The 576,716-nt window shown below is 45.0% G+C and overlaps 1 protein-coding gene across 9 annotated transcripts; it reads left to right on the top strand.

The window, feature by feature from the left end:
* The first annotated feature begins 178,222 nt into the window (after positions 1-178,222).
* DNAJB6 (DnaJ heat shock protein family (Hsp40) member B6) lies at positions 178,223-565,224 on the top strand. 9 transcript variants are annotated; one of them, XM_085631956.1, is made up of 11 exons: positions 178,257-178,402; positions 234,294-234,395; positions 255,505-255,601; positions 258,970-259,079; positions 267,606-267,662; positions 269,371-269,481; positions 289,488-289,619; positions 323,578-323,722; positions 328,904-328,974; positions 536,167-536,373; positions 563,087-565,224. In XM_085631956.1, exons 3-11 carry the CDS (start codon positions 255,537-255,539, stop codon positions 563,167-563,169), a joined length of 981 nt encoding a protein of 326 aa, XP_085488082.1. In that variant the 5' UTR covers positions 178,257-178,402; positions 234,294-234,395; positions 255,505-255,536; the 3' UTR covers positions 563,170-565,224. The 9 variants fall into 9 exon arrangements, with proteins under 9 accessions (XP_085488091.1, XP_085488087.1, XP_085488088.1 ...); XM_085631958.1 differs by lacking the exon at positions 234,294-234,395 and adding an exon at positions 219,851-219,912 and having other exon boundaries at positions 178,268-178,402; XM_085631963.1 differs by lacking the exons at positions 536,167-536,373; positions 563,087-565,224 and adding exons at positions 219,851-219,912; positions 220,055-220,110 and having other exon boundaries at positions 178,268-178,402; positions 328,904-329,942.
* The last annotated feature ends 11,492 nt before the right edge of the window (positions 565,225-576,716 follow it).

Genomic DNA, 576,716 nt, shown 5'->3' with positions numbered 1-576,716 from the left:
AAATGAGAGCTGGACTTACCATATAAATTGATAGAGGCATGCCGAAGCTGATGAATGAGATTTTTTTTTTTTTGTCTCAGCAACGCAGAGAAATTCTCTTCTGCAACCCTGCCTCCTGCTGGCCATTCAGTATAATCTGCAGATGGAAAAGTCCACTGTTAGTATGTTTTATCAAGCATTAATAATTATTTCTATGGCTTCTGTAATATTGTGATAATCCAAAACTCATAAAATATTCAAATGTCAATTTTAATCTCAACCAGGCCTTCTTTTCTCAATCCTATGCCTCATGTGCTACCACTCTCTACACAACTCTAGCACATATAGGAGGACGTAGATAGATAGCTCTGTCAGCCAAGTGACAGGGCACCCTTCTCACTGAAATTCTTTTAGGTTATGGTACACCAAGAGCAATTCAGTGATATGATATGGGGGGGGGGGGGGGGGGGGGAAGGTTTATCCTACAGTTAAAGGGAATTATAAAAACTAGGTCTAAGAGATTTTAACATCAACCGCACCTTCAAACAAATGTAGAAGTCTCAAATAATGGCATAGTTACTTTCCTCTCACCATCTTAGACTTCAGCTGGGCGTCCTGCTGCCCTGCTACCCATTTCAATACCATGATAAATGTATCCTATTGCTTCCTAGGCAAATGGTTTGCCATCAGGAGAAGATGACAGCCTGCTCTAGCTTTATGATGCAAGGGCACCACTTGACCAATCACCCTGGGTGACTATTCTACAGGACGAGGAGACATCACCAATTACGTTCTAGGTAACCATCTGTAATTATGACTGCAGGGCAAGAAGGAGGTACGATGGGATAGAACTCTGCACCATTGAAAGCATTTGGCTCCTATTTAACGTGTGCTTGAGTTAGAAGCACACAGTTTCTAAATAGCAGTCCATCTTCCTAGGCAACTGATTTGCCATCATGTCAGATGACATCCTGCTGTAGCTTTATGATGTAAGGGCACCACTTAACCAATCGCCCTGGGTGACAATTGTACAGGACACGGAGACATCAGCAATTACATACTAGGTAACTATCTGGCATTATGACTGCAAGGCAAGAAGGAGGTACGATGGGACAGAACTCTGCACCATTGAAAGCACTGGGCTCCTATTTAAAGGGGGCTGGAGTTAGGAGAACACAGTCTTTAAACAGCAGTCCATCTTGAGTATCAGACTTCCATACAAAGAGTGCAGGGAAACAGGTCAAATAGCTTCCCTCCATGTGAAATTATGTCAATCGCTCCAACTAAAGACAACTCATTCCAGTCTGAAAGAAGGTAATTAACTCGGAGGACATCTTGCTAGCACAAGTATCTAAAAAAGGTTTTGTTCACCACGTAGACAGTCAAAGTATTTTCTAAACTATAATGAGGACCATAGCGTCATCCTTATTGCTACCGTGCTGAAAAATTCTATTTATGCTGAAGACCCCACTGAAAGGTACTGAGAGCCATGGGATGCCATGAACTACTTTAAACGACAGCAAAATGATTAAATGAGAGCTGGACTTACCATATAAATTGATAGAGGCATGCCGAAGCTGATGAATGAGATTTTTTTTTTTTGTCTCAGCAACGCAGAGAAATTCTCTTCTGCAACCCTGCCTCCTGCTGGCCATTCAGTATAATCTGCAGATGGAAAAGTCCACTGTTAGTATGTTTTATCAAGCATTAATAATTATTTCTATGGCTTCTGTAATATTGTGATAATCCAAAACTCACAAAGTATTCAAATGTCAATTTTAATCTCAACTAGGCCTTCTTTTCTCAATCCTATGCCTCATGTGCTACCACTCTCTACACAACTCTAGCACATATAGGAGGACGTAGATAGATAGCTCTCTGTCAGCCAAGTGACAGGGCACCCTTCTCACTGAAATTCTTTTAGGTTATGGTACACCAAGAGCAATTCAGTGATATATGGGGGGGGGGGGGGGGGGAAGGTTTATCCTACAGTTAAAGGGAATTATAAAAACTAGGTCTAATATTTTAACATCAACCGCACCTTCAAACAAATGTAGAAGTCTCAAATAATGGCATAGTTACTTTCCTCTCACCATCTTAGACTTCAGCTGGGCGTCCTGCTGCCCTGCTACCCATTTCAATACCATGATAAATGTATCCTATTGCTTCCTAGGCAAATGGTTTGCCATCAGGAGAAGATGACAGCCTGCTCTAGCTTTATGATGCAAGGGCACCACTTGACCAATCACCCTGGGTGACTATTCTACAGGACGAGGAGACATCACCAATTACGTTCTAGGTAACCATCTGTAATTATGACTGCAGGTTAAGAAGGAGGTACGATGGGATAGAACTCTGCACCATTGAAAGCATTTGGCTCCTATTTAACGTGTGCTTGAGTTAGAAGCACACAGTTTCTAAATAGCAGTCCATCTTCCTAGGCAACTGATTTGCCATCATGTCAGATGACATCCTGCTGTAGCTTTATGATGTAAGGGTACCACTTGACCAATCGCCCTGGGTGACTATTCTGCAGGACATGGAGACATCAGCAATTACGTTCTAGGTAACTATCTGGCATTATGACTGCAGGGCAAGAAGGAGGTACGATGGGATAGAACTCTGCACCATTGAAAGCATTTGGCTCCTATTTAACGTGTGCTTGAGTTAGAAGCACACAGTTTCTAAATAGCAGTCCATCTTCCTAGGCAACTGATTTGCCATCATGTCAGATGACATCCTGCTGTAGCTTTATGATGTAAGGGCACCACTTAACCAATCGCCCTGGGTGACAATTGTACAGGACATGGAGACATCAGCAATTACGTTCTAGGTAACCATCTGTAATTATGACTGCAGGGCAAGAAGGAGGTACGATGGGACAGACCTCGGCACCATTGAAAGCACTGGGCTCCTATTTAAAGTGGGCTGGAGTTAGAAGGCAACAGTTTCTAAAAAGAAGTCCATCTTCCTAGGCAACTGATTTGCCATCATGTCAGATGACATCCTGCTGTAGCTTTATGATGTAAGGGCACCACTTAACCAATCGCCCTGGGTGACAATTGTACAGGACACGGAGACATCAGCAATTACGTTCTAGGTAACTATCTGGCATTATGACTGCAGGGCAAGAAGGAGGTACGATGGGATAGAACTCTGCACCATTGAAAGCATTTGGCTCCTATTTAACGTGTGCTTGAGTTAGAAGCACACAGTTTCTAAATAGCAGTCCATCTTCCTAGGCAACTGATTTGCCATCATGTCAGATGACATCCTGCTGTAGCTTTATGATGTAAGGGCACCACTTAACCAATCGCCCTGGGTGACAATTGTACAGGACACGGAGACATCAGCAATTACATACTAGGTAACTATCTGGCATTATGACTGCAAGGCAAGAAGGAGGTACGATGGGACAGAACTCTGCACCATTGAAAGCACTGGGCTCCTATTTAAAGTGGGCTGGAGTTAGGAGAACACAGTCTTTAAACAGCAGTCCATCTTGAGTATCAGACTTCCATACAAAGAGTGCAGGGAAACAGGTTAAATAGCTTCCCACCATGTGAAATTAAGTCAATCGCTCCAACTAAAGACAACTCATTCCAGTCTGAAAGAAGGTAATTAACTCGGAGGACATCTTGCTAGCACAAGTATCTAAAAAAGGTTTTGTTCTCCACGTAGACAGTCAAAGTATTTTCTAAACTATAATGAGGACCATAGCGTCATCCTTATTGCTACCGTGCTGAAAAATTCTATTTATGCTGAAGACCCCACTGAAAGGTACTGAGAGCCATGAGATGCCATGAACTACTTTAAACGACAGCAAAATGATTAAATGAGAGCTGGACTTACCATATAAATTGATAGAGGCATGCCGAAGCTGATGAATGAGATTTTTTTTTTTTGTCTCAGCAACGCAGAGAAATTCTCTTCTGCAACCCTGCCTCCTGCTGGCCATTCAGTATAATCTGCAGATGGAAAAGTCCACTGTTAGTATGTTTTATCAAGCATTAATAATTATTTCTATGGCTTCTGTAATATTGTGATAATCCAAAACTCACAAAGTATTCAAATGTCAATTTTAATCTCAACTAGGCCTTCTTTTCTCAATCCTATGCCTCATGTGCTACCACTCTCTGCACAACTCTAGCACATATAGGAGGACGTAGATAGATAGCTCTCTGTCAGCCAAGTGACAGGGCACCCTTCTCACTGAAATTCTTTTAGGTTATGGTACACCAAGAGCAATTCAGTGATATATGGGGGGGGGGGGGGGGGGGGGGGGAAGGTTTATCCTACAGTTAAAGGGAATTATAAAAACTAGGTCTAATATTTTAACATCAACCGCACCTTCAAACAAATGTAGAAGTCTCAAATAATGGCATAGTTACTTTCCTCTCACCATCTTAGACTTCAGCTGGGCGTCCTGCTGCCCTGCTACCCATTTCAATACCATGATAAATGTATCCTATTGCTTCCTAGGCAAATGGTTTGCCATCAGGAGAAGATGACAGCCTGTTCTAGCTTTATGATGCAAGGGCACCACTTGACCAATCACCCTGGGTGACTATTCTACAGGACGAGGAGACATCACCAATTACGTTCTAGGTAACCATCTGTAATTATGACTGCAGGTTAAGAAGGAGGTACTATGGGATAGAACTCTGCACCATTGAAAGCATTTGGCTCCTATTTAACGTGTGCTTGAGTTAGAAGCACATAGTTTCTAAATAGCAGTCCATCTTCCTAGGCAACTGATTTGCCATCATGTCAGATGACATCCTGCTGTAGCTTTATGATGTAAGGGCACCACTTAACCAATCGCCCTGGGTGACAATTGTACAGGACACGGAGACATCAGCAATTACATACTAGGTAACTATCTGGCATTATGACTGCAAGGCAAGAAGGAGGTACGATGGGACAGAACTCTGCACCATTGAAAGCACTGGGCTCCTATTTAAAGGGGGCTGGAGTTAGGAGAACAGTCTTTAACCAGCAGTCCATCTTGAGTATCAGACTTCCATACAAAGAGTGCAGGGAAACAGGTTAAATAGCTTCCCTCCATGTGAAATTAAGTCAATCGCTCCAACTAAAGACAACTCATTCCAGTCTGAAAGAAGGTAATTAACTCGGAGGACATCTTGCTAGCACAAGTATCTAAAAAAGGTTTTGTTCACCACGTAGACAGTCAAAGTATTTTCTAAACTATAATGAGGACCATAGCGTCATCCTTATTGCTACCGTGCTGAAAAATTCTATTTATGCTGAAGACCCCACTGAAAGGTACTGAGAGCCATGAGATGCCATGAACTACTTTAAACGACAGCAAAATGATTAAATGAGAGCTGGACTTACCATATAAATTGATAGAGGCATGCCGAAGCTGATGAGATTTTTTTTTGTCTCAGCAACGCAGAGAAATTCTCTTCTGCAACCCTGCCTCCTGCTGGCCATTCAGTATAATCTGCAGATGGAAAAGTCCACTGTTAGTATGTTTTATCAAGCATTAATAATTATTTCTATGGCTTCTGTAATATTGTGATAATCCAAAACTCACAAAGTATTCAAATGTCAATTTTAATCTCAACTAGGCCTTCTTTTCTCAATCCTATGCCTCATGTGCTACCACTCTCTACACAACTCTAGCACATATAGGAGGACGTAGATAGATAGCTCTCTGTCAGCCAAGTGACAGGGCACCCTTCTCACTGAAATTCTTTTAGGTTATGGTACACCAAGAGCAATTCAGTGATATATGGGGGGGGGGGGGGGGGGGGGGAAGGTTTATCCTACAGTTAAAGGGAATTATAAAAACTAGGTCTAAGAGATTTTAACATCAACCGCACCTTCAAACAAATGTAGAAGTCTCAAATAATGGCATAGTTACTTTCCTCTCACCATCTTAGACTTCAGCTGGGCGTCCTGCTGCCCTGCTACCCATTTCAATACCATGATAAATGTATCCTATTGCTTCCTAGGCAAATGGTTTGCCATCAGGAGAAGATGACAGCCTGCTCTAGCTTTATGATGCAAGGGCACCACTTGACCAATCACCCTGGGTGACTATTCTACAGGACGAGGAGACATCACCAATTACGTTCTAGGTAACCATCTGTAATTATGACTGCAGGTTAAGAAGGAGGTACGATGGGATAGAACTCTGCACCATTGAAAGCATTTGGCTCCTATTTAACGTGTGCTTGAGTTAGAAGCACACAGTTTCTAAATAGCAGTCCATCTTCCTAGGCAACTGATTTGCCATCATGTCAGATGACATCCTGCTGTAGCTTTATGATGTAAGGGTACCACTTGACCAATCGCCCTGGGTGACTATTCTGCAGGACATGGAGACATCAGCAATTACGTTCTAGGTAACTATCTGGCATTATGACTGCAGGGCAAGAAGGAGGTACGATGGGATAGAACTCTGCACCATTGAAAGCATTTGGCTCCTATTTAACGTGTGCTTGAGTTAGAAGCACACAGTTTCTAAATAGCAGTCCATCTTCCTAGGCAACTGATTTGCCATCATGTCAGATGACATCCTGCTGTAGCTTTATGATGTAAGGGCACCACTTAACCAATCGCCCTGGGTGACAATTGTACAGGACATGGAGACATCAGCAATTACGTTCTAGGTAACCATCTGTAATTATGACTGCAGGGCAAGAAGGAGGTACGATGGGACAGACCTCGGCACCATTGAAAGCACTGGGCTCCTATTTAAAGTGGGCTGGAGTTAGAAGGCAACAGTTTCTAAAAAGAAGTCCATCTTCCTAGGCAACTGATTTGCCATCATGTCAGATGACATCCTGCTGTAGCTTTATGATGTAAGGGCACCACTTAACCAATCGCCCTGGGTGACAATTGTACAGGACACGGAGACATCAGCAATTACGTTCTAGGTAACTATCTGGCATTATGACTGCAGGGCAAGAAGGAGGTACGATGGGATAGAACTCTGCACCATTGAAAGCATTTGGCTCCTATTTAACGTGTGCTTGAGTTAGAAGCACACAGTTTCTAAATAGCAGTCCATCTTCCTAGGCAACTGATTTGCCATCATGTCAGATGACATCCTGCTGTAGCTTTATGATGTAAGGGCACCACTTAACCAATCGCCCTGGGTGACAATTGTACAGGACACGGAGACATCAGCAATTACATACTAGGTAACTATCTGGCATTATGACTGCAAGGCAAGAAGGAGGTACGATGGGACAGAACTCTGCACCATTGAAAGCACTGGGCTCCTATTTAAAGGGGGCTGGAGTTAGGAGAACACAGTCTTTAAACAGCAGTCCATCTTGAGTATCAGACTTCCATACAAAGAGTGCAGGGAAACAGGTTAAATAGCTTCCCTCCATGTGAAATTATGTCAATCGCTCCAACTAAAGACAACTCATTCCAGTCTGAAAGAAGGTAATTAACTCGGAGGACATCTTGCTAGCACAAGTATCTAAAAAAGGTTTTGTTCACCACGTAGACAGTCAAAGTATTTTCTAAACTATAATGAGGACCATAGCGTCATCCTTATTGCTACCGTGCTGAAAAATTCTATTTATGCTGAAGACCCCACTGAAAGGTACTGAGAGCCATGAGATGCCATGAACTACTTTAAACGACAGCAAAATGATTAAATGAGAGCTGGACTTACCATATAAATTGATAGAGGCATGCCGAAGCTGATGAATGAGATTTTTTTTTTTTTGTCTCAGCAACGCAGAGAAATTCTCTTCTGCAACCCTGCCTCCTGCTGGCCATTCAGTATAATCTGCAGATGGAAAAGTCCACTGTTAGTATGTTTTATCAAGCATTAATAATTATTTCTATGGCTTCTGTAATATTGTGATAATCCAAAACTCATAAAATATTCAAATGTCAATTTTAATCTCAACCAGGCCTTCTTTTCTCAATCCTATGCCTCATGTGCTACCACTCTCTACACAACTCTAGCACATATAGGAGGACGTAGATAGATAGCTCTGTCAGCCAAGTGACAGGGCACCCTTCTCACTGAAATTCTTTTAGGTTATGGTACACCAAGAGCAATTCAGTGATATGATATGGGGGGGGGGGGGGGGGGGGGAAGGTTTATCCTACAGTTAAAGGGAATTATAAAAACTAGGTCTAAGAGATTTTAACATCAACCGCACCTTCAAACAAATGTAGAAGTCTCAAATAATGGCATAGTTACTTTCCTCTCACCATCTTAGACTTCAGCTGGGCGTCCTGCTGCCCTGCTACCCATTTCAATACCATGATAAATGTATCCTATTGCTTCCTAGGCAAATGGTTTGCCATCAGGAGAAGATGACAGCCTGCTCTAGCTTTATGATGCAAGGGCACCACTTGACCAATCACCCTGGGTGACTATTCTACAGGACGAGGAGACATCACCAATTACGTTCTAGGTAACCATCTGTAATTATGACTGCAGGTTAAGAAGGAGGTACGATGGGATAGAACTCTGCACCATTGAAAGCATTTGGCTCCTATTTAACGTGTGCTTGAGTTAGAAGCACACAGTTTCTAAATAGCAGTCCATCTTCCTAGGCAACTGATTTGCCATCATGTCAGATGACATCCTGCTGTAGCTTTATGATGTAAGGGCACCACTTAACCAATCGCCCTGGGTGACAATTGTACAGGACATGGAGACATCAGCAATTACGTTCTAGGTAACCATCTGTAATTATGACTGCAGGGCAAGAAGGAGGTACGATGGGACAGACCTCGGCACCATTGAAAGCACTGGGCTCCTATTTAAAGTGGGCTGGAGTTAGAAGGCAACAGTTTCTAAAAAGAAGTCCATCTTCCTAGGCAACTGATTTGCCATCATGTCAGATGACATCCTGCTGTAGCTTTATGATGTAAGGGCACCACTTAACCAATCGCCCTGGGTGACAATTGTACAGGACACGGAGACATCAGCAATTACGTTCTAGGTAACTATCTGGCATTATGACTGCAGGGCAAGAAGGAGGTACGATGGGATAGAACTCTGCACCATTGAAAGCATTTGGCTCCTATTTAACGTGTGCTTGAGTTAGAAGCACACAGTTTCTAAATAGCAGTCCATCTTCCTAGGCAACTGATTTGCCATCATGTCAGATGACATCCTGCTGTAGCTTTATGATGTAAGGGCACCACTTAACCAATCGCCCTGGGTGACAATTGTACAGGACACGGAGACATCAGCAATTACATACTAGGTAACTATCTGGCATTATGACTGCAAGGCAAGAAGGAGGTACGATGGGACAGAACTCTGCACCATTGAAAGCACTGGGCTCCTATTTAAAGTGGGCTGGAGTTAGGAGAACACAGTCTTTAAACAGCAGTCCATCTTGAGTATCAGACTTCCATACAAAGAGTGCAGGGAAACAGGTTAAATAGCTTCCCACCATGTGAAATTAAGTCAATCGCTCCAACTAAAGACAACTCATTCCAGTCTGAAAGAAGGTAATTAACTCGGAGGACATCTTGCTAGCACAAGTATCTAAAAAAGGTTTTGTTCTCCACGTAGACAGTCAAAGTATTTTCTAAACTATAATGAGGACCATAGCGTCATCCTTATTGCTACCGTGCTGAAAAATTCTATTTATGCTGAAGACCCCACTGAAAGGTACTGAGAGCCATGAGATGCCATGAACTACTTTAAACGACAGCAAAATGATTAAATGAGAGCTGGACTTACCATATAAATTGATAGAGGCATGCCGAAGCTGATGAATGAGATTTTTTTTTTTTGTCTCAGCAACGCAGAGAAATTCTCTTCTGCAACCCTGCCTCCTGCTGGCCATTCAGTATAATCTGCAGATGGAAAAGTCCACTGTTAGTATGTTTTATCAAGCATTAATAATTATTTCTATGGCTTCTGTAATATTGTGATAATCCAAAACTCACAAAGTATTCAAATGTCAATTTTAATCTCAACTAGGCCTTCTTTTCTCAATCCTATGCCTCATGTGCTACCACTCTCTGCACAACTCTAGCACATATAGGAGGACGTAGATAGATAGCTCTCTGTCAGCCAAGTGACAGGGCACCCTTCTCACTGAAATTCTTTTAGGTTATGGTACACCAAGAGCAATTCAGTGATATATGGGGGGGGGGGGGGGGGGGGGGAAGGTTTATCCTACAGTTAAAGGGAATTATAAAAACTAGGTCTAATATTTTAACATCAACCGCACCTTCAAACAAATGTAGAAGTCTCAAATAATGGCATAGTTACTTTCCTCTCACCATCTTAGACTTCAGCTGGGCGTCCTGCTGCCCTGCTACCCATTTCAATACCATGATAAATGTATCCTATTGCTTCCTAGGCAAATGGTTTGCCATCAGGAGAAGATGACAGCCTGCTCTAGCTTTATGATGCAAGGGCACCACTTGACCAATCACCCTGGGTGACTATTCTACAGGACGAGGAGACATCACCAATTACGTTCTAGGTAACCATCTGTAATTATGACTGCAGGTTAAGAAGGAGGTACTATGGGATAGAACTCTGCACCATTGAAAGCATTTGGCTCCTATTTAACGTGTGCTTGAGTTAGAAGCACATAGTTTCTAAATAGCAGTCCATCTTCCTAGGCAACTGATTTGCCATCATGTCAGATGACATCCTGCTGTAGCTTTATGATGTAAGGGCACCACTTAACCAATCGCCCTGGGTGACAATTGTACAGGACACGGAGACATCAGCAATTACATACTAGGTAACTATCTGGCATTATGACTGCAAGGCAAGAAGGAGGTACGATGGGACAGAACTCTGCACCATTGAAAGCACTGGGCTCCTATTTAAAGGGGGCTGGAGTTAGGAGAACAGTCTTTAACCAGCAGTCCATCTTGAGTATCAGACTTCCATACAAAGAGTGCAGGGAAACAGGTTAAATAGCTTCCCTCCATGTGAAATTAAGTCAATCGCTCCAACTAAAGACAACTCATTCCAGTCTGAAAGAAGGTAATTAACTCGGAGGACATCTTGCTAGCACAAGTATCTAAAAAAGGTTTTGTTCACCACGTAGACAGTCAAAGTATTTTCTAAACTATAATGAGGACCATAGCGTCATCCTTATTGCTACCGTGCTGAAAAATTCTATTTATGCTGAAGACCCCACTGAAAGGTACTGAGAGCCATGAGATGCCATGAACTACTTTAAACGACAGCAAAATGATTAAATGAGAGCTGGACTTACCATATAAATTGATAGAGGCATGCCGAAGCTGATGAATGAGATTTTTTTTTGTCTCAGCAACGCAGAGAAATTCTCTTCTGCAACCCTGCCTCCTGCTGGCCATTCAGTATAATCTGCAGATGGAAAAGTCCACTGTTAGTATGTTTTATCAAGCATTAATAATTATTTCTATGGCTTCTGTAATATTGTGATAATCCAAAACTCACAAAGTATTCAAATGTCAATTTTAATCTCAACTAGGCCTTCTTTTCTCAATCCTATGCCTCATGTGCTACCACTCTCTACACAACTCTAGCACATATAGGAGGACGTAGATAGATAGCTCTCTGTCAGCCAAGTGACAGGGCACCCTTCTCACTGAAATTCTTTTAGGTTATGGTACACCAAGAGCAATTCAGTGATATATGGGGGGGGGGGGGGGGGGAAGGTTTATCCTACAGTTAAAGGGAATTATAAAAACTAGGTCTAAGAGATTTTAACATCAACCGCACCTTCAAACAAATGTAGAAGTCTCAAATAATGGCATAGTTACTTTCCTCTCACCATCTTAGACTTCAGCTGGGCGTCCTGCTGCCCTGCTACCCATTTCAATACCATGATAAATGTATCCTATTGCTTCCTAGGCAAATGGTTTGCCATCAGGAGAAGATGACAGCCTGCTCTAGCTTTATGATGCAAGGGCACCACTTGACCAATCACCCTGGGTGACTTTTCTACAGGACGAGGAGACATCACCAATTACGTTCTAGGTAACCATCTGTAATTATGACTGCAGGTTAAGAAGGAGGTACGATGGGATAGAACTCTGCACCATTGAAAGCATTTGGCTCCTATTTAACGTGTGCTTGAGTTAGAAGCACACAGTTTCTAAATAGCAGTCCATCTTCCTAGGCAACTGATTTGCCATCATGTCAGATGACATCCTGCTGTAGCTTTATGATGTAAGGGTACCACTTGACCAATCGCCCTGGGTGACTATTCTGCAGGACATGGAGACATCAGCAATTACGTTCTAGGTAACTATCTGGCATTATGACTGCAGGGCAAGAAGGAGGTACGATGGGATAGAACTCTGCACCATTGAAAGCATTTGGCTCCTATTTAACGTGTGCTTGAGTTAGAAGCACACAGTTTCTAAATAGCAGTCCATCTTCCTAGGCAACTGATTTGCCATCATGTCAGATGACATCCTGCTGTAGCTTTATGATGTAAGGGCACCACTTGACCAATCGCCCTGGGTGACAATTGTACAGGACATGGAGACATCAGCAATTACGTTCTAGGTAACCATCTGTAATTATGACTGCAGGGCAAGAAGGAGGTACGATGGGACAGACCTCGGCACCATTGAAAGCACTGGGCTCCTATTTAAAGTGGGCTGGAGTTAGAAGGCAACAGTTTCTAAAAAGAAGTCCATCTTCCTAGGCAACTGATTTGCCATCATGTCAGATGACATCCTGCTGTAGCTTTATGATGTAAGGGCACCACTTAACCAATCGCCCTGGGTGACAATTGTACAGGACACGGAGACATCAGCAATTACATACTAGGTAACTATCTGGCATTATGACTGCAAGGCAAGAAGGAGGTACGATGGGACAGAACTCTGCACCATTGAAAGCACTGGGCTCCTATTTAAAGTGGGCTGGAGTTAGGAGAACACAGTCTTTAAACAGCAGTCCATCTTGAGTATCAGACTTCCATACAAAGAGTGCAGGGAAACAGGTTAAATAGCTTCCCTCCATGTGAAATTAAGTCAATCGCTCCAACTAAAGACAACTCATTCCAGTCTGAAAGAAGGTAATTAACTCGGAGGACATCTTGCTAGCACAAGTATCTAAAAAAGGCTTTGTTCACCACGTAGACAGTCAAAGTATTTTCTAAACTATAATGAGGACCATAGCGTCATCCTTATTGCTACCGTGCTGAAAAATTCTATTTATGCTGAAGACCCCACTGAAAGGTACTGAGAGCCATGAGATGCCATGAACTACTTTAAACGACAGCAAAATGATTAAATGAGAGCTGGACTTACCATATAAATTGATAGAGGCATGCCGAAGCTGATGAATGAGATTTTTTTTTTTTTGTCTCAGCAACGCAGAGAAATTCTCTTCTGCAACCCTGCCTCCTGCTGGCCATTCAGTATAATCTGCAGATGGAAAAGTCCACTGTTAGTATGTTTTATCAAGCATTAATAATTATTTCTATGGCTTCTGTAATATTGTGATAATCCAAAACTCATAAAATATTCAAATGTCAATTTTAATCTCAACCAGGCCTTCTTTTCTCAATCCTATGCCTCATGTGCTACCACTCTCTACACAACTCTAGCACATATAGGAGGACGTAGATAGATAGCTCTCTGTCAGCCAAGTGACAGGGCACCCTTCTCACTGAAATTCTTTTAGGTTATGGTACACCAAGAGCAATTCAGTGATATGATATGGGGGGGGGGGGGAAGGTTTATCCTACAGTTAAAGGGAATTATAAAAACTAGGTCTAAGAGATTTTAACATCAACCGCACCTTCAAACAAATGTAGAAGTCTCAAATAATGGCATAGTTACTTTCCTCTCACCATCTTAGACTTCAGCTGGGCGTCCTGCTGCCCTGCTACCCATTTCAATACCATGATAAATGTATCCTATTGCTTCCTAGGCAAATGGTTTGCCATCAGGAGAAGATGACAGCCTGCTCTAGCTTTATGATGCAAGGGCACCACTTGACCAATCACCCTGGGTGACAATTGTACAGGACACGGAGACATCAGCAATTACATACTAGGTAACTATCTGGCATTATGACTGCAGGGCAAGAAGGAGGTACGATGGGATAGAACTCTGCACCATTGAAAGCATTTGGCTCCTATTTAACGTGTGCTTGAGTTAGAAGCACACAGTTTCTAAATAGCAGTCCATCTTCCTAGGCAACTGATTTGCCATCATGTCAGATGACATCCTGCTGTAGCTTTATGATGTAAGGGCACCACTTGACCAATCGCCCTGGGTGACAATTGTACAGGACATGGAGACATCAGCAATTACGTTCTAGGTAACCATCTGTAATTATGACTGCAGGGCAAGAAGGAGGTACGATGGGACAGACCTCGGCACCATTGAAAGCACTGGGCTCCTATTTAAAGTGGGCTGGAGTTAGAAGGCAACAGTTTCTAAATAGCAGTCCATCTTCCTAGGCAACTGATTTGCCATCATGTCAGATGACATCCTGCTGTAGCTTTATGATGTAAGGGCACCACTTAACCAATCGCCCTGGGTGACAATTGTACAGGACACGGAGACATCAGCAATTACATACTAGGTAACTATCTGGCATTATGACTGCAGGGCAAGAAGGAGGTACGATGGGATAGAACTCTGCACCATTGAAAGCATTTGGCTCCTATTTAACGTGTGCTTGAGTTAGAAGCACACAGTTTCTAAATAGCAGTCCATCTTCCTAGGCAACTGATTTGCCATCATGTCAGATGACATCCTGCTGTAGCTTCATGATGCAAGGGCACCACTTGACCAATCACCCTGGGTGACTATTCTACAGGACGAGGAGACATCACCAATTACGTTCTAGGTAACCATCTGTAATTATGACTGCAGGGCAAGAAGGAGGTACGATGGGATAGAACTCTGCACCATTGAAAGCACTGGGCTCCTATTTAAAGGGGGCTGGAGTTAGGAGAACAGTCTTTAAACAGCAGTCCATCTTGAGTATCAGACTTCCATACAAAGAGTGCAGGGAAACAGGTTAAATAGCTTCCCTCCATGTGAAATTAAGTCAATCGCTCCAACTAAAGACAACTCATTCCAGTCTGAAAGAAGGTAATTAACTCGGAGGACATCTTGCTAGCACAAGTATCTAAAAAAGGTTTTGTTCACCACGTAGACAGTCAAAGTATTTTCTAAACTATAATGAGGACCATAGCGTCATCCTTATTGCTACCGTGCTGAAAAATTCTATTTATGCTGAAGACCCCACTGAAAGGTACTGAGAGCCATGAGATGCCATGAACTACTTTAAACGACAGCAAAATGATTAAATGAGAGCTGGACTTACCATATAAATTGATAGAGGCATGCCGAAGCTGATGAATGAGATTTTTTTTTTGTCTCAGCAACGCAGAGAAATTCTCTTCTGCAACCCTGCCTCCTGCTGGCCATTCAGTATAATCTGCAGATGGAAAAGTCCACTGTTAGTATGTTTTATCAAGCATTAATAATTATTTCTATGGCTTCTGTAATATTGTGATAATCCAAAACTCATAAAATATTCAAATGTCAATTTTAATCTCAACCAGGCCTTCTTTTCTCAATCCTATGCCTCATGTGCTACCACTCTCTACACAACTCTAGCACATATAGGAGGACGTAGATAGATAGCTCTGTCAGCCAAGTGACAGGGCACCCTTCTCACTGAAATTCTTTTAGGTTATGGTACACCAAGAGCAATTCAGTGATATGATATGGGGGGGGGGGGGGGGGAGGTTTATCCTACAGTTAAAGGGAATTATAAAAACTAGGTCTAAGAGATTTTAACATCAACCGCACCTTCAAACAAATGTAGAAGTCTCAAATAATGGCATAGTTACTTTCCTCTCACCATCTTAGACTTCAGCTGGGCGTCCTGCTGCCCTGCTACCCATTTCAATACCATGATAAATGTATCCTATTGCTTCCTAGGCAAATGGTTTGCCATCAGGAGAAGATGACCGCCTGCTCTAGCTTTATGATGCAAGGGCACCACTTGACCAATCACCCTGGGTGACTATTCTACAGGACGAGGAGACATCACCAATTACGTTCTAGGTAACCATCTGTAATTATGACTGCAGGGCAAGAAGGAGGTACGATGGGACAGACCTCGGCACCATTGAAAGCACTGGGCTCCTATTTAAAGTGGGCTGGAGTTGGAAGGCAACAGTTTCTAAAAAGAAGTCCATCTTCCTAGGCAACTGATTTGCCATCATGTCAGATGAGTTCCTGCTGTAGCTTCATGATGCAAGGGCACCACTTGACCAATCACCCTGGGTGACTATTCTACAGGACGAGGAGACATCACCAATTACGTTCTAGGTAACCATCTGTAATTATGACTGCAGGGCAAGAAGGAGGTACGATGGGATCGAACTCTGCACCATTGAAAGCATTTGGCTCCTATTTAACGTGTGCTTGAGTTAGAAGCACACAGTTTCTAAATAGCAGTCCATCTTCCTAGGCAACTGATTTGCCATCATGTCAGATGACATCCTGCTGTAGCTTCATGATGCAAGGGCACCACTTGACCAATCGCCCTGGGTGACTATTCTACAGGACGAGGAGACATCACCAATTACGTTCTAGGTAACCATCTGTAATTATGACTGCAGGGCAAGAAGGAGGTACGATGGGATCGAACTCTGCACCATTGAAAGCATTTGGCTCCTATTTAACGTGTGCTTGAGTTAGAAGCACACAGTTTCTAAATAGCAGTCCATCTTCCTAGGCAACTGATTTGCCATCATGTCAGATGACATCCTGCTGTAGCTTTATGATGTAAGGGCACCACTTAACCAATCGCCCTGGGTGACAATTGTACAGGACACGGAGACATCAGCAATTACATACTAGGTAACTATCTGGCATTATGACTGCAAGGCAAGAAGGAGGTACGATGGGACAGAACTCTGCACCATTGAAAGCACTGGGCTCCTATTTAAAGTGGGCTGGAGTTAGGAGAACACAGTCTTTAAACAGCAGTCCATCTTGAGTATCAGACTTCCATACAAAGAGTGCAGGGAAACAGGTTAAATAGCTTCCCTCCATGTGAAATTATGTCAATCGCTCCAACTAAAGACAACTCATTCCAGTCTGAAAGAAGGTAATTAACTCGGAGGACATCTTGCTAGCACAAGTATCTAAAAAAGGTTTTGTTCACCACGTAGACAGTCAAAGTATTTTCTAAACTATAATGAGGACCATAGCGTCATCCTTATTGCTACCGTGCTGAAAAATTCTATTTATGCTGAAGACCCCACTGAAAGGTACTGAGAGCCATGAGATGCCATGAACTACTTTAAACGACAGCAAAATGATTAAATGAGAGCTGGACTTACCATATAAATTGATAGAGGCATGCCGAAGCTGATGAATGAGATTTTTTTTTTGTCTCAGCAACGCAGAGAAATTCTCTTCTGCAACCCTGCCTCCTGCTGGCCATTCAGTATAATCTGCAGATGGAAAAGTCCACTGTTAGAATGTTTTATCAAGCATTAATAATTATTTCTATGGCTTCTGTAATATTGTGATAATCCAAAACTCACAAAGTATTCAAATGTCAATTTTAATCTCAACTAGGCCTTCTTTTCTCAATCCTATGCCTCATGTGCTACCACTCTCTACACAACTCTAGCACATATAGGAGGACGTAGATAGATAGCTCTCTGTCAGCCAAGTGACAGGGCACCCTTCTCACTGAAATTCTTTTAGGTTATGGTACACCAAGAGCAATTCAGTGATATATGGGGGGGGGGGGGGGGGGGGAAGGTTTATCCTACAGTTAAAGGGAATTATAAAAACTAGGTCTAAGAGATTTTAACATCAACCGCACCTTCAAACAAATGTAGAAGTCTCAAATAATGGCATAGTTACTTTCCTCTCACCATCTTAGACTTCAGCTGGGCGTCCTGCTGCCCTGCTACCCATTTCAATACCATGATAAATGTATCCTATTGCTTCCTAGGCAAATGGTTTGCCATCAGGAGAAGATGACAGCCTGCTCTAGCTTTATGATGCAAGGGCACCACTTGACCAATCACCCTGGGTGACTTTTCTACAGGACGAGGAGACATCACCAATTACGTTCTAGGTAACCATCTGTAATTATGACTGCAGGTTAAGAAGGAGGTACGATGGGATAGAACTCTGCACCATTGAAAGCATTTGGCTCCTATTTAACGTGTGCTTGAGTTAGAAGCACACAGTTTCTAAATAGCAGTCCATCTTCCTAGGCAACTGATTTGCCATCATGTCAGATGACATCCTGCTGTAGCTTTATGATGTAAGGGTACCACTTGACCAATCGCCCTGGGTGACTATTCTGCAGGACATGGAGACATCAGCAATTACGTTCTAGGTAACTATCTGGCATTATGACTGCAGGGCAAGAAGGAGGTACGATGGGATAGAACTCTGCACCATTGAAAGCATTTGGCTCCTATTTAACGTGTGCTTGAGTTAGAAGCACACAGTTTCTAAATAGCAGTCCATCTTCCTAGGCAACTGATTTGCCATCATGTCAGATGACATCCTGCTGTAGCTTTATGATGTAAGGGCACCACTTGACCAATCGCCCTGGGTGACAATTGTACAGGACATGGAGACATCAGCAATTACGTTCTAGGTAACCATCTGTAATTATGACTGCAGGGCAAGAAGGAGGTACGATGGGACAGACCTCGGCACCATTGAAAGCACTGGGCTCCTATTTAAAGTGGGCTGGAGTTAGAAGGCAACAGTTTCTAAAAAGAAGTCCATCTTCCTAGGCAACTGATTTGCCATCATGTCAGATGACATCCTGCTGTAGCTTTATGATGTAAGGGCACCACTTAACCAATCGCCCTGGGTGACAATTGTACAGGACACGGAGACATCAGCAATTACATACTAGGTAACTATCTGGCATTATGACTGCAAGGCAAGAAGGAGGTACGATGGGACAGAACTCTGCACCATTGAAAGCACTGGGCTCCTATTTAAAGTGGGCTGGAGTTAGGAGAACACAGTCTTTAAACAGCAGTCCATCTTGAGTATCAGACTTCCATACAAAGAGTGCAGGGAAACAGGTTAAATAGCTTCCCTCCATGTGAAATTAAGTCAATCGCTCCAACTAAAGACAACTCATTCCAGTCTGAAAGAAGGTAATTAACTCGGAGGACATCTTGCTAGCACAAGTATCTAAAAAAGGCTTTGTTCACCACGTAGACAGTCAAAGTATTTTCTAAACTATAATGAGGACCATAGCGTCATCCTTATTGCTACCGTGCTGAAAAATTCTATTTATGCTGAAGACCCCACTGAAAGGTACTGAGAGCCATGAGATGCCATGAACTACTTTAAACGACAGCAAAATGATTAAATGAGAGCTGGACTTACCATATAAATTGATAGAGGCATGCCGAAGCTGATGAATGAGATTTTTTTTTTTTTGTCTCAGCAACGCAGAGAAATTCTCTTCTGCAACCCTGCCTCCTGCTGGCCATTCAGTATAATCTGCAGATGGAAAAGTCCACTGTTAGTATGTTTTATCAAGCATTAATAATTATTTCTATGGCTTCTGTAATATTGTGATAATCCAAAACTCATAAAATATTCAAATGTCAATTTTAATCTCAACCAGGCCTTCTTTTCTCAATCCTATGCCTCATGTGCTACCACTCTCTACACAACTCTAGCACATATAGGAGGACGTAGATAGATAGCTCTCTGTCAGCCAAGTGACAGGGCACCCTTCTCACTGAAATTCTTTTAGGTTATGGTACACCAAGAGCAATTCAGTGATATGATATGGGGGGGGGGGGGAAGGTTTATCCTACAGTTAAAGGGAATTATAAAAACTAGGTCTAAGAGATTTTAACATCAACCGCACCTTCAAACAAATGTAGAAGTCTCAAATAATGGCATAGTTACTTTCCTCTCACCATCTTAGACTTCAGCTGGGCGTCCTGCTGCCCTGCTACCCATTTCAATACCATGATAAATGTATCCTATTGCTTCCTAGGCAAATGGTTTGCCATCAGGAGAAGATGACAGCCTGCTCTAGCTTTATGATGCAAGGGCACCACTTGACCAATCACCCTGGGTGACAATTGTACAGGACACGGAGACATCAGCAATTACATACTAGGTAACTATCTGGCATTATGACTGCAGGGCAAGAAGGAGGTACGATGGGATAGAACTCTGCACCATTGAAAGCATTTGGCTCCTATTTAACGTGTGCTTGAGTTAGAAGCACACAGTTTCTAAATAGCAGTCCATCTTCCTAGGCAACTGATTTGCCATCATGTCAGATGACATCCTGCTGTAGCTTTATGATGTAAGGGCACCACTTGACCAATCGCCCTGGGTGACAATTGTACAGGACATGGAGACATCAGCAATTACGTTCTAGGTAACCATCTGTAATTATGACTGCAGGGCAAGAAGGAGGTACGATGGGACAGACCTCGGCACCATTGAAAGCACTGGGCTCCTATTTAAAGTGGGCTGGAGTTAGAAGGCAACAGTTTCTAAATAGCAGTCCATCTTCCTAGGCAACTGATTTGCCATCATGTCAGATGACATCCTGCTGTAGCTTTATGATGTAAGGGCACCACTTAACCAATCGCCCTGGGTGACAATTGTACAGGACACGGAGACATCAGCAATTACATACTAGGTAACTATCTGGCATTATGACTGCAGGGCAAGAAGGAGGTACGATGGGATAGAACTCTGCACCATTGAAAGCATTTGGCTCCTATTTAACGTGTGCTTGAGTTAGAAGCACACAGTTTCTAAATAGCAGTCCATCTTCCTAGGCAACTGATTTGCCATCATGTCAGATGACATCCTGCTGTAGCTTCATGATGCAAGGGCACCACTTGACCAATCACCCTGGGTGACTATTCTACAGGACGAGGAGACATCACCAATTACGTTCTAGGTAACCATCTGTAATTATGACTGCAGGGCAAGAAGGAGGTACGATGGGATAGAACTCTGCACCATTGAAAGCACTGGGCTCCTATTTAAAGGGGGCTGGAGTTAGGAGAACAGTCTTTAAACAGCAGTCCATCTTGAGTATCAGACTTCCATACAAAGAGTGCAGGGAAACAGGTTAAATAGCTTCCCTCCATGTGAAATTAAGTCAATCGCTCCAACTAAAGACAACTCATTCCAGTCTGAAAGAAGGTAATTAACTCGGAGGACATCTTGCTAGCACAAGTATCTAAAAAAGGTTTTGTTCACCACGTAGACAGTCAAAGTATTTTCTAAACTATAATGAGGACCATAGCGTCATCCTTATTGCTACCGTGCTGAAAAATTCTATTTATGCTGAAGACCCCACTGAAAGGTACTGAGAGCCATGAGATGCCATGAACTACTTTAAACGACAGCAAAATGATTAAATGAGAGCTGGACTTACCATATAAATTGATAGAGGCATGCCGAAGCTGATGAATGAGATTTTTTTTTTGTCTCAGCAACGCAGAGAAATTCTCTTCTGCAACCCTGCCTCCTGCTGGCCATTCAGTATAATCTGCAGATGGAAAAGTCCACTGTTAGTATGTTTTATCAAGCATTAATAATTATTTCTATGGCTTCTGTAATATTGTGATAATCCAAAACTCATAAAATATTCAAATGTCAATTTTAATCTCAACCAGGCCTTCTTTTCTCAATCCTATGCCTCATGTGCTACCACTCTCTACACAACTCTAGCACATATAGGAGGACGTAGATAGATAGCTCTGTCAGCCAAGTGACAGGGCACCCTTCTCACTGAAATTCTTTTAGGTTATGGTACACCAAGAGCAATTCAGTGATATGATATGGGGGGGGGGGGGGGGGAGGTTTATCCTACAGTTAAAGGGAATTATAAAAACTAGGTCTAAGAGATTTTAACATCAACCGCACCTTCAAACAAATGTAGAAGTCTCAAATAATGGCATAGTTACTTTCCTCTCACCATCTTAGACTTCAGCTGGGCGTCCTGCTGCCCTGCTACCCATTTCAATACCATGATAAATGTATCCTATTGCTTCCTAGGCAAATGGTTTGCCATCAGGAGAAGATGACCGCCTGCTCTAGCTTTATGATGCAAGGGCACCACTTGACCAATCACCCTGGGTGACTATTCTACAGGACGAGGAGACATCACCAATTACGTTCTAGGTAACCATCTGTAATTATGACTGCAGGGCAAGAAGGAGGTACGATGGGACAGACCTCGGCACCATTGAAAGCACTGGGCTCCTATTTAAAGTGGGCTGGAGTTGGAAGGCAACAGTTTCTAAAAAGAAGTCCATCTTCCTAGGCAACTGATTTGCCATCATGTCAGATGAGTTCCTGCTGTAGCTTCATGATGCAAGGGCACCACTTGACCAATCACCCTGGGTGACTATTCTACAGGACGAGGAGACATCACCAATTACGTTCTAGGTAACCATCTGTAATTATGACTGCAGGGCAAGAAGGAGGTACGATGGGATCGAACTCTGCACCATTGAAAGCATTTGGCTCCTATTTAACGTGTGCTTGAGTTAGAAGCACACAGTTTCTAAATAGCAGTCCATCTTCCTAGGCAACTGATTTGCCATCATGTCAGATGACATCCTGCTGTAGCTTCATGATGCAAGGGCACCACTTGACCAATCGCCCTGGGTGACTATTCTACAGGACGAGGAGACATCACCAATTACGTTCTAGGTAACCATCTGTAATTATGACTGCAGGGCAAGAAGGAGGTACGATGGGATCGAACTCTGCACCATTGAAAGCATTTGGCTCCTATTTAACGTGTGCTTGAGTTAGAAGCACACAGTTTCTAAATAGCAGTCCATCTTCCTAGGCAACTGATTTGCCATCATGTCAGATGACATCCTGCTGTAGCTTTATGATGTAAGGGCACCACTTAACCAATCGCCCTGGGTGACAATTGTACAGGACACGGAGACATCAGCAATTACATACTAGGTAACTATCTGGCATTATGACTGCAAGGCAAGAAGGAGGTACGATGGGACAGAACTCTGCACCATTGAAAGCACTGGGCTCCTATTTAAAGTGGGCTGGAGTTAGGAGAACACAGTCTTTAAACAGCAGTCCATCTTGAGTATCAGACTTCCATACAAAGAGTGCAGGGAAACAGGTTAAATAGCTTCCCTCCATGTGAAATTATGTCAATCGCTCCAACTAAAGACAACTCATTCCAGTCTGAAAGAAGGTAATTAACTCGGAGGACATCTTGCTAGCACAAGTATCTAAAAAAGGTTTTGTTCACCACGTAGACAGTCAAAGTATTTTCTAAACTATAATGAGGACCATAGCGTCATCCTTATTGCTACCGTGCTGAAAAATTCTATTTATGCTGAAGACCCCACTGAAAGGTACTGAGAGCCATGAGATGCCATGAACTACTTTAAACGACAGCAAAATGATTAAATGAGAGCTGGACTTACCATATAAATTGATAGAGGCATGCCGAAGCTGATGAATGAGATTTTTTTTTTGTCTCAGCAACGCAGAGAAATTCTCTTCTGCAACCCTGCCTCCTGCTGGCCATTCAGTATAATCTGCAGATGGAAAAGTCCACTGTTAGTATGTTTTATCAAGCATTAATAATTATTTCTATGGCTTCTGTAATATTGTGATAATCCAAAACTCACAAAGTATTCAAATGTCAATTTTAATCTCAACTAGGCCTTCTTTTCTCAATCCTATGCCTCATGTGCTACCACTCTCTACACAACTCTAGCACATATAGGAGGACGTAGATAGATAGCTCTCTGTCAGCCAAGTGACAGGGCACCCTTCTCACTGAAATTCTTTTAGGTTATGGTACACCAAGAGCAATTCAGTGATATATGGGGGGGGGGGGGGGGGGAAGGTTTATCCTACAGTTAAAGGGAATTATAAAAACTAGGTCTAAGAGATTTTAACATCAACCGCACCTTCAAACAAATGTAGAAGTCTCAAATAATGGCATAGTTACTTTCCTCTCACCATCTTAGACTTCAGCTGGGCGTCCTGCTGCCCTGCTACCCATTTCAATACCATGATAAATGTATCCTATTGCTTCCTAGGCAAATGGTTTGCCATCAGGAGAAGATGACAGCCTGCTCTAGCTTTATGATGCAAGGGCACCACTTGACCAATCACCCTGGGTGACTTTTCTACAGGACGAGGAGACATCACCAATTACGTTCTAGGTAACCATCTGTAATTATGACTGCAGGTTAAGAAGGAGGTACGATGGGATAGAACTCTGCACCATTGAAAGCATTTGGCTCCTATTTAACGTGTGCTTGAGTTAGAAGCACACAGTTTCTAAATAGCAGTCCATCTTCCTAGGCAACTGATTTGCCATCATGTCAGATGACATCCTGCTGTAGCTTTATGATGTAAGGGTACCACTTGACCAATCGCCCTGGGTGACTATTCTGCAGGACATGGAGACATCAGCAATTACGTTCTAGGTAACTATCTGGCATTATGACTGCAGGGCAAGAAGGAGGTACGATGGGATAGAACTCTGCACCATTGAAAGCATTTGGCTCCTATTTAACGTGTGCTTGAGTTAGAAGCACACAGTTTCTAAATAGCAGTCCATCTTCCTAGGCAACTGATTTGCCATCATGTCAGATGACATCCTGCTGTAGCTTTATGATGTAAGGGCACCACTTAACCAATCGCCCTGGGTGACAATTGTACAGGACACGGAGACATCAGCAATTACATACTAGGTAACTATCTGGCATTATGACTGCAAGGCAAGAAGGAGGTACGATGGGACAGACCTCGGCACCATTGAAAGCACTGGGCTCCTATTTAAAGTGGGCTGGAGTTAGAAGGCAACAGTTTCTAAAAAGAAGTCCATCTTCCTAGGCAACTGATTTGCCATCATGTCAGATGACATCCTGCTGTAGCTTTATGATGTAAGGGCACCACTTAACCAATCGCCCTGGGTGACAATTGTACAGGACACGGAGACATCAGCAATTACGTTCTAGGTAACTATCTGGCATTATGACTGCAGGGCAAGAAGGAGGTACGATGGGATAGAACTCTGCACCATTGAAAGCACTGGGCTCCTATTTAAAGTGGGCTGGAGTTAGGAGAACACAGTCTTTAAACAGCAGTCCATCTTGAGTATCAGACTTCCATACAAAGAGTGCAGGGAAACAGGTTAAATAGCTTCCCTCCATGTGAAATTAAGTCAATCGCTCCAACTAAAGACAACTCATTCCAGTCTGAAAGAAGGTAATTAACTCGGAGGACATCTTGCTAGCACAAGTATCTAAAAAAGGTTTTGTTCACCACGTAGACAGTCAAAGTATTTTCTAAACTATAATGAGGACCATAGCGTCATCCTTATTGCTACCGTGCTGAAAAATTCTATTTATGCTGAAGACCCCACTGAAAGGTACTGAGAGCCATGAGATGCCATGAACTACTTTAAACGACAGCAAAATGATTAAATGAGAGCTGGACTTACCATATAAATTGATAGAGGCATGCCGAAGCTGATGAATGAGATTTTTTTTTTTTTGTCTCAGCAACGCAGAGAAATTCTCTTCTGCAACCCTGCCTCCTGCTGGCCATTCAGTATAATCTGCAGATGGAAAAGTCCACTGTTAGTATGTTTTATCAAGCATTAATAATTTCTATGGCTTCTGTAATATTGTGATAATCCAAAACTCACAAAGTATTCAAATGTCAATTTTAATCTCAACTAGGCCTTCTTTTCTCAATCCTATGCCTCATGTGCTACCACTCTCTACACAACTCTAGCACATATAGGAGGACGTAGATAGATAGCTCTCTGTCAGCCAAGTGACAGGGCACCCTTCTCACTGAAATTCTTTTAGGTTATGGTACACCAAGAGCAATTCAGTGATATATGGGGGGGGGGGGGGGGGGGGGGGAAGGTTTATCCTACAGTTAAAGGGAATTATAAAAACTAGGTCTAATATTTTAACATCAACCGCACCTTCAAACAAATGTAGAAGTCTCAAATAATGGCATAGTTACTTTCCTCTCACCATCTTAGACTTCAGCTGGGCGTCCTGCTGCCCTGCTACCCATTTCAATACCATGATAAATGTATCCTATTGCTTCCTAGGCAAATGGTTTGCCATCAGGAGAAGATGACAGCCTGCTCTAGCTTTATGATGCAAGGGCACCACTTGACCAATCACCCTGGGTGACTATTCTACAGGACGAGGAGACATCACCAATTACGTTCTAGGTAACCATCTGTAATTATGACTGCAGGTTAAGAAGGAGGTACGATGGGATAGAACTCTGCACCATTGAAAGCATTTGGCTCCTATTTAACGTGTGCTTGAGTTAGAAGCACATAGTTTCTAAATAGCAGTCCATCTTCCTAGGCAACTGATTTGCCATCATGTCAGATGACATCCTGCTGTAGCTTTATGATGTAAGGGCACCACTTAACCAATCGCCCTGGGTGACAATTGTACAGGACACGGAGACATCAGCAATTACATACTAGGTAACTATCTGGCATTATGACTGCAAGGCAAGAAGGAGGTACGATGGGACAGACCTCGGCACCATTGAAAGCACTGGGCTCCTATTTAAAGTGGGCTGGAGTTAGATGGCAACAGTTTCTAAAAAGAAGTCCATCTTCCTTGGCAACTGATTTGCCATCATGTCAGATGACATCCTGCTGTAGCTTTATGATGTAAGGGTACCACTTGACCAATCGCCCTGGGTGACTATTCTGCAGGACATGGAGACATCAGCAATTACGTTCTAGGTAACTATCTGGCATTATGACTGCAGGGCAAGAAGGAGGTACGATGGGATAGAACTCTGCACCATTGAAAGCATTTGGCTCCTATTTAACGTGTGCTTGAGTTAGAAGCACACAGTTTCTAAATAGCAGTCCATCTTCCTAGGCAACTGATTTGCCATCATGTCAGATGACATCCTGCTGTAGCTTTATGATGTAAGGGCACCACTTGACCAATCGCCCTGGGTGACAATTGTACAGGACACGGAGACATCAGCAATTACATACTAGGTAACTATCTGGCATTATGACTGCAAGGCAAGAAGGAGGTACGATGGGACAGAACTCTGCACCATTGAAAGCACTGGGCTCCTATTTAAAGTGGGCTGGAGTTAGGAGAACACAGTCTTTAAACAGCAGTCCATCTTGAGTATCAGACTTCCATACAAAGAGTGCAGGGAAACAGGTTAAATAGCTTCCCTCCATGTGAAATTAAGTCAATCGCTCCAACTAAAGACAACTCATTCCAGTCTGAAAGAAGGTAATTAACTCGGAGGACATCTTGCTAGCACAAGTATCTAAAAAAGGCTTTGTTCACCACGTAGACAGTCAAAGTATTTTCTAAACTATAATGAGGACCATAGCGTCATCCTTATTGCTACCGTGCTGAAAAATTCTATTTATGCTGAAGACCCCACTGAAAGGTACTGAGAGCCATGAGATGCCATGAACTACTTTAAACGACAGCAAAATGATTAAATGAGAGCTGGACTTACCATATAAATTGATAGAGGCATGCCGAAGCTGATGAATGAGATTTTTTTTTTTTTGTCTCAGCAACGCAGAGAAATTCTCTTCTGCAACCCTGCCTCCTGCTGGCCATTCAGTATAATCTGCAGATGGAAAAGTCCACTGTTAGTATGTTTTATCAAGCATTAATAATTATTTCTATGGCTTCTGTAATATTGTGATAATCCAAAACTCAAAATATTCAAATGTCAATTTTAATCTCAACCAGGCCTTCTTTTCTCAATCCTATGCCTCATGTGCTACCACTCTCTACACAACTCTAGCACATATAGGAGGACGTAGATAGATAGCTCTGTCAGCCAAGTGACAGGGCACCCTTCTCACTGAAATTCTTTTAGGTTATGGTACACCAAGAGCAATTCAGTGATATGATATGGGGGGGGGGGGGGAGGTTTATCCTACAGTTAAAGGGAATTATAAAAACTAGGTCTAAGAGATTTTAACATCAACCGCACCTTCAAACAAATGTAGAAGTCTCAAATAATGGCATAGTTACTTTCCTCTCACCATCTTAGACTTCAGCTGGGCGTCCTGCTGCCCTGCTACCCATTTCAATACCATGATAAATGTATCCTATTGCTTCCTAGGCAAATGGTTTGCCATCAGGAGAAGATGACAGCCTGCTCTAGCTTTATGATGCAAGGGCACCACTTGACCAATCACCCTGGGTGACTATTCTACAGGACATGGAGACATCAGCAATTACGTTCTAGGTAACCATCTGTAATTATGACTGCAGGGCAAGAAGGAGGTACGATGGGACAGACCTCGGCACCATTGAAAGCACTGGGCTCCTATTTAAAGTGGGCTGGAGTTAGAAGGCAACAGTTTCTAAAAAGAAGTCCATCTTCCTAGGCAACTGATTTGCCATCATGTCAGATGACATCCTGCTGTAGCTTCATGATGCAAGGGCACCACTTGACCAATCACCCTGGGTGACTATTCTACAGGACGAGGAGACATCACCAATTACGTTCTAGGTAACCATCTGTAATTATGACTGCAGGGCAAGAAGGAGGTACGATGGGATCGAACTCTGCACCATTGAAAGCATTTGGCTCCTATTTAACGTGTGCTTGAGTTAGAAGCACACAGTTTCTAAATAGCAGTCCATCTTCCTAGGCAACTGATTTGCCATCATGTCAGATGACATCCTGCTGTAGCTTTATGATGTAAGGGCACCACTTAACCAATCGCCCTGGGTGACAATTGTACAGGACACGGAGACATCAGCAATTACATACTAGGTAACTATCTGGCATTATGACTGCAGGGCAAGAAGGAGGTACGATGGGATAGAACTCTGCACCATTGAAAGCATTTGGCTCCTATTTAACGTGTGCTTGAGTTAGAAGCACACAGTTTCTAAATAGCAGTCCATCTTCCTAGGCAACTGATTTGCCATCATGTCAGATGACATCCTGCTGTAGCTTTATGATGTAAGGGCACCACTTGACCAATCGCCCTGGGTGACAATTGTACAGGACATGGAGACATCAGCAATTACGTTCTAGGTAACCATCTGTAATTATGACTGCAGGGCAAGAAGGAGGTACGATGGGACAGACCTCGGCACCATTGAAAGCACTGGGCTCCTATTTAAAGTGGGCTGGAGTTGGAAGGCAACAGTTTCTAAAAAGAAGTCCATCTTCCTAGGCAACTGATTTGCCATCATGTCAGATGAGTTCCTGCTGTAGCTTCATGATGCAAGGGCACCACTTGACCAATCACCCTGGATGACTATTCTACAGGACGAGGAGACATCACCAATTACGTTCTAGGTAACCATCTGTAATTATGACTGCAGGGCAAGAAGGAGGTACGATGGGATCGAACTCTGCACCATTGAAAGCATTTGGCTCCTATTTAACGTGTGCTTGAGTTAGAAGCACACAGTTTCTAAATAGCAGTCCATCTTCCTAGGCAACTGATTTGCCATCATGTCAGATGACATCCTGCTGTAGCTTTATGATGTAAGGGCACCACTTAACCAATCGCCCTGGGTGACAATTGTACAGGACACGGAGACATCAGCAATTACATACTAGGTAACTATCTGGCATTATGACTGCAAGGCAAGAAGGAGGTACGATGGGACAGAACTCTGCACCATTGAAAGCACTGGGCTCCGATTTAAAGGGGGCTGGAGTTAGGAGAACAGTCTTTAAACAGCAGTCCATCTTGAGTATCAGACTTCCATACAAAGAGTGCAGGGAAACAGGTTAAATAGCTTCCCTCCATGTGAAATTAAGTCAATCGCTCCAACTAAAGACAACTCATTCCAGTCTGAAAGAAGGTAATTAACTCGGAGGACATCTTGCTAGCACAAGTATCTAAAAAAGGTTTTGTTCACCACGTAGACAGTCAAAGTATTTTCTAAACTATAATGAGGACCATAGCGTCATCCTTATTGCTACCGTGCTGAAAAATTCTATTTATGCTGAAGACCCCACTGAAAGGTACTGAGAGCCATGAGATGCCATGAACTACTTTAAACGACAGCAAAATGATTAAATGAGAGCTGGACTTACCATATAAATTGATAGAGGCATGCCGAAGCTGATGAATGAGATTTTTTTTTTTTGTCTCAGCAACGCAGAGAAATTCTCTTCTGCAACCCTGCCTCCTGCTGGCCATTCAGTATAATCTGCAGATGGAAAAGTCCACTGTTAGTATGTTTTATCAAGCATTAATAATTATTTCTATGGCTTCTGTAATATTGTGATAATCCAAAACTCACAAAATATTCAAATGTCAATTTTAATCTCAACTAGGCCTTCTTTTCTCAATCCTATGCCTCATGTGCTACCACTCTCTACACAACTCTAGCACATATAGGAGGACGTAGATAGATAGCTCTCTGTCAGCCAAGTGACAGGGCACCCTTCTCACTGAAATTCTTTTAGGTTATGGTACACCAAGAGCAATTCAGTGATATGATATGGGGGGGGGGGGGGGGGAAGGTTTATCCTACAGTTAAAGGGAATTATAAAAACTAGGTCTAAGAGATTTTAACATCAACCGCACCTTCAAACAAATGTAGAAGTCTCAAATAATGGCATAGTTACTTTCCTCTCACCATCTTAGACTTCAGCTGGGCGTCTTGTGCCCTGCTACCCATTTCAATACCATGATAAATGTATCCTATTGCTTCCTAGGCAAATGGTTTGCCATCAGGAGAAGAGGACAGCCTGCTCTAGCTTTATGATGCAAGGGCACCACTTGACCAATCACCCTGGGTGACTATTCTACAGGACGAGGAGACATCACCAATTACGTTCTAGGTAACCATCTGTAATTATGACTGCAGGGCAAGAAGGAGGTACGATGGGATAGAACTCTGCATCATTGAAAGCATTTGGCTCCTATTTAACGTGTGCTTGAGTTAGAAGCACACAGTTTCTAAATAGCAGTCCATCTTCCTAGGCAACTGATTTGCCATCATGTCAGATGACATCCTGCTGTAGCTTTATGATGTAAGGGCACCACTTGACCAATCGCCCTGGGTGAAAATTGTACAGGACATGGAGACATCAGCAATTACGTTCTAGGTAACCATCTGTAATTATGACTGCAGGGCAAGAAGGAGGTACGATGGGACAGACCTCGGCACCATTGAAAGCACTGGGCTCCTATTTAAAGTGGGCTGGAGTTGGAAGGCAACAGTTTCTAAAAAGAAGTCCATCTTCCTAGGCAACTGATTTGCCATCATGTCAGATGAGTTCCTGCTGTAGCTTCATGATGCAAGGGCACCACTTGACCAATCACCCTGGGTGACTATTCTACAGGACGAGGAGACATCACCAATTACGTTCTAGGTAACCATCTGTAATTATGACTGCAGGGCAAGAAGGAGGTACGATGGGATCGAACTCTGCACCATTGAAAGCATTTGGCTCCTATTTAACGTGTGCTTGAGTTAGAAGCACACAGTTTCTAAATAGCAGTCCATCTTCCTAGGCAACTGATTTGCCATCATGTCAGATGACATCCTGCTGTAGCTTTATGATGTAAGGGCACCACTTAACCAATCGCCCTGGGTGACAATTGTACGGGACACAGAGACATCAGCAATTACATACTAGGTAACTATCTGGCATTATGACTGCAAGGCAAGAAGGAGGTACGATGGGACAGAACTCTGCACCATTGAAAGCACTGGGCTCCTATTTAAAGTGGGCTGGAGTTAGGAGAACAGTCTTTAAACAGCAGTCCATCTTGAGTATCAGACTTCAATACAAAGAGTGCAGGGAAACAGGTTTAATAGCTTCCCTCCATGTGAAATTAAGTCAATCGCTCCAACTAAAGACAACTCATTCCAGTCTGAAAGAAGGTAATTAACTCGGAGGACATCTTGCTAGCACAAGTATCTAAAAAAGGTTTTGTTCACCACGTAGACAGTCAAAGTATTTTCTAAACTATAATGAGGACCATAGCGTCATCCTTATTGCTACCGTGCTGAAAAATTCTATTTATGCTGAAGACCCCACTGAAAGGTACTGAGAGCCATGAGATGCCATGAACTACTTTAAACGACAGCAAAATGATTAAATGAGAGCTGGACTTACCATATAAATTGATAGAGGCATGCCGAAGCTGATGAATGAGTTTTTTTTTTTTGTCTCAGCAACGCAGAGAAATTCTCTTCTGCAACCCTGCCTCCTGCTGGCCATTCAGTATAATCTGCAGATGGAAAAGTCCACTGTTAGTATGTTTTATCAAGCATTAATAATTATTTCTATGGCTTCTGTAATATTGTGATAATCCAAAACTCACAAAATATTCAAATGTCAATTTTAATCTCAACTAGGCCTTCTTTTCTCAATCCTATGCCTCATGTGCTACCACTCTCTACACAACTCTAGCACATATAGGAGGACGTAGATAGATAGCTCTCTGTCAGCCAAGTGACAGGGCACCCTTCTCACTGAAATTCTTTTAGGTTATGGTACACCAAGAGCAATTCAGTGATATGATATGGGGGGGGGGGGGGGGGGAAGGTTTATCCTACAGTTAAAGGGAATTATAAAAACTAGGTCTAAGAGATTTTAACATCAACCGCACCTTCAAACAAATGTAGAAGTCTCAAATAATGGCATAGTTACTTTCCTCTCACCATCTTAGACTTCAGCTGGGCGTCTTGTGCCCTGCTACCCATTTCAATACCATGATAAATGTATCCTATTGCTTCCTAGGCAAATGGTTTGCCATCAGGAGAAGAGGACAGCCTGCTCTAGCTTTATGATGCAAGGGCACCACTTGACCAATCACCCTGGGTGACTATTCTACAGGACAAGGAGACATCACCAATTACGTTCTAGGTAACCATCTGTAATTATGACTGCAGGGCAAGAAGGAGGTACGATGGGATAGAACTCTGCATCATTGAAAGCATTTGGCTCCTATTTAACGTGTGCTTGAGTTAGAAGCACACAGTTTCTAAATAGCAGTCCATCTTCCTAGGCAACTGATTTGCCATCATGTCAGATGACATCCTGCTGTAGCTTTATGATGTAAGGGCACCACTTGACCAATCGCCCTGGGTGACAATTGTACAGGACATGGAGACATCAGCAATTACGTTCTAGGTAACCATCTGTAATTATGACTGCAGGGCAAGAAGGAGGTACGATGGGACAGACCTCGGCACCATTGAAAGCACTGGGCTCCTATTTAAAGTGGGCTGGAGTTGGAAGGCAACAGTTTCTAAAAAGAAGTCCATCTTCCTAGGCAACTGATTTGCCATCATGTCAGATGAGTTCCTGCTGTAGCTTCATGATGCAAGGGCACCACTTGACCAATCACCCTGGGTGACTATTCTACAGGACGAGGAGACATCACCAATTACGTTCTAGGTAACCATCTGTAATTATGACTGCAAGGCAAGAAGGAGGTACGATGGGACAGAACTCTGCACCATTGAAAGCACTGGGCTCCTATTTAAAGTGGGCTGGAGTTAGGAGAACAGTCTTTAAACAGCAGTCCATCTTGAGTATCAGACTTCCATACAAAGAGTGCAGGGAAACAGGTTTAATAGCTTCCCTCCATGTGAAATTATGTCAATCGCTCCAACTAAAGACAACTCATTCCAGTCTGAAAGAAGGTAATTAACTCGGAGGACATCTTGCTAGCACAAGTATCTAAAAAAGGTTTTGTTCACCACGTAGACAGTCAAAGTATTTTCTAAACTATAATGAGGACCATAGCGTCATCCTTATTGCTACCGTGCTGAAAAATTCTATTTATGCTGAAGACCCCACTGAAAGGTACTGAGAGCCATGAGATGCCATGAACTACTTTAAACGACAGCAAAATGATTAAATGAGAGCTGGACTTACCATATAAATTGATAGAGGCATGCCGAAGCTGATGAATGAGATTTTTTTTTTTTGTCTCAGCAACGCAGAGAAATTCTCTTCTGCAACCCTGCCTCCTGCTGGCCATTCAGTATAATCTGCAGATGGAAAAGTCCACTGTTAGTATGTTTTATCAAGCATTAATAATTATTTCTATGGCTTCTGTAATATTGTGATAATCCAAAACTCATAAAATATTCAAATGTCAATTTTAATCTCAACCAGGCCTTCTTTTCTCAATCCTATGCCTCATGTGCTACCAATCTCTACACAACTCTAGCACATATAGGAGGACGTAGATAGATAGCTCTCTGTCAGCCAAGTGACAGGGCACCCTTCTCACTGAAATTCTTTTAGGTTATGGTACACCAATAGCAATTCAGTGATCTGATAAGTTAAGGGGGGGGGGGGGGGGGAGGTTTATCCTACAGTTAGCAGGAATAATAAAAAGTAGGACATGTACTCTTAAGTTTTACATATCCTGGTAGTGAAATAGTCTTAAATGTGTTTTTCAATACTGCAAGGCCTATCCCTCCTATAGGATAACATTGAGACTGCCTTATAACATTTTGTAAGTGTAGTTTCCGATTGGTAAAAGATAGGAAAATCAAAAATTGTTGTCTTTGGACTCACAATTTAAAAGCACAACTAAAGGTGAAGTGTGTTTTTAAGTTGCAGATCTGAAAATGCTCATTTTAGAAAGTTTACCAACAAACAAAAAGCCAATATTGACATCGCTCACCAACAAAAAGAATTTCTTAAACAATTGACCATGGAACTTGATTGGCGTGAGCACTTTTATTTCTGTCATTTTAATATCTTCGTAATGCACTGTGAACAGACACAAAGGCACAACAAATACCTAAATATACATAAAAGGTAAACAATGTTTTTAAGACCCCCAATACTACAAAGAGTCCTAAAAAATTGACATGTAGGGAAATAAGTGAATTTCTAGAATATGACCAACATTAAAAACAAACAAAAACCACAATGTACCAGTGCCAAGTTCATATAACAGAGAGCCAGTCTTAGATGGTGTAATTACTAGAGGTCCCTTATCAATGTGTCCAAGACCAGGGGATGAAAGCATATTGTCTTTTACATGAATGAAACACAAGGACTCTACACAGTCATTCAAGTCAAACGTACTCAGTGTAACTGCATCAATTTCGAATGTTCTCCCTGGCTTAACTGTCGACACGTTTCAAATCCAGACTGGACTGTGGGTTCTCCGTAGGACTGAGAACTAGTGGACACTGGAAAAACAAAAAATAAAAAAGGTACATGAACAAATCAACATGGATAATAGCAGGCCGAAATTATATATGAACATTCACACTTCAATTTTGTGAACTTACATCAACTTCAGAAACCATGAATTCACACCTTTGAGAATGTGTAATTCGTTATATAGATGTGGACATCACTAGACCAGAAAAATCACTTAGTGAACCATTCAAATGCTATCATTTCAAGCACTAAAAAAAAAAAAAAAGAAAAATTATGAAAGAAAGGAATGACCGGTCTTCGACTCGCACATTTCTAACTACACAAAATGCATGGAGTTGTAGCTGCTTCACTCAGCTTCTGTGGAATTATTATAACGGCACGGAGGTGGTAAAGGAATATTATGTTGGGGTGGTCAAATTCTTTTAGGTTATAGATCCTGTAAAAATGTCCATGAAAACGAATGAGGTAATGGACTACCATGATATCAAGCAATGATTTGTGATGGCAAAACAATCAGCGACTTTGTCTTAGTACATGTCCAGGGTTGGATTGGGGCCACATTCGGCCCGAGCAGCCCAAAACAAAATGGGGCACATTCGCAGATCGCAACCTTTCACAATACACTGCTTGATAAGGATAATGGAGCTAAATGATGGCAAACATATGCAGTCAGGGGAGGAGAAAATAAAAGGAAAATCGACTTTAGAATTGAAATGAAAACGGGCGAGAATGAATGATTTGGTACTTGCTGGTGATTCTGTGCTTTAACAGTAAGTACAGTCACGTCTACAATGTTCTCAAAAGCAGCAATTATTTCAAAAGGGTTCTCAAATCAACCCAAATGGTCTTTTATAAGGGCCCGAGGTAGTGAATAAAAAGTGACTTCTGACAGTCGGAGGGCCAATTCCTGGCGAAAGGTTTTGAGGAAAGTACTCAATGGAATGAGGAGAGTTGTTCAAACCTCTGCATGAGTGGAATAAAAGCGACTCGACATTTAGTGCAATTGCATTTATATATCGCTTACTACCGCTGATGAGGCGTTGAAGCACTTTTTCGGCGAGTAGCATGCTACTCCGGACCCCAAAAAGGATTAGTGGCGAATTAGTATAGGGAGATATGAAGTTAATTTGAGCGGCGGACATGCAAGTGTGTTACTTGGATTGAAAAAGGATAGAGGAGGAATAGAAGAGGGAAGGGTCTTGAAAGTGTTTTTTGGGTGCTCATAGCAGATGGGGGGAGGATTTGGGATGAGTAAAGGGGTTGTGGAGGGACGAAGAGTCAGAGGGAAGGTTTTAAAAAGGCTTGTTTGGGAGATCTAAGTAGTAAAAAAGGTATTAGATGATGCAAGGAGGGGTAGAGGAGAGAAGTCTAGAAAGGGTTATTTTGGGGATCGTACTACTAGAATGGGGTTTAAGGTGAGTCAGAGAGTGGAGATAGAAGATATATTGAGAGAGGTATAGGGTGAAATATAGAATAGTACATTGGAGATACTGAATTAGAAGTAAAGTAATAAATATAAAGATGCACAAGTACATGGAAGCTATTTATGTATAAGGAAGGCAATATATGCAGATTTAAGTTTTAGAAATGGAACAGGCGTGGGTCTAAGACCTGCCGGAAGCCTACTAGAAAGGAGTTCTAATGATGGGAGATACCGGTCTTCCTCAGAAAGGGGTCATATAATGCAGTTGCAAACAAAATGATTGTCAGACCTGCTTAGCATGTTTTATTAGTTCTTAATACTGAAGAGTATCTCAACAGAGACCATTCCCCCAAATCCAAAAAAAGTTCTTACCAGAAGAGAGGCAAGGAGTTGGTGCAAGAAGGAAAAATCAACTCCAATGCCAACATCCGATGAGTTCTAGATGCAGCAGGTACTGAAAACAAATAAACACTGGTGTCCTGCTTTGCATTACTGACTCAGGACGTCAGGCTTTCGCCCTGAAGTCTAACATGCTATGTGTCCCCTTTAATAGAGAACACCTGTTTGGACCAGAAGTGAATATGATGCTTGAGAAAAACATTAAAGTTAGTACAGCCTAGTCTATGAGGGAATGCTGCACCCAAATTGGCAGGTGTTTGACACCACAATTCAAGAGGAGGAGCAAACGCTGGAGCCACAATGGAGCATGCAGCTTGTCAACTGCTGCAGTCTTTTCAGGAAGGACAAAGTTCCAACCCATATGACAAAGGTCAAATCTGGGACAACAGCGGAGGTAAAGGCAGAGGTGACCGTAGCAGGGGGCCATCAGCATCACAGCAATGACTTACAGTCCCCGGTATTACACCGGTCAGGGGAAAGATAATGTTGCATCTTCTCCCATGTGAAGACAACCTCTAATAAGTGGGTCTTGTCCATCATAGCCAGGGATGCCGCTTGGAATTTCATACACTACTACCCAGGAACAAACCCGATACAAACGAAATCAACTTGGTTTAACAGCCATCTTGCATCCCTGAAAAAAGCTTGTTAAAAAAAAAAAAAAAAAAGAAATTTAAGAACTCGGCGGAAATCATATGACATTACCGTAGAGACACAATATAAGAAAGAGATTAGACACTACCACAATGAAATCAAGATAGCCCAAGCTAGATATTTCAGGGGGAGGGGGGGGGGGGGGGGAACTCGGCCACTCACTCTTCCAGAGAACTTTTCAAGGTGGTTAAATCCCTCACGTCAATAGAACCGGGAAACTGGCCACCACCCGTTTTGGAATTCTGCAGATGCTCCCTAAAATTCTAGACCTAATCCCAGAGGAGACCAGGAGAACAGTGATACAGTCTTTGGTGGTCTCGTGCCTAGACTACAGGAACTCTCTCTTCCTGGGGTCACCCAAATATGTGTTGAATAGACTGCAGGTGGTACACAATGCAGGTTACTCAGAAATATACCTAGGGAGGAGTCAGGCTCTGAAAATACTCACAGGCTGCCGGTACAGGCCAGAGTCAAGTTCAAAGCACTGTGCATAGCACACAGGGCTTTTAACGGCAAAGGGCGAACTTTACTCAGGGCCCTGATCACACCCTACAAACCAGAAAGAGCCCCAAGATCCTTTTCAGATCACCTGGCCAAAACTACAAGGATTAGGTGATCCAGATGGGGTGGAAGATCTTTCACGCATTTGGCTTCAAAACGTTGAAACTCCATATCTGTAGGACTAAGATTCCTTACAGATGAGATTGCCTTCAGGAAACAGCTGAAGACATGGCTACTCCCAGATTGAGTTGTTGGTATCCACCCTCTCCTGCTCCGTAGTGCTGGGAAACCCTTGGGCAGCTATGCGCTCCACAAAGCTCATAACCAATATGCCACTTCACTGGCACAACATCAGCGCCTGCTGCAAGAAGAGGTGGACAAAATAACTCCAAAAAGGGTAAAACAGGACATGTTCTACCACATCAGAAGAGAGAAGGAATACATTCCATATGCATCCTAAAGCCACAAAGGATGGAACACTCCAGCCAATACTCTTTCAGGCCGCGGCATCGTGCCAGAGCACTTCAAGATGACAACTTTGCAAAGATCTTATTCAGCAGCTTTGCATCAGAAAGGTCATAGAAAGGCTTTATCTCCAGGACCCCTCCTTTCAAATCCCTATACACCCATTGACCAGCACTATCAGGTCAAAGTACTACCTTTTGGGGGTCATAACAAGCCCACAAGCATTTACAAAATGTCTAGCAGTGGTTGCAGTGCACCTACATCACAGCACCATTGATTTCTTTCCATTTCTGGACATCTAACCGAAAAAGAACAGCAGCCAACATCAATGCCTAGCACACACTCCACAAGTAGTGTTGCTTCTCTAAAGATTAGGCTTCACTGTAAATGCCAACAACCAATGTGTGTTAGCCATGTTGTCCACCAGCGTGGCAGTTGTTTAGCATAGCAAAATGTTTGTAGAGTGGAGTAGAAACAATTAAAGGGAAGTAGAGTAGAGTGGCATGGCGGAAGAGTGGAGTGACATACAGTGGAGTAAAGTGTCAGTGAAGTGGTGAAGAGTGGCATAAAGTGCTGTTGTGTGGCAAAGTGTTGTACAGCAGATTGTCAGAGTGGAGTAGAGTAATGACAGAGTGGAGTATCAGAGTGGGCAGAGTGTCGTACTATAGAGTGGAAGGACAGAGTCAGAGTGGAATGATGTAGAGTGGAGGGGCAAAGACTGGAGTCAAGTGGTGTAGAGTGGCATGGTGTACAGTGGAGTAGAGTGCCACGGAATGGAGAGAGAGTTCGTGGGGTGGCGTAGAGTGGGGTGGCATAGAGTGTCAGAAGAGTGGCATACAGCGTGACGTAGTGTCAGAGAAGAGTGGCGTACAGTGTCCGAGAAGAGTGCTATGGAGTAGAGGGTCATAATAGAGTGGCGTGTTGTACAGTGTCCGAGTGGCTGCAGAGGGACCCAGTGCGGAACTGAGGGACCCAGACTACCAGAATATGGTAGAGTGTAGTAGAGTGGAATGGAGTGTCGTGGGGTGGAGTGGAGTACTGTGACGTAGAGTGGAGTAGTGTCAGAGCGGAATGATGCACAGTGGAGTAAAGTGTTGTGTTGTGGAGGGGAATAACAGAGTGGAGTATGGTGGCAAAGATTGACGTGGCATAGAGAGCAATGCTATAGGGGAGTAGTAGAGAGGGGAGTAGCGTGCCATGGGGTAGATGTTGTACAGTGGACTGGAGTAGAGTTGAGTGGAGGATGAATGGTGTGATAGCTCACTGCCATTAGATTAAGTTATCCCTTGGAGAAAATATATAGCATGGTAATCAGCTGTTGCTCCCCCACTGCACCGTCATGTAATCGTCAACACAATCACAACCAATCATACAACTGATTGTATGCTAAGACACTAATAGGACGTATAAAAACGTATTTTATTAAAAATATTTCCAATGATATTAAAAACAAAAGCGAATTTCTCTATAGCATACTAAATATCACAATTAAATTCTCACACAGTGATCAAATACAATTCATAAAAATAATCAAAACAAAAATGATCAAAGCATATTACAAATCCTGTTATGAACCAGCATGACACAGAAACAAGCTTTAGAGAGTACACTTTGTCATATACATTAGCATATCCTATGGGAAATTACTTCAGAACACAGCTTGGATACAATATTAGATCCTGCATCTACAAGTCTGAGTTAACCCTTGGATTGTGCTCACAAACGCGTGGACCCGTTTCGATGGATGGGTTTATATTTCCATCTTTTTCAAGACAAATAATTTTATTCTCTCAGTTGTAATCTCTGGTTTCTCATTCCTCTTGCAGGAGTAGAAAATTACTTCAGAGTTTTCAATGGCTCCTTCCTCTCGTTTTTGTAGCACCTTCAGTCGTATATTTATCTCACTTCTTTTATCTTTCTGTTCTTGAGGCCTCTTTCTATATTCGCCGCCTCTCTGCAATTGTCCTTTTTTCAGCTGTTACTCTTTTTTGGCAACTGCACTCTATTCGGGTCTTGTTCCCGTGTTTTTTTACCCAGACTTTGTTTTTTTTTTTTACTGTCAACGTTTTTGAGATACCCCGGGGAATATACAATCCTGTTCCTCCTCTAACTCGTCACGCCCTAATCTTTCAGCGTTCGTCCGTGGAGTATATTCCTGTTCGTTTATATGTTTCACTGCCATTACAGAAAACACATTTTCAATTGAAATGATTATTAGATTTGCACAGATATATACTTTTACCGAGAAAAGTGTATAGCACACAAGGGATGTGGAAATGGCATCACCTAGTGTATTAATTTGATCATATTAAAATATTTGTTTCCACCACACTTCAGAATTTAAAAAGCATGGCCTTCCATGTGTGCTGTCCTAGTTCTGATATATTTGCACAGTGCATTTAAATGTTTTATGAACATCCTACAGCCTCTCCTCTCACACTGGTACCCAGGAGGATCGTCACATAAAGCCTCTCACTTGGAAGTCAGAGAAAGTAAACACACAGCTCCCTAGGAAAACAAAGCCTGACATTTTACCTCAGTCTTTGCATGCACAGCAAATCTGATAAGATAAGAACAAGTATTTAAGGCTGTTTACAGAAAGTGAGCACGCGTAGAAGCATACAGTAAATAGGTTACGTTCCACGGGAGGGACAAACTCAAGCTAGACAACCTTAAATGCATAAAGCCAGTAAATAGAAAGCACACGCGCGGGTGCCGCTCGTGGGCTTGTTACTGCCCTCTACTCTCCCGGATTATTGCCTTTGGAACTTGCTGGGTGAAACAAGGAACGCTTCGCTGCTTTGGGGGGCCTCCAATCCTACCTGGACTGCGCCGAGTCGGGACTGCGAGGACCAGGCTGCTCGCTGGTCACCGCAGCTGGTTCCTCTTCCTGACTCCTCCTCTTCCGGCCCCCTTCCTTAAGTGTTCATTTTCGTCCCGCGCACTAGCGGGACGCGCGCGGGACGAGGGCCGGGGCGAAGACCGGGCAAAGAGGAGGCCGTTAGAGTCTGGAGACGCTGGGCTGGGCCACCCCCTGTGCATGTCAACAGTATAATTGATAGAGGCAATTACTATGAAAACTGTGGGAGGTATGCCTAGGATCAAGAGTACCGTTGCTGGTACTACTATGGCAGGAACTTTGGACAATTTTATCGTAAGAGCTGCTAATTTATTAGAACGTGAAATAGATCTCACAGAGCGTCGTCTCTCGTTGGATCCTCTTACTGCCAAACGTTCATCTTTAGGGAATATTGCTTTAGCTGTTACACCTGTGGTAAATAACATAAATCCCATTTCAACTGATTGCACGATTAGTGAGGGTGAAAGTATTGACATTTCTAAGGATTTAACCTTGGAAAGAAAAGGGGGCAAAGATGTTAGAAGCATTACCAGGCCTGTAACTACTTCGGTTGATGTTGTGACTGTCCAACCAGAAGGCGTATCTACCCGAGCTCAAATACACGCAACTTCCGAGGCTATCTCCCCCTCCTCTGCCTTAATTTCAGGAGCTAAGCCAAAACAGAAGGCTGCCCCGCGAGGGAAAAAGGGGAGCCAATCAAGATTGACCAAACTTAAAAGTGCTAAACTTGCACCTAATCATATCCTGGGTGCTGTTGATCAACCTTTGACTGAAGTAACTTCAGACTCACCCAGACAATTAGATGATGGTTTTTATCTAAAAATAAGGGAAGTCTTTGAACATTTAACTCTACCGATTCTGGACAGACTCACTAAGATAGAGGAGCGTCTTAAGAAATTAGAACAAACTGCCTTAACAAATCTTGAACTTAACCAATTGTTGAAGATAGATTTATCTAGAGAGCACTGTGTACAACCTCCTCCTGTCAACACTAAGCAATTCTAAAGAGAAAACCTCCTCTTCCTTGCCTATGCCCCCCTTGGACCGGTTCTCAGGAGTACCTCGGGGCAAAGGCGAGGATACTGTTTGTATCGAAAATATTACAAGTGTTAGTGGCCCTAAAAACGTATATACAGGAGAAATGCCCCCGCAGAAATCTTTTGATGTCAATGCAAAAGCTAACAATGATATGGCACAGAATACAAATGTAAAGGCGAACAGAACTGATCCTACCCATGGTGATGTTCATAAGTTACAACAACATTTTCGGGACTAACTTCTGCCCAAATCCACTGGCACAGCCAAAACTGCATTTGCAATGATATTTCTTCTCATATTCATTTTATCCAATATTCGAAACATTACTTTTTTCCTCCCATAGATACTCCATGTATCTTTTTTAGAATTTAATTTAAATCTTCATGCAGGCATAGGCCATTTTTCATATTTCTGATGTTCCTGCCGGGCCATCCGAACCTCACTTCAAGAACACGACTTGAGGCCAATTCATTCATAGCAGTTTATTAAAATCCAATGCATTTCGGGCCTCAAGGGCCCTTCGTCAGGGAAAACTGTAAACAACAATTATACACGTTTTAGTTCTCATCACTGATATAAACTTACAAGTACGACAATATCTAATTCTTAAAGTTGCGCTCTTTTCTTAATCTCAAAGATTAATTTGACTGAAAGGCATACTATTTCTTATTGAAACCCTGCTCTTTGATAGTTAAAAATGACCTCCCTTCACTCAGTATTAAATTACCATGCTGTAACCCCGACTCCTTGCGTTCACAATCTGCTCATTAACTTTCTTTCTAAGCATCCCCCTTCTGAATCTTTCAACTCTCGTTGTGCTTCCCTTTGCTCCCGGCTTGCAATATAAACATCTATTCTTTATCAAAGACAGCATTTCCTTGTCTACAGAGGCTAGTCTTACCTGCTAGGAAGCAAAGCGTCCTCCTCCCTCCTTTTAAAATGTGATTTCTCTTTTCCCTTCTACCCTCGAATCTTTAAACACATTTTAGCCCCTCCTCGCCAGAAGTCCTCCTCCTCATTTCCACTTAATTAACACCTGTGTCACTGAAAGAACTCCCAGGTTTCCCTGAGAAAACTACAATTCCCATAATGCATGTAAACATAAACGGGTGCTAAATTGTTAAGCATGATTAATACAACTCTAAGCATTAGAAAAATTCTGATAGTCTCTAGATCATGTGATTAGTCCAATGTTCAATGTCCAACTTTAAGAATTAGATATTGTCGTACTTGTAAGTTTATATCAGTGATGAGAACTAAAACGTGTATAATTGTTATTTACAGTTTTCCCTGACGAAGGGCCCTTGAGGCCCGAAATGCATTGGATTTTAATAAACTGCTATGAATGAATTGGCCTCAAGTCGTGTTCTTGAAGTGAGGTTCGGATGGCCCGGCAGGAACATCAGAAATATGAAAAATGGCCTATGCCTGCATGAAGATTTAAATTAAATTCTAAAGGAGATACATGGAGTATCTATGGGAGGAAAAAAGTAATGTTTCGAATATTGGATAAAATGAATATGAGAAGAAATATCATTGCAAATGCAGTTTTGGCTGTGCCAGTGGATTTGGGCAGAAGGTTGTCCTGAAAATGTTGTTGTTTAGTAAAAACGTGCTGTTTGGGCTGAGCGCGACGCCACTGAGCACGCAAAAGTTAAGAGTGAAAACCAAAAAATTGGAGAAACTTGTAGAAAAAAAAAAGGAGTGCAACTCGTCTAACTTTGATGTTCATAAGTTACCTGTGAGAAGTTGGCCTGATGTATGATGTCACTAGTTCTAGTGTACACCTTATATCAGTCCAAATACCCTTATGGTGATTGGTTGTAAAGTCAACCTTATAGACCAGCTATCCTAGTGGTAGCATGGACAAGAGCAGTCTTAGGCTAAACTCTGAATGGCATGTGAAGCCAGCTGTGATACCATATATAATCCCTTGAATACCAAATGAAAGGACACCACAACAGATATATATATATAAAATAAAGTGTATTTATTCTAGTCAAACCCTCAGCACTCTTTGAGATTAGAGGTAAGTACAACACAGTCTTATTTAAGCATACATTAAGTCACACAGGTAAGTAATACAGTTAGGCCCTAGGGGCCACGCAAACCATATACTAAGTAAGTGGTATAAGAACCACTGTCACGGAAATAGAATAGGCCTAGGCCTAGGGAATCGCTGGGGCTACACTACACTAGCGTTAGTTAGGAAGTGGGAGGCCCACGGGATTCGTGTGCAGAGTGGAAACACTCACGCGTAATGCGTAAAAGTCAATAGCAATAGTACAGTTTAGAAAACGGTAGATTTAGGACACTTCCGGAGTAGCTAGGAAGTTGAGACTTGAAAACTAGACACTAGGATAGTCACTATCCTGATGAGCACCGGAGTACCCAAGTTACCTAGCCCACAGGCTGCGGGTGCATGGGGGTGAAGATGCGTCGTTTTCGTCGTCGACTCCTATGGATGCCTGAAGAAAGATGCTGACAGGCAGTCAGTGAAGAGTGTCCGGTGGATCCCAAGGCTGGGATCAAGAAGAGAAGAAACCTGCAAGCAGAAGGGACAGAGTCAAGGTCACTAGCCAGTGACCCCGTGGAACCAGGAAGGAACCAGGCGATGTCGTGAAGATTGCAGGTGAAGGTGAAGCTTGTCGCTGCAGCCAGGAGGACCAGGAAGCGTCGAGGACGACCAGGACCAGGAGGCGAGCTGTCCCACGAAGGCTCTTGCTGTCGGCGGCGTCGAAGTTGGACTAGGACTCACCAAGCCTTGGCAAGCGGAACCCACGAAGAACGAAGGACTTGCTTCTGGTGCAGACCAGGAAGGTCTGGGGTGCTTCTTCTTTGCAGAGAAGCGGGAGCCAGTCTGGAGGAGCCAAACCAGCGCAGAAGATTTCAGGGAGCGTCGTCGCAAAGGCCACTAGCCAGCGGGCAAGCAACCGGACAGATGCCGCAAGCAGGAAAATGCTGAAGGGCCCCACGCAGGACTCGTGGAGTGTGGGGGGCTGATCTTCGGTGCAGATGGTGCTTGGGGTTGGGGCTTCTCAATCCCTGGTGCACAACTTCGAGGGTACCTCAGAAGCTGCGCTTGAAGATACTAGCCACTTTTTCCAGGTAGCCGGTCCCACGTCGCTCGTCGCCTCCACGGATCTCAGCTCTGCTGTAGATGTGGATCAGGGTCGGAGAAGTCTGGAAGTCAAGGCTCTGGTCAGGCTCTGCAGACGGTTCCTCGTAGTACGTGGGCAAAGCAAAGGGTAGTCTCTTGATGGTGCCTGTTTGCACAGGGTAGCCACTCCTTGGCTACAAGGGAGATTCTTCAGTCTTCTTCTTTCGTCGAATGTCGAAGGTCCAGAGTTTCTGTTCAGTTTTGCAGGTTCAGGATAATCTAAAGTCTTGAGGCCCAACTCCCACTCTTATACTAATCTGGGGGGCTGGGATACCTGCTAGGTCACGCCTTATGGGTGGGACCTGGGAGGGGGTGGTTACACCCACCTCCCTTTGTCCAGTTTCGCGCCAGAGCTGGGGCTGGAGTGCCCCAGCGCCGGTTTGAACTGGACTATGCAAGGAACACCTTGTGTGCCCCAGGCATGTCTCATTCCTTTCAGCCCACCCTGCCACAATACACTAAAGGCTGTCTGGGGAGGTGCTAGCACCTCCCCAAGCAGGAAACCTATTGTCCAGGCCTCCCTGGCTGGGATCACTCCCAGCTGCAGGAGGTCAGACTTGTGTCGTGGCAGCAGCATCCATTTTGTGATGCTGAGGCTTTGGTCAGAGGCTAACAGTTGAAGTATGATTTTAACATGTCTTTCCCTCTAGAAGGGGGGAATAATATTCTCATGTCCAGAAATGGCATGGGGTATTATTCCACAGTGTTAGACACCTTACACGACATGTTTCGATAAAGCCAAACCATAGTTACCATAACCGTCTAAGATTATAAGGCACTTTAAGAGTATATGGTAGGCTATATCATAGAACAGCTATAAGGACAAGGTTCCGAAAGCTTCAGACAGGCTCAGCTCATGCTAGAGCACCATCTCACATGTTACCAAGCACTCTGCCTCCAGGATTGTCAAGGCCTGCCATAGGAGTGACTGATAGGTACACATGTGTCTATATGTAAGTTAGGTATAGGAATACTACACCTAAGCAAGGGGTGATTACACGACCTTGCCCCAGCTGAGTGATCAGCCAGTTGTGTCAAAATGGAAGGCCAGGCCAGGGGTGGCATAATACATGCTGTAGCCCCTGGTAGGCCTAGGGTACACCTATGCCCTGGGTACCTAGGGTACACTGTACAGGGGCCAATAAGGTGATCCTATCCAAATGGGTTATGCACCTAAAGTACATAGTATTAATTTAGAGAGAGAACAGCAGGGCTGTGGGTCTGATTAGCAGGCCCACAGCCACATCTAAGTCGAAAACCAGTAAAGCAAAAAGTGGGGGTGAACATTGAAAGCAGACCCTACTCTCCTACATTACCCATTTTAGATCTTCCACCAGAATCCTCACCATATGTCATATTGACGGGGGTACCTGGTTTGGAAGAAAAAAATCACTGAGTCATATCATGAGCTGAAGAACAAAACAATGCATTGGCTCAATATTAACCGACCACTCCCTCCCTGTACCCATGCTAAGATCCTGTTTGTTCGGAGAGTTAGCTGGGTGGGCAGAAGGAATAAAGACATATCGGGGGATTGTATTGTTAATTTCAACGACACACAGGTTGTAAAATACATCCAACAGGCACGACCTTTTCAGCACCACACCAGTATTACTCCACTACCCCTTGCGTATGTCTACCCCTATCAAGCAAATAACAGCATGTGGGTTCAGGTAGGGAGGGGCAAAATAAACACAAACCTCGTAAGAGATGGGCCGGCCCTAACTGAACAGGGTTGGCTAGAGATCTTTCCAAGAACAAATAGGTACAGCTGCCTAGATATGGTCGATTGACTACCCTTAAATCCTCATGCACCTGAACCCGTGGGGGAGGTCGCAATTGATGACGTGTCAATATTACTGCCCGATCAACGGCCCGTACAATTGCCAGCCTCCCCTTGGGACAATTCTAAAATCACCCTCATAAATACCGCGGGTGAAGAGATATTAAATCATCTCACATGGTTTAACAGTGGAACTTCTGAAAGTGTAACTCCCCGTGAAATTGCTATCGTCCCTTTTTTGCCAGAGGGTGACACAGGTCCCGCTCTTACACTTTTGTCCTGGAACATTGCAGGTCTGTCTCCTAGGTCAGGAGACAAACTGTATCTCCTTTCTAAAACAGTTCTCGATTATTTGCCTCCAGGAATGCTGGACAGTAGATCCCATTCATATTAATGGCTACCGTACCCATCATACGCCAGCAATACATACTCCAAGAGGGAGAAACAAAGGGGGTTTATGCACTTATGTTTCAAATTGCCTAAAGGAAACAAAGATTTCCTTCTTTCCTGTTTCTGTTTTTTATCACATTTTGCATATAACGCTTGGGGGCAAGCAACACATAAATTTGATTAACTTCTATAATAACATCCCAAAAGAATTATGGGCCTCGACTCTCAAAGAACTACACGAGACCCTAAAAAACTTAGATGAAAAAGAACCCTCCGACTTCTGTGTGATTTGGCTTGGTGACTTCAATTACTTCCTATGTCCATTTAGTGACCAAAATATATGCGATCTGGGGGAGAGGGATGGTGCACCCTCGGCACATTTTTCCCATACATCTCTGGGAAACCACTTAAATGACATACTTTTCTCCCTGGACCTGGGCTTCGCAAATGAACTTTGTTCCCCACCAGTTCGGTTTAATCCTACCTTTATAGGAAGGGGCTGTAAATCAGTCATTGACTTCATGCTAATATCTAAACGATATTCTCACCATATCTGTGCATTTGAAACATGTGAGGTAGCAATGAGTGACCACTTACCACTTACTATGTCCCTTGCCATCCGGAGAGGAAAAAGTAACACTGATTCTACGGTTCAGAATCAGTACGATTATAGACTAGAACTTGCCAGGAAGAATGGTTATACTTTAAAATGGGACAAAGTGGAACCAGTGGCCTTCTTTGCAAATCTAATCCGTTCCAAAGAAGTGGAATTTAATATCTGACTCACTGAGAACGTTGAATCTTCCAAAGTCAATAACGCATTTCTTAGTATTACTGAGGAAATTGGAAAGTTACTTACGAAACCCTTGCATTCTGGGGCCAACAGAACTAAGAGATGGTTTGATAGAGAGTGTAGCAAGACCCATGCCCATTTATTGACCCAACTTAAACGAGACCCTAGGGTAATGGTTGAAGTTAGATCTGCAAAATTCGCCTACCAACAGGCAGTTAAAAAAAGGAAAAAACAAATTAAACAGGAAGCTTGGCATACCCTTCAGGAAGCTTGCCATTCAAAAAATAATACTGCTTTCTAGAAAGCGGTGAACGCTCCTTTTTTTACTGATAATGAAACAGATTCTATTGAAATAGTTATTACAGAAGAGACATGGGTGACCTACTTCCGGGAGCTCTATCAAGAAGACTCTCAGGTAGTCACAGAAGGGGGGCTAAACCCAAGATTTCAGGATGCATTGCCCTATCCAATTAATGTCGACTTCTCTATGGAAGAAGTTTTGACAGCTATTGACAAGAGCCCAGCGGGAAAGGCCCCGGGCCCGGATGGAATACCCGTGGATATTTTTAAGGCTAATAATAAATTATGGGCTCCTCTTCTAACTAACGTTCTTAACAGCTTTACCAAAGTGGGTTTTCCACGAACTTGGCAGGAAGCCATCGTGGTGCCCATTTTCAAGAAAGGTGATCGTAACATACCGAAATGTTACAGACCGATCTCCTTACTTGACTCACTCATGAAGATCGCGGGGAGAGTTATACTTAACAAATTGCAAACTTGGGCTGACGAAAGAGGTATTCTCTCTCAGTTTCAATATGGTTTTAGGGAAGGCTTGGGAACAATTGAGCAAGGACTGAACCTAGCACTCCTAGTAGCCAAATATGTCGAGGCCAAAAATGAGAACTTATTTCTTACATTTGTGGACTTAAGTTCGGCCTTTGATTGTATTATTCATTACAAACTTTGGCTAATCATGCAGGATATGGGAGTGGACCCAAACCTCCTAATATTTATCAGAGAACTATATCGAGATGCAGGTGCTAGGGTGCGTTTTGGGGACAAGGGGGACTGCACTTCCAAATTCCCTATAAGAAAGGGTGTGAGACAAGGCTGTATTTTAGCCCCTTTTTTGTTTAATTTATATATCAACTCGGCTGCGTCTCACCTTCTGGAAGATAAGCAGGATTATCCTAAAATTGGCAACTCCTATATCGCCATTCTTTTATATGCAGACGATGCTGTAATCATGGCCCGGACTCAAATCGGTCTTCAAAGAACGATCAGTAATTTTTCAGAACACATGGGTAACAGGGGCCTAAAGATTAATATAAGCAAAACTTTTAATATGTGCTGCACAAAAAAGAAGAACCTCCACTGCAACTCTTTTTATCCAACACAAAAATCACGACTGTTAATACTTTTTCTTATCTGGGTATTAATTTTGATAAAAAGGGTACCTGGGGGGGGGGGGGGGAGCGCGCGGCGCGACGATCTAAGATGGCCGCCGGGTGAGAAGCTCCGCTCGAAAAACGCCGACTCGAGCATGAAGGTACCTCTTCCAGGCAACGAAGCTCTGTTTTGAGCATGGATTCGGCTTTGGGACATTACAGAGACTGCCTTGGCAAGTTTTGTTGACCGAAATGCGGTCTTTTTGCTACCATAATTGCGTTCTTTCCACTCCCCTCAGATGACGGCCGCCATTTTGTTTTTTCTTCAGTGTTTTTCCTCTATTTTTTCGCTGCCATTGAATCCTTAAGCCAGGTTCCTGATGTTTTTTGGTGGTACTGCGGCGGTGGTTGCATCTGCTCACCTTCTGCCTTCTTTCTGAGCAATTTTCTGTTGGCGCCTGGTCTCTCTGGTGGCTTCTGTGGTTTCCTCAGACTGTCTCTTCTAGTAATTATTTAGGAGGGAACCAGTTGTTTCTCAGGTGTCCCAATACCCTTTGCTGTGTTAAACCTTGACACTATCAGCGTCTGCTACGCCTCCTCTTGCTGTTGACTACGCAATTTTTCTGCGGTCCTGCCTGTATTCCGCCATTGTTTACTTCTGCTATAGCTGGTGGTGGCACTGTCAGTATGGAGGGCGTACATTCTACTAAGTCTCACGGAAGCGCTACTGGGGGAAGGAAGGACTCAAGCAACCCTTCGGTTAAACGCACCAAAAAGGACCCACCTTCCCCAAATAAATCTCCACTGCCTCTCACTCTTGAGGATATTATGGAGGAGTTGCGCCTTATTCGTCCTTTTATCACAGACACTGTTGCTACGCTTCAGAGGTTAGATGATAAGTGGTCTACTATGGATACAAGACTGTCTGAGGTGGAGCAGAGGATCAGTGATGCACAGGATGTTGTCACTAAAGTTGACACTCTCACCAAAGAAGTTGGCCAGCTCAAGAAAGTGGCGGAGGATTTAGAAAACCGCAATAGGCGCAACAACCTGCGCATTTATGGTATTCCTGAGGGTTCAGAGGGGTCGGATATGATTCAATTCCTTAAATCCCAAGTTCTTCAAATTGTTGGCCTCCCGAAATCCTCAGATTTTAATATACAACGTGCTCATCGTCTGGGGCCAAGAAATGCTTCTTCTGCATCTAAACCTCGTGGAATCATAGCATATTTCCTCCTCTCAGACCTTATGATGATTCTCCAAGCCGCCAAACAACACAAGCAAATGATCTGGTCTGGGCACAAGGTCTTTTTCACTCAGGATGTCTCCAAGCCTACGGCCTCCCGCCGAAAGGAATTCTTAGACCTCAGGCCGGCTTTGAAATCTATGAACGCACGCTACGGTTTAATACACCCTTGTTTTTTCAAAGTGACCTACAAGGAAAGAACTTATAGTTTTGAGGATCCTGCTGACCTGCGAAAGTTTATTCATACTCACAAGGGAGAACTTTTGGAACTGAGCAAATCCTAGTTGTTTTTCTTTCTTCTTAAAAGTATAGGATTATCCTGTTTTGCTTAAGTGTTTAGTTGAAAGAATGGTCAGTTCTTATACTTACTGTGCTCATTCCTTGTTTTTCCTTTGTTTTGCAGGAGTTCCCTTTGTGGTGTTCTTGTCATGGTCATCCTTTTGTCCCATCCCGCTGTTTACAGTGTCTACCCCTTCTGTTGCCGTCTCTTTCCCTAGATGTTCGGTAAGTTCCTTCGCTTGTCCTATTTGATTTTTATATTGTTCTAGTTTTCTGATTTATAATCTTTCGTCTATCAGTTTCTCTTTCTACTTCTATGATGGTTTGTTCTTTTATATGCTTCTCTTGCGCGGCTGTTTTGGTCTTCGTCACCCCCCTCCCACAGTAATGTTTTTTGTTCAATTGTTTTCCGTGGCTAGAGTCTACTGGCTTTTCGCCACTCTCCTTATGATGCCTGTTGGGGGTTTTTGTACCCCTACACCCTTCTTCCTATCCTTTCCCCTCTCCTTTTCGCTTTCTCCCTCCTTTTGCTGCCTGTCATCCCACTCCTCATACCTCTTTTTTCCTGTCCTCTATTCTTTTGGCAGCCTCTTCACTATCTAATTCACATCATATTTTCCTTTTCTCTTTCTCTGTTCATGGTACTTTTTTGTCCTTCTTTTCTTTTACATCTTCAACAACGTATTTGCGGCAGTTGTCTGCTCCAATTTTTCTGTCCCTTACTATTCATTTAGGCACCTGTGCATTTCATTTTTATTTTCAGTTTGCTCCTCTTTCTCTTTCCTGTCCTAAATTCCATACTCCTTTCGGCCTATCCTTACCTTTTTTACACAAATGAATGGTCTTCGTGTCATTTCTTGGAATGTTAAAGGAGTTCGCAACCCTGTTAAAAAACAACGTGTCCTATCTCATTTAGCAAGGTTGAAATGTCAGGTTGCGCTGTTACAAGAGACCCACCTTAATTCTCAAGACTTATCGTCGTTGCGTAGACAATGGGTTGGAGAGGCTTTTTGTTCTCCAGCAACAAATGGTAAAAATGGTGTTCTTATTTTGTTTCATAAGTCATTATCTGTTCAATTGCACAATGAATTACATGATACTTGTGGTAGATGGCTATTCTTAGATGTTACTGTTAATACAAAATTCTCCTTTTGTACTGTGTATGGCCCTAACGGGGTTGATTTGACCTTTTGGAGGGATTTCTCTACACTTCTATCCTCTCATGCAAGTGATAATTTGATTGTGGGTGGTGATTGTAATCAACTAATGGACCCATTTTTATATCGTAAATCACACACCAGATATGTCCCCAACAAAATGCAAAAGTCCTTTTTTAATGCTATCTCCTCCAGAGGTCTTATTGACTCATGGAGACTTTCCCATCCCGACACATTAGAATTTTCCTTTTTTTCTCCAGTACACTCCTCGCATTCCCGTATAGACTATATTTTTCTCACACAACATTCATTCCAATTTATGACTAATTCAGAATTAGGCTCAATCCTTATATCTGAATAATCAATGAATTTGAAGTTAGCGCACACTAAAGGTAAACAAACGAATCATATTTCATTCAAATAGAAAAATTGTGGCGTGCTACTCAGAAACGAGGAAGCCCACCTCGCAATTCAGACTGCAATATAGCTGGTGAACAGACACCAGTGTACTGGGTGCACTGCGGTAGAAAGGAACAGTTGCAATAGTCTTGAACAACTAGGCAAAATTACCGTGAGTTTAAACTTATTTAGACTACTATCTAATGAACAATCAACACTTAGTTTGTTGCAAAATCACTGTATTAAAGAAATGAAAACACAGTAACTGTTCAATTAAACATGGCCTCAATCTGCGAACAGTAAAGCAAATGAAGCAAAGTAATACATTCAATGACAAACTGCACAGAGGCAGTGAATTTTATCGTCAGTTCTAGAGAATCAAAAACAAGCCCAATGCATTTCGGGATGATTCACATCCCTTCTTCAGGGGCAGCTGTAAAAAAGAAAAAACACATCATTGAAAACCATTGCTATACAAATGCATAAGAATTTATGTAATACAACATTGACAAGATGCAGCGTATCAAGGCACAGGGAGTTCAAAACTGGCCTGGATCAGACAGTAGCAATTCAATGGGAAAATGAAATGTTAGGAGGTAAATAAAAAAACTAGTCAATCTTCAGGCGAAGACTCAAAGCATTGGGCTTGTTTTTGATTCTCTAGAACTGACGATAAAATTCACTGCCTCTGTGCAGTTTGTCATTGAATGTATTACTTTGCTTCATTTGCTTTACTGTTCGCAGATTGAGGCCATGTTTAATTGAACAGTTACTGTGTTTATTTCTTTAATACAGTGATTTTGCAACAAACTAAGTGTTGATTGTTCATTAGATAGTAGTCTAAATAAGTTTAAACTCACGGTAATTTTGCCTAGTTGTTCAAGACTATTGCAACTGTTCCTTTCTACCGCAGTGCACCCAGTACACTGGTGTCTGTTCACCAGCTATATTGCAGTCTCAATCCTTATATCTGACCATGCTCCGGTTATTACCGATTTGGACTTTCCCTCACCTACTCCCACCTCTAGGCGGTGGCGTTTCAATAACTCGCTCCTCCTAGACTCACAGTTTGTCGACCAATTTACACTTTTTGCAAAGGATTTTTTTACTAATAATCTTCATTCCACTCCTCACTTTCATTCTATTTGGGACTCCTTCAAGGCTGCTGCCAGAGGTTTTGTTATAGCTTTTGTCTCATGGAAAAAGAAAGCGGCTCTTTCAAAGTCGGCTCAAATTCTTAAACAAATTAAAGACCTAGAGCATCTTTATTTTACCACTAACTCCTCAGAATCACTCTCTTCCCTCATCAAAGCAAAAATGCAGTTTAACAAGCATTCCTGGGACTCTGCGAGTACTACCCTCCTCAATTTTCACTCCAAAATGTATGGCGGGCGCAATAAAGCTGGCAAGTCTCTCGCTAACTATCTGAAAATTAAAAAACAAAAATCTAAAATAGTAACTATAACCGATTCGCATGGTGTCCCTCAGCATACTGATGACAAAATTCTCGACTGTTTTGTCCAATACTATTCTACTCTTTATACGCCCGAATCTGTCCCCTCGCCTTCTCAAATAGACTCCTTCTTTCAGTCCCTCCCCTGGCCTTCGGATAGGTCTGTGGATCTCTCTTCACTGGACGTTCCTCCTTCAGAAAAGGAGCTACTTAATGCTATTACTCTTCTTCCCAAAGATAAAACCCCGGGCCCAGATGGTTTCACGGTTCGTTTCTTTCTCCATTTTAAGGATATCCTTTTACCTCATTTATTTTCTTTGATTACTTCCTTTGTGGCTCAAGGGAAATCTCAAGGTTCTTTCACTCAGGCTATGCTATGCTTAATCCCTAAAAAAGATAAAGATCCCTCCCTCTGCAAAAACTATCGACCCATCTCCTTGATTAATACGGACTGTAAAATTTATGCTAAGGTTTTGGCCTCTCGTATTAACAAGGTTATCCCTGATCTTATCAATATCTATCAATCTGGGTTTGTTAAAGGTAGATCCATCACTGTCAACTCGAGAACCTTCCTTAACATCATTCACCTGGCCTCTAAGATGGACTCCCCAATCGCTGCCATTACCTTAGATGCTGAGAAAGCGTTCGATAGAGTCTGTTGGGATTTTATGTTCGGGGCTTTGCGCTGGCATGGCTTTAGTCCTCCCTTTATTCGTTATGTTAAGTTACTATACTCTGCTCCCTCCACCTCTATTTGGGTTAACGGGTCGCAATCCTCTTATTTTTCTTTATATAGAGGCACTAGACAGGGTTGTCCTCTCTCTCCTCTCCTTTTCATTCTTGCGCTAGAGCCCTTTTTAGAAAAAATTCGCCGTTCACCACTGTATGCTGGCTTCAAATTTCAAAACATGGACATTAGGTTTACGGCCTATGCCGACGATATTTTGCTTTATATTTCTAATCCGTCCTCCTCTTTGCCCGCACTCTTTTCTCTGTTACAAGAGTACTCTTTAGTTTCCGGATACAAACTTAATATAGATAAATCCGAGGTTCTGCCACTTAACAAATTTTGCCTTCCTCATATGTTTCAGGGCTCGGGTTTTGAATGGAACTCAGGCAATATTAAATGTCTAGGTATTCTGTATGCCAGCACCATTAGAGACACAATAAAGCTTAACCAGAAGGATATTGTTAAAAAAACTCTCCTCCCTTATAGAACGTTGGTCCCCCTTTTTCTTATCCTGGTGGGGGAGGCTCGCCACTATTAAAATGATGCTCCTTTTTACCTTTCAAGGCTCCCAATCTCCCTTCCACTCTACTTTTTTAAAACTATTAACCGTATTTTTACCTCCTTTTTATGGAATAAACGTAAGGCAAGGATTTCTCTCTCGTCTTCAACAACCTAAAGATCTGGGTGGAGTGAATTTCCCCAACATTGTTCGGTTTCACTCAGCTTTTACTCTGAAACAGATTTGGCCTTTTCTATCTGACTTGTCTGAACCCCCTCTAACAGCCTGGAGCGCTATAGAACTTGCCCAGCTCTCGCCTTTCTCATTCGTTACGGCTGCCCGGCTATCTCATCCTCCACAACGTTTCCTTACCCCTATCTTTAGACACTCTAAGGCACTCGCTCTCTCTGTCTTTCGCTTTTCCTTATCGCAGTTGGAATTCCATTCCTCAATCCCAATTTGGTACAACAAGTCCATTAAGATTAATCACAGAGCACTCTTTTGGAAAGAGTGGATAGATAAAGGCATCATTACTTTTGATTCCTTACTTAGCAATAACTCCCTGCGCGACTTTTCCGATATTCGAGATTCTTTTCATCTCTCTAATGTTCATTCCTCTTAGTATCCCTTGCTCAAGAATTCTTTAGATCTTTTTATTTCGCAGGGCGCTTCACTTTCCAATGATGACTCAACTATTTTCCCCCTCCCGGACTTCTCTATTCCCCTTAAAGCTGCTGCTATTTACAAGTTACTTTCTTGTTCTCCTACAGCAAGAATTAAGTCCAAGCTTGAACTTTCCTGGGAACTGGACCTAGCCCAAGAGTTTCCTCTTCAAACTTGGAACTCTCTATGGTTAAAGTTGCACACTGCTTCACGTTCTGCCAGTACCACACAGACTTTGTATTTTTTTTTATAATAAACTTTTTTTTACCCCTTCTGATTTATATAGCTTCAAACTGATTGACTCTAAAAAATGTTGGTCCTGCCCCTCTGAGAATAGTGACTTTTTACATATGTTTTTTCACTGCCCGTTGGTTAAATCCCTCTGGTCCCGTGTTTGGTCTAAACTGAACAATATCTTAGCTACTGACCACACTTTTGAGATTGTTCATATCTTTTTAGGTGGTATGGCTCCTATATGGAATGTTTCTGCTAACGTTCGTAAATTTATTGACTTGTACATAGCCATTACTCTACAGATAATTACGACCAATTGGAAAGATGCCTCCAAGATCTCATATAATGCATGGTGGAATCTATTAGGTCATCACCACCGAATGGATCGTGCTTTTGCCACCACTGTACCCCTTTTGATCAAAAAGGATTTGTTATGGTTGCCATTAACCAATTTTCTTTCCCAAACTGTTCCCTAAATAGCTGGTTTTATTTTTTTTTCTTTTCATGGTATAGATAGATACAGCTTTTCCTAATATGTTTATTCATATATTAACTTTTATACTTATATGATGTTTATTCTGTACAATGGTTACCACTTTTTTCCTCTTTCCCCCCTTTTTTTTTTTTCCTCTTCTTTTCTCTACCCTCCCTACCCATTACTCAAAACCTTAAAATGCTTTTTACATATGTACATTCTTTATCTTTTATGGCACTTTTCTCAGATTGTATGAGTTCGTTTTTTCTTTCCTATGTTCTATTACACTTGCCATGGTTTTTCATTTGTACTGATGTTTTACTTGGTCTACGATATTTAATAAAGCTTTCTAAACTAAAAAAAAAAAAGGGTACCTGGACAGCAGCAGGGGAATCACGAAAATTAGCATTCTCACGAGCTATAGGGGCTGTCAAGCATTTTTTAACAAGGTAGGAGGCCACCCAGTAGCAGTACTGTTAGATATTTATAGATCTAAATGTGTATCCACAGCATTAGACGGTGCAGGAATCTGGGGGATAGTGAATACCTCGAGTATTCAGACTTGTCAGAATGCTTTCCTTCGTTTTCTACTGGCAGTGCCTGGGTCTACTTCTTATGTCTGTCACCAAGAGTTGGGTGTACTATTTATCTCGGACCTTATTAAACTGGAGCCCATTCTGTTGTGGCATAAAGTTTGGTCTGGAATTGAGACAGGTCTGAACAGGGAGATAATCAGGGACTGTCTAGGTCTTGATGGGGCTTCGAAAATTTCCTGGTTTAAATACCTTAAAAATTTCTTTGTTGAGATGGGTCACCCGGAATTCTTTGACTCTCCAGATAGTATGGCGGACTTGTCAAGAAAGAAGCTCAAGAAAACCTGCCTGCACTTTCTAACCGAGAAACGCTGGCAGTCAGAGAAATGTAAGAGTTCTGTTATGGCTAACCATTTACTCACCCAAAACCAAGGTATACAGCCATATTTGAAATTAGTCCTTAGTTGTTATTCCCGAATGTTACTGACTCGTTTCAGATGTCTTTTTTAGATTAGTTACCTTCCCTGAGATGAATTGCTGGCTAAAGGATCTTATTCCTTGTCCCTGTGATCAGGTCTCTGCTCAATCTTCTCTCCATTGTATTCTTTTTTGTAAATACTACTCAGAACCAAGGAAAAGTATGCTTCGACCCGTTTTAAAAAAATTAGGGCTGAGACAATGTAGAGTGGCGTTGGTTAAATTGCAAATGTTAGACGATGAACTTCTCATCTCCTCTGTGTCAATGTTTCTTAAAACTATCATAAGATTTAGGATCTCCATGAATTAGGTTTTTATTTTTATTTTTTTTAAATGGAAAAGGAAAAAAAGAGAAAAAAAAATGTCTTTTTAATTGTACTGTCTTTTGCTAAGAAAAAAATGTTATATATGTATGCTTTTATGGTTTTGTTTTTAAAATCGAATAAAGCTGTTTCTGAATCTGCATAAAGCCAGTAAATAGAAAGCAAGCACATGTAAGTTACACAACACAAAGCCAAATGGTAAGCTATGGGTGGAATACATTCCCAGGGAAGTTTTCAGAATGTCCCCAAGATGTCATTGGAAAACCAGACAGCTGTGCGGTCTGGTAGGCATCTACCCAAGTCATATCTATCAGAATTGGTCTCCCAAATAACAGCACAACAGTCTCCTGGAGTTCATGGTGGTGCAACTGGCGCTACAAGCATTTTGCACTGTGATTCACAAAAAGGCTATGCTGATTTGTGCAGACAACACGTCTACTAAATACTACATCCACAAGCGAGGCAGTGAACAGAAATTACACTTGCCCCAAACTTCTAGCCTTAATACATACATTAGGGCACAGGGATATTCAAAAGGTCTTCCTCCTAGCGGAACATCTCTTGGGAGTGAATAATTCTAAATCATACCCACTTGGGCATGACAGCCATGGTATACTCCATACTGCAGGACATGTCGGATCATCCACACAAGAAGTTGTAGACCTACTCACTTAGCATCAGGGTCAGTTACAACACCCAAACCTCAAGGCACTAAACATGGCTCCTGAAATCTTAGTGTTCAAGTACCTTCTACTTCCAACAGAGGGAATTAGCCCACTACAGAGGCATGCTACGGGACACAATAGAATGGATTTCTACACGGCTGCCTCAACATCAACAGCCCCTACAGGCTTCAGGTCCAGACATTATCTGCTGTAGCTTCATAAATCAGGTCCAGTATTCATCTCAAATAGGGTTCATTTGGTAACTGTAGCAGCCTGCATGCAAGATAGACCACACCAATTTTCATTTACAACTCCAGTTATTCATGCATGGTGTAAAAAGGATTGCCCCACCAAGAACACTACCAGTATGCACCTTCCTGGAACCTGAATGCGTTTTCCACGACCCATCAGACTGCCTTCTGAGCGGTTACATTCTTGCCAACTGCAATTTCTCTTGCAGGAAATGGCCTTCCTCATTACAATCATGTCCTTATGTATAGTTGCAGTGCAAGTCCTAACTGTGAAAGAACCATTTATTCAAGTGCACAAAGACTGGGTCATTCTAAAAACACACCTACAATTCCTACCTAAAATGGTCTCATTCCATGTTAGATAATGGCTTACTAAGTTTCCTTCCATAAATTCAGTATGTTGCAGAAATAACCTTTCACACTTTGGATTTCAAAAGATCAATTACGTTTTAAATTGACAAGTACTTCAGAAAAAAACTATTAGTTGCTTTTGCCAAGCCTATATCCAAGTCGGGGCACACATGATGGATACTTAAGTACATTCAAGTGTGTGATGGCACAGCTAAGCAAACAGTAAATACCGTAGTGAGGCGAGAGCACATTCTACTTGTGAATAAGGAACCACTATGGCTTTCCTATGAAATATCCCTTTTACAGACCTCTGTAAAGTTGCAACATGGCCTACACCTCCCACGTTCCCAAAGCATCACTGTGTAGGCATTCATGCTACCCAAGAGACCCAGGCTGTCCTTAAACCCCGTTCCAAACATCTTACGCCTATGCTCGCAAGCCTCCGCTTTGGGGGAAATGGCACTGCTTTTAAATCTATGCAAAGCATATGATCTTCAGTGGCACATGAGAGAACAGAAAATGTTACTTAACTGTAACCATTGTTGTGCAGCTTGTAGTGCTGTAGATTCACATGGACCATCCCATCCCCCCCAGATGCGAGCTCATAGTAAGATATTTCAACTAATATAGATGTATGATAGCACTATCACAGTTCATTATTAGACATACACGGTCCGGCTTCACAACACTCCACATACCTTCTCTCACCTCGAGGGACGGTAGGGCAAAGGGGGAGAGGAGACAATCTAAAGGGGAAACAGTGGGTAAGAACCTAAGGTGGAGTCTTTGCCCTGGTGTTGTGGGTTTTTGGGAGCAATCATAAGTGGGTTTACAACTGCAAACCTTCGCTTCAAAGAAAAACAACTTCCAAAGGGAGCGCCAAGCACAAGATGGTAGGAGGAGTGTGCAGCCATGAATGAATCCATGGCATCGCAAGCTGCAAACAGATTATCACACGTAGGTGACGTTTTCATCAGCTGCATATTTTGTTATTTAGAATGTGTGGGTGCACAATCTGACATTAGTATGTCAAACTTTTCCCAGATCCACCCGTCATTTGGAGGTTGAGAAACTGCCAAGTGAGATAACCCATTCGAGAGACTCATTTTTAAAATAATGTTTGTGGGGGGAAAAACAACTTGAGAAGATGCATGTAAGTGCAAAGAACATTCTGGAACACATGCACACAAGGAGAACTTGGGAGTTGAGAAGCAAAATGACCGCCTTCATCCATTTGTGAAATGGAGTACCTGCAGTGCAAAAGACGAGATACTTTATTAGGCCAATTTTGGAAGTAAACCTTCCATTGGGCGCATGGTGCTTGTAGTTCAATACCAGTTAAGTCCCACTCACCCTCAAAAACAATTTCAGTCTTGTGAAATAGTGTTGTTCTGCATACAGAGTGCTAGGAGCCTCCAGGGAGGAGTCATGTCCTCTGTGCACTGCCTTCATGGACTTACCCAAGCTTTGTCCGGCCCCTGGTCCCCAGTTTGCCACTGGGCTCTCCTGGAAGCGTTTGAGACCCTGTTTCCGAGATTTGGGGTTCGCATCGTCCCTCGCATCTAGGCAAGCCAGCAATCTGGGCGCGTAAATAAATGTTCCAAACAGTGCGATACTACGAGATGTTTTTGTTGGGGGGGTAGGGGCTGGAAGTGGGAAGCGCATCGTAATCAATGTTCTTTGTAATGCTAAATAATGTTTTAAATTAGGCTTGACTGACTAATACGGGCCCCGGTTTTGCTCCTCTGGTATCTACATGTGTTAAAATCTGCATTTAGCATAGTGTGCTTCCCCACTGGGATTTTTCTGTCCACTCATTCAGACTGATTGCAAATAACATTACACCTGCAACAATCCAGGACTATTGGCATTGTCAATGGTTGTAAATTGCATGAAATAATTAAGCAACAACTATGACTTCGTGGTATATCATTTTGAAAATGTTTCTGCTCCTGTGGGCGAGGTTGTGGCAAAGGCTAGAGCAGCCCTCCTCCTTCGAGCTCAGAAAACAGGTTCAAGCCTGACCTGTGATTCGAAGCGATCCAAGTCTGCCCTATATAAAACTGAAAAACTGGTTTCTTTGAAGTCACCTCAAAAGCAGTGACGGACGGACGGTACTATTGCAGAGTTAAGGTTTTTTTTTCCTTTTTCACCCCGAGGGTAAAAATGGAGAACCCGATATGGACCCTCTCGGGACCAGCTTTTTAGAACTCCGGCAGGACCCGGCCCACTTAAAGCCCTGGTTATAACAGCGCACACACCCTTTGGGTGACAAGACCACATAGAATGCTGTAATATATATTTTTACGGGCAAGTCTGGTCGTTTTTTTCTCTCTGATCGCGGTATGCAGCCAAACGATCACGCAACTTAGAGCAACGATCGTGCTGCTCAAGTCACTTTCCACACACTACGATTAAAACCGAGTGTATGCTGCTGACGGTCAGGGTGTGGCAGGAGCACCTCAGCCGGGCACAGAGAGAGTCATCGAGATGCGGATAGACAGGCCCTGCATGCCGGGGCTCACCAGTTACTCCAAGCTTCCACTCACAAATTACTATTTAATTCTCCTTCTAAAACGTACCCAGCTCCAGTGAGATGGAATTGGAAAAATACAAGCACTCCAGTTTGTGGAAAACTCCGCGTGCGTGTCCTTAACATTTGGCAATTATGCAAACGACTGTGGCATTGAAAGATAAAACTCAGAGGATTATTACTACTGTATTTATCAATTATTTGTTCTTTTCCTGAAAATATAATAAAAACAATTTGAGATAAAAAAAATAACTCGGAAAGAAACATTTTAAAATGAATACCAATAAATTGTGACTCCTGAAGAAAGGAAGAAGTGGGAAGCACAGAGTAGCAAAATGAATTGAAAGCATAAACGAGTTAGGTTTAATAAAGGAAGCCCAAGGCTCCCTCGCACTCACCTTCCGCGGCCTCGCAGACCTGCACAAGCCTGCCTAATGTGCTTTTACCTGGTGATTATCACGGGGATGCGTTCCTGCGATTGGCTTCAATGAGCGGGGGAGAATCCCTGGCCGGCCTCAGAAGCACTGCAGCCCCCTGGACCCCCGGCGTGCTCAGTCCATCCATCACTGCCGCGTGGCAACCACCAACTACTCTCTAGAGAGGCGCAGGGTGCTTTCAGATGTGTTAGCTCAGGTGGGACCACTGAAGCGAACCAGGACTACAGCTACCAGAATGCATTTGTTATGAAAGGAAAACCCTGAACTGGAGCGCCAGCCCTAGAAACGGTCTCATCAATAACTGTAGTTGAGATTAAGACTATTTTATGTAATTTGAGATCTATTTGCCTTCAACTCACAATGAACATAGACCCTTTGAATGAGGCCTATGCTGTGTGTGGTAAGTAACATATTATTCTGAGTGGGACAATCGGTTGATAATTGCTTAGAAACCCAGACCTTTGTTTCTTAAGTGTCAACCACAACAGGCCGTGCGTTTAAATACACGTGTGCTTGTCCACGGAAAATGTTGCCATGCTGGCTTTCAAAGTAGCAAACGTGGCTTCTTTGCTAGAGACCCCAAGACAGCTTCATAAACAGTGGAGAAAAGAATTATTATTGGAGCACTTTCTTTAGCGGCAAATGTATGTGGGGCTCAAAACAGACCTCGAGCTGCCGGATACAGACAAGGGACGCCCTCCCCACCATTAACAATGCAACTCCCTGTTTGGCCTCCTTCCCAATTCCCGCCATGTACCTGGATGGAGGCGGAGCCAGGACGAGGGAGGAGCTCAGGTGGAAACGAGGCACTTATAGATCACACTCGTATGACGATAGCCAGTAGTCCACGGTATTACTGACAGGGCTAGCAGGCCAACTTCCGTCCAGAAGCTACGAGCCTCGCAGCGCCTTGAAACCGCCGCATCACCACACTTTCCTGTTTAGAGCTTGTCTGTAAGACAGCTAAACACTTAATGGGCCCGACATCTTTTAAATGCAATTCAGTGTAAGGTTTCCCTTTAAATGTATACCACCCCTACTTTAACGAGTTGGTTGTTGAGTTCCTGGAGATATTCTATTAAAAAACAAGCATAGGTAATGTATCGGCTTTGCTCCGACCTGGTGTCTGCCTGCTGCTAAAGTCTGTGAATGCGTGGCCACATGGCCTGGATATAAGCAGTAATGTCACATTTGGTTGGTCAAAATTGGAGAAAAAAAACGTAACCAATTGGAGTGCGACTTGAGTATGAACAGGACGTGTTCCTGAGTGTATTATCGCAGTGCATCATGGGACTTGTAGTTAACTTGGATTCAGTAATAGTCCCATTTATTGAATGGGAAATATTGGGCTACTGGCTTAAAAACTCCATTGAACCATTCTGATCGGGGGGGGGGGGGGCGCGGCCTGGCATTGACCAGAACAATTAGTCGATTGTCCTCAAGTACTTTGGGTTTATTTAATGGGGCACAAACCGATGCCTGGAAGCGTGGTGACATTGCGGCTCGTCATGAAAAAATGACGTACTTCTTCCTTTTCTGCTTGTCGTTGCACAGCAGCCCCGCCTGTTCGCTCTGGCCCTGCATCTAATTACTGTTGAAGTCTGTGGCTCTTCGGCATGGGGGCCTTGGAGTGAATGGTTGAGGAAAACTTCGCCTATAGAAAGGACAGTACGTATTCATCATTGTAATATCAGAGTGCATCATGGGACATGTAGTTCTATGGACTCTGTTTCAATGGCAGACCGATTACTCAGATTAATTTATTTTCATGATGTCCAGGGCACAAGTCCTAAAAAAAGAAGTGGGGGGACGCTCCAAATTAGGTGGTGTCACCGGAAGTGACCACACTGCCGGAAGTGACGTCACGAGATGGAGTCCCCACTAATTAACAAAGGTTAGAAGGCGATGGGGGCAGGTTCAAAGGGCAAAGGAGAATGTTTACGTTGAAATTAGTCACCATATTGACACTCAAAGGAGCGGGGAAATTAAAGATGCGCTTGTTCGGTGCGTATTTATTGCCCACAGTAAATTTGCCGGTCTCCGTCTGAAATGCATAAACACATACTGACCTTTTCTAATATACGGCCACGAGCGCCCGTCTGTCATACTGAACGGCTCCATCAACGTGAAACAACTTAAAGAGCTCTGTTCGCCCTCTCTCGACAATAGAAGGTTAGGTTTGGTGAGTGCTGAGCGCGCGCGCAGGCTCGGGTACCGGCTCCATATTTTGGGCAGGGTGGACGGCGTCCACCCGGTAAAAACCCGGTAAAATAAGTGGGGGGACGCCGTCCACCCGCGTGGTACCCCGACTCGAGCCCTGATGATGTCTGAAGATTTGCTGCAGAAAGAGATTGGAATGACTTGGTGAATCAAGTGACTGCCGGCCCTGGAAAAGTGCTCGGCCGCCCCCCCCCCCCCCGCCCCTCTCTCTCCCCGGGGCTTGGGATTGCCACCGTTTCCAGGGCAGATTTTAGTTACAGGGCCGATTTTGCAACGTCCCTGTAACAAAACCGGCCCCCAGGGGCCCAATACCAGCCCTCACCGTGCGGCGCACCGGGGGATTGCCCGGTGCCCACTACGTCCAGTCTGGCCCTGGTTGTTTTTCGGTAAAGTGGGTGGCCAACAGTGCTGCCATAACTTTCTTACGTATTCACGATTTATGTTGGATGATTCATTTCATTGGAATAGTGCAAAGCTTTATTGCAATATGTAGGGTTTGTGTATAATGTTGTCAATAAGCTCCTGTCTCTTACAAATACTTCCCCAAGTTCTGCCTGAATAGCAACAGTGAAAAAAACACACTTTGGACCTTGAAGTATTTGAAAGAGACAGGAGCTTATTGACAACCTACAGATCGCAATGAAGCTTTGCACTGTTCCAGTGTCCGTCCTCGCAGCCTCCGGAACAACTTGCCATATGGGCAATTTTTAAGAATTAGGCGGAATTTTACATACAAAGACGACTATTTCCATCATATGACATTCTTGTTTGAGAAACTCAAAGACAGAGGCTATCCACGTAAGCTATTAAAGAATTCAATGAGGAGAGCATGGTTCACTTCTCGGGAATCTCTGTAAATCAAAAAAGAAACAAGCATTGGCATAGCCAATAGGTCTCGCCTTTGGGACCTTATAAGTGCTTAGCCATGCAACACTTGATGTTGTTGCACCAAGGATATTGTACTGGATAACTAAACACTTAAAAGGTCCCAAAGGGGAGACCTATTGGCTATGACAATGTTTTTTTTTTTTTTAAAGGACAAGCAGTGCTATAGGGCTCCGGCTGCCACTTAGCCCACCGCATCCCACGTAGACGCTGCAGCCATCTTTGAATGGTTTTAAAGCCAATTCAAAAGCGGTCACCAGTGTATGTGAATTAAAAATTTGCGATCATTCGTGACAAGAATTTTAAATTCTATTAAGGACAATGGAGGCGAGGATTATGCTTCTCATTTCTTTACCAGAAGCTCCAGCAGCCAATGAAAATACAGACAGAAAAACCATGTGATCAACCATAGAGTCCCAGGGTATATAAGGTCCCTGCATGAACATAGAGTCCTCTTTCTTTGTAAACATAACAGTTAAGTCCATTCACGACCTGCTCCTGAAGAATCACCGGCCAACAAGGACTGCAACAACCAAGAACCAAAGCCCAACGGGGCTGCCTGCTCGAACTGGATCCTGGACCAGATAATCCCCTCTTGTGCAGACGAGGAACTGTATACCAGCTAGCCATAGCCGAACAAATTCAGGCTTTATTTGTTATCAGCACCTGAAATAAAAGAAGAAAAACGGTAATGGCCATTAAAACCATTTGGTAAATGACAACATTGCATAACCAGAACGAAGAAGGGTGGGAAACATTCAACATGCATAATTAAGATGGTCAAGCAGATATATATCATAGATGTTGGAAAACGAGGCAGCATCTGTGAGGCCTGCACAAATAACATGACTACATTTGTCCTTCACTGGGAACCAAACACCCAATTGTAGCGCCTGACTCTCAGAGGGTAGCGTTGCAGAGCAGTCTGAGGCTTACTCAAGGGAGGTGGTGTGGGCTAGTAATCGCCATTTGCAGGTGCACAAAAATAACACTCAATAATTGATTGTCCAGTCTGTACTTTGCTTTATAAAAGTAAGAGTACATTTATTAAACACACACACCACTCAATACTATGCACCAATTTACAAATATACATAAGCTGTTGGAATTACTTTGTGACATTGTATAACATCTCCACCCCTCCCGCAGGGGGGGTGGGGTCTAGTACCGCCACTCCCATGTATGCACATCAACTTGCCCCCAATGCAGTTAGTTGAACATAACCTGGAGCGAGGGTCCTGCGCACTGGCACCATCCCAGTGGCGACCCACCCCATTACCTCAACCAGCATTAAAAAGGGGTAAACCTGCCTTGGTGACACATGACCCTGACTGAGCATCTCCTACTGACCATAAAGTATGCACCTCTATATCTTAAGAGCTAGCAGTCTGGGGTCTTCACCTAAGCGCAGCAGCAAGAATCCATGTTTACGCACATTTTAGAATGACAGTACTCATCACCTTGGTTGATCATTTGAATGCATTCCAATTACAGCCCCTAAAGGCATCACAGATGAAATCACAGGATTGCGCATATACAGCCAGACACCCTAGCAGGACTGTCTGGCAACATAGCCCCACTTGGCTTATGACATCTCCTTACACATGTGACTTACAGTCCCTTCAAAAGAAGTACTCCTGGCAACTACACTTCTCCTGCAGTGTGCCTCTTCACTTTAAAAGGAATCACAGGTAAAAGCATGGGATTACATAAATACAGCCAGACCCCCTAGCAGGAAGGTCCAGCAACATAACTCCATTTAGCTTAACATCACCTTACACAGGTACTTCACTTTACACATGTGACTTTCAGTCCACCTAAAAAGAAATAACCAATAGTAAATGCATTTCGGTGCAATTTCACCACTTCACCTCCAGGGGATGCCCTTCTCCAGACATCCCCCAACTCAGCCCTTCACTCCGTGATGCACGTCATAGTACACCCTCAGCTGTAGAACATAAGTTCCAGCCTAGAAGGTGTTAAAGGCTGGCTGAGCCCTTGAGAGGTTATTCTTTCAGATGCCCCGTGGAACTTAGGGGTGGACTGTTCTTCTTTATGCTGGGGGAGACTGCACCTGCTCCTGCAGCTCCCCTGCACCCCTTTTCACACGTGAGGGTGACCCCCTCCTCTGGGGGCCACCAGGCACCAAAATGGCAGATTTCTTCGTGATGGGGGGGGGGGGAGACTGGGCCTCTCCAACAGCTCCCCCAGCACCTTTTCACAAGTGAGGGTGACCCCCCTCCTCTGGGGGCCACAAAGCACCAAAACGGCAGATTTCCAAATGCCTGGCGATGCATTATAGGGCGCTTCATGCTCCTCTTTACCAGCCCCCGCCACTGGGAACACTCTCCTCTGCCTTCTGGGACTCTGAGAGCGTAGATTCAGCAGTGTGCTGTCTTCACTGGCTCCCTGCGCCAGCCTTTCGCCAGGCTCTTTCTGGGTCCCTCTTGTCCCTGCGCAGAGGCCCCTGTTTCTGTGCACCAGTCCTGGGCTCTTCTTCTGGTGCTGATAGGGTCCTGGGGGCAGTCAGGGGGTCTCTCCTTCCAACTGCCCATTGCGCCAGGCTCCAGCACCTTCAGCCTCAGCCGAGCACACACCCCAGAGAGACCTTCTCTTCCTGTGCAGACACTTTTTAAAAGTTGAGTAGGGGGCTGGCAGGAAGTCTCTGTTGGTCCTATCAAACAGCGACACATCACGTCCCTGCCCCTGCTCCCTCCTTCTTGTCCAGCCTCTGAGCTTGTTCAAAATGGTGTCGTCCAGGGTTTCTGGCCACATGTCTGAAGCCTCATCCCCCACGCTGCCTTCCCTCCTTGGTGCAGCCTGGTGCCTGGCACCCAGTGACAGCTGCTAATTGATGAACCTGTATCCCCTCCCATCTTCTCTTCGTGGAGAGGAGGCCCTAGCTTGTGGAAGAAAGGTTATCAATCCATCCAGCTGAGGTCAGCCCTCAGCCTGGGTCTGGTCCTGGCTGGCTCACAGAAATATGACAGTTCTGGATGACCCAAAAGCAGTACAAATATGACTTTGGACTCTGCAGAATACTTCTTTTCACCTCCAATACAATGGACGTTAGTGCATGTCTGGAAACTGTAGGCCTTGTGGAAGTTAATTTAGCCATGGGTCCCACATTCCCTTAGGGAAATAATGAAGTGAAAACACAGTAAAACACACTGACTTTCCCTGGCATGTTTTTTTCCAGCGTATAAAGCCTATTCCATATCACCATCCAATACTGCATAAGTCCTCCCACACCATTCACTTTGTAGCTGCTCCTGGACTGCGCACACTAGGAATCTCCCCTGCGCAGCCCGTACATGTGTGCACACGCATGTACACATGTGTCTGCATGTAACCAGCCCGGTGTCCCTTACTCCAGCTGCTGCGCAGTGGCCTGGTCAAGCCAGGGGAACACCAGTAAAATCCCCATGCAGTCTCTTACATCCTGAGTTCACTGTGGGTGAGTCCCAACTTATGAGGCTCCCCCACAGTAAAAGCTCAACAATTAGGTGCTCAAAAATCAAAACATCCGGGCGGCCCATAGTGTCAGAACCACCTTCTAACAATAGAAAACAAACATATTTGGGTGGGATAATCCTCGCCTTCGTTGTCCATAATAGAATTGAAAATTCTTGTCATGAATGTTCGCAAATTATTAATTCTGTGTCAGGACCAGAGGCTCCGATTATGCTTGTTCAAAGCTTAGCCACCACAACTGAGGCTACATCCACAATAGGTTTATAATAAAACGCTTTAAAGGTATGTTCAGTAGACCACTCAGCTGCGTTCATGATGTCTGACAGGCTGACACCTACTGAATATGCTTTTGAAGCCATAGCTCCCCAGGCTGAGTGAGCCCCAAACTTGGAAATATCAATCCCTGCTTCGCCCATAAGCCAACGCATCCATTGAGACAAGGTAACCAGAGCCACCGGGCAAAATGGTTTCTGCAGAGCAATCAACAATTGACCTTGCATATTAGTACGAAATTCTGCAATGCTCACCTCGTAATCTTTAAGGCATTGCACGACGCACAGCTTGGGATTATTTGGAAAAGCTGGGTAAGTGATAGATGCAATGTTACACTTAGTCCTTCTGGACAAAGTAAAGGTCACTCCTTCTGGCGAAAATCTACGCCCCGCTAAGTCTAGTGAACGTTCGTCAGAGACACGTTTGCAAGAAACTAGACATAATAGCATTGTTAACTTAGCCGAGAGTTGTTTACGAGACAAGAACTTATTGGAAGGCCAAGCTTCCAGAAATTTAAGGACAATGGAGACATCCCACAACTGAGAGTATTTAGGACAAGGAGGTTTCACCATCCTTACGCCCCTAAGCAACTTACATACCAATGGATGTTCCCCTATGGGTTTGCCCTCCAAAGGCAAATGCCCCACCGATATAGCAGACCGAAAGTTGTTGACTGTCCTGTAAGCCAAACCCGAGGACGCAATAGAGGCCAGAAAATTAACAACTAAAGAGACATGTGCTCTAGAGGGATCCACGTCCCGTTGAGAGCACCAATCACACCATCTCTTCCATGAGGAGGAATATCTTTTGTGGGTGTTGGCCAACCAGGCCTCATTGAGAAATCTGTTAGCCTCGCGTTAAAGGCCCTGTACTTTCCATTTGTCCCTGATACCCGCCAGGCCACTAGAGGAAGTTGGCCCGATATCACCAATGGATGAGGGTTCTGAAGAGGGTCCAGCAATAGGTTCTGCAACCGGGGAAGAAGGACTGGGATTGCACAACTCATTTCCAGGATGACTGGGAGCCATGCTTGAGCTCTCCACAATGGAGTGATCACGATGAGTTCCGCCCGATAAGCTCTTGCTCGCGCTAGAACCCTGGGGATCATGAGAAACGGGGGAAACGCATATCACAGGGACGTCGGCCAGTCCTGCAGGAATGCATCCGTGGCCAGGGCTTCTGGATCCGGCCTCCAACTGAAAAACTGGGGAACTTGTCTGTTGAGTCGGGATGCAAACAAGTCTATCTGACAAGGACCCCAAAGACTGGTCAGGTTTTGAAACACCAAGGGTAATAGCATCCAATCGCTGGAATCCTGCAGATGACGGGAATGCCAATCTGCTACTTCGTTGCTGTAGCCAGGAAGATATTCCGCAACTACTGAGATTCTCTTCTGAAGACAGTAATACCAAAAGTCCTTGGCAATTTCTACCAACATCCGGGATTTGGTACCACCCAATTTGTTAACATGTCGTACTGCCGATACCTTGTCCATCCGAAGAAGGATACAACAATCCGTTTTCTGGGGCGAAAGACATCGGATTACGAAGGAACCAGCTAACAGTTCCAGGCAGTTGATATGCAAATGCAGTTCTTCCGGCGACCAATGACCACCCGTGGACAATGGGCTGCAACGGGCTCCCCAACCCCACCGGCTGGCAACCGATTCGATCACCACATCCGGGGCTGATCCGAATAGCGCTCGGCAGTTCCAGGCCTCCATGAGGTTTAACCACCAGTTCATCTCCAGCCTCGCCTCCTCTGAGAGAGGAATCTGTTCTGAGTAACTGAGGCCTTTTCGGAGATGGCGGATATTGAGCCGCTGAAGGGCCCGGTAGTGAAGGGGGCCCGGGAAGATCGCCTGAATAGAAGAAGCTAAAAGACCCACTATGCGGGCTAATGATCTCAGGGATGTCGTCTTCTTGTGAAGTGTAGACCTCAATTCCCTTTTGATGGCCCTGATTTTTGGCATTGGCAGCAGAAGCTCACAAGTCAGGGAGTTGACCAGGAAGCCCAGGAACTCGATGGACTGAGTAGGGGTCAGTACTGATTTCTGCGGGTTGACAATGAACCCCAAATTTTGCAACAGACTGATCGTCCAATTGAGGTGCGTTTGAACTACCTGAGGGGAGGACGCCAAAATTATGATGTCGTCTAAATATATTATGAGGCGGACTCCCCGAGCTCTGAGTGACTCCACCACTGGTCTTAGAAGCTTCGTGAAGCACCACGGTGCTGAAGACAGGCCGAACGGAAGAACTTTGTACTCGTAGCACACCTTGTTCCATACACATTGAAGGAATCGCCGATGAGGAGGAATATGGGAATGGACAAATACGCATCCTTCTGGTCCAAGCAGACCACCCAGTCCCCTTCCTGGAGGAGATCGCGTAGCAGATGGATACCTTCCATCTTGAAGTGCCTGTAAATAATCCATGAGTTGAAATCTTTGAGGTTTAATACCAACCTGGACCCACCCCGTTTCTTCTCCACTAGGAAGACATTGCTCAGAAACCCCTGAGGGTGAATTACTGAAGGCACAATTGCGCCGTTCCGTAACAAGGACTCGATTTCTGTTGAGATAAAGATCTGATCTTGTTGGGAAAAAGACAGAGGGAGTGGGCGAACGTCCTGCGAAGGGGATCCGTACAGTTCTAGCCTGTACCCCCGCACTGTTTCCATCACCCACGCATCTTTTGAGATCTCGCGCCAGTTGCTGAGAAAACAACCCACTCTGCCCCCCAACATCACTTCGGAATAAGGAACCAGGCTCACCTGAGCTTCCGGCGTCCTGTTGATTATTGGAGTTGCCTCCAAATCTGCCACCTTTTCGGAATCTGTTTCACGATCGTCGAGTGGGGTAGAAGGAGGAGGTATTGGAATTATTCTCTTGATATCCTCCTCTTTGCTGGTCACGCTGGGCGCCTTGATTGTACCCCTGGCCAAAGAAGCTGTCAGGGTGCAGGGACGGAGGAGATAGCTGAGGTGCAGCGTAGGCTTGAGCCCGACTAGAACTACACTTCCCAGACTCCTCGGGTGAGTCGCGCGGGGCCTTTATAAGCTCCGCCTACCTGTAACGCGGGGCTTGTCACTTTGAGTACTTCCGGGTCTCAGACGGAGATCCCTTTGACTGGCCTCGTTGCTACGGAGCGAGAAGTTCGGCATCGGAACGGACCTCTCCACTTCCCGGATTCTTCACGGGCGTTTGGCCCCTGTTCACCACTGCCGCCCTTCCAGAGCGCGGCAAGGAACGGAAAACCCTCGAGCCCCGCTGTGGTGAGCGCTGCTCCCATTCCCGGAGAGAAGGGCGGGTGCGTGGTACACACTCGCCTACCTGGCGGTGACGCGCTCTACGCGTTACCCGGCTCTATGGTTTTTTGCTACCGGATTATAAACCGCTACTCCCCCTTTGCATCGCGGTGACGACCGCACACCCCCCAACTTACCGCGACAGCGCGGCTCTCTGTTCCCTTCCTCCCTACCCTCTCGGGGACGTGCTTCCCTACCGGGCCGACTCCCCAAGGACACCCGGGAGACGCCGGTAGATGGGCATGCCGAGATTCTTGAAGACTTCCTGGTGAGGTAACCAAGGAAGATCCCGTATTCCCTCACTGCAGATAAGTACTATTAACATTCCTACCATTTAGTACTGTAGTGAAACGGGTGTTTCTGCAACCTGCAGACCTAAGGGAAAAGCAAGGACTGGCCAAAGTAAATGTATAAGCGGGGAGGGGAGCTAGAGAAGGGGGGTTAGGAGCAGAGCGCGCGTCTGATGTGTTGTGTGCTTCTGTCCCACCTGCAGGGCTTCTTGGGGTGGACCTTCCCAGAGAATGAGTATCTAGCAAGGACCTCCCATGCCTGAGCCTGCCAGCAGGAGTTTATTTCGTTTTGGTTCTTTTCTCCCTTTTTACCCTTCCCCCTAGAAGGGTGACATACATGCAGTGTTTTATGAGCACGCAGGGGTGTCACCCCTGTGGGGAGAGGGCCTCTTAGCAACGCATCGTTCCTGCTGTACCCTGCTGACGGTGAGTCAAGACTCTTCCTTCGCGACAGAAGCGCCCACGAAAGCATCCGGCCCTGCCAAATACCGGGCGGAAAGCCTGTTTGAGCGATCCTTGGGCTTTATCTAGCTCGCTGAATGTAGCCACAAACTTAGTTAACTCTTTCAAGAAGGGATGTCCAAACAGGAGACCTTGGGCTAGGGGACCTGATTCAGATGTGGACAATTCGGCCAGTTTGGGATCCAGTTTTAGGAGAATGGATCGGCGGCGCTCCGTCGAAAGAGCACAATTGGCATTGCCAAGCTGGCACACCGCCCTCTGTGCCCAGCCAATTAGCTCGTCAGGATCAATGGCAGAGGAAAACTCTTTGGCCCTAAAGCCAAGCTCCAGAATTTTGGTCAGAGGACCCGCTGTATCCAATAGTTTGTCCTGACAGGACCTCCAAGATCTGTCCAGGCCTTTCTTGGGGTCCTTAGAATATTTCTTTAGGTAAGTTGGCATTAAAGGGTCAACCTCTGGGGTTTCCGCTACTTTATCCGCCAGGTCAGGCCTAGGGCATTCCAACCGAAGTCTTGCACGCACCTCTTTATCAAATGCCTGGCGCAGATGGGACTGGACATACTCCGGCACTTCCTGGGGCGGAAGCCAAGTGTGAGGAAGATGAAGGCTCAGCCCGGCGGAAGTCGGGTAACACGGACATAGACGAAGAAGGGACACCGGAAACAACCCGCGTTCTAGTCGCGCTAGGGACGCGTGACGTCAGGACGTGCGGACCAACAGAGAACAAGAAGGGCGGAGTTTGGGAAGGAAATGGCCGGAGCAGAGTGGAGGTCGAGCCGAGCATAGCGGAGAGTACAGTGGAGCGAGGAGCGGCAGGAGGAGATGCTGAGGCGTGTGAGGAGCAGGACGGAGGAGCCTCTGAAGACTCGACGAGGAGGAGAATACCGAAGACGGGCAGAGGAGAAGGGGGAGGAACGCCTGAGGTCGCGGCACCCGAGGAGAAAGAATACAAAGCGGACAAGCCCGGCGGCCTACGGGAGGACGCCCCGGGTCCAGCTGCCACGTCCCTGCTCACGGGTCGTGGCCCCAGGCAAGTGCCTCTCAGAGGGTCCTTTTGGTGGGGCTACTGGGGTGCCCGAGAAGAGTGAACTCACTGACACATCCCACCGGAGTTCGATTACCACACTTAACCCCTCTCACCCCCTGAAACCGGTCCCTCCCTGGCTTCCTCTTTCCCTTCCCTTCCCCACGACGTTTTGGTGATGGTGGCACACCCCTAGGGTTAGAAACAGACAAAGACTGACCCGTGTTTTCTTTTTCTTGTTCTTCTTTTCCCTGCTTTGGAGTCCTTGGGTGGAGAAAAAATAATCCAAAGAGAAGCAGGAAAGCCCGGCACCCCGGAGGACAGAGAGGAGGGGTAGCAGAACCCGTCTTCCACAGACCAGCCCATATATTGTTCCTTTATGGAGGCTACTTTTTTAAAATCCTTGAGTTAGTTGTGCACAGACTGCTTCCTTCATACTGTGACGAAGATGAAAATAAGCAGTATATACTGAAAACCCATCCACTGACTGGTTTCCACCCATCCCCTTTAGTTCGGCCCTCGAGCCTCCTTACAAAAGTGGTGTCAGAAGTGGGATTTCCTGTCCCTATCCCTGTGTGTAGCAGCCATGACACAGCCCGTGCCTCTGGAAGATATGCTCACCCAACTGGCCGACGGACAAAGACATTTACAGTTAGTGTTTGAGCAACAGTTACAGGCAGCTAGACTGGAGAGGGAAGCCTTACAGGGAGCCCTAAAGGACCAGGCAACTATAGTCGCCACTAATCAACAGGTGCAGGACACAGCCATTCTAAGACTTACCGACGCTATAGTACACACCGAGTACATCCCAATGTCCCAGGAACGGTCTTACAAAAGTACAAGGAAGGGGAAGACCCGGAATATTTCTTTCTAAATTTCGAGCGAGTAGCGTCCACAGCAGCCTGGCCACAAGAGAGGTGGGGCCAATACATCGCTGTGAGAAGTTGGCCTGATGTATGATGTCACTAGTTATAGTGTACACCTTATATCAGTCCAAATACCCTTATGGTGATTGGTTGTAAAGTCAACCTTATAGACCAGCTATCCTAGTGGTAGCATGGACAAGAGCAGTCTTAGGCTAAACTCTGAATGGCATGTGAAGCCAGCTGTGATACCACATATAATCCCTTGAATACCAAATGAAAGGACACCACAACAGATATATATATAAAATAAAGTGTATTTATTCTAAGCAAACCCTCAGCACTCTTTATGAGATTAGAGGTAAGTACAACACAGTCTTATTAATGCATACAGTAAGTCACACAGGTAAGTAATACAGTTAGGCCCTAGGGGCCACGCAAACCATATACTAAGTAAGTGGTATAAGAACCACTGTCACGGAAATAGAATAGGCCTAGGCCTAGGGAATCGCTGGGGCTACACTACACTAGCGTTAGTTAGGAAGTGGGAGGCCCACGGGATTCGTGTGCAGAGTGGAAACACTCACGCGTAATGCGTAAAAGTCAATAGCAATAGTACAGTTTAGAAAACGGTAGATTTAGGACACTTCTGGAGTAGCTAGGAAGTTGAGACTTGAAAACTAGACACTAGGATAGTCACTATCCTGATGAGCACCGGAGTACCCAAGTTACCTAGCCCACAGGCTGCGGGTGCATAGGGGTGAAGATGCGTCGTTTTCGTCGTCGACTCCTATGGATGCCTGAAGAAAGATGCTGACAGGCAGTCAGTGAAGAGTGTCCGGTGGATCCCAAGGCTGGGATCAAGAAGAGAAGAAACCTGCAAGCAGAAGGGACAGAGTCAAGGTCACTAGCCAGTGACCACGTGGAACCAGGAAGGAACCAGGCGATGTCGTGAAGAGTTGCAGGTGAAGGTGAAGCTTGTCGCTGCAGCCAGGAGGACCAGGAAGCGTCGAGGACGACCAGGACCAGGCGGCGAGCTGTCCCACGAAGGCTCTTGCTGTCGGCGGCGTCGAAGTTGGACTAGGACTCACCAAGCCTTGGCAAGCGGAACCCACGAAGAACGAAGGACTTGCTTCTGGTGCAGACCAGGAAGGTCTGGGGTGCTTCTTCTTTGCAGAGAAGCGGGAGCCAGTCTGGAGGAGCCAAACCAGCGCAGAAGATTTCAGGGTGCGTCGTCACAGAGGCCACTAGCCAGCGGGCAAGCAACCGGACAGACGCGGCAAGCAGGAAAATGCTGAAGGGCCCCACGCAGGACTCGTGGAGTGTGGGGGGCTGATCTTCGGTGCAGATGGTGCTTGGGGTTGGGGCTTCTCAATCCCCGGTGCACAACTTCGAGGGTACCTCAGAAGCTGCGCTGTAAGTTACTAGCCACTTTTTCCAGGTAGCCGCTCCCACGTCGCTCGTCGCCTCCACGGATCTCAGCTCTGCTGCAGATGTGGATGAGGGTCGGAGAAGTCTGGAAGTCAAGGCTCTGGTCGGGCTCTGCAGTCGGTTCCTCGTAGAACGGTCGCAAAGCAAAGGGTAGTCTCTTGATGGTGCCTGTTTGCACAGGGTAGCCACTCCTTGGCTACAAGGGAGATTCTTCAGTCTTCTTCTTTCGTCGAATGTCGAAGGTCCAGAGTTTCTGTTCAGTTTTGCAGGTTCAGGATAATCTAAAGTCTTGAGGCCCAACTCCCACTCTTATACTAATCTGGGGGGCTGGGATACCTGCTAGGTCACGCCTTATGGGTGGGACCTGGGAGGGGGTGGTTACACCCACTTCCCTTTGTCCAGTTTCGCGCCAGAGCTGGGGCTGGAGTGCCCCAGCGCCGGTTTGAACTGGACTATGCAAGGAACACCTTGTGTGCCCCAGGCATGTCTCATTCCTTTCAGCCCACCCTGCCCCAATACACTAAAGGCTGTCTGGGGAGGTGCTAGCACCTCCCCAAGCAGGAAACCTATTGTCCAGGCCTCCCTGGCTGGGATCACTCCCAGCTGCAGGAGGTCAGACTTGTGTCGTGGCAGCAGCATCCATTTTGTGATGCTGAGGCTTTGGTTAGAGTTAAACAGCAAAGTAGGATTTTAACATGTCTCTCCCTCTAGAAGGGAGGAATAATATCCTCATCACCAGAAATGGTATGGGGGTATTATTCCAAAGTGTTAGACACCTTACACGACATGTTTTGATAAAGCCAAACCATAGTTACCATAACCGTTTAAGATTATAAGGCACTTTAAGAGTATATGGTAGGCTATATCATAGAACAGCTATAAGGACATGGTTCCGAAAGCTGCAGACAGGCTCAGCTCATGCTAGAGCACCATCTCACATGTTACCAAGCACTCTGCCTCCAGGATTGTTAAGGCCTGCCATAGGAGTGACTGATAGGTACACATGTGTCTATATATAAGGGTAGATATAGGCATACTATATCTAAGCAAGGGGTGATTACACGACCTTGCCCCAGCTGAGTGATCAGCCAGTTGTGTCTGATTGGAAGGCCAGACCAGGGGTGGTATAATACATGCTGCAGCCCCTGGGAGGCCTAGGGTACACCTATGCCCTGGGTACCTAGGGTACACTGTACAGGGTCCAATAAGGTGATCCTTACCAATTGGTTATGTACCTAGGGTACATGGAGTCCATTTTAAAGAGAGAGCAGACAGCCTGAGACCCTGAATGGCAGGATCTCAGGCCAACTAAGTCGAAAAACCAGCTAGACACTAGGCAAAAAGTTGGGGGTAACCATAGTCAGATATCCACCTTCCTACACACCCCCCCCCAAACGAAAGGAGATAAGGCTGGCCTTGACAAGGTAAGCCTCTATTGCCTAAGTGGCCATATAAGGAAGAACCAGCACTGGCATGGTTACCCCCTGTCTCATGGTCCACTAAGCAATCCCTCATCCTAAAGATATCATAGGGTCTCCACCATAGGGAATCCCTACCTTTGGTGTGTCTTTGCAAAGTAAAAGGCTGGTGTTGAGATGGAGTATTGAAGTGAGTGCCCTCAAAGTGAGGCCTCAGCTTCCTCCAATCATCCTCCACCATGGATGCCTTTCTTTCTCTAACTGAGTTGCACTGTGCTCTCAGGGTCAGCCTCTGGCTACCTAAAGCTGGAGGCTGGGTCCCTTTTGTGGGCTTACTGGAGGGACAGGTCAGGTTTGGGGCCCTAAGGTCCCATGTTTGCCTGTGCCCAACAGGATCCCTCTGGGGGAGGTCCCTAACTACCTGTGAAGGGGATCCCTCAGGAATGTTTTTACCCATCACCTGGCTAGGGCAACTAACCAGGCAATCCTCATTCTTTTGATGGGGGGGTTCTTGTGGACAGGGGCCCTCTTGGGGTCCACTGGCCTCCCTGACCTCTGTAGCCCTGGGCTGACTGAGGCAGGGTAGAGAGAGGCAGGCTACCTGCACCAGACTGGGTCCCACCTTGGAAGGGGCCACTGACATCAGAGGCTCTGCCAGGCCAGGCCTGGCTTCCTCTGGGGCAGTTCCTTCACAAGGGGTGATGTCAGATCCCTGAGGAGGCTGACCTTTTCCTAATGTCTGGGGAGAGGGAGACTTTTCTTCCTCCCCACTACTCTCTGTTTGTGTGGAGTGATCCATAGTTTCAGGCTTCACTACACCTATGTCAGTCTGAGTATAGGCTGAGACCATTACAGCCTTGCCAACCTTTTCAGGGAGGCACTCAGTTTGGGTTTGAGCTGTGACTGTCACAGCTCTGCCAGTCTCTACAGGGAAGTCTGTCTTTGCCTGGGCTGTGGCTACCACTGCCCTTCCAACCTTTTCAGGGAGGAAATCTACTTGGACAGGGGTTGTGGCTGGCACACCCCCACTACCCTTTTGTGAAAGGCCTACCATTTTAGAATGGGTGTCTTGTTCAACTCCAGCCCAAGCTGAGAGTTCTAAGTCATTCCCCAGTAAGCAGTCCACAGGCAAGGTTGGAGACACTGCCACCCTTTTAGGGCCAGTGACCCCTCCCCAGCTGAGACATACCTCTGCCATGGGATGACTGTTCTGTTTGCCATCAATGTTAGTTACCTGGTATGAGAAACCAGGCAAAAGCTGCTCAGAGGGAACTAGCCTATGGGCCACCATAGTGATGCTAGCTCCAGTGTCTCTGTAGGCCTCAGCTTTTCTACCATTGATGTAGGGTTCCTGTCTGTACCTACCCAAAGTGTTGGGACAAGCAGTGAAGTTGGCAAACCCCATGCCACCATCACAGACAAGAGTAGCTGCTGTAGGGGAATTGGCTAAGCCAGAGTCCCCCTGTGTTCCCCAAGAAAACCCAACCAAATTTTTGGGGGCACTCCCACCACCTGGGGGATTACTGCTGACAGTAATAGGTGGTGTGACAGGAGTAGTTGGAGGAACAGTTTTGTTTTTAGCCTGTGGACAACTGTTGTCAGTTTTCCAATGCCCAGGTGTTTTACACACATGGCAGTAAGGCTTTTTAACTGTGGTAGAGGAGGGAGCTTGGGACCCACCACCCTGTGTGGAGTTTTGGGGCCCTGAGGAAGATTTCTCTTTTGCTTTATCCCCACCCTTCTCTTGAGGCTTGGTGGTATCTTTCTTTTGGTCACCACCCTGATTTTTAGGCCTAATCCTGGTCCTGACCCATTTATCTGCCCTCTTTCCCAATTCTTGGGGAGAGGTCAAATCTGAGTCTACCAGGTGTTGATGGAGAAGCTGGTTCTGACAATTACTAAGGATCTGCTCCCTCATAATCAAGTTGTACAATCCTGTATAGTCCTGCACCTTGCTGCCATTTAACCAACCTTCCAAAGCCTTAGTGGCACAATCCACAAAATCAGACCAGTCCTGTGTCTGTGTCTTCTGGGTGTCTCTGAACAACAACCTATATTGCTCAGTGGTTAAGCCAAACCCATCTATCAGAGCACTCTTCAGGACTTTGTAATTGTTTGCATCCTCATCACTGACTGTGAGGAGCTTGTCTCTACCTTTGTCAGAAAAGGAGAGCCACAAGATAGCTGCCCACTGACTTTGGGGTACCTGCTGTACTTTGCAGGCCCTCTCCAAAGCAGTCATCCATTTGTGGATGTCATCCCCATTCTGATATGGGGGGACTATCTTGCTTAGGTTTCTATGGTCATAAGACCTATCCCTATCTCTAGGAATGTTGCTGCCACCAGTGGGTTCTGACCCACACAATTTTTGCTCTCTAGCCAGAGCAAGCTTCTCTTTGGCAAGGGCAATTTCTTCCCTCTGAATCCTCAGATTAGCTTCCCTCATTCTGGCTTTATGCTCCTTTCTCTCAGGTGAAGTCATTCCCCTGTGAGAGGAAGCATTAGAGATGCTAGAAACATGGGAGTGGATGGATTCCCTTGAAGGGGATCTGTCCCTCCTGCTTCTCTGTGAAAGCCTACTTGGGGGTCTGTATGGGGGGACCCCATGCAAACTCCCATGTAAACTTAGGTTAGCCTGGCTAAGTCTCCTTACTTGGCTCTGGCTGTCTACCTCCCCATCTGAAGCCCCATCTGACTCCTCTGTGGTGGGTAGACCCTCCTCTGTGCCTAGGGCACCAGCCTGAGATGCCCTATGAGCATCATACTCCTCTAGGAGTTGTCTTAACTGAAGGAGGGTAGGGTTTGCACCCTGTTTTATTCCTCTGGAGGTACACAAGTGTCTCATCTCCTGGAATGTTAAGGTATCATATCTAGAGGGGATCTTTTGCAGACCTGATCCTCCTGAGAGAGCATCTACTTGATCTACTCTCAGAGACATGATCTAGTGAGGGTGTGGTGTGTGCACCTACCTACACTAGTTGTATCTACTAAACCTCTCTAGTAGTTGTAGTCAGGGTGTGTTACTCCCTTCAACCTACAACTACAAAGTCCAGTAGGACTTAAGTATAATAATCTATGTTATATGTACCTAGACAATATCTGTGTGATCTTTCAATTTAGTATCTCAAGATTACAATGGTATTACAACAGCAAGCTCAGATCCCAACCGCTGCTCACCAATGTGAGAAGTTGGCCTGATGTATGATGTCACTAGTTATAGTGTACACCTTATATCAGTCCAAATACCCTTATGGTGATTGGTTGTAAAGTCAACCTTATAGACCAGCTATCCTAGTGGTAGCATGGACAAGAGCAGTCTTAGGCTAAACTCTGAATGGCATGTGAAGCCAGCTGTGATACCACATATAATCCCTTGAATACCAAATGAAAGGACACCACAACAGATATATATATAAAATAAAGTGTATTTATTCTAAGCAAACCCTCAGCACTCTTTATGAGATTAGAGGTAAGTACAACACAGTCTTATTAATGCATACAGTAAGTCACACAGGTAAGTAATACAGTTAGGCCCTAGGGGCCACGCAAACCATATACTAAGTAAGTGGTATAAGAACCACTGTCACGGAAATAGAATAGGCCTAGGCCTAGGGAATCGCTGGGGCTACACTACACTAGCGTTAGTTAGGAAGTGGGAGGCCCACGGGATTCGTGTGCAGAGTGGAAACACTCACGCGTAATGCGTAAAAGTCAATAGCAATAGTACAGTTTAGAAAACGGTAGATTTAGGACACTTCCGGAGTAGCTAGGAAGTTGAGACTTGAAAACTAGACACTAGGATAGTCACTATCCTGATGAGCACCGGAGTACCCAAGTTACCTAGCCCACAGGCTGCGGGTGCATAGGGGTGAAGATGCGTCGTTTTCGTCGTCGACTCCTATGGATGCCTGAAGAAAGATGCTGACAGGCAGTCAGTGAAGAGTGTCCGGTGGATCCCAAGGCTGGGATCAAGAAGAGAAGAAACCTGCAAGCAGAAGGGACAGAGTCAAGGTCACTAGCCAGTGACCACGTGGAACCAGGAAGGAACCAGGCGATGTCGTGAAGAGTTGCAGGTGAAGGTGAAGCTTGTCGCTGCAGCCAGGAGGACCAGGAAGCGTCGAGGACAACCAGGACCAGGCGGCGAGCTGTCCCACGAAGGCTCTTGCTGTCGGCGGCGTCGAAGTTGGACTAGGACTCACCAAGCCTTGGCAAGCGGAACCCACGAAGAACGAAGGACTTGCTTCTGGTGCAGACCAGGAAGGTCTGGGGTGCTTCTTCTTTGCAGAGAAGCGGGAGCCAGTCTGGAGGAGCCAAACCAGCGCAGAAGATTTCAGGGTGCGTCGTCACAGAGGCCACTAGCCAGCGGGCAAGCAACCGGACAGACGCGGCAAGCAGGAAAATGCTGAAGGGCCCCACGCAGGACTCGTGGAGTGTGGGGGGCTGATCTTCGGTGCAGATGGTGCTTGGGGTTGGGGCTTCTCAATCCCCGGTGCACAACTTCGAGGGTACCTCAGAAGCTGCGCTGTAAGTTACTAGCCACTTTTTCCAGGTAGCCGGTCCCACGTCGCTCGTCGCCTCCACGGATCTCAGCTCTGCTGCAGATGTGGATGAGGGTCGGAGAAGTCTGGAAGTCAAGGCTCTGGTCGGGCTCTGCAGTCGGTTCCTCATAGAACGGTCGCAAAGCAAAGGGTAGTCTCTTGATGGTGCCTGTTTGCACAGGGTAGCCACTCCTTGGCTACAAGGGAGATTCTTCAGTCTTCTTCTTTCGTCGAATGTCGAAGGTCCAGAGTTTCTGTTCAGTTTTGCAGGTTCAGGATAATCTAAAGTCTTGAGGCCCAACTCCCACTCTTATACTAATCTGGGGGGCTGGGATACCTGCTAGGTCACGCCTTATGGGTGGGACCTGGGAGGGGGTGGTTACACCCACTTCCCTTTGTCCAGTTTCGCGCCAGAGCTGGGGCTGGAGTGCCCCAGCGCCGGTTTGAACTGGACTATGCAAGGAACACCTTGTGTGCCCCAGGCATGTCTCATTCCTTTCAGCCCACCCTGCCCCAATACACTAAAGGCTGTCTGGGGAGGTGCTAGCACCTCCCCAAGCAGGAAACCTATTGTCCAGGCCTCCCTGGCTGGGATCACTCCCAGCTGCAGGAGGTCAGACTTGTGTCGTGGCAGCAGCATCCATTTTGTGATGCTGAGGCTTTGGTTAGAGTTAAACAGCAAAGTAGGATTTTAACATGTCTCTCCCTCTAGAAGGGAGGAATAATATCCTCATCACCAGAAATGGTATGGGGGTATTATTCCAAAGTGTTAGACACCTTACACGACATGTTTTGATAAAGCCAAACCATAGTTACCATAACCGTTTAAGATTATAAGGCACTTTAAGAGTATATGGTAGGCTATATCATAGAACAGCTATAAGGACATGGTTCCGAAAGCTGCAGACAGGCTCAGCTCATGCTAGAGCACCATCTCACATGTTACCAAGCACTCTGCCTCCAGGATTGTTAAGGCCTGCCATAGGAGTGACTGATAGGTACACATGTGTCTATATATAAGGGTAGATATAGGCATACTATATCTAAGCAAGGGGTGATTACACGACCTTGCCCCAGCTGAGTGATCAGCCAGTTGTGTCTGATTGGAAGGCCAGACCAGGGGTGGCATAATACATGCTGCAGCCCCTGGGAGGCCTAGGGTACACCTATGCCCTGGGTACCTAGGGTACACTGTACAGGGTCCAATAAGGTGATCCTTACCAATTGGTTATGTACCTAGGGTACATGGAGTCCATTTTAAAGAGAGAGCAGACAGCCTGAGACCCTGAATGGCAGGATCTCAGGCCAACTAAGTCGAAAAACCAGCTAGACACTAGGCAAAAAGTTGGGGGTAACCATAGCCAGATATCCACCTTCCTACAATCGCCCTGCTCCTCTCTGGAGATTTACAGGCAGCATACCAAGCCGCCAATCCAGCTGGGACCACAGCCTATGTAGACGTGAAGAAGGCAATCTTAGAGAGCCTGGGGTTCGATCAAGAGCATTATCGTACTAAATTCAGAAAAGAAAAATGGACTACTGGGGATAATCCTCGGGCTTTGTATTATCGGATAAGGGACTTAGGCAATAGATGGCTGACACCCCACATATCCACGATAGAAGAGGTAGTTGAAAGGGTTTTTCTGGAACAATTCCTGGACGCCCTGCCCCCCACTACGAGATCATGGGTGAAGCAACACCCGAATCTTACCACCTCCTCTGCGGTGGAAATAGCGTGTGCCTTCCATAGGGCCCCAGACTTTAGATCAGGAACTATACGACCCCAGACTCCGGTTCCACTTTCACGACCCCAGTTGACTTCCCCCTTTAGACCTTCCCTAAAACCAGACCCCAGACCATTAACCTCACTCCGCTCTATTCCGAAACCACTCCTGGTTCCCTCAGGTGCTAGCGGGCAAGGTCCTCAATGTTTTAGCTGCGCGGAATGGGGCCATATAGCCAGACAATGTCCTCACCGAGCTCCTTCCGCTGAGGGCAGGATCCTTGTAACAAGGGAGGGTTCCCAACGCTATAAAACAGAAGTGTATTTAAATGGCAAGAAACGACAAGCGTTGTTAGACACCGGGTGTCACGTCACGGTGGTAGATGGATCTCTGGTTGAGGAACCCCAGTTGCAAACCACCGAGCAAGTGAAGGTGACATGCGTACATGGGGATACGAAATCGTATCCTACGGCGGAAGTCTTATTAGACGTCGATAACGACCCTCACTTAAAAAGGGTGGGTGTGATTCTCTGTTTGCCAGAAGCCGTTATTATAGGGACCGACAACCCAAAATTTGAGACCTATATGGAGGGAACAAAAAGAAACACCCATACGTGATTAAATGAAGCCCCTTTTGTTGATACCGAGATAGAGCAGCTAGATACCCGAGACAAGAAGAGTAGACGAGAAAGGCGACGGGATAAAAAAGACTATTCTTGTTCACAGCTATCACGGACTGCCTTTCCCCTTTCCCTTGCAGATACAGATGAAGCAGCACCTTATAGTTTCCGGGCAGCCCAACGGGAGGACAAAACACTCGTACACGCCTGGGAACAGGTCCAGGAACAGCCAACGGACCAGGAAGGACCCTATTTTATTGTAAACAGGGGATTGTTGTATAGAGTCGAAAAAAGAGATTCTTGTCAAGAATTCCTGTCATACAAGGGAAACACGCCCTTATGTAAACAGGAGAGCTGTTACATAACTCAAGGGAAACACGCCCTTATGTAAACAGGAGAGCTGTTACATAACTCAAGGGAAACACGCCCTTATGTAAACAGGAGAGCTGTTACATAACTCAAGGGAAACACGCCCTTATGTAAACAGGAGAGCTGTTACATAACTCAAGGAAAACACGCCCTATAAAGGGAGGAACCGGGAGGTACAAGGCTGTCGGATATTGTGTTTACACCGACGTACCTGCTTCGTGAAGAGCAGTGTTCCGGAGTGGTGCTCCAGTAAGGCAAGAACGGAGGTAGGTCGAGTCGTTACTCCCTGGGCCGTGTCTTGCCCCATCGTCACCTGTGAAGGACCCGGAAGCTCTACCGGTCAACCATTGAGCTTCGCTTTTTGACTCGGCTGAGTCCAAGCGCAGTGGCGCTTTTGCTGGTTGGAGTCGTAACTCCCAGCCCGACCAGAGACACAGGGACTGCCAGCTGTAACGCACACCAGGAGGTGTTTGCCGCTTTACTGACTCGGAAGTCCACAGGATCGATCGAGCGGCTGCTCTCGGTTCAGTCTTCTTGCTTGTGATTGGGGTATCGGTGACGCATCACCAGGAGGTGACTCCGCGTCCCGGTGCAGTCTGAGGAAGAGGTTGAGCGGCTGCTCCCTTCAGGTAGAGACCCCGGCTGGGTGTTTCCCTGACTCCTCGATTCTCCCCAACACTCTTCGTGCCCCTAACAGCCTACCGATTGGCATTGTCGGCCATTTCATTTCTGCCCTCTGTTGGCATACGCCGGGATCGGCGTATATGCAGAGGACGGTTAGGACCATCTGTGCTGTGGGCTGGTAACGTACTTAGCCTGGAGGATTCCAGTGACTATAACTTTTGTTTGTTCTTTGTATTTTATTTGCCTTCATTAAAAGAACTAACCCTTCACAAGTGGTTGCGTCCTCATTGTCGTGTCTGTTAAACGATCCTGAGACGTTCAGGGCGTTACAAAATATCCGACCTTAATAACACTAACTGTCTCCCGGTCGATAACAGACATGGCAACACTTGATGATGTGCTGGCTGCTTTAGCGGCCATGCAAGTTGAAGTGGCTGCCTCTAGGCAAGAAACAGCCGATGTAAAAGCCAGACTGGATGCTATCCAATTGGACCCGCTCACGCCCAGCACCTCCCTCACGAACCAGACCCCTGCGGTAGTAGTGGAAATGCCGGTAGCCATCCCCTTGGCAACACCAGAGAGGTACAGTGGGGATCCTAACACAGTGCAGGTATTCCTCACACAAGTGGCGCTACATTTATCGTGCAAACCAAAGGCGTTCCCCACGAGTCAGGCTCGTGTGGCTTTCCTTATATCCTATTTGGCTGGAAACGCGGCACAATGGGCCGTACCTCTGGTGAGCAGGGACGACCCCCTCTTATGTGATTGGGGTGCTTTTCGCGAGGAATTCCTGAAGGTATTCGACAGAAGGGCTGACTCGTACACGGCGGACCGTGAAATGCTTGAGTTGAGACAGGGATCCAACGACCTGGTGCAGTATCTCAACGCGTTCCGAAGGCTGGTTGCGGAAACCAAGTGGCCTGTTGCTAAACAGACGGCGCTCTTCCATCAAGGGCTGTGCGATGAGCTCAAGGACGCCGTGGCTCATATTGACCCTCAACCCAAGACATGTGAGGGCCTTATCAACCTGGTATTACGGCTGGAACATAGGCTAAGTGAAAGAAAGGGGGATCATGGGAGAAAAGGAAAATCCCTTCCATCCTATGTGACGGTGGGAAGTCCTGAAACTTCCACCGCATCCAAGGGAGAACCCATGGACATCAGCGCAATACGAGCGAGCCTCACAGCCACGGAGAAAGAGTCACGCCGTAAACAAGGATTGTGCCTATATTGTGGCAAAAAAGGCCACTACGTACGTGAATGCCCTGCCAAACCGAAGACGTCACGTTATCGGGCCAACCGGTCGGTAACAGCCGTGGTGGACATACCGGCGGAAAACTAGAGGACTCCAAGACCAGAGAAGGGGCATCTCGGAGTCACTCATCCATCCCTTCACTTTCCAACTCGGTCACTAAGGGACAACGACACCTGTTTATCACGGTGCACGTGGGAGTGCATGACCAGTGGATACCCGTTGTGGCCATGGTGGATTCAGGGGCCACTGGCATGTTTATGGACCACAACGAGGCATGCAGGCTAGGGCTAGTGCTTCTTCCCAAAGCAGTACCCGAAGACGTCTATGCGGTAGACGGAAGGCGATTGGTGACGGGGCCCATCGGACAGCACACGGGGGTCCTTCCGATGAGATATGGGAGGAACCATTTGGAACAAATCGATTTTAACATCATCCGAGCGCCCCAATATGGCGTCATATTGGGATTGCCGTGGCTACAGAAACACAACCCCTTTGTGGATTGGCCAACACATCGCATCGAAATGACGTCACCGTATTGCATCCTGCATTGTGGAATAAGAACGGAATCCCTTGACGCAGATGAGAGCGGGAGTCAGACGGTGGCTACAGCGGCAGAAAAAGATGTGGCTCTCCCCCAGGCTTATCACAGTTTTGAGGATGTATTTGATGAGGTGAAGGCGGAAGTGCTACCACCACATAGACAGTTTGACTGCCAGATCGACCTGGTGCCAGGGGCCAGCGTTCCCAGCGGCAGGCTGTATGCCCTGACGGAGCCTGAAAACGTGCATCTCCGGGGGTACCTGGATAAACTCCTCAAGCTAGGATTCATCCGCCCGTCCAAGTCTCCGGCCGCCTCGCCACTCTTCTTCATCCCGAAGGCTAATGGGGAGCTGAGAGCCTGTGTGGACTTTAGGGCATTGAATGCGATAACCATAAAAAATCGGTACCCCTTGCCTCTCATCAGTGTACTTCTGGAACAGGTCAAGAAAGCTCGTATCTACACCAAGTTGGATTTGAAAGGGGCATACCATCTGGTGCGCATGAGGGACGGAGACGAGTGGAAGACCGCCTTTAAGACCAGGTTCGGCCTTTTTGAGTACCTCGTCATGCCGTTCGGTCTGTGCAACGCCCCGGCAGCCTTTCAGTACTTTTTGAATGAGGTATTCAGAGAGGAGTTGGATATCTACGTGGTCGTATATATCGACGACATCCTCATCTATTCGTCCAGTGTGGAGGAGCACGTACACCACGTCAAAGCTGTGCTCCAAAAGCTGAGGGAAAACATGCTGTTTTGTAAACTCAGCAAGTGTGACTTCCACGTCACATCCGTGGAATTCCTCGGAGTGATGCTGAGTCCAGAGGGACAGGAGATGGCAGAACGAAAGATCAAGGCGGTGAAAGAATGGCCGGTGCCCCAAAGCGTGAAGGACGTCCAAAGTTTCATTGGCTTCGCCAACTTTTACAGGCGGTTTATAGATGGATTTTCAGGAGTGGTGGCCCCAATCACACAGCTACTGAGGAAGTCCAAGGAGTTTGTCTGGTCCCCTGAAGCGAACAAAGCCTTTGAGGCCCTGAAAAGCGCCTTTGGTAAGGCGCCGGTGTTGGCTCACCCCGATCCGGATCTCCCCTACGTGGTGGAAGCGGACGCGTCGGATGTGGCGCTGGGGGCTATCTTGTCCCAACGCAACCACGACACAGGGGTGCTTCATCCCGTTGCGTACATGTCCCGCAAACTCAACGACGCCGAACGCAACTACCATATTGCGGAGAAGGAGCTTCTCGCAATCAAGGACGCCTTCACCGAATGGAGGCATTGGTTGATGGGGGCAAGACATGTGGTATCGGTGTACACGGACCATCGGAACCTACAGTTCATGACGGCCACTAGACACCTTTCTCCCAGGCAGCTGCGGTGGATGATCTTCTTTGCGGGGTTCAACTTCCGCATCACATATCGGCCGGGGACGGAAAACCGGAAGGCGGACGCCCTGTCCCGTCAATCTGCAGTTAAGGAACCATTGCCTGCAACCAAGCGTTCCATCATTTCCCCGAGGATGGTATTGGGGGTTATCCAACCGGATACTTTCCTGAGGGGAATAAAGAGAGGGATCAGGTCATTCGCATGGCGGAGGTGGCTCCTCAGTCACAGAGAATGGCAGCTGAAGGACGGGATACCCCTGAAGGGCAGGTGCCTATTGATACCCACGCCTAGGCTAAGGAAACAAGCATTAATCTGGTGCCATGACTCTCCATGCGCAGGTCATTTGGGCTTTGAAAAAACGGTGGCTAGCATGGGACGGCATTTCTGGTGGCCAACCATGAGAGTGGATGTCAGGAGGTGGGGACAGGAGTGTCCTACGTGTGCTACCATGAAGGCCGACCATGGCCGAACCCAAGGGCTCTTACATCCACTTCCGACCCCGGATAGACCATGGGATAGCATATCACTGGACTTCGTGGTGGGCCTACCGGTAGACCAGGGGATGACGGCGATACTGGTGGTGGTGGATTACTTGACGAAAATGGGGCACCTCATCCCCTGCAAGAGAGTCCCTACGGCCGGGGAGTTGGCGTCACTACTCCTAAAGAATGTGGTACGACTGCATGGATTACCTGGGGTGATCGTGTCGGACCGGGGGTCGCAGTTTACTGCGCAATTCTGGAAGACTTGGTGCACTGCGCTGCATGTTAAGACCGCCCTGTCCACCAGCTACCACCCTCAAACAGACGGCCAAACCGAGCGCCTGAACCAAACGCTCAAACAGTATCTGCGATGTTTTGTGGACCAGGGCAGGGAAGAATGGGTCGACTTGCTATGGGTTGCAGAGATAGCCTATAACAACGCCACTCACAGCTCCACACAGTCATCTCCGTTCTATAGCAACTATGGCCAACATCCCAGGTTCTTGCCATTTCTACATCCGTTCAGAGAGGACAGGATTCCCGCCACAGCGGACAGGGTGGCACACATAAAAGACACGTTGATGCGCTCAAGGGCTGTCCTAATAGAGGCCAAGAGAAGATACAAGGCTGCGGCAGATAGGAAGAGAAGGCCCGGGCCACTGTACCGCACTGGAGACTACGTCTGGATATCCACAAGAAACATGAGGTTTCGAAAGAACAGTGTGTTCCATCCCAAGTACATGGGCCCCTATCGAATTAGCAAGTGTATGGGTCCCGTGAACATGAAGGTGTGCTTGCCCCAGTCATTGCGGATACACCCTGTCTTTCATGTATCATTGCTCAAACCAGCACCCTCCAAGCCGTCTGGGACACCTAGGCCGGTATGCGTGGAGTCGGAGGTGGAGTATGAAGTGTCGGGCATACGGGCGTCCAAATGGCGCAGGGGGAAGCTGTGGTACCTGGTTGCGTGGAAAGGCTATGGCCCGGAGGAGCATTCATGGGAACCGGCTGAAGGGGTTCATGCTCCGCGCTTGGTCTCCTTGTTCCATCGGCGTTTTCCTGCCAGCGCTGGACCCGTGGGGAGCCGCTTAGAGGGAGGATGTACTGTCAAGAATTCCTGTCATACAAGGGAAACACGCCCTTATGTAAACAGGAGAGCTGTTACATAACTCAAGGGAAACACGCCCTTATGTAAACAGGAGAGCTGTTACATAACTCAAGGGAAACACGCCCTTATGTAAACAGGAGAGCTGTTACATAACTCAAGGGAAACACGCCCTTATGTAAACAGGAGAGCTGTTACATAACTCAAGGAAAACACGCCCTATAAAGGGAGGAACCGGGAGGTACAAGGCTGTCGGATATTGTGTTTACACCGACGTACCTGCTTCGTGAAGAGCAGTGTTCCGGAGTGGTGCTCCAGTAAGGCAAGAACGGAGGTAGGTCGAGTCGTTACTCCCTGGGCCGTGTCTTGCCCCATCGTCACCTGTGAAGGACCCGGAAGCTCTACCGGTCAACCATTGAGCTTCGCTTTTTGACTCGGCTGAGTCCAAGCGCAGTGGCGCTTTTGCTGGTTGGAGTCGTAACTCCCAGCCCGACCAGAGACACAGGGACTGCCAGCTGTAACGCACACCAGGAGGTGTTTGCCGCGTTACAGACTCGGAAGTCCACAGGATCGATCGAGCGGCTGCTCTCGGTTCAGTCTTCTTGCTTGTGATTGGGGTATCGGTGACGCATCACCAGGAGGTGACTCCGCGTCCCGGTGCAGTCTGAGGAAGAGGTTGAGCGGCTGCTCCCTTCAGGTAGAGACCCCGGCTGGGTGTTTCCCTGACTCCTCGATTCTCCCCAACACTCTTCGTGCCCCTCACAGCCTACCGATTGGCATTGTCGGCCATTTCATTTCTGCCCTCTGTTGGCATACGCCGGGATCGGCGTATATGCAGAGGACGGTTAGGACCATCCGTGCTGTGGGCTGGTAACGTACTTAGCCTGGAGGATTCCAGTGACTATAACTTTTGTTTGTTCTTTGTATTTTATTTGCCTTCATTAAAAGAACTAACCCTTCACAAGTGGTTGCGTCCTCATTGTCGTGTCTGTTAAACGATCCTGAGACGTTCAGGGCGTTACAATTCTCTAGTCAAAACCCAACTACTTGTCCCACAACCCTTCCGGGGCCATGTGCTCCAGTTGGCCCATAACAAGATGGGGGTGGACATTATGGGAAGGACAACACCCTTAAATATCTCTTAGAGAAGTTCTACTGGCCGGGTGTCTATGTGGACGTTGCCAAACACTGCGCAGCCTGCGTGCGGTGTCAATATACGAGTTCTGGGTCCATCACCAAAGCCCCCCTTCAACCCCTGCCCATCATTGACATCCCCTTTAAGCGAGTTGGGATGGACTTAGTTGGGCCCTTAACCCCTTCCTCCAGAGGACACCGTTACATACTGGTCATAGTTGACTATGCCAGTCGATATCCTGAGGCTTTTCCGTTATCACGCATGACTACCCCGGCTGTGGCACAAGCCATGATAACCCTGTTCTCAAGAGTCGGTTTTCCCTCTGAGATCTTGACAGACCAGGGTACCCCGTTTGTGTCTCGAATGATGGGCCAGATTTGTACCATACTGGGGATAGAGAAAATAAGAACATCTGTCAATCACCCACAGACAGACGGCCTTGTGGAACGGTACAACAAAACGATCAAAAACCTACTCCGCAAGGTTGTCTCTGACACTGGGAGGGATTGGGACCAAAAACTTCCCCTGGTTCTCTTCGCTTTACGGACACATGAACAGCGGTCCACCGGGTTTTACCCGTTTGAGCTACTGTTTGGGAGAAGGCCCAGAACCCTACTGGATATGGCGAGTGAACAGTGGGAAGGGGAGGAAGAGGAAGGGAAACCCCTGCTGAAGTATGTTACCGACCTGAAGACTTCCTTAACACACATATGGGGACTAGTGCATGAGAACATGAAGGAAGCCCAGGAGACACAGAAGAGATATTACGACCGCAACAGTCGGCTTAGGGTGTTTCAGCCAGGGGAAAAGGTCCTTTTGTTACTCTCTTCCACAGAAGACAAATTGTTAATGAAATAGCAAGGGCAGTATGTGGTAGAAAAAAGGGTCACGCATGTCACCTACAGCATATTACTGCCCCACAGAGCCGGGGGAAAACAAATATACCACATAAACCTCCTAAAAAAATGGGCGGAATCCCAGACCACCTTAGGACAAAATCCCGCTTTTCTGGCCTGTAGCTCCCCGCAGTTAGACATTCCCCTCCTGTCCGTCCATGACTCCCCGAACCACATTGATCCCTTCGGAGAGGTGTTAACCACTGCACAACAAACCCAGCTAGAAGCGTTGCTGACCACCTTTCCCGGCCTGTTTTCTACAAATCCCGGGTTAACGTCCTTGGTACAACACGAAATAACAACCCTGAACCCAAAAATCATAAAACAAAAACCGTATCGCATCCTGGAAGCACGTAGGGAGGCAGTGGAGAAGGAAGTAGTAGACATGCTCCAGTCAGGGATAATAGAACCATCCCAGAGCAACTGGTGCTCTCCAATAGTAATCGTGCCAAAGCCAGACGGCAGTCTGCGCTTTTGTATCGATTTTAGACAAGTAAATGCCATCACAAAGTTCTATACATATCCAATGCCCCGGCTAGATGAGATGGTAGAACGCCTGGGACAAGCTAGATACATGTCAACCCTAGACCTAACAAAGGGATATTGGCAAATCCCGTTAGAACCCACATCCAAAGAAAAAACTGCGTTTTCCACACCTTCCGGCCTGTACCACTGCAAGGTACTCCCGTTTGGGTTACATGGGGCCCCTGCAACGTTTCAGAGGCTAATGGACCATGTACTAAAACCTCACCAGAAATATGCCGCAGCATATCTTGATGATATCGTGGTTTTCAGCCAAACATGGGAGGAACACCTGGTACATCTGAAATCCATGTTTTTAGCATTATGGGCCGCAGGCCTCACCATCAACCCAAAGAAATCCCTCTTAGGGACCAATTAAATACAATATTTGGGATATACCATACAGGAAGGACACATTACACCCCAAGTCGATAAAATAGAAGCCATCTAAGCTATTCACAGGCCAAAGACAAAAAAAGAGATTTGTTCCTTCTTAGGCTTCATAGGGTATTATAGGCGGTTTATACCCCATTTTTCATCCATAGCCAGTCCACTCACTGAACTCCTATCCAAAGCACATCCCACACACATACGCACATGGACCTTAGCACAGGAAGCCAGTTTTAAGGCCCTCAAACAAGCTATTTGTACCACCCCAGTGCTACGATGCCCCAATTTTGACCGTACCTTTGTCTTCAAACAGACGCCTCTGGCCACGGATTGGGGGCTGTATTGTTTCAACCTGACTCCGGGGAAGAACTGCGACCTCTGTTGTACATTAGCAGAAAACTGTTCCCTCGTGAAATAAACTACTCAACGATAGAGAAGGAGTGTTTAGCCTTTAAATGGGCTATAGAATCCTTGCAGTACTATCTCTTAGGTAGACAGTTCCTCGTCCTTACTGATCATGCTCCCCTTACGTGGCTCGCACAGAACAAAGACACCAATTCCCACATACTCAGATGGTTTCTCGCCTTGCAACCTTTTTCATTTCAGACCCTCCATATGCCTGGAATGAAGCAACCGTGTGCGGATTATTTGTCCCGGCATCCATGCTGTGAATGGCCCCAACGTCCATTCCTAAGGGGGGACGACTGTGAGGAAGATGAAGGCTCAGCCCGGCGGAAGTCGGGTAACACTGACAAAGACGAAGAAGGGACACCGGAAACAACCCGCGTTCTAGTCGCGCTCGGGACGCGTGACGCGTGACGCGTGACGTTAGGACGTGCGGACCAACAGAGAACAAGAAGGGCGGAGTTTGGGAAGGAAATGGCCGGAGCAGAGTGGAGGTCGAGCCGAGCATAGCGGAGAGTACAGAGGAGCGAGGAGTGGCAGGAGGAGACGCCGAGGCGTGTGAGGAGCAGGACGGAGGAGCCTCTGAAGACTCGACGAGGAGGAGAATACCGAAGACGGGTGGAGGAGAAGGGGGAGGAACGCCTGAGGTCGCGGCACCCGAGGAGAAAGAATACAAAGCGGACAAGCCCGGCGGCCTACGGGAGGACGCCCCGGGTCCAGCTGCCACGGCCCTGCTCACGGGTCGTGGCCCCAGGCAAGTGCCTCTCAGAGGGTCCTTTGGTGGGGCTACTGGGGTGCCCGAGAAGAGTGAACTCACTTACACATCCCACCGGAGTTCGATTACCACACTTAACCCCTCTCACCCCCTGAAACCGGTCCCTCCCTGGCTTCCTCTTTCCCTTCCCTTCCCCACGACGTTTTGGTGACGGTGGCACACCCCTAGGGTTAGAAACAGACAAAGACTGACCCGTGTTTTCTTTTTCTTGTTCTTCTTTTCCCTGCTTTGGAGTCCTTGGGAGGAGAAAAAATAATCCAAAGATGACGTTTCAAGGGAGCAATTGCCCTTACCAGCGCAGAATTCACTGAATGTTGGACACCTGCGTCTAATGCCTCCAAAAGGTCATGTTCTATCGACCCAGAGGGTTCCTCATCGTAATAATAATAGTCCTCCTCATAGTACTCAGACATTTTTAACACACAAGTGTGCAATCACTGACCCTGGAGGACTGCCTGTGACTGTGATAAGTCCAACCAGGTAGGTAAAATATGCAAAAGAGGTCGGGGGGGTGGTAACCCCAGGCAAGCCCTAGATCAGTCACCCAAGGTGAGCAAATTACCGATTTAGGATGTGGAGGGAGGGAGGGCTTGCTGAATCCACCCTAGGCAAAGCCTATGCTCAATTGTGCAGCCCTCCTGCGTAAATGTATACAGTAGGGCATCTGAGGAGCCAAAATGAGCCTTTGTCGCGCTGAAAAGAAACACACACGATGGTCAGAAGCATAAAAACGCTGCTTCGGCATTCACTTAATGCCCGCAATTGAATCAAATGGGCAAAATGGCCACCGCGCATGCACGCTGGCCGAGGCTCGCAGAAATAGAAAGAGAACGCGCGTCACTCAGGCGCACGTCCCCGCTCCACTAATGGCCCGCAAAAGACAATCGACGTGAGGCCACCACACCGCGCTGACAGCACGGAGATGTGGACAGAGGTCAAAGGGCCTCGCACAAACGAAAGGTGAGCGCACGCAAATGCGTCAAATCCCAGCAAAGGCAAATAACAATCCAGGCACACCGGCACAATGTAAATACAAATAGGCATGGAAATCGCCTCGCAGCGATCGCGAACACAAGCCACAAGTAAGCAGCATATACAATTAGGCATGCGATCGCAAATACTAACAAACCACAGTACAATAGCTATAACTCTTTTACAGTATGAGTAAAAGTAAAGGGCACTTAACTGGCTGCGGAGCAGCAAAGAAAGAGGACTCTATGTTCATGCAGGGACCTTATATACCCTGGGACTCTATGGTTGATCACATGGTTTTTCTGTCTGTATTTTCATTGGCTGCTGGAGCTTCTAGTAAAGAAATGAGAAGCATAATCGGAGCCTCCGGTCCTAACATAGAATCCCTATCTCAACTGTGAGACTGTTCTCCTGCTTCCCAATTCTATTAAATACAAATTATTTAAAAATAACATCCCTTTCTGAGCTGCACGGCTCATCCTACCCACGTTTCACGCGCAGATTTGAAATACTGATGGTTTGGGCTTCCGGAATTCAACTGGTTGAGAGGTGGAGAGGTGTAGAGAGGTAGAGAGGTAGAGAGGTAGAGAGTTGTAGAGAGAGGTAGAGAGAGGGAGGTAGAGAGAGAGGTAGAGAGGTAGCGAGGGAGAGAGGGAGAGGTAGAGAGGTAGAGGTAGAGAGAGAGGTAGAGGTAGAGAGAGAGGTACAGAGAGAGAGAGAGAGAGAGACAGAGAGAGGTAGAGAGGTAGATAGAGGTAGAGCGAGAGGTAGAGAGGTAGAGAGAGAGAGGTAGAGAGAGAGTGATAGAGAGGTAGAGAGAGGTAGACACCTTTGGCATTGCCTGTTGTCAAAGAGCCACCTCGCTGTGTCATAATCCTTTAAAAAAAATCTTGCTATCGAAGTGTTCTCAGTAAACAATATAAATTAGCAGGATGAAAGAGAAAAAATATCAAAGCACGATTTAAATGTAGAAATTGAAAAATCGGACACAAGACAACTAGTTCTTGAGTAAAACTGTGCTAATGCTATAGTTTTATATAATGGAGTGGTGTGTGCAGTAATCCTCCAATACACAGATTTTGCAGAATGAAAAAGAGAGCCGCGGTTTGCTGCTCTAAAGAAGAGGCGGCAGGAAACTAGATTTTAAATTCGTCTGAAAATGCGTGTGGACAGTTCTGTCATTTTAAACCCAGCTCCTTTAGGTTTTCATTGTAGGACATACAATGCGATGCGAAAACCTTCCAGCTGATGCTGATTAACCTGGACATCCGAGTTTTCCAGGGAATAATTTTGGCTTTAATAACTGGCGTGCATGTCATTCTTTATGTTGTATGATATCTAGAGCACATTAGCACAGCCTCTGTTTCACAACAATTCGACGCTGCAGAGGATGCAAGAAAAAAAACAAGTAATGGACAACAGTAACAAAACATCAGCACGCGCCTCGCGCTGAAAGTAAAAATCAGCAGGGGGAGGGGATAGAGGAGGGAGCCTGGGCCTGTTTCCCTTGCGGGAGCGAGCAAGTTAATTACAAACATATGGTTTGAAAGCTCGCTCCCGCAAGGGAATCATCAAACGTGCACGCGTTGCCATTCAAAGCAATGCAACGCATGCACTTTTTTGCCCGCAAAGCTGTGCCGATTACTAAAGGTCCTTTCCCTATGCAGCGCATGCGACACCTAAAAAACCTCTTCTGATTGCTTAGTTTGTGTACCCACTTTTTGCCCACAAACCACTAACTTCAAAAGAATCATTCTACAGAACTGGCATTTAACCTCTAATTTGGATGAGTCATTCAAGCGGCCATTGTTTGCACTTAAAAAGGAACTCAGTGTCGGCATTCAAATAGTTCGAGCACAGATTCCAGCACCCACTGCAAGAACTGGTCTCAGACACCTTTGAAACCTTCCACCATTGGAAGATCACCATAAATGTGGCACATATGTCATAGTGCCGGAATATCAACTTGGCAAAGTAGGCGCCTGCCAATGGGCCCTGCTCCACACCTTCAGCCACCAGTTTGTGACCACATTAAATAAACACAAATTGTGTTTTTTGTTTGTTTTTAATGTTGGTCTTATTCTAAAAATGCGCTTATTTCTCTTTGTGACAATTGTTTTGGGCTGTTTGTAATATTGTGGGTCTTAAAAACATGGTTTACGTTTATATATAATTAGGTATCTATTGTTCCTATGTTTGTCATGTGTCTGTTCACAGTGCATTACAAATATACTAAAATGTTGGAAATAAAAAAGTGATCACACACATCAAGTTCCATGATCAGTTGTTTAAGAACTCGTTTTGCTGGTAAGCAATGTCAGTATTGGCTTTTTGTTTGCTGGTATAGTGTCAAGTGGCCTAGCCATGCTTACTTTAAACAGGCCCAACCCCTCTCTGTTGGTTACTTTTAGAAAGTTGGCATTTTCAAACTTAAACCATTTGATGACTTCCACCTGTCTCTGGATGCCTGGAGTGGGTAACAGTTAGCTTCTTGCATTCCCACTATACAGCCACACAGATAGGAATAGTAGGTGTAACTGTACAGCCATCTGGATGTTGCTTGGTTCTTTACCCACACAAAGTGTTGCATACCCACCTGTAGTGAGTCTGGCGTCGGGGCAGGGAAGGGGGGGGGGTCTTGTGCACTTCTAAGCATCTCTATGAAATCCCCACACTTCAAAGGCCAAAATGAGTATAAGTACTGTACCTCTGATACATTGACTTTAGTACTCTTCTGGAACTGAGTATATTCTACCAGGAAGAAGGACTGCTGTGCTGCCAGGATGGACTGCCACTTTGATAAAACTGCTTTGCTGTGTTGACCTGCTGCATCCTACCTCTTGTCTGAGAGTGAGAAGGACTGGACCTATCTCTGTATATCCTCCAAGAACTTAAGTGACTCCAAGGGCTTGCTGGCATGCATCCTGTTTTAAATTCTCAGGGCCATCAAAGGCTTCTTCAACCTTACTCCAGCTTCTGGACTCTGCCAACTGTGAGTCCTGTCTTGTCAAGATGTGCCTATCCAGTCCTGGGCCTTGCAAGTAAGTTCTGCAGGTGTTCTTCTTCAGAACCCACACATTATCTACTTTGCGCAAAACGTAACCTATGCATTTCCTTCAGCGCATTGCCTCTTTAAGGACACCCTGCACAGCTCGACAATGATGCAGGATCGAACTGCGAGGTTCAACAACACATTGCCTTCATCATAAGGGGCTCGACAATGATGCAGAATCCAACTGGGAGGCTTGTCGACGACGCATCTCCTTCATCACTAAGGGAATCAACGACGATGCAGGATCCAACTGCGTGATTGGATCAGACACATCTTGCTCTTGCAGTCAGCACATCCTCTGGAAAGGGACTCCATAACAGTGCGCCTAAACATTTGTATTTACCCCGATCAAGCATGACCAGATTGGCGCTTTATGCTTTCTAGCTCTGTATTGCAGTATAATCTTTAAAAACTGATATCTTCAGTTCTACTTCCTTCCTTGTTGTCGTTTTGGTCTTGTTTTACTCTTGTAGAGTCTTTTTGTGGTGATTTTACTGTAATTTAAGAGTTGCACAAATACTTTACCCATTATCTCTTAAGTTAAGCCTGCATGCTCTGTGTCAAAATACCAGAGGGTGAGCACAGGTTAATTTTTGCTGTGTATCTGACTTACCTTGACTAGCATTGTGGCTCCTGCTTGGATGGGGTGTGTACTCTGCCAACCAGAAACCTCAATTTCTAAAAGTATGCATCTCATCATTAAAAATTCCCATGGTGCTATTGAGAAAGTCTCCAATAAAATATGGCCCGGTGATGGACTTTCTGCTGGAAATGGCAGATGCTTTCCTTTTCACCATGATGCAAATTGTGAAAGCCAACATTTTTTTGGGCCCAGCCCAGCCTCCTTCAGCCTCTGACTGTCTCATTTAGGCTCATCTTGTCCTTGTCTTTGCACAGCCCAGGCACGTCCCACGCTGCATTAATGCGAGCTGTGTTTTACACGTAAATTGGATCCACCTCCTCACCAATTGCCCAAATGCAGTCTGGACCTTCGAGTCCGTAGAGAATCCTTGAAGCAGTAACTCATGCTGCAGGAATGCGTGCTGTGTTTTACATGTAAATTGGCTACCCCTCCTCATCACAAAGTGGGCCGAATGTGTGCTGGACCTTCAAGAGTCCATAGAGAATCCTCGTAGCAGTAACCACTGTGTCATAAACAAGCATATAGTGTCGCCTACTCATAGATGTAAGAGAGACATGTAAGTATTGTTGTCAATTGACAAGCCAAAACTTCCCATCTATGGTATGATCTATGAATATACAAACAGCAAGTATACCACTGGTGCACCAAAGGGAAGTCTGTCTGCGTCTGTCCTCACCTGGACCATGCCCAGTGCCAGGAACCCTGGTATTTCCCCTACCCATCAATACCCTGCTGCACTCCTCCATTCTCTTAACTCCAGTCACCACTCGCCTCAGTGCTGCCACACCGCCACACAAAAATGGAAGGAGCGTTCACATGTCTCCTGCAAGTTCCCATGTACACTCCCACACCCACCATTCCTTCACAACCAGCTCCCAGCCCCCACTTGCTCACACTCCTACAAACCAGCTGTATTGCTACGCCTACCCAAATAATAGAAAATACAGCTCTCCCACACAGAGGCACACACACGGCGAAGCAATAAAAACACCTGGAAAGGAATTTCACTCTCATAAAATGAGGCACATCAAAAGACAGTTTTTAAAATAAAGCAAGGGCTTTTATGTGTTCAACACTCTCTAACAGAAAGGCTTTCCCAGATATCAAATGAAACAACAAATAAATGTGTGTGTATATATATGTATATGTACGGGAAGAATTGTTCCGTGCAGACCCTCAAAGATAACCACCAAGTCCCAGAGGGTCACAGAAAGGCAGCACACCAAAGAGCAAATCCAGGTTAGTTTCAAGTTGCTCACTTTATGTTTATTTGCTTTTTCTTTTCCTTCTTAGGTTTCAAACATGCAAAGTGGAAAGTGCATCAGGTAACAAAAAAGACGACCTACGCATTTCGGCCAGAGACCTTCGTCCCGGTCATGTGATAGTCAGTGAAGGGTGTTTATAAATGGGTTGGTTTGACCCGCCCCCAATTAACCAAAAAAGTCCTAAATTTTAAAAGAAAATAATGTGTCATTAAAGGGAACAAACAAGCACATTCAATTTAGGCTTGACCATTTTCAGCCACATCAATGCATATACAAACTTGTAAAGTACTTAAGTTCCAATTGCATTATGTGGCATTTGAATGTATTTTGTTTTTACAGCAACAAATGAGAGTTTCACCCAGCACTGCATAACATTAAACAGATATGTATAATGTATGTGGAGTCCTGATCTCTATATATCCATATCATATTTGAATGTATAAAAAACACATCACACCAGTTGTGAACCCTCGGCAGTTGGATTTATTTGATAATTTTTCCATATATGTGGAGATGGTCTTAAGAGGCTAGAGCAGTGAGTAAGTGTCGTATAAAACATACAGGATCCTTCCTGCGATATATAATACAGTTAAATTCTATAAAATAAAATAAGATGAAGGATCTATCTATCTATCTATATCTATCTATATATTCACTGAAAAAAACCATAGGTTTCAGGCACGTTATAGTTAGGAATTAGCATTTAAAAAACCTTAGAAATTCACTGAAAAAAACCATAGGTTTCAGGGGCGTTATAGTTAGCTGGACTTTTCACTCGTACAAAACCATTGAAATTCCCCCGTTATAGTTAGTTCAGCTAACTATAACTCGCGCGCCCGCAATGCACTGCTGATGACGTCACATATTACATCACTCATGACATAGTCAGTGACATCACTCATGACATCACTGATGACATCTCAAATGACATCACTGATGACATCACTGATGACATCATCCAGTGAATGTGTGTTTTTCTGAAAATTACATATGTTTTATATATGTATATCTCAAGGTCGATGGAAGAATAAATGGGTATATAAGTGTGTGAGGAGGAGCGGGTCCACAGAGAGAAACAACCCGATGTACATTGGCTTCCTTACCGTCCGTATACAGGCAACCAGGAAGCCGACATAACGACACCTCTTTTCCCCACCCCTCAGTACGTTGCATCTGACCTGGAAGTCCCTCCTCCCGGAAGTGACAGGACACAGCAGCTCGACCAATCAGGTAACGGACCTGGAGGTCAGAGGAGGCAGAAAAAGCCGGAAGTCGAAAGAATCAGGGCGTCCCTTGGAAGACAGCCGGAGGTAGCGGAGAGAGACGCCGAAAGGATCGAGGACACCCTTCCCCATCGAGAGGACACCGAGAGAACTGAGGACGCCGCTTCCCGTCGAGAGGACGTCGAGGAATACCCCACGGAAGAACCAGAGGCTCCTGACGTCTGGACCGAGGAGTGGTGGAGCCCGGGGGACACGTACGAGCCGCCACAACTCAGGAGAGTTGTGGCAGACAGCGGTACGTAACAGGGACCACAGGGTGGGTCAGGAAGGGCGGTGGAGGGTTTAGGGAAGAGGGTCCCTCTCTTAGTCGACCGTCAGTGTCAGGAGAAGATTTAAAGGCAAACCAACCACCCTAATCCCAACCCTATGATACGACCACCCCTTTTTGCTACTATTCTCCTTTGAACTTCATTTTCTTTCGTCCCTTCACTCCCCTTTGCCAGGGTTACACCGGGTGTGGTGACGGTATACCAGAAGTACCAAAACCTGTACTTGACCGCTCTTTCTTTTGCTTTTAGGTTACCCCGGGGAGAACCACATCAGAGACGCAACCGGAGAAAAGGAGGAACAGCCCCACCTTCCTTCAAATGAGGACCAAGCCTATGAAGACATCAACGAACGGGATTGTTTCTACCCCCACTTTGCCCATCTGTATATCTTACTTTATATACTTTCCGTTAGCCCTTCAGGCGGGTTATTGACAATCAGCAATAAAAACCCTACACTATTCAACCCCTACGGCCTCCTCGCTTCTGTTTCCGACTGTCCCTCCGACAAAGTGTCTAAATGGATGATTTGTTTTTGAAACATTGATTGTATAACTGACTGATTAAGTGTATCTTAGTGAATACATGGCTTAGTGAGTAATGTTTAAATATGTAAATATCTGTATCAGTCTCTCACTTTGTGTATAAGTGGCTGCATGGGTTGGTGAGTAGCTACATGAGTGTCTATATAGGTTATTAGTTGGTTTTTTGAGTATCAGTATGAGTGTCTGAGTGTCTGTATGGTTCGGTGGGGGGTATTACGTAATGCATAGGTGCATGAATGAGTGACTCACTGTTTGTATGTGTGGAAGACAGCATGTGTGCAGGACTGTATAGATGGATGAGTGTGTGCATGGGTGTGTTAGTGAGTGAATGACTGTCTCAATAGTGTCTTTATGAGTAACTACATATGTTTTAAACTAGTATATGTGACTATTGGTGTATATAAGTGAGTATATGTGAGAGTGAGAGATTGAAAGAGTTCCTGTATGAATAAGTATGTGTTTCGATAAGTGATTGTTTAAAAGACTAAGTATGTGTAAGTTTCTGTAGAAGTAAGTGTGGTGGTGTGTGTATAACTGTATATGCAAGTAAATGGATGTTTGATTCTTTATTAGCATGAGTGACTATGTGTGTGAGTAACTCTATGGATGAGTGGCGTTGTGTAACAGGATGTATAGGTGTATGAGTACATATGATGAGTGAGTACATGTATGAGTGACTGTATAGGACTGTTGGTGAATGAGTGGATGTGCATGTGGATCTTAGAAATACTGAATAGGTTGTTGTAACTGATATTGGTATGTCCATTGTTTTGAAATTTGTGTGTATCAAAGGTTATAATAGGGGGAGAGGAGGTCTGCCACTCTATTACAAGGATGATGCCATCAGTGATTCAGTGATGTCATTTGAGATGTCATCAGTGATGTCATGAGTGATGTCACTGACCATGTCATGAGTGATGTAATATGTGACGTCATCAGCAGTGCATTGCGGGCGCGCGAGCTATAGTTAGCTGAACTAACTATAGCGGGGGAATTTCAATGGTTTTGTACGAGTGAAAAGTCCAGCTAACTATAACGCCCCTGAAACCTATGGTTTTTTCAGTGAATTTCTAAGGTTTTTTAAATGCTAATTCCTAACTATAACGTGCCTGAAACCTATGTTTTTTTCAGTGAATTTCAAAGGTTTTTTAAATGCTAATTTCTAACTATGCCTACAGAGATAGGACATGTGAAGAAAGAAGAAAAAACACACAGAAAGAAAAAACAGAAATTCAGAAAGAAGCAACAGAAGTCCTCAAAGACGAAGAAAAGTGCAGTAAGAAGGATAACGTGCAGAAAGAACAAACAGAAGGGCAGAAAGAAGCCTTGTTGCAAAATCATCCTGTACCCTCAACTTTTTCAGACAGATACTGGTGGTAACTGAGTCTGACTAACCAGTCCTAGAGCCAGTGCTATGTTAAAAGACACTCAGAATACAGTGAAAACACCTACATACACTAGGGAACACTATGCGTTGGGGTCCCCCTGTGATCAGCATGACCTCCTCTTTAAGCCCCTAGTATATAATAGGGCAGGGGATTAAAACTACCTCTTAAAACGCGCCACAGGGGAGATTAAGTTGGGAGATTAAGTCCCCTTGAATCCTGAGGGTCCCTAGGGTCCAACTAGACCACTAGGTACCTCCAGTAAGCGCCACAGAGCTGCGTTGCAGAGAGATGTAAAAAGGGGCACGGCCTAGACCACCTCTCTGCAACGCAGCGCAGTGGCGCTTACTGGAAGCACCTGGTGGGCTAGTTGGCACCCAGGGTCCCTCAGGATTGAAGGGGAATTATTTCCCCAACTTAAAACGCGCCACAGGGCTTGTTTGCACACGTTAACTCAGGCCCCGTCCCGTCCCTTCACCACTGTGTAAACACGCCCTGTGGCCGTTTTTAGTTGGGAGATTAAGTTCATTTGAATCCTGAGGATCCCTAGGGTCCAACTAGCCCACTAGGTACCTCCAGTAAGTGCCACAGAGCTGCGTTGCAGAGAGGTGTAAAAAGTGGCACGGCCTGGACCACCTCTCTGCAACGCAGCTCAGTGGCGCTTACTGGAAGCACCTGGTGGGCTAGTTAGCCCCCAGGGGCCCTCAGGATTGAAGGGGAATTATTTCCCCAACTTCAAATGCGCCATAGGGCGTGTTTGCACACGTCACCTCAGGCCCCGTCCCCTCCCTTCCCCACTGTGTAAACACGCCCTGTGGCCGTTTTTTAAGTTGGGAGATTAAGTCCCCTTGAATCCTGAGGATCCCTAGGGGCAAAATAGCCTACTAGGTACGTCCAGTAAGCGCCATTGCAGAGAGGTGTAAAAAGGGGCACGGCCTAGACCACCGCTCTGCAACGCAGGGTAGTGGCGCTTACTGGAAGCACCTGGTGGGCTAGTTGGACCCCAGGGTCCCTCAGGATTGAAAGGGAGTTATTTCCCCAACTTAAAACGCGCCACAGGGCGTGTTTGCACACGTCACCTCAGGCCCCGTCCCCTCCCTTCACCACTGTGTAAATGCGCCCTGTGGCCGTTCTAAGTTGAGAGATTAAGTCCCCTTGAATCCTAAGGGTCCCTAGGGTCAAACTAGCCCACTAGGTACCTCCAGTAAGCACCACAGAGATGCGTTGCATAGAGGTGTAAAAGGGGGCGTGGCCTCAGAACACCTGTCTGCAACGCAGCTCCCTGGCGCATACTGGAGATACCTGTTGGGCTAGTTGGCCCTCAGGGACCCTCAGTATTGAAGGGGAATTAATTCCCCAACTTACAACTGGCCAGGGGGTGCGTTTGCAGAGTGCTGCAAGGAGGGGGCGTAGCCTCCGGCGCGATGCCGGTATTTTATTTATTTAATTTTTTTAAGAAGGAGGGCTGTGTGGCCCCCCTTCTTTTTCTAATTTACTGGCCCTGGGGACCCCATCCCCCAGGGCCTGCACCCTAATTTCTTTTGTTGAAAAAAATTAATTTGGCCCTCCCAAGGCCTTAATCGGCCCCGGGGACCTCAACCCCCGGGTCATGGCCTTTTTAAAAAAGAATTCTTTAGGAGGGGGCTGCATTGGCCCCCTCCTCAGGCCACTTATGGCCCCGGGGACCCCATCCCCTGGGGCCAGCCTTTGTTTTTTATTATTTTAAAAAAATATATATTTATAGAAACACCTAGGACATGCTGGACAAACCGTATGTACCTATCACCATGACGATTTGCGTGATATTCATTAAAAGGCGACTATGCATAGAATAAATCCACATGGAATGTATTTACACCGCTAGTGAAGCTCTGACGTGTCTGACGCCCTACCGTGCCTAATCCCGGCGCCCCCGCCGGTGGGTACTCTCCAAGTAGACACCCTTTTCATTTATTTATACAAACATGGGTAGCTATTGACGGGCACATTTAATATACATGCACACCAAACCGTTCAAAGGGGATTCGACAAAAATTCGACCAAACTATGCAAGAAACCCCCCTCATGGTTAATAAAATACACATCCACCGCCGGATGTGTAATACTTTTTATTTTACTCTCTGGAAAGGAGACAAACCTCACTTGAGAGTTACAGCGTGCTCCGGGCTGAGCCCAATGCTGTGTTACACCCACCAGTGCCCGCCGTGTGCCTCACACCTCTGTGTTGTATTCCACCAGCTAGTGCGTATGCTATGACACTCTCTAGCCAATGTGCACTGTAACACCACCCCGTGAATATGTCATGCCACACTTGCCTTTGCACGGGTTAAATTGCCCCATCTAACGTGCCTTCCTCGATGCCTATGTTATAACGCACAGCGCTATGCCATACATATTACAATCTGGGATCCATATCTTTGTCACAGTGCATATGCAACGTTACACTCCCCAGCACATATTTTATATTACAACTTTAGAGACTAGTTAGGTTACACAACACTGCCCTGTGCATATTACACTCCAAGGCGCATATCGCATAGCACGCGCTAGTGCCTGTGCGATCTCGCGCTCTCCAATGAATCTGTCATTGCGCACAATGTATTGCATATTATATTTCACGCCCTGGTTCATCTTATATAACACTTTTTGGTGCATAGTTTATACCATATACTATATCTAGTTTTCATTTTCAATCGTGCTCTCAGGACTATGTTCTATATAACACTGCGTCCACTTACCCTTTTCACGGGCATTACATTTTGCGATGGGGGTGGAGGGTCAGGGGGTGTTTCTGCCAAGTGAGCCCGGAGTCACAGTCACAAACGTCCTCTTCTTCCTGAATAAAAGTGAGATTATGCTGCATACTTGTTCATATTTTAAGTAGTTCGCACAGACACACATTTTAAAAACAATAAAGTTCCTAATACCCACCTTCTCTGAACAGTTAGATTGCTGCCCCATCCACCTCCTTCCTATCCTCTGTTGTCTGAATCCATGGACTAGCCTCCTCCCTCCTGCCATGCATGGTCTGATGTGCTGCCACTGCCCTCCATTTAGCATGATGTACCAGTCCACTCCTCCTGCCCTCTATTGCCCAATTCTATGGCCCATCATTGACCTCCTGCTTAGCCTCTGTGCTTAGCTTGCTGCCCCTATTCTCCTTCCCCCTGCCCTCCGATGTCTTTGTGCATGCCCCTGCTCCATCCTTTTTGCCCACCATGTTCCATGGACCTGCCACTCCTATCTACTCTGAGTGTTCTGTTGAGCTGCCACTCCCCTCCCACCTGCCTAGCATTGTCAGATGACTGTAACCTGTCCCTGCCACCTCCACCCTGCCTGTCCACATGCCATGCCCCTATCCCCTTCCTCCTGTCCTCCATGGTCCATTTTACTGCCACACCCTTCTGCCCTCCCTGGTCTGTTGTGCTGCAACTGCTCCTCCTGCCTGCCTGTCGTGGTCAGGTATATAACGAGTGCCACTAACCTGACAGCCGGATACAGCAGGAACAATGCTAGGTAATCTCCTCCCCTAAGAAGTGACACCTGCGCGCAGTGTATATATGCGGCACAGATAACACCCCTACCGGGGAAGGGAAAAAAGGGACAAAGGAAACAAAAACAGAGTTGTCGCCTGTACTGTGGACCCACTTGGCAAGAAGGATGAGGTCTTACTTCAGCTTCTACCTCTATGCCCTGCAACGAGAACACAACACACATTCAGCAGGGTTCACGGTCATGCACTTCCCCAACCCCCTCCCAACTCCACAGACTGTCACTTACAATTTGTACCAGCAAGGAGGCAGTCGTTGCAACAGGCGAGTTCTATAACCAAATAACATAACACATGGACTTGATTTATAAAGCAGTCTCAAATATGAAAGTAACTGGATACTTATCCGTTCGACGCCAACTGGCAAGTCATGCACCAACGTCGTTCGTCTTCAAGCTGAAATCCGGCGCTATCATAAGCGCACCATGTGAATAGCTTTCCACTCCTGGACCAAGGTTAACGGCACTCTGGCAAGGGGGGAAGCTGACGGCACACAGGGAGGCGTGCGGGGGAGGAGCGCGACTCCGCTGCTGTGTCGTGTTATGAGAGCGATCCAGCAGAAAACAGTGGTCCTCAGCAGTTCAGTCCTCCCTGGGGCAGGGAGTCTCTGGTAGTTCCGAAAAGAATGAAGCGCGAGGAAAATACACCCAGCCTACTTCCGCAACTGGGAGGGGGAAGATAACGGAGTAGTGGGTGGAGCAGGGAGCATGCGCAGCGCTCTCCTTCTGTTCGAAGAGCCTGCAGCGGTTCCCGGTGGGAAAGTGAGCGTCTCGCTGGTCACCTTCGGGGAAAGGTCTTTCCAGGTAAGGTTGGAAACGGCTGTGGCAGGGTGCGGGTGTCGCGGTGTGTTCTGCGCTGAGGGGATACTCGGTTCCCTCCTTCGAGTGGCTAGAAAACAGGGTGATGGTGTCGCGGAGCTTCCGCGCTGAGGGGAATACTCGGTTCTTTCCTTCTGGCTCAGAAGCAGGCAGCTCAACTCGGAGTAGAAAATACGTGACTTCTCGGCAGTAATCAGGAACTTGAGTGTCAAGCACCGCTTCACGTGGGGGCGGGGCTTATATAATGAAGGCAGTCTTCCCCAGTGCACCTTGGGATTTGTAGTTTACCGGCCCCTCTGTCATACACATTCATGCCGTACCTGCTCTACGGCGCCCCCTCTGCTGGGCCATGACACTGCCCCGCGCGGTCTGTTGTGAGGCCCCTTCCCCTGAACTCTCTTGTCTGTGCCCAAGTCCTGACCCTCCCTTCTATCCTCCATGGTCCTTTGTGCATACCCCTGCATCCTCCTTCTTGCCCATCATAGCCATTGTGCTGCCACTAACCCTCCCGCTTGCCATGCATGGTCTTCTGTGCTGCCATGGCCCCTCCCACCTTCCCTGTGTGGTCAGCTAGCTGCCCCTGACCCCCTCCCACCTTCCCTCCATGGTCTGTGTGTATGCCATCATAGTCTCATTGTTGCTCTCCATGGTGTGTCTTGTTTCTAGTGCCCATCCTGCCTGACCTCCATGGTCATCTTGCTGCTCCTGCCCTGCCCCCTTGCCCCCAGCCCTCTGTTTCCATGTGCAGACCCCTATCCCTCCCTCCTGGCTTGTCTGTTCAATTGTAATGCCCCTGATCCGTCCCTCCTGCCCTTTATGGTTTGTTATGCTGCAGCTTTCTCTCCTGTCTGTCCATTATGGTCAGCTAGCTACCATTGCCTCTTTTCCCTCAGTTCTCTGTTGTCCATGTGCATGGTCCTGTCCCCCTCCCTATTGCTTTCTATGGATTGTTGTGCTGCACTCCTGTCCCACATGCGCTGTGTGGTGTATTGTGCTGCTGCAAACCCTGATGCCTGCCCTCTAGGGTCAGTTTGGTGCACCTCTCCATGTCCCTCCTGTCCTCTGTTATCCGAGTCCATGTCCCTACCCCAATTCCTCCTGCCTACCATGATCCAATGTACCATACTTGCGAACATTTTGAACTTGTTAAGAGGGAGATTTTGAAAAAAAACTGGGGTATTGATTTTCCCCTTTGAGTTACATTGAAAAAGAGGAGATTGTAGACAGGAGACAGATCAAATAAAGCCAATTTGAGCTTAAAACATTGGACGTTTCCTAGCTGAAACGGGTCTGTTGGCATGTATGGTTGTACTACCACTGCCTCTTCCTTCTGCCCACAATGGTCTCTTGGGAGATTTATTTGTTATGAAGTTTCCTAATTTCCTCATTTACTGCAGTCTCCTCAGTAGGAAATGCTTTCAGTTTTTTACTTTGATGCCATCAAGAAGTTATTCAGATATGTCACACATTTGCCATAAATTCTGAATGTTAGCACTCTAGTTGCTCATTAGATCACTGTAGTAAAGCTACTGCTCACCACGGAAGTCTGCTGCTGGTATTAAAAGTGCATGTTTCAGTCTGCATATCTTTTTCTTTCTTCAGCACTAATCATAATTTCTATGGCAAAATGAACCCCCTCATTGTGTTCCTTTTAAAATTAAATGTTTTAAGTGTTACCAGTTTATTCCAATCAAGATGGCTTCAGGTGTGCCATACTTTTGTCATAAGTAAGACAGTAAGCGCTCTAGTTGTTCTTAAGAACACTCTGGGACATTCTGTCATTGGGCTATACTTGGGCTCCATCTGGGTGATATTTGGGCTACATTTGGGCTCTTTTGTCTCTGGTGGCCATCTTGGGAGATTTATTTGTTATGAAGTTTCCTAATTTCCTCATTTACTGCAGTCTCCTCAGTGGGAATTCTTTCAGTTTTTTATTTTGGTTCCATCAAGAAGGCATTCAGACGTGTCACACATTTGCCATAGATTCTGAATGTTAGCACTTTAGTTGCTCATTAGATCACTGTAGTAAAACTACTGCTCACCAGGGAAGTCTGCTGCTGGTATTCAAAGTGCATGTTTCAGTCTGCATGTCAGAATTTGTTTATGAAATAGAAGAGGATTTGAGAAGTCAAAATGTGCCCTAATTTTTCTTTCTGCAGAACTAATCATAATTTCTATGGCAAAATGAACCCCCTCATTTTGTTCCTTTGTAAATTAAATGTTTTAAGTGTTACCACTTTATTCCAATCAAGATGGTTTCAGGTGTGCCATACTTTTATCATAAGTAAGACTGTTAGCGCTCTAGTTGTTCGTTAGAACACTCTGGGACATTTTGTCATTGGGCTATACTTGGGCTACATCTGGGTGATGTTTGGGCTACATTTGGGCTCTTTTATCTCTGGTGGCCATCTTGGGAGATTTATTTGTTATGAAGTTTCTTAATTTCCTCATTTACTGCAGTCTCCTCAGTAGGGAATACTTTCAGTTTTTTACTTTGGTTCCATCAAGAAGGCATTCAGATGTGTTACACATTTGCCATAAATTCAGAATGTTAGCACTCTAGTTGCTCATTAGATCACTGTAGTAAAGCTACTGCTCACCAGGGAAGTCTGCTGCTGGTATTCAAAGTGCATGTTTCAGTCTGCATGTCAGACTTTTTTTATGAAATAGAAGAGGATTTGAGAAGTCAAAATGTGCCCTAATTTTTCTTTCTGCAGCACTAATCATAATTTCTATGGCAAAATGAACCCCCTCATTTTGTTCCTTTTTAAATTAAATGTTTTACGTGTTACCACTTTATTCCAATCAAGATGGCTTCAGGTGTGCCATACTTTTGTCATAAGTAAGACTGTTAGCGTTCTAGTTGTTCGTTAGAACACTCTGGGACATTCTGTCATTGGGCTATACTTGGGCTACATCTCACTGCTCACCAGGGAAGTGTCGCGATCATCGGCCAAAGGAGGTATTACACTACAATCCCCAGAAGCCCCGAAACCCGTCATTCTGGAAACAGGAAATTGCCCCCGCCCAGCCGGAACTACAAAGAAGCGCCGCTCCCACAGGAGGGGGCTTGTCAATCCAGAAGTTCCGGATCCTTGAGCTGTTCGCTGTAAAGCCACAACCAGCGCGTCGCCAGGAGCGGCGCTTTCTCAGGCTTCGGTGCTTGTTTTCCTTGAGCTAAGCCTTCGGGATATTTGCCCCCATTCCACGAGACTCGGTCGGCGGAAGGTGTTGTCCCCGCAGGACGACCGAGTCTCACTCCTGCCACAGACCTCAGGACCAGGGTAGCGGTTGCAGACGCGTTCCCTCCATCTTCGCCCAGTACCTTGGATTCTTCGGTGACGTAACCGAAAGGAATCCGGCATTTCTTTCTGCACGACGGACGCTACGGTCAGGTAACAAACAGGCCCTAAAACCCCAAGGCCTTGCTGATTTTGGTTTTGTTTCTTGTTGTTTTGTTTTGGTTTTTATTGAAGCTCACGGGCCATAGTCACGTGTGATACTTCTAGCGCCTGCACTTTGCCTACTTGCTGATTTTTGGGTGCATTACCTACCTCAAGTTGCCTGTTCTGCTTTTGATTCACTTACATTTCCCCGGAGCACATTCCTCCGACGTCACCCTGATTGCTGTTGGGAGAAACTGGTCCATTCATCCCCGTGTTTCCTATCCGGCTCCAGTCCAAGGGCACCAATACTTTCTCACAGGTACAGACAACATCAGGAAACCGAGGTCCCGCGGAAGGGAGGAACGGGGGTGGGTCTGCCTACCTTCTTCTCATTTGTTCTTCTCTCTCTCTTCCCCTGTGCAGTTTCCTTCGTTGACCTGGCTGGATTATTAGGTTACCTGGAAGACAGGAGAAACGCTGTGGTGTCACATATTATTTCCCCTTCTTCCGTTCCTTCCCCAGAGGGCAGTTCCCATAGCGGAGAGTATTCCCATTTCCCTGTGAGGTGCTGCGCCCTGGGGAATCCAAGGGTTTATTCTTCAGTCATCGTTCCTGCTGGTGATCTACCGAGGTTAGTGGCTATCCTAGGTCGCAAGCTGCTAGCGTCACGACAGGAAGTCTGCTGCTGGTATTGAAAGTGCATGTTTCAGTCTGTATGTCAGAATTTTTTTATGAAATAGAAGAGGATTTGAGAAGTCACTCAAACTGGGCCCTAATTTTTCTTTCTACAGCACAAATCATACTTTCTATGGCAAAATGAACCCCCTCATTTTGTTCCGTTTTAAATTAAATGTTTTAAGAGTTACCACTTTATTCCAACCAAGATGGCTTCAGGTGTGCCATACGTTTGTCATAAGTAGGACTGTTAGTGCTCTAGTTGTTCTTTAGAACACTCTGGGACGCTGTACAGTATACACAGGAATCAACTGACAGTCTCTGCCCTTGTTGGATGTACATTTTTTACTGAGAATGTCAGACTTCATTCTCACATGACTGAGAAAGATAATGTGAATTTACAGAAAATATTCTCTCAGTTTAGCTTATAGATCACCATCCAAACCTCTGTGGGACTATATATATGTGTGTATATATATATATTACCTACTGGCAGTCGCCAGTAGGTAGTTATAGTTAGGACCTATTTTCCATAGGAAATCCGCAACATTCTATTTGGAATAACGTTGGCGTCGATTGATGAATCCTCGCGAAATTTTCAAAATAAGTGGGGTGCTCCGCTCCGCTCCTACCCTGAAAGTCTCGGGGGATTCGTCAAGCGAGGGCTGAGAAAAAAAGGGGGTCCCAAAACGCGTTTTCCCCATGCAATTTTCCATAGGGACCTTTAGTCCAAGGTACAGCCCGAACGGCTGAACAGAATTACTTGAAATTTGGCAGAGAGGTAGTCCTCAGGTCAGGGATGTGCCTTTTGCAGGTCTGGTGTCAATCTGTTCAGTAGTTCCTGAGAAAATCAAAAGTAAAATCATATATATATGTGGGCGGAGCCTAACCACACATCTCATCCTGAGATCTGATTGGCTGTCAGCACTTCATCCAAGAAGTGTTGGCAGCCATCTTGGGACCAATATACATGATAGCACCTCATTAAAAAGCATTGCAGTTAATAGAAGGTTGTAAGACTTTAGTTACATTATAAATCATTTGTTGGTGGTACCATACTCATTTTAGGAATTGTGGTATGTTCTAAGGTGATTTCACCATGTGAAAAAGCCTTCTTCTGGGATATCATGATTGAGAGAAAAATATTTTCTCATGCTTTTCCCACAAAGGTTTGGAAGGTGATCTATAAGCTAAACTGAGAGCTTATTTTCTCTAAATTCACATTATCTTTCTCAGTCATGTGAGAATGAAGTCTGACATTCTCCGTAAAACATGTACATCCAAGAAGGACAGAGACTGTCAGTTGATTCCTTTGTGTTCGACTGCAGCTTCCCAGAGTGTTCCAAAAAACAACTAGAGCGCTAACAGTCCTACTTATGATAAACGTATGGCACACCTGAAGCCATCTTGCTTGGAGTAAAGTGGTAACTCTTAAAACATTTAATTTAAAAAGGAACAAAATGAGGGGGTTCATTTTTCCATAAAAAGTATGATTAGTGCTGCAGAAAGAAAAATTAGGGCACATTTTGAGTGACTTCTCAAATCCTCTTCTATTTCATTAAAAAATTCTGACATGCAGACTGAAACATGCACTTTCAATACCAGCAGCAGTTTTCCCTGGTGAGCAGTAGCTTTACTACAGTGATCTAATGAGCAAAAAGAGTGCTAACATTCTGAATTTATGGCAAATGTGTGACACATCTGAATGCCTTTGGAATCAAAGTAAAAAACTGAAAGTATTTCCTACTGAGGAGACTGCAGTAAATGAGGAAATTAGGAAACTTCATAACAAATAAGTCTGCCAAGATGGCCACCAGAGACAAAAGAGCCCAAATGTAGCCCAAATATCACCCAGATGTAGCCCAAGTATAGCCCAATGACAGAATGTCCCAGAGTGTTCTTAAAAACAACTAGAGCGCTTACTGTCTTCATTATGACAAAAGTATGGCACACCTGAAGCCATCTTGATTGGAATAAACTGGTAACACTTAAAACATTTAATTTAAAAAGGAACACAATGAGGGGGTTCATTTTGCCATAGAAATTATGATTAATGCTGAAGAAAGAAAATGAGGGCACATTTTGAGTGACTTCTCAAATCCTCTTCTATTTCATTAAAAAATTCTGACATGCAGACTGAAACATGCACTTTTAATACCAGGAGCAGACTTCCATGGTGAACAGTAGTTTTACTACAGTGATCTAATGAGCAACTAGAGTGCTAACATTCAGAATTTATGGCAAATGTGTGACATATCTGAATACCTTCATGATGGAATCAAAGTAAAAAACTGAAAGCATTTCCTACTGAGGAGACTACACTACATGAGGAAATTAGGAAACTTCATAACAAATAAATCTTCCAAGATGGCCACCGGAGACAAAAGAGCCCAAATGTAGCCCAAAATCACCCAGATGTAGCCCAAATATAGCCCAATGACAGAAGTGTGCAAAACACGTATTATTTTGTGTTTTTGCAGTGTTATATAGTGCAGACTTATCAGGTATTGGAGTGCTTTACATGAGCATTGGTTACATCACACAAGAACAAATTAATTTTGGTTGTAGACATAGGGAGACTAAGTGATTTGACCAGAATCACAGAATGTCGAGCTGAAGCAGAAACTCCAACCTGGTTCCCCAGTTGCAAAGTCTGCAGTTCTGGAAGTAACACCACATCCTCTCCCCTAAGTGCAAGATTTAATCAAGTGGTCAACTGGATAAAAAAACATAAAGCTAACAAATAATTTAAAAGTGCTTTCTCGCTATTTGAAATCTCAGAAAATATGTCCTTGTTTTAGTCTTTTAGAGCACTAACCATAATTTTGATGCCAATAAGACCCTCTCATATATGTAATTTCTAAAGGAAATGCTCTAGGTATTACAGTTTTGATTACATCAAGATGACGTCAGGCGTTCCACACTTTTGTAATAAATGTAGAATGTTAGCAATCTAGTTGTTCATTAGGATACTGTTGAGAGGCAGAGGCCAGGGGCACGGACTCTGAAAATTGAAGGCAGGTAGGAGGGTGCAAAGGCAACAATTTAACCACACTGAGCAGGCAGGAAGGGCCGTGGCAGCACAACAGACTATGGAGGGCAGTGGAAAGGGGGGCAGGGGCAACAAACCAACAATACAGGACTTGCAAGAGAGGCTGTGGCAATGTAATAGACCATTGTTGGCAGAAGGAAGAGGCAATGGTAGTACAACCATATCTGCCAACAGACCCGATTCAGCCAGGAAACGTCCAATGTTTTTAAGCTCAAATGGGCTTTATTTTATCTGTCTCCTGTCTACAATCTCCTCTTTTTCAATGCAACTCAAAGGGGAAAATCAATACCCCAGTTTTTCTTTCAAAATCTCCCTCTTACCAAGTTCAAAATGTTCGCAAGTATGGTACATTGGATCATGGAAGGAAATGGGGTAGGGACATGGACTTGGATAACAGAGGACAGGAGGGACATGGAGAGGTGCACCAAACTGACCCTGCAGGGCAGGCATCGGGGTTTGCAGCAGCACAATACACCACACAGGGCATGCGGGATGGGAGTGCAGCACAACAATCCATAGAAAGCAAGAGCGAGGGGACAGGACCATGCACATGGACAACAGAGAACAGATGGGCAAGAGGCAGGACCATAATTGACAGACAGGAGAGAAAGCTGCAGCATAACAGACCATAAAGGGCAGGAGGGATGGATCAGGGGCATTACAATGGAACAGACAAGCCAGGAGGGAGGGAGTAGGGGTCTGCACATGGAAACAGAGGGCTGGGGGCAAGGGGGCAGGGCAGGAGCAGCAAGATAGCCATGGAGGTCAGGCAGGATGGGCACTAGAAGCAAGACACACCATGAAGAGCAACAGTGAGACTGTGATGGCATACACACAGACCATGGAGGGAAGGTGGGAGGGGTTCAGGGGCAGCTAACTGACCACACAGGGAAGTTGGGAGGGGCCATGGCAGCACAGACGACCATGCATGGCAAGTGGGAGGGTTAGTTGTAGCACAGTGGCTATGATGGGCAAGAAGGAGGGTGCAGGGGCATGCACAAAGGACGATGGAGGATAGAAGGGAGGGTCAGGACCTGTGCACAGACAAGAAAGTTCAGGGGAAGGGGCCTCACAACAGACCGCACGGGGCAGGCAGGAGGAGCAGTTGCAGCACAACAGACCAGGGAGGGCAGAAGGGTGTGGCAGTACAATGGACCATGTAGGACAAGAGGAAGAGGATAGGGGCATGGCATGTGGACAGGCAGGGTGGAGGTGGCAGGGACAGGTTACAGTCATCTGACAATGCTAGGCAGGTGGGAGGGGAGTGGCAGCTCAACAGAACACTCAGAGTAGATAGGAGTGGCAGGTCCATGGAACATGGTGGGCAAAAAGGATGGAGCAGGGGCATGCAAAAAGACATCGGAGGGCAGGGGGAAGGAGAATAGGGGCAGGAAGCTAAGCACAGAGTTTAAGCAGGAGGTCAATGATGGGGCATAGAATTGGGCAATGGAGGGCTCTGGACTGGTACATCATACTACATTGAGGGCATTGGCAGCACATCAGACCATGCATGGCAGGAGGGAGGAGGCTAGTCCATGGATTCACACAACAGAGGATAGGGAGGAGGGGGATGGGGCAGCAAGCTAACTGTTCAGAGAAGGCGGGTATTAGGAACTTTATTGTTTTTAAAACGTGTGTCTGTGCGAACTACTTAAAATATCAACAAGTATACAGCATAATCTCACTTTTATTCAGGAAGAAGAGGACGTTTGTGACTGTGACTCCGGGCTCACTTGGCAGAAACACCCCCTGACCCTCCACCCCCTATCGCAAAATGTAATGCCCGTGAAAAAGGTAGGTGAACACAGTGTTATATAGAACATAGTCCTGAGAGCACGATTGAAAATGAAAACTAGATATAGTATATGGTATAAACTATGCACCAAAAAGTGTTATATAAGATGAACCGGGGCGTGAAATATAATATGCAATACATTGTGCGCAATGACAGATTCATTGGAGAGCGCGAGATCGCACAGGCACTAGCGCGTGCTATGCGATATGCGCCTTGGAGTGTAATATGCACAGGGCAGTGTTGTGTAACCTAACTAGTCTCTAAAGTTGTAATATAAAATATGTGCTGGGGAGTGTAACGTTGCATATGCACTGTGACAAAGATATGGATCCCAGATTGTAATATGTATGGCATAGCACTGTGCGTTATAACATAGGCATCGAGGAAGGCACGTTAGATGGGGCAATATAACCCGTGCGAAGACAAGTGTGGCATTACATATTCACGGGGTGGTGTTACAGTGCACATGGGCTAGAGAGTGTCATAGCATATGCACTAGCTAGTGGAATACAACACAGAGGTGTGTGGCACTCAGCAGGCAATGGTGGGTGTAACACAGCATTGGGCTCTGCCAGGAGCGCGCTGTGACTCTCAAGTGATGTTCGTTCCCTTTCCAGAGAGTAAAATAAAAAGTATTACACATCCGGCAGTGGATGTGTGTTTTATTAACCGTGAGGGGGGTTTCTTGCATAGTTTTGGTCTAATTTTTGTCGAATCCCCTTTGAATGGCTTGGTGTGCATGTGTATTAAATGTGCCCGTCAATAGCTACCCATGTTTGTATAAATAAACGACAAGGGTGTCTACCGGGATTAGGCACGGTAGGGCATCAGACATGTCAGAGCTTCACTAGTGGTGTAATACATTCCACGTGGATTAATTGTATGCATAGTCGCCTTTTAATGAATATCACGCAAATCGTCATGGTGATAGGTACGTACGGTTTGTCCAGCATGTCCTAGGTGTGTCTATAAATATATATTTTTTAAAAATAATAAAAAACAGTGGCCGGCCCTGGGGATTGGGGTCAAAACAATATAATTAGGAGACAGGCCCTGGGGGATGGGGTCATCAGGGCCAATAAATTAGAATAGGAAGGGGAACCACACAGCCCCCCTTCTTAAAAAATTAAAGTAAATAAAAGACTGGCATCATGCCGGAGGCCACGCCCCCTCCTTGCAGCACTCTGCAAACGCGCCCCCTGGCGAGTTGTAAGTTGGGGAATTAATTCCTCTTCAATACTGAGGGTCCCTGAGGGCCAACTAGCCCAACAGGCATCTCCAGTATGCACCAGGGAGCTGCGCTGCAGACAGGTGTTCTGAGGCCAAGCCCCTTTTTACACCTCTCTGCAACGCAGCTCTGTGGCGCTTACTGGAGGTACCAAGGGCATGTATGTCTGCCACATGGCACTGTTAGTCCAGCAAAATATTGCTTTTTGCAATGAATTCGGTATTTAGCACCAACATATATTTGGTGCTAAATACCGAATTATTTTCCCTACACATCACTCATTTGAGTGTCACCTACATCTCATTTCAGGATTCGGAATTTACCGATTCGGTAAAATTACCGATTCGGTAATTTTACCGATTCGGTAAATTACCGAATCCTGAAATGTTCCCCCTACATAGCAAAAGCCTGAATACCGGTCGGTAACGGGATATTTACCGAAAATCTGCCGTTACCGACCGGTATTGGGCTTCCTACATATGGCCCCTAGTGGTCTAGTTTGACCCTAGGGAGCCTTAGGATTCAAGGGGACTTAATCTCTCAACTTAGAACAGCCACAGGGCGCGTTTACACAGTGGTGAAGGGAGGGGACGGGGCCTGAGGTGACGTGTGCAAACACGCACTATAGCACGTTTTAAATTGGGGATATAATTTTCCTTCAATACTGAGGGCCCCTGGGGGCTAACTAGCCCACCAAGTGCTTCCAGTAAGCGCCACTGAGCTGCATTGCAGAGAGGTGGTCCAGGCCGTGCCACTTTTTACACCTCTCTGCAACGCAGCTCTGTGGCACTTACTGGAGGTACCTAGTGGGCTAGTTGGACCCTAGGGACCCTCAGGATTCAAATGAACTTAATCTCCCAACTAAAAACGGACACAGGGCGTGTTTACACAGTGGTGAAGGGAGGGGACGTGTGCAAAAATGCCCTGTGGCCTGTTTTAAGAGGTAGTTTTAATCCCCCTGCCCTATTATATACTAGGGGCTTACAGAGGAGGTCAGGCTAATCACAGGGGGACCCCAACGCATAATGTTCCCTAGTGTATGTAGGTGTTTTCACTGTATTCTAAGTGTCTTTTAACATAGCACTGGCTCTAGGACTGGTTAGTCAGACTCAGTTACCACCAGTATCCGTCTGAAAAAGTTGAGGGTACAGGATGATTTTGCAACAGGGCTTCTTTCTGCTCTTCTTTTTGTTCTTTCTGCACGTTATCCTTCTTCCTGCACTTTTCTTCGTCTTTGAGGACTTCTGTTGCTTCTTTCTGCACTTCTTTTTTTTCTTTCTGTGCATTTTTTCTTCTTTCTTCACATGTCCTATCTCTGTAGGCATAGTTAGAAATTAGCATTTAAAAACCCTTTGAAATTCACAGAAAAAACCATAGGTTTCAGGCACGTTATAGTTAGGAATTAGCATTTAAAAAACCTCAGAAATTCACTGAAAAAAACATAGGTTTCAGGGGTGTTATAGTTAGCTGGACTTTTCACTTGTACAAAACCATTCAAATTCCCCCGTTATAGTTAGTTCAGCTAACTATAACTCGTGCGCCCGCAATGCACTGCTGATGACGTCACATATTACATCACTCATGACATGGTCAGTGACATCACTCATGACAGCACTGATGACATCTCAAATGACATCACTGATGACTTCACTGATGACATCATCCTTGTGATAGAGTGGCAGACCTCCTCTCACCCTAATATAACCTTTGATACACACATTCAAAAATAGGGACTAAACTTTTCAAAACAATGGACATACCAATACCAGTTACAACAACCTCTTCAGTAATTCTAAGATCCACATACACATCCACTCATTCACCAACAGTCCTATACAGTCACTCATATATGTATTCACTCATCATATGTACTCATACACCTATACATCCTGTTACACAATGCCACTCATCCATAGAGTTACTCACACACATAGTCACTCATGCTAATAAAGAATCAAACATACATTTATTTGCATATACAGTTATACACACACCACCACACTTACTTCTACGGAAACTTACACATACTTAGTCTTTTAAACAATCACTTATAGAAACATACTTATTCATACAGGAACTCTTTCAATCTCTCACTCTCACATATAATCACTTATATACACCAATAGTCACATATACTAGTTTAAAACATATGTAGTTACTCATAAAGACACTATTGAGACAGTCATTCACTCACTAACACACCCATACACACACTCATCCACCCATACAGTCCTGCACACATGCTGTCTTCAACACATACAAAGAGTGAGTCACTCATTTATGCACCTATGCACTACGTAATGCCCCCCACCGAACCATGCAGACACTCAGACTGATACTCAAAAAACCAACTAATAACCTATATAGACACCCATGTAGCTACTCACCAACCCATGCAGCCACTTATACACAAAGTGAGAGACTGATACAGATATTTACATATTTAAACATTACTCACTAAGCCATGTATTCAATATGATACACTTAATCAGTCAGTTTCACAATCAATTTTTCAAAAACAAATCATCCATTTAGACACTTATATACCCATTTATTCTTCCATCGACCTTGAGATATACATATATAAAACATATTTAATTTTCAGAAAAACACACATTCACTGGATGATGTAATCAGTGATGTCATTTGAGATGTCATCAGTGATGTCATGAGTGATGTCACTGACCATGTCATGAGTGATGTAATATGTGACGTCATCAGCAGTGCATTGCGGGCGCGCGAGTTATAGTTAGCTGAACTAACTATAACGGGGGAATTTGAATGGTTTTGTACAAGTGAAAAGTCCAGCTAACTATAACACCCCTGAAACCTATGGTTTTTTCAGTGAATTTCTGAGGTTTTTTAAATGCTAATTCCTAACTATAACGTGCCTGAAACCAGTGGTTTTTTCTGTGAATATATATATACACATGGAATAAAATACAAGCAGATAATATTGACAATACTGGATGCCCACTGCAATCAATCAATCAATCAATCAATATGACTTTATTTGATCTTAAACATTAAGATCATAAAAGTGCAAAAATATACATTGTTCGCATGTTAAAATTATAATACATCACCATCAAATTTCAATAAAACACAAAATAGAATACAGATAGGAACCATGTTAAAACATTGTCCAAAACATTAATTAAAACGGGGAAAATTCATTCTGTATCTCATAAAGTGCTTAGTGCAATACAGGGACAACTCATTTGCAAACAGTGGATAGCGAACAGTGGGCCGTATAAAGTGCTAAACAGTGCCACATACTGTTAAAATACCATCTATCAACTAAGTAATCATCTTTTTGATAAAGCCATACATAAATATGAATGCACACAGAAGTTTACATATGGTTTTGGGAGCATTTGGAGGAAAAAACAAAGCTGGGCAACATTGTGCAAATTTATATTTCAAGAACAACGGGCGAATATATTTTTTCTGGGCACAAGAATAAAACGTGCAAAAAAATATAAAATGAAGATTAGATTGAACAGATGTACCATTACAGGGGCAAACTGAAAGTTCAATAATTGAATATGTCCCTGATGGGAAGGCCAACATGCACGGAATAAGATTTAATCTCAGGAGAACAAATCTATGTCGAGCATTTGTCACAGATATCAAATATGAGTTTGCTTCCCCAGGGACAGACGGAAGGCCCAAATATAATGCCACCATAGTTTTGTTACAGTTTGAGCCAAATCTTTCTTTCTCCCTATGCTCTTTAGAACATGATTTAATTTCCACATTTGAGGTGTCCATACAGGTAAGGGGATCTGTAAATAGGGTCTCTGAGCCCTGCTTTAACAGTGTAACCTTTACCTAGTGCAACCAGGGAACCAGAAGCGCGTTGTCAAGGGATAAGCAATCTCTGATAATGCTTTGAGTGAGCCCACTGTATCTCTGGTCCAGATTGAGTGCCAGAGTAGGATCAGAGCTATAAAAATCAGATCAGATATAAATGGGACATTCAGCTCTTGGTGCATGATGTAATTTGAGCAACCTTTCGGGAGAGAAAATAGCTTTTTAAAGAAACTATCTTCTTTCTGTTGTAATAGCTGAGTTTTAGATATGCCCCAAATCCCTGCTCCATTTGTGGCTGAAGCGATAGCTTTGGCGCCATACTTTTTATAAATTGGTTCCAGTGGCTTTGTGGCCAGTTTGTTTTATGAATGAGCGTATGGCCATGGTGTTCTTTTCTAGTATGTTACATCTGTTCTTAATCATATTTGTCCAAGTCCCTTCACTGTTAAACAGTACCCCCAGATAAAAAAAAGACTTAGTTATTTCAATTTTCTGTGTAGTTATAAAAAAATGATGGTAATTTTTGGGGATGTTTCCCAGCTATAAGGACTAATGTTTTTGATTCGTTAACTTATAGATCTGGTGCCGCCATATATGACACATAATTATCTATTAATTTTTGCAGGGCTGTATCTGTCCTAGCAATCAGTATGGCGTCGTCAGCGTATAGCAGTATAGGTAGCTTGTTTACCTTGGGTACATCAGACACCTCAAGACTCACTGCTGACACCGTTGGTATACATTGAAAATAAAAGAGGGGCTAAGACGCAACCTTGCCTAACCCCCCCGGAGGATTGGGAAAGATCTTGTACATTCACCCTGGCTGCAGTACCTAATACATGCAGTAGACTGGGAGTATAATTGTCTGATGAAAAGTATGATATTATCATCCACTCCCATCTCTTTCAGAATAATCTATAATTTATTATGCGAAACAGAATCAAACGCAGCGGAAAGATCCATGAATGCAATAGAAACATTTCCTCCTTTAACATAGGTATACTTTGCTGCAATTAGATTTTAATTTAGGCACCGATCCGGTGTCCCCATCCCTTTTTTAAAACCATATTAGACTGGAATAAAAATGTTTTTGTCAGCGACCCATTCCTCAAGTTTATTTAACAACAAGCGGTCCATTAAATTACATGTTACATCTATAAATGAAATTGGCCTATAATTCTTAGGCAACGCTTTGTCCCCTTTTTTTAAATATTGGTATGGTTACTGTTGTTTTACATTAGGCAGGGGGCCCCCTTTAGCAATTGCATTAAAAACATCGGTCAGGAATTGAATCCAGAGTTCCGGGAATTCAAAGAAAAAATCAATAGGGGCACCGTCAGGGCCCGGAGCCTTTGCACTACCGCATTGAATAAGGCCATTTTCCACCTCTGTCATTGAGATGGTAATGGGGATACCCACATCACAGTTTGGGAGGTCATCATTCAGGTTTACCCTATCTACGGCTAACCCGAATATAGCTGTATAGTGATCCACCCATGCATCCTCCCCCACATTTATGCTTAAAGAGGGGGCTGCATCTTGACTCAAAAATGGCGAGTTGATGTTACGGGAGGGAATAAGGAACACGTACGCTGACTCGAGGGAATGAAGGTTTTATTTGACCTAATACACGTCTTCTATGGCAAACCAGGGTTAAGGGTCAAGAGTCCAATCCGGAACTTCTTTCTTCGTTAGGGGGTCTCTTGTCTCCTGGTCTTTACACTGTCCTCTCGTCCTGATGTCGTCTGTAGGGGAATAGCTTCAGCTCCGTCTCATGAAAGGAAAGAGAGAGGAGTTGTCAGTGTCGTGAAGCGTGTTTACTTTGTAAGGGAAAGGGTTTGAGGAAGGCACTTGTGAATCACTTCTACTGTAATAGTGAGGGTGCACGGCGGGAGGAGTGGAGTGAGAGTGCAGGGGAAGGACACACGCAGGTTCTAATAACGAAAGGGACCTCAGACTATTTTGCAGGGTTCTCCCTCCTCCCGACCCAGCCTGCGAGATGCGCTCGTACCTGGGAAAGCCACGCTCCTCCTGGAGTGTGGCTGGGCGAAGAGCGATGCCGTTGGCCTCCTGGCTCTCCCGGGGCGCCCGTTGTTCTGACAGCATGGCTCCAAACGTCTCTCTGTACGGGTCGGCTCTCCTCGTTCTTGGCGTCTTCCTCCACTTCCAATTTCCTCTCGCCGGTGTAGCCACACACCAGCGGTGGGGAACTCCAATCCCTTATTGGCATGAGCGGGATGACGTCACTGGGTGGGGGAGTGTCTATCTCCTCCGGGCAATCCCAGTTAATGGGTCCCTCGTATCCTTCTGTGTGTTGAAACTCCATATCGCAGGTTGATGAAAGTCCAGTCATCCGGCTGCAGGGGAACAAGAGGGGAAAGTAGGGGTGTCGGGCTCCACCAGTCTACAATTGTTCTTTCTTCATCCCGTTCCGACCCCCCATGTCACATTCCCCCCCCTCTTGGATTCTCCCGATCGGGGAGAGGGATCACCCGGGATTGAAAATCAGCGTTCCCATTGTCCTTCCCTTTTCTATGTAACACTTTAAAGGGAAAGGGTTGTAGGGATAAAAACCAACAGGACCCTAGGGTTCTGAGCCTTGTTCCGGGCCATCCATTGCAGAGGGGCATGGTCTGTGTACAAGGTGAATGGTCGGCCCTCGAGGTAATAGCGGAGTTTGTCTATTGTCCACTTAATAGCCAGACACTCCCGTTCAATGGTGGGGTACTTTGTATCCCTAGGAAACAACTTCCTGCTTATGTACAATACTGGGTGTTCAATCCCATCATCTGCTACCTGGGACAGCACGGTACCCAGGCCATAGTTTGATGCATCCGTGTACAAGATGAAGGGTTTGTTGAAGTTGGGAGCAGATAGGATTGGACTGGATTTGATGGAGTGTTTCAGAGTATGGAAGGTGTCTATCATTTGGGTGGTTGGGTTTGCTAGGCAACGGGGGCTTGTTTCTTTCCTTAGGGTGTCTGTTAGAGGTGCCGCTATTTCTGAGAACTGTGGGATGAAGCGGCGGTAGTACCCTACCAGACCTAAAAAGTCTCTCATTTCTTTTCTGGTAATGGGAAATGGTGTTTCTGCGATGGCTCTAATCTTTTCTTTCTGAGGTGCTATTGCCCCATCTCCTAGCAAGTAGCCTAGGTAACGTACTTTCTGGAATGCTATTCGGGATTTCTTGGAGTTGACATGTAGCCCAGCTCGTTCGAGGGCACGAAGGATGGTCCGGAGGTGCTTTAGGTGCGTCTCCCACGAATCGCTGAAGACCTCAATGTCATACAAGTAGGCCGAACAGAACGACTGGTGGTCTTGTAAGATGGTATTCATTAACCGCTGAAAAGTAGCTGGCACTCCATGAAGCCCAAAGGGGAGCACATTAAACTCATATAGGCCGTCTGGAGTGGAAAATTATGTCTTGTGGCGGTCTTCTTCCCTTAGGGGTACCTGCCAATATCTCTTGGTCAGGTCAATGGTAGTGATGTACTTAGCATCCCCCAGCTTTTCGATCAATTCATCGACCCTAGGGATCGATATGCGTCAAAAGCGGAGATGTCGTTCATGGCATGGAAATCCATGCAGAACCGAGGGGATCCATCGGGTTTTGGTACCATTACAATTGGGGAGGACCAGTTGCTTCTGGAAGGTTTTATGACGCCCAAGTGCAGCATATCTTGTACCTCTTTTCGTATCATGTCCCTTTTGTCTGCAGGTATCCGGTAAGGACGTTGTTTGATGATCTTCCCCAGGATCGTTTCTATACAATGCTCGGACAGATTTGTTTTTCCTGGGATGTTAGAAAATGTGGAAGCAAAAGGCTGTAGGGTTGTGAGCAATTCTTCCTGTTCTTTCCCGGTGAGCTCCTCATTGATGACCAGTTCCCCCAATGTGTTTCCTAGGGGTTCGTGGGTCGGTAGGGTCAGGTGGGCATTTTTGGGTATGGGGCCCAACCATTTTTTGAATAAGTTTATGTGATAGGTCTGCCTTTTCGTCGGGGTTATCTGTAGCTGATATGTCGTCTTCCCTATAATTTTTACGACTTTGCAGGGGTCTAGCCACTCGGACTGGAACTTCCTAGTAGAAGAAGGGAGGAAAACTAATGCCCAATCGTCTAGGGTAAGTTTTCTCCATTTTTTTCCCTTGTCGTAGAAGGTTTTCTACTGTTTCTTACGGTGTTCTAGGTGTGAGTACGCTATCTCACGGAGTTTTCCAATTTTGTTTTTCAGCTGTTGGGCGTATTCTAGTACCGTTCGAGTCTCTGTAGTTCTTTCCTGTTCCCATGCGTCTTACGTCATATCCAACAAGGAACGTGGTTGCGTTCCATAGAGGGGCTTGAAGGACGAGCACCCCAAGCTGCTCTGGACTTGTGCTCGGATTACGTATAAGGCCAGGGGTAGCAGGCGATCCCACTCTCTACCTTCTACTGAGAGCATCTTCTTCAATGTTGTCTTCAACGTCCTGTTATATCATTCTACGAGTCCGTCTGTCTGGGGATGATAGACGGACATTCGGATTTGATGTAAATCCAAGGAACGACATACGTCCCTGATCAGGCGGGATACAAAGGGTGTGCCTTGATCCGTGAGGATCTCTTTTGGGAATCTCACCCTCGAGAAAAGCTCTACCATTCTATTCGCGATGTTCCGGAATGTAGGTGCTGTTAGAGGAAAGGCCTCCGGGAAACGGGTCACGTAGTCCACTATAACGAGGGCGTACTGGTTCCCTTTTTGAGTTTTAGGTAGAGGTCCAATGAGGTCCATTACAACCCTCTTGAATGGAGTCCCCACAATCGGCAAAGGCTGCAAGGGAACGGCGGGTGGTCGTTGTAGGTTCTTCTTTTGACATACCCCACACTGCTGGCAATGGGTTTGGATGTCTTTGTAGATGCCTGGCCAGACGAAGTTCCTTAATATGTTTTGATTCATTTTTTCGGCTCCCGTATGTCCTGCTGTAAGATGTGAATGAGCGAAAAAGAGTATTTGGTCTCTAAAGGTCTTGGGGACCAGAAGTTGTGGCTGATCGTCTGGGTTTCCCTGTCGATACAACAGTCCTTCCTGAATGCGAAACCGGGGGTAGGTTGGAGAGGAGTTACTCTGATTTATGTGGGCGGATTCCCAGGCATTGAACAAAGTTGCGTCATTGGCTTGGGCAAACTTTAAGCTGCGATCCATTATCCATGGTTCTGGAGTAAGGAGGGCGCTTTGGGGTCTGGAGGGACACGCCTGATGTGTGGACAAAGTGTGCTGAGAAAGGGTCAGGAATTCAGGGTTGTCTGTGCCTATAATCAGGTCTTCAGGTAAGGCCCCTAGCACCCTTACCTTAACTCTACAGGGGGAGGTCAGTTTAGGATACAAGACCACAGAAGCCAAAGGATAAGGTCTAACATCCCTATGCATGCATTTAATGTGTACCAGAGTGTGGGGGATAACTTGACTGGGATGTACGAGAGTCTGTAATATAACGGATTATCTACAACCGGAATCTAGGAGTGCTTTTACCTCCCTCCCATTCACCTGTACACTTGCATGGAACGCGCCACCCATCTCAGCAGTATATAAGATGGCTTTAGGGATATATCCCACTTCCATGGGCTCCTCCGCTGGTTTACGCCGGGAACAGAGGCGGGCGATATGGCCCCGTTCCCCACACTCAAAGCACTGGGGGCCCCGGAACGTGGGGATCTCGGTCTTGGCGGGTTTGGGTTTGGCAGGTTCGAGCGAAGATCGTATTTTCTTATCGGCCTTCGAGGGGAAAGGGCGCGGATGTTTCTCTGCTTCCCAAACGATGTTACGGGGTTGGGCCCTCGAGTATGTCGTAGCCATGTCAATCGCTTGTTCAGGGGTGAGATGGGAGTGCTGTCTTAGCCATCTCTGGGTGTTGTAAGGTAGGGCTTCAAGAAACTGTTCTAAATATATGCGGTTCATGATTTCCTCCTTAGTACTCGTGGAGGGACGAAGCCATTTATCCGCGGCCATCTTGAGACAAAAATACAGTGTTTTGGGGTTTTCTCCCACCAGTCCTTTTTCCTTTCTGAAACGTACTCGATATGCTTCTGCGTCAAGACCAAGGTGGTCTAAGATAACGTCTTTAATTTCCGCATATGAGGTATCTCCAGTGGCGTTTGCCACTTGATATGCAGCCTGTGCTTCTCCAGTTAGTAATGGGGCTAGGAAGAAGGGCCATTTTTCCTCAGGCCAGCCACATGCACGGGCGGCATGCTCAAAATTTACCAAAAAGGCATTGGGGTCCTCCCTGTGTACGTACTTCTGTAACGATACCCCAGAAGGTCCAGGAGGGGTACCCTGATAGTCTCTGGACATGGGAGAGGGTGCTTCTGATACCATTTTCTGTATCCCCTCCATCTGCGCTGATATGGTATTTTTGAAGACGTCGCGATCGGCCTGCGCCGACGTCATCTGTCTTTCGATTGCCCATTCTAGCTTCTCTTGTCCTTTTACTAGGTGCTGTATCAGGGCGTCCATCATGGGGTTACTGATGGGTGATGTTATAGTGCCCGCATTCTCCACCACTTGTTGCGGGAGGGAATAAGGAACACGTACGCCGACTCGAGGGAATGAAGGTTTTATTTTCCTTAATACACGCCTTCTATGGGAAGCCAGGGTTAAGGGTCAAGAGTCCAATCCGGGAACTTCTTTCTTCGTTAGGGGGTCTCTCATCTCCTGGTCTTTACGCTGTCCTCTCGTCCTGATGTTGTCTGTAGGGGAATAGCTTCAGCTCCGTCTCATGAAAGAAAGGAGAAAGGAGTTGTCAGTGTCGTGAAGCGTGTTTACTTTGTAAGGGAAAGGGTGTGAGGAAGGCACTTGTGAATCACTTCTACTGTAATAGTGAGGGTGCACGGTGGTAGGAGTGGAGTGAGAGTGCAGGGGGAAGGACACACGCAGGTTCTAATAATGAAAGGGACCCCAGACTATTTTGCGGGGTTCTCCCTCCTCCCGACCCAGCCCGCAAGACGTGCTCGTATCTGGGTAAGCCATGCTCCTCCTGGAGCGTGGCTGGGCGAAGAGCGATGCCGTTGGCCTCCTGGCACTCCCGGGCGTCCGATGTTCTGACAGCACGGCTCCAAACGTCTCTCTGTACTGGTCGGCTCTCCTCGTTCTTGGCGTCTTCCTCGTCTTCTGCTTTCCTCTCTCCGGTGTAGCCACACACCAGCAGTGGGGAACTCCAATCCCTTATTGGCCTGAGCGGGATGACGTCACTGGGTGGGGGAGTGTCTATCTCCTCCGGGCAATCCCAGTTAAAGGGCCTCTCGTATCCTTCTGTGTGTTGAAACTCCGTATCGCGGGTTGATGAGGTCCAGTCATCCGGCTGCAGGGGAACAAGAGGGGAAAGTAGGGGTGTCAGGCTCCAATTGGTCTTTCTTCATCCCGTTCCGACCCCCCTTGTCACATTTGACTATCTCCCAGAACTCTTTGGAGCTTTTTAATAGTGAGGCAAGCTGTAATTTGTCCCAGGCATCCTCTTTTAGAGCCATAAGTCTCTCCCGCCTATTTCTTTCTGGGTACTCCCAATTACAGTAGGCAATAATATATCTTTATTTATTTTTGCTCACTTTAACTTTATGCCATTCCTTTTTGCTATTTTTGGTGCTGGGACTTTGGTAACTGTGCTATTAAAGCAACTCTTCCATTGGATTTGAAAGGTCAATGCAACATGATCATTAAAAATTGAAGCAAAGGTTCGGTTCCTATCTGGTTAAAAAACCTCTTAAAAGGGATCGCCACCACTAGGTAGTCTAGCGTTGAACCATGTATTGTGTCCCCAAAAGTTTTTGCCAAAGTGCCCGTTTTCTCATCAACAGGATTAAGAATTACCAGGTTTCTCGTGACCAAGAGTCTGTTCAATTCGTCCCCATACTGCATATGTAAAAAAGGATAGGGTACAATCCCTTCTTCGTCTACCAATCCACATAACGGTGTTGTTGTTTTTGGGCAACTATGAGCATTAAAATCACCCACCCACACTATATGTAAGGGTTTATGATAGGTGGTTATTACTTTATCAATCGCATTTTCAGTGAGTGGATTACCTCTGTCATGTTGCCTTCAAAATAGTTGTTGTAATAGTTGATTAAGAGCATATCCTCTGTACCGCAACCACTACACACTATGAGATGGTAATAGGAGGACTGGACATCTAACTTGATTATCCTTACACACAAGGTGTTTCTTATCAAAGTTAGTAAGCCTCCTCTAGCTCTGCCTGACCGGGAGGGAGTAGCAGGGGTATGAATTGCACGAAACCAATCAAAATACACCTCACCGACTTCCCATGTTTCTTGATGGCACACTAGGTCATAACAGTTGATAATCATAAACCAGTCTTCATTTTCCCTCTTAGACCTGAGCCTCGCTAAATTCCAGGCTAAAACTTTAATGGTGTCGGTTCCCCAGTCCTGAGGCTGTTGTAGAGGCTACCTCTTGTCGGTTCTGTAGTTGCTGTATCACACCACTATCCTTATGTCAATCGTATGCTTCTAGGCCCTCAAGGGGGAACATTTATTTGCCAGTTATATACCTGTAACAATGTTCCCTCCATTAGGGAAGGCTATTGGAGCATACGGATGCAGAGAAGGGACAGAGAGGCCAGGGATACTATTTATCCTCCTAGCCAGTGGATTAGTACTCAGCGGTCTATAGAAAACACCCCAATACACGATCTCACAGTGTATAATTGCCTGTAACATTACACAGCTGCCTCCCCCAAGGGAAGTTTATGGGCATACGTATGGCACCCCTGGCCCTCAGACTTCAGATCACATCTGGACTGGAGAGAGGACCGAAGAAGGCTACCCTCCTGTTCCTTGGACCTGGCAAGGGAGGCTGGACCAACCACTGGAATGCATCTGCTGCTCCTTCAGCTAATAAAGAGAGGGTTGTGCCTTTGATGCCTGGCTCATGATAAAGTTGCTCCTGAGCCCCAGGAAGAAGAAGTGAATTTCAAGAGTCAGTTGGCTGACTTCTTGTTACAGCACCAGAGCCACAAAAACTGAAGAAGCCTGTTTTGACCAGTCAGTATCCACAATCAATTGATCGCCTCTGAATGCCAAGATGCAGCCTGGGCGACCAAGTCCCGATGCTCAAATGTTGCACCTAAATCTGCTCATCTGGGAGAGTTGTCGGAGAGCAGTTTGGTCACCCAAGACGGACACTAGCCATCACCAGAGGGAACATCTGATTTTCCCTGTGACTGAAAATATTGACCCCTGTGGCCAAAAACACTCCACAAAGAACGTGGACCGAAGAGTAGCCCCAGGAAACCCCTGTCGACCCCACGGCATCATCAGCATCCTAAATCCCTTGTATCCGGAACATTCCATTGCAGTCTATGGAGGTTTACCCATAGAGCATGGAACTAGACTTGAGGCTGCTTTGAGGACAAGGTAAATGTCCCAGAAATTCTTACTGGTCCCCAGTGACTGCAAGCCCACAATGTCATTGACAATGCTTCTGAGGGCACATTGTACCCTAGAAAATCTGAACAGTGGCACACCCAACGTTGGGTGGATCGGGATGGTGTTAACCTCAATGTCTATGAGGTAATTTATCCTCAGCGATAAGATTCAGAACAGCATTTCAAAATACAGTAAATAAGAAAAGGTTGACTCAAAAAGGGAGTTTGAAATTAAATTTTGAAAAAAACATGTAGGTTTATTAAAGGTTAAAGGACAATATAGAAACCTGAAAAATGCAATAGCAATCGCCTTAAAATACTTAAAAAATAATTGCCATGAGGGCTCTCAGTATGTAAATGGATACACGAAATCAGAAACAAACTACGGGCCTGATTTAATTGTTGGTGGATAGAGTACTCTCAGTTGGCCTGGAGGAGCACTTAAAATCTGCAAGGGCCGAGACTACCCCACCCGTCAAATTAAGAAATGATGGCCAAGCCGCTTCATTTCTAAAGCATTGCCAGGAAAGGCCTTCACAGCGATGACTGTTAATGCAGTTTAAAGTTTGGTGCATTGCTCTGTCAACATGATGGAGCTGTCCATCAAACATGTTTCTTTCTAGTTTTCCAAAAGAAAATCCCAAAGCAGGATTTTCTTTTTAAAAATAATAAATAAAATGCTTCTCTTACCATGGAAGTTAGCTCCCATTTAGCAGTTTTCAATGCCCCGCCACCAGGTTTTCCTGGTGACGGGCAGTGAAAATTGACTTATGATTCCACCCATCTAAATTAGGTGAGTGCAATTAAAGGTCAACCTTTGACAGCCCTTACTCTGTCGGGCCATCAGATGGATTTAATCACAGCGAATATAGAGTAGTCTCCAACGTAATTAGAACCAAAGGTCCGTCCGCATTTAAATCGGACGTGTGGGCCATTACCTTGGCAGTAATCATACTCCGTCGTGTTTAAGAAACTAGTCCCATTAAAGTCAGTAAAGAATAAACCATTGATGGAGCATAAATGTTATCTGGCATCTATTTTTACCAATTCCTACCTGGAAGATTATTTACGACACTTTTACCAGATGAGATATGCTAACCTATTTTAGTCGAAAACCATGAGTTCACATACTGCGTCATAAAAGCAGTTTTAGACAATGATGATATGAAAATGTAAACAAAGTGAGAAAACAAATGAGAAACTCATGCTGATGCATTTAATGCGTTGTAAGAAAGATTGAAAAATAAAATATATAGAGAGTTTTTGTGAATAACAATAATCAAATGTGCATTAAGATGAACTCAATTATGCATAGTGGTAAAACAAAAATGTAGTAAAATGCTTTCTGCAAAGGAGCTGACTTAAAATGAATGTGGGCTTTTTGTAGCACATATGAAAAATAATACATGCACTGAAAAGTGTCACATTGAAATTGTGCTTACATGATAATGTGGCAAAATAATGATTAGAAAAATGTTAGTAGTACTTAATACTGACATGTATATCATGAAGAGAACTTATAACTTAATTAATGAAGAAAATTAGATGCAATTGCATATGTATGATCTTCAATAATATTAACACAAAAGTCATTCAGCTGTTTTCCATGTAGGCCTCAAAAGCTTATCTTTCCTTTTGTAAATGTAAAATCATATGAGACAGTCACCTAAGCCCTTTGAGAACTTTCTGTAAAGTTTCACTTCTGTTCTGGCTAACAATGAACTCACTTCTCACAAGAAGTATATTCAATAGAACTGTAGCAAATAATGTTGCAAACGCAGGGAAAGGTGCCTGGAAACGGACTGACTATGGAAAAATACAAGCAACTCCTAGTTCCGTGTAGGTGACGAAATGCAAATTAAATGGAGCATAATGAATTGAATAAGACTTGCAGAAAGGATTATTTAATTCATACGGAATTGTATGATTTACTGATCGCCCCATGACAGCCTACCGTGAATGACCAATGAAAACCCCATGGATTGATGGAATTGATTCGTTAAGGGGTGTAAACCTGGAACATTTTGAGCATAATTGCCCCATCTGGGGAGGAGACGGGGCTGGCTGTCATTTATCTTTTCCTGCCTGGCATGCTGTTAGTTTGACTCTTGATTCCTACTATTCCATTCTATGTCTCTTTCCACTCACTCTTGGTGGAATTGACTCTAATGAACTGAACTTTATTCAAACTGCGACCCCAAATCCTGTGCTGTAAGGATGAGCCTATTCCTACTAGAGAGGGAGTTTCTCTAGCTCCGGAAGGTACAACAGCTCTGCATATGTCCCTAGAGAGAGGATATCACACTTTTATCTATTTAGAGAATTGGGTAAAATATACTGCTTGCCCACAATATGGAACTTTTAATGTACGGATTTTAGAAAATCGAGAAGACAGATGAATGATATGAAACCGACACCTAGATCTATGCAATATGAGGCTCTCGGAAAATGGGAACATGAAGCCCATAGGAGAAAAAAGGAGAAATATCAGGGCATAAATACAAAAATACTTTAAATCAATATGCAGAAACGAAATGAGATTCACAGAAAAAGATGTGGAGACAAGACATTGCAATGGGTGCGTGAATATATCCGGTAATGATAGCTGAAAATAAGGAAGGAGAGAAAAGGAAAGAAAAAAAGAAACCTATGGAGCAATCACAAGCTCAGGTTCTTACATTAACAGAGGAGAGCTTGGATGAAATAGATAATGAATTATTAAATGAATTGTTAATGAATAGACCTCCACCCAAAACGAAGAGCAGACGAATTCAGTAACAAACCTGTTTGTTGGAATGACAGCAGAGGCACCACCGGTATGTAGGGGAGTAGGATCTGCTTCATATGGTTACCCCCACTTTTTGCTGCTGTAACACTGTTTTTCGACTTTAGTCTGGCTGGGGCCCTGCTATTCAGGACCCCAGCCTACCAAGCTGCTTCCTCTCTAAATTGATTCCATGTACCCTAGGTACATAACAGATTGGATTCTGAGGTGCCCTTATAAGTCCCTTGTATATGGTATACTATGTACCCAGGGCATAGGTACCCCAGAGGCCTACCAGGGGCTGAAGCATGTATTATGCCACCCCTGGAAAGCCCTCCAAAATGACACCACAGGTCTGCTACTGCAGCCTGGGTAAGGAGGTGCATGCACCCCTTACAGAGATATAGGTTCACTATAGCTCAACTATCACTGCACATTGAAACCTATCAGTCACCCCTATGGCAAGCCTTATCAATCCTGAAGGCAGGGTGCTTGGTTTTGTGTGAGAGGGTGCCCAGGCATGAGCTGAGCCCCTCTATAGCCTTCGGAATCTCTTCTCCGGGGTTGACAGTGATGTAAGCAACAAAAAGAGATGACTGGGCTGTTCCTTAGGAAAGGAAAGAGAAAAGGATCACTAGGAAAAAAGGGTTAGTGCTCAATGGAGGACAACCCCTGGGTATCCAATTTGTTGGATATAATGGCCTCACACACCCTTGCGAGTGTCATGCTTCATCATCGGCAATGCTCCACGTTGGGCAGGCGGTGCAATGCCCAACGGGCTCACCTCTAAGAGGGGCTCTTTATCGGAGATCTTTTATCCAACTGCCTATGGGTGAAGTGGGGGTGAGGGGCCAGGACAGAGTAGATAGTGTGGGTAAGGATAAAATGTGGCCTAAGGTACCGGAAAGCAATTTTTATTCTGGTGGTCCTCTGCCACAAGTAAAATCAAGGATAGCCGGTGCTCATGGGGACTATGGTTTCCCGGAATACCCAGGGCTAGAGTGCAAATGGTGTGGTCAACATGTTTCTCGCTTCTAGTACATTGACTGCGATTCTTCAGGACCTAGTAAAAAACTACAATCTACAAAACATGACCTAATGATTAGTAGCAGTTTAAATACAGCGCATAAGTTGTACTACCTGTATGACACTGCTCCTACCTAGAAAGTGAAGATAAAGGAGAACATTACCACAGGTAAGTAACAACATGTGACCCTGTAGTGACCGTGAACACACTGTGAAGAAGTGACATACTAGTGCAGATAGTGACTAGTATGTGAATAAAACCAAGTTAAAAACTGGTAGCATCAGTATCCATTTGAACTACTTCACGCACCCATGGAATCGGTGATACTGTTACTCACCTAAGGGTTAGAGTTATAGGGTGTCAACAGTACCCGGTGGATCTGACATCAAGGGAGAAGCCATAAAGTTTCAGGCTGGGAAGAAAAGGACAAAAGTGGGATGGTATTGAGATAAGTGGTAAACTCAAATGTTGGGCGCATATGTATCCTGCTGCCTCGGTGCAGACGTTCTGTCTACGGGGTAGAAAGCCAAATGGTGGAATATTGGCTAAGTAGTATGTATTTGAGGCGCTACACGGCACTACGTGGGAGTAATCTAAATTTGCTCTATCCAGCCAGTAATAACCCATTAATAGATGGTGGACTGGGCTGGGTTTGTGGACATGTTAGGTAGCTAACAATGGGGAGACGCTCCCATTGTAGTTGTATTATAAAGATATTGCAAAGATAGAGTAAAAATATAGTAAAATTAGACCCGAGTCATGGGACACTAATGCGCCGCAGTGAGTACTGGTCAAAAACGGATATTAATTCCTGGTCGCTGTAAAAGCGCACAATTCAAAACTGCTGTTTGTTCCTCCCAGACATTAGTAATAAATACATGTATTTTATATATATACCTGGTGTGGTTGCCTTTCATTTAGCCATTCACGAGATTATAGACTGGTAAAACAAGCTGCTTTACATTCCTTCAAGACTTAGCCTGAAGGCTGCTCTCCATAGCTACGACTAGGATAGCTTTCAATAAAGGTTGTCTTTAACCTATCATCAATAAGGGGTTGTTTGGACTGATACAAGGTGCCTACTAGAACTAGTGGACAGCATATACCTGGCCAACTTCTCACATGGATTGGGCCATTGAAATGTCTTTTCATCTGGAGGACAGACCCCTGAAGAAGCAGAACCTAATAATTCTGTTATGATTACTGGTCCAGATGCAGTATCCGTTCCAGTTACTATAGGTCCCATTGTTCCATTATATCAATCAGGATGAGGAGTATCACAAGTACATGCAATGACGAAAATGTAATGACAAACCTTAGATCTCCCCTGGACCAAGGAATGTACCGTCACTTTCCCAGGGAGAGGATATCAGTTCCAAACTTATGGAATATAACATATACACAGCACTTCCTAAGGTGGGCAAACTGTCAACACTCCCCCAAAGCCAAGGCAAGAAAACAATAATTTGCGCATCACTTGTTAGGATTAGACCAACTTCCTATAACACAATTACCTGCTAGAAGGGAATTCACCCATCCTTCTACAACAGAATACTTGGCCAAGAAGAGTCCACACCTCCTGCTACAAGGAAAAGACAAATTGGTATATCTGTGATGTATTTATTAGTAAATAGCACCACACAGTAAGCCAAATGCACCTAACATAGCAGACTCTAACATATCAATAGTATGATTGAAACTCAATCAAAACAAATATATATTTAGAAATATATATATTTATATTTAAGAATCAGAAAATAAGAAGGAAAGGAAAGAATTCAGAGACAGTTAGTAGCAGAGACACCTCACCTCATCATTTCACCCCACTTTGCTCAAGGGGAGTCCATTGCTTGAACTGGGTGAAAGCTCAGAGGTGACCCCACTTTCCGTGACAACACGTCTGCTCCACGGATGAACTTCCACCGAGCCAGTGTAGACTCCCCTTTTTAATACACATTCAAAACACAGCGAAGCTTCTAGCAAGCCACGCCCCCTAGTTCTCATGAGAGCCAGTACCAACCTGCTTCAAGGTCAGACCAAGGGTTGATCAGGCCCCGGTTATGACTAAAAGTCAAACCATGTACATTCCTCTGATAAGAACCAGTTCTCTCTAGTCAGTAAAATGCGAAAAACAGCAGGAAAGCAAAACATGCCCTCTTCTTCACAGAAAATGGCTTCAGAGTTAGTTAAGCCATGCACACAAAGGCCCAAAGCAAGATGGAATCAAAAAAGCAAGGAGCACCTATAATTCTCATCCACACAACTTACAAGCACCACTGTGCACACAGAAAAGTTTGAAGCAAGGTAAAGTCAGAAGGCAGAATGATATTAGACTACGTCAAAGCCAATAGGTCAAAGTCATAATTCACCTAACCCAAATAACATTATACACTTAATCCCTCAGTATACAACATTAAGCACATGTGTGCACCACCACCCACAGCACTGCACCTCAACATCCCATACCTTCTATTCTTGGAAAGACTATTCCTCTAAATGACAGAAGAAAAGCAGGCATATGCAAACCCATCCTACATTAAGGCTAAGGTAACATAACACACTTAAGTCAGTACAGAATGATGGTGGTGGTTGAGGGTCATCATACGGTGTCAGACCACAAAAGTGGCTGATTCACTACATTGCACCCAATGACCCTCGATCATCACCATTCACATATGTCAAAAACAAAATCCTCAACTAAAGGCACAACTATGAATGAAGCTCTGCGTCTCCTAACTGCAAAACTTTAATCATTACAAAGCAAATAGCAACTGTATATCATAACTGAAAAACAAAACTATCATTGAAGCACTGCATTTCTCAATTGAAAGCAAAACCATTTAAAACCACATGTCTAAATTAAAAGTCACAACTACTAAAAAGCACATGTTGAAACAGCAACTCATGTGTTGAAGTGGCTACACAAAAATACATAAGTCAAAACAAATCATGACTACAAAGCAATTATGATCGAAATGCTCCATTGCAAAACTGAAAAACTCATCAAAAGTATATGATAATCACTTTAGAGCAAATAAAGTCTGCATTCTCTAAATACATGTAAAAGCAATAACTCAGGTGCATCTAGAAATAGCTCATAGATATCTGGATACATGTTTAAATGAATACACAAAATAAATCAATCAAGCTTTTGAATGCTCCTAATGCCTCTAATGGTTAAACTGAAAACTCTACTGCCAAACTCATATATTGTAGCAACAGCTACAGGTTATTACTGTTCACTAACTCCGAAAATATCTACGCCGATCGCAGCAAAGCGTCTCTATAGGTCTTCATTCACAAAAACAGTCCTTCTGTGTGAAAAAACACACAGCCGTCTCCCATCGCATCTGAACTTCACGTTGATAAAACAGTTCTGGGAAAGCACATCCTGTAGTTCCTTCTTTTGTTTTGTCTTCACCGTCACACAAGCAGTCACCGTGTGTGAAAGACACACAGCCTTCATGCATGTAAAGTTGGCGTCACGTGAAGGAAACAGTTCGACACTTTGCTGATCCCTTTTTGCTTGGAAAGAAGCAGTCCATCATGCTCTCTGGTATATATCAGCAGCTGTATCTCCTTGACAAGGGAGGACCCCATCCAGTCTGGATAGCCAGAGGCATCAGCCGCCACCGTCTGGTCTGGCGATCACTCCAGGCTTGGGGGGGGGAAGGGAAGGGGGGGGAGAAGGAGGGCCCCACTCACACGGGAGAAGGGAGTCCCACTCACATGCGGAGAACTGGGCGAATCTGAAAAAGAAACAAGCATCACTCTTCTTGCAAAAAACATTTTTCAAAAGTACACTTCTTCCGTCTTGCATTTCTAAAAATACAATATTTTAATTTCTGTCTACATAGGTCTCCTCCAGCTCTGGGGAATTGTCTAAGAATACTACCAACGCTTTAGCCTCTGAATTCTTGGTAAAATCTCTCTTTTTCTATACACAGCAAGAAGGGCTGGGGCAGTCTCCTTCTCTCACTTCTCTCACTGCACCCCTCACAGGTGCTGCCCCCCTTCACAAATCTCTGCGGACACTAAATGGCCCCTTGCCAAACATAACAAGCAGAGACTTCTCCGGCTGTCTCTAGCTCGCACCTTATCTCCTTCAAGGTCGGAGTGATCTGCACTCCTGCCAACTTCCATCTGTGACTCTCCTCATGGGGGGGGGGCGGAACCTGCACCTTTGCAAGCCTCCAAGACATCTATCTCCAAGAAGCTATCTCTACCTACCGGGGAGAGGAGCTGAGATGACCCCTCCCGTAGGAATTCCTCCTCAGACTTCACAGAAAGCCTGAGCTCTGCTCAGCGTTGCTGGATGATCTCACTGCAAGCCTCCCAAACATCAATCTGAAAGACGCTTTCAAATGACCCACTTCCAGAACAACTCTTTACATGTCTGAGAGGAAAAACAGCTTTAACCTCTCCTGACCTCCAGCAAGACTTCACATTCTTTAATCTTAAAATGCTCCCCCATTCTGTCTAACTAATTCAAGCAAATTCTTGACTGTCATTAGTCTATCACCTCATGAAAAATAAAATTAAAAAAAAATAAAAACCAAAATGCTCTTGACATATCAAAAAGAAAAAAGCATTGGCAATATCAAAAGTCACATATCAAGTCCCATGCTACTTCTGTAACAATATCTGGGACAGCATTAGTCAAAGAAGGTATATATTTGTCCAACTCGCAATAATCAACTGTCATGCGCCAAGAATTGTCACCACCTCAATCTGTCAAGCCCTGAATGATCTCACTGATCCCTTCACGCCCATCTGGCATTCTGTACTGTTTCAAATTAATTTCCTTTGTAACATGGGGCACCTTCACTTGGAAATCTTGTATTTCAAACTCCACCTCAGGACCTTCTATTGAATCCTGTGCAAACTGTTTTTCTGTCTGTACACGCCACTTAATAACCATTGCAATCTCCCATAGGCAAACCACATTTTCTCTACCAGTATCTTGTGGTGCGCAAATGCACAAAATCATCTGCATTTGTCCAGCATCTGAATTTAAAAGTAACCTTTCATGTCCCTGCACTTTCCTGTAATCATTGTACACAATCTGCTGTTCACATTCAAAATCATATTGTTGCATTTCTCTTTCGAAGCAAAATGTATCATTCACTGTAATGTCTAATTTATGTCCGCAACCGGTGATCGTTAAGCCTAAAACATTAGTCTGTTCACTTTCCTGCACATTCCTTTCTGAATCATTCTGGCAGGTCAAAGTAAACAGCTTCAGAGCCTGGTACACGTTTAATTCTGTCTTCAAAGATATATTTTCAAACTGGGCATCAACTAGCTCTGTTTTCAACTCACTACGTTCTTTTTGCAAATGCCCACATGTTTGATGCATATTAGCCAACACATTTGAAATAACACCGCTGTCTCTGTCTAAAATTTCATAAATCTCCTGCTGATTAACATCCTTCATTGCAACTCCGGAGTCTTTAAACTCGAAGGAGTCCCACGCTTCAGAGTTATGTTCTGACATTTTACATTCACTTTGCAACTGAAAACATTTGATATGCATTCCTTAGCAAACACTTGAAAGGGATCCAGCCCTTACTGCCTAACGTAGCAAGCTATTTATAAGCACTTTTTACAAAACACACTTAAACACACACACACACCAATTCTAACTCAGCACAATTAGCGCACTTCACGAGCCAGCACATCATATGGGCTACCCCCATGCAAATAGATCAATTGATATCTAAGAGTCTGCTTTCAATTTCTAAAAAAAAAAAAAGTATTTCTTCCCCTTTTAAATCAATGTTCAGATCCTGCCGACTACGCCAAAAATGTAATGACAAACCTTAGATCGCCCCTGGACCAAGGAATGTACCGTCACTTTCCCAGGGAGAGGATATCAGTTCCAAACTTATAGAATATAACATATACACAGCACTTCCTAAGGTGGGCAAACTGTCAACAGTCCCCCAAAGGCAAGGCAAGAAAACAATAATTTGCGCATCACTTGTTAGGATTAGACCAACTTCCTATAACACAATTACCTGCTAGAAGGGAATTCACCCATCCTTCTACAACAGAATACTTGGCCAAGAAGAGTCCACACCTCCTGCTACAAGGAAAAGACGAATTGGTATATCTGTGATGTATTTATTAGTAAATAGCACCACACAGTAAGCCAAATGCACCTAACATAGCAGACTCTAACATATCAATAGTATGATTGAAACTCAATCAAGACAAATATATATTTAGAAATATATATATTTATATTTAAGAATCAGAAAATAAGAAGGAAAGGAAAGAATTCAGAGACAGTTAGTAGCAGAGACACCTCACCTCATCATTTCACCCCACTTTGCTCAAGGGGAGTCCATTGCTTGAACCGGGTGAAAGCTCAGAGGTGACCCCACTTTCCGTGACAACACGTCTGCTCCACGGCTGAACTTCCACCGAGCCAGTGTAGACTCCCCTTTTTAATACACATTCAAAACACGGCGAAGCTTCTAGCAAGCCACGCCCCCTAGTTCTCATGAGAGCCAGTACCAGCCTGCTTCAAGGTCAGACCAATGGTTGATCAGGCCCCTGTTATGACTAAAAGTCAAACCATGTACATTCCTCTGATAAGAACCAGTTCTCTCTAGTCAGTAAAATGCGAAAAACAGCAGGAAAGCAAAACATGCCCTCTTCTTCACAGAAAATGGCTTCAGAGTTAGTTAAGCCATGCACACAAAGGCCCAAAGCAAGATGGAATCAAAAAAGCAAGGAGCACCTATAATTCTCATCCACACAATTTACAAGCACCACTGTGCACACAGAAAAGTTTGAAGCAAGGTAAAGTCAGAAGGCAGAATGACATTAGACTACGTCAAAGCCAATAGGTCAAAGTCATAATTCACCTAACCCAAATAACATTATACACTTAATCCCTCAGTATACAACATTGAGCACATGTGTGCACCACCACCCACAGCACTGCACCTCAACATCCCATACCTTCTATTCTTGGAAAGACTATTCCTCTAAAAGACAGAAGAAAAGCAGGCATATGCAAACCCATCCTACATTAAGGCTAAGGTAACATAACACACTTAAGTCAGTACAGAATGGTGGTGGTTGAGGGTCATCATATGGTGTCAGACCACAAAAGTGGCTGATTCACTACAGATACCTAATGGGTTATCTGGAGAGAATCACATCTCACTAGAATTAAATAGGGAATTAGTAAATCAGAATGTGCCACCTGCAAGAGAAAATGTTGCAACACGATGGAATGATGTGAGAACAAGTGAAAAGATAATATCCACTATGGAAGGGAGGACAGACTCATTGATTAATATCACTGAGAGAATTCCTGAAACACCAAATAGTGGTCCACAGGTTATAACACTAAAAGTTTTACACTCAGAAATCAGAAATTAGGGACACCTGTGACACAAGGATTCGGAGAAATTGGTGGGGAACCTCAGAGAGGAGAGACAAGTACATCCATAGGGCCAACCCCTGAGGAACTTGATGACTGGATTAGGGACATAGCTCCAACAGCTAGTATAATACAAATCACAGGAAGAGATAATAAATTAGTGGAAAATAGCACAAGTAGCAACATGGACATAAGCAGATTAAAAGTGGAATTAGAAGAAATTATATTGGGAAACATTAGTCCAGAAAGATTGGCGAAATACCGTGATGAGGAATTATTGTTTATGTGTAAGGATATAACTCGAAAGGCTAGGAACACTCATGAAAGGTTTGCTGAGGGAGCTCAAAAGTATGGAGTGGGTATCTAGAAATCAAAGGCATTACAAAAAACATATTGATTGCATTTTAGTGATAAAGATTTAGAGAGTCTAAACCCATCAGTGAAAAGAATACAGATTAAAGAGTTACTAACTACCTTGAAGAGATGGGGAGATGTAGAAACGTGGGAAGGCAGATGGGCTAAAAAGAAAGAAGACACAGTAATGTCTCTGCCTTTGCACACAATGATTGAGAGAGAAAAGGGGGAAGCAGAGACAGAGGGGTATCCCATGAGAGAGATATCATGTTCCTCGGTCTAAGTCAGACATTTTATCCTTCAAAAATGATTTCCCAAAATTGAGAGATAAGCCTGTTGAGTGGTATAAGCAGGTAGAGAGATTTGTAAAGGGTTTGAAAGTTTTGTTAAAGGGTTTAGACACTGTTAGATTTGGGGGTCTCTAGTTGGCAGAGGTAGGTACCTTTATCCAATTAGGGACCCTTGCATCTAGTCAGGGTAAGGGGGTACACTCCTAAAATAACCCCTGCTCACCCCCTTGGTAGCTTGGCACGAGCAGGCAGGCTTATCTCAGAGTCAGTGTGTAAAGCACTTGTGAACACATACAGTAATCCAATGACAACACTACAGATTGACACCACACAGGTTTTATATAAAAAATAAGTATTCTTTATATAGACTTATCTCAGGACCATAAACGACAAAAATCCACAATACTGTACTTTAAAAATGGTAGAAATAGCCCAGTTCTCTTAAGATGTAAAATGCGACACTTTGAGTTCAATGTACCTTTGGATGCGTAACGCTATACAACAAAAGTGTTGAAGGGAAGGTGATGCGTCGGTTCCTTCCACGCAAGAACGGTGATGCGTCGGGACCCTCCTGCTGCGTAGGGGATGCATCGGTTCTTGGCGTGGGGAGGTGAGGCGTCGGTTTCTTACTGCGCTTCCGTGGCGATGCGACCAGCAGCGTCGTGATGCGATGACGATCCAGTGAAATGAACAAAATGCCGTCTTCTTCTTGATGCGACACGATGCGTGCACGCCCGAAAGTCATGCGGTAACTCAACGATTCTTCTGAGCCACGACAGGCCCTGCGACACGCTTCTCCGGTGATGTGGCGGCATCTAATGCGACGTCGACCCTCTTCTCCGGCGATGCGAGGCGCTTCGGCGATGCGACAGCTTCAGCGGTGACACCCTTCTTCAGTGTGCAATGGGAGACGTGAGACACACTTTACAGGCTGCTTCTGTGGATGGCACAACCAGTGCCGCAAGTCCCCCAGCAGCATTTGGTTTACAAGCCCTGGGCACACTCAGTGCACAGTACTAGGGTCTGACAAGTAAACCAAATCAGCCAATCATGTAGTAACTAATCCATACATCAATTTACCATAGGGAGCACTTGCACTGTGACACTGGACAGCAGTGGCACAGTGCCCAAAGCATCTATAACCAGCAAAAACACATGAGGCAACAGCAAAAAATGGAAGGGAGACCCACTCTAAGGTGCCAGGTGTAACAGACACGTTATTTGATATTGCAGTTTGAAACTGATTTGTGGAAGTATAACATTGCAGTTGATTGGTCAGATACAGAGCCTGTGAGAGATCCAAAAATGGGTGCGCCGTAATAACCTGATTGAGAAAATACAATCAGGTTATTATCTATCTAAAAAGAAAGATTTCGCTGAAAAAAATAGACAGAACTACACAGGAATTGAAGGAGACAGTGCATGTGTATTACGAAAGGCTTTTACATGCATTTAAGCAATACAGTGGAATTGAGAACGTAACAGAGAAGAATATGGGACATTTTCTGTAGCGGTTTGTGTATGGTTTGAGGCCTGAGATAAGTGCCATGATACATCAACATGTGATTTGCTGGCAGAGTAAATCAATTGATGAAATGTTTCAGTATGTAAAATATTGTGGAGATGGCATAGATTCATGTGATAAGAAGTTGAAAGAGAAATTGATGTTGGCTCCGATGAGGACAGCAAAGAAAGGATATGTTGGTTTTGATTCTGACTTTTCAGGTATGGCGCAGGGAAATGGTCAGACGACTACTGGAATAAGAGGTGTAGCAGGAAGTCAACCACCGACTTTTGTGCCTCTAGGAAGAGGAAAAGGAGCTGAATTAGAAATTTTGAAAAAGACTTATTCATGTCATATTTGTGGCAAGTCCGGACATTGGTAGCGTGAGTGTAAGTTCAATACAGTTAATCAGATGAATGAGCAGACAGTATCAGAATGAACAATGCAGACATAGATGAATGATGAGGTACAGAATCAGTTGGTGCTGAGACAGAGAAATTAAATCAGAATATGCCACAAGCTCATATACTTCAGTTGAATGGATAGGTGCAGAGATACAATGCGAACATGGGTTTTCATACCAATGACCAAGTAAATCAAAATGTGCAAGTAGCATCACAGTATCTGGGCAAATCGATGACAGTGATTCAGAGATGTACTAATGATGGTACCTGAGAGAGGCGGAGGAATGCATGCTTGGCGCATCCTTAGAGGTAGATCAGAATGGTCCCTATGTGGATGGCAAGGAAAATGGAACACCTATTTCATTCCTTGTAGACAATGGTGCTACCAGTCCTACTGTGAGAGCTGTGGAAATTCCCAACCTACCGCTCTCGGGAGAAAGATTCAAAGCTGTAGGAGTGTCTAATCAATTGATATCGACTCCAGTGACCAACCTATGCAGGTACAAATAGTCACTTTTGTAGACATACATAAATTTGAGGTGTGTGATTCTAGTCCAGTGAATTTATTAGAGAAAGACCTATTGTGCAAATTAAATTGTTCCATCTATTGTACACCTAATGGAATAGAATTCCATACTAATGATTAAGATGTGGTATTTAAAATGGCAAAACAAAAAAGAGGAGTAGAGGCATGGTATCCCCTACTTACTGAAAATAATTTGCCACCTGAGGTATGAGATACAGTTTTATCAGACGTTTGGGATTTTACAGGAAAGGATATTGGTCTGATGAAAGGAGTAGCTCTGATCCGAATCACATTGAAACCAAATGCAGAATCTCCCGAAGCTCCATCTTATAATTTGAGTCCAGAAACCATTGTAGGCATAACGTCTTTGATTGAGACTTTGATTGAGCAAGGACTTTTGAGAGAGATTTTGGGAAGCCCTTGTAACTCACCTATCATGTATATTCGAAAACCAAACAAGAAATATAGAATTGTGCAGGATTTATGGAAAATATCGAAGATTGTGATACCATGTTGTCCGGTAGTACCAAATCCAGCTGTGATCCTGTATCAGATTCCTTGCGAGGCTAAATGGTTTTTAGTGATTGATTTATGCCAAGCCTTCTTTTCAATCCCTTTGCATCAGGATAGCCAATATTTATTTGCTTTCCGGTTCGGAAACCGTGTCTTGGCATGGTGCCGAGTTATACAATATACAGAGAGCCCTTCCATTTTCAACCAGATATTGAAAAGAAATCTGGAATCATTTGAAATGCCAAATCACTCTGTGTTGGTGCAATACATAGATGATTTGTTGGTTGCATCTGGTACCAAAGAGACTTGTGTTTAGGACACTATTGCTTTGTTAAATCATTTGGCAAAAAGTGGACATAAGGTGTCACCAGCAAAGATCCAATTTTGCAAAAGAGAGGTTCTTTTTTTGGGACACCACATTGAAAAGGATGTGAGAAAGGTTTCACAAGATCGGATTACTGCTATCTTGCAAATGAGTACACAAAAGGAGGTTTGCATGATTTTGTGAATGGTTGGTTATTGCAGGTAGTAGATACCAAACTTTTCCTTGCTAGCCGAGGGACTTTAAAAACGTACACACAAAGATGTGGCTGATCCAGTCCCATGGGACGAGAAATGCATGCGCTCTTTTAATGAACTGCTGAGCTCCAGCATTGGGAATGCCCGACTTAAATAAGAGTTTTACCTTGTTTTGCAGTGAGCGTGAAGCTGGTGCACTGCCATTTATAATGCAGATGCATGGAACTGCTCGCAGACCTGTTGCATATTTTTGAGCTACTTTAAATCATGTAGCTTCCGCGTTGCCTGTTTGTTTGAAAGCTGTTGCTGCAACCTGTGTGAGTCTGGAACAGTGTGAAAATATTGTGATTGGTCATCCTTTGAAAGTACATGTGCCACACTCAGTTGAGATCTTGCTTAATCGTACCAGGATGCAACATCTCATGAGAAGTCGATTGACTAAGTATGAGCAAGTGATTCTGGGAGCAGAAAATGTGACAGTGACAAGATGCATGAGCTTAAATCCAGCTAACTTGATGCCCCTACCCGGACAGGAAGTTGTGATTGACAAGGCAGATCATGACTGCTTGGATGTGACTGAATTGTGTACCAAACCGCGTCCTGACATTCAAGATGTGCCATTACCTGAATCAGATCATGTGCTGTTTGTGGATGGATCCTGCTTGAGAGACTCCGGAGGTACCTTGCATGCTGCATATGCCATTTGTACTGTAGTAGTTGAAGAGTCATGGTTGAAAGGAGTGTATTCAGCACAAGTGGCTGAATTGATTGCACTTATCAGGGCTTGCAGCATTACTGAACAATTGAGAGTTACCATATTTATGGACAGCCAATATGGATTCGGAGGTGTCCATGATTTTCTGCAGTTGTGGTCTCAACGTGGGTACATGACCTCTTCGGGTTCACCCATAAGAAACGGAGCGTGTGTAAAAAACCTATTGATGGTACAACTGCCGGCGCAGATTGTGTTGGTGAAATGTTCTGCCCACCAGCAAGGCAAAGATTATGTGACGGTAGGAAACTGCTATGCGGATGAGACCACATGCTATTGCACTCTAAATTCTTACACTTTCAATGGGGAGCCATTGAAGGAACAGTCTGATGCCACACAATGCAGAATAATGTTTTCACTTGTAAACACATGAAAGAGATCAAAGAGTTACGGGGTGCAGTGTCACAAACTGAAAGATAAGGGTGGATTAAAGCAGGGTGCAATCATCATCGGGAAGATGAGGTGTGGGTGTACCCTGATGGGAGACCAGTATTACCAGACAGTCTGTTGTCACCTATGACAAGGAAGTGTCATGATCCCGCTCATTTCGGAAGATGTGTCTCTTTCGACAGACGTGGTATAATTCCCGATTCAGAGCCATTGCGGAAAATTTGTGTCAGAGATGTGTGGTATGCCAACAACAGAATGCAGGAAGAAAGACGCTGGTCAGTGCAAGTCATGTAGGGAAATAAGGTGGTCCCTTAACTAGAATGCAAATCGATTTTGTTGAAATACCCCCTTGCAATGGACTAAAATATGTTCTGGTGATTGTGTGTCCGTTTTCTTGCTGAGTGGAAGCCTATCCTACAAGACGCAATGACAGCCTAACAGTAGCTAAACTGCTTCTTAGAGAGCTCATTCATAGGTTTGGATTTCCTACTTCTTTGGAATCATATAGAGGGACACTCTTTAACAATGAAGTGGTACGAATGCTTTGTGCTGCACTGCAGATTGAACAGAAATTGCATTGTGCCTATCAACCTCAGGCGTCCGGAGTTTTTGAGCAAGTGAACGGAACCCTAAAGTCCCGTTTAGCAAAGGTGTGTGCGTCAACCTCTTTGAAATGGCCTGATGCTTAACCTTTGGTGTTGATGAGTTTGAGAAGCATCCCAGACAGAGGAACGGACTGTCTCCACATTAGATAATTATGGGGAGGGCTATGAGACAGCCTGCGGTCCCAGCAAACCAGCTTGTAAATATATCTGATGACTTAGTGCTCGATTACTGTAAAGGGTTGGATGATATGGTGCGTTCTGTGTCTCACCAGGTTGGAGAAGCTGCAATGTCAACACAACAGGAGCAGTGTCACGATCTATGTCCAGGTGACTGGGTACTTGTGAAGAAACACGTGCATAAATCCTGTTAGGATCCTCGTCGGTGTGATACTTGTAACCTCTACTGCTGTTAAATATGGTGGTCTGCCTAATTGGAAGCATTCATCCCACAGTCGTCGAGTACCATGTGCCCTTGAAAATGTAGGATCGGTAGTGGATGAACCGGTGGTTACAGAGAGACATCCCATTTAGGTTGGTCACAGACTAGAGGGGCGCCAGCTACTGGGTCTCGAAACACTGGTTCAGATGAGAGTTAATGAGCATTGGTCCCAGTTGGTAATGCGGGTCAAACTGAGGGGGATATGACTAAGCGAAGTATTGACTCAGATAACTTGAACAGTGTAACAGAAAAACGATTGTGAGGAGGAGGCTGTTGGCCCAGAAAGTCTGAAAGATTAAGACACATTCTGACCGCTGGAAGGATACCTCCAACATGATTGAAGTCTCGAGCCAATCTGAGCAAATTGATATGGATGAAGAGATGCGCAAAACAAAAAACAAGGGTACTGAGCCGGAGAAATACAGCCCCAGAGTGGACATATTTAGCAGCTGCAAACGACTGGTAAAAAGAGTATTACGCTTTTTGCTTCAAAGACTGCAACTCCCCTTGAAAGAACTGTTGTGAAAAGCAAAGGAAAATAAAGGCTGAGCCATAATTTAAGGGATGAGCGTTCAGAGTCACTGATAAGGACATTATTGCAAACCTTACGATACAAAGTACCCTCGGACTAGAGGTGGAAGATCCAAACCTGTCTTCGTTGAAGAGTAAACGTATATGTACTTGCTTCTTGGCTGTTTTTGTCACAATACTTGGGTTGTTTTAATAATACTAAACCTACCTCATCATGTCTATGAGAAACCTAACCTCCATGTAACTACGAGTACTGAAATGATGAAGGAAAGGGAGAATGTAGTTGGGATTAATGAATTAACTGATACGGCTATGTATTATGTTCAGTCTATTAACGATTTTCCATTAAATGTGTTTACTAATCTGCTTTATGAATATGTAGATACCATGGATGCGAGGGATTGTTATGTTTGCATGCAATTACCTTCTTCGGTGTCTGAGAGAGTGACTTATTCCCACCTAGCATTAACCTATGGTATTTCCTGTAGTGTACTAACAAGTTTATTCTATTGCAAATGACAGTTTCAGTACTATTATTCTAATTATGATTTGATCTTTCAGAAGTTCCGGTTAAGAAAAACTTACATGTAGTGCCAGATGCACGAAATGTTGTGATAATGGGAAAATGTTTCCAACCTACATTAACTATAGATACAGTGTATGCACATCAACATAATTTGACTTGCACTTTACATAGTGTAGAGAAGGATTGTATTAACTCTGTAGAAGATCGACGTGGGGAAATAAAAAGAAAATCTGAATCACAAATAAAGATACCACCATGGACACACAGGGAGGGTGAATTCAAAAAGGGAGAGACACAGCTATGGCTCTGGATTGGCAAAATATAGGGAAAATATGTATACTGAGACTCAAAACTAACCATAACTATAAATGTGTTGGTTCCAGTGAATGTGATCATACCTTCCTACTTGTAGAAGGGTGGAGAAAATATTTAGCAGGAGCAGATCCTGCATTTCCAGGAGTATATTATGTTTGTGGGAGGAATGCTTATTACAGGTTACCAAAGCAATGGTATGATTGTTTGTAGGAAAGTAGGATCTGCTTCTTATGGTTAGCCCCACTTTCTTCTTGATGTGATGCTGTCTGGTTTTGACAAGTCTGACTGGGGTCCTGCTAATCAGGACCCCAGTCTATCTGCTTTCTCCCTAAACTGTTATGTTATGTACTTAGATACACTCCAAATTGGATACTGGGGTACCCTTGTCAGTCCCTAGTATATGGTACCCAGGTACCAAGGGCATAGGTACCCCAGAGGCCTCCCATGGGCTGCAGCATGTATTATACCACCCATGAGAGGCCATGCAAAATGGAACTACAGGCCTGCCATTGCAGCCTGTGTAAGTTGGTGCATGCACCACTTAATAAAGATATAGGTTTACTATATCTAAGGGTCACTGCACTTAAAATATATAAGTCACTCATATTGCAGGCCTTTACAATCCTGAAGGCAGGGTGCTTGATTCTAAGTGAAGGGTGCCCCTGCATGAGCAGGACACCCCTGCAGCCTACGGAGTCCATTCTCCCTGGTTGCCAGTGAAGCAGCCATATACTAATATAGAGGGGCATTGCCTGACCGCACGATGACCATCTCAAAAACGGCTGCAACGAACTCCATTGTGTTTGGTGTCAAACATGTTGGAATCATACCCCCACACCGTTACCGGTGTGGGAGGTATGGTTCCACCCACCGGGAGAACCCTCCGTTAGGCTCTCGGGTTCCCGGTAACAGCCTTCTAGTCCCAGACAGCACAAAATGGTTTCTGCCAAACAGAGACACATTTTTGCTCTCCTGTTGCTGAGCCAAGCTCGAGCAGGGTAAGGCAGACCAATAGGCATCCTGTTACAGGGAGGTGTGACCACCTCCCAGACAGGATTTAGTGTATTAGGGCTGGGTGGGTGTGCTTGCCAGCACCTGAAAGCCTGCATGAGGGGCACATTTGGTGTCTCTGTGCATAGTCCAGTTCAAACCAGTCCTGGGAGCCATAGGCTCACGCTCTGGCGCTAAACTGGACAAAGAACATGGGAGTAACCTGCCCCCTGTCCAGACTCTCCCTTGGGCGGATCCCCTGAATCTCCCCAAACCCTTTCCCGAGGGTACTTAAGGGCTTACCTGGGTATAGGTCCCTAGATTCGTCATGGACAAGATTCAGAACTGAAACCACTGCACTTCTACCGTCTGAGCACTCTAGACTTCGCTGGACTTTGTTTGGGCCTGACTTCTCCCTTTCATTCTGCTGCCTCATCTGTGCCTGTACACCATACAGGATCTGTGCAGGACCTGTGGAGCATCAAAGACACTTGAATATAATCTCCCTTGAAGTGAAGGAGTGACTTCCTTGCATTCACAGGCACCTCAACACTGCTGACTGGTCTGCTGATCCTAAGCTCCTACGGACTCCAAATGGTTCAACAACACAGGTGGTGGGTATCTACGTCTCCCGAGGCCCGAGCTGCCCTCTCACCAAGTCTGAGCTCAGAATCCCTTGTGGTGGCTGCATTAACCAAACCCCTTTGCATTGTGTAGTTTTGCAAGTGCATATGCTTGCTGGCAACTCTGCGACAAGTACATTGGGCTCCAAGTAGCCCCAACCTCGGGCAATTTCTTCCACCAAGATCTTCAGCCACATCGCCTCGTGGGCACCGTGGCCTGCTCCTTTTGGTGAGCTGCTCGAGGTCCTCTCACGATCCCTGTGCCTCCAGCCTGGGGGTCCAATTGAGGGTCATCTTTATTTTCCTTGGGCTCCCCTGAGTGCTCGCGGCCTGCCCTGACTCCTCTGCTTGTGGTGAGTCTCCTGGACCTCGTTTGTCCCAACCATGCACCTTCTTGACTTCCTGCGTAGGTTGCTTTTGCCAAGTCTTGTTGGTGCTTCCACCAGACACCGAACCCTCAGCAGTCGACATCCTTCGTGGGACAGCTCGTATCCGGCTCCTGTTCATCTCCAGCGTGGCCTGGTCCTCGCAGCTGCATAGTCAATGTCACCATCATCTATCCTGTCTCCTGGTCACTCCCGAGTGACATAGACACTGTCCCCTCTGCTTTCAGGTACTCCTCTTCAAGAATCCACGTTTGGATTCCCACAGACACTTTCTCCTCTTCCAGCAGCGGCACTTTCCTGAAATCCTCCATTGGGTTCGATGGCGGTTTCCTACACCACTTCACCCCTATGCACTGGGATAAGTAACTTGGGTAGCTCGGTATACACAGGTTGGTGGCTCTCCAACCATCTGTCTTCCAAGGGGTTTCCTCAGGGTCCACTGGGCAGGGTCCCAAATCTTTAAAATTCCATCCGCGACTTGCACATAGACTTGTACGGAGCCAGCGGTCGTGTTCACACACTGCACACGCACTCCGTGGGGTCCCTATCCACTCACCGTGGGTGGTTCATTGGGGTCCCAGCAATTCTACGTCTTCTCGACATTGTCTTGACTCGAGTCGTGGCTCTTATACCACTTTCTTAGTATATGGTTTGGTCCCCCCTCTGGGCCTACTGTGCTATATACTGTGATTTCTTTGCTAAAGTATTGTGTGCTTTGTGTCTATCTCCATGTGGGAGATACTGTAACGTACTAGATAGTGTTATATAATAAATACATTTTCTGGAAAATAGATCCTTCCAGGTTCTGTGGCATCCTTTCAGCTCCAGGGTCTGTCCTTTAAACCAGGGGGTGCCGCAGGGTTCGGCTCTCAGCCCTACCTTGTTTAACATTGTAAGGGGGTGGGTCCGGTGGTCCGACGGAAAGCACAATCTTTACCTGTGGTCCGGGGAACGCTAACACCAGATAGAGTTCCGGATAAACAAACAAGCCGGAATAGGACACCGGAACATACGTTACATCCGCCAACCACACCCACCTCTCGTATCTTCCTACAGCCAGGCGAGAGGACGGAAGAAGGTGGTGTTAACCCCGGAAGTCGTACCCCTCAGCCACTAAAAACAGACCTGACCCAGGAGGGAGGGTCTCTGATCGGAGAAGGAGTCGGGAGTCGAACGAAGAGCGAGGCGAAGCGGAGAGACGAGGAGAGGAACTACGTCGATCCGGACCAGGTTGGGAACGGAGACGGAACCGAGCCGGAAGACCCAGAGAATTGCTAGAGTGAAGACTGGTGGTGTCCCCCGGAGGAGGCTGTGGAGCGGCCGCAACTCAGGAGAGTTGCGGCGAGGCCGGTGAGTGACGGGGTCAAGGGGAGATACAGGCAGGGATTTGGGTGGAGGGAGGAGACTGAACGGAGGGAGAGGGGCGGAAAGGGTACGGGCGGTTCACACGGGCACTGATTCTTTTTTTTTTATTATTGCTTGCGGCACCATTATTCCTGCACCACCTTTGCTCCTCCTGAGCTTAGTTAAGGTTATCCCTGCACTTCCTTTACTCCTGAGCTTAGTTCAACCTTCCTCGTCACGCCGTTTTCCTGTCGAACACCCCCTTCCCCCATTTCGCAATTAAGAAGCTTCACACATTGGTTTCTAAGCAATCCACTCACCGACCTTCACATTCGTGAATCGTTTGGGGTGAGAGAATTGTTCCTGAGAGCAGAAAGACTGGGTTAAGAACACTGGTGAGGTGACGGGTAGAATAACGCCTGCATAGTTTGAATGAAATTGAAAATGGAGGGCAATAGCAATCCCTCAATAGGGATGAGCCGCACTTCAAGTGAAAAATACTCATTGAGTTTAGCAAAAGTAGTTAAGCGCTCGAATATTTTTTAGAATAGGGGTGCTGTACAGACTGGTAGCACTGATTACCCAACAATGCTTATTAACAGATCATAAACCTGCATATACACAAGGAAATTATTCAGCAATAGCACTCCCTAACATAGTTGTACAATAACAACAATGCTTGCGTTGTCAGAAAAATGTCCATTAGTGATGTATTTTCATCTTCTTTTTATTCTTTTATACGAAATTTCCCAGCAGCAAATTATTGGAATTAGGCCAACACGTGTTTCGTCTGTTCCACAATACGTATGCAGACTTTATCAAGGCTGGAAAAGATGAGAGTGTATATAATACATGAGACTACACAAACAAGCTATCATAATTTAATATTAATACAGATTAAAGTTAACTTGGTATTAAAGTAGACATAGAGTATTGAAGTGAAAAGAGAAAGGAAGAGATAAGCACTGAAGCCAAGAACAAGAAGAGCCAAATAGCACCAAAAAAACATGATCCGATACGAAGTGAAATCATCAGATATCAATGGACAAACGTAGAGTGTCCACATGTGCACAAGAATAATAAAGAAAGAGACAAAGATGACCCTCAAACGTTAAATATTTCAGATATTATTACCGCCCACGACCAAAATATGCACCAAAAGTAACCGAAAAATAGAACGAGTGCAAAATTGAGAAAACCTAATATAATATAAGTAGTGGCAAAACAAAAGAAATAAGACAATAAAACAAACCCACCGATTTGCACAGATCACAGTCCATCACAGTGATCCTAAGGAAGTCAAAATTCCAGATTACAAGAGAATCTGGAGAGAAAAAAACGAACAAATGTACAAAGAAAATGTAAACACAGACCGATATCACTCGTCTAATTTAGATAGTAGACTAAAATATACAATTGAAAAAGTATAGCCATGGCTCATGTTGAGTGATGCAACATTAGTGTCACATCGGCAGTTACCGAAATGTTCTGCTCAAGTGTTACTACAAATGCCATAAAAGATAAAGTGAGCAGCAGGAATAGTCCGAGAGTTGTCAACATGTGGAACGCTACGTTGAATAAATCACCTGAGTTGAACACAGTATGAGAGTTAAACACAATGCATCAAGAAAGTACTATGCACAAGTGTGTACCCCAGCTAAGTAAATAAAACAGTCTGATGAGAGCATAAAAAGGTGGCCACGGTAATTGTTAACTATCAATAAAGGGGTCTTACAAACTGTCAAATTGACAAACGTGCAAGTTCGTAACACTCACCTAAGCCACAGTAGCTCAGTTGAACCTCATGGCAATTGTAAAACCCAAGTGGTGATCGGTAATTTCTTAAGAGTTGCAGCAATCACAATAGAGCAAGACCTGTATGGTGTTATAACGCTCGAGTAAACGTCCAATATAACAATTAAATAAGACAAGTATATGCACACATAAGTATAAAACACTCACCCAAAATGAGTCAAATATCGAGTATAAGTCGGGTTTGTACAAAGAATGTGTATATAAATCACGTAGTGAAATCCGTATTAGTTACCGGAGATAGGGCAGCCCCGCTGTCGCGATCATCGACCCACGGCCGAGACATAGAACTACACTACCCAAACGCCCCACGGAAATCCCAACAGGAAACAGGAAGGCGCTCCCCGACCTCAGGAACTACAAAGACTCGCCACTCCCACAGGAGGGGGCTTGTCAATCTCCCGAGTTCCGGACCCGAGAGCAAGAGCCTGTGCTCCTTTTTGAAGTCCGCTGAAGGCGTCCTGCCCTGTGCTGCTCTGCCTTCACCAACGCATCATTCTCCCCCGAGCCCGACTTTACGGAGCAATTTCAGCCGCCCGCGAGACTCGGTCGGCGGAAGGTGTTGTCCCCGCTGGACGACCGAGTCTCAAGCAACCCGTCGAACCCCTGTTCCTGGGAAGCGTTCGTAGACGCGTTCCCACCATCAGCTGAACTTCGCGTTTCCTACGGTGACGTAACCGGAGGGGAAACGCACTCCAGAACTACCCCGACGGACAACAGCAACGGTCAGGTATTTAAGCTCAGACGTGGGCTAGAGTGTCCTGCTAAATCAAGGGGCTCGCTGTCTGCAGTCCCGGCTTATCATTGATGATTTTGTTTTTTGTGCTTGTTAGTTTGTTTTGTTTTAGGAGTATTCACGGGCCACTGGCACGTGTTCTACTTCTGGTGTGTGCATTACCATTTGCTGATTTTGAGTCGTGATTATTGCAACCTCACAAGCGCACTCTATTGTGATCCTACTCCTACAACGCCCAGAATGCATCTAGGATAACTTTTCCATGATTCGTCCTCTCGCCTACCTCCTTCCAAAGTCCCCGTGTACCAGTCGAGTCTTGCAGGTATGGAAAACCCCAGTAACAGCTACAGAAGCGGGGGGAAACTGGGTGGGTCATCATTCCCTGTTAACATCGGACCTTCTGTCTCTTTCCCTGTGCAGTTTCCCCTGTTGACCTGGCCGGACTATCTGGAGACCTGGAAGGCAAGAGAGACGCTGTGGTGTTTATTCTTTGTCCCCTTTTCTTTTCTTCCCGAGAGGGCAGTTCCCATAGCGGTGTTTTCATTACCCTGTGTGGTGCTGCGCCCTGGGGAATTTGGGGAATTATCCACCGATCCTCGTTCCTGCTGATGATCTACCGAGGTTAGTGGCTATCCTAGTTCACAAGCTGCTGGCATCGTGACACCCGCCTTGATAAGCCGGCTCCCTGTAAATGCAAATATAGATATAAGGGACCCGTATTAGTAAAAATAATGAACTGGACTGCAACTATGGAGAAAATATAAAAGCAGGAATCGGTGTCTGTATAATGACATCGAACGAGCATACCTGGTCACAATTTAGCCACCACGCGAACCATGCGTCCACTAGAGATGTGATGTAGTGAGTCGTCGACCCGAACCTCTCTCTATTAGAGTGAGTGGGTAAGCGAGTCACGTGATTACGTAGGATCACGTGTTCAATCCCACCGGGGGAATACATTGGATGTATGGGATTGCTGAGAACAAATGGGCGCCATCTTAGAATGCAAGTTAAAGTAACTGATATTATTGGTGAAGTTGAGTAATTTAAAGCCACAGCCGTCCCTAAAAGAAGAAATAATAAACGAATGCACTAGTTGATAGAGTAAGTGCAAACCATGATAAATTGCACAGCCTATAAAAATAAACGTGTATATAACCCTGATGGTAAATAAATATACAGAATAGCTGTCCCATTGTACTGAGACAACCAAATCCGTCCACAATGTTTGTACATGCCAAAGGTCCTAGGTAGTTGTATTTAATAATAAAGCTAGCTAAGTATACACGACCCGAAGAGAACCGGTATTAGAGGAGCGCGCACAATCATGTGATCAAATAGCCAGAGGAAGTGTATAAGTATATCAGTTAAATAAATGATTATAGCCACAATCTTACAGGAACGGCCCTGTTGTAGTAAAAACGATAAGGAAGTGTACAACAATAAAGGGCTCAGACAGTGTGAATATACAAACCAGAGAAGAGGAAAAGAATGGTAGCTAGGCAGTGAATTGAATAAAAAACATGATAATTAGTCAGTAGATCAAATTTGAATATAAGTACATACTGTGAAGTTGTAAACATAGAGTTTTTAGAATTACACAATGAAAGTAGTATAGTGTCACACAGCTACAAATATTAATACAAATGTGTTATCACTGTCACTGCTTTCATTGGCGGTCCACATTACTACAATCACAATACACTCAAGAGTTTGTACATAGACAATAAGTTATTGCCAGAAACACATAATTGTTATAAGCAAGTGACCTAAATATTCACAGAGGACTGTATCATAGCGGTGTCAGCATTACAGAAAATGACAAAATATAGGCTGACAGAAAAATCATGTTTACAGTAGTTAGAGAGTGATGGTTAGTCTCTTAAAAAAACATGTAAATCTCTATCAACATTAAGTCCCATGTCGACTGATCTAAGTTTGATTAACCATTGAGCCTCAAGTTTTCTTAGTCTAGAGACCCTGTCACCACCTCGAGTATCTTCCAATGCTATTGCAATACCATGAAATTTCAATTTAAGTTTCTCAACAGATGAATGTGTGGTATTATAGTGAATTGCCAGAGGGTAGTCGCGGTTGTTATTGCGGATAGCCCTGATGTGTTCTTGAATGTGTTCTTTGAGGGGTCTGATAGTACTACCCACATACACAAGGTCACACTGACAGATTATACAATAAACTACAAATTTTGTATTGCAGTTAATGAAACTCATAATATTGTATGATTGTTTGGTGTTATATCTGAACTTCTTAATTTTGTCACATGCAAATTGGCAAACATTGCACATTGAGCATTTGTAAAACCCATTGGGTCTAACTGGTAACCAATTGTGTTGTGTTGGTTTTGCTGAGTCTAGAGTAGCTGAACTCAAGATGTTTCTCAGAGTTTTGCCTCTTTTGTAAGTAACAAACGGTTCTGTTTGACAAATGGAGCTAGATCACAGTCCAATTGTAGTAAGTGCCAATGTTTGCGAAGGAGTTTGTATACGTCATTACTACAAGAATGATATTGAGTAATAAAAGCCACTTGTGTTAGTTTTCTGGTTCGCTTATTATTATGTTTTGGTTTTAGAAGTTCTGTCCTTAGGGTTCGGTTAATTCTTGTATGTGCACTGTCAAGTGTTCTACAATCATAGCCCCGGGTCATAAATCTACTCTTGAGTTTAACAACTTCTTGTTGAAAAGACGAGTCCTGGCTACAGTTCCTACGAAGGCGGATCATTTCGCCAAAGGGAATAGCCCTTATCTGAGATATTGGATACGAGCTAGTGGCATGTAATAAAGAATTACACGCAGTAGTTTTACGAAATAGTTTAGATTGTAAAATGTCATCGTGAACAAATAAAGTCACATCAAGAAAGTCAATATGGTCTTTGTTATAGGTGTACAAAAAATTTAGATTGCATGTGTTGTTATTCAAGTAAGTGATGAATTTGTGTAAAGTACAGTCAGTCCCGTTCCAGATCATAAGAACATCGTCGATAAAACGACCCCAATACACTATGTTATTAGTTAGTGTAGTTGGACATGAGTTCCAAATATGATATTTTTTGAAGAAACCCATGTAGATATTAGCAAAGGATGGAGAAAATTTGGCCCCCATAGCCACACCCGAATGTTGCTTATACCAGTTATCTTTATACTTGAAAAAGTTGTTATCAAGTGTCAAATTAGTCAGTTCCAGTATCATTTTAATGTGGTCATAGAGTGTGGCATCTCGTTTGGATAGATAGTATGTCAGGGCTTCCATACCTTTGTCTGGTGGAATGCTGGTATAAAGAGAGCTAACATCTAAAGTCACTAAGGTAAATTCCTGTTGCCAGATGAAATGTTCCAATTTGTTTAGTAAGTCCTTAGTGTCTTCTATGTAAGATGGTAAATTATGCACTATTGGTTTTAAGTAGATGTCTATGTATTCTGAAATATGCTCAGTACTACCTCCAATACCTGAAATAATAGGTCTACCTGGAGGTGTTCTTAAATCTTTATGTACTTTAGGTAGTGTGTATATGTAAGCAGATCTCGGTGTTGAATTAAACAAATATTTAAATTCCAAATCTGTAAGAAGACCAAAATCAAGCCAGTATCTAAGGGTGTTTTCAATGAGTGTAATAACTTATTTTGTTGGATCATGTGTCATTTTAGTGTAACATTTTTGGTCTGATAGTTGATTTTCAATCTCATTGTTGTAGTATGTTGTATCTAGTACAACAATATTGCCACCCTTGTCTGCTTTCTTAATAGTAATTTCAGGTTCATTGGCTAATGAGACTAGAGCTTTTCTCTCTTTAGAAGTCAAATTATGTCTCATATTGGTGTGTGTCCCCAGTTGTTTATCCTCCATTGAATACAGTTCAGATGTCATAATTCTAAAGAAGCAATCAATCATATTGTCTGGAGTTACTGTCGGTGTAAATAGGGACTTATGTTTTAGGCCACTATCAACATTCATGTCAACATTAATGTCAAGATCAGCTATAATATCTTCCAGATCAGGAATTGTTGTCATGCTTTCATCCAATGACAATAATAGTTGAGTGTCTCTAATATCTTGTATGCTTTGACCACTCTGTGCAACTGTATAAATCGGTACTGGACACCCCTTTTTTTGCATACCAAACCATTTTGTTAATTTGAGTCTTTGTACAAATTTGAACAGGTCAACATGAATTTGGGTGAAATTAGGACCAGAAACAGGACAAAAACTGAGACCCTTTTTAAGTACATTGGTTTGCGGTTCAGTTAACTCAATTTTAGATAAATTGATAATTGAGACATCATCTAGTACTTGATCTCCCACAACATCAACATTTGTAACAGTGACATCTCCTGTATGACCAGCAGTATTGGTTAGTTCTTCTGTGTTTTTGATACAGATCGTGTCACCCTTTTGCTGTCTTCTGATTCGGTTTTTGTGCCCACCCCTTCTGGTTCTCTTCTTCCTGCATTTCTCTTGGAATTGAACCCCATTTTTGTGCCCTTTCTGTATCTCTCTAGCTCTGATAAAAAAGATGAGGGTGTGTCATTAGTTGCGTTAGTTGCTCCTAACGAGATAGGTATTATATCACTAATGGCTTCACTGCTCCCACTGATGTTACTCGAAACTTCAGAGTCACTGACTAAAACTGGTGTATCCATACGTTTTTCCCTCAGATCTCTGATACCTGCTCTAGGTGTTACTTCATCAAACTTCTTGGCGAAGGTGAAGATTCGACCATTTTTGTAGTCGTTATCATCACGTTTAAGTTTACGGATTTTTTTATCCTTGATGTAGATCTGATGGGCATTGAGAACTTCTTTCAAGATCATGAAGTTTTTTTTCCGCCACATCTGGCATATTAAGCGCTTTGATCTCTTCCTCAATTTGTTCTATTTCACTGAGTAAGTTTTTTTTGGTGCTATTTGGCTCTTCTTGTTCTTGGCTTCAGTGCTTTTCTCTTCCTTTCTCTTTTCACTTCAATACTCTATGTCTACTTTAACACAAAGTTAACTTTCATCTGTATTAATATTAAATTATGATAGCTTGTTTGTGTAGTCTCATGTATTATATACACTCTCATCTTTTCCAGCCTTGCTGCTGGGAAATTTCGTATAAAAGAATAAAAAGTAGATGAAAATACATCACTAATGGACATTTTTCTGAGAACGCAAGCATAGTTTGAATGAATCTAATACTGATGGCCCACTATTTCCTCTCTTTATGAGCCTTCGGGAGGATCCAACCACGGCAGAAGAATCTAGACAGACACCATTGAGCTCCAGCTCCGAGGAAGACGAAGAACAACGCTACCCCAGTACTTTGCCTCGGATAGGACACAAGACTTTCCCAGCAGTGAAACCAAAGAGTATTATTCCTGACAATTAAACTATCTCACGTGGAAAATATATTCAGCCTCCGCGTCTGTATATCCGACCCGCCCTCCCACAGGTGGTGTCAGAAGAGGGATCCAGCGGAGACATGGAGGCTGCTTTGGCTAAGATGGCTGAAAACCAGGAACATCTGGCAAAAGTCATGGAGAGGTTCCTGACAGTGGTAGAGGAAGATCGAGGTAAAATCCAACAGGCTCTTACCGGACAAAGCCAGTCACATGGAGCCACCATGGATAAGATCACAGAGATATTAGGCCATCAGCCGGGACCTACCACCCTTCCTTCTATGGTTCTTCAACAATATGTAAGCGGAGAGGACCCTGACTTCTTTTTTAATAATTTTGAGCGCATCGCTACACCGGCGGCCTGGCCTGCAGACAAATGGGGTCAATATCTGGGTCCCCTCCTTTCAGGCGATATCCAAGCAGCATATCAAGCAGCCACAGTACAAGGAGTCATGCCTTATGCGGATATCAAACAATGTATCATGTAGCGCTTGGGAATAGACGATGAATCCTATCGGATAAAACTGCGGCAAATTAAAGAAGGTCCACAAGAAACTCCTCAAGCACTATACTTTCGGGTGAAGGACATGACCGAACGATGGTTGAAACCCGCCATCACCGACAAAGATGGTATTATGGCTAAGATATATCTAGAACAATATCTGACTTCTCTTCACCCACCCATACAGAGATGGGTACGACAACAGGCCCATCTCACACCGGAGACCGCCGTGGAAATAGCTAGTGCATATAGTCGGGCGCAAGAGCTACAAAAAGGGAGAGATGACCAACCATGGAAATCGGGAGGACATGCTGCCCATAGGTCGCCCCGACCTCCTGTGGTAAAAAAACCCGATCACGTTACCATCATACCAGGTGCCCCGATTATACGACCTCCCACTCCAGGACCTCAATGCTTTCATTGTGGTGGTATGGGTCACATTGCGAGATTCTGTCCCCAAAAGGAAGAGCCCATGGAAATAGGAGTGGCACGTAACTATTATTGCTCGTATTCAGCTAAAGGATTGCCCCCATATCACTGTCAAGTAACTATGAATGGACGATCGGCTATGGCGTTGGCTGATACTGGTTGTCGCCAGAGTGTGGTTCGGCCACAAGACTTGGAACCCTGGATAAAACCTAGCGAGGAAACCGTGGCTATCCGCTGTGTACATGGAGACACGAAACAATATCCCACCGCCAAGGTCCATATACAACTTCAACATGATTTAGGAACCTCCCTGAAGGTAGGACTGATACCTAATCTACCAGAACAAGTCATCCTGGGAAGTGATTATCCGAACCTGCCTCAAATGTTGCAGAAGTCCACGACACCAGAAGAGGATTGGTGGAGCTCAGCTCCTTTTTCAAAGGGAGAAGAACCGGAATGGCCAAACTCCAAACCCCGGAAGAGCAGAAAACAAAAGAGATCAGAGAAAAGGAAAACCCCCACGGTTTTACCTGTCTTACAGGATGAAAACCCGTGAGAAAAGGATCGGAGTTTTCATGCCGCACAAAGGGAGGATCCCGTACTACAAGAAGCCTGGAACTCAGCCTCAGATAGCGAGGAACCCCAACGAGTAGGTCCCTATTTTTTTGTTAAGAAGGGATTGCTATACAGGAAAGGAAGCCCCACACAGCAACCTCAGCTATTAATACCAGGGCCGTTTCGAGAAAAGATGTTATTTCTGACACATAGTCATCTTTTGGGGGGACATTTAGAAACTGACAAAACAGAGAAACAGATCATGGAACGCTTTAACTGGCCTGGTATATACCAACAAGTTAGAAAATACTGCAAGGAATGTCCTATATGCCAGAAGAATAGTAGATACCGCCCCCCCCTGTTCCCCTTCGACCATTGCCTATCATACATGAGCCCTTTAGCAGAGTAGATATGGATATTATAGGCCCTTTGTTGCCCTCCCGAAGCGGGTGTCGATATGTGCTGGTCATTGTCGATTACGCCACCCGATTTCCGGAAGCAAAAGCCTTACGTCGCCCCGATGCCACGAATATTGCCAACGCAATGATTAGTGTGTTCTCCCGAGTAGGATTCCCAAAAGAGATCTTAACGGATCAAGGGACACCCTTTGTGTCCAAAATCATGAAACAGGTGTGTGCTCAACTAGGGGTTAACCAAATTAGAACTGGCACCTGTCACCCTCAAACAGACGGGTTGGTGGAGTGATATAACGCCACCCTCAAGACAACCTTAAAAAAATTGTTTGACCTAGGAACCAGAAAATGGGAGGATATGCTACCCCTAGCAGAAAATCACTGGATATTCCCCATTTGAGCTCCTGTACGGACGCCAGCCAAGGACCTTGCTGGAAATGGCCCAAGAAAAATGGGAGACCGAACCAAATAACACCAGACCGCTAGTGGATTATGTATCCACGTTGAGAACCCACCTGGGTCAAATCTGATCTATAGTCTGTAACAACCTAGAGGCCTCTCAGGTAAACCAAAAGAGACAGTATGATAAGGGAGCAAAAGAAAGGTCCTTTAAAGTAGGAGATTCAGTGCTGTTAATGATGGCTTCATCAGATCACAAAATGCTGGGACAATGGCAGGGACCGTACAAGGTGACAGCATAAGTGACGCCTGTGACGTATCGCATAGAGATAGATCCTACGAGGGTCATATCTCAGATCTTCCATGTTAATTTACTAAAGAGATGGGAAGGACCCTTACCAGTGGGTATTGCCAGAGTAGAAGACCCTCCACCACTGTTTGTCCAGTGTATAGATCCCGCCTTAACCCCTGAATTGAGAAGGTAACTGACTAACGTACTCCTTTCCCTCCAACATGACTTCTCCCTCTCCCCAGGGAGAACGACCTTGGTAGAACATGCAATTAAGACATCTCCAGGCAAGAAAGTACGTCTCAGACCTTATAGGGTGCCCGAGGCTCGTCGAAATACCATTAAAGACGAGATCCAAAAAATGTTACAAATGGACATTATCGAACCTTCCATAAGTGAATGGAAATCCCCAATTGTTCTAGTGCCGAAGCCCGATGGCTCGGTACGCTTTTGTATTGATTTCCGAGAGGTAAACAAAATATCTGAATTTGACACTTATCCTCTTCCCAGAGTGGATGAGATGGTCGAAAGGATAGGACGAGCACAATACATCAGCACCCTTGACCTATCTAAAGGGTATTGGCAAATACCCTTACGCCAACAAGATAGGGAAAAAACTGCGTTTTCCACGCCCGATGGCCTGTTTCAATTCAAAGTGTTGCCTTTTGGGTTACACGGGGCTCTGGCTACTTTTCAGAGAGCCATGGATCTAATCTTACAGCCCCATGAGGAGTATGCCGGAGCTTACATCGATGATATAGTCATCTACAGCAATTCATGGACACAACACATGTCCCATCTATCGCAGGTGATACAGGCGTTAGGATCCTATGGTCTCAAGATCAATCTTGCCAAAAGCCATCTGGCGGCTCACACTGTAAAATACCTGGGTTATTTATTGGGGGAAGGCGTCATTAGACCCCAGGATTCCAAATTGTCTGCCATCTCCCGGATTCCTTTACCACTAACAAAGAAGGATCTCCGTGCCTTTTTGGGTTTACTTGGTTATTACCGACGCTTTATCCCCAACTTTTCCCACATAGCGGCTCCCCTCACTAATCTTCTGCAGAAGACCGTAAACACAGAATTCAGATTGAAAAACCCATCCCCTGATGTCGTGCAAGCCTTCGGGTCCTTAAAAAAATCCCTTACCTCCGACACAGTGCTAGTCAGTCCTGATTATTTCTTTCCATTTGTTTTGCAGACCGATGCGTCCGATCAGGGTCTAGGAGCTGTTTTATCCCAGATATCTAAACAGGGCGAAGAGAGACCCATTATATACATCAGCAGAAAACTGATTTTTCCAAGAGAGAGCAGGTATGCCGTGATAGAGAAAGAGGCACTTGCAATTAAATGGGCGATAGAGACCTTAAGATATTATCTCGAAGGGAGAGAATTCACCCTATACACTGACCACGCCCCCTTGGAGTGGTTATCCAGGAATAAGGGTAACAACAAAAGGGTGATGAGATGGTTCCTAGCCCTACAACCCTATAGATTCCAGACTAAACATCGTAAGGGAACAGAACAAGGGAATGTGGACTTCCTGTCAAGATACCCCCAAGAACATGCCCCTAGTAGTAAGACAGCAAGGGAAAGGGGATGTAAGGGGGTGGGTCCGGAGGTCCGACGGAAAGCACAATCTTTACTTGTGGTCTGGGGAACCCCAACACCAGATAGAGTTCCGGATAAACAAACAAGCCGGAATAGGACACCGGAACATACGTTACATCCGCCAACCACACCCACCTCTCGTATCTTCCTACAGCCAGGCGAGAGCACGGAAGAAGGTGGTGTTAACCCCGGAAGTCGTACCCCTCATCCACTAAAAAGAGACCTGACCCAAGAGGGAGGGTCTCTGATCGGAGAAGGAGTCAGGAGTCGAACGAAGAGCGAGGCGAAGCGGAGAGACGAGGAGAGGAACTACGTCGAGCCGGACCAGGTTGGGAACGGAGACGGAGCCGAGCCGGAAGACCCAGAGGATTGCTGGAGTGAAGACTGGTGGTGTCCCCCGAAGGAGGCTGTGGAGCGGCCGCAACTCAGGAGAGTTGCGGCGAGGCCAGTGAGTGACGGGGTTCAAGGGGAGATACAGGCAGGGATTTGGGTGGAGGGAGGAGACTGAACGGAGGGAGAGGGGCGGAAAGGGTACGGGCGGTTCACACGGGCACTGATTCTTTTTTTTTATTATTGCTTGCGGCACCATTATTCCTGCACCACCTTTGCTCCTCCTGAGCTTAGTTAAGGTTATCCCTGCACTTCCTTTACTCCTGAGCTTAGTTCAACCTTCCTCAACACGCCGTTTTCCTGTCGAACACCCCCTTCCCCCATTTCACAATTAAGAAGCTTCACATATTGGTTTCTAAGCAAACCACTCGCCGACCCTCACATTCGTGAATTGTTTGGGGTGAGAGAATTGTTCCTGAGAACAGAAAGACCGGTGTCACCCAGTAGAGTGGACAAGAAGGGAAGGAGCCAATACAAGGGAGTGAGTTTACGTAGTCGGTTTATTAAAGTGAAAGAAAACAGTGTGCAGTAGTCCAGTTAGCTCCTGTCCGGGTCGTTCCTTCTTGCAGGTTTCCCTCCTTACTCCCCGTCTTCTCGGCGGTCTCCGGTATTCCTCCCGGGTGGCAGTGGAGGTGAAGAAATAAACAAAACAAAAGAGAACAGGGCTTTAGGTGGTCGCTCAAGGAATCTACTTATGTCTAGGGAAGGGAGTGCGGGAATTGCCAGATCACCAGGTACCGTCACCAAGAGTGGTATGTCGTAACCTTATTTCCCTAAGGCGAATCAACCATAGGCAGTCATGCTCCTCACCCCCGGGATAGCCCTTCGGCAATTCACCCGCTCCCACCCTGAAAAGAGAAAAGCCCCCGGATCCTCCTGCGTACCTGGGGTAGCCACACTTCTCCTGAAGTGTGGCTGGGCGATACGCGGGGTACTCGGCCTCCTGGCCCTTCTCCTGACGGTTCTGCTCTGCTCCCGGTGTCCGTTCCGTCGTCCCTGGCGTGCTCCCGTCTTCTCCTCTCTTCCGGCTTCGGGTCCGACTCTCCTTCGTTGTTCACGGCTTTCGCGCTGGCGTCTTCCGGCTCGTCCCTCTTCAAAGACGTTGAGGACAGGGATAGGTCAACAAAGGCCGACGTCACGGGGGCAAACTCCGCCTCATCAGAGTCCGCGTCTTCATTAAAGGGCTAGTCCCGATTCTGTAACGAAGATAGAGGGTCACTTTCCCGATCTTTGTTGTGAGCTCTGTCGATCTCGTTACAAATCTTCCCCCTAAGCTTTCTCTGATCGGGAGAAAGAGGATAACGAGACAAGAAGTCAGCATTGGTCTGTTCGGAACCCTTCCGATGTTGAACCGAAAAATTGTAAGGCTGGAGAGAGAGAAACCAACGTAAGATGCGATCGTTCCGGCCCTTGTTGTGGTGTAACCAAGTGAGGGGAGCATGGTCTGTGAAAAGCGTGAAATGTCGGCCCTCCAAATAATATTTAAGCTTCTCAATGCTCCACTTTACAGCTAAGCATTCTTTTTCAATCGTGGGGTAGGCCGTTTCTCTGGGATACAACTTACGGCTCAAGAAGAGTATGGGCCGTTCTTTATGGTCCGCATCCAATTGGGAGAGGACAGCTCCTAGGCCAACCCCAGAGGCGTCTGTTTGTAAAAAGAAAGGCTTAGTGAAATCAGGGGTCATTAGCACGGGGGCTGATGTTAGAGCGTTTTTAAGGGCTTGGAAAGCGGTGGAGGCACCGGGAGACGGAATCTTCAGATGAGTGGACGTGGCAGTGTTTTTCTTTAGGAGATCTGTGAGAGGGGCGGACAGAGTGGCAAAATGGGGTATGAACTGCCGATAGTACCCCACCAACCCCAAAAAGGCTCTCAGATCCCTTCTAGTGGCGGGGAAGGGTTGGGACTGGATGGCTGTCACTTTTTCTTGTTGAGGTGTTATGTGACCGTCGCCTAAAACGTATCCTAGGTATTTCACCTGTGTAAGGCTATTCTTGATTTTTTTGCGTTGATGTGCAAGTTTGCGTTTTGCAAAGCCGTGAGGACCTGTTCTAGATGGTGTAGGTGTTCAGACCAACTAGGACTAAAAATTACTATATCGTCTAAATATGCTGAGGCATATTTGTGGTGGGGGCCAGGACAGTATTCATGAGACGTTGAAAGGTTGCTGGGGCTCCGTGTAACCCGAAAGGCAGGACGGAAAATTGGAAAAGACCGTCTGGTGTTATGAAGGCGGTCTTTTCCTGGTCTTTCTGATTAAGGGGAACTTGCCAATATCCCTTGGTGAGGTCGATTGTTGTTAAGTAGCGGGCCTCACCAAGGCATTCGATTAGCTCGTCTACCCTTGGTAGGGGGTACCCGTCTTGTTTTGACACCCTGTTGACTGCCCTGAAGTCTATGCAAAATCTGGTTGTGCCGTCCGGTTTCGGGACTAGAACAACCGGAGAGGACCAGTTACTCGTCGAGGGTACTATAATACCTGCCTTTAACATCTGTTCGACTTCCTTTTTCATAGTCAAACGGCGGGCTTCGGGTACTCGGTACGTTTTTTGTTTTATTACTACTCCTTCTACAGTGGGAATAGAATGGACAGCCAAGGTGGTTCGACCCGGCTGATCTGAAAATATCACGCTGTGGTCCATAAGGACTGTTAACAACTCTTCTCTCATTGTTTCTGTGAGATCAGGGCTAATAACAGTGTTCCCTACTGTGTGAGAAACAGGTGTAGGGATAGGAATGGCGGTGGCTACAGGCTGGGCAGAGCAGGGAGGAGGACCTAACCACTTTTTGAGAATATTGATGTGGTATATTTGAGATCTGGAAGGAGTCAATTGTACCTCATAAGTGGTTTTCCCAATAGTTCGCTTTATTTGATATGGGCCTTGCCACTCCTTTCTCAGTTTGTGGGTTGAGGAGGGTAGGAGAACCAGGGCCCAATCACCCACATCTAGGTGCCTCCATTTTTTTCCCTTGTCATAAAAATGTTTTTGTTTTTGTTGGGCCTTTTCTAGGGTTTCCTGTGACAGAATTCTAAGTTTGTGTAGTCGGGTTTTCAATTGATTAGAATAGTCAAGCAATTCCTGGGCATCCTGAGCCCCTTCCTTTTCCCAGCTATCCCTCATGATTTCCAGGAGGGTACGGGGTTTCCGACCGAACAGGAGCTCGAATGGGGAGGCCCCCAGACTGCTCTGTACCTGGCTTCGTAGCACAAACAATGCTAAGGGAAGGAGTTGATCCCATTGTTTCCCATCCCCAGTTAGGAGTTTCCTTAGGGTTGTCTTTATAGTACCATTGTAACGTTCTACCAGCCCGTCGGTTTGAGGGTGGTAAACCGAAGTACGAAGATGTTTTATGTGTAACAATCCACAGATTTGCTTCATCAATCGGGAGACAAAGGGTGTACCTTGGTCTGTGACCAATTCCCTGGGAAACCCCATTCTGGAGAAAAGCTCCACTAGATGTTGGGCTATCGCTGCTGATGTGGCGGCTTTTAATGGAAACGCTTCCGGATAACGGGTAGCGTAGTCCACCACCACCATGACGTATTGGTAACCTCGCGTTGATTTAGGGAGGGGCCCCACTATGTCTACTCCTACCCTGTCAAACGGTCTTCCAATAATGGGCATGGGTACCAAAGGAACCTTAGGGGGTAAATAGGGGTTCCGTTTCTGGCAGATACCACATTCCTGACAATGTTTCTTAACTTGCGCATATATCCCTGGCCAGAAAATGTTCTGAATAATAGACTCAGTAGTCTTTTCCGTACCTGAATGGCCGGCCAATAAGTGTGCATGAGCGAAAAACATGATTTGGTCCCTAAATTCAGTAGGCACTATCAATTGAGGGTGTGCCTTTTCATTCCCTAGTCTATACAGGAGTCCTTTTTCCTCAATAAAAAAAGGGTAGCTCAGATTCCTTTTGTTCTTATTGTTCTGAGCGTCCTGCCAGGCTGGAACAAGAGTGGCATCATTTAACTGGGCGGTTCTGAAGTGTGTGTCGGTGGCCCATGGTTCGGTTATTAAGAATCCTGCTTTGGGAAGCCCTGCCTTTGTGAGAGCCTTGGCCATAAGATGTGAAAAGCAGAGATTATCGATTCCTATAATAAGGGATTCTGGTAGCTCGGTCAGAACTCCCAACTCACATTGCACCTCATCCCCCTGTGTTGTAGTGATGGTTACTCTAGCTACAGGATAACTTTTGACGTCCCCGTGTACACATCGTATCACAACCTTGCGCCCTGGCAATAGATATGATGACTGGACCAGGTTTTCTCTTACTACAGAATGTCGACACCCTGAATCCAATAGTGCCCTAATAGGAGTGTTATTCAGAAGAAGACTTACATAAAATGCGGGTCCTGTTTCGTGAGCATAGAGGATGGTTCGGGGCACATATCCTACATCCATTGGTTCTTCCTCTCCCTTTTCTTTTCTTTTTCGACAGTATCGGGATATATGTCCCCACTCACCGCACTCATAACATTGCGGCCCCGTCGCTACCGGACTCTCTGGTTTAAGGGTTCTGACTCGTGGGGGTATGTCATGAAGGGCCTTCAAACTCTTTTTCTCGGGTTTCAGAAGGTTGGTGGTTTTGTTCGTTTTGTCTAGTTCTTTAGGTGTATATCTTGATTGGGCCCGAGAATATGAATTAGCCATTTCAATGGCTTGTTCTAGTGTCAGTCCTGCATGTTGCCTGAGCCACCTTTGGGTTCCATAGGGCAAAGCTTCTAGAAACTGTTCTAGATACACCTTGTTCATAACATCGTCCATTGTGGACTCTAGAGGCTTCAACCATCTGTCAGCAGCATCTTTAAGTTTAAAGAAGAGAGTCCTTGGCGTATCTCCTGGGGTACCCCTTTCCTGGCGGAACCTCAGTCTATGACTTTCATCATCCACCCCCAACCTGTCTAACACAAACTGCTTAATGTGTCCATAAGTACCTGTCCCATCTCTATTAGCGAGTTGGTATGCAGCTTGGGCTTTGCCCGTCAGCAGGGGAGCTAAATAGAATGGCCACCTCTCTCCAGGCCATGCGCTGGCCCTAGCAGCTCTCTCAAAATTCAAAAAGAATGCTAAGGGGTCGTCTCCTGGGATAGACTTCTGAAGTGGAACCACCGCGCCTGGGGGAGCTGCAGACCTCGTTTGGCTTAGGGTGGCCAGCAACTGGGCTTGAGCTTCAGCCAATTTCGATAGGCTGTCGGCTTGCGTCTGGATGGCGGTGGAGAAGGTTGTTCTGTCTTGGTCTGCTTGATTGGTGGACTGTTCCACAGCCCATTCAAGTTTGGCTTGCCCTTCCCTCATTTGATTTAGCAGGTTCTCCATTTTGGACTTAACGGAGGACTCCTCTCTGGCTCGCCACTTGTCACCCAGTAGAGTGGACAAGAAGGGAAGGAGCCAATACAAGGGAGTGAGTTTACGTAGTCGGTTTATTAAAGTGAAAGAAAACAGTGTGCAGTAGTCCAGTTAGCTCCTGTCCAGGTAGTTCCTTCTTGCAGGTTTTCCTCCTTACTCCCCGTCTTCTCGGCGGTCTCCGGTATTCCTCCCGGGTGGCAGTGGAGGTGAAGAAATAAACAAAACAAAAGAGAACAGGGCTTTAGGTGGTCGCTCAAGGAGTCTACTTATGTCTAGGGAAGGGAGTGCGGGAATTGCCAGATCACCAGGTACCGTCACCAAGAGTGGTATGTCGTAACCTTATTTCCCTAAGGCGAATCAACCATAGGCAGTCATGCTCCTCACCCCCGGGATAGCCCTTCCGCAATTCACCCGCTCCCACCCTGAAAAGAGAAAAGCCCCCGGATCCTCCTGCGTACCTGGGGTAGCCACACTTCTCCTGAAGTGTGGCTGGGCGATGCGCGGGGTACTCGGCCTCCTGGCCCTTCTCCTGACGGTTCTGCTCTGCTCCCGGTGTCCGTTCCGTCGTCCCTGGCGTGCTCCCGTCTTCTCCTCTCTTCCGGCTTCGGGTCCGACTCTCCATCGTTGTTCACGGCTTTCGCGCTGGCGTCTTCCGGCTCGTCCCTCTTCAAAGACGTTGAGGACAGGGATAGGTCAACAAAGGCCGACGTCACGGGGGCAAACTCCGCCTCCTCAGAGTCCGCGTCTTCATGAAAGGGCCAGTCCCGATTCTGTAACGAAGATAGAGGGTCACTTTCCCGATCTTTGTTGTGAGCTCTGTCGATCTCGTTACAACCGGGTTAAGAACACTGGTGAGGTGACGGGTAGAATAACGCCTGCATAGTTTGAATGAATCTAATACTGACGGCCCACTATTTCCTCTCTTTATGAGCCTTTGGGAGGATCCAACCACGGCAGAAGAATCTAGACAGACACCATTGAGCTCCAGCTCCGAGGAAGACGAAGAAGAACAACGCTACCCCAGTACTTTGCCCCGGATAGGACACAAGACTTTCCCAGCAGTGAAACCAAAGAGTAATCTTCCTGACAATAAAAGTATCTCACGTGGAAAATATATTCAGCCTCCGCGTCTGTATATCCGACCCGCCCTCCCACAAACATTTATATGCGCCCACTTGCAAATATTGTTTTGAGACATGGAATTCAGCTGGTGTCATATGCTGATGACACTGAGCTAGTTGTGACTCTGGAACAGAAGGAATCTGGAGGGGCTGCCGATTTCAGAACTTGCCTGGGGGAGCTTATGGATTGGATGAGACTGAGCTGCCTCCAGTTAAATGCAGGGAAGACTGAAGTGATGGTGGTTGGAAAACAGCCCTCTCTTTGATTTCAGCACTGGTGGCCAGATATACTTGGGCCTAGTCCAGTGCCTAAAGCAAAGGTGAAAATTTTTTGAGTGTGGTTCGACGAAACTCTTTCATTCTACGAGCAAATATCTGCTGTGGCCGGGACATGTTTTGGCATCTTAAAGATGCTACGTAAGATTCTGGACCTTCTCCCCCTGGATGCTAGGAGAAGTATTGTACGGGCTTTGGTCACGTCTCGCCTTGACTATTGCAATGTCCTGTATCTAGGGGTGACTTGAAAAAATCTTAACATCTTGCAGAAGGTCCATAATGCTGCAGCCAGGCTTATCTTGAATGTCCCAAGGAGGGCATTGGTGGGAGAAGTTTTGAAGGAACTGCATTGGTTCCCTATTCGGGCCAGAGTTACTTTTAAGGCCTTATGCTTTAGTCATAGGATCCTTAGGAAAAGTGGGCCGTGTTTTTTACTTCCCCTCCTGACAGTCTATCAGCCTGCTCGTAATCTGAGATCGCTGGGCAGTGCAAGACTGACTGTGCCCAGGGTGCGGAAGGCGCGGGTCGGCGGGAGATCCTTCGGTTTCCTGGCAGCTAAGGCATGGAATGAGCTCCCAGTGGATCTGAGGACATCTGAGTCGGAGTCTCTGTTCCATAAGAAACTGAAGACTTGGCTCTTCCGTCACCCCCCGGGAAGGCTAAAGTAGCAGCGTGTCTACTTGTTGTGGTTATCCGCGCTTGTTGGTGGGCAGCTTGGGAGGGTCGGTGAGGTTCATTATGTCCTAGCGCTGGGACACTCCGGTTGGAGTAACCATTGCGCTCTATATGCGTCCTAAAAAAAATACATATTTTTATAACTACTGTGTGGTTCTCTTTTCATTTATTCTATACTATAAGATTGCATTCTGGTAAAATAAGCTGCTTTACACTTCTTCAAGACTAAGCCTCAAGGTTGCTCTCCACAGCTACCACTTGGATAGCTTTCTAAGGTTGTCTGAGACATCTTAAATCACCATAAGGGTTGTCTGGACTGGTGCAAGGTGCCCACTTACATTAGTAGACATCGTATACTAGGCCAGCTTTCACAATGTTGTTAAATAGGTATAGTTTTTCCAAAAATCTATCATGTGAATCAAAACAGTGGAACCAATGAGAAAATACATAGTCCCTTGAAAAAGGGGAATCAGTGCTGCTGAAATTATAGGGGATATTTTTGCTGCTATAATACCCTCAGTGGGAGTAATCCTAAATTCACACAAAATTCGGAAACTTTCAACTGTAGTTGATCGGTTATCAACTGATACTGCTGGAGGGTTTCTTGCTATAGACACAGAAATGGTTGCTATCCGATCTATGGTTTTGCAAAACAGACTTGCTTTAGATGTACTTTTAGCGTAAGAAGGCGGAGTCTGTTGCATGTTAAAAGTTCAACAGTGTTGTTCTTATATTCCTGACAAAAGTAATGATTTGGGGGAATATATTAGCAACATTACTAACTTAGGGAAAGAACTATCAGAACTAAAGGCTGACCGTGCTTGGGAAACAATTGGGAAAGGATTCACATCTCTGGGACGTTGGTTTGCAGCACTGCGAGGAAGAGCTTAGTGGGAAAAATACTGGCAACGTTATTAACAATTACTGTTGGTATACTAATCATAGTAGTAATATATCGTTATTGTAAACGTAAGGATTTTGAAGAGGGAACCAGAAAAAAAGAAGAGCAATAGAGCAGAAAGAGAATTAGAAGATATCTACAATGTGGTTACTATCTTGACATGAAAAATATGAAACAAGCTAGATTTAAACAAATGAAGACAACTGCATTCTAATGTGACATCAGAATAACATCAGATGATGATAAGATAAAATTGTGTGATGGCTTGATTCACAATCAAATTGGGAATTGATGGAGCATTGCTGTTATCTGGCATCTATCTTTACCAATTCCTACCTGGATGATCATTTATGACACTTTTACCGGATGAGACATGCTAACCTGTTTTAGTTGAAAACCATGAGTTCACATACTGCATCGTAAAAGCATGCAGAGTTTTAGACAATGATAATATGAAAATGTAAATAAAGTGAGAAAAAACGAGAAATTCATGCTGATGCACATACGTGTTGTAAGAAAGATTAAAAAATAAAATATATAGAGAGTTTTTGTGAATAACAATAATCAAATGTGCATTAAGATGGATGCAATTATGCATAGTGGTACTAGAAAAATGCTTGCTGCAAAGAGAACTGACTTCAAATGAATGTGGGCTTTTTGTGATGCATATTAAAAATAATACATGCAATGAAAAGTGTCACGTTGAAATTGTGCTTGCATGATAATGTGCCAAAATAATGATCAGAAAAATTTTAGTAGTACTTAATACTGACATGTATATCATGAAGAGAACTTATAACTGAATTAATGAAGAAAATTATATGCAATTGCAAATGTATGATCTTCAATAATATTAACACAACTGTGATTCAGCTGTTTTCCATGTAGGCCTCAAAAGCTTTTCTTTCCTTTTGTTAATATAAAATCATATGGAAGAGGTGTGGCACCATGGCCAGGGCGACTAACTCCGGAGTCTGGGGATCGGGGATCGATCCCTGGCACTGGTCGGCAGATTAGTCCAGCACCATGTGACTCTGGGCAATAGCTTGCTTAATCTTCCCAACGGCCCCCAGCACCTAGAGACCCTTACGGGTGATTGTTCGCGCTTTACAAATGTGGATTATTATTACAAATGTGGATTATTTATGAGACAGTCACCTAAGCCCTATGAGAACTTTCTGTAAAGTTTTACTTCTGTTCTGGCTAACAATGGACTCACTTCTCACAAGAAGTATATTCAGTAGAACTGTAGCAAATAATGTTGCAAACCCAGGGAAAGGTGCCTGGAAACGGACTGACTATGGACAAATACAAGCACCTCCTACTTCCAAGTAGGTGACGAAATGTAAACTAAATGGAGCATAATTAATTTTAATGAGACTTGCAAAAGAGATTATTTAATTCATCCGGAATTGTATGATTAACTGATCACCCCTTGACAGCCTACCGTGAGTGACCAAGGAAAACCCCATGGACTGATGGAATTGATACGTTAAGGGGTGTAAACCTGGACCATTTGGAGTATAATTACCCCATCTGGGGAGGAGACGGGAGCTGGCTATCATTCATTTGTTCCTGCCTGGCATGCTGTCAGTTTGAATCTTGATTCCTACTATTCCGTTTAATGTACCTTTCCACTCACTCTTGGTGGAATTGACTCTAATGAACTGAGCTTTATTCAAACTGGGACCCCAAATCCTGTGCTTTGCCAATTGGCAAAGATGTGCGGGAAACAACATTCGGCTGAGAGGTTATTCTGACTCCTGCTGTGGCATTCGGTACTGCAGCTTGACCTTTAACTGAATTACTTGAAGACAGACCTGAAGCGAACAGCTGTGCTTTGGCTTGTATGATATATAAATATACTGAATCTTATATGTTTCTCTCTCTCTATAGGCTGAATTGTGCTGTTGAAGATGAACTGTGTTAGGCTGTGTGTTTACTTGCATTAACTAATTATCATTAAATCTGATCTGAAATGAATTCTTGCTCTGTCTATGCAATCAGAGGTATTAGATGAATGTTTTTCTTGAATTATCTTTCCCGATTCTGTCTCATTCTTTTGGTCATGATGAAGCCGGAAAAGCACAGTTACATTTCTAATCACCTTTATGTTAAACGATTCTAGTAATACAATTTCTATGTCACACCTAAACTACTTTGATTAATATGTGGGGGCGGACTAACAGTGACTATGATGCACCCCTACAAATTTCAGAATAACGTGGCGCTCTATCAGTTAAATTTACTGTTCCAAAGAGTCTATATGTATGACTAAAGGTGGATTTGTTTAGTCAGGAGATGGTTATAGGCACGTTAGCAATAATCTTTTCCAGGTCCTCATACCCAAGTATTCTAGTCCCTATCAGCTAAAAAATAAGATCAGTCAAAGGACCTAAATCATGATAATGGTGGGTAAAGAATGAATGGTTCATATGTCAGGGCAAATATAGAAGAAATGGGCCTAATGATATTGTGAGTGGTATGAAAAAGTTGGTAAGATTTCCGCTGCAACACCGTTTTAGGACGGTACGTTTAAAACTATGATCCTATTTAAATATATTGCCATGTTGCTTTCTAGAAAGGTGAAAATCATTGAAAAAGATAACGCATTTTAAATGATCGTGGTTTGCCCGGTGGGCATGTAAGAAATATGAACATTTGATGCACGTATTGAAGTTTCACGTTTTTCCAAGAGGTGGCTGAAAAAATATGGATACCAGAGATGTTTAACATTACAAAATCTCAGTGTACAGTGTACAGACATAAAAAATATACAAATACGTAATTCAAATAAGGCGCCCCGGGGGACAAGCTCGAGCTTCAGGCATTGAACGATATTTTTGGGCGGGTAGTAGTACACGTTTTATTGTGCGATTTCGAGAAATTTCCAGAGGCGGCAGTAGACGCTCGAGCTGCTCAGCGGCTGCCGGAAGTGACGTACGGTATTGCAGGCTGCCAGAAAACGTCTGTTTCCTGTCGGGCGCTCTGGAGACGGGAGAGGGCAACGACTGGCAAGCGGAGTCGAGGGAGGGCAGGCGAGGGGCTTGCAGCGGACGAGGCAGCGTCGAGAAGACCCCATCCCAGCCGAGGAGGGATACCGCCGGACACAGGTGTGAGCCACCGGAGATCGGACTTGTTTCCAAGGGCCGCTGCCCTCTGTATAGAGCGTTTTCTTTTCTTTGGGGTGTCTTCTGCAGTGCAAGGAGGCATTGGGGATTGGAATCCAAGATTTTACGAGGGTGCACGAGCGACGGGTTGGAAGACTGGCTAGGAATCTTGATGCTCTGATTGAGTAGCTACTATTTTTCGGATTCCTCCCAGCCTTAAGATGTGGTCGTTGTGGGGGGGGGGGGGGGCTGTTTAAATTTCTGCTGAAATTTCAGGCCCAAAATACACAACTGTCAGTTGGATTTTACTCTATTTAATACATTCAAAACCTCATGAAACCTTGTTTCATTGTACCCTTCCCATGTATTTGTATTGCACGCCTGACTTCAACAGGATGTGTCTGCGCTCGCTTGGCAGTTTATTTTTGGAATCACCGATGTCATTATGCACACTATTGTAGGGTACTGTTTGTTTTAACAGGGCAGTGGGCCTTTATGCTGCAAGCCCCTTTTCACATTGAACAGGAATACGCTTTTTTTTCTCTCGGCGTATTCACCTATTTTTAGTGTTAAGGGAACGATGTATCGTAAATACATTTAAGATATGTAATTAGATCAACTAGTTTACCGCTACCACTGAATACAATTTTCAACCTCGTGTCCAGTGTACGTCGTTGTTATTAACTGTTTTAACCACACTTTTGTTGTGTTGGTGGTCAGTATATTTTTATTGTTTAATAGACTGTTGTTACTGTGACAAACTAGAGGTATATTGTTATGCGCAAGTTTGGTTTTGTATTGTAGACTGCCCAGTGACGGTTATAGTCCTTGTCAGAGAACCCAAGCTGTAGAATCACAATTTCTAGAGTTGTCGAAGTAGTGCTTCGGCCACGACTTTACCGTTGTTATGCCACTCTTCTTCCCAGAGGACCCTCCATTGTTCACCTCACCGGCCTAAAATATGTGATTGTGAGTTGACACCTGCTGGGGTACAACGCTGCAAGTATTGTCAGTGTGCAGGTGTAGGCCGAACTGCCGTTTGGCACTAGCTCACAGATTACATTTAACAAAACGGGTTCAAGCTTTTGTTTAATTTGTTAGGCCTTACGGGCCATTGCCGTGCAGTTGACGAGCTTCTCTGGCAGATCTCTTGAGTTCGCCAAGTTAGAGCTGCCACAATGTTGCCAGTTGTGCGCAATTGGCCAGCAGTGCACCAGTTTGTTTTACGCAAACTTGTTGACTCGCATTGATTGGTGCTAAAGTAGGTCTCCTCTACATAATCTATTGGGCATGACAAAACCCAATTGCATAAGAACAAAAAGAAATCTACTTCGTGCCGCATCTATAATGGGGGACCTAGTTGAAGTATCACGTTACAAACCTATAGGCCATTTCCAGGACTCTTATCTTCAGGCTTGGCAACATTACACCTATTCCAATCTTGAAGCTAAAGTTAAACAGAAATATCTAAGGTTTTGTTTCCTTTTTATCCCACTGAAGGGTCCTGGGTCATCCATGATCTGCTATCGAAATCTTGTAGATTTTGTGGATTTCAGCACAATACTTTTGAACACATTTTATCTGAAGCCTTATGCATTATTCCCCGGGCACTGTACATCAAAGGCCCGGTGTTGTTAAGACCTTTAGCCTCCCCAAATATTCCAGGTAGGTTTCTCAGATCATCCGCAGCACCCCCGCTGAATGCCCCCAAGACTTTAAGGTCTCGATAGGGAGGTCTTTAAGTGGCCTACATGGCCCCCAAACTTTGGAACACTTTACCATTTGAGTTACGCCGATTGGACCATGAACTCTCTTCCGTAAGGCCATGAAAACCTACCTGTTAAGAACCAGTTACCCCTTCCTTGTGATTTGGCAATAGCGATGTTGGTTCTAGTTCTGGGAGGCCTTCAGATAGCCATGTTCTTTATAAGAACTACAGAATACGAAGTTACAAGATAATGTGACTTTCTCACACAGTAAGAGAAGCAATCAAGTCCTGTTGTAACTTGCAAACACGTTTTTGCATTTGAAAACCAATGACATTTTTGGATCTTGTCTAAGACAGATTGCGAATAGTTACTTGAACTCCTCGCACATGGCGGGCTGCTTGAAATTTGAAATGCGCTCGCACAACAGCAGGGAGTATGCAACTACCTTCTCTAAACTATTTGTAAAGTATTACATCTTATTTATTATAAACCTAATTTTCATATCACTTGGTTATCGTAGACTATGGCAAATTATTGGCTGAACTAGTATGGATTATTATACACCTGTTTTACTCATAATCTTTTGACAAATGTTTTGTTTTATCTGTAAGTCTTCGTCGTACCTACACACCATTCTGAAAGGAATGTTGGTCCTTGTTTTATGACCGGCTTTTGCCAATGTTTTTTTTTTTTAAAGGAATTTTAAATAATTTACATAATAAACCACTACTGCTAAGTAGTTGTTTTACCGCTGCTCCATTTCCCCCCCCCCCCCCCCCCATATTGGCCGATGCACATGTTGAGACCAGTTTGCAAAAGCTAAATGTTATAAAACTAATACTCTTAATGTGATCGATGCATCTTGATCTTCTTATAGTGTTCTCTGCTATGTTCATACACTAACATTTTTCAGCACAATAGACGTTTCCACTTTTTTTAATTATAAGCATAGGATTGGCCAAAAAGCACCCCCCCCCCCCCCCAATAGGTGAAACGTGGCTCAACAGGCATAATGATGCTTACAAGGGTGGCATTCTGCCTATGATGTGCCTTTGTGTGTAAATGCCTCCTACAGTTAGTTGCAAGAACTGCTATGCGCCACAGTGATATGGATAAGACTAAGAGTGAATGGCAAAGAAGGAATGGGATAATTGACTACAGTGAGCAGCAAGATTAGAATATATGGATTGTGACGGGGTAGGGGAGGCAGACCATGAGGTGCCCCCACTTGTGGACTTTACTTCCTCCCCATCCCTTAGTTGACTCATCCCAAGAACTCCTTGTACCATGTCCAACTGTTATCAACCATATCTGTGCAAGAATCATTCTTCCATTGACCCCCCCAGTTATTTTTTTCTTTCATCCCATACTTGCTGCCCGTTTAAATTATTCCTTATTCCCAGCTGCTTCCTAGTGCCCTGCCATTACCTATCTATCTCCCCGCCACTCTCTTATATAACAATTCGTACGTAAATTCTCAGGCTTTATAGGCAATTATAAATCTGACTTTTCCAGGGGCATGTTGGATCATTCTGCCAGAAACCTTATTCAGACAGACAATTTTGACTCTTAACGTTATGTATTTTACTGATATCGCTGTGATCTTCTCTGATCCAAGTGCACTAGCATTCCTGTTGATAAACATTCAAACGCCTTGCACACAGTCATTGTATTTCAGTTTAACAGCAAAGCTGACATTTTAATAAAATAATTGGTGGAAACTCTTTCTGGAGACTGTTATTACTAATGTACATATATCTCACACTTATTCCTGTGGTAAATCCTTCTAGCCCACCATACTATACAAAATATATAATCTCTTGGCAAAGAATCCCCTACAACTGTATGCATATTAAGAATCGACAACCACCACGCACCACCATTTAACCCCAACACTTTCTATTTGGCTCATGGTTCTCCTGCTATCTTTAATCCCTTCCTGGTACTCTTTTTCTTCAACCTCATTCACCACCACACCCTGAATTACTTAATTCCCTTATTTAAAACCAACCATCCCACAGGTCTTTTCTCTCTTCTTCCCTCTCTCAAATTATCAAACATTCACCTCTTCCCACATGGGCAATTACATGTCTATCCAGACTGTTACTAATCTCTGGCATCTGCTCTCTCTCAAGTTTGCCGTCATTAACCACTTAAATAAGTAAATAAAATTAAAGGCTGAATCCTAACCGCCTTTGGACTTCTGATCTGCTTCTCTGTTGCTTTTCTTTTAAATATCTTTGGAAATGTGAAATTTGTTTTTTAAGGCTCTCCGGCACCTATCTCCTAACAACAATAATGTATCCTTGAATCAAATTTGGGAAGAACACGTCTCCGTGTATAAGCAAATATCAATAAGTCCAAAGTGCTAACTAAAATGGTCTTTATTTATTCCCGATTAGGAAAGCATGACAGCTAACACACTTAGTTCCTTTCTACTACAGGACTTCTTCGGGGCAAGAGAATGTGCATTTTTTTCACGCCTGGTAAAACTACTAGTTTTGTGATTCCATATCAATTCATGCATACAGTCACATGGTAACGAAGCGGCATGTGCATCACTTCCAGCGTGATGTCTTGTCACACAAAAGCGTAAGTGCAAATGATTTGTTATACCTGTTGTGAAAAATATGCACTTACTCCTGCCCTGAAGAAGTTCCTTAGTGAAAGGAACAAAACAAGTTTGCTGTCATGTTTTTCCAAGCAAAAATAAAGAACCTTTTAATGAGCACTTTGCACTTCTTGTTATTTGATTGTATTCGAGGTGTGCCTTTCCTCAATAGGTATTGAATGATTTTTCTTGCAGTGTCTTGCTGTGGTATCATGGTAGTTGGGTACCGGGAGAAGGAGCACCCTATCTTGGGACTGATATAAGGGGCTAATCTGGTGTGTGTTGAATTTTTCCCCTATTTGTGCTTGCCATAGCTATCTATATTTTACTCTTAACATAATGTATCCTTTCCAGTGCTTCTTACTTGCTTTTAACTCAAGTAAGATCTTAGTCACTATGACCGTATCTTTACACTTTATTAAGTTCTAACTGGTGGTTGTTATATTTAACCACCTTAACCTCTTGGCTACATTTGACACAGTTGCCTATCCTACTTAACATTTTCATTATGGCACAGCCCTTAAATGGTTCATCTTACATTCATGACTCGGGCTGTTTCCATGGTGCCCATCTATCAGTCTTCTGGTCGGAGTCTGAGAAGTCTTAATTCTTGGCCCACCACTAACTACTTTTTATTTATACTTCTTTCTGGGCAGAACACTCATCCTTTGGTTTCAGCCTCTGCAGATGACTCTAGTTTTTCTCCTCTCATTAATTGGGTCCATATTCAAATCCTGAACCTTCTATTAGTTACTGGATGGCTCTGTGGCCACCCTTGTTCAGTTTGTCCAAAAGTAAAATGTCTCCGCTACCAAATTTCCTTACGCTCCATGTATGCCTTTTTCCCTCGATATTCCCTCCACTTCCAGTCTGCTAGAAACACAGTGCTTTGCGGCACAACATGTGCTACATTCAGGGGTGTAGAATTCCTATAGCCTGATGCCCAGGACATATTGTTTGGGGTCAAGAACAACACGTTTTCATGTTTATTTTGTCCTTGTGACAAGTAAGCCTAACCCCGTGCAGCACAAACCCTTTAGCTGCAAGATTACAGGACCACGTTATGGAGTCGGTAATGCATTGGCTGCAGTTAAGGTAATATTTATGCCCACATGTTAATGTTGTTCGAACTCGTATTTATAGTTCATTAATACAAAGCCTTTATTATTAGGGTGTGCGCTCGAAGGAAAAAATGTGTTTTCATACTGCACCTACTGACAGTGGTTCCAGTATAAAAATTTGTACACATGTTTTCTAAGTTTAACAATATGATACTACATATAATGCTTTCAGGATACACTCCGATTAGATGCAAATATTTGCAAAACCTTGAAAGCAAGATTGCTGATTCATTGCTTTCAAAATCAAAAAAATGCAACTAAGAAAAAAACGTTTTGCTAACCTACTGTGTAAGTTTAGGTACCATTTCTTTGAAACATTATGTAGTAAAATGTGTTGATGCATACTAGTATTTCGTAAAGCCACAAAAGTGCACCCATGGTATATGTCCTTGCATTAGGGTAGATTTAAGGCTTTCATGAATTCACAATAATTTACAGAAGTAGGTCAGGAAATCGTGCTCCTAGAAAATATTTGTGAACTGCATTTTAGCACGAGCAACTATGTGTGGATTTGCTCACACAAAATCAGTTGAATGGCACAAAGTTCAGTTTCCCACCACCCACTTTTTATACCCAACTCTGGAAGAAGTTACACTTCTGCCCTTGTCAGGTGTAAATTGCCAATGTTTTTCTGTATGGGAAAATATTAGAAACGAGCTGATGAAAACCCATAAAACATTCAAGTTAGTAGGTTTGCACAGACTCAAAAGGCCATTCTAACCGTGCGAAACAATTGCTGACCGCTACCACCAGTCCCAGTATGTAGATCTGTGGAAAGGGAGCAAAATAAGACACTTACTAGTATTTAAACCCTGCTATGTTATGAGCTCTCCAAATCAGGAAAGGCTATTGGAGCTCTTATATAATGAAATTGCTGCCATAATTTGGCACTGCACTACATGGCACCTAAGGGACAATTGCATTTTGTTGCTGGACAATTACATTTATGTAGTTCCATGGACAAGTAGATATTGTATTAAATTCCACATCCCTGCACACTCCTTCGCAGCATCAGGAACATTTGGACCTACTATCCATTCCATACAAGTTAAAACTTTATAAGCAAACCTCTATAGCCAAGTTAAATGAATGCTGAAGCCTACTTATGGTCGGTCATTCACAATATATTCCTGCCCCTGAACAAGATTATCAGCTCTGCAATACATAGTCGCCCAGTGTTCATGTTCTCACTCTTTTCAAAACCCTGTGCACAGTCTAGGTTTTAATCACGCCACATACTTAGCACACTACACTGAAATACCCTTCCTGTAGATCTATGACGCATGTACTACAGAGGGGTCTTCAAGGGTAAGATACCAAAACGTTGAAGCAAGTATATATTCTGATAGAAGTATAGTGTTTCGAATATAGATACAGAAGTATCGCCCCATTGGTGTTAATGAAGGAAACGCTACACCATATGCTGCAGTGTTTATGTAATCTATATTTTTGACACCCTGTCAGAAAAGAATATGTCAAAAATATTCAGCGATGCAGCTGCCCTCCAAGGTTGCCCATAAAGCTTCTGCTATCTGGGAACCCAACAACCCTTTCCCACCATAATTCCAGTTGGGCTAAATATATAATGACCATAGTGTTAATGCTCTCTTCCCTTATCTTGTATATTGTCTTTGTCTCCCCTATAAGCATTCTACATTTTTCACTTGCCTGTCACCCGGACTGTTTAACCAACTTATGTACTGTGACCTATGCGAAGCATTTAATTTATATATGATTTGGCTCTGGCTTGATCAAATTCACCACTCGTGCAAATCCAAAGGAGACAAGTAGTATTGGTGCACAGGAGGTTTTGGAGAGAAGTCAAGTGGGGTAATATGAAGATAGGCCATGAGTCAGACCATATTCTGAATGTAGGCAGGGAAAGCATTTCAACAGTGTGTGTCGGAAGTTGGTGAAAGGTGATGATAGAGAATGATCCCCCAAGCTGGACCATTATCTTATCTGAGATCGAGGTTAGAAGGACTTATCATAAGAAGGAGATAGGAGTTTGACAAGCTTTTGACAGATAGTGTGGAAAAACGAAGTGCATGGCCAAAAAATGTGTGGCGGAAGAAAAGGAAGTTGACTCCTTCCATCGGAAGTGTAGAGAAATATTTTGTTTTCGATAGCCTTACATTGCCTTGGGTGGAATTCTGGTTGGACTAGCGTCTTCATCTATGTTCCTGTTCCATCAATAGTTTCACATTAATTATGAGTCTGATATTTGTGTTGTATAATGAATAGGTGGTGTTAGGCGTTTAGAATAATTTTAATTTATCATTTTTATTGTGCCAATAAAGCCTGACAGCTTCTTTAATATCTGTTGTGCGGCTGGAGAAAGATAGTGTAGTAGGACTGCTAGCACTATAATCCTATGTTCAGAGGCTACATTTTCTTGTTGAATTGCATCATGAGATGGTCTCTTCTGATGTCCCAAGACATGATGGAATAAGTGCTTTTTCTGAGATTTCTGAAATCTTACAAAAATCAAAGAGGCAGAAGTGGCGGTGAGCAGTCATCTGTGTATATCATTTGGCCACAAAATATCTTGCTGTGTGGATGAAGGAATTGTCCTAGTTTCAAATTGGTGCAGGATGTAGGCGGTTCAGTTGCTTCAGGTGAATATTGGGGCACATTGCATAGTTTTGTGCTTTTTAGAGCTTGTCTAATTTATTTGCCAGTATAGCTCTCAAGGTTAATTGAAGTAGTTGATCCTGGAGGTGTATACTGTTGGAGCAGGGGCTCCTCTGAGCCAGTAGTACCACAAACGCGATTTTACAAGGGACCTAATGTTGGCAGTTGCCCCATTTTTAGAATTGTTCACCTGTGGATTAGTGGTAGGCATTTGTATTCAGGTGATTACATGTTTATTGATCTCTTAAGACAACTGGTGAGCCCCGACAAGTGAAAGTGGGGTTGGATTTCTTTGACCTAGCAGTAGGAACTTGGTTTTGAAGGAGTTCAGTCTGTCCTTGTGCGACATTTGAATCGGCATCATTGATGTTGATATTTGAGGAATTTTTACAGGCGTTTCCTACATACATTGACAATGCTGACTCTTGTAAGACTCTGCTAATGATGTAGATGTAGTGGCTAAATATGGTGTCATTTTTTTTGCATTATGGATCCAATCAAAAAGGGGTCAAGCCGCTGAAGTGCAGTTTCTCTACCCGTAACAGTGAATTCATGCAAGCCCTGATGCCTGTCCTTCGTGGTGAGCACGTCTTCTCTGATTTCCCCTCAGAGGCAGAGCATGGGTGGAAAGTCAATAAGGAAGCTATTGTATTACAGGTGGGAACAGTTGGAGTTTTGTCTCTGGAACCTTGGTTAAGGAAAGATGGCTGGTCTGTAGCTGTTTAGAATCGAACTCACATTGGACTACTTTGGCAGTAAACTTAACAAAGTACATTTGAGCTGCAGAGTGATATCCCCTTGCGCAAGTGTGGCATTGACAAACTTCGTGAAGCTGGAGGGCTGACGCAAATGGATAATTCTGATACTACTGATTGTGGATGGGGGGGGGTGTGGGCTTTGACATGCTGCGATTGCTGGATATGCTACTCCTATACCCACCAAACTCCTCTGTGCTTTTTGTTGTTTCCATTTTATACTTCTCCCCCCCCCCCCCCCCCCCCCCCCCCACGTTGCTCTCTCCCTCTTGTGCCTCTTTCCCACTCCTTCACCCATTCCCTCATTTTTCCCCAACACCCTGTGGTCCTTTATTTTGCTCATATTTTATTTTTTACAGATCCAAGTGATGTCCATCATTTTCAAACAGTAATTTAATACAAAAAAGAGGGCGAGAAAATGGTACCTGCATTATTCTGTAGACATCTACATGCATGGTGACACGTGGGTGCCCTCAGAATGACTTTACCAGCAACAGTAGTTTCCTTGTTGTACCTTTTCCCCCTGACACCAATAAAGCCCTAGCAGCAATTGGCTTAAAATACATTTTCAGCACAAATTTCCCATGGACAATTTGAGTACAATGTTCAGCCTGGTTTCCAGCAGAAAATCATTGGATGCCATTACGCACCATATTGAGAGGTTCTGTAACGCCCTGAACGTCTCAGGATCGTTTAACAGACACGATAATGAGAACGCAACCACTTGTGAAGGTTTAGATATTTTAATGAAGGCAAAAACAATACAAGGAATAAACAAAGGTTATAGTCACTGGAATCCTCCAGGCTAAGTACGTTACCAGCCCACAGCACGGATGGTCCTAACCGTCCTCTGCATATACGCCGATCCCGGCGTATGCCAACAGAGGGCAGAAATGAAATGGCCGACAATGCCAATCGGTAGGCTGTGAGGGGCACGAAGAGTGTTGGGGAGAATCGAGGAGTCAGGGAAACACCCAGCCGGGGTCTCTACCTGAAGGGAGCAGCCGCTCAACCTCTTCCTCAGACAGCACCGGGACGCGGAGTCACCTCCTGGTGATGCGTCACCGATACCCCAATCACAAGCAAAGAAGACTGAACCGAGAGCAGCCGCTCGATCGATCCTGTGGACTTCCGAGTCTGTAACGCGGCAAACACCTCCTGGTGTGCGTTACAGCTGGCAGTCCCTGTATCTCTGGTCGGGCTGGGAGTTACGACTCCAACCAGCAAAAGCGCCACTGAGCTTTGACTCAGCCGAGTCAAAAAAGCGAAGCTCAATGGTTATCCGGTAGAGCTTCCGGGTCCTTCACAGGTGACGATGGGGCAAGACACGGCCCAGGGAGTAACGACTCGACCTACTTCCGTTCTTGCCTTACTGGAGCACCACTCCGGAACACTGCTCTTCACTAAGCAGGTACGTCGGTGTAAACACAATATCCGACAGCGTTGTACCTCCCGGTTCCTCCCTTTATAGGGCGTGTTTTCCTTGAGTTATGTAACAGCTCTCCTGTTTACATAAGGGCGTGTTTTCCTTGAGTTATGTAACAGCTCTCCTGTTTACATAACCTCTCAACCGCTAAGCATCCTGGGAGATGTAGTCCGTTTTCGCTGGTTACCGTTTTCCTCCCCTCGCATGACAGGAATTCTTGACAGGTTCCAAATCTAAAGGAGCCGGTACCAGCTTATGTAATCAATTTCACTCACTTGTTCAGAGTAGACAAATCTATGAGATCTTTTTGATGGAGATCAACTGCTAAGTGCCATCTATTGTCTAATTTTACTACTGACTTCTTTTTATATTTTCAGGACCAAGCAAAACAAAATTTGGGGTGTCGCAGAAAATTCTGATAAACCGTGGAGAAATATTGAATTAAGTCCTCATAGAGACGTTGAATTTAAACAATCAACTGTCTAGGTTGAACGATTATACTTTAAAAACAATTTACAGGAAATAAAACACTGGACATTGTTAGTTCCACCCAAGTGCCCTTTCGTGACAAGTCCTCAATCAAGGACAACTTTTTTCTCATATCTAAAGCAAAGACATGCCAAAAATTGTTGATGGGGGTGTGGCGCCTCCATAGTCTCTGCCATCATCACCAGCATTATGCCACTAATTGATATATATATATTAGGTCTCTGAAATCATCAGTCTAAGCAGGTTTCTGTTCTCTAGGCTCTTCCGTCATCTTGGACTTCAGGTTCAGGATGTGAACTAAATCTTAATCACCTTGATAGAAACACAGTTCTAACCATGATCCACCCTGGCTCACCCATACCTTTTGTAAATCAACTAACTGTACACTACTAAGATGCTGCATTTTGACCGGCTGTCAGCTGGTCAGTCTCTAGTAGATTCATCGGTCATGTTTGACACTACCCTCGTTACAGCATCAACCCACACATCACTCACTCACTACGCCTTCCTTCCGTATTAGCTGCCTGGTAAGGTCACATAGTTCTGATAAAGAACTAGTATGTCACCTCTGCTCACAGTATGTGCTTGCACTTGAAGACCTGCTGGAGAAGCAGATTTAGAATCATTAACTTTCCTGTAAAGAAAGCTGAGTATGTAAATGAAAAAGGCTCTTTGCTCTCTGGCTACAAGTTCCTTAAGTAAATGACTGTCCATAAACATTCTATTCAGTTTATTCATAGTGTATATTTAGAGTGTTCCACGTCCGTAAAAAGTAGCTAATCCAGTACTTTGGGCTGTGCTTTAAAACAGTCACCTTGTTGATCTGTCCTATTTACAGTGCTACTTATTTGAACATATTTTATTTAATTACCTTTCAGTGTAGTTTATAAGGCCTAGAAAGTGACTTAATTATAGATTACTTATATTTAACTTTAAAGCCAGTGCATATTCCTCGAGAGAAATGCAACAATTGATAAAAGGAAGTATAAAGAAATATAAAGAAAAACTAAATGGCGAAATGGCATTTGTAAAGTTTTATTATCCATATGAGCACAGGATTTTTAGATGTTTAGATCGTACACGTCTAAAAAAATCTATTTCCATACATTTAAACAGATGGTTTTAGAACCATATGTATCTGCTAAAGGGCTACCATTTTAAAATTGTGGCGGTATTCAAAATCTTTCATTAATTGTTTTTTGTACTTAAAAATATACTGTCATAAATAACTATCTATACATATCACTCACATTTACCACCTAGTTTCATATCTGCATTAACACCTCATGGTTCGTTTATGTCAGCCTCCTCCACACATGAGATTTTAAATTTAACAGCTCCTGTTCCAGCACAGTGGTGTCCAGGTCTACCTCATTTTTGTCATGAATACTGATCGTTAGCGTTCCTTTGGTTCGTTTGAACTCTGTGGGAGGCACTAGTAGAACACCGGGGAACCAAACTATCAGGCTGCTGCTTGTTTAAAGTATGTTTCACATAGCATGCTAGTCAGTTTCCTACATTGATGAGGAAGATATTTGAGAAATAAAAGAAAATGTTTCTTCAGTATAGCTTTCTAGAGTATCAACCGTAAATTCCACAGCAAAAATTCACTCCATTTTTTTTATTAGTGCAATCTCCTCCATAAATGATTTGTACCGCTCCTATTCCAGAAGAACAAATATAGAAAGTTAGCGCTCTTGTTGTTCATTAGTACTCTGTGGTGCAGCTGCAGTTGATCACTTATTTGGCTGGAACAGGGATTTCAATAGTATTAAGACTTCATTGTTTTAAGTTAAAGAAAAACAACAAAGCATAACAATGTTGCCATATATACAAGAACTACATAAAACAATACATAGCTTTTGACATCAAGTATCACATGTTACCATAGAATTACAGTTGCGCTGGAGACCGTGACTTCCTAAATGTTTGATAAAACTTGAGCCATCATGATTAATAAAGTGCCATAATATTATTAGTGCCTAAACCAATAGTAAATACAAATCATCAAAACAGTCATATTGTACTTTGAAGTTAAAACCACCCTGGTTATCATCAGTAAAGTGACGCAGTACTATTAAAATCTATACAATCACCTAGACTTATTAGCGGATGGTCACGATAAAGTGCCATAATGCTACCAGACAACATAATTGTTCTAAGAGAAAATCATCATATGAAAACTGAGTGTATACTGCCTACATTCATTGAGCAACATACGTTCTTATCGAGCTATATAATATGTCCTGAATGATTGGATAGTGTTTACGTATAAAGTCAGTATTTCATCATTTTGCAGTTGATCAGATGGATCAAGTCCTTGTATTATAGCCACCCTACAGGATCAGATGCCCCTGGCTTAAAAAGTGTTTTTCAGTAGTAATACGCATGCTTTCTTTAAAAAGGGGTATATACAGTCAAGATGGACAATATCCTCCCTTGCAGCACCACATAATCTACATGTCTTTGTGCGGTTGTATTACCAGGAAGGTTGGACGGCCAAGTATGGCATAGTACCAAGACGAGTTGCCATCAGCTTTCTCTTTATGTTCACCGAGAACGTCATACTTGGGTATGAGGCCAATTTTAGGTGGTTATAAGATTTTAGTACAAACCAAGCATGCAAACAGCTGGTTAGTCTATTTTCATCCCCAAAAAGCGAGCGTAATTTTAGCAACTTTATTACTTGGTGAGCGGCAAGTTCATATTCCATAGGTTTTTTGCGTTTTTGCCTCCAAAGATGACCACAGATATTCACTGTGGATGGAATGAGGTTCTTTTTCCAATGCCTACCTTAGTGTTATTTAATAAACTTCCTTGGTTTGACTGTAATTTTGTACCCTGTTTTGATTGTGGAGTAACTTCTCCCTAAGATTTGTTGCATAAGGCCGAATTCCAGGCAAACTTGAGAAGGTGAAGCATTCTTTGGGAGGCCAAACACTTGCTTATATACAATGATGTGTAATTTGTCCAGGGGCGAAGTGTCTTTACCATGCATGACAACACTTGCATATGCCACTGTTGGTAGTAATTTAGCTGCTATGATCTCCCATAATAGCTTAAAGGAGGGACCATCCAGTTTCTTAGCAAGAGCACAGAACGCATAAATCAGAGCATTTCATTTCAGGGCTCGAAAAATCCGCTCGCTATGGCGAACCAGATTTATTCAGGAGACTCTATTTTTTAGGACCTACTTTCCCTTTTTGGTGAGTAGGAAAACAAAATGACTTTTGACCTCTGTCTCTGAAAGCGGAGCAAATGTGACAAAATAACGAGATTTAAAGGCATTTTTATTGCTTTCAAAGTGAATGATCAATAAAGATGCCTTTAAATCTTATCACATTTGCCCAGCTTTCAGAGACAGCGGTCAGTTACGTTAGTTAGGTCGAGGAGATTTTTCGAGTTACTGGACCTGCAGGCCTAGTACCATTTTTAGGATTTTTCGAGCCTTGGCTTGGCGATGTATTGTTTATGCGCTTGGAAGTTTAATCTCTTGTCTATGTACAATCTCAAGTTCTTGTAACTGCTGACCTCCCCTAGGACCTCGTGTCCGAGCTTGATTCCGAGTGGTCGCCCAGACCGATGCCTGATAGACATTATTTTAGTTTTTGTTGTGTTCTTTTCTAGTTTGTTAATCTCGACATTTTGCTAGTTCAGTAAGTGACCTTTGGAGTCCCACTCTTCTTTGGCTGAGTAGGACTATTGTCCACATAGGAAAGGTGTATCATTCTCAAACTGCCCAGATGCAGAGGATGAGAGTTTATCTGGTCAAGTCTTGGAGACAAGTCTGCCACAAAACAAATTGAACAGATGTGGTGCTAGAACACAACCTTGTTTGAGGCCTACGTCTGTAGGAATTCTCCTTGATAATCTTGTGCCATCAGCTTGTTTAACTTGGATTCACATTTGTGTGTACAACTGCTCAATGGCATGTAGTATCCTACCAGTGAGACCCCACTCCCTTAATTTTCCCCAAAGAAGGCCCTGGTCTGCTCGGTCAAATGCTGCTTTAAATTCTATAAAACATAGATGTAACTTTTTCCGCTCGCGCGTACACTTGTCTGCTATTAATGTAACGGCTAAGATGTTCGTGGTGGTCTGAACTCTCTTCAGAACCCTGTCAGATTGACGGACACCAAGTTGTTAGTGTTTGACCATTCAACCAGTGCCTCAAAGATTAGCGATGCATAGTATTTCGCGTCATGAGTCTATTAGCCTGTAGTTGGTCGGGTTAGACCGGTCTCCACCCTTGAAGACCGGGTTTATTATTGACCCTCTCTAGCTCCTTGGAATCAAGCCAGTTACTTCACCTCCTCATATAGTGCAGATAACAGAATTGCCCAGTATTCAGGATCAGATAAAAAAATAGCCTGCAAAATGCTATTGACACTGGCGCACCATCTCTTCACCCTGCCGTTAATCATTTTCACCACCGTGTCTGTAGAATAGTGTTGGTTAACCAGCCCAGATGGACAGTCTGAGGAAATACACAGGTTGATCTTACCCCCTTTTTAGGTCTCGCTCTCGAGACCTATTGTCGCCGAGATGCCTCTCAAGGGAGACAGACCAGGGCACGCGCAGCGATTGGGGTCGGGGTCTGTGGACGCGCAGACGCACACACACAGACACACGCGCGCGCACAAACCCCGCCGCTGCCGACACTCCTCCCACCCTCCCAAAATATCATTTTCTGTTTCTTCCCCCTTGCACTCACTTGCTGTTGGTCTGCCCTTCTCCGGTGATGCTCTTCACCTCCTCCGCTGCTGCTTCCACTGCCCCGGACCCTCCATGCTTCTTTCCTTGGGTTGGTTTTGTTTATGTCCTACCTGGCGGGTTCCCGGAAAGCGCGTGACTCCCCCTGGTCACGTGTGACTTTACAGTCCAATTGCAAGACCCCGGCAGCAGGCGTGGTCCAATCACTAGCCGCCTGCTACATGGGCAGCCAATCTGTAACGCCCTGAACGTCTCAGGATCGTTTAACAGACACGATAATGAGAACGCAACCACTTGTGAAGTTTTAGTTATTTTAATGAAGGCAAAAATAATACAAGGAATAAACAAAGGTTATAGTCACTGGAATCCTCCAGGCTAAGTACGTTACCAGCCCACAGCACTGATGGTCCTAACCGTCCTCTGCATATACGCCGATCCCGGCGTATGCCAACAGAGGGCAGAAATGAAATGGCCGACAATGCCAATCGGTAGGCTGTGAGGGGCACGAAGAGTGTTTGGGAGAATCGAGGAGTCCGGGAAACACCCAGCCGGGGTCTCTACCTGAAGGGAGCAGCCGCTCAACCTCTTCCTCAGACTGCACCGGGACGCGGAGTCACCTCCTGGTGATGCGTCACCGATACCCCAATCACAAGCAAAGAAGACTGAACCGAGAGCAGCCGCTCGATCGATCCTGTGGACTTCAGAGTCTGTAAAGCGGCAAACACCTCCTGGTGTGCGTTACAGCTGGCAGTCCCTGTATCTCGGGTCGGGCTGGGAGTTACGACTCCAACCAGCAAAAGCGCCACTGCGCTTTGACTCAGCCGAGTCAAAAAGGCGAAGCTCAATGGTTATCCGGTAGAGCTTCCGGGTCCTTCACAGGTGACGATGGGGCAAGACACGGCCCAGGGAGTAACGACTCGACCTACCTCCGTTCTTGCCTTACTGGAGCACCACTCCGGAACACTGCTCTTCACTAAGCAGGTACGTCGGTGTAAACACAATATCCGACAGCGTTGTACCTCCCGGTTCCTCCCTTTATAGGGCGTGTTTTCCTTGAGTTATGTAACAGCTCTCCTGTTTACATAAGGGCGTGTTTTCCTTGAGTTATGTAACAGCTCTCCTGTTTACATAAGGGTGTGTTTTCCTTGAGTTATGTAACAGCTCTCCTGTTTACATAACCTCTCAACCGCTAAGCATCCTGGGAGATGTAGTCCGTTTTCGCTGGTTACCGTTTTCCTCCCCTCGCATGACAGGCATTCTTGACACAATCACAGACAGACTGGGTGACTGCATGTCCTCTAACTGGCGCTTCAGCCGGAGAACAAGAGGACCATCCCCCGCACGCCCAGCTAGATTCTTCACCGAGGCAGGTTATTTGTGCTTTTCTGCCCTCTGTTCCACTCGTTTTTCCCTCTTTTTTTGTGCATTTCTGTCCTCTGTTCCACTCGTTTCCCTTTTGTTTTGTGCCTTTCTGCCCTCTGCTCCTCTCGTTTTTTCTGCCCTCTGTTCCACTCGTTTTTTTGCGCCCTTCTGCCCTCTGTGCCACGAGTTTTTCCCTCGTGTTTTGTGCCTTTCTGCCCTCTGTTCCTCTCGTTTTTTTTGTGCCCCTCGTTTTTTTCCCCTTTTGTGTCCCATTTGCCCTCTGTCCCACTGGTTTCCCCGCCGCTGTGGACCCCTTCCAACACTACATATTCACCTAAGGATTGTGTGTGTGGGGGTCGGTGTGTGGCTCTTTTGTGCCCTTCTGCGCCACTCGTTTTTGTGCCTTTCTGCCCTCTGTGCCACTCGTTTTTCTCTCTTTTTTGTGCATTTCTGTCCTCTGTTCCACTCGTTTTCCCTCTTTTTTTGTTCCTTTCTGCCCTCTGCTCCTCTCGTTTTTGTGCCCTTCTGCCCTCTGTGCCACTCGTTTTTGTGCCCTTCTGCCCTCTGTGCCACTCGTTTTTCCCTCTTTTTTTGTGCCTTTCTGCCCTCTGTGCCCCTCGTTTCCCCTCTTTTTTTGTTCCTTTCTGCCCCTCTCGTTTTTGTGCCTTTCTGCCCTCTGCTCCTCTAGTCTTTAGTGCCCTTCTGCCCTCCGTGCCACTCGTTTTCCACTCTTTTTTGTGCCTTTCTGTCCTCTGTTCCACTAGTTTCCCTCTTTTTTTTGTGCCTTTCTGCCCTCTGCTCCTCTCGTTGTTTGTGCCCTCTGTTCCACTCGTTTTTTTGTGCCCTTCTGCCCTCTGTTCCTCTCGTTTTTCTGTGCCCTTCTGCGCCACTCGTTTTTTCCCTTTTGTGCCCCTTTTGCCCTCTGTCCCACTCGTTTCCCCACCGCTGTGCCCCCTGTGGACCCCTTCCAACACTACATATTCACCAAAGGATTGTGTTTGTGTGGGGCTCTGTGTGTGTGTGTGTGTGTGTGTATAGAAGCAATAGGTCTCGCCTTTGCGAGAGCTAAAGCTATTGGCATTGTAAATGACTATGCCATTTATTTATCTGTTTTCAAAACCAACGCATAAATAAAAAAGTTTGTCATTTACAATACCAATAGCTCCAACTTACTCAAAAGGCGAGACCATTGCATTGTAAATGCTTGTTTGTTTGAGGTGCTGATACCTTTTGGTTTACTAATTCCCAATGTTGTAGCTGCTTTCCTGCTCTGAATTTTCTATGCTTATAACTTTGGTAAACGTCTTGGTCAGGTGGACGACCCAGGCTTTCACCGGTACACTTGAATGGTTTATTGCTCTTGTGGCTCTGCTAATACCATTTACTGTTTCCTAGATGGTTCTGGTGTTGGTTTGTTTAGCATTGAAGTGGAATTTTGTCCAAAATGAATCTGCTTTTACTTTCTGGTTTTCCCATAGTAGTTTTTCGGTCTCGCCCGAGTCGGCGCGCATGCGTTGCTCTGCGAGACTTTAAGTAAGGGCTTTTCAACTCTCAACACACACTCGTGCGTGTGCTTTTTCCCCCCCTATCTTTCAATTGGCTAGTGCATGCGTGTTTACTAAAAAAAAACGCATGCAATTGGTCTAAGGCGGGTGATTGTCCTGCCGCCTTTGTTTCCTGGCCTACGCAGCTCGGGAGCGAGCAACAACGACATCTGTTTCCAATTATCTTAATTGTAAACAGATGGCGACCATGCTGGCCCTGGTGCAAATTACTTTTAGCGCGCGCGCACTCCCGAGCTTGTTCCTGTCCTGGATGGGGAGTCACCTCAAAAGCAATGACTGGATCCAAGGACGTAGAGGGTAACTCAAGCCTCCCGCCCATCTCTTTTTAGGTCTCGCCTGACCCAGCGCATGCGCTGGTCTGGTGAGACTTATTGAGAGGGCTCCAAAAAGTGCTACCAGGCCAGCCTAGAGCTACAGTGCATGTGCGCACGCACCGCGATTACTTTCACTTTCGCGGCCGCTTTGCATAGCCAATAGGTCTCGCTTTTGGGACCTTATAAGTATTTAGTTATGCAACTGTTGCATGGCTAAACACTTATAAGGTCCCAAAGGGAGGTCCTATTGGCTATGCCAATGCTTGTTTGTTTTTCTCAGAGGTTGTGTTACGTCACTTTGTGTCGTCGCAGAATATGGTAATGAATCCTCAATCCTATTACTTTAACAAAAGAAAGCTCGGGTGAAGAAGTACAGAGGTAGGGTAATTTATTTGTATATAAATAGGGTTTTGGTGCTGGGTTATGAAGTCCCTGTAAACTCCTCTCAGGGTGAGTAAAGTTCAGTAAATCTCAAATGTCTACGAAGCGCGGCTCTGAGTCATTTTTGGTTTCCATAACATGTGCTCTTTGTTTTACACTCTACGTCTGCCACCCAGCAGCGGTGCTGCCTCCGCTTCCCACGGCGGGGTCACGCGTGGCCCAGACATGCTGCAGACAGGGGTCCGCTTTAATGAGTCGGAGCTGCTCACCGAGGAGCTAAGGGTGAAGGTTGGATAAAATGTATTAGAAGCCATGCCCCTTCCTAACTCCCAGCAGACACCGAGCCCAGCGAGGAGCCTCTCCAGACAGCCGAAGGGGTGCCACGGACCAGGGACTCTCACCATGGCCAGGACAGCGGTGGCAGCAGCGATGCTCCTCTTCCTCACGCTGGCATTTGCAGTAAGTCCCGCGGGGTGCACTGATCCTTGCGCTGTTTCGAGCCACACTGGGAAAACTGGAGCGTCAAAGTTGGAAACTCCTGGTTTTTTCAGGGCTTGTCCTATAGAGGGGGAGGGGTGGCGAGGAGGTCCCACGCGTGGTTTGGTGCCTTCTCAGTAGGGGGAGCGTTACGTGTTCAGGTTGCCTCTCCTCCTCCCCCTTGTCCCGCAGAAGAAACCAGGGCTGTAGTGTCAGATTTATGGCAGTGGGCCTCCAGAGCACTTGTGTGAACCACTTTTCAAGCGTTGGGACTTCTTGGTGCCAATTGTGGGCTTTGGGTGCTTCGATTTCTGATCAACCCCCTCCAGTACACGTGTTGTATGGTAATATTCTGCCTCTTATGTAGATTATATTGCAGCCTATCGTACGATGCTGATCTAGTTTAATGTGTGGTGGGCTACACAGATTTTACGTCTGGGAGTCGAAATAAAGGGTTGTCTGCCTTCTAGCTCGTGTATTTTAAAACGTGATAACACTTTTTTGTAAGGTAGCTCTCGCTTCCCAAATTTCGGCTTAAATTAATGGCCCTAAAGTGCTACGTGCAGCAAGGACGTGGCTCCTTCGAGGCACGTGGCTCTTGCTCGTTAAAATGTTTGTGGGACCCGGTTTAGTTTTCAGGGCTCCCCCTACGAGAGCAAAGTACACTTTAAGGGGCTGGAAGAGGGCTTCCGAGGGGTGTGGGGCACATTACACCCACCCCCCACCCAGGCAAGGCATGCTGGAGCGTGCGCCTTCGGTGCCAGTCTCCGCCTCGGCGCCCGCCCCTGCACCTCTGCCTTCCGCCGGCCGGGGTCTGGTGCCAGTGGCGCCATCACACCTGCTCCCTAGGTAGTAAATTGGCTGGGAATGGGTGGATGCGCCCTGCTCCCACCGCAGGCCCGGATGTTTGCCCTACGCGTTACCTGCTCTGTTTACTTTGCAGTCAGAAAGTTATTCCCTGGGGGTCATTTGGACAGCGGTGTTTGAAGTCCGTACCGAGTATCGCTGCCATATTTCCATTAAAAAAAAAAAATTATATATATTTTAGCAATTATACAAATTTTACCCTTACCCCGTGAACTCTATTCAGATCATAATCTTTTTATCTGGTTGTAGAAAGCAATGGGTGGGTCGTGAGCATTTGTGAATTGACACCCTCTCGCTGTGTTGTTTTTGTTAGCTCGAAGCCCTGCTGTCAATTAGGTGCTCGTAGAGTTTAGGTTCCAGGAATAAGTTGACGCCCCTGCAAAGTACTCCTCTTAGAGGCAGGTGAAACCAGTTGGTTACAGTAGTACGTTTAAACTTTATATTACAGTGCACGAACGATATGTTTTAAGATTTTCCCACTAAAAAATTGTTGTATGCCCAGGTATTGAGCATTGACCTAAAGAGATGCTAGTAACCAGAAATAGGCCACTACTGTGTCATTTAGCAGAAAGCAATAGAGCGAGAAACAAGAAGGAAAAAAGTCTTTATTTATAAAGACGAGAACCCTCACTCACCCAAAGGTGACATGCTTCATCATTGGGTCCCCTCTTACACACTGCAACCGCAAGGTATGCAGTGTGGGTTACAACTCTCCAAGAGGAAGTAAGAGAGGAGCGTAAGGTATTTTACAAGGTTACCAATTTAGGCAATGGGAGTGAGGGGCTGAGTGCACAATACAAAACAAAAAAGTGCCTTAAAAATAGCTCCTGGGTGACATAGGAAGTTTAATGATTATCCCCATGGGCTAGGATTAAAAGCAAGTGACACAGGACTGAAATAATGTCCTGTTAGTCAATGGTCGACATGTTTCTGCCAATTGATAATAAATTCACAGCATTCATCAGGACCTCCAACGTTGTCACTCCGCTAAAAAATCAGTGAAATATATAAAAAAAAATAAGAAGACCATACTTAATTTGATATGTCCGGTCCAGTGTCTACAAAAAACATATATAGACATCATAATTATTGTGAATTTCAACCATAGTGTACTCCCTGCACAAACACCACACATGTGAGAGCAAAACTTCACACGTGATAACTTCGTAAAAAAGTGAACACGTACGTAACATCACTCACCTCGGGGGTAATATTAATTTACCTCCACCTTTAGGGGAGTATTGCCTCAGATCACAGTTTTCGGAGTGTGAAAGAAACGCACATAAGCACAAAATAAATATTAGAAAAAACAGGTCAAGCTCCTTCCATAGACTGAATATAACAAAAATTAATTAAATTGTATAGTCCAATATATGGATCATCTTCTCATTAACAGGCATAAATTATGTCATTTCAACCAAACTAGGATCACCCCACACAATGCTCTTACAGAGTCTGTCTAAATAACTAAGGAGGATCACCCCACACAATGCTCTTACAGAGTCTGTCTAAATAACTAAGGATCTGTACAGAATCCTCATATAGAGACCCAAAGCAAAGTTACTGAGAACGTAATATCCCTTCAGAATTCGTATCATATGGTCTCAATGGCCAACAATATTGCTAAAAGATGACCAGTTCAAGAAAGGCACTACACAAAACTCCAATGTCCCAAGTGGTAGCATTAACATCTATAGCGTGTCAGAGTTCATCCTTATGTATGTAACGGGACATAATCAGTTTAAATTATGAAAAGCCGAAGCACGGACATCGTCCCCCCCGTTACCTGGAGATAAACTGTGTCATGTCATTTCGTGGCAAAAACCCAAGGGGAAGCCCGATTGATTACGGAGTCTTTTTATCGCACCACTGAACCTCCGTGGTATTGAGACGGCCCGGAAGTGTAAACATCACTTCCTGGTCATGAGACCCATGAGACCCATGGGAGATGTAGTTCAAAACAATCAATGCGACTACACCATGACGGGAGAGATCTGCGGTGCCGGCCAACACACCAAGAGCACCCCATGTAGAAGGCAGTCTGTCAGAAAAAATAATAACGTATGTTACAAAGAAATGGTCACACCCATTCAGCTCACATCGGACACGATCACTCGAATGTATAGTTTTTATCAAAAAAGAAGAAAAGGCAATCATGTATATTTATGTATATGTGTATGTATATATGTGTATGTATGTATGTATATATATATATATACGCGCAGAGGGAGGCGCCAGTCTGTTATCCGTACCATGATTACGTGGCCCTGTCCTTACATATAGTTGGTGCACTATTCAATAAGATGTTTAAATGTTATATAGATCAGGAGAAATACAATAATGTATTTGTCTCTACATATAGATGAAAGACAGGCATTGCGGACATGGTCCCAAAGTATATAGTGACGAACAGTGTGTTAAAAAACAGTGTAATAAATACAAACCCTGTCTTTATGTATCCACAGTATCCAGACAGACCTATCTAGGATAGGTTATACCGACCCCCAAAGGATGTTCTCATTTAGGCCTCTGATATGGCTTTTGGTACGGAAAACCCACCGCTGTTCGCGGCGAAATAGTACAGTTTCTAGAGGACCCATGTTGATATCATAATGGGGTTTGTCGATGATCACCCATTGTAGATCGTTCTCGGTGTGTCCCTTCTCTAGATAGTGTTTGGTCATGCGTGCATTGGTTTTTCTACATCAAAGTGCTACGATGTTCTGTAATCCTCTGACGGACTTTCCGTGAGGTCATACCAATGTAGATCAATGAACAAGGACACTTGATCATATAGATCACTCCACTTGAGTTACAATTGGTATGTTTATTCAATTTCCAGGGTTTATCTGACAGAATATCCACCTCTGTAACATGTTTAGTGAACGGACACACTGAACAAGATCCACATGGGAAATGTCCAATCACGGGCTCCGAATTCCACAATGTCATTTGTCTATTCTGACAGGTCTCAGTTCTGGGTCTAGTATGCACCATCAAATCCTGCAGATTGCTACTGCGTTTTAATGCAAAAAGTGGGCGATCAAGTGTCAAATTGCTAGTGTTAAGAATGTGCCAATTTGCATTTATAGCTTTGTTGATATTTGCTGTCAAATTGCTAAACGTCGTAACACAGACCATTCTCTCCATTTGTGGTTTCGTATAGGTTTCTAGGAGGGCCCCTCTGTCATTATTACGGGCTCTTTTAGAGGCTCTTTTAATCAACGGTACTGGGTAATGTCGTACGGTCAATTCTTCACTCAGTTTGGTGGCATGCTTTTTATAGTTGGCCAGATCGGTGCAATTACGTCTCAATCTAAGGAACTGGCCAACAGGTAGATTCGTAAGGAGTGCCCGGGGATGGAAACTGTGATAACTTAGCAGAGAATTTCTGGCCATAGGCTTTTGATATAGTTCTGTGTGTATCCTACTATTATATGGGTATAGTCTGAGATCTAAAAAGGCCAGGGACTGATTGTTAGATTCACCAGTAAACCTTAGGTTACCATCACGGGTATTCAGCCATTCCGAAAAAGTATCAAGAGATACCTGGTCACCTTCCCAGATGACCAGGATATCATCTATATAGCGCTTCCATAGTTTAAGTTGGTTATGAAAAGGGTTATCCAATGGGTAGATGTGCTTTGTCTCGAAACCATGCATGTAAAGATTGGCCATGCTCGGTGCACAGGTACTGCTCATGTACCAGTGGTTTGCCAATGAAGTCTTGTCCTCCTTTTGTGTAGCCAGTGAACAAGGGCGGTATTCACGCCCGAAACGCGTATGGCAAGTCAGAGGGCGGGTGTGGTCCATGCTGTTACACCACCGCCGGCAGCAAGTGTGTGTCAACCCTCTCGAGTGTGAGCCTCTCATCTTGGGCAACCTGTTTCTTAATATTACGCGACTCGTCCGGTCGCTGGGAGGCCCCGCCGCTGGCTCTGGCGGATCGACACTGCTCAGCACTAGAGCGGTGATTTGAACGAGAGGGGCCTGAGCTGTTGGTACATATTGGAGATGTTGCAGTAATGTGATCACATCACCCCACCCACTGGGGTAGACATTTGAACTTTGGGAGCATCAAGACGCCCACTGGGGTAAGCACCTTGCAATGTTTGTGGGCAGGAACTTCATATACCAGCATGCCTTGCCACAGCCCACATGGGCGGGACTTAACAACGTGCAATAAATACAGGTGCGGACAATGAAGTCTTGTCCTCCTTTTGTGTAGCCAGTGAACAAGGGCGGTATTCACGCCCGAAACGCGTATGGCAAGTCAGAGGGCGGGTGTGGTCCATGCTGTTACACCACCGCCGGCAGCAAGTGTGTGTCAACCCTCTCGAGTGTGAGCCTCTCATCTTGGGCAACATGTTTCTTAATATTACGCGACTCGTCCGGTCGCTGGGAGGCCCCGCCGCTGGCTCTGGCGGATCGACACTGCTGAGCACTAGAGCGGTGATTTGAACGAGAGGGGCCTGAGCTGTTGGTACATATTGGAGATGTTGCAGTAATGTGATCACATCACCCCACCCACTGGGGTAGACATTTGAACTTTGGGAGCATCAAGACGCCCACTTGGGTAAGCACCTTGCAATGTTTGTGGGCAGGAACTTCATATACCAGCATGCCTTGCCACAGCCCACATGGGCGGGACTTAACAACGTGCAATAAATACAGGTGCGGACAATGAAGTCTTGTCCTCCTTTTGTGTAGCCAGTGAACAAGGGCGGTATTCACGCCCGAAACGCGTATGGCAAGTCAGAGGGCGGGTGTGGTCCATGCTGTTACACCACCGCCGGCAGCAAGTGTGTGTCAACCCTCGAGTGTGAGCCTCTCATCTTGGGCAACCTGTTTCTTAATATTACGCGACTCGTCCGGTCGCTGGGAGGCCCCGCCGCTGGCTCTGGCGGATCGACACTGCTCAGCACTAGAGCGGTGATTTGAACGAGAGGGGCCTGAGCTGTTGGTACATATTGGAGATGTTGCAGTAATGTGATCACATCACCCCACCCACTGGGGTAGACATTTGAACTTTGGGAGCATCAAGACGCCCACTGGGGTAAGCACCTTGCAATGTTTGTGGGCAGGAACTTCATATACCAGCATGCCTTGCCACAGCCCACATGGGCGGGACTTAACAACGTGCAATAAATACAGGTGCGGACAATGAAGTCTTGTCCTCCTTTTGTGTAGCCAGTGAACAAGGGCGGTATTCACGCCCGAAACGCGTATGGCAAGTCAGAGGGCGGGTGTGGTCCATGCTGTTACACCACCGCCGGCAGCAAGTGTGTGTCAACCCTCTCGAGTGTGAGCCTCTCATCTTGGGCAACCTGTTTCATAATATATATATATATATATATATATATATATATATATATATATATATACACGTTTCACCAAGTGTATAACATACACAAATGCACTCCTCCCCAAAGAAGAAACTGCGTCTCAAATGGATCACGAAGATTTAATTAATGTGCATTTAAGCCAAATAAATACCCAACGCGTTTCGACGAACATATCGTCTTGGTCACGGGTAAATATCTGTTTTAATTCAACAGTTACATACATTCAAGGAAGCATCGGAACAACGCACAAACTTTGCGGAAATAAACAGTGAAAGATGACAGTAGTTTGCATGTACTCCTAGCTGGCGGCATGGCGGCCATCTTAAAACTGTAAAAAGGCATAATACTTTATCAGACACACTGGTACCTCAATAACGTTTTACGTTCAAAGTGAAGGAAATAACTGAATAGAAAAAACGAAATGACTTAATTCATACACATACATGAATTACAATATACAAATAATGTTAATTATATGGCGGCTTGCATGTTGTATGCTTACTAATCTGAACCGCTACTCGTTTGGATTATTACATCTACATACAGTCAAGCATTTCTTTGGCCATTCATTTTCTATATGTCCTAATCTGAAACAGTGGGTACCTCAGCCAAGCGCCCCAAGTGGAATAAAGAAATTGTTATTAGCATAAGTCAATAGAATTCACAACATATCAGTGTTAAACCCAAGTGGGTGAAAATTACCAAAATTGATGAAAAGAGGAACATCCGCATACATCCAACATTTCATAATGTACATTATATATCATAAGAGTCGATTCAAATAATTTGAATTATATCCAGTGAAGAGTATGAGAAATGTAAACTTATTATACCAAAAATGCAAAAAATTTGCAAAATGTACTTAGCCCAAGTGGGCCCTCAATTATTCTTTTACTTCTTTTTCTGACTCTTATTCTTGATAGTAGCCTCTTTCATCCTTAAATTCTACTTCTTGGACCACCTAAACATAACAGAGTAGAAATAGCAAAGAAAACAAAAACTGTCTATCCAAATAGTGCTCTCATATCAAAGATACACAGCACCGATGCTAAAAAAAGAAGAGGGGATCAATTCAGAATCGACAAGGAGGAAAACATCAGAGCATGGTAAAGGTATGGCAGAATAGCAAAGAGAATTAGAATAAAGGTGTGACAATAAGGTTCAGAACATTAACAAAGAAACTAGGGACCTAGTCCTAGAAGACAGTAAAGCGCAATAATATATGTGTGAACATATATATGTAAAAGATCTTACTATAACTCCTGAAAAATAGGGGAGAATAAGGGGCGAGAAATCAACCCAAGCTCTATGCTTAATCCCCCAAATGCCAAGACAGTTCTTCCTCAAAATTTAATCCTGCTGGAATCTTGGTGTTGAGGTCCATAATGTACCTGGATTCAAGTTGGCGTAGTTTGCGAATTCTATCACCGCCCCTGTTGGAGGGTAGAATTCTAACTATAACAAAAAATCTTAACAGGTTTCGATTTACTTTGTGGAACTCTTCGAAGTGTCTGGCAATTCGGGATAACTTATCTTTATTCTGAATTGCCCTCATATGTTCCAAAATACGTTTCTTGGCAGCAAACATAGTGCTGCCAACGTATTTTTTAGAACAAGGACATATCAGAACGTAGACACAATCTGACAAACATGTCAGATGCTTCTCAATGCGTCTGTTGGAGTCAGAGACTGGATAGTGTACTGTTTTCACATTAGAACTAGTTTTGCACGCCTTGCAGGACATGCACGTGAAAAAACCTTGTATATCCATGTTAGAACCTTTAGTACAAGGCACCTCATTGCTGCATAATCTATCCTTTAGAGAATTCGCTTTTCTGTAGGTGATATTAACAGCATCTCCTACTATATCATCTAAAGTAGATTCAGTCTTAAGGATCGCCCAATGTCTATTAAGACATTTCCTGACTTCATGAGAGCTAGAGTTGAACGTAGTAATGAATCTCACAACCTGATCATCCTTCTCCTTCACTGTTTCTTTTGGTCTCAACAATTCAGATTGTGTGAACTGCATTGCCTTTGAGAGTGCTTCTTGTATCACATTAAGTTTATAGCCTCTCTCTACAAACCTTTTGATCATACAGTCACTTTCATCTTTGAAATCCGCATCCGTACTGCAATTTCTCCGGGCCCGGAGAAATTCCCCATACGGAATGCTGCGGATCAGGGTTTTGGGATGACTGATTTCTGCGTGTAACAAAGTGTTACCTGCAGTGATCTTACGATAGAGTCGAGAACACAGTCTGTTATCCATTGCTTCAATTTCCAAATCCAAGAACTGAATTTTCTGATTACTGATAGTACCCTCAAATTTCAGATTCTTGGTATTCCTATTCAGAATGGAGATGAAATTCTCAGCTAGTTCACGAGAACCATCCCAAATAATAAACAAATCATCGATATACCGCAGCCACACTTTCACATGGCTGCGGTATAACTCATATGTTCTGGACACCTGCTGCTCCCAGCAGCCCATGAAAAGGTTGGCAAAGCTGGGAGCAAAACAAGTGCCCATGGCTGTGCCTTGTTTTTGTCTATAAAAATTCTCATTAAAGACAAAAAAATTGTTCTCAAGACAAAATTTCATCATGCATAAAACCATTTCATTGTGTTCCAAAAATGAAACGGACTGGTTACCCAAAAATATTTTGCACGCTTCAGGACCATCCACATGTAAAATAGATGTATACAGGCTGCAAACATCCAAGGTAATTAGCAAAAAACTTTCCTGTCAGATGATATCTTTGATTTTGTTCAGGAAGTCTTTGCTATCTTTTAGATAAGAAGGCATAGTCTCCACATATGGACGCAAGAAAAAATCCATGTATTTGGAAGTATTTTCTAGTAAAGAACCTATTGAAGAGACAATCGGTCTCCCAGGGGGGGGGAGATAGAATTTTTGTGCAATTTGGGTAATAAATAAAGAATGGGTATTTTAGGATTACGATTCATGAGAAAAGAATATTCGTCCCATTCTAAAATACCCCTGGAATGCCATTCTTTAAGCATATTGTGAAAGATGACATTTGACTCATCTATGGCACTGATAGATACTCGCTCATAGCAATCCTGATCATTGACCTGTCGTAGCCCTTCTTGTATATAATCCTGCACATTCAAGATAACAACGTTCCCACCTTTATCTGACTGGCGGACCACAATATTCCGATCAGATTGTAAAGATTTAATTGCCAGTCTGTGTTCTTTGGTCAGGTTGTCATCCAACCATTTTCTCTTTTTCGCCAAATTTTTAAGGTCATTGATTACCAATGTTTCAAAAATATCAATGCCACAGGGTGGCAATGTCGGGTTAAAAATAGATTTTGGTTTGAAATGGTTGGGACAGTTTAGATCAACCTTATAGCCCAATGTTTGTGCATTGATCGGTCCTAATTCCACATTGTCATAATCTAATTCCTTAAGAGCAATTAGGGTATTTACTTCATTGATAGTTTCAGTCACCGGAGAACATGTGGAAACTGTTCTAGGGACTACAGTGTTTTTTACTTTCAATTTGTGCCATTTATGCAAACGCAATTTGCGTGTGAAATAAAATAAATCGATTCTTTCTTGGGGGTAAGAAAAGTTAGAGGAAGGACAGAAAGAAAGGCCATATTGCAAAACCTCAAGTTCAGCAGAACTAAGGTAACGTAGGGAAAGATTTACCACATTCCTGCAGTCATTCATTTTCCTCGTCTCTTTTGACCCCGTGTTTCCTCTCCCATTGGGGTTGCTGTTGCTTTTCCGCCATCCACCCCTCCTGATTTGCTTGTGGATGGTAAAGTTTCTCTTGAAGTTTTTCCTCTTCCTCTGCCGCGTCCTGTGAAGCTTCGTCCGCGTCCTCTTCCTCGGCCTCTGTCGATTTGCCAATTCTGTTGACTTGATGTCAGGTTCATTAGACGGAACTCCTCCCAAAAATATGCCGACTTGATTGGAACATTCCTTGATTGCGGGGTACCATCATCTGAGACATCACTTTCACTGACGTCGCTTTCAGCTCCACCACCTGTTGGAATTGTATCTATACTCCCTTGTAGTCCTTTGCGATTCATATGGTCATATTTGCAACTAAACGTAAATACTCTGCCTGATTGGTAATCAATCTTGTCCCGCAAAAATTTCCTTTCTTTCTTTGCGATGATCTCCTCCTCATGTTTGTCTGTCCTTTTATTTCTCTCATCCAACTTGGTGGTAAAATTCTCAATCGTATCTTCCTTCTGAATCTCTTCTTTCAGTTCTGAAATATTCTTGAGCAAAATAGCTCTCTCCTTCCAAGTATACTTAATTAAGATAGACCGCATGCGATTAGAGCAATCCATTAGATTCTCCGCCCATTCCTCAGCAAGTTCGGGATCCGGGTCTTCATATGATGGAGCAATCAGAATACGAAGTCCTCTTGGGACTCTTTTTTCTTCTTGATACTTTTCCAACGTGATTGCCTCCCACCATTTAGAGATTTCTTTTCTCATAAGTTTTTCAAGTTTTTGGTATTTATGCTGTAGGGACAAGGGTGCTGCCACCTGTTCAGCGGCTTGCGACTGCTCAGCCGTTTTTACAAACATGGTTTTAGCTCTGAGTCTCCTCCGTGATTCTGTATCCTGATCCATGGTGATCGTTATTGGCTTTCAATACTACAAATGGCCAAGCTCTTATTCCGCTGCCATTATGTAGAATGCACTCATCTGAATGTTCTTCCAATATCTATATATGACAACCAGCCGGTAGTCCTATGCTGTTATGGGGGAGCCCCGCAGATCTCAATGTACAATGCGTGCAGAGATAAGGCAGGGAACGCAGCGGTACAAATCACTTTGACTGGAGGCGATATCCAAACGGAATATCTTGAAACAATGACTGACTATGACTGAGGGAAACCGAAAATCACTTACTGGGGGCCTTGGTGCAGTATTCCAAGTCCATGGGACCTCCGTCAGTTATAGCGGGATCTCGCCCAGTAATCCACGTAGATCGTCGCACCGGATTCACAATAATTGCGGCGTCCACCCAGCAGTCCGTTTCACCGCGTTGCACCGCCGCTTTTGTGTCCCGGAATCTGAGGATGTGGATACTTTGTTAATTTGGTATCCGGTTGACCGCGGTACTTCTGGTGAGGAGAAATTTTGAAACGGACTGCTGGGTGGACGCCGCAATTATTGTGAATCCGGTGCGACGATCTACGTGGATTACTGGGCGAGATCCCGCTATAACTGACGGAGGTCCCATGGACTTGGAATACTGCACCAAGGCCCCCAGTAAGTGATTTTCGGTTTCCCTCAGTCATAGTCAGTCATTGTTTCAAGATATTCCGTTTGGATATCGCCTCCAGTCAAAGTGATTTGTACCGCTGCGTTCCCTGCCTTATCTCTGCACGCATTGTACATTGAGATCTGCGGGGCTCCCCCATAACAGCATATGACTACCGGCTGGTTGTCGTATATAGATATTGGAAGAACATTCAGATGAGTGCATTCTACATAATGGCAGCGGAATAAGAGCGTGGCCATTTGTAGTATTGAAAGCCAATAACGATCACCATGGATCAGGATACAGAATCACGGAGGAGACTCAGAGCTAAAACCATGTTTGTAAAAACGGCTGAGCAGTCACAAGCCGATGAACAGGTGGCAGCACCCTTGTCCCTACAGCATAAATACCAAAAACTTGAAAAACTTATGAGAAAAGAAATCTCTAAATGGTGGGAGGCAATCACGTTGGAAAAGTATCAAGAAGAAAAAAGAGTCCCAAGAGGACTTCGTATTCTGATTGCTCCATCATATGAAGACCCGGATCCCGAACTTGCTGAGGAATGGGCGCAGAATCTAATGGATTGCTCTAATCGCATGCTGTCTATCTTAATTAAGTATGCTTGGAAGGAGAGAGCTATTTTGCTCAAGAATATTTCAGAACTGAAAGAAGAGATTCAGAAGGAAGATACGATTGAGAATTTTACCACCAAGTTGGATGAGAGAAATAAAAGGACAGACAAACATGAGGAGGAGATCATCGCAAAGAAAGAAAGGAAATTTTTGCGGGACAAGATTGATTACCTATCAGCAGAGTATTTACGTTTAGTCGCAAATATGACCATATGAATCGCAAAGAACTTCAAGGGAGTATAGATACAATTCCAACAGGTGGTGGAGCTGAAAGCGACGTCAGTGAAAGTGATGTCTCGGATGATGGTACCCCGCAATCAATGAATATTCCAATCAAGTCGGCATATTTTTGGGAGGAGTTCCGTCTAATGAACCTGACATCAAGTCAACAGAATTGGCAAATCGACAGAGGCCGAGGAAGACGACGCGGACGAAGCTTCACAGGACGCGGCAGAGGAAGAGGAAAAACTTCAAGAGAAACTTTACCATCCACAAGCAAATCAGGAGGGGTGGATGGCGGAAAAAGCAACAGCAACCCCAATGGGAGTGGAAACACGGGGTCAAAAGAGACGAGGAAAATGAATGACTGCAGGAATGTGGTAAATCTTTCCCTACGTTCCCTTAGTTCTGCTGAACTTGAGGTTTTGCAATATGGCCTTTCTTTCTGTCCTTCCTCTAACTTTTCTTACCCCAAGAAAGAATCGATTTATTTTATTTCACACGCAAATTGCGTTTGCATAAAAGGCACAAATTGAAAGTAAAAAACACTGTATCCCTAGAACAGTTTCCACATGTTCTCCGGTGACTGAAACTATCAATGAAGTAAATACCCTAATTGCTCTTAAGGAATTAGATTATGACAATGTGGAATTAGGACCGATCAATGCACAAACATTGGGCTATAAGGTTGATCTAAACTGTCCCAACCATTTCAAACCAAAATCTATTTTTAACCCGACATTGCCACCCTGTGGCATTGATATTTTTGAAACCTTGGTAATCGATGACCTTGAAAATTTGGCGAAAAAGAGAAAATGGTTTGACAACCTGACCAAAGAACACAGACTGGCAATTAAATCTTTACAATCTGATCGGAATATTGTGATCCGCCAGTCAGATAAAGGTGGGAACGTTGTTATCTTGAATGTGCAGGATTATATACAAGAAGGGCTACGACAGGTCAATGATCAGGATTGCTATGAGCGAGTATCTATCAGTGCCATAGATGAGTCAAATGTCATCTTTCACAATATGCTTAAAGAATGGCATTCCAGGGGTATTTTAGAATGGGACTAATATTCTTTTCTCATGAATCGTAATCCTAAAATACCCATTCTTTATTTATTACCCAAATTGCACAAAAATTCTATCTCCCCCCCCCTGGGAGACCGATTGTCTCTTCAATAGGTTCTTTACTAGAAAATACTTCCAAATACATTGATTTTTTTCTTGCGTCCATATGTGGAGACTATGCCTTCTTATCTAAAAGATAGCAAAGACTTCCTGAACAAAATCAAAGATATCATCTGGCAGGAAAGTTTTTTGCCAATTACCTTGGATGTTTGCAGCCTGTATACATCTCTTTTACATGTGGATGGTCTAGAGGCGTGCAAACAATTTTTGGGTACCCGGTCCGTTTCATTTTTGGAACACAATGAAATTGTTTTATGCATGATGAAATATTGTCTTGAGAACAATTTTTTTGTCTTTAATGAGAATTTTTATAGACAAAAACAAGGCAAAGCCATGGGCACTTGTTTTGCTCCCAGCTTTGCCAACCTTTTCATGGGCTGCTGGGAGCAGCAGGTGTCCAGAACATATGAGTTATACCGCAGCCATGTGAAAGTGTGGCTGCGGTATATCGATGATTTGTTTATTATTTGGGATGGTTCTCGTGAACTAGCTGAGAATTTCATCTCCATTCTGAATATGAATACCAAGAATCTGAAATTTGAGGGTACTATCAGTAATCAGAAAATTCAGTTCTTGGATTTGGAAATTGAAGCAATGGATAACAGACTGTGTTCTCGACTCTATCGTAAGATCACTGCAGGTAACACTTTGTTACACGCGGAAAGCAGTCATCCCAAAACCCTGATCCGCAGCATTCCGTATGGGGAATATTTCCGGGCCCGGAGAAATTGCAGTACGGATGCGGATTTCAAAGATGAAAGTGACTGTATGATCAAAAGGTTTGTAGAGAGAGGCTATAAACTTAATGTGATACAAGAACCACTCTCAAAGGCAATGCAGTTCACACAATCTGAATTGTTGAGACCAAAAGAAACCGTGAAGGAGAAGGATGATCAGGTTGTGAGATTCATTACTACGTTCAACTCTAGCTCTCATGAAGACAGGAAATGTCTTAATAGACATTGGGAGATCCTTAAGACTGAATCTACTTTAGATGATATAGTAGGAGATGCTGTTAATATCACCTACAGAAAAGCAAATTCTCTAAAGGATAGATTATGCAACAATGAGGTGCCTTGTACTAAAGGTTCTAACATGGATATACAAGGTTTTTTCACGTGCATGTCCTGCAAGGCGTGCCAAACTAGTTCTAATGTGAAAACAGTACACTATCCAGTCTCTGACTCCAACAGACGCATTGAGAAGCATCTGACATGTTTGTCAGATTATTGTGTCTACGTTCTGATATGTCCTTGTTCTAAAAAATATGTTGGCAGCACTATGTTTGCTGCCAAGAAACGTATTTTGGAACATATGAGGGCAATTCAGAATAAAGATAAGTTATCCCCAATTGCCAGACACTTCGAAGAGTTCCACAAAAGTAATCGAAACCTGTTAAGATTTTTTGTTATAGATAGAATTCTACCCTCCAACAGGGGCGGTGATAGAATTCGCAAACTACGCCAACTTGAATCCAGGTACATTATGGACCTCAACACCAAGATTCCAGCAGGATTCAATTTTGAGGAAGAACTGTCTTGGCATTTGGGGGATTAAGCATAGAGCTTGGTTTGATTTCTCGCCCCTTATTCTCCCCTATTCTCCCCTATTTTTCAGGAGTTATAGTAAGATCTTTTACATACATTTACATATATGTTCACACATATATTATTGCGCTTTATTGTCTTCTAGGACTAGGTCCCTAGTTTCTTTGTTAATGTTCTGAACCTTATTGTCACACCTTTATTCTAATTCTCTTTGCTATTCTGCCATGCCTTTACCATGCTCTGATGTTTTCCTCCTTGTTGATTCTGAATTGATCCCCTCTTCTTTTTTAGCATCGGTGCTGTGTATCTTTGATATGAGAGCACTATTTGGATTGACAGTTTTTGTTTTGTTTGCTATTTCTACTCTGGTATGTTTAGGTGGTCCAAGAAGTAGAATTTAAGGATGAAAGAGGCTACTATCAAGAATAAGAGTCAGAAAAAGAAGTAAAAGAATAATTGACGGCCCACTTGGGCTAAGTACATTTTGCAAATTTTTTGCATTTTTGGCATTTTTTGCATATTTGGTATAGTAAGTTTACATTTCTCATACTCTTCACTGGATATAATTCGAATTATTTGAATCGACTCTTATGATATATGATATATAATGTACATTATGAAATGTTGGATGTATGCGGATGTTCCTCTTTATCAAGTTTGGTAATTTTCATTTTTGGCATTTTTTGCATATTTGGTATAATAAGTTTACATTTCTCATACTCTTCACTGGATAGAATTCGAATTATTTGAATCGACTCTTATGATATATGATCTATAATGTACATTATGAAATGTTGGATGTATGCGGATGTTCCTCTTTTCATCAATTTTGGTAATTTTCACCCACTTGGGTTTAACACTGATATGTTGTGAATTCTATTGACTTATGCTAATAACAATTTCTTTATTCCACTTGGGGCGCTTGGCTGAGGTACCCACTGTTTCAGATTAGGACATATAGAAAATGAATGGCCAAAGAAATGCTTGACTGTATGTAGATGTAATAATCCAAACGAGTAGCGGTTCAGATTAGTAAGCATACAACATGCAAGCCGCCATATAATTAACATTATTTGTATATTGTAATTCATGTATGTGTATGAATTAAGTCATTTCGTTTTTTCTATTCATTTCCTTCACTTTGAACGTAAAACTTTATTGAGGTACCAGTGTGTTTGATTAAGTATTATGCCTTTTTACCGTTTTAAGATGGCCGCCATGCCGCCAGCTAGGAGTACATGCAAACTACTGTCCTCTTTCACTGTTTATATCCGCAAAGTTTGTGCGTTGTTCCGATGCTTCCTTGGATGCATTTAACTGTTGAATTTGAATAGACATTTACCCGTGACCAAGACGATATGTTCGTCAAAACGCGTTGGGTATTTATTTGGCTTAAATCCACATTAATTAAATCTTCGTGATCCATTTGAGACGCTGTTTCTTCTTTGGGGAGGAGTGCATTAGTGTATATTATACACTTGGTGAAACGTTCATTAATACAGGATTTCCTAGGACCTTGCTTTTGCACCTCCGCACTTGTGTCCCGGAACCTGAGGATGTGGATACTTTGTGTGTGTGTGTGTGTGTGTGTGTGTGTGTGTGTGTATATATATATATATATATCTCTATCCATCCTGTGGTGCCCTCTTGTGAAAGTCGGCGCTCCTCTTGCGGGGCGGTGCGTAGTTCGTCCGGCAGGGCAGCCGGTAAATATGAACAACAAGAGACCTCTGAGCCCAGAGGTCGGAATTGAACACGCACTCACTCGGAATCTGTTGCTTAACAGGTTTGCTTTAATCCATAAGCAAAACAAAAGCTAAGCCCAACGCGTTTCGGTTCGCAACTCAAACCTTGATCACGGGTAACAACTGAGCACGACCAGACATCATTTATTTCTATTATTGCAGTTATTTCCTGTTGCTGTGATTGCAAAGCATTCTGGTCATTGTAGTGCATTGAATTAACACATATAAAAGTTGTTAAGGATTCTAAGTCAAATGAATTTAGAAAACAAAGAAAAAGAGGGAAGGTGATCATTCATACTGTTGTGTATAGCACTCTATCCCACTTAAAGAATTAAATAATAAAGTAGAAGCTCAAACGCAATAATGCGGCGATTTCACAAAGGATCAACTTAACTACCCTCTAGTGGGTTTATGTGTTGATGTATTTAAATGTCCTGACAAGATAAAATGAGGGGGGACAATCCATATTTTTGAATACCCCCATGTTATAAGACCTGATGATGCATAATGATCTTGTCTTGCTAATAATCATCTGTACAGGCACTTAATCCTGAGGCATTATGGCAATGAAACTTAATACAGAAAAACATCAAAGACCCTCTTGTCCTGACAAGATAAAATGAGGGGGGACAATCCATATTTTTGAATACCCCCATGTTGTAAGACCTGATGATGCATAATGATCTTGTCTTGCTAATAATCATCTGTACAGGCACTTAATCCTGAGGCATTATGGCAATGAAACTTAATACAGAAAAACATCAAAGACCCTCTGGTGGGTAAATACCAGTTTTACACTTTGTTCATGCATATTTTGCCTTAATCCATAGTGACATTTTGACAGATTATACATCTTGATTGTATAAAAGCGAGGTTCATATCCAAAAGGTTATTCTCTGTGTTGGAGTATTAAAAGTGTACAAAAAGTTCCTCATCCTGGTTTAAAACATGAGGGGTCAAAGTTCTGAACGAAACAATGTGCTTAGATTCCTTTTGTCGAAGAAGTTTTTCTCGATTCCCTCCTCGCTCTAAGTTTGGTACTTGTTCGATTCCGTAGAATCTAAGCAATTCCCATTTGCTCTCATGCATTTTTTCCATGTGCTTAGCGATTGCATTAGAGCGATCCATCTTGACGGTGGCTCTAATGTGTTCTAAAATTTGTTTTCTGATTTCACAAATCGTACTGCCTATGTACTTCAAGTTACATGGGCACTCCACTATGTATACCACATAAATGCTTTTACAGGAGAGGTGTTGTCTTATTTTCCATTTCTCACCTTTTCTGACTTCAACCTTCTTTTTGGAGATAGCGATCTTACAGGCTTTGCAGTTTTTGCATGGCCAAAAGCCTTCAATGTCAGTCCATAACCTTTGTGGTTTTGGCTTGAAGTGACTACGAGTCAATTTGTCACCCAGATTAGGTGCTCTCCTGTATGTAACGTTGGGATGGTCCCCTATAAGGTCTGAAATGGTAGTGTCTAATTTTAGAATGCCCCAATGTTTTTTCAGTATGTGGATCAGATCACTGGTTTCAGTGGAGTAGGTAGTTATAAGACGAATTTGCGTGAAATCTTTCTTTGTTGTCTTTTTGTTTATTTTTTTGTATTTCAGTTTCGATTTCTCAATTTGGCCTTCATTAGACTTTTCTTGATTATTTCGCCTGGGTACTTTCTTTTTTCAAATCTAATTTTCATTGCTTTACTATGGTTTTCAAATTCATTGTCTGCAGAACAGTTCCTGCGCAGCCTGAGTAATTCGCCATAGGGTATATTCCATTTTTGGTTAGCGGGATGAAAACTGTTGGCATGGAGAACTGAGTTGGTGGCTGTTTTTTTCCTGAATAGGGTGGTTTGCTAAGGGTCTGATTGACGAAGAAGAAAGAAAATACCTAACCGTTGCAAATCCAATCGAAGCAACGATCTACTTACATTAATTTTACCGTACGCGTACGGTAAGCGTAATCTGCTATTTTCCGAAAAAAATTAAAATTGATTTTTTGGTCTTGGAGGTTCTTTGAGGACACAATCATCAAGGCTAGGTGGTTAGTAGCTGTCTAAACAGCCCCTTTACATGTTTTTTGTCTTTGTTATTCGTCCACCCCTCTGAGTGCGAGAGAGAAAATGGCGGACGCAGCTTCCGGGTTTCGACCGATTCGAATGTTCACTAAGATCTAACAGCCAATCGGAATCGCGCACGGCACCGTACGCGTACGGTAAGCGCACGGAGCGCTGCCACAGACATATATATGCTTTTAACTGCAATTTTCTCAGGATCTACTGAACAGATTTACACCAAACCTACAAAAGGCACTTCCTTGACCTGTAGACTACCTGTCTGCCAAATTTCAAGTAAGTCTGTTCAGCCGTTTGGGCTGTAGCTGTGTCTAAAGGTCCTATGGAAAAATGCATGGGAAAAACGCGTTTTGGGACACCCCTTTTTTCTCAGCCCCCGCTTGACGAATCCCCCCGAGACTTTCAGGGTAGGAGCGGAGCGTAGCGCCCCACCTATTTTGAAAATTTCGCGAGGATTCGTCGACCGGCGCCAAAGTTATTCCATATAGAATGTTGCGGTTTTCCTATGGAAAGAGGGTCCTAACTATAACTATCTACTGGCGACCGCCAGTAGATAATGTGTGTTTATATATATATGTGTGTGTATATGTGTGTATGTATATATGTGTATATATATGTATGTGTGTATGTATGTGTGTGTGTATGTGTGTATGTATATATGTGTGTATATATGTGTGTATATATATATGTGTGTGTGTGTGTGTGTGTGTGTGTGTATATATATATATATATATATATATATATATATATATATATTCACTTAAAAAACCATAGGTTTCACACATGTTGTAGTTAGCTGAACATTTCACTCGTAAAAAACCAATGAAATTCCCCCGTTATAGTTAGTGCAGGCAACTATAACTCACGCGACGGCAATCCTCTGCTGATGACATCAGATATTACATCACTGTATTTAGACACTTATTTACCCATGTCGTCTTCCATTAATTTTTAGCTATACATATATTACAAATTTGTTTTTTCAGAAAGACACATATGTCATCAGTGATGTAATATCTGACGTCATCAGCAGAGGATTGCGCTCGCGTGAGTTATAGTTGCCTGCACTAACTATAACGGGGGAATTTCAATGGTTTTTCACGAGTGAAATGTCCAGCTAACTATAACATGTGTGAAACCTATGGTTTTTTCAGTGAATTTGTACGGTTTTTTAAATGCTAAGTTATGTATTTTTTTTTTTTTTTTTAAGGTTTTTCACCGTGCGCGTACCGTACGCGCACGGACGCAGTTCGCGGAATTTTTCCGTTTCTACCGTGCGCGTACGCTACGTGCACTCCGCGATTTTTCGTAAAAAGACATTTTGGCCCTTGGGGGTCCTTCTGGGACCCCCCGACAAAGGCTAGGGGGTCAGGAACTGTCTACCCTGCCCCCTTTTCACGTTCTCCACCTTTGTTTTTCACCCCCTCAGACTGCGAGAGACAAAATGGCGGCCGACACTTCCTGGTTTCGACCGATTCGAATGTTTACTAAGACCTAACAACCAATCGGAATCGCGCTCGCGCACGGCAGCGTGCGCGTACGGTAAGCTTACCGTACGCGCTCGGAGCGCGCCTATAGATATATATATTGATTTAAATGCTATTTTCTCAGGAAATACTGAACAGATTTATACCAGACCTGCAAAAGGCACATCCCTGACCTGAGGACTACCTCTCTGCCAAATTTCAAGTAATTCTGTTCAGCCGTTGGGGAAAACTCGTTTTGGGACCCCCCCCTTTTTCTCATCCCCCGCTTGACGAATCCCCCCCGAGACTTTCAGGGAAGGAGCAGAGCGCCCCACCTATTTTGAAAATGTCGCGAGGATTCGTCAATCGGCGCCAAAGTTATTCCAAATAGAATGTTGCGGATTTCCTATGGGAACACGGTCCTAACTATAACTATCTACTGGCGACCGCCAGTAGATTATGTATATGTGTATGTGTATATGTGTATATGTATATATATGTGTGTGTGTGTGTATGTATGTATGTATGCATATGTATATGTATATATGTATGTATATATGTGTATATATATATATATATGTGTGTGTGTGTATATATGTGTGTGTGTGTGTATATATATATATATATATATATATATATATGTGTGTGTGTGTGTGTGTGTGTGTGTGTGTGTGTGTATATATATATATATATATATATATATATATATATATATATATACATGATTGCCTTTTCTTTTTTGATAAAACTATACATTCGAGTGATCGTGTCCGATGTGACCATTTCTTTGTAACGTACGTTATTATTTTTTCTGACAGACTGTGCCTTCTACATGGGGTGCTCTTGCGTGTGTTGGCCGGCACCGCAGATCTCTCCCGTCATGGTGTAGTCTCATTGATCGTTTTGAACTACATCTCCCATGGGTCTCATGACCAGGAAGTGACTGTTTACACTTCCGGGCCGTCTCAATACCACAGAGTTTCAGTGGTGCGATTAAAAAGACTCCGTATTCAATCGGGCTTCCCCTTGGGTTTTTGCCATGAAAGGACATGACACAGTTTATCTCCAGGTAACGGGGGGACGATGTCCGTTCTTCGGGCTTTTCATAATTTAAACTGATTATGTCCCGTTACATACGTAAGGACGAACTCTGACACGCTATAGATGTTAACGCTACCACTTGGGACATTGGAGTTTTGTGTAGTGCCTTTCTTGAACTGGTCATCTTTTAGCAATATTGTTGGCCATTGAGACCATGTGATACGAATTCTGAAGGGATATTACGTTCTCAGTTACTTTGCTTTGGGTCTCTATATGAGGATTCTGCACAGATCCTTAGTTATTTAGACAGACTCTGTAAGAGCATTGTGTGGGGTGATCCTAGTTTGGTTGAAATTACATAATTTATGTCTGTTAATGAGAAGATGATCCATATATTGGACTATACAATTTAATTAATTTTTGTTATATTCAGTCTATGGAAGGAGCTTGACCTGTTTTTTCTAATATTTATTTTGTGCTTATGTGTGTTTCTTTCACCCTCAGAAAACTGTGATCTGAGGCAATACTCCCCCCAAAGGTGGAGGTAAATTAATATTACCCCCGAGGTGAGTGATGTTACGTACGTGTTCACTTTTTTACGAAGTTATCACGTGTGAAGTTTTGCTCTCACGTGTGTGGTGTTTGTGCAGGGAGTACACTATGGTTGAAATTCACAATAATTATGATGTCTATATATGTTTTTTGTAGACACTGGACCGGACTGCAGCTGGTGCCACTGTCCTAGAATGACCATATCAAATTAAGTATGGTCTTCTTATTTTTTTTTTATATATTTCACTGATTATTTAGCGGAGTGACAACGTTGGAGATCCTGATGAATGCCGTGAATTTATTATCAATTGGCAGAAACATGTCGACCATTGACTCACAGGACATTATTTCAGTCCTGTATCACTTGCTTTTAATCTTAGCCCATGGGGATAATCATTAACCTCTTCTGTGCCCATGACGAGATAGTCTCGTCATGGAGCACGGTCGCGCTGTGCCCATGACGAGACTATCTCGTCATGAACCCCACCCGCGTGTGAAACGCCCGGCACAGGAGGGGGAAAGGGCGTGGCACCGAAGGGGCTAAACTTCTTATGTCACCCAGGAGCTATTTTTAATGCTCTTTTTTTGTTTTGTATTGTGCACTCTGCCCCTCACTCCCATTGCCTAAATTGGTAACCTTGTAAAACACCTCGCGCTCCTCTCTTACTTCCTCTTGGAGAGTTGTAACCCCTGCATACCTTGCGGTTGCAGTGTGTAAGAGGGGACCCAATGATGAAGCATGTCACCTTTGGGTGAGTGAGGGTTCTCGTCTTTATAAATAAAGACTTTTTTCCTTCTTGTTTCTCACTCTATTGCTTTCTGCTAAAAGACACAGTAGTGGCCTATTTCTGGTTACTAGCATCTCTTTACTTTTTGTGAGATACTCAGTTTGGAGTGGTGATGTAGATGCATTTGCTCACTCCTTGTTCATGAACCCTCTAGTGTGAATTATATTGAGCATTGACCATCAGCTAAAAACTGTTTGCAGTCATTGCGTTTTCTTTCACTTGAAATAACAAGCATTGGCATAGCCAATAGGTCTCGTCTTTGGGACCTTTATAAGTATTTAGTTATGCAGCAGGTCCCAAAGGCAAGACCTATTGGCTATGCCAATACTTGTTTATATTGCTTCCTCACAGCTTTTATTTTCTCCCATGTATGGGTTGGGGCATTGGGCTTTATTGCACTCCAGACTACTCTTCATAGTTCCTCTTTTTAAGGCTCGGCATTTGTTTGTCAATATGATCTTTTTTCAAGTTCATGACCTTTTTAATCAAACACCAACCATGTCCGGCAACATGAAATAATTTCCCCCATTTTTTTCTTTCTTCAAATAAAAAAATCTTAAACACCCGAAAAGACTACAATCTCAAATCATAGACCCAAGCTGAAGAATGGAGTTTGGGTTTATAGAAGACTAAGGAGAACACAGGCCTGTATAGATTACATTTGATGAAACACTTTGTAAGAGCTATGATTTCAGTATAAAATGAGTCTGATATTTTAAATTTTTTGCTGCCTCTTCCAGCCTTTAAACTGGGAATGCCTTCAGACCAGTACAGCAACCATCCAGTTACACGATCTGCACAGAGCATATTGGTATAGTGGCATCTTGGTAGCCAGTCTTTACCATTTGTCTCTTTTGATGAGCGAAGTTAGCATCCAGAAAAGATGTTAGCTATTTCTGGGATGGCCCTTTAACCACTGCCTCCCCTTGAAGCCTATCCATCAGTTTAGGATGGTCAAAGGTGTTAAAGGCTGCAGAACGACCCAGTAGCACCAGATGTGTTGGAACCCCCATAGTATGCAGTTTTATGGACGACTGTCTGCATGTCCACAAAAGCTAATTCAGTACCCCTCTATGTGGATGAAAGCCGGACTGCCTCTTTCCAAGAATGTAACTTGCCAGCACATCTGTATCTGTTTTTTGAAGCTGTAAGGTTTCTTCAATCTCAAAGATCCTGAAGGCACAAAATATTTGGATTGTAATTTGAAGTGGAGAACAACCTCCAAACAGAGTTGTGTTGTTTTATTTTTAATATATGATGTGACCTAGGCTTTTTTTTTAGATCAGTAGAAATAACGCCTTCTTAAAAAGAGTCAATCACTGTATCTCAAATGTCTGCCAGTACTATGTAGCACTTCTTAATTACCCTCATGGGTCATGGATTCCCTGGGTAACCAGTCTGCTTTGTAAATGTTTAATAATAGAGGTAATATCCTATTGAGACTTAGCTCTCAAATTAAAAGGTGTGTTGACTCTGCATTATAAGGGCTATTGAATTGCATCCATATTGGAGCCTTACCGTCTCCGCCCATCTCATTATCCAAATATAGTCTTTACCTCTGATGCAGTAACTGTTTATATTTATAGCTTTGTGTGACATGGAGTAGCTGCCTTTTTGTTACGGGAGTTGTCTCTTTCAAACAGCCTGCAAGATTTCAGGATTTTCCTCAAATGAGACATGCGTTGTCATTTAAGCTTTCACATATTAAGGAAACATTTTTTCAGGATTTCAAACATGCTTCCTCAGCTGAAGAAAATTTAAACCATTTTGAGATTTTACCATGCTGAAATTCAACTGCTCCTTTCGTACTTGTTTAAAATCTATTGTAGTATATAGGGGAGTTTCCTCAAGCAGTGAAGAAGCTACTCCTGTTCATTGACCAAAGCAATTGCATCATCAGTGGCCTTCATAAAGCTGTTCCCATTCTAGAAATTTGTTAGACGTGGACCACTCATGATATTTTGTGCCTGCTTTTCTCATACAAAGCTTAATCTAGTAAAGGTGCATCTTCCAGCCAGGAAGCACTGTAGTAAAAATCTTGTCTCGCCCTCTTGGTTTTGTTTGTGATGTGAGCCTTCAAGGTGAGATTGGTGTCCAGGATGAGCTCAAACTTGGCTTTTGGGTGAACAGAGCAAATGCTGGCAATACTGAAGTAGCAAGAAAGAACATAAAGAGAATAGTGCTTTGATGAATATTGTTTATTGCAAGATTGATGCTTTTTCAATAATCAAAAGGGGTCGTGTAGATGAGGAAAATCAGGGCTGTTTGTAGTATGCCCTTTGCAGGTTGAGTTAGAGCTGATCAGTGGTACATGCAGCGGTGGTGGATGTGGTTAAGTCAAGATGAATAACAACTTTGCATGCTTGCAAAATTAAACTGAAGTGGGTGGGTGGCAAGAACAATGATTCTCTGAGAAACCGAGATGGAGATTTGCCTTTTTACAAAAAGGACTTTTATGAGAAGCAAGCCCATGACCTGGTACATGTTGTTCCTTACTGGAATTTGGTCAGTAGGATGACCTGTCCATTAGGTACAAATTGATAACCAAATATGAAAAGGATGTGTCTGCCATGCTGATTAGCACATGAACAGCTACTTAAACAGTAGTGATTGTCTTGCAATATACTGTCTTGGGATTGAAGCTCATTTGTTTAATAATTGTGTGTATTCAGTTGGCAGTGTATAAGAAAGTATTCGTTCGAGGCATATGAGCTGCAGATTGTACACTTAGCATAGATCGCCATCTGGTGTTGGGCCCGGATGTTTGCAGTTTGTTTTTGTTCTTTGGACAGTCTTTGGAAGTCACGAGTTCGGTGGAAATGCATAGTGAACCAGTGGAAGACGACTTCCTACTGGACACATTTGACATTCAGGACAAGTCCACATCTATCTTGCCCATGCTTAAAGGTGTCACCAAGCATGCTACAGAGGTGTTCAAAGACCCTGTCAGGGCCAGGGTATTGAACCCTAGAATAGAAAAAAAGTACAAGGCGGCACCCACAGACCCTGCATACATTAAGGGCCCTGCTCCCTTAGATTCCCTAGTTGTGTCCACAGCTAGAAAGCGGGCTAACTCCCAGTCCTCCGGAGAAGCCCCACCGCCAGATAAGGAATCCAAACTTCTAGACGCGTCTGGCAAACGCTCCGCCTCCCAAGCTGCAAACATGTGGCGCATTGCAAATACACAAGCGCTACTTGCACGCTATGACAGAGCACACTACGACGAGCTTGAGGCTCTTATGCAGCACCTCCCCGAAAAACACAAACGCAAGGCTCATGACCTGATACAGGAGGGTAAACTAATTACTAACACCTCCATTAAGTGTGCCCTCGATGCAGCTGACACTGCTTCTAGAGCCATAAATACCAGTGTCCTGCTTCGTCGTCATGCCTGGCTCAGGATCTCAGGGTTCAAGCCCGAAGTCCAGGCGTCCATACTAAATCACCCCTTTGACCAACAAACTCGCTTTGGGCCAAAGGTGGACGAAGCATTAGAAAAGATGAAAAAGGACACAGACACAGCAAAGTCTATGGGGGCACTACAATCACAGGCCCCTAAACGCTCCTTTCGACGCTTATCCTTTTGTAGTACAGGCAGAGGCTACTCCACCGATAGCGCCTCTACCTCCTACAAGTCCCCTCCTCAAAATACCTTTTCAAAGGGCTACCAAAGGGGTGGTTACAGAGGCAACAACAATAAGGGCAGGGGCAAAACTAACACCACCCGTTCTGCCACCCCGCCCGCACAATGACTTCCCTTTGCTCCCCCCAGACCATCCCACTCCGGTCGGGGGCAGACTACAAAACTTTATCCACGCATGGGAATCCATAACATCGGACAAATGGGTGACCCAAATTATTCGGTCAGGGTACTGTCTCCAGCTAACATCTACCCCACCCAATATCCCACCAAGGCACCGTCCAATGTCTCAAGAACATTCCACACTACTCAAACAGGAGGTGCTCTCCCTCCTCCAAAAACACGCTATACAGCAGGTCCCCGTCAATCAGCAAAATCTAGGGGTCTACTCTCTCTCTATTTCTTAATACCAAAGAAAGACGGGACCCTAAGGCCCATTCTGGACCTCCGGCATCTAAATGCGTACATACATTAAGACCATTTCCACATGGTCACCCTACAACAAGTCCTCCCGCTCCTCTGTCAGGGAGACTTTCTCACTACCTTGGATCTGAAAGACGCATACTTTCACATTACAATACACCCTTCTCACAGGAAGTACCTCAGGTTCGTGGTGGACGGTCAGCATTACCAATTCACGGTTCTCCCCTTCGGGGTTACCACCGCACCACGGGTGTTTACCAAATGCCTAGCAGTTGTAGCAGCACACCTCAGGCGTCAACATATTCACGTCTTCCCTTACCTAGACGACTGGCTCATAAAAGCCGCGTCCTACAACGAATGTGTGCAACATACCAACAGCACTATTCAACTACTCCACCGGCTAGGCTTCACGGTGAACTACCAAAAGTCCCACCTCCTACCATCTCACACAAAGCAATATCTCGGGGCCACTATAGACACCTCCAAAGGTATTGCCTATCCAAACTCAGCCAGAATCGCAAGCATGCAAGCCTTGCGCAAAACATTCCTTCCTCAACACTCTCTTCCAGCAAGAGTGTTTATGAAGCTCATAGGAATGATGGCGTCCTGCATTTTCATAGTGCCCCATGCAAGACTCCACATGCGTCCACTCCAAGAGTGCCTAGCACAACAGTGGAACCAGGCCCAGGGTCAGCTGACGGATCTGGTGTTGGTGGACGGCCGCACCCATCACTCTCTGCAGTGGTGGAACACCACAAACCTTTCCAAAGGGCGGCCGTTCCTGGACCCGGTTCCTCAGGTGATTTTAACAGCGGACGCATCGCTCTCCGGCTGGGGAGCGCACCTCTTACACCTCACAATGCAAGGTCTATGGACGCCACAGCAAAAATCGCTCCACATCAAGCATCTGGAGCTCTTGGCGATCTTTCTAGCCCTAAAATCTTTTCAAAAACAGATTTCGGGCAAAGCAGTCCTCATTCGCACAGACAACATGACTGCAATGTATTATATTCAAAAACAGGGGGGGGGGCACTCTCCCCAGCTCTCCCGCTTAGCCCAGAGCATATGGAGATGGGCAATTCCCCAAAACATCTTTCTCCTGGCGCAGCACGTTCCAGGCGTACAAAACACCATGGCAGATCTGCTCAGCAGACAAACGCAACAACTACACGAATGGGAACTGCATCCACAAGTTCTTAACCCATTCTTCCAAAAGTGGGGGCATCCTCAGATAGACCTCTTCGCCACCCACGAAAACAAAAAATGCCCAAGCTTCGCCGCCAGATACCCACACCCATTGTCCAAAGGCAATGCGATATGGATGAACTGGTCAGGCAGATTTGCATACGCCTTTCCACCTCTCCCACTAATTCCGTTAGTGGTAAGGAAGCTACAGCAGCACTCCCTCACACGTTTTCTGGTAGCCTCAACATGGGCCAGGCAGCCGTGGTACACCTGACTGCTACAGCTATCGGTGGTACCACATCAAAAACTGCACCTGTCCCCATGCCTCCTAACCCAGAACCATGGAGAAATCAGGCACCCGGACCCAGCTCAGCTCAACCTTGCGATCTGGCTCCTGAAATCTTAGAATTTGGATACCTTAACCTTCCCCCTAATTGCATGAACATTATTATGGAAGCCAGACGTCCTACCACTATAGCATGCTATACCGCAAAGTGGAAAAGATTTGTAATTTACTGCCGTAACCATACAATCAACCCTTTAGATGCATCCATACAGCACATCATATGCTATCTGCTCCATCTTCACAGGTGTAACCTGGCATATTCATCCATACGCCTACACCTAGCAGCGATTGCTGCTTATCTACAAAACAGACAGCATTTATCACTGTTCAGAGTGCCCGCTATTAAAGCCTTTATGGAAGGCCTTAAACGAGTAATTCCTCCCAGGGCACCACCTTCCCCTGTGTGGAATCTAAATGTAGTTCTTACACGGCTAATGGGTCCACCCTTCGAACCAATGCATAAATGTGAGCTACAATTCCTCACCTGGAAAACAGCTTTCCTCGTAGCTATCACTTCCCTTAGAAGGGTTGGTGAAATACAAGCGTTCACTATACAGGAACCCTTCCTACAAATACATCACAGCAAGGTCATACTTCGTACAAATCCGAAGTTTCTGCCCAAGGTCATTTCCCCCTTCCATCTCAATCAATCGGTGGAATTACCTGTCTTTTTCTCGCAACCTCAATCTGTTGCAGAAAGGGCCTTACACACACTTTATGTTAAGAGGGCTTTGCTGTACTACATACAAAGAACGCAACCTTTCAGGAAGACTAAACAATTGTTCGTTTCCTTCTCTCCACCACATAAAGGCAACCCCATCTCTAAATCAGGGATAGCTAGGTGGATTGTAAAGTGTATACAAATTTGCTATCAAAAGGCAAAAAGAACATTATCTGTTCCACCTAAAGCCCACTCTACTAGAAAGTTAGGGGCTTCTATGGCTTTTCTAGGGAACATACCCTTAGATGACATCTGCAAAGCAGCCACATGGTCAACACCGCACACCTTCACAAAACACTACTGTGTAGATGTGCATTCCAAGCAGCAAGCTAGTGTGGGCCAGGCTGTACTAAAGACACTTTTTCAAACCGCTGCAACGGATACCGGTGGTCGCCGCTAAGGTTGGGTACTGCTATATAATCTATGCTAAGTGTACAATCTGCAGCTCATATGCCTCGAACGGAATATGCTACTTACCAGTATGCATCTGTTCTTGGCATGTAGAGCTGCAGAGTTGTACACGCCCACCCGCCTCCCCGGCTACCTGTATCCGTTCCAGTCCATCTTATTTAGATACAACACACATGGGTTTCTCACTGTTATTACTATGCTCCATCATTTCCCTGTTGGCGAAAAACAATCTAAGGATGGAGCCGAAGCCCATGCGCAGTACGGACCGAAGGAGGAGTCACCGAACTCGTGACTTCCAAAGACTGACCAAAGAACAAAAACAAACTGCAAACATCCGGGCCCAACACCAGATGGCGATCTATGCTAAGTGTACAACTCTGCAGCTCTACATGCCAAGAACAGATGCATACTGGTAAGTAGCATATTCCTTTTGTTATCTTGAGAGCTTCTTGCCACTTTGTTGCAAGACGCTCCCAGTCATAATCATTGGTGTTCTATTAAATCCTTCAGGCTGATACAAGATGTCTCCTGAAATTACTCGATAACTAATTCAATATTTGAGATAAAGAATTCAATATATGATTATTCAAAGATGTAAAATGGTCCCTCGTGCATTGGAGTGCTTACCATAGATAGAATGATCATCAGACAGCATATAGCATGAGGTGAGCGAGAACTAGTACTCGGAGTATAGCGAAAGCGCAGTCTCTATTTATTTTAAAGAATTGGTATCGATAGTTGTGCAGGCAGCGAAGCTGTGAAGCCAAACTTAAATATGCACAACTTTTATTTTTCAATGTCAAGTGATTCGTGATCAGTACACTTTGAGAATATACCCAGTTACACAATAAGAGTACATAGTATATGAAAATCCAAGGATGAAAGAAGGGCATCTACTATTGTGACCATAGTCTTTGAACCGTAACTTTACAACTTATTGACACAGTACCCTTCTTTGATGTATTAATGATGTCTCATCGAATTTTCCATCTTTTACCCATTCCTACATTGCCAAACCCTTCTTTATGGTCTCAATTTTTTCCATGTCGGCTGTCTGTAATTTATTAGCACCTCTAATCTCTTTACATTTTGTACTTCTAGTCCTTTATTTAACTAGATGTGAGATAATTGGTAGCTGTTCTGTCTTAGCTCCACAGCCTCTCACTTGTACCATCACTCTCCTGCATACTCCCTCTCACAAATCACACTCTCTACATTCAAGTCCACCTTTCTCTCTTCCTGTGCTCCCTTATTTCTTTTCTTCTTTTCCTTTTCAAGCTCCCCTCAGTTCTCCATCACACTAATATTTCTTCTTGTCACTTTGATTCCATACTCTCCTTTTTTTCATCTCTTCCTACCTCTCACCCTTTCTGCTATCAAGCTACTCTCCCTCAACTCATACTTTTCATCTTGCTGTTTACCTCTGATTTTATGTTGCTTCAAGTCAGATGTATGTTATTAAATTCCAATTTATTTGCATCTGTTTGTAGTTTTTCATTTGGCATAAAAAAAACAGAGCTACAAATATCAGAGGGCAAAGTAAAATTAGAACTAGGTGAGCTACTGGCTCCTGACGGGAGAGGTTCAGTCTTATTCTTGTGTAGTGAGCATGTGATGTGAGCGAGGTGGGAAGCCTCGTCATTCCTCTTTGGCCGCATACTTGCATTTTAAAATTTTAAACTTACTCACGGGTACATTTGGTCCCGGGCACACTCACCCTTCATATTTCTGTGGCTACGTTATTGTGGCGCTGCCTCCCTCTCGTCTTTAGATCTTCAACAGAGAGGGAGGACTTTGCTGGCTGATTGGGCACGCCCCCTGGCCTGACGACCGGACGTATTTTAACACCCGGATGCCAGCGCGCAGTGGGCGTGCCAGAGGCAAGCCCGTCTGCGCCCTGGAGCGTCCAGCGGCCAGTCAGTACGCCGCTTCGTACATGAATAACGGCTCGACTTATAAGTATTCTGGCTCTGATCTGCGACGGTTACATGACAACTCCTTACACTGTAACCCTATGGACATGACTACCATCTGATATCGTAAGTGTCCTCAATGCGATTTTTTTTGTGAAACCTAAAATAAACAGACCACTGTCCCAACATTTGTCCCTTAAAACCCCCAGAGATTCTGGAAATGTGACCATAAAGCTAATCAGTATTAATTGCCGATCTCTGTCCAAAAACAAGGCCCACATATTTGACCTCCTTCACTCAGAACAGCCCGATGCAGTGTTCTTGACTGAAACTTGGCTTCACTCCGGGTCTGGCCCTGATGTGGCCATTGCCCTTCCTTCGGGCTATGTAGTGGTGAGGTGTGATGGAGCCTCTGGTAGAGGTGGGGGTATTGCAGTAATCTTTAAATCTAGCTATGTATGCACCCTTGAAGCTCTTTTGTTTCCCATGTGTGAAGCTGCTCTCTTCAAACTGACAGTCACTCCCCAGTGGACATTCTCGGGTATACTGATGTATCGCCCCCCGAATAACTCCACGAGTTGGCTATCATCACTGGCAGAACTAGTTGCCCCTTTCGCTCTAAAGTCGGCCAATTTCACCATTGTGGGGGACCTTAACCTACATTTGGAAAATACGCAAGACAATTTAATTAGCGCGGTTTTGACGGACTTGGAGGCATTGAACATTTTCTTACGTAATCATGACCCGACCCACCAGGCAGGGCACTTTTTGGATCCAATTTTTTCTACCCTTGATTACGCATGCAGCCCGTCTACCCCCTTGGATTGGTCTGATCATTATGCCATCCATTTTAGTCTGCAGATTAAGAGATCTGCTCCAGTCCACAGCTCAGACTCGGTCAGCTATTACAGCGCATGGTCAAAATTAGACCTCCCTGGTTTTAATACCACTCTACTTGCCTCTCGCCCAGACCCTGATCTCCCTCTCTTGCCTTTGAACCTAGCAGTCTCTTCGTGGCTGTCTTCTGCCATAGACCTTCATCTGCCTTTGCGTCGTAAACGCAGCCTAGGCCATCACCCCCTGGCACCATGGTTCACGGATGAGTTAAAACTCATGAAGTCTGAGTGTAAGCATTTGGAACGTAGGTGGAGAAAGAGCTACAGCCCTCATTGCAAACTTACCTACAGAGCAGCACTTGGACAGTATCATCTGGCCTGTAGGAAAGCAAAATCCATCTTTGTAATAGACGGGATAAATAACTCTTCTAACCGCCCTCGGGCACTCTTTGCTATGGTCAAAAATCTGGCTGGTTCCAAGGCCTCCCCATCTCCGCTCGACGAGCCTCGCTGCAATGAGATTGCAGACTTTTTCACCACCAAAGTAGAAACTATCTATCGTTCCCTTTTGGGACCTCAGCCTCCATCTTCTTCTTTGCAGTCTGTACCATCACTGCCAGTCCCTGTCTCTGCCCGCCCTCTGTTACTCAAATGGCCCAGGCTGGATCAACAAACTTTATCTGATTGCTTATCCAAGGTCAAATCCGGTTCCCCTCTGGATCCAGTTCCGATGGATATTCTTCGTCAGCTCTCCCCTGATTCCCTTCTTATTATTCAGGCCCTCTTAAATGCCTCCCTTCGAGAATCAACTGTCCCTGAGGACTGGAAGCGGGCTATGGTGGTCCCTCTTCTTAAAAAGCCTACAGCAGACCCCAAAATTCTTTCAAACTACCGCCCGATTTCTTTGCTGCCTATGTTCTCCAAGATTCTTGAGAGACATGTTAACACCCATTTGTCGCTGTACATAGAATCGTCCGGTTTTCTCCATCCCTCTCAATCAGGCTTTCGTTCGCATTTTTCCACCGAGACCACGCTACTAGGAGTGACCGAGAATCTCCGCTCTCTGCTTGACAGGGGAGAATCGGCGGCTCTTATCCTTCTGGATTTAAGTGCCGCGTTCGACACTGTGTCGCATTCCATCCTATTGAACGCCCTCAGGTCTGCAGGGGTAGCGGGTTCAGCCTTGGCCTGGTTGGCCTCCTTTATACAGAATCGCTCCTTTCAGATCTTTTCACAAACTGCCTCATCTTCTATCCGCCCATCTGCATATGGAGTTCCCCAGTGGTCTTCACTTAGCCCTCTGCTTTTCAATATCTATATACGTCCTTTGGCTGATATTGTGAAGACCTCTGGCTTAGCTCTTTACTCCTATGCAGATGATACCCAGATCATATTTTCACTATCAGCGGGAGAGGAAAGTTCCCCCTCCTCGCTTCAGCTTGGTCTGGGTAAGGTGGCGGAGTGGATGCAGACTAATCTTCTAAAACTAAATGGTGAGAAAACGGAGGTGCTGATACTAGGTAATAACAAACACCTTTGGGGCCCCCAACATTGGCCTACTACAATGGGTCCTCTTTCCCCAGCCAGTGAAGCAGGTGCGGAACCTCGGCTTTATTATGGACGATCTACTCTTGATGCGGCAACAGGTTGTCAGTGTTGCAGCTACCTGTTTTACCATTTTGAGATGGTTACGGAAGATCCTCTGGATGCTCCCAGACTCCACAAAGCGCACTGTAGTTCAGGCCTTAATTGTATCACGCCTAGACTACGGGAATGTACTATACTTGGGGGGCAGCCAGGAGATTCTGCGGAAACTGCAGTTAGTCCAAAATTCAGCGGCCCGCCTCCTGTGTAATATTCCCAGGAGGACCTGCGTCTCTCCTTTTCTTCAAGATCTACACTGGCTGCGTATAGAAAATCGCATCAAATACAAGACACTGTGCATAATGTTTAAAATTAAACATCAGACGGCCCCTGTGTACCTGCAATCTCTCATTTGTCCTTACGTTCCTGTCCGTTCTCTCAGATCCTCTTCTCAGGGCAACTTTCATATCCCCCGTTTTAGGCTGTCCAGAATGGGCGGCCGTTCGTTCTCGTGCATGGCACCTAAACTCTGGAATTCACTACCTGTCATTAAAACTGGAACCTTGCTTCCATAACTTCCGAAAACTTGAAGACCTGGCTCTTCCCTCGCCATGTCATCGGCGGCGCCGGGAGACCCCATTGTGGGTAGCTGTGCGCCGTAGAAATTAATATAATAATAATAATAATAATTACTGAACCCATCTCCCCTTTTCTCCCCCTCTTTCTTCCTCTCTCTTCCTCTGTCTCTGTCTCTCTCACTCTCGTCCTCTGTCTCTGATCACAGCACCTCCGCTTCTTCCCTCTCCAGGTCCTTGGTTCCTCTTCCCCCTTTTTCCATTACAACTCGTATCCAAATTTATCAAACCATCCACCTTCATGCTTTCACTTTTATTTTCTTCAATTTCCTCTCTTCATTCTCATCCTCTATCCTTCCCGAGTAGACCTGGACTATGTAACAAATAACTGATTGTTGCTTTTAATATAATTGACACTTTTAACTATTTTGAGTTAGGACTGTTTGGTACCCATTTACAGAGTCTCATATGGAAGCCTTGACTGCCTGGCAGTTGTAGTTTAGTAAGCCATAGCATAGTTACACAAATAATTTTCATTGTAGAGAATGACCAGATGAAATATTAAAATGACAATCTCATGGTTCTGTTAAGAAAATGGTCCTAATAGAGATGAAAAAAAATAAAAATATTGAATTATGCAACTCTTTCTCAGATTCATGGTGAGTGGCAGGGTGGCAGAAGTGTGAACGTTTTCTCTTAAATGTAATGACTACTTCAGTTTCTCCTTTCTTTCAATTGTTCATTTTAGTTTCCTTGTAAATCAAGCTAGCCTAGCGGTATTCTTTTCACAGCTGCTTGCACATTTACTGGCACTCATACACACACACACACACACACACACACACACACACACACACACTTGATGCGTCCCAGAACTTTATTAATAGAATTGCAGGCATTGTTTTATCTTGATTATTGGTTGCCTCCGTCCTTCTGTACAGAGGAACAATGTCAAAGCTAAACCTGTTATGGTGCCTTATAGAATGTATTAAAATCCTGCTTCTGCAAGTTTCCGTTATTTGCAGAGCCTAAGGCACTTTCCTTGCAACGGTGAGGAGCAGCATCTGCACTATTCCAAATGGCTAAAATGTGTGAAGAAGCTTTGTATATCTCCATGCTGTTTACTAGATAAAGATCCTAACCAGGAAGTGCTAGTAGGGAAGGCTGCCTGAAGGTAACTATTTGTATAGCATGTCTCTACATGTAATTATGCCACTTGGCGATCGATACAAAGCTTGGCACTCAGTAAGAGATCTGTGCTCCTGGTAACCAATACCGGCTTTGAAGCTTGGCATTGCTGGTGGATTCACTTGTGGCACATCAGATAACTTATTTACCTTCTTTAGCATTTTGTGATGAGTACAGGAACTCTAGATAACTTTTCAACCCTTTCCCAGTTGCCAAACTGGATTGGGAAACCTTTCTATAGCATAACAAACATCATAAGTTCTAAATAGAGGAACATAACTAGTGGAAATGACTTCACGCTTTTATAAAGGGCCCCGTCTGTTAGCGATAAAATTTCTGTCTTAAACATTTTCATGCCCCCCGTTGAGGCAAGGGAGGTACAGGAGAATGCCAACACCCCCCCCCCCCCCCAAAAAAACAAACCTTAAACTGCAAGTCAAGAGTGCAGGCGTGAGGGTCTGAAGTTCTTGCATCCATCTGAGCATTTGCCTATCTATCACGCAGAGGAAATTGCTGGAGCATTACTTCTTTTGGATGAGATTTCAGAATGGTCTATCAAAATGCATCCAGATAATTTGTCTTACAGTTGTGGTTGACTGAAAATATCCTGCAGGGGAAATTGGCCAGCACATTGTCCTTTTCAGACTGCTGACAGACAGACGTATGTGGCACATAGCATAATTTCTATCTGCGCGTGACTGAGAGGCCATGATTCAATTTGCCCTTGCTTGTTCAGATAATGCATTGCATAATTGTCTGTTAGGAAGCCTCCTTTCTCTCCACAGAAGGACAAACACCCAGAAGTCAAACTTGACCACCTCCTCTTGAAGATTCAGGAGCAACCTCCTTTCTTTAGTGTGCAGAGCATTGAAAGACTGATCACCTAGGTAAGTTATTTGCCCCTGAATGGAGGCATCTGCGACCAGAACCACCTTTGAAACCAAAGCCTCTCAAAAGGTTCTCTGCACTAATTCTCAGAGGTTCTCTAGTAATGCATCCTTCATAGATTCTCCTGCTTGAATCTTTCCCTTCGTCGAGGTGAGAGTCTCTGTAATTGCATATAGTAGTATAAAGTCTTTCATTTAGGTCTATTATTATTGCATTTCCTCATAGGAATGAGTAGCAATCCACAAAATTTTGTACATGACCAAAGTTCAACCAATCAGAGCAGAGCTTGCACCCTTTCGTGCAGTGGCTTCACACCTCAGATTTCTTACCACATGAGTGGAAAAAGTCTCCCTTGGCTCTGCTTTTTCCTCATTACATCCTCACTGGGAATAGTGACCTCCAGGAGAAATTATTCCATTCCATTCTATTCGTCTCTCAGGATCTGTCACATTCTGCCGCATGTCAGAGGGGTCAAAGAAGGGGCTATTTCGCCCATGTAAGATGTTGGAAGATGAGGTTTTTCACTGAAGACCCTTACAAAGAGTGCTTATACTGCCTGCACCCCCACCACAAGCCCAAAGACTGCTGGCACTGCAGAACTCTTAAAGTTAGGGAGGCAAGCTTCTTATTATGACTCCAAAAGAAGAAAGTGTCATAAACTACAGACTCTTGAGATGAAGGACCCTGCTCTAAGGCCAAAGAACCTCAGTCAGATTGGGCAAGAATTCAGCTGAACCACTTAAAAAGACTCTTAAACAAACATTGGCATAGCCAATAGGTCTCGCCTTTGGGACCTTATAAGTCTTTCGCCATGCAACAATTGCATAACTAAATACTTATAAGGTCCCAGAAGCAAGACCTATTGGCTATGCCAAGCGGCCGCGAAAGTGAAAGTAATCACGGAAAAGCGCGGCGCGCACACCCACGCACTGTAGCTCTAGGCTGGCCTGGTAGCACTTTTTGGAGCCCTCTCAATAAGTCTTGCCAAACCAGCACATGCGCTGGGTCAGGCGAGACCTAAAAAAGGGGGGGGGGGTGCAAGAGTATAAGTAGCCCGTAGGAAACTAGGTAGGTAAAGTCCCAGAGTGTGAGTAGAGCCCAGACGCATCCCGCTTCCCATTACTCCGGTTTGGTTCTGGTTCCCTGAACAACCTCTTCCTGCCCTCGTGCTCCACTCGCCAGCCTTGCAGGTAATCCCCTCTGTTCCTTTTCCTTTCTCCCCCTGCCTTAGTCACTCCCACACTGAACACACCACCCCCCCTCTCACATCTTTCTTCCTCCCCACAGCTGTTCCATGATTGACTCCCGCGCTGGCAGTCCATGCTTGACTCTTGACCTTTGCAACACTCTGAACAATCCTCTGGAGACTACCATTATCTCCTTTCCTTTCTTGGATCCCTGGCCGCCTTAATTCATTTGTCTCTTGCGGTCCCCAGGTAACTATTCACACTCTGGGACTTTACCTACCTTGTTTCCTACGGGCTACTTATCTGCTTACACCTCCCCTCTTTTTTTCCTTCTCTCCCTATACAGCACTATTTTTGGAAATCGGTGACCATATGTCCTGATGATGACCAGAAATTATTCTGGTTGAAATGCCGTCGACTAACCAGCAAAGAACTATGGCGCTGTGGTGGTCAATTGACTTCACCCAATTTAAAAACCCTCATTGTATATAGTTTTTTTTTTTTTACCACAATCTATTTTACTTTATCGCTGTTTAAGCGGTTTTCTCACCTTGTCACTGCGCCGTCACTAGCACGTCCAGTGCCCACCTGTGTGTTATGGTCATCATACACTTTAATTGTACAGTAGTGCTGTTATAACTGCCTACAATAACAACAACTTTACCCTGGTTGTCCCGTTGTGGTCTCCCTTCTTTTTTCCCCTTCTCTCCCGGTGCTTATGATGTGTACGACTTACTTATCTACCTTTGCTAAATGATCCCCAGTTGAGACATTGTTGCATTGTTACACCATTAGGCATGCTGGCAATTATTCTGGTGCTTTGAATTTTTTGTTCAACCTCGGTTTGACTGCGGCTACTGTAGAGGGGTTTCTCATAAGCTCCGAGTCCTTCATTCCAAATATGGTCAACAACTGGAATGAATTGTTGCATTGTTACACTAACTACCCGCTCTCACCTGGGTTAACGGGTCCATTCCTGTTATCTTTACCTCAGCATGCCTAATGGGACATTCTACGCCTGATTTGATTGTGATGCAGGTGGCACAACGATCAAAGAATCCTACAGCACCATGTTCAGCTTCCCCTGACAAAGAGCACAGGCTGCTGGACAACATTGGTAAAAGTGCCTTAGCTGTGACAGTGTTTAACAATAAGAGCGTCCAATTCCCTAGCCATACTGGGTAGGTATGATTGCCAGATTTGGTCAGACCTGGCTCATGTCCGGGAATCTCTGCCGTACGTAAAGAAACAAGAAACTAAGACAAGTCTTCAGGAAGGGAAAGAAGGTCAACAGAGATGTTAGATACGGCAGTGGGTGTCGCCTTCACAGGCTTCTGGCAGATGGCAGGGGCAGCTGTCCTAAGACTGCAGGGTTGGCTTAGAGCAACCTTTTTTCGACCGGAAGTCCAATCCAAAATATTAGAAATGCTTTATAACGGAGAGGCCTTGTTCGGTAAACATATTGCTGATGCACTGCAATCAATCAAAGCCGACACAGAGACCGCTCTTGCCTTGGGTATTCTCCAACAAAAGAGGTTCTCATTTCGAGGTGGTAAAGAAAGAGGACAGTACTCTTTCTGGGGTGAATTCCAACCATATAGATACCAACCATACCATCAGCAAGCACTGGGCTATCAGCAGCAGTTTCCACAATAGTGCAGACAGTCTCAGACCTCGGCTTACTCTAGGCAGACTGGTAGCATAAGAGCCGCCACTGCAACAAAAGGTCAAGAATCTTAAAGCATTGACAAAAGAATAACACCGGTCACCTCAAGGCCTCCAACTCCCTTGCAGTTCACAGACTCTTTTCAACTGTTACAAAAATTGGTCACCCATCTCTTCAGACAGGTGGGTTCTGGAGATCATAACGTTGGTCACACCCTACAGTTTATCCAGAAACCTCCCTACCACCCGTCTCTCAGATGAACACATCAACATCTTCGACAGTTAAAAAAGGAAATTGAGTCTCTGATTTCCAGGGGAACAGAAGAAGTCCCTCAAAACAGCAGACACTCCAACTTTTTATCATCTCAGGAAAAAGAATGGAAAATGAAGACAGAAGTGATAGATCTCAAGATGCTCAATAAACGCATATTTCCACATTCCCATTCATGGGAAGCACAGAAAATATCCAATTTGAGGTGGCCGCAAGTCACTGTCAGTACATAGTACTACCATTTGGACTAAAATCCGCCCCAAGAATTTTGGCTCCAATAGCTGCCTTCCTCAGATGGAGCGGACATCGAGTATATCCGTACTTTGACGATTGGCTCATAAAAGCACACTCCCGTAGGGCTGCAAGGGATTCGACAAGAGCATGCATACAACTGTTCAAGAACCTGGGCCTTCACGTAAACAAGGAGAAAGCCAGTGTAATCCAACAAATGACAATAACTTTTCTGGCAGCTGTCATTAATACACCCATCTGCAAGGTGTATCCAACAGAAGAGAGAGTGACAAAGATGATCAAGCTGGGATCTTCTCTGTCACAACAAAGACCGAACTGCTGGTTATACATGAGGCCGCTACAAGAACTGGACATGCAATGGACACAGGCTTGTTCTACGACATGGTTAGATAAAGCCAGAGCTGGTGTTGCTTATGATTTCTGGTGGACAAAAAGAAAAAACATCGAAAAGGTGCTGATGTTCTTACTCAATACCACAAAGCTCGTTATGACATCAATGGAGGGATGGGAAGCACACCTTCAAGATCTGGTTAGACAAAGAAAGACTGAGCCATATCAACTTCCTCGAACTAAAAGCAGTAGAGGTGGGTCTGAAATCCTTCCTGCCAAGGTTACGAAGGACGGGTGTTTTAATCCGCATAGACAACATGGCCACAATGATTTACTTAAACAGGGAGGTACAAGATCACACCCTCTATCCAGGGAAGATCAGGAAATTTGGACCTGTTGCCTAAACAACAAGATCATCCTGAAGGCGGAACTAGTTCAAGTCGCACAAAACCAATGGGTGGACAAAGTAAGTAGGTCACTGAAGGAATGTCACGAGTGTGAGTTGTCAAACGACCAACTCAATCTTTTACAAATGGGGAATTCCTTCCCTAGATCTTTTCACATCTCACCGAAACAACAAAATGCTCACACTATGCCATCAGGTTCGAGCGCAAAGGGGGGGTGGGGGGGGGGGGGGGCGAGAATACGTGCTGCAGGTCTCTTGGCCAGGCATGTTCACGTATGCTTTCCCACAATACCCTTGATTCCACAGATACTTCACAAGCTGAACTGGGAGCAGTGTAGGATCATCCTAATAGCCCCAGCGTGGCCAAGACAGTATTAGTATACTGAACTGCTCCTATTGTCAGCACAGCAACACACTCAACTCAAACCAGTCCTGAGATTCCTCTACAGTGACAGTGGGCACGTCATGCATCCGAACCCAGAAGCTCTAAATTTTGCAGGTTAGTTCCTGAATACCGTGAATTCCATCAGCTTTTTCGCAGCAGTGCACGGAAATCTTAGCAAAAACTAGAGCAGACTCTACAAACAAATCCTACAAATCAAAGCAAAATGAATATGATTGTCACTGGTGCGCAGCTAACTACTGTCTCCCTTTCTCTTAGGAGCTTGCACAGATCTTGCCATATCGTCTCGTTAGCTAGGACTGGTCTCTGCCACAGTTCTATTTGAGTTCAGCTTTCCACACTTTCAGGATACAGACGCTCTTGCAACAAGAAGTCACTTTAGTCTGATTGCTTCATAGAAGATTTCCCAAAGGGAATATTTGGAGCTTTTCCACTGACCAGAAAACCACCGATAACATGGCAGCTAAATATGGTCCTGTCAGTTAATGAGGAGAACATTTAGAGCTGATTCATAAAGCAGACATCGAGCACCTTACATAGAAAACTGCACTTCTCCTGAGGTTAACATCAAACAGGCGTTTTAGCAAGATACAAGCATTAACCGTGCAGGACAGACGGACAGGATAGTCATACTGCGTACTAAACCCAGATTCATACCCAAATTCACCACAATTAACCAGTTGTCCTAAAGACTTTTTTTTTTTCCAGAATCCATCGACCAAAGCATAAAGATCGCTTCACACCCTTTATGTCAAGAGATGCCCTAAATTTTATTTGGAAGGCACTAGATCCTTCAGAAAAGCAGAGGAACTTCTAGTTGCATTTGTTCCTCCGAGAAAAGGCCACCTAGTCTCGAAAGCAACTATAGTGAGTTGCTTATCAACAGCTATCCCTTTGTTCCGTGAAAGAACTGGAAGAACATTAGCATCCAAGGTACACGCCCACTCTACCAGAAGCATTTCAACCTCAGCTGCTCTGTTCTCATGAGTACCACTGTCTGGCATATGTAGAGCGGCCACACGGACTTTCACGCATGCCTTCACCAGACATTGTCTGGATGCTGTTAAATAACAGGGATATCGCCGTGGGCCAAGCAGTACTTCGAAACCTGTTTCAATAGGGTGAGCGTGTAGGTATTTATGAAGTTCATTTCTATGAATGTTTTACACCACGTACGTATACATAACTTTGTTGGTTACACTCCTCCGCATAGAGTTTCTTTAATGGATTTATTGTCCTTCCTTAATCTACTGCTAGCTATTCAGATTCAAGCATATGAATCTATGAAAGATTCAATACTGGAGAAAAAAGTAAGTTCGCAAGACTACTGACTTATTGTCAGTGAAATTGCTCTCCCACCCTTGCAGCTCCACCATCAAGTGAGGCCCTCCTGAGCCCCTGCACTCTCGAGTGTTGGTGTTTGAGGCCCTCTTCCACCCGCAGGTCCAGTGGACCTCACTCTTTCTCTCGCTCCGTTTTTCTGCTTGCCTTTTCCTTTTCGCCCCTTTCCTTTCACTCTCCATCCTCCTTTTCACTATTAATTTGTTTTCACTCTACTCTTTATTCTGTGCACCTCTCTCCCGCTTTTCCCTGCCGCTGCTGCCCCCACGGCCCCTACACCCCTCCGCGCGACCAGCCCAAGCCAGTTTCCCCTCCCAGCTGTTCAGCCCTCCCCGACCCCCTACTTAATGGCTGCCGCTGCAGGGACAGGCGAGCAAGACCACTGACTTATTGTCAGTGAAATTGTTCTCCCACCCTCACAGCTCCACCATCAAGTGAGGCCCTCCTGAGCCCCTGCACTCTCGAGTGTTGGTGTTCGAGGCCTTCGCTTTTCACCCTTTTACTGTCACTCTTTCAATTACTTTCCATCCTCCTTTTCACTTTTACTCTGTTTTAACTCTACTCTTTATTCTGTGCACCTCTCTCCCACTTTTCCCTGCCGCTGTTGCCCCTTGGCCCCTACCCCCCTCCCTGCGCGTCCTGCCTAAGACAGTTAACCCTCCCCGCTTCCGCCTCCCAGCTGTTCAGCCCTCCCCGACCCCTACTTAATGGGGGCCATTGTTCGGACGTGCAAAAAGCAAGGCTGTCTGCGCCCGTCCGCGACCAAAATGTGACCAGTGCCAGGAACCCTGGACTTCCGAACTGCCAACGCTACAACCCAGCGGCACTCTGCACACTCAGTCCAGGTCGCAACAACAACTACAAGCTAGCATCACCAGTCTGACACCCACGGACCCTTCAGCTGTCACCGCTGCTGCCACTCCTGCAGCACCACCAAGACCACCGATCCAGCACAACCTGCCCGCAACAACGTGACTGCACCAAAGACCCTGCAATGCATCCTCCTCAACGTCCGATCCCTCCGAAATCTGGGACCTCCTCGACAGCACCACCCTGGACGTCTCATTCAACACTGAAACCTGAACTAACACCACCTTGGGACCTGACATCGCCATTCCCTAAGGATACAAGATCTCCCGGAAGGACCGCCCCACCCACCCTGGGGGGGTGGAGGGGATTGCCCTCCGACTGAGCACACTTTCCAACGAGCCCACAGACCTGATGGAACACCTACACTTCAAGTTACAGGCAAGCTTTACCACCACCCTCCGGGGAACCCCCTCCGCCCTCCCCCCTCCCCCCCCCCCCCCCACCACCCCTCTGGACCCTGCGGACCATTCACCAACTGAATCGCGGATTGCATCACCCCGCAGGCCATCGCATCCACCAACTACACCTTGCTGGGAGACCTCAACTTCCACCTTGACAACCAACAAGACCCCAACACCACATCCCTCCTGGACAACCTCCACAACATCGGATTGCGCTAGATCGTGACTGAGCCCACCCACTCTGCAGGACACACCCTTGACCCTATCATCACCACAGGAAACTCCATCACTTTCAGCCACACCACCCGTGGACAGACCATCGTTGCATCCATTTCACCTTCAGAACACCCACCATCCACAGAACCCATCACCTGCTCCCACGCAGAAATTGGACTAAAATCACCGACGACCAGCTCACCACCTCACTCGGCAACTTCACCTCAACCATCATTGATCTCCAACTGCACCAACACCATAGCCCCCCTTAAGGACGACAACAACACACACCAGGAAAGCCAGCTGGTTCACCACAGAATTCCAAGAGTCTAGATGCACATGCTGCTGCCTTAAAAACCTGAAGGAACTCAGAATCTACAGAAGCCTACAACAATGCCCACCACCAACTCATCAGAAATACAAGAAAGAAAGCGATCCAAGACAAGAATCTCCGCACACAACAGCATAGAACTCTTCAGCATCATCAAGGAGTTCGCCCAACCCATCAGCGAGTCTACAGACATCCCTCCCTCACAAGACCTCTGCGACAAACTCAGCACCTTGTTCCGCCACAAAATCGAGAACATTTATGATAATTTCAACGAAGACCGCCAACACACAGAACCCTCACCTACCACCCCGACACCTTGAAGCCGATTGACAATTGGACAGCCCTCACCACCGAAGACACACTGAATACAATGAAGTCAATTCACTCCGGAGCCCCCACGGACCCCTGCCCCCACCACATCTTCAACAGAGCCGCCGACACCATCAACCACTCCCTCACGAATGCCTCCTTCCCCTATGACTGGAAGCACGCTGAGATCAACCCCCTCCTGAAGAAACCCTTGGCGGACCCCACCGACCTCAAGAACTACAGACAGATCTCCCTGCTCCCGTTCCCAGCGAAAGTCATTGAGAAAGCCTTCAGCAACCAACTCGCCACCTTCATCGAAGAGCAAAACATACTTGACTCCTCCCAATCTGGCTTCAGAAAAACCCACGGCACGGAAACTGCCCTCCTTGCTGCAACAGACTACATCCGCTCCCGCCTGGACAGAGGAGAGACGGCAGCCCTCATCCTCCTTGACCTTTCAGCTTCCTTCGACAGTCTCTCACCGCACCCTAACACGCAGACTTCACGACGCAGGGATCCTGGACAAGGCCTTCGACTGGATTCGCTCATTCCACCCTGGCAGAACACAGCGGGTCAGACTCCCTCCCTTCCTCTTGGACCCCACACCGTCTACCTGCGGAGTCTCCCAAGGATCCTCCCTCAGCCCCACGTTGTTCAACATCTACATGGCTCCGCTCGCACCCATCGTCAGAACCCATGGACTCAACATTGTTTCATACGCAGATGACACCCAAATCATCCGTTCCCTTTCCGACTAACCCAACACAGCCAAACACAACTTTCAAGAAGGCATGGCAGCAGTCGCCAAATGGATGAAGAGCAGCTGTCGACAACTCAGACAAAACAGAAGTACTCATCATGGGCCCACACCCCGATACCTGGAATGACACCTGGTGGGCCCCCACCCTCGGAAGCCCGCCCACCCCACGGACCACGCACGCAACCTCTGGATCATCCTGGACTCCAAACTCAAAATGGACCGCTAGACCAACTCCGTCGCATCCTCCTGCTTCCACATCCTCTGCCTCCTATGCAAGACCTTCAAATGGATCCCCCTCGAACACAGACAGTCACACATGCCCTCATCACCAGCAGACTTGACTACGGCAATTCTCCCTATACCGGAATCAAGAAAAACCTCACTTGCAAACTTCAAAACCTCAAACGCCGCTGCCAGACTTATCCTCAACCTGCCACGACACTGCCACATCACCCAGCACCTGCGCTCCCCAGCGAGGCAAGAATCGCCTTCAAGATTCTCACCCACACACACAAAGCCCTCCACAACACCGGACCAGCATTCCTGAATAGCCGACTCACATTCCACGCACCCCAAAGGACCCTACAATCAGCCTAGCTCTCCCACACCGTGGTCCCTCGCACCAGGAAGTCTAGATTGGGAGGCCACTCCTTCTCCTACCTCGCGGCCAGAGCCTGGAACGCCCTGCTGCTCCCCCCCAGACAGACGTCACTCCCTAACTTCACGAGGAACCTCAAGACATGGCTCTTCGATAGACCTCCTCCTTGATGGACCAGACCCTGCGCCCACCCCCCCAGTACTTTGAGACTTACGGGTATGGGTGAGTAGTCGCGCTCCACAAACCCCTGATTGATTTCTACACTGTGGTTCTCCAGTATTGATATCGTTCATAGATTGACATGCGACCCACTTGCCTCCCCTTCAGTCATTCACCTCATTGATACTCTTTCTCACGTAGCATAGATGCTTTCCAGTTGTTTGAAATCTGAGGTGTGATGCCAGTGCACAGGAGCAAAGGGTTCAGTCTCTGCTCTGATTGGTTGAACTTTGGTCATGTACAAAACTATGTGAATTGCGACTCCATTCTATTGGGAAATTCCATATTAATAGACTTAAATGAAAGACTTTATACTACTAGTTATAATTACCGAGGGACTCCCACCTCAATGGATGGGATGAATCAAGCATGTGACTCTATGAAAGATATCAGTACTGGAGAACCACATTGTTGGAGTAAATATCTTGTTTTTTCTTCACCACTGAAGACTCTGCACAAATCCTTGTTCAAGAAATTGCTGTTAAGCCATACATATAACAGATTCACAGTGTATGGATACCACTCAGCACAGCCATCACCAGCTTAGATGCATCTTCTCAAACTCAGACACTATTGACAGACTATCAAGCCTGTCGTAGAACCCTAACTTGTACTGTAGTGATGGTATTTGGCAACTTCTGTAACAAAATATGTAATAAATTTACTTTTGGCAGTGAGTGATCCTAATATTGATTAACTTGAGCCGCTAATTAATCCTGAGTTTGATGGGCAGAATATGCAGGAGAGTAACCAATAAAACTTCATTCTCAGGATAATTTTTTTAAACCTCGTATCCAAAATAGGCGATAAGCCCCACCTGCCTTTGTGATTACAAAAAATATAGGCTTTATCTGAGAACAAGCATCCACCTCAATGGAACCATTTGCCAGTAGCTTTTTCTACACCCTCAGCAAGATGTTCAGAGGATGTGAGGAAACGGTGAGTAGGGATTGAAAGTGGGGGAGGGGGGGAATTCTTTTCATTCGTTGGAGAATGACATCTGGCAATAATGCACACGTCCTAGGTTATCCCTCAGCTTTGATTAAGAAGACCCGGAAGCTCATCCCTTAATGCCATTCCAGCCGCGCTCCCCCCCCCCCCCTTACTGGAGTCTCATGATGCTGTAGAACATTCTAGTCAAGGAGGCTTCACAGTGAACTCAGGACATTACAGCTTTCTAACAAACTTTCACGGAGTCTTTGTGCCCCTGAAGTAGGCTGCTGCTGAAGTATATGCTACATCTGTTGCATATGACTCAGCCCCTAAGTAATGTCCATCACCAAGGTACTAGTGGTGGAAGTGTCTAGCAGAAAATCGAGGATTGCTCTGCTACAGAAAGCAACTGCTTTCTCTCCAGACTATCTTTGTCTTTCAAATGACACATGAGGTAATTGTGTTTGAATATCTTTAGAAAATCCTGTGGTGTGCCTCAGTGAACCTTGGTGCAAAAATCACTGCAGAACCCAGGATTTCAACACACTCCACTGTCTAGTCCAGTACGCAGAAGTATAATGTACAACCAATCATCTTTGAAACAACGTGAGAGATTGAGACTTGTCCCACGCCTTAAAAACTTTTTCTATCAAGTCCTCATTAAATGGTGCAATCCATTTAAACAGCAGTTTTATAGCAAAATCTCTGTAAAACGTGATTTTATCTGCACAATTTGCATCTTAGTACAGGTGCCTTAAGCTGCCGCCTTCACCACAGCAGCAAACCATTACCTGTTCAGCCCATCTAGCACAAGGATTTGTAGTTTAATGTTTGCTGTCCACTTATGTTTTGTAACTGTGCAAGCAATAGTGTCTTCATTAAGAAAAGGAATTAAAGAATTAGCTTCTTTGTTATCATTCCTTTCCCAACTACAGTAAGGCATCTGAGGGAGATAAGAATCCGCCATAGAAAGATCATGTATCCTTTCCTTTGATTCTTTAGATATAATCTTAGGAACTAATTTTAAGAAGTCTGTCTCAAATTAGATTGTTACTTGGAGGTGGCTGCTCTTAAATTATGTTTTAGAATGTGTAGCAGACGCATTAGATGTTAAACAATCTGTGAGACAGCTAATGCTGATCTAACCACTATAATCAAGATGGTTAACTCCAACATAGATAGAACCTTTGTTACTAAAGTACTTGGAAACCAGATATGCGGAGTGACCAGGGACAAAGCTGTTGACATCACAATCTCTGACTCAACCATAGCCTCTTAAAGAGTGTCAACAGAGGACCCTTTACCAAAAATCTCGTACATAGCTTGTTAAACAGTCTAAATATGTAACACAGATAGTTGAAAACATGGCATTGATAAAGGGCTCTACGATAGGGTAACAGTTCAGAAGAGAGGTCTTTTCCTTCAATATAGCGCCTTACCTTGTTGGGAAGATAATCTGTGATGTGTTTTTTTAACATTTGATTAGTTTTTTTGGGGGGGGAATACACCTATTTAACTTTTGTCTGTACCTGTATGCTACATTAGGTCAGTACCCTTCCTAATCTCAGTCTCTTCTGCACTGAAGATGATCTTCATCATATACCACGCAGCATAAGTTGCACAGTCCACCTCACCTGGAGGACAGACTGTCAAAAGCAATCCGGTGATGCATGCCTCTAATCTCTATGTACATCCCAATAATCTTACTCCCAACCCCCCATTGTTCCGCCAATGGCCCCAATTGTTAAAACATTTCTGTGGACACTTACTCTTTGTAAAAGTTCTTTCTGCTGTCCTGCGCCAGTTCCCATTTAATTGCTCTGTTTATATTAGTGAGCTCTAGTGACTGCCTTACAGTCTAGCAATGTTTCAAATGGCCACCGTGAGACTAATATCATAAAACAAGGGGGTTGTCACTTCATATTTCGAATCACATTTTGGTCCATTCTAATGGCCAATCCACACACTGACCACAACCTGAACTGTCCTACATATTTCACCCAATTTTGCCCAAGTTCAGATAGTATGGAGGAAATGCAATCTTTGATCATAAGCTCCCATTTATCAGTTTTTTACTGCTCTGTCTATCTATATCTAGAGATGCCTTGTGTAGTATGTTCTGCATAGGTAATTTCATTGCACCAGCCCTCAAGCATCTTTTAATTTGAATCTCTTTGGGGGTACTGCATAGCCTTCAGTTAGTTTGCTTCATTTAAAGTTGCCCAGATAGTCCTCCAATTGAGCCCTCTGTTTGTGTGAGGTATCCGATATTATTTATGAATGTCTCATATATAAAGAGATTGCTTTTTATTTATGTAAACTGGCCAAAGCTGGGTGTGGCCTGAGGCGTCAAGATGGCGGTCGCACTCTAAGAGTGCTCCTGGACCCCTCCGTCATCCGCCTCTAATCCAGCGTTTATCGGCACCCATCTGGACCTCCTACCTGACCGCTGTGTTCCTCCTCTGGCGTTTTTTTTGGGCAGATTTGTAGCTCCAGCAGCTTCGTCTGGCCTGCGGCCTGTCGCGGCCTGCTGCCCGTCGCGGCCTGCTGCCCCTGCAAGCGTGGCCCCCAACCATCCGGGCCGCAGCACCTGGTGAAAGGCGGTGCTGAGGGGGGCTGGGCGGCGGTCTGTATCTCCGGAGCTGTGCGGAGCCCACGGCGCCTGTCCTGGTGGCGGGCTGCCGCCGGGTGCGCGGCCGGTGGCTTCCTCTGGCGTGTGGCCTGTTGCGGCCTGCTGTCCCTGTGAGCGCGGCCCCTAGTCATTGGGGCCGCGGCACCGGATGATCGGCGGACCAACAGGGGGCCTGTATTTCAAGAGGCTGTGTGGCGCCCGCGGCTCATGTTCTGTCCTGTGGGCAGCCTGCCGCCGAGAACGTGAGCTACCCTGCGAGATGTGGTGTGCCCCAGCCTCGGCTCGGCCAGCATATCGGCTGGCGCCGATGCGGCAGAAGTGCGGACGGTCTGCGGGACACTTGGCTGTGAACGCTGTGGCAACCTTATAAGGTGGGCGGGGGGTATCAGCTGTCGGTCCAGGCAGCGGCGGCAAAGGCGTGGGTGCGGATCGCCAGCACCCCCATGTGCACCTTCGTGGCCTAGTGGCGGGGATGTCAACTGTCAGTGCTGGTGGGACGTGGCTGGTAGCGGCTCCCGGGGGGTCCACCCGGCGCCCGCGGCTCCCGGCCCAGGAAGGGCTTGCGGCTCCTGTGTTGTCCAGTGGGCAGCCTACCCTCAAGAACGTGCTATGCTCTGCAGGGCGTGGTGTGCCCCAGCTTAGGCTTGGCCAGCATATCGGCTGGTGCCTGGGCGACGGACATGAGGGCAGCTTGTGGAAGTGTGGCGGTGAGCGCTACGTAACCTCATAAGGTGTGCAGGGGGAATCTGATGTCGATTCGGGCAGCAGGGGCGAAGGCGAGGGCTCCAATCGCCACCCCCTGTATACCCTTGTGGCCTCTTGGCATTTGCGGCCCGTTGCGGCCTATATGTGTGTGTGTGTGCACAGCCCTAGTCAGCGAGGCTGCGGTGTTGTCGACTGATGGCGCGGAGGGTTATGGATGGCCGCGCCTCCTGAGGGGTCTGCCCGGCGCCTGTGGCTCCCGGCCCCGGAGGGGCCTGAGATCCTGCGCTGAAGACTGGCCCGGTGGCGCTGCTGCACATACGGTGGGGTTCCAGCTGAGCGGAGGAGGCATTTGGGGTGTTGGGGGCACCCGGACGGTGAGTGGGGACCGGCTGTTGGTTGGGCAGCAGCGTGGGGGGGTGGATATCGTCGTCCCCCCCCCCCCCCCCACTCCACTTCCATCTTTGGCGCTGTGCGAGGCCCTCTTCCTGTATGCTATTTGCGGAGGCCGATTGATAGACCTGACCGCGGTGCCCTAGGTGGAGGGGCCGGGTGTCGCCAAGTCGGGCCCCCCTCCTGGGAGCTGCATTAGCGCTGTCCGGAGGTGGTGGTCCACGCTCCTGGTGGTTGGTGCGGGAACCGGCTGCGATGTCTGGACCCCCCCCTTCCCCCCCATCCCCTTGCCTTTTCTTCTCTGCTTGTTATGGACTTGTGTGGGGTCCTCTTCTCCTGGCTGTGGAGCGCCTGGTTCCTCGCGGTCCGGCTGGTGGTCGGTGGAGCAGTTGGGGCCTGGGCCCATCCGTGAGCGGGATCGGCCACCTCCTCAGGTGGTGGAAGGTGCTCTCTGCACACTGATCCTGGAGGGAGAGTTCATCCCACATTTAGCCACTTGAGTGGAACCCCACGACCTCGGTGACATTGAGTACTCCCCTGACCATAGGGAGGGACAGGGGGCCCAAGCCCTACACAGACTAAAATGGACAGGTTCATCACCTCCCAGCAGGAGCTGTCCCGGGGGCCAGCGGCGGACCCCCTCCCCCCCCCCCCCCCCCCCCCCACCCCCCGATAAAGACCTCAACACCATCCTTCAGGCAATCGGGGTCTCACAGGCGTCTGTGGAGGGGAAAATTGGAGAAATCAAAGTAGACGTATCTCTCCTTCGGCAGGATCTTCACAATACCACCACGCGGCTGTGGGAAGCAGCGTCTCGCATATCCACGGCCGAGCACGATATTGCACAACTCAAGGAGCAAGTGGCCCACCTTCGCACTCACACCAAGGAGCTCCACAGACAGGCCAAGGACGCGGAAAACCGGGCACGTCGTAACTATCTCAGCTTGGTGGGGTTTCCCGAGGGGGCCGAGGCAGGGCAAGCCGCCACCTTTGTTGAAGACTGGTTCAAGGCGTGGATGCCGGGAGGGGCCCTCTCGACTTGGTTTGCAGTAGAAAGGGCACACAGGTCCCTGGCACCTAGGCCTCCTCCCGGTGCCGCACCCCGCCCTATTATCCTCAAAGTTCTCAACTTCAAGGACTGAGACGCCATCTTGCAGGAGGCTCGGGCGGCTGGGCCCCTCAAGTTTCAGAACCACGTCATCGTGATATTCCTGGATTACACCAGGGAGGTCCAGGACCTCCGGTGCTCTTACACAGACGTCAAGAAAAACTTGCGCACCCTGGGCCTACAATACCAACTTCAGTTCCCGGCGCCTTCGAGTCATCTTCCAAGGCAAGACACACTTCTTTGACTCACCTCAGGCGGCTTGGACATGGCCGACTGAAGAACGCCCTCTCTGCCAACAACGCGCCTCCTCCCTGGAACGCAGGGAGTCGCGGCCCGAAGGACAGAGATCGCCAGGACGCCAGCGTCGGACGCGGTCAAGCAGGGGGCGCCAGTCACGGACATCGGTGCTCCGGTCCTTGAGTGCGGCGGCTTCAGAACCTAGGGACTCCTCCAGCCGGGCTCTCCGCCCTGCAACAGGCATCGCTCCTCTGAGCCCTCAACGGGCAGGTCTCTACTGATGGCCCAGGTAGACTCAGACCTTTCCCGTACACCTACTCTTTAATGGCACCATAGTTTGAACTTCACGTATCTACACCATGAGGGGGTAGGGGTCGTTAGACCCTTGGTATGTCTTTGAGTGTCTACAATGTTAACGCTGATGTACTGATTATCTGTTCTTTTGGAGGGGTCCTCCACGCAACCAATACAAACGTTTTAGTTTGGTTTTGTTCCAAAGGGGTCGACAGATGTTTCTGTTCCCGAAGTATAGGGTGGGGGTAGGGAGCGGGTTTGGTTGGGGGGGTCGAACTTTGTTGTTGTGGGGAGTCAGTAATGTGCGCTCCCAATGTTTAGTATTGTTTTATGTTTTGCTGCACCACCGCTCACTCGACACTTGGACTCCTTGGTATATGCGTCCACTACACATGGTCCATCCCACCAGCGCGCTTTCATGTCTGCTCCCGGCCTCGCACTTGCCACTGGCTCTCCAAGGCCCATTGTAACGATCTCCAGTCCATGAGTGATATACCATCCCCGATACCAGCCCTTCATATTTTATCATGGAACGTAAATGGCCTTTTAGACTGCCATAAGGGAACGGCCGTATTGCGCTACGCACAACGCCTCAACATAGATGCGCTTCTGCTTCAAGAGACTCATTTAATGGGTAATCACTGCCCCTTTCTGGCGCGTTATGGTTATGACAGGGTTTGGCCCTCGGGCTTTGCCCGAGGTTCGCGAGGCGTGGCCATAATATTAAAGCGTACCCTTCCCTTTGTGCTGACACAAGTTATTCACGACCTACAAGGCACGTTCGTGATTGTTTGCGGTGCTCACGGGGCACCCCCCTTAACCTTGTATCCATGTACTCACCCTCCTCAATGCATGCCGCGACTCTAAAACAATCCACCGCCCTGCTACCCACCCTCCCCTTGGGGCCCACCGTCATTGGGGTGGGACTTTAACACAGTCTCCTCCCCGCTTGTCGATACGACGGGACCCCGTCCACTTCCAGGATAGCCCAGGCGCGACAACTAACAAACTGGGCTGAAACCCTTGGCCTCTGCGACGCATGGCGGACCTGGCATCCACGCGCTAAATGGTTCACGCACACCTCTGCTGCTCATCACACGCAAGCGCGCATAGACTCAATCTTTATCCCGTCTACGGACTGCTCCATGATCCAAGATGTCCGCATACTTCCGAGAGGTATCTCTGATGCTGCTCCTCCATACAGGCACATCCCCCCCCCCCCCCACTCCCGCCCCATGTGGCGGTTGAATGCCTGGTTTCTTCAACAAAAGGTATTCCAAAAGGCGGTGGGAGTGGAGCTGAAGGACTACTTCGCCACTAACGCGGGTTCTGTTCCATCCCTGGGTACTCTGTGGGAGGAGGGTTGGGCCACTATTCGGGGCTTCGCCGAGGGTCATGTCCAGTGGCAGTGTCGGGCCCAATTGTTGCAGATCACTTCACTGGAGGCACAAGCCTTGTGCCTTGAGTGCTCCCCCTCCATGGACGGTGACGCGACTCTAGAGCGGTGCCTCGCGAGTATTAGGAGCGAAATCAAGCAACTCTCGCTGGAAGCAGCCAAGCTCCTGTGGAGATCTTCCGTAGCCAGGGTCTATGGGTGGGGTGATGAAAACGATCCTACATAGGCTTGCCACATACCCCAGAGCGAACCGCATTATCCCAGAGATATTGGATCAAGGGGGGTCGATGCAGCAGTCCCCGGTGACTATGGCCGGTGCGTTCGCTGCCTTCTACCGCCAACTCTATGCCAAACGGATCCCGACTTTGACGCCCCGCGAGCTGTTGGGCGAGACAGGTGCCCTCCTCACTCAGCTAGACTCTAATGCCCAAACTGACCTTGACCGATCTATCTCACACGACGAGATTAGCAAAGCCATCACGTCCACATTGTCGGGTAAGAACCCTGGCCCGGACGGTCTCTCCCAGGAATACTATGCAACGTACCGTGACGTCCTTGTGCCCCGCCTCACCGACCTGTATGCCGAGGCCCTGGAGAGAGGTTCCTTCCCACCCGAAACAGATATGGCCACTATCGTGGTCCTCCCAAAGTCCCAACCACCATCTCCCCACCGTGCTGACTCAAGTCCCATCTCCCTTATTAACACGGACGTCCAAGTGTACGCGGCGATTCTCGCCCAACCTCTGAAGCCCTACCATGCCAAGTTGGTCTATCCAGACCAGTGTGGTTTCATGCCCTAACGAGGCACCAGACACTTCCTCCGATGGCTGCACCTGGCCCTGGCTCACCGACCAGTCCTTTCTCATTATTTGGCACTCCTCATCGATTTCGAGAAGGCGTTCGATTCCGTAGACTGGACGTACTTGGACGATGTGTTGGTGGCAATGGGCTTTGGTCTGCGCTTCCGTCAGCTGGTTGGGGTACTGTATACCCGGCCCCAGGCACACGTCCTGGTCAATGGGGTTCTCTCTGGTGCTTTCCCCATCCAACGGGGAACGAGACAGGGATGCCCCCTCTCGCCCCTTTTCTTCGCCTTGGCGAAGGAACCCCTAGTGGCCCTGATTCGGTCCGAGAGTCTCGTTCGGGGGTGGGAGTGGCCCAACTCTGAAGTGGATAAGATCGCTCTTTATGCAGATGATGTCTTGCTTTTCTTAACCGACCCTTCTCATTCGGGTCCCCGCTGTCTTCAGATTCTGCATTCCTTCGGGCAAACCTCTGGCCTCCACATGAATGCCAATAAGTCAATCCTTGTCCCGCTCCATCTCTCCAGAGAATGCTTCGACTGGCAGTCTAGGATACCGCTTCGACGTCAGTCCTTTAAATATCTCGGGATATGGGTCACGCTCCTCCCATAACTGGGATGGTCTCTCAACATCACCCGCTTGTGAAGAAGGCTAGGGCGGATCTCCACAGATGGCAGACATTGCCGTTGAACCCCTTGGGGAGGGTCGCCTTGTTTAAAATGCTGATTCTTCCCAGATTTCTCTACGTCCTTCAAAATACTCCCTTTTGTTTTTCACGGGTGTGGTTTCGGGAGATTGACACTATGGCTACTAAATTCCTGTGGGGGGGGAGGGAGGGCCCGGATGGCGTTGCGTACCTGTCAGATTCCAACATTCGATGGGGGCATGGGGATGACGCATTTATACCTCTACTACCTGGCAACTCGTCTGTTGTGTATTCATGACTGGTTCAATGGGGGTGGTCAGACCCAGCCTATAGGCTTGAGCTAAGTGAACTCGGCCTGCCCCGAAATCAATCCTTCGTGTATGGAGAATCCCTCCTGTCCTCCTTGCCTGACGTCACACGCTCCGTGCTTTTGGCCTGGCGGGCTGCTTTATGGCATACCAAATGGATGCGCAAACTCGCTCAACACACGCCTCTATGGCACGGTACCTGGCTTCGGGAGGTCAGTGGACTGCAGGGGTTCCGACAGTGAGATCTTATCGGCATCTCTCAGCTTGGTGATGTGTGGGCGAATGGCCATATGCGCTCCTTTAAGGACCTCCAATCCAAATATTCCCTCCATTCATCACAATTTTTTTAATATTTACAAATGCGGCATGCCTTCCACGTACATTTGCCCGAGGACACTAGGATCCCTGAGTATAGTCCCCCTGAAGCACAGACCATGTTGGGCGACCTGGGGAGGGGGGGGGAATTTCCCGTATTTACAAGACGCTGGTCAACAACACCCCGACCTCGCTCGGCCGACTTCGGGACCAATGGGTGGGGTGGGTGGGCCCCCTGGACGAGGTGGACTACCGTGATGTTCATATGTCGCCCAGGACAGTCACTGCATCCGCCAAACTCCGCCTGATTCAATTATACTACATACACACGGTCTCCCTAACCCCCCAGCGCCTGCATCGAGCCGGCCTCTCCCCATCCGCCTCATGCACGCGATGCGGCCAAGACCCGGCCGATTTATTCCACATGGTATGGGCATGCCCCCGACTTGCGCAGTTCTGTGGAGAGATTGAAACTGAGCTGTCCGTGGTCCTGGGGTAGGAGCTTTCCCATGATCCACGCCACTTCATCTTAGGGATTACAGATGGACTTGACGGGTCCAGGGACGAGAAATTATTCTGTAATACAGCCGTGGTTGTGGCAAAACGGGATATAGCCGCCTCCTAGAAACGTCCTACACCTCCAAGTTCTGCTGGATGTAGAAGGGGGGTGGATTGGTGTGCGGCCCAAGAGAAACCCATGTACGAGGCACGGGGGTGTCCTAAGAAATACCGGAGGGTGTGGGGCAAATGGCTGGGTGCCGTGGAGTAGCTTGTTCCATCCACACAATATACTGTACTCACTGCAGGAGGGTGGGGCCTGATTGCAATGTATGTTTTCTTCCAAATGTACTATGTCAATATTGGTATTATGCAATGTCGAAGCAATGGTGGTTGCAATCTGTTAAAATAATAACAATTAGTTTATCCCAAAAAAACTGGCCAAAGCTTATTTATATTTGGAGAACAGCTGCAAACATGTTCCTGAATTTGTGTGTGCCTCCAAGGCATGCCTAAGGTAGAAATAATAAGTCTTTATTCTCATTCCAACCCTACGCAAGACGCAGTTACCCAAAATTTATTATAACTGTGATGCTTCTTTTTAAACCTCTGAGGTGGTGCCCAATCCTAAAGCAAGCCCAGGTCCTTCCTTTGACGCAAGATCTAGATTTGCACTTCATAGAGGCCACTATCATCTCTGTCTCCCACTGCTGAATTTCCTTTGGGTGCATTGCGGCTTTGTGGGATTTGGCCAGACACTCACAGTTCCGGAGCTGTCATGGACGCCAGTCAACAGCTTTTGGAAAAAGGCATAAAGCTTGACCATTTTAATTGACAGCACCCGTCAAAAATAAATGTAACAATATGAAACTGGCAAAAGTTGACTAAAACAGACGGAGCTTGGTGGCTCACTCGTGTCAAAGGAGGGGCAGAGTATCTCTTCAACACTAATGTGTTGCAAAATCATTCTTTCAGGTATTGTTCACCAGGGTGCACACTAGGCAGTTCTTTCTTAATGCTTGTTTGTTTAAAAAAACTTAACCTCTACGGGCAGTTTCTTGTAGCATTATGGCCCATCTGGTCTTTTGTGCTTTTTCTTCGTGTGTTGAGTTCACAGAAAAAAATTCTTCCACCAGCAAGTTTAGTACAGGTAAGATGCAAGACTACTTAAGCTTTTGGAAACCATGGAGGTATTTATTTCATGCTAACTGGACCTGTAGTGATACTTTTATATTTCCAGCACTCTGTTACAGATCTGTAGTCATATTATTGTTATATTTCTAGGACTCTGCTGCTGTTTGAACACAGATTCCACCATGGTTGAATATTATGACGTTCTAGGAGTTAATAGACATTCATCACAAGAAGATATTAAAAAGGCGTAAGTTGCTTGTTTTAATTCTCAATTGTGCCCATTCATTCCCCTAATCCTTTTTCCTTTGTGCTTAGCTCTTTACTTATTTTTCACAAATGTGCACATTGAAATTCATTTTTAACATACGCTATATTTTTAACCTGAGAATATTGTTTATAGCTCCCAGTTTACATTGTTTTCTGATGGCACTTTAAAAAAAAATATATATATATATATGCTTTTTTAAAATTAGAAATAAAAGAGGAAATTGAGCATGTGATTAAGCAGTGAATATATGTCCCGGTATGGAGGGGAATGAAATTGTGCTTGGCAACTATGGTATCAGACTGGTTTTGCACCCCCCTTTCCCCATACCTGAGAAGGAAGACATTCTTGCCACAGCAGGGTGGTCCGGCGCACATTCTTTGCAGGCCTTCATGACCACCAAAGTGGTAGCAGCACACTGTAGAAGTGCTCTGAACAGCTCAAGAGAAGTACTCCCTATTGCTAGAAGTTCATGATACTTTCCTGGTGGCTTGAGCACCTTCAATTTGTAGTGTAAAGATCAGCCGCAAAGACACTTTCAGGATGTATATTCTCGAACCATTTCCCCCCACCCCCTCCCACAACGCACTTGTTAAAGAAATATTGGAAGATGGGGGATTTAGTACAGCAAACATTTTGTTAAAATGTTTCTAAAAGAAAGCACACGCTTTCTTGCCCAGAGCTTATTCTACTTTCTCAGAAATAGTTTTTGCAATATTTTGATTCGGTCCCTTCCAGACTAAAACAGTCTCATTCTTACAACCTCCAGCATGTTAGGGCGGGGAAGAAGGCTGAGATTTGTCCTGGATATTTTCCGTGGATAAACTTAGACAGCTAAAGAGCAAAATTGTCTCAAATTCAACAAATAAGGGCTCGACATTAGGGTGTTGTGTTTGTGTGTATTGGGGGAGGGTTGGATTAATAAAAGATTGATATAATCAATACATTATTTGATGTTTAGTAGGAAACTGCCAGGTTTGTTAACATTTGTGTTTCATTGTCAGTGGGGCCTATGTATGTACTTGGAGAAATTTCCATCCTTCGTGTGGTGTGATCACAGATTTTTGACCAATCTGTTTTTTGCTGACTGTAGAACTCTGTGCTCTTTACCCATGCTAACCAATAGGAAATGGCCATATTGGCGTTACCCTGACTTGGCATATGTAACTTAATTTAAGTCTCTAGTAGTTAAATGCCAGCATTGGACTGCAGCTCCTACTGTACCATTCACTACAGTGGGAGTGCAAACATTCCTTCGGGCCTACCATTGTAGCCTGACTTCAAACTGCAGTTCTACCTGTTAAACCCTTTCAACAGGTCTAAACTTTACTTTAAAATATTAAGTCCCTGCGCCACCCCCTTCTCCCCCCCCCCCAACCATAGACTTTCTAGCCCACTCAGCAAGGTCCATGGTATTTAAAAGTAGGACATGTAGGAATTTCAGGTTAAGTTGTCCGTTGGAGTGACAGATCTTTTAAGGCATTCACAAAGTGGGCCTTTGCCTAGAGGCTCCTGAATGTCTTGCACAGGGCCCCCAGTATCTGTAAGATGACACTAGCACTCAAAAGCTATTTTCACTGTATGAAGGCTGGCTGGCCCAAAGAGAAACACTGGGACGCAATATTAAATATTTATTCAATCTTTTATCTTAGGGTAGAGATCAGCTACAAATAGGATTAAATGTTTTTTTAAAATATTTATCAAAATGTGGGCGGACAGATTTTTGATTGAATATTAAGGAAAAGTAACTTTTAGAAAGTTTCCTTTTCTCTCCCTAAAACCTCTGGAGGCTAATCTGCATTATCTTCCAATCCAAAATGAGGAGTAACAACTGCTACCAGACCAAAAACGTATGTATTGAGGTGTTTTTGTTCCTCTGAAAGGATGACCATTTGAGCTGTGCCCGGGAACTTAATTTACTTCAAAGCGGCCTCCCCTATCTTGGGCAGATGCCAGATAACATCTGGACAGGGCAGTTTCTTTGTTTCCCCATGTCAGGCAGGCACCAACCCCAGTGGGAGGGGAGCTGCCCCGTATTCTGTTTTGAGTAGCTGCATTACCCTGGCCATTCCTTGGAGTTATGCAGAGAGGACCACCGTGGGATTGTTTAAAGTAGGGCATACAGGAACTGGCACAAAAGTGGCTAGGGTAATCCCTGGAAACCTTTGATTGGTTAGCCCCCCCCCCCCCCAAACCCGTAGGCTAGTGCTAGGAATAAATGTGGTATCCCCTGCCACCTTCTTCAGAATACTGCTGGACCTGAGGAAAATTTGGAAAGGACTGGACCTCTGTCTGTGACCTGAGAGGAGTCCTGAGGGAGTGGACCTGCTCACTTTTATACCTAGACAAAGAAGTGGGCTCAAAGGGACATAAGGCCTACCTCTTTTGCAAGCTTAGTAGAGGCCTTTCCTACTACTGACCAGTTCCAACTGGTCCTACCCTCGACCCTTCTGTTGCCCTCTGCTGGAGTAAGTTCTGACCCCCAAGTTCTATTCCGGAGGTCCTGGAAGACTTGGCTGCATCTGGCTGGACTTGTACCTCCACCCCTGAAAACTTGGGATGCAGAAACCTTTTCACGTTCAAGACCAGTTGAACACCGGGACAAACCTGCCATTCCAACAAGACTGTGGCGTGTTGCAGCTGGCCGAAGATTCAAGTTTCTCCTTCTCTGAGCGTCTTTACAACAGTAAATAGGATTTTGCAAGACCTCGCAGAAGAAGGTATCCATCCTTGTGGAGCCCTTTTGGCTAGAATCATGTTACTAAGAGCAAACTTACAAATCCTGACCGGACAAAGGTACCAAATGTATCTAGCTTGTGAAAGGACGTCTTTGAGCACAAAATCAAATTTGCTCTTTCTCTGAGCTTTACTGCCAAAAACCAATGGCTTCACCGAGACCACTCCATCGCGGTCGGCCTCAAATCACACCTTGGTCTACCAAAACCAGTTGACTGCAGTTGACGTTTAATGCTTTTTTTGGCGCTATTTTATTTAGAACTTTCAAAATGAATCTGTCTGGTCTCCCTTATCAGATGTTTGTAAGTTTGTTGGTTTTTTATTTATTAAAATGTACATTGTTTTTCTAATTGGGTTTGGGATTTTTATTCTGTTAGATTATGACTTTGTTTCTGTTTAGGTACTTCATAAATGCTTTACACGTTGCCCTAGTTTAATCGTCTGCGCCATAGCTGCCAGGGGGTTAAGCTCGGGATAATTTAGTGACTTTAAGGGTTCAATCTAACAAACATTGTGATTATTACTCAAGGTGGGAAGGCAAACCCCTTCCCCAGACTAATAACCCAGTTTCTTACAATACTCTATTTTAAGATTGGTTCTTATGGCCTTTTCAGATATCGAAAGTTGGCATTAAAGTGGCATCCTGATAAAAATCCTGACAACAAGGAAGAAGCAGAACGGAAGTTTAAACAAGTGGCAGAAGCATATGAAGTTTTATCAGATGGTAAGTGTAGTTACTTGAAAGAGTCTTTCTCCGCAGACTTTCTTTTAATTTTCAGAACCTTGGAATACAGACCTTCTCTTGCCAGTTTTCAAAAGGGGTTTCACATGGATGCCAAAGCTTTTTTGCAAAGTACTGGTATGGTGGAACACGTGGCACATAGGGTATGGATGTCCAAAAACTTTATATAAAAGTCTAGCCTGTCCCTTCCTCTGCAGTCTGCCCCATTTTGGCTATCCTGGGAAGCCAATTAAGGGTGCAGTCGTCTAACTCATCAAGAGAATCGAAGTAGTGAGATACCTGGTAGGTGGGGATCGAGGGGAACCTCTCTTGTCATGGAGTGTGACTCCACTGCTGCTTTCCCATAACAATGTGATTGGATGCATTATCGTTGAATTGCTGAGTCGCCATGGACAAAGATGAGCCAACTATGTCACGCCTTACCCTCTGATAAATTCTACCCATTCATCAACCATTGTTTCTTCTGAAAAGCCTAGAATATTCTAGCCGCTGCCTTTTTTTTTTTCTTTTCAAATCAAGGCTCACCTAGCGACTTAATGGTGTCTCAAACTTGTTATTATGCAGCCTTTTTGTTAACACTGAACTGTTTTAGGTTTGCATTGCTGCCAGTCCTGTGTATGCGCTCCAACCTCCACTCTTCTTTGAGGCCAATTTATCAGATTTCTGATACACCCCTGTGAGGAAATTTCCAATCACAGCTCTTCTTCTTTTTATAGGACTTCATTTTATTGAGGCCGCTTCCCATACTGCCCGCTGTGCCAGTAATGTTCCTTCCCTTTCCTCTTTGGAGTTTCTCATTGCCTGTTGCTACTCTGAGGACCTGGCTGGAAATTGTTGTTTGGTTCTTTTCTTAAAATACGGACTCAGTGCCTGCAAAGGGCAAATGAACACATAGACAGTCTTCGCTCTAACTTGAATGATCCTTGTATGTAGTACACAACTGCAGTATGTTTATTGATTTCAACCTATGTATGTGTCTCACAACAGTATCCACTGACTTTGCTCAAAACTTCTCGCATGGCAGGCTGATAAAATGTCCCTGAGGTGCCAGACTGGATCTGGAAAATGTTGTAACAATGTTCCTTCATGTTGACAGGTTGCTCTGTGTGGCTCCAGGCTGACTCCATACTGCTCCAGAAGTGAAGGAATGGTGCTGCATTTAAGCTCCAATTTTACATACTAACATCCGTTTCTTTCTTTCTGCGCCTTCTAAAGCGAATCCGGAGCTGTATTCCTAACGGTTGGTCTTCCAACAACCCCAAAGCTTTTCTTCAATGTGCTAGGGAGTGATGTTCTCAACTAAAATGACAAGTTTCAAGTTGTGCAGCGACTGCAGGAAGCCGATGTCTGTCATGGGCCCTCACACGGTGTGCCTTTGGTGCCTGGGCTCCTGACACGATTCCCAGTTGTGTGACAAATTTGCCTGAAGGTGATTCAAGATCAGGAGGTGAAGTTGTATACTGTTGAACACAAGAAGCCACCAAGGTATTTGTGTAGATCCTGCTCCCTGCAATGGAAACTAAAGTCCCAGGGGGCCCTGCATCAAGCTATCCATGTCACGAAGGAGAAGGCGATGAGACGTGATTTATAATCGGAGCTGGCCGATCACAATCTGTCCTATTGAAGGCTACTCTCCCTCCCTTCCCCACCCACTGCTGACAGTGGTAACAGGAGCATCAATACTGGGGGGGGAGGATGGGGGGGGGGGGGGGCGAGTTCACCTGGGGGAGGTGGACTCCACATCAGCCTAATGGAGCTCCAGGCCATTTGTCTCACCCTGAAGGCTTTACTGCCTTCTATCAAGGGGAGGCATGCACTGGTCCTAATGGACAACAGTGCTATATAGTGCTGCAGCAAGCAGGGCTGAGTAGGGTACTGGGTCCTGTGCCTGGAAGCTTTAAGTCTCTGGAGACAGCTGGTGCGCCAGAATATCTTCCTATACCTGCCTGCCCCTAACTTCCCTGTCCCCAGTTATAAAAATCGAGAATTACCTGGAGCAGGGCTCTGCCTCCAAGATCTTTACTAAATTGATGGCCGTGGCCCATCTTCTGAGATCGTGAGTGCATGTCTTCTTGTACCATGGATCACCTCCAAATCCAAGGAACAAGTTCCCCCTAGAGATGACCTATCACATCAATCTCCTTGAGCTATGAGCAGTTCAACTTGCGTTGAAGGCTTTTCTCTTATCCTTCAAGACGCAATTCCTGCTTGTTAAGACTGACAACATAACCACTATTTACTACCTCAACAGCGGGGGAACGAGGTCCAGATAATTTGGAAGTGGCTAACAGCCAGAGACTTGCGGATCACTGCAACTTATCTCCCAGGTGTTCAAAATGTTCAAGCAGACTCACCGAGCAGAGTCCTGCAAGAAAACCATGAATGGGTCCTTCCCGATGACGTTGTGCAAAACATCTTCAGAATGTGGGGCGCTACCCACATTGATTTGCCACCGCAGGAAACAAAAAATCCCCAGGCTTTGCTTCGAGGTACTATGGATCGACAGGTTCAGAAAGTTTCTCTACGCCTTTCCTCAGATACCACTGATCACGTCAATTCTCATCAAACTGTCTTACTCAAGATCCAGAATTATTTTGATTGCTCCGGTGTGGCCACATCAGTGGTGGTTCACGGACCTTCACCGGCTGGAGCGTCTACATTTCAAACTTCCATGCAGACCGGATCTTCTCAAGAAATTTTGAGTCTAGATTGTCCACCCCAACCTCTCCTCTGAGTTTGGCAGCATGGCTCCTGAGCTAGTTCAGTATGGGCATTTGAACCTTCCAGAAAAATGCATGGACATTCGCAAAGAGGCAAAACAACTCTCTAAAATAGACTATTGGTTATGGATTCCTCACCTTAGAATTACCCCAGGCGTCAGACTGGCTCTGTTGAAGTTTTCTTCAGCAGTACCCTTGCGCGTCGGTAGGTGGCGTTGCTCGAATTCGCGGAATCTACTTAGACGCCACCCCTGCGCGTTGACGTCAGTTCTTTCTTTTTCCACGCCAGCCAACGCAGATCCGGAGAGAGCGGTATCTCAACATCTTTTTGAGTCGTTCGACTCCTGGTGCACGTAGGGATGTCCCGTCCTTGAACCGGCTTCAAGGCTTGCAACGCCAGTCGCAAATTGAGGTCGGTTACAGACCCACACCTTGTGTGCCTTTGGTGTTTGGAGCGTGACCACTACCTGAAGTCGTCCTCCGACTGCCGGGCTATGAACCTGAAGTCTTTGCGGATGCGGTCCCGAAGGCTTCTTGAGGCTCGGCAGTCTGCTTCGTGCCGATCGAGGTCCCGGTTGAGAGGGAGGCTCAGGTAAGTCGAAGCACAAAAAGAAGGCGAAGAAGCATCATCACTCTTCGCGTTCTCCCAGTCAGTCGACCGACGCGGGTTGTGGAAGGTATTTGTCTGGCTCCTCCCGTGGAGCCTGTTGGGTTGACTCGGAGCCTCCCTCCCTTTCCGGGAGCCGGGGCAGCCCCTGCCCAACTTTGTAGTTTTCACAAAGCCCTCCACTCTATCTTTGGGCAGCCCGACTCCCCAGGGTTCCAGGCCTGGATCTGGATCGGTGCCGGTCGACCTCGTGACACCTCCTCTGGCGCTGAATCCAGTGGCGGCACCTCTGCCCCCTCTGGCAGACCAGTTAGAGAAACCGGACTGGAGAGAGGAGTTGGGTGAGGCCAGTGGTCAGGAGACATCCCCAGACTTTTTTTTTTTTTTACTTTATCTTCAGCATTTTCCCATTTATCAGCAATACAGGATTGTTGAGTCACTATCAACCATACTCGTATACAATGAAAAATGCATTTGTAAATACAGAAATTGTCCGCACAATACATCTAGAAGCAGTGAAACGTCTAGTTCTATAAATCATTCAGATCTCAGTCCCTGCTTTCTCACCCGCCTCTGTCCAAATCACAACCAATCTATTTGCCCCATTTTGTCCTGGTTTATTCTGATAAGTACGCAGCTAAATACTTGTAGAATACATTTCCCCAACATGTGGCTCAAGAGGTATGCAGCAACATGATCGATGAATAGGAACAGTTACCCTACGCCTTCCGGGACTAATCCCTGCTCCAGGTGGGAGTTTGCGTTCTGCTGCCTCATTTCCACGTATGTTCGATATGGGCCCCATATGTCTTTAGGGTGGGACGTGCTGGGCATAACACTCGCATAAATTTCGCTATTTACGTTACTATATGCCAGGCTGCGAAGCCAGCCCTTCAGTGTGGGTGTAGCCCTACTGCCCCAGTGCAACACCACCTCTCTCTTGGCCAGTAGTAGACCTAGGGAAGCGAATCTTCTGACCTTTTCAGGGAAATTAACTGTGTATCCTAGCAGTGCTACTTCTGGTGTGGGGATAAGGGTCAGATTAGTCATGCCTCCTAGCGTGCTGTGGATTAGCTCCCAATAGTTCTTCAGTTTAGGACAGTTCCATGGCTATGGAAGGGGTGCTCCGCCATGTTCTGTCCAGAGCCACAGGCCTGCGCAAGCTGTCCAGCCTCTGCTCGGCCGGATCCATGAGACCCACCGGTGTATCTTGCATTCTGTTATGCTACCACAAAGAAAACAAGGTTTTGTACGATAGACCTAAAGCTTGATGAAAAGATACTAAAGATGCTTTAATGAGAAAGGTTCCTATAGTGGAAATCTGTGAAGCGGCTACATGGAGATCTGTTCTCATGTTTACCAAACACCACTGCTGGGATTCAGATACTAAAATAGATGCTCAAGTAGGTCAGCCCTCCCCGAGAAATGTATCTTGATTTGGTCAATTGGTTGTCTCTCTGTCTTTTTCCCCGCTTTTGGTGGGGATTGGCTTGCTACTCTATTCACTGCTTATGATTATCAATGAAGATCCCCTGGAAGAGAAAGAATGGTTTCTTACCTGAAATCTCTGTTCTCTCTCAGGGGAATCGCCATTGAAATCCTAAGCTGTTTTTACTTTCACATAATGGCAGCCTATAGGGCTAAACTGTCCTTCTTTTTCTTTCATCTTTCTCCTTTTAAAAAAGGGGTTGTGAAAGATATTTAAGCATCCTACCAAAGTAATTGGCATTAAATATAAATATACTTATACATTGCTTTTAAAAAAAATGAAGAAAGACGGCCAATCTGAAGACATTGGCCATTATAGTTTTCTTTACAGGCTGCACAATGCTCTTGTCTTAAGTTTTTCTACAGTCCTTCCTGCAAAAATGGCGAACATTTACACTTTAGAAGACATTAAAAAAAAAAGTCCCTCGGGATCCCCGCACGTGGGCGCAACTATTCAGTGCTTATGACTTCAATGGAGATTCCTCTGAGAGAACTGAGATTACAGGTAAGAAATCATCATAAACTTTATTTCGGTCCTCCGACCATGAAAGTGCAAATGTGTACAATTCATTCAATGATTTTAGGTACGTACAATAATACATTGGTAATAAACTAAGAATATTACTCCATTGCTTAAAAATGTTATAAAAGGATAAAATAACACAGAAGCGCTAAGCCAAGTTCAACAAGAGCCTATCCCTAAATAGGTGTAAACAGCATGGCCCGCCATGCTGGCTTAGTGATAAAAATAGCGCCAAAAACTTGACCAATTAAAATCACCAATTTCATAGTTACACAGAGATTGAGTAAACAATTAAAACCATAAAAGGTAGTTAAAAAGCTATACATTTACACGTATGATGTTAGTTTCAACACAGACCTTCAAATTGCCCACATATTACCAAGAAACTTTGCTACAGCGCAGACTACCAGGAGGCTGGGATCAGATTTTAAAATGTGCAGTGCCTCGCGATGGCAATGAATGCCAAAGTGTTTGCATATTGGAATAAGCCATTTGCCTCTCTGCCGCCGATACAGTGGGCAGGCAAAAAATATTTGGACAATTGACTCAACAGCAAGGGGACAGCCTGGACAAACCTGTGATGGAATAGATGGCTGTCACCAAGAAGCTGTAAAAGAGTTCACAGGAAGTGCATGGAAAGCTTCCTATCCTGAGGAATCGTGATAGCCTCCAGATATTGTACGTATGAGCCGTACAGTTTGAACTCCATGGTTAGGCAACCCTTGGACAGATGCAATAATGAAGACTGAGCCCCCCAATTCCAATATTGTTTCTTAATCAATTCCTTGCTAGGCAGCTGTGCTGTATCTCTTAGCTTCCCACAACCCCTTTTAGTCCTATTGTGCTAAGCAAAGATTTAATCTTGCAAATCCAGGTAATTTTCTTATAGCGATCAAGTGCCCTCTCTTCAGAGAGGGCAGCAGCATAAGGAAGGGTATCCCATATCCAGCCTTAATGGATGAAGAGGAGTGCTCTGCTATAGTGAAACCAGGGCCCTCAGGAATTTATTCTCTGTCATCAGAAGGCCTTCCATCTTTTCGAATCCCCACAGTTCCGCACTGTACAATGCTGAACCTACTGCCTTGCAATCATTTATGTGGAGAGGGGCTGCTACTGGTTTGCTATGGGGGGCGGGGGGGGTCCTGTGCTCTTTAATGAAAGCCCCAGTTTATCTGTCTATGATGGAGAATGTGCTTCGCTACCTTGGGCTTCCAGGACATATTGTCCGACAGAGTGATCACCAGATAGTCAAAGGTACTCACTCTCTCCAATGGGACCCCACCCAGTGTTAGCTTCCATGGGCAACTGGGATTACAGGTAAGAAACCATTCCTTGCTTGTATTCACATACCTTCACTATATTTTGGTTCTAGATATTTAGGTCTTGACATTTTGGCCCCACTAATTGTTTTCTTTCAGTTTGAGATAACAATCCCCTCAAACCACTATGCAACCTAATAAATTCTCTGGCTATGACCTACCACCGCTATATTAGATGTTGATCAACTTTCTGCAAATCAGTTCCACACAGTTTCAGCAAACACTGTTTTAGACAGTGTACAAAAATATACAACCAATAAGAACCTTGCGCTACACATCCATTAACAAGCTCCGTATCTCTTAGCCCTGAATCTAAGAAAGAACTTTCTCCCAAATGTTTGCACTTCCTAAGTAAGTCTAGTATCGGTCTTGGGATTATTACTAATACCAAATCACTAGATGGTGTTATCACACCATTTGAGACTAATCTGTTCTTCAAAACCTTTATAACCCTCTGTTTGGCCTCATAAAAGTTCTTAATGCACGTATTGCCTGACTAGAATAGGGAGACTAGCTGCTGATGAGTTTTCCAGTGATTTTAGCTAGCTGACTGATTCAAGACATTAGGGTTTTGCTGCCTGACTGCCCGACGAGGTCTCCTGTAATACTGCCTTTCGGCTAAATTGGTCCTTAATGCTTGTATATACTAGTGCATAGTCCCAGTACTAAAGATGCTTAGACCAGTCAACGCCCGCTGGTCTTTCAAAACAGCCTACATTGCCTAAAAAGCCTTTATACTCAACAGCCCTAAAAAGCTATCAAACATACTAGAGGTCAGTAAAAGCTATGTGGTTAACCCACTGTGTCCAAAGTCTGCTTGTTTCTTTAAAAAGCTACTTTCTCTCTTCATTTCCCAAACACTGAATAATATTTCATATGAAACTATGAAATGAGACTCCCTTAGACTCTTCATTCAGACAAGCTCTTGAAGAGCCATTGAAATATCTGTACATTATAAACTTACCCAACTTTTAATTTTCAATCTTTTTCAGTTACAAAGGATATTAAACTTCTATAGTGACCTCTGTCTCACCAGTCTTAGACTCTAAATCGTCCAACCTCTCCTCTCCCTCAGAATACAATACCTCCTAGAATCATGGTTAATTTTGTACTTTGTATCCTTTAGATGCACCAACCCCTTTCCTATTGCTTTTAATCCTTACTCGCTATCCATTTCGTCTTTCGACCTTTCTTCTAGACACATCAGTGGTTTGTCCAAATGCTGTGAACCCACGTAACTAACGATTCACTTAACAGTACAACTTGTATTGGCTTAAACCCTTGCGTAAAATGATGCAGTCTCATTATGTCTGTAGCCTTGACATCTTTTAGGTTTGAGTTGGTGTTAAGGAAAAAAAAATGAAATAAACTGATGCACGCACGATTGTGTTCAGTTGCTTATGATGCTACCTCTCTGGAAAGTAAGACTCTCTCTTGAATAGGGCAAGTAAGTTGGAAGATGGTTGAAATGGCATTGGTTCAGAGAAGACAGGCCTGTGCTTTATCATGGACTACAGCACTCTTAGTCTCCTTATTGGACTCCAGCTAATGAGTTTCTAAATTCTCAGTGTCTTCTTCAGCAATATACTGTGATTACATTTGCCAAGACATTAAGTGCCCTTAACCCTTTGTCAATTCTCAGATTGTTCAGTGTTTTCTTCAGTGTGATACATGGGTGCACTTCAACATTTCATTCGTTCAGGAGTGTCTTGCAATAAGTTATCTGACACTTAATGTGCCTGTTAAATCCTAGTCTTGAACAGAGGATTAACTATGCCTACAAAAGTAAATTAAATAAGTATGTCTTTATTTTGAGGTCGTAAATTTTAATTTAGAACTTATTTTTTACAGCCAAAAAACGTGATATTTATGATAAATATGGAAAAGAAGGTTTAAGCGGAGGAGGTGGTAAGTATTTGTTCTCAGATTTGATACCAGTAAATGCTCGAGCAACATACTGGATTTAACTATTTTTGTTTTTTAATAATTTAAATATAGTCTCTGGTCCGCAATGCTATTCTTTTTGTGTGCAAATCTTTCTTTAACTTAAACAATATCAGTCTATGAATGATGTGTTATCTTTCACAAAATGGAAGTTGCTTGACCCTGCAGAAAAAGTCTAGGGTTTATTGTAATATACTTGTCCAGAGAGATTTAGACTAGTCATCCTACTTTTTTTTTTAAGATTACCTCAGTTGTAGGCTTATTTCTGATGTTCAGTGGTAGCATTTTCTGTAATATGATAACAATAATGAGGTATAGTCTGTCAAGACTTGGATACCATATTTTAATGTGACTGGATTTTCTCCACATAGTTTGCACTTTAGTAACTGCCATACATCTTGAAATCCCCTGACGCATGAAGTTTCCCTGCTGTGCTCAGTCTGTGCCCCAGTATTTTGTAGTAACTTTTTTCAGGGAGAATTACCTTCCTTGTGGACTTCCTGCTATACTTCATTTTTATACCAGTGAAGTCTTTTTCAAGGATTGTGCTCAGATTTGCATAGGTTAATTACATTATTTATTTGATGGAATGGACTACAGTCCTCTCTGTGTGGCACATTGAATCATTTTCATTGCAAGAAAGGCACAAAGATAACGGACCATGGTGAATTAGCACAAACTTAGTTTACATAAAATGTCTTTGCTGCAAGAATTATAGTTCAGTTAATTTCGCCAACTACTTGTGGAACTGTCATCCTTGTAGGTTTGATAGATTGTATGTTTAGTATTCATTGAGATGGCAGAACATTGAATGCTACGTGTTGAGGGTAGGAGATGGGGAGGGTTGGTGGGGGTAAAACTGAATGTGCCAGGACGAGGTTAACAGGTGCTGAGGAGGCTGGCAGTGCCTAATACCAGTTTTAGTACTTTGCACCCTGCCACAGGGATGGTGGGACAATCTAGGTGGTAGATTCATGAATTTGTAACTAATTTTGTGGTTTTATGTAGTGTGGGAAAGACTGATAAATTATGGTCCTTCAGTGGTCCAGTTTATTAGAGATCACCTGCATAATACAAAATGTCTAATGAAAGATTAACCTGATGCTAGGACAGTTGTAACCTGTCCATAATATGTAAAGGAGTTCCTGTTAATGATCTGGCTGAATGGATGAGCTTGGATTCTGTTCTGGATTGATATTACTGACTATTCCTCAAAGGAAGCAGTACTGACTAGAGTCCTAGTTCCTCTTGCTGGGTGTGCATCTAAATTTAATTTATAAACACACATGCCTTCATAAGTGAGTCTGCAAAGCAAAAGTCGACTTGAGTCCGTAAATGGCACATATATGAATTTCATCTTTTTAACATGCGTGTTTTTATGGCCTAAATGGACTGAAATAACATCTTTGAATTCATTTATATCATGTTGCATCATAATAGGCCAAAAAATACCTTTATGGATTCCTACATTGGCAGGATCAGCATCCAAATACGCCTGTAAACTAAGTTTATTTGACAAAGGTCTCCCGAATGTTTAATCTTTTGGGTAGATTTTATTGTTCTTGCTGGGCTCGTGGCTTGGTTGCTACTTGAGGAAAGATGTTACTCTAAAATTCTTTGCTGAATTCATATTGTTTTTTTCCTTTGTACTAATGTGGTCTTATGTTTGCAGGTGGAAGTCATTATGACAGTCCATTTGAATTTGGATTCCAATTCCGTAATCCAGAGGATGTGTTTCGGGAATTCTTTGGAGGAAGAGATCCATTTTCTTTTGATTTCTTTGGTAAGGTTTTGGCCCATTCTGAGAAATGCATGCTTTTTTTTTTTTTTATATATATTTTAAATTTTGTTTTTTTAATTCTACCGCTTGATCTTGCGAAAAAGAATATTTTACTCCATTTTTAAAGGTGGCATACAGTTTAAGTAGTTGACATTCATCAAAAAACTGCAAAATCTATATATTTTCAGGAACTCGAAACAGAAGTGATTGGAAATAAATTTCCACTAGATTGAGGCATGATTTTATATTTTAGCTTTTAATAAACCATAATAAGTTTTAAAAATGTAATTCAAAATGGGTTTAAAAGTTCCTGAAGCATGTACACTTTCAAGCAATTCATGTTTTCTTTCTTTTAAAATAGTTAAAAATAACAAAGGGCCTTTTTTTGTAGGCAAAGATGTCTGTAAATTGAAGACCTTGTATCCTTCAGTTTCTTTCAGTACGTAATCACACTTCCCGCATTGCCTCTTAGGGCTCAAGATGGGGCTTACTTCCTAGATATTGCTTCTGCAAGCACTGTTCGATAGACATACGTAGTGGCGGCTCCTCTGCTAAGGCGAAGGAACGTTGCCCCACAAGAAAAATGAAATGATAACGAGAGGTTATTATCATTTATTTAAATATTTTTTTTGCCCTAGCGGATCTCCAGGTGCGGTACAGGCGGGACTGGGCTGCATTGCTTCTAGAGCAGGGTAGGAGTGGTAGGAACTCCTCAAGTGCGCATAACTGCTTGGCCGGCCATCTTGGGCTGGCCAGTCATGCACACTGCATGTTCCTCACCAGACTGCAATGCACAGCCTGGTGAGGAACATGCCCAGGGCCCCAGTCCCATCTGAGTGCCGATTCACGGCATTTAGACCAATTGCAACGCTGCAATTAGCAGCGCTGTGATTGGCTAGAGGACTCTGGAAGCCTGGGTGCTTTCTGTGCCTGCTGTCGTGGAAGAACAACGGCGGAGAGGCGGCCCCCGGCAAGGTAAACTTATTTTTTCATTTCTCCGTTAATCTTTATAACGCCCCCGCTCCCTCTCACGCCCCACCACTGATGCACAGAAGCAGCTGCTACTGACGATGAGGAAAGTGATCACAATTATTTGCTTTGTTTGTCCTAAGTTGGCAGGGTATGCCTAGACGTGGGTCCCTTGCTCACTTTGCCTCTGGATTCAAGCTAGCCTGGCTGATAACGGCTGATTAGCCAGAAACTGGTCCCAGGATGCTTGTTTCCGGTCCAGGGAAGACATGGCTTGGCAGTTCGAACTGGACTGTTCCCATGAGGCACTGGGTCAGACTGATTTGCATATGGCAATGTCTGAACTGGGGTGGCAGAGTGGGCTAAAGAACGGTGATGGATTAAACCCAGATCAATTGACTGGGGGTGAGTGCTTGCATTGTTCAACACTCCGTCCATCATCCCCTTTGGTTTTGCTTTGTTCGCCCTAACACTTTCAGAGCAGCCAGTAAGATTAGGCAATAAAGTAAACAGTTGCTTAACCCCAGGTAATGGTACTAGTTCACTGTCCCGTGAAGGACATGGAAAGTATCATAGTCTGATGGAGACAAATTGCAGTCAAATTGGACATAACCGTTCCAATAACAGAGGGGTACTGTTTCCTCTACCGTTCGAAAAATATACCATGCAGAGCCATCAAGCCCACTTCATCACCTTTGGGAGGAATATCTCTTTTGCATGAGATACCATGCCACTTACCCACCTGCGTCATTTGGTTTAGAAACACAAGGCCCTGTTCAGGACACCAGACAAAGTCTAACTATTCTCCCAACTGCTGTACAGTATCTGTCCAGAAAACTGATGTACAGCACTAAATGCTATAACAAGAATTGCAGGTAAATAGATAAAATTGGTTGAAGGATGTGCTGCCACATTGAAAATAGTGAAGGTCCCTATGCTTTTGACTGGTTTGTCTGGCTCTGGTGCAACATGGCACCTTTTTTACACTTATTGTAGGAGGGGCAACAAGCACAGGCTGGACTCATTACAAAAGAAGGCAAACCAACCCCTTTACAATCATTTATGATTTATAATTATAGCCACTCCCAATTTAAGACCGCTTGTCACTGCGGCCTCCGATGCCATTGTTGGCTATGCGGTGGAGTCCTTGTGGGGATTCTGGACGTTTGATAGCCAAACAGTGTTTGTAGCATCTCATCAATAGGTGTAACAAAGAATAATAACAAGCAGACCTCAAGGCCATTGGCTTCACTTCAAACAAACTACACCTTTCCTAGAGAGACAATACTAGATAGGCAGATGGTCTGCTCACTTCTTTATTCTTGCCATCGTATTCAGTACACCCCTTATTAAGATACGAACAAGGCCATCAGACCCCCAGGCCTACAGGCAGACACAAAGTGAACCACCTGCGCGTTCATATAACCAATCAAGAAGAGCATGACTTCTGATGGCTACTAGTAACTGCATACACCTCACCTTTTGAATATCCCAGGTACCAGTCTGGATCTGCAAATTTCAACACTACAATGGTAAATGAGTTGTGTTGAAGCCACTGGAGGCATATAGCGCCCACCCCGGCACCTGGACATCACGTACTTTTTTTTCCCTGCGCTTTTCGATATGGTTTCGGAGCTTCTCTGCTCAAAAGATTTTGCTCTGAATTGTTTTTAGTGCAGTGCTGAGATGCCAATGATGTTACTGACTCCAGTGCCACCTTCAACTCACTTAACGGCACCACCTCTAGTGTCGCCTATGGTTCCTTCACCACCACTTCCTCACACCCTCATGGAGAGCCAGAGAAGACGATTAGGTCTGGCAGAGAAGCTCAGGACCTCTTAGAGGAATGGTGCCAGAAGGAAACAAACATTTGCAATGCAATACGTCTTGAATTTGTGAGTGTTTAAGCTATTGGCATTATCCTGTACAATGCCAATAGCTCAAACTATCGTAAATGCGAGACCTATGCAAAGAAGCCGCCGCCAATGTCCCGGGCTGCTTAAAAAGTATGAATGTTGCAGGACAGCATGTCGTGCCTGCAGTAGGAGAAACTACGTAATCTAACCTGGTGCCGGGGATTCAACCGTAATTGAACCCCGTAGTCCGGAGTTGGGCACCCTGGCCGCTGCGCCACACCTCTTCTTTAAAAGTGATTTTAACATGTCATTAGCAGAGACCCATTCACTGAATGAACCCATCGTGGCGTCGTTTGTCGGTGAGACCTACTATGAACATTACTGACCTCTTAAACTCCAGTGACATCACTCACTTGGTGAGAGCTAGCGTGGCATGAGATGTGTTATGAGATAATCCACTTCATGAGACGTCATTCCCTGGGTGATCTCTATTGTGAAATCATTCCCTTCATGAGAACTGCTATGACATCATTCACTGGGCGAATTATATTTTAATACAGTTTACTGGTGAGCCCTCCTGTGACGTCATCCACCAGATGAAACCAATTCTAGCATAATTCACTGAATGAGAACTGCTATGATGTCATTCAACAGTCGAGACCTAATTAAGGATCGTTCTTTGGATGAAACATATTGCAGCGTCATTTCATGTTACGATCTGGTGCATCATTACTCAGCAGAGGAAACTTAGGGTAGCACGATTCACTGGACGAGATTTATTGTGATGTCATTTACTCCTTGAGACCTACTGACACCATAACACGAGACCTATCTTGCCCTATTGTGACAACATTCACTTGATAAGCGATATGGTCACCCCTTTCACCGGATGGATAGATCGTGACATCATACAAGCGACTAGACGTATTGGCTCATCTTTCACTATACAAGAATGACTGCTAAGATCCTCAGCTGTGAGAGGTTTCGACTGCCTTGGGATGCCGAGGGCAGGGGACAGGGTATTCCATGTCAGTCTATGGTGAGAAGAGAGAGGTGTGTGGCACTCTGGGGCTGGACTCGCCCCAAGGAGGTACAAAATATTAAACCTCAGCAGCCTTCACTCCGGAGTCTGTGGTTCCCATCTTCCCCGCGTCTTGGGGTTGTAAGGACGGTGTCACTGTAGACACATACCAGATGATGGGTGGATGGATGTCTCTCTCGTCGCCCCGTTCGCAGTGGGCACTCTCACACCAGGCTGCCATGATGCAGCACACAGCCCATGACTCGGGGCGCTCTAATCTGTAGGACAGGCCCTGGCGTGAGATGCCACGATGGAGATGAATACGAGAGCTCACTTTGCTGACGGCAGTCTGTGTGCGAGAGAGACAAGCTGTCAGCTGTGAAATGTAGGGAAGGCTGCCCAACATGCGAACGGTGAAAGGAGGGAAGGGGCCGGCCGGAAGGAGTGAGGGCGCACGAGGAGTCTGGGCTCTGAGGTGTGAGGAACGGTACCCCAAGGCGTGATATGGAGCGAGCAGATGGCAGTGACGTGGCTGAAGAATCAAGAGTGAAAGAAACCAGCTGAAACCTGAAGAGTGAGAGGACACGAGCAGCCGTGTGAGTGGGAGAAGAGAGGCTGAAGTCTGGGGCGTGACTGGCTGAGGAGAATGAAACCTGATGTGTGAGGGGGGGAGTACGAAACGGAACCCTGATGTGTGAGGGTGTGAAGAGTAGTGAGGAGGCTGGGGTGTGAGGGGATGAGGAGGCTGAAACCTGGCGCGTGAGTGGAATGATGACAATAAGTCTGGACTCTCAGGTGCGGGGGTGAAGGGGAAACCGGTGTAGCAGCAGTGCCTTGTAGATGTGTTCTGGTTGCTAGGCAACGTCCTGCAACCGCGGCACAGCTCCTTCCTCCGACGATGACGTCCAGCTGGGCGGCTCCCCTTTGAAGCAGCGCTGCCTAGTGGATGCGTCCAATCCAGTATAAATAACAAGGAGGAAGAGACGCGGCGAGATGACATGCGCAAAAGCGTGCTTAAATATTTCTAAAAGAGAGTCTTGATTAGTTGTGGTTTGTGCGCACGTACACATGGAGTTGGGGAAATATAAAAACGAGTGGTGCACGCGCGCCACACCAAGACATCTGTTTCCTATTCTCGCGCACACCTCTGTGCACGATATTTGAAAACAGATGTCGGGCCTGCGGGTAACTGACACTAATAGGCCATGGGCGGAGCAATGCGCCCGCCTTTGGCCAATTGCGTGCTGTCTTTGTTAAAAAGACGCACGCAAAGGCCAATAGCGTATCCCAAAAGGAAAAACACACGCACGAGCGTGTGCGATTCCTAGGTCAGTTTTGAAACCCCCTACAAGAGGTCTCTCGCTGCGCGAGGAGTTCTGCGCACTGCAACGCTAGGCGCGAGACCTAAAAAGCGGGGGCACGTTACTGGGACACTATTCATGATCTTTTTGGATCTGATTGAGACCAGCAATCTCCAGACTGCTAAGGTGACACAGATGACACGGACCCTTTGCCTTCCTCCAATACTTCAGATCTGCTGGCCCATCATAACACCAGTGGGCTGAATACTTCTCCTGATTTAGACATTGACCCACCCCTTGTCCAGCTCCTGCAGAGATGGTGAGCTTTCATGCAGTCCTTAAAAAGGCAGCTGAAGATTTAGAACTTCCCCCGTCTTCAGTGGAGTATGGCCCCAACATTTTGATGGATGTTTTACAGTTCGCTGCCACTACAGTGGAGCCCTTGTTTCCTTTTAACAAGGCCTTCCTTGAGGCAGTTAAGGACCCATGAATTAAGTCATTGTCGTGCCCAGCAGTCAACAAATCAATAACCCAACGCTACAGATCAGCCCTGAAGACCACACCATCTTATCCTTGCATCCATCTCAGGAGAGTTTGGTGGTTTGAGCCTCCTCCACTATTAAATCGAACCACCGAGCTTTTCTTATTGACCTGCTAAATGGGCAGTCCAAGAAAATTAAAGGAGTGGATACAAAGTCTTTTTCTGTCGACTCCTGGCAGTACATTAGCTGAATGCTGCTCTTCTTGGTTCGCTACACCCTCCCACTTTGGGACATGGCAGCACCGATAGTCCCTCGTCTACTAGAACACCTAAGCCCTTTGCAGAATGCCTCTTGCCTTGTCATCAGGATGAGATACCAAAGGGGATGATGGACGGAGCGTTTGAGCAAATCAAACACTCACCCCCAGGTAACTGATCTGGGTTTAATTCATCATCATTCTTTAGCTCACCCCAGTTCAGACATGGCCATATGCAAATCAGTCTGACCCTGTGCCTCATGGGAACAGTCCAGCCCAAACTGCCAAGCCATTTCTTCCTTGGACCGGAAGCAAGCATCCTGGGACCGGTTTCGGGTTCATAACTCATCAGCAAGGTTCTCTTGAATCCAGTGGCAAAGTGAGCAAGGGACCCACGTCTGGGCATACTCTGCCAACTTAGGGCGAACAAAGAGATACCAAAGGGGATGATGGATGGAGCGTTTGAGCAAATCAAACACTCACCCCCAGTCAACTGATCTGGGTTTAATTCATCATCCTTCTTTAGCTCACTCCACCACCCCAGTTCAGACATGGCCATGTGCATATGAGGATGGGGGGACTCTGCCAACCAGAGACAGCCTCCTGCCCCCCTCCCACTGGACAGTGACAGAATAGGGGGTGTAGTCCCCCCCCCCCCAAGGGATTCCTTGCACTTGGATAAGGAACCCAGTGCCAAAAGAAGTTCTCACAAGATGTTTCTTCAGAGAGCAAGAAAGGGTCTCACAATAGAGAACCGCCATCAAAAACTGTATCAGGCCCAAAACCCCACCTTCAGGGCTAAAATTGACATTCAAAAACCCTTCCTCAGAGCGGTCATCGAGCTCTCTGCCATCTAGGAAGGGTCTGTCAACTCCCTCAATGAGGGGATGCACCTCAGGGACGTCAACATCAACCTCTTTCTCCATGGCCCTCTCACCGTCGATGACTTCTCCATTGTCGTCCACTCAGGCCCCGATTTCGTCGACAATTCCTCTGGTGTCGACAAAGATTTTGTTGTTGTCTTTTTAAAATGAGACCAACGACGGAGAATTCACCGTCTGAGATTGTTCTCGTCATCATCATCGGCAGAGAAATCGGTGCCGGCGAGGACGTAACAGTCGACGAGAAAGTAGTCGTCGACTAAGACACCACCATCCGGAGACCCTGTCGACAAAGTCCCTGTCGATGAAGAAGAAACTGTCACCGGAGGCGAACACGTTGTCGTCGAGCCCACAGTTTTTGATGACGACTCTTGTGTCACTGGCTGTCATTTCTCAGGCGAAGACTCCTTCGTCACCAAAATCGCCGTTGGTGGCCAGATCATTCTCACCTAAGCCTATGGAGATGGACATCACCCCCAGAACATACTTCCCCTAGTTAGATCACTCCTCTTCAGCGCACGCATCTTCTGGAGGCGGAAGATTCTGAAAATGAGGGCCCATTTGGGAATGCATATAGTCCTTAAGACTTGCATGTTAAATGCCAAGATGACGACGAAGAGGAGGAATAGGGTTATTATGGTCAGGTCACCAATGCCCAACCTGAGATGGGACATCAACAGTATCAGCAGGACATGGTCACAATGCTGTCTGCCTTGCTCACAGATCTTTAGTTTATGCTGGGAGATTACCGCAGGAGATTCCCACCTTCAGGACCTATTTCTAAATTTACACCTCCAATGGGGTCACCTGTTCAGCGCTCCACTCCTACGAGGTTGTCAGTTCCTAATACTCCACAGTCCATTCCTCGTCAGGAAGTAATCTCTTCGGATGAAGAGAGGGAAGAGTGAGAACTTACCGGCACTGAGTGGTATAATTATTTGATTTCCTTGCCTGCTTCACCAACACCTCCTTCAGTAGATTCTCCGCCAGAAGACTTAGGAGGGTTTCATAACCTTTAGGAACGTGTAGCAAAAAATCTGCTTTGCCAATGCCCTCGAAACAGTCTGACTGTTTCCTTTACGACTTTAAAGAACCATTTCAAAAGTCAGTCAGGGCTATACCAATTCTTGATTACATCTGGGATGATGGTATTGGAATCATGAAGACCCCAGCTTCTAAACCAGCAGTGCTCCCACGTCTTGACAAAAAATACAAGGCTATGGATAATGCACTAGCGTGTCTCACAGGACACCCAACACCGTATTCTGTGGTCATGCAAGCTGCTCAGCGCCGCTCAAAGAATCCAGCAGCCTCTCTTTCGGCTCCTCCTACAGGGATGGCAGATGTTTAGATTCAGGAAGCGTTTCTCTTAGTTTCTCAGCGTTAACAGTTAGAGCGGCGAATTCTCTGGCTATCTTAGGGCGTTATGCTCGCCAGATGTGGTCAGATATAGCCCCCTATCTGAACCAACTACCAGAGGATTCTAAGGGGGAAGGCAAGAAGATCCTGCATGAGGGCGAAAGAGTATCTAATGAAATTATAGATTCTGCCATGGACGTCGCCATCACTGGTTTCAGGCAGTTGGCAGGTGCAGTTTCTCAGGCAACATCCAGTATTCCATATATGGACGGCTGGCTCATAAAAGCACCTTCCAAATCGGCAGCACGAGTGTCTGCAAAGCCCTGCACACATCTCTTCCGACAACTGGGTCTCAATCTGCGAAAATCCTTACAGTGCCCATCGCAAACGATTGTCTTTCTAGGAGCCCAGTTAGACATAGTGTGCTTAAAGGCTCACCCTAAAGAGGAACGCTAACAGTCTTCTTATGCTCACAAAATCCATCAAAAGAAAAAAATCTTTCAGTCCGACTGTTCAAGTCTCTTGTTGGAATGATGTCGTCATGCATACCGCTGATCCCATTCTGTCACCTCAAAATGCGACCCATGCAGGAGGAACTGGACAAGCATTGGGCACAGTCCAAAGGCTCATTCGACATCAAGATCACTCCACGCATGCTCGAGCCATTGAAGCCCTGCTGACAAAACTCATCTGTCAGCAGGGCTGTCTGTCAGACACATAGCGCCACCCTTCGTGATTACCACGGATGCGTCACTGGAGGGATCGGACTCCAAGTCAATCCCACATAATCCCACATAAATATATTTGAATTAGAAGAAGTACATCTAGCCCTCCAGGCTTTTCTACCCAGGATTCAGCATTCATCAGTGCTCGTACATACGGACAATACCACAACGATTCATTATATAAACAAGCAGGGTGCAACAAGATCTCGCCAGCTTGCCAAGGAAGCACAGAAATTGTGGGAATGGGTTATGGTTCACAGAATCTGTCTCCAGAGCGGAACACGTTCCAGGACGTTGGAACATGATTGCAGTCACACTCAGCAGGCTCACGTCGTGGTGCCATGAATAAGAACTGCACCAGCAAACCCTGCACAACATCTTCCTACGCTGGGGCACACCAGAATTGGACCTGTTCGCAACTCCCCAGAATCGCAAATACCGGTACTATGCAAGTTGGCATCCCCAACCGGGGTTATGTGGGCATGCCTTTTCAATTGCATGGTCCGGCATCTTTGCTGACGCTCCCCCCCCGCCCATTCCTCTTACATCAAGAGTCTTGAAGAAGATTACGTTTGAGCCATGCAAACTAATCCTCATTGCTCCAGCATGGCCACGTCAACACTGGTACACAAAACTGCTGCTTCTATAGTAGGTCCTGCCCTTCCGGCTTTCAGTATTGCCCAATCTTCTAACTATGAACCAGGGGCAGATCCTACACCCGGGTCACAGGAATCTACATTTATCGGCATGGCTCCTAAATTCAATGAGTTCCAGCACTTGAACAATTCAGTGGAATATCCAGATATCTAAGCCAGAGCTAGGGTGGACAGTACCAACAAAACGTACCACCTCAAATGGAAGCGTTGCTGCATCTGGTGCCATCAAGCAGGTATACATCCGCTGTCGTCCTTTCCAGAGCAGGTCTTACCTTTTGCAGCTAGGGGAATCAGGTTTGGCATTTAACTCAAAGGTTCACTTAGCAGCCTTTTCCCGCTACAGAAGATCACTTTTCTCTCCCTCTTTGTGGTCTTCTAGAATAATCAAAGAGTTCCTCAAAGGGCTGTGTCTAGTTTTTCCTCCTATAAGGTCTCCAGCTCCGGCCTGGCAGTTGAATACTGTTCTTTCGAAATTGATGAAACCTCCTTTCGAACCAATTCACTCAGTGGCAAACAAGTTCTTGTCATAGAAATTGGCTTTACTTCTGGCCCTGACCTCAGCTAGACGGGTCAGTATAATTCAGGCTTTTGTTATAGAGCAACCCTTCTTGCAATTCAAAATGGATGGAATTCTCCTCCGTACAAATCCGAAATTCATACCCAAGGTTCCATCTGATTTCCACCTTAACAAACCTGTGGTACAGAAGACTTTTTTCCCGAATCCATCAACGACTGCAGAGAGGGCTCTTCACTCGTTGGATGTCAGGCGTTGCCTAAACTTTTATCTCCACAGGACACAAGCTTTTTGCAAGACTTAATCATTTGTCGCAGACAGTGCGCCAAGGAAAGGTTTCCCGTTCTCCAAACAGAGAATTTCTAGATGGTTCGCAAGTGCCATACAATTTTGCCATCACAAAGCAGGCAGACCCCTGTCTTCAAGAGTTCGAGCCCACTCCACAAGGGCTGTGCCTACGTCTGCAGCCTTATTTGTGGGAGTGTCACTGTGAGAAAGTGCCCTCTTTCTTGCATGGTATGCTCCCAATTTTTGCTGAATTGTTGATGTTCTTTGACTGAGTGTGCCCTGGGCTCCTGCTAATCAGGTACCCAGGGCCTATGTTCCTTCCCTAAAATTGTATTGAAGCCTAAACCCAATTGGCATCTCTGGCCACATGCCAGCCTCTGGTAAATGGTAGCACAGGTACCCTGGGCACTGACCAGAGAAGGCCTCCAATGGCTGCAGCACCTATTGTGCCTCCCCTAGAGGCCCTGTACCCTGACACTCTCACACTGCCTTTGTAGACTGCGTGTCTTGGTGCAGAACAAAGTGAAGAGTCGACATGGCACTGTGTGCCATGCCCACAAACCACTGCCCTGGCATACATAAGTCACCCCTCTAGCTGGGTGCCCTATGCAAGGGGTGAGGGTACAGGTGCATGAGCCCTGTTACCCTACAGTGCCCAAGTCCATTCCTGGGCACTGTAAGTGCAGTGCTGCCATTAAGAGTATATGGTGCTGGGAGTTTGTCATTACGAACTCCACAACACCATAATGGCTACACTGAAGACTGGGAAGTTTGGCATCAAACTTCTCAGCACATTAAACCCACACTGATGCCAGTATGGGATTTAATGTAAAATGCACAACGGAGGGCATCTTAGAGATGCCCCCTGAAACTCTAACAACTCCTAGTGACCTGATTGAGTGGCTGCTTAGGCTGCCACCAACAGACATGTTTCTGGACTCCTGAGTCGAGAGCCTGCTACTCTCGGGGGTCTGAAACAATGCACATCCTGGGACGAGGTGCCAAGCCTCGTCCCCCAGGATGGGCAGGGTTCACGAAGGTGAAGCATCAAAGGCATGCCGCCTTTGTGAGCCTCCCCAGACCATTTGCTGCTTTCAGCAACTGGTCCCACTGTTTCTACCCCCCACTTTGGGCGAGAGAGCCGGCGGGAAAAACAAGTTAGGGAGAGAGTTGTGCCCACCTCTGCAAACTCCACCCCTCAGGTGAGGGAAGTGCGCTGAAGCACAACTCTGAATCCCCTGCCATCTTAAGGATGGGGGACCTAGCCAACCAGGGACAGGCTCCTGATCCCTCCCAGTGGGGGGTAGCACGATAGGGGGTGTGCCCACCCCAGGGAAGGGACCCATTGGTCGCTGCCCTTTACCTAGCCCCTACATAGCCGGCTGACTGAGTGGTCGCGCGTTCTGAAGCGGTAGGACCACTATGTGCGTGGACTGCCAGAGAATTGTTTTAATTTAATACTATGTGCTGTTAGGCGCTGTACTCTTTTAAAAACTGATTACTGCTTCCTGTCATTTTTAAAATTTGTTTGCTGCTACGTGTTCTTATCTTTAAATATTGATTTGTTTTTACTGACTGTCTATTGCCAAGTGTACTCTCACTCACCGCCATATACTGCACTTTACTTTCCGCCCGGGTCCGTCGCGGCAAGTGCCGATTGTACGGAGGGTGTTTCTCTGCACTATACCCCTCATACTCCCTTCCGGGGAAGATGGGCCCTTCTGGGTGGCGAGCGGGCTAGGCTTTCCCTCTGCACCCCCTACATAGCCGGATGACGGAATGGAGGCGCAGAGGACGCGCGCAGCTATCACGACGGCAAGACCGTCCGTGCCCGACTGGGACCAGGGGCCTTACACCATGCCCATTTTTTATGCTACTCGGCGTCCAAAATAAAGTTGCTGCAGAGAAATTAGGATATTGATCCTCTTACCTTGTGTAAATAAGACAAGTGCGGGATCCGGTCCAACAGGGAATCTTACCATGAAATTTCCCATAAACCATCGAGCCGGAACCTTTTAACAATGGTGAGCAGTTACAAACATCTATTACCTCCACACATCAGGTGCAGGAGGGACTCTCAATTTGCTATCTTAACACCTGCTCGATGGTGAAGCACCAGCTCGAGATCTTTTATCTCTTAGATGTGGACAAACCAGATATCCTTCTTCTATCCAAAACATGGCTAACGTCTGAATCCAGCCCCGATATTCTTGCAGCAATCCCAGACAACTATTATATATTACAGGCTAATAGACCCGCAGGCAAAGCTGGAGGAGGGGTTGCAGCTGTGATATCACAAACATAAATTCACCTCTTTAGCTACATTAGGTATCTCCTCAACTGATAGCCTCGTACTTAAATTTGAATTTCATCACTCATCTTTTATGTGTGTTCTACTCTATAGACCTCCACTCCACTCCACATGTCTGTATTTCCACAGTTACTGGTGATGCAATTGCCGAATTGGTTGTCAACCATGCTAGAATTTTGATAATTGGCGATTTTAATTTCTGGCCTAACGATGCACGGGAAAGCCCCTGCTCTCTTGAACTCACCGACCTTCTAATGGGTATGAATTGCACTCAGCATGTAAAGGTAGCCACCCACATAAAGGGGCACACCTTAGACCAGGTTTGGACATTCAACCTGGAAATCTCCCATTTATTAATTTCCTCTTGTACTTGGTCGTACCATCATTTCATTACTTTTTTTAAATTCCTAATACTTCCCTTAATATAATTCCTTCTTCTGATAATATTATGGCCAGAAACTGGAGTCGGGTGAACATCTCTGAATTCTGCTCCTCACTAATCAGCTCCTATCGTTCAGCAGGAATCCCCCCCCCCCCCCCACCCCCACCCCCCACCTCCAGACAAAGCATTAACGCCTGGCTAGAATCTGCCAGAGACAGCGTAGCCCCTTTTGAAGAAAATCAAAAGTAAGAGAACCCATGATGCTCAACGCTGGTTTTCTGACCAGCTTAAGGCAAAGAAATTGGCTCTGCGTCAAGCTGAGTGCAAGTGGAGACGCAACTATTGTCCTGCTAAAAAGACCATTTTTTAATCTGCACTTGGAAATTATAAAAAATACCATCCTCCTGACCAAAGCAGAATACTTTTCTTCAAAAATTCTTAAATCATCTAATAAAGCTAAGGACATCTTCTCTATAGTAGATGAACTTGTCAAACCAGATCGGGTCACTGCTAAACCCACCCCATCACAACTCTTATGTGATTCCCTTAATAAATTTTTTTATTGATAAAATTGCCACTATCAAAATGAGCATTTGTAATCTACCTGTGGATTCCCCATGCGCACAAACCAACCCAACTTATTTAGACCAAATCCCTCACATCACCCAAGATGCCTTTTTTGCTTTACTTAAAGAAAAAAAGAAAAAAAAAAATCAGATCATGTTCCCCTATGGATAGCAGTCCTCCCCATATTCTTCAAGAAGTTTATTTACACTGCCCAGATCCCCCTTTGTTCCTTCTTAACAATTCCCTTACCCAAGGGGTGGTTCCCAACTTATTCAAAAGCGCGGAAGTTGTTCCTATCCTGAAAAACAGAGTGCTGATCCCTCGATACCTAGCAACTACTGCCCCATATCTCTGTTGTCTTATCTGAGCAAAACTTTGGAAGCCCACGTTGCTAATTGCTTTAGCACTTTTATAAAACATTCACACTACTTGGATTCTCATCAAGCGGGATTTAGACCGGCCCACGCCTCTGAGTCTGTCATCTTGGCAGCTCTAGATGAATTAAGAGGGGGGGCCGACCAGGGCTCCACCCTGTTACTCCTGTATCTGTCGGCCGCCTTTGACACGGTCGACCATCATTTGCTGATTGACCGTGTCGGCTGTGCCGGGATCCATGGTCTGGCATTGAAGTGGGTCTCCTCTTTTCTCAGCAATCTCTTCCAAGCAGTTTGTCTTGCCAACTTTTCTGTTGAGAAGAGAAGACTGACCTGCGGGGTCCCACAGGGCTATTCCCTCTCACCTCTCCTGTTTAATTTGTACATTTTCCCCCTGATTCTGGCCCTCAGGGAGAGCGAGAGAGAGAGGTCGTAACTTTCAACTATGCTGACTATCTTCAGCTAGTGTTAAAGATCGATGCCTCCCCATCAACGGCTAGTTTCCAATCCACAATGAATTTTATTAGTAATTGAATGAATGCCAACCAATTCAAATTAAATCCCGATAAAACAGAGCTTATTCTTACTGGCGGCTCATCCAATCCGTGGAATTCTAACTTTTGGCCTCCATTACTAGGGTGTCCTCCTTCCCCTGTGGGCTCAGTCAAAAGTTTGGGAATCATGATTAGTGATGATCTCACTATGAAGGTCCAGATCAGCTCAGTGGTCTGTTTGTTTCTTTCATCTGCGGAGAATCTGGAAAATCGGCAGATTCTTGGCCACTGAGGCTCTGATTCAAGTCGTCCTCGCACTGGTAATGTCGCGTATTGATTACACAAACTCTTTGTATGTTGGTATTCCTGCATACCAACTACGTCGACTTCAACTGGCTCAGAATCAAGCGGCCAGACTTATTTATGGTCAACCTAAGCACCATCACGTGAGACATTTATTGAAGAGCCTCCATTGGCTCCCGGTGGCCCAACGCTGCCTCTTCAACTTGGGCTGCACCATCTACAAAGCCCTCTCGGGTTGTGGTCAGGCCTTCATCGCCTCTAAGATACAGTGGTATGCTCCCTCCCACGACTTACGCTCTTCAAATAAAAACCTACTGATCTCCAGCTCTTTTAAACATAAAAAACATGGGGTCCCTCAGATTCTCGACCTTGGCACCTCAATCCTGGAATTCTCTCTCCTGAACTACGATTGGCCACCTCCTATACTCCGTTCAGGAAATTACTTAAGACATGGCTATTCTCCCAGGCTTGCAACTGATTTCATAGTCTAGTGTCTGTAACTGCTTCGGCTCAGTGCCAAGAAACCGTTTGGTGTATGTGCGCTCAACAAGTCATTTTAACATAACATTTACCTACCTGTAACGCCCCTAAATCTTGTATTTAGGGGGCAACCTGAACCTTGCTTCCTCAGAACCAGCAACAACAAAAAGAAGGACCGAACAGCCGTGCAGCCAGCTAACAAGAGGAAGACGCCCACTGACTTGGCCCCAGCCCTACAAGCCTGTCTCCCCTCGAACCTGCTCCTGTGAAATCCCGGTGTGTCCAGCAGCCAGCAACCTCAACCCCAGAGGACCTGCCTGCCTTCACTTCCAAAGACTGCTTCTCCCGTGAACACCGGATTTGTTCAACTGCAACTTCTGGCAGCAGCCAGAGACCGCGAATCCAGCTTATTCTGCACCCGCCAAACCCGGCCCGAGCTAGAGTGGAAAAACACCACGAGGAGGTCACCCCGACGATCCTGACCCGAGATCCGGCGACCCCTGCCTCAAGCCTCCAGCCGATGCCTGCAGCCTAAATTCAGAATGCCCCCCCTAACCGCAACCAGGAGCTCGTAAGAAGATCCGACCCCAAAAGGCACCCCTGCACCTGACGCCCCACGGCCTTTTGTGCCCAAACCGACTGTGCGTAACCAACCCTTAACTTCCCAACTTACCTCTCCAAGTGGTGGTCGCGCCCAGAAGTCCTTTGTCTCCCTGCCTGCAGTGCTTTGGAAACCGGAGGTTCTCTATAGAAAACAGCAGGGCGCCCGACGTCGAAACAGCACTCTGCCGCCCCAGTGCCGCTGATGGTGTACCTTTTGTGCTACATTGTTTTCCCTATTTGCCCTGATCTTAACCCTAGGAGCTTTGCTCCCACAACCCAGTTGCCTGCTTGCCAGAAGCCACCAACTGGAGGCCCCCTATCCCTCATTGGATAACATTGGGCCTCAACACTCTGCACCCGGCCGCCCTAGTGCTGCTGAGGGTGCAACAACAGTTCATCACTGACCCTGGGGGACCCCTGAGTCTAACCAAAGAACATTGACTCCCACAGTCGATTATATCTGTGAACCAATAACCTGTTTTTCCTCCATAGGATAACATTGACAATTTTCTTCCAAAAAGTTTCTAAGTGTGGAGTTTTGAAATCTAAAAATATTCTTTAAAAATCGCACAAATAATCAAAACTTTACTTACCTATTTACAGGAAATGTCCAGTGTTGAATCTAGGTATCCAGCACTGAGTAAGAAAAGTAACGTACAAAGTAACTTACCTGTAATTTACTGAAAAAGCCTATTCATTCCAATGTACTGTATTTGCTGTGTTGCTACCTGCTGCATCCCCTGTAAATCAAAGTACAATTTCTATTGCATTTTCACACTGTTCTATATCCATTAACTTATTACTGAAAGTATTTAATGCTTACCTGTACCAGGCTTGCTTGGTTCTAAAAATAAAGAACAGCATATTTTTATACAAACACAATTGGCCTAGAGTTCAGTTCTTGAGTGTGTGAATTCATTTGCTGACCGAGTGTATACATCAAATGCTTAACACTGTTCTCTGATACTGCCTTACTGCTCGACCACTCTACCACAAATGCAGAGTAAGGTTCTATCTAACTTTAACCTCTGCCTACCTCTGGGGTCACTTGGTCTCTATACACACTCTACCTCATTTTGGTGTAGTGTGTATATATAGAGCCAGTTTCCTACAGTCACTTCCTAAGATTTGCCTTGCAGTAACGTGGAAGAATAGACCTGTTAAGTAGACACTACTGCCTGGATTCAGCAGTTCTAAACGACACAGCGGTGGGTCATCTATGCCACTAAGGTGAGCCACCCCTGTCTACCCCCCTATTTCTTCTGCTGTACCACATTTCCATAGTGAACTATTTGCTTGTTTAACGCTTAAAGAAATGTATCCCGTAATGGTTATTTTTATGATTATGGTTGTCATTTTGGTTAGTGATGTCTTGCTGAATTTGAGGCATATTCTTGTTAAGCTGGTCAAGACTATGGTAAAATGTGCTACTCAGCTGCTTGCTATTCTTATTCCTGCATGTGAATCTATGAAAGTTCCAATACTGGAGTAAGAAATAAGTTACATACCTGTAACTATAGTTCTCCAGTATTGGAAGCTTTCATAGATTCACATTCAACTCCCCGTCCTCCCCAGGTGAAGCTCACCTTTGTCTATCTCAGTATATTAACTTTAGCACTAGTGTGCGATAATCTGAGGTACTGAGCTTCTCTCTGGAGTGTTCTAGAGGGTGATTCATGCTGATTGGTTAAGGCAGATTTTGGTCTCCTTTTAATAAGGACTATTTAGGTTAGTAAACTAAGATCTAGGCCTTTTTTTAGTTCATACCGATCAGTGTACTACTATTAGTTTAAGGTACCGGGGACTCCCATCATGACGATTGGGAATGATTCAAGCGTATGAATCTGAGAAAGCTTTCAAACATGGAGAACTGTAGTTACATGTAAGTAACTTATTTCTTCTACTTCTGTTGAATAAAATGCTTCTACAGATTTTTGGGCTGCCAGTTTTCATATATCCCACTCGTTGCTCAATTCCGTCTTCTAATTTGAACCATTCAAGATTAAGTAAACAGCAGTGCTGCTGGTGCCAAGCGAATGGAGTTGTTTGGTGTTGGTCACTCCATAGGTGCAGAGGGCACTGAGATGGTGTCCTATGCAACTGCATCTGATCCCAAGTTTATTAGGGAGCCCCATTCTAGTGGGTTTCAGAGGAATCCCAATCAGAGTGGAGATGACCTCTTCAAAAGACCGAAAAAAACTAAATTGCACTAGGTAACTTGCTCATACAGGTCATCTCTCTGTAGTGGGTTATTTTCCAAGAAAAAAGGGTGATAAAAACCTCCCAGACTGCTTGGCCCACATTGAAACTGAAGAATGATTAAAATCCTAACCTCTGTTTCAGAGCACACTGGTAAGGCCAACAGGTTATTTTTACGCATTGGGACAGCCGCACTCCCAAATGTTTATTTATTGAGTTTTATATAGCGCTGGCTAGAACCGGAAGTATCTGAGCGCTTTACAAGAGGAAGAAACATTGTTTCAGACCATGGTTACAAAGTTACATCAGTTACTGGAGCGTAGTTACAGGAATTACTTGGGTACAAAAGCATAGCATAATCATGAGGTAAAAAATAGGCAAAGGGAGAGAAGATTAGGGGAGAGAGGGAAGGAATAGGGGAGGAAGACTGAGAATAATGGAGGGAGAGGAGGGTGTAGGAGGCACAACGGGGAGACGAGGAAAAACAGTGTCCGACGTCCGGCCGTGTAGGTTACGGCCGAGGGGTGAACCCGAGCCAAACTCCTCTATAGCTGTGTGGGACAGCTCCACCGGTCATCGGCCAAAGGTTGCTCGGGCACCGCAGTACATACAGAAAGGTTATAGTTTCCGCCTAGGGGGGCATAATCCAAAAGTTCCATCGAGCGTGCCGGTCATGGTGTACGGTGCTGTGCTCTCAGCGGTAATGGGATAAAAATACAGGCCTCCGCTGTGTTTGACTCCCTTGTCACTGTGGACTCTCTCAGAGGGGTCTCTGAGACTCCAGGATATAAATGCTGGAACCCTCCCCAACAAGGGAAGGAGTGCTTTGAAAAGGGGCCCACTCATGGTGGCCATTATTAGGAAATTAGTGTGTCAGATGTCCCCAGTGGCGGCCATCTTAGATGCCTCCTTGTCTATGCCTCACTGGCCTTGGGGAGAGCAGGTAGGTGCACTCCAGCCCAGGGAAGATCCGCCCTGATACAGCTCTCGTCCGTTTGGCGGTGGGGGGAAGCAGCTCTCTCGTCTCGGCGTGGTAGTTGACCCCTGTCGACTGGAGTATAGACTTTTTTGAATTCCGGTTGGTTCTGATCAGAAATCGCATAAGCCCCTTCCTCTTTTTTTGATGCTGCCTGAGATCATTTCTATTGTGAACCCTCGTCCGTCTGCAGTATAGGAGTTTGTAAACTCCTCTTGGTTCTGATCAGCTATCGCATAGGTCCCTCCCTCTTCTTTGATGAGGTCTGAGATCATTTCTAATGTGAACTCTTCTCTCCTTTTCTGCTCTTCCTTGGGTTTACTCTGCTGTAAATGCAGCAACTGCTCCATACCTGGAAAGCTGCCTCTCCACTCCCTCTGGAAACATCCAAGAAAGAGATGTGATGCTGGTTGGTCAGTAGGAAAAGTGTTGGAGGACTTATTGGGATGGGACCCTGCATGACTACTTTCCTCAAATCATCAATTCAGTGTAGTTTTTTAATTTCAAAGTTCTTTGGGCAATCGAATGGGAAATGTCATTTTTCTGGGAAATGTCTTCTTTCTGACCCACTACATATTGCTGTCAGTGCAAAATATACATCTTCTCCAGACCTTACCCTGGATGTTTGCTGTTCAATTTTGAGCCATCTACACCAAATTTGTCAAATGATGTACTTGCCTGAGTGATTTTTAGGGAAAGCTTAGTGTAGAATGTTGTTCTTTTTTTAAACAAATGTAATAAGCCTCCTAAAAAAGTGTGCATTGAAACTTGTGCTTCAGCCTTGCCCAGAAACTGCTAACTGCCTCTCTGGTGGAGATAGATAGGCAGAGAACCAATTTTATATTTTATTTGTGCTAAAACTAAATATAAAAAATAAAAATATAAACCAATTTGGAATTGATGGTTCTCCAGTCCAGCTGCAAACTTTACAAAGTTGACACTTTCATAATCCAGATTGTAGCCAAATTTGTATTTGATGTATATTCAATGTGGTCTGTTTTTTCTTTTCTAGAGGACCCATTTGATGACTTTTTTGGGAACCGGAGAGGTCCGAGAGGACATCGAAACCGAGCAGGGGGACAATTTCTTTCTGCCTTTGGTGGATTTCCTGCTTTTGGAACTGGGTTTTCCCCCTTTGACACAGGTATTGTTTGCCATAAACACTTAATAAGAGTATGCTAAACTGATGAATAGACTATCATGTGCTACGATAAAACTAGTTAAATTGTAGGTGCCCCAAGTATGAAGTGACTCATTCCAGTTTCTTAGGTTATACTTTTTTGCAGCGTTCCTGTGCTTTGTAAATTGGAAGCAATATAATTTGTGAAGTTGTGTGGAAGAAGTGGACATACCTGTCGGTGTGTTATGGTATCTGCTTTGTTAAGAGAACAACCTGATAATGATTTGGCAGAAGCTTATCTCCATTACATCTTTCTGGAAAGGTTTCCAACCAATTTCCCAGGAATTCAAATATAGAAATTGTAAGGCAGTGCGTCTTTTTGTATGGTCACCCTTAGGCTTTGGGATTGATGCTGCTGGGGTTTTGACTTTTGAGTGTATTGATGCTTGCTAATCAGACCTCCGTGCCTGACCGCAAAATGTGGATGTTAAATTTGGTATACGCAATTGGCCTAGGCCAAAGTCCCTGGTATATAGTACCTAGGGCATGTATGTTAGAGGGTAACTCCAGCGATTGCAGCAATGGTTGTGCCACCCTGGGTGGTACACAGGTAAAACAAATCTCCCAGTCCGCCATTGCAGGCTGGAAGAGCAGTTATAAACTTCTAGCCTGACTTTGCCATTTAAAGGTATGGCAAAGCCAAACCTGCCTCTGCAGTATGTGGGCCCCTACCCATCTTCAGGTTGCCATATATAAAAAATACAACCGACCTAGAGACTGCATAGACACTGTAGAGACTTTAAGATGGGCCTGGGAACGACTACGCATTAGAGCTGGACTGGAGATGTTATTTCTCCAGGATTGGGGTGTCTTTCATATATTCACATGCTTGAATATTCCCCGTCGTCGGAGTGGGAGTACCACGGTAAATAATATAGCAATATATACAGTCATAATATATATATATATATACACATACGTAATCATATAAAAACAGAGATATAAATAGGTGATAAGTATCAAGAATGTCCCTATATGAAATCTCCATAGAGATACATTAAGAGAGAAAAAAGACATTCGCAGTCTATCTCTGTCATTATGTTGGTCTAAACTACAGCCAATCAGGCGCCAGCTCCTCTCTATGAACCTTCTCCTCCGAGCTCCTCACCTCAGATTTTCTACCGCACGTCGTGTGAAAGGGAGTCTCCCTGAGCTCTGCTCAGTTTTTTCTCTTCAGCGTGTCTTCAAGTAAGAAGTCTCTGTTTAGACCTTGTCCTTCTTGTGGAAAGCTACGTTTATATTCGGAAGATCCACACAGTAAGTGTATTTACTGTCTTTACCCTGACCATGAAGTGGGTAAATGTAAAATCTGTAGAACTTTTTCTACAAAAACTCTTAAAGACCGGGAAGGCCGTCTCTTGTTGTGGCTCCAGAGACTGAAAGATAAGGATGAAGTGGTTTCTGAAGTAGAAAGCTTTACTTCTGGCCGTTCCCACACAGCCTCAAAACGCAGTAGTGTACAAGATCTACCTTCTCCTTTCCTTAAGAAGAAGAAAATGTGTCTGTCTATGACATCCGCCATGTCTTCTTCCATGGCTACTGCGATATCACCCACGAGACATAGTTCTCAGGCTGCTGAGGCATCGACTTCCCAGTTTTCTGTCAAAAAATTGGCTTCATCGTCGACGAGAATTCCGACAACGAAATCCGCCGTTTCCTGCTCGTCGACGGTGACGGACGACGACGGCGTCAGCATCAAAGTCGTCGACAATCGTTGTCGACGATTATCAGTACTATAAAGACTGTGTCATCAGTGTTACCTATTGCATCGTCGTCGTCGACGAAGAAGGAAAAGATCTCGTCGACGCTACCATCGTCGTCGTCATCGAAGACTGCAAAATCTGCCTCGTCGACGCTTACGTCGTCGATTGATTCGTCGACGAGTGCTCCGTCGACGAAGAAAAAGAAGACCTCGTCGTCGTTCCCGTCGTCGACGACTCCGTCGACGACGATCCCATCGACGATAGTTTCGTCGACGATAGTTCCTTCGATGCTGGTTCCGTCGACGCTGGTACCGTCGACGTTGATTTAGTCGACGGTTCCGTCTACGGTTCAGTCTACGAAGATGTCGACAGTGGCCTCTGTACTTCCGACCCCGTCGACTGCAATCTCGTCGGTGAAAATAAAGATTAAGAGGACAACTTCTGCGCAGAGGTCAATGAATACACAATTTTCTTCCGCGTCCTCAGCGACTACTTCGTCCTTTGCCGCTGTACCTTTGTTGCCATTGCCACCAAGTAGTCGTCAGGATATGTTAGGTGAGGTCATACCTTTGGATGATTCCCAACTTCCTTCACCTTTTGTTCGCAACTGATTCAGATCAAGAGTCAGGAGAAGGTGTACCTGAATCGTTCGGTACAGCACACAGTCCATCGGATTTGATAATAAAATGCCAGGATGAAAGTAGTGAGGATGAGGAACGGTTTTATCAGGAAGAAATTCCTACGGAAGGACAGACTGCGACGTTACCATTGTCGCTTATTACAAATCTTCAACTCATGTTGGATGATTATAATCGGCGTTTTCCTTTATCACCACAAGAGTCTGTAGTTCCTGCTGTTCCAGTGGTACCAACACCTGTGTCGGAGCCAGTGCCAGTTTCAGTTCCGCTGAGACAATAATCAGCTCGGACATTAACTCATCATGACAGTGATGAGGAAGTTCCTCAAGACAAGGAAGATGGTGAGATCCTGGATGATGGTGGCGATGGTGGTGATGATGATGATGATGATATGGCGGAGTGGGATCACTACCATGCCCAGACACCATCTCCCTCTCCGGTAGTACCTGGAGACTCACCACCGGTTGACATTGCAAGTTTTCACCAGTTGATGGATAGAGCGGCCCAATGGTTCAAATTAACAACGGAACATAAAGAAGAGGATTGTTTTCTGTATGATTTTAAAAATCAACCTTTCAAACAGACACATACAATCCCTATTATCGAGTTCATTTGGGATGAAGGTAAAAAGATAATGAAGACACCAAATAGCCTTCCGGCACAGGTACCTAGGTTGGAGAAAAAGTATAAGTCGCCAGTAGGAGCTCCAGCGTGCCTAACTGGTCAGTCAAAACCAGATTCTGTAATTACACAGGCAGCGCAACGTCGGGCTAGAAACCCTGTATCTACAATCACTGCACCACCTGATCGTGATGCACGTCACTTGGATGCCATAGGGCGAACATTTTCATCGATGGCTTCCACCAATGTAAGAGCGGCTAATGCCTTAGCCATTTTAGGTCGGTACGACCGTCAAATATGGGCGGATATATCGGCTTTAGTTGAAAAGTTACCTGAGGCATCTAGGGCTGAAGCTGTGAAGCTTCTTCAAGAGGGAGAGAGTGCATCTGCAGAAATAATTGACTGTGCAGTGGACATCGCTAGTACAGGTTTCCGTCAACTCGCTGGAGCGGCGGTATTGCGCAGGTAAGGTTGGTTGCGCTCAACATCTTTTTTCGCCAGGAGGTGAAGGCAAAAATATTGGATATGGCATACGACGGAGAATCTTTATTCGGAGACCATGTGGATGAAGCTCTCCAATCAATCAAAAAAGATACAGAGACTGCTCGCTCTAGGTACATTGCAATTTAGAAAACAGCCATTTCGGGGTGCACGCGGATGCGGCACCTCCTATAATTTTCGGAGAGGAAGCAATCAATACCGACCATACAACCAGGGTTCCAACCGTTATACCTACAATCAGCAGCAGTCCTCTCAGCAGCAGTCTTCCAAGACTTAGAGGAAAATCCTCGTACAGAGGTTCCACTCCTAAAAGACAATGACTTGTGTCAGTCCCAGAAAATTGGAGGTCGAATCTCACTGTGCTGTTCTCAATGTGCTGTTCTCAATGGTCCTCCATAACAAAGGACCGTTGGGTTCTGGACAATGTAGAAAAAGGTCACACGTTAGAGTTCATCGAATTTCCCCCACCCACACCACCTACCGGCCACCGCCGGCTCATATCAAAGAACTTTTTCATCAAGTTCAACTTTTAATATGCAAGGGAGCCATAGAGGTGGTACCAAGATCTCAAAGAGGGAAAGGATTTTATTCCCGATTCTTCCTTATCACCAAGAAGAACGGGGAATGGAGGCCAATACTAGATCTAAGGGCTCTCAACAAGTATTTAAAGAAGCAATCCTTTCGTATGTTGACGCTTGTCGAGATCTTGCGATTACTCTCACAGGGAGATTTCATGGCGACAATCGACCTCCAAGACGCATATTTTCATATCCCCATACTACATCGACATCGGAAATTTCTATGCTTTTGAGTGGGTCGAAAGGATTTCCAGTTCAAGGTGTTACCATTCGGTCTACGATCTGCCCCTCGAGTGTTCACGAAAGTACTCGCTCCTGTGGTAGCTTTCCTACGTCTCCAGGGTGTTCAAATCTTCCCATATCTGGACGACTGTCTCCTAAAATCACAATCGGAAATTCAACTTCTACGGGACACACGTCTTTGTCGAGGTGTTTCGCTCCTTAGGACTATCCATAAATTCCATGAAGTCCCATCTACAACCTTCTCATCGCAGGGAATTTCTAGGAGCAACATTGGATACAGTGTCAACGAAGGCGTTTCTCTCCCAAGACCGTCTTCAAAGGATTCTTCGAGTGGTGTCCATTATACGATCAAAAAGGTCAGTTTCTGTAAGACTATTAAAGTCATTTGTAGGGATGGCGTCATCGTGCATTGCCTTGATCCCTCATTGCAGACTAAAGACACGCCCCATCCAGGAGGAACTAGACATCCAATGGCGTCAAGTTACTGGTTCGTTCAACGACGTTGTAAACGTCACAGACCGTATGGATTCGGCACTCAAATGGTGGACACAACCATTAAATATAACAAAAGGAATTTCATTTCTGTCGGTAGTGCCAGACATGACAATAACAGACGCCTCTCTAGAAGGATGGGGTGCTCATCTGGAGGATTTGTCAGTAAAGGGAAAGTGGACGATGTGTCAAAAAACCTGGCACATCAACAGGTTGGAACTCATGGCTATATTTCTAGCTCTCAAGTCGTTCCTTCCTTTAATCCAAGGAGAAACGGTCCTAATACAGACGGACAACACAACCTGCATGCACTATATAAACAAGCAGGGTGGAACGAAATCTCCGAAACTGTCTCGACTAGCTCAGTCGATCTGGGATTGGTCTCTCGACCATCGCATCACGATTGCAGCAGTTCATCTACCAGGGGTATCCAACATCCTAGCGGATTCCCTGAGCAGGTCCTCCTCGTCGACCCACGAATGGGAGTTACATCAGCCAACTCTAGAGATGATATTTCGACGATGGGGTCGTCCACAGCTGGATCTTTTTGCCACACCAGAGAACCGGAAATGCCGCGAATATGCAAGCTGGCATCCCCATCAAGGGTCACGGGGCAATGCCCTTTTGATGAACTGGTACAATCTGTTTGCCTACACTTTTCCCCCAATCCCTCTCGTACCTCGTGTCCTGTGGAAGATGCGGAGGCAGCCCTGACATCTGTTATGTTATGTTAGTCATTTTTATAAGGCGCGCAGCTGCCCCAGCCAAGGGGCGTCCCGGCGCCTGATCAGGTACCACAACACAACAAATCGATGCTGGGAAGGAGAGGAAGGAATCAGTCAGCAGTTGGGAACAAAAAAGTTTTTATGGCGCGCCTAAAAGAAGTAAGGCTGTTCAGGGCTCGAATATGGACAGGGAGAGAATTCCATAATCCTGCCGCTAATACTCGAAAGGAGCGACCTCCCATCCTACTCAGTCTAAACCGTGTATTGGCCGCCAGATGGAGAAATTCCGATCTAAGAGACCGCGTAGGAACATAGGAGGAAACCAGCTTAGCGAGGGCTGGAGGAGAGGAAAGCTTCAAGATTTTAAATGTCAGGCAGAGAGCCTTAAATTTAATTCTCTGTCTGACCGGCAGCCAGTGGAGAGAGGTCAAAACTGCAGAGACAGAGCACTGTCTAGGAAGGCCAACGATGGCTCGCGCCGCGGCATTCTGCACCCTTTGCAATCTAGTAGCCTCCGCCTGATTCACTCCGAGCAGCAGCGCACTCCCATAGTCCAGCCGAGAAAGAATGGAGGCTTGGACCACCAGTTGCCGAGTAGGGGGGTCGAAGAATTTGAGGACCGGTCTCAGCCCTCGCAGAATACCATAACAGGTAGCTGCAACCTTCTTCGTGTGGCTGGTGAAGGAGAGTGTAGGATCCAGCCAGACCCCCAAGTTCTTAACTTCGGCAGCTGGGATGGGAGTCACCCCCCATTCTGGAGGCCACCACTGGTCTCCCCAGAGCTCCGCCTGCTTTCCTAAGATCAGGACCTCGGTTTTTTTTGGCATTTAACTGCAGACAGTTAGTTTGCATCCAATTTGCCACGGCTATGAGTCCTGCATGGAATCTGGGAGCGTTCACCTCGGGATCACCGCTGAGTGTCACCGCCAGCTGCGTGTCGTCGGCATACGATGTCATGGTTAAGCCACATTGTCTGACGAGTGCAGCCAGCGGTTTCACATATAGGTTGAACAGAGTGGGGCTCAACGCAGAGCCCTGCGGAACCCCCAGCCCCAGTGGATGGAAAGAGGACTGACAAGGTGGAATAGCCACTTTAAAAAACCGGTCCGTGAGGAAAGAGCGAAACCATTGGAGAGCAATCCCCTCAATTCCCACTCCCTCCAAGCGCCGGATCAGAATGTCGTGAGACACCGTGTCAAACGCGGCGCTCAGATCTAACAGGAGGAGCGCCGCTGTCTGCCCAGCATCCAGCACCGTTCGCAAGTGCTCGGTCATAAAGAGCAGTGCAGTTTCGGTGCTGTGTTGTGCACGAAAACCATTCTGGCTCTGGTCTAGAATGTTATTTCGAGAAAGGTGGGCGGACAAGATGGAGTTCACATGTGCCTCAGTAACCTTGGCGGTCCAGGGCAGGAGGGAGATGGGACGGTAGTTTTCTGGTAATAGGGGGTCAAGGTTAGGCTTCTTTAAAATTGGGCTGACCACTGCCTGCTTCCAGGAAGAAGGGTAAAGAAAAACAAGGAGAGGAGTAGAGAGGTACCACTCAGCGAGTGGTGGAGGTGGATACTTCCTCCCAGTCAGTTGTACATAAACAAAGGGATCCACCCACGAGTACAAGAGATCACTCGATTACTCAATATGTATCCCACGGTCGTGGAGAATACACATTAGTTGTTTAAATACCCCTCACACACCAAAAGGGCCCTTGGTGTCATGCTTCATCATAGGGGTCTTCCTGCCCCTCTACGGGACAGGGCGTGCTACGACCTACGTTTACGCGGGAGCACTGTTGTTGGTGAGACAGCTATGTGTGATGCGGGGGTGTGAGAGGAAGGGTCAGGAGTGAATAAGGAGTGATTTAAAAAATACCTGGCTCTCAGGTCTAGGAAAATTTATTCTGCCGGTCGAGCTGGTATTATTAAAAGGTGGGGTAAGGAGGGTGTAAGCCTCAATGAGCTATATCTCCTAGTGGTGTCGACATGTTTCGAAGCTTCCCCATGCTTCTTCGTCAGGACCTTACGGATCCCTTCCTGTCACTAACTGTGTTGTGTTTATAACAAAGATTGTGAGAAAAATGATATGTAAAAGGAAGTAAATAGCCTCCACCATATCAATGCCTTAATAGGTCTTACATAGTCCTATTAACTTGCTAACAGGAGATAAGTAACCTCATGAGCTCGTGAACCGAGTGGTGGGCGTGCCAAGTAGGCTACTTACGACTCCAGGGATCAATGTCCCGCCAAATCAACCACCCCGGTCGGCTCTGTCGACCGGCAGAATAAATTTTCCTAGACCTGAGAGCCAGGTAATTTTTAATTACTCTCTCCAATTGTTCCACATTCAGCAGATTGCCCAGGGGCTGCGCCTCCAAGATCTTATAAAACTCCTCCAGTTTGAGCTTATGCCAATTTCTTTTAAGGATCAGTCTATCCACAGGTTTAAATTGTGGGTCATCTATAGGACATGAAACTTTAACCAGCAGATGGTCAGTCCAGCCTACCACCATCGGGTCAGAGACCCTAGCCCGCTCCAGTGTGGTAAAGAAGGGGTCAAGGATATGACCTCCTATGTGGGTAGGGGAGGTAACTAGTTGGATCATTTGCATGGCTTCAAGGTCCGCTAGCAAGGTATTAATAGGTGCTGATGACCCCTGATCAAAATGGATATTGAGGTCGCCTACGATGTTAAAATTGGCACATCTCGGAGCTAAAGAGCTAACCACGTCAGCAAGAGCGGCCTTGAAGACAGTGTCCTTCCCTGGCGGGCGGTAGATAAGCATACCGCTAAGTGTAAACTGATGACTGAAGGCTACCTTAAAAGAAGCGCTCTCACACGCTGGTAAGTCAAGAGCTTTCCATTCAGCCGGGAAGTAAGATTTTATCACCATAGCTATGCCACCCCCTCTAGAAGTGCGATTAAGAGTGAACACTGTGTAGTTGGAAGGGAATGCCAGATTGATTATTGCAGTGTCCGCATCCTGAAGCCAAGTCTCAGTGAGGAAGATGAGGTCAGGAGAGTCCTTTCCGATCATGTCACGTAAGGACTGATGGTGCTTGACAACGATCTCACGTTCAGACTCCAGATGCTAAGCACACGCTTAGACATATTAGTACGTGTATTTGGGGCATTCCTTTCCACAGAGCGCACCCCAGTATCGAGTGACAAACTGCCACAGGCACATTCATAAGGACCCGACAACGGGTGCACAGGATCATGAACACACACCGTGAGCCTCTCTCCAATAGAAAGCAGAGCGGCGCGATTGTACCTGAGCGTCAAGGTATTCTGCATGATGGTAAGATGACTAAATGCCAGAGTCCAGGCCCCGCTCACGCTTCCTCGACGCGGACGAGCGCAGACGGGCAGGACTCTGGCACGACTCCGGCTAAGCGACGGCGTCCCGCTGCGCGGGAGAGGACGACTTTAAGTAGGCGTCACAATGAAGAGCTCGAGCGTCGGGACGCTCCAAGATGGCGCCCGCCTAAATGTCCACTAACCCAAGCCAAGATGGCGCCCACAAGAGTCCAACCCCGGGACCCGGACCCGCCAAACGGCGGTGCACTTTCCAAAAATTAAATGCAGGTAAGGGGACGAGTACCCAGGCAGAATAGTAGTAAAAGCCAGGGAGAATCCAAGCAAAATAACGAAAATACAAAACTGGTAGTTTTAAAAACACAGCGCGACATGCGCTAATGCAGCATCTAATCTACTTCTCATAGCCCCACGATGGCCTCGACAGGCATGGTTTTCGGAATTACTCCTACTTCCCCAATGCGAACCATTCCTGCTACATCCCCGTGCAGATCTACTTACAATGAGCAAGGGGAACATTTGTCATCCGAATCCCTCATCACTGAGCTTATCTGCTTGGAACCTGAGCACTGTGAATTTGCCCATCTAGACATTCCACAGGACTGTAGAGACATCTTGGCTCAGGCGAGGGCTCCTTCTACGGTGAAGACGTACAAGTTAAAGTGGAGGAGATTCTGCCATTGGTGTGCATCTACTGGGGTTCATCCAATTCACTCTACACCAGAACAATTGCTACTGTTCTTCTTACAATTGGCTAAGTCCGGACTTTCTCATGCAACCTTGAAAATATTTCTGGCGGCAATTTCTCGTTTCCGTCAAGATGGTTCAACTTCCCTTTGTTCTTCAAGGATAATGCATCAATTCTTCAAAGGGTTGTTTCGTAAATTTCCACATGTTAGACGCCCTCCTCCATTGTGGCACCTTAACATCGTGTTGGCACAATTAATGAGACCACCGTTTGAACCAATACATAAAGTCGATTTGAAGTATCTGACATGGAAGGTGGCTCTTCTTCTAGCACTAACGTCTTCATGTCGCGTCCGTGATATTCACGCTTTTACAATAAATCCTCCTTTCCTACAGTTCAAACCAGATTCTGTAGTATTGCGCACTAATCCAACATTCTTGCCGAAGGTGCCTTCAGACTTTCATATTAACGAACCAGTCATTTTAAAAACTTTCTTTGCTAATCCTCAAACTCCTGCGGAGCAAAAGTTACATTCCCTGGATGTGAAACGATGTTTAAAGTTCTACATCAGCAGAACAGCTTCTTTTCGAAGATCTGATCAACTCTTCATAGCTTATGGACGGTTTCACAAGGGGCGTCCAGTTACAAAACCAACTATTGCACGTTGGGTTTCAGCAGCCATCGTCTTGTGCCATCAAAGGGCGAACAAGCCTTTGCAGTCACCAGGGAGGGCTCACTCCACTAGAGCAATGTCCTCCTCAACTGCCTTATTTGCTGGAGTGCCTTTACATCAAATCTGCAGAGCAGCTACATGGTCGAGCAGACTTACTTTTACAAGACACTACTGCTTGGCGACTTTAAACGAAGAGGATGCTGCAGTTGGGCAGGCAGTGCTTCGCAATCTTTTTAAATAAGGTGAGCCTCTTCCTTCCCTCCTCCGTATTGTTTCCATTTACCGTTGAATAATGGTTCATTTGCACTTGTATAGATATTGAATAATATCATATATATAAGGATGTTGATTGTCATTACGATTTCAGTTTCTTATGATTATGGAAACAATGCTAATTGTTACTGCTAGCTATTCTATATTCAAGCATGTGAATCTATGAAAGATACCCCAATACTGGAGAAGAACAATTGTTACTTACCTGTAAACAGGTGGTTCTCCAGTATTGGTGTCTTTCATAGATTCACATGCGACCCTCCCTCCTCCCTTCAGAGGCTCTCTTCTCCTCATACACTCTAAAGTCACTCTGGTGCTACGACAATCTGAGGTGAGGAGCTCTGAGGAGAAGGTTCATAGAGAGGAGCTGGCGCCTGATTGGCTGTAGTTTGGACCAACATAATGACAGAGATAGACTGCGAATGTCTTTTTTCTCTCTTCATGTATCTCTATGGAGATTTCATATAGGGACATTCTTGATACTTATCACCTATTTATATCTCTGTTTTTATATGATTACGTATGTATATATATATATATATTATGACTGTATATATTGCTATATTATTTACCGTGGGACTCCCACTCCGACGACGGGGAATATTCAAGCATGTGAATCTATGAAAGACACCAATACTGGAGAACCACCTGTTTACAGGTAAGTAACAATTGTTCATACGCTCCGTCAATCCCCCTGCCCTATAACCCACAGATCCCGGCCATGGGCGATAAGGGAAGCAAGACATTGGTATCATCCATGGGGCTTGAAACATTTGCAGATTTGTACCCTGAGGGTGAGTTTCGTTCTCCACCAGAGATAGGCATGGATAACTCGAAGTACTTTGCACAACTTTGTCTTTATTTGAGAATTAGAGCCACATGCAGACAGTTGCACTCCTCATTTCCAACATCCCCCACGCAATTGCCAGCCCTAGAACAATTGTTAAATACAACCAGCCCCTGTAGACTCATTACAGGGCTATATAGCTCTATGCAAACCACATCACCCATAGTCATCCCCAAGGCTCAACATGACTGGAATACCGAACTAAACGAGCAGGTGACAGATGAACAGTGGGCTTTTTGCTGTGGCCAGTTTCAGGTACTTTCACCCACTTGAAAGTTGAGATTAATACACTTTAAATATATACATCGGTTCTACAGAACCCCTAGTCAGCTTCATCGTATGGTACTGAGAGGAGATTCTAGATGTTGGAGATATGGCTACGCTCCTGCCACCTTTTTGCACATGGCCTGGAGTTGTCCACCTTGCGCCAATTACTGGATTGCTAGATTTAATAAGATTCATGATATTTTAGGGACATCGCATGAGCACGAATCCGTTAATAGGCCTACTTGCACCGTAAACTGCATGCTTAGTTACTCCTCATGACCAAACGTAGAGTATCCATACAGTGGGGGGAATCGAGGGCCCCTGCCGTTAAGACTTGGGTTACAGACGTCACATTCTGCCACATGCAACTGACGACCTTTTGGGAACTAATGCCTACGGCCTCTAGACCGAAGAATATATGGGACCCATTTTTGGACTGGTTACATCTACCCCTGCTCCCCCAGAGGTGACTGACGTTGAAGTACCATTCGGAGGATCTCCCTAGAGCTGTTAGGGCGGGTCTGTTTGCGCCATCTAGATATTTGACTTAGTGTGCTGTTCTGTAGGGTGTAGTTGACAAAGCGATTCAAGCAGCTAAATCTGTTGTCATTCACTCTTGGGGTGAACCAACCAGAAGTGCGTCATATATGATCAGATGAACAAAGTTATATTGTTAACCTGGTACCGAACGGCTATGATTGTAGATTGCTGTTTCCTGTTTGTGTTCATTTCATTTTCATCTCTGACTGGCTGTGCGTGTGTTCAGATCATTCTGATTTATATGACGCTCTATTTTAATAATGTGAGATGTTTGTATTTTTTGAAAATGCTAATAAACAAAATTATAATAAAAAATGAGCAAAACTACGATTAAGAGTACAATATACTTTTACTTTAAAAATTACTAATACCTGCCTCCCCAGCCATTCCTTTGCCTTTGGAGACCTGGAATGATCTGAACTGTCGCATTTTCAGACGAGAGAGATTGTTAGTATTGGCTTTTGCAGCGATGACAGGGGCGATGGGTGGTGCAAGCGGCAGTAGCCTCCTGGTCAGGGCCCTGGCACTTATTATTTTACAAATTAAGCACTGTGCCAACTCCAGATACTGTGTTTTTTGTATCATTTTTACTACATCTGCCGTGATACGCTGGTTCTCAAAGTCAGCGTTTTCTTTGTGCAGTATTCCAATAAAACGTTTTGAAATTAAAAAAAAATAAAATAAAAAAAAATCACTTGCCATAATTACAGGATCCTGAAAGTCCAATAGGTTGGAGGAGATTATTTTTAAGGGCTCAGGACCATCGCAATTTGGACCATAGTAGCCGACTAGTGTTACTGGGTTGCCCATTAATATTATCTTCAGAATGACCCATCTACCACTTGAATTCACTAAGGAGCTGATTACATGAGCCTTACCTTGCAGCTTAATTATAATCGCCACTCCACTTTTGCACTCTAATCCATGCAGATAATATGCCCGACCCACTTTAGTTTTTAGGTTTCGCAGACCTGCGTTGCAGCGCGCATGCGCTGCTCGCTCTGCGAGGCTTCTTGTAATCGAGCGGATTTCAGAAGTGAAGTGTAGGCTCGCCCCTTCTTTCCATTGGCTTGCGTCATAGTGCATGCTAAACGTTGGCTTTCCATTGTAAGTGAGGCATTTTAGTCAATCATTGTTACTGCCCTGTCTCCTTTAGGCCCCGCCCACCCGGACTGGATCGTTTGTTTGCAGCGTTGGACTGTCTCCTTTATTAGTGCGAAGCACTATTTTGTTTATTCGGCTTTGGCAATGGCGGCCAGCTGACGTGACTCCGCATGCACAGACAGGCAGGAAACTAAGCACAAGAGCAGTAGCATCGCGTCAGTGTACAGATGTGGATTCGAACCAATACTAGTTTCAGTTTATAGTGAAGTGTCATTCCCCACATAGCTGGATCGCACATCCTGACACCAGCGTGGCGCTAGATCAGCCTTTGAAATTTGCCCGAGTGAAGATGGGAGTGTTTGAGAGCTCCCCTTAAGCTATTCGGCTGCTAGAAACCAATGATCCTCAACTCAAACCAGCATGCCCACTTCCACCACGGCCCTTTGTGTGCATTGTGCGCTGCAGAACGAGGTAGGCTTTCATCGCCTGGCTTTGCTTGTTTATTTTTAGTATTCAGCTTGCACTGAGACTGCATACCTCTGCAGTGCCTCCTCGTATCTCCCACAGCCCCTCCTGCTCTCCTTTGGACCACCCGTCCTCGCGATCTGTCACTGGCTTGTTATATATACCACAACGGAAAGATAAGCATAAACGGCAACCACCTAAACTACCCCGCCCCGTCTTGTCCCGTATCAGTTGGATCAACATCCTGTGATTATGGGCAAATCACTGGAGGTCAAAAGAAAAAAAAAAAGAGTAACGTCACTGGTGTTCATGTAAAGCACTCCGAACACCTTCGTGTTGATTTTGCGCTATTTACAATTGTAAAAAAAAATAGTGGACGTTTGTAAATTAGGTAATCCGCTTCTTCACAAAATTCCAGTTTAAGGCAGTAGACTGCCTATGTAATTGTTTGATATTTTTTAGAGACATTGCACGCGAAGAAATAATTAGCCTTGCACCTAAATGCGTCACGTGGCAGAGTACCTTTATATTTTCAAAAAATATTTTTATGTCCCTGCAGCAAGAGCAAGGATGGGCTTCTGCAGTAACTATCCCGATGTGATCTATATGAACGCCTGTGGCGGGAGGTCATTTCAACAAATAAATGCTCTCCCTGCTCTGCACAGATTACCTGCTTTCATCTCCGGGGAATACAACAGAAAAAAAAAACGTCTGCGCAGAGGGGCGGTACTGCGCCATTGCCTCACAAGTAACCGGTATTCCCCACTGCATGAAAGGCGGCCTTTAATACCTCACAGAGGTCCCGTCTTTCCGAGGTCACACACTCCTTAACCACCAGAGTGAGGCAAACTTTGTACCTCAGTTTGGCCCTCTGGGCTCACCTTTCCCTCCTCCACACTTTCAGAGGACACATGTTTTTCTTAGAAAGGCACATCTAATCTGAAGGGGTCTACGTATCCTCTCTTTATCACCCAGCATACCCAATGTCGGAAAACTACCTACCCCAGAAACAGTGCCAGCTAAAATATTAACACTCACTCCTATCACTTTTTTAAAAACAATGTATATAACGGGCGTTGAGCGCATTTGCGAGAGTTTAAGCTATTGGCATTGTGAATGACACTGCCTTTTATTCATCTGTTTTAAAACGCATAAATAAAAGGCATTGTCATTTACAATGCCAATAGCTTAAACTCTCGTAAATGCGAGACCTATTGCATTGCAAATGCTGGTTTAAATATTGCCATACATTCATTTTTGATCAAGTGAGTTTCTTGAAGAATAATTATCTGCGCGGGAGAGTCTGTCAAATATTGTAAAGATTTTGCCCTTCACCTTTTTGCTTGTAAACCATTAACATTCCAAGAGAGGAACCAAATCCATACTTTAAGTTCTTTTTGTTTGGTGTGATGGAAAGTGGCCCCCGGAACACATCATTAGTGCACACATACCGATTTCACCAACTTAACTGAGGTAAAAGACAAATTAAAAAAAATATTTCCCTACATGCTCCCCACCTCGTGCACCCAACCCCCCCACCCCCAACTTCCCACCCTGTAGACCCCAAACCACTATATATCTGGTCTTGATGTTAGTCCTGATTGCTGTGTCTGGGAACCCCCCCACCACAGCAACCTCTAGTTTGCAAGAAGTGTAACCGCTTGACTTTCAAGTATTTTTATAATATCCTCTCCTTTCTACATTTTAAGTATTTTAGATTTAAAAAAAAATGTAAACACCCCCCTACATAACACACCTCTCCCCGCTTTAACACTGGTTCCGAGTTGGAGAGCGAACTAAAAGAAGAAAGAATGAAAGGAAGCAAGAAAACAAGAGAGCCTCAACAATTTCAACAGTCTCCTTTTTTTTTTTTATCCTTTCTAAGACTTCTTCCGCTTCTTGCTTGCTCCTTATATTGTGCATCTTATTCTTGTGCATTACCTTTAAGGAGGCGGGGAACTTAAGTTGGGCTACTGCTCCTAGCTTTTTTAACTTGTCAAGTTTTTTTTCCCCCAGCTCCCATTGCCTGTCTAGGGTTGCACGTGAAAGATCAGATCTTATTTCAAAGGAAAAATCTTTCCCCTTAAGTGACTGTTTTCAAGGCTATAGACAGATTTTTTCTTTTAGGGAGTACGTGTCGAAGTTGACTAGGATATTCCGATGTTTAGCTTTGTTGGGGTTCTTTCTGAAAGGATCTCTATGGACACTTTGGATGTCTTTACTCAGATCACCTTCGGTCTTAGGCCGAATGTGGCTCACGGCGCTCAGCTGTAGACCCGCTACAGCATATTGCTGGTAGTGCGGGAATGGGTGCCACGGACGTGCAGCGGTCGACTCACACGGCGGCCGCCATGTTTTCCACCAGTAACTTGTTACATTAAGCTCACTTTCATTCTCAAGTTGAAATTAATGTAACATGTTTTGGTGTGTAAATTTTACAAAGTTGCTGTTTAAGAGGACTACTCCATACCTATTTTATCCGTTTTCACCTCACTGTGCACTACCCGGCCCACACACCCGCACGCACCTTACGGTTGCTTCTTCAAAATATCCCCGACAAAGAGCCCCGGTTTCGGGAGCCCGTTAGGCATTGCAGCGCCGGCCTGACGAGAGGCAACCACCCTATGATGAAGCATGTCACCTCTCGGGGTGTGTGAGGACATCATGAAGAAAGACTTGTCTTCCCCCCACGTTCACACAGGAACTGCACACCTTCTCTAAATCCTGTTCGATATTACGGTCATTTACAGTGGTCATTTGCCCGCAGGAGTAGAGTATGGGCTTGCTATTCGATTCAGTGCTTAGGACTATTGATGAGGCTCCCCTGGAAGAGAAGATGTTACTTACCTGTAATCCTAGTTCTCTTCCATGGGTATCCTCATCAAAGTCATAACCTCCCCACCCACCTCCCCTGGCAAATGATCCAGAATGATGTCATCTCTTTGTGCCCTGACCTCCGGGTCTCCGCAATGAACAACTGACCTGTCACCCCTGAGGCATGATGGGAAGCTGGGGTTCAAGGCTGCCTCAAAGGCCAGTTTTTGATGTTTTACATTTGCTTTCATTTTCCATGTTAAGTTTCCAATGCAGCTTATGGGCTAACGATGCCTGTTTTTTCTTTGCAGGACTACTTTTCTGGTATATATTAAAGTCAGTTCAAGTGTCTCTTGAGCCTCCTGGTTTGTTTGTGTATGTTGCAAAGACAAGGTCTCAGAGCATTGCTTAGCCTTGTGTTTTTTCTGGGAGGCTGCATTGTTTGGTGAAAAAATTATGTGTGTGTATATATAGAACTGTGTATTTGTGGTGTTTGTGTGTGTATATATATATATATATGTATGTGTGTGTGTATATATATGTTTTCATATATAATTTTCATATATTTTCTGGGGTCGCCGTGCATGGGTGGGAATATTTAGTGCTGGGGGAATATTGGCTACTATCCTACACTCCCCTAACGCCCCTAAATGTAGTATTTAGGGGAGCCCCTGGCCCCAGAGAAGCAGATCCTGATGACCTAACAAGAGCGGACACCAAAGAGCCAGAGAAGCAGATGACCTGGTACCAACCCTGCTTGCCTGTCTGCATCCCTTGCCGAAAACAGTGCCAAAGCTGACTCGTCCTGCAGCTGAGACTCCAGAAACGTGGGAGCACTGCCTGCCTTTGAAAAAGACTCGAGGCCTTCCGGGACTAGTGGGCCAGTTCTAAAGATTCTCCAAAAGAGAAGTCTCTTAAGGTCTCTGGAACCGCCAAACCCCAACACACTAAGCCGCCACTGCACCAGTCTCCTCCGGCCCGAGCTGAAGTGGGCCACTGGTGCCAAAAATTTTGCCCATCCCTCTAGAGCTCGATTTCATTGTAGTTTCACCCCCCCAGGACTCCCCAACGTCGCCTGCAGCCTAAACCCCTAACCCCCCCCCCCTCCCCCCTCCCCCCCACCCGCGACTTGTACCCGGCTGCCCTTGTGCCACTGGTGGTGGGAGTACTGTTGGTGCTGCCTTGGACCTTGCCCTCCACTCACCTTAATTTCTTGGGTGTACTATACCCGTTTGCAGTATCTGTATTTCCTTCCATAGGATAACATTGCATAACTCAGAAATTGCACTTCTTAAAGTGAATTTTTTTTTATATTTAAGAACATACTTACCTGAACGATTTGTCTCTGATGCCTAAATGTATATAAAGATACTTGGTATTTTTATAAATTGGTGTGTGTGGGAAGCTGGCTCTGTATATGGTATGCCCACTATGTGGTTATACTGTGCACAGAGTTAAGGGGATCCTCAAAAGTTTACAGGGCTCAATGTAAAACCCAGAATTCTCTATTAGTGGTAATGTGGGCAAGCAGCCTTAGGCCTAACACAGAGGAGTGTAAGACATTTATTTAGCAACATTGACCAATAATGGACACACAACTTAAAAAGGAGATCCATATCAATTTTCTAAAAATATCCTTTGTATTTTATTTTAAGACCAAGATCTTCGTAATAAGGTAAGTATGTTTTTAAATAAAAATACTTTTCACTTCTAAAAATCGACACTTGAATATTTTCTGGAAAGTTTAATGTTATCCTATGGGGAAACCAAAATAGCGGTTATACAGGTAGTAATACATTTACAACTCCAGTCTTTGGGACCAAAGGTCAGCAAGGGTCCGGTCAGTACCCAAACTGCACCACCAGCGGCACAGGGGCGGCCAGGTGCAGAGGGCAAAGCCTTTGTTCGGCCCGAGGCATTTCATGAGAGACTTTGGGGTGCCTGGACCCACACTGCTTGCAGGTAAGTAGATCGGTTGCATAGTCCAAGCTGTGGGGGTTAGGTCAAGCACAGGCAGGCCACAAAGCAGCACTAAACATAGACCAGCAGCCGCACAGGGGCTGCCGGGTGCAAAAACAGAATTGTGCGCCCAATGCTTTTCAGTGGAGTTTTCTTCTTTTGAAAACAGGCTGCAGGCGTGGCACTGGAGGTTGCAGGCGGGAGACCAACGACAGCAGAGGAAAGTAGAGATGTAGGGGCACAGTCTGTTCAGCTCACCAAGGCCCAGTGGCTTCGTGTGCAGGGATGCCTTTCAACGTCTAAGTATTCTCACTGAAGCCGGTTACAGTCGGGGGTGGGGGGACCTCTGGATTCACACTGCAGGTGCAGCCATGGAGATCAGGAGAGGTCTGCCAACACTGACAGGAGGTCAGGATCGCTTGGGAAACTTCACTGCACAGGTGGGCCACGGGCTTCAGGTACAGAGTGGGCACGGATCGCGGGTCCAGCTGGGTCCAGAGCCTTAGGATTAATTTTCTTCTTTTACTTAAGTGATGCACCTTGCACTAATCCAGGCAACCCTTATGGTGATTTTAGTGGTCTTTGATAACCATAGACCGCTCTCAAAGTGGTAGCTGTGAAGAGCAGCCTTCAGGCTTATCTTGAAGGAGTGTTAAGCAGCTTGTTTTCCCATTTAGTCAGTAGTGTGAGTTAAATGGAAAAGAACCACACAGTGTTTATATAAAAATGCTTCTGTTTATTACAGAACACAAACTAACACATTGGTATATCTCCTTCCTGGAGATATTAATACAATACACCAAAATACTTCAAATGCAATCATGTAAGTAGCACAAAATACAGTGGTCGCCATGGGGAGACCAAACCATATACTAATAGTGGAATGCGAACTGCAAAGGAGGACGGGACTCGGACAAGAGGAGCCGGAAACACAAGGAACTACCCAAGGTAAGTACCTAGGAGCCCCACGGAGGCTGTGAGCAGAGTGGTAACACAGCTGCGTGCCCAATGGAAGTCAATGGAGAAGTTGCAGTTTTGGGGAAGTAGTTCCCTTCCCAGAGGACCCCGTAGAATTTCCTTGGAGGATGGAAGGTTGGAGAGCCACCCCACCCGTGGATGCCCCGAGAACCAGGTTACTTAGACCAGGGCAGCCAGGTGCATAGGGGTGATGAGACGTGGCAAATCTCCGTAGACAGCATTGGAACACTTAGAAGAAAATACCTCTGGAGAAGACCGTGAATAAGTCCGGTGGAATCTGGAAGTGAAGAACCTGCAACCACTTGGTTGTGACCAGGAGGCACGAAGATACAGTGCCTACCAATGTCGGAAGGTTCAGAAGAGTAGACTGTGACCTTGTTGCTGCAGCTGTGAGGATCAGGTGATACTGAGGAAGACTAGGAGCTGTGCACGAGCTGTACCTTGTTGGATGTCTGTAACTAGGTGGTCAGTGTCTGGTGGGAGCACTAACAAGCCTTGTAGCCGCAACTGGCGTGCCGAAGGTGTTGTGTAGTTCTTACCAATTCGTAGGACCAGCGCATTATTCTGACAACCTAAACTAAGGGCTTGGGGTCGAGACTGATCAAAACCCCGCAGGATATGTTGGCCCTATAGACCACCTAGCTCACAGTGCCACCGCAAGCACCTCCCCCCAACTTTACTAGGGAGTGAATAGTTTCTGGCAACCACTGAACACTACAACCCTGACCCCTTAAAGATTGTGGAAACATTACAGAACATTTTGCTCAGTCACTCGTGCTTACTTATTCTCAGAGAAATATACAGAGAATACACAGTCAGACGTGTTCAATATTATTTATGGAACCAACATTATTCTTGCATAAAATGTGTGCTGCAATGAATAGTAGACAGAAGCAGATAAACGTTGATTACAAGCACCAACAGCGTAAATAGTAGATACAGTCCCACCACGGTGCAACACAATTGTATATATACATGCATATATACAAGGTAGTAATCTAGCGTACTCCTACTATGCGGACCCTACTCTAAGTGTACCTAGAGTGTGTGTTGGTGTAGAGCCAAGAATCCCCCCAAGGGACGATCCAATACCTGATGGATAGTGTGAAGGACCCCTTCTTGGTGATGAACTGAAATCACGAGATGTCAGGTTGCTGCGTGGTGATTTCTCAGCATGAAGGACCCTCTTTGTCAGCGGAAGTACCTACTCTACTAACCTATCGGGATGCTTATCTTCTATAATAGAAAGCAGCCTTGCGATGTACGCATTAGATTAGTGATGTTGTGAATATGTAGATAGCCCTGTCGCCCTGTGGATGAAGATAGTGATGACATTTGTATGTAGTAAGGCCTGTGTACATGATGATGACAGCGTTGTGATAATGTTGTGCGAAGCTAGATGTAAAACAAGTTTTGTTTCAGAGAAACGAGTCCAACATTGTAGTGCATGCAAATGTATGCAAAACGTCACAGCTTGGAAATGTTATTCTTGAGGACAATGTAGGAAATAAGCTGCTTCACTACATGGGCCTGACCCAGGAATATAACAAAGGAGCAATGTTGGGACCACCAAGCTCCAAGGTACTCTCCATCAGCAGGAGAGTCCAAGCAGGCTCCCGAGCAAGCAGGGGAGCCCACTGAAGCAGTAGAAGACCCTCAGGAGTACCCACAGGCCTTAGGCACAGGAGTGGCAAGATGTCAAGAATTCCTGTCATACAAGGGAAACACGCCCTTATGTAAACAGGAGAGCTGTTACATAACTCAAGGAAAACACGCCCTTATGTAAACAGGAGAGCTGTTACATAACTCAAGGGAAACACGCCCTTATGTAAACAGGAGAGCTGTTACATAACTCAAGGGAAACACGCCCTTATGTAAACAGGAGAGCTGTTACATAACTCAAGGAAACACGCCCTTATGTAATCAGGAGAGCTGTTACATAACTCAAGGAAAACACGCCCTATAAAGGGAGGAACCGGGAGGTACAACGCTGTCGGATATTGTGTTCACACCGACGTACCTGCTTCGTGAAGAGCAGTGTTCCGGAGTGGTGCTCCAGTAAGGCAAGAACGGAGGTAGGTCGAGTCGTTACTCCCTGGGCCGTGTCTTGCCCCATCGTCACCTGTGAAGGACCCGGAAGCTCTACCGGTCAACCATTGAGCTTCGCTTTTTGACTCGGCTGAGTCCAAGCGCAGTGGCGATTTTGCTGGTTGGAGTCGTAACTCCCAGCCCGACCAGAGACACAGGGACTGCCAGCTGTAACGCACACCAGGAGGTGTTTGCCGCGTTACAGACTCGGAAGTCCACAGGATCGATCGAGCGGCTGCTCTCGGTTCAGTCTTCTTGCTTGTGATTGGGGTATCGGTGACGCATCACCAGGAGGTGACTCCGCGTCCCGGTGCAGTCTGAGGAAGAGGTTGAGCGGCTGCTCCCTTCAGGTAGAGACCCCGGCTGGGTGTTTCCCTGACTCCTCGATTCTCCCCAACACTCTTCGTGCCCCTCACAGCCTACCGATTGGCATTGTCGGCCATTTCATTTCTGCCCTCTGTTGGCATACGCCGGGACCGGCGTATATGCAGAGGACGGTTAGGACCATCCGTGCTGTGGGCTGGTAACGTACTTAGCCTGGAGGATTCCAGTGACTATAACTTGTTTATTCTTTGTATTATATTTGCCTTCATTAAAACAACTAACCCTTCACTAGTGGTTGCGTCCTCATTGTCGTGTCTGTTAAACGATCCTGAGACGTTCAGGGCGTTACACAAGAGGACCTCGAGCAGCTCACCAAAGATGAAGGCCCACAGTGCAGAGGATGCGGTGAGGACGCTGATATTGGAGGGAAGAGATGCTGGAGGCTGCAGCTTCTTGTAGCCCGAAGATCTCTGGAGTTCAGAGCCAACAAGCCTGAGCAACGGCAAGTAGACGCTGTGCAGAGGGGTTCAGTCCAGACGAGGGCTACTTGCCTCAAAATTGCAGAGAGGACAGGTTCGGTCTCGAGGGAGTTGCAGAACCCTCACCTGTGTTGAGCCTCCGGTAGTCCGTAGGACAGCAGGCGCAACAGACTGGTCAGCTTTGTTGCAGTGCCTTCATATGCAGGGAAGTGACTCCTTCACTCCAAGGGAGATTACTTCGGGTGTCCCTGAAGCCTACTGGCCTGTTGAAGAACCTGGAAGAGGCACAGACGCTGAAGAATTGAGCAACGAGACCAGGAGCAGCAGGAGTCTTCCTCCAAGTGTCCAGATGGTCAAAGAGTGACATAGTTTCAGACTGGAGTCTTGCCCCACGACGAATGCTTCCTCTGATGCTGAATGAAGTGAAGACTACCTTGGCTAAACAGACAGTGACACAGATTTAGTCATCCAAATAGGACAGAATGTTATTTAAAATATTTGAATACTTCGAAATCACCGAAAAACTGAGCAGAAGTAAACCTTCCTGGACAAATGCAGAAAGAAACAAAAATTGAGCATTATTATTTTTCCATAAAGCCAAACAGATGGTGCCAAACCTCTCGACTGCAATTTCCTTGACGTTGGCAAACGGTGTCGAGAGTGTCAGTGTCGGGAGGGAGAATGTCTGGTCACAGAGTCTCCTTTTCTGGGGGACAGTACCTGTCCTCTGCCGCTTTTCTGGCGAATGGTGAAACGCTCCATTCTTTCTTTTCATCCTCTCTTCATCTGCTATCATGTCTTCCATCCAGACACGCAGCCTGTTACATTCTCTGACCTTTAGGGTTCTTTTAGACATTTTGCTGCACAAGTCTTGTGGGCATTGAAGCTCACCATCTTTCTGCCACAGGATGGACATTTGGTAAAGAGAGCATGCATTCGGACTGAAAATTCCATCAGAATTCCTGAAAAAAATGTGCACTTGACAGAAGAAGTGACAAACAATCAAGTAGTAACCTATTAAAAGCGCTGAAAAGGTTTTGTAGAAAGTTTTAAAGTCCTGCTTGAAGGAGCCGGAAAATAAAACCCATACTCTCGGGCAAACTGCCACTGCAGTGCATTGTTGGACGGGGGTACCTCTGGGGTCCTTGAAGGTGCAGGTCCATTTTTTTAAGCTTCTCAGTGATAGCCGATTAAGCTGTCTTTTCCTTCTTATGTCTGTTTATAGGTAGTCTTTTTTCTATGGCAAAGTGTTGCAAGTTTAAAGGCTTTATTAGTCTATATTTATCAGTTCTCTCCTCCAGCATTCATCAGGAAAATACATCGGACAATCTTCATTGTAACTATGGAAAATGTTTTTTATTGATGAACACTATTCAGTGTCTTGTGAAATATATATGTGTGTGTGTATATATATATATATATATATATATATATATATATATATATATATATATTTATTGAAAAGGATGAGAGGGACGCAGCCCTCAAATGCCAAATGTTGAAACTGCTGGATAGACTACTTAAATGTCTTAAAGTAGTCCCGCCTCATCTTCGAGTGAAGTGAGCACACCTGACCCACATACACACTGGTACCACCCTTGCAGCTTGGAATGGAGAACTGCATTTCCCATAGTGCAGCTCAGTGTCCAGCCTGGGCGGGAGGTTCCTGTGGCATGGAGTTGAGTTACTCACAGTGAGTGGGGGGCTAATTCAGAGCATTGGTCAGGTGGAATGCATCCCAAATATCAGCAGTGGGGCCTCCCTTGCCCCTACTTCCAGCCGCACTTCCTTACTTTGGGCAGAACTGGAGACAACGGCACAGTGTCCACGTCCCTCCATACAGTGATGGACTGCACTTGTCAGCAGGTCATTATCCCTCATGGTTTGTGTGATGGTCCTCAGCTGCCGATCCCTCGGTAAATTCAAAGTGTTGCCACCGTTGCCGAGAACACTAAGCGGAAGGGTCCCTCCTGCGTGCCATTGGCAAACACGCAAAACATGAACCGGAAATCTTCTCACCATTGAAAAGGATGAGAGGGACACAGCGGAGCGGGATATATATATATATATATATATATATATATATATATATATATGTATGTATGTATGTGTATGTATATATATGTGTGTATGTATATATATGTATATATGTATGTATGTATATATATGTATGTATATATATGTATATATATATATAAACTTCCTCGCAAGTAGGAAAGCAGACGCCGTGTCTTGTGCTTCAATATTTCTTTTATTCGGTCAGCTAAAACGTTGAACGCGTTTCGCTTGTCCCGCAAGCTTGTTCACCAACATTTTACATAAAGTTTTGCCGCCATTTTAAGTGCTCAGTGCATACGTTGTGCGTAAAGAACTAAATCATAAACATTAACAACAGACTCGTAGTTCCATGTATATCGAGGTTACTACAGAACTCGGGAAATTAATTTATACATACAATTCACATTAATGTAACCATTCTTATCAAATTAAAACAATTCCGCGATAAAAATTATTTGTCATATATTTGCATAATACAAATTACAGAGAAAATAAGGCTCCTTCTCTGAATAGCCTTATATCAATAAAGACACTATTGCCCTAGTGGGCCAACATTAAAGACACAGAATCGTTTTGATAAATACTGTTAGTATATGATCATAATGGATTAAGCCCAAGTGGGCAAATACCAATATTTTAAAGCCCAACTTCCTTTATTCTAGACTACTGTTTAAACTAAGTCTGTTGAACGTAAATGAATACAAAATCAGTGAGACTACAAAACTCTAAAGAAATCCTACTTACAAAAAATGAATTACATTTTTTTTTTTTTAATTAACTGAAAGGAGAGGGAGTGAAGTTCACTATAATTTTATAGATGTGTATGAAAATCTTCTTCTATATTAAGGCCTTCAGGGATCTTAGTATTAAGCCTAATAATATAGTTAGATTCTAACCTCCTCAATTTTTTGACCCGATCCCCACCTCTCTCACTCAGTGGGACTGCATCAATTACAAAATACTCAAGTCCTTTGGTATTTCTGTCGTGGAATTGGTCAAAGTGTCTTGCCACGGGGTAGGATTTATCCCCGTTTTTAATGGCCCTCAAGTGTTGTAAGACACGCTTGTGTACTTGCAGTATTGTACTCCCAACATAACGTAAACCGGGGATAAATCCTACCCCGTGGCAAGACACTTTGATCAATTCCACGACAGGAGGTTAGAATCTAACTATATTATTAGGCTTAATACTAAGATCCCTGAAGGCCTTAATATAGAAGAAGATTTTCATACACATCTATAAAATTATAGTGAACTTCACTCCCTCTCCTTTCAGTAAATTTAAAAAAAAAAAAACTTAATTCATTTTTTGTAAGTAGGATTTCTTTAGAGTTTTGTAGTCTCACTGATTTTGTATTCATTTACGTTCAACAGACTTAGTTTAAACAGTAGTCTAGAATAAAGGAAGTTGGGCTTTAAAATATTGGTATTTGCCCACTTGGGCTTAATCCATTATGATCATGTACTGACAGTATTTATCCAGTATTAGGGGTGTCTTTCATAGATTCACATGCCTGAATCTTTCCCCGTCGTCGAGACGGGAGCCTCCGGTACATAAAAAAGTAATGTCCTATAAACATACATAGAGAAAAATAGGCCTAAGGGCCTCCCCTTAGCCGCCTATCTTAGTCCTTGTGTAAAAAGGACCAAACTCTTAGAGTCAGCCAATCAGCTATCACCTCCCTTTAGAACCTTCCTGGCAGGAGCCTCAGTCCCTCAGATTTTCTACCGCACGTTGTGCTAGGGAGTCTCCAGCCTGAGTTCTCCTCAGGATCTCTTTCAAGCCAGATTATTCACGTTTTTTGGTGACTTTTTTCTTCAGGATTTAAACGCTGACTACTTCAGGCCTCTTATTGCTGCAGTGAGTGTTTATTTCATCTACAACTCCTGGCATGTCTGAATCCCAGAAGAAAGCCCTTTTCAGGGCTTGTTCTTCATGTGGTAAGAAGAGGCTGCATGTGGACGACAAGCATGAACTATGCTTGTATTGCCTTTATCCGGACCACGTCCCTAAGGACTGTAAAATATGTAGGTCTTTTCCACATAAGACCTTGAGAGACAGGGAGGGCCGCCTGCTTATCTGGCTGGACAGGCTCAAGGACAAAGACAGTGTGGTGTCCTCAGAGGCGAGCTTTTCCGGAACCTCTGAAGTCTCCCTGAAGAGGCCGAGAGTGACATCTCCTGGCCCCTCAGACGCTCCTCCTAAGAAGACACACAAGACGTCTTCAGAGGCAAGATCTTCGAAATCTTCAGCGTCTGACAAGGTCTCTCTCACTTTCAAGAAGCCTACTCTGTCGGCCACAAAAATTGCGACGCCATCCTCTGCGCAAAAAAGGCCCTCAGGACATGTCTCCACAGCAACGACGACCGTGTCCACATCCACAGCGGCGTCGGTCCGCTCGTCGACGACGACGACCCCTTCATCATCGTCTGCAGGTACCCCTATCTCGTCTATTATACTCTTAAAACCGTCGTCTAAATCATCGTCGACAACGAAGATAGTCCCATCGAGGACCTAGTCGATGAGGAGCCCTCCGTCGACGGAAGAGTCGACGACGAGGATATCCATGACGAGCGCGTCGACGACGAAGGCATCGTCGACGAAGATGTCAACGAAGATGTCGACGACCAAGGCATCGTCGCCGAAAGCGTCGACGACGGAAGCGTCGACGACGGAAGCGTCGACGACGGAAGCGTCGACGACGGAAGCGTCGACGACGGAAGCGTCGACGACTGAGGCGTCGACGACTGAATCGTCTACGACCGCATCGTCGGCGAAGACTTCGTCGACGAGGAAATTATCGTCGATGGGGACGCCGTTGGTGACAGCCATACCGTCGACGACGGAGCCATCGACGGGAATGTCGTCGTCGTCCATGGGACGGAAAACCACGGAGGTTTCTGTGCAAGGATCTGCGGGCAAACTTTCCAGACCACAGATTACCCCGGAAACAACATCTCCAAGCAAGGTCCAAACCAATTTACCTCTGGAGATTCTGCAGAGCGAAGAGTCCGAGGAGGAGCTCTTTCAGCAAGCTACTTCCCCTTCCGAGCTGTTTGTCAAATGCCAAAGCACGGACGAGGAGCAGGAAGATTCAAGCGCGCTGGAGCGCCCCGTCCAGGAACAGGTCCGCACGGAGGTCACTCCAATGGTCTGCCTCCCTCTGGCAATAGTTAAGGACCTCAAGTTCCTTATCAGGGATTACAAACAACGTTTCCCAGAACCACCAAGGCTGGATACAGGGGTCCCAGTGCCAACTACAAACCCCCCATCGACCGCCCCAAGGCAATCACGGCCGGTTACGCAGGTCTGCCACGAGCCGCCACCTCAGGTGATAGTCATCGGATGAGGAGGCTGAGGAGATGGAAGAGGGAGAGGTCCAGGGAGACCAATCAGACCAGGATGAGGAGGAGGAGTATGTAGCATCTTCACCACCTTCCCCACAACCGCGCCAGGCGGATTTACCACCTGTGGATATTGGTGGTTTTCATAAGCTCGTTGAACGGGCTGCAACGCGGTTCCATATGGTCATGGAGTCGGCGGAGACGGAATGCTTCCTCCATGACTTTAAAGAGCAGACGAGGAAGACGACCAAATCAATCCCTATCATCGACTTCCTCTGGGACCAGGGAAAGAAGTTGATGCTGACGCCAGCCTCAGTTCCTGCGGTTGTTCCGCGCCTGGATAAGAAGTATAAGGCACCGTCCACGGCACCAGCTTGCCTGACTGGCCACCCGAAGCCGGATTCTGTCGTGACTCAAGCAGCCCAGAAAAATTCTCGAAATCCCTCCTCGCCTCTGTCAGCACCACCGGACAAGGAGGGCAGAAAATTAGACACAATAGGCAAAAGGTTTTCGACCACTTCGGCAATGACCATCAAGGTGGCCAATTCCATAGCCCTTTTAGGGCGTTATAACCGCCAACTTTGGGAGGATATTGCCCCATATTTAGCAGAACTTCCGAGTGCGGTTCATGATGAGGTGAAGGCACTACTTTCCGAAGGCCAGACTTCTGCGGCCGAGATTATCGACTGCGCCATAGATGTAGCCATGACAGGCTTTCGTCAACTGGCTGGGGCTGCAGTCCTGCGCCGTCAAGGATGGCTCAAGGCGACATCGTTCAGGCAGGAAGTACAGACGAAGGTGCTAGATATGCCCTTCGACGGACAGCATCTATTTGGAGATAAAATTGACGAGGCGCTACAAGCCATTAAAAAGGACACGGACACGGCTAGAGCGCTTGGAACCCTGCAGGCAAGGAACCAGTCCTTTCGGGGCAACAAATCTAGAGGTCAGTCCTCCTACAGAGGATCCTTCCAGAATAAGTCCTCATATTCTTTCCAGAATAAGACCCAGTACCAGCAAAAGCATCAACAGGGTCGACAGTCATCTTACGGAAGATCTAATTTCAAGGGTAAGAACCAGAAGAGGGGCACCGGCGGACGCCAGTGACCGCTTACTCCAGCCAGTCCAGCTACCATCTTCTTCTTCACAAATTGGAGGAAAATTGACCCATTTCCTAAAAAATTGGCGCATCATCACCTCAGATCGTTGGGTGCTCCAACTCCTCAGATTCGGCCATTCCCTAGAATTTACCGCCATCCCGCCTGCAACCCCTCCCCGCAGGTTTCCACACAGACATCTGCGGCTGCTGCTCCGGGAAATATCGGAGATGTTACGCAAGGGAGCAATCGAGCGAGTTCCATCAGCTCAGAGGGAGAAAGGATTCTACTCCCGTTTCTTTCTGATACGAAAGAAAGAAAAAAAGTGGAGGCCTATCTTGGACCTCAGAGCACTCAACTCTTTCCTAAAGAGTCGGTCGTTCAGGATGGTGACGGTCCAAGAAATCCTAGGCATTCTGGAGGAAGGAGATTTCATGACATCCTTGGATCTTCAGGATGCTTACTATCACATCCCGATTCTCAAGGGGCACAGAAAGTTTCTACGTTTCGAAGTGGCAGGACAGCACTACCAGTTCAAGGTCCTTCCGTTTGGCCTCAAATCCGCTCCGCGGATTTTCACCAAGTGCCTTTCTCCTGTGGCAGCTTTCCTACGTCAAATGGGTCACCAAGTTTTCCCCTACCTAGACGACTGGCTGGTCAAGGCGCCCACGGCCGTAGGCGCAACCAAATCCTCCAACGCTTGTACCAATCTTTTCCAACATCTAGGACTGACACTCAATCTTCAGAAATCACATATGTCCCCAACGAGAAGCATCACCTTCCTCGGGGCTACCTTAAATACGGAATGCGCGAGAGCATTTCCTTCAGACGAAAGAAAACACAGGATCATATCGCTGGCCAAGACGGTGGCATCAAGGAAATCCCTGAGGGTTCACACCTTCAAGTCACTCCTGGGAATGATGTCTTCTTGTATACTACTCATCCCTCACTGCAGGCTGCGGATGCGTCCATTGCAGGAGGCTCTCTCGAACCAGTGGACTCAGAGTACAGGTTCGTTCGAAGACATTATAAGCATAACACCGCAAATATCCAAGAGTCTCGAGTGGTGGAAGGACTCCAGAAACCTCTCGAGAGGACTACCGTTCCTGCTTCCAGCAGCGCCGCTGGTGATCACCACGGATGCATCTCTAGCGGGCTGGGGAGCTGTCCTTCAGGACCTCAGAGTAAGTGGCAAATGGTCGGATCGGGAGCAACGCCTCCATATCAATCTGCTGGAGTTGAGGGCTGTGTATCTAGCGCTGCAGGCCTTTTTACCACGCATCCAGAACTCCCAGGTGCTCGTCAGAACGGACAACACCACGACGATGCATTATCTGAACAAGCAGGGAGGAACGCGTTCGCTCACTCTATCGCGCGAATCGCAGAAGATCTGGAACTGGCTTGTTCTCCATGGGATCACCCTCAGGGCGGACTACGTCCCGGGAAAGGACAACACCATTGCGGACGCCCTAAGCAGGCAGAAATCCCTCTCCCACGAATGGGAGCTCAACGAGAGTGCACTAACACACGTATTCTCGGAGTGGGGGGTTCCAGGAATCGACCTGTTCGCCACCAGGGAGAACGCCAAATGCCCAAGCTACGCAAGTTGGCATCCCCAACCGGAGTCGCTCGGAAATGCCTTTTCCATAGGCTGGTTCAGCGTATTTGCGTACGCTTTTCCACCGTTCCCGATGATTCCCAGGGTCCTCAGGAAGATGAAGGCGGAGCCCTGTACCCTAATTCTGATCGCCCCGTACTGGCCGAGGCAGCACTGGTTCTCGGACCTTCATCGCCTCTCCATCAGGACACCGATTCGTCTAACACAGCACCCGAACCTGCTGACAATGTCCAACGGGCAGGTGCAATACCCGAACCTCCAATCGCTCAGGTTATCGGCCTGGCTCCTGAGCACAGAGAGTTCTGCCATTTGAACATCCCGCAGGAATGCAGGGACGTGCTAGCAAAAGCGAGGGCGGACAGTACCAACAAAACCTACTCTCTCAAATGGAAACGCTTCTGCGTTTGGTGCTCGGAGAAGGGCCTGAGACCACTTCATATCACGCCCGAACAGATATTGCCATATCTCCTGCTCTTGTCACAGTCCGGATTAGCGCATGCATCCATAAAGGTGCATCTGGCGGCAATTTCACGGTTTACCAGGACTTTCAAAGGCCCGTCTCTCTGGTCCAGTAGACTTGTTAAACAGTTCCTTAAGGGTCTTTATTGTTCCTTTCCAAGACCTCGAAGGGTCCCACCGACATGGCACCTCAACTTGGTCCTTAACCAACTCATGAAGCACCCCTTTGAGCCCATCCACCGAGCTTCCATCAAGTACATCTCATGGAAAACGGCTCTATTACTCGCTCTAACATCTGCCAGGAGAGTCAGCGAGTTGCAAGCTCTCTCCATTCAGGAGCCCTTCATGCAGTTCAAACAGGACAGGGTGGTGCTGAGGACAAATCCCAAGTTCATACCGAAAGTGCCTTCAGACTTTCACCTCAACGACCTGGTGGTCCTACGCTCCTTCTTTGCAAACCCTACCACGGCAGCAGAAAGGACGCTCCATTCTCTGGATCTCAAACGGTGTCTTAAGTTTTATATAGACAAGACAAAAACCTTCAGAGTCTTCGCAGTTATTTGTGGCCTACAGCAGACCAAGGCTGGGTATGCCCCTAACAAAACAGAGCATTTCAAGGTGGATCTCTTCTGCAATAGCGTTCTGCCATGAAGGGGCCGGACGGCCGTTGCGAGACAGGGTGGAAGCACACTCCACCAGAGCGATGTCCACATCAGCAGCGCTGTTCGCTGGAGTGCCGATTTTGGACATCTGTAGAGCGGCGACGTGGAAGTCACCGCATACCTTTTCCAGACACTACTGCCTGGATGCCGAACTTACGAAGGATGCGGCAGTGGGCCAGGCGGTGCTCTGCCATCTGTTCCAGTGAGGTGAGCCTTCCAACAACCCGCCTTCCTGGTATGCACATTCTTTACTGTTTTACTGTTTGTTGTATGCCAATGTTTCAAACTGTTATGGTAATATGTGTATTATCTAAAATAACTATATGGCATGTTACATCAGAAATGTGCATAATGTATTGCTAACTACTCTGATTCAGGCATGTGAATCTATGAAAGACACCCCTAATACTGGATAAGAAACGCGTTACTTACCTGTAACAGCAGTTATCCAGTATTGGTGTCTTTCATAGATTCACATGCAACCCTCCCGCCTCCCCTGGAAGGACTCACGTCTCTCTCTAACTGTATTACGCCTACCTAGCTTGGTGCGTACGAAAATCTGAGGGACTGAGGCTCCTGCCAGGAAGGTTCTAGAGGGAGGTGATAGCTGATTGGCTGACTCTAAGAGTTTGGTCCTTTTTACATAAGGACTAAGATAGGCGTCTAAGGGGAGGCCCTTAGGCCTATTTTTCTCTATGTATGTCTATAGGACATTACTTTTTTATGTACCGGAGGCTCCCGTCTCGACGACGGGGAAAGATTCAGGCATGTGAATCTATGAAAGACACCAATACTGGATAACTGCTGTTACAGGTAAGTAACGCGTTTCTTATCAAAACGATTCTGTGTCTTTAATGTTGGCCCACTAGGGCAATAGTGTCTTTATTGATATAAGGCTATTCAGAGGAGGAGCCTTATTTTCTCTGTAATTTGTATTATGCAAATATATGACAAAGAATTTTTATCGCGGAATTGTTTTAATTTGATAAGAATGGTTACATTAATGTGAATTGTATGTATAAATTAATTTCCCGAGTTCTGTAGTAACCTCGATATACATGGAACTACGAGTCTGTTGTTACTGTTTATGATTTAGTTCTTTACGCACAACGTATGCACTGAGCACTTAAAATGGCGGCAAAACTTTATGTAAAATGTTGGTGAACAAGCTTGCGGGACAAGCGAAACGCGTTCAACGTTTTAGCTGACCGAATAAAAGAAATATTGAAGCACAAGACACGGCGTCGGCTTTCCTACTTGCGAGGAAGTTTTGTTGAATATTATCGGACCGTGCTTGGGAGGTCCGTTCGTCGACGCGCCCCCTGGTTTGGAGGCGGTAGGCACAACTGAGCAAACGGAGGAGCAATATATATATATATATATCACTCACGGGGACGGTTGCATTCAGTTTATTCCAGCAATGCAACAAACGGACGCGTTTCGGCTTGCGCCTTTCTCGATGTTCGAAGAAGGAGCGTTTATAAATTTCGTGTTTACACCCCCATGATTTAAGCACCCATCCAGGAGTGCTCCTGAATAGGTGACTAGAGCGAAATATATAAATATATACGCTACTGGACGGGTGCTTAAATCATGGGGGTGCGCCTTTCTCAAATATATAATATATAATATTTTGAAGGTACGGAACTATTCAAGGTTTATGATTTCAATGAAGATTCCTACGATGCAGAACTGTCTACAGGCATGTAACCTTTCCTTTCAGCTCAAAGCTGCCTTTTATCACTTCATTACTCCCACAGATTATGACCAGATTCGGCAACCATGTGGATGTTTTACTTTGTTTGGCTTTTATTGCTTGCAATAACGAGCAAAATTTCCACCTCCAATGCGTTTGTCAGTTTAATCAAATCTTCATTAATAACTGCTAAACTCTAGGCTGTCAGGTTGATTAATGAAATAACAGTTCCTGTTTTAGGAAGTTTTCTTTGCGCCATATTAGACCTTCTTGTCAAGGAATTGCTGTTATGATGAAGTCGAAGATGGGAAATCCTAGCTTTCTACATGCCTGTACATTCCCCCTTTCGTCCCCGTTTCTGAGGAAGTGTTGATTTTTGAAGTATGCTTTCTACTTTGTATATTTTGTGCCTTCATCTTTTATCCTTGCCTTTGGATACATGGGGGTTATGTGGGACCAATGTCATTGTCTGGAGTCCTGCCATTAGGAACCCTGATGTCCCTTGCGGGGCGATGCTATAGCAAATGTGTGACTAGCACAGATTAGTTGTCACCTAGCACTGGTTGGGGGTATTGATAGAAACATTTCTGAATCTAGTATGCTGTCTAAACAACTTTGAGATTGCAGGAGGTAATTAACTCTTTTGTTCAATTGGTGTACATTCTAATTGTCTTTTAGGTTTCACGTCTTCATTTGGTTCACTGGGCCACGGAGGCTTTACTTCGTTCTCATCATCTTCGTTTGGGGGCACAGGGATGGGCAACTTCAAATCAGTATCCACTTCTAGCAAAATAATCAATGGCAGAAAGATCACTACAAAGAGGTATTAAATTGCTTGGTCCAATATTTGTGGTGGTCATACTTGTACAGCTATTGCATGTTACTGTTTTAAATTAGAATTATGCAAAGCATCTAAGGCTTTCCTCTTGTGAATCCACATTTATCTTGTTAAGTAATGTTTGCAGTGTTTTTTTGCTTTGACTTTTGAATCTGCATTTGTTTGACATGTAATTGGAGTTCTTCATTGAAATCTAATATAGTGCTGGGAACTGAGAGTCTGTGCTAATATCTGTATGAAGGTACACACTACTCACAAAGACAATTTAACCTACAGAGCCTACAAATTTCCAGGAGCTAACTACGGTAGCCTAGAATAACACCTCTGCCCCCCACCTGGCCGGTCCATGCTTCTCTCTGACTTAATAGAATAGCATGAATGGGTAGATACGTTTCAAAAGAGAGAAACACAGAGAATAATTCCATGCATAATGCATTTTGGCCCTCGTTTTGTCAGTGTGGCTTGACCTGTTAGATCAGTACTGAAGAAACAGCAGATCTTCTATAGATGCACTTAAGCTGGTATTTCCATAATAACAATTTTCTCTCAGGGATCTCAATTGGTAATCGTAAGCACTGAATAGTCTCGCCCATGTGCTGGGATCACAGAGCACTTCTTTACAATATATATTCTTAAGAATATGTGTTTGCCTTTCTTCAGTAAGGCCAGGTTAAGCACTTAATTTATTAACATGTTTTGCAGCCTATAAATGAGGCTATATTGGCCAATTGCTTTAATTTGCATTTAAAAAAGGGTTATCCTATAATTTAAAGACCAGGAAAAAATAGGAGCTGTTATTTGTCCTTCTAAATCTCATTCACAAACCTTTTTTAAACAAAAATGGTGAAGGAAGTGGACAATGTGATGTTATATGCTGCAGCTCTGCAGATATGAATTGTGACTGTGACTTTATGGTGCTTGTCACAGGGGCTACAAAACCGAACCTTCCATTACCTGCTCTATCAATGTCTGCACCAGTGATTTTTTAGACTTCACCAACGTGCAGCATCAAGACTCCTAGTTCCAGGTTTATTAGAACCAGTCCTTAAATGTGTACTCATGCCAGCTGCAGCCAAAGCAGTTTTGTCTAGGCTTCAAAACAAAGATAAGCCTCCAAAGCAGGCCCCGTTGTTCCTGCGGTGGGATCCTCCTGTTTTGATTCTTAATTTGGCTGCAAAGAAAGTACGTTCTACTACACCTTCATTCACAGTTCCACCATACAAAAAGTAGGAAACTAGATTCAGTGGGATGTAAGGTGTGTGGCACAGCTGCCACACCCATCATGAAAGCGGCAAGTGCATCTACCCTGCTAGGCAGGTACGACAGATACTTATGGGAGACTCTGCAGCAGTTTTTTGAAGACCTCCTAAGAGACTGCATAGAAGACTTCCTTGAAATCATGTACAAAGGCATGATTTCTCAAACCAAGTAATTAGCACTGCTGCCAATTTATCGTTGTTGGCATCACACCACTGCTTTCACTGTTTGGCCCTCAGATGACATTCTTGGCTTCATCTTACGGCAGACATCTCGTCAGAGAACACTTAATCTTCCTTTCTCTGGTAACATTCTGTTTGGGAGTCATACAGATGAGGAAATGATTTGAAAGAAGACTGAGATGGAGACCTTAAAGGCAGTTGGTCTGGAGAAACGTAAGGAGCAACAAAAGCACCCTTACAAAAGGCCTTTCTATTCTGAGAGGGTTCAAACCCTTCAATGATTGCAAGAATACCACCAACAGCAGCAGCAAAGACCTTTCTAGCCGCACCAAAGGCATCAACCAAAAAGAAGAGCTGGCCACCTACCTGCCCAAGCAGGAAATCCTCCTACAGGCTCCAAAGACTGAGCCTCTTCTTCCCCTCCTATTACTTACTCCTCTAGGGGGAAGTATTTCTCAATATGTAATAGAGTGGCAATCTAACACAAATTATGCCAGGTTTACATATATTGTACAGAATGGTTGTTGTCTCGGATTCACCAGTCCTCCACCAAATATTCCTCCAAAATCATCCAATCAAGATCTGAAAATGCTTACTGTTGTTGCCAACGATATACACTGGCAGATAGTAAAGGAGCAAATTACCGGAGCTCCAGCCCCAAATGGTATTCCCCAGTCAATTTATAAAAGTGACCCCACAAAATGGGCTGAGGCAAGGCCCCACTTTTTAACTACTCCCAAACGGGAGAAATGATCCTAGCCTAATGAAAAGGCTCAATCGTCTCCTACATTTTCAAGGAAGCTAACAAACTTGAGCCAGGCAACTACAGGCTGATAACCCTAATTGACAGAGGCAAAACACTATGCCTGGATCCTGCTAGAGCACCTCCTCTAATGGGCTACCTCGATTCAATTATTCTGCTTAATCAAACCGGTTTCACAAGAAAAACTGGAACCTTGACAAATATGATGGCTTTATCACTCATTCTTGACACCTCAAAGTGCAAAACGTTCTCTTTATCTGTTACATCGACTACCAAGCCGCCTTTGAGTGTGTAAACTGAAACAGGCTCTCGAGGAAACTAAGAAACTGTCTCATTCCCCTGGCCCTTCTAGGAGCAGTTGAAAATCTATACTCTAACACTTGGGTTAGAATTGAGCTGGGAAGTGGTGCCAACTTATCAAGGGCCATTCAGACAACTACCAGACTAAAACAGGGGTGTGTTTCGGCCCCCATATTATTTAACCTTTTCTGGGAGGCCTGCCCCCAGCCTTGTCCTCTGTTAGTTCACGTGCTCTGAAATTTGGGTTGATACAATTATCAAATCTCCTCTACACCGATGACCTGGTGCTATTCAGCTGGACAAGGGTGGGCATGCAGCGTCTTCTGGGTGCCACCCAAGCATATTCCTCAGCAAATGGTTTGAAGATTAACAGCAAAAAGATAAAAATCATGATTTTCCCCAGGAGCAAACTCGAAGCAAAGGCCAGTTGGTTTCTTGATGGTGACTAGGCTGATAAAACAAGAGAATTTAAATCTCTCAGCTGTCCCCACATTTCAACAGATATTATGATGAGTGTTTGAGGAATCACAGTAACCGAAGCTACCAATGCTCAGGGCGCCAGTTGCCCTACTAGATGGCCTAGATTGATGTAAGATTATAATACTTTTTCCTCCAATACCCGGAAAGTGAGCCGCAACCAATTCCACCCCAGGAGGAGCCCCTACAGCCACCTCCACCATAGATTCCAAGGACCGCTCCGCCTCATCGTCCACATACAAAGACTTTTGCTGTTCTTCCACCCCGCCACTATAATCCCACATCTCTTGAAACTTGCTTGTTGAGTGACAGCAATGTAAAAGACAAGGGGGTGAGCTCCTAGGTCATTTGCAAAGTGCTGACAAGTAGGTTGATTATATATCATTTGCATCTGGTGCACCTACACCACCTCATGCGAACTCCCCACTGGATCACATCTCTCATTTTCAAATATTGATATAATTGAACTCAGTTTATCGACTGGGAATATTTAAGCAAGTGAATCTATGAAAGATACCAACACTGGAGAACTGTTTCAGGTAAGTAACTACTTTCTTATCCCAATAAAAAAGATGCTATTCTGAACAAAAACGTTAGGTCGCAAGATTTTGCTCGACACAGAACTGAAGAATATCTCGAAGTTGCACAAACTAACTCAGGTGTGTATTTATTTTTGCTTAAGTTAAGCGTAACAGCTATTACTCCTTGCATAAAAGGTATTGAGCCCTGCTTAATCCAGTTCCTTCTTGCAGGGTGTTAAAGGTTTTCTGCCAGTAAGGGAGTCCTTTCCTACACTAGATCTTTATATTGTGTTAAAATTGATGGTTCCACTTTTTGAAACCATGCTTAAATAATCTATAAATCATCTTTCTGGGATACTGTTATGTGGCTACAACTTCTGTTTGTACAATGAGTGACAGTCAAGAATTCTCTTCCCAGAACCATACATTGTTCCACAAAAATAAGTTTGATGCTTTCTTATCTCCGAGATTACATCGGATTGTGTCAACAATTCCATACTGCTCATCCTTTCTCCGGAATCCAAGTCATCCTCCTGAGATCCTTCCATACTTTGTCTAGAATCGTATGGAATTGTTTGTATAAACCAATTAAAATGGTTTGTTATGGGTTTAGCAGGATATAAACAGTCCATTCCAAGATTTTTAGTTTCATGTATACAATACTGTTAAACCAAAACGTAAACGGGAGAAACTAAGTGCACATGGAAACAAGCTAATATGACAGTACTGTTGAAAAATAATCCCATCCCTGAAATCTGAAGAGTAGCAACCCGGAGATCAATCTGTGTGCTTACCAGACCTCTTGGTTCAGACTTGAGAATAGATTCCCATGTGGGTCAAGCCTCTAATACTTTTGGTTAATATTGCCTATTCTTACAAGTGTATTAGATATCCTTGCGGTTTGGCCACCGCTTTTCTTTGGCGAGGAGGGTGGAGATATGGAATGCTACAATTCTATTTGTTTGACTATCAATTAAGATCCTGTAACAGGAGTGAAAAGTTACTTATAGTAGTCTCAGTTCTTAGAGTAATCTAAATTGAGGTGATGAGCAGCCCAGCTTCATCTGTTTTCTCAATATTGTGGCAACTGTTTAAAGAAGACTGCTGCTGTATCAAATTAACTCCATTTCAACAACTGAAGCAAAGCATTTAGGGTCAGTGACACTGGTTGTTCCCTGAGAGAAAGGCTATTCATTTCCATTTCCTATGGTTTTATTTAGATCACCATTTACAAATATGACAATCTTTGCAGTTTTCTTAAAAAGTCCACCAATTATAATTACAAAAGACAAATGCATTAAGGTAATGTTGCCAGCAAATGGACTCTTAATGAGATGTTTCTCTTTGTGAAAGTTACTTGAGAATCTTTCACCAGGGCAGAGGTTTACAGTTTAATTTCAATAATAATTCTCTTGATTCAGACCTAGTATTACATGGGTAAGTTTACCTGTGTCTTCGGCATTACATTTTTTTTAAACAGCTGGTAATCTTCATTCCGTTTCAGAGACGGTTGTGTGAGGAAAACAAAGCGCACACATCAAATCTGGAGTTGTACTTAAATCCAAAAGACTGTTTGGTTTGTTTTGTCTAGTCCTTGTATCATATTAAACAGTGCATTTCTAAATTGTGTTTACCTATCTTACTGACTAGTGGTTTTGTTTTAAAGAATTATTGAGAATGGACAAGAAAGAGTGGAGGTCGAAGAAGATGGCCAATTAAAGTCCTTAACAGTAAATGGTAAGGAGCAGCTGCTACGCTTGGATAACAAATAAATTCAACGCACGCATTTAACAGAAATGTTAAACTAAAAACGAGCACCATTTGTGGATTAACAGGAACGTATTTTGAAGATGTCAAAGGAACTGTACTTTGAGCATAACTGTACCTATTCTACAAAGTATTTATAAAAAGCTCGATGGAGCTTATACTTGTCATAGACTTTCAGTTCTGAGTTGGGACCACATTCATCATTATTTTTGTCTTAATATTGTTGTAAATTTTGTACGCGTTTAGTTTTTATTAAATTGTAGGTGAACCGTGGTTTTTCGTAAGGCTGGTACAAAATGTACTGTAACATTTGCATGAATCTTGCTTTACTGTTTTGTTTAAAATGTTACGTAGCACAGTAGTACTAAATCTGATGTAAATTTAACATTTCCAGCAGTTTTAATTCTCACTTTTTATACATGTGGCAGTGAATGTTAATAATTAATCCATTCCAGAATATTTTTTAGTTGTGCATGAATGCTGGCAGATTGTTTTGACAATTGTTGAACTGTGTAATGTTACCAAGCATAAGCAAACACAAATGAAAGCAAACTGGACTGCAATCTTTTGCTCGACATTGGAAATTAATAAATGCTGATGTTTCTGGTGCATTCTTTCATGCATAGTATCTGCAGCTTTTTGTGTCTTTGTGATTCTGCAGTAGGGTACCCTTATTGATTTTTTTATCTTTTCTAGAAGCTTACATTGAGAACTTTAATTTGTTTTGCAAATTTTTTCCCGTTGATGGAAAACATTACCTAGGCACTTGCGTTTAGTACTGCAGCTCCTAAAATAGAAGTATATAAACCTACAGTGCTAAATGGTACAGGGACTTGATCCCTTTTGGAATGAATAATTTAAATGTGTGCACGTAAATGTGCAGTAATTTACCATTTTTAAAACTTTTGTTTTTTCAATAAAATTTGCCATTGTACAAATCTTTGAAGAGAGCTCCTTGGTATTCTTGAAGAACATTAGTTAATAAAAAAAATCTCTGGAAGTACCTCACAGTAGTGCAACTTTCTTTGTTTTTCCCATACATATCCAGTGCATTTGCAAACTTATCAAATAAATTTGCCTTCTGATGGATACTTCTAACCGCAGATTCTCATCTTTTGAATATCCCCAAATGCTGGACTGAATCAGGAAAATGTCAACAGCCGTGCTCCCACACGCTCGCATGTGGCTCTGTGTGTGCTTGCGCTACTTAGGCTTCGTCCTGCCCCAGACTTGACGGACGGAGCTGCATGTAAATGTCACCCTTGCTGGCTGATGTCCATTCTTTCTTTTTGGTGCCCTTTGACATGGATCTGTAGCTCTGCACCTAAACGTTTTCATTCTTACAACAAAAAATGTGAAGACTGTGCTAGGGAATCATGCCGTCGCTGAATATTACAGGCTTCAAACTGTGTTAGCACTGCAGGAAGCACCTGTTGGCCACAAACCTGCACACAGTGTGCTTCTGGTGCATGGCTCTTGTCATGAATCTGTGCTATATGTACACCCTTATTCAACCAAAGGCAATTCAGTACCGAATGTTGAAGCCGAGCACAATAAGATTTCACGCACAAAACTGTAGTCCCACTTTAAGTCATACACAGGATCTTGTCCCAGTTATGTAACCTGCAAAGGATCTTACTTGAACTCTTCGGATAAGTCGAAGTTCAAACAAAATCCTAAAACGATAAAGCCGGACTCAAACCCAGCCCTCCACTCTAACTCAAAAAAGAAGGCGTGGCAACGTCAAGATACACATTGCACTCCTTCAAAGTTAAAGATAGCGAACTACAGACGTGACAAATGCATTACAAGTAGACAAATGCCACTTATTAAACTTTAGAATGCTTGTCCATGCAACATGGGGCAACAACCCATCACAACATTAAGGGCAAAATACAACTGAAACTTTCTAGTTTATAAATATATGTCACAAACGGGAACACACACAAAACTAGGTTTATTCGTTATCACGAAGACTGCTAATCAAGGACAATAGAGAATCACTGCGTTCCTGATTCACCAGTTAAAACAGATGCTAACAATTCGGCAGGTAAGCTATTTTGATGCATACAAGGCTTATATGATTTGATTGATAGTATCATAATATCTAGTGATGAAGGGTAATACCCTATATGGATACAATACATAGTCATCGAGGGCAAAAGAACAAGTGATATTATAGCACTCGATGCACCAGATCGATAGAACTTGATCCATATTATTTGCAATTTTGTCTTCTTTTTAGGAGAGAAAAGTGTTTTCACCTAAACGCGATAGAATCAATTCAGATCATATAGAAATATCGTGGGACAGTGTTCCACCTGACCTGGGGAATCCAAATAAAAGGGATCCCACAAACTATTTGTCCTGACAAAAGCCAATGACCCCCGAGAGGGCTCAGGTGGGCTGAAACATGTAGACCATTTTTTATGATGCTTAGTTTTCACTGCGTGATGTGAGAGACACATCGTACATCCTATATTCCATCTACTTCCTTTTTAACTTTACCCTTATCTAAATTTTCCATTAAAGCACTTTTTCTAGATAAGAGGTAATTTTAAGTCACAATTCCATATCTGGATCTCAAATAATCTCTCGACCAGAGCAATTACCTCCTGGTGGAGGAAGTAAGACCCAATGATGACACTACCAACTATGAGTACGTCGATGGCAAAGCATATACCATTGATGGAAAATAGCTGTTGAGGGTCCCACAGAACTTTTTCTATTGAGATCCTTCCAGCTGAAGATGATCCCACTCCCAATTTTGGTTTTTGATTACTCCTTCAAAGTCACCTGGTTTTGGAACAGGTTGCTAAACTGGTCCCAATGTGCGGGGGTTCCCTGGGCTTTTGTCAACCATGCAGTAGATGGCTTCCATTAATGCAGCTATTTTGCACATATTAGGAACACTCTGGCCCCCTCTAGCGCCTTCGGGTCCCACAGAGCTGCAAGGGCCTCTAGTCAAAATACTGGTGTAGTGCCGAAACTACAAATGAGTTTAAATCAAGAACGCAAGATATTGTATAAAGAATAAATCGACGCCAGTGAACCATTTGGCTTGAGTTTATTCATTCACATTTGGAGATTAAATGGAGTAACCTCACATAGAGGACATTAAACCAGTGCCCTGGGGACATACTCTACATCCGTGGAGATGCAGCCAATCTAACACTTGATTCACTCGGGTTCATTGAGTGACACCTAGGCGGCACGGAACACCTTAATTACATTAGGAACATAAGAATTTGGTTGATAACGGACTAGCACCCAGTTTTTAAAAAAAAGTTATCATCTACACATAGTGTAGCACCCAATACATGCCTGAGAAGGGTATGTTACTTCACATGGACAACATTTTCAAATTTCCTGTTAAGGCTAAAACAAAATATATATATATATACAAACCTTCTCCCTCAGATCCCATTTATGTGTGAGGGCAGGTACCACCAACCTCTCTAGTAGTCACTAACCATTGTAAAAGAGCAAACTCTCATCTAGCGTTGTTGCACCCGACAAGAAAAGCATGTACATTTATGCAGCAGCGAAAAGGGTGGCAGCCCCATCGGCAAACCATTGGCGTATCACCAGTTCACAGGGTCTGCTGGCCAGGTATGACTGTGCTCACTGGGACAAAATGGAGGAGCTCCTCCAACATCTCCCAGATGAGCACAGGAAAAGGGGAAAATAATTTGTTGCAGAGGGTACAACTTGTATCTTAATTGCTCTAAACGTTGTGCCTTAGACTCTGCTGACACAGCAAAATTAGGATTTTACTCTAGCGTCCTGCTTCGCTGCCATGCTTAACTGCGTATTTCAGGTTTCAAGCCAGAGGTACAGCAAATCCTAAATGTACCCTTTTGATGAGGAACATCTCTTTGGGCTCCAAGTAGACAAAGCCTTAGAGAAAATAAAAGACCCAAATGGCAAAATATGGGGCACTTCAGACACCTACACCTCTGGTCGACTTTTGGCTACTGTGGGGGCTCCAAAACCACAACTCCCGAAACCTGCACCTCTTACCAACATAGCCAGAATCAGTACTCCTCCAACAGAGGTTACTGCAAAGGCTCCTACAGTGGCAACAATTCCAAATGTAGAGGCAGAGGTACTTCTCCTCACGGAGGAACACCCACCAGCAAACAGTGACTTCACTCACCTCATCTCTCCCCAACCCCCCCTCCGACCATGTAACACCTGCCGGGATTGTATACAAAATATTCTACTCACATGGCCGTCAACATCAGACCAGTGAGTGTTGGACATTATCCAACAAGGCTACTGTCTGGAGTTCATCGCCACACCTCCAACCCTTCATCCTCGCACCCACAGGCTATCACTGGAACATCAAACACTGCTCGGACAGGAAGTTCAAGCTCTACTTCTCAAATGAGCTATATAACCCTACCCTCTACACCATCAAGGGTCAGGAGTATACTCTGTATACTTCCTAATCCCCCAAAAGGATGTATCTTTACGGCCCATTTTAGATCTAAGGCCTCTAAACCACTGCATCCTATCAGATCACTTTCATATGGTCACACTCCAAGACTTGTTCCCACTTCACAGTGACTTTCTTGCTGCCCTCCATCTGAAGGACGTCTATTTCCACATTCAAATACACCCAGCACATCGCAAATACCTATAATTTGCGATAGCAGGAAAACCCTACCAATTCAAAGTCCTACCTTTCAGAGTCGCTACTGCCCCTCGAGTAACCACCAAGTGCCTCGCAGTTGTAGCAGCACATCTGCACAGACAAAACATCCATGCCGTCCCCTATCTGGACAACTGGCTCATCAAGGCCAGTTCTCGTCTGCCACCAACGCCCTCAAGCTACCATAGATCTGCTTCATCTGCTAGGTTGTAGCATCAGTTTAACAAAATCTCACCTTCAATCTCAACAAATTCAGCCGTATCTGGGATCTATCTGCAACACACAACTAGGATTAGCTTATCCCAATACAGCAAGAATTCATAATTTTCAAACACTACTATCCCAATTTGAACCGAATCAGCAAGTCAAAGTAAGAACAATCATGCGCCTCCTGGGCAAGATGGCTTCCTGCATGATCATGGTGGGGCACTCTCCACAGCGCTCACGCCTAGCTGAGACCATTTGGTGCTGGGCTCTACATCACAACATACATCTGTTAGCAAAACACCTTCCGGGAACAGAAAATGATTTTGCCAACCTCAGCAGGATGTGGCAAAAAGTCCACGAATTGGAACTCTGCTCCGAAGTCTTCTCCCACAAATAGGGATTTCCACATATAGATCTGTTTGCAACCTCAGAGAACGCAAAATGCCCAAACTTTGCCTCTCGGTTCCCACACCCTCTATCCAAGGGCAATGCTCTATGGATGAATTAGTCAGGCATATTTGCTTATGCCTTTCCACCATTCCCTGTCCTTCCGTTTCTAGTTCACAAGCTCAGGCAAACTTCTCTTACACTCCTAGTAGCTCCCACATGGTCAGACATCCCTGGTTTAAAACACTACTAGATCTCTCAGTAGTACCCCACCCAAAGCTCCCCAACAGGCTGGTCTTTCTCACTTAGAACCATGGAGAAATCAGGCACCCAGATCCCAAGACACTCAACCTAGCGATATGGCTCCTGAGGTCATTGAATTCAGCTCCCTCAATCTCCCACCAAAATTTGACAGTTCTCAAAGAAGCTCATAGACCTACTACAAAGATGTGCTACACAGCTAAATGGAAAATATGTTTGTTGTTGTCACATTATACAAATTAATCCATTTAATGCCACAGTACAAAACATTACTTACTTAATGCATTTACATCTCTCTGGGCTCGTATTCACATCCATTAGATTACATCTTAAGCAGTAGCTGCCTATCTGCAAAATAGACGTCTGTATTTATTCAAAGTACCAGTTATTAAATCCTTCATGGATGGTCTTAAGAGTGATTCCATCCTGAGTTCCACCTCCACCCTCCCGGAATGTTAATATTGTTCTTACAAGGCTCATAGATCCTCCTATTTGTCTCTTGGAAGGTGGTGTTTCTAAATGCCAGTACATCACTACGATGTGTTGGTGAGCACCAGGCAGTAACCTTAGAAGAACCTTTCTTCCAACTTCTTAAGGACATGGTGGTCCTTTGCACCAACCCAAAATTCCTCTCTAATGTAGTCAGCCACATTCATCTCAACCAACCAGACTCAGTTGCAGAAAGGGCTCGCCATACATTAGATGTCAAAAGAGCTATTGTGTATTGCATTTACAGAACTAAAACTTTTTGTCTCCATACAAAGGGAAGCCAATATCCAAATCCGGCATAGCCAGATGAATAGTAAGTGCATTCAAACAAGTTACGTTAAAGGCAAAATAACTGTTCGAGGCATATGAGCTGCAGATTACACAATTTGCATAGATCGCCATCTGGTGTTGGGCCCGGATGTTTGTAGTTTGTTTTTCCTCTTGGAAAGTCTTTGGAAGTCACAAGGTCGGTGACTTCTCCTTTGGATGGTATTGCGCATGGGCTTCGGCTCCATCCTCAGATTGTTTTTTTCCACCATCGGGCTCGGATGTAATCTTCGCGCTCCGGTTCCGAACAGCTTCCAGTTCGATGATCGACGCGCAATCCTCACCCCAATTCGCTGTATTGTTTCGATCGCGATCTCTTCAATCAACGCGCCTTCTCATCGGCACAAACCTTTGGTTCCAGTCGTCGATGGCGGCCTTCAGGCCTACCCAAGCTCCGGTCCCAGCTCATGGAAAGAACTCCATTTAAAAAGTGTCCTCGATGTGGGTCCAAATTTCCCCACACCGATCTTCATGAGGTATGCAACCTCTGCCTGTCCCCTGAACACGAGGCTCGAGACTGTCCGGCCTGTAAGTCTTTCCAATCCAAAAAGACTATTCGGGACCGAAGAGCCAGAAGGAACATGGCACACTCCTCGACGCCCATTCCAGTCGACCTCTTCGGAGAAGTCATCAACGATCCGGAACATCATCGCACCGAAAAGGACCTCGTCAGCGCTTCCGAGGCCGAGTCAGATGTGGAAGACATCACTCCGGCGCAGAGGGTCGTGAGTACCAATCTAACCCCTTCCCCACCCCCCCCCCCCCCCCCCCCCCCCCCCACACCCGCGTCGACACCCAAAAAGGCTTCGGTCACGCCTCCGCCTCCGGGCCTAAGCAAGACCAGAGACGCTTCACACACCCCACCTTCGGGCCCGGTGAAGGAGCCAAGTAAGCCTTCCGGCGGTTCGGGCTCCAGCCAGCCTACCAGCGGTGCCGAGAAACACACTTCGGCACCAAAAAAGAAACCTGCCTCCACCTCGACACCGAGCTCCGCACCGAAGCCCTCTGGATCGAAACCCAGCTCTTCGGTACCGACCAAATCACACAAGGCCACGGGCACAGACACTTCCAAGCCGAAGCCCATCTCGGCGCCGACCAAGAGACCGGAGGGTCCCAAGCCGGGTTTTAAGCCACAAACCGGCACAGAAAAACCTAAAAAGATATCGGCCCGACGCCGACGGACCAAATAACCTCACCAGAGCTATTTACACTGGATCCCTTCCAAAAAACTCTCACCAAGGAACCAAAAACTGGACATTTGACACTCTCTACCAAAAAGAGACATTTGGAGAAGCCTGCTCCGCCTCCACCTCCAAAGAGGAAGGACTCTGCTACCTCTCCGTTCAGAATACCTTCCCCTCCCCCTCCACCTCCTCCTCCTTCCCCACCCCCACCCCCTCCGCCCTCTCCACCCCCACCTCATCGTTCTCCGACCCCGTCTCCAGACGATGATGATCAGGGGGACCCATATCATGATACAGGGGATGTGCCACAGGACCCCACCCCTACAGGATCCCCAGATCCATGGGACGATTACAATATTCCAGATATCCCCAACGTCCCACAAGATCTTTATCCTTCTAGACCATCTCCACCAGAAGACTCATTAGGGTTCAACCATCTTCTGCAAAGGGCGGCTAATTATCACGGGGTGGACTTGCATACCGACCCCGTGGAGGAAGATTTCCTCCTAGACACATTTGATACCTCACATAGGTCCACCTCCATACTGCACATGCTCAAAGGGGTGGTAAAGCATGCGGCAGAAGTTTTTAAGGACCCAGTTAGAGCCAGGGTCATTAACCCACGTATTGAAATAAAAATACAAACCTGCTCCCTCAGATCCCTCCTACATCAGAGGACCAGTGCCACTAGATTCTTTAGTAGTATCTACGGCATGTAAAAGGGCAAATTCACAAGCGTCAGGTGATGCACCACCACCTGACAAGGAATCATAACTACTAGATGCATCAGGCAAACGCACAGCATCCCAGGCGGCCAACATATGGCGTATAGCAAACACTCAGCCACTACTGGCCAGATATGACAGGGCTCATTATGACGAATTAGAAAGCATAATACACCATCTCCCTGAAAAATATAAAGCTAGGGCCAACGAGTTAATTCAAGAGGGTAAAACATTCACGAATACCCCTGTTGTGCCCTAGATGCAGCAGACACAGCCTCCAGGGCCATCAACACCAGCGTCCCTCTCCGTCGCCATGCTTGGTTAAGGGTATCTGGTTTTAAACCAGAAGTACAAGCCTCCGTCCTTAACCATCCCTTTGACCAGGAACATCTATTTGGGCCAAAGGTAGATGAGGCCTTAGAAAAAATAAAAAAAAGACACGGATACCGCAAAATCCATGGGGGCCTTACAGTCTCACCCACCCAGACGCTCCTTTCGCCCCTCCTCCTTTGGGAGTACATCCAGAGGCTACTCCTCAGACACAGCGTCCACATCATACAAATCCCCTACTCAGACCACCTTTACAAATGGTTACCAAAGAGGCGGCTACAGGGGTAACAACAACAAGGGCAGAGGCAAAACAAACAACGCCCGTACTGCCACACCTCCTACCCAATGACGACCCCCCCCCCCCCCCTTCCTCCCCGCTCACCCAGACCATTCCACTCCGGTTGGGGGCAGACTCCAAAATTTCCTTCATGTCTGGGAGACCATCACGTTAGACAAATGGGTGACCCAAATAATTCGGTCAGGCTACTGCCTAGAACTAACATCTACCCCCCAAACATTCCACCCAGGCAACACCCAATGTCACAAGAACATTCAAAATTACTAAAGCAGGAGGTAATCTCCCTCCTACAAAAACAGGCAATAGAACACGTTCCTGTCAATCAACAAAATATGGGGGTCTACTCCCTATATTTTCTCATACCAAAAAGGGATGAGACTCTACGACCTATTCTAGATCTCCGGCCCCTAAACACATACATACACTCAGACCATTTTCATATGGCAACGCTTCAGCAGGTATTTCCGCTCCTCTCCCAAAACTACTTCCTCACCACTCTGGACTTGAAAGACGCATGCTTCCACATTCCAGTGCACCATGCTCACAGATAGTACCTCAGATTTGTAGTGGATGGATAACACTACCAATTCAAAGTGCTCCTGTTCGGAGTCACAACAGCACCACGGGTATTCACCAAGTGCCTGGCAGTGGTGGCGGCACACTTGAGAAGACAGCACATTTACGTCTTCCCATACCTAGACGATTGGCTGATAAAAGCCACTTCATACAATCAGTGTGTACAGCACACCTCCACCACAATCAAACTACTTCACCAACTAGGCTTCACGGTGAACCACCAAAAGTCACAGTTACAACCATCCCACATAAAACAATACCTCGGTGCCACCATAGACACCTCAAAAGCGATAGCCGACCCCAATCCGGCCAGGATTGCAAGCATTCAGGCTTTGCGACAAATTCATATCTCAACACTCCCTTCTAGCATGAGTGTTCATGCAACTAATAGGGATGATGGCTTCTTGCATTTTCATAGTGCCCCACGCAAGACTCCAGATGCGTCCCTTCCAAGAGTGGAACCAGGCCCAAGGTCAACTGACAGATCTGGTGTTGGTAGACGGACGCACCCATCGCTCTCTGCAGTGGTGGACCACCACAAACCTTTCCAAAGGTCGACCGTTCCTGGACCCGGTTCCCCAGATAATACTAACAACGGACGCATCGCTCTCCGGCTGGGGAGCTCACTTATTACATCTCACCGTGCAGGGCACATGGACGCCTCAACAAAAGTTACTCCATATCAACCATCTGGAGTTACTAGCAATCTTTTTAGCCCTAAAATCTTTTCAAATACAGATTTCAGGCAAGGCAGTCCTCATTCGCACAGACATGACGGCCATGTATTATATACAAAAACAAGGCGGCACACACTCTCCACAGCTCTCTCAATTAGCACAGAGCATATGGAGATGGGCAATTCCCCACAAAATCTTTCTCCTAGCTCAACATGTCCCAGGAGTCCAAAACACCGTGGCAGATCTGCTCAGCAGACAGACACAACAAATCCACGAGTGGGAACTTCACCCACAGGTTCTTCACCCGTTCTTTCAAATGTGAGGGCATCCACAGATAGACCTCTTTGCCACCCACGAAAACACAAAATGCACAAGCTTCACCGCCAGATACCCACACCCATTGTCCAAAGGAAATGCGATATGGATGAACTGGTCAGGCAAATTTGCGTACGCTTTTCCGCCTCTCCCACTCCTTTCATTAGTGGCGCGCAAACTACAACAACACTCCCTCACACTAATCCTAGTAGCTCCAACGTGGGCCAGACAACCGTGGTACACCACGCTGCTGGAACTCTCTGTAGTACTACACCAAAAACTACACCTCTCACCATGCCTCCTAACCCAGAACAATTGAGAGATCAGACACCCGGACCCAGCTCAGCTCAACCTTGCGATCTGGCTCCTGAAATCCTAGAATTTGGGTACCTAAATCTTCCCCCTGACTGTATGAACGTCATCAGAGAAGCTAGACGACCTACCACTAGAACGTGCTACGCTTCCAAGTGGAAACGATTTGTTGTTTATTGCCATGACAACACCATCAATCCCCTGGATGTGTCCATTCAACACATCATAGGCTACTTACTCCACCTACAAAGGTGTAATCTAGCCTATACGTCCATTTGACTACACCTCGCAGCAATTGCAGCTTACTTACAAAACAGGCAACATCTTTCACTCTTTAGAGTACCTGCCATTAAAGCCTTCATGGAAGGCCTAAAAAGAATAATTCCCCCCACAGTACCACCCTCACCTGTGTGGAACTTAAATATTGTTCTCATAAGGCTAATGGGGCCTCCAATCTGTAGAACTACCAGTATTTTTCTCGCAACCACACACCGTTGCAGAAAGGGCTCTGCACACACTAGATGTCAAACGAGCCTTACTCTACTACATCGAGAGGACACAACCTTTCCGCAAGACCAAACAACTGTTTGTCTCTTTCTCTCCACCACACAAGGGCAACCCCATCTCAAAATCAGGGATAGCTAGGTGGATTGTAAAATGCATTCAGATTTGCTACCACGAAGCAAAACGAACGGTATCCGTTCCCCCTAAAGCCCATTCTACACGAAAGATAGGGGCTTCCATGGCACTTTTAGGGAACATCCCATTAGATGATATCTGCAAAGCAGCTACATGGTCAACACCGCACACTTTCACTAAACACTATTGTGTAGATGTGCAAACTAAGCAACAAGCTAGTGTGGGCCAGGCTGTACTCAAAACATTATTTCAAACCACTGCAACAGATACTGGTGGTCGCCGCTAAGGTTGGGAACTGCTATATAGTCTATGCAAAAGTGTGTAATCTGCAGCTCATATGCCTCGAACGGAATATGCTACTTACCAGTATGCATCTGTTCTTGGCATGTAGAGCTGCAGATCTACACACGCCCACCCGGCTACCTGTATCTGTTCCAGTCTATCTTATTTAGATACAAAACACATGGGTTTCTTCACTGTGATTACTACGCTCCATCTTTCCCTGCTGGCGAAAAACAATCTGAAGATGGAGCCGAAGCCCAATACCATCCAAAGGAGGAGTCACCGACCTCGTGACTTCCAAAGACTTTCCAAGAGGAAAAACAAACTGCAAACATCCGGGCCCAACACCAGATGGCGATCTATGCAAAAGTGTGTAGATCTGCAGCTCTACATGCCAAGAACAGATGCATACTGGTAAGTAGCATATTCCTTTCCTACACCTACTAGAGCACACACTACTTGAAAAATGGGGGCTTCCATGGCTTTCCTGGGCAACAACCCACTAGCTGACATATCCAAATCCGGCATAGCCAGATGGATAGCAAGTGCCTTCAAACATGTTACCTTAAAGCCAAAAGGACTTTTCATACACCAACTAGAGCACACTCTACTCGAAAAATAGGGGCTTCTATGGCTTTCCTGGGCAACATCCCACTAGCTGACCTATGCAAAGCAGCTACATTGGCTACACCACACACCTTCACAAAGCATTATTGTGTGGATGTTGTAGCACGCCAACAAGCTAATGTAGTACAGGTAGTGCTACGTACACTCTTTCAAACAATTGCAATGCTCACAGGGAAGCCACCACTTTGAGGAGCACTGCTCTACAGTCTATGCAAAGCATGTGTATCTACAGCTACACATGCCTCAAGTCGATTGTTACCCTGTAAGCATCTGGATGTGGCCTGTAGTGCTGTAGATTCACATGCGCTCACCATCATCACCGGACACCTGTGGCCGTTTCAGTTACCTTTACCCTTTTTTTTGTTGCTATGCATGAACATTTCTTTACTACACTTACATTACACTCCATTCTCCCCCGCCAGCGGGAATACAATCTAACATTAGAGTTGATACCCATGCGCGTTATCACCAAGAGGAGTAGTCACTCGAACTTGTGACTCGAAAGACTTCTTCAAAGAAAAACAACTTGCACGCATCCGGACCGGCCAACACTAGAAGGCAGGAGTATGCAAAGCATGTGGATCTACAGCACTACATACCACATACAGATGCTTACAGGGTAAGTAGCAGAATCCATACAGGGTCTCCCAGGACACAGATTACAAGAATGCTGATTTTTTTTTTTTTTTTTTTTTTTTTTTTTTCCTCCATCCTCACTTTAATGATGATGCATTATACTTGGATTTAAAGAATGCAAGTCAATATCGCACATCCCCTGAAATCCAGCTTGACTAACTACATGGGCCATCAATGGAAGAAAGTACCTAGTTTGTGGCAGTGTTCCTAACTAAGTCCTTTACACTGATAGTCTAATTGTGCAAATCTCAGTTAGTACGGGCAATCCCAGTTCCTTCACAACAACTCCCCCCTGAAAGGGAATTAGAAAGGATTAAAGCTTTTAGTGAAAGAATATTTTGTCCTCAAGCATGGCCCAACTTTGTTTGCTGGGCTGGTATGCACATGCTCTGTAGGACATTGCCAGCTGAGAGCTTGCCAGCTGTTCCATGGGGGCCTCGGCTTCTCTGGCTCAGACAATACATGATGACCTAGATGCAGTGAAGTATGTAATCCGTGCAGGCCTCGATATTACAAGTTTTCTTAGCAGGGCTGTCGACACCAGTGTTGTGCTCCGAAGACTCGCATGGTTAAGGTCGACCAGATTTTCTGGCGCTGTATTCCTAATAAATATGCCCTTTGATGGGTCCAGGCCCTTTAGGGGAAAAAGCAGACTTTGCGCTTGGGAGATTTAATGACAGCCAAGCCACTGCACCAACTTTATGGTTACCGAAGCCACCTAAACCGCTTCTACAACATTTCAGGAAATTCCGAGGCTATTATAGGGTTCCAGTCTTATGTCAGCCTTCCCAACCGGTGGCGCAGCAGACAGCACTTTTAGGGTTGTGGCTGTGGCAGTCACAGCAAAGGGTTGCAGGGTCAGCCGTCCTTCAATTCCTCCTTTTCTGCTACGCTAGCTACCAAGCAGATTAGGTTTGTCCTCAACAGCTCATGCCAGGCTGGTGGGAGGCAGGAGTTTATTTCCTCCCCATCGGGAAATTTATTAAGTCACGTTATTCTAAGGGACCACACTTACTCTTCTTTTCCTAACTTCCCCATCTCCCTTCCTTGCCAGATTGGACTTTGGAGGAGCACTTGGCAATTGCATTGCAGAAATTGAATATTTTACTCTCCAGTGCTGCCATCAAATGGTAAGGGATGCTGTTCATGCTACTTCCTCTTTCAGGCAAGAGCCTCTGGTCTATTTTAATCTGCTCCCTGTTGAATGCCAGAAAGCAAATTCAGAATGCCCTTGCTGGATCAGATTATCAGCTGTGGCCCCAGGAAACAAGGTGATGTCCTTAATCTTGCATTTGATGTACCCATTGTGCAGTGCCACAGGAGGCACCTGCAGTTCAAGGTGTCCAAGAACACTTTCAGTTTGCTGTGCTTGCCTTCTGTCTCACCTCGGTATGTCAGGTGTTAAAAAAAGATAAGGCAGTTGTCACGGCCTACCGGAGGTTGGGTTGTATTTCCATACCTAAATGACTGGCTGCGGAAAGGCGGGCTCTCCACAATCCGTTGTGAACTACCGCTGAATGACCAGTTCAACCATCTAGCCAAAGTCCAACCTATGCCCCTCACGCTTACTGGGGTGATTCTAGACTCAGTGGCGTTTAAGGCCTTTCCTCCAACTAGCAAGTCCTGGACATTGAGTATTTGAGCATAATGTTTCAAGATCAGTTCTGGATCTCTGGGAGTATGGTTCTGAGGCCCAGCAACTGTTTGCAGTGGGTTAGTAAAAGTTTTATTTTGACCCTTTTAGTCTTTTCTTTGTTTACAGGACCAACCATCCTTGTTTGAGTTACTTGCAATGCATTTCATAAAAGGTTTAGCATGTATAATTTGTCCCAAACCATTTGTAATGCCCCAGTGGGACCTTAACTGGTCTTGAAATTCCATATGTGTACACCCTTCTAGCTTATGCATAGCTTCTTCTTGTGCCTCTTATTGCCATCCTGTTTGTAAGCAGTGTGCATGATGCAGGCATTGTCGGTACAACTGCCTTCCATACCTTCTCAGACAAGCTGATGCTGAGGACACTTTCATGTTGACTAGTTGTCACCTTGCTCACTTATTTTGCTCCGCCTCATCCCACAAAAGAGGAGAGACTCCTTCACCTTGATCCAAAGAGGGCATTATGCTTATACATCAACTGGACTTAAAAAATCATCACGTAAACTATCACCTCTTCGTTTGTTACACAAGTGCTAAGAACTGCAAGGCGGTGCAGAAGATGACCCTGTCAAGGTGGCTAATCCTGTGCTTTGCAAACTGTTATACAGTTTATTAAAAGTAGCCCCTCTGATGGCCCATTCCACTGGGGATTCGTGATATCTGCCAGGCTGCGACTTAGGCATCGGTACATACATTTGTGAAGCACTACTGCCTTGTCAGCCAGGTCTGAAGCGAGGGTCACTTTGGTCCTCCAGTCCATTCCCCAGCCCCTCCAATTTTGGGACGTACTATGTTGTTATGTATTCTAAGGGTGAAGAATCTGCAGTTAGAAGTATCCATCAAAAGAGTTGTCACTTTACTATCTAAAATTGTCCCAAGTTAGAGATCAGCATACATTTGCCAATAACTGGTAAACACTCTGCATCCAAGGATGCAGAACGGGTCAAGAAACTTAGGTCAGCGTGTAGAGGATGGCACCTATATACGGCTCCATTCCGTCACATCTGGGGTGGTATGAAGTCTACATGGAGCTGCACAATCTAGCCTGCTGGGGCGCAAGAGTAGTGCTGGTGAAATTCTCTGTTTCGGGTGTTGCACTTGAGGATATTCTAAAGTTGAAGCATCTGTGGTTAGAGTATCCACCAGACCGAGCATTACCTGAAGGTAAGTAAGATGTTCTTTTACACTTGATGCATAGAGGCTATGTTCCTCTGACAGTAGGAGAATTGTTGGTAAATATGGGTTCGAGGCATATGAGCTGCAGATCACACACTTAGGATAGTAGATCGCCATCTGGTGTTGGGCTCGGATGCTTGCAGGTTGTTGTGGTCTTCTGAAGAAGTCTTTCGTCACGAGATAGTTGACTCCTCCCTTGGACTACAGTGCGCATGGGCATCAACTCCATCCTCAGATTGTTTTTTTCTGCCACTGGGTTCGGAAAACTCCTACAACGATACCGAAGCACCTTCATTCGACATCAATTTCATCGACTCTATTCCGGACGTCGACGCGGGCTGCTGGACCTATCCACGCCGTAAGGCCTACGGCTCATGGAAAGGACGCCGTTCAAAAAATGCCCCCAGTGTGGAGCAAAATTTACGCACAGTGACCACCACAAGGTCTGTAACCTGTGCCTATCACCAGAACACGACGAGTCCAGCTGTCCAGCCTGCGCAGCATTTCGATCCAAAAAGACCATTCGAGATCGAAGGGCTCGACGCCACATCATGCAACAGAGACCAGAACCAGAAAACATCTTTGATGAGGGTCCAGATGTCCCGGAAGAAGATTCCGAGGATCTCCAAATCATCTCCGAGGCAGACGACTCAGACGACCCCATTACTCCTGAGCCTCTGCCCCAACCCCTCCAAAACCTAAGGCATTGGTCAAGACTTCTCCTGCTGGCCTCAGTCGAGACCGAAAACATCCTTCAGAAGCCCCGCCTCCGGGCTCGGCTCCGAAGAAACATAAGCCTTCCGGTAGCTCGGGCCCGAGCAAGCCGCATGTCATTGCCTTCGGCAAAGAAGACACATGACCTCTCTGCACCGAAACCGGCTACGGCGCCTTCGGCACCGAAAACATCGAGGCCCATAGATAAACCGGCACCGAAAGTTCCCAAGCCAAAAGACTCAACGTCGGCACCGAAACCTTCATCGCCACCGAAACCTTAATCGCCACCAAAACCACTGGCTAAGGACTCTAACACACCTCCTAAAGTCAAAAACTCCACCGATCAACCAAAACCTCGATCGGAACCGAAAAATCGGCGCCAAAGACTGTTCCCCAAGAACAAGAACTTTTCCATCCAGATCCATTGCAGAAAAAGATGTATATTAATCCAAAAACTGGACATGTCACCGCGGTGCCATGTAAGAAACGAAAACTGGACACAACACCTGCCCCAGTTCCTATCAACAACAAGGACTCTGCAACATCACCTATTATTCCTTCCTCTCCTATGCAACCTTCTACCCCACCCCTCTGCCTACACTACCCTTACCTCTCCCCTCTCCATCACATACACCACCTCCACAGGATGATGATGATGACCTAGGGATAGGGGGTGATCCTAATGATCCGTTCACAAATCCAGATGCCGTACCACTGGATGATTGGGCATACCCTCTACCAGATATGCCTGACCCTACACCATATCCCTCCAAACCATCACCTCTAGATGACCACCTGGGGTTTGGACAATTATTAAATAGGGCAGCACTTTACCATGGCGTCACCATGCAATCTGACACACCCGAGGAAGACTTCCTACTAGACACTTTCGAACAGTCACAGAAGTCTGTCCAGATTTTACCTAAGATTAAAGGGGTCATAAAACACGCCACAGAGGTGTTCAAAGACCCCGTCCGTGCCAGGGTGCTTAACCCAAGAATCGCAAAAAAATATAGACCTGCCCCAGAAGATCCTTGTTACATGAAAGGACAGCTCCCTCTGGATTCTTTGGTCGTTTCCAACGCAAGGAAACGCGCCAACTCACAAACCACAGGAGATACACCACTCCCTGACAAAGAATCCAAACTGTTAAAAGCCTCTGGCAAACGAGTAGCAGCACAAGCCGCTAACCATTGGCGTATTGCCAACACTCGGGGCCCTACTAGCACGCTATGATAGGGCTCACTACGACCAGCTAGAGAATCTGCTACAACATCTACCAGACCAATATAAGACCCAGGCAAATGACCTTTTTCAGGAAGGTAAACTTATTTTGAATGCGTCAATTAAATGTGCGCTTGACGCAGCAGACACCGCCTCTAGAGCAATAAACACAAGCGTGCTCCTTAGATGCCATGCCTGGCTACGCATTTCAGGCTTTAAGCCAGAGGTACAAACTACCATACTTAGTCAACCATTTAACGAAGAACAACTATTTGGGCCAGCAGTAGACACTGCACTTGAAAAGATGAAAAAAGACACCAAGACCGATAAGTCCATGGGAGCATTACAGTCTCCACAACCACGTGGCTCCTTTCGACGCTCCTTCTACAGAGGAGCCTCCAAGAATATCGGAGCAGACACCTACTCTACGTTCAAACCCTCTACACAAACATCCCCCAATAGAGGATATTTTAGAGGAGGATATAGAGGAAACAACAACAAGGGAAGAGGCCGAGGCAATGCCAACACTCGTACCTCTCCTGCCACAAAACAGTGACTTTCCTCCTCTCCCCCAGACTATTCCACTCCAGTCGGGGGAAGACTCAAACAGTTCCTACCTGTCTGGAACTCCATCACAACAGACAAGTGGGTAAGACAAATTATCCAGTATGGTTACTGCCTGGAACTCACCACTACCCCCCACATACCACCCAAGCAGCGTTCCATGTCATCAGAACATCTTACGCTCCTCAAACAAGAGGTTCTCTCATTGCTGAAAAAAACACGCAATAGAGCCAGTTCCCTTACAACATCAGAATACAGGGGTATACTCTATACTTCCTAATCCCAAAAAAGGACGGGACTCTAAGACCAATACTCGACCTCAGACCCCTAAATCTCTACATAAACTCAGATCGTTTCCATATGATCACTCTTCAACAAGTGCTCCCACTACTACAACAAGGCGATTTCCTTGCCACACTAGATCTCAAGGATGCCTATTTCCACATTCCCATACAGCCTGCTCACAGGAAGTACCTAAGGTTTGTGGTGGACGGACAACACTATCAGTTTACAGTCCTTCCATTCGGAGTAACAACTGCGCCCAGAGTATTCACCAAATGTCTAGCAGTAGTAGCAGCACATCTCAGAAGACTAATTTACGTCTTCCCGTATCTAGACGACTGGCTAATAAAAGCCAAGTCATTCAACTAATATGTTCTACACACTCGCCAAACTATCCAACTGTTACACAACTTGGGATTGACAATAAACTATCCCAAATCTCATCTCAAACCCTCTCACATACATCAGTATCTGGGAGCCACCATAAACCCCTCCAAAGCCCTTGCATATCCCAGCCCAGCCAGGATAGCCAATATACAAGCTCTAATCGCAAAATTTCAAGCCCAACACTCTCTTCCAGCAAGAGTGTTCATGCAACTCATAGGGATGATGGCGTCATGCATCTTCATTGTGCCTTATGCAAGACTTCAAATGCGTCCCTTGCAAGAATGTCTAGCACGTCAGTGGAACCAGGCTCACGGACAACATACAGATCTGGTGTTGGTGGACAGCCGCTCACATCGCTCTCTAAAATGGTGGAACGTAATAAACCTGTCCAAAGGGCGGCCGTTCCTAGAGCCTCTTCCACAAATAGTGCTGACAACCGACGCATCTCTCACAGGATGGGGAGCCCATCTCCTCGGACACACCACTCAGGGCAAATGGACCACTCAACAGAAAGTGCTCCATATCAAGTACCTGGAACTGCTAGCAGTGTTCCTAGCACTAAAATCATTCCAATTACATCTCCAGAACAAACCTGTCCTCATCCGGACGGACAACATGACAGCCATGTACTACATACAAAAACAGGGAGGCACACATTCTCTCCAGCTATCGCAGCTCGCGCAGAACATTTGGAGATGGGCCATTCCCCAGAACATATACCTGCTTGCAGAACACCTTACAGGGGTTCACGATCAAATTGCCGATCTGTTGAGTCGACAAAATCAACAGATCCACGAATGGGAATTACACCCACAAGTCCTATTGCCCTTTTTCCAACAATGGGGCCAACCAGACCTAGACCTGTTTGCCACACACGAAAACGCAAAATGCCCAACCTCCGCCGCCAGATTTCCCCACCCAGAGTCGAAGGGCAATGCGATATGGATGAACTGGTCAGGCAGATTTGCGTACGCTTTTCCGCCTCTCCCACTCATTCCATTAGTGGTACGCAAGCTCAGGCAACAGTCTCTCAAACTGATCCTGGTGGCTCCTACATGGGCACGCCAGCCGTGGTTCTCAACACTACTGGAACTCACGCTAGTTCCACACCAAAAACTGCACCTCTCCCCGTCCTTATTAACCCAGAACCATGGAGAAATCAGACACTCAGATCCAGGTCAACTGAATCTAGCGATCTGGCTCCTGAAGTCATAGAGTTTGGTTACCTAAACCTGCCACCAGACTGCATGAATATTATAAAGGAGGCCAGACGACCTACCACTAGAGCCTGCTATGCTGCAAAATGGAAAAGATTTGCCATTTACTGTACTAACAACCATATAAACCCGGTGGATGCATCCATCCAAAACATCATTTGCTACTTACTGCACTTGCAAAGATGTAACCTGGCATACTCATCCATACGTCTCCACCTAGCAGCATTAGCAGCCTACTTACAAAATCGACAACATTTGTCACTATTTAGAGTACCTGCAATCAAAGTCTTCATGGAAGCCCTTAAAAGGATTATTCCTCCCAGATTATCACCCTCTCCAGTGTGGAATCTAAACATCGTTCTTACAAGGCTCATGGGACCCCCATTTGAACCTCTGCATAAATGCGAACTACAATTCCTCACATGGAAAGTGGCTTTCCTTATAGCTATCACATCCCTCAGAAGGGTAAGTGAAATCCAGGCTTTAACCATACAAGAACCATTCTTACAATTACACCGCAACAAAGTGGTTCTTAGAACAAATCCCAAATTCCTTCCAAAAGTCATATCTGCGTTCCATCTTAACCAATCAGTAGAGCTACCAGTGTTCTTCCCCAATCCGGACTCGGTAGCTGAAAGAGCTCTTCATACCTTGGACGTTAAAAGAGCCCTGCTTTACTGCATTGACAGAACCAAATCATTCCGCAAAACAAAACAATTGTTTGTTGCGTTCTCTCCACCACATAAAGGCAACCCCATTTCCAAATCTGGGATAGCCAGGTGGATAGTTAAATGTATCCAAATATGCTACCACAAGGCTAAACGCACACTGACCGTTCCCCCCAGAGCGCATTCCACACGCAAAATAGGGGCTTCCATGGCATTCTTAGGAAACATTCCCTTAGAAGATATTTGTAAGGCAGCCACATGGTCTACAACACACACCTTCACTAAACACTATTGTGTTGAAGTGCAAGCAAAGCAACAAGCTTCTGTGGGTCAGGCTGTCCTTAAAACTTTATTTCAAACTGCTGCAACCGATACAGGTGACCACCACTAGGGGAGACACTGCTATATAGTCTATCCTAAGTGTGTGATCGGCAGCTCATATGCCTCGAACGGAATATGCTACTTACCAGTATGCATCTGTTCTTGACATGTAGAGCTGCAGAGCCATACACGCCCACCCACCTCCCCGGGACCTGTATCTGTTCCAGCAGCGTCTTACTTAGACATTACACATGGACATCTCTCTCTTTTCTACAAACTCCATCATTTCCCATCATGGCGAAAAACAATCTGAGGATGGAGTTGATGCCCATGCGCACTGTAGTCCAAGAGAGGAGTCACCTATCTCGTGACCAAATACTTCTTCCGAAGACAACAACAACCTGCAAGCATCCGAGCCCAACACCAGATGGCGATCTACTATCCTAAATGTGTGGCTCTGCAGCTCTACATGCCAAGAACAGATGCATACTGGTAAGTAGCATATTCCTTTCGTTAATAACTTTCGAAATTCTACCTGTATTTTGGACTGCACTGAAATGCATATTGCTGTAAAGTACCTGGGGAAAGAAATAACACTGCAGTTTTCATAAATTGAGCTTAATTATTTTTGCATTAAACTCTCTCTTGGAAACTTTCCTACCTATTAGAGGGACCAAAATGTGCTTAATAAAATCTGTAACATGTAAAAATAATGGTATATGGCACAGCTTGGTGCTTTTATTGCATCAGACTCCCTCCTAAGCTGCCACTGAAATTTTGGCATTGTTCCTGATTTGTCCTTCAGCTGGGAGTGAACCAAGACCTAACTCAAGGTTTACCTTCTACTGAAGTATGGAGTCCTATCTTTTGTGTAGCAGTAGTGTCCTCTTAAATTTCCTTTTTCCACTATAATTATCGTCTTCATCATTTCCCCACTGATAAAAAAAAAAGCTAGTAACCAATGTATCAACGTTTTCATACGTTTTCATAATCAGATCTTGTCGTGATTATTTGTTTATATGCTTTTATGATAAAATTTTATCGAAATAAAGCTTTTGATGATGATGATAATTATGTAGGTAAGCAATACTGTTATGCATAAAACCAATAAAGGGCAATTAAAAATGTTAATTACTTCTGGTTGGATAGATCGATAGCCCTGGGCAAATTGTAGGGGTCAGTTTTGTTAATTTCCTCTTGAGGAAGCAAAAGCTTTGGTTACTCAAGACACAAAAAATTACAATACTGACGGCCTAGCAATCTGCTCGGACAGTTATGCATTACATGTTAGTTGTGTGCGTATGTGAGAAGAGAGTTTTGCAGATCATTACAAGTTGAAAAAGTATGCCTCCAGGGCATTTTGAAGGTGAACCTGTTAGGCGTTGATGCCAGATCTTCAGTTACATTATCCGCAACACAAGAAAAACCTTGTTTTGTTTTTGATATGAGAATTACAGATTTCAGTCAAGACATGCTGCTAGTTTTAGTTAGGAGAGTAGGCCAAAATTGATGGCTCTTTAGATTATGAAGCAGATGTTGTAGGTGATTCTGGCTTTCTAGGAGAAGGCAATGGAACTCATATAGAACATTTGATTGAGATAATATGGAGTTTTTTTGCCATGTGAAATCAAGTGAGCAATTGATTAAAGGATTTGGGATGACCATACAAGAGGTAGGCAGAAATTGGCACATGCCTGAACATTAGCGTAGTCTCCCTCAAAGCATCTAGTCCTAGTTATTAGTTGCTCTTTCTCTAGGAGAGCCTAACGGAAGAACTTTATTTCTTTTATCTTTTATGTTCTTTGTATTTTAAATTGAAGTGAAACAAAGTTCAGAACAATAGATATTTTAATAAAGACTAAGTTCAAACAAGAGGTACAGTCACAGTGCCCCCCCAAACTTGCCTACACCACATGAATCAGCCACCTTGATTAGCCCTGCTACAAGGCAACTTATTCATTCCTTGCCGACACAATACCACACTCCAGAATTATAAGTAATTAAGAGCCCCTCCTTGCCTCAAAGGACAATAGTGCAGTAAATTGTATTGTACTTTGTTTCCTAATTCTGGCCTTGTATTCTAGTCATGTCTGGCAGACATTTTTAAATGTTAGTGCTTTACCATTCAAATGAGTATTTCCATCACCACAAACACCAATTTTTGTATGGCTGTGTCCAACAGTGTTCCAAACCAGTGAGACCATCCTCTTGTACCCTCATTAATAACATCTCTTAAGGATTTAAAGACTAGGTGCTTCCACTATTTTCTGTGATTGGAGGGGTCAGTGGTGGTATTTGGTAGTCTGACGGGTCATGTTCACCAAAACTGGATTGTTCATATTTCATTTGCAGATTTTAGTCCTGTTCCCTTCAAAGAGGTCCCCTTTCATTCTCCATTGTATATATGCTGCCCCTCCATTGTTTTAGAAGAATTGGGATTAAAATTAATTGGTGTGGTAGGTAAAACTGACTACTGCCTTTTTACGAGCTAGAGTAATTCACAAGTCCAGAAGTGTACTATGATCTGCCTTTAGTACAGATTAGGCAGTCACCTGTTTTTTTGGCTTTCAAATTAAATGCCACAAAGCTCTACCTATCCCTGCTTGTTTTTGGTACCTCTGTGTTTTTGGTGACTGATGAGACCATTTTTACCCTATATACAGTTGTGCTCCTTTGTAGTATAAAACATACAATCTTCAATTGCGTCCTACACTTCCAGCACTTGAACTATTAAGCACAGGTTCTTTCTTGGCAATGTACATTTCAAAATTTTATGTTCGAGGCATATGAGCTGCAGATTGTACACTTAGCATAGATCGCCATCTGGTGTTGGGCCCGGATGTTTGCAGTTTGTTTTTCTTCTTGGACAGTCTTTGGAAGTCACGAGTTTGGTGACTCCTCCTTCGGTCCGTACTGCGCATGGGCTTCGGCTCCATCCTCAGATTGTTTTTTTCCGCCATCGGGCTCGGATGTGATACTTCGTGCTCCGGCTTCGAACTTCTACGGTTCCAGCCTCGACGGAAAATCCTCGTATCTTCGAGTTTCTTCATCATCATCTTCATCTCTCGAAGCGGCACTTTTCTCCATCCCGTACATCGGCACCGGCCTTCGGGCCCTCCTCGACTCCGGTCCCGGCCGATGGAAAGGACTCCGTTCAAAAAGTGCCCAAAATGTGGGTCTAAATTTCCCCACACCGACCTCCATCAGGTGTGTAATCTTTGCCTCTCTCCAGAACACGAGGCCAGAGACTGCCCCGCCTGTAAGTCTTTTCGATCGAAGAAAACCATCCGGGATCGAAAAGCTCGACGCACCATGGCGCACTCATCGTCTGCAGCTCCACCGGACATCTTCGGAGACGGCGCCGAAGCTTCGGGGCAAACACACACCGAGCAGGAAGAAGACGTCGTCAGCGCTTCCGAAGCTGACGACTCCGACGTGGAGGACATCACACCGGCGCAGCGGGCCGTGAGTACTGTGCCCCCTCCCACCCCCGCGCCCAAAACCAAAGAGACTCAGGTTACTCCCTCGCCTGCCGGCCTGGGCAAAACCAAGACCAAAGCTTCGATCACCCCACCTTCGGGCTCGGTGTCGAAGCATCCAAAGTCTCACGGCAGCTCGGGATCGAGCCAGCCGACGCCCGGTGCCGAAAAACAGCATCCGGCACCGAAGAAAACAATATCCAGCTCGACTCCGAAGCCACCGGTGCCGAAGCCTGGACTCTCGGTGCCGACCAAACACAAACATAAATCTGTCGGCACCGACGCTCCGACGCCGAAAACTCCTTCGCCGAAAAAACAGGAGGCCCCAAAAAAGCATGGCGCACACAAACCATCGAAGCCCTCGGCTCCGAAATCACCGGTGCCGACGGACGATTCGACGCCACTGGCTCTGTTTACACCAGACCCTCTACAAAAGACTCTGTCCAAAGATCCAAAGACTGGACTATTGACTTTAATTATCAAGAAAAGACGCCTTGATACTCCGGCTCCTCCTCCACCACCCAAAAGGAAGGACTCTGCTACTTCACCCCTCAGAGTGCCCTTCCCACTACCGCCTCCCCTACCTCCTCCACCACCTCCACCCCCTCCCCCTCCCAGGTCTCCGCCACCTCCACCTCACTACGATCCGGCCCCATCCCCAGATCCGGATGACGGGGACCCGGACAATTACCCGGCGGACGCCCCAATGGATCCCACTCCACCAGGGACCCCAGACCCATGGGAGGATTACAATAACCCTGATATACCAGACATACCTCAGGACGACCTATACCCATCCAGGCCGTCTCCTCCAGAGGACTCCTTAGGGTTTCATCATTTAGTGCAGAGAGCAGCACACTACCATGGGGTGGACATGCACAGTGAACCAGCGGAAGAAGACTTCCTACTGGATACATTTGACATACAAGACAAATCCACTTCCATTTTACCCATGCTTAAGGGTGTCACCAAGCACGCTACAGAGGTGTTCAAAGACCCTGTCAGGGCCAGAGTACTGAACCCTAGAATAGAGAAGAAGTACAAAGCGGCACCCACAGACCCTGCATACATTAAGGGCCCTGCTCCCCTAGATTCCCTAGTTGTCTCCACAGCTAGAAAGCGGGCTAACTCCCAATCCTCAGGAGAAGCCCCACCGCCAGACAAGGAATCTAAACTTCTGGACGCGTCTGGCAAACGCACCGCCTCCCAAGCTGCAAACATGTGGCGCATTGCAAACACACAAGCACTGCTTGCGCGATATGACAGAGCACACTATGACGAACTAGAGGCTCTTATGCAGCACCTTCCAGAAAAACACAAGCGCAAGGCTCATGACCTAATACAGGAGGGTAAACTAATTACAAACACCTCCATTAAGTGTGCCCTCGATGCAGCCGACACTGCTTCTAGAGCCATAAATACAAGTGTCCTGCTTCGTCGCCATGCCTGGCTCAGGATCTCAGGGTTCAAACCTGAAGTCCAGGCGTCCATACTCAATCACCCCTTTGACCAGCAAACTCTCTTTGGGCCAAAGGTAGACGAAGCGTTGGAAAAGATGAAAAAGGACACAGACACAGCAAAGTCCATGGGGGCACTCCAAACACAAGCCTCTAAACGTTCCTTTCGACGCTCGTCCTTTCGTGGCACAGGCAGAGGCTCCTCCACCGATAACGCCTCTACCTCCTACAAGTCCCCTCCTCAAAATACCTTTTCAAAGGGCAATCAAAGGGGCGGTTACAGAGGCAACAACAATAAGGGCAGGGGCAAAACCAACAACACCCGTTCTGCCACCCCACCCGCACAATGACTCCCCTCCGCTCCCCCCAGACCATCCCACTCCGGTCGGGGGCAGACTACAAGACTTTATCCACACATGGGAGTCCATAACATCGGACAAATGGGTGACCCAAATCATTCGGTCAGGGTACTGTCTCGAACTAACATCTACCCCACCCAATATCCCACCAAGACACCGTCCAATGTCTCAAGAACATTCCACACTGCTCAAACAAGAGGTACTCTCACTCCTCCAAAAACACGCTATAGAGCAGGTCCCCTTCAATCAACAAAATCTAGGGGTCTACTCCCTATATTTCTTAATACCAAAGAAAGACCCTCAGACCCATTCTCGACCTCCGGCCTCTAAATGCCTACATACATTCAGACCATTTTCACATGGTCACCCTACAGCAAGTCCTCCCACTCCTCTGCCAGGGAGACTTCCTCACAACCTTGGATCTGAAAGACGCATACTTTCACATCCCAATACACCCCTCTCACAGGAAATACCTCAGGTTCGTGGTGGACGGGCAACATTACCAATTCACGGTTCTCCCCTTCGGGGGTCACCACCGCACCACGGGTGTTTACCAAATGCCTAGCAGTAGTAGCAGCACACCTCAGACGTCAACATATTCACGTCTTCCCTTACCTAGACGACTGGCTGATAAAAGCCGCGTCCTACAACCAATGTGTGCAACATACAAACAGCACCATCCAACTGCTCCACCAGCTAGGCTTCACGGTGAACTACCAAAAGTCCCACCTCATACCATCTCACACAAAGCAATATCTCGGGGCCACTATAGACACCTCCAAAGGTATTGCCTATCCAAACTCAGCCAGAATCACAAGCATTCAAGCCTTACGCAAAACATTCCTTCCTCAACACTCTCTTCCAGCAAGAGTGTTTATGAAGCTTATAGGAATGATGGCGTCTTGCATCTTCATAGTGCCCCATGCAAGACTCCACATGCGTCCACTTCAAGAGTGCCTAGCACAACAGTGGAACCAGGCCCAGGGGCAGCTGACGGATCTGGTGTTGGTGGACGGCCGCACACATCACTCTCTGCAGTGGTGTAACACCACAAACCTTTCCAAAGGGCGGCCGTTCCTGGACCCGGTTCCTCAGGTGACTCTAACAGCGGACGCATCGCTCTCCGGCTGGGGAGCGCACCTTCTACACCTCACCATGCAAGGTCTATGGACGCCACAGCAAAAATCGCTCCACATCAACCATCTGGAGCTCTTGGCGATCTTTCTAGCCCTAAAATCTTTCCAAAAACAGATTTCGGGCAAAGCAGTCCTCATTCGCACAGACAATATGACTGCAATGTATTATATCCAAAAACAGGGGGGGGACACACACTCCCCAGCTCTCCCGCTTAGCCCAGAGCATATGGAGATGGGCAATTCCTCAAAACATCTTTCTCCTGGCACAGCACGTTCCAGGCGTACAAAACACCATGGCAGATCTGCTCAGCAGACAAACGCAACAACTACACGAATGGGAACTGCATCCACAAGTTCTTCACCCATTCTTCCAACAGTGGGGGCATCCTCAGATAGACCTCTTCGCCACCCACGAAAACAAAAAATGCCCAAGCTTCGCCGCCAGATACCCACACCCATTGTCCAAGGGCAATGCGATATGGATGAACTGGTCAGGCAGATTTGCATACGCCTTTCCACCTCTCCCACTAATTCCATTAGTGGTCAGGAAGCTACAACAGCACTCCCTCACACTCATTCTGGTAGCTCCGACGTGGGCCAGGCAGCCGTGGTACACCACGCTACTACAACTGTCAGTGGTACCACATCAAAAACTGCATCTATCCCCATGCCTCCTAACCCAGAACCATGGAGAAATCAGGCACCCGGACCCAGCTCAGCTCAACCTGGCGATCTGGCTCCTGAAATCCTAGAATTCGGATACCTTAACCTTCCCCCTGATTGCATGTTTATTATCATGGAAGCCAGACGTCCTACCACTAGAGCATGCTATGCCGCAAAGTGGAAAAGATTTGTAATTTACTGCCGTAACAATACAATCAACCCTCTAGATGCATCCATACAGCACATCATATGCTATCTGCTCCATCTTCACAGGTGTAACCTGGCATATTCATCCATACGCCTACACCTAGCAGCGATCGCTGCTTATCTACAAAACAGACAGCATTTATCACTCCTCAGAGTGCCCGCTATTAAAGCCTTCATGGAAGGCCTTAAACGCGTAATTCCTCCCAGGGCACCACCTTCCCCTGTATGGAATCTAAATTTAGTTCTTACACGACTAATGGGTCCGCCCTTCGAACCAATGCACAAATGTGAGCTACAGTTTCTCACCTGGAAAACAGCTTTCCTTGTAGCTATCACTTCCCTTAGAAGGGTTGGTGAAATACAAGCGTTCACCATACAGGAACCCTACATACAAATGCATCACAGCAAGGTCATACTTCGCACAAATCCGAAGTTTCTGCCCAAAGTCATTTCCCCCTTCCACCTCAATCAATCAGTGGAATTACCTGTCTTCTTTTCGCAACCCCAATCTGTTGCAGAAAGGGCCTTACACACACTTGATGTGAAAAGGGCGTTGCTATACTACATACAAAGAACGCAACCCTTCAGGAAGACTAAACAATTGTTCGTTTCCTTCTCTCCGCCACATAAAGGCAACCCCATTTCTAAATCAGGGATAGCTAGGTGGATTGTAAAATGCATACAAATTTGCTATCAAAAGGCAAAGAGAACATTATCTGTTCCTCCTAAAGCCCACTCTACAAGAAAGTTAGGGGCTTCTATGGCTTTTCTAGGGAATATACCCTTAGATGACATCTGCAAAGCAGCCACATGGTCTACACCGCACACCTTCACAAAACACTACTGTGTAGATGTGCATTCCAAGCAGCAAGCTAGGGTGGGCCAGGCTGTACTAAAGACACTTTTTCAAACAGCTGCAACGGATACCGGTGGTCGCCGCTAAGGTTGGGTACTGCTATATAATCTATGCTAAGTGTACAATCTGCAGCTCATATGCCTCGAACGGAATATGCTACTTACCAGTATGCATCTGTTCTTGGCATGTAGAGCTGCAGAGTTGTACACGCCCACCCGCCTCCCCGGCTACCTGTATCCGTTCCAGTACATCTTATTTAGATACAACACATGGGTTTCTCACTGTTATTACTACGCTCCATCATTTCCCTGTTGGCGAAAAACAATCTGAGGATGGAGCCGAAGCCCATGCGCAGTACGGACCGAAGGAGGAGTCACCAAACTCGTGACTTCCAAAGACTGTCCAAGAAGAAAAACAAACTGCAAACATCCGGGCCCAACACCAGATGGCGATCTATGCTAAGTGTACAACTCTGCAGCTCTACATGCCAAGAACAGATGCATACTGGTAAGTAGCATATTCCTTTTGTATCATTTGCAAGACACAACTAATTTCTAACCAGACGAGCATCAAACAGACTCCACAAGCCTAGTTCATCTTTGCTCCTGAAACCCCTCCTAGCCAAAACATGCATTGTCTGCCAAATGTGGAATCCGGTTTAGCTGTTTGAGTCCTTGAACATTTGCACTATAGAGATAGTTATGTGGATTTCCAAGTATTTTAAGAACCAGTTTAATCTAAACAGCAATACCATGCCATACACTTAAGTTGAATTTGTATTTTGTTTTCAAGTTAACTTTGAAAGAGTGCCTTCAGGTTTTTTTTTGGTTTTTTTAACACCCCCCCCCCTTTTTGACAGATTTACTGAGTGGACATACCTTATTGAAAGACTTACAATCTTACACAAGTTTTATTGATCTAAGTGCTTCAAGTTCAGAAGACCATGGTTAAAGTCCCATAAATCCATCTGGGCCCATGGTCTTTTAAGGTTTCGGATAGAGACGAATTACCTCAAGTGCCAGACTGGATCTAGAAAATTTTGATTGCAATAATTTATTACTTCAGTAGGTGGCTTTGTCTGGTTCTGCGTTGGATCCTTCCTGCCCCGGATGTAATGTACGGGTCCAAATATCTGTATCACCTCTGAGCGCTGACATCTGTTCCTTTCTTTCCGCACCTTCTCATGTGGATTCGGAGCACCTTCGAGTACTGCCAACTTGACAGAAATTCTTCCTTCAAACTTAGTGTGCAAGGAACATGTCCCTACTAAAAACTACAGGGTTCAAAGCCAGTTTTCCATGACAAACACCCATGATGTCTGTCTCTGGTGTCTCTGCTCCAAGCAAGACTGTGTTGTGTTACTGCTGTGCAAAAGTAAACCGCAAGGCCATCCGCAACTGAGAAGGCAAACTAGCTGTTGTGGAACTACAAAGGAAGACTAAGAAGCCTCTGTCGAGGGCGCAGGTGCAACCCCACTTCCAATTTCACGACTGCTTGTTGTCAAAGTCCGGCAAGTCAAAAGAGCCCAAAAAACATGAGATCCAAGCATGGCTCCCTGTTGTCCTGTCACTCCCACCATTCAGAGACACGCAACGCTCTCAGTACCGCAAGGCAGTGGAATTATTCTCCAAATTCAAAACCGATTATGTTGCTGCTCCTGAGGAAATCCACAACTTCCCTGCCCATTGGTGAGGCTGCAACAACTTAACTCATAACTGCCCATTGCAAAATATTTTGTATCTGGTAATCTTTAAGGGTCCGAGGCCCCTCTAGTCTGGTTAGTGCCAGCAGATCTGAGACAGGCTCCTTCTCTGAGCTCAACCACACCGGTTCTAGCACTAGCGCAATGCCAGACACTGCTGGCCTGGGTTCTGACGCTGCCAGCTACGCTGTAAGCGGCGCAGCTAGATTTGTTGGACTCCAAAGGGCAACTACAACCACAGGCAACCTGCCTTTACTCACTTTCGGACCTTGAAACCTCACAGCTACATGATGATGATGACACCTCATAAGATAATGAGAACCTATTTTTAGACTTGCAGGATGCCAGTGACCTGGATACCTCTCCAAAGACTGGTTTATGCGCGGCTAATCTGGCTGTGGCAACAGAGGAATCTGCTTTCTTCGCTGCAGTGATAAGGAGAGTGACACACATTTTAGATCTTACCTTGCCCACTATTGATGTCAAGACAAATGTCCTTACTGAGGTGCTTATTCCAGGAGAAACAGACTAAGAATTTCTCCTACCCTTTAATGATTTGCTTACTGATGTACAGATGAGCACCTGGGCAAAAACAGGATTTTGCCATCCAGTTAATAGGCAGGTCGCAAGGCACCATGTTGCAATCCCACTCCAGAGAGCCTGGTGGTGCTAGTAGTCTCAACAACTCAATCAAAGCCAAAATCGACGGGTATGGAGATATTCGCCAAGCACTTATTTTCACTCCCAGCCTTGCTCTGTCAATTGTCAGTCAAAAACCGCTGCTTCCCATGGAGATACTCTTGTGTGTTGTGGGACAGAGTGGCGGACATATTGCCAGCGATCCCAGGTAGATTGGGGCTTATACTGCAGCAGCCAATCAAAGATGGCCAGGACAGAGAGGTGTACTCCATTCACTCGGGCTTGGACACTACTAACAGTCTGGGTAGGGAGGTCTGAACCAGTGTGGTACTTCGGGGTCATGCCTGGATTATTTAATCCAACAAGTAGGTGCACAAACTAATTGCTGTGAAAACTCTATGGATCAAGTCTGGTGTCGGGAAACTCACACAGTGAGAAATCTACGGTTATATGATGTCGCTACCAAAATAAGCAATTTGTTGTTCTGGCCCTTTATGTCTCTATACATCTCACGTTTTTAATTGATTTCTCTTTACAAATGTGCCTATTTATCTTTAGAGGTTGGATCCTTGTAAAAATCTCATCCTGGCTTTGTAGCAATACCCTACCAGCAACATGCACTTTCTAATATTTTTCTGGGGGCTCCTGTGTTCTGAGATACTATCAGCATGGCAACCTTTGTTACTCTAGTATAGTCTGGTTGGTGTCTCCCACACCTTTAACCTCCTCATAAAAATATTTCTTTTGTGGTAGTTATGACTTGTTGACTGAAGGCATATTAGGCTTAACCCTTGGCCTTTATCAGCACCCTATAACACCACCATGAGCACAAGGCTTTAAATGTATCCATTACAACCTTGAGTTCCCTTTCTAATTTGGCTAGTACCAGAGTCGTAGCCTTTCATTTTATACTAGCTGTAATGGCCAGTGACTTGCCGCTGGCTTAAAGAGTACACTATAAGCCACTTCCTTAGCTCCATTTGCTTCATCTTTCTGCAACTGGGAACCAAGCTATTGCCCAGAGTTGCAGAGTGGGACTCCATGATTGGAATAGGCACCGAGGCGAGAATTATCAGGTCCGTGGAATTGAACCCTGGTCCCGGGCTAGACCTCTGCATCAGGGTCTGCCGCTCTAATCATTGAGCCACACTTCTCCACTGAAGGTCTTGCGCCGGGTGTGCGTCACAAGTAGAGAAATCATGCTCTTGTAAGTCGTCATCATCATCAGATTCCTGACACTTCATTAGAAGTTCAGAGGGTCTGTGAGCAGCCCGAAATTGGTCATCCTCGGATTCCTCATCATCAGATGTAAATAGCACCTCTGGAGGCTGAGAAGGAGCTTTAATTAGCATTAGGGTATCCAAAGAGGAATGTTGACGTTGCAGCAAAGCGCTTGAAGCCTCTAGTGGTATCAGATCTATAGATGGAGTCGTAGCCGTTTTTGCTGACGATAAAAGTCGTCGTTGAGCCACCGCCGACGACGAAGCCACCGTCGACGACGTATGCTTTTTTTCTATGTTTGCTTGCCGTCGTCGTCTAAGTTAAAGGCACTGTAGACGAAATGGGTCTCACCTTAACAGATACCAACGTCGACGGTGAAGATGCCGACGACAGAATCATAGCCAGCTTCATAGACATAGAAGTCAAAGTCGTCGACGTAGATGTGACGACGGTAGCTCTCGTCGACGGAGGAAGCGTTGATGAGCTCGTCGACGAGAGAGGCAGTTTCTGAGGTAACTGCACAGATGGAGTCTTTGACGCCTGAGAATCAGATCTCGGGGGCGTAAAGGATTCAGATAGGCTCCTGGGGGGTGGGGGTACACCCCTTTTGAAGTTGAAGGTTGGGTAGTGGGCTTATCAACATGATGTTTCTTCACCACTTTAGGTCCTGGAGAAACCTTCTGAGAGTCACTTGTTCTCTTCAAGGAGGGAGCAGTTTTGATTGAAGACACACTCTCCACATCTGAGAGAGGATTCTCTGAAGTCTTCAACTTCTGTAGCCACAGAAAGAGACGCCTTTCTCTGTCTTTTAAAGCCTTCTGAGAGAAGGTCCTACAAATTTTACAATCTTTTACCTGATGTTTAGGATACAAGCAATAAATACATTTTTTGTGAGGGTCTTCAGAATGAAGCCTCGGTTTTCCACAATTTCCACAAGGTCTGAAGAGGGATTTCTTGGAAGTAGACATCATAGAGGTAATCTTCTGAGAAGATATGAGAAGAAAAACTGAGCAAGCTCAGGGAAACTCCCTTCACACGACGTGCGGTAGAAAATCTGAGGGCGTGAGCCTCTGGGGTGAGGGTTCTAGAGGGTGCGGACGCCTGATTGGCTGGATTTTGGACTAAAACATAATGACAGTAATATGTTATAGATGTGACAAGTTGTCTAACCATAAGAACTCTATGGTTTTACGCCTATTAGGCTTATGTTATTACTACATTGCTATGTTATGTACCGTGGGACTCCCACTTCGATCACGGGGAATATTCAAGCATTTGAATCTATGAAAGACACCAATACTGGAGAACCACAGTTTACAGGTAAGGAACTTTTGTTCATCTTGCTCAGTAGAGCTTCTTGCATTTTTTCCATCATGTTGCCTTTTACTTCTGCTTCTACATTGTCCCTGTAACTGGGGCAAATCAGTTGTTGTGAGGAATATATTATCTGGCCTCTGTCAGGCAGCTTATGTGCAGGGACAGGAAACACGCACAAATATTGAGTTCCTGTCTGCAACCATGTTTCCCACCTATTTGCATTCTACTACTAATTCTATGCTTCAGAATATGGGTTTCATGGAATGGAGTATTTCACTAGTGTCTTATGATGGGAAACCAGTGTTCCATTCAGACTTTGAGTGGGGGGGGGTTTTGGAGTAGGGGAGGTCAGGAGTGAGACAGATCTTACTCTGTGAGCTACACCTATTCCACAGTCGCTCTTGAGCTACAGCCCTGATCATTTGTTAGGCAACTGGCTCTGGCTGCCTCAGCCTGGCTATCCTGGCTTTCCTATCCCTCCTGCCCCCCCCCCACCCACAAAAAGGGTGCCTCGATAGCCTTCTTGGGTAACATTACAATGGCTAACATCTACATGCAGCTACCTTTCTACTGTCATCACACATTACTGTGGGGATATCTTCGCTCGCCAGCAAGCTAACTTGGGCCAGGCTGTCCTTTGTTCACTTTTTCAATCTTATTCAACATACTCTGGCTAGCCACCACTTGGGGGGAGGACTGCTTTACAGTCTATGCACAGCGAGTGTATCTACAGCTACACATGCCACAAATGGAAAATGTTACCTTAAGCATCTGTTTATGGCATGTAAAGCTGTAGATTTGCATGCACTCACCCTCCTCCCTGGAAACTTGTTGATGTTGCGGATACCTTTCCCTTTTCGCATTGTCCTCTTCTGTATCTCTACGTTCCATCTGCTGCGCAGGAATAACTAACAATTCAGCCTATGCGTATTTCCAGTCATAGGTGGAGTCATGTACCTGCTGCTGCAGGTGCTCACCAACAGCACCATGCCGTTGTACAACAAGCAGGGCGGTGTGGGGTACTTTGGTCCTGTGCTAGGAGGCTCTGGACTGCCACATAATGTTTCTGCTGCTGAAACACTTGGCAGGAGCTCTAAATGTCAGAGAAGAAAAACTTTATCACTGACCCTTAGCATACCACAAATGGCAATACCACCAAGAGGTGGCGCAGTGTGTCTTCCATCAGTAGGGAAACCCTGGATTAAACTTTTCTCCACTGCTGAGAATGCGCAATGTCAGCACTCGGGCACCCTGGGGTTCCCAAGAAGGCACTCTCTGTCTGAGACTCATTCTGCCTAGAGTAGAGCTCATGACTCCTGTGTGCCTTCCTGCCACTGCCTTTTCTTCCCAGAGATCTGAAGGAGTTTAGGAACGACTGAGCCCACGCCATCCTTGTGCCTCCAGATTGGGCCAGGAGAGTATGGTACTCGGAGTTCCTGTGCATGAGCATCTGTCCTCCGGTCAAGCTTCTGCTTCAGGAGGACCTTCTGTTGCAGCAGATGGGTGGCGTGCTGCCCCCAGGCCTCCACAATTTGCATCTCCGTACTAGGAGACTGATCGGTTGGCCTAATTTGACTTTCTCCTGAGATTATTGATGTCATCTGGGTGGGGCATCCAGCTACAAAATTAGTGTACGCCAGTCATTGGGATACATTTGTGGCTTGATGTGACAGCTGCCAAATTTATCCAATGTAAGTGAAGTTAAGGTATTGTTCCTGACCCAGCAAATACTTGCTTTGTGCAAGGTTGCTGTATATTTAATTCAGCTGTTGTGATGACATTTTTGAAAGGTTTGCCACATTTATATCCACGAATTGTGATGCCACAGTAGAACTTGAATCTTGTAATGATTTGTACCCCTCTTGAATTGCTGCATAGTTGTCCCTTGAGAATTTGATGTTGATAATTACCTTTCTCCTCGCAATAACATCTGCTAGGAATGGATCAACTGCATGCTCCTTCTGTTAAACCACCTTATACAACCTTCTTCCCTAGTAAGTTGTTGAGAACACAAGCTTCTTTTCTGCTGAAAGTGGTCAATTTATTTCATGTCGGGCAGGCTAACATCCATCCAGCATTCTTTTCTCCAACTCACCCCAATAAGGAGAAAGAGAAGCTCCATCATTTGGATCCTAAGAAAGCACTAATCTTTTATATAGATCCCACCAAAGAACATAGGGTGGACGATCAGCTTTTTGTGAGGTTCTCAAGGGCAAGGCAGTGCAAAAATGGACCATCGTCTGATGGATTGTTCTCTGCATTAGGATATGCTATGCATTGGCTAAGAAGCAGCCTCCAGAAGGCATACAAGGTCAGTCCACCAGACCCACAGCTGCTACCACTGTGGTGGTTACAAGGATATTTGCCTCTTGGTAAAACAAATAGATGTTTTCACATAGCCCCTCAAGATGTTAACATTTGGTCTCCCGCCGATTCACAACTAACCCTCCAGATTAATCTCTCTCCTTGGGATACTATGCCCCGCCAGGAGGACCCAGGCATGCATTGGAACTCATTCCACTGTTTAATCTCTCTGCTCTGATTGCCCGCACGTCTGTGTTATATCTGCTTCTCTTTCCAGCTCCAGAACATGGTGTGCCATTTTCCACCCACCCAGTTAGTTACTCACAAACATCTTACATGGGCAACAGAATTTCTGAAAACAGGGCATCCTATAAGAAATCCGGGCCGGTCATTTCTCTGTTACAAAATGTGCCATATATTTGTCTACTATGTCCTGAGTGGCAGGAGATTCCTGTTTCTGACATTGTGCCACTGTCAGCCTTCCTGCTTAATAAAAATGAGAAATTGTTTTACTCAATGAAGTGTGTAAAGGGTAAATGCTATCCTCACAGGGGTACCCCAATAACACTGCCAAAGGTTCCATAGACAACATCTCCCCCGTTATGTGATTTAATAAGACCCAGCAGTATAGCCCAAAGGACTGTGCCATGGGGCACATCTAACAAATGTATTCCTCTCATTCCCCTGGTCTGCCAGCAGAGGTCGGATCCCACAAACCGCCCTCAATCTTGCTGGTGTAAAATCCTACTGGGTTAACAGTTTATACATATTTTCTTTGTATTCAGCTAATATTGAAACAGATTGTATTCCATTCTTTTTCTGAGATATCTACCACTAGGTTTTTTTCCCCACAGGACCATGTAGCTATGTTTTTTCACTTCATGCATGAATGTCCCTAACACTACATACAATCGTTCAGTGATTTTTTTTAATAGAAGCCTGTGTAAATAGTGTTCTTCATGAGTCAATTCCCTGTTGGCTCTGTCCCAGGAGGCTCTTCACCCTGCCTAATTTAGTGCTTGCATTAGCCTAAATGCATCATCTGATCTGAAGTTATATTTAGTCATGCAGTCTTCTTTAGTTCTCAGGGACCCAACTTCTCAGGGGTCCCCTTTAATGGTGGGTGCCCTTGGCAATTGCCCACTCTGCTCATGCTGTAAAACATATACTTGTCTGTGCAAGTCCCTATATATCTGGTTTGTGATCGATTTATTATTTAAACCAAAGACTCCAGAAGAATAAATATTAATGGGGATGGTACAATCCTGTCTTGTGCCTATTGATAGCTTAATGAGTTGAGACAGTTCACCATTTACTATAATATGCATTTAGGGCTGTACCTAGTTTGCTATCACTAAGCTGGCCTTCATAGAACTCCTAAGTTTGAGATTTTCTTATACATTATACATTCGGCTGAATCCTGACTGATATGAAAATATCTGGGTCAGCGAGAGTGTGTGGAGTCTTGGCAGCAGTACTCTTGAAAATATATATATGCATCTCGATTAAGAGGTGTTGTTGGCCAATAAGTGCTGCATGTACCAGGGTCTTAATTTGGTTTTAAGAACAGTGTGATCACTGATTCTGCAGCTGTTTTCAAGGCACTAAGATAGTTTTTGAGGTCAAAAACCAAGATAATGCAGCATGCTGCCCCTTTCTCAGGGCTCAACATAGAAACACCATCTCTACAGACTACCCCCTCCCCCTAAATTTCCTTGCTGAAACTTTCACGCTCATTATGTTTGATTTTTCAAGATATGTCTCTTCACCTTGTGCAGTTCTTTTTACAATGTTTTTCATGTGTCCAACTCTATTTTGTACCATGTTTCTATACCTTCGATGGTTCTGATCATTTTAGGTATGTTCCGTCATAATCTGGGCCATTCCTTCAGAGAGATTTTCTCTCCTATCCCTTTTCCCATTTGTGCATGTAAGGCCATTTATGTTTCTCAGGGTGACATAAATAGCTGAGATGAGGCCTTTGGTTGTTTTCTAGTTGCAGAATGTTTTATTTTTAAATGTGTTCCCTCCATATTCCTTGCCTATTAGTTCAATGGGTGTAGCCACCAGTGACATAGTTGGCAATATCTAACGCTGTCATTTTCTGTACATTTGAATTGTTTTGCCCTAGTTGAATGGTTTAAGCAGCTAGCCTTCAAATAAATTTCTTAGCGTGATACAGTCATCCTGACACGAAGTTTCAAAATGTTCTTGTCCATGGTCGGGCTGAGTTCTGGGTTATTCAACATGAGTGAAAGGGGATGGAAATGTCAGTATTAAAGGGGACTTAGTGTACCCCACACCTCCATACGATGTTTCATGACATCTGACATGTTTGTAGCCTTTTGTCTCACGGGAGTCTGCCCAACAAGTGCATTTCCATAATGATCCAATGTTTTTCTGTCCCTCTCAGCGACCTTTCTAACATATTTAGATGGGCCGCCGCAGAGAAGGATTGTATGTTTTATTCTCCAGTATTGGATCTTTCATAGATTCACATGTTTGAATCATTCCCTGTTGTTGATGTGGGATGTAGGAAGGTGGATATCTGACTAGGGTTACCCCCAGCTTTTTGCCTAGTGTCTAGCTGGTTTTTCGACTTAGTTGGCCTGAGATCCTGCCATTCAGGGTCTCAGGCTGTCTGCTCTCTCTTTAAAATGGACTCCATGTACCCTAGGTACATAACCAATTGGTAAGGATCACCTTATTGGACCCTGTACAGTGTACCCTAGGTACCCAGGGCATAGGTGTACCCTAGGCCTCCCAGGGGCTGCAGCATGTATTATGCCACCCCTGGTCTGGCCTTCCAATCAGACACAACTGGCTGATCACTCAGCTGGGGCAAGGTCGTGTAATCACCCCTTGCTTAGATATAGTATATCTATATCTACCTTATATATAGACACATGTGTACCTATCAGCCACTCCTATGGCAGGCCTTAACAATCCTGGAGGCAGAGTGCTTGGTAACATGTGAGATGGTGCTCTAGCATGAGCTGAGCCTGTCTGCAGCTTTCGGAACCATGTCCTTATAGCTGTTCTATGATATAGCCTACCATATACTCTTAAAGTGCCTTATAATCTTAAACGGTTATGGTAACTATGGTTTGGCTTTATCAAAACATGTTGTGTAAGGTGTCTAACACTTTGGAATAATACCCCCATACCATTTCTGGTGATGAGGATATTATTCCTCCCTTCTAGAGGGAGAAGACTTGTTGTAACCTACTTACCCGGTTAAAGTTAACCAGAGCCCCAGCATCACAAAATGGATGCTGCTGCCACAGACACGAGTCTGACCTCCTGCTGCTGGGAGTGATCCCGGCAAGGGAGGCTTGGACAATAGGTTTCCTGGCTTGGGAGGTGCTAGCACCACCCCAGACAGGCCTTAGTGTATTGGGGCAGGGAGGGATGAATAGAATGAGACATGCCTGGGGCACACAAGGTGTCCCGTGCATAGTCCAGTTCAAACCGGTGCTGGGGCACTCCAGCCCCAGTCCTGGCGCGAAACTGGACAAAGGGAAGGGGGTGTAACCACCCCCCTCCCAGGTCCCACCCATAAGGCGTGACCTAGCAGGTATCCCAGCCCCCCAGATTAGTATAAGAGTGGGAGTTGGGCCTCAAGACTTTAGATTATCCTGAACCTGCAACTTGAACAGAAACTCTGGACCTTCGACATTCGACGAAAGAAGAAGACTGAAGAATCTCCCTTGTGGCCAAGGAGTGGCTACCCTGTGCAAACAGGCACCATCAAGAGACTACCCTTTGCTTTGCTCCAGTTCTACAAGGGACCGACTGCAGAGCCCAACCAGAGCCTTGACTTCCAGACTTCTCCGACCCTGATCCACATCCACAGCCGTGCTGAGATCCGTGGAGGCGACGAGAGACGTGGGACCGGCTACCTGGGAAAAGTGGCTAGTATCTTCAAGCGCAGCTTCTGAGGCACCCTCGAAGTTGTGCACCGGGGATTGAGAAGCCCCAACCCCAAGCACCATCTGCACCGAAGATCAGCCCCCCACACTCCACGAGTCCTGCGTTGGGCCCTTCTGCATTTTCCTGCTTGCCGCGTCTGTCCGGTTGCTTGCCCGCTGGCTAGTGGCCTTTGAGACGACGCACCCTGAAATCTTCAGCGCTGGTTTGGCTCCTCCAGACTGGCTCCCGCTTCTCTGCAAAGAAGAAGCACCCCAGACCTTCCTGGTCTGCACCAGAAGCAAGTCCTCCGTTCTTCGTGGGTTCCGCTTGCCAAGGCTTGGTGAGTCCTAGTCCAACTTCGACGCCGCCGACAGCAAGAGCCTTCGTGGGACAGCTCGCCTCCTGGTCCTGGTCGTCCTCGACGTTCCCTGGTCCTCGTGGCTGCAGCAACAAGCTTCACCTTCACCTGCAATCTTCACGACATCGCCTGGTTCCACGTGGTCACTGGCTAGTGACCTTGACTCTGTCCCCTCTGCTTGCAGGTATCCTTTCTTCCTGATCCCAGCCTTGGGATCCACCGGACACTCTTCACTGACTGCCTGTCAGCATCTTTCTTCAGGCATCCATAGGAGTCGACGACGAAACCCGACGCAACTTCACCCCTATGCACCCGCAGCCTGTGGGCTAGGTAACTTGGGTACTCCGGTGCTCATCAGGATAGTGACTATCCTAGTGTCTAGTTTTCCAGTCTCGACTTCCTAGCTACTCCGGAAGTGTCCTAAATCTATTTAATTCAAAACTGTACTATTTCTATCGATTATACGCATTACGCGTGAGTGTTTCCTCTCTGCACCTGAATCCCGTGGGCCTCCCACTTCCTAACCTTTGGTAGTATAGTGTAGCCCCAGCGATTCCCTAGGCCTAGGCCTATCCTATTTCCGTGACAGTGGTCCTTATACCACTTACTTAGTATATGGTTTGCGTGGCCCCTAGGGCCTAACTGTATTACTTACCTGTGTGACTTAATGTATGCTTAAATAAGACTGTGTTGTACTTGCCTCTAATCTCATAAAGAGTGCTGAGGGTTTGTCTAGAATAAATACACTTTATTTTATATATATATCTGTTGTGGTGTCCTTTCATTTGGTATTCAAGGGATTCTATATGGTATCACAGCTGGCTTCACATGCCATTCAGAGTTTAGCCTAAGACTGCTCTTGTCCATGCTACCACTAGGATAGCTGGTCTATAAGGTTGACTTTACAACCAATCACCATAAGGGTATTTGGACTGATATAAGGTGTACACTAGAACTAGTGACATCATACATCAGGCCAACTTCTCACATGGGAGTCCCACGGTACCACAGTAAAGCAGTATGTAATAGTATCATAGGCTATAATGGCAATGCAAATTCAATTTAATAGCCTCTCTATGTCTTTTTTAATAAAGGACCAAACTTGAACTGTAACCAATTTGGCGACCGCACTCTCTAGAACACTCCCAACAGAGGTGGAGTCCCTCATATTTTCTACCGCGTGAAGGGAGTCTCCCTGAGCTCTGCTCAGTTTTTTCCGTATATCCCAACCTTTCTACATCTACAATGTCTGAGTCTTCTTAGAAAGGCCTCTTCAGATGCTGCACGTCCTGTGGGAAGAAAAGGCTAAATCCCAAAAATCCAGCTCTTCTGAGGAGGGCAGCGATTTGTCTGTAAGACCCCACAAAAGGTCAAGATATTCTGACCATGGAGCTTCTGAGGGGGTAGGAATGCCTTGAAAATAAACCATAAATACCCCCTGAGAAAGGATAAACTTAAGCTCATCGCCACACGGGCATCCTCCCAATCTTCTGCTTCATCTGCAAAGAAAGGGAAGCAAAACAACTGCATAATTGGGGACCCCCTCTGGAAAATAATACTTTCAGGCCAGGGAGAAGAGGGGAAAGAAACAAAAAACACTAAAAGCACTCCCTTATGGCCTATCTATTCATTCCACTAAGGACTCAGTCACTACTGGGCTCAAAAATATGTTAAATCACATCAGTGACACTTAAGAATTGAAATTTGATTTTCATTTCTTTATATACTTTATAAAGTTTCATTTATTCCTTCTTTTTTCATTTTGTTTTATAAAAAACGTTTTCTAAAAGTGTATATATATCACAGAAAACAACATTAATCCTGTTATCACATCAGGTATACATAACACATATTTACATATATAGAATTACTTATTAGAAATAGGACCCTGGAGACATCATATAAATACATCAATTTCACACAATCCATTCAAACACATTCAAACTCACACAGACTACATAGAAATTGCATCTGAATAAGGGGGAGATTATATATGACAAAAAAGGGGATCTCCACGACCAAATTAGATCTGAACAAATGGTCGACGTGCGTTTCGGCGGTGTATGAAGAGGAGTCAAACCACCTTCATCGGGACCCATCCAGATACCCACATAACTCTCACAGCACTCAGGGAACCTGAAACGATATTAAAAGTGTCACTGTTATGAGCCCATAACATGTCTTTTCTATTATTGATTGGACCAAGATATCCAAAAGAAAACCACTTTTTCACAAGGAACATATAAAACTTGCAAACAATAGGACCCAAACCAACATGTTCTCTCAACCCCAATACTCACCAATGGGGGTTTCGAGATTATAGTTCCCAACAGTAAATAGGTAATATATAAAAGGATTCTCTCTCTTCAGAACCGTCAACGTCAAGGACCAAAAAAATGCTCTCAGAACAAAGTCGATGACGACAGCACGGTCTACGCTAGTATCGACGAAAACAGCCACTGTCTCGTCCACGAGGCCATCGTCGTTGAGAACCTCGACAATGGTAGTTATTAATGCTTCCATTTTGTCTACCAGGGTGATCTAATCCACTATGTCACTGTCAAGGGCTGAGTAGACCTTGACTGCACCAACATCGACGAAGTCACTGTCTACAACCACACCGTCAACAGCAGTGCCATCGACAATAGCACCAACGACTGCAGCGTCTCCACATTCAACACCACTGCTTGCACTGGCGACGCCCCAGTTTACATTCACGTCGTCAACGAAGATTAAAATTGCAAAAATAACTAAGTCTGCATTAAGGCCTGAAGTGACCTCTCCAAGCAAGGTCTCACCTTTACTACATAGTCATTTATTGGACTTAGAAGAGTCGGATGATTACAGGCCTTTTGCGGATGCACACAGTATCTTCCTCCTGGTGTTTCACCTGGAGCTCTGAAGGACTGACAATAAGAATGAAGAGAGATACTATCAGTCAGACTATGCTCCTCATAGGCATCATTATGAACACTATGAATACCACCTGCATCCTCAGTCTAGACAAGATGAAATGTGCATGCCCATTTCCCTAGTTCAAGATCTACAGACCATGCTGCAGGATTATGAGAGGAGATTTCTAGACACTCCACAGGATCAGCAACCTGCGCCACCCCAGCCTGCTTCTCCTACCACGCCAAGAAATATTCCTCCGCCAGTAACACCCAGGATGAGACACCTGCTTTCAACATCACAGCACCTCCAAGGGAGCCACACTCTTCCTCAGAGGATGATAGGGAGGAAGGTACGATCCCTGACCCTCAACATACACAGGACGAATTGGATGACTACCTTGTCTCTACTTTGTCTCCTCCCCCACCTCATGCGTTAGACTCCCCCCTCCCCCACCCCTCAGAGGACATCAGGGATTTTCTTAATGTGATGGACCAAGCTGCAGCACTATTCCATGTGCCAACTTCTGTCAAGCAGTCTGACTGCTTTCTTCCTGACGTTAGAGAGCAAGCCAGAAACTCTGTCAGAGCCATCCTCCTTACAGACTATGTCTGGGATGAGGGGATAAAAATCATGAAAAATTCGGCAGCGTAACATCTCGTCTAGACAAAAAATCGGAAGCTATGGATGATTCCCCCACTTGCCTCACCAGTCATCCCAAGTCTGACTGTTATCTTAGAAGCAGCGCAAAGGCACTAAAAAAACCCTTCTGCTCCCATCTCGATGCCTCCAGACAATGAAAGCAGGTGCTTGGTCAACATAGGGACGAGATTCTCCCTCATGTCTGCCATCACCTTTCTAGCAGCCAAATCACTAGCGATCCTGGGGTGCTATGACCCCCAGATGTGGCCAGATGTCAGCAGTCTGCTCAATTTGATCCCTGAAGACAGGAAGGCGGAGGCACTTCCTTGGAAATGATAGACTGTGCTCTCGACATATCCTCCACAGGCTTCTGCCAGTCGACCGGAGCAGTTGTCTTAAGAGGCCATGGATGGCTCAAGGCTACATCTTTTAGACCGAAGGTCCAATCAGAAATCCTGGACATGGTGTATGACAGCGAGGCATTGTTCAAGAAACATATTGATGACACCTTATTGGCTGTAAAGACGGACACTGACACCGCTAGGTCTTTCAGCTCTCTCCAGTTCAAGAAGCTGCCCTTTTGTGGGGCTAGAGTAAGCGGTTTCTCCACTTACAGAGCTGGCTATCGACGACCTCAGCATTACCATCCTCAAACTCAGAATATGCCCATCTACCAGCAGATCTACTGTCAACCACCCTCAACAGCCTACAAAAAGAAAGGTGTGTGCCGGAAGCCACTCATCCCCCCCCCCCCCCCCCCCCCCCCCCCCATCCCCCCCCAAGGGTCGCAATATCGGCTGCAAACAGTGACCTGGACCGGTTACCGGCTACATCCGCCCTTTTTGCCCATGTGGGTACAAAGATCTCTAACTACCTTCCCCGATTGAAAGAGATAATATCGGACATATGGGTGTTGGACTTAGTAAGCTACGGACATACCCTAGAGTTTGTACAGAGACCACCAAACAATCCTCCGAAGGAGGCGCACCCTCCTTGTCTACACTTACTGAGGAAAGAAGCTTTAATAATGCCGGACAAGGGTACAATAGAGAGATCGTTGTTCATAGGAAGGCATGGGATTCTACTCCCATTTTTTCCTTGTACGAATGAAATCGGGAGAGTGAAGACCCAACCTATACCTCAGAAAACGGAACAAATTTCTTCACCAAGTCTTTCCGTATGATTACTCTTTCTGACATTTCCCACTTGCTGAACAGCGGAGATAACATGACCTCCTTGGATTTACAAGATGCGTACTTCCACATTACCATACATCCAAAGCATCGCAAATATCTCTGTTTCACCATAGCAGTACTCATTACCAAATCAAGGTCCCCTTCCCTTCGGCCTCAAGTCTGCCCCTCTAATTTTCACTTAATATCAAACTCTGTTAGCAGCCACACTCCGCAAGCATGGTCATCAGGTATTCCCTTACAATGACTGGCTGCTCAAAGCCTTAACGCCACAGTAAGCTTCCGAAGCTACCTTGGCCTGTCTCTCACTGTTTCACAGGTTGGTCCTCATAGTAAATTAGCCAAAATTCTTGACCATTCCAAGTCAACCGAGAATGTTTTTGGGTGACAACCTCTATACAATCAGAAACAAAGCCTATCGTCTCAAGACTGGCAACGAAGATCATCAAGCCTGGCCTAAAGATCTCCAAAAGAAAGTCTGTTTCAGTGCGGCTGTTCAAGTCGCTCCCCTGCATGATCGCCTCAGCAATAAACCTGTCCCTCTGGCACGACGAAAAATGAGGCCACTGCAAGAGGAGCTCCAGATGCAATGAATCCAATCGGAAGGCTCCTTCGAAGATTTGAACAACATTACCTCAAGGATGCTGGAGACACTAGTGTGGTGGTCTTAAGCATCTCATCTCTCACAAGGCTTCACATTCCTGACTTCAATACCAGATAACGTCATCACCACCGATTCCTCCTTGGAAGACTTAGGCGGCCATTTGCAGGACCTACAAATCCAGGGAAATGTCTGCACTCCCATCAGTCGATGCACATCAATTCTCTAGAGCTCAAGGCCATTTTTCTCACTCTTCGAGCCTTCCTTCTGTGAATAGCAGGAGCCTTTGGGCTGGTGCGTGCAGACAATACGACCAGCATGTATTACATCAACAAGCAATGGGGTACAAGGTCTCTCTAACTCTCTCAGAGGCTCAAGTTCTTAGGAATTGGCTGTCAGCCCACTGAATAGCTCTAAAAGTCGAACGTGTATCCAGAATGAACACCACCTTATCAGACTCTCTCAGCAGAACCAGAGACCGTTGCCTCGAGTGGGAATTGGATCAGCTGGTGTTGGATAGGATCTTCTTACGCTGGGGCAAACCAACATTAGATTTTTCGCAACAGGCAAGAACGCCAAATGCCAGTTCTAGGCCAGTCAATATCTGTTCCCAGGGTCATGGGGGAATGTCCTTTCACTGAGACGATCTGGGATTAATGCATACGCTTTTACCTTCTTCCCTCTCATACCGAGGATCCTCACCACAATGAAGATGGAGCCTCATTATAGCTCCGAAAAGGCCCAGGCAGCATTGGTTTACGGAGCTCTTGCTGCTCTTGGAGTCCAATATTATCCGCCTACCCAAAATCCACACCTTCTTGACAAGGAACAATGGCCAGATCCTACACCAGAAACCAGCCTCTCTCCAATTACATGCATGGCTCCTTAATTCAACAAATTCCGAGATGTTAATCTCTCTTAAGACTGTAGAGACATTCTGGCCAAAGTGAGGGCCAAATCAATGAACAAGACATACATATTGAAATGGAAAAGATTCTGCTTATGGTGTCCACAATCAAACCTGCATTCCTTGGAAGCGTCACCTAAGCAGATTCTGCCATACCTACTCTCACTAGCTAGATTAGGATTGGTACATTCATCTGTAAAAGCTCACCCAGCAGCAATTTCAAGATACAGACATTCCTTTCATTCTCCCTCTCTCTGTCCAACTAGGATAGTCAAACAATTAATGATGGGGTTATTCAGAACTTTTCCTCCAGTAAGGGCTCTTTCCCCAGAATGGCATCTCAACGTGGTCCTCACATCCAATGAAGCCTCCATTCGATCCACTTCACAGGGCAGATCTGAAATTTCTCACGTGGAAGGTCGCTCTATTGTTGGCTCTCATGTCTACTAGAGGAGTAAGTGAAATTCAAGCTTTTGCAATTTAGTTACATTTCTTGCGCTTTACTGACGATTATGTGCTTCTCAGATCAAACCCAAGGTGCATCCCCAAGGGTCCATCGCAATTTAATCTCAATGAACCTTCGCACTAAATCCGGAATCTTCAGCTGAAAGCTCGCCACACCTTGGACATTAAGCGTTGTCTCAAATTTTATCTCCATCGTACCAAACAATTCTAAAAATCTGATCAGCTGTTGATCTCTTACGGACTGTCTCATAATGGTACGGCAGTCACAAAAGCAACCATCGTAAGATGGATTCCTGTTGCCATACAATCCTGCCACAGTAAATCTGACAAACCACTCTAAAACAAGAGCAAAGGCGCACTGCAGCAGGGCAGTATTTACCTCAGCTGCTCTGTTTGCAGGTGTCCGCTGGAGAACATACACTGTGCTGCAACGTGGAGGAGCACCCACGCGGTCATGCAGCACTGTTGCCTAGAGTCTACGCAGAGAAGTGATGCAGCTGTTGGATAGGCGGTTTTGCATCATCTGTTCCAATGAGGTGAACCTCTGTAAATATGGGTGAAGTGAATATGTCTTTGCTAATGTGATCAGTGTTGTATGCTGCATAATTGTCTCTTTCTATATACCTATATGTCTATATAGGTATATAAGTATGCATAATTTACGTTGTTATGCATACTTGTTATATATGTATATATTTTTATGTGTGTGTGTGTGTGTGTGTATATATATATATATATATATATATATATATATATATATATATATATATATTGATATGTGTTAGACTGTTACCCACCATCCTCAAGGGTACTTCTATTACTTATATATTTACCTTAAAAAAACAGCTTGATATCCTGATTCAAGCATGGGAATCTATGTAATACTGGAAAAGAAAATGAGTTACCTATAACTGCAGTTCTCCAGTATTGGTATATTTCTTAGATTCACATGCGACCCACCCTCCACCCTCTACAGGCTCCCCTCATAGTTCGGGATTGAGTCCCACTTGTGCTTGGTAATCTGAAGCACTCAGCCTCTGTTGGGAGCGTTCTAGAAGGTGTGGTCGCCTGATTGGTTTATAGTTCAAGTTTGGTCCTTTTTTTAAAAGGACATAGATAGGCTTTTGAACTGACTTTGCATTGTATTATATAATACTATTTGAAATAAAAAGAGAGGGGTCCTCCTCTCCAAAGGGACAGGACACCAAGATAAGACACTTCTGTCAAAGACAAAGATCCCTTTGGGCACCTTTATTGAGGCATACACCTATTTTCAACCATTACACATACAACATCCACATCACCAGCAATCGGAACCAACAATAAGTGATATAAAAAGTTATTTATTAAAATGAATAAGTTTCTCACACTGCAATACTATTACCATCAAGTGTACATCATCATTGTACTTTAAATGATCAAAACAAACATAAACACATTTAAAAACCACAGTCCATAATTGGGGACATAAACAAAAATCTTGTCCAATGAGCACATCAAGTAAGGTATATAAAGATCAACACTTTTTCCTTTTTCTTTGTTGTTGTTAACCTTTAACAGATATTCAAGTACTCGATGAACACAGGACAAGTTGAACCAGCGACGCGTTTTGGTGGCACATGTCAATTCACCACCTTCCTCAGGCTTAAAATGATCAATCAATATCTCCCCAAGTTTACGTTGTCATAGCTAGCAACGATCAGGGGAGGGTGAGATATCAAATTATTTTCTTTAATTCTTCCAGTCTCAGTAGGGGTACCGCAAAAGCTTTCACCCTTTTGCTCTCTTCCTTCTGTTTTTGTACGTAAAATTGTTTTAGCAATGCACAGGATTAGGCCACCTCTAATCGTTCCTTATCTCAATGTTTTGTAGTGTCGTGCCACTGGAGTTATGGCCAATAGTTTCCTGTGTTTTAGAACTGGCTACTGGTAGGCTGATCAACTACAAGGGTAGTCCAAGCGACATCGTAACTGAAAAGTTTCCCCGCCGACTCCACAATCATCCGCTGTTATATGAGAGAAAACATTCTCTCGTATAACAGTGGATGATTGTGGCACGACACTACAAAACATTGAGATAAGGAACGATTAGAGGTGGCCTAATCCTGTGCATTACTAAAAAATGTTTACGTGCAAAAATGGAAGGAAGAGAGCAAAAGGGTGAAAGCTTTTGCGGTACCCCTAATTGATTATATGTGGGTGGTTTAAAGGTGTCTTAACCATACTGAGACTGGAAGAATTAAAGAAAAGAATTTGATATCTCACCCTCCCCTGATCGTTGCTAGCTATGACAACGGAAACTTGGGGAGATATTGATTGATCATTTTAAGCCTGAGGAAGGTGGTGAATTGACATGTGCCACCAAAACGCGTCGCTGGTTCAACTTGTCCTGTGTTCATCGAGTACTTGAATATCTGTTAAAGGTTAACAACAACAAAGAAAAAGGAAAAAGTGTTGATCTTTATATGCCTTACTTGATGTGCTCATTGGACAAGATTTTTGTTTATGTCCCCAATTATTGACTGTGGTTTTTAAATGTGTTTGTTTGTTTTGATCATTTAAAGTATAATGATGATGTACACTTGATGGTAATAGTATTGTAGTGTGAGAAACTTATTAATTTTAATAAAAAACTTTTTATATCACTTATTGTTGGTTCCGATTGCTGGTGATGTGGATGTTGTATGTGTAATGGTTGAAAATAGGTGTATGCCTCAATAAAGGTGCCCAAAGGGATCTTTCTCCTTGACAGAAGTGTCTTATATAATACTATTACATACTGCTTTACTATGGTACCGTGGGACTTCCACCTAAGACTACTGCGAATGATTAAAGCATTAAAGGTTTGGATTTGTAACGTGTTATGTGAGGATTATTGCTGGGATGGCCTGAAATCGATTTGTTCATCTTGGGAGGTAGTTAATTTTTAAGACTTTCATTCTACCTACCATGATATAAACAAGGCGCCCCATTTTGCCGAGTCAGTTTTAATTTGCCTGAAAAGGGGTATATAATTTAATTTGTAGGTGTCTTGAGCTGTGTGCGCAATGTGTACCCCCTAATATTCATTAGCTTTTTTAGCCCATTTGAGTGGAAATATCTCTTCAATCTCCATTCCAATTTGTCTGTCTGTTTGGGTACCTGTTATTTCTGATTATGATATAGTCATTTGAAAACCCAAGACTGTTCTGTGAAGGTCCTCTTCTTTTCTGGTAGAATTCACTGGTTCTACTAAGGTTGAGGCTCATCTACAGACTAATGCTGTGAAAAAATCAGCAAGTTCTTCTCTGACAAAATCAGCAAAATGTATTCCTCATTTAGTACTAACACCCCGTCAGTCACAACCAACTGAGAACTTCCAACTTCCCTCCCAGATGCATCAGCCTGTATGGGTAGTTTCTCCCCCTTCACAGAGGAAGAGGTCGCAAAAGCAATGGGGGAAGTTAAGTCAGGGTCCCCCCTTGATCCTTGCCCTCATTTTATTTTTGCTCGGATCACGTCTATAATATGTCCTTATGTCACTCAGCTATTCAATAAATCACTAGATACCGCAGTATTCCCAGAAACATGGAAACCGGCTGTAGGGACCACCTTGTTGAAGAAAGCAGGAACAGATGTGCACAATCCTACAAATTATCGGCCTATCTCTCAACTCCCGTATCTCTCTAAGGTCTTGGAGAAGTTGGTCAATAGACAACTATCCAACTATCTCGAGTCTAACGAACTATTAGACCCCTCTCAAACTGGCTTTAGAGCTACCAACAGTACTTAGGCAACTCTCCTAGCTGTACTAGATAACGTAAGATCTCTGACTGATCAAGAGAAGGCCACTGCCTTGAACTTGTTGGACCTGTCGGCAGCGTTCGACACGGTCTCACACAACCTTCTGCTGGAGATTGTGAGAAAGGAATTTATGCTAAAGCCCTTCCGTGTCCGAGTTCTTTCTTAAATAATAGAACACAAAGTGGACAAATGGGCGAGTACTTATCTAAACCAAGATCCATCAGCATGGTGTCCCACAGGGAGCATCTCTGAGCCCCACACTCTTTAATGCTTATGTGTCATCTTTGGCAAAAATCAGTAAGAAATGGGTTTTCAGCATTTGCTCCTATGCGAATGACACTCAGCTGTTGAAAGCCATTGAAGAAAGGTATGAGGACACTAGGTTAAAATTGAACAACTGTCTCTCGGAGATGGCAACCTGGATGGCAGAACACTGCTTCAAATTAAACGCAGAAAAATCTGAAATTCTGCTTTTTGGAGGAGCCGACCTAATCTGGGATGCTACCTGGTGGCCCCAGATACTGGGAGATGCCCCAGCACCCAAGCAATGTGCAAAGAATCTGGGGGTCCTTATTGATAATACCCTATCCATGCAGGACCATGTGCGGGTACTATGTGGAAGAAGCTTCGCGATTTTGAAGCTCTTAAAAAGGCTATTTGCCTGGATCCCACTGGAATGCAGAAGAACAATTAGGCAAGATTTGCTCATCAGTAGGTTAGATTATGGTAATGCACTGTTTGTAGGCATGGCAGACTACCTCTTTACTCGCCTGCAGGTGGTACAAAATGCTGCTGCTAAGCTGGTGTGTAATAAAAGCAGATTCAGCTCAGCGTCTGAGTGTATGAAACAGCTCCATTGGCTGCCAATGCGCCAAAGAGCAATATTTAAGCTGCTCAGTCACACACACAAGGTCCTGCACCAACGCGGGCCTTTAATCCTATAGAACAAAATTGAATTTTACGTACCTACGAGGTGCTTAAAGTCACGCTATCAAGCGCAAGCCAGGACAAAACGCATAAAGAAAGTAAAGGCAGGAGGTAGTACCTTCTCATGTTTGGCGGCTAAGCATTGGAAAGGACTACTACAAGATCTTCGTCTCACGGCTTACTACCTAGCATTCAGAAACAAACTCAAAACCCACCTGTTCCCTAAGACTTAATACTGGACAACCCAATAATACCCTAATATCATCTCTACCACGAGTTCTCAGCTCAGCGCCGTGATATCCTATTGGATGAATGCTGCGCTCTCTAAATAAATAAATAAAAACAAAGAGGTGAATCTTACAGGAAGTACCCGCAGATGCCTGTACCTTTAATCTTTTATTTCTAGCCTTCCTCAAGAGGAGTGGTGTGTGGAAAATCAATTGCTCTCTCACCACTGTCTTTGTTGTATCCCACAAAACATTGTGAGTCACCCTCTGTATCATTTTATTTATTTGAAATAGTAATGGATAGCATCAGCTACGTCACTATGAAGTACCATGTCTCTAAAGGGTATTTCCTTCAGTCCTATATCCCCGAGTGTCCGCTTAGGTGAAAGAATTCCCCATGTCCGTCCTACAGGGGTTGTTGTCCTATTGTACTCTAATGTCAGAAGAGGAATCTTGTACCATCTCAAAGGATAATTTATTTAGCAATAAGAAGCTGATTTTGAAAGAGTCTAATTGTCCTGAGAATAGTATGTGTAATACCATTCTGTGCCGTGATGGAAAACCATACAGCAAGGGATCCAAAATCCTCCACCCCACCTCTTTATGGCTTTAGGGTATGTCAGTAGAAAAAAGCCTTCGGGAGAACCTTTCTAGGGCCCCATTAGGCACAGTGTTTCACTGGACGACCTCTTGTAAACTGTATTTTTGTGGAGAATTGTCAAATGAATCTGGTTAGGTCCTTATTAGGTCAACATGTTTCTTAACAGGTGAATTCAATCCTTGAGAATTGACGGTAACCATTTTAAGAGTAGTGATATGGATCTGAATGTTGTGAGTGGAAGCTCCAGGTTCATAGTATTGATTATCTCTGTTCTCGCGTAGGCTTCATAATCATCAGAAGTCATCTTGGGATGGGTCTCGTGAGATTGTCAGTTATTGAGCTTACAGGCTCGCCATAACTCTGTACCTGTTTCAAACTTCATAGTACTTCCCACGGCTCTGCACTAAAACACCCACAAAACAAAGTTCTAAAGCGCATTCACTTCCATCAGGTGCACCATTTGGCTCACAATATAAATAGCAGGTAGGATCTAACTACCCTATACATATGGGACTTGGTCGGGGCCCCGCCAAGACAACCCACTCAGAGGGCAGAAAAGAGAACTATACATTGAATAGATGAAAATCTGGTCTGAATGGGAAGAACACGTTAAACTAACATTAATATAGTCCATTACATCATCCTTGAAGAAAGCAGCCCAGCTCCTCAAGGGGTATTTATGCATCATGATTGGACCAAGTTCTCAACGTTCCATACCAAAATCTTTCGGAAAAGAGTCCTGCCAACAATTACAGTTGGAATCACCTAACCCTGGTGGATTAAACTTCCTCAGAGAAAGCCAGTCTTACTTAATTTCTGTTTTCATTTTTAAGAACTGTCCAGCGTTCAGTTAGTCTTTTGTTTCTTCTATTGTCTTGGGTGGTTAAAGTGTTAAAAATCGCTCCCTTTTTCCTGAGCTTCTGTGGCATGGCCTTCAATATTAGGAACCTCATATGCCTCTCAAATATGGGCTACCTGTAATCTACCATCTAATATGAATATGAGCCTCACCGGAAACCCCGTGCATGATGTCGCCTCTCTCAAGATTGTAGTCACCTTGTCAAATCCTCTCCTCCTTCCTGCATTGGCGATGAAATGTCCTGAGAGAGTTCTAACTTGTCTCCCTGAAGCTGAACTGACTCCTTTGTCTTTGCAGTTGCCTTGGTGGCTTCTTTGAGTTTGAAAAAGTGTACTTTATAGTGAGAACATCAGGATGAGATATTTTGTTGGCTATGGAATGCTGAGAAGATTCTGTCCTATCCAATTCAGTAACAGAATGTTCATTGTCACCTAAGTTGAAAGGGTGTCATAAGATGATCTTCCATCTGTGGCCCCAGAGTTGACCCCTCAAATTCTAATATTGTTCCTCTGTGAATGATTATTGAGATGTTTGAGCTTTTCCTTCAAATTGTGATACTTGGACTCTTCGACTGCCACCCTTTTGTAGGTTATGGTCTAGTTCCAAGGTGGACATTTTATAGATCATAGAGAGGACATTTCGGCCTCTGTAGCTGGAGTCTTGAAGTAGCAAGATATTCCTTGCCCTTAAGCTCTCGCAATGTCCAGGATGTAGCCTTGTCCTGTTAGACCTGTTTTTGTGACACAAGTAGTTTATTTTCTGAACGTGTCCTAGGTTGTTAGTATTTTTTGTGATACCATTGTTACCATGGAAGATAGGACTGCCAAACCGATAGACATGTTGGCTTTCCCCAACAATCACTTACAGTGTGACTTGTTAAATATCTCGACCGGTTGTGTAGGTGTGAGGTTCAGAGATTTCTGGTTATACTTCTAACCGCAGATTGCTCACCTTGTGAATACCCCCAGGTGCCATGTTAGAGCTGGAGATTTTTCTTAGCAATTCCCTGGCACATTAGTAAGTGGTGTTGTGCAGCTTATTGTCTGTTCTGGCCTGCCCCAGATGTGATGTGCCCCCCCCGCCCTCACATAGCCACCTCCTCCGCATACTAACATCAGTTCCTTTCTTTCTGTACTTTCTGACATAGACCACTAATTTTGCAACTTTTACCAGTGTGCAAGGCCATGTCCCTCCAAAAACTGACGGGGTTCAAACAATGTCAGGACTGGCCAAAACAGATGTTGGTGATAGACCACTCTTTGGTATCTGTGCTCCAAACACGACTGCGTCATGTGAGAAATGCGCTAAGATGAACCTGAATGCCATCGATGCATGCAAGGCTTAACTTTATCGCAGAGTTCCATCAGAAGTCAGCGAAGACAGTCTTCATCTAAGTCGAGAGTGCTTACGCACTCCCGAAGCCGCTCTAGTGAATGATCCTCTTCAAGGCCAAGGTCATCATGTAAGTCAAAGTAGCATGAGAGAAAACCAAACTCGGCTCCCCTTAGTCCCGCTGCTCCCATCACAAGGAGAGGCACGATGCTCCCGATAATGCTAGGCTGGGTACCCAGTCTCTGGAACAGATTCCTTCCCTCGCACCCAGATTTTCTGGGTCCAGTGGCGATGCTGCAACACCTCCACAAATTCAAGGAGTACATCGACAAAATGTTTGATATCGATCTGGCTCCCTCAAGAGTGCCTTTGGCCCTCAGGATCTGAGGTGTCCAATCAGTCTACTGCGAGAAGATTGGTCCCCAATGACAACTGTGCCACTCAACCTTTTACAGAGGTCTGCCCTGACTTCAGGTGTGATGCCAAACCCTACATTTCTTATGGCACCTCAACCCTAGCCATAACTCCATACACTGATGCCAGAGGTGGAGACGATAGTCCTCTCAAAATCTGAAGGCCTACCAGAGTGACCTCCATGGATGTTGCATCCACCTCAATATCTTTCCCACTCCAGGCCCAAAATGCAGTATCATGATTCCTGATGACGGCGACAGTCATTTTTATGTAGAGGAAAACCAATTTTTGGATTTACAGGATACTGATAGCCTGGAGACTTCTGACACTGGTCTCTCCTCTTTATCGCCTGTGGCTACTTAAGAATCTGCCTGTTTTGCTACTGTCTTTAGAAGAGCAGCAAGGTGTTAGACCTCACATTGCCTACCATTAGGGTCAAAACAAGACCACCCAGGAACCTCATCCCCCTTTTAAACCTTTAGCTGCTAGGCCTTTTTCCCCCCTGTGCTAAGCCTTTTTTTTGGCTATTTGGGGTAGTTCGTGCTTAGGCCCCTGTAACTTTTTGCCCACATAAGGTATCTACGTCAAATTTGCACCCTTTTTTCCAACACCCTGAGGATTCTAAATGTACCCAGTGTTTGTGGATTTCCCTGGAGGGGACCCAGAAATTAGCCAAAATACAGCTACGTTTGGTTTTTTGATAAAAAAGTGGAAAAATTGCTGCAGAAGAAAGCGTCTGTTTTTTCCCTGCAAATGAGATCAACAAAGGGTTTGTGGTGCTGAAATCACCATCTTTTCAGCTTTCAGGGACAGGTAGACTTTTTTCAGCAAACCAACATTTTTCGATACAGTTTTGACATTTTACTTGGCCTATTTTTTGTGCTTTCAACCCTCTTTCAGTTAGTGGTAGAAATGGGTGTGAAACCAATAATGGATCACAGAAAGCTATACTTTTCTGAAAACTATACACAATTCTGAATTCAGCCTATGGGACATTTGTGTAGATCCTTCAAAGCTTTTTTTTATAGAAACTAACAGTTGAAAATAGAAAATATAGAAATTGAGTTGAAAAAAACCAGCCATTTGTGCCAGAGTTTTCACCTGTAACTTCTAAATATGACAGATTTTTTTAAAGCAGTATACTGTTACATCCGCTGAACCCATCAGGTTGTGGGGATATATATGGGACTTGTAGGTTCACCAAGAACCCGAGGAACCCAGAGCCAATAACTGAGCTGCGTCATGCAATGGTTTTTCATTGTGTACCTTGTATGTCCCAATTCATTTGGTAAAATATAAAGAGTGAAAACATAGGTACCAAGAAAACCAATATATTTCCAAAATGGGAACAAAATATTGAGTTTTTAAGAAGTGGTTTTAGCACATCTCCAAACTTGTGGGTACCCATACAAGCATGAGAATTTCAAAATGACTTCTTTTTTTACAAATTGTAGAAATGCAAAGGAAGTCAATTGGTAATAGCACTTGTTCTACTATTCTGTGTTCCCCTAAGTCTCCCAATAAAAATGGTACCTCAGTTGTGTGGGTAGGTCTAGTGCCCACGACAGGAAACGGCTCAAAACGCAACGTTAACACACCAAATTCTCACAGTGAAACCAGACCTTTATTTTGCAATGTGCCTAGCTGTAGATTTTGATCCTTAGCTCAGCCGGCACCTAGGGAAACCTAGCAAACCTATGCATTTTTTAAAACTAGACACCCAGGGAAATCCAGGATGGGGTGACTTGTGTGGCTCTCACCAGGTTCTGTTACGCAGAATCCCATGGAAACCTCAAACGTTATTAAAAGAAACACACATATTCGAGACATGTGAGCTGTAGATCATATGCTTTGCATTCTCCTGCCATCTAGTGTTGGGTCCGGATGTTTGCAAGTTGTTTTTCTATGAAGAAGTTTTTCCAGTCACAAGGTGATTTGACTCCTCCTTTCGGTGATAGTGCGCCTGGGCATCGACTCCTTTGTTAGATTGTTTTTTTCCGCCCTTTGGTTCGGACGTGTATTGCTGCGCTCCGTTTCGAAGCCATTCGTCGGGTTCCCCTCGGTGCGCAATACACTCTACCCGCGTCGGTATTGTTTTGTACGTGTATCCCTCTCGTATCGGTTGAAGAAAACTTCTATTTCAATCGGAAGACTCGTGGAAGGCCGTCGGGCCTCACTGCGTCGGTTCACTTTGGAGTCGATGGAACAGACTCTATTCAAATTCTGTCCTCCGTGCCACGCAAAGCATCCACGCACCGACTCGCACGAAGTGTGCAACTTGTGCTTATCTCTGGCGCACAACGAACAGGACTGCAACGTGTGCGGATCTTTCCGATCAAAGAAAACGCTCCGCGATCGTCTGGCTCGACGTCATGAAATGCAAAGACAGAACATCGAATACACACCAGACATCTTCAGTGAAGGATCCGAGCTAGAAGAATTCGATGCACAAGAGGCCGAAGAGGAGCAGGAAGAACCTGTATCTATTCTGTAATTGGACTCTGAGATGGCAGACGACATACTGCAAGGTCAACGTCCCGTGAGTACCAAACACCCCTTGCCCTGAAATCCAATTCAGACCAAACAAAAGGCTTTGGTTCCACCTCTGGGCCACGGTTGGCACCGAGAAGATGTTTTTAACGCCCCAGCTCGGCACTGAAACAAATTGTTAAGCCTTCTGGCTCGGGGATTAAGTCTGGCACCAAGACAGATCCTTCAGGCTCGAAGCCGAATACTGCTTCGGAGCACAAACCCTCGCCGCTGAAATCGCAAACTACTTCGGAACCCAAACTTCCGTGCCGAAAGGTAATTTCACCCTGGCACCGAAGTCCTCGGTGCCGAAACTGAAAAATGCTCCTTCAAAGCTGCAGGATCTGATTTTCAACATCCTGCCTCCCAAATCAGACCCAAAACAAAAGGAACTTTACATTAATCCTGATACAGGACATTTTCTTACCAAACTGCCTCAGAAGCGCAAACCTGAGTAAGGGAACATACATTATACGATTCCTTTAAGGAATAGGAATGTTAATACTAACCCTCCTCCACCACGTTCCCCCACACATTCTCCAACTTCTCCAGCATTAGAACATATACTTATCACACCAACTAACTCTCCACCACCACAGCCTGATGATGATGATGATGGAGATACTCATTTACCTGTAGATCCCTGGAAAGACTACAATACTGATTCACCTACAGACAATGAACCAGACCTTTACCCTACAAAGCTTTCCCCTCCTGACGACAATGTAGGGATTTAGAATTACTTGCTAGAGCTGCAGAATATCATGAGTTACATCTACATAAAGAATCCCTAGAAGAAGATTTCTTGTTGTAAACTTTTAGTAAACATAGATCCAGTCAGACTCTCCCTATGCTTAACGGCAGGATGAGACATGCTGATGATATATTCAAAAACCCTGTTCGTGCTCGTATTCTCACTCCCAGAATAGACAAAAAATATAAGCCTGCTCTGTCTGTCCAGTTTTTATTAAGGGGCAATTTCCACTAGACTAACTGGTTGTCTCTAATGCCCGTAAATGGGCCAATTCACAAACCTCGGGGGATGCCCCCCTCCGGACAAGGAGCCAAAATTATTGGACGCTGTTGGTAAAAGAGTAGCCGCCCAGGCAATGAATCACTTGCGCATTACCAACATCCAGGCGCTATTAGCTAGGTATCATAGAGCCCACTGGGATGCAATGGAGGAATTGCTCCAATATCTCCCAGATGAGCACAAAGCCAAAGCTCAGGATTTAGTACAAGAAGAAAAGCTCATCTCCAATTCCTCGAGAAATTAACACTAGTGTGTTACTCAGGAGGCACGCCTGGTTCAGGATTTCCAGTTTTAAACCTGGAGTCCAACAATCCATCTTAAATATTCCATTTGATCAAAAGCATCTCTTTGTGCCCAAAGTAGATCAGGCATTGGAGAAAATGAAAAAGACACAGAGGTAGCTAAATCAATGGGAGCCCTACAGTCTCCTTCAAATCGTGGCTCCTTTCGTCGCTCCTTCTACCATGGGGGTCCAAGACCACATCCTCACACAATAATGCTGCCCCCACAAGAGGCTTCTTTAGAGGAGGATACAGAGGGAACGATGGCAAAGGTAGGGGCAAGGGTTCCAAACTACGTAATTCCTCTTCCCCTAACAAACTGTGACTTACCTATCCTTAACCCAATCATTTAACACCTGTCGGGGAACATCTTCTACAATTCCTCCCCATTTGGCAATCCATAACTACAGACAAATGGGTATCTGATAGAGACATCTAGCCGCAGATTCCTTAACTTAGAATACCCCCAGGCGTCCGACTGGATCCGGAAAACTCTTTGCAGCAGCACCTCTGCGCGCCGGCGTCAGCGCCACACGACCCCGCCCTGACGTCGTCCACAGACGTGACGTCAGCGAGGTCATATAAGTCCCTCCTGGCACGCTGACGTCAGTTTCCTTCTTTACTGCGTACAACGCGGATCCGGAGTAAGCGGTTCCTCTGGCCTGTTTTCAGGCCCTTTTCTGACACTTCGTGTCTGGAACAGTGTGCAATGCCTTCGGGTTTTAAAACTTGAACCTTCTGTTCGCAGCAAATGTCCGCGACGGACCCACACCGTATCTGTATGTGGTGTCTAGGGCGAACACCACGACTCGTCGGACGGCGACGCCTGCCAACAACTCAAGCCGAAGTCCCGGCGTGAGCGCAGGATGAAGCTGCTTTCGGCTCGTCTGTCCCGGTCGGAGCCGTCTCGGCCTCCGGCCTCCTCATTGATGGCAGGCCCATCTGGCGGTGGGTTCCATGTGCGGTGTCGGCCGGCCTCTGGTTCCCAGGTGCGTGGTTCGCCTCGCTCAGGTAAGTCACGGCGCATGTCTGCTGTCGAGGGCACTGGTTCCTGGAATCCTCCGGACGTGCGCCCCCGGGAGTCGCTCCTTCCTTATCCGCCTTGTCCTGGCGTGGGGGCGACTCGGACCCAAATGGAGGTCTATGCAGCGGCCCTGCACGCCTCCATTGTGTTCCCTCCTCTCCCTGGGGTGTCCTCTGAGCCTCCGCTACGTGCGGGGTCTCCGGCCGACGCACCGGCGGGTTCGCCCCCGGCGCCAACTGTGCACCTTGCATCTAGGGATGATGGAGATATGACGTCAGGGTGTGGCCCGGTGTGGTCCCCATGTTCGACCCATAGCACCCCTGCCACGCCGCATAGCTCAGTGGGGCTCCCTGTAGCATCGCAGGTGGTTGCTGGTGCTCGCAGCTTGGCTCTGAGCCCACCTCGGCCTTCTGGACAGGCAGCTGCCTCCCCGGCTCCGGATGCCAGAGCGGCGCCGGTTCGGCGCTGAGGCCTTGCCTCCCCGGCTCCGGAGGCCGGGGCGGCGCCGAGGCCTTGCCTCCCCAGCGCCAGCGCCATCCCTTGCTTTGGGCTCGGAGCCAGTTGGGGTCGGCACCGCTACAGCGCCATAGACTTGCGTCCCTGGCTCCGACTCCATTCCTTCCTTTGGAGTCGGAGGCTGTTGGGGTTGCAGCTGAGTCGGCGCCAGTCCTGCGTTGTAAGTTTGCCTCCCCTGCTCTGGCGCAATCCCCTTCATCGGAAGCGGAATTCGTCGTGGTTGAGGTCGAGTAAGCACCGTACGGGGCCGAGTCTGTGCCGGACGGGGCCGAGTCTGTGCCGGACGGGGCCGAGTCTGTGCCGGACGGGGCCGAGTCTGTGCCGGACGGGGCCGAGTCTGTGCCGGACGGGGCCGAGTCTGTGCCGGACGGGGCCGAGTCTGTGCCGGACGGGGCCGAGTCTGTGCCGGACGGGGCCGAGTCTGTGCCGGACGGGGCCGAGTCTGTGCCGGACGGGGCCAAGTCTGTGCTGGACGGGGCCAAGTCTGTGCTGGACGGGGCAGGGTCGGCGCCGGCCGACTTCGACCAGGTGCCGCCCCGAGGCACGATTATTGACTCCTCTCCGGAGGTTTCCAGGGGAAATTCGTCATCGCCTCAATGCCCAGCAACGCCGGATCTATCCCTGCCTGTTCCACCCTTGGAATTTGTGGCCCCGGCGGACTCCCCACTTCTTCTAGAGCCCCATCAGGACCCTCATTCAGCAATGGGGCTTCCGTCGTTTGGGCATTGGTCGTATCCTCAGTTCATTGACCAACCTCCTTGGGGTGGGAGGCTTAGTTTACAGCCCTCACCCACAGATGAGTTGTCCCCTCCTCAGAGGGCTACCGAGACCGGTGCGGCGTTCCTTAGAGTTGTCTCCTTGGCCGCTTGTGTTCTGAGCATGCACCCTCCTTCGGTCCCCCTGCCAGTTGACCCTCTGCTGGATGTCCTCCACCATGGTTCCGGGACTGTAGAGCCGCTTCTACCTTTCAAAGCTTCTCTTTATGATGCTCTTTTGGGCACCTGGGCTCGGCCAGCTTCCGGTGATCCGGTAGCTCGTTCTATCTTGCACCGCCACCGTCCTGCTCCACATGATCCAGTTTGCTTATTTGTTCACCCAGACGTTCAAGGGTTTGTCCTGCAAACTGCTTTCCCTTCCTTGCCTCAGTTGTTGCTACCTCCCTTCCGGGAGTCCAGATGGCTGGAGTCGTGAGGCCGTAACATTTTCGCCTCCACTAGCGCAGCTCTTCGATCACTAAACACACTGTGTCTTGGCTCGGGCTACTTCTGCCCTTTGGGACTCTGCCAAGTCTCTTCTATCGGCCGCTTCTGAGGGCGCTCATGTTGACCTCCTTCCTCTTCTCCGTGATGGCCATGATTTGGCAGAATTTAGAATCCGCTCGGCCTTGGATACTGCGGATTCCTTAGATCGTGCTATGGCTGGTTCGGTGGTCCTATGGCACCATGCTTGGTTGCGAGATGGCGTCTTTCCGGAGAATATCCGGGAACGCCTTGTTGACCTACCCTTTGATGGGATCCTTTTGTTTGATGGCCATGCCGATTCGGCTGTTCGGCGCCTCCTTGCGGGATTTCGTTCTCCCCCATAGGCCTGTATCTTAACGGTTTCCATTTCCTATGATCTGGGTTGGTTGACCATTTACTATGTGTTTTTAGGCTGGCGGAAAGCCTACTGTGGCGCTGTTCCACAAATAGTTTGTGTTCTGTCCTCTGATTATGGTTTAACCTAAGAGGTGTTCCCCCATGGTTCTTGGGGTGTGACATACTCCAAGTGGAGTACCGGTATGCTATTGTATAGCTCTGCCTTGCATCATGCGGGCATGGAGCCCCCTTTGGGCTATCTGCGTCCACTTACGCCCTTGTCATACCGTTGCATGGTGTTCAGTGTTGTGCCTTTGGCGCTATCTCCTTTACGTGTGAAATTCAACACGTTTCCAAATACGGCTACGCCATGCCTTCCATATGTTGCTCATTCTCTTTCCATGTATTTCAACATATGTTGCTCATTCTCTTTCCATGTATTTCAACACGCTTCAAACTGCGGCTACCTCCTGCCACAGGTGCACTAGGTGGTTTTCTCCTGTGGCACCCGTAGTTCTGTGGTCGTAGCTAGCCCACCTCTCTTCGCTGCTGTGAAGTCTGGTCCTACATCTCCGTGTTTCATGGAGCTCATCAGTGATTGCAGTCGAGCTTTCCCGAGTTCTGCGCGGCGGAGTCTTTTCTAGCACCTCTAACTGCGCTTTGGTGTATTATCCTGCATCTTCTGCACCCAGGGTTCCTTGCGTTCCACTCCCTGGGATGGTCCACACGCTTCACGATGCTTCTTCTTGGCCTATACTATACAGTCCCACTCTTCTGTACGGGGTAGATTTCCCCTCACAGTCGGAGGGAGTGGTCTGGATATCTGAGGTTCTTCTCAACAATTATGCGTGTTCCTGTTCACGGCTCCTAGTGACCCTCTCGGTGCCTCTGCGGCCACTGCCTTCGAATGTGTCTTTTCTACTATGTCTCCTGTGCCTGTGGGACATCTTCTCCGCTGCAGGTTATCCCAGGTGCTGCACCCTGCTTCTTGTATTCGTGGGTGAGTTCTCACCTCGACCTTCAAGCTCCCTGGTTGGGCAGTTCCATGCACATTTTCGCTTTTGAAGGGGCAGTCTGCTCTGTCCATGTTTTGGTTTGGTCCGCTGCAAGCGTGCTCCACAGTGCTACTATCCGCCCCAGTCACACTTTTTGGTGACTAGGTGTGCACTTAGCAAGTCTTTGTTCCCACCTGCTCTTCTACAGGTTGCTCAGATCCTGCCTCTGCCCTTCGCTTCCTGGCTGTGGCCTTTCTGGCCTCCCTTGCGTGGGCTGGCCTGGGAGGCTCTGGTTATATTTCTTTGTGAAATCCGTTAGCATTCCTTGGTGCCCCTTTATTGCACCATTGAGTAGGGAGTAATCCTTCTCCCTCCGTCATTCTGGACTCACTCTCTTCTGTTCTGGAATAGGGCTAGTGCTGTTTATACATCTCATACTCTTACGGGTATCGTGTCGCGCAATTCTGGCAGTTTGGAAAGTCTAGTCTTTTGCTCTTTCGAGCCACTTGGGTTGCTGTCTGGCTGTTCCGCCACAGCCTACCCCATGATACGTCATTCTGTTGCTGGCACATTGCTTCGGGCACTTTCTGTTGTTCTATCGCAGACCCACCTCCCCCTGGGGGCATGGCTGTGGTATCTATTCTAAGTTAAGGAATCTGCGGCTAGATGTCTCCATCAGATGTACGAGTTACTTACCTTCGATAACGATGTATCTGGTAGTGACGTTGTCTAGCCGCAGATTCCTTAACGCCCACCCATCCTCCCCGTTCTGCGAGGACTTTGCCAGGTGGGTTCCCCACTTTGCCTCCTTTCAGTTGCTATTGGTCTTCTTTAAGGGTGCTCACATTGTTGTGACCTCTTTCAGAATTTCCATAGGCGGATGCTTCCCTCCATGTGGCTTCTTTCCTGTAAACGGTGCCTTTTCTTTCACCTTCCTCAGGAGATTCTTCTTCTCCTGTTGCATGCTTCCTTCCTTCCTTCCTCCCACCGTCTCCATTGAGTTTGGACCCTTGTCTCCTCTATGGTCGCCTTCTTTGGAGTTTGCTGGGCTATGTTTCGGCCTTCCCTTGCTATAGGGGAATTCCATTCTTTTCATACCTTCTACTTTATCACAGTAGACTGTTGTTCTTCCTGTGTTCCGTCCTTGTTGGTCGGCACGGTTCTACTTGGTAATGACAATCTATCTGGCCTGTTGCGATTTCTTCTCTTGTTACTCAGCCTTTGGAGACGGTCCATGCTTCGCTCTGTGGAGTTTCTTCTCAGAGCTTTGCTCTGCCCTTACTTCTTCTCTTATTTGTAGACAGTGTCTGCTACTGTCTTTTCTGATGGTGTTTTGCAGCATCTCCCTTCTTTCTTTTATGAATTTTTCATCATTCGCACACTGTTCCCATACTTTCACAGTTTTGTTGGTGGCTCCGCGTTGTGTCATGGAAAAGTTTCTCTGAAGAAAACTGACGTCAGCGCGCCGGGAGGGACTTGTATGACCTCGCTGACGTCATGACCGTGGACGACGTCAGGGCGGGGTCTTGTGGCGCCATCCCCCGGCACACTGAGGTGCTGCTGCAAAGAGTTTTACGGATTCAGTCTGACGCCTGGGGATATTCTAAGTTAAGGAATATGCGGCTAGACAACGTCTCTACCAGATACATCGTTACTGAAGGTAAGTAACTCGTACGTTTGGAATTATCCAACATGGCTATTGCCTAGAGCTTACCACCAATCCTCCAAACATTCAACCTCGTTCTCACAAAATGTAACCAGAACATTTACACCTGCTCAAACAGGAAGCCCAGTCTCTCTTGCTAAAAGCCGCCATAGAGCCTGTACTGTTACAATATCAAGGGTTATGCTTGTACTCCTTATATTTTCTAATTCCCAAAAAGGACGGCTCCTTGACACCTATTCTGGACCTCAGAGAACTAAACCACTACATACTGTCAGAACATTTCCACATGGTGACACTTCAACAAGTGCTCCCACTTCTACTGCAGGGCGACTTTATGTCTACTGTAGACTTAAAGGACGCATATTTCCACATTCCAATTCACCCCGCTCATCGCAAATATCTCAGATTTGTGATAGCGGGTCAACATTACCAATTCAAAGTACTACCCTTTGGAGTCACCACTGCTTCCAGAGTATTTACCAAATGCCTGGCAGTAGTCACAGCTCATCTGAGAAGACAGCACATCCATGTCTTTCCATACCTGGACGACTAGCTCATCAAAGCCAGCACTTACCAGAAGTGATACCAACACACTCAAGCCACAATCCACTTACTACACCAACTAGGGTTTACAGTGAATGCGTTGAAGTCCCATCTGCAGCCTTCCAACACACAGACTTATCTGGGAGCCACCATAGACACTCAAAGAGCTCAAACCTCTCCCAATGCAGTCATAAATCTCAGTATTCAGTCTCTTTTCACTCAGTTTCAGCCCAACCAATCCTTACCAGCAAGAGTCTTTATGCAACTGCTAGGAATGATGGCATCTTGCATTGTGATTGTTCCCCATGCAAGACTTCACATGCGTCCCCTTCAAGAGTGCTTAGCAAGTCAGTGGAACCAGTCGCAAGGTCAATTGACAGATCTAGTGTTGGTAGCCGGCCGCACCCACCGCTCTCTGCAGTGGTGGAACCCACAAAATGTATCCAAGGGGCGGCACTTCATCGACCCTGTTCCACAGATAGTGCTAACAGCAGACACATCGGTTACTGGTTGGGGTGCTCACTTACATAATCACACAATCCAAGGATTGTGGAGTCTAAAGCACAAAAGTCTCCATATATATATATATATATATATATATATATATATATATATATATATCCTAGAACTACTAGCAGTGTTTCTAGCGCTCAGAGCCTTTCAAATTCAACTAATAAGCAAAGCAGTCCTAGTCCACATGGACAACATGACAGCTATGTTATATATACAAAAACAGGGGAACACACTCTCTCCTGTCACGCCTAGCACAAGTCATTTGGAAATGGGCTATACACCACAAAATGTATCTCCTGCCAGAGCATCTTCCAGAAGGAAACAATCAGATAGCAGACAGAAGCTGCAAATCCACGAGTGGGAACTTCATCCTCAGGTTCTCTTCTCCTACTTTCAAGAATGGAGATTTCCTCACATAGACCTGTTTGCCACAGCACAACATGCAAAATGCCCAAGCTTCGCCTCCAGGTCCCCACACCCGCTCTCCAAAGGCAATGCCCTATGGATAAACTGGTCAGGGATATTTGCTTATGCTTTTCTGCCTCTACCACTCATTCAGTTGGAAGTTCGGAAGCTCAGGAAAACATCCCTCACACTGATTCTTATAGCTCCCACATGGGCACGTCAACCTTGGTTCAGGACCCTGCTGGAGCGGTCAGTAGTTCCACATCAAAAGCTGCATCTCACCTCTAATCTCCTCACTCAGAGCCATGGAGAAATCAGGCATCCAAATCCCAAAGAACTCCACCTAGCGATCTGCCTCCTGAAGTCATATAGTTTGGTTGATTACAATTACCCCCAGACTGTATGAATATCTTAAAAGAGGCTAGAAAGCCTACTACTAGGGCATGTCAATATCAATCCTCTTGATGCTTCTGTGCAGGACATCATCCGTTATCTGTTACATTTACTGCAATTTGGACTAGCCTACACATCTATTCCTTTACATCTAGAGGCAGTAGCTGCATACTTACAAAACAGACAACACTTATGTCTATTCAGAGTACCAGTGATTAAAGCCTTTATGAAAGGATTAAAAAGAGTGGTACCACCAAGTGTCCCACCAGCACCAGTATGGAACTTAAACATGGTCCTTACAAGGCTAATTGGTCCACCATTTGAACCAATGCAGAGGTGTCAATTACAATTTCTCTTATGGAAGATTGCTTTTCTCATCGCAATAACTTCACTAAGGAGAGTTGGTGAACTCCAGGCATTAACTTTACAAGAGCCCTTTTATTCAGCTTCACAAAGACAGAGTGTTTCTTCAAACCAATAAATAAACTTCTTCCTAAAGTAGTTTCTGCCTTTCGTATCAGTCAGTTGAGTTACCTGTGTTCTTTCCTCAACCTGATTCCGTAGCAGAACGAGCTCTGCACACACTTGAAGTTAGAAGAGCTCTACTATATTATATGAAAAGAAGAAAAGAATTAACAAAAACAAAGCCGCTTTTTGTTGTTTTTTCGCCACCACACAAAGGCAATCCCATATCTAAATCAGGCATTGCAAGATGGATTGTGAAATGTAACCAGACACGTTATGTGAAAGCAAAAAGATCTTTGCTAATGCTCCCTGTAGCGCATTGCACTCGCAAGATAGGGGCTTCTATGGCCTTCGTAGGGAATATTACCCTAGCTGACATCTGTAAGGCAGCAACATGGTCTACTCCGCACTCATTCACACAAGCACTATTGTATAGATGTGTTAGCGAGGCAACACACTAATGTAGGCCAGGCAGTACTTAAAACACTGTTTCAAACAATTACAGGTTAGCCACCGCTTTGGGAGTATACTGCTATATAGTCTGTGCAAAGCATGTGATCTACAGCTCGCATGCCTCGAACGGATAATGTTACTTACCCAATAAGCATCTGTTCTTGGCATGTAGAGATGTAGATTCACATGCGCCCAAACGTCTCCCCGGGTACTTGTAGTTGTATCAGTTCTCATTTTACATACATAAGCATGGACATCTCTATTCTACACTTACTAACTCCATTCTCACCCTCTGCGGGAAAACAATCTAACAATAGAGTCAATGCCCATGCGTACTATCACCGAAAGGAGGAGTCACCTCACATCGTGACTGGAAAGACTTCTTAGAAGAAAAACAACTTGCAAACATCCGGACCCAACACTAGATGGCAGGAGAATGAAAAGCATGTGAATCTACAGCTCTACCTGCCAAGAACAGATGCTTACTGGGTAAGTAACAGTATAATTTCCTCACATTTCTGTGATGGGAAGTTCTGGAATATGCGTGGATCCACAAAATTCCACCCACCCCACATTCCCCAAAGTACCCGAAAAAAATGGTACCTCTGTTGTGTGGGTAGGCCTAGTGCCCACGACAGGAAACGGCTCAAAACGCAACATGGACACACTACATTTTTACACTGAAAACTGACCCTTTTTTAGGTCTCGGCTAGTGAAGGCTGCGCTTGCGCAGTCTCGCTTGTTAGGTCTCGGCTAGCGAATGCTGCGCTTGCGCAGTCTCGCTTGCGAGATTTAATGTTAGGAGTGGGGCTTTAACCCGCCCCTTTTTTTTTTTTTTTACCTCTTCTCCATTGGCTGGCCTCTGAAATACTGGTCAGCCATTGGAGAAGAGCATTGTCTCTCCAAACAAGCCCCGTCTTTTTCGGATTCGGGGGCGTGTTTTTTACTTTCTTTCTCTCCTCTGGAATGTAAACATTCCAGCCAATGGCAAGAGGAGAGAAAGAAAACACGCCCCCGAATCCGAAAACGCCGCTAGGTTTCTCCGAGGCATTTCTGCTTGACCTCGGAGAAAGGCGGTGGTGTTAATGGCGTCCTCTCCCCCTGCTGTCTGCTCCCGTGTTCGGCTGCTGCTCTGGTCTCCTCCCCACTGTCCTCTCAGGCTGGCCCAGCGTGGGGCTCCCGGGGGCCTTTTGTGCGCGGTAATTGGTTAAAGATATATGGCAGCTTCGATTACTGTAATTACCGTCAGAGGCCCCTTATGTTGTTCGTTCCTTGGAGGATTCAACTCCTGGTTTCCTGATCTTCGGCCCCATTCAAAGTCTTCGTGCAGAAACACGGCATACTTCTCCCGTAGTGCAGAGTATTTGACGACTGTGTTCCTTTTCGCGCCTTGAATTCCGCATTCCCACTCGGCAGTTCCTTCCTTGCCGGGCTGGAAATGTGAGTGCCCTTATTCCCCGTCCCTTCTCTCCGTGTCCTGGTGTCTACCCGTCCTGTTTTCCTCACGGGCGTGCGCAGCTATGCGAGCTCTGTCTGGTCAATAGCAGGCTCGGCATGGCGGTATGAGACGCACGCTCGCTTCCTCAAGTGTTTAGACACCCCACTATAGGGAGGTATCCCTTGCTCCCAGCCGCCCGTCTCAGCTGTTCATGAGACATCGTTTGCATCGTTGTCTGCTATTATTTCTAACAGTCAACAAGAACCTTGGTTTTTGTACTTTCTGCATGTCAAACTTATAGACACAGAATGTTATGTTCATTTCACCTGGAACGGCTCTACTCTCTTGTTCCTGCTGTGTATGGAGGAGTGAAGTCAGTTGGGATTTGCGGGGCCAGTGGACGGGGTCTGCTGCCACCCAGGCAGAGAGCAGAGGGGCGCGGTTCACCCCGGCGCGCGGGGGAATGGTGGCACAGCGGGCTCCCACCACCACAGGCCCAGCCAGCCCTGCAGGGATCCCGGGCCGGGGGCGCAAGGCCGGTCTTCTCATGTCTCGATGGATGCACCCGGGGGAGTTTCACAGACCCGGTCCCAGCCGCGCATGAATCCGATCCGGAGGAGCGGTAGGCACAGGCCCCGTGCCACGCTGCTGATGGTGCCATGCAGGCCCAGTACCCTCCCGGAGCCCCCCGGGAGGGGGTAAGCCCCGGTCCCATGTCATGTATGATTGAGGGGGGGGGGGGGGCACTGACCCAGCCAGACCCTTGGAGGGGAAACAAACCCATCCTGCAGAGGTAGGCAGAGCCCCCCCAACCATGCTCCCTCGGGTGCCATACTAGGGAGCGAGACCCAGTCCTGCAGGAATCCCGGGGTAGGAGCATGCGCAGACGGGCTATGATACCATAAATCCCCGATTCCCCAGAGTCCCAGATAGTAGTAATCGCAGGCCCCATGTTATGTCAGGCCCATCCTTGCACCAGGGGCGTTTAAAGGGTGTATGGATGTAACCCGACCAGCTTGCACTAAAGCGGCAGGGACCAGCATGTCCGCCAGTCACGGGGTGGCACTAGGGCACGGCCCCCGCCTTACACGTGATGATGATGGGGGGGGGGGGGGGTGGCGATGGGGATAGGACGGTGCGATCAGCACCATCTACCTACATCGGTAGGTCTACAGAGGCCCAGCCTGCTCTGCACCCTAGGAACGGGGGAACTGCCCGGCAGAGGTAACCAGCACCAGGACTCTACGGGGGTAAGAGCCTTGGGGGAGCCTGTCAATCACGGGGTCTCCGGACCCATAAATCAGAACATCGAGGCTCTTTATCAAAGAGTTCTGATATGCGAATGAGGCCCTCATATATTAGCCCGTCGGGCTATCGCCCATATCTCGCAGGTGTTCGTTGGGCTTGGGCTGCTTTGGCCCATCTAAAGGTTTGGGGTCCCTGGAGGTTTGGGGCCCCTCTGCACCGCATGGCTGGAGGAGCTCCACCGGGCACTGTGCTGCAGCGGAGAGTCCCGGCTCTGCCAAGCTACGCGCCGTCTGACCCTGGACACTGGGCTGGGAGTCACCGAATGTACGCGTCTGGGGCTGACTCTGGCGGTCTTTAGAGTGACATTCCAATGGAGTCGCCCTCACTGCCGCTTCTACACTCTCTTTAGGAAACAGCCGCCTCCCGTTTCACTGCGAGCACACGTATATACCCGAAGGGATGTTAACCTGAGCCAGCTTGGGCTGCACTTTAAACATTGTCCTGTGCTTATTGGTCCAGAAGTTGGACAGCAGGAGTTAGGACGCCCTGTGCCATTAAACGTGCGTCTCAAGCACATTACTGTCCCAATATATATATTTTAATTTTTGGAGTGTTATATAGGGCGACCTGAAAGTATCAGAGCGCTTTACACGCGCACCAGTTGCGTTCCAGACGGACACATTTATTTTGACACGGGGAGATTAAGTTTAAACGTCCCAGCTGAGACTCGAAAATATATATTTTTAACCATCACATGTTTGCAAAATTGAAGCACTTCTGAAGGATTTTCAGAGATGGAAACGCTCTTGGAAAACACGAGTCTCTGGGGTAATGCCAGCTCATAAGAAATGTGCATAACAGGCATTTCTAGGTTTCTTAAGGTCTGTATTCAACGCCAGGAGCTGCTTTCACTTGCGAGATCACAGCGAACTGCTCCTTTTTTCAAGGCTGCAGGACACAACATAAAGACCGAGCCTGCAGGAGTAAGGTATTGTCATACTGAATTAGCATATTTTGGAGTGATGTTGCATACGTTTATAAATGGCCCAGCAAATACAGCGGAAATGTTAGCTATGACTGGGAACTCGGTTTTATAGACTTGGAAGTAATTTGATTTTCTCTTTCAGTTAGCCGAGGTTATACCCAGTTTATTCATCTAATCATCCATCATCAATAGAAATCCATTTATTCGATTGGGCATTTTTGACTCATTTTGTAATAGTTTAACGAGCTGCACGGTACTAGAGTGTTACCATAAAAAAAAATAAACATATTGTGTCTGATAAAACTATCACCCTAAGAAAAGCAAGATGCATGTATAGATTTGAAAAGTATTGTCTGGATTACCTATATTGCAGAGTTTTACTTTATATAACGCAAACTTGACCCGAATCCAATCAGGTATCAGAAGGCTGTTCAGTGCCATTACCGAGACTCAAACCCAGTTCCCTGGGCTCCTTGATGGGGGGAAGGTTTCTCTTAATCTTGATAGAGCCTGTTGAGGGGTTTGTCAGTTGATCCAGCAAAAAGTAAATATCTGTCAAATTTTGAGGTTACTGTGTGGCTCTGTGTGTGTGGGGGTGGCTCTGTGGGGGTGGCTCTGTTTGGGGGTGGCTCTGTGTGTGTGTGGGGGTGGCTCTGTGTGTGTGGGGGTGGCTCTGTGTGTGTGGGGGGGGTAGCTCTGTGTGTGTGGGGGGTGGCTCTGTGTGTGTGTGGCACTGTGTGTGTGGGTGGCTCTGTGTGTGGGGGAGGGTCTGTGTGTGTGTGGGTGGCTCTGTGTGTGTGTGGGTGGCTCTGTGTGTGTGTTTTTTTTTGTTGGTGGCTCTGTGTGGTGGGTCTGTCTGTGTGTGGGTAACTGTGTGTGTGTGTGTGTAGGTGGCTCTATGGGTGGCTCTATTTGTGTGTAGGTTGCTCTATGTGAGTGGCTCTGTGTGTGTGGGTGGCTGTGTGTGTGTGGGTGGCTTTGGGTGTGTGGCTCTGTGTGTGGGTGCAAATGCAATAGGTCTCGCATTTGAGAGTGATTAAGCTATTGACACTGTAAATAACAATGCCGTTTCTTTAAATGTTTTAAAAACAAAAACAAACAAAAATAATGTCATGAGCAATGCCAATAACTTTAATAATGCCGAGACCATTGCATTGTAAATGCTTGTTTGCAAAGTGTCTAGCTGTGGATTTTGAACACTAGCTCTGCCAGCACCTAGGGAAACCTAGCAAACCTTTACATTTTTGAAAACTAGACACCCAGGGGAATCCAGTATGGGGTGACTTGTGTGGCTCTCACCAGGTTATGTTACCCAGAATCCCTTGCAAACCTCAAACTGTGTAAAAATAAAACATTTTCCTCACAGTTCTGTGAGGGAAAGTTCTGGAATATGCGTGGATCCACAAACTTCCACCCACTCCGCATTCCACAAAACCTCTCGATAAAAATGGCACCTCACTTGTGTGAGTACACCTAATGCCCGCAACAGGGGTGAATGTATGACATTGTTCTGCATTCGGTCCATCAACTGTTGTTTTTGCACACAACAGGAAATAGGCCAAATGGCAACGTGGACATACCACATTTTAACAGTGAAAACTGGCCCTTTTTTTTTTTGCAAAGTGCCTAGCAGTGGATTTTGAACCCTAGCTCTGCCGGCACCTAGGTAAACCTAGCAAACCTATACATTTTTTAAAACTAGACACCCAGGGGAATCCAGGATGGGGTGACTTGTGTGGCTCTCACCAGGTTCTATTACCCATAATCCCTAGCAAACCTCAAGCTTTCTTAAAAAAACCATTTTCCTCACATTTCTGTGACGGAAGGTTCTGGAATCTGTGTGTATCCACAAACTTCCACACATCTTGCATTCTCCAAAGTCTCCTGATTAAAAATGATACCTCACTTGTGTGGGTGTGCCAAGTGCCCGCGGCAGAAAAAAGCCCAAAACGTATTGTGGAGACATCAAAATTACCTATCACAAACTGACCTGGTTTTGCAAGGCGGGTGCACCTGGGTTTTTGGCCCCAGGCTCAGCGGCCATCTAGGGAAACCTACCATATACACAAATTTCTGAAAACTAGACATCTGGGGGAGTTCAGGGAGGTATGACTTGCGTAGCCTCCCCCAACGTTTTCCTACCCAGAATCCCCTGCAAACCTCAAACTTAGCCGAAAAAATCAAATTTTTCTCAAATTTTTGTGTGGGAAAGACTGTGGAATTTTGCAGGGGGTGGGGGCATTGGCATGCCCATCTCAGGTAGCCCCCAACCCTAAATACAATATTAAAAATAATCCCTGGCATCTAGTGGGCATTCTGACCCCCCCCCCCCCCCCCCCCCCCCCGGACAGATCGGGGGCTACTGCCCCCATCTGCCTCCGGGGGGGGGCAGAAAGACTGTCGAATTTTGCAGGAGTGGGTATTGGCATGCCCATCTCAGGCAGCCCCCACCCCTGAATCCAATTAAAAAATTAGTCCATGGCATCTAGTGGGCTTCCTGCCCCCTCCCCCCTGGACTACTGCCCCCCAGGGGGGGAGGCAGAAAGACTGAATAGGCCCAAAAAAACATTTGCAGGGCAGAAAAGGCCCTTGCCCAAGGGGCAGCTCCCCCCTCTCTGGTAGCCAGTGGGTGGACCCCTTCCCCAATCAGGGAGCCACTAGGGAGGAGGACCACTGGGAAGGGGAGATTTTCCCCTTTCTAATGATACCTCTCCTGTCTTTCTACGTGCTTGGGGGGCTGAGATAGCCCCCTGAGCATGAGCTCATAGAAAGAGAAACTGAAATGAGCCTATCCTCATTCCAGTTTCGGTTTCAGAGAAATTATGTCAGCTGACATGCACGCTGATCGTCATTTCCCTGAAACAAGCCGAAGAGCCGCGGGAGTTGGGGAAGTCCTTCCCCAGCTCCCAAGGCTGGTCAGGGCTCAAAGAAATCCCTCTGGTGCCCACACCAGAGGGATTTCAAGTGCCATGTGAGCAGGCGGCTGGGAGCTGCCCGACGCACATGAGCACTGGTGCGTCGGACCGCTCCTGGCCATCCGACGCAACAAAGGGTTTAATGAGGCCCTAACAGGCACACTGCTGGGCACCTGGACAAAGTCTAGCTCTTTCCCTCTCTAAACAGGCAGATTAAAGGGCAGCATAGACCTGCTCTGGATGGGCGACCCATACTTCCTCCTCTTTCAGCACCCCATTCCAGTGAATCTTGTAGTGCAGGCCTCCACAAGTTGTCTCAACCTAAATACGTTTCCAACCACCTACCCGACAAAAAAACAAAATGCATTGAGGTATTTGCTAAAACAATGTTCTCCTCAGCCAACCTTGCTCTCAGGTCGGTGTACAATAGCAGCCTCCTAGTTGGATACACGCAAGCATTATGAGACATTGCGGTGGATGTCTTGCCAGTCATTCCTAATAGTATGTCGCCCAACCTCCAATGCTCCATTCAGGGTAGGCAGGGCACAGCGCAGAACTCCCATCTGCTCCAGTCTGGACATTACTGACTGCTTGGGCAGGGCAATCAGGAACAGTTTGGTACTTTGGCACAATTCTTGGATTCGCTCCACTGGTTTTTCAAGCAGTGTCCAACAGTCCCTTATGAACATGCCATTTCTTGGCAAACATCTATTTGGAGACAAGACATAATCAGTCTCATAGCGCTTTAAAGGGATTAAGGCGTCAGAGTTTTCTCTTCGGTTGACACTGCCTGTACTGCAGTATCCCCAACAATTTTGCCCCTTTCGAGGCCTAGGAAAGGGATAATAGTAAAGCAAAGTCACACCTTACCTCAACAACAAACCTCCTAAGGCTTTCTAGGCAGAGACTAGCGATCTGGCTGCCAGCGTGTAGCCCCCAGGGGCAGCTTACTACCAAATCCCCCACCCCTCCCCCTGCAGATGTTGGAAAACCAGTTTAAGTTGCTCTCAGTAGCACATGATTGATCGTTAGGACGCATCACCTTTTACCTCCCATGGTGGAGGAGCATCACATCTGACCAGTGCGTACTCCAGACTGTGTAGAATGATTACTACCGCCCCTTCCTGTCACCCCATCCCGACATGGCTCACGCACCACAGCGCCACCTGGAGGACCACTTATGCATACTCTGAGGGGAAGTTCAAGCTTACTTGACCAAGGGAGCCATAGAGAGTGTGTTAGAATCAGAGATCTGAACTGGTTGTTATTCCTATTACTTTATGATTCTGAAAACAATTTGAGGCATCCGTTCGATCCACAACTTTCACCCTTTCAACTTCTTTCTCTGGAAGGACCAGTTCAAAATGCTCACTGCCGAAGGTGTGTCTGCCGTGGACACTGTGCTCTTCTTAGCCTTCCTTCCACCTCAACGAGTCCAGGACACTAAAGCTATGATCCTGATGTTTCAACCCTTGAACTGCACCTCAGTGAAAGTCGCCATGAGGCTCTTGGCCTCATGCATCATGCTGGTGGACCATGCCAGGTGGCACAAGTTGGCTCTGCAGTGGAATATGAAGTCTTAGTGGGATCAGTACCAAGATAACTTTTTGGATTCTTCCAGGTGTCAGAGGAGACTGCAAAAAACCTGTGGTGGTTGCTGCTAGACCGATGGCAGACCCCTCTCCCATCCAGAGATAATGGTCTTGCAGATGTATTGTTGCTGGGTTGGGGAGGTCATGTGAGAGAGGTGAAGATCAGAGGACTCTGATCTCTGTTGGAAGCTCACCTCCAGATCAGTTTGCTGGAGTTTGGGTCAATTTACTTTGCACTGAAAGTGTACCTCCCAACCATCAAGGGGGAACAGGTACGGGTTCTTACAGACAGCACTACTGCAATGTGGTGCTACAACAATCAAGGCAGAGTGGGGTTGTGGATTCTGTGGCAGGATGCCTTCTGCCTTTGAAAGTGGCTAAATGACCATGACATTGTCCTGGTCACATGGCACCTGACAGGAACTTTATATGTCAGGATGGACTAAATCAACTGACCTTTCCTAGCAGCTCATGATTGGCAGCTGCATTCCAAGTTGGCACAGGGTGTCTTCCAACAATGAGGAGATCCCTATGTTCATCTTTTTACCGCTGCAGAGAAAGTGCAGTGTTCAAACTTTTGCACATTGCAGGTCCCAATGACTTTTCCGCTTGGAGACTCATTTCACTTTGATTGGAGCTTGGGACTCCTATATGACTTCCCACCTCTAACTCTCCTTCCCAAAGTTCCCAAGAAGTTCAAGAAGGACTGGAGCCATTAGGATGACCACAACATCCAGCTTTTACAGGTACAGTTAGCTGACATACTGTTATTTTGTCTTTATTTGGCCTAATGCGGCCTTGCTGTGGCAACACTTAAGGGTTATTTATCTGTCTTCTGAGCGTCCATGATCAGCCATCATTGCTCAAATCACCTGTTGGGATGCGTTTCTTGACAGAGCTGACTCTTATGTTCCTGCCAACACCTTTTGTGATGCCTCAATGGCACCTTAATTTGCTCGCAACTATCAAATGTGCCCTGTTTGAACCAATGCACAGCTATTCTTTCTATGCCCCCTTCACACTGGACAGACTTCCTCATAGCAACTACTCTAGCTTGTTGCGTGAGTAAACTGCAAGAGCTGTTTGTCAAGCTGGCTCATTCCACCTTCTTCTCAGATAAGCTGGTACTCAAAACAAAAGCAGCATTCCTACCAAAGGTCATCACGCTCTTCTACATACACAGTCTATCACCCTGACAGTTTACTTCGCCCCCTCTCCCATCTAGAGAAAGAAAGATTCCATCACTTTGATCCCTAGAGTGACCTGAGCTTCTACATTGATTGCACCAAGGAACATCAGGTGGACGATGAGCTCTTTGTTGGAGCTCTCTGGCGTGATAAAAGGTAAAGCTGTGCAGAAGGGCACCATCTACAAATGGACTGCCTTATGCATCAATATCTGTTATGAGCTGGCCAAGAGACAGCCTCCAGAAGGTCTTCACGCTCATTATACCTGAGCAAAGACTGCTACCACTGGGCTGATGTGAGGTGTGCCAGTCTTGGACATCTGCCAAGCAGCTACTCGAATGTCACTTCAAGAAGCACTACTTTCAGGGTAGCTAGGTGTGGAGGGAGTGGCGTAATGCCCTTTATGTCCAGCAGAATATTCTGGTCTTAGACATTTCCCATATCCACTGTCTGGGGAGGTACTGCTTTGGTGAATATTCACTAGGTGAGGAATCTGCTGTTAGAAATATTGATCAGAAGAAAATGTTACTTAGCTTTGGTATTGCTCTTTCTGGTGGATACTCTAACTGCAGGTTCCTCACCAACCCACCCTCTTCCCCATTCTGTGGAATGGCCTCCTCTAGTCCATGTTAATAAGATTCCAATCTAGAGGTCGGCACACTGGTTTAATTTGAATTCCAGTGCCTATGGGTCAGATGGCCTGGACAGAGAACAAAAAGAAACTGACGTCAATGTGCAGAGGTGGTGGCTATATAGGAGCTCCAACTCCACATCTGTTGCAAGACCGACCCAATGCGGCGCGACATGACATGACCTACCTACATATGAGGGAATTCCTCAGAAGAATTTCCAGATCCAGTCTGGAGCGAGGGGCTGTTCACAAGGTGAGATATCTGTGGTTAGAGTATCCACCAGAAAGGTCATTACCAAAGGTAAGTAACATTTAGCAGCACATTGTACCTGACAGACTGTCAGGTGGGAAGGAGGACGTTGCTAGCTCATCCTCTAATTGGAGCAGACCGTGAACATGAATGTCAGCTCTTTCCTGGGCAAGATTCTTGCTATTGGCCTCTTTTTCTACTCAAATCCATCTTACTGTCTCACTACACAGGGCTTCTATCCGCAAGCTTTTATCCGGGTTCCAACTGTTGTTTTCTCATCCGCTTTTAGTTCTCACTTCCAGGGGGTTTGTTTCTAGTTCCACCTTTCTTGCACAGTTGGTACCAGATTAAGGCTCCCAGTGCTCAGTGTGCAGCCGAGACAACTGCTGGGTGTCTGGGAATGGACTGCGGCCTCTGTAGCTGAAGCTAGTGCCTGGCTGCTGTCCCATCGTAATATCACCTTTCTGTTCTTCTGTAGCTGAGCACCCAAGGCTGGGCTTCTCAGTCACTAACTGTGGCCTCTGCGGCTGCCTTCGCAGGTTGCCAATTGAATCCTCTGGCTTTAAACCTATGCTGACTCTAAAGAGGGCATGAAGGGGGGCTCCTCCATGCACAACAGCTCAGGACGCTTAGTTTATTGAATTGAATTGAATTGAAAGGGCATTTGTAAAGCGCATGGCTACCCGGAGGCCTCCCAGCGCTAGGCATGACCAGTGATCGGGCAGAGAGATTTAGGGGAACAGAAGGGTTTTTAGTTGTTTTCGGAAAGCAAGATGGCTGGGCTCTTTACGGAGGTGAAGTGGCAGTGTGTTCCAAAGCTAATTCTAGGGGTGTCAATTAAGTGAAGTTTGTCCGAGCGAAGCTTCCTCCTCGCTTTATAGGGGCAAATCATGGCTGTGATTACGGGAGGGCCCATCCCCTGCAAAGATCTGTGGACGATGCAGAGGGTTTTGAAACTAATTTGTTCTTTCACTGGCAGCCAATGCAGGGAGCGAAGAGCTGGTTTTGCAAAGAGGAACTTGGGTGTTCCCGACAGTAGTCTTGCTGCGCAGGTTTGAACAGTTTGCAGTTTGTTAGTTACTGAAATTGGGGCCCCTAAGTAGAGCGCGTTTCTGTAGTCTAGCCTCGAGAGTACGAGGGATTGGACCATGATTTTCTTGGCTTGGGGGGGAGAAGTGGAAGCACCTTTCTAGCCATTCTGATCAGGCCAAAGCAAGTTGCGACTGTCTTCTGCGCTTGCGCCTTAAATGTCAAATTCTGGTCTAGCCAAATGCCAAGACTCTTTATTTCCGTCTTTGGTGCTGGAACTGGGCCCATGCATGCTGGCCAGATGGTTCTGAGTGTCGTATTAAGGGAGTTACCCAGGATCATAATCTCTGTCTTTTCCACATTGAGTTTCAAGTGGGATGCCCCCATCCACTTTACGACTTCCGTTAGGCACGCATTCAGAGCCACAGGGTATTGTGTGGTTTGGTTCAGTGCTACGACCAGTTGGGTGTCGTCAGCATAGGTGACCAAAAGGATCCCGAAAGAGGCCACAATTGAAGCCAAAGGGGCCATATAAACATTAAAAAGCGTGGGGCTCAATGATGAACGCTGCGGCACACCACACAAAAGAGGCCGGGGTTTGGAGCTCACGCCTTCTTCAAAAACCTGGAAGGAGCGTCCTTCCAGGAAGGAGCGCAGCCAGCTCAGTGCGGTATCGGCTACTCCCATGTTGCTGATACAGTGGATCAGGACATGGTGGTTCACCGTATCGAATGCCGCACTCGGGTCTAGAAGTATAATGGCTGCAGAACCTCCTATATCCAGAATCTTCCTGCTTTCTTCCACCACCGCTAACAGGGCAGTTTCCGTATTCTGCCGCGGGCGGAAACCTGTCTGGGAGGGGTGGAGCAGGTTAAAGGATTCCAGAAAATTTGAGAGGATGTGGTTAACATATTTTTGAATTATTTATTGAATTCACATTGAGAACAATCCTTAAACCACTTGCCTATAATTGGAAAAGATGAGAAGGAAATCAAATCATGAGCAAGTCAGGCACTTTGTGTTTGTTCAGCCTACATATAGGATTGGAAATCTAATTGTTTTACAGACAACAAAGTGTAATATGCATCCGTGTGCGTCATGACTTGTTGATTTCCATTGATTGTGTATGCTGCAGATAAAGAGGAATAATTCAACCTACTCCAAGGACTCCTATACATTTAAGGGGTAGAAATGCCCAACTAAATTCTGGGGTTACACTATTTTGCAGCTGCTCTGCCCAGAGCAAGTATGCCTTCTTTGATGACATTAAATAGATAGGAAGTGACCTCCAGGACAGTATATATTTGAGTAAACATTTACTGCACTATCAGGAACAGAAAATGTGTGTTGTGAAGTTTGTGTGTTGATTTCTGTAATGTTCTCCAGCGCTTTTTTTCTCCATAAACTGCAGTTTTAGAATTGGTAATCGAAATACGTGTAGCAATATGTTGCTAGTAGTAAAATCAGCAGAAGCCAGACAACATTTATGAAACATCAGTGTCCATGTGCTGGCAGAGGATGCAGGAGACACAATAGCACCCAACGTAATATGAAGACTTGGACTATTTGAGTAGGTTCCAGGCTACGCAAATTGGCTGTTAACTATATTGATGGTGCACCGTTGCTGTGGTAGTACTGTGGTGCCTCGAAATTTAGAATTATGCTCCAGTGATAAAATATGTGAATCTAGCAATTGTGTAATGAAGGCTGCAGAAATTGGGCCCCTTGCATCTTTTTGCAGCTCATTAGGGAAGTGTGGAGTTGGTCAAATCCCCTCCACCAATCACTGTGGTTGCAGGTTCTACTTATGGTTTGGGCAGTGCCAGTTCATGGAAGGAAAAGTTCTGTTGGGGAGTGAACTGGTGATTCTGCTGGATAGGAGGCTAGCTGAAGAGAAGCAGCCACATTGGCTTTACACAGTCTATTGAAATCTGGTTGTGGTAGCAGAACCTAATTTTGCCTTTTGCTCCTATCATTGCATTGGCTGGCAAGAAGCTAATATTTTCGAAATAGACCACCTCAAAGAGTTGTGAAACCTACTATTGACAGTGTTATTTTTTGACAAACGTCATTGCATGACATAGGTCATTTGCTCCGGTAGCAGTTGCCACAAGAACCTTTATTGGAGCTGAGCTATCAGGTCCGCTGTACAGGCATGAGCCAAGGCCAATCACTTATTATGTTGACTTGATTAGATCCTCAATCTAAGTATTGATTCAAGGAAGCATTACTGTTGCCTTGCTATCAAAGTGTGTATATATTATCTACTGGCGGTCGCCAGTAGATAGTTATAGTTAGGACCACGTTTCCATAGGAAATCCGCAACATTCTATTTGGAATAACTTTGGCGCCGGTCGACGAATCCTCGCGAAATTTTCAAAATAGGTGGGGTGCTATGCTCCGCTCCTACCCTGAAAGTCTCGGGGGGATTCGTCAAGCGGGGGCTGAGATAAAAGGGGGGTCCCAAAACGCGTTTTTCCCATGCATTTTTCCATAGGACCTTTAGACACAGCTACAGACCGAACGGCTGAACAGAGTTACTTGAAATTTGGCAGAGAGGTAGTCTACAGGTCAAGGAAGTGCCTTTTGTAGGTTTTGTGTAAATCTGTTCAGTAGATCCTGAGAAAATAGCCTTTAAATCAATATATATATCTGTGGCAGCTTACGGTGCGCTTACTGTGCGCTTACGGTAAGCTTATCGTACGCGTACGGTGCCGTGCGCGAGCGCGATTCTGATTGGCTGTTAGATCTTAGTAAACATTCGAATCGGTCGAAACCAGGAAGCGGCGTCCGCCATTTTCTATCTCGCACTTTGAGGGGGTGGAAGAAAAACAAAGGCAAAAAACATATAAAGGGGCTGTTTAGACTGCTCCCAACCACCTAGCCTTGATGAAGGTGTCCTCAAAGAAACCCCAAGGGCAAAAATTCAATTTTAATTTTTTTCGAAAAATTGCCGATTACGCTTACCGTACGCGTACGGTAAAAAAACTACTTAAAAAAAAAAATATCCACATTCTCCACACCCCGTGGCATATAATCCAAGCATTGCACTATAAAAAATCAAACATTAACTTTCACAACGAAGCGCATAATATGTCCTCCATGTGCGCACGGTGCGCGAAGCGCATCGTGCGTACATGGCCCATCCAGCGTAACGTGGGCACGCGGTGCGCGTAGCGCACCGCGTGGCCACCCTGCGTGCACGGCACTAACTGCGTAAAGTGGGCGCGCACGCCACGAATGGCGTAAAGTAACTTAGCATTTAAAAAACCGTACAAATTCACTGAAAAAACCATAGGTTTCACACACGTTATAGTTAGGAATTAGCATTTAAAAAACCTTGCAAATTCACTGAAAAAACCATAGGTTTCACACATGTTATAGTTAGCTGGACATTTTACTGATAAAAAACCAATGAAATTCCCCCGTTATAGTTAGTGCAGGCAACTATAACTCACGTGACCGCAATCTTCTGCTGATGCTAATACTGTATTTAGACACTTATTTGCCCATGTCTTCTTCCATTAAATTTTAGCTATACATATATTACAAATATTTTTTTTTCATAAAGACACATATGTCATCAGCAGAGGATTGCGGTCGCGTGAGTTATAGTTGCCTGCACTAACTATAACGGAGGAATTTCATTGGTTTTTTATCAGTAAAATGTCCAGCCGACTATAACATGTGTGAAACCTATGGTTTTTTCAGTGAATTTGCAAGGTTTTTTAAATGCTAATTCCTAACTATAACGTGTGTGAAACCTATGGTTTTTTCAGTGAATATATATACATTTATAATTATCTCGGATGGCTTTTGGGGGATTCTGCTTTAAAGTTGCCTGTTTTGCAAGTGGGTAGTGCCATCTGCACAACTAATTTGGTGGCGGCTTTGCCTGCGGGTTGTATACCAATATACTGATGCCTCATATTGTTTTACACATGCTTAAGAGGCTGTATCACATTTTTTTGCTCTTCCTTTTGCCTGTGACCATTTTTATGTTAATTTCTTAAATTATCAGTAGGGTCCTAGAACCAGACGGCTGATTCTGGAGTAACATTTTGGTCTACTGTCTGCAGGTCCAATAATAATGCTTTTATTTCTGATATGTGAGGTTTTTTATATGCATGCGAAGACTTAAATTAATTCTTCAAATTTACCTTGAACTGCTGCGCAAGCAACAGATTTGTTCTGTACCCTTTATTGGCAAAGCCGACACATTTTTGTAGAAAGATTATGGTATGTATATACTGATAAACAGGTACTCATCGTTCTGTACAATTTGTTGAGCTCTTAAGCGATCTTAATTCCTGAGTATAGCATTATAGTGAAACTGTAAGTCTGATGCAGACTGTGTGGATGTCCTGTGTACCTGGTGAAAATGTAATGCTTTAGAATTAGGTATTCTAGCCTTTGTGTCAGCTTCCAAATTCTGAATCCGTGAAGCAGTAGTAATATTTTTTCCTGGACTGTGAGTCTCTTGATAGCTGTCTGTACTCCTGTCCGTAGTTTTTTTCAATGGATGCAAACTTTGTTATGCAGCGAGATAATTATTTCATTTGTAGCAGTGGGTGTTGTCTCCCCTTCACTATAGAGAACAGAACATTCTGGGGGATTCCCCGTATCCCTAACTGTTTGGAAGTCTCATGTTTCTAATATGTCTGCAAGTCATATAACAATGTGATCTTCTGCCCAGTCCATTTCTGAAAGAGTGGGTGTCTTCAACAAGTGCAAGAGGTTACCACTATGTGCTTAGTATGGTAAGCAGTTTACTAATATGTGCTTAGTATAGTATGCATGTGCTACCTAAATTCAAGACTCCCATTAAAGTTCGATGTTTGTGAATGAATGGAGATTGAAATGTACTACGTTTTTCTATGAAGCCGGGTGCTGGCCTTACCCGTCTCTAGATAATTCAAATCCCAAGCAAATGATGTTGGGAAATGAGATTTTTAGCGTTTCCTGAAATGTTTCATTTGCTGGTTTTCTGAGAAAGGTATCTCAGGTACCCAGTGCAGATGCCCTTCCATGTCCTCTTGATGTGCATGTCGAGTTGTAAAACGACTTCTTGGTTCCATAATTTTGGTAGTGAAAGCACCTGGGCTGTTTATATAGGTTTGTGGCTAAGCCACAAAGTCGACAGCAGTTAGAGAATTGTACCCGTTGCTATGGCGGGAGAATCCCCAAATTATGTTTTAAGAATTTTTTTTTAACCTATCTTGAGTAGCCTAGACTGAAGTATTTTTATGGGGTAAGTGATTGACAGCTGTTGATTGTCACCCAAGCATGGCTGCGGCCTGAGAAAGTAGCCTTGTCTTCTACCAGTGAGAGGCTTTTTATTGACTTCAAAACACCTTTTTTGAAGGAGTGACTGGTTGCAATGTCCCAGCCCTGAGACAGCCCAGTGTTTGAGAGGGATTATTGAAGAACATTTCTGGCAGTCGTTGTGCTTCAGCTCTTGCAATAAAATATGATTCAGGGTGTTGGCAGCGGCATTTCGGATCTTGTGCCAGCAGACAATGAATGCACCTTGACAGGGACTGTTTCGTTAGGCTGAACTCTAACCAAATATGTGCTGCCGAAGAGTAGTTTGAAATGCTGAATATGAGTCTGTAAGCCTTAACTAGTGTATTGTCTAGAGTCTTGCCATCTCTGCCTCTCAGGGCTTCGCCTCCATAGGGGATTGCTGGTAGGATTTTTGATAGAGCTACCTGGAGGAGAGGTGTCTGTATCGTGCCTGTCAGCTTCAATTTGAGGTTCCTCAGCGTCACGGCCATCCCTTTTCTTTTGATTGCCTCCTGCATCGCAAACTGGCCCTCCTTGTCGACTTCTATGCCTAGGTACTTGTAGTTTGTTGTGGTTTGGACCCTTATAGTCCCCAGATACCAGGCAGGGAGTTTCTTCTTGCCACTTTGATAGTCATTGTTTTCGTTTTCTCAAGATTTATTTCCATGGACGTTCTCTGCTGCGTATGCCTGCATTGCGTTGAGGAAATGTTGCTTGCCCACATGTGTGTGGTTCGTCATGACCACATCACCCGTGTATAAAAAACTGGATAGTGTCGTGTCCTGCAGCCTAGGTACATGCAACTTGTTAGAGTCGAGAAACTGCATGAGGTCTGCCATGTTGAGGTTGAATAGAGTACCTTCTAAATACTTTGCCTCATTGTCGAACAGGGCGACCAGGCTATAGTTATTTGGTGTAGGCTTGTCTCATCTTTTATATAGTGGGGAAATGACTGAGCCTTTCCAGGAGGCTGGGAGTTTCCCGAGTTCTGACCTCTCGGAATAGAGGGAAAAGGGTCTCTGCCCAATCCTTGTCCTGCTTGAAGAGGGCCAGCGGGATCCCGTTGGGTCCAGGTGCTCGATCTCCCCTGCCTTTGGTGATTTGTCGCTTGATGGTCGTGATATAAGACTCTCCTGAGTCATGCTGATTGTGGCTGGTTAGAGAAGGGGTACCACTGCATTGTTGGTCTGTGATCAGGGGATTTATCCCCACTGATTTAATGGCTGGCTCAGGATTGAATGGTTGAAGTGAACTTTAAGACAGTCAGCCCAGATCTCTTCCCAGATTTAAGATGTCACCCTTTCCTGGAGTGGGTGCTTTTTGTTTACTGTTCCCTAGAATCAAGTGATGTTGTTAGATTGCATGTCTGAGAATAGTTTGGCCCAGTAGTCATCTTCTTGAGTTCCGTTGCCTTTCCATTTTAGTTTTTTCAATGAACTTCTTTGTTCGTGGAGTAGAGAATTTAGGTAGGAATCCCCAGGTTTGTATCTCAGCAATCTCAATGTGCTGTTTATGGTCCTTTTAAGTTTTGTCAGTTGAGTGTGGTGAGCAATGGAGATCCAACCTGTTTCCCTGGTGTTTTGGTGGAATCTTTACCTTGGTTCTCATGGAGGAGTTGGCTAGGTTTCAGTAAAGCTTTTTTATCTGTCAGTGAGGCTACCTGCTCTCATTTTATGTGCTTGTAGTAAAAACTTTGCCAATTTAAGCACCTTGAAGTTAAAATTATGGTAAGTTTTCCAGACATTGCACGTTGCCTATGTCTGCCTCAATTGCCCTAAGGCTTATCCTTTGTCTGGCAGCGGACTTGAACCACTCGAATAAGACGTTTTTTGAAGCATGATTTCATGTGCTCACTGTGGGGGTGGCTGATCCCAAGCAGAGCTCTTCAGGCTTCCCGGAATCTAGTGTGCTGCCCAAAAGCAGAGGCAGATAGAAGAATTGGCAGGGTTTGCAAGCAGACCAGCTACTGGAATTGGAACTCTGTGACTCACAATGATCCACCCTCTCTCTGTCTCACAGGCCCCAATCCAACCCTTTTGCCGCACGTGTGGTTGGTTACATCACATCCAGACCTACCCACCGGCACCATGTCTTACATTTGCTTACTCAAACCAGGCTTCGGCTTCAGCATGATACAGATGAACCTCGTACAGGAGCAAGCATCCTGGGCCTAGTTTACAAAACGGTTTTACTGATCTGTGTGCTGGCGCAAATCCCCAAGAGTTGACAAAAGGGGAGGCAAGCAACATGACAAATACAATTTTGACATGGGCATAATGAAATATGTGTGCATACATTGGCTTGTTTGTTTTTTTAACCTTGGTCCAGCTCAAAATTTGCCAAGGGGTGTGTGGCAGCAGGAAACCCCAGGGCATCTCATTCACAGTGAGATGCATTGAAAACTGGACCTGTTCCAGCCACCTCATTTCTAGCCTTCCGTGCAACTGCCGCAGAGGAGATGGCCTGGGAAGACATACCCCATGTCTGCATTGCAGAACCCATACTCCACCCCTCATGGAATGCGTAAGCAGTGGAGTGCAAATGTATGTTCCCTTCCTTAAAATTGGGGCTGGAGGCTGGGCGGCGGGTTGTGTAGTCACTAATGTGTACTAACTTCTGTTCTGTTCCCTTGGATGACCGGAATATAGTGATGGAAGCATTTTGACATTAACAGGCCTCGTCACCATGCCTCATGGGAACCAATGCATAGCACAGCATTGGGCACGTACCTTCTGCTTTCTTATCACGGGAGGGCCCAGCTGAAAATGCGAGTGCAGCATATGTGCTTACTACCCCATCCTCACTCTGCGTTCAGTCACAAACCATAGCCCCTCAGACTTCACTTGCATATATGCTGTACGTATGAGTGAGCCCACTTTTCTTTCTTAATTATTTGGCAAATGGCAGTAAAATGTGCTTGTTAATTTTACCACTGTAGTAACAAAACACATTTTCTATATTTAGTCTTGGTTAAGCATTATACATATATCCTCTAATTTGAGAACCTGTACTTAATATGAATATGATTTGTTTTTATAAGTGGTTGATACCCCATATTTGCCATCTCCTATTAGAGCAGTCTTATTGTGGCCTGTCTTGAAAGTGCTCACAAATAAGGCTTTTGCGATCCTGGACATCCGTAAAATGAAGTGTCTAAGGCTAAGAGGCCTTTTAAATCACATTTATTCAAGTAAGATCATTCAACTCAACAATAATTCTACCTTTCGTCCTTATGCTTTTTGACAGAGTTGGTGGTACACCAGGCACAATCTTCATTTAATCCTATTGTACTATTCTTTTTCCTTCCTATCAGAAACTCTACATTTCAGACACTCCAACATTTCATGCTTGCAGACCCAAGTTGACCCAATGCAATTCTGGTATCAATAAGACGTACTGGTGGAAGTTGATATTTACTACAGTGGAAAAACTTTCATTGTCTGTGACTTACATCAGAAATGTGTAAAGTTGCAAGTTGATATTTACCACATGGGGAAAACTGTCATTGTCTGTGACTTACATCAGAAATGTGTAAAGTTGTAAGTTGATATTTACCACAGGGGCAAAACTTTCAGCGTCTGTGTCTTACATCAGAAATGTGTAAAGTTGCAAGTTGATATTTACCACATGGGGAAAACTGTAATTGTCTGTGACTTACATCAGAAATGTGTAAAGTTGTAAGTTGATATTTACCACAGGGGCAAAACTTTCAGCGTCTGTGTCTTACATCAGAAATGTGTAAAGTTGCAAGTTGATATTTACCACACGGGGAAAACTTTCATTGTCTGTGACTTACATCAGAAATGTGTAAAGTTGCAAGTTGATATTTACCACATGGGGAAAACTGTCATTGTCTGTGACTTACATCAGAAATGTGTAAAGTTGTAAGTTGATATTTACCACAGGGGCAAAACTTTCAGCGTCTGTGTCTTACATCAGAAATGTGTAAAGTTGCAAGTTGATATTTACCACATGGGGAAAACTGTCATTGTCTGTGACTTACATCAGAAATGTGTAAAGTTGTAAGTTGATATTTACCACAGGGGCAAAACTTTCAGCGTCTGTGTCTTACATCAGAAATGTGTAAAGTTGCAAGTTGATATTTACCACACGGGGAAAACTTTCATTGTCTGCGACTTACATCAGAAATGTGTAACGTTGCAAGTTGATATTTACCACAGGGGCAAAACTTTCAGTGTCTGTGACTTACATCAGAAATGTGTAAAGTTGTAAGTTGATATTTACCACAGGGGCAAATCTTTCAGTGTCTGTGACTTACATCAGAAATGTGTAAAGTTGCAAGTTGATATTTACCACACAGGGAAAACTGTCATTGTCTGTGACTTACATCACGAATGTTCCAGGCAGGAAAACCCTTGAGGCATTGTGTATTCTGCACATGGTGCGGAGAAATTTTAGAGAGAGTAATATAATCATTCCACCAGTTCTAAGACACTTGGGCAACTGCATGAGTTGTCCGTTAGCATAACTGAACGTTTGATGTGTAGTCTGCACAAATTGAAAATGGTCGTCCTTCTGGAGAGCCCACTAAGTTTAACTTGCACTATAACTTGTTCTCACATGTTTCGATTGTGAGAAATATGGGCCAGGGGTGTGGAATTTAATAAAATATCTACTCAATCTACAGCTCAATCTCAAAAATTCAAACCAAAGCATCAGGTCCGACAGAGCTGATTGTCTGCTAATCTTGCTTTTAAATATTTTAAAATTTGTGCCGCTTACCTGCACTGTTTGTGTTTTTTCCTGGTCCGCCGCGCCTGGTGCCAATTGTGCGGAGGGCATTTGACGCAGCCATTTTTCCCTCACTCCCTCTGACGCTAGGTTAGCAGTCCATGCGCTGCTGTAGTCCCGCCCACTTCCTGTAGATAAAAGGAAGTGCGCCGAGCGGACGCGGAGCTCAATCTCAGAAATTCAAACCAAACCATCAGTCAGACAGAGCTGATTGTCTGCTACTTTTGCTTTTAAATATTTTAAAATTTGCACCGCTTACCTGCACTTTTTGTGTTTCCCCTGGTCCGCCGCGGCTGGTGCCGATTGTGCGGAGGGGATTTGGCACAGCCATTTTTCCCTCACTCCCTCTGACGCTAGGTTAGCGGTCCAAGAGCTGCTGTAGTCCCGCCCACTTCCTGTAGATAAAAGGAAGTGCGCCGAGCGGACGCGCAGCTCAATCTCAGAAATTCAAACCAAAGCATCAGGTCAGACAGAGCTGATTGTCTGCTACTTTTTCTTTTAAATATTTAAAAATGTGCGCCGCTTACCTGCACTGTTTGTGTTTACCCTGGTCTGCCGCGGCTGGTGCCGATTGTGCGGAGGGGATTTGACACAGCCATTTTTCCCTCACTCCCTCTGACGCTAGGTTAGCGGCCCATGCGCTTCTGTAGTCCTGCCCACTTCGAGCGGACGCGCGCAGTGGCGCACCGGTGGCGTGCCAAAGGCAACCCCCTCTGCGCCCGTCCGCGCCTGACCGTCGCCAGGCGCCAGGCACTCTGCCTGTTTCACTCACTATTTCTTTTCATTTATCCCCCTTTAACCACTAGGGATGACAACTATTCAATATACCAGCCAGGAGCTCCACTCTTTAAATAAAGCATACACCCTGGAATCGGGCATTATTCCTCCTCAAATCACTAAGATTTCCACTCTTCAAGAATTCCTCCCTATCAGAGGGCAAGCCAAATTAATTGACAGTAACTACAAACATTCACAAGTTAACCCGGAAAAACCAGAACCTAAGCGCCTGTTAGGCCTCTATTGCAACGCACGCTCTCTCTCTAAACACACGCTTGAAATCTGGTCTCTATTGGACTCTGAAAAACCTGACCTGTTTTTTATCACAGAGACATGGCTCCACGAATTCTCCCAACCCAACCTTTCAGTATCTCTACCCCAATACTACCAGCTGATCAGACAGGACAGAAAAGATAAGAAAGGCGGTGGCATAGCAATTGTTTCAGAACAGACACTAAAATACACACCGTAGAGGCCGCCCAGGCAGACTGGGGTGAAATCTGTATTTTTACAATAGAGAGCTCAAAACAGGAAACCTGGAAAGGGGCCCTGCTTTACAGACCCCCTGGAAATAAAGACCATTTCTCTAGCAAATTAATAGAGACAATTGCGCCATACGTCCTGGCCGCAGATAATTTTTTTCTACTAGGAGATTTTAACTAGCACGCCGAGCACCTAACAGACCCTCATACACTTGACCTGATCACCATCCTTGACACACTGGGTCTAAAACAGCTGGTGACAGGCCCCACTCATATCGCAGGCCACACCATAGATTTAGTATTTACCAACTCTCTTCATGTAGATATAGATCAACTCCTCCCCATCTTATGGTCTGACCATCACATAATAAGATTCCATATGCGCGGGATACCGATTCAAGCACATCCCACGAAAGAACATAAACTAAGCAGGTCATGGAACAAGATAAATCTAGAATCATTCTCTGCAACTTTTGTTCCCCTTTCTCCCACCGAAATGACTAACGTCAACCAGGCAGCCAAAAGTTTTCAGACAGCCATCAGCACGTCCCTTGACATAATGGCTCCTAAGAAAAAAACTAAATGCCCGAAGTAATTGTCCCCCTGGTACACCGATGATTTAAAAAGCGAGCAACTCATTGTCAGGAAGGCGGAACGCAAATGGAGACTCACTAAAAATATCACTGACAGGCACCATTACAAAACATTACATCACCATTACATGGATAATATAGCCACGGCCAAAAGAGCCTACCTAGGAAACAGAATTAATCGAGCCTCCAACTCTCACAAACCCCCCCTCCTGCCTACCATCTCATACTGCTTCCCAGGAGTGGGTTGACTATCAGCTTTTTTTGTAAATAAGATCAATGACATCTGCAAACTATTCCCCCAAGCGATAAATACTTCGCCTGAACGAATTCCCATTGTAACTCTTCCCCGGCACACCAACTCTCTTAGAGAATTTAGTACAATAACAGAGGAAGATACTTCCGCCATATTAAGAAAGATGAAATCGGGCTCACCAACTGACCCAGCATCCTCTCAGATTTTATCCAAGATTGCACCAGCTCTTATTCCCAATCTAACTAAAATTCTTAATCTCTCACTATCACAATCCACAGTACCCCCACACTGGAAAGAAGCCATCGTTAGACCTATTTTAAAAAAAGCCATCAGCTGACCCTAAACAACTATCTAACTACAGACCAATCTCTCTCTTACCCCTGTTTGGCAAAGTAATGGAATCAATGATTAATAACCAACTGTCTAAACATTTAGAAAGTAACAATCTTCTAGATCCATCTCAGTCGGGTTTCCAGTCCCATCATAGCACCGAAACAGCTCTGGTAGAAATAGTCGATAACATCAGGCTCTCTCTGGATGCCAGACAATCCTCTATTCTGATTCTTACTTGATCTGTCGGCCGGTTTCGACGCCATCACTCATGGCATCCTCTTGGAGCGCCTACGGGAGTGTGGTGTCGAGGGCCCGCTTTACAATGCATAAAGACCTACCTAACGGACCGGTCCTCCAAGGTACAAATAGGTGGCTTCTCATTCAAAAGCCGGATTATTGACAAGGGAGTTACCCAGGGATCAATTCTAAGCCCAACACTTTTTAACTTATACGTGTCGTCTTTGGCTAAAATAATCAGAGCCCATGGTTTTGATACTGTGTCCTACGCCGACGACACACAATTATTAATCACTCTCGGCCCTTATCACACCGATACTCAACACAGATTTAAGCGGTGTATGTCAACTGTTAACGACTGGATGTCAAGCAATCATCTACTGCTCAATGCGAGCAAGACAGAGATCATGCTCTTTGGCGATGCTCAACACATCTGGTCCTCCGACTGGTGGCCGCCCTCTCTGGGGCCGTGCCTCCCGCCCAAGACAGCAGTCCTCAATCTAGGAGTGGTAATGGACAATAAACTCTCCATGGCCGACCATGTAAACTCCATGGTACGTACATGCTACGGCCTAATGCAATCCCTCAGGATTTTTTTTTAATGGATTCCCCTTTTCTCTCGTATGCCCCTTGTCCAGGGATTAATCATCAATCACTTGGACTATGGTAATACGCTGTTATCATCCATAAATGAAAAGCTTTTGTCCAAGCTTCAGGTTCTGCAGAACACCGCAGCAAGGCTGGTCTTAAATCTCCCCCCCCCACCCCGCTCTCCATCGGCTCCCAGTCTAGAGGCTCTCCACTGGCTCTCCATCAGAAAGAGGATCAACTTTAAACTATGTTGCTTGGTACATAAAACACTCAAAAATAATGGACCAATCTATCTAGCAAAGAAACTCACCAAATACCAGCCAGTTAGAATCCTCCGCTCTAACAGCAAACAATTTTTAACCATCCCCAAGGTCCGCACTGTAAGGAACGGTTGCAGGTCCTTCTCCAGAACTGTGCCTGAGCCATGGAACTGCCTGTACAGCTCCGCCTGGAAACTGATCACAAAAAATTCCGCAAAGTCCTTAAAACGTGGGTATTCTAACGCTCTGCCTGGCCCTCCCTACTTTTCTGTTTTTCAGCTACCGCTATGAGTCCTACGGGTGATATATGCGCTCAATAAATATCAAATACATACATACTTTTCCATGGGGCAGATTGCTTCATAAATCTACTTGTTCTGTAACAAACTTAACTTGCCCCTCTGGTGCCTTGTAGTGCAGCAGCAAATTATTGCAGCAATCTCATTATATAAGAGCTCTGATATAGCCTCTCTGATTATAGTAGCATTCGAATACTTGCAATCCCCTTATGTTGTCACGTTTCTGCAGATCTACATACTGGGGCTGAAGGTAGTGGTAAGCAATAGTTCTAGGGTTTTGAGTCTGTGCAAACCTACTAACTTGCACAACTCTTCTCTAATATTTTGCCATACTGAGAAATGTTGGAAATTTACTCCCTACAATGGCAAACGTAAACCTTCTTCCAGAGTTGGGGAAAAAGTGGTTGGAGGGAAAGTGAACTTGCAAACACTCAGATTTTCGCATAAGCAAATCTACATATGCATATTTGCTCATGCTAAAATACAGTTTACTAATATTTTCTAGGAGTACTATTACTTGTCCTACTTCTGTAAATTCTTGGGAATTCACGAAAGCTGTACAGCTGCACTTAATGCAAGTACATATATCATGGTGCACTTTTGAGACTTTCTTTAATAATTAGGCCCCTAATTTGGTCTGCGTTGACTGAACTTTTTTGTTTATTAAATTCTGTCTCTCTCTCTGTATCGGCTGGCTTCACTGTGAGTGACAACATTCTGCTGTTTCACAAGGACCATATCTGCACATAAAGTAGTCTTGTTCAGTGCCAGTAACTACTGTGGCAGTGTGTGCTTTTTGAGACCAAAAAAATGTTTTTGCTTTTGCCAATGTTTGTTATAATGGTGAGGGCCCAGCAGGTCCCACACTAATAAGGTTTTACAAAAACCATGCCAGAACAATTCACACATTGACAAAACCAAAAAGCTGACCACCAATTTCAGACCTACTGGCTTTGACAATGCTTATTTATTTTTGTTTCCCATAATCTTATTGAAACTGGTTACACTGATTTTCCATTATGAATATTTTTGGGAAATACTAGCATGCATCAAAACATGTTACTAAAGGATGCTGCAAAGAAATGGTACCTGAAATTTTACAGTAGTTTAGCAAAATGTTTTTTTTCCTGCCTTCATTTTTTTATGAATATTTTATTTTGAAATCAAAGAATCCTCAATCTTGCTTTCAAGCTTCTGCAAATATTTGCACCAAATCAGAGAGCATTCTGGGAGCATTATACATAGCCTCATATTGCTAAACTTTGAAAACGTGTGTAGACATTTTTATACTGGAACCACTGTAAGTAGTGCAGTATGAGCTTACAACATTTACTAAGAGCACTCACCCTAACAATAAAGTCTTACAATTAATGAACCATAAGTACAAGTTTGAACGCATTAACATATGGGCAGAAATATTACCTTAATTGCAGACAGTGCCCTTCCCTGATCCATAATGTGGTAATGCAAACTGGCAGCCAAAGGTTTGTGCTGCAGGGGGTTGGGCCTACTTGTCCCAAGGACAAAATACACAGGAAAACTTGTTGCCCTTGACCCCAAACAATATTTCCTGGGCATCAGGCTATAGGAATTCCACATCCCTGATGGGCATAAACGAAAGTTAGTTATTTTTAATCCAACTGATATTTCTGTACTGTTATCTCTTTCTAGCTCTCCTTTTTTGGTCTCACCTACTGAACAGCACATGCACTGTCTGTTGCAAGACGTATTGTTAACTTGCAATGGGCTTAGAGACCACCCTTTGCTTAGCTTTGGTTGGCTTACTGGCCATCTCACTTGTGTTCATATTCATCAGCTTGTTTGTGCTTTCCTTCCTCATCTTATGTTTGTCTCTCTTCTGGAGCATAGAGACATTATTTGTGTCCTTCCATTGCTCGTTTGCCAAGCACTACTTTTGTCTTTTTGCTTAAGCACTCCATGAGAGTGCATGCATTTTCCAGCTATCTTCCTCATGTACTTTTATTCCCCCTTTGTCACGCTCTATTTTCCTTTCTCTTGCCCATCTAATTCTGCCACAAGCCCCATGTTGTTCTCTCTAGCCCATTTTCTGCCACCGCCTCTTTCGCTTGTGCTTCTCCCCACCCGCACCACATTGCACTCTTGCCCATATGTTTTTTTCCCACCAACTCCCTTCGTGTTGCTTCTGCCCCCACCTGCTCCTCCATTTTACTCCATCCCGCACACGCCCTCAGTGTTGCTTCCTCCTCCCCCCTTGGTGTTGCTTCCAACCTCAGCCGTTGTGATGCTTTCCCTCATATACCCCCATATAGCTTCCACACCCTCGTTGCTTCCTTTCCCCTGTGTTGCTCCCCCCAGCATGTGTGGTGTGGCCATTTCAAAGGGATTCTTTGTATTCTTTAGCCCATCAGGAGAGCATCATGCTGTGCAGCTTTGCTGAAAACCATTGCCAAAGCCAATAGTTCCCAAAGGCGAGATTTATAGGCTTGGCCAGGGGTTGGCTTTTATATCTGAAAGAAACAGTTAGTTATAGATTCCCTACCTTAGAATATTCCCCCAGGCATCAGACTGGATCTGGAAAGTTTTTTCATCAGCAATACCCCTGCGCGTTGGAAGGTGGTGTCAGTTGATTCCACGTTAGTCATCGTGGTCACCAGGATGACGTTGCGGTAGCTACTTAGACGCCGCCCTCACGCGCTGACATCAGTTCTATCTTTTTCTGTGCCAGCAAGCGCAGATCCGGAGAGAGCGGTACCTCCAGTCACTTTTTGACTGATTTTTTTCTCGACTTTTGTCAACTTCATTTTTTCAGTCCATCGACTCCTGGTGCACGAAGGATGCGGTTCCTGTAACCGACTGATGTCGGTGACTGATCCGAACCGCGTGTGCCTCTTCTGCCTGGAGTGCGACCACGACCTCAAGCCATGCTCCGACTGCCGGGCCATGGCCCCGAAGTCGTTGCAGGAGCGGTCCCGAAAGCTACTCAAGGCCGTTTGAGGTCCAGGTCGTGTAGGAGGTCGAGGGACTGGTCGCAGAGCCAACACCAATCTCACCCCAAGTCTTCACACTCTGGGCAGGTAAGTCGAAGCACAAGAAGAAGTCGAAAAAGCATCGTTGCTCTTCGACTTCTCCCCATCGATCGGCCGATGTGACGAGGGATGCGGGTGGCGCCCCTCCCGCGTGCGGAGCCCGCAGGGTCGGATCCGGGCTTCCCTCCCTTCCCGGGACCCGGAGCGACCCTGTCCAGCTTCGAGCTTTCTGCGAAGCGATGCATGCCATCTTTGGGCAGCCTGACTCCGCTGGCGCACCTTTGGGCCCCACTGTCTCGGCTAGGGGCCCAGGGCCTTCAACGCCGGCATCTCTGCCCTCGGCACCGCAGGGTCCCCTTGGATTCAGGCCCGGATCTTGACCGGCGCCGGTCGACCTCGTAACACCCCTACCTGTGCCAACTCCACCGGCACCACGTCCACAACTGGCATCGGCTGTGTCCCCAGCCGACGTCGACCCCGGTCTCCACCTCGAGGTAGATTCGGAGCTGGATCTGTGTCAACCGACGCAGACAGGTACTTTTGTGCCCCTGTTCTACCCTGGCTCTTTGAGACCGGATTGGCAGCCAGAAGAGAGTGAGGAGGACTGGGAGGGGTAAGGGGACCCTTTAACAGACCAGCTAGGTAATGAACCGGACTGGTGAGAGGATCTGGGGGAAGCCAGTGGTCTGGATACCTCCCCAGACCATGGCATGTTGTCTCCTCCTACCGTGGCTACGGAGGATGGAGCGTCATACGCAGTGGTGTTGCATAGGGCGGCCGAGGCTCTTCACCTCGAGCTGCCTACGGTAGCTGTCAGGACTAACCTCCTGACGGAGGTGCTTCAACCAGCAGCGAGCTCTTCGGAGCCCCTGCTGCCATTTAATGAGGCCCTCACAGACGTCCTTTTGGGCACCTGGTCCAGGCCAACACAGGGGTTCCTGTGGGCAGGACGGTTGTTCGACGCCACCGCCCGGTCCAGGGCGACCCCACTTTCCTCTTCCAACACCCCACCCCTGAGAGCTTGGTGGTCCAAGTCTCCACCTCCAAGGGCGCATTCCCTAACGCCCCACCCGATAGGGAATCCAAAAAGCTGGACCACCTTGGAAAGAAGATGTTTCCTACCTTCAGCTTGGGACTGCTGTTGGTTAACACCGCATGTCTGTTGGGCCGTTACACCCACTCTGTGTGGGATATGGTAGCACAAGTGCTGCCACAGTGCCCGGAGGAGGCCCGGGCCGTGCTCTCCCGTGCAGTCTCCGAGGGGAGAGATGCAGCAAAGTTTACCATCCACTGTGGGCTGGATACCGCCGACTCACTAGGCAGGACGATTTCCACGACGATAGCCCTCCGACGCTAGGCCTGGTTGAGGTCGACTGGTTTTTCGGGGGATGTCCAATCCATTTTTATGGACATGCCCTTTGATGACCGTTGCCTTTTCGGCGACATGGCAGACAACGCGCTAGAGCGCTTTTAGGACTCTAGAGCTACGGTCAGGTCCTTGGGCCTCTCCACCACCCGCCCTGTGCAGTCTCCCTTTCGCCCATTTAGTGGCTACGGAAGGGGTGCCCCACCACGTTCCCTCCAGGGCCACAGCTCGGTGCAAGCTGTTCAGCCCCAACGCGGCCGGGGATGTGGGAACTACTGCCGTGGTTCTGGGGGCCAGCGGGCAGGCCAGTCCATCACAGCTCCCAATGCAGCAGCCTCCAAACCCTCCTAGTCCGATGTTTCAGAGCCGCCAAACGCCAGTGGGCGGCAGGATTCGCCATCACCTCCCCCACTGGCGCACCATCACGTCGGACAGGTGAGTTTTGCAGACAGTCCAAAGGGGCTACTCCCTCCCCTTCGAGACTGCCGCTCCATCCATGCCACCTCAGTACCATCGCATGTTGGAGGATCATCTGGCCCTTCTCCAACAGGACGTTTTGGCACTCTTGGCCAAGGAAGCCATCAAGCGCGTTCCTGTCCCGGAATTAGGTCGTGGTTGCTATTCCCACTACTTTCTGTTGCCCACGAAGGACAAAGGCCTGCGTCCTATCTTGGATCCCAGGAACATCAACCGCTACTTCCGGAAGGAGAAGTTCAAAATGTTGACGCTCACTCAGGTCCTGTCTGCCCTCGAACCTGGAGACTGGATGGTAGCGTTGGACTTGAAGGACGCTTACTTTCAAATCACCGTTCTGCCGGTCCACCGGCGCTACCTGCGGTTCACGGTAGGCTGGGAGCATTTTTAGTTTACCGTGCTCCCCTTTGGCCTTACAAGTGCCCCTCGGGTGTTCACGAAAGTCGCAGCTCATCTGCGCAGATCAGTGATTCCAGTCTTCCCCTATCTCGACGACTGGCTGTTGAAGGCGGGCTCGCCCCAGGCTGTTGTCTCCCACCTCCAGACTACGGCCAATCTCCTGCATTTGCTGGGGTTTTCCATCAACGTGCCAAAGTCACACCTTATTCCCTCTCAGAAGCTCCTCTTCATCTGAGCGGTTCTGGACATGACGCAGTTTCGGGTCTATCCTCCCGAACAGCGAGTCCGGTATATTCGGGCTATGATTCCGATCTTTCAGCCTTTATCCCGGGTTTTGGTCAGGATGACCCTGAGGCTGCTGGGCGTTATGGCCTCTTGCATCCTGCTGGTAGATCATGCCAGGTGGCATATGCGGGCTCTGCAGTGGGACCTGAAGTTCAAGTGGACGCAGCATCAGGGGAATCTGTCCGATTGCATCCAGATCTCGGAGGGTACTGCACGGCAATTTCAGTGGTTGCTAACGAACCAGGATTGGGTCAATGGCAGATCCCTTTCCCATCCCCAACCAGAGCACACTGTGGTGACAGATGCATCCCTTCTGGGATGGGACGGCCTCATGGGAGAGGCGGAGAGAAGAGGCCTCTGGTCTCCGGCGCAGACCGGGCTCCAAATCAACTTTCTGGGGCTTTGGGCGATCCATCTTGCACTCAAAGCATTCTTTCCCTATGTCCGGGGAAGAGTAGTGCAGGTGTTCACAGACCACACCACCGCCATGTGGTACTGCAACAAACAGGGCGGGGTGGGATCGAGGCCCTCTGCCTTTGGACATGGCTGGAACATCAGGGCATATCCCTTGTGGTTCAACACTTGGCAGGTTCACTGAACGCCAGTGCGGACAAACTCAGCCACAGGTACATGTAGATCACGAATGGCGTCTTCACTCGGAGGTGGTGCAAGGTCTCTTGTGGGGAGAGCCTTGGTTAGATCTATTTGCCACTGAAGAGAACGCGCAATGTCAGCATTTCTGCGCGTTGGAGTTTCCAAGGTGGCACTCGCTGGGCAATGCTTTTTGTCTCGAGTGGAGTTGCGGCTTCTATATGCCTTTCCGCCTATACCACTTCTGCCCAGAGTGCTGAAGAAGATCTAGCGCGACCAGGCCCAAGTCATTCTTGTGGCTCTGGTTTGGGCACGAAGAGTCTGGTATCCCGAGCTGCTCAACATGGCCATCGATCCTCTGCTCTGACTGCCTCTTCGGGAGGATCTTCTGCTGCAGCAGCAGGGGACGGTCCTCCACTCGAACCTGTCCAGCCTCCTTGCGTGGAGATTAAGCGGCGGCAGTTGACGTCGTTTGACCTGCCTCCCGAAAAATGCAATGTTATCTTGGCAGCCAGACGTCCCTCCACTAAGACTGTATACACCTGCAGAGGGAACACATTTGTGGCATGGTGCACAGCAAAGGCTGTGGCTCCCCTTTCCACCCCTCTTTCTGAGGTTCTCTTGTTTGTCCTTTCTTTGGCCCAGCAGGGCTCTGCTCTGGGCACTCTAAAGGGCTACCTCTCGGCCATTTCAGCCTTCCTTAGGCTTCCTGATCAGCTTTCTCTTTTCAAGTCCCCTGTTGTAAATAAATTCCTTAAGGGCATTACTCATCTTTTTCCTCCTGTTCCCTTCGTAATGCCCCAGTGGGACTTGAACTTGGTTATTACATATCTTATGTGCGCTCCCTTTGAGCTGCTACCTAACTGTCCTCTCAGAATTCTCACTTTGAAAACTGCTTTTCTGGTGGCCATCACCTCTGCACACAGGGTGAGTGAGCAACAAGCTCTCTCTTCCAAGCCTCCCTTTCTGGCTGTCCATCCAGACATGGTCGTCCTTAGAACTAGACCTTCCTTTCTTCCCAAGGTGGTTACTTCTTTCCACATTTGCCAAACCATCACTTTGCCCACCTTCTTTCCGCCTCCGCATCCTTCGAAAGAGGGAGAGGCTCCACCATCTGGATCCAAAACGTGCGCTTTCCTTCTACTTGGATCACACCACACAATTCCGGGTCGATGACCAGCTCTTTGTTGGTTACGTGGGTGCTAAGAAAGGTTGGGCCGTGTACAAACGGACCATCATCAGGTGGGTCGTTCTGTGCAACAAAACCTGCTATTCTTTGGCAAAGAAGGAGCCTCCAGTGGGGCTGCGTGCCCATTCCACCAGGGCAACGGCAGCTACTACTGCTTTGGGACGAGGAGTCCCCCTAAATGACATCTGTCGGGCAGCTACGTGGGCATGGCTGCACACGTTCACCAAACACTACTGCCTGGACAGCCAAGTCCTGAGAGACGGCTTCTATGACCATTCTGTTCTCCAGGACTTTCTGGTGTGACATTGGTTCGCAGACCCACCTCTGGGGTTGGTATTCCTGGGGTATCTATTCTAAGGTAAGGAATCTATAACTGACTGTTTCTTTCAGATGAACAAGTTATTTACCTTCAGTAACGATATATCTGTAAGAAACATAGGTAAGTTATAGATTCCTTACCGCCCCACCAATCCTGCCCGTTCAGTGAACTGACAACTAGGGTTAAGGATTTCCTTTGAGGGCCCTAGTTTTGTGCACCAGTGGTCAGTGTCTTGCATGGCTCTGCGGTGGAAAGTTGTGTACAGAACTGATGTCAGCGCTCGAGGGCGGCGTCTAAGTAGCTACCGTGACGTCATCCCGGCGACCACGAAGCCAATGACAAACGTGGAGTCGACCGACGCCACCTTTCGACGTGCAGGGGTACTGCTGCCGAAAAAACTTTCCGGATCCAGTCTGACTCCTGGGGAATATTCTAAGGTAAGGAATCTATAACTAACCTATGTTTCTCACAGATATATCGTTACCGAAGGTAAGTAACTTGTTCAACATTTCAAGTCAAGTCAAAAACACTTTATTTGATTATTTAAAAATCATAAAAGTATACTATACGGTTACATAGAGTTAAAAAATTTCCAGAGCGTATTATACAAATAAAATTTTAAATATATAAAAGGTCAGTTACATATACATATAAATCCACACATACTAAAATTTATAGTAGCAAATATAACCTGATTCATAACCCCAATATTTCATGTATTACAGGAGGATTGAATTGGATTGTGTCGTACAATCTCGGGTAAACATTTACAGAACCAGAACCTACATTCAGCTTGAGTCTTTTCCTTCTAGCACGGATACAGGCAATCAGAAAATTGGCTACGCCAAACATTACTAAAGGGGTCTCCATTAATTGAAGATAATACAATGCAGGTTTAAACTGTACAAACCCCTTTTCCCTTAGCAGCGGTCTAATGAACTTTTTCCTACTTTCAGAAAAGAAGGAACAGAAAAACACAAAATGTGTCTGGTCCTGATCAGAAAAATTATCACAGTCACAAGGTGCGTTTTCCTTTGGGTGACACCACTTTTCATAAGTTCCCAACAAAAAATAAGCTTGATTAAATCTGAATTTTGTTAGGAGCCACCGATGATAGGGTCTGGTAACGATAGTCAGATAGGGTTGAATTGACAAGGACGAGATCATTTGCTTAGATATTGATCGGTATCGACTTAGTTGGCCAGCTTAGATTTGTGGATTACGGTTCTGGCATGCACGTTTTTATCGTTCTGGTTGGAGCAGGCTGCACAGGTATGCATGAGAAGAAGGTATCCTAGATTTTTCTTGTGGGGACATCAACTAAACTTTATCTAATGGATTTACTGGGTTTTTCAGGTGATGTTTGCAAAACTGTACAAGACGACGATGTAAGTTCCAAACCTTCATATTAATCTTGATATTAATGTGAGGGAAAGTTGGATGCATCACTATGGCTAATAATAACGTTGCTTTCATTTGCACTACAGGGCTTTGGCAATTTTCCCAGATTTTCCCCACATATTGGTTATATAAGAAAATAAAGACACAAAACCGGAATTACCATAAGGGTACATTTTCATAGCTGATCCAGTAAGACACAGTCCAATTTCGTTGAATGAACATAAGGTTTGGAAAACTGGGCATTGCAGCAACCGTGAAAACGTACAAAAGGGTCATTTGGTATATGATGCTCTATCCAGCGTGTCTCAAAACTCAAGCAGACATCACATGACATAGGGACATTCTGGAATCCCTATATTTGCAGCTTGGTAGAGACGCAGGACTGTAAAGAAAACATCTATGTTTTTTATCTCTATTTTGAAGCTGTTACACATTCTTTGACACTTCTCCCTACAGCTAAAGTTTCTTTAACATAGATCCGGGGGTGCTTTTGTTTCGTTAACAGGTTTATGCCATTAAAACGCGTAACAACAAGTTGGAAACATGCCTATACATTTGTATATTATCTTTGGCTGGTTCGCCACGTTAAAAACATGTGTTAATTGCTGTTCGTGTTACCTCAGCTGAGGGCGGTAACATACAAATCATACGATCACTTTGTTTCTAGTTTTACATTTTTTCTCTTTATTATATTCTTATATTCTCTTCTCCTTGAAAGCTTTCAGGCGAGTTGTCCTGAAGGGTGAAAGTTGTGACACTAGAAAAAGCACTGGTGGACTGAAGCCAACATTTCAGTGCACGTTTAAGGAGTAATTTGGGGGGAAATTTGCACCCCTCGCCTTGACCGTATCACTACTTTATTGTTTAAGTGTTTTCTGGTAAAGTGATAGTTTTCAGTCATTCTGTATTGCGTCTAACTACAGCTTTTCAAACAAGACTGAATTCATAGCTAGACAGATAGATGAACCCCTACTGGAATGGTATTGACTTTTTGTATTCTCTCTTGCCCATTTATTTACAGCTTTTCACTGCCATCGGCGTTCGCTGATCTACAATTTGTAATATTAAACTTGTTTTTTTTCCATCCCCGATATTATATGTTTATTTGACAAGGTGTCAAATATACAATACCATCTGCCCCACCATAAAACATTTTTGCTATAGTGTTTTTGAGTGAAAATGCTGCCCTTAATCCGCAGTAGTGGACATTAAACCGTATTCTATATAAAATACTGATGGCTAGTACAGTGACTTATAAAAACAAGCATTGGCAAAGCTGATAGGGATCGTATTTTAGACGTATTGGTTTTGCCAATGGTTATTAGTGATGTAGTACAGCATCCCCAGTGCTGGGCAGTATGACTAAAGAATGATAATTTTTTAAAAAAAGCCTATGATGCAGTCACCCATGCCATTTTGTAAGAGCATGCGGCATGTATAAAGTGGGGTTCATTTGGGTGGGATGAAGCAACTTGCAAGTGGGAGGGAGTAACACTGAGGGAAAGCAACACTGAGTGCATAGGTGAGGCGGAGAAAAGCAAACAGGTGAAAAAGAGTAATGTAGAGTTGGGCGTAGAAGCACATGGGCCAGAAAGCAACGCATGGGAAATAGGAGGGGGATGGTGCAGAAGCAGACTTGGGGGACAAGTGGCAAACACATGCTTTCTCGTGGCGTGCATATAACAAAAGGAAAGAATGGTTCCCTGAAAGTTAACTGTGGAACGACACAAGTAAATTGGAAAAGCTCTAGGGGAGAGACAAATTCAAGATGGGAAAGGCAAGCTATCAAATGAGTAGCAGGCAAAGGAGAGTGACAGAAAAGCCAACCAATGGTAAGCAGTGGGCTGGCTGCAAGCCCCTCTTTGTTCTTGGTAAGCCCACAGTATGTCTTTTGCATCCAGGTGTCTGTGTGGGCTCGTAAGCTTGACCTGATGATGTAAAGTTGCTGGGGCAAAGTGCACCCTTTGCACGGCTAAACACTAGAAAATTCAATATAGGGTGATATATAGATTTAAATATATTTTATGTTAAACCCTTGAACTTAACCTCATGGGGGTGTAGTGAGATTTAGTTTTGAGGTAAGGGATTTTTTCTTTTTACTATTGTCATGAACTCTTTAATACCATGAAAACAGTATAGCCTTAAACATTGTATCTTGCAAACATTGTTTGGACCTTGATTCTATAACAAACACTCTCACGTTGCATGTCTTTTTCGCTGCCGCACACAAGGCATGAATGTAAGACTCTTCTTTTGATATCATGCTTGTTTCCTGGTTTTTCATGATGGGAGAAGAAACTGAAGCGGAAAGACACCATCTTTAAATGTATGATTTTAACTTTCAAAGACTATATTGCTAATGACTTCTTCTTGAGTGTAATGTCAGTAATGTTGATAAGATGGGGCTGCTCCTTCTTTCCAAAACATATGTTTCCGCTATATGTGTCAGCCCTCTTCGTTGCTTTTTCCTCCGCTGGTTACTAAAGATCATCAAGCCCCGTATGCTGCTCTTCTGTGAGCTCCAGTGAGGGCTTCTTCATTGGTATTCATAATCATTAGAATATCTCTGCCTACATTCAACATCCTGGAGCACTTTTTTTAAAATCGACTATCGCAATGTTTAATATTTTATCTTTTCTTTTGAATGATGCCAATTAGAAATTAAAAGCAGAGCAGATTGAATCAACGAGTGAGTAGACTTATCCACTTTTTCCCAAAAAAAGGAATGGGACTTAACTGCAGAAAGCTTCACTGAAGTGAAATTTGACACTGTCACTTTAAGGTGTACACTGCTCTAGTGTCCCATTATGCAGTGCTTTGCCTATATTTGGATTATGTGGTGCAAGTGTCCACTGCATCAAGGTCCCTTCCATCTGATTATCAGAACAACGTTTTTGAAACAGCTTTGTACTTATTAGATTCTTCAATATTCTCTTTTTGAACCTTTTTTGTAGCAGTAAGTTTTTTTCCTATTCTGTTTTCCTTTCTGCCATTGTTTTAATTACCGTATCATGTATTTTTGGAAAATGTGCTCTGTGGTGGGAAGGTCAAGGAAAAAAGATGCTGCTTTCTTTGTGGTTTGTCTTCCTGAGAGTTGCATCTAAGCTTACTGCTATGTGTCAGGAATTTCCAACTGGGAGACTGACAAACAGGGAAGGATTTTGCTTGCAGTCAAACTAGACTTTCTGAGAAGGGCTCCTTTTTAAATTCATGTGTGCTTTTCTGTTTGCTCCAGAGCTGCAGCCCAGGAGAAGGTCCACCAGAATGACTTTAGCTACCTCGGACATTGGTGGAACCAACTCGCACACCTATGGTGTGTGCCACATTTCATCCCCCAAATGTGTGATTTAGTTGTACTCCTAGTAGTTGTTTCCTGCTGCTCAGTGGACACCTATAGGGTCTGTCTTGTAGGTAAACAGAAGCTTCTCCTGGGATAATGCATTGACTAGTGCTTAATTTGAGCCGGTGGTTGTAGGTGGGGCCCACTGGCACTCATTTGGCGAGCCAGAACTTATGTTTCCTTATCAGACTGTAACCCACATCAAAAGAGAGAAAAACACAAAAAAGAGAAGAAGGAAGAGAACGACAGAAAACAGTAACCTAGAAAGACAGCATGGATGAAAATGAACCTGAAAAATTGAGCTAAAGAGGTTTAAGTTACTGGTGATGGATGAAAAAAACCTGATGTGAAATAAAGACTATGCAGCTTTGGTGTTCGGCACCCATTCCCTTCCTCAGCGCCAGCTGGGGACTCACAAGAAACTCTTCGGGACCTAGCACTTATTTGTTTACAAATGAGGTACTGGCTTTGATCCAAAGACAAAGATAAGTATATACTGTTTGCTGGGGTGATTAGAAGCTTGAGTAACTAGTATTCTTTGTTAGGCATGATTTCCCAAAGTCTGGCAGTGTCAATGTCTGTGTTACAAATCAGAAACAGTCATGGCTTAAAGAGAATACTCAGAGTGGGGAAAACAGTGCATGAGGTTGAGAATTCAAGGCCAGCCCAAGCTGTGACAAGCCAAGAAAAGAAAACATCAGCTAACAGAATGGGATTAAGAGATCAAGTGGCAGTGGTACGAAATTAAAAGCAATTGAGGAATAATAGGAGTAGAAAGTTAGAGAATGACAAGTGACCAAAGAACCGGAACCTCAAATTTAATGTTGAAAAACAGAAGTACTAAATTAAAAAATAACAGGTGAACAGGGTAGCAAAACTAAGCATCAGCTAAGTTTCAGATTACGATACAGAGGCTAAATATAACCTTTTCATACGTGTTGCTCCATCTGAGACTAACCTCTGAATAAAGACCTTGCTCTTTCACTCTAACTAGATGCTTCTTTCCCCTTCTGGGCTGTAAAGATACCCCTGTTCTTCCTTCAGAGCCAAGATGCCCTTTCTAGATTGCTGTAGCTCTTTAGAAATTATAATTTGTTCATTCATGGGATCCTGCAAACTATTAAGACTAATAATACAGAAGAAACAGGTCACACTGGGAGAGTGGTTATGTAGAACATGATCGCTAATTCTCTTCATGACACAAATTAGGCAGAGTGTGTGCATGTCAACTGGTCTGGTATGACTCTATTGGCTTGTGCAGGCATTGGTCGCTGTTTGGAGACACCCAGGTGGCCATTTTTGTATTTTGGTGTGTAATAATGAATCTGAAGAGATCAATGAATTCTTGTACTCTATCACGCAAATCCCCTTCACCCAAAAACCTAATGGGATCCAGCACTAAGAATACAGAATGTAATCTTTCCACCTTCCCAACAACCAACCCCCACTTTGACAATCCACCAATCTGGCAACAAGCCACTTGACTGGGGACAGTAGTTTTGCAGTTTTTACGCAGAGGTACAGCATGTTCTGTCTGTAGTAGGTGGACGAGATTGTGGCGGGCACATTAGGTGTGAAGTAGGTGGTGAAGATTCTGGTACAATGTTTGTGATTCAAGTGTCACAGGTTTGCATGGTATTGGAGGAAGCTGAATGACAAAGTAATTGACATTGAAAATCTTAATGTTGAGAGGTCTCAACTTTAAGTTGCACCTTCCAATCAGCTTTGCTGCTTTCAACGTGACAAATCAATAAATGCCAGCATAGCAGTGACATTTTCATGATCTCCTTTCATACTTCACTCAAGAGGACAATGTTTGACTCCTGACGATCTTTGTTATAGATCTTGCTCAAAACAAATAATTTTTGCATGAGGTGTACACCACCCGCTCTGAGACGAATCTATGCCATCAAGTCTATTACACCGAACTAGTAACCTTTTTGGTCCAAAATTAGTTTTTCTGTGTATGCAGATTTAGGCACCTCCAATGCTGCTGATCCTCCTATGAGATTTTAAAAAAAGGTTTTCCAGATACCTCTCCAGTGACCTAAACCTAATCCTTCTGAGGGACATTTCTTTGTGCAGGTTCCTCATCTTACAATGTATGTAATCCAGGTGGCTGGCTGGATGGAACTTTTTTCCCAGCAGTAGTTTTTTAAAAGCTCCTAACTTACCAATGACAACTAGCATTTAATTTTGGGTTTAAAGGTTCACTATTCAGAAGAAGTATACTACTTGGAATGCCCTTTCAGTAGCATTCCAGGCAGTTGGATATCCTGCAACATTCTGCCAAGGTTTAGAGGCTGTTGTTTTATTACCTCCTATTGGTCACTGTTTGGAAATTCCTAGAGGCTCACTGATACAGTTTTAGTATACATTTTATTATTAGTTTTTCTGTATAAATGTTACTGTGGTCACGTGCCATGGCACCCATCACATCACATTAAAACATTTAAAATAAGCAGTTACGGTAAGCAAGTAAAACAAAAGACTACAAATATCACATGAATGCATAAAAGTAGCTTGTAGATCGAATGGTGTCTGACACTGTACCCGAGCACGCCTGGGTGGGCGTCTGCCATGGTGGTCTTGTGGTTAGTTCCTGGTGAAGTCCACAGTACTCAATAGTTTGAGAAAAGGTTACCAGGAAAACTATCCCACCACTGTACCATTAGCAGGAAGTGAAATAGAAGACCTTTCACCATGCATGCTGGATGCGATTTATTGCAACAGGATGCAGAGTCCATGTTGACCGTCACTGAAGGAAGGTTCAGTAGAGTTTGGCAAGGAGAAGGAACATTGACAATGTGACCAGTAATTCCTCTATTCCTCTACTCCAACCAGAGACAAAAGCAAACCACTTGCTGATGGACACGAGTATAGAGAACTCCATTCTTTACAGTGGGTAGCTTTTCTGTTCTACTCTTGTGTCCTGACACCAAAATACATAGAGGAATCCTATGATAACACTTTGTCCCTCAATGCCCAGAATCCTATCACACAAGCTGGAGGATTACCACAACTGAGGGCCCGTTTGCAAGTGGCTGGTGCCCATCTGCCTTCAAACAAAGAAAACCATAATATTTACACTTCATGAGTTTGTGTGTACCAGTTAAAATAACTTGCAAATTGTAATTGTTGTAAGGTGGTATACTGCATCCATTGGTTGGGAGACCTGACATACATATGTATGACCAATAGGAAATTAACTATGCTACTAGGTTAGCACAAGTTGAATATATGGCAGAGGAATATCAACAAGACTTCATTACAGGATTATATTGACAATAAACGACATATGTAATAACATATTATTCTTTGTAACACATTTGATAAAACTCAAATCAGAGGAGTCGACCAGGGTTAAATTCATCACTTTGTAAACAGCAATGACTTTATGATCTGAAAACAGTAAGTTGATAATAGTAAGGAGCACCTGGAATCGAAAGGCCTTTTTGGTTAAACATGGTAATGATAATGGAGAGGCTCCACTTTGGCGCTTCCTTATATGCAATTCCTATTCATGCAAATTATATTTAACAGAATATTCATTCCCACACCATATTCCTTTAAAGAGCCACAAATTGAAGCTATTTAACAACTTCTTCTTCCTTGATCTTAAGTAACATGTGGAGGTTTATAATATGTAAAAAAAAAAAAAAAAAGAAATTACCCGGCGATCAGGAAATAAGGAGGAACTCTTTAAGAGCAATATATCATAGGTGTGTAGACATGAAGACTATGCATATGAAACATAAAACTGTCTTGGAAAGAGTGTTAAATAAAACACACAGTATAATTGATATAAAATTATTAACAAATATAAATCTTGTAATACAAAACAGTAAAACGTGAAAATCACATGTATGAGGAACCTGTTAATTTAGGTAGGTGTGCTTAAATATGCTTTTATGGGGTGTCCTCCACTTCTGACGGCTGTGTTAATCAACTATTCTGTTTTTTTATAAAAGTGTCTGCCACTTTCTGCAGAAACTAATCCATTTCCATCATGTATGAACAGAAAAGATGTGATGCCATCTTACATTTTAAGTTCTTTACTTAGTGGTCATAGACATGTACATGTTAAAATGTTTATTTTGAATAGGAGGGTGTCTTCTAATTTAATTGTACTTTCCCTGGACGTAACCCACTAATATCATCTTTAAGATTTATAATACACCAAAATCTAGTTTACGCAAGACTAAATTAGATATTTACGGGCACATGCATCATGCTAGGATTTTGCGAGTCCTTAATTGCGAATATCAAGGATTCGCAATTAAGGACTTGCAAAATCCTATGCATGTAGGAATCGCTATAATAATAGCGATTCCTACGTATTCCTCATTTGCGACTCGCAAATAGCGACTCGCTAATAAGGAATAGCTTCCCATTCATTCCTATGGGCCTACAGGCCCATAGGAATGAATGGAAAATTGCAAGTGCAATTTGCGAGTACCCATTGGTACTCGCAAATTGCTCATGCAATTTCAAGGACACCCTTTTGCACCCCTGAAATTGATCTGTGCAGAAATGTTGCACACACACATGTCCCAAGGACGTGTGTGTAACCTACAACTTTGAAAAATGCACTTTAGTGCATTTTTCAAAGTTTTTGCAAATTACCATGAAGTTCAACTTCATGGTAATTTGCGCCCCCTAGTAACGAAATCGCTACTTCAAAGTGGTTCTTGCATTGCATTTAAGGAATCGCAAAATGCGATTCCTTAAATGCAATCGCAATTTGAGAACTCACAATTAATTGCGAATTCTCAAATTGCGAGGGCCTTGACCCTTGATGCATCGCAAAAGCTAATTTTGCGATCGCAAACGGCCGATTTTTGCGAATCACACCGTTTGCTATCGCAAAAAGCTTTGATGCATGTGCCAGTTAGTCCTTGCATCCGTAAATTTCCATTCATAATAATGTTTTTCAAAGTTGAAATACTTTTTTGGGCAGGTCTTTTAAAACTGATGTTTTAACTCCCTACTTAATATTTGTGTTTACAAGTTTGTGATTGCAGCAAAGACCTTTTATGCCTGTTTAAGTGTCTCTCTAGCACATCTCATAATGATGTATATGCTGCATTCCTATTTAATTTCACTTTCTAGTAAAAATGTTTGAAAAATAAAGGAAATGGAGAAACAAACTCATTCTTATAAACCTAGTGGTATGAGCGGTCTGAACATCAATAGGGACCAATACAACCTTGTTTAATGAAAATATCTTTGATGTATTGTGAATTTAGGAATGTTAAAATAATGTTACAAACATTAAAATTACATTTTCCTACATTTCCATGTATTTTAAGTTGTTTGTAATCTTCCATTTGTATTCAAGGATAATAGTCTAATCGCTTAGAAGTAAATTTAAGAAGGATTATTTCCTATTGGGATAATGACCATCTAAAAGCATCAAAAGCACATGCCATGTAATGCATAAATTAAGCCAATTTTTCATGGAAGGTCTAATGCTTGTAGCTTAGCAAGTTCCTTTTTTTTTTTTTAATTTTTTATTGACAACACAGAAAAACAAAAAGCAAAGATTAGCTGATAACATGTACATTTTATATCCAATAGGCCATACAAATAAATACACAATAGAGACGTAATAGCAAAAAGTAAAATTAAAGAAAAGTTCCCCAAATTTTATCAAATTTTTTCATAGATTTCAATCCTCTCGTTTTGGCAATAGCACGCTCCATAGTATAAATTTCATTAACTAAAAACCACCATTCCATGATATGTGGGGGTTTCTGAGATATCCATACCCTGGCAATTGTCAGTCGAGCACAGGAAACTAATACAGTTAATAGATCTTTATGTGGGCAATTCTCAGATTGTATGTCTAATAATATAGACAATGACGAAAGAGGGCCAAGAACAATTTGTTTTTGCAATAAAATATTTTTAAATCCGGACCAGAACTCAGACAAAGCTGGACATGAAAATAATATATGAATGATATCAGCCGCAACAAGATCACATTTGGGGCACTTGGAGCGAGAGCTTGATGTAAGATTTAAAGACCAATTAGAAATTCTAAATGGTGTTTAAGTGTTGTGAAATCTAAAAATCCCTGGTTACCCTATAGATCACCCAACAAATTAATTCCTAAATTAGCCCAGACAGTCCCACGTCCGTCATTGAATATGTCTGGTAGCCCAGGATTACCCCACAAAACAAGCTTAGAATGAAAAAAAGAGGTCTTACATGTGGTTAATAAAGTTTTCCAAACCGCAGCTGTCTCTCTCGCAGTCTTAAATTTAACCCTTTTGAAATAGTTGGGGCCGTTAATTCTTGCGAGGAAGCAATTAGAGTCATTACCTAACATGAGTTGGTGGTAGTAGTATTGATTATTAGTTAAAAATAAACTACGCAAGCGGCCGAAAAAAGTTGCCAAAAAATATAATTTAAAATCGGGGAAGTTTAAGCCACCCTTATTAGTTGGTAATTTAAGCAGGGCAAGCGATCTTCTAGCTTTCTTATATCCCCAAATATAGCTGCTTAAGATCCCGTCTAGTTTCTTAAAAAAAGAATTATTAACACATAAGGGTATAGACCTAAATAGATACATAAATTTGGGCAAAATCTTCATTTTAATTAAATTAATCCGGCCAATAAGGCTTAGAGGTATTGTATGCCATTTTTTGAGTACGCAAGCTGTTTCTTTCAATAAGGCGTCATAATTCAGGTTTTTTATGTCACTTACTTTAGCAGAAATTTTAATACCTAAATACGTCGCCACCCGGCAAGTACCTTGAACTGGGGTCAATGGTTTGTAGTTTAATATAACTTGTGTTTTACTTAAATTTAATTTGTATCCTGAGATTGTTCCAAAAACATTAGATTCTTCTATTATCATGGTAAGAGCTTTTTCTACATCAGTAGAGTATATAGCGATATCGTCTGCGTAAGCAGTGATTTTCAGAGAATTAGAGCCGAGTTCTAATGGGATAATATGTGATTGAATTGATAATGAATTTATAAAAGGTTCCATGGAGAGTGCAAATAATAAGGGTGAAAGCGGGCACCCCTGCCTCGTACCCCTAAGTATTTTAAAGCTTGGGGAAATCGTACCTGCATAGTTAATTTTGGCAGTTGGCGAGTCATATAGGGCCTGTATCCATTTTAAGTATCTGCCGTTAAAGCCATAAGCCCTCATTACGGTCCAGAGATAATCCCACCCAACTCGGTCGAATGCCTTTTCAGCATCTAAAAGTATCATACCGAGTTGGGTGGAATTAACCGCTGCTATATCAAAAGAGGAATTGCCATATTGACATGGGCCGTAGTGTCCGGCCCTGTAATAAATCCATGTTGTTGTGGGCTAATTAATTCAGGCATATAAGGGGCCAATCGAAGTGCGAGTATTTTAGAAAAGATTTTGGCGTCGACATTAATTAAAGAAATAGGCCGATATGAGCTGCATTCCTCAGCTGGTTTATTTTTTTTAAGGAAAAAAACTATTTTAGCAGAGTTCCAAGACTCTGGAACTTTCCTTGTTAGATCAATCGAATTGATTACTGAACAAAAAAGGGGGAGTATTTCATCAAGACAAATTTTATAGAATTCTATAGGAAGTGTATCTTCCCCTGCAGCTTTACCAGACGGAAGAGAAGCGACAGCCTTTCTAATTTCAGCGGAGGTAACATTCTCAGCTAATTGCCTACTATGTTCTACAGTTATATTGTTAGTAACATTATTACCGATGTATGCTTGAATGTTATGTAAAGTGGGAATATTTTCTGGAGTGTATAAATGACTATAATATTTAACAAATTGTGTTATGATGTCACTAGTTTGATCATAAATAATATTATTGGGACCTTTAATATATTTGATTATTGTGTTAGCTTTGTCATCTGCAATTTTATAAGCCAGAATCTTACCTATTTTATCACCACTCTCATATTGAGAGATTTTAAATTTCTGTAATTTTACAGAGGCTCGTTCTCTGAGAACATTTTTGGTAGCAGATCGAAGGCTGATTAACTCCAGTCTTAATTTATCCCCATCTGAAGTACCTTGTATTAAAGCGTCTGCTAATTGATTTTCTAAAGATAGAATTTTAGTAGTAATATTCTTATTATCTTTGCGAAGTTTGGAGTTTTGTGTAAAAACAAATTGTTGAGTAAATCCCCTTATACTGGCTTTGCAGGCATCCCATACATAAATTAAAGAAGTAGAATCAAGGTTTGCATCAATAAATTCAGAAATATGCTTCTTAAGTTGTAAAATGAATTCTGAATCTGAGAAAAGATATCTCGGGAAGGAAAATGATCTTACATCTTGAATTCTTGTGACTGTTCGGAAAATAAAAAGAATGGGGTTATGGTCTGATGTGAGCCTTGGGCATATGTCAATAGTGCTAGATTCTAAAATCCTATCAGAAGCCCATATCATGTCTATCCGGGAGCATCATTTATGAGGTGCGGAATAGTACGTATACCCTGGTATTTTAGGATGAAGAGTTCGCCAAGTATCTTTTAAGTTATGTAACCGACCTAATTCTAAAATTGCCGCACGTGTCTTTCGCATACGTTGAAAGCCACTATGTTTAGTAGTATCTATAGCATAATCAATTATACAGTTAAAGTCACCTCCAATTAAGAGTTCTCCTTCCCATTCCAAAAGCTCGATATTTAGCCAATCAAAGATGTAAGGATCGTCAACGTTAGATCCATATACAGAGCACATTACATATTTACAATTTTCCAAGTGGAATTGAATGATTATCCATCGGCCCCTTTTATCTACAGCAGTTTTAATGATATTTAATTTCAATTGTCTTTGTTTTAAAATGGCAACCCCTCTAATAGTAGCATTTAGGGTTGTACATGCAATAACCTCATACCCTATTAGCCTTAGCAAATTCCTATCTTTGTAGCAGATATGTGTCTCAGTGAGAAAAACTAAGTGGGGATTGTACAGCTTCTTACAGTTGAGGCCCGCAACATTCCATACTAAACAACTAAGTTTAGACATTTTTTAAGAAAAAAAGGGAAGTCAACAAATTTAATAATAACTGTCAGATATATCAGCATTTCTTTTTTATTATTTTCAGAAATTATTGTCATAGTGTTGTCATTTTTAATATTTTTTACCAGCACCCGTGAACCCCTCCTCCAAACCCACCCGAGCCAGGACCTTCCCCCAGACCCCCCTGGGGAGAGCACCCCTGCTTAGCAAGTTCCATTAAAATTAATAATAATAATATATTTTGAAAATAAGGTACCTCAATAATTTGTATTACTCTTACAACATTTATTGCAAAGTTCCAAGATTAATGGGTAAATGTATTGCATTCGTAGAAAAAAATTTGTTTTTGACATTTTGAACAGATTATGAACACACCTGGATAACAATTATATTAAAAAGCGATGGACTATATTTAGTAGTGTTATCAATTTCGATTTTGATTGGCACGTTCAGCCTCGCTGCATTTCATAAACTAACAACAAAAAATATTTGGTATTTGATGCTGTGATACAAGAGTAAAAAAAACAAGATAGTAGGGTTGTAAAAATAGGTGTCAGGGTAAACATTGGGGTGTGAGGCAAAAGATGAAAGGAAATGTATGGGGAAAGGTTAATTAAAACTCGATAAAAAATTTAGGAATCAGAATCCTGCAATTCTAATGCTAAGGTTCATCCATTTGTGATTCCGGATTCTAGTAGTTCTTGGAGCTCTGAATATTTCTATTATCAATAAATTACCAGAATATAGATTGCACTTTAATCAGCATTGAATTTGCACTGGAATAGATTTCTATGCCTTTATGTGCCTAGGTATCAGGAACATAAAATCCACCTGGAGCAGTTAAAAAAAAAAAAGTTTCTTTCTCATATTCATTGGATATATAATCTATTTTCTACAGTTTCAATTTGTTTGCCTGCATAATAGGGTTATTTTTCGCAACCTTCACTTGTCTGTGAAAAACGTGGCAACTTAGAAAAGCTTATTGCTTTGCAACACCCACTTAAAATCTTGACATTTGCGAAATGAATGTGACACGCATCTTTATTTGCTTATTTAATACCATTGAAATTGTTCTGCACAAGATATACCTGGCCGAAACAGTTTTTTCCCCTGTGCAGTCCATAATAAGTGCAGATACTCTGCATAAACGTACGAGCTGGGCTGGGTTCGATTAGAGTGAAAATTATCTCTTTTGGACAAACTATATATTTTTTTTTTGATCACTCTTTATACAAATTTTCAAAAATGTGTTTTTCCTTTACAGTGCACTGCTATATACCCAACCAATCAGAGCAGGTAAAACACACATCAGTATTCGAAAATAGTATGTTAATCCCCCACCAGATAGGTTAAAGAAGATGAAATAATCCAGAGTGCAATGATCTTATCATTAAACCTAAACTATCTACATCTCACCGCCATTTACAACCCACCACACAAATTAAGTCATCTTCGTGCTCAGCCCAGTAGCAAAGAACTCTCATAACATAGATCAATAGAGTATTATAGGAAAGAAAACATCTAGTACATATAGAGGGCCTGTGTTCTTGGTGGTTGTTCATCAGACTTGGTTTCCAGTACAGTAGAATAATATCCCAAGTATCAGTAGGTGTTTTAACATTTTTTCTTTGCAATGGAGTCAAAGTAATTATCCCAACACAAGTCCATTTTATAATGTCCAGAACCCAATTCAGTAACACTGGAACTGGTTGTGTTTTCCAACCCATGGCTATATTGCGTCTGGCAATAATCAGAGCCAAATCCACTAACCTACACTTCTGTTTAAGAGGCTTAGAGCTGTTTATCCGACCTAACAGGCCCTATAGAGGGTCTATTTAAAATTGAGACCAGAAACCTCTTTAATGATGTCCAGTACTTCCCTCCAGTATGTCGTTATCTCATGACAGTTCCAAACCATGTGGAAGAAATGTGCCTGACCCATAGTACATTGAGGAAATGAGGCAATCAATCCACAATACATTGTACCAATTCAATGTGGAGATAAATATGTCTGTTGAACATAACTTATCTGCGTAAACCTGAACATAGTGTTCCTGCTAACCAACCTAATACATTTCAATATTCTCATCCATGCCACGTTTGTAATATCCTTGCTAGGGACCTCTCTCAAGGATTCCTGACAGATGTAAGATCAATCTGAAAGAAGTGGCTATAGCGATACTGAAAAGCGAAACTGTATGTGAGCAGTTACCAAGAGTCACGATCTACGACAAAGCATGAGAGTTTCAGGGCTCATCTGTCTGGTCCGGCCATGTGAATTTAGCTGCTTTAACTACTGCTGAATGCGCCATGAACTGCCTAACACTTAAATCATGGTCGACATGAATGGAATCAGAAGTCCAATATATTCCTTCTATAAACAACTGTCCAGCCTCTTCTACTGTGATGCTGTGCAAGTACACTAAATAGTGGCATCTCAGGGGCATGTCCAACAGCATTACCCAAGCTACGAGAATGTCTCAGCCAACAATGTCTAGCAACCCGCAGTACTCGTGGATAAAAAGCTTTTTTTTAATGTTACCCAACAATATGTTAACCCCTGGGGTCCCTCCCATACAGTGCCTTACCTGAATAGTAACTCAATCATGAGGAGCACCAATCTAGCGCATCAGCCACGTCAAATGTGCTGCCAAATAATATGACTCCAGGTTTGATGCACTCATCTCCCCTCTAACTGATGGCAATGTAGCCATTTCTGTGGACAGTCTTTATCTTTTACCAGCCCAAATCAGATAGGAGAATATGCTATTTTGCTCCTTAAAGAAAAGTCTCTGTATAAGTTGCATCACCTGAAAAAAAGTATCCTAATCTCGGCAACATTAGCATTTTTTTTGTGGCGACTCTACCCAATAGAGAAAGAGGCAACTTCTTTCAAAAAGTTAAGGAGGATCATATTGCCATGACTGCTCTCTCTACGTTACCAGCTATAAGTTGATCTTCGTCGTTGTTAGACCTGGTACCATTGGCGCGAGTCTCCCTTCCATTTTTTCTGATTACCTCCTCTGTTTTTGATATGTTTTGCTGGTTTAGATGCTTTGGGCACTGTGCCACTGCTATGTAGTGCACAGTGCAAGTGCTCCCTATGTTAAATTGATGTATTGATTAGTGACTCCATTATTGGTTTTTTTTTTTTAAAACCTTTATTACAATTTCAGAGAAATACAAGTATGGGCCTACAACCAACAGGCCGGCCGCTAAAATGCAGTGTACCCCTAGGCACAGCTGAACATTCACATCGATGAAGCAACAAAAAAGGGGTCACTGGAGAGTTAATCATCGCAGTCGGCCGCAGCCGCAGTCCATAAACAAACAAGAAAGGTTTCATATTTTTAAGAAACGAAAAACAGCAAACACACAAGGCAGAGGAAATTAATAGCAGTAGCATGCGCCCCTCGTATCGAGGGAGTAATCCAACCCGGGTAGACAGAGGGAGGGGGGCAAGGCCGAAGAAACCAAATTCGCATGTCGCAGGAGCATACAGGAATGCGCGGGCTAGGGAGACAGAGCGGCATCTATCTCACGCATCTGAGGCGGTGCGCATATACCTCCACGATAGGAGTTCCAGGGACCCCACACCTTAATCCACTTCCCAGGCTTGCCTCTCGCCACATACACCGTTTTCTCTCTGAACATACCCCAGTCCATGTGTTCTTTCCACTCGGAGACCGTGGGTGGCCTCTGGGAGCCCCACAATTGTGCAATGTCACGCTTCGCTACCATATAGCCCAGAGTCACCCATTGCGTCTGCGTCACATTGTAATCAGTCGGCTCCCAGACATTCAGCAAACATCTTCGTGCCTCCGGCAACAAGGCAACATGCGTGACTTCTTCTAACACCGCATGCACTCTGCACCAAAACCGAGTCACCTCCGGACACTCCCACAGGATATGGAGGAAACTCCCCAGGAGTCCACAGCCTCGCTTACAAAAACCATCCCCCGAATACCCCATACGCATCAGAGCAGGCCCCGTGACGTACACTCTATGGAGTATTTTAAGCTGGACGAACCGCAACCGGGCCGGGATAGCCACCTCTTTCGGGGAGGCCACCGCCGACACCCAATCCTCGTCGTCCAGTTCTAAACCGTCGGCAATCCATGTCTCCCGCAATGAAGCCAGCAAACCCATCCGATCATTAATAAGCTTCTTATAAATCAGCGAAATGGTGCTATCCGGCACATAGCCGTCCAATATCCTGTCCTCCAACGGGGAATGCTCCGGAATAGCCGCCACGTCCGAAAACACGGAACACAAGGCATGATGGACCTGAGCATACCGATAGTATTCCCTATCATTCAACTGGTATTCAGTTTTCAGCATGTCGAACGTCTCATTATTGGGTTTTTTGATTTACTTGTCAGACCCTAGTACAGTGCACCATGTGTGCCCAGGGCTTGTAAATCAGATGCTGCTGGTGGGCTTGCAGCACTGGTTGTGCCACTCACAGAAGCAGCTTGTAAAGTGTGTCTCAGGTCTGCCATTGCAGAGCCTATGTGCAGTCTGGTACTGGCATACTGACTGACTGCCCAAGTTCACCCACTTGCCAGTCCCTAAACCTTCCCTTATCTTCATATCAGACACCCCTATGGTAGGCCCACGTGCAGGGTGCATTGTAGGTATAAGGTAGAACATGCCCTGGTGTGTGTGGCATGTCTTAATAGTGAATTACAGCCATTTTCGTTTTACACTATTGCAAGGCTGCCTGTTCTCCATAGGCCAGAATGGGCAGTTTGATTATTACATTTTATAATCCTAACCGACTCAGGGAGCATGGTAGAAATTTCGAATTTAGTATGCCTGAACTCAGAATGATAAAATAAATCTTTTAGTAAAGGTGGTTTTGACATTCTGTGTTTGAAAATACCACTTTTAGAAAGTAGGTATTTTCTTGCTTAACTGTCCAAGCCTGCCTCTGCTAGGTTGTGTATTGTGTGTCTGGTTCTGTGAGTGACAGGGGCTGGGGATTCCAGGGGAGAGGGTGAGTCAGCACAGGGCTGAATAGGAAGATCTGCATGTAGATTGGTGGGAGGAGTGCACCTGGGACCTGAATAGGGCTGTGCCTTCCCTCCACAATGCTGGCTCCACCTCCTGTGGTGTGTCTGGTGTCTCTGCCCTGCACTCTGAAAGGAAAGGAGTCAGGTAAACAAAGTGCTCCAGGACTGACCAGAACTGGTTTGGACTAGGCAAAGACCTCTCTGCCTTCAGAGAACAAAGAGCTGCCTCCTGCGTTGCGTCTCGTCCTGCCGCCTCACCTCTTCGTGCCTGGTCCCAGCAGCCCCTGGGACAGACTCCCTGGCCTAAGCAGAGCGTCTTTTTAGGGATTGGCCAGGGGAGTCTGTCCCAGGGGCTGCTGGGACCAGGCACGAAGAGGAGAGGCGGCGCAACGAGACGCACCGCAGGAGGCAGCTAAAGGTAGATATATTTTTTTTAAATATAGTATTTCAACCCCACCATCCCCCGCACGACCCCTCCCACCCACTACCCTTTGTTTATTGCTGCTGCCACTGCTTAAAGCAATCATTTATTTGTACTCTCACTTTGCTTTAAAGGACGAACATAAATAGTTCCATTTTCGATAATTAGCTGGCTGTCCCTCATAGGGACATCTCGCTAAAACAGTCTATATTTGGATTCTCCATGTGTTTTCTCGAAGCTGTTCTCCTTCAGGCGTTGTTTCAAGAGATTCTTACCCACGTCCTTTTCAACATCTGTGCTAAAAGAAAGACTAAAATGTTTTTTAGGCTTTCCATCTTCTTTTGCATCATATAGGGTCTTTTATGTGGACGGAGTGTCTACTTACAAACTCAAATGATCAAGCATTCTATTTTTAAGGACTTCCTCCTGGTCACTTTGAAGAGTGTAATGTTGGATGCTCTCTTCTGAACAGTTAAAAATCCTCACCAGCATTTAAGGGACCTCTCTCCTTGTTCAGTGGTTAGCAATTATATTTGTCAGAAATATCGTTCTTGCATATTACTGGTCCTCTGTCAATGCTTACTCCCCTAATTTCAACATCATAATCAAGAATGCTCTCCAACTTGACTTGTATGATTTGCGTATGATTTTTTCTATTGCATTTAAGAAAATTGGAGCTTACCTTCGAAACGTACTCACATTTGTGGTTGCTTCTTCCACTAGACGTTTTTGGCCAAGTGTGTTTAAAAGTGTTACCACTAGATGTTTAAATTTCAGTTTAATGGAGATTGGTAGTAGAATTCATTTTGATATTATCCTTTTAGTTTGTGATCCCGAATCATCATATTTGATTTTGCAGGATTTATCCAGCGCTACTTTTTATCAATTTTTTTCCAATGCATTAGGCATTCTTTTATGCATTTTCTACCCAATCCGGAAAGTTCGAGTAATCTGTTTAGAGCAGTAATCTTAGTTCTGTCAGTCTGTGGATAACAGTGATGCCTCTGATGGCCCAGTATGCTTTGTTTTATTTTTAAAATGGTTCCTAAAGGCATCCTTGTTTCACCCCTTAATTAATCTTAAATTTCCTCTTTCCGTGTCCATTCATTACAACTCTGACATGGGCACTCAAGTTCTACTAAAGGATTTTTAGATTCCTTAGCATAGTGTGCCAAATCGCCTGGATCAGTCTCACATACAGGGGCTTCCTATCCACGAGGTCAAAGGTCAGTGAGAAGTCTCATAAGGCCATGAAGTGGGGCAGATCTTTTTGTGAGAGATCGAGTGAGACACCACGTAAATGTCTGGTCCAAGGAGGGTAATCCCTTCTTGAAGGCACTATGTATAGGGTTAAGGACGCTTCTGATTTTCCACTCGTTATTCATTGTTGCCTGGAATCATTTTGTTGAAGATCTGTCATCTCTACAGATAAAATTAATAAATTGGTTTTCAACTGCTTAATTCTGCCACTTGGCCTTTTTAGTAGACTTGTCAGACTTGTTATGAGACTTATTATAGGAGGTTCAGAAAGTGTGTTTTATCTGTGAAAACTGGGACTGCCACAGCCAAGTGGGCTGTCAATCCTGAGGTCATCTGCATAAGCAGAGAACTCGCTCTCAGCAGTATTCATTTAAATCCCCTTAAAAAGGGAGGAATGTTGTAAAGAGTTTAACCAGGAGGTCATAGCTATCAAAATAATAACACTTGCCCAGTGCGTGCAAATCTAACAAATTAAGAAAGAATGACTTTGAAAACTTATGGGTATAGCCATATTCCTATAAATATCACCATAATTAAACACATTTCTAAATATTTACAAGTAATGCAATCAAGCACTTTCTCTGCACTGCAGTCCCAAAAGACCCTTGGGGAAATTGAGAGAATCAATAGACTCAATGAAGAAAGCACATGACAGACTAAGCTCATTTTATCAACAGATAATTAACTTTAAGAAAATCAGGAACATCAGGATGCAGAATTATTCATGAACCATTGCCAACCCAAAAGCTAATTCCCTAGCATAAATTTCACAGCAGCCTCTCCGATTTTGAAATATCCAAAATAAAGGACTCTTACAGCCAATCTGTGGGTTAGCCTTAATTGCTAACAGTCAATCTATGGGTTAGCCTTAATTGTCAATTTATGAAAAAGAAATGTTAATGAACAACTTATTATGAAAGAAATGGCTTACTAATTTTTTCACGGATGTCTTCAGCCTCTCCAATGTTTAATCAAGTTATCGCTTCCTGGATTTCAGTAGCTGTAATCTGTATTTTTTCAGTAACGTAACAAAAGAGAGGTTTGTGGGCCACCTGTGATTCCCACATCACTTGTGATTCTCTTGGTGAATTGCTTTATTCTAGTCACAGGGGTGCTCAGCTTTGGTCTATAGTTGACCTTCCCTCCCAGTAAAGATCAGTATAAAAATTGGCAAGAGAAATCGAGCACTCTGAATAGATGTATATTCATCATTGGAATTGAGAGAAGATCCAGTCAACGAAATATCATACACATTTTAATTTTATGTCTTTGTTTCAGTTGAGATATGTTTCATCCAGGCCTCATATGCCTAAAAGCTTCTTCAAGGCAATGAAGCTTATATCATTTTGGGCCAGATGTACGAAAAATGTAGTTAAAAAAAGCAGTTGTAAGTTGCATACTAACGTTTTGTGACCACTAAATTATTTTGTAAACTGCCCTATGTACAGATAGGTCGGTTTACAAAATATGGATTGGGGTGCAATCCAACCTATCTCTTAATATACATGAAGTAGGTCGCAAATTGCAACTACTCCGATTGGTGACATGGCATGGACGGTGGCCTACTAGGGTCAGAAGACCACCATGTCTGTGATCCCCTTAATGTTTTCTTTTAAAAAAAAAAAGAAAAGTTTGTTTTAAAGTTGGCAGTGGTCCCCTGGACCACTACCTATTCACAAACAAACTTTGTATTGTACATTCACAAAGAGAAAGAGGCACCAAGGGGTCCCCTTTCCTTTTGCAAATGGGTTACTGTCCCATCTTGGAAGCTGGTCATTTTTCAATGTTTTGTGAGCAGATTGTCGTCGCAAAACATTGATACATAGAGTACTCAATTTTATTTGGAAGGGATGCCTAAAACATGCCTCCTCCAAATACAGATTCGGTATTGATTTCTAAACACATTTAGCGATTTGGAAAAAAGTTTTCTGATTCGCAATATGTGTTTACTATATGAGGAAAAAAGTTTTAGCATTTGCTTTTTCTCTGATTTACTGATTCAGATTATTTTACAAATGCTAAAACTCTTCCTCCACCTTTCCCTTAGTTCACTACTTTGATTCGAGTCTATCTTGGACCTGAAAACTATTACACTTTTCTCCATTATGGCCTTATTCGCTGTTAACTGTAGTTGTTGTGTAGTCCTGGCTCTCAATTTTTCCTGTGATATTTTGCGAATAAAGGTTGAATGATTTAGAGTGGGATACAAATTGATTAATGAAAACAAATGCATGCAGTTCCAAATCAAAATATAATTCACAAAAAATGGATTGAAATTGATACGTATTGTCCAAGGCCATGAGTAGGAGGATTCTCGGCTATTTGTCAACTGTTGGATGTGATGAGCCTAAGGACTGTTGCAAGATATGGTTAGGTGGCAAAGATAGTGGGCAAGGTATAGCCGTACAGGCTTGCCCAGGAGGAACCAGAATTTGAGGTCCCAAGCAATGGTGGCTGAGTGATCACATGGTGTGTATGCTGGAGACAGACTGGAGTGATGCAGAGACCAATAGAGGTTGAGGCAGTTGTATTAAGTGGCAGGGAGGGATATGGAAGGAAGAGAGTCTGGAAAGAATGCGGTTCAAAAATGTTTCACCACGGGGGCGTGGCTTGGCAGGCCATCATGGCGGACGCAGCTTAGCTGCGCTCCGTCCACCCATGCTGTAATCCGTTGATTATCCTGCAAAATCCTGCCCTGAGACGACTCTTTTAGCGCCGCTGATTTCCCCATCAGCGCTGGTGTGCGGAGATATCGCCGATTTGCCATTTGGTGGAGTGGATGCGGAGAACGCCCCCGGACTGCTGTGTGGCGCTGCGGTGCGGAGCACTGTTCGGCGCCCAGAAATCAGACCTTTACAGGGAAGGAGGCCCGTGCCCCCGGCGGCCCGCTTTGATGTGGAGCGTTGCAGCGGTGTGAGGAGTTCGCCGCTGACCCATCCCCCTCTCCTTTGCGGCCGCCATTGTGCTGGTGCAGTGCTGGGATGGAGACGGTGTCTCCCTTGGGATATCACCCTGGTTCTGGCTGATTCTAATTGGTGCCTGGGATGTGGACGCCCGGGGAGTGGTGCCTTCTACCCCCAATGAGCTGCGTGGTGGGGGAGCAGAGTACTGGCGTGTGTGGCTTGCTGCCCGGCCCATCCCCTTCCGCCCGGCCGCCGCCATTTTTCTTGAGCCACGCTGAGGTGCAGTGTTGCTGGCCCAGTGGCACCGCCCGGCCTTCTTCAGTGGGGTCGTGGAGATCTCGTCGACCCTTGGTCCACTGAGCGGGCCTGTCCACCTGCCGCTGCCATGCACGGGCCCTGGTGGGGCAGATCGAGTGAGGTGCTGGCTGGACACCTAGGGTCGGGCCGCGACCAGGACGGTGAGTGCCCCTGTCTTTCATCCTCCCTCCCCCCCCCCCGCCACCTCCGGCGTGAGATTGGCCCGGCCCGGGGCTAGTGGGTAGAGGCATCATCGTGTTGTAGCACCTGGGGACGGCCCCCCACTTTTTTGCGGAGCTCCCTGCTATTACGGTCCTTATCTGGTACGCTGGTGGCCCTGAGGTCACACTACTGGCTGCTTGGGGCGGGTCCACACAGGCCCCCACTATTGGTCTGCACTGCCCAAAGTCACTAGCGCGCTACCCTGAGGAAGCTGAGACGTGTGTGCTGGAGCTGCGGAGGGCCCATGAGTTGCCACGGCCCGCTGCCCTTTCGAGTGCCCCCCCTTGTGTGGGTCCTCCCTGTGCCTGAGGGCTTGACTTGGTGTATTGGGTGGTGTGATTCCTCTGTGACTGTACCCTCCTGGCCTCCGCCATCCAAGTTCCGCCTGGTGGGACGCCCGCCTGCCCAGGGGTGTGGGCTCCCCGGCTCCTTCCTCACTCCACTGCCAAGACCGACCATCCTCATGGGTAAGGGCGGGCCAAGTGGGGCCGGCCCCAAGCAGGGCACTATAGACCAGTACACCACGGCATCTGGAGGTGCTGTCGGCGGGGATGGTAATGGCTCGGCCCCTGATAATGCGGCTCTTCTGGCAGCAATCAACAGTGCCTGGGACATGTTGAATGCCAAGATCGGTGCTGTGGGATCCGAAGTCTCCTTTCTGCAACAAGATCTTCGTAAAGCAGTAGACCGGATAACCGAGGCCGAAACAAGGGTCCCCACGGTGGAAGATTCAGTGACCTCCCTTCAAAAGAAAGTAAACAAGCTGTCTGTTGTCATGCAGGAACTTGCTTCTAGGGTGGAAGATGTGGAGAGCCGCGCCTGGAGGAAAAATCTGCGCTTCGTAAGCCTGGCCGAGGGTTGTGAAGGGGCATCCATGACACACTTCATCACCACGTGGCTCAAAGATATCCTACCTAACGACCTGTTATCCTCCGCCTTCGTTGTCGAGAGGGCGCACAGGGCCCTGATGTAGAGGCCCCCCCCCGGGTGCGGTCCCAAGGCCTGTCATCGCCAAGATCATGAACTATGCTGACCGGGATGCTATTCTGCGATTCGCCAGGATGCACAAAGACTGTTGACATGACTCTCGCTCTATCTTGATACTACACGCGCCTGGTCCAGCAACATCGCCAATCCTTCATGGCCGCGAAGCGCAGACTTAGGGAATTGAACGTTCAATACATGCTGCTGTATCCGGCCCGGATGCGAGTAATCTACAACTCCAAGTCATACTTCTTCGACACCCCTGAGGCGGTCTTCGCATGGTCGGATGAGCGCCCTCAGCTCCGAGTGAACTCTCCATCTGCCATAGACTCGGACTCCTCTTGCAGCTCTCGCACTCAGCGGCCACGCCTCAACAAGTCCCAGAAGCGGCGGGGGCCAGGCTCAGACAGAATGTCACTGAGCCCTGAGCGACCGCCATGATAGCTCCGGACTGCTCCACACTCCAAATGGCGATCTGAATGACACTGCATTGGGTTGAATGTATATCAGTAATGTCGTTCTCTGGGTGGGTGTGGGTTCTTGACCACGGGCCATTAAGCCAAGGGCGCCTTATACTACCTGTTTCCTTAGGTTTATAGGGTGGGGTGGGATCTTTTGGTGTGATTTCTGGGGGCTCCCCGTAGGGGGGTCCGATGCTTTTTACACCGCGACTGATGCTCCTTGTTCCTGGTAGTGTCGGGTGGGGGGGATATCCGTGCGGATGTGTTGTTGTTGTTTTTTATGGTTCTTTTGGTATTATTTATGCAGATGGTGGTACATTTTCCATACTGTCTTTTATGCAGATCTTCTAGCTCTATTCAGCCGCTATTTCAACTCTAATGACACCCGGTGACGACAACTGCATTGGGGACCTCATGGTGGTGTCTTGGAATGTTCGGGGGCTACTGAATAAGGTGAAACGTGGGGCTGTCCTGCGACAGGCAAAGAGGTATGGGGCAGACATCCTGTTTTTACAAGAAACCCATTTGATGGGTACGAAAGCCCCGTGCCTCGCTCGCTTTGGTTTCTGTCACATCTACCACGCAGGGTTCATAAGAGGCTCCAAGGGGGTGGCGATTCTCATTGATCATAGAGTACAGTTTACATACATTGCCCTTAGGGCAGATCCTGGAGGCCGATTTCTCTTTGTCACAGGCACGATCAGTGACGAACAGATCACTATCGGTAGCATTTATGCCCCCCCCCCCCCCCCCCCCCCTCGGAGCGAATTTTATTGAAAGTTACTGGGGATCTGGGGTTCCCTTCCGACTGGTTTGACCCTGATGGGTGGAGACTGGAATGATACAATGGGGTCACTGGACCGCCAGCGTATCGGCGACACCCCTCCACCATCGGGACTGACTAAACTGTATACCCTGACATCTACAATGGACTGGGCTGACATATGGCGCGAATTCCACCCTACTGAGCGCGATTACACATACTTATCAACGGTCCATGGGTCCCAGTCCCGACTGGATTCTTTTTTTGTTCCCCGGGTCTTCCTTCTTAGATTCTCTCAGATCCAGCATCGACCCCGTGGTCTGTCCTACCATTCCCCGGTCACAATGCTCTTCCACACGTGCTCCCGCAGACCTCCATTCCGCTGGAGAATGTCCTTGTGGCACCTCCGCAGTCCGGCCTATCACGATATGCTCAATACAGCGATTACTACCTATTTAGCAGACAACAGCCCCTCAGCTCCCTCGAGCATTACCCTCTGGGAAGCGCTCAAGCCGACCGTCCAGGGCTACGAAATCAGTTACCGCACACATGAGAAATGTATACGCCGCGAACAGCTCGACGCCCTAGAAATGCACCAGGCGACCTTAGTTTCCCAACTCAGTACCAATCCCTGCCCCATCATTCACCGCAATTTAGTCCTCGCACAACAAGAATTGCATCCATATCTATTGGGTGAGGCCAAAGAGATCTGGGAGGCATCGCAACATCGGATATATCAATGGGTGGATATGTCCAGGAAAATGCTACACAGATTGTGTAGGCGAACGGTGCCATGGCCGTCACACTCACTTTTCGTGGCTCAGACTGGTCCTTGCACACATCGCTGGCGGGGGTAGCCGAAGAATTTGCAAAGCACTTTACATCACTCTATGCCTGGCAGGAGCAGATCTCTGCTGAACTTATAGCGGAGTTCCTCGTGGACATTCCTCCTCGTAGGCTCCCTGACTCCATCCGGGAGCATTTGGAGACCCCAATTACACTGGAGGAATTGACTGGCGCCCTCAGCGCGATCCAGCCGGGCCGCGCCCTGGGTCCCAACGGTTTCCCCATGGAATTTCTTTGATCCCATATGCCTCTCTTGGGGCCACATCTGTTGGCGACCATTGCGGACGCATCAGACATGGCAACGCTCCCAAGAGACTGGCGTCACGCAGATATCGTGCTATTTCTCAAACCTGGCCGGCCCCCTGAAGACCCGTCTTCCTATCGTCCCATCTCCCTAATAAATTTCGAACCTAAATTGTTAGGGAAAGTCTTGGCTGACCGCCTTCGGGGGTGTATTACCGATCTGATCCACACCGACCAGTCGGGCTTCATGCCGCAGAGGGCCACTAGACATAATATCAGAAGAGTTCATAACACTATCGCTGCGGCCCCCGCCTTAGGCCGTCCTGCTGCACTATTGTTAGCTGATATCGACAGAGCATTCGATTCGCTGAGCTGGGTTTACCTTTTTCAGCTGCTCAAAGCAATCAACTTTGGACCCCGGTTCCTGACGTATGTACACCTGCTGTATACGGACTTGACGGCATCGGTTCGAATTGCAGGACACTGCTTCCGCCCCTTTCCAATCCAGAGGGGTACACACCAGGGTTGCCCACTGTCTCCATTGCTGTTTGTCCTGGCGGTTGAGCCTCTGGCAGCCTGGGTCAGGAGCGACCCGGTGCTCAGGGGATTCAATTGGTCCGGCTCAGATCGCATAGCATTATATGCTGATGACGTCCTCTTTTTTATGACAGACCCGTGGTATTCTGGCCCCCTATATTCGAGATTCTCAGGGTGTTTGGCGGCACCACCGGCCTCCACGCCAATCCAGCTAAATCTATCCTTTTCGCCAGTATGTGGACACCAGGGCCGTGAATTGTGGGCTCTTTATCTCCCCGTGCCCCAAGATTTCATGGACACATAATATCACCCCACTGTTGACCAGCCTTAAAAACGAAACAATGGTATGGTCTGCTCTTCCACTATCCCTTTACAGGCGCTCAGCCATTTTAAAAATGGTTTCTCTACCTCGGATCCTGTATCGCCTCCAAAATTTCCCCTATCCTATCCCTCGCATGTGGTTTGCCCAGGTAAACGCAATACAAAACTATTTTCTCTGGGTCGGGGGAGCTGTTCGCGTGGCGCTCCGCACCTGCGCACAATCTACGTACTGTGGAGGGATCGCGGCTGCTGACATTTACTCATATTACGTCGCATCTCACATCCTCGTAATCAATGAACTATGGTATAATTCTCCCACCAATCCGGTCTATGCTATTGAACATGACGCAATGGAACAAGTCCCCCTACTTCATCTATTATACAGCTACACAAGGCTAGATCATTTACCACCAGGTAGTAGACAAGCTATCCAGTTATGGAGGGCCAAGACCAGACAAATGGGATGGAAAGGGCGACTTACTCGACAGACCCCCTTGTGGCATGGTACATACCTTAGAACTGCTAACACATTGAGAGGGTTCCGGGGATGGGACCTGGTGGGGATTTCTACCCTGGGTGAGTTCGTCCTCCACAAGTCGCAATTTTATAAATCTTTACAGCTTCGACACGCACTCTCTCCCCAAATCCGACATATAGAGACTCTCCCTGAGTTCGAACCCCTAGAGGGTCGCCTGTTTATGGGGGACCTTGGACTGCACAAAACCAGGCAAATATACCAAACACTGACGACACACACTCCCACCACTCTGGACAGGACCCGACTAGCCTGGACGGCAGACATTCCCAAAGTGACTGACGACGATTGGGCGGAAGCGATCGCTAGTCTGCGGGCGCGGCCTTCTCCACACGTTACAGGCTCATCCAATTCAAATATTTACATAGAGTGTATTACACGAGGGTACGACTGTGGCAAATGGGGGTCATTCAGTCCCCTGAGTGCCTGCGGTGTGGCAGAGAAGACGGGTCTTTCTTCCATACGGTATGGACCTGCACGGCTCTACAGCCCTTTTGGAACAGAGTTAGGTCATGTTTTAATGAGGTGCTGGGGTGGGTACTCCCGCTGGACCCTCGGCTGTTTTTGTTACATTCCACTGATGACATTGGGGGGAATAGATACAAACACCTACTGTTCCTCGCCCTTACTATAGCCAAACGGGACATAGCACAGGGATGGAAGGTATCATCTCCTCCGACTATAGCTAAACGGAAGTCCGAATTGGATAGGTGTATGGGAGCCGAGATTGCTGTATTTGAGGCTAGGGGTTGCCCACGGAAACATCGCAAGGTATGGACGCGATGGGCAGCTTATCGTGGAATCGACCTGCCGCCCCTCCCTGAGGAGGACCCCTGAGTTGCTTCCTCTGCTCCCCGCCATGTGTCCCCCAAGTTTTTATTGCCGGACTGCTTCATTATTTCGCTGGGTTGTATATTGTGAATCTGTTGAATCATGTATTGTATCTTGAAATTGGACCACTGTCTGCACATTGTTTAGATTATTATTTTACCTCCGTGTATTGCAGGGTTTGTTTCTTTTCATAGAAATGGTTATTGATGCACACATTGTTCATCTGATTCATCGTGCCACTGTGGGGCTGCTGCCCATTGCATCGAAAAATGACCAAATAAAATTTGTTGTTAAAAAAAATAATAATAATGTTTCACCAACATAGGGTTGTCTAGGGAAAGGTGCAAGGAATGAGACCACAACATGGTCTAGTGCTTGTAGGAGGGAAAGCGGGGCAGCAAACCATGAGCCGAAAAGGTTGGGCAAAGTCTTGAGCGAAAGATGGTCAGGCAAATGAGGATATAGTTGTCTGCAGGGTGCTAGTGAGTTGTAGGCCCTGAAAGAACAGGATTGCATAGGAGGTCGGAAGCCTGTGGCTATCCCTGATGAGGTGCTGGCTGAAGCCTGAAGGAGGAGGCACCAAGAGTATGAGGAAGGCCTAGCTGCGAAACTGCACAGTTGAGATGTAGCAACTGCAAGACTCTAAAGACCAGAATTCATTCTTTGAGGCAAAAGGATAGGCTGAGACCTGATAAACATGAGGCTAAATGAGCATCCTGTGTTCCTGGCAGTGAATGTGTGACGGGATAGTCTAATGCTGCAAGGTACTAAAGGGACCAAGGAGTATTCCGGGTAAAGGATGGGAGTCTTGGGTATAGATGTGGACACAAACTACCTTGCAGCACAGGCAGTGGGTAAGAAAGACACAAGGAGACAACAATGGCACTTGGGTGGCAGTGGAATCTGGGAAGGAGACTGTAACCAGGTATGGGACAGGGCTTAAGATTCTTTCTTAGGCCCATAGTACATTGGTAAGCGGTAGCAGGCTCTAGGTACGACATGCAATGTGAAGGACGAGTGACTGAAGATGTTCGTTGTGGATCCTGAAGGGGCGAAGGAGAGAGATATGACATTCAGTGTGGAGGCTTCCACAGGACACTGACTGGTGAGTGGTATCAGTACAGATTGGAAGTCAACAGGGTCTACTATGGCAATGTTTGTTTTTAGAGCCCAAAAATATTTTTTAATTTAGCAATTGTTTTTTAGATTGACGAAGGTTTAGCAACTTCCCCAACAAAGACATTTTGTTGCAAAAAAACATGACAAACCAGCCTAATGCTGGCAACCCAAGGCCAGACATAGTGGGTTTGCCACTGATTGTTTCTCATGGGATTTACACCCGAGGTGGTACTATGTGTCCTACTGTGGCTGCAGTTGTTTCCCCCTATAATGTTAAGACGTGTGCTGCTACTTTAAGTAGAAGACACATTGATAAAGTAAAAGGTATAACATTCTTACATCCAGAATTATAAAATATTATATATTTTCCTGTAATAATCTGCAGTCAAAATCTCTTTTACTTCAGCCAGCCTAGCATTATGTTTTGTAAATATTTTGCTAATGTATTGCTTTGGTAAAGTTCCCTGCATATAGGATCAATCATCTTCCTAAAGACATGAAAATACAAAATTGTAATGTGTATCTATTGAATTAAAAATAATTATGAGTTTCATCGAAGCTGGCTGTTATTTTGCCCTTTGCCATTGTTATGATCATTCTCAATGAAATACTTGGTGGAATGTGGAGGGAATGCAGAGTGGCTACAACCTTATTGTTTTGGGCGTTTAGGGTCCTTTAAGCACAAGAAGCACTCAATGGCATATAGGTCTGTACTATATGTAACTTATTATGTATTTTTTTTTTATTTCACGTTTATTTTAAGGCAGATAGCTGGAAATTGTTTTTTTTTTTTACCAAACAGACTAAAAGAGTAAAGTGAAATGTCGGAATGTACTGTTGAGTTGTAAATAATTATTTAGTAAAAAACGTACAATTTTAGAAAACTCACCCTTAGTCAGTGGCGGCTACTAATGAATAGTACTAGGGAGTGGGGTGGCAGGAGAGGATTAGAAAAATAAATGTGACCTACCTGCCGCTGCCTATCCTCTGTCCTTCTGTCAATGAAGGAGGAAGCACCCAGGCTCCCAGACTCCCCTAGCCAATCATGACGCTGCTGTCACCAGCATGACAGCAGCGCAGTGATTGGTCTGAGCGCCCTGGTGTAGTGCTCAGACAGGGAGTGGGATCATATGCATGTTCTCCACCCAGGCTGTGCAATACTGCCAAGTGGAGAAATGCTATATGCGCATGACTGTTTGGCCGGCCCAAGACAGCCAGCCAAAGTGTCATGTGCACGTAGAGAGTGCCCACCACTCCTCCCCCTGCTGGCTCTGACAGCCTAGCCCCGCCCGCACCTAAATGCAACGGATCTGAGCCAGTGCGGAAAAATTGAATTATAATAACTTTGTGTTAATATAATTTTATGTTTAGCTTTTGCACTGCTCAGAGAGCAGTGGGGCAATGCTCCTCTGCATTAGCGGAGGAGCCACCGCTGCCCTTAGTTAAAAAAAAATATTCTGTCTGTAGCAGGAAAAGCGTTTTAAAGCTGCTGCCTGCAAGGTACATCTAACAGCTCTGTGCCTGGAGTCTGTTATTTATTTGACAAAAAAGCCTGCTCCTACTGAATAGAAAGCCTGATAAACAATGTGTAGGGATGCAGACTTTATCTCGTCCATGACTGACAGACATTGCTAACACTTCTTTGCGGGACTGATGTATCTTCCACTCCAGTTTATTTGGCTTCCCAGGTGAACATCACGCTACTTTGTTCAGTAGGAGGTTTTTGAAAAATCAGAGTAGGTGGTTTCACTTCTCTGCTTCCCATGCTGGAATTAATGATTTACACTTCTAAATGGGAGGTATACTGAATGCCATAATAGCAGAGGGCATTGAGTTCTGCAGCGAAACCCAACAGACACTGTTGAACCTTTTCATGCACTCCTTTTGTGCAAGGGCCAGTACATATTTTCATAGATGGAAAACTCTATTGGAAAGTCAGCACATTGTTGCACCATAAAATGTCTGGGGCAGTTTTTCAGTGACGGATAGTTGTTTCTCATACATACATGTGTTTAGTGTATCAATTCTGGACATGGTGGCTTGCTTTAACAGGTCGTAGTATGCCTGTGATTGCCCTCTTCTGTGGAAAACCCTGCACTCACTCACTCTCTGATATATATGTACCGCCATTGTCACTGCCTCTCCTCACTGCTAAAAGCACATTTAGGTGAGCAGGACCACACTACTAAATCTTTTGTATGTGCATGGCTCCAGCTATGTTGGACTTTCTTGTTGAGGGCAATATTTTTTTTCCAATTTGACAGTTGTTTAGCCTTAGGCTATTCGTCAGGCTTTCCGTCCCCATTTAAGGTCTGTGATACTCTCTCTGGTTAACTGGTGAATGAGATCGTCTTTTGAGTAGTGTTAGTTGCTTAAATGTGCACTGAACAACGCATTCGAAGTAAGTAATGGAGACCTTAGATTGGAACTAGCTCGTATTAGAGTCATGAAGACCTCAGAAATGGTGAATTGCCTGGCTCTAAATGTGTCCACCATTCAACAGTTGGTGATTGCAAGTTAGACCTACTGGTCTCAATGGCTCTGGTTCATTGTTTGCAAGACTTGCTGTAATCAATAATACAACTCTATTCCCGCCTGCTACTTACCATTGGTTCAACTCCTGCATCTCTCTTCTTTGCTGCCTCCTAAGTGGTAGAGGCAGCGATACGTTACTTCTATTTTTCAACAGAGGAGCACGAGCTAAGTACAGTGTTGTTACTCTTGCAGTGCTTTTCTGTTGTTTTAACCCCTTCCCTGCTCATGACGGAACCACTCCGTCATGAGCCACGGGCGCCGTGTGCTCATGACGGAGTGGTTCCGTCATGCTGCGGCCGTTGGAGGCCGCTCCGCCCACGCGCCGCTGATTCCCCGCCTGTGCGGGCGATTAGCGCGAGTGGGCAGAGTCGTGACGGAACCACTCCGTCATGAGCACAGCGCCCCCGTGGCTCATGACGGAGTGGTTCCGTCATGAGCATGGCGGCGCCGCGCTGCCCCCAAACCCCCCAAGCGCCGCGGCAAAATTCGTGCCGCGGCGAATGGGTTAAGAGAACTTTTATTTAATTGGAGCTTTCTATAATTTATTTTATGCCCGGTGCTGCTTCTTTAATTTATTATTATTTCTTTAGAAGCACTTTTCACAAGCGCTACTGATGCCATGCTGCCGTATGCTGACTCCAGATCGCAATGCTAACCTCCTCTCCTGTTTTGACAATAGACACTTGTTTACAATGTCGTGAAAACTTTTTTCGCTCTGATTCTGCGCGTCCTGCTGCTGAGCTTCTTCTTTACTTTCTTATGAAGTTGTATCCACGGACTTGTGTTGAAAGTGCAAAATTGTTGAAATCACTACTAATGCAATGCTGCGCGCTACCGTATGCCGCTCCCAGACCGCAATACTATCCCTCCGCCCTCCTGTTTTGACAATGGCCACTTGTTTACAATTTTGTGACAGCTTTTTTTTTAATGTGATTCTGCGCCAGTGAAGGCACAGTGACAGCTTCCTGCTGCTGATTTTCTGTTTTACTTTCTTATGAAGTTGCATGCATGGACTTCTTAGAAAGTGCAACATTGCTGCAACCTGGAAATTCTGATGAGGTAACACAGAAAGCAAAGCCTTGCGAAATCGGTGACACAATAGAGACTTGTCTGAAAGCCATAATTTCATTTTGAGGAATTCAAATGAAATAATAATTTTATGAAATGTACAAATGTGGCTAATAGGATACTTGTTCTTGTGGCATGATTTACAATTTACTTGAAAACCTAGGACAAAAGCCATTATGTGTTTTCTTATGCCTTCCTGTAGCAGAGATGAAGTTAATAGGTGTGGTATTTTGATTTTCTGCTAGGTACTCTTCGAAAGAACGAGCTGCAATGTAAACAGTACGCAGGGTTGGCACTCTGTATTCAAGCTCTTCAGGAAGGGCACATTAATTGCTGTATGCTTTGACTTGAACAAGTGTTTTTTTGTGGCCGCCTTGTTAGTCACGGTGGGTGGGAGAAGTTTCGTTTAATGGCAGGGTGGTTGGATGTAAGTATGGAGGAGGAGTGTTAATTGCCCTAATTTGTTGGAATTGTTACTGGGAAAACGTGATAAGATTTGAATGCATTAGATCAAAGTAGAGCAAGGAAATTAGTACTCCTGCTGATATTGTGGTTTTGCTGAAGGTTTATATTCAATGTAGAATCCAGATTAGAAACTGGCTATTGATCTGGTACTCTGTGTATACTGAGTACTTCAGATCAAATATTGTCAAGTAGATAAGAATGTTGCATGTGTTCAGAAATGTAAACCGAACAAATACTAAAACCAGAAAACTCGAAGCACATTTGGTGTTTTTTATGACTTTGATTGGGTTTACAAATGTTCTTTCTTCTGGATTAAGCCTCCCTCTTTCCACCATTAGCCTAGCCTGGATGTAAAGCCAAACCCTATCCAAAAACCTAAGCTGATCATAAAAATTGTGGAGCGGTAGGTACAAGACTCCTCAGTTCCAATATTTACTAAGCTTGACCAATATAAACTCATGTTAAATAGGTTGGATACCTCACCCAGCTTTCCTAGATCAAACCTAAAACAAGGGATCGGTTCTTCATAAGTCAGGTACACATTCCAGATTCTTCTCCTCCAGAATACCTGACCCTTCCTATAGGTTTATCCTTCCAATGAACTCTGAAGACCTTTTTGTATGAGAAGGCTGTAAGAGATCAAAATTCTTCCCTTACTGTCACATACAGGAGTTGCACATGACAACTCCGTAAATAAAAAAAAGACATATCACTCCCCTGTTTTAACAACATTATTTTTATTTTCCAAACTACAAAAGTACCCAAACTACTCAACTCTCTAGTACTGGTAGAAGATGCACCCCAACCGAGAGGCAACACGTGTGTTAACAGCACTAATGATATTACAATATAGCTGATACAAAAACGTTTCAGGCTTAAATGGCCTATTTGTTTGCTTGAAGCAATGGTGTGTTTCGGTCAAGCTATGGGGACGGATTTCTGCAAATTGCTCACATATATTTTAATTTTGTTTCATGTGTAGAGGAGCTTGACTGAGTGCATGCAGCAGCCAAAATGTGCACTTCAGTTGAAGAAACGCAGAACACGTGTAAAAGCAGGAATAGAATCCAAGACTCTAAGCCTTTTGGGGTAAAAGTAAAAAATGGGACCCTCCATTCCACCTAGTTATTGTCTTTGTGTCAGTAAGCTTTTTGAAAGATATGAGAGGCTTCCAGTTTTTCAAAACACATAAATAAACATGCCAATAGCTCAAACTCTTGCAAATGCACGACCTATTGCATTGCAAAAGTGTGTTCTTATAAGCTATAGGTTCTTGCAATGATTAAAGGGCATACTATTTTACATTTAGAGGTCAAAGGTTTTCCAGTATCTCTTAGCCATGGTCAAGAAAAAGCTGAACCTGTTAAAACTTGACCTTCCCTCTGAAAACAAACACTGGCAAAGCGTACCAGGTCTGCCTTTAATCTGTTAACATGTGTAAAGACAGGCATTCACAAATACTGTTTAGAACATTGAAGGTTGACCTACTGGCTTTGCCACTGCTTGAAAGCAATACCCAAAAGGATTGCGTTACCTTTAAAATACAAATAGGAAAAAAACAATTGAGCATGACAAACGCTGTGATGGGTGAGTTTACTTTTCAGATGGAACATAAGTCCTCATGCATTGCAATGGATTTACTGACAAATGTGTCCTTGTTGGCGATTTCATTGTGGCAGAGTATTTAATAAATGTATTAGTTGACTGTCAAGCTCCACATTTCATGGCTCTACCCCTAGTATCACAGCCTCCTTTCTGCTGCCAAACCTTGACACCCAATTTATGAGATCCTAGAGCAAATGGTTTTCGTTTCCAGCACTGGCACCAATCGTAGATGTATAAACAATCCACTCTCCAACCTGGACCATGGCCCACTGTGTGAGCCGATCTGGGATTGGCTTATAAATTGCACAGCAAATCCTAGCGCTCTCCACACAGCTTTCCCTGTGCTCATTCGAATGCACGCTTGTGCTTAGGTTTACTTCTAGGCATCTGAAGGCTCCTTTGACCAGTCTTAGTTTTTTAGCCATTGTTTTGATAAACACTGGACCTGACCATGCAAGTGACCATACAAGTGAAGAGGCTATAAGACTGGCCCCTGCCTGCTCTCCACAAACACTACCAGTGTGCACCGCCACTTCAGCACAAGCACAACCAGTGGTGCACTGCCACTGCTGCTTTAGGGGGAACCTCATCATGCATTGCCAGCACTGGACGCTTACCCCGTAGTGCCAGCACTAGAACATCACCAGAGTTCCAAGCACTGGGTCTTAAGCATGCAGGATTAGAACAGGGCCCTAACCCTACAGTACCATCTGAGTGTACTCAACATCCAGTGCCAGCCAGGGCCCTCAGCATGCAATGCCAGAACTAGACCCCCCCACAGTCCAGTACCAGCTGTGGTCATCAGCGACCCGGGCAGGTAAGAGCAGTTGGGCCATGGGGGGGGATATCGACCGATGACGACGAGGGCAAATTAATTATTAATTTAATTTTCCCTCGTGGTCGTCTGTCGAGTCCCTCCCCCAACCCTGCCCCACCGCTCTTACCTGCACAGGCCGCTCCTGGCTGTGGTCCTCTCACTGCACTGGTTCAGCTCTCTCCATAGGCCTCTACAGATCTACATTGTGTTCAGAACAGGAGTCCTTCACCCGGCAGTGCCAGCAGATGGCCTTGAGCATGGAGTGCCAGCACTGGACCCTCACAGTCCAGTACCAGCTGTAGTCCACACTTTGCACTGGTGCAGTGCTCTTCATACCATGACAGTCAGCATACAGTGGCAGCTCCTATCCAGTGCCAGAACCCACACTGCCCTGTTTGTTTGTCTCCATACTACACGGGGCCCCTAAGGACCTACACTTGATTTAGTCCAAGAGAACCCAAAGAAACACAGATATTTCAAGCCCCCTTAAAATTGTGACCCCATCCTTACTTCCCCCACGCCTCTCGGTCTCACCAGTGCAGATTTCACTGCCAAAGTAACGTGCAATTTTTTTAGTAAAAGATATTAATAAACAAGCAATCACACTTGAATTCATGAGGTTGTAATTTTCCTAGTGTAATATTAAGTTGGACCCTTCAGCGTTTCATTCGGCCATGCATTTTGAAAATTTCACTTTGTCTTCAACTTCTCTTCTCTTGTATCTCTCTCAATGCCGCAGGGGTGAAGTCCAATAGCTAGAATGGTGGGTGCAAGAGCAGTTGGGCAGAAGAAGTTACATCGAGGATGAACAGGCAATAGCTTAATGAATGAAAATGGCTCTCTTAATTGCGCTGCCTCACTGCGTTACTGGAGCTGTGATTGGAAAAGGTGGGTCAGAAAACAAGTTTTGGGCTTTTGTCCATGGATGACATTCTTGACTTTGGTAAGAAGTTGTAATCATTGTTGCAAGGTGGTCATCTTTGCCGCAAGGTGAGTGACTTTGCTGTATGGTGAGTGGCGTTGCTGTGTGAAGCACGTCGTTGTTAGATGGCTCGACTTGCTGAAAGCTCATTGTTCTTGTTGTATATTGGTCTGCTTTTTTGTGAGGTTGTCAGGATTGTAGCGTAGGTATATAATTGCTTGTTTACAAGATGGTTGGCTTGGTTGTGTAGTGGTTGACTTTGCTGCAGGATGGCTGGCTTTGTTATGGATTGGACAACTTTGAAGTGAGGTTGAAGATGTTAATTTTGGGTGTATTCTGTGGCACAGGCTACTGTCCTGCCAAGTATCAGCCTCCTCGAGGGTTCTTGGGAAGGCTGAAGAAGGCTTTTGTCTGAGGAACACCTGGCATATTCAAGGTTGTGACGCTGTACTTTTTTGTTGGGGGTAATTTTGAGTCGACTCAGGGGATAATGGGTGGCTAGAGCAGAGATTTCAATGTTGGTGATAAGGCGACCTAGTGCTGCTTCCCCACTGCCGGTCCTGTGGCTGTGTTCTAGAGCACATAGATGGGTGAGGATGGATGGCTGGGTAGTTCAGGGTAGAATGAGTTGACCTATTCAGGAGTTGAAGCTAGACCACTTCTTCAAGATGGCCTTACAGGTGAGGAGGTGTCTGAGAAGTAGTGCGAGACCACTGAGGACATCTGGGAGGCAAGGATGATTTTGAAGACAAGAATGATGTGTCATTTTTTCACCCTTGTGCGAATGTGTGTGGTGGGGCGAAGGGGCGGGGTTGGTGAATGACTGACCAAGGTTGAGTGCTGAGGTTGAGCTGATTGGAGGAATGGTGCTGTGCTTAGTGTCAAGCAGCAAACCTTCCACTTTGCTGCCATTGACTTTCAGGAAACTCCCTGACAAGAAGGGGACTTTTACCATGCAGGCAGGTAGCCTGAGATTGTCATTGGTTTTAATTGCGCATGACCCCCTAGAATTGGACATCATCATGAATGAGGTGGGTGAGTGAATCTTTCAGTAAACAAAAGGGGCCTGTACCAATAAGCTCCACTGGAGGGGTATATCTATAGACAGCAACCTGGGCCTTACTTCTCCCCCCGCAACAGTGGCAATGATGAATGGGGAAGAAATTAGACGGAACCCTTACTTGAATGAAAGGGATAGTCAACCAAAGGAGACTTCCCCAGATGCCTCTTTTGCACCTTCCTCCCCTCAGGAAGTAATCCATGATGATCTGATCCTCGGTGGTGCGCTAATGAGTCACATTTTGATTTGTGTGAGCTTCACCTGATGAGTTCCACGTGGCATGTTTCCACGTTGGTGGGTTTGCTGGACACGGTTATATATTTGTGGATGAGCTAGCTCACATTTACTTGTTAGTGGTTTACCTGGTGCATGTTTCCTTGTTGTTTACCTCTTTTGGTGGATTACCTCGCTTATATTTCAACAGTGGCCGAGACCAGGAGCGCCTATCCCCATTGGATATTAATGGGTCCCTGATGCTGGGCTTCCTACCACACATTTCCTTCTTGGTTGGTTACCGTGAGTGTTTTTCCCTGTTGGTGGTATCTAGCATGCTCTAGCCTGTTGGAGAGAACTCTGCATGCATCTCACTCCCTGGGATGTTTTTCATTTTTAATGAAATACCTAGTGTGTGCCTTCCCATTAGTGGTTTCCTTAGCTTGAACCATAGATGAGGCCTGGTGTGTATATCCCAGTTGGCTATTACCTAGGGGTAGATTCAATTAGTATGTGAGTCACCTCATGCAACTTGTTTCTCTTAGTGGGTTATCTGGCTCAGGTTCCTGGATGGCATTTCAACATTGGAATGGCTACCCGATCCTTTCCCTGTTGTTGTTTACTTAATGTGTATTCACTCTGACAGGAGAGAGAGCCAATCCAAGCCATAAACTTGGAGACTACACCGGATGAGTGTAGGCCATGGTTATATTCGGTGCTTAATTTGAAAAGGATAAGTGCCGAGGTCCAAAGTTTTGCTCAGAAGCCAGTGGCCAGCGCTATTGAAGGCTGCGGTGTCAAATACCAAAGCAGCATAGTCTTGATTCCACCTCACGTCTCTTTAATCTACCACCAGACACCTTCCGACCTCTTTATTCCACTATTGCAGGTTCTTTGGCATCCCTACTTTCTCTCTTTGTCACTGTTTTTCAATCATTATCTTCCTCCTTTGTGTTTTTCTCTCTTTTGCACTGGATCAAATAAGTGCTGGTCCCCAAACATGATTCCCGATCGGCCCCACCTGCAGCCACCGGCTCAAATTAAGCACTGGTCATAGTTTTCCATGTTCCATAAAAGATTTGAGAGGGGAGAACAGGCTAAGGGGCATGTGTGCATGTTTTCTATGTGTTTTCTTCTTTACATAAGCGCAGTTACATGTGAATGTTCGCTCAGTACTCCTATATATTATCCAAACCAAAGAATATAAACCACTTTTGACTTCTGCTTGTGTCATCCATCTATTTACTTACCTTTATACTATTACTTAACCTTGCCAGATGAGTCCCTAAAATGGACCTTTTGTACTTAAACTGTGTCCTGAATGTTGACCTTTTGCCTGATTTCTTACAATCATTGCCCAGAATTTGCCTCTGTGCCAGGTGGTCATCATAGCTGTAGTGGTGGCGGGCGCTAGGCCCACATACTAGTGATAAAGGATACACAGACACCGATACTTGGGGTAGATAACTGTCCCAGAGCACCTGCGCTCGGCCCCTTTTATTGTCAGGGTCACCTGACTGGTGACGCCTGTGGTGGGTGGGTGTACAGTGTATGTACATCATCGGGGAAACACTAGAATGTATCCAGCCGGATACTACATCCCTCCGAAACTTTAATAAAGGTCAAAACAATGAAGTCCGAACCTGTGGGAGAGAATATAATTTGTAAACAAAATGCAACACAATAACAAGGACTTCCACATAGTCTCTTCCGCTGCTGGCCAACCGCCGATGATGGTATCCTTGCAGCCAGGACCACTAGTTCTCCTTGGCACGATGTCAGGGTGCCCTGTAGATGTAGTCTTTCTTGGACTTGCAACGTGGAAGTGTGATCTACAGTCTCTCTCTTCCTATTCCACGTCCAGTGAAAGTGCAGATGGAATGATGGTGGATCAGTTGCGTGTTATTTTCCACTGTACAGTCCTGGGTGAAGTATTTTCTCCATCTGGTGATTCTCTACCTCCAACGGGATTTGCAGTTGCAGGACGTCCCTCTCACGGATGCCCCTCTTTCGTGGGTGTCCCCTCTCACCGGACGACCCGGAGGCCCTTTGCTGCCAGGCTTCCACTGGACCGGTGGACTTACGCCGTGTCGCTCCAATCAGGTTGGAGGAGTCGCTACGGGTCACCTCTGCATGTCCTAAGTTCCACCTGAAAGGGTGTTGTTGGCACTTGCTCCTTTGCATGCTACCTTTGTCCTCCCAGGATTTCCAGAGCGAGCTTCAACAGTCCATCTCTTGTGTCGGGACCCGCTGCCACCGGTGTCCCAGAGGCCTCTGCCCCTTGAATATCCACGGTCCTGTGTCCGTTCCATCCCAAAGGTGGTTGTTAACAATGGACTGGCCTACTCGCCTCTGTTGTCACCAGGTGATCTAAGGATTTGCACGTGGATGTGTACTCCCAGTGATGCTGATGTTCTCCAGGTACTGTGTTTGGATGTTCCTGCACCTTCGCACTTTTCCCTTCGGGTGTTCCCTTCTGGTGTGTGAGTTGACCTATCACGCACACCTCTTTGCTCTTCTCCTCTGCTTTTCTTCCTTTCGCCATGGCTTCTTGCCACTCAAGTTCTGTCTTCTCTTTCCTTCCTTCGCGACGCGGTCCGGTCGTCTCTCATGCTGGTCTGCCCTAACCAGGCCTCTCCGTGTAGCGTGCACTCTACACGTGTCTCCCTGGTCTTGTCCTCCCCTAGCACACTGTCTTCACCTTGATCTATGACTGGATCTGTCATCGCGACCTTCTCTCGATTGATTACTTCTGACTTCTTGTTAATGTCGTTAGTCTTCTCTTCCGTCTCTTCCTGGCCCTCTTCACGGACCTCACCTGGGGTTCTCTTCATGGACATCTCCTCGGTCGTTCTCTTCCAGGATCTCTTCTCCATTCTTCTTGTCGGACCTCTTGTCAGATCACTTCGCTCTCTGATGTTTTGTAGGTCAGCGTCATCCTTGCGACCATCTGGCAGGTCGGCTTCTTCCTCCTTGCGACCATCTGGTAGGTCGGCTTCTTCCTCCTTGTGACCATCTGGTAGGTCGGCTTCTTCCTCCTTGCGACCGCTTGGCAGGTCGGCTTCTTCCTCCTTGCGACCATCTGGCTGGTCGGATTCTTCCTCCTTGCGAGTCCTTGCGACCATCTGGTAGGTCGGCTTCTTCCTCCTTGCGACCGTCTGGCAGGTCGGCTTCTTCCTCCTTGCGACCATCTGGCTGGTCGGCTTCTTCCTCCTAGCGACCATCTGGCTAGTCGGCTTCTTCCTCCTTGCGACCATCTGACTGGTCGTTTTCTTCCTTGCGACCATCTGGGTCTTCGTGCTTCTGCTGGTCTGTGCAACCACTTATTCGTCCGCTCTCTGCGGTCCCATTGCTGCGGCGCGCTTCTGACTGCACCCTCTGGTTGCTGCGTTGGACGCACTTACTGCGCATTCTCTTCAGTCCTTGCATTCCTGGAGCTGTAGCCGCTGTCTCTGTGCTGCTGCACACTTGCTTGGTGCTGGGTTCCTGAATCACCCTTGTCTTTCGGATGGTGCTCTTGCCTTTTCCTGCTGCTGCTGCGACAACCTGTGGCCACCAGGTACTGCTGCACACTTCGTTCTCACTATGTTCAGGGCTCCCTTCTCGCCGATACCCTTCTCGCTGTCGGTGGGTTGTGCGGCTCATGTTCCTGCGCATATTCGTCTTGCTCTCCTTCCGGATTTGCTTGTCCCGGTATTCAGAGCCTGTGCTCTGACCTCACCATTGGTTGTGTGTTGTAATTGCTGTCTCTGCGGTGCATACTTGCTTTATGCTCCTTCCGAGACACGCCCACGGATCCATCTCACCTACATGTCGGCATGTCCTGGCAGTATTTGCGTTGTGATAGCATGTGGTTGCACCCTGTTCTGTTCTCTTTTCTTCATGTTTGGGGAATGCTATACTACTTATGTCCATACGTGCGTTCTTTGGTGATGCTTTCCTCTATTATTTTTTTTTCCTTGGGCAGCTACTTGCCAGCAGGGTGGCTCTCCACTGGTTATCTCGTTTTGTGGGTCACAGCAGCCTAACTCTATGCTGAAGGTCACAACAGTCAGTCCTTCCTTGCCTGTAAACCAGTGCCTTTCACCATTGTATTCTCCTTTGCTGGAGTGCACTATTTCACAAAGGCCACTAGAAGGCACTGCTGCTCCTCTCCTTGCAGTCTTTGGCTCCACTTTTATTCCGGTCAGTGTCTTTTAGGTGCAGCGCTTTTGTTTTAGCTCCGGTTCCTCTCTCCTTATTCTCACGGAGCTTTCTTTGCTGCGGGGGCAACGTCACACCCCTCCACTGGCGGTCACCATGGCACCTTTGGCCCAGCACGGGCTGCCTGTCTACGCACCCGAGTAGCCCAACAGCGAGTCTCTCCCCAGCTGCAGCACATCCACGAGACTACCCTCGCTGCCAGTATAGCTCCTCAGTCTCGTGGGCGGGGCACATTCTTTACCGGCCTCCGCCCGAAGTCACTTTGCCGGACTCATCTGCTTTGAGGTACGTTTCTTATCATTCGATTCGCGTGGGCGAGCACCTCATGCGCCACAAGTTTCCCTCCACCCCACAGCAGCAGCCTCTCTTGCCTCACACACTGCGTGGGGAGGGCTGGAGCAGTGCCTGAAGACTGTCGATTTGCTATGGGTCAATGTTGACTGTCTTCGTGGGGGTGGACGGGAGCGGGTCGCCACCCTGCTCTCCTCAGTTTTCCCGTCAGGTTTCCTTCACTGTCCGGTGTCCCCACTTATGGCTCTCACCTTCTGCCCAACAACTGTGCCAGCACTTCAGATGCGAGGTGGGCTCCCGCTAACTGTCTGCCGTTTGAGTCACTCTGCTTTGCAGGGGGCAGAGGAGTGGGTAGCTACTCCACTCTCTGTCTTCGTCGTGGCGAGCTCACCTTCGGCCTCAGACACGGGGTGGGCTCCCGCTGGCCATCCACTGCTTCCGACAGCGTTTCTTCGCGCCGCAGCTCCTCGTCCGACCTCCCGACTCACTTCCTGCCCGGTGGGTCGGCGCGACCTATGCGGGTGGGCTCCGATCGGCTCGCTCTTCATTCGGCCTTCCTTAGGCTGGTGGCACAGGTCACGCCACAGCCTCCTTCCTTCACCATGCGGGCTCTCCGCATACCATGGCTCGCCATGCCATTGCGGGTACACCAGGTGCGGGGTGGGCTCCCGATCACCTTCTTCTTCATGCAGACCCGGGGCTCTTCACCTGCCCCGCGGGCCGTTAGGCGGGCGGCGCGCCTCCTCGCAGGGGGTGCCCTCTACATGGGCAGCTCTCTCCCCCTTTTCCCCATCTTCTGGGCTGCTGCACGCACGGGCACAGCCCCCTCGTTTGGCCGGCGCTAGGCCCACATACTAGTGATAAAGGATACACAGACACCTATACTTGGGGTAGATAACTGGCCCAGAGCACCTGCGCTCGGCCCCTTTTATTGTCAGGGTAACCTGACTGGTGACGCCTGTGGTGGGTGGGTGTACAGTGTATGTACATCATCGGTGAAACACTAGAATGTATCCAGCCGGATACTACAATAGCGTGTGTGTGTGTGAGTGAGATCCTCGGCGAGTTAGCTAGGAACTAATTGATTTTTCGGATATTCAATTGAGCTGAAAATATGTTTTGGATGTAATGCTTTGTTCAAATAGATGCTCTCACCTGCAAAGGAATGAAGTAGGCTGAATTTTACAGAGAAGTAGTTCTGAGCACATATTGTGGTAACATGAAACTAGCGTGTTCCCATGGTAAATGCCAACCACCATGTTTTGTTTGCGGGAAATTGACATGTTTGCGAGACAATGACATCAGTCAAGATCAATCCCCCGCTCAAACTACAAAACAGACGGACACACACATAAGCACACACGCGGCCTTTAAATATGTGCGCGCAGGTCTGCCAGTCATCAGGCAGGCCGAGGAAGCACAGAGGAATAAGTAACTGTGCCAGCCCATGAGGTAGGTGGTGTGTGTAGCAATTCTTGGCAGGCTCGGTGATGACTGGCAATTATTCAGCATGCAGCTGCCACCGCCAGAAGGTGTTTCAGGCTGCGACTTTGTTCTTTTTGACAGAGCAGTAGGCTCAAGAGAAATACAAGAAAGAAACACGCAGCACAGGGCTAGTGCTTGGCATATGCAAGGAAGCCACATGAAATTGTTGGTGCAAAATAGTCTGGCCTATAGGAACGAGCTGAAAGACAAAGAAGCAAGCACCTGCCGAGCTATTCTCCGATGCCAGTAGAAATCTGTCCTTGAGTTTCAAATTCATAATATTTATCTAAATATGGGACTGCACTTTGCGGAAATCTGTGCTTTATGTGAAGCTGGATCCCACCAGCAATCATTTTTAGGGATCAGCACTTACTTTTCCTCGTCTGACTTTCACCTACACCAAGAGAGAAAAACACCAAAGGTGGAAAGGAAGAAAAAGATGGAAACAGTGACAAATGAAGAAAGCAGGGATGAAAAATCAAGCAGGAATGAAATAAAGGGGCAGGGCGTGTATAGTGGAAGAAAGAGGCAAGCGGTGGATTCAAGGCTACGCGGCCTTGGTGTTCGTCAATCTTGACATTGGTCAGTAATGGCCAGGGCACAAGTCCTAAAAAAAGAAGTGGGGGGACGCCGTCCACCGGCGTGGTACCCCGACCCGAGCCCTGGTGATGGCTGTGAGTTTCTGAGCAAAGCATTGGCACTGGCACTTTTTGCTTAACAAATTCAGCACTGGCTGCAATCAGTATGTAAGGGAATGTCACATGCATCTCATCTTGAGGTACTTTGGGTGGTATCAGATGCGCTCTCCTGCTGCACAATTTTTTTTGCACGGGGTGCATCATGAATATCAAAACCAGAATACCCAATGGCACAGAATATCTAGGACAAAATATTGAATCCAAAATATCGACAGGTATGTCAGTATAGTTCTTCTGTACCTATCTTCATATATATGTACCTTCCGATGTATATATATATATACATCTCCAACAGTCAGTTTCGCTTTAACCCTATCCACTTTTCAACAGCGTTGCGCAGTGAGATAGCTAGCCCCTATAAATCCAGGAAAATGTGTCATCCGTTTCTCTGATAAAACAACACACCGCGGCCTACATTGCTTTCAATCGTGATATATTTCGGCAAGGACAACTCTACGTGTTTAGGAGGACTTGGGCTCCATGCTCACGAGTAATTTGTTGCATACATTTCCCGTGTTGCATACATACCGTCCCACGCATCCGTAGAACCACAGCCGGAGGAATATCCTTCTCCCACCGCGCCGCCAATACCTGGAACACCCTCCTCCTCATCCTACGACAAACCGAAGACCTTCTAACCTTCAGGAGACAACTCAAGATCTGGCTGTTCGACCAGTAGCAACAGCATCCCCCCCCCCCCCCCCTCCCCACCATCAGCGCCATGAAACCCTTGCAGGTATGTAGTGCGCTTTACAAATTATTGATTGATTGATTGATACATAATTGTTGTTTAAATATCACACCACGTGACATCAGGTTAGCAGTATGCATAGAAAACAGACTTCCGTACATTTGTCAAAAATTAATCGTGCATCATACCATATCTGAATCTCACAATACAGTTTCTTAAAGATCACAAGTGGGGGCAGTGAAATAATTATTATCCACATAGCAATTTAATTATATAAAGAAAAAGCCAAACAAAAATTCATTTTAAGGCTCGTGGGTCTAAATAATGTTTTGAACATCTTCAATAACTTTATACATACCAAACTGACCCGCGTACATCTGTAGAGTCCTCATGAGTTTATCGTAAAGATCATCACTAATCCATTGTTGCTGTTGCATTAAAAATTCATCAATCTGCTTGTATTGGATGTTTAGACAATTTCTATTTGTTAGTCACCAATAAAACGACAACTCATCCACCTTCATGGGCAAGTTTCCAACAAAAAAAAAACATGCCCATTCACATGCACATAGTGCATTTGAAGCAATTTTATATAGCGTATAATTATGCCCATGTGGACTTCGGTGGGGGGGATTGTATCACAATTCTAATGTCAAATTGGTGTAATTCATCAATAACAATACATAAATACCTCCAATACAAGTCCAACCCAAAACCATGACCACAATTCTGCCAAAGTGGGCTTAGCATTTAGGATTTTCATCACTTATCATTAAGAGTGGCTGATGGCAGTACACTGTCACATCAAGAGTTGTGGACCACCTGAGTAGGCCTTGCGGACCCCCAGGAATCCTCACACAACAGGTTAAGAACCACTGCTCTGGTATCGCAATAATCTGGGAGAGGTATTTAGTAGTACAAACATTTCGCCTGCGGTGGTTCCTCCGTTTGGCGAAGGAGCATCGCCACACACCAGCAGATGCAAAATAAAAAATAAAAAAAATGATAATAAATCAGGTAATTATCATTTTATTTTTCTTCACAGGACCGAGTCTTGGGGGTGGGGCCATCTGATGACAGCTAGGGAGGAGCTGTGGTGAGCACATGCTGCAAGTGCAGATGTGGGTTTGGCAGGCCGTCTTAAGACGGCCAAACTGACATGCGCACTGAGATGTCTCCAACTCGAGCTGCGTTGCCTGGTTGGAGAAAGCAGGCACAGGCTCCCAGTCTCTCTAGGAGTGCAAATCCAGCCCGCTCAGGCCAATCCTGGTGCTTCTCTCACGCTGCCAGCAGCATGAGAGCAACATCTGGATTGGTTGTTGTGGAGTCTGGGAGCCTCAGCCTGTGCTGCAGTGGAACCAGAAGAGCAGAAGAGTGGCGATGATGGGTTGGCAGGTAATTTCCTTATTATTTTGTTTTTTGTTTTGTCATTGTCATCCTGTCCCTCCCCCGTGCAGCCTGACCAATTTTCCCTCAAGCCAGTCGCTATTGCAGTATGCTATTTTATATATTAGCTCGTATGCTGAGCAGGCTGACAAAGTTCAGTCAGGCAAACACTCAAGGTGTCTGGCAGCCATCCTAAAAGAAAATCCCAAGTATTTAAGCTGGTCTTCTAATTCAGGAGGTCATGAGATCTCAAACGAAGCCTGAGCAGGACTGCCTAACACAGGCTTGAGTTGCCCTAAATGAGATGGGTATGGCCGAGTACGGGTCCTCCGCTCATAGTGCCATAGTACTTAATACAGTAAATCTATGATGAAACAGTCTAGTTTAACAATCTGAGCGTGTCATGAGGCATACTCTGACGTGCATGTGGAATGGGTCATGGAGACTGATTCAGCTGTTCGTAGCAGGTAGGACCAAAATGGGTCCCAAATGTCTTTAGAGTCGGCAGTGGGGTGCATATCTGCCACATACTGCTCCATCATGTCGTGGCACAAGGTTATGTCTTTGCGCCATTGAGCTGTTGCAGGCGTTGTCCTTATGGGGATGTGCATTTATGATGTTAATGTTTGTTTGGCATCACTAAACTCAACCCATAATTTCTTTAATGTTGAAGGCACTTAAAAAGCATGTTGGAGAGGGGTATAGGAAATTTGCAGTGTCCACTTCAGTGCACACTGACATGCGTAGCGTCACTTGTAAAGAACTTATGCAGATCTTATGCCATTTCAAAGCTCTTTTGCTCACTCAATTTATTTTTCTTTGATTGGAATTTCTTAACAATTTTACTTTTGCCTTTCATTATTTTGAGTGACATTGGTACTGCATGTTCAAAAAAGGCACTAGTTTAAAAACTATGCGTGAAAGTGTGTACACAACAAATGTGTAGTGCAGATTTTTGCTCAGAGCACACTATGTCCAAGAACGAAACTAGCAACAAGCACTTGACGGATTCTGTGAGATTTGTTGCATGCCACACCATGCAAGAGGTTCAAATATGCCTGGTCTTTATGGTCTAGATTGACAGCGCAGCTGTCACCAGACAATTATGTGAGCTTCACCAGAAAGGGGCTTTGGCCCCGCCCACATGTTTGGATCTAGGAGCACATGTTTTGATTAGACAGAAGTTGCGTGCTTCCACATAAAAAGTGCTTGCTCTCCACACAGCTGTGGTCATTTTGTTTGTTTATCGAGCTGCCTAAGCTTGAACGTTAAGGAGCACACACATAACATTGGAATGCTACTAAAGTGTCTTAGATAACTTCTTAATTTATGTTGTTTTCCTCTGGCAGAAGCAAAGATGAGAGGAAGGCAGTCATTAACCTACATGGATTTTTAGGTCTGGCTTAACAGTGCAACTCTCACCTGTCCTTTAAACCTATACTATTATTATTCTACAGTTCTTTGCTTCCACACAAATGCATATCTATTCCCATGCTACTTCCCTGTAATGGAGCGCGTTACCGGACAACATTCCTTTACAGCCAGGTCTATTGGCATTGTCAATGCTTGTTGCATATTCACTGCTCCCCTGGTAAGAAAGTGGCCTTCTGGAGACAGCAGTGGTGTGGGGGGTGGGGCGGGGGAGTATCCATTCTGCTCTTGTGCACAATGTGCATGTTTTTGATGAAATGATGCCGTCCAAGGTGCGTGCTCTAAGTGGTAACGGTATCAGCTACCACTGGAGCTCAACACTTGCCTGCAACCACAGCACCGCATTTCTGAACTGCGGTACTGACAGTCTATTCACTAACTCAGAGTTACAGAATAAGTGCGTGGCCTGGAGCTGTCCTATTTCTTCTCCTACTCCGTTCTGTAGCTATTCCCCCTCAGCCGTCACCTACCCAGCCGGACATTGGGCAGACCTTCCTTCGTCTCTCCTGCTGTTATCTCCCTCCTTCCACTTACACCCTTCCCCCTTACCCCTATCCGCCCTATTTATCCTTCCTCCATAGTATTTAAATGTGTTTCGTATAACCGATGTAATCCTGTAACTGTTTTTAACTGTGTAATAATGTGATTCCTAATGTAAAGCGCTCTGATACCCACGGGTCTAGCCAGCGCTTCTAGTGACTGAGGTAACGTGTAACTGATGTAATTTTGTAATTTCTGTGGAACCTTATGTAAAGCGCTCTGATATCTCCGGGTCTAGCCAGTGCTATATAAAACTCTCAAAATAAATAAATAAAAATATATGTAAGACCACGATGCGGCCATAGGCCTCTGCCCGTTTTATGCAGCCCTGGGAATTGTGCAGAGGAGCCATAGAAGGCACGTGTGATGTAATTTAGTAAAATTGCTTATATCCATGTTAACTCTTCGAAAAGCCCCTCATATATATTACCCAATATCCCTGTTGCTTCCGTTTCCGTTGACGTGCAAATATGGCACCCACTGGTCTTGTGGATGCCACATTTGGCCGTAAGTCCCATTTGCACCAGCAAGAATCACCCAGTCCTAACATTAAACCCGGGCCTTAACCACATAACGTACATTTTTCCTTGGCATTGAATTCTATTGGCTGCCTGTGGAAATACAGATGTTAAAAACAGACTACAACAATTAAGACTCAACAGTATAGAGTACAAAAAATGAAGTTAGTACAAAATATCTCCCTGGGAAACCTTTCACGAGTTTAGGGTTCTTTATCTCAGCCAGACTCGCTTACTGCCTGTTTTACAGCTTTGTAAATGACAAACCTGGCCCCAGTCATATCTTGTTAGAGGGTAAGGGTTAGACGATGAGATTATCGGTTTGGCAATATTTGTGGAGTGGGATGTTTTTGTGTGGTGTTTGTTTTTGTAGCCTAGATTTTAAGTCTTTATTTTTGTACTTTTATATGTGTGTGCTCTACATTTTGCCTTTATTTTTGTAGTCTATATTTTTAAGTTATTTTGTAGCTGCATTTTTAAGGCTTTTTTTTATAGATTGTATTACATTTATGTAGATTACTCTAAAATGTTGCTGTCTACTCTGTAACGTGAGATCTCTATGTAGGGTCTGATCCACATTCTATATGTTGCATTTATTTGTGTCCATCTGAGGAGCAGGCGGTTAGAGGAGGAATTTATGGATCACATAGTGGGTAAGGATTGTAGAGTATACATCTATTTTGAAGTTTTGCTCGCCAGCTGGCTTACCTGGTGTATGTAACACTGTAGCAGCTTGGAAGTTAACCATCTACGTGGCAGGTCATGTTCTAACAGCTCTGGGTGATGCAGCTGGGAGCCCTTCTGGATATTTACACATCTCCCGCTTTTCTCGGAAAAGGCACAGCATCTTATGCTGAGATCCTGTTCTTACCACAGAGCGTGTGTGCGTGCCGGAACTCTGTTTACCTAACATATATTGTTATGCATCGAAAGATTGTCATTTAAATATGTTTGCATTTTAATGTTGATGTTCTTCGTGGCCCTTCTCTTCTGTTTGGGAAACTGATGAGGTGGTTCAGTAGAGAGGGAATGTGCTGTAGCTTTGCAAGCAGCTGCGCATACCACAGATGCTTTTAGGGTGACTTCAGGTGATTTTAGTCAAGAGAGAACACGCATTTTTCACTGTGTTGATTTTTGCTGCATAGTTGGTTGTGATTTTTATATGTTTTACTTTTTTTGTAAAGTTGTAACAAAAATACATGGGTACTGGGCGTGTGTGTATTTTTGAGAAATGCTGTCTGTTACCTTGTCAGACAAAATCTTGTATGCACACAATACGTGCAAGCATGGGCCGGCGCATTCATTTTGGTGACCAAGCAGTTCCTAATTTCTGCTGTTCGAATCAGAGACCTATGAGGTCTCCAAATCTAATTTGCTGTTTCATAATTGTACTTTTTGCCTCTGTAAAAATATAGTTGACCAATTAAAAGGTTTTTATACCTTAAACGTACTCATAAGAAGTTCTGAAATCAAGCAAACCTAAATAGAACAAGCCATGGCAAGCCAATAAGTCTAACATACGTGAGGTATTAGCTATGATAGTGTTTTACACATTATACAGCACTGCAACTCCTTTGCAGCATGGCTGAAAGTTTTTTTTGTTTAAAGCACTATTGCGCAGTCAACGCTGCCCACGTCATTGCACTTTTTTTTTTTATTGTTGGAGGAAGGGCGGGAGGCAACACGGAGGAAGGCCTTGAGTTGGGGGCAACAGAGACAACAGAGGGTGGGGAAAAATCACTTTGACATGGCCAACACCACAGACAATGGAAAGGAACAGAAGGAGGGTGGATGGGAAGACATGCGGCAAAGCAATAGACAAGGAAAGAGAAGCAGGTTGGGGAGCTAGGAGAGGCCAACATCACACACAATGCAAGGTGGCGGATTGGCCCCATGGGTTCGGCATTAAGCCCGGATCTATTTAATCTCTATGTCCAACCCTTGGCAGAAGTCGCACGAGACCATGGGTCTTTTGATCCAGCCACACGTCAGCTGATAGTCCAGTAAACTATCTTGTCGAGACTTGACTATGCCAACACCTTATTGTTAGGTGCCAATAAGGCGGAAGTGAACCGCCTTCAACGAGTTCAGAACGCAGCCGCCTGAGTTCTGCTCAGACTCCCCAGAACATGCTCCGCGTCGGGCACTCTACGCCGCCTTCACTGGCTACCCATCTCCAAGAGGATCGAATTTGAAACATTGTGTTTAGCCTTTAACATTTTAAAACTCTCCACCCCTGAGATTCTATCTAATTTGCTGGTCCCCTACGTCCCCACCCGCCAGCTACGCACTGCCGAGCAAATTCTGGCTACTGTTCCCCGAGTGAAACGCACCAGGGCAGGGGGCAGGTCTTTACGATATCTGGCCGCTAAGTTGTGGAATTCTGTCCTGTGAAGATTCGTCGTTTAGACTGCCTGTCATCCTTCCGTAAGGCCATCAAAACCCACCCATTTCCCACAGTCTAGCACTGGCTCTCTCTGGATACTGCTTCCAGCGCCGGGACGCCCCTTCGCTGGGGCAGTTACGCGCTTTACAAGAGGGTATAACATAACATAACATAACATTGGAGGCACACAAAAGGGGGAATACACAAGAGAGCCAGCTGAAGAAAACACACTCTGGTAGAGTACTTAAACACAAATAAATAAATAAAAATCGGGCCTGAAAACATGAGCATTGGAAGGGCACAAATAATTAGTCCGTGCTCCATGGAGAAACATACACCAGAGAAAGCCTTCTGCAGCTGACCAATAAGAAGCAAGCAAATGAGTAATATTGAAGCCAACCAATTGTAAATGACGGGTGGCCAGTAAGCTCACTGATAGAAAACAATATGGCTCATAAGAGATAGCACATGTGCTGTCTTAGGCGAGAGATAAAAAAAGAGTAAAGTAATATTTTAAAGTGGATCACTCATTTGCCAAGGTTTTGTTGCCACAACATAGCGCTCTGCATTCCAAGGGTCTTTCCTCAAAATACCGGTTATATATAATTTTACCATGACCATCCCACTATCCATTCTCTCTCTACTATACGTTAAGCCAGAGGATGTGATCTGGGACACACTGTGTCTCAGCGCCCTCAATTTTTTTTATATATAATATACATAAATGTACTTTTCTTCAACAAGCTTCTCTCCATGGATTCTCACTTTGTGGGTAGCTCTTGCGTTTGGCAGGTCATGAAAGACTTTAAACCCCATTTAGATTGCAGCGGTAATAGTAAAAATGTGCAGTTACCAAGTTTTCTACAATTTCTCCCAGATTTCAAATCATACCCTTGCAGTACTACTACAGTTCACTATAGAAAAGCTGCCAGTGTATTGTTAGCTCTAGGTAACTATGCTCACTTAGATTTTAAAAAATCTTCATGAATGTTGTTATTGCAGCTTATTCTCCATTTATGGACCAAGGACCTTAAATCAAAGGATATAATTGCACCCCACAATTGCTTTTACCACACTGGGGTTTAGTTTTAGGGCGCTGGTTCTGGCCACACCTCTTTCTTTTCCAGTAGTGTAATGTTGGTACAGGCAGTAAAAGATGTTCATAAGTCTACATTTGTGCTTTGAGCATTCTTCTGATACTGAACGTGGAGAGAATGTGTCTTAAATTGATGCTACGAAGCAAGAGCAACAGAAGGACCTCCACATCTTCCTAGCTTCAAAAACAGCTCAAATGCTTCTGTGCAAGTAGAGTACAACATGCAACAGGTCCCCGGGGTAAATGCGGGGTAACGTCTGTTGACCAACCCAAACTCATTTGGGACTAAGCCCTTCTTCAGAGGAGCTGTAATGCGATATTTCTTCAATCTTTACATCTATGACAAATGTGAAAAAAAAACATTAGCAAATCAAAAATTGGGATAGAATCCTTACATCTGCCTAAATCAGCATATTCATCATGCGGCAGAGTCAGTGTAACCATTCCTGTCTTCCATAGTCACATGGCTGTGTAAGATAATCAAGGCATTAAGCTCTGTAAACAAGCATGGAGCAATGTGAATGTGGTCGGCTAAAGTGTCGAAAGGTAAACTGGTGTCTTGTCAAAGATTAACTCGTGAAGTCAACAATTTCATGCAAAGCTATCTCTTTTCAAAGTATGTTTCTAGAACCAACATACTTGGCTGATATGATGTGTTTGTGTACCACGACTAGGATCTGATCAAGTCATGTCTTCAGGTGCATAAGGTGGAAACAAAACAAAGAAAAAGGGGTAGATAAAAAGTGTCTAATTTTCCAAAAAGTGTACAGAATGGTGTCAGAGAACGAACAATTTGATACACAGGGTAGAGCAACAGAACAATGATCTTCCATGCGCAGTAACCCTCTATCAACAACACCGTCAGTCATGCGCCTCCCAGCCTTAAATCCTGAGAAGGAGAATTTAATGTTTATGCTTTGTTGCTAAGAGGTTTGGTACTGATGTGCCGGTAGTGGCTCTGGGTCATGCCTTAACACATGGCTTTCTGGTTTAGGCTAAATGTAAGCCTTTTTTATTTCCTGTACTGAATAGTTTCGTGGAGCTCTGCTTCTTGAGGGACATGTGTCACTGATGAAGACTAATCCTTGCTTTCTCAGTCTTGCATAAGGAAGGACTTCACCAGTGCTTAGGCCATATGATTATTGTATTCACCTCTATGTTCTCAAAGTATTTTAGTGACGAATCGGAGTTGCGCAATCTGGGGTTTTAAGTGTGAGAGACAGCACTGTGCTAGTGTTGCATCAGCAATATCTAAATATGATTGATGGCGCTGCTTCATCCGATTAGCATAAGCTGAACTGCTCCCATCCTTGAAAGGTATATTTTCCTTTTTCCATGCCCTCCGCCTAAAACCAAGGGTACACCGAGGAGTGTAGTGGACTGATGCTGTAGTTCTTGGCCATTGCTGATGTCCACTGTGACCTTCTAGTGCATCGGAAATATTCGCTTGTTGTGCGATGCCACCAGGTCTGAGCATCTCTACTTTAAATGCACGGAGATCTGTTGTGTAGTTGGACTAATTTAGCAAAGTTTTTAAATATCAGAATATTGAAGGTTCATTTCCATTATCCAAATGGGAGGATTCAGAAGGTATGCGTTTCGTGCATCGATGACCCTGGCCAACTCGCCGACTAAATCACCATGAGACTGTTGTCCTATCCGTATGTTTTATAAACCGTGAATTGAGAGCCCCAGATGATACATTTGTACAGACACTGCATTGCACCATCCCTCCCATTACTGCCCCTGCATCCTACACAGGCCTTTGAAAGGTGAATTTAAGGATACTTTTAAAAAGGCTGATAGGTGAGCTAGTTTGTCTTGTTTCATATGAAGAACAATCTTGTTGTAGAGCATTCACTGGACGCAAATTTTAATTCCCTGGTGCTGCTGTGTTTAAAAACTTTTCCCTTTGTTTAGCCACTAGGTATGTCTGTTGTATTGCTGATTTCAATTATCTGAGATAGAATTGGAAGCAAGGGTAGAAGTCATCAGACCTGTTCCTAAACACACACCGTGATAGTGTAAATACAATAAACGTAGGAACTTGCATTCAAATACAACTGAGCTTGGTATGTTGGTGTGGGTGTCTCCCCTTGTGTTATCTGAGACAGAAGTATGAAAGCCAGGTAGATGTGTGCTCTTGGAAATGATCAGCGGGATGTGGTGTCACCAGAATCCCTGACACATTATTTGCCGGAGCTAACCAGTGGACTGTGGCACTTATAATTAAATTATTCCTGATAAAATGAGAGATTGTTAAATCCGGCATGAACCTAGAGCCCAAGGCTATGTCATACCAAAACTTTGCCTATGAAATGTATTTGCAATTTTCTCTTCCAGTTTAGGGTTTTTAGCATGCACCCTTTCTGCAGAATAGCAAAAGAGGCATTCATTCTGCCTACACAACTTGCCTTTTTTCTGGTGTCTTAGTCAGTAGTTTTATGTTCCTTCAAGTCCCCCAGATGCTTCCAGAAGACGTTTGCATCAACTATTAGCTGCTTTGCGTCTGCTCATCAGTGACGGCTGCACATCACCAGCAAACTCCACACAGGCAATACTTGCAGGCTTGTAAGACAAGGCTGGATGTAAGGCAAAGCTAAGGGTAGCATCAGCTAGCCCTTCGGTACGTACAGCGCTGCCCCTGTTACCTCTGCTCTCAGGGGTCAAGAGAGGCCCTAGAGCCTTATGTACGTTCTTTGGTTTGCACTAGTCGCTCCTCCCTCAATCCCCGAGCAGCAGAATGGCTTTTAAGTAACAAAGAGCTGGAAAAGTGGTCATCTCTAGGATTTATTTGGGGATCAGAGTGTGTGATGTCTTCTCCACTACCCCTGGTACCTTGATGAATCTTGATGTCCACGCTGCAAAGATTGCTGTCTGTTCCTGTTCAACAAAAATGGATAGAAAACAGTGTTTTAATTGTTTTAAATTATGCCCACTTATGATTTTTAAGTTCTGAATGTAAAATTGCAACAGTAAAAAAAAACCTAGTGCTTTTAACATACATATAGTGGGCTTTGCGTCTGCCTTTCACTAATTGGCTTTTATGATCAGCCTCTTATACTCAATGGTTTGTGACATTGTCAACCACAGCTTGGCACAGACCTGCATAGTATAACTTGTTCACCTACTGCTATTGGCTGTTTTGGTGACTCCTTCTGCCTTGAGTGCAAGATAACTTCTTTAATATCCGCTTGTGTTCCTCGACACATACATTCTCAGGAATGCATAAATTCTTGTCTTCACGTGTGTTAGCATATTAAACCCAGACCTATTTGCTTAGCCAGTACTTATTTATTTTATTTCCAGAAAACTGAGAGCAGAATGAAACTAATTTAAAGCCTGCACAAAATGTAAACTTATATCAAACAGCAGGAGCAAGACCTGCTTCAAGGCCCACAAGGTTAGAAAGCAAATGGATTCATTTTTAAAAACGTTAGATGCCTTGATAGGACAATGGTTGCTTGTGCCCTTCTTTAGTTACATGTTTATGCACTGTTTTTATGTGGCACGCTACAAAGTGGTTGCCTCAGTGTGTATGTTAGATCCAGTGACCCAGATATCGCTACCATTCTGACCCTGCTTAAAAGGCGCCTGAGCCCTCCCACTCTTCATTGCCCCCTTTCCCTCATTTCCCCACCTATGGCGACCACCTCCCTCCAGGTCATTATGGGCACTGTTTCTATTCCTGGACTTTTGTGTGACAGCCCAATGCCTTCTTGGTGTTGTAGTCTTGTTTTGCTTTCATTGAACTAATTAGACTAACACTTCTGAAATCAATGATATGTAGATGAAAAGTTCAGGACTGGAGGTAGTCTTTAATGACCTGGAGTTTAGGGGGTCACTCTGGCCACATCTACGAAGGTAATCATGCACCTAAAATATAACTGTGGATTTAAAAATTACCTCTAGCATGTAGCATTTAAGGTACGCCCCCATTATCCACCTCCCTGGCAATTTATTGGCTCGCCCACCTCTAATACTCAGTGTGGAAACCCTAAAAACCAGACTGAATTTTACTATTTAAATTTCATGTTTTTAGTGTTTACTGCCCCTGACGATGCTCTCCTTGAGAAGCAGCCGAGGTTTAAAACGTCTGTTGGGGGCCCACCTGTAACTTTAGGCAAAAGTTTATTTTCATAAACACCTGATGCTCTCGTCTCGACATACCAGTTTTGTTTATTTATAAAGATGTGTTAAATGCATTTAAAAGTGACTTCTCAATTTGAACGTCACTTCCTGTGACCGCTACCGTCGCGAGCCTTCAGGGTTCAGTAGCTCAGGCAGGGGCGGTCGGCATGACTCGTGGGTGGGGGGGCAGGGGTCGGGAGTGGGGGTTTGGCACGAGGGGGGGAAAAGGGAGGAATAAAAAAAAAGCTAAAGTTACCTTGATTCCGGGTCCCCCGTCTTCTCTGTTCCTGCTCTCCTGCCTCCGACAGGAACAGAAAGCAGGCAGCCAGGCTCCCTCCCCTAAGCCAATCGATTGCAACGCTGCAATGCAGCATTGTGATTGGTTTTAGCTTCGTGACACGGCGCTCAGCCAGGGGCTGGAGGGGTGGGCATGTTCTCCTTGTGGGCTGTATTGCAGCCTGCATGGAGAACAAAGAAGTGTGCATGACTGTTTTGGGAGGCCCGAGAGGGCCGACCAAACAGTCATTGTGCACTTAGGAGTGGGCAAACCACTCCTACCCTCCCCTGCTCCCAGAGCAGAGCAGCACCGCCCGCCCGCCCGCAATGCAGACAGACACAAACCATAAAAAGATAATAACTTAGTTATTATCATTCTATGTTTCTAAAGTTGGCACTGCTGTGAAGCAGTGGGTCGACGCTCCTCCGCCATAGCGGAGGAGCCACCACTGCAGTAGTGGAACATTGCAGTGTAGTGCTTTGCCAACAAGTGAGCTCTGTCAATAACTTTTGATTTTCTTTCTTTCTTTTTCCGATGAATGAAAAAATGGAACTTCGGTATTTTAAAAAGGAGGTCTGTTTTAAATGCTTATTAAGCTACCCACATGCAGACCTGTTAAACTGCTACACTGCTAAAGCAGTTATGACCTTAGATCATATGCCACAAGCTTGTGGCCCAGATATCAGAGACGGTTTAAGGCATGGGCAGAGTGGGCCCAAGGCCCCAGCCTTTCACGGGGCTCCCTGATAGAGCCAGCTCTGTTCTGCAGAGTCTTGCCCTGATGACCTTGAATAATTCTTAAACAGATTGTTTTAAAAACCGTTTTCCTTTCATTTACTTTAAATGTGTGTGATGTGAGGGTCTTTTACAGACATTTTATAGAGTAATTCTGTGGTTATGTTGCATGCCGCATCCACAAAAAAGTGTATCGTAGATCAAAACAGGACCTCACTTATGAGGAATGAGAAGATGTCACAGAGATTATTTGCAGTAATATTGGTGAGCTGCTGCCGTGTTACACTAGTGAAAACATATGTCACTCTCCCTGAATATTGGATATAAGAATATTGGATATAAACACATTTAGAATTTAGATGAGTGTGCCTGTGCACTGTCGGGGACCTGGTCAAAGAGGGCATGAAAGAGCTGAAATTGGATCATAAATTCAAAGTTGTCCTGAACAGGGGTCCCCAAAATATGTTTTGCCCAGGGCCCCCAAAATCCGTAAAATGTCCCTGCCAGATACATTAAGTAAATTAGCTGAAACCATGTTTCCTCATTGGGCTGCTCAACTCGACGCCATCGTTCCTCAACTGTATCCGTTGATTGCCAACTCCATGCTTTGGCGGTGCCTATGTGTTTCTTTCGAAGGACACAAATTTAACAGCCATAACTGGTTAGGATGGTGTGGCTGTGGTGCTGCAGGAGAGGGGACTGAAAAATTGCTAAATGGAAAATTCCTTTGGAATCTTTCTACGGTTGGTCTTCTACTCTTTCTAGTGTTTCGCTTAACATCTCCCAACGCCTTGGAGACTGGCTGTCTCTGGTTGATATTGGGATTGTGCTTGTCTGCTAATTATGGTGTTGCTGTCTGAATGCAACAGGTGTTGGTGCTGAACCTTGTCTATGGCCCATACCGGCATGGATTCGCTGTGCTTCCATATTTACATTATAATTATTGGGTGTAGCTCTCACCCCAGCAGATAGCATCTTGCATGACGAACACTACTCGTGTCCAGACGCCACTTCTACGATAAAAATATCAGTATATGGATGTTAACCCTCGTCCACTCGTTTATTTTCCATCATTTCCAGTGGCATCCTGAAAAGAAGAGCCTTCACAGGTTTCTTGTAGTATTGTGGTAGTTTATTCATCAAACAGCATCCCAGCAGAGAGTAGCTTCTTTAACTTCAATCTCTCTCTTCAAACTGTTTATCCTAGAACCTATCCTCACTTTCATTCTATCTGTAGATAAGTAACAGGGCTATGACATAAGCAGTAGACCGCTCTACACATCCCTTTGTGTGCTACAGGGTTGGGCCCGATAATGCAGTAGACCTCAGCGGATAATAGCATTGGTTGAAGAAGCAGATTTTGATCATGATGTTGCGTTGGCACTTTAGCAATATTGATAAATGGGCCATATAGTAATGCCCTGGAACCTTGCGCTAGGATTGTCAACCCACCCAATAGTAAAATCCAGAAACCAACAAATAAGCAAACAATATCTAGTGAAACTCATTATATGTAAATTATTGGGTTGACAAGTCCAGCGCTTGTTAAACCTGTAATTTTTTTAAGGTATGACGTCAGGAGATTTAATTATAATAAATACAAATAAAAATAATTGGAAAGGTTACCAAATACTGACTAATGCCAAATTGTTTTCTTCAAAAGTAGGTCTTTTTTTAGATGTAATGGTTATGTGAGTGTGACCTAGAAAGGTGCACTGGTTTTAGAATACAAAAGATCTCGTCAGCTAAAATTGCATTTGTTGTCTTTCTGCAGCCCCTCAGTAGGCCACCAGTTTTGCACCCTATAAAAGACCTAGGCAGCGCTCTTAAACAAACAAAGGAACACCGATTGGGCACAACGTTTAACAAGCATTGGCAAAGTCAATAGTTCTGACTTTTATGTGCAAAAGTATGTGTAATGAATGTCTGTGTGCCTATAAGTGTATATTAAAACTAACCTATTAGATGTGAACACATTTTTATTAGTGCAGGGAGCTCTCCAGCAATCAAAATGCAAATCCTGACTAAATAATTACAAAAAGCCTCTTGCAGTGAAAAAAACCCCAAAAATAATGATTACTTTCTGAATAGAATGCATGTATGACATAAAGATTTTAAAGTGTGATGATCCACTGTACTTTTGTTATCTAAAATAGTCCCTCGTGCATTGTAGTGCAAGCACTCCATCGGGGGAGATTGATACACTAAACAGCCAATAGCATGAGGTCTGGCCATTCTTCTTCTCAGGCATTTCTACTGGGGGCTCGTGCAATTACAAACCGTTTTAAAGGGCCATTGTCCCGGTTGGCACATGCTCCATTTATTACAGCAAGCACAGCGGGGGTACTAGGAGAGAAATAAAGGGAGAAAGTTGTGAGAATGAGAGGCGGAATGGATGGAGCGGAAAGGAGGAAGGGAGCTGGTTTTAACGTTTTGCCAGTGCTGATTTTATTTCCCAGTCCGGCTCTGTGCTCGTGTTGAAAATGTCTTGTTTGATTACTTTGGACGTTCACCTCTCACACTGTAGCCTGCCCCCCCCCCCCCCCCCAACACACAGCCTTCCTCTGTTTTTCACTCCCACTCTCTCTCCTTTTCTCTTCCTGCATCCCTTTCGCCTTCTCGTCAAGTCAAAACCTTCAACCCACTCTGGGGTTCTTGCATGCAGTGGGTGGCCATACCTGTTGTCACTTTGCAAATATTTTTTAGCCTTTCTCTTTATAGGATTTGGCAGTACCCAGAAATACAGGGAACAGTGACTACCCATCTCAGGGCCCGTTTTTATGGTCTGACATGACAGTACATCTGTTGCCAGACAATTAATCAACCATCCCTAGAGAGAGGCTTTGGCTCCACCCACATGTTAGGAGCCAGATGTACATGTTTTGGTTGAGCAGGAGCTATGTGCTTCCACAAAAAAAGTGCTTGCTCTCCACACTTAGCTTTCAGAGGCACAGACATGGTATTTTAATGCAATTAAAGTGATTTAGGTTACTAATGGTGTTTTTCTCTGGCAGCAGCACAGATGGGAGGAAGGCAGTCATTAACCTGCATGGATATTTAGGTCTGCCTTGACATTGCAACTGTCACTTGACCTTTTAACCTACACCAATATTATTCTACAGTTCTTCGCTTTCCCATATATAAATCCATTCCAATGCTATTTAGTTATAATGCTTTGCATTACCATCCAACATTCCTTTAAAGCCAGACACATTGGAAATGCCAATGTTTGTTGATCTTTGCAGGTTAACTATATCAAATTATATTATATTTATGGTATTTCTAGAGAACAAACGTGCCCCAGGAGAGACTTCTCCATATCAAGGGGTTTACAGTCAAATGGGATAAAATCTGATTTGACATAATGCATTTGTAAATGACGAGGGCTTACATGTACATAATTTCTAGTTTGCAAATAATATTTATTGGCATTTTACAAAGTAGTACAGGGCATAGTTAGTACAATTAAGACAGGGCATAAATAAACTGAAGAGCATTAAACATTTGTCACCTGGCCCAATAAACCACTAAGTTTGCAAACCTAAAAAAAACTGTACTTAATTTGCCAGTAAAATAAGTGTAGGGGCACAAGTGTTTCTTAGGAGCCAGCCGCTGGCACTGCTGAATTCTGAAGTTGCTGAATACCAAGGTTAGACTCCATTACACCTCATGCTGCAAGCTCCACCCTGCACTTTTGTTCTCTTTATCTTACTCTTGCAGGTTCCTTTGCATCCGTGCTTTCTCACATTGTCGCTGCTTTCCAGTCTTTCTCTTACTCCTTCTTCCTCCCTTCCTTTTCTGTCTTTCCCGCTTTGAGTCAGTCTCCTCCAACCTACAAGATGTGTTAATTACTGAATAGCCATTGCCTGACACATAAAACGAATCTCTAGATCCTTTTATATCTTTAGTTAGTTAGCACAGAGAAGGGGGCATGTTTGCTGGCAAGTGGTAGCAGCCCCTGACATTTACCATTATGACATATGTAGTCTTTTTTACTTATTTAAGCAACTTAGTCAGCTATCCCTAATCCTCAGGCAGGCCATTGTTTTTAGGTCTCACACATAGCGAGAGTCCTTTTGTCCGGGGTTTCAAAACGGAGCCTGGAATCGCACACGCTCGTGCGTGTGCTTTTCCTTTTGGCTTCCGCTATTGGCCTTTGCGTGCGTGTTTTTCACAAAGATGGCACGCAATAGGCCAAAGGCGGGCGCATTGCTCCGCCCATGGCCTATTGGTGTCTATTAGGCGCACTGGCCGTCATGTGGTTTCAATTATCGTGCCCAGACACGGGCGCGATAATTGAAACCACATGGCTCGCTTTGGCGCGCGCGCACACACCACTCGCGGGCCTGTTCTTTTTTTGGGACCCAGTTCTCAGGGAAGCAGCTAAATGAAAGAAGCTGTGTTTTGTTCGGCGCCACTTTCACACCTCCCAGGATAGCGATGTTTATAAAACAAAGTCTACCTATTTTTATGTGGTTGGCAGACGGTGAAATCATTAAGCTTCGCAGCAGACAACATTCGTAGCATATACATTGTCACCCATGGAGGTTGCTTTGGTCAGCGCCTGCCTTCCTTCCAGAATCACCTGTAGCAGATACCCAGACTGTGTCCGATTCCTCGGGACTAGTGCCCATGACAACAATGAGAATAGCGCTAATGATAACAATGGGACTAGTGCCGATGCCAACAATGAGAATAGCACTGATTACCATGGGACTAGTGCCCATGACAACAATGAGAATAGCACTGATGATACCAATGGGACTAGTGCCGATGCCAACAATGAGAATAGCACTGATGATAACAATGGGACTATTGCTCATGACAGCAATGAGAATGGCACTGATACCCATGGGACTAGTGCCCATGACAACAATGAGAATAGCGCTGATGATACCAATGGGACTAGTGCCGATGCCAACAATGAGAATAGCACTGATGATAACAATGGGACTATTGTTCATGACAGTAATGAGAATGGCACTGATAACCATGGGACTAGTGCCCATGACAACAATGAGAATATCGTTGATGATACCAATGGGACTAGTGCCGATGCCAACAATGAGAATAGCACAGATGATAACAATGGGACTAGTGCCCATGACAACAATGAGAATATCCCTGATGATAACAACGGGACTAGTGGTGATAACAATGAAAATAGTTCAATGATAACAATGGGACTAGTGCCGATGCCAACAGTGAGAGTAGCACTGATGATAACAATGACTATAGCTCTGATGATAACAGTGGGACTAGTGCTAACGAGAACAGTGAGAATACCGCTGATGATAACAATGAGACTAGTGCTGATGACAACAATAATGACAACAACGAAAATAGCGCTGATGATAACAATGAGACTAGTGCCGATGACAACAAGACTAGTGCTGATGACAACGAGACTAGTGCCGATGACAACAATAAGAATAGCGCTGATGATAACAGGACTAGTGTAGATGGCAAAACTGCATGATTAAGAGACTGTTACTCAGGGTCCGCACTGCTCATTCATAGGAAACACTGTCCTAGACTCACATGCCTCTCATCAGTGTGCACACTGGTCTTTAACCATATTCCTCCAACAGATTAAGGTTAATATGTTCATTGTGAGGCCTCCTAACTCCTGCCATTGGGATTTAAGTTCTGCCACTATGTTGATTATAATTCCAGTGCTGGAGCATTGTGCTTTTGGTAACACGAAGCCATCTCGTGCTTTACCTGTACTTGTTTGTTTTTGTGAGTAACGTTAAAAGAGCCAGTATGTGCTGTAGAAAGGGCTTTTCGGTAACAACAAGCATTTGCAATGCAATAGGTCTCGCATTTACGCGAGTTTGACCTATTGGCATTGTAAATGACTGGCTTTTATTTATGTTTCAAAAACCAAAACATAAATAAAAGGCAATATCATTTACAATAAAAATAGCTCAAATTCTCGCAAATGCGAGACCTATTGCATTGCAAATGCTTGTTTTTTCTGTGATTCTCTTGCTGTAAGGGCTAGCACTTGTTGATTATTCTTAGTACCAGAATTTGCCTAATCTTCATTTTGCTTTAATATCTATCTGCTTTCTTTTTAGATATTGCCTAAGCAGCGCATGCCCTGTCTCTTTGAGACATGCTGCATGTAGACTATGGGCTTTAAGCACTGGCCATTTTTCTAACTGGCTCCTTTTACTGTCCTTCGTATTATAGCTGCTTTTCTTTAGTTAATAAGGCCAGTAGTCTCTTTTCACTTTTGTATCCTCCCTCGGGGGCTGCCGCTGTTACATGTGGTGTTACTTTTCATGCTATTTATTACTGTCCGAATATTATTGTTTTCTTTTGTTGCTTGTTTAGGCTCAGGAACTCGCTCGCGCCCATGCTTGCTCGCTCTCCTCATTATTCTTAACAGCTGCTATTCATATTTGCTAGCACTCGCTCCCCCTCCTTGGCTGCAGCTGCCTCCTCCTTCCTCCTGCTTGTTTTATATAAACAGAAAGCACTTCTAGCGCGGCACTCGGCAACGTCACGCTTTATCTCTTAAAATTGTGGCAGCGCCTTTTTAAAAATGTATTACAGGCACTTCTGTGGATATGTGTGCAGCTGCGCACCTTTTATCAGCTCAGCGCCCGCCACGCTTTATGTTTCATGAAGCTCATCGGTCGTGAAGCGGGGGCCATGTTGGTAAAACAATGCATATCGTTGCTGCTCCAACAGCCCTATATATCTTTTCTTTAATATAAACTTGTCCGCTGTGATGTGCCTTTTCTGTATGCAGGTACGTGTGGGCTGTGAAAGAAGCACCTCAGGCTCCAAGACTTTTATTAGCTCTTCCGTATGGGCAGGCATTACAACATTTAAGAATGGTGGTGACTGATTGTTCTTTAACATTAAGTCCGTCCTTTGTTAGTGTTACTGACCCTCAGCCTATATATTCACAACCAGGGCCTGCACAGGCTGGGAAATCACATGCTACCTTTAGAAGTACCCAGTGAACTTCCTTGTGTTCAATGGGACATTATAATTCATTAATTGGCGCCCGTTGATTCTCGCCGCCTGGCCTGTGACTTTTCACGTTTGCAGCTCTGACCTACATTGACAGGACCAATTGAAAAAGTGAGCGCCACTGTTTACTGCACCTAGAAATGCAAATAGTCTCGGGCTTGTTGGTTTCTGAATGAAGAAGGAGGCCTCCAGTCACCCCTTCACTAAAAGCCATGATCAAACCTCATATTATGCATTCAGGCCTAACCATTGGGGTGTGTCAGGCAGTCTCATTGCTCAACGTTCTTGAACTGAGATCAAATTGCTCCTTAAAATGGAGTATATGTGGGAGAGATGGCTTCTTCAATTGCTCTACAGAGCTAATCAAGCCATCACTCCTTTGCACACGCTATTTGCACATTCGATGTACTTCCACACAAAAGGAATGGTAATATGCTGGGCAAGTTGAAGTGTTTTTTGCAGTTGTAAAGGGCTAAGCGTGGTTTATGTGTCTTCACATTATACTCAATAAATTACGTTATAAATCTTCCCTTATTAAAACCATGTGTAATACATGCTCAATGTGTGAAAAACCATTAAAATAGTTGCCATTGATTTAAATTTGTTTTTCTTTCCAATCAGCTTCAGCTGCGCCTGTCACTTACTCTCCCTATGCCATACCACCCCCCTCTCACCCCTCCCACAACACTGCTTGCCCGCACCCACCACCACCCCTCTGAGGCCGCAGCTTGTTTAATGTACATTGGTAAACACAAAGTAAGTATCGTAGCACTTTACATAAACACCTGTTGCCATAAAGGGCTTTTTTTTGTTTCTGATCGGCTTCAGCTTTGCCCGTCACTTACTCTCCCTGTGCTGTTCCTGAATCATCAATCCACTACAAACAGAAATAAAAAACATTTTCATTTACAATGCCAATAGCTCTAACTCTCACAAATGCGGGACCGATTGCATTGCCAAATGCTTGCTTGGCATTTCCCTTTTGGTCTGACTGTATTTGTGATTTGCATTGGATGGAAGTCGCATACCTCAACATTTAAGAAGTTGGGGTTTTCTGGGATTTGTCTCATATCTTATTTGTCAGTTTGCCACAGGGGTGGGTAGCCTCAAGAGAGAATGATTGAAGTTTATATTCACACCCATTCTGTTTCCTTGACTACATTTCTTCTTGCCGTAGTTGCCTTGTTCTTTTTTATGAAGCTGATTGAGGTAGAGTAAATTGTGGCTCGCAAATTTTATGTTGATATCCAACTGCTTTAGGGAGCTTTCCTAGTGCTGGACGTAATATTAAGGACATCCTTAAATTGGAGGATTTATTTTCTTTGCGCCTAGACTATATTAATTTTCTGGTACGTGTTTAGGTCTCTGTTGTCAGTGTTAGTCATACTGACTGCAGAGCCGTCTACAGAGTTGGAGGACATATAATTGGGGTGGAACTTTGGGTGAGCACATTGGTTGAGGCGTTTTTGGCTACATGGCAGCTGGCCCTTGGCTTTGTCAATGACAAACCCTTCTTCACTCCCATATTGGTGATAGGAGAACTTCTTGCAGCTGTGAAATGCCAGAGGAGTTATTAGTTAGTTCTATGCTATACTGTATGTTGCTAATGTTTTTCCAGAAAGAAATTGACAACAGCGGTTTTCTAAAGTGAGTTGGGAGGTTTGGTTTGAGGAGGGATTTGAGACAAAGTTTTATGGCTTTGAAGAGTACTTTACCTTCATTTCTGGTTTGTAAAATTGCCCTGAATTGTCAGATATTTAGTTTGTGATGGCTCGTTAGCATGCAACTCCCAGTGGGTGCGGCTGGGGGGGTGAAGAGGTTGTATGTCTTGTTGTAGGAAAGTAGGATCTGCTTCTTATGGTTACCCCCACATTTTGCCTGATGTGATATCGTTTTTGACTAGTCTGACTGGAATCCTGCTAATCAGGACTCCCAGTATATCTGCTTTCATCCCAAACTGTTGTGTTATGTACTTAGGTACAACCCAGATTGGATACTGGGGTACCCATGTCAGTCCCTAGTATAGGGTACCCATGTACCAAAGTCATAAGTAACCCAGAGGTCTCCCATGGGTTGCAGGATATATTACGCCACCCATGAGAGACCATTCAAAATGCAACTACAGGCCAGCCATTGCAGGCTGTGTAAGTTGGTGCATACACTACTTACTTGAGATACAGGTTTACTATATCTAAGGGTCACTGCACTTAAAACCTATAAGTCACCCCTATAGCAGGCCTTTACAATGCTGAGGGCAGGGTGCTTTGTTATATGTGAGAGGGTGCGCCTGCATGAGCAGGACACCCCTGCAGCCTACAGAGTCCATTCTCCCAGGTTGTCAGTGAATCAGCCATATACTAGAATAGAGGGGCATTACACAACAGTGTGATGACCATCTCGAAAACGGATGCAACAAACCCTATTGTGTTGAAATCATACACTCACCGGTGTGGGAGGTATGATTCCACCCACCAGGAAGACCCTCCGTGGGCTCTCGGTGTTCCCTGTACCAGCCTTTTAGCACCGGGCAGCAAAAATGGTTGCAGCCGACCAGAAACACATTTCTGCCCTCCTGCTGCTGAGCCAAGCTCAAGCAGCGGAAGGCAGGACAGTAGGCATCCTGTCACAGGGAGCTGTGACCACATCCCAGACAGGATTTAGTGTAATAGGACTAAGTGGGTGCGCTCACCAGTGACTGAAAGTCTGCATGAGGGGCACATTTGGTGTAACTGTGCATTGTCCTGTTCAAACCAGTCCTGGGAGCCATTGGCGCCCGCTCTGGCATGAAACTGGACAAAGGACATGGGAGTAACCTCCCCACCTTTCCAGACCCTCCCCTGAATCTTTCCAACCCTCTCCCTTGGGTACTTAAGGGCTTACCTGGCTGTAGGACCCTAGATTCATTGTGGATCAGATTCAGAACTGAAACCACTCACTTCGACCGTCTGGGCACTCTAGACTTTGCCGGACTTCGTTTGGGCCTGACTTCATCTCCCTCTCAGTCTGATGCACCGTCTGGGCCCGTGCACTGTACAGGATCCGTGCAGGACCTGTGGGGCATCAAATACACCTGAAGATAATCTCACTTGGAGTGAAGGAGTCACTCCCCTGCATTCACAGGCACCAAAACACTGCTGACCGGTCTGCTGATCTCGAGCTCCTACAGACTCCGAAGGGTTCAGTAACACAGGAGGTCGGTTCCTACGTCCTCCGAAGCCCGAGCTGCCTTCTCATTCAGTTTGAGGCCAGAATCCCATGTGGGGGCTGCAGTACCCGAACCCCTGTGCACCACATACTTTTGCAAGTGCGTGTTGGCAATTCTACTACAAGTGCATTGGGATCCATGTAGCCCCAACCTCTGGCAACTTCTCCTACAAAAATCTTCACCCACCTCGCACTGAGTGCTCCGGGCCTGTTGTTTTGTGAAGCTGTTCAAGGTTCTCTTGCAACTCCTGTGCCCCCGGCCTGTGGGTCCAATTGAGGGTCAACCTTGTTTCTTTTGGGCTCCCCTGCTTGCTTGGGGCCTACCCTGACTCCCCAGTGTGTGGTGAGTCTCCTGGACCTTGCCGGTCTGAACCGTACACTTCCTTGTCTTCCTGTGTGGGTTGCCTTTGCGAAGCCTTGTTGGTGCTCCCGTCGGGCACCGACACCTCAGCACTTTACATCCTTAATGGGACAGCTCATATCTGGCTCCTAGTCTTCCTCGACAACGCCTGGTTCCCGCAGCTGCAGAGTCAAGGTCCCCATCAACTATCCAGAAGCACCCGACATGGGTGAGCATTCGTCTACCAAGCCCCTGGTAACTCTCTAGTGACCCAGACACTGTTTCATCTGCTTTCATGTGCTCCTTGACAAGAATACAGATTTGGATTCCAATGGACACTTTCTCCCCTTCCAGCAGTGGCACTTTCTCGAAGTCCACCATTGGGTTTGACGGCGGTTTCCGACACCACTTCACACCTATGCACCTGGCTTCCCTTGGATAGGTAACTTGTGTACTTTGGTATCCACGGGTGGGGTGGCTCTCCAACCTCCTGTCTTCCACTTGGTTTCTTCGAAATCCACTGGGAAGGGACCTTAAACTTTAAAATATCCAACTGTGACTTGCACATAGAATTGTACTGAGCACGCGGTTGTGTTCTCACACTACACACGCACTCCGTGGGGTCCCTATCTACTCACCGTGGGTGGTTCCTTGGGGTCCCAGCAAATCTACGTCCTCTCGACATTGTCCTGACTCAAGTCGTGGTTCTTATACCACTTTCTTAGTGTATGGTTTGGTCCCCCCTCAGGGGGCCACTGTTTATTAGTGCTATTTACTGTTATTTCTTTGCTTAAGTATTGGGTGCTTTGTGTCTATGTCCATGTAAGAGATACTGTAACGTACTAGATAGTGTTATATAATAAATACATATTTTTATAACTACTGTGTGGTTCTCTTTTGATTTAATCTATACTATAAGATTGCTTTCTGGTAAAACAAACTGCTTTACTCTCCTTCAAGATTAAGCCTGAAGGCTGCTCTCCACAGCTACCACTTGGATAGCTTTTATAAGGTTATCTTTGACCTCTTAAATCACCATAAGGGTTGTCTGGACTGGTGCAAGGTGCCCACTTTAATTAGTGGACATCATATACCAGGCCAGCTTCTCATACTTTTACAAAAGTTTTTCATTTTTTTCTGTGTCCCTCTTGTTTGAGATTAGCTCCTGGGAAAACAAGCTGGAATCGGCCCACTTAAAATGTTGCCCTACTTTGTCAGCCACCATTGTGAAGTTGCTAAGTTTATAAATTCCTGTATTCTTAAAAATTGCTGCATGTGCTGTCTGACATTTATATTTCTTCTTCCTTTTGCTAGAGCCCTAGTAGCCCATGTTTAGATATGATGGGCATTATCTAAACTATTTTCACACCTTCCACACAACTCCAAACATTATTTTTCTTTTATACTAGGTAGAATTGTGGTACGTCTCAGTATGATGACAGCATTTTTCATTGGACCGTACTGACCGCATGTGAATTTAAGCAGTAAACCTGAGTCAGAAAGAATGTGTGCTCTTGGAAATGTGTGATTTCAAATTAAAAATCTCCAGTTATCTTTGTCATGAAGAAATCCAAATGTATTTTAATAATTTTCCACACCTACCAATTGCTGAAAGCACAGACGAATTGTTTTTATGTTCCCAATAATAGACTGAAACATTTGCATTTAGGACCGGAATATTCCAACAGGCTTGATCGACCTGTGACTACAAGTTCTCAAAGCTGCAGCTGCAACATAGTCAAGGCAGATGTTGTGTACTGGTGCATCGTGCAGACTGCTGTGCTGGGTACCTAAAGCAAGGGTTTACTTGGTGACCAGTGAGCAGGTGCCTTAGATGCTCAGGGCTAAGTGTGATGTTGAGATGCTGAGCACACTTCTATTTCGAAATAAAGAAGCCTATTACCATGAATGAAACCAATGCAATCATGTGTAGGTCTGGCTTGACAGTGCAGCTACCTGTTGGCCTGTTGCTGCCAGTTCTTTAAAATATGCATAGAATGGGCTTTGGTTCCCCTCAGAGGTGCATTCTTCTTCTCACACTAGCCTTGTATACAAAAAGCAATTGTTATTTTTTTCTCAATTCAGTAGGCTTTTCTCCATGTGTTAGTCAGGACTCAAAATGACGCAAGTCATTTCTATTGGCTTTGCCATTGCTTGTTTATTCTTTTTGTGACCATTGCTCATTTTAGTTTTGAGGGATAATTCCCCAAACTCTCCTATTTCCCAAAAAATTGCTGTGAAGGCCACTTCTCGAACAATGCTCCTTCCCCAATGCTTAATTTGTAAAAAAAAAAAGAAAAAAAAAAAAAGTGCCACAGCTCTCTTCTGGAGGCCACTGCAAATTGCACCACACAATGTTCCTGCTATGCTGCCAATGATAGTAACAAGACAGCTACTAACCATCACACTCCTACAAATGAGACAATTCAGAGTATTTCAGGCCCCCAAAGCTATGAGAATGGCTTTGGCGACAGATAATAGTCATTTTTTTATTTATATTGAACTAATAATTAACTGTTGTTGTTGTCTTCTCTAAATTAGCCAGACAGTGCCACCTTATGGCAGACTGTCACAGGGGCCGGTGTTGACAATTAAGTGCTGATGCCGAGCCCTGGAAACTACCGGCTCAAATTAAGCACTGTCCTTTCCCCAATAGAATTACTGAGTATGGTTTTCTTGGTAATCGATTTGTGGCATTGGGTTTCTCATCGCGGAGTTGAGGTTTTCACCTAATGCTGCTGGGACGCATTGTTCACGAGAGCTCCCGATAGACTTGTGAAGCTCTATATTGACCCAGATGGGCTCCTTTGCAAGAGCTGGTGGTGTTAGTTCTTCTGCAGAGTTTCTCAGGGGGGTCCTTTGAATGGAATTGGGGCAGGTAAATGATGTGCAGGGCAGACAAATACAACTCTTTGGGTGGTGCATGCACTAGCAGGCTTCAAAAAATAAAGAAAGACATTGTAGCACTTGTGGGGTGCCCAGACATCAAATTAGATATCATAATTATTGGAACCATGCATTTTATTAACCATTAGTCCTGGTAAATTTCAATACATTTAGTACGCATCCCTATTTTCAGAAAGGGTTGACCAAACACAGAGTAATGAAAGTTCTCTTATGTTCTTGTGAGCAGCCCTTATCAGTAAGCAATTTAAGTAACATAAATGATACTAAGTGGAAAAGTTGTATTTATTACCCCAATGCCCATTGCCTGTGCTTGGTGTGTTGGCGTGTAATGACACGTTTTTCAGTGTGTCTACGTCGATGTAAAATTGTAGTCCGGTTTCTATGTTTATGATAAATCTTGGTTTATGGTTTTCAAAATCTGGTCCACATCACCTTCTTGAACACATGTTTGGTTCTTCAATATCTTACGAACATCTATAGTGTGTTTTATCTTACTGTATAGCTGCGACATTGAATGCCCAATTCCTTGGTCATTGATTGAGCACTTAACACCAGTAGGTGATGGGCGTTTATCAGAGTACTTGGGATGAAAACTGAGCAGAAGACAGCCATAATAAACTTGGAGAGTATTTTTGCAGTTGGCAGGTAGATACCAAAATCAAGTTCCGCCCCAGAATTTACACCAGCGTGATTTCTGCTAAATGCAATAGCTTTGTTTTTTTGAGTGATTGACGCTTGTTTGCTTTCCAGAGTGCACTTTGGCCCACAAACTAGGACCTTAAATAAACTTACCTTTTATTTATAATATTTAGAGTTTACGAAGTGGCAAACTTAGCACTTTATCCGGTTTGTAAAGTTTGTTACATTGTGTCTTGGAGACGTGTTCGGTATAAAAAAAGTTTGTGTCAGAATTTTTTTGCAACTCAGTTTCGACTGTGAATGTTCCCAGTGATTTATACTTCATCAGTTTCCCCCCTACTAGGCTACTATTAGCTGAAGTTTTCTTACTCAATAAAAAAAATTGCTACTTTCACAAATGTTGCAAATTGTTTTAAAACATTCAAAACTTCGCTCAGCCTTAAAATATTGGGATACCCATAGTATGATACACATATGCACATATATTTTCACATTTGCTCATTCACATAAGTATAAGTATAAAGAAGCTTATTAAGCGCTCGAATGCCAAACGGCGTCTTGGCGCTAAGGTGTGAGAAGAACAACGAAAACGATAGAGCTAAGACAGCTAAAGGACGTTAAACAGCCTAGACTTCAAAGCTTTCGTGAAAGAAAGGAGGTCTGGCTGGAGGCGTAGGAAGGCTGGAAGCTTGTTCCATAGTTGGGAGGCACAGATGGAGAATGTACGGCCACCCCATCTAGCACGTCTATATCTAGAGGTGCAAATGAGGCCGAGATTGGCCGAGCGTAGATCTCGTCGGGGGACATAGGGTCTGAACAGATTCCGACAGTAGGTGGAACCACCACCATACCGTGCCTTGTGGACCAGACATAGTGCCTTAAACTCGATTCTCTGTTGGACAGGGAGCCAGTGCAGTGATCTCCTAGCGGAGGAGAAGGGGTAGCCCTTCGGAATTTTTTAACAGAACGCGAACAGCGGCATTCTGCAAGGATTGAATTTTGCTGATCTGGAACTTATCAATGGCCAAGAACATAACGTTGCAATAGTCAAGTCTCGACATGAAAAGAGCGGCCATTACTGTCTTCTGGAGTGCAATGGGAATAAAAGGAATGATTTTACGGAGGGTTTTGAGCAGGAAAAAACAGGTAGAGGTTATGCTGTTAACATGCTCTGACATATTCATTTTATTGTCAAAGATGACGCCAAGATTTCTGGCCTTTTCCACAGGGAAAAGGCAGAGTCCTGCCTCTAATGGCCACCAGAGGTTTTTCCAAATTGGTGGTCCATTCCCGAATTCCATAACTTCAGTCTTCTCCGTATTAATCTTTAAGAAACTTTGCGTCATCCAGGCCATGATGTCCTTAAGACACGCATGAAACCGCCCAGCTGTTAACTCTGGTGTATCGGATAGCGAAATGACCAGTTGCGAATCGTCCGCGTAGGAGACAAAAGCAAAGCCATACTTCATGACAACGGCGGCCAGAAGTCTCACGTAAAGATAAACAGGGTGGGGGATAGGGCAGAGCCTTGAGGAACGCCACAGGTCAGATTGAAGTTATCTGATTTTAGGCCCTCCCAGTTGAGAGATTGCTGTCTATCCTGAAAAAAAGAGGAAAGAAGGACCAAGGCTCGCTGACTAATGCCTGCCTCCTTTAGTCGTTGCACTAAGACCGTATGATTAACGGTGTCAAAAGCAGCTGACAGATCGAGGAGGACTAAAATAGCCCTCCCACCTCCGTTGACTGCCGTCCGAATTCCCTCCGCTGCAGCAATAAGAGCAGACTCAGTAGAGTGATTAGAGCGAAAACCATGCTGAGACGGATCAAGTAAGCTATTGTAGTCCAAGTATTCAGTAAGCATAGCATTCATGTGCTTTTCCATGATCTTGGCAACTAAAGGCAGACCCGAGATTGGTCGATAATTTTTAAACTCAGTTGGGTCAAGCGAGGCTTTCTTCAGAATTGGTCTGACAGTAGCCGTCTTCCACGCAATGGGGTAGGTCCCTGAGACCAGAACTTGGTTAATTAAAAGCATAAGAGTAGGACCGATCTTGTCCACAACCAGATGCATGACCGACGGGGGACAAGGGTCAGAGACTGACCCTGACTTGGTGATTTTTAACATATCTGTTACCGCCTCAACAGACAGAGACCCAAAACTCGTAAAACCGCCCTGCCTAATCTCGGAAGGCAGAGAGAGTTGGGGTGTACCTTGAACGAGGGCTGGGATTGAGAGGTTCGACAGATCATCGTATATTGTTTGAACTTTATCGTAAAAAAAAGAAGCCAGCTGGTTACAAAAACCCTGGTCAGGGCAGAACAAGCTGCCCTGCTGACAAATGGCCAGAAAAGACACGGATTTAAAGAGTTCTTTGGCAGAATTGCCAGCAGCCAGAATTTTCCCCGTAAAATAAGTTGTCTTTGCTACACGAATGGCCTCTTTATATTTGTGGAGGGCGGTGTTATAGAGGTCTTTACTAGCCCTGGTATAGTCCCGTCTCCACAGGAGCTCAAACCGTCTGCATTGAACTTTTAAGTGTTTGAGTTCAGGGCCGTACCATGGGGCCCCGGCCGGGCGCCTGTTGAGAGTGGCTGTCTGTATGGGGTCAACACGGTTAACCGCTGCCGCAATCCAGTCATTAAACCGCTGCCACATCATTATCTGTGTCTAAGATAGGGGAGGGATGATCAAGGGCGGCCGCTAGGTCGGTGCTCGTGATTCTAGTCCACCGCCGAAACACGACTTTAACCGGTTTGTGAGGGGCGCCCATACCAGCAAGCCTGGCCGAGACCTCAAAGAATACTGCTTTGTGGTCAGTCCAGGGAAGTGCATCGGCCCTGCGATAAATGATGTCTGGGTGATTAGAGAACAGCCCGTGAAGTGTGTGGCCTCCTTCATGTGTTGGTACGGTCACTAGCTGATGTAGCCCGAAGGCTGCCATAACATCTCGGAGTCTATTTGTGTCAGAGCTAGTAGTGGATTCCAAATGGAAATTAAAGTCGTCCAGAATAGAATATGAGTCTGAGTCCGTACAGGATTCCATATATGTCATGAGGGCCAAAGAGAAGGCGGCTCTAGGGCCAGGCGGTCGATAGATCAACAGGCCCTGGAAAATCGTTACATCCTTAAGCTTGATAGCGAAATGTAGTGCTTCAGCATAAAGGTCTATCACAGTCCTCATCTGGACTGTGAGAGTTTGCTTGTAGACAATAGCGATACCCCCGTCCCTACTGCTCAAACAGTCCAGCGACAGGACTGTATAACCTAGGGGCAAAGCGACATTCCAGTCTGGGGCAGAGGCAACCTCAGCCCAAGTCTCGGTTACAAAAAACCATGCCAGGGTTATGTGCACTTAAAAAGATTTCGAGCTCAAATTTGTGTTTTGCCACCGAGCGCACGTTTAAAAGAATGCCCTTAAACGTCTTTAGTGAGGCCCGCTCCGCTGTCCTGGTCAGAGCAGGTACTAAGCCAGTACGTAAGATAGCCTGAGTACGGAGAACCTCTTTGCCGCCAGAAGCGGTGCGGCAGGCAGTGTCAGCGTGACTCAGCGTATTACTGTTAGTATTAGTAGCCGTCACAAAATTACAGTGAGTGCAACGGAGCAAACCGACATCGTCCTGAAGATTGAACGTGGCACAAGCCCCACAAGGTAGTGGCCGGAGCTCATAGAGCAACTGAGGTGTATAGCACACAGAAACAGCCAGACCAGGGGTCCTGGCCACGGACACATTCCGGGCGCAGATGGGCTAGCGTTTGGCGCGCTCGCGCCAGCGTGCGAATTTATGTGTTGGGGGCGTAAGGAACTAGAATGCTGACCGCCGTGAAACGGGCCCACTCGCACGGACGGGCACCGCTGCAGGTCAAGTACAGTTCTAGTGATCAGCGGGAGAGAATACGTGTAAAAAAAAATTAAACATGAAAGCTAAAAACACACAATCGCCTCAAATATCTCTCGCAGCCCGCTTTGCTTCCCAAAGGTGAGCGCACCAGCGCCAGCGTCTCACACACATTCGCATATGATTCGTTTTATGTGCTGCCTGTGTGTTGACGACTCAAGAAGAACATAAACTATGAGTTTTATGAAGCTAAATATGTTGAGTGTTTGATTATTTCGCCATTCCCCTGCCTTCCCCCCGACGTATTCTGAATGGTGAAGACCGGATCATCTACATTAACATCCCCAATATCCTTGAACTACCGCTGTTCGAGCGGCTGCCTGCACATCGTGATCTGGTGATCCGATCTGCCCTGTAATCACTGCCTACAGCTGAGCCTCCCGATCATTACTAACCCCTTCCCCGTGCTTGGCTCGGGCAATCAACGGTTGTGGTCTGGTCTACCACAAGCTTTAGCTTCAGCCTAATCATCAACACAGATCTCCGCACCCTGCCGCCATGCCCCCAGCGACCCGATCCAGAGGCCAGTTAACAGACATATACAGGTGAGATGCAATAAAGGGAGGTGCTCTGAAAATTAAGGGGTTTCATGGTTCCTGTTTTTTTGAAGGTCTTAAAGAACTCCCTGGTACCTCACTTGCTGAATTTGAACATTCCAATAAACCCAGAATTTGTTAGTCTACAATCTTTAATTTAATTTTCTTTCAAGCATCTGGAACGTTAACCTGTGCTTTGTGTGCTATCATGAAACGAAAATCATTCAGTGAAGACCAAGAAAGACAATTGTAGTGTAATGGAAGCACTTATGGCCTGAGTCACAAACTTTACTATTTGATTAGGTGGGATTTATTTTTGAAGGGGTACTCAGCTCACTCCCGGCAATCAGCAGTACTACAAAGTGCTACTACTGTGTAGATTGCTCTACCCTACCACTATTCATGTAACCTCTCCCAAATTGGCCGCTACCTGCTCATTAGTGCTACAGCTGAGATGTTTCATGACCTCAGCACCACACTATCCTGAACACTATAATGGGAACTAGCACATGACCACAATCCAGCATATCCCTGATCTCTCCAATAGGAGGCTCCCGGGTATTAAGGGTTGTAAAGGGCCGCCCCCGCCCCTCACTGTAATAACTGGGCCAATTGCTTGATCCCACGTCCCCAATAAGTCTGATCTCTCTCTAAACTGGCCGCGCCTTACTAATATAGGTGTTAGAAGATTTCCTATCATCACAACTTTAGGGGTCAACTGCTATAAGCGCCGTGCCCAGCCCAAAGGTGCAACCCCACACCATATTAGCAGACTGTTCCCCCCCCCCCGCTGAGCTCCCACTGAGTTCCAACATGGCGACATCAAGTAGTCATGTCTATGCGCTTCCTCACTACTTGTATTAGCTAATTTGACTGCGCCTAAACTAAGGTGCACCCACAAGACACACCCTCAGGGAGGATCACTCTGTGGACTCCTGCTCACTTCTGCCTCACTGCCATACCCCGTATCCTAAGCTCTTCTTCCACGACCATCCTTACACAGTGCAGAATGGACTCCAGACTTGAAAAGTTTGGCACTAAAAGCTACACAATTAACTATCCGACCAACCTCTCCAAAAAAGCGACTAAAACTCTGAAACATAGACTCCTCAAAGCCAACCCAGAAACCCTTATCTCTGACCCCTACCTCTGTCCAAAAAAAGGTACTATTACGAGCGACCTGATCTTCTACACTAAAAGAAGAGCTCAGTGGAGGTTGACACTCCACTCCCTACTCAGAATCACCTCGGTCAAAAAATTCCCTCACAGGCTTCGAGTTTTGGATACGAAGTCTCCCTCATTTAGAGCAAATGACACTATATCCAACTACAACAATGGAACTATACTAATTCAGGCCACCAAATGCAACCTGGACATCTTTGATTACAGTTTTGCCCTCCTTAAAAGATCGTTGGTCACTAGCGACTCCCCTATTCAATCTAGGTACGGACTTCCCCTTACCTCCTCTCAGGATGTCCCTGATCCCTCGCTAACCAGCCACAACCTGAGGACTGCATCACTTACCCGATCATCACACACTGGACCACAGCTCCTCCAACCCCAGGCTCCCCTAACTCACCCACCGTGCCACGAACTAACCAGACTACTGCCAGTAATCCCAGAGCATTCGTTATTCCTCGCTCCAACCACCTCTCCGACACCTCCCCCACTCCCTCTCCCACTAGCCCTTGCCTACATAACTCCCTCACTTGACAGTGAGCTTGCCCACTTTCCAACAGGAACTCATCCAACCTCCCTTCCCCTAACCTCCCTCCCATCGCCCACGGATGTATGTCGTTACAACGCACACTTTTACAACGCATGCACTTACAACGCATTTTTTACAACGCAACATCCACTACAACGCATTCCATTACATCGCAGGACACTACAACGCATTTTTAAAAACTACCTTTACAACGCATTCCATTACATCGCATACTACCTTTACAACGCATACCATTACAACGCATAATATTACATTGCATTTAAGGTAAGTATTGGATAGTATAGGGGTAAAAATTACTAATCTTACTCCAGGGGATGCAACAGTAGAGTAATTGTTGGATAATATAGGGGTAAAAATTACTATTCTTACTCCAGGGGGTGCAACAGTAGGGTAAGTGTTGGATAGTATAGGGGTAAAAATTACTATTCTTACTCCAGGGGGTGCAACAGTAGGGTAAGTGTTGCATAGTATAGGGGTAAAAATTACTATTCTAACTCCAGGGGGTGCAACAGTAGGGCAAGTGTTGGATAGTATAGGGGTAACAATTACTATTCTAACTCCAGGGGGTGCAACAGTAGGGTAAGTTTTGGATAGTATAGGGGTAAAAATTACTATTCTAACTCCAGGGGGTGCAACAGTAGGGTAAGTGTTGGATAGTATAGGGGTAAAAATTACTATTCTAACTCCAGGGGGTGCAACAGTAGGGTAAGTGTTGGATAGTATAGGGGTAAAAATTACTATTCTAACTCCAGGGGGTGCAACAGTAGGGTAAGTGTTGGATAGTATAGGGGTAAAAATTACTATTCTAACTCCAGGGGGTGCAACAGTAGGATAAGTGTTGGATAGTGTAGGGGTTTTAATGTAATATTATGCGTTGTAATGGTATGCGTTGTAAAGGTAGTATGCGATGTAATGGAATGCGTTGTAAAGGTAGTTTTTAAAAATGCGTTGTAGTGTCCTGCAATGTAATGGAATGCGTTGTAAGTGTAGTGCGTTGTAAAAGTTGCGTTGTAAAGGTTGTATACCATCGCCCACTCACCTTGCGCGCCCGTACATCTGAGAGGGAACTCTCCATTAGCAGATTTCCCCCATCCCCCCGTCCTCCTGCCCTCGTCTCCCCTCCGCCCTACCCACTGACCAACCCTCCTCCTCCCCTCCCCGTGACCCATAATCCACACTCAGATCCTGCTACCAAGCTCAAGAAAATAAACCAGGAACTTCTAACTCTCAAAACTGTCATCCAAAAACTCATTAAGTCCACTGAAGAACTGGCCCTTGATCTCTCTTCTAACAGGACCTCACAGGAGATCCCGCATATGATCCAGTGGAACCCCCTGCCCAGAAATGGAATACCACTCCCTACCCTAACGCCCCATCTAGACCCGCCAGATCCAAAAATCCATTTTAAGAACCTGATATTCTCTCCCTCCTCCTTGAGTACACCTCTCCTCAGTCAGCCACCTCAGTCCCTGCTAGATCCTCACAAACTGCCCCATTAAATGCCCCTAGCTCAACACTCCCTAAGCATGGAAATGCGCAACCCATCCAAAGCATCACACCCAACCCCCATAGAGCGCCCAGACTCAACGCCAATGCCATAAACATTAATAACCTCATGCAGATCCCCACTACAAAGCCTGCTCTCCCTGACAGCCTGCACAAATCACAACTGAAATGCATGTTACTTAACTGTAGATCACGGGTGAAACATGCCACCGACCTTTCTGATCTCATCCTTGCCCAAGAACTGGACCTCCTTAACCTCACAGAAACTTGGCTCAATGACTCCTCTGGCCTGATCCTTGACTTATTAGTCCCTCCCAGCCACAACATTATCAGACTCGGCCGAGTTAAGAAAACAGGTAGTGGCATAGCCAGTAGCTCCCGCAACTCTCACAGCAAAACAGTCCCCTTCAGCTAATCTCTCATCCTGTGAATACTTATGCATAGATATCACTAGCACACACAGACCCTTATGCAGCCTTCACATATCACCCCCCAGGTGATAACCTCTCTCTAATTGAACAAACTATGGAAACCATCTCCTCCAACCTGTGCCGACACTGCCCCCAGTTCTTCCTTGGTGACTTCAATCTCCACTGGAATGACCTGCATGATCAGGCGGTTACCACCCTCAAAAACTACCGAACCGACCTCTCCCTGACTATATTCTGCGACAGCCCCACACACAACTTAGGCTCGACACTGAATCTAATCATCTCCAACCCCAACTCCATTCACCTCGAATCCATTCTCCCTTGTGATTGGTCTGACCATCACTATATCAACTTCCTTATACTTGAAAGTTGGAACCACAAAAGTGCACAACCACTAAAACTAAAACAATGGAAAAGATCGCTCCATAACACAAGCATAAATGAGCTCATAGAATGCTGCAATTTGTCCCTTCTGCCGCCTGCAAACATGAACGACGTTCACAACGGGAGGCTGCAGCCTCCCTTCAACTAAAAAGAATACCCATCAAAGGGTCCAAACCTTGGTTCAATGACAGCCTAAATGCGGATAGACGCAGCCTAAGACTAGCTGAACGCACCTGGAGATCCACTCCCTCCACGGATCTTCTAAAAACTCTAAAGCTACAATCTTCAAAGACAAACTTGACAAAGCCAAAAATTGCCCGAAACGACTTTTTGAGCTGATTAATTCACAATCCAACAACCCCTCTTCCCAATCTCAGCACCTCTTTCGCCCGCAACCAAACTGCGATGCGGTTGCTGACTTCTTCCTCGAAAAGACAAATAAAATCGATTCAGATCTAAGGTCTGCTGCACTCAATCTCTCGCCCTCTCTTGACTTCTCTGTCTCCACATCCCTGCCATTGTCTCATGGTCTCTCCCTCAAAAACAATGCTTCTTGGAGTCAATTCACTCCCCTCAATGACATTACCATCCTCAATATTCTCTTGACCCTTAAACCCTCAAATCACTTCAATGACCCCCTCCCCCACAACTTCTTTAAAGAAATGATAGGATCACTAGCACCGCTCTGGTCCAAGATCATCATCGCCTCTCTTCTTTAAGGTGAGATCCCGGACTTCCTGAAGGCTGGCCTAGTGCTCCCTATTCTCAAAAAACCCTCGGCTGACCCTGTTGACCATAACAACTACCGACCAATCACAAACATACTCACCCTGGCAAAATTACTGGAGAAATGTGTTCATGAACAACTACGCAAACACATTGAGCATTTCCAGCTTCTTGACCTATTCCAATCAGGCTTCCGCACTGGCCACAGCACCGAAACCGCCATTACTCACATTGTGGACATCGCTCTCACTTTACTTGACCAAAATGAAGCCTGCCTTTAAATTCTTCTCTATCTCTCATCTGCATTCGACACTGTCAAACATGACAATCTACTCTACCTCTTGGAACACAGGATGGGGCTCTCAGGCACAGTCCTTAAATGGTTTTCCTCCTTCCTCAACAACAGAACACAAAGAGTCAAATCCAACCAGACTCTATCCAACCCGAGTCCCTGCACACTGGGTGTCCCCTCAAGGATCCTCGCTCTCCCCCACACTCTTTAACCTTTTCCTGGAACCATTGACTGTAATTCTTAAAGCCTCCAACATCCAATATCACATGTATGCTGATGACACCCAACTTTACATGAAAATTTCCACTCCCGAAGACATCAAATCTCTCAACGGAACCCTTCTCAAAACCCTAAACTGGCTAACCTCCAACCATCTCAAATTAAACGCCCTCAAGACAGAATTCCTCCTTATTGCCCCCGCTAGGCAAACCCCTACTGTTATGAAATATCTCTGTAACCTCATCGCTCTCAACTGCACACCATACATCATTTATTCCACTAAATCACTGGGAGTGGTTCTAGACAAAAACCTAAACATGCAAGATCACATCAGATCATCGACCAAAGGAGCGAACTTCCAACTTTACATCCTAAGGAAACTCAAACCCTACCTTCCCCATGAAGAATTCAAATCGGCGGTGCAAGCACTTGTCATCTCCAGACTAGAATATGGCAGTGCCACTCTATGCGGACTGCCGAAACTCAGTTTAGCCCCCATCAGAGCATCTCTAAATGCTGATGCAAGACTCATCACTGGTTCTAAGAAGACCAAACACATTTCGGCGGACCTGAAATCGCTCAATTGGCTTCCTTTTGAGGCAAGGATCCAACTAAAGATCGCTTGTATGACCCATAGAGCACTACACTTCAACACGCCACTCTACCTGACAAACAAGCTGGAACTATCTGGTAGCTCCAGGTCCACAAGGAGCACCGGCACACTGCTGCTCAAGCCAAAGAAATTGAATAAGCTTAAAACCTACAATCGTACATTCTCTGGGATTGCCCCGAGAATCTGGAACTCCCTTCTAGTGGAAACAAGATTGATTCCCTCCACACTTGCCTTCAAAAGGGAAGTTAAAGCTCTACTAATGATCAATGCGCTGATCTAGAGGCTTTTCTCCTCTTGACTCTAGCTTACTGAATACATATCATTTGTTGCGGCCCAATGTCGCCTACCATATTGCATTGTTTGCTCTTGATGTTTATTGCCCTACTTTTCGCTCTCACCCAGCCTGCTTCCTATGTCCACCATAATGTCCTCTTGCTCCTGTTGTATATTGTCCCACTGTTACCTTGATTTGTCTCCACTAGCTGTTTTCCTATGTCTTCCCCAACCATATGTAAAGCGCTCTGATACCCACTTGGATCATGTTCGACCTATACACAACTTTAAATAAATAAAATGAATATATATGCTACCTTAAGGATTTTTGGGTCATTGGCATGCCGTATTCTGAGCAACCTCTTCAGAACATCTTTGATCTTGTTGCCTATTTTCAGCTAATTCAAGACTTTGTGATGCCAAACAATATTGAATTATAAGCTAACCTTTCAGAAACAGGGGGATGTAAAAACATCAAAAAAACTGCCTTTCTTCATCCAAACAGATGCTTCCAGCAGAAAGCTTCAATAAGCACTGATAAAGATATTATTTTGAGCTTGTATCTGGGTTATTTTTATCTTTGCAAGAACAATATTTTACGTGGAATTCAGTATCTAACCACTCTGTTCTACTGTTGTAGGAAAGACTCAATGGATGTTTAGAGGACTAGTGTATGCCATTATAATTAGAAGTTGAAATTGTAGTTTTAACTTTCAGATTTTCATCATCAAAAACAAGTAAGTCCTCCTGCGTAAGTGGCATTTTTATTGTAACAGTGGGAAATCAAAGCACTGCTCTGAGGATTTTCTCAATGCTGTTGGGTAAAATCTGATCATTTTTTCCTTTATTTGCTCTCTTCCTTGTCCCTCCTCTCCTCTTTCTATATCTACAGATCTCTGGCTAGATGGGGACCTCTGACTCTACAGAGTAATTGTAATGGCTGGGGTCTAAGAAAGGGAAAAGACAGAGAATTAAAGAGAAAAATAGACCAAGAAATGTGAACTGCGGAGAGAAGATAGGTAGAGCTACAGTTGGGGTAGGGTGAAAAGTGAGGTACGGAAAGAAGTAAGGTAAAGAGATAAAGGTGGACTAGACTGAAAGAAAGAAACAGATTGGTAGAAAGAGGAAGTGGTAGAAAGGTAAGTATGGTTTTAGAATAAGTTAAAGAGATAGAGCCGAAGATAAAAGAAAATGCTTCAAGAGTGAAAGAGTTGGGGACACTGAAGGTGAGGCAGAAAATTATGTAAAAAAAGAAAGAGAGGTGAGCTAAAGAGGGGTAGAGAGAGCAGTGAGGTAGAGAGAGGGGCAACATGAGAAGACGTAAAGAAAGTCACATCAGATAAATAGAATAGTGAGGCACAGAGAGAGGTGGAGAGAAAGAAAGAGAGCAAAAGATGAATACTTAGGTTTAGAGATAAAACAAGTGAAGTAGAGAAGAAACTGTGAGGTAGAGAAAGAGACAAGGTCCGTGTGGAGTCAGAGAGGGCGAGCTGCAGAAAAGTGGCAACAGATGAGGTAGAGAGATGCATAAAGAAAGACATACAGAGTGTTCGTCTATGCACAGCACACTGTCGTCGTCTTCTTCATTTTCTCCTTCTTCCTCCTCTTCTTGTGCGACATATTTGATGGCTATTCTCTTTTGCTTGCGGCGACATACCTTCTCATAATGCCATGTTATCCCACAAAACATGCATTTGGCTTTGAAGGCCGGACATCGCTTGTCGTACGCTGGGTGTGACCGGTTTCCTCGCCGGAGCCGGTCTGGGCGTCCATTTGGTCTGTGTCCTTGTGTCCCCCGTTGCCCCCTTGCCTCTCTCCGGTGGTTCTGCTTCCGTGACTTTATTCACCATGGGCTTAGGGGCAGCCTCTTTTTTCGCCGCTTCTGCACATCTCTTCAATAGCTCCGCCTTTTTTACCATGGCCATCACCTCTTTAAGTGTCGCCTCTCCGTTGACCCATAATTTGTCCTGTATCGTCGAGTTGGTGGTGTGCATGACTATTTGGTCCTTGATGAATTCATCATGTACTGTGCCGAACTTACACGTGACTGCCAATTTCCTTAACGCTGCTACGTATTCATCTATGGACCCCCCTTCTGCTTGCTTCCGTTGTTGGAAGTTATATCTGTCTATGGACGTGCATACCGCGGGCCTGTAGTGCTTGTTTAAGTCATCTGCCGCCTGCCTTGGCGTGGGGACTATATTCTGAAATACTCTGATCCCTTTGGTCCCAGATTGTGCAGCAAGATCCTCTTCCTCCTTTTGCTGGGGAATGCTTCTCCAGACTCGTCCTCCAGAGCTTCCAAATAGTTCATAAAGTATTCTCTCCAGTCCTCCCATTTCATCAGAGTTCTCCCGGTTTGGGTAGGAAGGGGATCGGCGTCGTGAGTGAGGATGGTTGGGCGCACATTTCCGCACTTCCCCTTGGTGACTCTTCTTCTCCCCTTGGACTGCCTGGCGCGCTTTGTCTCTGCCGGCGTAGGGGGCTCTGGTGCGCCGCCGCTACGCCACCACTGCCTTGCTCTGCCTGCTCCGCCAGGGCCTCCCCCTTCCTTTTCCGGCTTGCGCCTTGAGGGCAGCTTTCTTCTTGTGCCCATGTGCTTGTGTTCCGGGTGGGACCGCACCCTGCTTCAATGGCCCTCGAGTGACCGCAGCGCCCGCACTTCCTGCGTTGTAGTGTGCTGCCGTGGCTGGTTGTGGCTGTGGTGCCGCTCCTCCCTGCCGCGTGGTCTGGACCGCTTGCTGGCGTTGCTAGGGGTTTGCTCTCTGCGGGCGCAAAGTGTGTTCCTCCGTGCGTGTGTTGCTAAAGGCACAGGTGTCCCCTCTGCCGCGCTCTCCCTCTAGTTGTACCTGTGTGGGGTCGATCACAATGCTTCCCTAGCACCTGGCCACCTGTATCTTCTGTTCGTGCTTTCCTCGGTCTTCTCCTTCATGAATCCCAGTCCCTCGTCGCCATTTGTAGTGTGGATGCTCTGGGGTTGGAAGCACAGCCCATACACAGTCTGTTTGCAGGTAAGTATAGGTTTATTAATTTATAACGTTAACATTAGAGAGAGCGCCGGGGAACGTCCGACGCGTTTGTGGGCTCGGCGCCTACTATCGGCACCCAAAATAGCCACCGCGCTCTACGTCATCACGTAGACGTGAAGTCTAGAGCGCGACGCTACAAGGTGCAGACAGAGCGTGAGTTAGGGAGAAGGAGAAGTTATTGAGAGATAGGCACAGAGATTGATGGGGAGAGTGGTTAGGTTGTGGGACAGGGTAAGAGGGAGGTGGAGTAGGGAAAGGGATATTGAGAGACAAGCGGTCATTTAAGAAGTGGAGTAGAGGATCATTGAGAGGTGAGCTAGACACAGGTGAGTTAGACAGGAAGAGCACACGGATGTAGGAATAGGTAAACGGAGAGGTAGAGACAGGTGAGGTACAAGAGGTGAGCCTCAGTGAGGAGGGAGACGTCAAGTGAGTCGGAGAGCGAGTGTTAAGGTAGGACTGGCTGGGCATACATATACACTATATTTCAGGGACTCAGGAATGGCAAGCTGTCAATTTTAAAAACAAATATGTTTTTAATGCTATGGATATTATGTGACTTTATGGCCCTCCCCATCACATAATTTTACCGGTGGGGCCTAAGGCATTTGCCAACTTTGTCCATGTCTTAAAAACGGCTCTGATCCGGCCCAGTACTGCGTCAGTGTGACTACTCCTAGGTTTGCCTTCCTAGTCCAGTGCCAGGCTGACAAAGCAAAGCATAGACAGCAAACTGCGCGCTACGTCAGAGGAAACTGTGCAAGTCTTCCAGTCTGCTACGAGCCATAAATCTGCCAATAGTTGAGGGGTGCTTCCTGCTTCTTTTTTATAACCAGAGAATGTTTTTAAAATGTAGGAGCAGTGTTGCGGTATGGTGGCCTTGTATTTCAAAACCTTGGAACTTCGACGCTGTTCTCTTGCCCAGGGTGGGGCGCCTAGCCTCCTCTCGTGTCAACGTGTTGTTAGTAACCGGAAACCCATCCTGGTGGGTAGCCCCCGGCGGTTGCAACATGAAGCCGAGCTCGAGGCGGGTGACTCGCAGAGCTGTCAAGAGGGCGAGCAGCGAGTTATCAGCAGTTGAAACAACCTCGCTTCAGCGCACAACCAACAGCGCCCTCTTCTGCCTACCTGCTTGTGCTACAGTGTTTAGTACGTCAGTGCTTCGTGCACGCTTCCCATAGCAACGCACTAGGAGAATGTCAGAAAACACTAATCAGCCGGTTTGTTTAAAGAATTCTGTTAGTAATTTATTTTCGACGCAGCAGTGATACCGAGAGGCGAAGCGGAGACTCGATGTCGCCGAAGTCATAATAATAGGCTTCAGTTTACATTCGGATTCTGGCTTTATTTGCTGTCCTTAGCCGAGCCTATTTTGTAAAATAATGAGTGCCAGCGCCGAGAGTGCTGCTCCGAAGCCTGGCCAGCGCTACTAAATCTCAGAGCACCGGATATCAAGGCTGCATAGTCCAGAATTTACCTCAGGCCTCTTTAATCTACTGCCGGACTCTGCCTGTCCTTTTATCTCACGCCGGTCTCTGCTTTCTCACACGGTGACGGTTTTTTCCCGTCTCTTTCTGCTTCCTTCATTCCCTCCTTTGTTTGTTTTTTTTCTCTCGCACTCAGGAAATATCTGATGCAGAAAAATATATGCCGGTCCCCAAAAATGAGGGCCAGTGGCCCCATCGGCAACCACCGGCTAAAATTAAGCTCTGCCCTTAAGAGGCTCTCGCCTTTTAATATTACAAAACACTTATAGGAAGAAAACAGATCTGGTGACTTTATATACGCAGTAAACAAGAATGGTGTTTTCATTAATCAGAGGTCTTAGCAGCCTTTTTTTAACCAATAGTAATGGCAATGGTAGATTCTTGTGATAACATATCAGAGCGGCGTTGACTCTCACCCGAGAAGTTTCTGCAATCTGGGTTTTCATTGGGGTTTGTGTAAATTGCTATCTTTTTTTTGTGTGCAAAATAAGTCTGATTTACGTGGAATTGTGTGTATTGCACAAAATACATTTTGCCGCTATCAAACACAACTTTCTCGTAAATTCATCATAGAAATACGTCACAGAAGACACCAGCAGGAGACTGGTTCGATGAGAAAATGTCCCTCGAGTTATCATCCTCTACTCGGAGACTCCCACAGGAAAAAAAGACAGGAACTTTTGTGATCTACTTAGTGGCAGATATATTTTATATCCCAAATCTACTTAACGATAATTGACCAGGAATTAAAATCAGATTGCGATCAGTTTGTTCTCTTACGCACACAACCATCCTCACCAACCACCTCTTTCTATTCCACAGTGCAATCAGTTTTCTTCGGTCATATTGATAGGGCTGTCATTTTTCTTGGTCTTCTGAAACGTGCACTCCTTCCTTTAAAATCTGTCTTTCATTTTGCTAGCTTCTTAAATGTGCAGACATGGAAGTGTGATTGCATTACCCCAGTTTTGTCATCATTCAGTTGTTACCTTTTGGAGTCCAGGAGTCTTTTCGGGTTGATGTGTTTCACTTATACACAACCTATCCAGACTTGGAAGCGAATTTACAGATGCTGTGTGGCTGCTGATGTAAGCAATAGAGTTTTGCTCAGATATTCCAAAAGTTACCAAGACTCAGTCCCCCAATTGAGCTATCAGCTGCCATTTTGTATTCCTAAACTCGCTTCCCCTCCCAAACTGCCCACAATGGTCTGCTGCTTCCTCGCTTATCTACTACAGAGAATTTAAAACTTTTATTTTTTTAACATCAGTATGTATAGGAACTTGCCTTTTGCACTTTCTTACACTGTTTTCCCTAGTGCCATTTTATGGACGCGTCTTGTATTGCCCACGTGCTGTTCCCATTATGGATTTAATCAGAATGATCCGGATTTTATTTCTTGCTGGTATTGTATCAGCCTTTAAGGTTTCTTTTCTTGACTTTCCTCACAGACTTTTTTGATCTTTAGACTGGTTTGTATGAATGTGGCTTTGGGAGGGGTATAGTAGTGTGGCCAAATTGTTGATTGGCCATTACTAGGTTTTTGTAAATGTATTTTATTTTATTTTTGTCTATTGTTTTTGTCCAATGATGCTTATGTGATGTGCTCTACATCATCAGTATTCTATTTGCCATTTTGAGTGTGTTCAGCTTTATTGAATACACTTGATATGATTACTAATATGCATTTTTATTACATCATGCAGTAAGGCTTGAAAACATATTTAGTTTCTTTTTGGAAATGTTAGTTGAAAATAAATACTAGGAAGGAGCACATTGTTTCCCAGGCTTGTTGGAAGTGCTGAAACATATATTTTCTATAGGTATTAAAGCTTGTCTATTCCTGTGTTAGTGAAGAGAATATTTTTAATTAGAAAACATTGTAGGCTTGCTGTAGTTAGACCTTTTTGCCACTTCGTAAGTTAGAATAGGTGTATTTTTGTGTCCATAGTTCTATAGGAATTGATTGTCCGTGTAACAAAGAGAATTAATTGACTGATACTAATGAATGGGTATGGAGGGAACCACAATAATCAGTAGTAGTGATGCAAGAATAGTAATGTTGGGGCTAAATTATTATTAGATCAGATTTTTGGATAGAGAGGATATTATTAAATGCTCTTGAGTATATCGAAGTACCAAACAATGTAATATACCCTTAGAGCCTGATTTAGCGGGTTCTACCGACCATTAAAGACCCGCTCCAGCGTTTAGAACCCGAGCCGAAGGCGACGGCCTTTAACAAGGGAGCGGGCCTTTAATAGTGGGTAGAGCCTGTTACGGAGGGCTCTAAGGCTATTACAACATTCCACCCCTAGAGGGCAGAATGTGATAATTTGTCAAACGAAGGCCTCACGGAGCCAGAGGGGATTAAAATCCCCCGGGCTCCATGAGGCCTTTGTTTACAGCAACAGCTGTGAGCAAACATTGGAATGTTGGTGCTCCGGGCTTCCCTCAGCCATTAGAAACCGGAGCACACCATTGTCTTCAATGGAGCACTCAACATTCCAATGTTCTAACATGACATACATTTGTATTTTATTATTTATAAAAACTTGATTCCATTCGCCCCCTGATATATTCCATCTTTCCTGCTCACCTCAATGGCAGGTAAACTTTCTCACATGTGTGTTCAAAGCTATCCATGGTATTGGCCCTTGTTATAGCCGGTCAATAGACTCAACCTAAACTTTGCCGCTTGCTTATGAACATTTTTCAACTCAAGTGTTAGATTTCATGTTGGGGATGCTTTTCTGCGGCTTCTTTGCTTTTGAATTTTTTTCTCTACTTTAGACTATATGACATTCAGTCAAATTTTGGCACCTGTGCTAAAGACTAGGGTGCACACCAATGCACTAAATATATACCTTTATAAAAATGTATTAGGTATGTGATGATCTGTCGCAGCTGTTCTCCTTGGAGCTTGAGTCAACTGTTCCAACAACACATCCACTTCGACAATATATTCAGATAAAAACATTGTATTATTCATGTTATAAATCCATTCACTTTCCTTGTCTGTCACTTTTGAAAATATTTTTTATTGAGATCAAACAAAATTTTAAATTCATCCATGTGACACAATATCATTTCTTGGATATACGCCACTAATCAATAAATACAGCAGACAAAATCAGAAATGTTAAAAATATACAGAGCAAAATAAGAGCAAGAATAACAATGCTATTAAGAATCATTAGAAACCAGGTACAGGTCAAATTTTTGCAATAAAAAGTGACTAAGTACATAAAGTGCGTAAAGTGCAAACTAGGCAAGAATGTTCAAATGTGCACAATGTCTATCATAATATATATATAATGTATGTGTCCTCATACTAACCACCCCTTGAAGGAGACAATTTGCATCTCCCCAAAATACAGAAGGCATTGATAGTAGTGAATGAAAACTTAGCGGGATGGTATTAAGATCCTTCGATCTGTCCTTATTATTTCATCAAAATACCATTACCACAATTTTTCATATTTCCTAATTCCCCCATTTCGCATTGCATATAGCCTTTCACTATTTCTAACTTGCTTCATTTTCCGAACCCACTTAAACATTCTAGGAACCTGACATGATCGCCATTTTTGGAGCAAAAGGGACCTGGCCACCGCCATTGCAATATAGATACATTTCATACATTTATCAGATATGTGGAGAGAAGGATCATATCCCAAGACTATCAGCCAGCCATTAGAAGCCAGTTTGATTGAGCACTCTATTTCCAGAAACCGGAATATTTCATTCCAGAACCTCTGAACGGAAGGGCACTGAGCGGTTATATGCGTCCAATTCGCTGCCGCCTGATTATAACAATGAAAACAGTGACTAGGCTGATTAGGGTTAATCTGGGACATAAACTGTGGGGTTCTCTATAGAAGCCATTTGCTGAAAAATAGCATCCGGTGCCAATTAGCTCCCTGTAACACACTAAAATTAAGTTTATTAGCCTCAGTCCACATTCTAGCAGTTAATTCCAACCTTTTATGTTCTTCCCATTTTGCCATTGCTTTCCGAGTATGGTCCGGACCTCTGATAGAGGCCAAACGTTTTTTCCACTCCCTGGGTCTCCTATCTACATCTACTTCAAACAGTGCGAGCACAATATTTTATTTGCACCACATCCAAATTACTGAGAGTTTTATACCACATTCTATAAGACCCAAGAAGAAGGAAATTATTTTGGATTAAATCGTGGATTTCAGAAATATTGAGCCACCTCTCCATTACAATAAAGTCAGAGATTTTCCTAATCCCAGCTTTATCCCATTTTTGGATTGTTTCAGATGAGATTTTAGCCCCACATTCGGAAGCGAATTCAGATAACAGGGTAGCAATGTTAATAACGGGAATTGCGTATCTCCTAAAAAAATCCTGCCGTTTACGAAAAAATCACTGCATACTCTTAAAGTGTTTATTTGGGAGATTTCATTATTTTTAGTGGATACCTTAGTTGGTGCTCTGTACAGATTAACCACATAAAGTCATTCTCATATATTCCTGTATAAGATTCTAACTTGAACCTAGACATATATTGTGTAAAATATGCAAAATAATAGTCTCTGAGATTAGGGAGCGCTAGTCCACCTTTCTCCAGATCCTCATATAAACTTCTTAGTTCAATTCAAGGTTTTTTTTCTTCCAAATAGACCTTTTTAACAAAAGATGCAGTTAAAACACACGGAATAGCTGAAAACAAGAAATTAAATAGCGGGAGTACAAACATCTTAATCAGCGAAACCCTCCCCATAATGGTTAATGAAAGAGTGTTCCAGCCTGATACTAAATCCTGTACTTTTAAAAGCAACAGAGAAAAATGTAAATCATATAAGTCCGCAATCAACGGCGAAATTAATTCCTAAATATCATTTTGGATGAGAATTCACACACGGGGCAATATCTGTGTCTAAAACGTCTGGCTTACATCCACATAATATAATTTCTGTTTTCATTTTATTAATTTTATACCCGCCAAGACCCCAAAAATGTGTCAAAATCTCAAAAACTTTTATCTGAACTCCCTTATCGCAATCGAGAAATAACATAATACTGTCTGCATATAATTTTATTTTTCCCATAGATGGCAAAGGGGGATGTATATCGGCATTGTGTTGGATTGCAATGGCGAGTGGCTCAATAAAAAAAGCAAATAAGATGGGGGACAATGGGCATCCTTGTCTGGTCCCTCGACTAACACCGATTTCCCTACCTCAGCAGAATTGACAATAATGTTGGCTTCTGCATTGTGGTAGATTTTTTGTTTCAACATTGTGATCTGGGAGGGTATGCCGAATCTGGACAAGATACGAAATAACGTCTCCCAGGAAGAGTATCAGGGCCGGTATATTCTTAGTCTCAAAGTAATCAAATGCTTCGGATAAATAGTATGTATTCGTCCCTAGCTGTCTCCCTGCAATAAATCCATTGTGATCAGTGTGGATCAGATTTGGCGCTATTGCATTGATTCTGATAGCTACAAGTTTTGTGATAACTTTATAAACCAAATTCAATAGTGTAATTAGACAAGTCTGTCACTTTTGTTGTTCTACATTGCACTTTTTGTCCCAAGCGCTTCTTAAATGCTTTATATGTTTGCTGAATACAAAACACTTCAAAGACCAATGTGCCAGATACATGCCACTATAATTGGTGCTACATTCCCACAGCACATATGGTGATGGTGAGATTCCAGTAATATTTTATGAAAATGGCATTTTCTACAGGTGGGATGCCAATGCATAGAATGAATCATATATTATAACCACCAAAATATCCTGATGGAGACTTATAACTGCAGATTCCTCACTTTATGAATTTTCCCAAGTGCCAGACTGGATCCAAAAACTTCGGCAAAAGCTCCCATTCGCCAGCAAATCATGACATCAGCCTCCACGTTGAATCCACACTGCCTTCGGGTGTGAAGACATGGAGCTATATATAAACACCATCCTTTAAGCCTGTAGACAGATCCTTTTTTCTGAGTCCTTTAGCACAGATCTGTTGCTCTGTTTTAGATTTCAGCTCTTGCTATTTTTTGTCTTAAAACTTTTACAGCGTGCAAGGCAGGTTTCCCTCAAAGACTACAGATTTCAAGGCGTGCCATGACTTCCGTAAGTGGATGTCCTCCTAGATTCATACAATGTTTGCCTTTTGTGCCTCAGCACAACGCATGACTCAAAGTCCTTTGACAAAAGGTTGCTGATGTATCTGAAGGCCATCAAGGATGCAAAGCCAAACTTTACATCATCAAACACAAGAAGAGAGGTTGGGCACGTTCGAAGTCCTGAGATCGCACATGCTCCTAGTCCCTTTTGCTGTCATTTGGTAAGTCTAAAACGAGGTTGAAAGGCAAGTCCAGGGGTAAGCTAAGAGATCTAAGTGGAGTTCATCCTCTCTCTGCTCGCCCCTTCCAGGATGAAGTCATCCAGTCCCCACTTCAAGGTGATCCTGGTTGTGTTCTCTGACTCAGACCTGATTCCAGACCTGGTGTGCGCAGAATTTCCCTGGCCATTGTCAACTCTGCAGCAGTTGTTCAAGGCCATGCAGGTTCCTTCGGGTGCAGTTTTATGGCAGTAGGGATCTGTTGGCTCCAGTCAGAATTCTGTAAGTAGGTCACTTCCCTATGCATGTGAGCCTATTCAACCTCACTCCATCCCACGACTGGCCCCATCCCATTTCTCAATACCTCTTTCTTAGGCCCTGTTGGTTGTCCCTGGTCTAGCACCACTTTGGATCCAGTAGTGCCGGTTGCAGACTCAGCACCAGTTCCGATGGCAGATTTGGAGCTGACTTTGGCTTGATCCCATAGCATGTCACTTTATAAGGAAGCAAAGCACAGCCTGTGTTTTGGATTACTTCCCTGTGGCCCCCCTGCCTCAATGCCGATATTATCTGAGGTTAGAGGCCTTGCTTGGCTATGGCTACTGATTACATCCAGTAGTGTAGCATGATGTGGCATGGTGTGGCTTAATGATGGAGCTGACCAGCCTCTCCCCCTCATTACAGTGATGAAGGCTTGTATTTGGAATTGGAATATGAGTGTGGCTTTGACATCTTGCCTGAAAATGATATAAATTCCCCATTGGTACCTGAAACGGAGGCGGATGTCTTCTTTGCGGTGATTGTACACAGGGCCTTAGAGATATGGGTTTTGCAGTTGCTTCCAGTCAACACTAAGGCTAATTTACTGATAGAAATTCTTCATCCTGAATTATCTGCCTCTGAGGACCTCTCGCCATTTTATGAGGCCCTTATGGACAGCCTTTCTGCAGCATTGTTTAAACCATATTCAGGTTCAATACTAAGCAGCCCAATTGTATGGCATTATAGGCTCACTGCCAGGAATCCCCATTCTCCAAAGCCTTGTTGTGCAGTCTTCCACTAGCAAAGCTAATCTGAATGCCTTTCTCACAGCTGTGCCGGACAGGGATCCCAAACAGGTTGGTTCTTTGGGCAAACATGTTTATGTCTCTGCCGGTCTCGCCCTCAGACCCTTGAACACATTCAGGGCTGTTATGCTCATGCTCTTAGGGACATGGTTAGTGAGATTTTGCCACCCTTCCTTAGGATTTCAGGAATTCTTTCACACAGATGGTACATGATCATCGAGATGCGGCCAAATATGCACTTTGGGCTGACCTGGACACCTCAGATTGTTTTGCTCATGACATGGGCACCAGTGCCATTATTTCTTGCCTTGCCTCAATGTGCACCACTGGCTTTTGCAGTGATGTCCAAGCTTCTTTAACAGATATTAAAAGACAACAGGGATATGGTATTCTAATTGGTCCTCAGTTCCACTAGCAGTGCTGAATGTTCAGGCACAATTCAAGAGGCCTTTCCTATCACCAGCCTCAATCCTCACAACTTGTCCAGCAGACTGTCCAGTCTTTTTGCAGATGCAGTGGACAGCTTGGTGGCAAAGGCCATGGCCGCCAGCAAATCTTCCTTACCTTCCTGTGACTGTTGCAAGCTACTTAAGTTTGCCATCTCATGGTCATTTGAGGCCAGGAATGGATAGAATATTTTTTTTCGGCCTGGTTGGTTTGCAGTTACTTTGGACCAATGGGTCTTCAGAATGTTCACGCTGGTTATGCCTTCTTTTTTGTATCCATCCCTCCCCATACTCCTTCAATTATTAGTCACATGTTGGGGGACCATGCCCCTTTGCTGTCCTAGCAAGTTTAATCTCTGCTCATCAAGGGTGCACTTGAGGTGGTACCCGTGGCAGGGAGGGGCACAGGATGATATTGCTAATACGTCCTTGTTCCCAGAAGGGGCCGGGAATGTTAAAGGCCAGTCTTAGACCTCTGACTTCTGAACAACTTCCAGAGGAAGGATAGTCAAAATGCAAAAGCTGGCGCAGGTTTTGTCGGCCTAATTCCTGGGAACTGGATGGTGTCATTTTACTTGCAGGACATGTACTTTCATATGCTGATCTTGCAGTCCCATAGGCGTTGCTTCTGGTTCATGGTGAGGATGGAACATTACTAATTCACTATCCTGCTCTTTAGTTTTACCTCACCCTCTAGGTTTTCACAAGGTAATACCGGCCAATCCTAGCATGTTGGGAATATGTGTATTTCAGTACCTCGATGATTACATCCTGAAGGCAACATCACCTTAGCCATTCTCAACTTCTCTGACGGTTTTCCATGTTGGGATTCACCATCAACTAACCCAATTCCCATCTTCTCCCCATTCATTAGATTCTCTTCATTAGGGTTGCCCTGACACAGAAGCTTAGAAGGCCTTTCCATCCCTGCAGCGAGAGTAGGACATTTCACTTATGATCCTGATGTTTCAAGCTTAAGCCTTTGTTCTGGCCATGTGCTTCTGATGCTTCTAGTCTCTGGCCTCGTGAATCCTGCTAGTGCATCTTGCCCATTGGTGCATGTGGGCTGTACAGCGGAACCTCTGGCTACAATGAGCCCCGCACTGGGGGCGCTTTTCAGATAACATCTGTGTCTCAAATGGGGTGGCCTAGGACCGTCAGTGATGGATGACTGACGGCTGTCAATCTGTCATGTGACAGACCATTCTTTTTTCTGCGTCCAGAGCTCATTGTTGTGATGGGTGTGTTGACTACCTGAATGACACGAAGATCAGAGGCTCTGGTGTCTGATGATGCTGCAATTTTATATCGGTCTCCTGGGGCTGCGTGCCATCTGTCTGTCCCTAAATGTATTTCTGCCTTATATCAAATGTGGGTCTGTGCAGGTCCTAATGGGCAACTCAATTGCCATGTCATACTGCAGCAAGGAGGGCTGTGTAAGGTCTCGTTTTCACAGTGTGGAAGCTCTGTGGCTGTGACGATGACTGGTTCCTCAGCGGATACCTCTGATGGTCAGTCATCTGGCTGGTTCTCAATGTCGGGTCAGATGCCCTCAGCAGGCATCACACTCGCAACTATGAGTGATGAGTGGCATCTGCATCTGGAGGTTGCACAGGGTGTTTTTGCCCAGTGACACATGCCCATGGCAGATTTGTGTGTTTCTTCCATGAATGTGCACTGTCGGGCCTTTTGCATCATGGAGTGTACTCGTCAAGGCTCTGCTTCTTCAATTAATCTCTCCAGGTCCTGAAAAAGGCCAAGAAGGAGCTAAGCGTACCTCATTCTGGTAACCTCAGATCGGGCCTGGAGAGTTCGGTGCTCCCTCCCTACTGAATCTGAGTTTTTGTTCTCCCCCTCACCTACTTGTTCAGGAGGATCTGCTGTCTCAGGGCACAATCCTACACCTGAACCTCCTGCACCTCCACAATTTAAACCTCCTTCTATGGAAGTTGAGCTTAACCAGTTGAGTGATTTTGATCTGTCGTAGAAATTGATGGATGTGATCTTGGTTGCACGCTGCCAATCCAGAAGTCTATTGATGCTGGCTGCTGGACTCACTTTGTGGTCTGGTATAAAATGACAGGTTAACCCTCCCCAGGCCAAATTGGGTGATGCCCTTGTGTTTGCTTTGACTCCGGCCTGACAAGACTTTGCTGTAGGCACTGGTAAACGTTTTTTATCAGCCCAGTCGACATTTCTGCTGATCCGCCCTGTTTATTCAAATCACCCATTGCGATGTGTTTTTTTTGTTTTTAAATGGCTTACGTAAACTTTTATGCCAGCACCTCCTATGATGCAGCAATGGGACTTATGAGCCTGAGTTCTCTAAGTTAACTCTTAAAACGTGCTTCATTATTGCGATTGCTGCTGCTTTGTTCCAGCGAGCTGTAGATTCTCTCTGTGCAACTGCCATATATCACTTTCATTGATGACAAATTGGTGCTTAGAACTAGGACATCCTTTCTTCTAAATCTAGTGTCAGTACACACCATCTTCAGGCACTCCTGCATCAATTGTCAGATCTGCAGGGAGGGTAATGTTGTCCACTCAGCCCTGGAGGACTTTCTTTTGTGAAGCCCACTCCTCAGACCCACCTCTTCGTTGTGTGTACTGCTTTGATATGGATTAAAAAGGCGATGAATCTGTTGGTTAGCAATATTCTTCCGAAGAACGAGCCACTTAACTTTGGTGACATTCTTTCTGGTGAATACTCTTTCTAACCGCAGATTCCTCACTGCTTGCCCAGTTGCCCATTCTGTGGAGTGACTGTCCTGTGATTAATAAGGTCTTACATTAGGTGTTGGGCACTGTTTATTTCCTCAGTTGTCAGTCGATTTGCATCTGAGGGCACAAAACTTGCACCTTTGTATGTCATCATGTCTGGAGATGGTGTGTAGTCAAGGCAGGGGCTATTGGAAACACTTGTTGGTGTAAGGGAGCTGTAGCAGAAGTTTCCAAATCTAGTCTGGTGCCTGGGAGGATTAAAAAGGCAGGGAAATGCAGTTAGCTGACAGTATCCAACTGAAAGAACTTTGCCAAAAGTAAGGAACTTGTTTTTCTGTAACACAGTCTGTTCCTGAAAGACTCTACTGTGAAAAAAGCTTTGACAAAGCCTGGTGTGCAATCTCAAAGTCACTCAGCATGCAGACATCCATGCATGCACCAGTAATATCTCCATACGTATATGCAGATTCACAGCTAAACACCTACAGGCATCCATGAACACATACAAACCAACACAGTTAGGGGGCAAATGCGCACAGATCAAACGACATTGAGAGAATCAACAAATGCACTATTTAGCCCTGCAAAAGGTATCAAAACATCTTCGGGAATCCATCCATGGGTACACACTCACACACACAAGCACACACACACACACCTGCACACATTAGATTTGAAGATGCACACTCAGGCACCCACATACTTAAAAAACACATCTATTACCACACCAACATACAATAAGGCATCTAATTACATAAAAGCCACACACATTAAGAGGTCTATATAAACCCACAGCACACTTGCAGGCACTCATACAATAAGCGACTGCATGCTTACAAGCACGCATGCACACACAGGTGTTGTATAATGCATGACTATATGAGTGGATGATCAATGGATACATTAATAGTTACATGGATGAATAAATGAAAGCATGTGCGTAGTTGGATAAATAAATGCTTTCATAGATGGTGAGTGGGTATCCATATATGGATGGAACAATAGATAAGTATATGTGAATGAATTAAGTGATAGGGAGATGAAAACATACCTGTCACACCTAGGGTGTCTACTGCAGCAAATACTAAGGCAATGGAAGGATTGCCTGAATTGATGACAGCCACTCGCAATCACCATAATTGCAATGCTTATGTCCAGGCATAGGTGCCATGCTCACTGTGCCACAGGATGCAAACTGTATCTCACTGGGAAGGCCTAAGGAGGCCAGAACCTGTCTGTGGTTGCTTGTGACCTGGAGTGTTCCTACTGAAGTAGAACAAGGAATGATTTGCATGTGGCTGATCTCTGTTTAGAGTGGCATAGTGAGTGAAAAGATGATGGTCTTGAATGTTGCCCTGACCAATCGCCAGCGACTGAAATAAATGTAGGCGTTTCTTCCATCACTTTATTTGTTGCAGCATGCAGTTCCATTGCAGGCACTCATAATTACATGTAAATTACTTTGTTGCAATGCTGCCATCTATTTGAAAGGAAAATAATACATTGTAATGTCAATAGAGAAGTTTTCCAACACCCTACACTTCACGAATACTCATAAAGAAGTATGCTGTTGATCTGTAGCTTGAACCAAGTTATGGGGTTACTAACATGCTGCTTACGTTTTTATTTAATACTATCTGAAGTTATGAATCATGTTGACATTTTTTTTAATTAGCCGAAAGTAAGCTCCACATGTAGTCTGGAAAAAACGCAAAATCTGCATGATCAGAGGCTGACTTGTCTAAGGTGAAATAAGGAGATTTTATAGTGGTTTGGCACCTTGAAAAGATTGGTATGGGCTGGCCACTGGATGCTTTGGGCTGTCGAGATATTACCCGATTTCCCTGCAGGCGTGTTCCCCTCGATTGACAATGAGTGAAACAAAAATAGTTTATCTTTGGCAGATAGAAGGACAGCGGCTGGAGTGAAATATTCATCTGGCTCAAAATATTGTCAACCTTCTAAACAAAAGGTGACAGAAAAAGACATTGGGGTAATTCAGAAAAGCATTTATGAGTACGGGAAATAGTACTAAATGGGTACTTTTAACATACTATTGGAAAAAGGGCCATTACTATCTGAACAGAGGTAGCTCCTCCGCTAAGGCGAGGGAGCGCCGCAGCACTGCTTTTTTAGCAGTAGAAAAAGGAAAAATAAAATGACAATAACACAATGTTATTAGCATTTTATTTTTCCCTACGGAGGGAGGTTGCGGGGCTGGACTGTAGTCACAGCCACCAGGGGAGGAGTGGTTGGGGCACTTAAGTGCGCATGATGGTTTGGCCCCCCATCTTGGGTCGGCCAAACAGTCATGCGCACTTTGCATGTTTTCCACTGACTGTATTATACAGCCATTTGTGGAGAACATGCACAGGCTCATAGTCCCCATCTGAGAGCCGCACCACTATGCTCAGACCAATCACGGTGCTGTTGTCAGGGTGAAAGCAGAGTTGTGATTGGCTTAGGGGAACCTGTGTGTGCCTCCTGCTTCCGGCAGGAACAAGGAGAGGACGGAGTTCACGGAGGGGTAAACATCCATTACAATGCAGTCATTACAACGCACTACCTTTACAATGCAGTTGTTATAACGCAACTGCCTTTACATCGCATGCCATTGAAATGCAGCCATTTCAATGCAAGTCACTACAATGCATGCCATTACAACGCATACTATTTCAACGCATGCCATTACAACGCATTATAAGGTAAGTAATGTAGATTTTTTAAGTTTTAGGGTGGGTATGGCTTTTGGGGTACATGGGAATAGTAACTTTTCCCCCTACACTATCCAACACTTTCCCTACTGTTGCACTCACTGGAGTGGGAATAGTAATTTTTGCCCCTACACTATCCAGCACTTACTCTACTGTTGCACTCACTGGAGTGGGAATAGTAATTTTGACCCCCACACTATCCAACACTTATCCTACTGTTGCACTCGCTGGAGTGGGAATAGTAATTTTTACCCCCACACTATCCAACACTTACCCTACTGTTGCCCTAAAAGTATTATGCGTTGCAATGGTATGACTTGTAATGGTATGCGTTGTAATGGAATGTGTTGTAAAATCATGCGTTGTAATGGTAGCTGCATTGTAAAAGCATGCGTTGTAAATGTTTTCGTTGTTATGTTATATATTCCGACAGCGGTGGCAGCCAACAGCCAGGTAAGCAAATGTGTTGATATTTCAACTCCTCCACCCACCCATACTTTTCGGTGGCAGCCGCCACTGTATCTGAATGAGTTGTATATGAATGTCCCATTTCCAATGTTTTGGGCCAATTCACAAAGGCGTTAGTATAGGAGTGCTACTTAACATACTCCAAAATGCCTTTGTGCATGGGATAGGCTGTAGCAAAATATCACTTTAGATATAATTCTGAATTTCTCCTTTGACTCCATAGTGGGACACAATGTAAGCAAACATTGCTCTTTTAATTTAAGATAACATACACTTCCCAGTGGTTATGCATCCCATACTTTGCTAGTCTTTTCACATATTGTACACTTGACCAAGGGGCATATGTATCAAATACCGTTATTGCGATTCTCAAATAGCAATATTTAGGGATTCGCTATTTGAGAAACGCAAAACGGGATGTAATAAAAAATTCGCAAATAATTTGCGATTCCTTGGCATTCCTTCATTGCGATTAGCAAATTGCGAATCGCAATTAAGGAACACCTTCCCATTCATTCCTATGGGCCATGAGGACCATAGGAATGAATGGGAAGACATTCTCAGTTTGCGATTCGCAATTAGAGAATCGCAAAATGAGAATGCAATTTCAAGGGTGCCAGGGTGTCAAAAGGACACCCTGTTGCACCTCTGAAATGTGCATGTGTGCACATGTGGCGCACATATATGCCCTAAGACAGTGGTATTCAAAATTTTATGTGGCCCTTCCCCCCGTGGAAAAAAAAATCATTGTGGGCCCCCCATTAAAAAAATTACGATTCTTTAAAACTGCCAATGTTTACATTTGTCTAGATGTATTTAAACATTGCGGATAAGTTCTGTACTGTTTAAAAAATGCAATCAAATACTTGATTGCCAAACATACTATTCTGGTCCGGCAGGCCTAACTAACATGTGAAAGTATACACAGTGTGATTATTAGAAATGGGGGTGGGGGTTTGATGAACAGTTGGAGTCCCTTCCCTTTTGACACCTTTTGCCTACAAGGATATTTGAATTACAAATGATGTTAGTGATGGCCCATTACAGAGCGGCTTACTGCCACTCATTTTTTTCCCTGCTGTAAACAAAACACTGTTATCAGCATAACACTTCTTTTGGCCAGAGACTGGTGCCCCCCCCGGGATCACTTGAGGCCCCCCAGTTTGAAGACCCCTGCCCTAAGGACATGTATGTGTGCCACATGACACTTTGAAAAATGCAAAAAAGTGCATTTTTCAAAGAAATCGCAAATTACCACCAACTTGAAGTTGGTGGTAATTTGGCGATTCCTTAAGGCCAAATCGCACTTTTCCTGTGCTTCATACATTGCATTTAAGGAATCGCAATTTGCGATTCCTTAAATGCAATTGCAAAATAAAGAATCGCAAATTTTGCGATTCTCTAATTTGCGATGCCCTTTTGGAATGATGCATTCCAAAAGCCAAAAGGTCTTTTCCTGTTTGCAAATGGGCCGATTCTGAGAATAGGCCCGTTTGCAAACGGGATTAGGGCTTGATACATATGCCCCCATGTCTTAATCTTTACAAAAATTGTAGCATGATCGACTGAGCATCTATCATCGGGAAAAAGCCTTGGTTTGTCGATGATTCTGAATGTGACAGTCAGGTTTGAGCACAATCTGTTGTCGGGTAGCCTCAGGTATATCCCTTTGATTGGAGTGCACAAAAAATTCTGTGTTAATAAATCAAGCATTATACTAATCTAATATATGTGTAAATGGATGTGCCCGCTCATCGTTACCGCGCAACTAGGACGTTGAGAACCTACCAGCAGGAACTGCCATGGTAACAGTCTCCGGCAGGAAGTTGTTGTTTGATTAATCAATATGCGTTTGTCAAATTGACCTGTAATATGGGCAAACCAATCTACTGCTGACAGACCCCCCCCTCCCAAATCTCACAGCACAGTTTATACAGCCTTCTCAGCTAGAGGGAAATTGAATGGCCAGAACAAACAACAGTGAAAAAAGAAGGGCGCGTTGCCCTCACTGTGGTGCATGTTGCTTGTTTCTCGCGCATAAAACATTGTGTTCCTCACGCGTTCAATACTCTGTGCTCTTCAAATGCTCTTAAAGGTTTTTTATTTCAAAGACCTCAGGAACAAAATCTATTTTATCAGAAAAAGTGAAAGCAGAGTCAGCATACCCTTTTAGAATAAATGGGATATTTGCTTCAGTCCTCATGCTGAACATACATACGCTGTTAGTCCGCCCATCCAAACTTAGAGCTATTGAAATATTCAAATAATTCATCGTTTATAAAGCCTTTTAACATTTTCACATTTAAATGTCCAGGTATCACTGAGTTCTCCGTGCAATAATTATTCCCAAATTCTGAAATAAGTTTCTCATTTTGTCAGAATTCATTAAATGATCCCATTGTTGTCAGAATTCATTAAATGATCCCATTGTTGGAATGCGCAAAAGGCACCAGCAAATCAAGAGGCCTCCATTTAATGAAGGCTTGGGAATATCTGTGAGATAGAAGAGTCTCTGGGCCTCCCCCACAACACAATACAAAAGAATGGCTTGAAGGCCACGTTTGGAGGAACCATGCATAGCTGACAGTGACATGATGTAGTATTCAACATAAGTGGGATGCCTCTCACCAACCCAAGCTTTAAACATCTTAAGGGAGGGGAGATATTCCTTATTGAGAAGAGGCAAAAAGATGTTTTAACTTTGGTCTTTAAAGTCTATGATGTTTTCTGCACTGGCTCCTGTCCCAAATTTGAGGAATTGGGGGTTGCTTTGGTTATATTTGGTTTGGTGTGGCATTATGTACGGAGGCCTGCACCGGACAACATACCTCATATTGAACACCATAGTGGACAGCAGCAGGAGGGCATGCTTTAAAGTCACGTTCTATTGTACCCACTGGTATTAAAATTGTATGGCTGGCATGGCCATGCTAGGCTATATTTAGTTGCCCGAATGTATTGAAGATGTGATTTATTTGTGAAAATGTAAAAAGATGCCAAAACGCTCCTCTGAACTAGGCAGCCCCAGATTTAGAGGGAGAAGTGTGCACCAGGGTCAGATTTGCATATTTCTAGAAAGGGCAATTTCCCATTAATGCGTTGATAAGACATCAGGACGCAGTTGAATGCGCTATCAGTACGTGCTTCCGGCTTCATATTTCTGTGCGAATAATGTTGCCCTATTATACTTTCAGGCCCTCATTGATGTTATTTTGGAGTAGGGCAGTGCAGCAAGGCACCTTGCTGCACTGCCCTACAGCAAAGTGAAAGGGCAGGACTGCACCTTATGTATGCAATATGGCGCTTTCCTGTCCTTTCTCCCTGCACTGGCGCCGTTTGGCAGCCTATCACCAATGTAGGCATCCTTGCACCATGATGCAAGGTTGCCTCCCTCGCATGCAGGATTGTTTTTGTGCAGGAAGGAACACCTTCATAATATGAAGATCATAAAATGGATGGCCCATATTATAAACTTTCTTTTAATATTCCATAAAATACCTTCTCCCCTTTAACGGCAGCTTCCGCTTTAAAACAGCTCCTATCAAATATTTTATTTTAATATTAGTCTTACTTCTCTTTCTGAGCAAGCAGTAACACCCCACTTTACTTGGAGCACACTTTTACTCCATGTAAAATATTCATTACACTTATCCTCCAAGGAGGTTGTTGTACATTTCCATTGTCATCTGTGTCATAGTTTGTAACAGCAACCACTTGTTAAACACTTCACAAACCAGCTGGTATGATTATGAGGCATTTTTACACAACACCTACTCATGTTATGAACAGGGCTGTAAAGCATAGGAGCGAAGAGAAGGTGCCAACATCATCAGAAAATATAATGTGTTTTTATTGGTAAAAAATCATTGCAAGCAGACAATCTGAAAAATACTCATATATGCGGAAAAAGATGATACCAAATCCAAGAACAGAAGAGCACACTACATGGTGCCCAGACAAAATGTACCCTGCAGAAAATGGCAAACATTGGCAAATGGAACACAATGTGGCCTCCTTTTCAAATAGTGGAATGCTGGGAGTGATGCACTGAAGTACATAATGTCTTATAATATTATGTGAAGGCCCTCAGAGCAGACACACTTCCAGTGACCTGTTTTACTTACTAGATATACATTAAAATTGTTCTAGAATAAACGCTGAAGGTCTTCTCACTTTAACTTATAAATAAAATCTCTCTCTAAGGACATTTCCAATGTGTTGCACAACAACATAGTCACAAAATCCTAAGGAAAACTGGCTTATTTAAGTGGAACGCATCTACCTTCAGCTTATATGTATTCCTGACCACGTCAGAAAAGAAATGAGCTTTGATGGAATCTAGGACTTGCAGAAGGAAATTGTAGCTTGTAGGGGCTTGATAAGAAAAAGTTCCAGGCAGCTGGACTCATTCTCCCTTTGTCTTGTCTGCAGGTGTGACTGACGAGGAAGCGCTCGCTGAGGAGTGTAGACGTCGAGGCCAGAACGCCTTATCCTTCCAACCGTCCAGTAGTAGACCTTCAAAGCCCCTGAGACCGTCTGCTTACCCCAAGCATGTCGAACACTACAACAGCGAGTGGGTGGACGATGAAGACAGAGCGCGGGGCGCCGGGACCTGGGAGGCGCACGACTGTGCAACAGGTGTGACCAGCAAGCTTAATGCAGCACACGACAAAGCTGATGTGTCTGAAACAGGGGAGCCTAAAACACAGGGGAACAAATATTGCTGCATATTGACTTAAAGTTAGTTTCCACAACAGCGTGCTGAGCCTCCATAGCTTTAGATCAATGATACATGATCTTTGTGTGCCTTGGGTGCCTAATTATTGACAGTGAACGCTAGGAGGGTTGTGGTTTGGCTGTGTAGAGTCAGTAAACCCTGGAATCTGTACACAATGAGAATAGTCACAAATGCATCGGGGTACACAATTAAGGAGAAATCAGATAATTAAATAAAAAAGTTGTTGAGGTCCTGGTTAAACTCCATGAATTAACCCGTTCAGAATCAGGGTTTGATCATACTGACTCTGAATTGCTGAATCCCAAATCCAATTCATACCACAACTGGGAGACCCATTTTGGCAGATAATTTTGTACATAATTTTCTCTGAGTTCGTGATCTAACAAGTCAAATGAACCCTGTATATTGTTCAGTTTCCCATCTCCCGAGTCTGCCTAGTGATCTCTGCCCAATCCTGCACAATGTTCAAGTGGCCAGATCTGCATAGTGTTCAAGGGCCCAGGTCTGCACAATGTTTAAGGGCACAGGTCTGCATAGTGTTCAGGGGCCCAGGTCTGCACAATGTTTAAGGGCACAGGTCTTCATAGTGTTCAGGGGCCCAGGTCTGCACAATGTTTAAGGGCACAGGTCTGCATAGTGTTCAGGGCCCAGGTCTGCACGATGTTTAAGGGCACAGGTCTGCATAGTGTTCAGGGGCCCAGGTCTGCACAATGTTTAAGGGCACAGGTCTGCATAGTGTTCCGCTGCCTAAGTCTTCACAGTTCTCCATGGCCAATTTATTAGTCGTTTTACAAAGCCCTGGTAGGCCTTGTGTTCCACAAGTTTGCACAGTTTTCAGTGACAAAATCTGCACTGTTATATTGCCCAGCATTCGTAGTGTTCCATTTCTCAAGGCTGCACCATTGTTCAGGGCATAAGCCTGCAAAGTGTTCTATCACCCTAGCATTTACAGTGTTCTATCACCCTCACTTGCATAGTGTTCTAGTACCCTAGTTTACACACTATTTTATCACCCTAGTTTTCACAGTGTTTTATCACCCTAGTTTGCACAGTGTTTTATCACCCTAGTTTGCACAGTGTTTTATCACCCTAGTTTGCACAGTGTTTTATCACCCTAGATTGCACAGTGTTTTATCACCCTAGTTTGCACAGTGTTCTAGCACCCTAGTTTGCACAGTGATCTAGCACCCTAGCTTGCACAGTGTTGTAGTACCCTAGTTTGAAGTATTCCAGCACCCTAATTTGTACAGTGTTCTAGCACCCTAGTTTGTACAGTGTTCCAGCACCGCAGTATGTACAGTGTTCCAGCAGTCTATTTTGCACAGTGTTAAATTTCCCATTGATCACATCTAAATAATATTCCTTTGGCTATGACTGCGCATTGTGTTGTTGCCATGGATGCACACTGTTCCGTTGCCCATGTCTGGGGAGTAGATACCTCCCCAAGTCAGCTCAGTAGTCCATGGCCCATCAATGAGATGTGGACTTTAGATTTGACACACAAGGGACATTCTTTACCTACCAACTGGCACTGTCTGTAAGCCCTTGAAATAAAATCATCCTGTGAACTCTATAAAAGGTCGTTGCTTGGAAGCCGGAAAGACCCCTGGTACATCTGCCCTATCATCTGTACAGTGATATACCATAATCGGCCTCAGGTCCAAGCTATCTCCTTCAAGCAAAAATTACACATGCAATACAGACACAATTGTAACTATGGTTGCTGACACCCTTCCTTTGCTGGAATGTCTAATGCATGTTTGAACAAACTACATTTGCAGCTGACAAACCAGACTTTATTTCTTCAGCATTCGCAGACTTAGGGGACCACTACTTACATTTGCCATCACTCTGGGCATCCCTCTGTGCTACCTCTTAGTTGTACTTTGCATTGTGTGATCCTCTGCAGACTCCGCTTCTGAGCCTACTGCTCTTGATGACTGACCATACAAGCCAGACTGATGGGACATCATAGCTGTGCAGCCTTAAGTGAATGTGCAGACTCTTCTGTTAATAGCTCTCGAGTGAGAGACACCATGGGGTTTGGTAAACACTTCCGAATTATTTCCATAAGAATATTAGTACTCCAGTTAGATACAGAAGCATAGGGATTTGTTTCCACAGTATACTTCTGAAATAAAAAAAGAATATGAAATGCCCATGGACTTCCCCAAACACATTAGTCAGATTTTAGCAGCTAAATATTTGAGGAGCAAACAATTAATTACTATGCAATTCCGAATTAATGACTTTTCAAACCTTTTGGTTTTCTGAAAATATGCCCAGGTGAAGACTCGTTTTTGTTGCTCCAGTTTGTAAATGTTAATCGACTACAGTGATGTATGAAACAGGCATTCCTCTGCAATGTTGTGATAGTGGTGGACATTTTCAGTGATATTCTCTCATATGTAAATACCTAGGTGTGTGCCTGTTGGGGGAACACCATATGCAAAAAGCCCCCGCCTCTCCCTTCTCACAGCACTTCCCAATTTAACCTGGCTTCGCCATTTCTGAAAGTCACCCGACAGCCTTGCCTCACAAATGAAGACACTAACAAAAATAAGTCCCATGCTTGCCCTCAGTTTAACCCCCTTCACTTAATGACCTGGCACACAGTGACCCTGCTTGCATGTCTAACACCCAGAGAGACTCATGTTACACACTCTGGTCCCAGTCCTGAGCATGAAACTCACTTGCAGACTGCTGCGACTCCTGCAGAAACCTGAATATTCCCACAGTTGCACACTGGAAACAGCGTTCAATACCCATACCACACATGTGCATCAATGTGGTAATTCGGCATTAAATAACGAAAATAACTTGACTGCTGATAAACAGCAAAAGGCTGAGGGTAATTACTTACAGAAAAATGTGGTAAAGTGGGGTAAAAAAAAAAAAAAAAATCCAGGGGTGATGGGAGTAAAGTTGTTACCAAATAGGGCTACTGCTCCACTGATTTTGTGTAGAATTCTAAATGTTTCCTTTAGAGCTTAGATGTGAATTGATTTGAATATTTAAAGAAGGGTTTAATTTAAGTTATAATAATTTTCTATACTGTTGAGGAAAAACTGTGAAATTATCTTTTGAGTAAAACTATATATTTTACGTGTAATTTACATAGACATGACCAGCAGCTTGAGAGGGTCTCAGCGGCAAACACATTCTCATAAGAATCCTATGAACTGACCTCGAAGTATCTTCCTTTAGGTTTCAACTCATTTCTCCTGAGGGGTTTCTGACCACTAGGATCCGTGCATTGCTATAACCGGTGTCCAATACTGCTTTACCACGGTTCCTGCATCACAGCTAGAGCATTTTTACTGTCATTCTTTTAGAATTTGGATTTGGAATCTAATAGCAATCCATGTCAATTTTGAGAATTTTACGTTGGACAAAAACATCACTCAAATAGATCAAGTAACATACTGTTTCCGAAACATAAATTCTGTCAAACTGTTTGGATTCTAGATTTTAATTCTGTCTTTTGGATGTAGCAATTATGGTTCCCAATTCTTATATTCCAGATATCAAATTTTACAAAACATGGCACATTGCCTTTTTTCTCTTTCTGTACTGGCTGGTGCTTTTCGGTGTCAGCAGAACCCTCTCATTTACTTTGGAGTGCACTCCCCTCCTCGTCCTCTCACCCCCTCCCATTGATTCCCTTCTGGTTCTCTTCTATTTTCCCATTTCCTCACTTCCCTTCCACTCATCCACCTGCCCTGCCCATTGCATCCTCTCAGTCTTCTCGGCACCACCAGACCACATCGAGGCTCGGGCAGCCTATGTAGCACACACGTATCTTGTGTTCAGCGAGTAGGATTTGGACTGCAGAGATGAGCCTATACTGCGTAACTACCTGTGCGGTTCCTCCTCTCCCGTGCAGCCCATCACTCTTAGATTGCCTTTACCATTACAGAAGGGGACCAACCATATGTATCTAAACCATAGACTGCACCAAAGGAGTTGTAAACCTAGAAGCGTGGCTAGGTTAAACTTTGCGCAAAACCAATATCTGAGTAGCAGTAGGATCAAATATCATCAAAAGTTGCTCCAGGGAACAAAAGAGAAAGGCCACCCACATCCCAATAATCCTCTGTGACAAAACGTACGCAGTGGATAAGCAGTAAACACAGTATCGCTCCCGAACAAGGGACAAATTAACATTCAGAATTCAGCCATATCAAATTATCTGTCCAATAAAGTTTCCAGATTCAAAGTGTTCTCAAATAGTTATCTTCTTTATTTCTTTGTTTCTTTTGTTCTTGTCACAAATGTAGATGTTTTATACATTAGTACTTGGTGGTGAGTTGGTATTGATGACATCACCAAATGTAGCCAATAGCCGACACGTGTTTCGTCTCGGGGAAAATCACCCGACGACTTCCTCAGGGCAAGCACACATTTCTGCAAGCAAGTTCACCACATTCTAGGTAAGGCCTGTGTGCGGTCCCATAAAACATGGGTCTAAAAAATATAATTCATATGCGGTACGTATCCTTCAGCAATCTGATGTATTTTGCTAATAAATATCTCGAGCGGACTTATAATCTGGTCCAGATAGATGTAGATAGAATTAGTTCAAATAGCGGAGAATACTCCTGCCGGCATCGTCAGTTCAAAAGTAAGTGACTTTTCGTACCGCATACAAATTATATTTTTTAGACCCATGTTTTATGGGGACACACACAGTGCTTGCCCTGAGGAAGTTGTCGGGTGATTTTCCCTGAGACGAAACATGTGTCGGCTATTGGCTAAATTTGGTGATGTCATCAATACAAACTCACCACCAAGAACTAATGTATAAAACATCTACAATTGTGACAAGAACAAAGGAAATAAAGAAATAAAGAAGATAACTATTCAAGAACACTTTGAATCTGGAAACTTTATTGAACTGATAATTTGATATGGCTGAATTCTGAATGTTAATTTGTCCCTTGCTCGGGAGCGATACTGTGTTTACTGCAGCAAAGGAGTTATCTGGTCCTAACGTCTAGGCCAAGTGCCTTCAACCAAAAGCTGCCCAAGTGGCCTGGGCTTCCATGTACAACTATGCCCACTCGCAGATCCACTCGCATCTGCACAGGAATAGCATAGAAGAGCATCTACCAGGAACCAAACCCAGGCTTTCCTTCATTCACACACAACTTGCCTGTGCTCTCTTGTGTCCAGCAGCATTCAGGTGGCTTTGCAACCTCAACCTCACTATCCCATGCACACAGTTATCATAAGAGTAGGCTGCCGGAGCTATGGCCAGAAACAATTTCGTTCCCTCACATTAACTCAGGTAAAACGTAGTTACCCATTACCGACTTCTTCTCTAGTTGGAGAGCGTACTTCACGGTAACCGGTCAACCCTGCTGTGACCCTTGATCTCCTTCATTATAAAAAAATAATTTATTTTGCTTCTAGTCCACTAAAATCTAGTTCACAGCCGCCATTCAAACCAGCATTGCTCTATGCGAAACTTGGCAACTTTTTTTGAGTATTGTTGAACAGTCTAATTCCCTGACAGGGTCTTGCTGCCTAGATCTTAATTTCAAAGCAACTGCAGAAAATTTAGCCAAAGATGGTTCCATAACCATTAGGCTGTTTTGTGGTTCATGGCAAAATAGGTTTTTAAAATGGAAAACACGGTTGAAATGCTAAATAATTTTAATGAAGAGAAATTAAAGGATAACAATGAACAAAAATGTTTATAAAAACGTCTTGGATGATATATGCCTTCTGTCCCCCAAACAACCTATCAACATATTTTATTCCCTGTTTCCAACATATAGTGGATTTATTGTAAGACAAAAGTATCTCAGAACATAAGGCATGATTTGGAGCAGTGTCGAATTTAGGGTGGTGCAACCGGTGCAGTCGCAGCTAGTGCTGAGCTCGGGATTGGGCGATGTGTGTAGAAACAACTTGTGGGCTTAAAAGCACCTGCTACAGAGTTCCTTGTGTGTCCAGCAGTTTTCAGGCAGCAATACAAATGTCAAGATAACTCTAGTAATTAATGTCCCTGCTGGAGAGAGATCAGAGTTTTGTCTAGTGGGAGTTTTGACTCATCATTTAGTAGCGCAGAGGGCTAGTGTGCCTGCAGTACAGAACATGTACCATGCAGATCACAGAAGTGTATTTTATGTGGATAGCTCAGTAGGTTACTGCTTTTGTCACAGAGATCATTTTGTTACTTGCAGTTCATAAGTTACAATCCTACTATAGCACAGTGACCAATGAACTGTTATCAAAGAGTTGAATTCTAACTGCACGGTATAGGCTAAAAGCCTTTGTATTTTTCCCCCCGTCTTTTATTATCATATGTTGCTAATAAGGGTTTGTTTGGTTAGAAGTACATTCCTATTATGTGAGAGAGGGGTATGGAAAGACGAGGGGAGCTTTTGGAGGGTGATACTGAGGGGATTCGTGGAGAAGGAGGTCAATGGGAGGGCTGCAATTAATTGTTGCTATGGGCATCACCAGCATTAAAGCTGACTATGATGCAGGGTTTGGTGGCCCGGTTATTGCTTCACAAACGTGACAGACGTCATGTTTGCTTGATTACAAGTGCTGTATGATGTAATGAACTTGTAATAAGGTGGAAGGGATAACCATCAAAAACGTGACAGAGTAACCCATCTACCAAACTCTACATTTAGCCCATAGTTTTCAGACTTTTTTTAATATGATAGTGGTGAGGCAGGCAAAAGGGGACAAGTCAATGTAACAGTAACTGACATAACAATATGTACATTGTGATCCAGTTGCAGCTCATGGTGTAGTCCGTATCAATGCTGCAGAGCGCGATGGTCGATAAAGGTGCTGTGGAAGTTCAGGAAGAAGGGGCGATCCCTGAGACTGTTTCAAAAGTGTGCAGAGGGTAGTTTGCCAAAAGGTCCATGGGTAGAGTATTCCAACATATTTTCCAGGAGGATAAAGAACATGAATCTGACATTTGCGCAGCATTAGTTTCGAGATTGTTGTGTGGTGTAGAGGCGAAGCCTGGGAGTGTGGAGGGAACCACCTTGAGTTACTTAGGGAGCAAATATGTACTTGAACACAATGCTAGGAACTTGTATAGGACCCTGATGTTCTAGCTAGAGCTCAGGCCAAAATAGGGGAGTGTCTATGGAAGGTAGACATGGTGAGATACTTAAAGTGAGTACTTTTAAAAGGGAAAGTAGGGAGGTATGTGAGACTAATGAGGAGGCTTTTGGAGTTGTTCAGTTTCATAAGTATTAAGGTGATGACCATGGCTTTTACTGAGTGGAGTGTGGTGTAGCAATGGATCTTGCAGACATTGAAAAGATAGTAACAGACAGAGATGGCTGACTGATGAATTGGATCCTGTTGTTACTGTCCCTGGGTAGAGGCAACATGTTGTCCAGTGGGAATGAGGTGAAACTGGGAATATTTTTAATTGCCGAGTAATAAAAAGTCAATATTAGTACATTTGCATTCTAGTTTATTCTCCAGCTCATCCTGTGGGTATCCCTGTCACACAGGGCCTTACTATGAAAGCACCGGGTTGAATGGGATCATTATGGCGCTGAGTATCTGGTGTGATATTTTTGTCCATACTGATTTTGGCCCAGAAAATGGGGTTATCACATCAAAATCTGCTGACCCCTGCTTTTTCCATGTTTTTTTCATTGTGTAAATTCTGGCATGTTAGCCCTGCTGAACTTTACTTAAGAGTACAGACTTTATTGCGTCCGATATTTACTGGGAGAGATACAAATTGCACCACTTACAATTGTAGTGTCTATGCAAATAGGTGGTTGCGCAGGGATTGCAATTTAATGGGCCACTCACAATCAGCCCTTAGTAGTATAGCTTGATCCATTTTACTGTGTCCATCATACAGCAGTACAGTACATTGTTGGTGATTGCTCTTACCTGTGAGGAGGAGGAGGAGTCCCGCGCAGTCAGCAGCCTGTGCAGTCCAAGTGGAGGGTCGAGCTGAGGGGGTTGAGCCGGGTCAAGCCGAGCAGGTTGGCGCGGTGGCAGTTCTCTTTTGCTCCCCCGCTCCCAGTTCCCTCGGCTCGCTCACTCTTCCTTCCCCACACATTGTGTCAAGTGAGCAGTGTGGAGCGGGGGACCAGAGCCGCTCTCCCGCTCCTGCTGCACTCAAGGACGACCCGAGGCAGACTCGGACTGGACAAAATCAGAGGGGGGAAAACCAGCCAACCAAGCCAAGGGATTTTATTATAATTATTAGATACATTCCCGTACAGGCCGCACGGCCGCAACGAGCAACGAGCAACAAGCCCTGACCCTCGGACTGACAATCTGGTCCGCGTTTGGCATCTGCCAACAGCGAAGCTGAGTTACACAAGTAACAGGCGGTGAGCAGGGCAGAGTTGTGTGGAGTTGGGGGAAAGAGCTCTGCCATGCCGCTATCCCCCCTCAGCACATGAGCGATGCCCAGTTGGGTGCCAGGCATCTGGGGACGAGGCTGCCCTCCATCGCCTTTGAACCCCCTCCATGGCTGGTCTCCCCCACACCGCTGGACTGTCAAACCCCGCGAACGTACCGCAACTGGCACAGCCACAGCTACCGGCACCAGCCTGCGTCCATGTGAAGGCCATTTGGCAGCAAGGAGGCCAGAGAGGCCAGTGAACGCAAGAGAGTGTACCGAGGGCCAGCTCAGCCCAGCTCATCCACCAGCAAAGAGGGGGAAGGAAGGCCTTGCAAGCGCTACAAGCGCCACAGGTGGCTGGTAAGTGAGAGCCCCCGACCGGAATTGCGGGGGCCTGACCTGGTGGATTCGCTTGCCTGTGCCTTCCACCATCGAGTCATACCCACAGTCATACCCACAGTCCGCTTACAACTACAGTTAGTATGTCACCTTTACTGGCGTCAGTAATCAGAGGACAGCGGACAAAGTGCTGAGAGTGCTGAGGAGTTCCCTGACAGGGAAACTGCGCCGTGGCAAGCCCCAAGCTGCAAAACTGCAAGCAGTATCTCCCGGGTACCTTATGGAGGGGCAAGTCACAATGCCACTAAGGAAACTCCCCCGGAGAAAAGGTACCGCCCTTTGAGTTGACACCGCCTGGGTCTCACCCTGGGGGGCTCCACAACAGTCGCCGTTACTGCGAGATAAATTATCATTCCCAGGAGGCCACCTGTCACAAGTGCGAATCCGTGAGTTTTTTTAGTAAGGCCTCTTCTTAAACTGGCCCTACCTCTACCACGACATCGCAGTGAGATCCAGAAGCCCAGGACTACAATCAGCCTTCCTCCCACAGCTCCGGCCATATGAAAGGATCATTTTCTGAGGCTTCTCGTTTGTGCTCACCTGAGGCCCAGGTCTCACTCGAGAATCTTCAGCTGCACAGGCCTTTCCAGGAGGATGTCATTACGATCCAGGACACTTCCATTGACTCACTAAGAGCCCACTCCACCGGCACTGGAAGCCCTTCTGTACCAAACTCTGTTTCAGACTCTAAAATAATTACTGCAGCTAAATTACAAGTTCAAGCTCAAGTTCATGAAGGCAGCTCATCCGCCCCTTTAAACTTTCAAGAAGGCAGTGATGAACCGGCAGCAGCTTATTAATCACCCAAGTCCACCCGGCACTGCAGCCCGGGTGCACATTAAATTGAACCCACTGACTCCTTATCACCAAGAAAGAGCCCAACGCATGAAAGACCCTTTTCATCTAAAAACCTATCCGATCAGTTCCTGGCCTCGCTAGAAGCCCGAATCGATGCTTCCCTAGCGCACACACACCGGGCTTCAGTTCTCATCACAATTCTTTCAGCACTGTGCAAGAAGACAAGGACCCGCCTACGCCCTCGGGGCCCACAAGTCCTTTCTCGATCTCGTTGACGTCCCTTCACATAAAACAAGACTCTATTGCAACAGCCCTGTTATGGCAATCCCAGAAAAGGGAACTACAGATCGACTTAATTCAAACTTTGGCTTCAATATTGTCTTACTTGGGCTCCAGGCTAAGGGGCATATCAGTAACAAACGGCAATAATTATCACTAAGCGTACTTAGCGCTAGGATGATTATCGCCGGCTAGTGTGGATTTTTATCGCTGAGATAGCGTGCTATTAGCAACGCTTATCTCAAAAGCGATAAAAATCCTAGTGTTAACTGCCTAACGGGAGATTATCGCTGGAAACCCAGCGATAATCCCACGAAGTTTGGCGATAGCTTGCTGATAGGGCCTCACATACTTAGCGATGATATCCACCTTACATAGGATATCATGGCTAAGTCAGTTTCGAAGCAGGCGTAAGGAAAGTAGCGATAACATAGGTTATCGCTACTTTTCTTGTCGCTATGCTGCTTTGCATGAGGCTTGATAATAGGAGAAATGTCGCTTAGCGACATTTCTCCCGTTATCCTGGCGAGGAACACCCACTTTGCATCTCATTAGAGATGCAAAGATGGGCGTTAGGAATTCAGGCGCTAAGGCAAGGTCATTGCTAAATTACGAGACCTTCTAATAGGCCCTGAAGTTCATCACAGACTCCCCAGGCCTCTGCTGCAGCGGATTTTCGATCCGGTCTCAGTCACCCAAAAAAGAGCCCTAAGGAAGGCTGTGCACCTGCATAAATCGAAAGGTACAGAGCTTTCTGCTAATAATATGGCCTTACTACATAACGCCTATAAAAAATCAACATGGTAAGCTAAGAAACAAAAAGAACAGAACGACTGTCTAAACATATTTGCCCTGTTAAAGAAACAAAACCTGACCCACTTTTGGAAACATATAAACAACCTTCGTTCCTCCAACAAGAGCAGGGGGAATGCGGTTCGTGAAGAAGTCTAGTCTCAGTATGTGACTCAACAATACTGCTGTGATACCCTGGACCTCGCTGAGGTCGAAATTAGAGATCCTGCCGATACTACGTGGATGGAAACCCATGAGCTGACTACCCCGGCCCAGATCTGCAAGTCTCTGAAATCCATGAAGATCGATGGTGCTCTTGTGCCCAACGGCCTTACATCTGCTGTATTCAAATGTGCGCTGGAAGATTGTGCTAAGCTATTAGCTCCCTTATACAACTACGCGTTTACGACCCATCGGATACCAGACTCATGGAAAGGTTTGATCTTATGCCCAATTTTCAAGAAAGGAGATCCCTCCCTTCCAGCTAATTACAGACTGATTGCTCTATTAGATCTTGAGGCTAAGGTATATGCTCGGTGTCTTCTCAGGTTGCTAGAAAAATGGGTAGCGGAAAATAACATTTTACCATACTTTCAAACTGGGTTCCGATCTTCTACCGCCACAATGGACAACATCACCGCCCTATCCATTCTGAGTCAACAAGCAGCGCAAAAAAATCAACTCCCCCTCTATTGCTGCTTTATAGACTACAGCGCTGCCTTCGATAAAGTGTCCCGTAACACTTTATGGAGGAAATTGGACAAGTGGGGGATTCCACAGAGCCTGCTCGGAGCCCTTATCTTGTTGCATAAGAACACATGGGTATGAGTCAGAACTGGCCCAACGACAGTCTCTGCAAAAATTCCAACTTCAGACGGCCTAAAGCAAGAATGTGTTCTTGCTCCCCTCTTGTTCAACCTCTACACCGCCGACCTGAGGAGATTCCTGGAGAAAAGTAGTCTCCTTCCGCTAAAACTGGGCCTCGCAAAAACGAACCTGCACATTCTGCAATACGCAGATGATATTGTTATAATGGACCAGGCAAAGTCTGGCCTCCAAAGAGCCTTGTGCACGCTCCCCAAATGCAACACAGCTAATGCTCTTAAAATTAACCAGGATAAGACCAAGGTCTTGATTTTCAGCCATTGCAAGAAAAATAAAAGTTTAACGTGGAACATTGGGCCCGCAAGGATTAAAGCAACATCAAAATAGAACTACCTGGGGGTCTGGATTAGCGAGTCTTCCAGACCATCAGTCCACTTGGCTGCCTTGAAAAAGAGAGCTGGAGCAACAACATACAGCCTGACTCGACTCAACCAGTCCCTGAGTAGTCCTTCTACCGAACCCATTCTGAGGGTGATTAAAGCTACCCTTCTTCCTACCCTAAGTTACGGGCACCAGGCCTTTCCTGGCACATTCTCAGCCAGTCTTGACCACGCCCAGGTTACCATTTATAAAAAAAATCTTCTGTCTCCCGAATTACATCCACAGGGCAAGACTACGACTGGAGCTGGGCCTTCAAAGACAATCGATTTTCTGTGAGGCCGACACCCTGAAGTACAACATAAGGGCACTAAAAGCCACAGATAACAGGCTTAAAGGCCCGGTTAAAAGAAACACTTGCCAGCGCCGGGAACCCATGGAACTGTCAAATTGTAAAAGCCATAAGCACGCTTCATATTGACGAGACATTACTAACTGCAGACTCTATTCCTTACACAGTCTGGAAAAGGGTTATCAACAAGCAGGTCAGACAAATTTCCTACCAGATGGACATTTGGGCCCTAGAATTCACAATTATCCTGCTCCCCTTGAACGACTCATACCTCCCTGGGATACCTCAACCTTACCTTCTGGATAGTCTGAACGCAGTGGTCTGCAAAAATATAATGTTCATGCGTCTCCTAGATTTGCGCTCCACTGCCTTCAACCGAAGGGCTCCAACTAGTGAGGAGGGGGCTTGCAGACTGTGCAATTACAGGTCTGAATCATGGCTGCATCTTCTGTGCTGTTGTCCCGCTCTTGATGCTCCCAGAAGACTTCTTTTAAAACCCTTATATTTCTAAAGGGGCATCAGTACATGTTGGGAGGCATCTGCTCTCTACTTTACTTCCCCAGATATTCAAGTGCTTGCAAGGTCCGGAAAATATGTGAGACTCTTGGACAATCTGCTTTCTCCCTCTCCTGCCCCCGCCCTACCAGCGCCTCCTCCCCAAAAACTTATCACAGACTATTTTTGCACTTTGCCCTAGCGTCTCTGTACCAAATCACTGTATCCATGGTTTTTGAAACCTGTAACGTGATTACAACAGTAACTACAAGACTGCTTCGTCAGTAATATGTGTATGAATTAAAATGTGATGGTTTGCTTTGTTTTGTTTTTAACGTGGTAACAGTGCTATGATGACATTTTATTGCAATGGTTTTAATTAACTGTGCTAATTTATTAAACTAAACTAAACATACAGCAGTACAGTGCATTTAAGTGCCGGATTATTGGGAATTAGTTGATCACTTGCTCTTGCAAGTGTGAAAAGATAATTTAGGTATAAACAGATTGTAGAAAAACTAAAGGCAACAGTGTTGCTCAGGGCACTGGTGCAGAGAGAAAACAGGAAAGGGTTTGGATTGAATTGAGCTGGATCCGGCAAAATAATACATTTTAAAAATGGAAAAGGAGTGTCTCTGCAGAGTACATAGGCACAGTCTTACTTAGTAAGGTGCCATATTTCTTGGTGGTAGTGGCAGATATCCAAGTACAGATAACATTGTTGCATACACAACAAATTCTGATATTAAGCCATGTTAACTAACCACAAAATCAATAATATCTAAACACTGCCATAGCAATTATGGTAAATTCATCATTTCAGAAAAAGGCTTTGTTTGAGCATACATTTGTTTCCTAAAAGATTAACTGGCACATGTGTTTGTTGACTGTCTGACTCACTTGTATTCTTTCTGCTTCAGAACCAGGCCTTAGCGAACAAAATCATTTCTATCAACAGGCAAAGTCTCTGCTCTTTCTTAAGCCGCATGTGAATCTGGTTTAGGACGAGGTACAGTAGTGTAGCAAGGATGCCATGGGCCAGGGTGCAAGCAAGGAAAATAGCCTCTTTGACTGTTGCTGGGGGGGAATAAATACAGCAACTATTAGGGCTCAGTGTGCTCCTCAGAGCTCCGGGCCCTGGTGCCATTGCACCTGCTGCACCAATGGTAGTTACACTCTTGACTAGTTATTGTGTCTTGCTCTGAGGCATACTATGTTCTTCATTTTCAGAGATATGGAGCTTAGGTATAGTTCCAAACTATTAGTGACTTATGGTGAACATATTCTTGTCAGGAAAGCCAGCAGGTCCTCTGCTCTCTAGGTGGGTTTGTATTTTAAAACACCAGTACCCAAATATACACAAGTCCTGAATTTCCCATCTGAGTGTGTCTTACTGTAATCATTGTAACAATGGCAGGAAGTCATGCCCATTTCTTCAGTGCATGTCCAGTTTCTGTGGTTTTCAATAATGCATCACTTTTCCTGAGATAAAAAAAGCAGTCATAAAGGCCACCACTCATTAGCACCAAACACTAGATACAACTTAAAAGTACTGATTACATGAAGCTGTGCTAGTCTGTGACATCATTTCACTAAAGCCTTATCCAGCCTAAACAGTCACAATGCTCTGAATATTCCCTGTTTGGTATTATGTGACCAATAGTTGCAAATGAAAGCATCTTAAACACATCTGAAATTAAGTTCCATGCTTAGTAATATTGTGGCACTCTGTGTACATCACAGATTTTTGTCATGCTAACAATTTGCGAACATACTTGATCTAGCTACAGTCATGATGTTATACACATATGACTGCTGTTTAAACTGAGGGGTGACATGCTTAGGAAACACAGGGAGTACATCAATCTGGGGTGTGCAGGAGAGATGCATTGTCTTTCTTCCTCTCTCTTATTTTTGAAACTAGTGAGGCAGAGTTTGAAAGAGGAGCATGGCACATGGAGAACAAATAACTTGTAAACAATTATATAGCTTCTACCAGTATAATTGGGGCTGTTTATACAAGATCCTTACAAATTCTGAGGATGTGGAGAACAGAGAACTGGTGGCTATTTAGGGGGGTGAAGCAGTTCTTATTTCTCTTTTGTACTGATTATAGTAGTTTCCATGTAAGGAAAACATGATTTATTGCCACCTTGATGCCTGTGTCTTTGATACCAAATGATGCCAGGTCAGAATCCTCAATTGTGACAATCCAGTATAAGAGGGAAACACATAATGGTATTTCATGTCCTGAAAAGATGAGCCATATTACAAGAAATCCACGATAAACCCTTTCTTTTAAAACCTCTGAGGCCTGTTGAATAGGGTCCAGAGGCCATATACTCAATCAAGATAGCATGACTTCCCCCTCTATGTTAACATGGGACTGACCTGACATTAGCCAGTCACTGGGAGATGTGAATTATTAATACCCACTGCGCTTTAAATTGACAGTCATCTAGGGGGGTCATCCCAGTTTTGTTCATGTGTATGAGGTTTGTGGCAAGTGTAAGTATTTTATTATAGACTAGCGCTGTCACTGTGTGACTTTGGCAGTTACAATGAGCTGCAAACTACTGACACAACTCAGCAGTTACTGAACTAATGTTCTATTAAATTCTAGTTTTTGTAAGGTAGAAGCAACAAGCTTTATCTTGATTTTTTGAAGCAGTGGGGATTTAGGAATAAAACACCCAAATGCCACAACTAAATGTAAATAACTTATTTAGAAATAAAGGGCTTGATTTAGAGTATGGTGCATGGGTTACTCCGTCAGAAACAGTGAGGGATATCCCGTCCGCCATATTACGAATGAATTATATCCAGTGGCACTTGTCATACAGCGAATGGGATATTTGTCACAGTTATGATGGACTAAACTGCTCACCAAACTTTAAATCAGGTCCATTGTTTGAAGAGGCGCAAGTTGTTATACTTATCCAACCACTGCATGAATACACAAAGGCAAACTAGTATTAGGATGGAAAATCTAATGATAAAATGCAGATTCCGTTCTTTGGGAAACATCTGCCTTCCTGCTCACAGGATTCTTCTGACAACAAGGAATGTGGCTTTAAGGCCTGATAGACCCACGTGCATCCTGTTGATCCCCTGAGTGTTGGTGGCGAGGTCTGCTGTTGATGTGTCAGAAGAAAGGAAGCTCGGTAGGAGGGAGATTTCAGTTTCTATCTTGGAAGAGAAACAATGTAGGTAATGGATGTTCTGTGACCTGATGTCAACATTTGCAAACTTTTACAGACATCATACTTTAGTGATAGAGGATGTGGCTCATCATCATGAGAGCTAAGAATTGATTTTGTTTATGAGTGCCCTCCAATTATATGGTAGCTTTGCCTTTTAAAATTGCCACCTGGAACCCGTAACTCCGTTTAAGCCTTGGAAACAGAAGAGCAGTTTCCTCGGTACCTGCTGAAGGGCACTATGTTTAGTCCTTCCTTCCACCTGACTCTCTGGATTTGCTACCAAGACTAGAGAAGCTTGTCTCCCCATTTACGACGCTTGGGCACAAGCATTCCCTAAAGCAAATAAATACATGAATACTCAGATAAATAAAGTTGACTACCAATCCTAGGAAAGTCCTTTGTCTACTATAGAATGTGGAGCCAGCTATTTGGAGCAGAAGATGCTCAAGCCTGGAAGTTGTTGTCTGAAAGCTATCTGGTCCTGTAGCTGGATAAGACTGCATTTTACCAGAAGAGTCTCTGCAGTACTGACATTTATGGAGGTTGGGAAGAAGGACTATTTGACCGGCTGAACAGTTTTCGATGATCTCACAGATGGTATACCCAAGAAGCCTGAGTTTTCTAAAGTTTTGAACTTCTTCAAAGAAGCATTTAGCGAGTACTACAACTACTGCTATGCGACTGCTAAGGAGGCATTCTACTTCCTGTAAAATATTTTAGCTTTAGCAGAGGGTCTTTGGAAGACAGGGGTGATCCCGCCATTCCTATGTGCAACCTACTGGGATGGAAGAAGTAGCTTGTCCTACTCAGAGAAAGTTCAAGCCCATAATGTATGTCTATCAAGAGCCTTTATGACTCCAGTCCAAGCTCCTAGAGACCTATTAACTGACACTCTTTTGGTACCTTTTCTAAGCAAGTACAGGCTCTGGACAAACCACAGAAGAGAACCATCTAAGGGAATGTATTAACATTTCTGTATTGGCTGTTGATGAGTTCCTACTCTCTGTTGGACTTTTAGTATCCATGATTTTGTCTCTTCATCAAAGGCCCCTTCTCAGTGTATATGACACTTTCAAAGTTTGGACAAAATCCTTAACCTTGTCTTATTATATTCACTTATATGTTGGCCCCACCTAAGCCCTGGGTCCTGGTAAGTGTCTCACAAAGGGAGAAATGGGCTAATTTAAATTAGGGAAGTAATTGGACAGTCACTGAAAAAGGCACATTTCGATCAGTCCACTTCGGGACTCTTCCAACAGATTTAGAGGGACACAGCCGACCTATTTCCAAAGTGGAGCTGATATAAAATGGATCGGATGACCAGCCAAATTTAGGGTGGTCAGTTGTATGCCATGTATAATCCTGTGCAGCATCGCCTCTGAAACCATGGCTCTTACACACACCCTTTTCAAAATGTCCCCACAGCCGCTTTCAGAAATCTCCCAGTGCGTAATTCCTATTTTTTTGTGTATGTCCTGAAAATTAACCACCATTTTGGGGGTCATTCTCAGGCCCTCCTTTGGTGACAGAAGTTTGCCATGCCACCAACACCTAAATAGTCTTTTAGTCACTTGTTGACTTTTTTGCCTTCCCACTGACTTAAATGGGCAATGCTGATCCAATTATTTCCTAGGGCAATGTTTGAACATATTTTTATCATATGCCCTGTACTTACCATTTTTCTGTTTTTGTGGCTTCTGTTCAATACGTTACTACTCTTTTTTTATTAAACGTGGTTTCGGACGTCTAAGTGCTTTATCTCTTAAGTATGTGGTTACTTCAAGTGTGGACACCTCACATACCCCTTATATATCTTTAATGAGTAGTGCTTTTACTTGGCTTGGCTACCAAAAGAGATTCTCTTAAGGGAAGAATACATTTTTAATGTGTAGCCGAATTGTGTGGGAGCTTAGTTACACCACCCAAAGTCTGTGACCTCTCTTCTGCTTGGCCTAGCCAAGAATATTTCATATATGCAATTCACTTAAAACATTTGGATGCAAAAGCGAGTGTGCATCCTGCATTCCAGACTAATTAGTCCAAAATAGATGGAATCGTAATGATGATTTGTCCATTCCTCGCACCAGACTCTCAAGAGGTCAAATGGGCAATAGAACATTATATAAAAGTAGTACAAATTGCAATTGCTATCAATAAGATAGATAAAAGTCCTCACTGAATTAATTTTAAAGGGAAAAAGTCACACACATTGCCAGTTCCGCGTGGTATTGGTTCATTTTGCCTATACTGTTGATTTGTTTGTGAAAAGGGTTAATTTCATGTTGTATTTTTTTTGTTTTCTAAATATGACATTATGATATCCATGGTTGATGTTTTGATTTTTAAGGAACACTCTGGTGAGGTTTTGAATTTTACAGCTAGAGATACAAAGGCAATCACGGTATAGTGCCACCCTTTTCTCTCCAGCGAGAACCAGATGTGCAAGAAACCTGGACTAGCAGCTATTGGAAGCTTCTTTGCAAAATGAGTGACCAAAATAGTGATTTCAATGCCACGTTTGCCTAAATCTAGAATGAGGTCTGATTAGGGTGACAGATTTTCCATCCCTATAGTTGGCGCATTTGTCCCCTCTACCAAGGTTTTGTAGAAAATCTACAACATTTCGAGTTCTCCTTTAACCCAGCTGTTAGTTTCTCTAACCCAGTGGCTGTATATGCCAAGGGAGGCACTGCCATGAAGTGGCAGCCTCGTGGATTTTCTGTCATCAAATGTATGCTTTTGAAATGTATCCCCAAGGTGGTGGCACTTTATTGGTACCCTGATATCACGGTTTCCCACAATGCAAGATGGTTCTGTACACCATGTTACGGACACTAAATTGACCTTTTCCAAGAAAATCTACCTCCATTTCTTTGACAGCCCCTCACAGATGTTATTCACCATCCGTGATGACGGCCCTGTCACTTTACATGAAGCCACTGATCCGCTATCATTATTGGCAGAATTCCTTTAGAATCCTGACCGAGACGATCCTTAAGCGAGGGAAGTTTCCTTAAACACATGTCTATATATTCTGTGGGGCATATTTACAATGCACCTGTGGCCCTTTTATTGCACTGGAGCGTCACTTTTTTGACGCTCTGGAGGCGCAGTGTGCCGGCCCATATTTACAAGGCCACACAAAGCCACCCTGCGTGGCTTTTCATGGCCTTGTAAATATGGAGCAGTGGCGTAACGAAACTTGAGGGGGCCCCCCTGCAAAGTACATGGAGAGGCCCCCCTCCGGACTCACTCAGATGCTCTCAGGCGAGAGTACTGTGCTGAGGGGGCCCCCTGGACCTCAGGCCCCCCACACTGCAGGGTCTGAGGGGGCCTATGCTTTGTTACGCCACTGATATGGAGTAAGGCAATGCCCTACTCTACGTGGAAGGGGCGTTCGATGGGTGTTGCTGTGGGTGTTCCCACGCAACACCCACGGTTTTTTACACTGCCCCAGATTTACAACATAGCGGAAATCTGGGCCAGCACCAAAACTAACGCCTTCCCAAAGCAGGCGAAACAAGGAGATATGTTTACATTTCTTCTCGTTTTTTTCCTTTTTCCACATATTCTGCATTCTGCAGCAGACATAGAATGAGTAACACGCCTCTTTTGATTGCTTTTGTGCAGGAATGTGTCCCTTCCTGCACAAAAACAATCATGCCAACAACACCATGGTGCAAGGGTGCCTGCGTTTGCGCTCGGCTGCAGTTTGTGCCCTGGCAAAAAGTACAGGACTGTGCCGTATCTTGTAGATATGCCGTATTCCCGACCTTTTCTTAGGGAAGCACAGCTAGAAGGCGTGCGGTGCACCCCTACGCCAAAATATTGTAAATATGCCCCCAAGTCCGGTGAATGTGCCGCCTTATTTTTAACAGAATTTCTAACACAACTCTTCTCTAAATAGTGTTGTGGCGATCCAGAAATTGGAATCGTCCACTTGGTAAAATTCACTAGTGAAGACACACTTAAACGAATTTGAAGAGAGCGACCCCCAGAAGGGAAAACCAAATGGTTAAACTGAAAGAAAATGTATATGTTGAACTATACGAAGTTAATAAGTAGGTACACACAGTGCAGCGCGCAGGAAGAATGGACGCCGCCTTAGTCACAGGCCCCTTTTCCAGGATGCTGCATTATTTAAAAACAATACAACACAGGGAGTCAGCTTTGTGGTCCCGAAGTGCCGCAAACCAAACAGGGCCTCCAGAAATTGAAATTCCACATCTTAGTTATTTGCATACGGCATCTAATTTCAAATGCGATAGAACCGGTTTGCATTTGAATTGGATTAATATGCATATAGATTGGTTTCCCCAAAATCCTGTGCTGTTCACACGCTATAAGAACCGAACTAGAGCACCCTGGAGACACAGGCATTGTTTCCTGCACAATGATATATTCAGTTGTTTTGAGGAGCGCAATCGAAATTGACTCAAAGAAATATATGTATATAACTTATTCACACACCGGCCTGCCCCCCATGTCATGTTTGATCTGAGAATCTGTTTTAAAATAAGGATTTCCATAAATCCGCAAAACACTGCGATTTTATTACTATTTTTGACACACGAACATGTGATTGGATTATCATATAGAACATAAAATGACCTGAATGTATAAAGTGACATTGAAATATGAGACGACTGATAATAAATCTCTAGGCAGCAGACAGAAAATTCAAAAACAGGGAGGGGCTCAGTGGTTAGGACGCCCCTCTTCTAAAAGAGCGCAAGCGATCATTGGGAAGAACTGCAAGGAGCAGACGTGCAGGGTTTTCAGCCGCCGCGACTCTATTGTAGGACTTTTGCATAAAATGCACTGCCTTTTTACCCTTCCTCCTTTTACAATAGAGTTAAAAAATACAGTGCCTATTTTACAGTTGCTAGCCAATAGAATCGTCTCTGATTGTTGAAGCAGGTGGAAAGTTGTCTGTTCCAGGATCCTCCACTGATGGAGCCAGCCGCAGCCCATGCAAGTAAGAGCGGTGGGGCCTGTTGGTAGGGGATTTCGACAGACGATGACAAATTAATTATTTATTTAATTTTCCCTCATCATCGTCGGTCGGACCCCCCTCACCCCAGCCCCTCCCCCCGGCCCCATCCCTCTTACCTGCACTGGCCGCAGCTGGATGAAGCATAATCGCATGAAGTTATCTCTGCTATAGTATCTATCTTGCAAAGATATTTTTCCCAAATGGAATGTAGAATCCATCAGTGAAGGATTTCCCACATCCTCTAAAAAGTGGAGGATTTTTCTGAATCGCCCAGCTATAAATCTTGACCGTAGATTTCGCTGGTTAAAGAAAATCCTCCAATTATTGGACGTAGCTCCGATGTAGGATTCTGGAGTGTGGAAAATATTTTACAAAAACTACCTCTTGCCCGTCTACCCATATGATGGCGATGTTTATGCCAGAATGTTCTTCATGGCGGAGAAACCTCCAATTGGGTATTGCTCACTGTATCCACAAATCAGAAGACATTCCTTTATCACCCAACTCTAAAGGATGCCAGTGGTTCTTTTCCTGACAGTGCTAAAGACACAGCGCTTCATTTAGAGTTTCTGGAAACAGAAAATCCTCCAGTTTTTGGAGGAACTACTGAATCCAGTGGATTACTCACTGGCGGAATTACCTCACCTAATGGATATACTGGAGGTAATTCTTACAGTAATTTCTCTACTAAACTCGATGGATCCACCAACATTTAGGACTTCATTCAGATGTGGCAGTGGTAATTCCTCCCACCGACAATCCTCCAGCGGAAATAGCACTGATGGAGAAATTATGCTAGCAGTGCTATTCAGAAGATTTGAAATGGCCACCTTTCTATAATCAGCCTCTTTTTTTTATTCAGGCTGGCTCTCCACTACTCACTGGTTCGAGAATTCGAGACCGGGTCGGGGGTTCGTGGCTGTTTTTCCTATTTTAAATATTTTCTGTGAATATTGTGTCACACTGTAGTTTTGTCATATTTTTGGCTCAGTTCCAGAGCTTTTTTATTTTTCTACTTAGGTTTCAGTAATATATTTCTACAGTTCCCATCTTTTCTCTAGGTTTGAGAATAAATGTTCTATATTTAATGCAATGATATTTCTTTTAATAAGGAGGTTATCAAGGCAGTACGGTCGCTTGACCATGCTGGCGATCCAGTAGTGGTTATATGGACATGAAAGATGGCAGACATAAGAGGGACTGTAAAGGCAACTTTAACATGAATTTTATCAGATTACAATGGCAGTAATTTTTATTGAAGTTTAAGATAAAATGTCTGTCTGGCTCATTTGAGGTGTATTTGACACAGAGCTGGAAATTGAAATAGTCGTCTGCCGCTGCCTAGTGCAATGTTTGAAAGCTGGCAGACTTTGATGGAACTTCACTGGATTCTCTTGGGGCCCGCACCTTCCTCCAAACCAGGGAAATCATCTACAAAGCCATCACGACCAGCACCCCATTGTATCTGTGGGCAAGCTCCACACCTCCAGTGACTCTTGGCACACCTGTAGCCAGGACACCATCCGACTGTAGATTAAGAAGTGTCGAAAAACACAAAGGACTAATCAAATGAATGATGGATGGAGTGCTGAATGAATCATACATTCACCTCCAGTCAAGAGATCTGGGTGAAATCCATCATTCTTCTGCTCACCATGCCACGCCAGGTTAGACCCAGCCATATGCAAATCACTTTTGACCCTTCTCCTCATGGGAACAGCACAGCCTGAACTGTCAAGCCAGGTACTCCCTGGACCGGAAACAAGCATCCTGGGACCGGTTTCGGGGTATTACCCCTCATCAGCCAGGATAGCTTGAATCCAGTGGCACAGTGAGCAGGAGATCCACGTCAGGGCATACCCGTCCCACTTAGGGTGAAAAGTGCTATGCAAACAAATGATGGACGGAATGCTGAATTAATCATGCATTTACCCCCAGTCAAGAGATCTGGGTTAAATCCATCCAAGCAAGAGGTTTTCTCCATTTATGCACTAAGGATCTTGAAGATCATTACACAATGAATTAACCGTCTACCTCCATTCTCAGAACCCAGCGTCCACTTGGTTCACTGGTTTGACTGTATTTTTGCCTTTGGCTCTGTACAGCGCTCCACTGCCTTTTGCCTACATTCGCACTGTACAAATACGACTTACATACAAAGACATATATTACTAATTACATGTTTTACCAGTTAGCATGCACATAACTTAATTCTCAATATCCAACACAGAACTTGGAAAATAGTGCTGCTTGTTAATTAAACTTTGCATTGGAGTATAAAAGGAACACTTTAATTGCTTACAAACTGTTTCGAGTGAGTCATTGATTAAAAAATGAAATTGGAGTCCACGAATAACCCCCATTTTTCAAATATGGGGCATGCTGATTTAGTGTGATTTTGTTCTGCTTGCAAAGAATTATGGCCCATACTGATTTCCTCTCAGTCATAGTCCCATAGTTCACAACTGAAAAGTACATATGTCACTTGACAGAAGTAGTGCAAAGTAATTGAGGTCTCATTTACAGGTGGAAGGGAACTGAAAGTCCTCCAATTTCTGGAGAAAATTCAAAATATAGAGAACAGTCCATCGGAGGAATTTGCTCAACCATAGCGATAGTTTTTCGGAGAAAATTAAGCCAGTGGTTTATAGTCCATTTTTAGACTTTCCTCCAGAAATTGAAGACTTTCGGTTCCCTCCAAATTCTAAATTAGGCCAGTTGTCTCCTGTTTGCCTCGTTACAAATACTGTTTGTTCCATTCCCAATTACGCAAGCAGGACCCAATATGCAAGTAAAAATTATTGTTATTTTTTTTATACCAGTACGAAGGTTCTTGTAATACTAAAGCAGTGCTTTAAATGTGGCTTCAGCACAGGAATGGAGGGGATTTCTGCATCCAGAGTGAAGTGCTCTGTAAGTAAGTGCTGGAATCAAGCCAGTGCATTACAAGGGCATTCAAGGTGATTGCCACCCCTGCTCCCCCCAAAATATTTTTTCGAAGGTGCCAGATGGTGAATTTTAAAACACGTTCTTTTTATGTGGACTAAAAGGAAACATTGTCTAGAAACAGTTTGGAAGTCCCTCCACAGACCTTTGGTATCCATATCAACAACAATCTCTACCAGTCCTCTGCTAGCCAACCAACACCTCTAGAGACCCTCGCACGCCCATCCTCAGCAGCGCGAGACCGCCATCAGCGCGAGACCTCCATCAGCGCGAGACCTCCATCAGCGCTGGATGGTTGTTTTGGTGCCAAGGCTAAATGTGCTTTTAAAAGAGTCTCATCCCCTTCCATAGCATCTCCTTTACCTTAGACCAGATTGTGCCTTCACCCTCATTATTGACAATCTCTCTCATGCCAGTGCTTCCTCACTTCCAATATCTGCTGCATATTATAATGCCTCTTCTGCCTCAGTGCCAGCCTCTTCCCATTGAGAATATATATCTCTCTCCGCCGCGCCTGTCTCTTTCCATACCAGAATACATCTTTTGCTCCATCCCCAGAACCAGTCTATTTCCATATAAGATTATATTTCTCTCTTCCTGGTAATAATCTATTCCAGTACCAGAATCTCTCCCCCAGTGCAAAACTCTCGACGTACCAGCATACATCTCACTTTTCCCCTTGATCATTTTTGTGATACCAGAATGCATCTCTGTTCTCAGTGCTACTCATTTTCCATACCTAGATACATCTCTCCATCATCAAAATTTTCCCAGACCAGAATGAATATCCATCTCCCCAGTGTCAGTCTGTGTTTTTTGAAAAATCAACTCTTCATTAAAAAATTCCATACATCAAATGGTGGTGTAAACTAAACATAACCTGTGTGTGCAAAATACAAACGTCTGAGCCGCAGACAAAATTAACAATAGATTTATAAAACTATTTGCAACTGTCCATAGGGGGTTCTCTATAGTCTAAGCCAAACAATACCTTCTGGGTTAGAAGAGGGCAGAGCGGGTGTAAGACTTATGATATAACAGTGATCTGAAGGTGGTGGGAGTAGGGGTCATCCATTATTCTTTAAATGTGGTTTTTAATGTAGAGGCTATGCTTGCATTATTAAGATGGGGGAAGATGCCAGCTAAGGTAATATTATTATATTGACGTCACTAATTTGTCGCTTGACCATATCCTGAAAAACTGATGTATATATATATCAGGTCATGTTAAACTATACCTACTTCTGCATTAAGGACCTTTTTCTAATATTCCATTTGTACCTGCATATCTGAGAAACAAAGAGAATAGCATTAACTCATGATTATATATTATTCCACCTCAACAAGGTAATTTGTTTCATATAAAAATTTACAAAAATAATATGAGAGTTAATACAAGAAATGTATCTGGAATTACATTCTGATATAGCAAACATCAATTTCAAAGTAACAGTATTACGAAAAGCATTTTCCAATAGGTGCTTGGACTGAATAATTTGTAATGAAGTCAAGTCCCTCCTGCTAAGTCTCCACACTGGTTCCTCACAGAGCATTTGGTCACCTTGAAGTTGTTATTCACAATGCACAAAGTCTATTTCTACGTAGGCATGAAGCACCTTCCTCCTCTTGTGGTGATAAAGCAGGAAAATGAGCATCCTCTTCCAACAGAGAATTTGAATAATTTCTTAGGCTCATATATAAGATTACTGTAATCCCTTGTGGCTAATAAGGCTGTTTTTATCTTTAGGCACGAAGGTTAAGAATAAAAGAAACACAAAGGGCCGCAGGTTGAAGGGTATCATCAATGGTTTCAATTCCGACCGTCTAATTTCATTCTAGGTGGTCAGAATTGGGATTACGATGTCTGTTTCCGACAGGCTTTCCATGTCGGGCTTTCTGACATGGAAAGCCTGTCGGAAAGTGACTTTGGGGGCCCCTAGCAGTGCCCCCATCTTCCTGCGGACTCCAGTTGAGGGCCGAGGGGGCACCTATGGTGCTCCCTGTTAATCCCTGCACCGTCTGGCAGGCACTGCGGTGCAGGGATTCACAGATTCTCCCATTTCTCTATGCGAGCTTGTGCTACAGCCAGTTTATGGCCGCTGCACAGGCTCCCATAGAGAAATGGGAGTATGTGACCACACCATGTGCGGTCACATTGTAATACTGCGGTCAGGACCACCGACTGGAGGTCGGTCAGTCTCGAATTCGCGATGAAGTCCCTGACTGACATCATAATCAGGGCCCAAATGCTCAACTGCATTGAGAGAGGCTCTGCGTTCATGTCTAGAAAGTCTTAAATGTTTCCAAAGGGGCATTCAACTTTTCTCAACTACATTCCTTTAGTAGAATGTAACAAAACCTGCTGTTGAATTCGAAATGTCATTAGTGCACATATACATAGTATTGGTGGTTGAAGATTAAAATGTCTTTTCTATGGACCTTTTCTCCTTTTGCTTGTTTTTAGAAATATTCTTCATCTGGGGACAATTACACTTCAATTTTATTTCAAGAGGGCGCCAGTTGCTTGTAAAAGACCTCGCTTTCAAGGTCAAGAGGTCAAGTTTCACTGCTGATGAGGTTTTCCACAAGAGTTAAAATACCGATTGCACTATTCCCCGCCTACGTTTAGTTGTGTAATTACTTTCCTCTCTCACCCTCATTGTTTCCTTTTAATTCTGCACAAATCTACTTGGTATTTTTTAAGGCAAAGAAACATTTACCGATTTTGTGGCATGTGACTGTTATACTGTAGTACACCAGTTTTGTGAACAGTGTTTTGTGAAACATGTTTTCCTAGGGTACAAAGATGGCGGTAAGCGGAAGAAGCCAAAGCACAGGGAGGAGCAGAAGAAGAAGAAGTCTTCCAAACCGAATCACTAAAATAAAAGTACCCCCTACAAAGGCTGTCAACAGAAGTGCACCATATTACCTGAACATAACACTTGAGCACCGTTTTGCTTTGTGTATGTACATTTTTTCAGGACAACTCACACTTTTTAGAGTGGACGATGCTGGCTCTTGTGACACCTTACATTAAGCTTGCATTATCACTTATTTGTACAGTAGAGTGAGTAGTTTCAGTGGTGAGGTTACAATCCTCTGACTTGCCACTGAACCTGAGCCAAATGGGCATACCTCCTGTTTGGGTTTGACAAGGCAGTGTGGTTGTTAACGTTTTGCCTTTTTTGATGCAAAAACCTTGTGTTTTTTGTGTTTTTTTTGCTGGTTTGCAGGGGGCCTGACTGGATCTGCTGGGATGTAGAGTGCATTTCAGTATGGCCAATGAGTGCTAAAATAGTTGTGGTAAATACTCGGAAATGCAGAATTCGATTTTGGAGGCCACTGAAGTACATTATGTAAACCAAACTTCTAAGCTATTTTGCTCATACGACCTTCGCTTCTAAGAATGACAGACACGCAGTGCTCAAACTGCAAATCCACATATTTCTAACGCAGGAAGAGTACATTTATTTCTATTTAACTTCATTAATGTATAGTATTTTCAAGGAAGTACTTGACCGCCCTTTGAAAGCTCCTGTAAGATTTTGGTTAATCAATTCTAGTTAATTTTTCATTGTGGTTTAGTTATTTTCATATATAAAGTGACGCCATGCATCCTCTTGTTTTATGATTTTCCAGCCATACAGTTCTGTATGGACACATGATCAAATTCCTGGTGTAAATTACGAGTCTTTGAGCATTTTTAAAAACCTTTTACAACATGTTACATTTTTGTCCAGAATTTAACAAACCCTATTGATTGCGGGCTTAATTTAGATACGTTGATTTGGCCAAGAAACCAAAATGGTGCCCTCATTTTGTTTTCATTTCATGATCCTTTGCTCCAAATTATAGTAATTTTTATTTGCGAAAATTGAATATTGTTTCTCTGCAGTCGGGCATGTTTGCTCTATTGATTTTTCACATTCTTATCAAATTCCCTATGCATGATTTGTGCTTCTCTCTAACCCATTCATTCCTACTCCACACCACGCAAAACTGTTTCCGTGCCTCAATTTGTGTCCTGCATGGTTCCTTGGTGGCAGGGTCTTCCATAATGCTTCTAATTGGATTTTCCTCTCTAACTTTGGATTTTGCCTCTTCTCAATCAATGATTACTCATTTTCCAATATGATGTGAAGATTTTGTTTTGAAGTGTCCGATTGAAGTCAGGTCTCCAGAACTTTTGGCAACACCTATTTCCCCAAAAGTTTGATTGAATTTCTTTGGTAATTTTAACACGGCGGAATGCAGACCTGTTTTAGCTACAACTGGATTAGGTGAAACATTAGCTGCTGCTTTGATTAATCCAGTAATTATCTATTGAATCCTGATGTTGGTTAATGTTGCTTTTTTTAAAACAATTCAGTACATTTTCTTTTGTTTTTTCCCCCACCTTATCCCTTCAGTGTTTAGTGCCGTGAAATTCATTGGAAAATTAAGACAATTAAGTAGAGTTGATTCCATTGTTAATAAAAAAAATCTATTTATTATTTCAAACACTGTGTACATTGAATGTGATTTTCGGAGTGTCTATATTGAATTGGTAGAATGGAATTCACAAGCAGTTTCATGGTCTAAGGGGTATCAACAGGAGACCTTAGATTTATTTAACTCGGTGCTTTCAAGAGATTAATTAATTGCATGTGTCCGGAATAGTTGGTGGAAAAGGGAATGTTATTGCGTCATTAAAATGTTCTAGGTCATTGAAACGCAAGTGAAAATTGATGCCACATGAGGCATTGTGACAACTGTGAAAAACACCACTCTGTTGATGGAAATCCCTTTTATGTTTTGCGTAGAGGTCAACTTTGAAATGTGCCCAACAATAAGCTTTTTTCACTCCATCAGAAAAGTCGCAGCACGTGCATTATGGGTAAATGTACACATGGATTAGGTCAATAATGAATAAAAGATATGGTGAATGCAAACTCATATGAAGTGGCCCTGGTCATTTTTTCTTTTCAGTGGGAAAAGGTGCTGCATACTTTTAAATGTATACCTGACTTTTACTGTCTTATGTTTAGTTTTTGGGAAGGAATGAAATGCATACTATCCACTTACTAGTAAAACTGGATTTCTTTTTTTTTTTAAGTAAATGCTTCTTTTTTTTTGTTTTTTTAAGAAGGAATGATGGAAAAATGACGATTTATTCATAACTTACAATGAAGATTTTAACGGAGTTCGCACATTAAGAACAAATCATTTGTTTGCTAAATCTGCCATTGTATTGAAACATATCAGAGATAAAACCAAACGAAAGTATCACATTTTTCTAAAGGGGTTGCTGAAACACAGGTGTACGTCACTTGTTTTTTCTTCTTTTTTTTTTTTACATAAAAGGGCTTAATTAAGAGTAGCCTGGTAATTCATTTAGGGTTCATAACAGGCGTTGCTACCCGCTTTTCAATTACGAGATCCACTTTAACCTGCACATTTCGGTACTTTACTCAGAATCTGTACCTGTTGAAAGTAGGTGGAATATCAGGATGAAATGCTAAACAAAGCGAGCAATTATTATGGAATTGGGATCTTAATTGTCAAGTCCCTTAGTAATTTTCATTTATAGGAGTACCATCTGGGCGCACTTGTGAATTTCTGGTAATATCCCCATAGAGTTACTTACTGGTACCAATAATATTGGTCAATCTGGAGGGGGCATTACCATTCAAGTGTGCGGGCACATAGTAATGAGGCTTAGTTATCAGCCTGAATATTTATTGATTTGATATCCTTCCCTATTTTATGGACCTAGGCAAGAAGTGCAACATAATTTTTGGTGTCCCTCAACCACCACAAACACACACACATCCTCAGGCCAAGCTTTAAGATTCAGCAGCATTTTGAGCAAACCTCCATAATTTTGTCACCTTGCCACCATGGCCACCTTTAATGACTGCAAATTGTCAACTTGAGCTGGGATTTTTACAAGTCATCAGCACTGCCACATTTCACCTTTGAATCCACACACCCATATTCTCCAGGTGGTCTTCATTTCTCATACTTCATCCCACTCTTTGCATCATTTCTTAATCAGAACCAGCTGCAATTCATCCTAAGCACGCTTCACCTAGTATAGCCTTGTTGTAGAGATCGTAAGACAGTAAGAATTTTATTTAGCCACATATTGTGGTCTCTTCATATACTTTACTCAGTAGCCTAGTCTCTTCATATACTTTACTCAGTAGCCTAGTCTAAACACAGGTTGTCCATGAGCAAGGGGTGTGTAGTATTTCTACGAATATATCACCCCAGTCTCATGACAGAAGCCCCCTCAAAACAAAAAAATATTTTCCATAAAATATGAATTTGTGGTTTCTTAGGAAATTAGAATAAAATTGGTCAACCAAACAATCTGCCTGACACACCTTCGCCTGATTGACTGTACGTCATCTACCTGGCGGTTGATAAAATAATGACTGTCAGGAATAGAGTTATTAATTTGGTAGGGAGTGCCTTTACCAAACCAATACACCGATTCTGTTTAGGTCAAAACAGTTATGAGAGTATCTCTTTCCAAACTCTGATAGCCCTGACGCAAGCAATAAGCAGTCCCCAGAGAAGTTTGCTACGTCATTATAGAGCTCCCAGTGAAGCGGTTGTTTGTTTGAACCGAAAGCCCCATGCTGGAAAAACTCAGATTTTGTAGTAGCTGAGGTCGCTTTGGGGGTTGGACAGAATTACTGCCTCGCCATGGCCCAAGATTTTACCTTCGGACTTAGTCAGATTTTGGTAGTCTAACTCCTTCAGCAGGGCAAGGCTGGGGCCCATAGCTGGGCAGGGCTCCACAAGGCCAGAAACCTTTGCCATGAGGTCCCTCTGTACCAGTTTTCAGTGTGGCAGAAAACTGCAGGTGGGACAGAGCAGGATTGTTTGCTGGCTTTTGGTATTACCTTCCTGGACACGTTTCAGCACCTTCTCTCAGTCCTCTGGAGGTTGGGAAAATTACTAAGTCCCAACTTTTTCAAAGAGCTGGAAAATTTCCTCCTGGTCAGTCCTGCAGCTCCATGGTCATCAGGGCAGGCTTCCTGTCACCAGATCTTGTTCCATCTAGGTCATCTGTAGAGTCCATTGCCTTAAAGTCAGCTAGTCCCTCTTGGAGAGAGGAGTCCTGCTGCTCTTTGTCTACATGAAGCAGCCAAGTAAGAGGTCAACCACTTGACCCTTGGAGAACAGTGTCAGTCCCAGGTACCAGCAGGTTTCGGGGGCCTTGTGCCTTGAGTCCTGTATGAGTCCTCTTCTTCTAGCAGAAGTCATGAATCTTCTTCCAACAGGATCTTCTTCTTCATGTAGAGTCTTTAGATCCTGGTGTGTTCGAAGGAGATGTTGGTGGAGGGCACTTGCCAGTCATAGGAGAAAACTAACTATTTTCTTCCAGTGCACTAGCTAGTGTATGGAAAATCCTATATATTTTCTAGCATCCCCTTCAGCCCCTTTTAAAGATGGCAGAACACAGCTGCCGTTGTGCAGTTCTGTTTTCGACTTCCTAGCCACTCTCCTATTTAGCTGAGCTCACCTCCCGTCTGAGAGCATCAACATTTGTTCCCCACCCTGTTGTTTTTAGAGCCTGGCTGTCTAGGCGGGCCCATGAATGAATAGGAGAAGCTCTCCTTGGCATCTCTAAGTGAAAAGTGGTAGTGTCAACCCTTCCCTGTCTTGTGTCAACTTTTCCTGTTCACCACGATTTTGAAAATTAAATAGGGAATAACTTTTTCTAGCATTTCCCCAGTGGAGATATAAAATAAAGATTTGATTCCCTTTTAGGCCTGTTCAAGAAAAAGTCTAACTAGGCCTATGGAGTCACATAGATTTTGGCATTTATTTCACTTTAAGAGCACAAGAATGCCACAACCCTCGTAATGTGGCTGAAGGATATCGAGGGTAATCCCATTTTCTCCCCTAAGGTGGTCCCACTCTCTGCATCAGACTCCAGGAGAATAGGGAGCACATCATTCAAAAAGGTGTAGAGGGAGTGAGGTTTGGAGAGAGAGATAGCCTTAAACTGGTTTCGAGCACGATGATTGTTAAAAGAGCTGGACTGGACACTCTGAAGTACAGGATGGCACATGGTTGCAGAGGTACACTATAACTCACTGTCAGGAGAGTAAACAGTAGACAGTGAGTACTGGGTAATGAAAGAGGAGTTCTGTAATCTTCAGCATCCCCTAACACTTGATAGTACTTTGCCCTCGCTGAGCTGGAAGTCAACTACCAGTCCTCAGGTGTCTGGAGCAGCATGTTTCAGACTCCACCCAGGAAGCTAATATCTCCCATGACTGTATTCTCCACTGCCCTGTTTTCCATTTAAGCAGTTGTTGCGGTATCACTGTTCAATTTTCCTATAGAAAAACAAATGGGAAAAAATGTGTTTTGGGGCCACCCTTTTTCCCAGACCCTGCTTAATGGAGCACTCAGGAAGGAGCTGGGGTGAATGAGACTTGTTTTTGGAAAGTTTTGTGAAGATTTGTCAAACAGCGCCAAAGTTATTAGCAGAGCAAAGAAAACAATTTCCTGTGGAAATGTGGTCCTACATCTATCTATCTATCTATCTATCTATCTATCTATCTGTCTGTCTGTCTGTCTGTCTGTCTGTCTGTCTGTCTGTCTGTCTGTCTGTCTGTCTGTCTGTCTGTCTGTCTGTCTGTCTGTCTGTCCGTCCGTCCGTCCGTCCGCTAAAGAAACCAAAGATTAGAGTTTTAATTAGGCTCAGATTTCAATCGTACAAAACCAGTGAAATTCAGCAGTTATAGTTACATGAGCTAACTATGACTTATGCTTCCCGCAATGCACTGCTTATGACCTCACATATTACATCACTCATAACATGGTCAGTGACATCACTCATGACATCGCAAATGACATCACCGATGACATCATCTAGTGATTGTAAGTGTCTTCTAAATGTTTTTGAGTGTTAAACATATATACTAAGGTACTACAAAAGTGAAATTAGTATAGTTTGTGTACTACTAATGAGTGATACTATTTCTAACATATATTATGTCAGTGGCTGTGTGACTGTATGTATCCATGTGTGACTGTTTGGATGTGTGGGTGGGTGTGTGAGTGGCTGTATGGGTGAATAAGTGGGTGAGAAGAGGTACACCGAGTCCAAGCTGCACACTAGAAAAAGGTCATGTTAATGTACTGGGAGAGGCAGGAAATTGAGCCTCATCATCCCAGGGTCTGGCTTTGAATTGCTGCATGCCAGGCCAGAAAAGGCCTTCATTAGCCTTAGTCATGTAGTGCTGAGGAAACACGATAAGGGGGCCCACTTCTCTCTCCCCAAAATTGGCTCACCCTGCCCAGCACCTGACATGCAAATGAGAACTAGAAACCCAGCCGCCCAGTACTGAATGACAAAATCACCTCTTTCTGTGTAGTATTGAAATATGAAACCTTCTGTCTTGGGGCATTATTGAAAAATAAAACTACATGCTCCAGGGTTCAATTGCAAGATAAAACTGCTACTTATACTCGCTACTGAAAGATAAGGCCACTTGCTTAGTTAGGGTTACTATTAGAAGATCAAACCACCAATATCTGGACATTATTAAAAGATGGAACAATCTGCTCCTGAGTTCTTTTGAAAAATAAAACAACCTTCTCTTAGCCGCTATTGACAGATGCATTGGACTGAGATATATTACATTGGCCAATCTTTGGAGATGGCATCGGTAGGAAATCCACCTTTTCTGAATGCCCCCCCCCCCCCCTAGATTTTATGCCTTTTGCTGGACCTTATATTATTGTAATACACAGTCAGCATTTTTGTCATCTTCTGCAGAACATATGAAAGAGGTATTCATGCCTAAACTCACTTTTGCCTAAGTTGGTGCTACAAGTCTAGTATATCCTCTTGATATCTACATATCATGGTTTTAGAAGCAGTTGCTTAAAGGAAACAGCAGCTAAGGATGACACAAATTCTCCATAGGTGAAATATTTGACATGAACCACAAAAGGAGGGACAAGAGGGGCTATTTCCGTTCACAGGGGAGCGGGAGGTCCAGCAGGAAGAGATGCCCCGAGAATGCACATTACCAATAAGGATACTTCTGCTGTTCCTCAATGAAAGAAAGAAGAGGAAGAAGAGTCAAGGGAGAGGCTGGAACCAACTACATCCAATGTGGGCTCCCTTAATAAGGGGCACTTTATCGGAGGTCTTCAATCCAACAGCCGTTTGGTGAAGTGCGAGTGAGGGGGCCTAAGTGGTGTAGATGTGAATACGTGATGTAAAAACACGGTTCGGAGTGCCAGCTAGGGGTAAGTTTTATTCTGGGGGCCTCCTTCCCTCACGGTTTTAATCTCTCCAAACCTCCATTAGAACCACAGAGGCCTGGATTTTAGGTATCTGCATTGAAGATGCACCACCTGGCACATCTAACTGGTTTAAGGGGGAAGTCACCTACGACAACAGAATAGCGAACACAGCAACAAAACAAACTCCAAGAGGCATGCTGCAGTAAGGACCCCAGGCAAGCGACTTAGGAAATGAGGATGCCTCCCTCTTGACCCAAAGGCTTCACTTCTGAGAAAACTGCAGATGGACACTGAGATATACCTCCCATGAACCTCTTTCCACCTAAGTCTAACAGTTCATGATTGAATCCACCACTGGGGTGCCTGATTTATCCCCGGATCTTGGACTACTCCCACATTTATGGTGTGCACACAGCCTTCTAGCAATTCAGAAAATGTCCTTTCAGCCAGACAGGACCTCCCACTGCACTGTAGGACTATAGTGATGTTTTTCTTACAAGCTTTATTACAATGTTTTATCAATCAGGACTAATGGGCTTACGAAAACTTGTCTCGTTGAAATGTCGATAATGGGGACATTATTGCACACACCCTAGTTCTTTATTTTAACTCATTCAGTCGCTCTTTGGTGTGACTATCTTTGACCTGGGTCTCTCTGATTCTCATAAATGGTTACATGAATGTAAAAGGCTCAAATGCTGCAAATAAACAAGCTAAACTCTGCCACTTCACTTAGAACGAGAATTTAGACATTGTAGCTTTACAGGAGACATATCTGAAATATCCCCAGGAAACGAGATTTTCTATTCCTCTTGTATTTCAAGGCACAATCGGGTAGCTCTCTTCCTGCATGGACACATAGCATTTGATGAGTTATATATTAAGAAGAACAAAGAGGGCAGGTATCTTATAGTTAAGGGAACTCTGGAGGGTAAAAAGATAACAATAGAGAACATACATACATACTCGAAGCACGGGGCAAGATGCCTTGCTATGCAATACCGCAGACGTTCTATGGGGTGTGCAGAGGTGACCTTGTACTCTTGGGAGACTTCAACCTAGTTTGGGACCCAAAGGTAGATAGAACAAGTGTGGGAGCTCCACATTCCGTAGGGTTCTCAAAGCAGCTTAAAGGCAAACTCAAGGAGCTGGGACTCCGGGACATCTGGAAGGGGCAACACGATGCACAGCCAGATAATATATTCTTCTCTCGCTTCTATAGGACGTACTGCAGAATCAACTATATATGCCCTAGCAACCCATTGATCCGGCTGAAGCATATTCAGAGATAGGCACAAAATCTCGACCAGACCATGCCCCAGTTTCCTTAGAAATAACATGGACGGATAGACACAGAAGCGAGGAATGATAGATTTTCCATGCCTCCCTTTTAAAAGACCAGTCCTCAAGGGAGAGATTACATTAAAGTATATTTTGACATCCATGATGCAACCAAAGTCTCACATCAACTCTATGTGATGCCTTTAAGGCACTAATCAAGGTCACCTATATTGGTAAAGTGGACTACTTTAAGAAACTGAGGAGAAAGTACAGGGACAATTTAGAAAAAGACCTAAAAGAAGCGGAAGTAGAATGTATAGCAATAACTGCTCCTCGACTTCTATTTCTGTTAGAGGCCACATACATGCTGTTGTTACAAACAAAGCTGAATTATCCCTATTGAGAGTAGTCACCTAAGTGCTTAGGATGAGATAGCCTCGTCCTCAGCACATGCAGCTCCTTTAGCACTCAAGGGGTTAAAACACCTACAATTTACACATGAAAACAAGGTTGGGCCCCATTTAGCTTGGTTGCTGAAGGGTAAACGGGTAAGGGAATATGTGAAAGAACTGATTTTGAATAATGGTACTAGAATCACTAGAGAAGATGAGAAACGTAATGCGTTTTGTGAATACTACTCACAACCTTACACTATGAGCATATCACAGAGACACTTAAAGAGAATACCTTGCCTCATGCCATGCCATGCCTCAAAGGTCACACCAGACCAGGCAGCTGATTTGGGGGCTCCTATATCAGGGGACAAAACTAAAGGAGGTATTAAAACTTTGAAAGCCAATAAAGCACCAGACCTTGATGGCTTTTCATGGGGCTTTTACAAAGCACTCGTAGAATTACTTTGTTCATGCTATCCACAGTATCCACAGGATATAACTGTCTTGCAATATATGGAGAGGAGATGCACCCATGATGACGGATGGCACCATTCCCTGATACATAAGCAAGGGAAAGATCCTTGGGAAATGCGTATTGTATAGGCCTGAAGCCTTGTTGAATATTGATGCAAAGATTTTTATAAAAGTCATTGCCCTCTGATTAGAATATTTGCTACCTGCCATTATAAAATCTCACCAATTGCTAAACCCATGATAATATTTGGTGGGTGATCCACTTGGTCGAGAAGGCAAAAAAAAGATGTACTGGCAATCTTGGTAGTTTTAGACATGGAGAAATCATTTGACCCGGTGGATTAGCACTTTCTGGGCAAGACGCTGCGATGGGTAGGCTTGCGCCCGTAATTTATAATGCTATCCTTGGCAGGATACAGGGAACCCCTGTCTAAGATAGTACTCAATGTCAGAACCTCCACACCATTTAAGCTGGGGAGAGGAAAATAACAGGGTTGCCCTTTACCCCCGCTTCCTTTGCCCTGACCATCAAGCAATCAGCGAGATACATCAGAGTGGATGGAGAGGTTGTGAGCCTTAAATTTGGACAAGAGGAGCCCATAATTATACCTTTGCGGATGATGTACTTGTAACCCTAACTGAAACAATTAATTCCTTTCTAACACTCCAACTACACTCAAACGATTTTGCGAGGGTCTCAGGATTCAAGGTAAATTTGTCCAAATTGGAAATCTTGATTTTATCCGTGCAACAAGCCACTCTAACTGTGGTTAAAGAACATACTAACTTTAGAAGGGCTTCTAAGACCATCACTTATTTGGGGGATAAGGTAATGCAAAATGTAGCAGACCAATTTAAGATAAATCTGGAGCATTTATTAGCATAAATTCTGGGGCACCTCAGGAGATAGTCCAGCCTCCTGGTATTTTGACTAAGCATGATCAATACCATCCAAATAAATGTGTTACTCAGACTGCCTTACATGTTTCAAGCACTGCCTACAGCAATTGCAGAAAGCTTCTCTGGATAGTTTGAAAAGTGTGATCTTGAGATTTATAGGGGGATCTGGTAAGCACATCAGGGCCTCCTCCTCACTTCTTGAGATCCGCAAAATGCTGAATGCCTGGCTCTTCATATAAGCACCTTGGAGTCCACAAACCTACACAACCTCTGAAGCGCCTGGATACCCTCTCTGGTGATTAGTGCGCTGTACAAATCAACATAAAATCACATACAAAATCTTTGGTAGACCCAGGGAGAGGGGAGGCCTGGCCCTTTTAGAAATGCATACTTATTATTGAGTCGTAACACCTGTCTAATTTTTAATACATTAACAGGAACTGCCGTTGTTTGTAGTGCTGGTGGACAACTCTAAACTTGGGACAGTGGCACTCTAAACTTGGGTGGTTGGAGCACCCTCAGTATGGCGGGAGTAAAGTACACCGCAATACCAATGGACTTACCTCTGCTCGCCAAACTCTAACTGAATGAGACACATGGTCTCTTAGGCAGGGAGGCACACTATAAGCTACTATTTCCTTGGTATATATATATCCTACATAAGTACACAAATAATCCCCCTACAGTGAGCCTGAAGTGTTGAAGGGAATGCAGGGAGATGGAAGTTAAGACCCACATCTGGTTGAACTGTTCTAAAATGAAGCCTTTTTGGAAGGAGGTTATATCCGCACTGGAGCTACGTCGGGTTATCCATTCCAGAGAATGTATTGTTTGTACTAATCGGGGAGGGAACACAGGACCTGCAGTACCATACTAAAGGGGACAAAATATTGATATCGAATTTCTGTAAGCGGCAAACACTGCTATAGGAGCCTTGTGGAAAAAGTAAGATCCACCAGACATTATCCACTGGTACTCATGATTATGGAACATTATGGCAGTGGATTCATTCGCTTGTAGACCTTCAACCGATGCCAAAGATTGTGAAGCAATTGATTTGTTTCCAAGGCGATCCCATCCCTGGGGTGCCCTCTATGATCGAATTTATAGTTGTTTTAGGAAGGTCAGGGAATAATTGTGACCACAATATATAGATTGTAATGAGATAGAGATCAATGTTCTCTAAAAGTGTTGTTAATAAGGAGGATGAAATATTTTTAACAATCTCCAAAGGATATTAATTCTAGAAAAATGGGGAGGGAGTGACGGGATGTTTAGGGGGTTCATATTGAAAATGTAACTGTTTATTTTGCTTCAAGCTTATGTATATGTAGATGTATTGGACTGAGATATATTACACTGACCAGTCTTTGCAGTTGGCGTTGGTAGGAAATCCACCTTTTCTGCGTGGCCACTCCGGATTTTTGCCTTTTGCTGGAACTTATATTTTTGCTGGCTTTAAATTCTGTACCCTTTACCCATGTTAAATAGTAGTAAAGTGCCTGTGCGCCCACTTTTACCATGGTGAAATAGGTCTATTCCTAATTGACATATTTAGCTTATCTATAAGTCCCTAGTACATGGTACAAAATTTACCCAGGGCGCGTCAGTTAAATGTCACTAGTGGTTTGCAGCACCTTCAATTTGCAATTCGACCTGTTAAAATAAACCCTTTTGACAGGTCAAACCCCCTCCAAATCAATGGTGAAGCAGACTTTTAATAAATATTAAGGAAAAGAACCTTTTCAATGCCTGAATTTTCAGGAGGCCAATTTGCATTAGCTCCCAACCAGTGATTAGCATTTGAATAAGTGTGAAAAGGGTGTGAAATGCCTCCTAGGAGCAAATAATACGCTGATGTGAATAGTCAGAGGTGACTCCTTTGAGCCCAGCAGAAAAATGGGAGCTGTGAGCATACTATTTGACATTACAGTGTCAAGTCCTACTTGAGTGTCAAATCCTGCTCGATAGGCCTGCTGGATTCACACTTAACACTTGGGGACACCTGAAAGGAAGAGGGCAGGATGCTAAGACAGTTCTTGTGTATGCACTGCCTGGTTGCTGAAGAATCCTGCTTTTGTCCTACCAGACTTCTGTCTCATGTTTTTTGTAGGATTATCACAGTACACTCCTAATATACACCCCCAGCCCTTATAGCCCAAGTTTAGTGTGGCCTCAGACGTTTACCATTTTGAAGATGCCCAAAGTGGGTAGGGTTGGACCTGGGAACCTTTACCCCATTGGCTAGGGCGTGCCCAGGAACCATTCCCACCCACTGTCTCATGTCGGGCATACATGTGATATCTTAAGGTACCAACTTCAGAATACTCTCTGGGCCTGTGGATGATCAGAAGAGGACTTGACCTGATCTCTGTGACTGAGTGGAGCCCTAAAGGACTTGATCTACTCCTCTAATACCCAGGACAAAGAAGTGTGGCTATAAGGAGAAAATAAGTTACATGAGGTTAATGCTTGTGAAATACACCTACAAAAACAATTAAGAATTGGAAAAAGTCATATTGCTTCATATTTGCATTTATATAGCATTTACTACCCCCTACGAGGCATTGAAGCTCTTTATTGCAAGTAGCATGCTACTCTGGAACCCAAAGTTAGTAGTTAATCAAGTGGTAATTGGTATTTGTTGGCTATGTGGCTTAATCTTGTGCTCAAAAATAAATCCTCCCATGCATTTATTCCAGTGTCTTGGTTGTGGAATAAATGCTCTGTTGTCACAGCTAACAATCCGCCTCATAAGCCCTGCTTCTTGATGCAGGGCTTGCAAGGAGAATTGATAAGTGTCTGGAGGGTGAGACACCTTGAGGAAAGTGTGACAACAGGGTTCACCCCCTCAAAGCATCCCATGTAGTGATCGACTACAATATTATGAGATTGGTTGCAAGAAGTGACTCTCTCCATAACTGATCGGTTTTTAAGTACAAACTTCAATTCTGCATGCCGAATCATGCATACATTTATGATCTTTGGTCCTGACAAAAGCCACATTGACCCTTAGAGGCACTTAGACAGATGACTGAAACATGTTGACCACATTGAGGATAATTGGGATCAACTCAAGTCCCAAAAGTACCCACCACTGTTTTAAAAAGTTGG

This window comes from Triturus cristatus, chromosome 10 (genome assembly GCF_964204655.1).
Source record: "Triturus cristatus chromosome 10, aTriCri1.1, whole genome shotgun sequence".
Classification (NCBI taxonomy): Eukaryota; Metazoa; Chordata; class Amphibia; order Caudata; family Salamandridae; genus Triturus; species Triturus cristatus.
This window is presented reverse-complemented; position numbering and strand designations above follow the sequence as displayed.

Coding starts and splice junctions, on each gene's coding strand:
- DNAJB6 (XM_085631965.1), top strand. CDS start 255,537: ATGGTTGAATATTATGACGTTCTAGGAGTTAATAGACATTCATCACAA. Junction 259,080..267,605: donor ATATGAAGTTTTATCAGATG/GTAAGTGTAGTT, acceptor TATTTTTTACAG/CCAAAAAACGTGATATTTAT. Junction 536,374..563,086: donor GGCGCACGACTGTGCAACAG/GTGTGACCAGCA, acceptor ATGTTTTCCTAG/GGTACAAAGATGGCGGTAAG.